Source organism: Ictidomys tridecemlineatus, chromosome 7 (genome assembly GCF_052094955.1).
Source record: "Ictidomys tridecemlineatus isolate mIctTri1 chromosome 7, mIctTri1.hap1, whole genome shotgun sequence".
Classification (NCBI taxonomy): domain Eukaryota; kingdom Metazoa; phylum Chordata; class Mammalia; order Rodentia; family Sciuridae; genus Ictidomys; species Ictidomys tridecemlineatus.
In genome coordinates this window covers 190,111,031-190,687,746 of record NC_135483.1, presented here as the reverse complement: position 1 = coordinate 190,687,746, position 576,716 = coordinate 190,111,031, and the positions used below count along the sequence as shown (strand labels likewise).

Here is a 576,716-nt window from a genome sequence, read left to right as displayed (position 1 = left end):
GTTTTTTAAAATCATAGTTGAAATCGTTTTGAATGTATAATTCTAGAGTTTGTGGGTTTTTTACATAACCTAGTCAGCATAAGCATAACAGAAAAATTTTCCATTGAGTAGATTTAACCTAGTGAAACTCACCTCTTGTTGGCATTTAAATGTGTGTGTGTGTGTGTATTTTTTGCTATTTGAAAAAAAAAATGCCAAAGTGAACATATTTCTGTAGACAGTTTCCCCTCTTTTGCATAATTTACTTAAAGTTGGAGAATTACTGGATGAAAAACGTGCAATTTTTATGGCTTGTGATGCAATCTACCAAATTCCAAAAGTTGTGTACTAACAGGTTCCCTTGTCTGTTTATTGGTGACAATTTCATGGAAACTTGGCCATATTCTTGTTTGGTAAGCAGAAATGTTGTATCTTGGTAAAACTTCTGAGAACTGTGTCCATGGCGAGCTCTTCAAAGGCGGGTGTGTTCATAGAGAGCGTCATTTATCTAACATATTGGTTGCATTTCATTTTCTCCAGTACATTATTTGATTTTTTTTTTTTTTTTAACAAAATGAAATTTTCTATTTTTGTGGAGTCAGACCTGCCCTATTCACTGTCGGTTTCTTTTGCTTTCAATCATCCTAGACTGACAAAGAGCTTTTCCCTCATTGACTTTATAAACAGGTTGCCTATTGAATTTTCATCTGTTTTTTTTTAAGCTTTGCTTTTTTGAAATGTAAATCCTTAATGAATTTGGAATTTCTTTTCTATATGGTGTGAGGTTAGGATCATAGTTTTTAACCCCAGAATTTTCTTGTATTTATTTATTTATTTTGGTAAGTGGATTGAACTCGGGGGCAGTCCACCACTGAGCCACATCCCCAGCCCTTTTTTGTATTTTATTTAGAGACAGGGTCTCATGGGGTTGCTTAAGGCCTCACTAAGTTGCTGAGGCTGGCTTGAACTCATAATCCTCCTGCCTCAGCCTCCCAAGATGCTGGGATTATAGGTGTGTGCCACTGTGCCCAGCAACTCCAGAGTTCTTCATTGAAGGTCTCAACATAATTTATTGATTTTCTGGGGATTACCTCATTTTGTTTTCTTGTTTTGCTAAATGTCATAATGAGTTGTTTGGGATTTCTGGGTCTGTGTAAGTGTCTGATTTCAACCAATATGTCTTTCTTATTTTATCATTAAATACAAAATTGATGTGGTGTGAGCAAGTTCACTCTTTATCACGTGTAAGAAGTACCTTTCTAGTTCTTCATTTAAATAACTCTGTGAAAAACTCTGTTGATATAACCAGATTGCTTTTCATCTTTTGCTTTAATGAGCCGATATACATTGTTAATAGATTTCCTAATATTGAAACTATCTTACATTTCCATAGTAAATCTGATTTAATTGTGATGACTTATAAATTCAATGTTTTAATTAGGATGTTTGCAATGCATTTGACAAAGAGTTTTTCTCTTCTGTGTTAACGTGTGTTTTGGCATTTGGATAAGTTAGTTTAATGGAAGAAATTCATTAATACTATCTTATATTCTGAAATGGTTCAGAGAGTAAGGGAATTATCCACTGCTTAAAATTTTTCAATAAGGGGAGTCGGGGTAGACCATGTGATCAGCATGCAAGAGACCCTGGGTTCCGTCCCCAGCACCAAAACAAAGAAAGCAAGCGAGAGCCTGTTTTAAGAGTAATTCTTTGATCACATTCTCACTATCTTTCAAGGATTTGCTAATTAAGACTTCTTTTTAGCAGAACTCTTGCTTCAGTTGTAGTAAACTGTGTTTTGCTCCAAGTCACCGACTACATCAAGGTTTCTAAGTGGACTGCCACACCAGCATAGGGTATTTCCTACTATTTTTACTCTTCTCTCCATCTAAGCTCAACCTCTTCAACAAATTTCAATTTGTGATCGTGTCTTTTTTTTCTTGGGCGTAGCTGTTGAAGAAAAATGTATGGTCTAGTTTACTGTTTATGTCCCCATGGAACCCCCTATTAAATTTATTGATTCTGATATTTCCTGTTTTCTAATTCATTTATTCTGCCTCTATCTCTGTAAATTTTTTTCCTGATTTCCCTACAATGTTTTGTTTCTAAATGCTCAAGTGAAATGCTTAATTCATTTATATAGTTTTCTTTTTTTTTCCAAAGAGGAAAAAACAAACAAATTAAAACAGAGAGATGTATATGTCTCTGAGAATAGTTTTGGTCGCATCCTGAGAATTTTTTTTTTTTTTTAAACAACCAATCCAAAAGCTTCTGTGTTCTTGATTACATCTCATGCAGTTTGTTTTCTAGGTCTCACTTTATATATATATATATATATTTTTTTTTTTTTTTGTGGCACTGGGGATTGAACTTAGGGGAGCTCTACCACTGAGCCCCAGCCCCAGCCCTTTTTTGTATTTTATTTAAAGATGATCTCACTGAGCTGCCTATGGCCTTGCTAAGTTACAGAGGATGGCTTTGACTCTCCATCCTCCTGCCTCAGCCTCCCAAACCCTTAGGATTTTAGGTGTAAGCCACCGAGCCCGGCTCACCCCCAGATCTTTTTGAGACACGGTCTTGCTTAGTTGTGCAGCTGGCCTGGAACCTATGAACCTCCTGCTAGCTGGGATTGCAGGCATGGACCACTGAGCTCAGCTTACTTTATTTATTTTTAAATAGCTAATTCTAATTTTTTTAACATCCTAGGTTTTTGTGTCTGTGGGCAGAGAATATGGCCAACATAATTTCTGCCATTTTTTTAAAAATGAGAGATTTTGGCAACTGTTTCTTGGATACATCAGAGAAAAGTGAATTACCTATTTGTTTAAAAAGCAAACTCAAGAATTATAAAACTAAATGATATTAATTATGTTATTTATATAACTAACTCTAAGTCTTAATTTGTATTTTGCCTGCTTGATCTGTTCTACCCTACAGAATATTAAAAGCTTCCACTACCATTTATTTTGTCAGTGGTTCTTTGAATTCTAACAGGTTTATTTTATGTTCTTTCATACAGTGACATCTGGTGTATAAATTTATTACCAATATTGGTCTTCACAATTGTGCTTTTCTTTTATTAATAGAAAATAACCCTTCATCTGGTGAGTAAATGTATTCCTAAATCCTGCTGTGTAGTTTCATATATGGCCTCTCGGACTTCCTTTTGGTTGGCTCTATTGTCATGGGATTTTTACAGTGACCATTTCTGTGACATTATATGTGGTCTTTATAAGGGTAGAATTCAACTGTACTTCTTAATTGAAAGTTTGAATTTTAAATGTTTAAATATTTGTGATTTCTATGCTTAATTTCTTTTTCAATTGTATCTACTTCTGTGTTGCATAGGCCGATGTTTTTATTTGTTACTTTCTATCTTTGGCGACTTTCAAGATAGACATCCTATTTTTTAAAAAATATATTTTTTAGTTGTAGATGGACACAATACCTTTATTTTATTTATTTATGTGGTGCTGAGGTTCAAACTCAGTCTCACACATGCTAGGCAAGCGCTCTCCCCCTGAGCCACAGCCGCAACCCCTAGACATCCTATTTTTAACAGTCAATGTTAGCTGTGTACAGTGTGCATGGTAGTAATCCTAGTTACTCAGGAAGCTGAGTCATGAGGATCCAAAATTCAAGGACAACCTGGAAACTTAGTGAGACCTTGTCTCAAAATTGGGGGAAAAAAAAGTCAGTAGTTTCTTTAGGGTTTTTTAAATGCTTACACTTATATTTTTATAATTATCAGAATAAAAACCAAAACAAAGTGCCGGCGCTGTGGAGCACACCTATAATCCTAGCATCTTGGGAGGCTGAGACAGGAGGATTGTGAGTTCAAAGCCAGCCTCAGCAACGGTGAGGTGCTAAGCAACTCAGTGAGACCCTGTCTCTAAATAACAAATACAAACTAGGGCTGGGGATGTGGCTCATGGTTGAGTGCCCCTGAGTTCAATCCCTGGTACTGTCCCCACCCTCCGCCAAATAAGTTCTGGTATTCTGTAGCACTGTGTTACGGAGATCTGGAAGAAAGGAGCACCCAGCTCCAGACATGAAAGGTCAGTTACCCCAAGTGTGTGCACCAGCTGAACTATCAGACTACACCTCATTAATGTGGACAGTCATTGCATGGTAATCAGAAACAAGATTCAATTAGGTTTTTAAAAGCTGGATGTCATGAAGATTTAAAAAAAAAAAAAAAAAACCAAACGTCAGATTACATAGCACAAGAGCAAATAAATATAAAAACAACTAAAACAATAAATATTTAAAATTCAAGTTTTCTTTCCTAACAGCCTCAATTCATGTTAGAAATACAATTTGCCCCTGCTTTGTAAAGGACAAATTTATATGACAGAGACGTGTTCAGTGTAAAAATCCCATGACGATAGAGCAAATGGATTAAAAAATGACTTTTGATCCATTTTATGAATATTAGCAGTAGAGCTGCTTGCTTTACATGGTACTGTCACTCCCCATGATTCCCACCCGCTTCAGCCCAAGAACTTCCTTCTTCCTTCCTAGTCTTCCTAACTGAAGCCTCTTTCCCAAGTGTCCTGCTGTCACATGCTCAGTCCCAGGCTGTCCCACCTTGATGTTTTCATCCCACCTTCTCCATCCTCATTACCTCCTGCAAGTCCAAAGCTTTGCGGCCACAACTACTGAAAGTGCTTTTCTATGCTCTTCAGTCCTGAGCAACGACTAGGTTGCCTATCAGATTCTTGCATCCAGATGTTCTCTCAGAACTCTTCTGGTGTCATTCTGAGAGGTTTCCAAGGAACACTGTCCACTCATGGACGTCTGTAAGGTGCCACCTGGACACCGCAGCAGACATTGGGGAACAGCTCTCTTTCCCTAAGTTTTGCTGGCTTTAAGCCTATGATCCTCCTGCCTCAGCCTCCCAGTAGCTGGGATTGCAGGCATGAACCACCGAGCCCAGCTCAATTTATTTATTTATTTTAAAATTTGTTTTAATTTGTTATATACGACAGCAGAATGCATTTATGCACTTTGATACTCATACACAGATGGCATATAATTTCTCATTTTTCTGAGTTGTACATGTTGCAGAATCATATTGGTCATGCAGTCACATATACACATATAGTAATAATGTCTGTTTCATTCTACTGTCTTTCCTGTCCCCACATCTCCTCCCCTGTCTCCCATCACTTCTCTCTACCTGATCTAAGGTAATGCTATTCTTCTCTAGTGACCCCTGCCTTATTGTGAACTAGCATATTAGAGAAAACATTCAACCTTTGGTTTTGTGGGATTGGCTTATTTCATTTAGCATGATATTCTCCAGCTCCACCCATTTACTGGCAAATGCAATAATTTCATTCTTCTTTAAAGCTGAGTAATATTCCATTGAGTATATATACCACATTTTCTTTATCCATTCATCTATTGAGGGACACCTAGGTTGGTTCCATAGTTTAGCTATTGTGAGTTGAGCTGCTATAAACATTGACATGACTGTATTACTGTAGTATGCTAATTTTAAGTCCTTTGGATATAAAGCAAGGAGTGGGATAGCTGGGTCAAATGGTGGTTCTATTCCAAGTTTTCTGAGGAGTCTCCAAACTGATTTCCATAGTGATTGTACCAATTCGCAGTCCCACCAGCAATGTATGAGTGTGCCTTTTTCCCCACATCGTTGCCAACATTTATTGTTGCTTATATTCTTGATGATTGCTATTCTGACTGGAATGAGATGAAATCTTAATGTAGATTTGATTTGCATTTCTCTAATTGCTAGAGATGTTGAACACTTTTTCATATATTTGTTGATTGATTGTATTCCTTCTTCTGTGAAGTGTCTGTTCAGTTCCTAAACCCATTTATTGTATTGATTGGGTTATTTGTTCTTTTGCTGTTAAGTTTTTTGAGTTCTTTATATACCCTAGAGATTAATGCTTTATTGGAGATGCATGTGGTAAAAATTTTCTCCCAATCTTTAGGCTCTCTCCTCACATTATTGATTGTTTCCTTTGCTGAGAAGAAGCTTTTTAATTTGAATCCATCCCATTTATTGATCCTGAATTTTACTTCTTATGCTTTAGAGAGCTTGTTAAGGAAGCCGGATCCTAGGCCATCATGGTGAAGATTTGGGCCTGCTTTTTCTTCTATTAGGTGCAGGGTCTCTGTTCTAGTGCCTAAGTATTTGATCTACTTTAAGTTAATTTTTGTGCAGGGTGATAGATAGAGGTTTAATTTTATTTTGCTACATATGAATTTCCAGTTTTGCTAGCACTATTTGTTGGCTGTTTTTGCCACCTTTGTCTAGTATAGAATAACCATATTTATGTGGGTTTGTCTCTGTGTCTTCTATTCTGTATTATTGTTCTACAAGTCTATTTTGGTGCAAATTCCATGTTGTTTTTGTAACTGTTGCTCTGTAGTGAGGTTTAAGCTCTGGTATTGTGATGCCTCCTGCTTCACTTTTCTTGCTAAGGATTGTTTTTGCTATCCTGGGACTCTTATTTTTCCAAATAAATTTCATGATTACTTTTTCTATTTTTATGAAGAAGGTCATTGGGATTTTAATAGGAATTGTATTAATTCTGTATAACACTTAGGTAGTATGGCCATTTTAACATTATTAATTCTGCCTATCCAGGAACTTGGGAGATCTTTCCATCTTCTGAAGTTTTCTTCAATTTATTTCTTTAGTGTTCTGTAGTTTTCATTGTAGAGGAATTTTACCTCTTTTGTTAGATTGATTCCCAGGTTGTTTTTGTTTTGTTTTGTTTTGTTTTGTTTTGAGGCTATTGTGAATGAGGTAGTTTTTCTAATTTCTCTTTCAGTGGATTCATTGCTGATGTATAGGAATGCATTTGATTTTTGGGTGTTGATTTTATATCCTGCTACTTTGCTGAATTCATTTATTAGTTCTAGAAGTTTTCTGGTGGAATTTTTTGGATCTCCTAGGTATGGAATCATGTCATCAGCAAATAGTGATAGTTTGAGCTCTTCTTTACCTATTTGTATCCCTTTAATTTCTTTCTTTTGTCTAATTGATCTGGCTAGAGTTTCAAGGACAATGTTGATTAGAAGTGGTGAAAGAGGACATCCTTGTCTTGTTCCAGTTTTTAAAGGGAATGCTTTCAATTTTTCTCCATTTAGAATGATGCTGGCCTTGGGTTTAGCATATATAACTTTTACAATGTTGAGGTATGTCCCTACTATCCCTAGTTTTTCTAGTGTTTTGAACGTGAAGGGGTGCTGTATTTCGTCAAATGCTTTTTCTGCATCTATTGAGATGATCATATGGTTCTTATTTTTAAGTCTATTAATATGATGAATTACATTTATTGATTTCTATATGTTAAACCCACCCTGCATCCCTTGGATGAACCCCACTTGATTGTGGTACACTATCTTTTTAATATGCCTTTGTATGTGATTTGCCAGAATTTTATTGAGAATTTTTGCATCTATGTTCATCAGGGATATTGGTCTGAAGTTTTCTTTCCTTGATGTATCTTTGTCTGGTTTGGGTATCAGGGTGATATTAGCCTCATAGGATGAGTTTGAAAGGGTTCCTTGCATTTCTATTTCATGGAATACTTTGAGGAGTATTGGTGTTAATTCTTCGTTGAGAGTCTTGTAGAACTCAGCTGAGACTCCATCTGGTCCTGGGCCTTTCTTGGTTGGTAGCTTTTGATGCATTTTCTATTTCATTACTTGAAATTGATCTGTTTGAAGCATGTATGACCTCCTTATTCAGTTTGAGTAGGTCATATGTCTCTAGAAATTTGTCGATGTCTTCAATATTTTCTATTTTATTGGAGTATAAATTTTCAAAATAGTTTCTAATTATTTTCTGTATTTCAGACGTATCCATTTTAATGTTTTCTCTTTCATCTTGTATTTTAGTAATTTGAGTTTTCTCTCTTTTATTAGCATGGCCAGGGGTTTATCTATTTTATTTTATTTCTCAAAAAAACAACTTTTTGTTTTGTCAGTTTTTTCAATTGTTTTGATTTCATCTCTGATCTTAATTATTTCCTGTCTTCTACTGCTTTTGGTGTTGATTTGTTCTTCTTTTTCTAGGGCTTTGAGATGTAGTATTAGGCCATTTATGTGTTGACTTTTTATTCTTTTAATGAATGTACTCAATGCAATAAACTTTCCTCTTAGTGCTGCCTTCACAGTGTCCCAGAGACTTTGATAGGTTGTTCTCACTTTTTTTGAACATCCTAGGTTTTTGTGTCCACCAGCGTCTCATCTTTTCTGCTGTTCAGTTCAGCCCCATGTCGCAGGCTGCACACTGCTGGTGACCAACAGTGGTCACATCTCCCCTCCAGAGACCCTGCTGCTGGGGGCCCTGGAGACAGACATGGCAGCTCAGGTCCACTGTGGTGTTGACCCAGAGTCCACACTTTCCTGCTCCCAGACAGTGACTGAGCCCAGCAGAGGTACTGGGCCTGGGTGACTCCTGTTCTGCTGGGGCTCCTCCAACAGGCAGCCATGGCTCAGGGACGTGCCACAGCCTGGCCAAGATGTGCTCAGAGCTGCCTGTGGTCTCAGGCTCTTCCTCCTGGGTCCCTCCTTCCTGTCGCCTGCCACAGGGTCAGACTGCCGGGGTCCGTCGGGGGCGTCCCTCTCCACTCCTGCTCGCCCTTTCACTCTTCTGCAGCACTTCCCCTGCTCAGGCTTCTAGATGTCGACGGTGTCTCAGCACCTGCTTCTCAGAGGACCTGAAGGGACTCAGCCACCTGCACTGTGAGGAATGGATGGGTACCGAACCCTGGGTTGGCCAGAACAGGAGTCGCCAATGGGCAAAGTCCCCAGGTCAAGTGAGAACGGGTCTTTATTAACAGCTCTTCTTAGAGAAGGATGACTATTTCTTTTTTTCTTTCTTTCTTTTAATCTTCAAATTCTTTTTTTTAATTTATTTTTTTTAATTCATATAGGACAGTGGAATGCATTACGATTCTTATTACACACATAGAGCACAATTCTTCATATCTCTGGTTGTATGCACGGTATATTCACACCAATCCGTGCCTTCCTACCTGTGCTTTGGATAATAATGATCCTCACAGTCCACCATCATTAATAAGCCCCTGCCCCCTCCCTCCCCTCCCACCCCTCTGCCCTATCTAGAGTTCGTCTATTTCATCTTGCTGCAGCCGGAGTGCATTTGTGCCTTTTTATCTTAAGTCTAGTGAAGCTCCTGATTTTTTTTTTTAAAGAGATTCTTTAAAAGACGGTTTCCTTTGACCTTCAGAGGGAATTCATTCAGAGGATTAATATTTCAGATTCTCTGCTCACTCTGCTATTAGCTGGCAGGATTTTTTTCAACCTAATTTCTTCTTGCCAGTCTGCGGAATGAGTGCTCTCTCTGGCTTCAAAGATTGCCATCTGAGAATTTTCCATTTGAAGTCTGTCAGTAATTCAAATGTGACCTTTAGGACAGTCCTACTGGAAAACACGGAGGGGAATGGTGTCTGTCTCCCACAGGACCCCTGCTTCAGTGAACACAGTAAGCTCAGGAAACAGGCCTGGGTTGCATGCTTTCCACCTGACCATCTTCCCTCTCTGTTATTCATTTCTTTTCTTCCAAATTTAGCCATATTTGGGGTTTGAGTTGATCTTTGAGCATCAGTGATTTTCTTCTTGGCTACTTTAGTTCTAGTCTTCAAACCACCCCCAATATGGTAGATTCATCTATGGAGTTTCCCAGAGTGTGACCCAACCCCAAAACAGATGCTCTATGCTCTTTTTTTTTTTAACTTTTGTTTGATTTCTTTAAGCATAAAGTTTTGCTTAATTTTAGTGGTTCTTGGTTTTCTTCTGTCTCTGATCTTGAAGATGACTTCTCTAAGGCATTTGCTCTCTATGACATAGTTCATTTAGACCTGCTTTTCTCATCATTTAAACATTTATCCTGTGGGTCCCGAGATGTGCTAGTTATTTTTTGAGACAGTCCTGTGGCTCTTTGGCAGGTTTTGTCAAGAGGAAGCAGCCTGCTGGTCTGTATTTGGTCCACTCTTCCTCCAGTAGCAGAGGTTTCCCGGGGCCTGAGTTCAGGACCAGTTTTGCAGAGGTTCTGCCTGCTCTCCCATGGCGCACCATCCTCATGCACTGAAGGGACCAAAGCTTTAATGACCAGGAGATGTTTCCCTGGGTCTCTTGTGACATGAGCCCATAAGAAAAGCTGACACAGAGGAAAGCACAGACTCTTTGGAAAGCCACCAAATAAAGTAATGTGTGCTAAATGTTTAACCCACAGTGCTCAATGGGTGGTATATCCTTATATCTATAAATACATATCTACAGGCCTATATATTATATATAAATATATATTATTATATATTACATAATACATATTGGATACATTTCTATATTATATTTATATACATTTATATATTATATATTTTTCTTTTAGTTAAAAGAATGAAGAGGTTTGGGAATGATATTTCATACAAGATCTTCAAAATACCTAAATCCTTTCTTCCAAAGGCTCCCAAGAAACTGTAATTATGGTAAAGAATAGGAGAGGGGGAATTCTCTTGCAGTTTCATAGTTATCAATAACTGAGCAATAAATAAGTCACAGGAATATTTATTACGGAATTTTTGTTATCCTATAAAGCACTAGGAAACTTAAGTGTTTGTCGATAGGCTACTAATTCCTAAAGGAATTGTGGTTTATTCACACAATGGGATGCAGCAGAGCTGCTAGGAAGAGAAGTTGGCTTATATACACTGATGTGGAACAATTCCCAGAAACACTGTTAAGCAAAAAAGCAAGAGACAGAGCTGCAGGTATAATATTTTTGAAATTTTAAAGCTGTCCCCTTACTTGGGAACTTTCTGGGAAAAACATGCAAGGAGCTGCTGACCATGGCTGACTCTAGAAGGTACAACCAAGGCCCTGGGTTCCGGTGACCTTCCTCAGCATGGTCTTTGGTACTGTTGGACTATCTTATTGGGTGCATGGAATTCTTTTTCAATTAAAAAAAAACTAGTATAACAATAAAAGCTAAAACAGTTGTCCGGTGAGGGTCACTGGTGCAGGGCCCTCCAGTGACAGGCTGTGTTGATGCTCTTCCCTGCCAGCCGGAGGTCATGGAGGGTGGAGGACGTACATAAGCGAGGGTCACAGAGCAGGCCGAGCTGCGAGACACTGAAGCAAGAGGCCCAGTGTGATCAACCTTTCTACAAGGGACGCTGGGCACTCGCGAACACAGGCTGTCCAATGTCACATCAGCGGCTTGGCTTCACTTGGAGGGAAGTGGAGCGAGGAGGGCAGAGGTGGCAGGGAGATGGTGGTGGCAGGATGGGGTCATATTTGAATTTTCTCCCAGCAGCACTGATTCTGGATGCTGGGGTGGAACATCAGGTTGTGATGTGGTCCAGGGCCACCTGCCTTGGGACTGACACCCACAATGGCACACCCCAGGCTCTCCCAAAGTGGCCAGGCTTATTTATTACTCAGTTATTGATAACTAAGAAACTGCAAGAGAATGCTCCCTCTGCTATTGGCCCTCCTCCTGCCTCAGACCATGTCCCTGTATCACCACGCCTACAGCCTCGGTTCCCTTCTCCTGATCGTCCACCTCTCTAAAGGCCTTTCCTTGCCCCACAGAGACCGCAGGCCCCCACTGCATTCCCTCTGGGGACATCCTTTCTTCCATGTTTCTCCATTTTCTGTCTGGTTTTCTCTTTGGGGTACCAAGAGGCTGAGGCAGCTTCGGACTTTGCATCTGCCCAACTTCTAATCCTGCAGAAAGAAACCCAAGCAAGAGTTGTATTGCTTTTCATTGTCTCTGAGTGGGTCAAACATTTGTCCCTGAACCAGTGACAGAACAATTCCTGTGTCTGGAAGACTGTGATATGCTGACTGAGGTGAAGTCACAGCGAGCGGGAGGGCACGGGGGACAACGTGTAGAGAGGACCTGAGTCCTGGAGGCAGCATTCAAATCCTGGATCCAGCTGCACCTGAATGTAACCCTACCCTAGTTTTCGCATTTTCCATTCTGTGAAATTTTCTCTCTGCTTAAACCATTTTGGGTCAGGGTTTGTATTGAAAAAGATATTAAACAATTTATTGTAAAGTAGGCTTGGTGTTAGATGACTTTTGCCAATGTCAGGCTAATGGAAGTGTCCTTAGCACATTCAAGGCAGGACAGGCTGCACTGCCGTGACGCGTGATCAGGCATTTAAAGGCGTTTTACCCTCCTGATGAGTTTATTGGGACGTAACTCCATTCTAAGTCGATCTCATGCCATCTGAATGAAAAAGTAACCGTGGCTTTTTCCGGGGCAGGGGGGTTAGAAGTCACTTTCTCTTCAGTGTTTTCCGATTGTGATTCGAGGAGCATGGATTGCCGCACGATCCAAAGGAAATATTTATTCTTTTCCACCAAGTCCTTCGAGTCCCTCACTCAAGAGAGTGACAGCACCCTCTAACCTGCCCTTGGTGTTGCAGGCAAGAACATGAGCCGGCAGCACGCAAGCGAGAACTGCTCCTTCAGCGACGTGGACGAGCTGATGAAGACCCTGCAGCTGGTGGTCCACGTCCCCACCTTCCTCCTGGGCCTGCTCCTCAACCTGCTGGCCATCCGCGGCTTCAGCACCTTCCTGAGGAAGAGGTGGCCAGACTACAGGGCCACCTCCATCTACATGATCAACCTGGCCGTCTTTGACCTGCTGCTGGTGCTCTCGCTCCCCTTCAAGGTGGTCCTGTCGGGCGTGCGGCAGCCCTCCCCGGCCTCCTGCACGCTGGTGGAATGCCTCTACTTTGTCAGCATGTACGGAAGCGTCTTCACCATCTGCTTCATCAGCCTGGACAGGTTCCTGGCCATCCAGTACCCGCTCCTGGTCAGCCACCTCCGGTCCCCCAGGAAGACGTTTGGGATCTGCTGCGCCATCTGGGTCCTGGTGTGGACCGGGAGCATCCCCATCTACAACTTCCATGGGAAAGTGGATAAGTTCACGTGTTTCCACAACATGTCGGACGGTACCTGGAGTGCCAGGGTCTTCTTTCCCCTCGAGGTGTTCGGCTTCCTCCTTCCCATGGTCATCATGTGCTTCTGCTCCTCCAGGAGCATCCATATTCTGCTCGCTCGCAGGGGCCACACGCAGGACTGGGTCCAGCAGAGAGCCTGCATCTGGACCATCGCGGCCAGCCTGGCAGTCTTTGTGGTCTCCTTCCTCCCAGTCCACCTGAGCTTCTTCCTGCAGTTCCTGGTGAGGAATGGCTTCATCACGGAGTGCAGAGCCAAGCAGAGGATCAGCTTGTTCTTGCAACTGTCCATGTGTTTCTCCAACGTCAACTGCTGCCTTGACGTTTTCTGTTACTATTTTGTCATCAAAGAATTCCGCACGAACATCATGGCCCACCGGCCTTCTAGGGTCCAGCTGGTCCGCCAGGACACCATGATTACCAGGGGCTAAGGGAAGGCAACCTAGCTCTAAGGAAAGAAATCCCAGTGCCTAATTCTTGTAAGGGACATCCCTTTCCAATTGGTGTGCTTCCCCTTTGATGCTCATTGGACACCTTATTTGCTTTTCATACCCCCTAATGCCCAGATGGCTTGATGGACATCACCCCATATGATGAAGAACCTAAGCACTAGGTGAATTTTTCATTCCACATTCAAATAGCATGAGGCAGAAGAACTGAACAGAATGCATCTGAAAAAAAAAAAAAACTTTTTCTCAACTCTCTCATCCTTCTATTCAACTAGAAGATTCTAGAAGGGAAGAAAGAAGAGGCCAGAGGAGTTAGGGAGGCAATGAAGAGCGATGGTGGAAGGTGACTTGAGCAGAGAGGGAGGAGTAGGGAGCATCAAGCCCTTTTCAGTCGGAGGACCCGGAGCGGAGCGCACTCGCACTTTCCAGTCCCTTCCGGAGCGCTGCTGGCCCTGACCACAGGGATGATGACGGCAGGGTGACTGGGCTGGGCAGGTGTGGTGCGTAGCACTGCTTCCCCAGGCCTTAGGAGAGCACAGGAGGCCAGCCAGACCTCCCTGTGCCCAGGAGAAGGCTGCGGAGGACCAGGGGCTGCTGGGCCAGGTCAGGAGGAAGTGGTGGGCACCTGTGGAGACAGTGAGGACAAAGTGGAAAAGCTTCAGTGTGACCTGAAAACCCCGAGGGGACAGAATACACTTGGGGAAGGGAGGAGACAGGCCCCGGGCTGTAAGTGGTCAGCCCCTCTCCCATGGCCACTCGGGTGTCCACCGCAGGGAGTGTTAGCACTCTTCCAGGGCGAAGAGACGGAGAGAGGCATGAACGTAATAAGCTTTCTGTCTCCGATGGAAAGGTGGGGAGTTGATCATCAGGCCTTGTTTCCTTAGACTGGGAGGAAGGTCAGGCTCAGCCGGTTCAGCCTCAGCAGAGTGAGGAGGCATTTGTCTTGCTCACCTGGGTCTGGGCTGGGCAGCAGGACTGCCCAGAGAGCTGTCCCCTCTGTTGGCTGGCAGGAACAAAGTGAATGTGGCAGGGATGGGGACCCATCTCCACCCACAGGCACAAGGGCCAGGCCCCAAGAGGGACAGCAAGGGCCCTGCTGGCAGTTCCTGGGAGGGGTGACTGGAAACAACTGAACCAGGTTTAGATCCCTCTGTCTGCTTCTCCAAGGCTCTGGAGGAGCACACAGTGACAGCTGAGCGCCTTCCGATGACTCAGCTGTTCCAGGGAGTGAAATGATTAGAAGGATAAATTGTGGGGTGGTTTTGCAAGACGGAAGGAGTGGGATGAGAAGAAACCCATGAGACTTACTGCGAACAAGGAGTCGGTCTCAGGGAGAGAAGCAGCCACGGCCAACCTGGAGGATGGAGGATGGTGGCTTTGGCTGCCAAGAGCGGGTGGAGGGCCTGGGAGAGGGTGGCCCTGTGGAAGGGGGATGGGAGTTGAGGGTGACTTGGGTAAACCTGGGACCTGCCTCCTGAGGAGGAGGAAGCAGAGGAGGAAGAGGAGGAGGAAGAGCAGGAGGCAGAGGAGGAGGCCAGGAGTTGAGGGTTAGCCCAGACTTGAAGCCATGGAGGGGAGAGGGGTGGGCAGGAAGAGTTGAGGGCAGAGCCACTTCCTGCCTGAGAGTCTGTGTCCCCCACTCGACTGAGAGCCACTGAGGGGCAGGAGCCTCGCACAGCAGCATCTGTGGCCGTGCTCTGGGGCTTTCCCCAGCCTCCCTGGGCCTGGGCTGCTGGAGAGAAAGGGGAGGGAGCGAGTGTCAGAAGGTGCAGCCGGGAGTGGAGGTGGGTGGCCCCAGGGACAGAGGAACGGCAGCCACAGCCAGGGCTCCGCAGACCTGGGGTGAGGCTGAGCCGGCCCAAGCCCTGGCCACTCCTTCCTCTCCCTGCCTGAGGGCTGCACGTCCCGTGGCCATTGTGGACAGAGTGAGAGAGCCAGGTTGTCATGCACAGCTGGGCCTTTGCACAGGAGCCGGGAACCCCACGGTGGGGCTGGTGGTAGCCTTCTCAGGCACCGTGCCTACCATGGTGCTTAAGGCCAGACTGGCTTCCCAGCAGAAAAGTCCCCGACCATCCCCCCAAAGTCCCTATTGAAGTTCAAACCTAGAATCCTGTGTGGTAGCATGACTCTGTCCATGACAGGGGGGACGGCCACCTCTGAAAGGAGAATCATCAAAATGGCAGGGTCTAATGATGTAGGGGTAGGTCCTTGGAGTGGTCCGGCAGATTCAGGTGGTTATGACCCTGGACGGTAGGTAGGCCTTGAGACCCTCTAACCCATCCCCAAACTGTGGGGGGCAGAGAGGGCCTCCTCCCTCTCCCAGAGGGGACTCATCCTGGCCAAGGGACTGTGGGTGGGCCCAGGTCCAGTGCTGCAGTGTGAGGCTGCCTGCTCTGCAGGAGAGTCCATACTCTGGGCCCAGGTAGCCACCGTCCTCTAGGCCCACATCAGCACTGGCCAACAGCACAGAAGGGGTGATGGACAGCGTTAGGGTCAGGGTGAGGCTCAGGGGAGCAGGGAGTCGGAGAACCCAGCACTCCGTTGTGGGAAAGGCTGAGATTCCTGCTACTAGAGTCAGTGGGGCTCAAGGGTAGTGTTTGGCCGTGAACATGACCTTGTTAGTACTCCTCACCTGGAAACACCTGAGACATACCTGCTATATGTACATTTGTGAAACCAGCACCATTAATTGGAAAAATGATTTCATTAATCTGATTTGCCAAATAAATAGATTTGTACAATGCAGTGTGATCTTGTCTTGGGCTACACTTTCTGGCTCCATGGAAGAGCTGGCCCTTGATAGCTCCTGCCAGGGGACCCATCAATCTCGGTCCCTTCAGTGGCCACTGGACACCAGCTCTGACGCTGCAGGGAGCTGGCCCTCAGGCCTGCCTCAGCAGCACAGTCAGGCCTGTCCCAAGTGGCCAAGAACACAAATCTGTGGGGGTTGGTGGCAGCTCCCTGGAACCATTCGGATACCTGGTTCTCTGTGTTAGCAAGTGGCCTGCACAGACCCACACACCAGCCACTGCCCACCCCACCCTGCTCCCATCTTGTCCCATTGCCATGACACCGAAGCTGCCTCCACAGGTCCCAGAACTTCTGCATACATGGGACTCCCAGTACAAGAGGCCTGCTGCTCACTGTGGGGCAACAGACACAGGGCCAGTCTCCATGTGTCCTCCACTGTGACCCTCTCTTCTCTAGCCATCCACATGGAAACACAGCTCACCTTCAAGACCTGCTGGGCTCTGGCCTGGGCCACCTCTTTCTCCTGAGTTCCCCACAGTCCCGAGCACAGCCCAGCCTGGCCTGGGTGCCGAGGACTGACCAGGGACATCCTTGCTCGTTAGCCTGGGAGCCACCTCACGTGGGTGTCATGTCCTTGGGGCAATGATTCCTCTCGGCCCCAGGGAAGAAAGCCAGTCCACAGGCTGAGTTACTCAACCCTGTCTCTCTTGAATCACCTCTTGAGGCCCCATGAAGCTGAGAGTCACCATATTGGTGGAATGCAGCTTGTCTGGGATACAAAGAGCATCCACATGTGAGAGTCTCCCTTGGTAGCACCCTGGTAACAAGTTGTTACAAAGGAACAGCCTTTGTGGGGCTGAGAGTGTAGCTCAGTGGAGGAGCCCTTGCCTCGTATGAGTGAGGACTTGTGTTTAATCCTCAGCACAGGAAAGAAAGAAAGAAAGAAAGAAAGAGAGAGAGAGAGAGAGAGAGAGAGAGAGAGAGAGAGAGAGAAAGAGAGAGAGAGAGAGAGAGAGAGAGAGAGAGAGAGAGAAAGGAAGGAAGGAAGGAAGGAAGGAAGGAAGGAAGGAAGGAAGGAAGGAAGAAAGAAAGAAAGAAAGAAAGAAAGAAAGAAAGAAAGAAAGAAAGAAAGAAAGAAAGAAAGAAAGAAAGAAAGAAAGAAAGAAATTGCAAAAGACTCAAAATGAGACCCGGCAGGTAACTCTAGAGACTCAAAGGGATCAAAAAGTTTTGGTTAATGGGTCAGGGAGAACTAAACAGGCAAGCTGCACATGCAGGTGTGACAAATTACCAGGCAGGGACAGAGACAAATGCACCTGCCGCATGGCCCTCCCCTCACCCCAGAGAGCTGGCTGTGCTGTGGACAGTGGCCTTCCAGGGCCCCAGAGAGGCTGGCTGAGGCCACTGTGAAGAACCTCATTCTGAGAAGAGGGGACTCAAAGATGTGCAAAGGTTGGTACTTTGGGGGGAGAGGGGTTGCACCCTTAAAATCGCCACCACAGCATTTCCCACTTTCCCACCAGCCCTGAACTCTGATGAGCCTGGTTCCAGCCACCACGGGCATTTGAGGGAGAGGAGACTTTAGAGCAGAGGAGGTGGGCCTGGGAGCCGGAGCCCAAGGATACAGCATGGCCCTTGTCCCTGTTTCTAGTTCAGCCCAAGTTCCCTCCAGCCAGGAGCCTGCACAGTGCCTTCACCTGAGTCTTTTGCACTTTGAAGTCTCAGAGATCAGAAGCACTGTCACTTCAAAGTCACCTTGGAGGAGGAGGGAGCCCTGAGCTGGTCTTTGAGGTCTCAGGCAGAGCCTTTGTTCTGGGGCTGTCACCTGAGTGAGTGCAACCCAAACACCCCTGCAGGGGGGATCCACGTCTCTGCAGGGCACAGCAGTCACGCAAAGCTTATTTAGGGTGATCTGCGGGAAGCCCCTCTTTTCTAAGGGCAGCATTGGACCCTACATCTGTGCAGATGGGGTGCAGGAACACACTCAGGCGTGTTTCCCATCTGGGGGTGTCTTGTGAAAGACTGAAATCAGAATGATAAAAAAATTAGGAAAGAAATGTAGGAGCTGGACCGGGCCTGGCTAAATGCAAGTGACCCAAAGAGCTGATTCTCACATTTCAAACACACCGACCCAGGCACAGAGAAACTATTGAGTTTGCCTGGCATCCGTGAGACCCTGAGTTTGATTCCCAGCACTGAAAGATAAATAAATAGACAAAAATAAATTAATTCATTTAAATTAATTAATTAACTAATGACTACCCAGTGATCCTGGAGTAGGCCCAGGGCCAAGGTGGGGTTTCCTGAGGGGCTATGGAGGGGCCTCAAGGCAGTGGACCTGAGATGGTTAAGGATAGCTCCAGAGGACTGGCCTTAGGGTACGGAGTGTGTGGGGGGTGGTGTGTGTGACTCCAGTAGCACCTGGTAGGTGGAGAAACTACCCCCAACATGGGCCAGAAGTTGGGTTCACTGGACTCTGGCCATGGCCATCTCCCACACTGAAACAAGCTCTGCTCTCCTTTTCCTAAATCTTCAAGTGGCACCTGGGGCTCACGTCTCACCAAAGGGAACCAGGTGTGTGCTGCAGAGTAGAGCATGGTGCAGATGCCGAACCAGAGGCACCTGAGGGACTTGCCCGCACCTCCTGGGCAGGGGACCTAGGAATACTTGGGTAAGGGAACTGAGCAGAAAACCAGACTTCCTGCATGGACAGCAAGTCACCATCATTCCTTGAGTATTAGAGAGGCTTTGACTCCAGAGTCTGGGAGGTTTAAGTCACCTGGACAGAATGTGGATGAAACTTAATGGTTAACAGAGCTGGAAACTGTTAATATTTCACACTACAAAAAAAACCCCATATATAGCAGGTGTGGTGGCTTACTCTGCGTGGGGTTGCCATAACAAATACTACAGACAGGGTGGTTTAAGTAGCAATTGTTTAAAATTTTGCACTGGAGTTCTAAATTCAAGGTCTCGCATGGTTCTGATTCTGGTGAAGGTTCTCTTCCTGGCTTGCAGGTAGCTGCCTCCTCACATGGCAGAAAAATATGAGCTCTCTGGTGTCTCTCAGAAGGGACTAATCCAATTGGATCAGACCCCACTCTTATGACCTCATTTTACCTTAGTTGTTTGCTAAAAGCCTGGGGGCCTAGGGCGTTGGTTTAGGGGTTCTGTTGGGCACATCTCAGAACATAGCATATTTACCTTTGCTCTGTGACTTGGAGTAGAAGAGAGGTCACTCTTAAAATTTCCTCAGTGGAAAGTAATCTGCCCTGAGCTCATGTGGCTTTGCTAAGCTATTCCAGCTCCATCAGAACGGGCTCTCTCTTACTCCCAGGATCCTGCACAAGTCCCAGTGGGGAAAATTCCAGAGACCCGGGTGCCCGCTGACCAGGCCCTCCGATGAAGGCATCCACGATGCTCTCGGACCAGGCGCCTCCTGTGGCCCCTCAGCGCTCTGAGTCAGTGCTTTCTCTCCTTTAAGCCTGAGCCCCTTGTGGAGTGCTTGGCTCTTCCTGGGAACCCCACAGCCCTGTCCTTCCCACGCACGGGGTGCTCCAGCACTCCAACCCACCTGTCAGTCTGTCCGCCGCCTCCCTGGCCCAGGGCCACTCTCTCCCCATGAATCCTACAGGGCTTTCTCCATCTGGCTGCTTCTGGACTCAGAGACCGCGCTTACTTCACGGGCAGGAGGGAGGAGAGAGGAGCTGAGACCAGCCAGACCCTTCTTGCCAACAGTGCCGTTACCTATGGTCCTCACGTGCAAGACCTCTGCCCTGGGCAGAGGAGGAGGGAGAGCCATGGCTTTAGTGTCAGCCTGTGGAGGCCGCCCTGCATCTCCAGCTCAACTCAACTGGCATTGTATTTCCTGGGAAAATGCCATGTGTCCTCTCCTGCATGGGACAAAACTGGCATCCCCAGTTCCTCAGGGTTGGCCTACAGCCCTCCGAGAGACTAGTGACTTCCTGGGAAGGGGAGAACAGGGTAGTCACAAACCCACACCTGCCACAGTCCTAGGCTGCCCTCCCCTGAGTATTTTCTAAACTTAAAAAAAAAACAAAAACAAAACACAAAAACATTCTACAGCAGTTTAAAAGGCAAGGCATGGGGGCGGGGTTGGGGCTCAGTGGTAGAGGGCTCACCAACAGGTGCGAGGCACTGGGTTCCATCCTCAGCACCACATGGAAATAAATGAAATATAGACATATATGGCAAGGCATGGCAGTCTGGACCATGAAAAGCCTAAAAAGATAGGGGAGGATAGTTGGGTGCGGTGGCACATGCCTATCATCCCAGTGACTCAGGAAGCTGAGGCAGGAGGATCCCAAGCTCAAGGCCAGTCTCCGCAACTTAGGGAGATCTAATCTCAGCAATGTAGGGAGACCTTGTCTCAAAAAAGAGGCCAGTTGCTTAACAATTTGTGCCGTGGGTTCCTTCTGCAGTCTGCTGAAGCCTGTGGACCTCCCCAGCGTGATGGTTTTATATGCATAAAGTAAAATGCAAAGGAATAGATGGGAAATGAAATGCATTGAAATAAATCATCAGGATAGGAATTCAGGCTTCTTCATTAAGCACTGGATGATAAGGTCTAGTGACAGGTGTCAGAACTCCATAATCCTGAACCGGTGATCATCAGTAATGATATTTTGAAATATCTGCAGCAGCTCTAGTGTGATATGAAATACCTGTGGTGTCTATTGGTGACTGTCCCAGGAACCGTCTTAGTGCAGTGGCATGAGGCCTTCCTGCAGAGTGGAGCCCCTGCTTGTCTCCGACAGTGACGGTAAAGGTAAGTGTGGGTGTTTTCTTTCCAATGGCTTCATGTCGCCTCAACTTCACTCTCCAGGATAAGAGCTCCAGGCTCAGGGCTGGTGGAGCAGCTGCCTGGCATGCACAGGCCCTGTAGTGCCTCCCCGCCCTGCAGGACATAACAAACCAAACAAAAAATCCCTGGTTAGGCAGAGATAACGGGAACCCCGGAGGGCAGGCCTTCTACCTCTGGAGGAGGATCATTTGTGGGCCCTCTTGGTCATACAAGTGGAGGGGCCATTGACTTTTTCTTAGGGGCTGACCCAGCACTTTTGTTTGTGGGTATGGCCAGTACCTGCTGGGATGCCACACTATGGGGTAAAGATCCCGGGACTCTCTGAAAGCACAACCATCCAGATCCCAACCCCAACCCCTAAGATGCCAAGGCAGGGTTACCGTCCAGGTGCGCCAGGACTATTCCAGAAGCAGCGGCAGGAAAGGGCAACGAGACCCTTTCCTGGGTGGTCACAGGGGGATCCAAGCTGGCGTCCTGTTCTCAGCTCAGAGGGGAGGGCTGAGGCCAGCGTGGAATATGGCCGCTTCTAGACACCTCCTCACGCCCAGCCGCCTGCCAGGGGCCATGCCTTGGGAAATGTGGACGAAAAAGAGCTGTCAACCTGAACCCAGGCCCCCAAGGCCATCCCAGCCTCTGGGGGCAGCAGCAGCCTCCTGCAGGAGACCAAACTTCAACAGTGACACCTTGTGACAGCGTGGAGAAGAGGCAGCCAGGGCGGGGGCCGTGTGGTGGGTGAAGGAACCCGGGTTCTTCCGGGGGCAGGAAGCAAGGCTGGCCACCACCCCTTGGGGCTCTTGGGACTCAGGGGATCCCTCCTTGGACACACAGGGCTGGAGCAACGAAGTGAGGCAGGGAAAGAAATGAGGTGAGTTTTAGGGAGAACAGCTGTGCACAAGATGTAACACCAAGGTGACCTGCTCCTAAGAGCAGGTGACAAAAGCAGGGACACAGCGGGAGAAAGGTCAGCCGGTCACGGTCACATTTCCAGTCATCGTTCCACATGGTATTCATGACTACTGTCTTCTCCCACTCTCAGTGGATGACCTTCCCTGACCTTCTAGGCAAGTTCTAGGGGGGTCTCTTAAGTGTCACCCATAAAGCACCTCCAAGGCCACCACTCCCTGCAGAGCCCACGGTTGGCACCGTTGTGAATCCAGTTTAAACCTCAAACCTCTGTCTCTTCCTGTTCTTGGTCACCTCCTCTTAACAGTGGGTCCCTCCTAGTGCAATATTGGCCACAGCAGTTCTTCCCAGGCCCTTTTACCTTTAAATCAGAAGCACAGCTGTCCTTCACAGGAACCAGGAGGGAAGCAGTTGTCGTAAAATTCCCGGAGCCTCTGAAACGGCAGCACCAGGTGGAAGTGCTGCGCCCTTGCCAGCCAGGCTGCATCCGAAATTAGCAACCTGGACCCAGGGGCCAGGCGCATCCTAACCCATCTCCTCACCCCGCCTTCAGGAAAGTCTCCCGCAAGTTCTGGTCAGTTGTTCTTCATTTGAAAAAGGAATTGGGGATGTTCCCTGTGGGTACTGGGGCTTGGAAAAGGATACCCCCAAACCTGGCACTGTGACGTGCTGAGAGGCCTGAGACACACCTCAGAATCCAGGTCCCTCTGACCTCCCTGTCCCTCCCAGGGACAGGCTTTCCGAAAAGTTTACTCATCTGCCTGAAGTGAGGATGCTCAAAAAAGAAATAAATGAGTCATTCTGGTCCCTTCCCTGAGTTTCCATTAACTAAACTCACATCACAGGAAGAGAAACACACCTGTTCAGACTTCCGTCCCACACCACGGTCCTCTGTTTGGGACCCAGAGAGAATCATTTACAAATCACTCTCCATTCTGTGGGACCAACAGACCTTGTCACTGTATGGTCCCCAGTCCCAGGGGGCTCCCCTAAATGTTCATGATTCCCCTCAAAAGTATCCATATCGCCATTGCCCTGCCCTGTAGAAACGGGGGGGGGGGTTGTTTGTGAAGGAGGCTGAGCTGCTGGGCGAACACACTGTGTGATTCCCTGGGCCCTTGTCACAGGACAGCGGGGAGCTGAAGCTCCAAACCTTGGTTCTTGCATCCTGACAAAAGAAAACTCAAAGTCAGACACGAAAAGTCAAGCAAGAGAATTTTGTTATAAGTGAAAGTAAAGTTCAGTTCGAGCATAAAGCATTCCTGAGGGTGGGTCGTCTCCTAGCAGAGAACACAGAGGAAATGGTGCTGCTTCCAAATGTACCCAGTTTGATGTCGGCTGGAGAGCTGGGCCGCCTTCTGCAGGGTTTGCCAATCAGATATTTGGTTCCTCCTTCATGTTGGGCTGAGCGGGTAGCTTTTGAGCCTGGTGGTCCTCTCTGAGTGACATGAGGACCATCTATTCAGCGGGACTTTATCTACCGTCACTCCTGTGTTAGTGCAGGTGCTGGGGTCAAGGACCTGGCAGACTTCATCTTACTGCTCCTGCGCTCTCCATGAAATGTCCCTTCTGAAATACACTGGGAAACCGATGGCCATAAATTTTAACTTTACAATGACCTCAGTGGACCCTGCCAGGAGTTAGCCCTGTTGGTCTTTCCTTTTTGACAATATTAATTGGCTCCTTTGTTCCCACCTGTTTATTCTCAGGGTTAGGACACCTGCTGGGATCCTAGCAGTACTCGATTGTTGTTAAAGGAATCCAAAGAACCACCTCCCCCGCCCCAACCCTGCCACGTTACTAATTTGCATGTCTCCGCTCATTACTAACCACTGTGTTTTTCCCCTTCTGCAGGTTAATAAATGTGTATCCTTTTATTCTGCTTAATGTCTTTATTGGCTTATCCCAGCAAACCTTCGCAGGGCAGAGGGGAAATTTGCCTTTGCCCCTACAGGGAGCAGATGTAGAGAGAGGCATGTAGAGAGGGGATGTGAGAGTTCTTGCTGAACATGGGATGAGACCACAAGCCCTTGTGTTTGGAGAGTAAACAAAGGGTGACCCTGTAAGCCAAAGTTGGGGCTGGACATGGTTTGTAACAAGACCTTGGGTCTGAAGCGAGCTCTAGTACAGATGTGGAAACTGAGGCCTGAGGAGGTGTGAACAGCACCAGTTTTCTGATTCCTAAATGTGATAGTGTAAAATATAGAGTTGGCCTTCCTCCTAATTCCTGGAGTACACCTCCTAACATCCAAGGACTCTCCAGATGATGAGTCTTTCGCATGCTAATGAGATGACTGGCGACTGGCAACCCTGGGTAGCTTTAGGAGGGCTAATCCCTGGAAAAGCCAAGAAGACAGAAGAGAGTTGGGACTTTGGGACTCCCCCCACCCCGCCCCCGCTTCCATGGAGGGGAGAGGCTGAAGGTGGAGTCCATCATCAGTGGCCAGTGACTTAATGAGCCACACCTTGTACTGAAGCCTCCACAAAACCCTGAAAGGTCAGTTTGGGAGCCTCCAGATAGTCCAACACATGGAGGACAATCTCCTGGAGGTGGCTCACCCAGAGAGCCCATGTGCCCTGTGCCCCTCCCCTGGTACCTTACCCTGTGCCCCTCTTCAGCGGGTGTTCTTTGCTGTCCTTTGTAATATCCCTTAGAATAAGCCAGTAAACTTGACCAAAGTGCTTCCCCAAGTCCTATGAGTCTCTCTGGCCAAATCAATCCAGCCTGAGGAGGGATCCTGGGAATCCTGATTTACAGCCTGCTGGTCAGAAGCACGGGAAGACAAGCTGGGGCCGGTGACATGGTGACATCTGAAGTGGGGGGCTGTCTAGGGGACTGAGCTGTGGGATCTGATGCTACCTCCAGGTACAGAGTGTCAGAACTGTAGATCAGAGGACAACCAGCTGGTGTCCATGGCTGCGGCATGCTTGCTTGCTGGTGGGTAACCCCTGCCCCCGGGTCCCCTCCACATTTGGTCATAGAGGTCTTCTGCATGGATCGTGGGATGAGAGTGCAGGAGACACTTGAGGTTGCCCCTGTGCGCTCTGCACCCACTCCTGGCATGACAACATCCTGACCTCCACTTAGTCTCTGTGCCCTGGCTCACCCTCTTCACTCCAAGACCCTCTTGGGGCTCTTCAAAGGCCCTGAGCCATCAGGGGTGACTCCTTTGCACCCCAATAGAGGTCAGCACAACCCAACTGCTGGTCTCCCCTGCTCTTTGCTCCTGGTGGAGGTTCTCTGGTGTCTGTGGCACTCATTTGGTTCCCCTCCTGCTCTACAGGGTGGTGTTAATCCTCCCTCCCAGAGAGTGCTTACATTCCTCTCCGCCCCACCCAGTGCCTGGCACAGGCTGGCTGCAGAGCAGAGTGATGGATACCTGGTGATTGGCAGCTGCAGTCATACCTGGGCCCCAGGCTTGCTTTACAACAGGATGCAATTGTCATCAGCACTTGCTGTGACAGCAGGGTGTAGGGGCTTTCCCTTGAACCTCTCCTTCCTGACCATGTGCAGGGAGCCTCTGCAGTAAGAGTGATTCAGAAAGTGCTGAGTCTCTGCAGCTGAGCCGGGAGGGATGTGATGGCTCTGGAAGTTGCTGGTGACTCAAACTGTGTATCAGGGTGATGAGGAGACAGACACCCAAGTCGAAGGGGACAATTTGAGATAAAAATATCCCATGAAATGTGAAAGTGGAAAGGAGTAGCATTTCCAGATTTAAACATGAGTTACCTTCTGTGAAATTGAAATAGGCCTTTAAAATGCAATATATTAACTCCCCCATGAGACATTTCAGCAACTGCACACACACTCCTAACCATGTGTACATTCAAGTTGGATCATCTCATTTGGGGAAAAAAAAAGAATTGTGCACCCTCTTAATGGCCAAGTGAGGACACCCTATAATTGGGCATATTTGCTGTGTGCCCTGATTCCTGGAAATACTCAGGTCTGGACCAGTGGAGTGAATCCAGATTCTTTTAATGGGATATGGAGGTAGATAGGGGTGGCCTCTTCCGGAGGCAGGGTCGAGGCCCATGTCCCTGATCCCTGACACTGAATGCTCCAAGGCTCAAGTCTAGGGACCCTGGCACCAAACTCTGCTGTGAGGTTCTGGCTGCCAGGATGGAAGAGGCCCGCGGCTGGTGGAGTCACCTCCAGGCAGCGGTTGCCCAGCAACTCCTTTGCAAGCTGCTCAGGTCCCTGCAAGGAGCCCCTTATTTACTTGGATTAGCTCGGGCTGGTTTCTCTTGCAGGCAACAAAGAAGCCTACTGTTGCCGAAAGGAGGTTTCCTGCGCCAGAAGGAGAAGGGCCAGCTAAGGGGAGAGGGGAGCACAGGGGCTCTGGGGTGTGGTGTGGAGACTTAGAGATTCTCTCTTAGCAGGAAATCAAGGCCAGAGGGAGAGGGCAGTTGTATGGCCAGACCTCTCCCACAAGGAGACTTGACGGCCCTCGGTGACAATCTCACTCAATTCCTTAGAATCCCTCTGCCTTCCTGTTGGGGGGACTTGGGAGTCCTTGTGGCTGGCCTCGCAGGCCTGGCCACAGACACTGGGGTGCTGCCAAGGCGGCCCCCCAAGGCTCTGGAGGGAAGACCTGTGTTGCTGGTGCTGATGGGCAGAGTGGGATATAGTGGTGCTGCCACACTGTGTCTGCTGCAGGGGACATTGGCCCAAGGTGACATCTGGCAGCAGCCACTTAAAGGTCAAGGAATCCCCCTCTCCCGCATCTTCAAGGTGTTCCTTTCTGTCTTATTCTTTGGTCCCACGGGAAGCCTTCCCCAAACCCCATTTAGGGTCCCTCCTTTGTGTTCCCATAGCATCTGGCTTCTCACAGGGTACGGGAGTGACTGAGGGTCTTTTGGTGGCAGAAAACTTACCAAGGATCCTTGAGGAAAAGCAGGTTTATTACAGAGACTGGTGATGAAGATGATCGCAAAACTTTCAAGTTTACAAAAAATCACTGAGTTAAACAAGAAAGGGGGGGGAAATGCTGTTTTAGTAGTGTAAGGATGTAAGTCGCCCCTCGGAATCATTTTCGGAACCCCCATCCCCCCTGTGGATTTCAAATCATCTCTAGATCACTTATAATACACAATGCAATGTCAATGCTAGGTGAACAGCTGTATGCTGTATTATTTAGAGCATAATGATGAGAAAATGTCCACATATGCTCAGTGGATATATATATTTTTTTCTTAAATGTTTTCTGCCCCTGGTCAAATGGATCCTCAGGTCTGGAACTCGTGGATACAGAGGGCAGAACTTACATAGAAATAAAGAAGACATGCAGCGACATGGCAAGGCTGCCCGAGACCCCAGGATGAGCCCACAGCCAGACTCAGAGCCAGGCTGGGCCTCACGGAGCCTGGAGGGCCCCGGAAGACTCTTGGCTCTGCTCTACTCTTTGACCTTGCAGTTTCTACCTCCTGCCACTCCTGTTCCACCTAACTGCCACCATCTCTGGCTGCCTGTCCACCTATGTTGGTGGCCGGCAGCCTGAGCATGGGCTGCCTGTGGGCCAGGTGCTCACTGTGGGTCCAGTCAACTGCCAGCCACATGTAGGGGAAACGGGTCCTCGTGAAACACCACCCAGTCGTCTACAGAGCCACCGAGAGCCACTACCATCAGCAGGAGCCTGATGTATGATCTGAAGCTTAGTGTGTCTGTCTCCACCTCTACTTTGGGCCTGCTGCTCCGGAGGAGCATAGTCACACTCATAGTCACACTCGTTCATGCTGTCATGGCTCCTTTTGGGAGGCCGCAGTGGAGTTGGGTAGTGATAATCGTCTATGGTTTGCAAAGCCTCAACTATTTATGATCTGGCCCTTTTCAAGATATTTCCCTGATCGATCACTGCTCTGAACTGCAAGCTCTAGAGCATGAGACTAGGTCATATTCATCCCCAGGGTCCAGACACTTTGCAGAGCTGACACATAGTAGGAGCTCATTAAATAGTGTTAAGTGGAGGAGTGGATGGGGTCTGGACTGAACCTCGTCATCATTGTGATGAGTCCGTGCCCCTCACAATGGAAGGGAGCTTCCCCACACAGCACCCTCCTGGTGCTCTGCCTGTTGAACAAGGTGACCGACTGTCCCGCTCCGTCCAGGACTGCGAGGTTTCTCAGGAGAGCCCCAGGAAAACAAGGAACATGTGGCCGCCTTATGTTGGACCCTGGCCTCTGTATACAGAAGCGCCTGCCTGCCCCATCTGGCCAATTAGCCCACACGGTTACCAGGCACAACTGTATGCCCAGTGGAAACACACACACACACACAACAGGCTGTGTGACGGAGACGTTGTAGGAGAGCGAGGTGGCGCTGGCAGCAGCAGGGGTCCAGCTGGGGATCTGGATGTCATGAGTGAAGCAGCTGAGATCTCGCTGGACCAGGATGACAAAGAAAGGTGTCCTTGGGAGCTGGGGTCCAACGGGGTCTTGGCTGGATGAGGACATATCCATGGCAGGCAGAGAGGAAGGCAGGCAGTGACACTGTAGGTACACAAGGCCCCAGTGTCCACAGGCTATCCCCAGGGGACATTCAGATTGGTCACAAGGTCATTTCTGAACTAAGTTCTGTGGCCAGGAGATAAGGCTTGACTGGGCAACCTGGGTCCTGTGTCCATCTCAGAGAGGCCAAGGGGTGCTGACTGGGGCACCCAGAGGGTCCTATGCATTGGGGGAGGAGCTCCAGAAGGAACTCAGGGTGGCTGAGTTTGTGTTCCTCAGGAAGTAGAGTGTGAAGCAAAGGCCCCCTGCCTTTCCTTTGTTAGGAGAGGTGCCAAAGCAGGGGCGAGGGGAGGGGAGTGTGTTTTGGAGCTGGCCACAGCTTGGAATCAAATATTACTGGTGCTCAGTCTCAGGGCCATCCTCTGAGAAGGTGTATGAATGTTTCTTGGCCCCGTTCTTCAGGGGAGACAGGGAGAAAAATCTGCCCATGTCTCCCAAGTTGCTTTGGTTCCCCCCTAGGGGGCCCGCTCCCCAGACTTGCTGGCCGTGCGTGTTGGGTGCAGCATCTTATGTGCAAACGTCCAGGGAAGCCCCAAGGCAGAGGTGTCTGCCTGCACCCAGGGCCAGGTGCTACTGCTGGGGGTGCCTAGGGGAGGCTGGTCTGAGTCTACCCAGAGATGGTGGACTCAGCAGGGTCCTCTCTCTATGGTAAAAGGTGCCCCCAAAGGCCAAGAATAAGGGTCCAAAGTAATTCATAACAAGTGTCTGATAGAGGGAACTTGAGAGCACAGGTCACTGACCTCCTCAGGACACCTGGCCTCTGCTTCTAACTGCAACTGGGACCCAGGCTGACTGGCCTCTGCACAGACTGTCAGGTGGCCAGGTGTAACCGGGGGGAGCCGTCACTGGGTCAGCTGTCTCTAGGGAGAACCAAGGGATCATCCTTAGCCCCTGCCCTATGGAATCTGGAAAGGCCTTATAAAAGTTGCTCAGCAAATCTTTAATTAAGCTGAACAGGAGTAGTAAACTCCAGGACCAGGTTTTCTTGCCTGTAGCAGAGAAGTTCCGGAACAGCAGATCTGGGTGTGGCAGGGGTGGGGCTCAAAGGCTAACAACTAGGATCGAAATTTTATCAAAGCACTTGGAGGTTGGCAAACAGATGGCGGGCAGAACAACCCAAAGGAACCAGCCAGGGGCCCCCCAGCCCCAGCCCCAGCCTGAGGGAGGAAGCGTTTGACGTTGAGCCTGCTCTGTGCAGGTGGCTGCTGGGCCTGCTGGGCTTGCTGGGCCCCCAGCCCTCCTCTCTCCTCCTTGAGGTTCCAGTCCAGGGAGCTCCAACCCATCTCTTGGCCTTGAGGGCTGTGGTCAAGTCTTTTTTTTTTTTTTAATACTTTTTTAGTTGTCGATGGACCTTTATTTTATTTATTTATATGCGATGCTGAGAATCGAACCCGGTGCCTCACACATGCTGGGCTAGTGCTCTGCCACTGAGCCCCAGCCCCAGCTGTGGTCAAGTCTTTAGCAGACAGTTGGGGACACTGTCAAGGTCAACTAGGAAAATGCAAAGACGCACACACACTAGGTCATCATAAAACTGAAAACATTGGCCTTGACAGAGGAGGATGTTTAAAATGAATCTACATGTAAGTCCCCTGCCTTTATTTTTTTTCCTCTTGATTGGTCTAAACACCCCCTCCCCCAAAGTGTCCCAAACTTCCCCATCACAGCACTCAGCACACCACCCTTCTGAGCTGGTGTCTTCCTCTACCCCTCTGGAGCTGGGCTGTGGGAGGGCAGAGTCGTTACCATTCCGTGCCCAGGACACGCCCAGGGCCCTCTGCACTGCAGGTGCTCAGCAAGGCTCCCAAGGCCCAGTTTATACCCTGCTCTGGACATCAGTTCTACCAGCAAAGATCCTGGACAGTGCAGCTTGCCACAGGGTCCCCAGGTAGGTGACCTCCTAGAGGACAGGGCTGGTGGTCTGTGAAGGCCGGGCTCCCTTCTCACTCACTGCCTTTTCAGTTCCATCCGGGTCAGCAGCCAGGGGGAGCTGAACAGTTTGAAAGGGAGTTCTCTGAATAGCTGGAAACTGAAGACACCCTCTGCATGCAGAGCTGGGAATGGAGGTGGTGGGGGGTGTCCTCGTGGCTCGCGGCCTCTGGGGGCACATGGTGGGGGGTGTTTTCACCTGCTGTCCACTCAGTTCCCCAGGAAGGGGTGGTGACATGGCTGCCATGGGAAATCGGTGGAATACAGCCCTCCTGAGCCAGGACATCAAATTCCCCAGGCTCTGGGGCCACCAAAGTGCCAGGACCTGGCACAGGTCACCAAACCACTGTTCTTTCCACCCTGTTTGGCCCAATTCTGGTAAATGCGAGTTTTATTACCAGCATCCACAGCAACAAAAAGATGGAGTCGGAGGAGATCCAGCTGGAAGCTTCCTGGCCTCCCAGGCACAGTCTCTGCTCAGCACAGTCTGCCGGGAACCCCTGAGGACAGTGGTTTCCGTGGTAACACTGGACCAGATTCGGGAGCTAGAGCCCTGCTGGGGGTCCCGCCCGGTGCCAGCTGGGCAAGCTGTGGGGGACAGCTTGGCTTGTAAGGGGTCATGTAAGGGAAATGGCTTGGGTGGGCTACCCAGGTGGGCGGTGGCTTGGGAGGTCAGGGACCAGGATGCCCTCTGTGATGCCTGGGAGAAGGGGGATCCTCATAAAGGATGCACCTTGCCCCCTCCCACCCCACTACTGAAGGACCCCAGTCGCTACAGCTCGTAAGGCAGGCCAGGACTGCCCCGTCCCCAGCAAGGGGCATTTCTAAACATAAAGAAACCAGGCTTTCCATCTTTTTTGAAATACAAATAACAGGGTTTTGCTCCCCAAATCAGTTAGAGCCACCTCATTTCCCAAATGGCACAGGCTCCATCAGGTCACTGCAGCTCCTGCTGCTAACTGCCCAAATCCCGAGAGGCCTGGAGATGCCCCCAGGACCAGTCAGCTCCACCCACTGCTTCCTGCAGAAGCTGCTGAGCTGGGGCCTGAGCTGAGCCTCCTGCAGAATGGGTCCCAGGCCTGCTGCTGCAGCCCACTAAGGAGTTAGATGTCACTGCTGCTGCCCAGGCTGGGGCTGGGGGCGTGGTGTGGGTGGTCTTTCCTCTTAGAAGCCTGGGACTCAAAACTTCTCTTTTCTCCTGCTTCCCTTACCCAGGTAACTTGACCACAAAGGCAAGCTGGAAGAGGCCCCGGGGAAGTCAGCTACAGGTTAAGTGGCTACCCGTTAGTGGGAGCTGGTGGAGGGGGTGACCTTAGCATTGTTCCACAGGATGGGGGCACATGTCCCAACCTGGGGAAATGGATGGCTCAAAAGCCCCTCTAGGACCTGAGCTCAGACCCCTGAGTGCTTTGCTGTGTCCCCAGGGTGAACCACAGGGAGAAAGGGGGTAACAGCTCAGAGGATGTTGGGCTGCTGATACTAGATGCAGGGAGAGAGACAGGAAATGGCAGAGGCGGATGTTGAAAGCACTAATGGTAGGACACATTTCCACCATCCTCTGAATGTTGTGTGTCAACACTGAATTCTCTTGAGCCACAGGCTGTGCTAACTTTCTTCTAATTGTGAACTCAACTGAATCCTGTCTACAACCTAAGGGAGATAGGTTGCCCCTTGATGCTCATGGTAGATTGGTTCCAGGAAACCCCTCCTCCTACCGGAATCTATGGATGTTCAAGTCCCTTCTATCAAATGCTGTTGTATTTGCCTGTGTGATAGTCAGGTTTCTATTACTGTGATAAAATACCTGAAATCATCAACTTATAGACAGGAGAGGTTTATTTTGGCTCAAGATTTCAGAGGTTTCAGTCTATGGTTGGTTGGCCTGTCATTGCTTTTAGGCCTGTTATCATCATGGTGGCCATGCCTAGTGAAGGTCCCAATACCCACTTCAAGAACACACCCACAATGATCTAACTTCCTTCCACTAGGCCTCGTCTCATAAAGGTTGTGGCACAGGCTGTCAACCAAGGCTTTAACACATGGTCTTGGGGGGACATTTAGGATCTGAACCACAAAAGCATATAACCTGTGCACATCTTCCTGTATACTCTAAATAATCTCTAGATTATCTATAACACCTAATAAACGTAAATGCTGTGTAAATGGTCATCATACTGTTGTTTGGGGAAGGAAAAAAGAAAGGAGCCTGGACTTTCTAAGTTACAGGCACCACCCTCACAGCCTAACCACAGAGTCCAGGAATGAAATCCAGGGCGAGCCATATTCAGGTGCTGGAGACACCAAAGAGCTGTGAGATGGCAGGGGCCACTGCATGTGCATTAAGTCAGTACAGTGCTTAATGTGCAGCAAATTCAAGTTTTGCTTTTTGGAACCAGTTAGCAGGAGCTGGTGGAGGGCGTGACGTTAGTATTGTTCCACAGGATGGGGGAATATATCCCAATGGGGAAATTGATGGCTCAAAAGCCCCTCCAGGAGGGGATAATAGAAAGGGGGTTTATTCAGCTCTGTTCTGGAAGTCCAGGAACATGGCCCCAGTGCCTACAAGGTTTCTGGGGAGGGCCTTTCTGTTGGATCATGACATGGTGAAAGGCACCATAAGGCAAGGCAGAGCAAGCTAGCCAGAGAGAGCTCGCTTTTATAACAAAGCCATTCCTCCAGAAGCCATTAATCCATAAATGGGTTAGTTACTTCTTGAAGACCCCATCTCGTCCCACATTGTCCTCCCTCTTAGGATCTCACAATGGGGACTAATTCCAATATGAATTTTGGTGGAGGCATTCAAACCATTGCACTATTCCTTGGGGATTTGAGAAAAAGAGGGAGGATTGTGCCCACTTGGTCACACATTTCAAAACAGAGGACTTACAGAGTCCTAACTTACTCTGCCACTCATGATCACCCTCCATTCCTGGCTGACTGGAGAGAACATCTCTAAGGAAAGAACAATCTGAGTTCCCTGTAGCATCCCCTGCCTGAGAGTGCCCGGAGCTTGATTCGTGGCCTTGCTGTGGGGAGGGAGACCCTGTGTACAGGTGTGGGCCCCAAGATCCTGAGGAAGCTAATGTGAAGGGCTGGGACTGGGGCTGTCTCTTTGGAGGAGAAGCATGTGTCAGGAATGGCCTGGGCTGCTGGAGGCTGTAGCATGAAGATGTGCAACTCTCTCAGAAGCTGGTTTGAGTGACTTAGATCCAGTGTAAGAACAAGTGGCTTGGGGAGTGTTCACCTGTGTTGAAGTACAGCTAGGGGCCAGGCCGGAAACCAAAGCCTCCCGTGGAGCATCTGCCCCAGGGAGAGGAAACTGGCTCAGCTAGCCTCAGGGGCCTGCCCAACTCCTCCCCTCCTCCCTGCCCTGTCCCAGCTCCCAACCTATTGGCCCAGCCTTGGAGAAACCCAGTGAAGGGGAGAAGCATGCACCCTAAGGCAGGGAGCAGAGAAATGGACCATGCTCCCCCAAGCCCTTGCGGGCTTCCCAGGTCTGCAATGTCCCAAGCCTGCAATGGGGGAAGGGGAGCAGCTTTAGCTGGATTTCAACCGTAATTATAGCTGGAAATTGCAATGACTGAAATCAGATTTTTGTGATTAAAAGTGACCTAAGAAATTTTTATGATCTTGGATTAGCCAGAAAAAAACAACCTACATTTGATTTCATCCAAGGCAGGATGAGGGGATACCAACTCTAGTGAGCAGGTTAAAGAGGAATAAGAAGGTAGGAAAGAAAGAATCAAGCTATTTTGAATTAAACCCAACAACCAGAAAATCATATTGCTCAATAAAATGGCTACACAAGCAATAGGAACACGTTTAGCCAATGTAGGCAAAAATGAATTGATTGACAGGACACTGGGTGGCTTAGAGAGTTGCTGGATGAGCTGCAAACTCAGCTTAAGCAATGAGGAGGCATTCAAGGGAGCATGGTCCAGAGCAGGCCGCAGAACCACAGAGAGGATGCCACCACCTCCTTGCGGCCCATGGGTGCTGCTGTCACCCCATCCACCAGCATACATTCTTGACTACCAGCTTCCTGAAACTCTTGCCCAGTGGTGCAGGGTCTGGGTGGAAGTACCTGATTGGCTGAGCATGGTCATGGGCTGGCTCCAGCTGCACGGAGTGAACAACCAGGCGCACCTGTTCCCAGTGATGGTAGCAGGTGGCCGTTGCCTCCTACCACAGCTCCTACAGTGGGGAGACCCCGAACTTAATGGCATCATGAAGGTGCCAGAGGTGGCAGGGGAGAGGAGGCAAAAATTCATATCTTTGGGCTGGGGATGTGGCTCAAGCAGTAGCGTACTCGCCTGGCATGCGTGCGGCCCGGGTTTGATCCTCAGCACCACATACCAACAAAGATGTTGTGTCCGCCGAGAACTAAAAAATAAATATTAAAAAAAATTCTCTCTCTCTCACTCTCCTCTCTCACTCTCTCTTTAAAAAAAAAAAATTCATATCTTTGGAAGGGCCATTCTTTAACTGTTTGAGTTTAAAACTGAAGTGTGGCCAGAAATGACTGTGATTACATTGTTACCACCACACGAAATGGGGACCTGGAACCCAGAGTTACACAGAATAGATTATCACAGACAAATAAACGTACATTTTTGCACACCCGAGTTGGTGGCTATGACATTCATACTCACCTCAAGACCTAATGTAAGAAGTGACAGGATAGAGCAAGGAAAGCCACGGGCACACTGCGGGGACGTGACACTTTGTGTGGGCCAGATGTTGGTCCAAGTCATCGCCCTCCCTCCCCACGCCAGTCCCCTTTGTCTCACTGCCACCCAGCTTCCCCTCCTCATCAGCTCCTAGGCACAGCCCTGGCTCCGGGGGCTAGACGTTAGCGACCAGTGACAGTCTCTCAGGGGAGGTGGGTGCAGCAGCCGTCACCTGCCCTGGCACCTCTCCCTCTGTGCTCTGGCAGCGTGAGTGGATGCAGCACGCAGCAAGGAGGAGTTGTCACAGTGGACCCCCCTAGCACAGCACTGCCCACCCCTCTCAGCCCTGGACTCCTTGCCTAACTTACCAAGCCTAACCAGGGGGCTCGGTCTTGGAGGGTCTTAGGCCCCACTACACTGCCCCGTGTCCTTGGACCCACTGAAAGGCAGCTCCTCTACCCGGAGGCACTGCCCACTCCCTGCCACTCCTCCCCACCTCCAAAGCTCGGGTGGACCCCAGGAAGCCTGCTCTGGTCAGGGTCCCTCCTCTGAACCCCAGGTGACCAGGTGACATGCAAACCACATCATTAAAGCTGGAAAAGCCAGGCGTGGTGCCCCAAGTCTGTGATCCCAGTGGCTCGGGAGGTTGAGACAGGAGAATTGTGAGTTCAAAGCCAGCCTCAGCAACTGCGAAGCACTAAGTGAGACCTTGTCTCTAATAAAATACAAAAAATTAGGGCTGGGGATGCGGCTCAGGTGGCTCAGTGGCCGAGTGCTCCTGAGTTAATCCCTGGTAACAAACAAACAACCAAAAAAAGCTGGGGAAAAACGCCTGAACAACTTAGTCCAAAATCCCCATTTTATAGAAGGGTGAGTTAGAGCCAGAGACGGTGTTAGCTCAGCTCAGTTGTCCAGTGACTCTCCGCAATGGCAGAGTCCAGAACCCTTGGGCCTTTGGACACAGATCTCCTTCCTCACCCCAGGGACACTGCGAACAGCAGCCATTGTCAGAGTGGACAAGACCCACTCCACCGCCATGGCTTAAATATTTATTGAAGCTCCGAGGGCCCTCGTAAGTAAGGCTCCAGCAAAGGTGGGCGGTAACTCCTTCAGGCGGAAGGCTGAGAACCGTTTCCATGGAGACCGCCCAGGCTCTGGTTTCCAAGGCAACACTTGCAGGAGGTTATAGAGCTTCCTATTTATGTCAACTTCACATTTCTTCTGGCTAAACCCAGGCCTAATGCAGGTTTCCGTTCTGGGATGGTGACAGACCACAAGGGTCAGCAAGGAAACAGCTGAGACTCTGTGCAGTTAGTTAGCTGAAAGGGAGGGCATCTCACCCACAGGCCTCCTCCAGCCAGGTACAGGTGTCCTGAGACACACATACGCACAAGATTACAAAGAGGCATGGAAAGACACGAGGTCCTTCAGCACCCTGCTACCCTCCCAGAAGTAGGACATGCACATCCATCAAACTCATTTTAAAAATCCACAGGATTGCTCGGCCACCTGCTTCACCCTAATTATAGAATTTGGAGAATGTTACACATCAGCACAAATAGATCTACCTCACTCTTTGTCATGGTAATAAACATTTTACTTAAAAAAATAAGAAATAAGATGTGTCCAAAGGGAATTTTGTTTCTAATTTCCTGCTATTATAACAATATATATTCTTCTTGTGAATATATTTTTGTATGCTTGTTTATTTATCCTACATCCATAGGATAAATTCCTTAGCAGTGAAATTTCTGGGTCCGAGATATTGTATTTTAAAATTCTATATTGTCAAACCAACTTAATGATGTTGCTGGTACAGCAGGGCTTGTACACATGTGAGAAGACTGGGTATTACTGAACTTATTTGAAAATCAAAAGACTACAAAAACAATTTCCCCAACTCAATCTGTGAGACCAGAAAAACTCCAACACAAAAATCCCAACAGGGGCAATATGAGGTTAGAAAATCATAGGCCAGCATTACACATATCTAAAACTCCTAAACAAAATATTAGTAAATGGAATCCAATGGTATAGAAACAAGAAAATACATAATGACCAAATCAGTTACTAATGCTATTCACCACAGTAACAGATTAAATTATATGAACAGAAAAACATTTGATAAAATAATTCATCGATCCCTTGTTAAAAATAAAAACACTTTGAAAAATAAGATGAGAGGAGAATTCTTTAATCTCAAAGGAATATTCTCCTAATAGCTATAGGTAAACTATATTCAAGGTGAATTCCTCTTAAAATCAAGAACAAAACAAAGATTTGTAGATATCACTGTGGTACCTAGAATCCTAGTCAGTGAGGTAGGACAAGTAAAAGCAATGAAATTTTGGGCTAGGGATGTAGTTCCGTGGTAGAGCACCTGTCTAACTTGCATATGGATCTAGGTTTAGTTCCCCTTTGCAAACAAAGCAAAACAAAACAACTAAATAGAAATAAAATTTTAAATTATTTGAATGGAAGAAATAATTTATTCATAACCAATAACATTACTTATATAGAAAGCACAAATGTATCCTCAGATAACTTCTTAGAATAAGGAAGATAGTTTGGTAAGTTTGCTGGGTCAATACTCAAATTATGTTTCTATACACTAACAATAAAGAGTTGTAAGTATTAAGTATAAAAATAATAAATATAAGAAATTCAGGAACGGGCTGGGATGTGGCTCAAGCGGTAGCGCGCTCGCCTAGCATGCGTGCGGCCCGGGTTCGATCCTCAGCAGCACCACATACCAACAAAGATGTTGTGTCCGCCGAGAACTAAGAAAAAATAAATAAATGTTAAAATTCTCTCTCTCTCTCTCTCTCTGTCCCCCTCTCTCACTCTCTCTTTAAAAAAAAAAAAAAAAAAAAGAAATTCAGGAACTAACCTAATGAAAGACTGCTATTCAGAAAAACATAAACCGTATTAGAAGATATTAAAGGTTTAAGTAAAAACTTAAATAGCATGCCCATGGATTGAAATTCTTGGTACCATGATTATTTCAGCCTCTCCACATGGACCTAGAGATTTAACACAAGTTCAATAAGAATCTTAACAGAGGTTTTCGCGAAACTTGATAATTATCTCCGAGATGCACCTGGAGAACAAAAGGCCACAGATCGTCATGGCTCTGACAGAGAAAATCATATTTTTAGTATGGTTATGGCCCCAGTGATAGACCCAACAGGACAAAATAGACAGCCCGGCAATGACCTTACACACATGAAAACCGCATCTATGCAGACATACACCATAGCTCAGTGGGGAAAGAAAACAAAACTAACAAAATCCCCAGAATAAATGGTTACCCCACCTCACACCCTACCAAAAAGTAAATTCCAGGGGATTTTAAAACATAAAATCCAAAATTTTTAAATGCACTGAAGAAACTATAGGAATGGGAAAATGTCTTCAATCTTGGAACAGGATTTCTGAAACAAGATGCAACAGGTTGTAAAGAAAAAGATGGACAAATCTGACTACATTAAAATCAATAATTTCTATTTATCAGAGACCACAAAAAAAGTAAGAAAATTAATTACTAACTGGAGTGAGATGATTTGCTGTCCATTAATGACAAAATAAAGAATTATATGATATATAAAGAACTCCTAAAAATTAAACAGAAGAAAACAAAGCTTCCTATAGAAAAATAGTCCCAAAACCATAAGTAGGCTTATTATGGAAAAGGAAATTCGAGAGTCCAATGATCATCCGAAACTTGCCCCTTTTCTAGTAATTAAAGAGATAAAATTAAAGTCATAATGAACCAATCCAATGGCAAAAAAATCTTAAGGACTGTCAGCATTAAGTGTTGGCAAGGATGTGGGACAGGGAGGAGGACGATGCAGGGCAGGTGGGGGTATGAATTGGTCCAACTTCCTATAAAAAAATCATCTAATGGAATTTCAACTTGCAACCTGTGTGACCCAATGACTCCACTTCTAGGCGTACAAAAGAGGAAACTCTTGTCCAAATGCCCCATAAAAATGTTCACGAAGGCACTGCAATTGTAAAAATCAGAAATAACCCAAATAGTCATACTTTAATTAAATTGTATGTTCACATAATACACTGATACAAGAGTAAACATGAATTAAATACTACAGGCATCGACATGGACAGATCTTAGAAAGACTGAGGGGAAAAGCACGTCAGAGAGTAAAACATGTGCGGTATTTTTGTCACCATGTCGTACTACTTAAACCCAATTGACTACATTAAGGATTCTTAGGTATGTGGTACACTCAGGATAGGAATCACCTGATGAATACATGAGAAATTGAAATATTTTCAAGATTGTTTTTAGATCTAAGAGTAAGGGTGTCTGCACTAATTCAGGTCTTGCATGTCCCTCTCAGAAATGTGAGGTGGAGGGAAGGACGGGTGCTGGGGTGACGTGGGAGTCTCTAAATATGGGCTGCCAGCAGTTTCTTGCCTCCCTGACATGAGGCCCTCCCCGCCTCTAGAGGTGGCCCACTTCCCCTTCTTTGCAGTCTGGGCTGGTTTTGCGAATTTGCTCAATGTAATGCAAAGCCCATCTGGGACTTCTGAGTCCAGCCTTAAGGGACTGGAAGCTTCTGCTTCCTCTCTCAGAGCTCAGCTGATCGACTGCTCCATAAGCTGGCTGGTGGGTTTCCAGATCCACCTAGTCACCACGCTTCACAACTTATAAATACTTCACAACATCACCACCACTTACAGTATTTTGTGTACAATAGATGCATCACAATATAAAGTGTTAAAAACAAAAACGCCAACCCTAACTTGAGGTGTAAAAATTTTATGTCCCTAGCTTTGATTTGCATTTTCTTTAAAACTATAATCAAACATCTTTTTGTGTGCAAGCTTTGATCCACTTCTATTTCTCATTCCACGAACTGCCTGTTCATATTCTCTGCCCCTTTATCTACTGGGTTGTTCAAGTTTCATGATTTATACAAATAAAAACTTGGCATGTTATGGAAAATAGCCCTTGATACATCCCGTGTTGAAAGTCACCTTTTCCAGTGTGCTACTTACAAACTCCTGGCCTTGTGGTATATTTGGCTATGTATACATTTCAACTTTTCCCCTTTATAAATTCCAACTTGGTGGGTATCATGCTTAGAAAAATCTTTTTGCCTCCAAGGTTATTTTCAATCATCTCTTCAGGCAATTTTATGGTTTCACTTCATAATGAAAACTTCGATTCATCCAGATTTTATTTTGTACAGAGAAGTAGGATCCAGGTTAATTTTGCAAAATGACTAGCCATTAAAAATAACCCACATGAGTCCTTGCTAACTCGAAATGCCACTCTAATGGGGAATGAAATTCCTCTGTAATTCAAGTCAATTTCTGCCCCCACCCCACCTTGTCCTGCTGACCTCTCCCTTTGCTACACTAAACTCTTTAATTCTTGTGGTTTACGATGATGAATATCTCAGGGGCAGTTCTTGACCTTGCTCTGGATTTAATTAGCTATTCTCCATGTTTACTCTCCCCAAAGTACTGATCGTGTCAAGTTAAAAAACAAATCAGGTTGGCATTTTAAGGTAAGCAAACTACATTTCTGCCAGAGCCTTTGTGCCCAAGTACAGAGTACAGCAACACTGACTTTGAGTTTCTTATGACCCTTGAAGGACAGCCAGACTGTAAACAGCACCGTGGCTGCAGGTGCCCTCCCACCCTTGTCCCAGGGCAGCACGCAGGTCTCACCTCCAGGATCCACTTAACCAAGACTCTGGCCGGCTCACTCACTGCTCCTCCTCTGGAGAAAGTGACCCCATGATTACCACGCCAAACCTCAGATCAGAGCCACCAAGAACAGTTACCAATTGTCCAGACACTGTGGAGAACAGGACACCGTCCTTGTGCTTAAGGACATGCGATGATGATGTCACCTGCCACGCAGAATACAACAGGGTGGTTTACAGCACTTAAAAGCAGCCTGACCTTGGCCGAGATGCAGAAGCTCTCAGCTCACCCTCCACCCTGCTCACCTGCAAGACAGCTCCCAGGTCCCAAACGTCGGTCCAGAGGATCAAGAGAGACAATGGAGGAGAGATCCTGTGCTCCCTGGCTGAACCAGGGAGCATGCCCACCTCTTTAGGGGCCAGATGCCAGGCCTGCCAGCTTGACCCTGCCTGCTGTGCCACCAATGCCACACAGGACGGCCCCGGAGAGTTTCCCAGCCCATGGCGCCCCACCATCACGCAGAGATCAGTCAGAAGTAAAAGATTTTTATTTTCTACAGACACTTCTGAAAAGAGATCTAATAGAGAAAATATACAAAGCATTTAAGAGTTTCATCTCCAGAGCACCTGAGTCTGACTGAGGCGCCGAAGCCTCTCCAAGGCTCAGGGCTGGGGACGGTAGCATATAGAACGTCAGTAAAAACATGCAAAAGTGAGAAGGATAAGGAACACACTGCATGCCCTCCAGCAGAGGGGTGGATTCGGAACAGGGGGCAGGGTGCACAAGTACCAGGTGGCTCTCCCTCCCCCTCATCTCTACAAGGCTGGGCTTGGAGAAAGCAAGAGTTCCCCCCACTCCCAGAGCCGGCAGCTCACGGACAAGGGACCCCCTGCGCTATACCCCGCTGTTCCAGCCTGGCCGTGGGACCGGCTTGTGCTCCCAGGTGCCAGGCTGGGGGCCCTGGCTCCTCACTTCTTTGGTTCCACTCAGAGAACAGTTGTGCTTGACAGACTCATCCCACCCCCACGCTCCAGGCTCCTGCTGGTGGGCAAAGGCACTGACAGGAGTCCTGGGGAGTCCCCAGGACAGCCACCTTCCCTTGTGCTCTGGTGGGGTCCGTCCCTGGGCATATGCCCCCTCCTCAGCCTACACCCCAGCGCTGGGAATCAGCAGAGGAAGTTGTGCCCTGGGAAAAAGCCTTTGAGGACTTTCCCAACTGGGCCGGTGTTTCAGAACCTCAAGTTCCGCCCTGCCCGGCCCCTCCCTCAGGTCCTTCCCCTTGGCCCAGCCACTGGGGACCCAACTTCAAGACGATGGGTCACAGAAACCATCTCCTCCCCCACCCCTGGGAGGTCAGCAGAGGCGGGGGCCTCGAGAGGTCACGGCCCTGGTACCGGTGACCGGCAGGGCTGGAAAGGAAGGGTGGACATGTCACATCTATGGAAAGGTGTCCAAAGAACAAGCTAAGCAAGGGAGAGAGAGAAGGGCCAGAGAATGGCCGGAAGGAGAAAGAAGAGGGCAGGGGCGGGCCTGGAGGAGGAGGGCCTCACACCACCCCGCAGATGAGGGTCTCCACCACGAAGGTGTTCTCGAAGTGGCGGATGGCGTGGCAGTTCTTGGCCCCGCGCTTGTTGATCCCTGGGAGGAAACAGAAATCCCAGTGAGGTCTGTGTCCCTAACCAGAAAGGACCTCAGGACCCAAGGTGGCGGGGGCAGGGAAGGCCTAGGAAGTGACACCCAGATTCACACCAAGTTGCACAGTGGTCTGAACCCAGAGGCTGGAGCAGCCTGCCCACACCTGCCACTTCCTCCCTGGGGGACCTCGGGAGTGTCACTTCACCTGTCCATGCCTCCGTTTCCTCATCATTAAGATGACACTGGTGACATGTACAGTAGCGCGTGGCATGTTAAGTGCTCAGTGAACCTGAGCTGCTGTCCTGCTGCTGTCTAAGCTCTCGGACAGCTGGGGTCTGGGGCCAGGGACAGGGGCCAGCCACTCACTCCTCCGGGTAGCCCGGCGCCGCAGCCGGTATGTGTCCTTCCCGCTGCACAGGTGGTAGATGAAGGAGCCCAGGGCCTCCTTGTCACTGACGTGCTCGGTCACCACCATCTCCTCCTGCATGATGTACGTCTGCGGCAGGTAGGTCCCTCTCTGCCAAGGGAGAGGTCACAGCACAGGGTCAGGACCAGGGGCTCCCTCCCATGATTTCTGCTTGTCCACCTCCATTGTGGCTCACATGTGCCCCCTGCTCCCACACCCGAGGTGCCCAGCTCTCACCCAGAGGCCCCTTGCTGGCCTTTCTGATGTCCCCAGGCCAGGGTCTGTGCCTATACTGTCGAGACCTCTGGCAGGTGTGTGGTCTGGTCTCCCGCCCCAGGGGAAGTGCTCCTCATAAACTGGAATGCGAAGGTCTTGGGGTTCTCAATGAGTGCAGAGAGAGGAAAAGCACAGAAGTGACTCTGGGGATATGGACCAAGGGGCGATGGACGCATGACCCATCTGGGGTGCAAGAGCAATGTCCCTGGGTCCCCAGGCCTGGTCTCCACAGGGGAGGAGGGCAAGGAGGGACACGACGCTGCTCACCTTCACATTCATGAGGAGCTCCCAGAAGTTGCGAGGGGGCAGCACGATGGTGGTGTTGAGCTCGATGACGTAGCACTTATCCAGGGAGATGTCGTGGTAGGCGGTGAGGCCCTACGCAGGAGGAGGTGCCAGTCTGACCCGAATCCCAGATTCCCAGACTCCTGGGTCTTCCCAGCCTGTGCCACTTGCTAGCTGGGTGCCTGCTGGCCCAGCGCCTTGGTTACTGCACAGACTCTGACCGTGGGCTTGCAGAGCTGAGCCAGGTTTGAGACACATGATTATCTCCCAACTGTGCATTTCCTCAAACCTGTGCGGTCACACCATCCTTGGGGACAGTCTGGACCTCAGGGAGAGATGCTCTGTCCCAGGTCCCCTGTGGGACTCTGCTGCAGGCCACCAGGGCACAGCAGGGTTGGTGCTGAAATCCCTGCAAGGCTTTGGGAAGCAAGCACCTGGGCAAGAGGGCTGGGCCTGTGCTTCACTGGCTCCCAAACAGTCGCAGACGGGAAGGTTACTTCCAGGCGGAGGGGACTGGCTGGGAAGGGCATCGGGGGCTCCCACAGTGCTGGCAATGTGCCACAGCTTGATGTGGGTCAAATGCACACCTCGCACACCTCTGCAGAAACACACTCAGTGTTTTGGCAATGGGATGCCCTCCCCCTTGACCAAATGTGGGCAGACACAAAGACCCTGGACTGGCCTTGACAAGCAGCAACTATGAAAAATCCCCCCACTGCTAATCCACACTCAGGGATAATGGCATTACCTATACAATGAAAGTAACGTCTTTAAAAGTCTGGTGTTCAAATGTAGACATCCACTACAGTTTACAAACGCCCCAAGGATTCTCTCTTTGGCTCCCGCTCCTTGCTCCAGGTGCCCAGGATGCCCTCCCACCACCCCAGTCCCGGTTCCTGGCCAGTTGCTGGCTGACCACAAGCTGGCCTTACCCGCTGGAAGTCGTGGATGATGTCTGCAGGGTCCCCACCACCAAACTGGGGCACGGGAACATTGATGCGCTCGTAGTTCTCTTCGAGGTAGATTTTCACATCCTCCTCCAGCTCCATCCGAGTCCGGACCTGGGAGGACAGCGAGTCCTCGTAGAGCACGCCACAGTGGAAGAAGTTGTCTCGGGCCAGCTGAGCAGGGTGGGGGAGAAACAGACCGTCACACAGCGCTACGGCCACGGCCGCTTACCTGTGCACCTCATGTCCCAAAGGCCTGGGGAAGCAGGATGAGTGGGGCCTGCGAGGTCATTTCACAGACGGGGAAAGAGAGTGGAGTCAGGCTGGAGCCTGGAGAAGGCCCTTCATAGCTTCACAAATGGAGGAGAGACTGAGCAGGGGCGCGAGGTCCTAGGAGGAAGACCGCTCTAAGCTCCCCATCTGCAAAGTGTGCTAATCCCGAAGGTCCCCTCTGATCTCAAAGGCCATGATTCTGTGAAATGGACTAGCAGAAAGAGCACCCACCAGCCCCTTCACAGAGGAGATACCAGAGAAAAGCTGGGTGGGACAGGAGGGTCTGCAGGGGAGACAGGAGAGCTGGACAGGCTTGGGAGCCACCTTGGTGACATTAGGAGGGCGGTGAGGAGCTTCGAGGCAGCACAGGGAGATTCTCCACCATGCCCGACTCAGACAAGTCCCAGCACCGGTCCTGGTCCCCGAGGAGCCTTAAACACCATGCCGGCTGCCCCCCCGCAGGTGGACTGGACCAATGGCCCCATGAACAAGGGAAGTGAGGCAGTGTGAGTGGTGTCAGTGGAGCGATGGGTGACCAGTGCCCCTGACTTCTCCAGGGCTTGGGAATCTCCAAGGGACTGCCCGACCCATAACTGTCAGAATCCCTTGCCAATCAGTGCTCTAAGGAGGCTGAATCACCAGCAGCCCAGGGAGGCAAGGTGACAGGCCCCACGTGGCTGCCAGGCCTGGGCTGGATGCCTCACGTGCTATCCCAGGGGCTGCTCTGAGATGTTGGCATTGCCTGGGAACCTGAGTGGGGTGAGGAACCCCAGAAGGGCCTGCGTGGGGACAGGTGGAGCCTGAGCAGGTCCTGGGTTTGGGCCACAACAAGAAGGGGACCAGAGAGGCCCTGCAAGGAGAGGGGCACCTGCCTCAAGTGGGCAGCAGGACAGGTGGACGATGGGAAGGCCGGACATCCAGGCCACCGACAGGCTTGGGAAGCCGCACCTTCAAGCACAGGCCTGGAAGGTGTGCGGACCGTGGGAGTTGAGGCCTCCGGGGGGGAAAACCAGGGAACACAAACCCTTCAGTAATGCTCACGGTGGAAAACTGGGTGACAACAAAGTTACACACTTAGGGGTGGGAGGGGACAAATGACTGGCAAGCCCCAGGCTTGGGTCACCTCGAGACTCCCCATTAGGTGCAGCTGTGTCTACCCTGTTATTCTATTTTTAATTTACCTTATCTTCAGTGCTGAGATGGGGTGACCTCCCTCCCTCCCTCCCCACCCAGACCAGGTAGCTCAGCCTGGAGCTCAGATCCCCAGGGGGTGAAACCACACTGGGGGGGGGGGGGTGAGGCTGTAGGCAAAGAGAGCTCCTCTGAGTCGCCCTCCTGTTCCTTCAAGGAGGCCGCAGTGAATCTGTGCCCACCTCCACCTCTCCTGACCCATAAGCCCCATGTGCACGCAGGGCCTGGAAGGATTCACCCTTCCAGCACCACCTTGGAGAGGCCCTGCCAGGAGCCTCGGGGGCTGCGATGGGAGATTATAGCTCCAATTGTTGCTCAAGTTTCTGGTAACAATGCCTCAGGGTGACACGGAGAAGGGACCCCAGTGCTCCACCTGGATCAGAGCTTGGTTCCCCAGGGAAAGAGGCCGAGATGGGGGCTGGCCTGGGCCTGCCTGGGCACTGGCTCCCACCTGACCATCCGTCCACTACTCCCACGCCTGCTGCGACCCTCCCTCCACTCCTGCCCCCAGGCCGCCCTTCTCCCAGGACAAGCCCTGGCCTGCTGCCCCTCACCTGAGCAAGGAAGAAGTATCTGTAGATGTAGACAGAGGCGAAGACGAGGCCCATGAGCAGCACGACCGTGCCCATGGACAGGTAGCACACGCCCAACGAGCCCCCCTTCTTGGAGCGGTGGTAGGGGGGTCGCTCCTCCTGTGGACAACAGTGGGGGTCAGCCAGGCGCTTCAGAGGATACCCGCTTTCCCCGAGTGCCATGGCCCCTCTGGCTAGGCCGAGAGTACCTTGGAGGAAGGCACAGGACAGCACATGTCAAGTGAGGGACAGAGCCTGGCCAGGGTGTCGCAGCAGAGGGAGACGGAGACCCACCTGGAAGCCACCTGAAATGATCGGCTGGGGGACAGGCAGACACATTTTGAGCTACCTGTGCTCTTAGCCCTCTCATTACACCAGCTTGACCCGTCTAGTCTTTCAATCACAAAATGGGGGACGTGCCCACGTGGGCTTGGTGACAGGGCTAGACCAGGGAGTCAGTAGGAATCGGTTGCTTCTGGCAGCCTGGGAGATGCTGCCCTGGGCAGTGGGGAGCTGGGAAGGGCACTGCGCCGAGGAGTGGCGAGACCAGTCCTAAAGTTGGAGTGCACAGGACAGACTGGGAGGAGGGCAGGGAGGTGGGAGACGGGATGGAGGCTGCTGGGCTCTACAGACGTGTTCACTGCCTGTTGGGACGGGCTCCGGGAGGCGGAGTGTCTGGGCATGGAGCTGGTCCTTGGCCAGGCAGCCCTGGGCCTGCAGTCCACTACGCCCAGCCCTCCTCTAGGGCTCAGCAGGGGAAGGCTGTGAGTAGTGCAGTCTACAGGGTGAAGTTTGGAAGCATCTAGAAGCAAGGGGAACTCCCACCAGGAGGGACACGTGGCTGTCAGGAGGCCTGCCCAGGAGGCTCCAGGAAATAACTCGCTCTGTGAGCCAGACCTGGGCTCGGGATCAGAGGTGCAGGGCTGCCGAGGCACCAGTGGGACCCAATTCCAGGCCTCAGGAGTCTGGGGTGGGGTGAGTGTGAAACTCCACACTGCGTTGTGTGGGGCACTGGACGGAGAATGACCAGGGTCACTGGTCATCTTTCTGTTTGTCTCCCATTGCCCTCGTCCCTGTGGCCTCACCCAGGTTGGCCCTCAGTCACCCTTGGAAATGCTGCAAAACCCTGGGCCTGATTCCAGCGTCCAGCACTCCACCTTTCCTTCTGTGTCCAGGTATGGCTGAGGGTGAGGTCAGAGGCCAGTCCCTACAGATACCCTCAAACCTCAAGAAGCTGAGGCAGAATGGTGGACCGGGAGGGCTCAAGTCCAGGAGCCTAGATCCCCTTATTCTGGCTGCTTGCCTAGACCACCTGCACAATGAGCAGGTGAGACCCACCTCTCAGGTCCTTTCTTGCCAGACTCTGGGAATGTGTGCATGTCCTTTCTCCTGTTACTCTGGGGGAGGGTTTGGGAGGTGGGGACGTGGTTTGTGTTTAAGTTACTCAAGATGGGTCCTCATCTCAGCACCTCACAGAGGTTCTGGACTAGTGGGGTACAGGTGGGTTGAGGGGCTTAGGCTTCAGGGAGCTGGGGTGAGCCCTACAGAGGGCCTCATCCTTCCCTGCAGAGTACTCTTCCCTGCCCCAGGCCCCAGGAAAAGAACAGAAATCACCTGGAAGACTCCCCATACTAGACTATCCATCAGCAGGCCAGTTGGCCCCCAGTTTCCATGCTATGGGATGGGACCCCAGCCCATTCTGCATCCCACACCTAGTTCTGCACTGCAGAGAGCTAGCCTGGGACAGCTGTGAGGTGGACTTTCCAACAGGCTCTCCTGGTCAACACCAGTAGCCTAGGTCCACCAGCATCTCACAGGAACAAGCCACGAATGTCCTACTCTCCCCGGGTCATCAGGTAAAGAGGTGAATGTCCACTGTCCCCCTGCAAACAAGCAGCCAGGGGAAGTGGCAGCCATTCTGCTTTTCCAGTGGTCACCACTGGTCAAGGAAAGGTGGCTGACCCAGGGCCAGGCCAGGCCACCTGCACCTGCTGTGAATCCTGCATTCCAAGGCCCTGGTTGTTTTAGGGGTTCATGTGGCATAAGGGGGCCCCGTCACAGGGCAGAGCAGCCCTACTCTCCCCGGGTCATCAGGTAAAGTGTGGACAGGCTTCCGGACAGGGGTTTTACTGGGATTAAGAGACAAAGAACCTGAGAGCCCTTGGTGGAGCAGAGCGCCAGATAAAAATAGCAGATCTCTGCCGAGTGTTTCCTTTTCAGGGCTTCGCTGCAGACGGCAGCAGAGGCTGCACAGTGCCTGGGCTTTTGTTCTTTCTTTCTCGAAAACTAGAGAAGTTAGCTTGGGAAAACTGAAAAAAAAAGAAAAAAGAAAAGGGGAGACCCTCAATGGGCTTCAAGCAAGAGCCTGGGGACCTGCTCCACCGGGGACAAGGGGAGGCCTGCAGGCCTCACCGCACCTGACATCTCTATGTAGGAGGCCAACTTGAGTAGCCCCTGCTGAACAGGTCCCGGCGGGCAAGGTCCAGCCAGGACCCTCACTGATTATGGGGATCCCCTACCTTACCTGGATGCTGCGGGTGAACCCCTAAGTTACCCCTCTCCTAGCCAGGGGCAGTAAGGGAAATCAAAACACCCCACCCCAGACACATTTCTTTGGCCTCTTTCCAGCTGGTGACTCAGACCCTTCCGTAACTTCCCTGGCTACTCCGCCAGCGGCCTCAGGACTCAATTTCGCGTCGATAGCTCACGGTACTCTTTGGGCTTCTGGCCCTGGGTTTGAGTCTATGCCTCCCATGCCTATAATAAATTTTGTTTGTTTTTCCTGTTACTCTGTCTACTGGCCCTTCATCTCATAGGCTAAAAACGATCAAACGCTTCAGAGGGAAAAAGAGAAAACTTGAAATTCCCTTACATGAACAAATGGCTCTTTTGGTCCCTGCAAGGGACACCTTCAAGCACCACCTGGGTCTCAGCCACCCCTTGACCCACCTGACACCCTCCCGCCCTCAGAAGCCTCAGGACTGAGCCCTGTTGCTGGAAGTGAAGTGGGGACCACAGAGCTCAGGACACCCCTGCTGGGGAACTAAAGGCTCAGCACTGGCCCTGCCAGCAGGATCCCAAGCTACACAATCAAGGTCAAGGCTCAAATTCCAGAGCCCTGGAACCCTCCCAGTCTCCCTAGGCCCTCACTGGAGGCCATGATCTTTGGGTTATCAGACCCTGTCTGAGGATGGTGTGGCAGCAGTGGTCTGGCCAGCGTCCAGCCTTCCCGGGAACCCCTCAGCTCCTCCACCTGTCATGCCAGTGGCCCAGAGAAATGCTGCTCCCCACGCGGAGCAGTAACTGACAGCGAGGCACGGGGGCTTCCATTTAGAAAGCAGGAGAACATCGCTACTGTCTCCAAGGCAACACGCTCTCCCAGCAGGTGAGCCAGACATCCAGGGACTTGTGAGGAGCTCGGGCCACAGCCTGAGGCTTCATGGATCCCAACGGTGCTGTTCAGGCAAGCCAGAGGCGAAGAGGACAGGGAACTACCAAATGAAGCAGCAACGCAGACCCCATGGCTGGTGGGGAGAGCTCTGCAGCTGTTCCTCCTCCACAGTGTCCAAATTAGCCCTGAGCAGATCAAACTATCCGCAGCCTACTTGGGGAGGCTGGAAAGGACAGCCTGTCTGCACGGTCAGTGGCTGGGTCCGGCTCCACTCGCACTCTCTTCCCCCACCCTTCCCATCCTTAGCATCTTTCCCTTCCCAGGCTGCAGGCTCCAGGCTAGAGGTGAGGGTGCCAATGGCAGATGAGACAGCTAGCCATGGGTGGCAGGAGAGGTGAATGTCCACTGTCCTCCCCGAGCACATAGAGCCCTGAGTACACGCCACGCGCTGACAGGGTTCAAGGATTCCCGGAGAGTGGAATCCCACCCCTGTTCTACTCTCCAGTCTGAGGACCCTGTGGGAAGTGCCTGGCGGCAGGGCTTGGCTGGGGGCAGGAACGCTCTCTCCCACTCCACCCCTGACAGTGAAGTTGGCCGAGAACAAGAGCTAAGGAAGGATGCAAGCTAAGCAAAGCTCCAGGCTGGAAGGGCTGGGGGCGGGGGGTGGACGGCTGCAGAGCTGGGCTGCAGCGATGTTATCACAAACACCTTTGTCACTAGGAGAAACCCTCGGTGGCAGTGTGAGGACAGTCTTGAACCATGCAAAGACTGGCAAAGGAAACAGAAAAGAGGGACCCGGGGAGGGCAGCAGAAACGCCAGGGCAGTGGTGCCTGCCCAAAAGCCAAAGCCCCCTGGGCAGGCTAGGAAGGGGCATAGTCCCTGAAGTCCTCATTCTGCCGTGGAAAAGGATGTGGGGCTGGGCAGCCCTTTCTTGAAGGTCCTTTTGGCCCAGCCCTCCCAGCCAGCGGGCATGGGGGCCTAGGGCAGGATTCCAAGCTGGCCAGCCCTGCCCTCCTCGCTGGCAGGGGACCCTCCCCCTCTGCTCTGCTTGCCAAGGGCCAGAGGCCCTGATGCTCACAGAAAGTGAAATCTGATCCGCAGGTATGCGGGCTGGGGGATGGGGCACACAGAGGCCATTAATCAAAGGCAAATGTCAAGGAGAAAATTAACAGGCTGAGATGACTGTGTTTAACACGTCCCCCAGCAGCCCCCAGCCTGGAGCCTGTGCACGTCCACACCCACACGAGGAGTGTGGAAAGAGGGAAGCCGCTGAGGGGGCAGGCCCACTAGCAGGCAGCAGTGGCGGGTATGGGGTGGGACTGGGGTGGGGTACTCCCCTCTGTCCAGCCACGGGTGAGGCTGGCTTCCCACCAGTGGCCCAGGGCACAGGTTCCTCATTATCTCAGTCTAAACACCACGTGGAGAGGCTAGCAGCGGAGGCCCAGCTGGCCCCACCCCGCCCCTTCCCCAGCCCACCAAGGGACTTCCTTCCCCCATCAGGTCTGGAGACAGATCCTCCGGTTTCAGTTTGTTCAGAGACAGGGGCAGTCTCTCCTGAGAGAGTGCTGCATCCCCTTCCCTTTAGGACACAGGTTGCTTACCCCCCCCAAACCCTGGGCTGCTCATCTGTTGGGAGTGGCCCTCTCAGGGCCGAGGAAACCTTGGTTTTGAGAACAGTTCAGACACCACAGAGGGCTGGGGGAGGGGGTGGTCACAACCAGTCGGAAGAGACCTTCTGATATGAGCCGTCAAATCCAAATGTCCCGTCTTGAAAAAGCAGCCCTGGGGGCCTCCAAGACTGCTGGAGTCTCAGAACCCCCAAAAGGCTGATATTCTGTCTTAAGTGACAGCTGCTACATGAGTCTCCTGCCCGCTCTCATGGCTGGGGTGGGGGAGGCCGGGCTCTGCCAGGCACGGGCAAGGGGGGAGTGTGCCCTGCTAGAGCTAGGTGGGGCAAGAAGATGCCTGCAGCAGTGAATCCTTCCAAGGCTCCATGTCCAGCAGTGAAGGCCAGAGCCAGCATGCACCAACCAAAGCCCCTTGTACCGGCTCAGGGCCTCAGCAAGCAGGCAAGTTCCCTAATACCCAGTTTCTGTCCTAAAGGTGCTGGGTTTCCATTCCTCCTTCTGACTGCCCTGGCCTTCCAAGCTCCCGATTGCCAATTAGAGGGAGGGGAGGCCACTCAGCAGGCTGCAGGCCATCACTAACAGCAAGCAGGAGATTGTTGATATTTCCATTTCATGCTGAGAGAGGGCAAGAGGCTGTCAGCTTCAGAGCCCAATAAAAGCCAGAAGCTGGATGTCCATTACTGCTCAGGCCATGCTGGCAAGGGAGGTCAAAACAGCCCACCACCAAATAGGCTTCTTTTGCAAATTGCTGAGAGGGCTCTTCAGCAGGAGTGCAGATATGGGACTAGCTCTTTAAAACTGTCCTTTTGTGGGGACAGATTTGCATCTCTAGAGAAAGTAAGTCAAATACATAGTGGATGCATCTTCAAGTGCCCCTGCCCCCCCCCCTTGGAAAGAGCTTTTCACAGGATTAAGTTACCTAGGCGTCTTACCCCAGACCCAGAGATGACCACAGGTGGCTTTTGGAGGGCTGTTAGCTGGGAGGCCTCACCCATGTCCAACCACCTTTGTTTGTAGTGACCTTTCTTCATCTCACCCTTCCATAGCCTGTGACACCCCAAGCTCCAGTGTCTTCCTAGACACTGCATAAACTTCAGCCCGAGGGCCTCTCCTTTGAGACTCATCCTTTGTGTTTGGCTCCCTGCTTAAATGCCAACAATTTTATGCTTTTTCCTGATAATCTGCGCATTGTCAGTTTATTTTACAGACTAAAATTATTATTCTGATACTGAGGATTGATCCCAGGGATGCTCAACCACTGAGCGACATCCCCAGCCCTTTTTAATATTTTACTTAGAGACAGGGTCTTGCTGAGTTGCTTAGTGCCTCCATAAGTTGTTAAGGCTGGCTTTGAACTCAAATCCTGCCTCAGCCTCCCCAGCCACTGGGATTACAGGCGTTTGTGGCCACGGCTCCCAGCTAGACTAAAATTACTTGGCCTTCAGAAGTTAATGGGAAAATTGAAACTTGAAACTTCACCACACCGGACTCTACCATCCTGCCCAACACCAGCTTCCATGGGAGAATGTATCACTCCTACAGAATTTGGTGGATTTTGCCATGGAATTGGAGTTATAGGGATGGAGCTGGTGTTATATCCTTCCACTGCTTGGCTCGGTCCTCCCTCCTGAATTCCCAAATCCAGTGGCTCTTAGCAGCAGAGTCCCGGTTCCTGGTCTTGGCTGGGGGTCTGCCCCTGAGAGAAGCAGCTGGGAACAGATAAGCTGCCCCTCCCCCTGCTGAGAGGAGGGGGAGAGGCCGGCTCCCTGTGGTAAAAAGGAGGCTTGCAGAGCCCTTGGCAAACTTAAACCCGCAGACAGCAGACAACTGTCTTCAAATGGAGTGGGACACCCACTCTCCAACTAAGCTTCGGATGAAGATGGCACTGCTCCCGTTGGGGTGCCCAACCTTGCCAGGGTGGTCGCTGATTTCTTGTCGCTCTGGACCTCTAGCTGTTGCAGCGACCACCACACAAAAGTAGGGTGCCAGCCAGGTCACTGGCATTCCTCACTGAGGGTCTCTGCTCAGGCTAACCCCACCTCAGAGGCTTCTTTCCAAGATCATCCTTTGCAGGCCCCCAAATACCAAGGGTGAGACTGAAAGAGAGCCACAAAGAACTTGGAGAGGAGAAGGGAGTAGACTGGGACCTTCGTCCTTAGATGGCGGAGCCGGGGCTTAGTGCGCCCCAAGATCGCTGATGCCAGAGGCCACGAAGATTCCTTTGCAGGGTCACAATGAAGCCAGACTGGGCCAGCTCCCCCTCTTCCCCTCCCTTCCCGCCACACGTCCTGCCCTCTGGGCCCTTCCCCGGACACACTCCACGCAGCTCAGACCGTTTTCCACGGCGGAAATGCCTTCCTCCCCCTAGGCCAGCGGGAAGGCGGGACGCACCGAGGCCCGCCCCCACAAAGCCGGCCGGAGACCCGGGGATGCCGAGGGCACTGGGGCAGTGGGGGAGCCCTCCCGCCGTGGCGGGGTTGGGGGCAGCCCAGCAGGAGGGCGGAGAGGGGACAGCGAGACCCGGACCCCAAGGACCGGGTGGAACGAGGACGCTGCGCTCGGACTCGGTATCCTCGGAGGCGCGGCGGGGTCGGCTCTGGTTTATTTCCATTTCATCACCTTCTGGTCCGCCAGTTCCAGTGCGGACCAGCGGCACACTCTCCATCCCCAGCAGGCCCTCATTTTGGGACGAAATCCATGGCCCCTCCTCCGGCGTTGGCACCAGACTCTCCCCCTCCACCGATTTCCCAACCAATCGGGTCCCACCGCCCTACTTGGGGGAAACTAGGTCCAGCCCCCTCCCATCCCCCACCTGGGGACTTGATTCGCGGCCCCTCCCCTTTGATTGGAAACAGACGCCAAGCCCCCACCAACATTCCCCGAACTTTCAAGGACCAGACCCCTTCCCCTATTTTGGAGCAAGGCCCAAGGGTCCCCTCCGCTTTGGAAGAGACCTTGAGCGCTTCCTCACTTAAGGTCCACCGCTTCTGCTTTCTGCTGTCACTTTAGTGCAAGACCCAAGCCCCTTGCCCAATCTGGGATGGAGACCCCATTCCCGCTCGGCTCGCAGCTCCCGAGTCCCGACGCGCCTCGGGCAGTCTCGGGGGCCAGCAGGACGCGTCCGGATTCCCACGCCCTCGCCGGAGCCCCCGGCCCCTCTCACCCTAGCCGGCGTCAGCAGGATCTCAGCGGCCGGAGCCGGCGCCGGCGCCGGGCCCGGGGCCGGGGCCGACGCCGATGCCGAAGCCTTATCGGCCTTGTCGCCCTTGACGCCGGCCACGGCGGGCTGGAAGCTGATCTTCACCATGGCTGCGCCGGCCCGCGCGTCCGCCCGCAGCCTCCGCCTGTGCAGCCTCTCTCTGTGCCACCGCCGCTCGGTGCGCTGCAGGCACCGGAAGTTTGGATCCCGTTCGCGTCGGTGTCTCTAACCCCACCCCCCGCCCTGCCCGCCCCCGCCCCCGCCCCCCGCCCGAGGGCCGCGTCGCGCCTGCGCCCCCCGCCAGCCCCGGGCAGCCGGGGGCCCGTGAAAATCTGGGACTCTCCGCGCGCCACGCTCCCTCGCGCTCTCGCCTGCAACCATTAGGCCGTCACTCGCGGACTCAGTCCCCTCGAAGCCGTGTCCCTTCCCACCCTCTCCCCCATCTGCACCCGGCAGCGCCAGTCTTTGTTACCACGGTGACGCCTGGCAAAGCGGCTTCTCCCTCAGTGCCTCGGCTCCCATCCCACTTGTTTCCTCCCCTGGAGACGCCGAGCCCCGTGGTGCCTGCTCTCACGGCCCCCTCTCAGCCTGTGCTCGGCGGGGAAGGGGACCTCAAGGCCAGGCACAAAGCTGCCTGCTTCTGTTCTGGGCTCTGAATACATGGCCACCTCCACTTTCCATCATGCTTCCTTCTGAATCCTTCATTCCCGCAAAGCCTTCCTGAGCGCCCCTGGGGTGCACGCTGAAGCCGCGGGGAGTCGGGGAGTAGAGAAGTGAAGGATCCCCCTGCGTTTGGGCTCCCCGCGTTAGCTTTGGCCTGTCACCCAGCGGCCCTGTCCCGCCCTTTTGTCTCCATCAGGGAGGATGGCGGTGAGCGTAGTGGGGAGATCCCCAGGGCAGGGGAGCGGAGCGGGTGTCCAAGGCTTGGGTTCCCGTCAAGATTCTGCCCCTACAAAGCCTCATTGGCATTGGGAGGAGCCAGGACTCCTGCTGCAGGGGCATCTCTTGGCACTGAGAGCCCTGGACCTTTCTTTCCTTGTTCCGTGTTTCCAGGCTGGGCCAGGGACAGCGTTGTTTCTTGAAGGCAGGGGTGTCTCCCAGATTGTGAGGACAGGCCACCTCCTCTGCTATCTCCCCTCCACCTGTCAGGTCCTGGGTGGCTGCCTGGAACCCTTGTTGCCCACATCCCAGACTTGGACGTCCTGGTTCAGATCTGGGATGGACCCAGCAGCCTTGAGGACGGACAGGTCAAGCAAGAACTCTATCTAACTGATGCTAAAGCCACCAACTTAGGGAACTGTGAGAGAAACGAATGGGGGAGGCAGAAGAAGATGTGTTGGAAGAGATGAGGAGGAATCTGATTTGGACCAGAGCCTTAGGGCAAGGTGGTGCGACTCATTAACCAGCAACTCAGACTCCAGTGTGCACTTTCTTGTTTGGAGCAGACAACCTCCCGGGCCTTGCTTGGCATGTCAGTAGCAGGCCTCAACATTCATGCCTCCAAGCACCCTGGTGTGTCCAAGGTCGTGTTAAACTCTGTGGCAGAAAACAGAAATGCCCGGGACACAACCCAGCAACCAAGGATCTGATGGTGTTAAACTCCTGTCTGCTCAATTCTCTCACATGTCTTTATTTTCACCACAGCCTCTCTGACTTACCTGCGAACCTCCTGTGATAGAAACTAAAGTGACTAAAACTTAGGGTTGCTGAGCTAGTCCAAGGTAGACCTCTGGGAGGCAAGTCAGGCGCATCTGACTCGGTCCTCTGTGGCCCGAAACTGGCAGGTACATGCTCCCCCTCTTATGGAAGGCCTTCACTGACTGGCTGGGGCTAAGTTGCTTTGCCTGAGCACCCTCAGCACCACGCGCTTTTCCTCATACCCTTCCTTACCCTGACCATGGGCCCCTGCCAGCCAAGGGCTGGGCATAGTCCAAGTGCAGTGATTTCTAAACGTTTTGGTCTCATTACCCCAAAGAGCTTTTGCTTATGTGGGTTATGTCGGTCAACATTTACATAAGAAACTAAAATTCCAAAATTTTACAACATGAGAATATACATATCCCATTGACCTGCAGAGCATCCCACATGAAGCCTACTAAGAGAAGGAGAATGGAAAGGGCAAATGACATCTTAGGATGGTTGCAAAAATAGCTGTGACCTTGCAGACCTCCTGAGTGGGACTTGGGGACCACTAGGGTGTTCAGATCACAGAACTGATGCTTCCTGCTGGATGCTTAAGAATTCATATGTCATGGATTCTAAGCTACCCTTTTCTTCATGTTTTAACGGAAATTATTATATCTTTTACAATTATAATTGGCAGTGTTTGTTCTTCTTTAATGTCCCTAAAGTAACGTTGTGTCTTTGAAGTGACAGTATTTTAGATCTGATGGAATGCAGCGTAACTAGTCAATCTCCCAGGGCTCCAGGGGGCAGCTTGAGGCTTGTCATGGTAGACTGAGCTTTGTGGGACAGGGTCATGGTGAGCGGGGTGTGGCACAGCTACAGCTCCGTGGAAGGCAGATCTGGGTGGGAACAGGTACCGACAGAGTGTGGCTAGGGGACAGGGAAGGGAGAAGGTCAACTGGGCAGGGAAGAGTGAACTTGAGCTCAGAGCCTCAGCTCAGCTTGAGAGCTGCCTTCTCACCAGCACGGCCCTTTCGTCTCACCCAATGGGCAGAGCTTTGGCTGCCCACCTCTGGCGCCAGGCCTGCTCAAGGGCTGCTAAGTTCTGTTGCAGAAAAAGACACCACCATGTTTACCATGGTATGAGTGACCATCTCGGAAGGGTGCATGTGGTCAAAGGCTTGGTCCCCAGGGCGATGCTGTTGGGAGGTGGTAGAACGTGGCAAGGCCTAGTGCAGGTCCTTAGGTCACTAGGAGCATGCCATTAAAAGGGATTGTGGCCACCCAGCCCTCCTCTCTTTCTCTCCTTTTTGTGCCCCTAAGGTGAGCTGTTCTGCTCCACTGTGTACTCCCACCATGAGGTGCCACCTCAGCACAGGACCAAAGCAGTGGGGCCAGTGGATCATGGACTGGAACCTCCAAAACTGTCGTTCAAAATAAACCTTTTTTTTTCTCAATAAATGAATTATCTCAGGTATTTCATTATAACAATGCAAGGATGACTGTTTTGCCCCATCACTGGCTAGGAATGGAATTTCTTTAGGGCCACCTTTCTCCCTCCTCTTTGGAGCCCCCATTACTACTAAGCAATTCAATGGCAGCAGGGGAAAGTGCCCGGGAGCTTTGTCATCGTTGCTGGAGATCAAACACAAGGTCTTGCACTTGCTAGCAAGAGCTCTACCACTGAGACACCCACCAGCCCCTTGGAACCATTTGTAATTGGTACGGGGCACTCAACCACTGAGTCACATCCCAGCCCTATTTTGTATTTTATTTAGGGACAGGGCCTCACTGAGTTGCTTAACGCCTCATGTTTTGCTGAGTCTGGCTTTGAACTCATGATCCTCCTGCCTCAGCCTCTGGAGCCGCTGGGATTACAGGCGTGATCCACTATGCCTGGCTGAGTGGTGCACACCTGTAATCCAGAGGCTGAGTGGCTGAGTTTATTCTTTACCTTATGTCTTCTAGCACCGTTTTGGAAACTTCTCACTGAATGCTTTGGCATTTTGGTCAAAAGTCAGTTGATAATTTAAATATGGGTTTATTTCTGGATTCTTTGTTGTATTATATTGATCTATTTTCTCAATCCTATACCATTTCCACACTGTATTGATTACTGTAAGATTTCTTTTTATTTTTCTTTCAACTGTAAGATTTCTTGTAATTATTAACATAAGATAGTGTGAATCCTGTGGCTTTTTACTTCTTTTTCAAGATTGCTTTAGTTTTTCTAGATCCTTAGGATATCCAAATAACTTTTAGAATTGACTTGTCAATCTCTACAAAAGAGCCTGTTGGGTGGGGATAGGGATGTGGCTCAAGCGGTATCGCGTTCGCCTGGCATGCGTGCGGCCCAGGTTTGATCCTCAGCACCACATACAAAAGAGCCTGTTGGGTATAAATTGGGCTTGTGTTAAATCTGTACATCAATTTGAGGGAAAAAGACAAGACTGATGTTCAAATCCATGAATGTGGTATATTTTTCTATTTGATTAGATCATTGGTTCCTCTCACGAATGTTTTGTAATTTTCAGTAGAGGTCTTGAACATCTTTTTTATCCCACATTTTCAGCATGTGCATTATGGTACATAATGATGGGATTTGTCGTTACATATTCACCTTGTATGTCTTTTGTTAAATTTGTGCCTGTTTTATGTTTTTGATGGTATATTTATTTCATTTTCCAAGTCTTTACTGATAATTCATAGACATAAACAGATTTTGGGAAGATTGACTGGCGCCTTAGTCCTTTTCATGTGGCCATAACATAATACTTAAGGCTGGGTACTATATAAAGAAAAGAGGTTTAGTTAGCTCATAGTTCTGGATATTCAAGAGCATGGTGCTGGTGCCTGCTCAGCTCTGGTGAGGCCCTCATTGTGGATGGCATTGCAATGGCAGGAACGCATAGGAGAGAGATCCCCTGGTGGAGACAAGAGGGCCGGGGGGCAGGCCTACTCTGCTAACTGGCTTTCACTCTCTGTACACGAACTAACCCGCTCCACAGCACCAGCACTGACCCCTTCCCAGGGTGGTGCTCTGATGAGCTCATCAGCTTCTACGAGGCTCCATCTCTTTTCTTTTCTTTTCTTTTCTTTCTTTCTTTCTTGTGGTACTGGGGATGGAACTCAGTACCTCAGACCACCTGAACACACGGATTAAGCTTTCAGTGTGTGACTCTCGGGGACAAACCATTTCCGAATCATAGCTCCTTCTTGTATTCTGAAATCCTAATAATCCACGGACTCGTCGTTTTCATTCTATTAGACTCCCTTGGTTCTATACACACCTGATCACGTCACCCGAGAACAGAGACAGCTCTTGCTCATCTTCGCAACTGACTTCATTCTTCAGGATGTCGACCAGCGGTGAGTGTGGACGCACGTCCCCCGTTTCTGATCTTAGAAGGGTCACCATTTCACCACGAGTGTAACTGAGTGGTGGATTTTTTCATGGATGCCCTTCCTAGAGTCGTGAGCCATGTTAACGATGTTTTGGTCAATGATAAACCAACTCGTGCTGCCCAGTGATGCTGTCCTCATCTTCGTTTAGTGCATGCTGTGGTGCTCACTCAAAGATGAAATCTTATAATGCTGCGTGTCTCAGAATTAAGGACGACTCGAGGGTCCTGGGGTTGATGTCACCAAGTACCAAGGTCCACTGATGATCTCTTGTTCCTCTTCCTGTCGCCACTTCTGATCCAAGAGTCACCACTATGCTCATTTCCTGGATAATGAAGACCTTTGCTTAATTTTTCAAAACCGTACACATGAATCTCATGGTGCATGCTCTTTTCTGATTGGCATCAGATTGTGAGCGGCCGGGGTACGTATTGGCAGTGGGTTCAAAGTCCTGGTTGCATAGTACTCCTCATATACCATGATTCCTTATCAGTCCTGCTTTCGGGAGAATATTTGGGTGGCTTCCACTTTGGGGCTATTACCAACAGGGCCCCAGTCTGGCCCCATCCAGCCTCTGGGGCTTCCCTTTTGCCCAAGATCTCTCTTGGTACACGTACTCCCACCATGATGGCATACCGACAAGTAAGCCCTCACCGGAGCTGAGCCAATGTCAGCACCGGCTCCTTGAACCTCCAAACCTGTGAGTCAAATAAACCTCTTCTACTTATAAAGTGAGCTCTCCTCGGATATTTCATTATAGTAATGAAAATTGGATTAACACAGGTGAAAGTGGAAAACTGACAACTATATTAAAGAGGTAATTCTTTTGACAAGAGACAGATCTCTGGAAAACATAATTTATTTAAAAAAAAGGAAGAAAATACTAGCAGAATGAGAAAGGCAATATAAGTGCAGTGGAGAGTACAAATTGTAAAATCTTTTTTTCACACAATCCTGTCTAAGAAATACAAATATTCTAAATTGGATGGTTTTACAGAACAGTACAAATGGCCAAAATGGATTTGAGGAGTAGAAATCATAATGGTCTATAATCAAGGAAACTATTGAAAAAAAAAGTTCTCAGGCAATTGTGTCAAAAAAAAAAAAAGTTCTGAACCATTTAACTGAGTGGTTCTTTCATATGAAAGGAACAGCTAATTCTATTGATGCATCAATTAATTTTAGGCATAGATTGCATATTCTGACTCAAAAATCTGACAAATAAAAGAGAAAAACATCACTTTAGCTATGAATAGAGACCCAGAAATTCAATAGCACATCAGAAGAACAGTGAAGCACCGCTGGGCAGAGGGTCTCAGGGGAAAAAGGACATACATGGCTTTCGAAAATCTATTTGGGGAGAAACGGCTTTGTGGAAAAATGCTTAAGAAGTAATTGCTATTCAACTTGAAACGCATAGAGAAGAGAAAGGAAAGAATCACATCTGTTGTGAAAACCCACGATGACCACTACTAATGCTCCATCATTCTCCCTCCCCATGTACATGTTTATGAGTGTGAGTGTGTGTGTGTGTGTGTGTGTGTGTGTGTGTGTGTGTGTGTGTGTGTGCCCGGGCTCCTGTGCATGAACCCCAGCTGGGGCCAGTTGTGACCTCCCCCAAACAGGAGCTTCAGCAATGGTCAGTTTTTACAGCTGGGGGTGACTTAGGAGCCCATGCTCCCGACACCTTGAGTTTGACATTGGAGGCCAAGGAGCAGAGCCCGCCTGTACGGCTGACCTGCTGAACTGTGAAATAGTAAGTGTGGGGCTTATTTTTTAATTATTATTATCATTTTTGTAGTTGTAGGTAGACCGCATGTCTTCATTTTACCTGTTTATTTTTGTGGGGTGCTGGGGATGGAACCCAGTGCCTCACACGTGCAAGGCAAGCACTCTGCCACTGAGCCACATCCCCAGCCCTGTGGGTTGTTTTAAACCACTAAATTTGTGGTGATGTGTTAAAGCAACAACAAGAATCTGATTTTTCTGGCAGGATTAAAACTTCTTTTGTACTTGTGAACATCTTGGTGTGAATCTTTGTTCCAACTCAAAGTCCCTTTTAAAAGCATCCCCAAGCTACTCTCTGGAGAATCTTTTTTCAGGGCTGGGGTTGTGGCTCAGAGGTAGAGCACTCTCCTGGCATGCATAAAATACTGGGTTCCATCCTCAGCACCCCATAAAAATGAAATAAAGGTATTGTCATAACTAAAACTAAATTTAAAAAAGAAGAAAGTCTTTTTTCAGTTTATCATCATATTTGAGAGAACTGGCTACAACTTGCCCTCATCCTCAATTAGTGAAGTCATTTGAAACACATCCTTTAATTTCATAAGTAAAAACATATACCCCATACCATAATGTCTTGTTGATTTTTTTATTCAGAAAATTAAAAGGGCAGATATTTGATATATATATATATATATTTTTTTTTTTCAAAAAACAACCTTTGGGATTCATCAGTTCTAAAATTTTTCTATTTTCTAATTACTTCACTCCTAACTTTAATATTAATTTCCTTCTCTTTTTTAAATGTTGTTCTTTTCCTAACTTTAAAAAATTGCTAGTGAAGATGAACTTTTTAAAAAAAATCATGTTCATTATGTCTTAGTCTACAAATCAGAGGAAATAATGATTAATAATATGACATAATAAACAGCTCAGAACTTGGAAATACTATCACCCAGATCCTGTCTACAGCTGGGCCATTGGACTAACCGGTTCCCACTGTTGTCAACACACTATAGGGGACATCCTGGCTCTTCTTCACAGGGGACATCCTTTTCTACTACTGGTAATTCCTTCTGTAGCCTCCCCAGCAGGAGTGTGAAAAAAAAATTTTTTTTTCAACTTCAACATTTCTTAAAAAAAAAAAAGAACAATATTATTTTATCTGAGTTTTTCAGAATACCGTTCAGAAAATCAAAAGGCCACAATTAGGATTATAAATTGGAACTACATCTTGAGGTGAGTTGTTGGGGACCAATGAAGTGATGCCAGAAAATTTAACTTTTTAACTAAAAGGAAATACTTTGTTTTTCTGCAGAGACCAGCTGTATGGGTAACACAGAAATTTCCCACAATGCAGAAAGTCCGCCGTGGTGGTTTCCCAGAGCCAGAGCCTTCACCACCGGGCTCCACAAACAGCAGGGGTGTATTGTCTCTGGGTTCCAGAGCCCTGCAGCAGGCAGGTTCCTTCTGGGCTGGGAGGCAGAGTCCCCTACAGCCTCACCCCCAGCCTCTGCAGCTTGCCTGGCAATCTTTGTGTTCCTGGGTCCTGCAGTTTAGATCTGAAAATCCCCCCCGGGGCTCACCTGTGTTGAAGGCCAGGGTCCCCTGCCTTAGCACTATTGGGAGGTGGAGGAAACTTGAGGAGGGGGGGCCTAGTTGGTCTAAGAACTGGGCCCTACCTAGGGCCTTGAAGGCCATCTTGTTACCCACCCCGTCCTCTCCCTGCCTCACGTCTTTCTCTGCTTCTTGGCTACCATGAGGTGAGTAGTCCTGCTCCACTGCGTTCTCCTTGCCTTGATGTTCTGTCTCGCCAAAGGCCTGAGGCAGAGGCTGAGTGACCAGAGACTGAACTCTGAAACCTTGAGCCAAAGTAATTCTTTCCTTCTTTAAGTTGATTTTCTCAGGTATTTTGGCACAGTGACAGAAAGCTGACCCATTAACACTCGTGGCATATGGACATGTCACCTGACCTCGGCTCTGTCCTCACATGACATTCTTCTTTTCTGTGTGTCTGTAGCCCAATTTCCCTTTTTCATAAGGACACCAATCATTGGATTAGGGCCCATCCTAATGACCTCATCTAGCTAAAGGCATCTCCCCATTTCCTGTTCCTGAAGTACTGGGGATTAGGACTTCAACATATGAATTGGCAGGAGGTGGGGAGGCAACAATTCAACTGTCATCAGCTTCCCAGGATAGCTGCTGTTGTTCATAGCCACAGGCCCTTGGTGTCCACTTTCCTGCATCTTCTTTCCATGCACATTGCACACCCACATGGTGCATTTTGTTCAGAGGGGGACCATGTGGTTTCTTGAGTTGCCTTTTCCCTTAAAATGTCTGAACATCTTTCCATGTCAGCAGACACAGATTCTATTCTAATGGGTGTATAGGCTTCTACCTTTTGATGCAAGGCTTTTTATTGGATTGGAGAATTCTTAGGGTTTTTCCAAATTTTTTTTTTTTTTTTTTTTTTGTAGCTGGACACAACATCTTTCTTTATTTTTACATGGTGCTGAGGATGGAACCCAGTGCTTCATGTTCGAGGCACGCCTCTACCACTGAGCCACAACCCCAGCCGCGGCCTGTGTTTTAATTGGGGAACTTGAGAATGAGGATGCTCCTTCAATGTCCAAGAAGGGGCAAGATGGAAGTGAAGATTTCATTACTCGCAGGTCCTGGGTGTACACTGACCACCGGAAGCCACACACCACTGAGGTGTGGAGCCCGTGGGGAACTGGAGACTGGACCTGGAGCACTTGCTTCATGGGGTGAGGGTGGGGGACATCAGTGGGGCAGTGACTGGGCAGTGTAAAGCTGGTGCAAAACTGTCACCGCTGTTGACCGGTGACGAGTCCTGGCTTCCCCAATGTTGAAGAACAACACCAGAGAAGCACGCCGAGGCCAGGTCAGAGTGGAAAATAGAGGCTTATTAAAGGGCAGCAGAAAAGACTTCTCCCCGAGGAAGAAGGGGACCCAAGAGGTGGGATCCATGGAAGGGCGAATGTGTTCCCCTTTTTATAGTTTTTGGTGATGGAATGTAGGTGGGAAGGGTTGGGGCACAGGTGGGCCAAAGAAGCAATCTGGGCACTTGGGAGTCAAGTCTGCTGTTCATCTCTTTGGGATGGGCTATCTCCAAATCTGTTGGGGCTGTTTCCTGGGCTTCATTAACATTCAGCTTTTCCGGAAATCCATTCTCAGCATGGCCCGTGTTTTGGATTTCACTGGACATTAGACCCAGGTTACCTAGCTACACTGCCTGCCTAACTTTGAACCTGCCTTCAGAACCCCTTCCTGCAGGAGCTGGGCTGGGGGACCCCGCTGGCCCGGGGCTGGGAGTGGGGGTTGAGGCAGAGCCCTGAAAGCGGACCCTCTAAACCCCAAACCCAGAGCAGGGGTCAGGGCGGCCTGTGGCTCACAGCCTGCGCCTCGCGACACCCCTGAGGGCCCTTCAGCCACGCGGTGGCTCTTCTCCCCCGCTCCCTCTTGTCCTCTCCCGACCGTCCCCATGCGGCCCGGGCAGCCCTGTCCCACCGCCGAGGACAAACCTTGAGGTGCTCCCGGTCCCCTCTTCGCCTCACATCCCCCACTGAGTCTCCCTGCTGGTCCCCGGGTCCGCCTCCCAAGCCTGTCCCAGCCGCCCGCGTCTCCGCCGAGGTCCCTCCCTCTGTCACCTGGACGGCTCCCCGGGGTCGTCTGCGGACCCCGACCGCCTCTGTCCCTGCGGCCGCCAGGGGGCGCACGTGAAGTCGCGAATCCGAGGGGCCCTGCCGGGCAGAAACCTCCCGCCCCCCGATTCCAGCCCCGGTGACCGGAGCCCGGCCGGGCCTCGCCCCCGCCGGGCCTCGCCCCCGGGGCCTCCCGTCCGCACCTCGCGTTCCCGGCACGCGACGCCCGGCGCCTGCGGGGCCTCCGCTCCGCTGCAGGAACGTCCCCGCCGGGTCGCGAGGTGCTCCCCCAGGTGTGCGCCCAGGTGTCCCCTCATCGTGTCCGCCAGCCCTGGCTCTGGGTGTCCCTGCCTCCTCTGCCCACCGCCGTGACTTCTCTCCCGGGTGCGTGGCCCCAGGACAAAGGTGGCTTCCCCCAGCGTCGGCAGCGCCTGGTGCCAGGAGCGAGCCCGGGCCACCGCGGGGCGCCACAGAACTGGCCGGGAGGGGACCCGGCAGGGGCTGGGCCGCCATTTCTCTTTAGCACGTGCCTATTTGGGGGCAGAAGGGACCGCACTTCTCCTGGCGTGGAGTCGGGTGGCTCTCAGCGGTTGTCGTGTGCATTTCCTCTGAAGAGCCTGCCCGGTCCCCAGCTTTTCTGTTTGTGTAGAAAAGACCCCTTTATGTGTTAAGAATTTTAGCTCCGTCGTCAGGAGTCACTGAGATTTTTTCATTTTGACGTCTGCTTCTTTATTGCCTACTTGGGTTCTTTTGATATGTGAATATTTCCATTATGATTTCTTCCTAAAGTTTCTGTCTTTTTAAAACTTCTATAGTCACTGATATATTCTTCCAGCCCTACACACACACACACACACACACACACACACACACACACACACACTTCTTCAAATGTAAATTATGGGTCACCATTACATTTGATTTTTAAAAACGTTCTTGACAGTTGTAAAAATGCATTGTCTTGTCAAGACAAGTATGTAGACGGTTTTGCTATTTGCTGGCAAAAACTTATTGGGATTTTAATTGGATTTGATTTAATTTGGGGGAGAATCCACATTTTCAAAATCTTCCCAGCCAAAGAATGTGGTCTGTGTGTTTGCTTTAAGCTTCATGCCCTCGGTTGATCTTCACGCCTTTGTTTACATAGGTCATAAACTGATTCCTGGAATTCCCTATTTGAAGTTACTATTATGGAGGCCAGCCTTCACTGGACACCATCTAAGGCCGGTTCCTCTTCCTGCAGTGCAGGTACCTGGCCAGAGGAGGCCCGTTCCAGAACCATGAACTTTGAGGAGGTGGCCAGCAGCAGTACTGCCCTGGTCCAGCCTCTGGAAGCTTTTGGGTCTTGGCTCCTGGCCACGGGTTTTGACTTCACCTCGCTTGGGTTTCCTTCCCAGCTAGACGTTTGAGTCACCTCCTGTGAAGGAAGGCTAAGGATTCTAAATATTTTAGTTACAAAAAAGAAAGCAAAGACAATTTGGAATGAAAAAAGTCACCTTAAAGCCAAATCCACCCTTTATTCCTTCATTCAACCCCTATTGGCTGAGGGCATCTCAAGGACAAGGCTATGCGGATTCAGACATAAGAGGGACCCCCTCCTCCCTTGCATTTATGTTATTGTGAAAGGAGTCAGGAATAAATAAGTAAATAACAGTGGTCGTTTTCAGCAGTGTCCAGTGCTTTGAAGAAATCGGTGGAGTATTAGAATGGAGGGGAGAGCAGTGCTTAAGGACATCCTCCCCATTATTATCAGTACAAAAGGGCACATCTAGGAATGAGTAACCGCCCTGTGGACCCATTCCACAGTTCACCTGTGAAGTCTTAATCCCTAGTAGTTAAGAATGTGGCTGTATTTGGGATTATAGTATAATATAATAATAAGGTAATTAAGTTAAAGTGAAGTCATCAGTGTAAGTTCCAATCTACCGCAACTGGTGTCCTTATAAGAAGAGATCAAGACACAGATACACGCAGAGGGAGGCCCCCGTGAGACACAGGCGGGCACTTGTTTTCTCATCCTTCTTCCTTTCTGCAGAGAGACCCTCAAGGAGCAGAGCTTCTTCCTCCCTGTCTTCCTAGTCCCGAGTTGTTACAATGTGTAATTCAAGAAAGTCATCCAGTACAGCTAACGGGAGAAGAGTTTTCAGTGCTTACTACAGGCACACTTCAAAGTGTTTGGCATGCATATTTCTCTTCATTTGCACAAAATGGTTTGCAAAGAGACCACTTTTATTTGGGTCTTACAGACAGGAAAACCAAGGTACAAAAGGGTGAAGGCACTTCCTCAAGGTCACACATTTAGTAGATGCTAGAGCCAGAGTTTGTATCTAGGCTACCTAGCTGCATAACCTAGTGCTCTTACCTGCTAGCTATAGAGAACGAGGCAGGAAGGCTGTGGGAAAAGGGTAACGGAGGAGAAAAAGAACCAAGGGGAAGTGCCAAGTTGGGCAGAGATGACTTAAAATTAGGAACAGTCTTTTTTAGTAACTAGTCTTCAGAGAAAACTTCAGGGCCGGGATGGAGCTCAGTGGTAGAGAATTAGTCTAGCAGGCATGAGGCCCTGGGCTGAAAGAAACAAAATAAGACAAAACAAAACAAAAACACAAAAAACTTGAAAGCTCTTTATTCTTTTATAATTATCTTACATTCCTGTACCAAATGTCTTTATAACTAAGGCTCATATTTTAAAATGAGTGATGAGACCCTTTGTCCTGTTTCCCAATAATTAAGCCACAAAATATGTAAACTTGGTATTATTTCTTCTTTTAATTTTTAATTCACCACTGAAGCCATTTGGACCTGGGATTTTCTTTGTGAGGAGGTCTTATAGTTACAAATGTAGTTTTTATTTACAGAGAAGGCTATTTCAGTTATCTGTTTCATCTTATTTCTATTTTTGTAAATTGTGTATTTTAAGGATTTATCTCTTGTATCTGGGTCGTCAAATTTGTTTGCACAGAACTGTCCTGTGATCTCCTTATCTATGTTATATCTGTAAGATCTGTAGTAATGCTCCTCCCTCTTCCATCCCCTCCTCCTCCTCCTCCTCCTCTTCCTCCTCCTCCTTCTTCTTCTTTACAAATGTCAGGACAAGTTGGTTAGTAATGTTGAAATCTCCTATATTCTCACTAACTTTTTTTTTTAACAGTATTTTTTAGAGAAGTTTTATATTTACAGGAAAATTGCAAATATGATACAGAGAGTTCCCATATATCCATACCCATTTTCCGCTATTATTAGTTTTATGTTGGTAAGTACTTTTATTACCATTAATGGATCAATATTGATATCATTATTTTAATTTTTTTTGGTACTGGGGATTGAACTCAGAGGCACTTGACTACCGAGCCACATCCCCAGCACTTTTTTGTATTTTATTTAGAGACAGGGTCTCGCTAAGTTGCTTAGGCCCTTGCTAAATTGCTGAGGCTGGCTTTGAACTCACAATCCTCCTGTCTCAACCTTCAGAGCCGCTGGGATCACAGGCATGCATCAGTGTGCCTAGTTTGATATCTTTATTAACTAAAGTTCATGCTGTATTCAGATTTTCTTAGTTTTTGCTTAGTGTGCTTTTTCTGTTCCAAGATCTCATCCCGGATATCCCCGTCCGTTTGGTCGTCATGAATCCCTGGGCTTCCTGGGCTCTGAAAGTCCATCAGCCTTTCCTGGTTCTGAAGACCTGGATGGTTGTAAGATACTTTGTAGACTCTCCGTGCTTTGAGGTTTGTGTGATGTTCTTCCATGACTAGACTGGGTTACAGGGACAAAGACCACAGAGGTAAAGTGCCATTTTTATCCTAACACATAAGGGACACATGTCATCGGCGTGACATCCCTGTTGATGCTATTCCTGACACCCAGTCAAGGTGGTCTGTGGAGCTTCCTCCACTGTGAAGTCACTCTTTGTTCCCTGCCGTGTTCTTTGGGAGGAAGCCACTGTGCACAGCCCCTGCTGAGGGAGTGCCCCACCTCCTGGAGGACAGACTATTCACAGGAATCATTTGGAATTCTGCGTGGGAGATTTGTCTGTCCCCATTTATTTGTTTATTTAACCCTTTATTTGTGCCAGCGTGGGAACATGAATATTTATTTTATTGTTTGGATCACAGTCCTGTGCTTCTCTACTTACTTGGTTTGCTCAAACTCTTCTGGCATTGGCCACAGGAAACTCTTTCAGAACAACAACAGAATCATTACCCTATACTTTCCAGAAATAGATAAAAAGGAAACAGTGTCCTTACTCATTTCATTTAAAAATAAGCTACATTATAAAACATTATCCTAAGAATTATTGTTCTGCTGAGCTTTCATCTGAACAATTGTATAATCACTTAATCATGGCACTGAAATTAAGCAAGAGAACATTGAAAATTGCTTGATATGAAAGACAAAAACTTGCTGAGATTTTGGATCAATAGAGGAAATGTGTTAACAATAACAAAAACATTACATTTATAATATCTAGAAATCAGATAAGATGGCAACAACTTATTAATAAGATTCACATTTATAAGATGTACACTTACTAAACACAATCCTGATAATTCTAGTTCTTTCTAAATTCCATTTGTATTATCATCTTTCTTAGATAGCAAAAAAAAAAAAAAAGAAAGAAAAAAAATTAAAAAAAAATACTTTGGAAGAAATACAAAAATCATTCTTGTGTTCCTGAACTATTTTAACGGACACATTAATAAGCATAAAAATGGGCTACCTGCGAGTAGAAGGAGATGGAAGCAATTATAAGATCCACATTTAAATAGTCATCATTATGAAACAGCTTTTGAATGACAACCCTAGCTTGCATCCTAGTTCCTTAGTATCATCAACAACTAAGCTAAAGGAAAGTATTGGAGAGAGAAACCGTATTGTTATGATTCTGGAACAGTATTACGGAAGGCGGGTCGCCGGCTCAGAAGGTGACCCTGTGGCTTTCAGATCCTGTCCGAGGTGCTTGGTGCTGGCAGTAGAGGAAGTGCCCTGGGGGAGAATTCTGGAGGAGCTTGTTGGTCCTCACTTTCCAGCCCTGGGGGAGCCTCTGACAGGAGGAAGGCATGGGAACCCAGCCTGGGCCTGCGGGTGGCAACCTCAGCCTCTGGCAGTGCCAGACAGGACAAGCTCTGGCCTGCTCTGGGGGGAGCTGCTGCTGCAGACGGGGCTGGCGGGCTGGAGGGGTCCTTCCTCACCCTGGTGCGGGGCACCTTGTCCACACCAGGCACCAGGTCTCAGATGCCTCCACTATTACAACCTGATGTTCTTCCTTCCTCAGGGATTCGGGCATCCGTGACAGGATTGCTAGATTTAACACACACACACACTCGCGCACACGCTTTACACAGGCACCCCCCCTCCCACAATGCCTAGTTCAGATTTCAGATAAGCAGCACATAATTCTAAGGGTGAGCACGCCCATTTTGACTGGGCGACCTGAGCGTCACCCTGCCTGGTAGTTCTCGTGGCCTCTTCCAAATGCCCACTTGGAACATCAGGGGTGCAGAGATACTCCTCAAAACATTCAATTCTTCCTCAAGAATTTTTCCTCTGCGGTGTAACTCTTCTTAGATTATCCAGGTTTCTTGCAGCCAAAGAGCTCTCAGCCCATCCTCCCGAGCTGCAGTGACAGCCCATGGTGCTTTTGATTTTCCTGACAGACTGTTGGCGTGTTCTTCCCGACTGTCCCTCCTGGCTGGTCTCCGCCACCTGCTCTGGAAATGATCTCCTCTGTTGGTAAAGGGCAAATCCTCTCTAGACTGAAGATTTGGGGAGCGTCCGTTTCTTTCTCTTGTGATTCAGAAGGTCCTGAAGTTCCTGGGGCAGCTGTTCGCCCACCCCAGCCCCTACTCCCTTTCTGGGCTCTTCTGACCTTGGTGAAGCCTCCGAGGTCTGTAGACTTTCTGGGGGGCGTCGATTATTGCACCTCCTTCATGAAGCTGATTTTGTTTCTTTTACGTGCTGAACGGGACTCTGAGTTGTGTGTTTTCTCAAACACCCCCCCCCAAACCCTGGCCCAGGAAGCACCCATTTTTGCACGGGGTGGTCACCTTCCGTTCCAGCCTCCCACCCAGGGGAGTGTGAGCGCTCCCCGGAGGCTGGGGGGCTTTCTGACGTTTCACGGAGTTGGTGTGTTCACACTGTGTTCCCCTCTGCTGGCTTCTCAGGAGAGCTGCTCTATGGGACCCTGGAGGTCCTGGCTCTCACCTGCAGAATCCTTTAGTCCTGTTTAAAGGTGTTCCTCCTCCTCCTGATGCACCCCGAAGGCCATCTGGGCTGCGGGCTGTGGATGGAGGATGTATTTTCATGCACCTTCTGAATACTGTTTTGTAAAGCCAACCACCAGCTTGACCTGCTCCAATGCGTAGGTTTCTCTTTTTTGTCCTCTCCTAAAAGCGTCTATTTTAAGCCCAGATAAAGAGTTTGGTGATTTTCAGCTCCTTATTAATGGCCTTCTGCTTTTACATTTCCAATAATGTGTGTGTGCACAAGGGGTTGAAGCCAAGGCCTTGCGCGTGCTAAGCAGACACGAACCCTGAGCTACCCCCTGAGCTACACCCCCAGCCTCTAATAACTCACTCTGTGGCCCATTCAAGTTGGTTTGAGGGCTTATTAGTCATTTTCCAGGAGACCGAGGTTCTAAAAAATTGATTTCTTTTTTCCCAGAAGTGCAGAAATCCCAGTGGCCGGCTTGTCTCCACTTGCTTGACGTAGTCTCTTTAGGAAGCTCTACGACCGTGAGCACCGCCGTCTGGCCCGACAGTCCTCGGGAACGCTGGCCAAGGCCCCTGCGTTGCTGCCACGGCCTGGCACTGTGTCTCTAGGTCAGAGCGGCACAGCCGTTGCAGAGCCTACCAGGCCCTAAGGAGTCCCTCAGGCCTGTCGAGCCCCGTATTTCAGGACGGGGGCCGACAGGACCAAGGGCCACATGAGATTCCACTTTGGTGCTGCCTTTGGCTTTACTAATGCTGACACAGGTATCCAGCCTTCTTGTGTAATTTGGGCTTGTGTGTGTGTTTTTAAATCCTCTCGCTTTTAACGTGGATTTATCTTTATAAAGTCTGGCTCTTGACAGTGTGTATTGGGTCTTGTTTTTTAAGTGGGGTGTTTAGCCAGGGTCCCCTAGCATCAATGTGGCTATGGGAAAGCCATCCCACATCCTCTGCTGCCCGTTTCTATTTATCCTCTCTGTTCTTTGGTCCTCTTTTGTATTAATCAGGTATTTGGGTTTGTTGTGGCCTACTATTTTATTTCCTCTGTTGCTTTTTTGACTATACATGCTTGTCTGTGTATCTGTGTGTGTGTTTTAATGGTTGCTTTGGGGATGTAGCAAAGCAGGTGTCTTTAATGTATCACAGTCCACACTAGATTGATATTAAACCACGCCTGTGTAAGACAAGAACCTTACAATAGTACAATTACTCGTTTCTCGTCTTTGTGCTGTTGTTTATTTTGCTTCTGTGTATGTTATAAACAACATGACATTTTATTATTTTTGCTTTACATGGTCAATTGCCTGCTAAAGAAATTAGGAAAAGGGATAAAACTGCCTTTTCTATTTACCGGTACATTTGTACTCCTGGCGCCCTGTTCCTTCCTGTTTCCTTCTGGATCTTTCTCCTCGGTTCCTGAGTGCTCTGTGGCAGCTCTTTAATGGTGAGTCTGGGCTCCAAATTCTCTCAGCTGCCCTTTATCCAGAAATGTCTTTATTGTACCCTCACTTTGAAATTGTTCAGTATGGTAGACATGAACGTCTTCTTCTTGATTTCCATATCACAATGCTATTTTGTCACCATGTTGAAACATGCACCAGCAATCATTACTTTATTTCTCAATAGATTATATTTTAGTCAATAGAAAAAAATATAAACTTCCTTTTTATACTTAAAGTTCCTTTTCAAACTTTAAGAAGGGGGGATAGAAGCAAATGATTCAGTCGGATACCATTTTGAGGGGATTAAATATATTGTGATTTTCAATCCAGTGTTTTTTAGTAAATTTTTAGAATCAAGTAACCATCTTAGAGCCAGTGTTACAACCTTTTAGTCACCCTGAAATGTTCCTTCTCAAGGCCCATGTACAGCTAATCCGTGCTTCCTTCCTCAGCATTAAAGCATCGTAGGTCTGCTTTCTGTCTTATTTAGTGTGAGACAGTTGGTGCAGGTGGAAACGTGAGATATACAGTCTTTCGTGTCTGGATTCCTTCAGGTAGCATAAAGTTTCTCAGGTTCATGCAAGTGTAGCAGGTATCGGTAGATCTTTCCCTTTAATTGCAGCATAGTATCCCAAATGCCTGGATGAATCATATTTTGTTCATATGTTCATTAGTTACTGGATATCTGGACTGCTTTAAGGTTTTGGAATTATAAACAATGGTGTTATGGACATTCAGGTACCTGACATTTTGTGGCCCATGTATTCGTTTTTCTTAGAAGATTCCTTGGAATGGAATTGCTAGTCACATGGTAAGTTTATGTTTTATTCTTTGCCTGGTTTTCTTTCTCTATCCAAGCCTCATGCATACCAGACAAGCACTCTACACAGCCCCTGGCCCCTCGTTTGTGTCTTTGAGTCTAAAGTATGTATCTTGTGAATAGAATATGGCTTGATTTGGCTTTTTGGCCTGTTGGATGGTATCTGGCTTTGTTTTGTGATAGTAGAAGCAAATGTGACTCCATTTTGTTTTGTGACTTCATCCTGTTAAACAAGCACGCCAAGTAGAAGGGTCATGACTGGGGCAAGATGTTCTTTTCCTTTCGCTATAGAAACCTTTAAGAACAGGGAACTACCTAATGGGGCATTGTTTCTGTAACTGGGGTAACGGGGCTCTGTAACTGGGGTGACTGGGATAACTGTGATTGGTTAGGCTTCCCACCGCTTGACTGCACTCTCCCGCTTCTGTAACCTGGCTGGCTTGCATTGGCTGGACCCCCGAACATTCCTTTTGCGGTTTTCAGGCTTATAAGGAGTGCCCTTGCAATTTTTGGGGGCTGATCAGGGGAACAGTTTTATGTTCTGGTCAGTCACCACCAGTGTGCTTCAATAAAGGCTTGATTCGATTATACGTGAGTGGTCTGGAAGTCAGTTTATGAAACCCTGGGACGAAGCTTTAACTATAACAGTTTAAAAAATTTTTTGGTAGTGGGGATTGAACCCAGGTGTGCTTAACACTGAGCATCCTCAGCTTTTTTATTGTATTTCATTCTTTTTTTAAAAAAGATTTATTTTTTAGGTGTAGTTGGACACAGTGCCTTCATTTTATTTATTTTATTTTTATGTGGGGCTGAGATCAAACCCAGCACTTCCCACGTGCTAGGTGAGTGCTCTACCGCTGAGCCCCAGCCCGTATTTTATTCTTTTGAGACAAAATCTCATACTTGATAAGTTGCTGAGGATGTCCTTGAACTTGCAATCCCCCTGCCCAGCCTCAGGAGTTGCTGGGATTACAGGTGTGGACCACTTGCCTAGTGGCATCTGCCTTTTGCCTGGGGTGACCCTTCTACTTGGCATGGTTGTTTTACAGGATGGAGTCACTATTCACAGTTAATGTCATTGTAATTATGTTTGGATTTATATTTATTCATATTAAAATCACTATTCCATAGTGATTTGTGTCCTGTTTTATCTCCTATCCTTCCCCCTTTCTCATTACCACTGCCATCTGCCTTAAATACCTATTTTTAGTATGCCATTTTAAGTCTCTTGTTAACCATTTTGAGTTTTTTCCCTTTAGGGTTGGTTGCTTTAGGCATTACAATATGTATCTTTATTTACCACGTTTTACTGCAAACTGATGCTAACTCAATTCTGGTAGAATTTAGAAATTTTGCTTCAACACAGGTCATTCCATCCCTCCTCCTTTGGAGCAGTTGGTGTCATAGTGAAGTCTGCGTATCACCGTAACTCCCAGTGCTAGAGCTTTACGCAAACATAGGCCTTTTGGAAGTTAAAAGAAGACCTAAGAATAATAACAATCACTTGTCTGTAACGTGAGTGGACACATTGACTGTTTCTGGATGCCTTGTCCCTGGATTCCACTCAACCTCCCATGTTCTTTCTTTCGCCCTGAACCATTTTGCTGAGTACTCCTCTGGAGGCAGCTCTGTCAGTACTCAGGTCTCCAGTTTGATTGATCTGAAATTTCATCTTCACTCGGAAGGACAGTTTTGCTGGGTGCAGGATGCTGGGTGGCTGGGTTTTGTCATCCCAAGGTGCTGCAGGGCGGAACCAGTGTGTCCCCACCTAGCTCTTCCATGGGTCCTTGTTCCCCTGCCTTGCACAGCCTCGAGTGACTCAATGCACCGATCTTCCTTGGGCTGCTGGCTGTCTTGGGCATGAGGACCCACACGATGGCCACACATGGGGCCAGTGGGTGACTGTGACCGCTCCTGCAGGGGGTGTGGGGTGCGAAGTCCCCAGAGCCCTCCTGGGGCTGGATGGCCTTTGCCTGGGCCGCTCTCTCATGATCAGCCCTGATCCTGAGCTGTGGCCTTTGGATCTCAATTGAACCCAGAGCCGACTGGCTTCTGTTTTAGCTCTTGTGGGGTCACCTTTGGGTATACTCTGGCAGGACCCCAGGATTCAGTCCCCTCAAGAATGATCAGGACTCTGCACTTTCCCTCTGCCTCTCCTGTGCCCTGTTGATTTTTGGCAAAGCCAGGCCGAGGCTGTTTCTGGGCCAGGTGATCTGTTCTTGTGCTTGGGGCCCTTCCAGGCTCCAGTCTGTCCCCTGAACCCGCTGTCTCCCAGGCCTGGCTGGTTTCCCTGGGCCAGCAGCGCCTCTCTGGAATTCCTCTGGAGAGATCCAGTTCATCCGGCGCCTTGCGTCCACAATGTTTTGCTAACTTCATAGAAATATTATTTTTATTTTGTTGCTTGCTTCTTGTTGCCACAGGAGTGACGCCTCTGTTTCCTGCTGGGGCCGAGGGCCGCCCGAGCTTCCCCTGGGTGTTCTAACTGTCGGTCAGCTGTCCACTCAACTGCCCCGCTGTCTGCCTATCCTGACCTCCTCAGGGAGGTGTGAGGTCAAATCAGCTGACACGCATCCTTGCTAGTGTCCTGGTGGCTGTGATGGAGGGGACAAGGCACTGTGGCCCAGGCTGCTTATTTTTATTACATTTTTTTTAGTTGTCAGTAGACTTTATTTATTTTAATATTTATTTTTTAGGTGTAGATGGACTCAACACAATGCCTTTTTTTTTTTTTTTTTTTTTAATGTGGTGCTGAGGATCAAACCCAGGTCCCGCCTGCGATACGTGAGTGCTCTACCACTGAGCCACAACCCCAGCCCAAAACACAGTCTTACTTAAATCAAATCATCCTTTCAGTGAGTCAGTTCTTAAAACCTCGTCCTTCACTACTGCAGGTCCCGGCCAAAGTCCCCCAACTTAGATGAGGCCAGAAGGACTGGTCACACTGGCCTCTCTGATGCTCCCCTTTGAGTCAGGGAGGAGCCATCCGTGGGGTCCCGGGGTGTCCCGCTCACCTGGCCCTCTCGGCCCCTCCCAACAGGTCCCCTTTCCTTAGGGGTTGTTCTTAGGTGTGTGGGCAGGGCCTCTGGCAGTGGCTTTGTGACAAACATTCCCAGGTTGGGTGCGGGGCCTGAGCCTGCCCAGGGGCACCAAGAGCTAGGATCCTTATCCTGTGGCTCAGAGTCTGGCCATGGCCTCCTGGTCCCGTGTTTACCCCCAGCAGGTCCTCTTCTGTGGGTGGACACAGCGGGAGAGCCTCCGCCCAGGCTTATCTCCTCCTGGAGAGACACTCGGGCAGCCCAGACTCACCTCCGGCACGGGCACCACAGGTTGACGCCTTGTTAGGAGCACACCCGAGTTGTCTCCATCCTTCTCTGAGAAGCCACCCTCAGCTGGCTCCTGCAGAAATGCTGGACCTCAGCCATCGTTCCGCTGTGCCCTGCACCCCAACAGACCAATACTCAGAGGCAGATGCAGGCCTTCGGGAATTGCCACCAAGCCTCAGAGAACCATGTCCTGTCCCAACCTGAGTGAGTAAGGGAGGCAGAGGCCACTGCTCCACGCGAGCCAGGAGAGCCACGCCAGCCAGACCCCACACCACCACGTGGCACTCCGCAGCTCCTCCCGGGGCAGTCCTGGAAGCGAGGACTGTGGCCCAGCACGGTGCAGGTGTGTCAGCACTGCTGGGACGGGCTCTGGCTCAGCTGGAGTAAGGCTGAGGGTGGAAAGGCGGGTGACTCAGATTTCTGACCCTGAGACGCTCGTAGGACCTTGGGGGCGGGTGACATACAAATGAACCATGACACCATAGGTGAAGTTTGGGCCAAATGCTGCCCAGTTCAGACTCCCAGCCCTGGGTGCTAGGTCCAGGCCTGCCTCACCTGGAGGCTGGGCTATGGCCCCTCCGGTGGCTACGGTCATCTTGGTGGACTCAGCAAATGGAGTCCTGGCACCTAGTGATGCCCAGGCCTCGACTGGCCCTCTTCCTGGAGAGGCCCAGCTCCATCTGGGCTGCTCTCCTTACTCACCTGTACCGCCTGTCCTGGGCTTGAAGCTGTCTACTGCCCACCCAAGGAGCTGGGCAACCTGGCCATTTTTAGCCCCCATGGCCACAGGTCTCCTGCTACCACTCCTGCAGGGGCGGGGCTCGGCCAGCAACACCGGCTGTGAGAGTGCTAGGGAGGCCGAGCCCGGGCGCCTGCTCAGGCACTGAATGCACATGGCACCTCCGGATCCCGGGGGAGCCGGTGAACTGCATAGCAGGAGAGCCCTGTCCTCTTCGTTGTCTCGGGCCAAGGCCTCTCTGTTCACTGGACTTTGATTACCTGCTCTTGACAATTTTGAAGGAAGGCGGGCACTTGGGGGAAAGGTACAGCATGCTGGATTAGAGATGCTGCCTGCCATGACCATTTCTTTGCTTCCCATTACTGTTTGGCCTTAGCTGAGTGACTTAACCTCTCTGTACAATCAGGATAATAGAGGACCTCTCATTCTGAGGGTTATGAGGATTGAGTAGGTTATCCCTTATGAAGCACCTAATAATCGCTCAGCAAGTGTTAATGAGAAATTGTTGGAGAACTTGAAGGAACAGGGATCTGCTTTCGTGGCTGCTGTAGAAGGCATGGGTGGGTTTCCCAGATTAAATGGGCAAGGTTAGCCAGAGCTAGCTATCACTCAGCAGCTATAAAGCTGCTCCATCATAAGATGGAACCTCCAAGTTTGTTTCTTAAGAAGGGAAAAGAACTTTCCTACCTGTTTAGGGGGCTTGTCTGATAGTTTGGAGGATGTTCGACTTGCAACTTTTAAAACTACACGCTTTATGGCAGGACACATCCACTGTTGATGGGACGGGCGAGAGGCCAGGAGAGGAATCAAGGATGATCCCCACATTGCTGGCTTAAGACACCAGGGGACCCTGGCGCCCTGAGCTTAGAGTCCCTGGTGGGTGGCCTCCATCGGGCTGTTTTGTGCTGCGGTTGCTGGTTGGGAGGTGGATGCTGCGTCCTACCTCGTCTTTTTCATCATATCCTGCATCCTGCTCTGGCTGCTCGTCCTGCTCCCTGGCTGTTTTTTTTTTTTTTTTTTTTTTTAAAGAGAGAGTGAGAGAGGAGAGAGAGATAGAGAGAATTTTTTTAATATTTATTTTTTAGTTCTCGGCAGACACAACATCTTTGTTGGTATGTGGTGCTGAGGATCGAACCCGGGCCGCACGCACGCCAGACGAGCGCGCTACCGCTTGAGCCACATCCCCAGCCCCCTGGCTGTTTATCACTTTTTAATTTCCACCACTTTGTTGTGAGACATTTTGAACACACAGAAATTGAAAGAATTTTATAGGGAGAAGCCATGTAATGGGGAGAAGGGACAAAAGTCCCACAGAGACAGAAAGGATGTAGGAATTCCATCCTCCTGGCCCCTTGCTCCTCAGGTGTGGGCTGGGCACGGTGACTTCCTTCCTAAGAAGGCAGAGTTGACAGGGGGCAAAAACGAAGAGCAACCTGACACTGGAGACACCTGGAGAACCTCCCTGGGTCACAGTCAATGTCAGCAGGGAAGTCCCGTTGGTACAGGTACCCGGACAGGCTGGGGTAACAGGATGTGTCCTCCCCCACTACCTCATTCTAACCCCTGGGAAAACAGCAGGCAGACCTCCGGGGGAGGGGAGACTCTGTAAGGAACTGCAGCGATGGCGGGTGACTAAGGTGTTATGGGGAAAGCTGGGTGTGGTGTCTTTTGGGGATTCTACTACATTTGCATTTTTTCCCACCTGGAAATCGAAAATTCTTCTAAAACATAAAATTTAACAAACCAGTTATACCCATCACCTAAATTTTACTCTTCACATTGTATCTCACATCCCTCTTTCTAACCCCCTTGGCCACTCCCTCCTTGTGGATGAAAACAGTCCCTAGGAAGCTCAGGGCAGCCTGGTATGTGAGTGACACTTCTGTCCTTTCTTCTTTGTCACACTGGGCTGGCCCTAGAAGGCTCAGCTGCTTCTAAACATGGGGCTCCACTGCCACCCAGTGGGCTTCTCAGAGAACGACCGCAGAAGCCGGGGGACCTGTGGGCTGTCCTAGCAGGAGGGACACCATGGGGAGGCTGACTCCAGAGACCCAGGGCCCTGCGTCCCAACTGCACCATCATTTTCTAGGATTCGTCCTCCATACCTTTCAACAAAGTTTCTTTTGGAAGGGGCAGACGAGAATCCCTGTTTTGCTGGCAGGTTGGCTGACGATGAACAAAGAGCTGTGGGCACATCCCCCACCCCATGGCTGGTTTTGAAAGATGTCTGGGGTCTCTGGAAGCTCCTTGGGCAGCCTGATGAACCCTGCCCCTCACTATCTGGTGGCAGGCTTTCATGTACCCACGGTGGTCACAGTCCTAAGTATAGCACCGAGAGGGACTAGAAGGAGGCTTCAGGAGGTCTGGCAACCCCGCTTGGCCACCCTGACTTCCTCTCCCAGGAGGAAGGGGCCCACAGGCCTGACCTCAGGTGGGCCATCCACACTTCCGACTCAGCAGAAGGAACAAGCATATCCTGGGGCCTTGATCCCAGGAAACACTGGTCCAGAGCAGGGTGTGAGCCAGGGAGAGCTCAGAACCCATGGAAGCCCTCCGTGGAGCTGCTGGCCAAGGAGGTGGGCATTGGGGCTCAGTCCTGCTTCAGACCAGGAGGAGGCTAGCACCTGTCCGTGCCCAGCAGCCACGGTTGTCACTGTTGGCTGAGGACTGCTTCTGCCTGTGGCTCCAGGGGAGGCACCCAGGTGGGTACGGGAGTTCACACTCGGCAGTGGGCCACAAAGGACAGCGAAGGCACTGCTTGGGTGATGGAGGTTGGCACCTGACCTGCCTGCCTGGGCAACTGGGAAGCCCAGGGCCACATAGATTCCACCACATATGGGGGGAGCCACTCGAGTTGGGGGTGGGGGCCTGACTCTCCCCACCTGTTTCTCCATGCAGGGAGGACCTCGTAAGAAAGGCCTAGTGGCCGGTGGTGAACACCTGTAAGCAGTGTTTCTGGGAAGGGTACCTTTGTTCCCAGGGACTGGGCAATTCAGGGGACCACATGCCTCAGTCCCAGCCCATGTGGAAAGGCTGGCCTGTTCCTTCTGAGGCCGCTGCTCACCATGGCCTCTCAACCAAACACAAGGCCCAGCCAACTAAAGCCAGCCTGTGTTGGTTCCATGGACCAAGATTAAAGTGGTAACAATTTATTACCCAGGAACAGGGGTTCTGCTGAGCTGCAACAGCTGTAAAACCTTTTGCCCTTGTGGAAAATGTTGAAAATTAGGCATCTTCCCTAGAAATCACCGGAGTCTGTCTTATGGAAGTGCTATCTAGAAAAGAAATTAATGGGCTGGGGCTCAGTGGTAGAGCACTTGCCCAGTGTGTGTGAGGTGCTGGGTTCGTTTCTCAGCACTGCTTATAAATAAGTGAATAAAATAAAGGTGCATCAACAACTAAAAAAATTTAAAAAAAAATTAACAAATTGCAGAAAGACTACTTAATGGATTCCAGAGGCGTCCAACTCTTGCACAGAAACCTGCTCATCACCATCCTTGGGTTTTCTTCCCGCGGGACATGTCCTCAGGTGCAACGTGTGCTCAACCTTCAGGCCCAGTGTGGACGGCTGCAAGAGGAACCAGACGCTGGCAAAGCCTCAGAGGTCACCATGGTGCACGCAGGCGAAATCACCGTGCACTGAAGAGATGCGGCCTGTGCAACCACCAGTCGGGGTCAATGCTGGGAGACGGGCTCCCTGAAGGGTCAAGGCTCACAGTCCCAAGACTTCCTCAGCTGCTTGGTGGAGGCAGGCAGGTTGACTGGAAGTGAAATGTTAGTGAGCACTTGGGGTGAAGCTCAAACGGGACCTACTCAAGACTGCTCCTAAGGTCTTTTTGGCAGGCAGTAGGGCCTCAAGAACACCACGTAGGAGCCTTATCTTGTCCTGGCCTGCTGGAACCAGATGGCCTGAGTGGACATCAGGCTCTGGAAGATGTGGTAGGAACACAGCAAGGTTGGGAAGAACATGCTGCAAGTTCAGGAGCAAAGACAGGGTCCAGGCAGTGCTTGAGGATCTCTCTGGCACATTCTCCTGCGGGATTTCTCATGTCCACGGAGTGGCACCAGATTCCTTCCAGAATGAACCTGGTGTGGTGCACTGCAGCCCTGGTGATCTTGTTTGGTCCTGGTGTGTTAGGATGGCAGGTTAAGAATCCTATAGCCCCTGAGCAACCTGGGGCCGGAGATTTGGGGTTTAGTTGCAGAGGAGGATGGTATTCCGATTGGTGACTGGGAGGAAGTGAGATCTGAGCTGCAGTGCAACTCTGTGAGGGTGGTCACCTTCAGAAGCAGCAGACACAGGTTGTAACTCCCTGGTGCAATGGTCAATGTGGAGTCATAACATATAAGTAGATAAAACTGCCCAGCAGAAATGATAGCAGGAAGGGGCTTTCATGGCAGATGAGGGGCTTTGGACAAGGGAACATCCCTTGCCCTTCTGCCAGAGCACGGAGGTCTCATTTCCTGTTAAATATCAGGGTTAAAAGAGGGCAGGGTGTGCACAAGGTTAGATGGCTTCCTGGAAGTCCATGCCGGGGTTCAGCTGAGCACCTTGCTCCCAGTTCTTTGTCGGCTGTCACCTCCCTCCGGCAACTTGTGAACACCCTACCAAGCGGCTGGTCTATCTTGGAGTATCACAAAGAAAAGAGTTTAGAGCCAGAGAGGATCACTTCCCCAATGTTATGGTCTGAAAAATGACATAATGACACTGAGCTGTGGCATTAGAATGGTGACAGCGAGCTGCGTGCTACAACAGGCATGTGACAGGGAAGTGGAAACTGCCCTTTTGGTATATAAAATCTTGAATAGAGAAAGAGAGGAGTGTTCACTGTTTGCTCTCCAGCTTGGGACAAAATTTGTGCCTGTGTTCCGATGGGGCCGTTTACAAAGACACGAGTGCAGCTGTCCAAAAGATATTATGAAGAGGGACAAAGTTGTTTCTCCAAAATTTTATTTTAATTTAAATTACAGGGCCAGCCAGATATTCTGATAAGAAATTCACTTTTCCTCAGGAGGAAGGAAATGCTTTCATGGCATTAACAACTGTATACACCTCCACTTTTTCTTATAGGGTTAAAAATCACATTAAGTAACTGCTTAAGTAAAATTAAACCTTTGTAACACAAAAACAAACCACTTCCAGTATAATAATTTGGTAATATGAATATATTAAATGATCGAAACTTCAATGCAACTTTTCAACTTTGAACGTTTTTACAATGTTTTGTTTAAAAACAAAAACCAGAAAGTCTGAACTACCTTCGGCATCCAATGCATTAGTAACATACAAAAATTTTGACACACTGCACCCCGTCCTCCACATGAAAGGCTCTAGAGCGACAATCACGGACCTGCCCAAGTGGAAGCTGTTCTGTGTTTGGACTTCTAAGAACTAGCTTGGCAAGGAGACGCTTCTTCCACTTGGTGTGGTGACTGCATTCACACCAGCTGCTGACACTCGCCACTTGACCACAAGAACCAGAATGCTCTTCTGCGGCTGGGCCTGCCTCCTCCATGGCAGGGGTTTTGTTTTGAGGAGGTCAGAACGCTTTCCCTACTTCCTTCTGGTAGAGAACATGAGTTATTTCACACAGATTCTTGTAAAAGCAGCCTCGGGAAAACCAATTACCATAGACTGCCATTTAAATTAAACAGAATAAAACTTATCTATTTTCTGGAGTGGTTTTTCAAATTGGTGTCCTTTGGAGAAGATCTTAAAACCAGCTGAAACATCAATTGGAAGGCTCATTTTACTGGCTGATAAATAATTCAATTAGTAAGAGGCTAGCAAAGAATAATCATATAATAAATTTCTTAATCAGCTACAGCCATGCTGAATTCAAACTGGCAAACTCTGATTCATAAGTTGTTAGTTGTGATCTTCGTATCACTAAAATGAACAGATACCATTCTAATAACTTTACACAGATAGAGTCTAGGAGACATTGTTCTGCTGTGGTCACAGTAACAAAAAGTGGTGCAAAATCAGTTACTTTATAAATACTGATAATTTGCAGCATTAAGGAACAGGACATTAAAAAAAATAAATTTCCCCGTAGGACACCTATGGCTAGGAACTTCTTTTCCTAAGAGAAGCCAAAGTTTTAATTATTCAGTTTCACAACTATTGTACTGGATTACTTACTCTAAGAAAGAAAGGGTGCTCTACAGAGGCCCCCCACAAAGAATCAGCATTTATTTAGCATAATCTGTATCATTCATATATCTGGCAAACTTATGACTCATTTTAATGAATAAGGCCAATATTATGCAGGAAAGTGTAGCGGACTGAGTTCCAGGTTTGTGGTTCCGCAAATCATGGCACCCCATTAGGTAACTGAATACAAAGGATTGGTTTACTTTTTTCTTTTAATGCTGTGATCCTTAAATGTTAAATCAGCATTTTCATGTGATCTGAAATATTTCAATTACATATGAGCATTCATTTTTTTTTTTGCAAAAAACTCAGTATTAGGTAATAGTTACATACTACTACAATAACATTCCTCTGCTGTACAAATTAAACCATTTAAAAGAAATGAGCATTCTAAGAATTATATACAAAAGAAACCTGTAAGCAGTGTTGAAATGAAATGCAAGGTGGTGTTGTTGCTAGCTCTACTGTTTTAAAATATCTTCAAAAAGTAAAATTAACAAATACCCTTCAACATATCCAGGTTTACAAGTTTCAAGAAAATCAAATGTCAAAAAAGTTCTACAAAGCTGTGAAAAGCCTATATACATTTTCCCTATGACCTTATGAAGCTTCATACTTTTTAAGAAGTTGCTAAGTTTCAGTATCAATTTATTTGCACGTCAACTTAATCCGCCCCAAAAGCTCACATCTTGGATATAGTTCCCCTGATTTCCAACAAGCTCTGCATGCACGCTCTTTCTTCAGCAAAGGCAGGTGTACAGTCTGATGTAAGGATGCCACATGTGCACATGCCACACTGCGCTCAGATCTTTCCCAAAGAGGAATGGAAACACACGGGTGTGCCTGGGTGCTATCAGGGCCTCTCCCCTACACCACTCTCATCCATTCGTTTGCCTCCACAAACTCAGCCACGCTCAGAACTCCTACAAGCAAACGCAGTCTTTGAATTCTGAAATGACACAAAGATCAAGAAAAAGCCCACGTGCGCTCTAGTGTGCAAGCAGCAGCAGCAGCTACGTTCTCCAACCTGGACTGAAAAACAAAAAGGTAAAATGAAAAACCGTTCACTTAACAGCAGATTAGCAGTAATGTTCCTCATGAATCGATAAGAGTGCCTGATGCTGAATAGCTAACAGCAAATGCTGAATTTGGATTTAATATTTTAGGTGTTTATTGGAAATTAGGCTTCTTGCTGAGCTGGTCTCTTCAAATCCCTGATCTGTTTAACTAAATAGGTCTTCTCATCGTTGAACTGCTCGTCCTCGGTCCTGTCATTTTGAAACTTGCTGAGGAACTCGATAAGTTTGGTCTGGTTCTTGAGAAGGATGTCCAGGATGGGCTGTGTCTTGTTAGGATTGGCCACAAACACCTGCAGAGAGAGGAGCCCATGTCAGAGAAAGAACACAGGTCTGGGTGTGCTCCTGGGGCAAGCAATGAAGCCAGGGGAATAGTTTTTGCTTTAGAGCAGTTTATTTTTCATAACATGGGGAAAAATAATAATTACACGTTATAGCACAAATAGCATTTCCACACTCATTCTGCTTATCCTGAAACACAGTGGTTAGTACTAAATACAGACTAATATTAGAATAAAATGAGCAGAAATCATTTCTGGGCCTAGGAGGTTAGATGGATTTTAAGTCAAAACCTTCATGAAAAGCATTAAGAAATGCTTTTACTCTGCAATGAATAATCTACTATGCCAAAGATAATAATACTCTTTTATAAATATACTTTCTTGTTCCCCAAAACAATTTTAGGTCTTTCTGTTTAAATGTTGTACCACACAAATATGAAAATTGAATTATATTATCACCAAAATGAAGTTAACAATACCTTCAGTAATTTGTAAATGGAAAGAGATAAACAATTCTGGAGACAAATATTATTTACTCTACCTTGAAAACGTGAAAGGCCTCAAACTGGATGTTACGACTTTTGTCTCGTAGAAGGTTCATCATTAACTTGAGGTTCTCAGGTTTACTGATGTATTTTGTCATAATTGTGAAGTTGTGTCGATCTAACAGTAGTTCACCGAGAAGCTGAGAAAATGTCAAAACAATTATTCTTAAATTATTGAGTTTTAAACCAAACCCAAAGTTTTAAAAATAACTCATTCTGTAATCACCATTACTAAATAAAAAAATGTGAAGTCTTGCACAAGAAATATAAATTTGCTGGCAAAATATAGAAATAAATAAATACCAATGTGGCTGCAAAAAAGATAGTACCAATTAAACTTCATCTTTAAAAGTACCACTGGGGCCTGGCACAGTGGCGCATGCCTATAATCCCAGCAGCTTGGGAGGCTAAGACAGGAGAATTGCGAGTTCCAAGCTAGCCTCAGCAGAAGCGGGGTGCTAAGCAACTCAGTGAGACCCTGTCTCTTAATACAAAATAAGGGCTGGGGATGTGGCTCAGTGGTAGAGTGCCCCTGAGTTCAATCCCTGGTACCCCCGACCCCCGAAAAAAGTACTACTAGTCTCAAAACTGTTGCATGTGTTCATGATGTCTTCAATCTGGCCTATGACTAAAATAAACTGTGAGAATGAATGAGTTGCTTCATTCATATCCATCAATAAAGGCTTACAAATGCCAGTCTCCTTACAATACTGCAAAAATAGAAAATGAAAATCGGCAACAAAAATACCTGCAAACCCAAAACAGAAAAACCCATAAAACAAATGCCAGTCTCAAGCTTCCTTTTCATGTTGGTAATTTGGGGTGGTAGAAAGATTTTAAAGCCTTTTTTCTTATTCAAGAAGTCTAAGAACCCAAAATTTGTTCAAAGGTTATTGATTTGCCAATACATCTCCCCTCTTCCAGTGAAGAGGAACCAGGCCTGGTGTCCCAGGTCACCCTGTCTGGCCTCTGACTCCTCTGAGCTGTGCAACTGTGTAACCACGGGAGAGAGCAGAATGTGTTGGCTCTTCTAGAATCACAGAGAAGGAACCTCTCCAAGCTAACATTCAGAGAGGGGAAGTGCCTCCACCAACTGCCAAAATTCCCCACAACCCCCTGAAGAAGTTGTTCTTATCAGTCAGTAGACTACCGGATGATCATTGAGGTGGGGACTAGGATAAGTTGAAGATCCCCAACCTCAGGCTGAGAGGATGGCTGGGAGGTTAGGCTCCCCCCATGGCAACTGACAGAAAGCACTAGGTGTGCCTGGACTGTTTTGGTACTGATACTTTTCCAAGATGGAGCTGTTATTGATCCCTGACTACAGAGTTATGGCCTTAAGAAAAAAGAAGGATGTTGCTCGTCAGGTGGAAAGGACTCCATTGGAAATCTGCATGGCAGACTATTTTTATCAAAGGACACAAAGTATTAGTGTCTTTCTACAGAAAAATAAGGTCTTTAAGGGAGATCTCCCTATGGCTGGAAGGGGCAGAAGGAACAGGGTCTTGATGAATATGAATTCAGATACCTCAGAGGGGGAGGAACTCCGGGTAGAGTCTAATTTAAAATGAACCTGGCAGGGCTGGGGATGTGGCTCAAGCGGTAGCGCGCTCGCCTGGCATGCGTGCGACTCGGGTTCGATCCTCAGCACCACATACAAACAAAGATGTTGTGTCCGACGAGAATTAAGAAAAAATAAATAAATATTAAAAAATTCTAAAAAAAATAAAATAAAATAAAATAAAATAAAATGAACCTGGCAAAGCATGTAAACAGTTACAAATTTCCCCTCTCAATCCTTTGTGATTCTATCTATTCTTCCCATCAGGACCATTTACTGACAGAATGATAGTGATAGTTATGCATTTATTGACTGCCCTAAGAATTTAGGGCAGCAAACTTTTTCTGTAAAGGGCGAAACACTAATATTTTAACCTCTGCAGGCCATATCATATGGTCTTTGGGGCAAGTATTTTAAAACTATGTTGTAGCCTGAAACAGCCTTAACAATATGTAAACAATTGAACACACGGGTTCCTATAAAACTTTGTTTACAAAACTAGGCAGATGGCTATGGCTAGATTTGGCCCATGGACTGTAGCTTTTTATTTATTTTTATGTAGTGCTGAGGATTGAACCCAGTGCCTCACATGTACTAGGTGAATGCTCTACAGCTGAGCCACAACCCCAACCCCTGGACTGTAGTTTTGCCAACCTTTGTTCTAGAGTTTAAATCTTATTTATCTTCTTCTTATTATTATTGGTGGAGTTCTTTTTTGTGTTTTTTTTTGGAACTGGGGGTGAAACCCAGGGCTTTGCAAATGCAAGGCAGATGCTTTGCCACTGAGCTATACCCTAGCCCTAGAGTTTAAATCTTAAATTTATCAGTTTTTAGTTAGTTTCAACTAGAATTGCCCATATTCTGTGTTGATCAAAAGTAACCCAAGTTGTGGCAGGCTTGCACCACTGTCCCCTCCCCTCACAGCCTTGTGGGCAGCTGCTCAAGGCACAGGGAATCTATAATCCTTCACCTAGTTGGCATGATTCTAAGTTTTAAAGATATGGTTCAAAACCTAAATACTGCATTGCTAGGAGACAAAGCCCTCTGAAAACTTGTCCATTCCCTTTTGGTGTCTCTAGCTGACGAGGGTGCAGACAGGTATACCACAGGGACCGCTGCCACTTTTTTTTTTTTTCTTTTCTGCAAAAATCCTGACCGTGGACTAATGTATGTCCCCATGAAGTCTACAACCCACACCAGACATGTCTCCCTTTCCCCAAATCCAAACTTCAAAAACAGGAAAGAGAAACAAGTGACACGAAGTCATGAGTCTGTCATACCTTCAGTGACTGTCTCTTGGTTACATAATTTTCTGAATGAAGTAGCTTCTCATATTCACTGAAAAACTACGAGACAAGAACACATATTAGGGTTATTTAAGAAAAAAGACTGGCAGAAAACATAAAGCTCGAGGTCAAACTCTTGACACTATACAGGTCAGTGGTTGCCCAAGCTCTTGTACTGCCACTGGTTTCACACCTTCCTCTGAAGCCCGCTTATCACCTGTGTAAAGAGGGCTCCTGCAAGGCTCCAGCCAGGCCCAGACACCGCTCAGTCAAGTCCTCTGGGCAACCCCAAATGCCATGAGCACAAAACAATGCTCCCTCCGCCCCACAGTCTTCCCATGATTAAGTCAGTGGTCATTTCTTGGTATTAGTCCAGAAAACCCTTTTTAAAAAATGAGAACTCAATATATCTAAAGCACAACAAAGAGAAATTACATGTTTTATGTATCAAGCGAGGCCAGTAACAGAGAAGAAACCCAGTACTGTGCTAAACAGAGAAGCGAGAAAGAGGGGAGAGATTTCATTTGGAAACATATTCCTGGGGGATAAAAAAATAAGGGCATAGCTTGAGGGCGGACCTGGAGAAGACAGGATGCTACAAATCTAAGAGCTGACAAGAGGCCACAAGATCTTCAAAGTGGCAGCACTAACAAGAAGTGTTACTAGAATGGCAAGGGCTGTGAGTCACTTCCCTAAAGCAGGGTAGTAGAAAATGGAGAGGACGAACAAAGAGGCCAAGGCTGTCCTTGAAACATTTAGTATTTTTAGAAGGTCAGGTAGCTTTAAGGCTATATATACATTCTGCTTTTTTTTTTTTTTTTTTTTAAACTTTGGATAGGTTTAAAATGTTGCCAGTTTGAAGAATCAGTATGACTCTGTTGGGTATTGATCTTTCCTGAGACTTTTCACTGGGTGTGGTGGCTGCTACATAATGCTTGCTTTGTCACTGGTCCATCTGTGCTATGCCCTAGGAAGAGTTCTCATTAGCCATTCATCTGGGGTTTAGAGAGGGGGTTGGCAAATTAAGGCCCACAGGCTGAATCCAGCCCATTGCAGAATTTGCTGAAACTCTGCTACTATGCTCATTTGCTTATTACAAATAAATTCATTTTTGTACTAATGAACTATTTATGGTACTTTTTGTGGTATCACAGAAAGGAGAGTGGACAGAGGCCACAGGGCCCATGAAACCTCAAATATTTAACTCTCTGGCACTCCTGGCTTGGGGCTAGCTTTGAGGCAGTCACTTAATTTGCATGCAAGTAAGTTAAAACTGCTCTTTTCAAATAACTGTTGCAATGATGATTAAAAGAGCTAGGTCCACCTTTAATCAGTAACAAAAAATACATACACCTTAAGTTCTTGACAGAAAATTCAAGTTAAGATTTTCTGCTGCATGTATATGGATAAGCTTGGTTGTAAGAAATCACTTTCACGGGGAACAACTTGAGGAGTATGTTTGTAGTCCATGCTTTCCTCCAGATAGGTCCGATTTTCTCTGGGATCAGGACAGCCAGAGGACAGGTAACAAACCTGGGCACTTGCCCCGACCCACCTGTGAGCCCCCTCAAATACTTGCTTTCAGGGAACTGCACTTTAGCTGAGTACTGTATATGCTGCAGCGTGGCCTGCAATGACTGTTACCCACTGTGTGACACTGCGATCTGACTCCCCTTTAAGAAGGTGAGTGGAAGAAGTCTGTTTCAGATTCCAGTGCTTGGGAAGGATACATTTCTTCTGAGCAACCAGCACATAGTTTACTTAATAAATATTATGATGCTTTGGTTATTAGAAAACTCAGAGCCAAAGGGTTTAGAATTTGAGAGCATGAATTTTTCTGTAACAACCTCACTTGTGTTTTTTTTTTCCTCCCTCAGATCTTACTACCCTGGACACATTTCTGTTAGTTTCCTCACATACATAAAATCATGTTAAATGATGCCATTCACTAATCACATGTAGAAAATGATTTTTTCTGCTCTCAGTAAATTTCCTGGAAATCAGCTAGTCTGTATCTTAAATTAAGATATTCTGGCATGTTAAAAGATGTTTGAGACCCAGGTATGGAAGTACACACCTATAATCCCAACAACTCTGGAGACTGAGGCAGGAGGATCATAAATTCGAGGCCAGCCTCAGTAACTCAGCTAGAGTAAAAAATGCTGCAGATGTGGCTTAGTGGTAAAATGCCCCTAGGTTCAATCCCTGCTACCAAAAATAAAATAAATAAAATTTGAGACCATGTGGCAATTATAAAGCTGCTAAAATTTACTAAATGTTTATTGTGTTTTAGCACTATCTCAGGGGCTTTAGCATCCAAAAACTATGTGCTTCCAGTATGTACCCTTGTCTAATGCCCACACGCCCCAGTAGACAGGGACTTCTTTTGGGCCGAAGATCCTGAGGCAAATGAAGGCAGCTGCCTAAGGTCCTATCAGTACACTCACAGGGCTGGCACTTGAAGGCAGACCTAGGGCAGTCTGACACGAAAGCCCATGTTTCCAACTGCTGGAAAAGGCCCTGATGAAATCAGAGTGCTGCCAATTTAAGTCATCACATACCAAAAAAAACCATACCCATATCCAAATACCCATAGGCAGAAATAAAAGTAAAGAACTGGCAGTATTTAAGCCATGTGTGAGGCTGTGTATGAAGAATTTAGTATGTACTTAGCATGGTGTTTTGAGCTGCTGGGAGTCGTAGGGGAAAATGAGAAGACAAAGACTGAGGAAGCATAGAATTTGCTTCCAAGAATCTTATTATGTAGTTGACCAGCAAAAGGAACAATAAAGTGATAATAATACTTATGAGTTCAAAGATTCACAGGACTACTGGAATAATTAAGCCTAAGCCAAATCTTGTGGGATAGGTATGAATTTTAAGTGGATTGTTGATATTCTAATTTCTCTAAGAGTAACTATTAGATCTTAGACAACATGGAGTTAAACTACTATGACGTTAAGAAAGTGCTGGGGGTATGGAGGGAAGTGCTCAGAGGAAGCAGAACTGGTGTAGTGAAAGGGAACAAGCAGCAATGTGGTCCTGGGGTGGCTGTGTGGGTCACAAGGAATCAAGTCAACAAAGCACCCAGAGCATTTACAATTCTTGGAGGTGGGGGTGGGGTCACCATTACCAGGGACTTTCTGACATTGACTCAGAGCTGGAAGGGACCTTACCGATGGGCTAGTCCAATGTCCTCATTTTACAAATAAGGGAGGACTTCTAAGTCCCCAAGCAGTAAGTGCCTTGGCCATGGCCACAAAGTAGTTAGCAGTGAAGCAGGAGCAGAGCGGGGTCCTGCCCCCTAGGCCAGCGCTGCTCTCATCCTACCAGCTGCTGCCTCCCTTTCTCTCTATGTATATACTGCAACTGATGGAAAAGGAAGGAAAAGTTAAAAGTCAGATAATAATTCTCCTTTTAACTTAACTGTACTTTCATTCAGCAGCAAAATGCCTATTTTCCTTTTCTAAACTAAGAAAAGATGCAAAGGGCAGTGTATCAACCAAAAGGATTAGGTTCTGATTCTGACCTAGTAACACTCTACACTGTTGCAGTAGAGAAACAAGTATAGCACTAATTAAATATACTATGCATGCAAAATCAATGTTCTGGGGCAAAATGCAATTTAAATCTTTCATTGCTGTTAACAGAAGTTTCAATTTTTTAAAATAATATTTCACATACTTACTCTATCATAATGCTGTTCCAAAAATTCTGCACTGAGCAATTTATGTCTTGTAAGTAAATCCTAGAAAAAGAAAATATATATATTTTTACAGTTGTTCTCCATTAAATTTCTTTCCAGAAAAGAGAATCCTAAAACATTCCATGCCATTTTATCTGATAAAAACTTATTATGTATTACTGTTCATGAATTGTACTGAAAACAGTGATTCTATTCAACAGGGAATAAAATCATCAATAATATGAAATCGCAATTTTAATGGTTATGCTATGACAGATCTATAATTCTTAGAAGGAAAAAACCCATAAAAGGCAATGAACAAATATACTAAATAACAAAGGGATTAAAGAAGTGAAATACAAGTTAACAGTTGTAGAATGTCAAACAGTGCTGTGCTGCTTAGTATTCCTAATGGAGAAAGAGGAAATTTCTTTTATTTTAGACATATCAGAAGGTTCTATTATCTTCCTCCTAAATTTAACCAGTTTCAAATCTAATGCGGTCTTTTATCAGAGGTAGAATGTTTTTTAAAAGCCCCATCATATTATAAACATTAGTTCCTAACTAAGCAGAATATCACAAAAATGTGAAATTAATAATTAGTTTGACCTGTAGTTCTATTTGGTATTTTATGAAAAAAAGCTCATGCCTCACCCTAAAAAGGCAACACTCACAGATCATTCAAGTCAGAAATAATCCTGAGCTAGGAAAAATTCTAGGTGCTAGGCCTTAGACAATAAAATAAGACCCTTTGTCTCAGGGACCTGTGAGCTGGCCATGACTAGCCTTGGTCTCCCCAGGTGGGAAAGAGAAGGGAACATGTGATAGTAGGAATGCCCAGGCAATGTTTGATGAACCAAGGAGTCAAGTTCCTTCAGTGCCACCTACTAGAGAAGTCAGTGCCAGCAACCCCTTTTCTCTGATTCAACTTTCCTTAACTTGTTTTCTTTCCTGTTTACAGCTGAAGGCTGCCCAGGGCTAGCATTTCCTAAAACTTGCTGATGTGGTACTTGGTCCTGAGAAATGCTCTAAGCAGTGTTCTATGGTCAAGCATGTGGGAAGAGCCACAGCTTGACTTTTCTTGTAGAGATAGAGATGTCAGCTCTCAGGGATTCTGCAGGAAGCTCTTTTGTCACCTACTCCTGTTACCATCCTTCCCCAAAGGTCTTCCTTCATATAGGCCTTCCCTCTACCTAGTTACCTACCACCCAGCCTCAGCTCTTAACTGGGCATCCCTTCCTCAGAAACCATTCCTGACTGGTCACCGCATGAAAGCAATGGTCACAACTGTAACTTTATATCTGCTTATGGGATTATTTGAAAACAGTCTCTTCTGTACACAAAAATAGACAAAGGGTCATGTCTGTTTTTACTAACCTTTGGGTCACCAGTACTTATGTAGTGCTCCATACTAGGAAGAGCTTAATATTTAGTAAATCAATAAATGAACCAAGAAAACCAGGAAACATGTTTAGAAAAACATCACATTAAACAATCTTCAAAAGTGTGCTTTTCAGAAGGCTTTTAACCCCATCCCAAAGACTTAGTTGTTCAAACTTCTAGGCAAGGTCATCAGTACTGTTATTTCCTGATCTTAACAGGGTTGCCCTTTTTTTTTTTTCTGAGAATTACAGAGGTAAAATTAATAAATCTGGAGTTTATTTTTAGTACTCTTCAGGAAGAATAGCCACTTTCCTGAAATCATCAGTAGAAATCTGCTGCTTAACATGGTTACATGTGGAAGACTGTGACCTGGCAGAGTGCTGCAAAGTGTCCCCTCATGGAAACAAAGATGAAAATGGTAGGAGAGTCTCCACCATCTCAGTGCACTGGCCCATAGGGTCAGAGTCAAAGAGAAGGAATGTGAGGATATCAACAGAGAAAGCACCAAGTCCATGCCTGCTAAGGAGCACTCACCACCCTTCAGCCTGTCATTGTGCTTTGTTTATGGCTGGCCTCCCTGAGTAGGTGCCACAAGGGCAGCATTTGTGTGTGTGGATTTCTGCCAAGCCCCAGCACTGAAGCTGGCATAGGGCAGGCAATCAGGGGCTTGGGGAAAGAACAAATGAATAAGTGAACTGAGGGTGAATTAAAGGATGTGTTAGGGTCCACACAAGACTGTCACTTCTAAGGTTTTGTGGCTGAATCACTCCGGAGGCCAGTATGAGGAAGTACAGCCCACAGAGCCATTGTTCACTATTCTGCCACAATCTGATACAATAGAATGTGAGGGGAGAGGGGACTTAAGAGATGCTGGCTCTTAACTGAGTTTAAGGCCTTAGGGATGGGTAGGGGAAAGCATCCACCAAATGTTCTACTAGGCAAAGATCTCTAGGTGTAACCATGTTGGGCACCACGATTTTACTGAAGGTTTGAGTGCGTTATTTCCTCTAAAGGATATACTCAAGCAGGGGCAGGAGGCTCTCAACTGAGCCACACCTAAAAAGAGGGACTTCTAACATCTCCCATCTATTTATTCTTCTCTGGGAAATCAGGATATTGTGGTCAATGTGGGAAGCATATCTCAATGGCTGCAGAGTAGAAAGGATTGAAGAAGTTGTGAGATTGCTAAAGTTTGGGCCCTGGTGCATAATAGGATAAAAGTCCTTTGGTCAAGGAGGACATTCTAAGGGCCTGGAATGGAGGAGAATTTTTGAAGAAAAGGAGCAACTGTTAAGAGCCAGCACCAGGGGCTGGGCTTGTTGCTCAGTGATAGAGCATTTACCTAGCATATGTGAGGCCCTGGGTTCGATCCTAGCACCACATAAAAAATGAATAAACAAATAAAGGTATGGTGTTCATCTACAACTAAAAAAATATTTAAAACAACAACAACAACAATAAAGCCAGCCCAGAGAAAAAGGCTAATACTAGGAAAGGAGACAGGGCTTTGGGAGTTACCTCCATCTACTGAGAGGTAAGAAGAAACCTTAACTTAGTGACTATCATTAAAAGCTCTGGAGAGCTCAAATAATGGGTCAGGGAGGGACAGAAACCAACAGAAAAGAAAATGAAGCTGAGCATGTGGCAAACACCTGTTATTCAGCTACATGGGAGGCTGAGGCAGAGGCTCCTAAGTTTGAGGCCCAGCCTGGGCAACTTAGTAGATTCATGTCTCAAATAAATAAATAAATGGACTGGGGATGCAGCTCTGTGGTAGAGTACTTGCTTAGAGTGTGTGCCACCCTGAGTTAGTCCTCAGAACTGTGTGTGTGTGTGTGGGAAGAGACAGAGAGACAGAGAGAGAGAGAGAGAGAGAGAGAGAGAGAGAGAGAGAGAGAGAGAGAGAGAGAGAGAGAGAGAGAGAGAAAATAAAGGGCAAAAAGGGCATGTGGTCAGCGACTCAACAAGTTTATAAGTTACATGTGATACCATACCAGCAGAGCGGGGGAAAGGATTTATGACCTATCTGAATTTCAGTACATCCAAAGCACTGATATAACTTGAAGAAAGGCCAGGGATCATGTCCCAGGTCCAGGAAACTGAGCAGCCAATTTTTAGGATGGGTTGAATTAGAAACCTTCTTAAAAGTTTGAATTTGGGCACCAAACAGCAGGTGACAGATATCCCTGAAAAAATACTGCTACCTGGGGGATGGGGCTTATTTTCACAGCATCTTAGCAAGTCTTTTGTCCCCATTTCCCATACGATGCTCAACTATGTCCAGGGACAAGGAACTCAATTCTTTCACTTATGTGGTTTATCTCTGGGCTCTTATAATTAATAAGTTCTTTCTGCACTAGAGTCAAAAACCTCTTTTTGATTTATAACTATATGTCTCCAAGTTATTTCCAAATACTGCTAAGGCTGGCAGAATGGCTGCAATTCATTTTTCAGAGGTTCCCACTTTGAATACAAGTAGTATCTCATGGCAAAGTCTGACCAAGTCTTCTTTTCTTCAGGTTAAATATGCCCGGTTCTTTAACCTCTCCTTGAATCATGGGTTCTGAGCACAATCTACTGTCTTCTGGAAGTTATCTACTGTTTAAGTGCCGCCTAAAGTGGAGCACCTGGAATGGAGCACATTTACATGTCACCACCTGAGGAGCTCATAACTGAGGGAGAACACTGATTCCTTAGGTTACATACTTGTGATCACATGGAGCTTTGGAGACTGTATTCAACATACCACTTAATTTTAGTGGAATCTTCAGAATTTTATTTACTCAGAGTGGGCTCTGAGTCAGGTCAGTTGGCTTGGGTTCAAATATGATTTTCCCACTTACTGTCTGACTTCATTCAATATGTCTAGGCTTTTCATCACATATGAAGGTGATGATAACAGTATCTACTTCATAAGGTTCTTTTGAGTATCATTAATTGTATCATAGTAATTATTATACTTAGTAATTGTTTAATTTATTAAAATATTTATTATTTATTATTATTTACACCTTATTCCCTTATCCCATTCTTTATACAATGAGGTCCTCAAGTGGGAGATCTCATATCTGCATTTAGTTCGTTCTGTTCTGTCCCCTCTGGATCCTGAATTTTAGGATCTACTGTTAATCTCTCTTTTTCCCTTCTTGGCTAGGACCTACACATTAGATAAGTATGCCTTGCCACCCTTTGGTCATTAATAAATGATAAAAATGTTCAGCTAGGCCAGGTGGGATAAAGCCCAGTGGAGATTGGCTACAAAATGCATCCAGTTGACAACAATGTATGGATATGGCTTTGTTTAGTTGTGAATCACTATGATAAAACTCCATCTGGTTCATCTTTGCTTACTGTTTCCATGAGAAGAGATGTGTAGATGTTTCAGTATCTAGCACATCCTCACTGTAATGAAGGAATCATCTAACAGTGACGTTTACTGTGCAAAGACCGCATAGAGGTACAAAACCCCTTATATACTTGTATTATCACCTACATTTTAATAGATGGAGAGATGCAGGTTAAATCAGCAGCAGAGCTGGTTTGAAACAGGCAGCCACGTCCTTAACCCCCCTGACCTGCTGGCATCTATGAGATTAGTATGGCTGAACTTACTCTTAGCGAATCCATGGTAGCTGTGGGCACACGGTTTCCTTTCCAAAATGCTCAGAAATCATCTCTTTAGAAATACTTTCTAGAACCTTACAGAGGTAAAACATCAAGCTCCAAGCTCCACCAGCCTCTCTGGGGAATCTACCTTCTTTTATTCTGGAAAATTGGAAATATATTTGTTGGCCTTCTAATTCTCCTCCCCATCTCCTTAATTCCTCAAAAACAAAACAAAAATCACTAACAAATATTTCACCATCTGGCTTACTATTTCAGTATCCATTCATTCAAGCTATGACTCTTGGACGTATTTAGAAAAGATATTTTTATTTCCTTTTAAGACTTAGCACCTGTTCCATAGGCTCTAATCCTAGGGTTTTGGACAGGCTGCATTTGTTCAAAAATTGATGTGTGTAGGGGGTACATTTTTTTTTGTGGGGAGAACTGTTGTACATTCTAAGGAGAACATGGAACACAGATCCATTCTTTTTTTTTTTGTTAGAAAACTGTGCCATGCAAAGGGCCATCAGCAAAGGGGACAGGGTCCTTCTTCTGCCCTCCTTGTCAGCACCTGTGGTGTGAAGATGCCAGACTGTTCCTGTTGGTCTGGTTGTTCTCTCTGTCCTGACCGAAGTTTCTTTCAGGGAGGTGTGTAAGGGAGCTTCGGTCTGTTTGCCATTTAGCCCCATGAGATTAAGTGTTAGGTCTGTGTCTTTCGCACTCTGTCTTGGCTAGGGGCCCTGTTGTGCTATTCTTGGAGAGGCATCTGATCACGGACTCTAGTGGGCTCTCTTTCTTGTATAACTGGGAGCACCTGAGATACAGAAGCCAGGCCAGCTTCTCAACCCTCTCTTCTAGAGCTAACCCCTGGAACCCTAAGTTGTTTATAGAAGTCCCTTTCTTCAAGGCCGCTTGCCAGGCTCTGTACAGTCTTTCCCTTTGTGGCCACCAAGACCTGACAGCACTATATTACTCATGGCGATTCTATCACCACCATTTTCTCCTTGGAGGGAATTCACTCAAAGAAGCAACTCTAACTGAAATGAAATCATCAACAAGGCCCATCAAGACTGTCAGATATCACATTTTTGGCATGTAGCCAGCGCATCTCTCTCACCTCTGAGCCAATTTGGTCATCTGTGCCAGGAGTATGTCCTCCACGTGGTCAGGGGTCTGGCTGCATTCTCCCACACCACTGTTGCGCCTCAATCCGCTTCCCTCACCCTCACGCGCCCAGAGTGCTGCCACTCTCGGGATCCTGGCTGTCCTTCCACACAGGGGACTCTCTCCTTGACACAAGGTGCTACTACACACCTCCCTTCAGGCCGGGCTGCTGCTCCTGAATGGGGCATTCCCTTCCGTCGATGCATTCTAATCATGAGTCCTATCCCACCACTGCGGTGACACCTAAGACATCATAGTGACCACTCTATGTTATAATCTCAAATTCAATTTGTTTTGCTTTGTACATTGACATTTAAGTATCTGAAGTATTAACTAAAGCTTCTGATATCCTCTTTAATGGTTTTGGGAAATAAATCCTGAGCACCTTTTACACCATGACCTTATACTCATTCAGTAAAACCCTAATGACCAGTCCCCTGGACTCTGTCCTATCCTAAGGGTGTTCATTCACTGTCAGATATAAATTTTATCTAAAGCCCAAGGTGTGTGCTCATTATGTCACGGGCTCTTTATAATCATAAAACTGAAACTTAACAAGATAAGAGGACATTTCTACTGCAATAGAGTCCATGGTTTCTGAGCATGGTCGTCTATGTGTAAGTATATGAAATAGTTCTAAACATTTACATATAAGACCAGACATTTTATAGAGGGGAATTATAATATATAAAGCTTTCATTAGGGAAATACAAGATTATTGCTTTATTTATATAAACTAAATAGCACAGAACCTTGCAACTCAAATAAAAATCTGCATGTGGTATCATGTGTGTATTTAATTCATACAAATCCACAACAAGGGAGATAAAGTGGATGAGGGGAGGGAGGAAGCAATAGCTGGAATAGTGCAAGTGATTCTGTCCTCTCCTGGCATTTAATAGATGTGCTCTGGTGTGAGGACACAGGTATGACAACAATGTGGCTATCTCTGTCCTGAATGTGGTTCTAGTATTTAATGACATGTACATTCCAAATCAACATGGCCCCTGAAAAGAAGCCAATGACTTCGTCTGTTGCTTAACCAAAGAAACTGCTATAGAATGTCCCAACACAGAAGACCAGGTTGTTAGGCCAACTGTATATTTGTATTTCATATTTAATGGATAATTTAACAAGAAAGTACAATTTTGACCATACAGAACTTCTGCCTTCTTGACAGACTTTACAATCTAACTTTTCCACCTTTTGTAAGCTGTGACTTTTATTACAAATACTTAAAATCATACCAACATATATAAAATTCATCTTCTCTCTTCCCACTAGAGGGCAGCAGTGTGTAGGCTAGGAGGGCAGAGAAAATTTAGGGGAAAAAAAAGCACACTTTTTGATCTGAATTGCAAGTGTACTTAGAATTTTAGTTTTTGTTACCTTGAATGTGGCAAATGCATCTGAAGCTATGTCAAATGTTGACATTTCAACATATCTGAAGAAATCGTAAAATTGTTCTGACCACAAAATGATTTTTGCAAGTGGCTCGTGTCTGATGCATTCTCTTAACATTATTCCACAATTCAGAGCTATTTCTGGAGATTCATACCTGTAAAAATAAACAAATAAAAAGCCAAACATGATTGCTCTCTCAAAACTTTTAGAATGACTACTTCAAATTTTTAGAACAGGAAGTTTCAGACATGTGTCCTAATCAAGTGACCACTGGTTACAAAAGGTATTTCTCTGAGGAAAGCCTGGGTTTGGGAGCTTCCTGTAGGGCCCACCTGCACTGGCTTGCCTTCAGCCAAAAAGCAGCAGCCACAAGAATGACTGTGTGAATGGAAGTCCACTGTTCAAGGTTTTAACAAGATCTGGAAGTCAGTATTAAGGTCACACCAGTCATTCCATTTGGGCTTAGCTTCTTACCTGTGGTGCTTTTAACACCTTGAAGCACCACCAATGGTTGGATCAAAAACAATACAAAACATTTTTCCAAATTCAGAAATTCATAGTATCTAATAAGGTCTATCAAATATACAGCATTTATACTTTGAAGTTTTAACACTCAAAACAGTACTCAAGTTTCTGGGCTACATGGAAACGCTGAGAAGTCGAGAGTTTAGTCCTAAGGATTGCATGGAGAGCTAGGGACCACTAACACCAGCAGTGGACGATCAGACTGGTGCCGCCTCACCAGCTCTGCACACACAGCCTCCCTTTATCTCAGTTCAGGTCTCTCACCTTTTCCATCTCTGACATAGAAAGAAAAACCTCTCAGCCAAGCAGGGGCCTTTTCTTCCCATGTGCATCAAGCCCTCTGCCTGGACTGGGCCACCTGCTCAGACACGTTGTTCTCTTTTCTTTTACTTCCTTTCAAGCTGTATGCATTGGCTTCATTTCTTTCCCACTCACATGCTCCTGTAGTTTCTTGCAGTCAAATTCCATTTCCCAACACTCCTGTGAAATAACTAATTGGCCAGCAAAGGCTTCCTCTTGGCTAAAACAACAATCCTTACTTATAACAAAAGATCCTTCTACTTAAGTGTTTTGACAGTGCCAATATTTTCATTGCTCTATTAAAAAAAGAAGAAGGATAAAAGAAGAAATTCTCTCAGTTCTCCTTTCTATCCTCTGTTCCTATTTTGTGCCTTTGGCCCAAAACCTATACCATCTCAAGGTTTTCACCACTACTAAATTCCTCCTGCTCAAATCTAGTCCCGAACCTCAAGTTAGGCATTTTCTGTTGCTTCTGGACAACTTCAGTTAGAAATCTACCATAAACTCAACATGTCTAAAATACCATCTTGTCTTCCTCCACCAAATAACCCAACAACTCTCCTGCCTCATTTCTGTAATTTGACATTGTTTCTGTTTTGATACCCACGTCTAAATCAGGCCTAACAAAAATTTCTGTGATGTTGGAAATGGTCTCTCTTTTGACCATAATGGTAGCTACTAGGACATGTGGCTAATAAACATTTGAAATTAGGTCAGTGTGACTGAGGGGCTGTATTTTAAATGTTATTTAAAATAATTGAAAATTAAGCATTACATGTGATTGGTAGCTATGGTACTGCACAGCACGGTTTTAAACCTTCCCTTCTTCACTTCAAATCTTCCCAGCTTCAGTGTTGCCAGGCCTTTTCGACATTTCTTTGAGGCATGTTAGTTTCATTTTCTTGTATCTCTTCCCACTAGTACATTAACTCATGCTGCCAGAATAACTGCAAAGGCCTCCCAACCAGCATTGTTCAAGCTCCGTCATAACCAATCTACCCAACCCACAAGCAACAGCATTTCCAGTATAGGAACTTAAAATTATTTCTTGTCAATCAAATAAAGACAAATTTCTGGACTTAATGTCTAGTCTTCCCCTCAATCTATTACTCTGGTAAAATGCCATCTTCTGATTCTGCCATAAAACACTCAGATTTTACTGTTTATTGCTTATTCTTCATTGCTGCCAATCACATGGTATTCACTTCTGTCCCTGAACCTTTGTTCCCAGCAATACACCATTAGGATGCTGTCTCTATATTTTTCCTGCCTATGCAAATTCTAAGCCATCTGGAATTTCAATCTTAAGTCCTATTTCTTTTATCAACCCCTGCCTCTCACAAAAATGGCTGATCGCACAATTCATTTTTGCCTTTTTTTTTTTTTTTTTTTGTGGTGCTGGGGACCAAAACCCAGGACCTCACACAAGCTAGGCAAGTGCTTTGACACTGAATTAGATCCCCAACCCCATCTCTGCTTATCTTTAATAAGTAGGAGACTAGAAGAACAGGGTAAGACAGTTTGGTAAAACAAGTTGGGTGGGTTTTGATAAGAAGTTTGTCAAGCTTGTCTACCTGATTAAATCATAAACTAATGAGTATAAGGCAAACAGTTATGCTATACAACCTGTTAGCACCAGGCTGGAGAGTAAAATAACTTTTAAATGTCCTATAAAAAAATAATTGCCTCCAAATTCAGTCCAACACAAGCAATAAGACCTCATGTACACACTAATATTAGCAGCATAATACCTTGAAATAGCCAACACCAAAGTACTTACAGCCCAAGAAGACAATCCCATTGTATGTAAGTAGTCTAACCAAACCCAAAAATCTTTAAAAGGCAATTCACAGGCCTCCTTAAACAGTTGTTTCCAGATGTGGCAGGATCCATTCAAAATGAGTAAGGTGGTCATCTTGTGCCAGAAAGCAAGAAAGCTATCAGACTAATGGGAGCCTTGCCAAAAGGACATAGGAACCAATCTCAAAAAGCTCCCAATGGCTGAAGAGGGGACAACTTGACCGTAAAAAAATAATGACTCCATTATTTTTAAAAACAAAACAAAAAAACTGAGTTAATAACAATGTTTAAACAATAAACTCAATGATCACGTAAAAAGCGGCCAGAGACACCAGCTAATTATACTAAAATAATGACATACATAAACCTTTCCCTTAAAGACAATATTTTGTAATAACTAAGTTATGGTTAGGAGAGGCTGTTTGGGGGGCTTTTTTTTGTAGATGAACACAATACCTTCTTTCTTTGTTTTTATAGGGTGCTGAGGATCAAACCCAGTGCCTCATATATGCTAGGCAAGTGCTCTACTACTGAGCCACAACCCCAGCCCCGGAGAGGCTGTCCTTTAGAAGAAGCATAGCTATATAGAGAAGAAATAATGAAAGAGGAAGTGGCCATTTTTAATCTAGATAAGGACTCTCAATGGATATTAAAACCTTCAGGTACAAGGCCAATGGAGTACTTTACAATGGACAGAATATAGACTGTACCCAGAGGTCAATCTAAACATCACCTGAAGTGGAATAACCAGAGCCACCTAATAAAACATACATGGCACTACTCATGAACATACGCCTACTCGAAGGGAATCTGAAACTAACCCTAAATCTAAACCCCTACATCTAACCACCAATTTTAAAGGAACAGGGGATAGTGAAACATGTTGAACAGAACCACAGAAATAAAATCCAAAATATGTGATTTGTCTACAAACAAATACCCAGTTGCTCCAACAAACAAAGGACATGAATATATTTAAAAAAGAAGAAGAAGAAAGAAAAAAGAGGGTATTCATTAACTATTATAGATTAACAGAGTCATATCAATCAAATTTAGTTTGTGGACCTTATTTAGAATTCAATTGAAAAGAAACTGTAATATGCTGTTTTTTATAACAATCAAAAAATTTGAAATTAGGTTTTTAAATAACATTGTGACTACATTAAACTATTTCTGTACACTTTATTTTGTTGTGTATTATGTACCAGGGATGCACAGAACTCATGTGTAAGGAAAAGAGGCAAAGACTAGAGCAAGTAAGAACACAGGACATTAAGGGGCTGCTGAGGCGGGGCTGTGGGTGGGAGAGGTTTTGCTGTGCTTTCCCTGTAGCAGTATGCACAGTGCCTGCGACCAAGGGTGTGGGGGGGGCTGGGGAGCAGGCTATCTCACTCTTTTGCTCCCATTCTCTATGCTTCTTTCTGGCTGCAGATTCTGCTTAGGTCAGCCCAGTGAAGAACTTTAGACTTTAAATTGTATCTCCAAAGTCTTACTGTATACAATATCTAACAATGGTTATATCATTATCCCTGGCTACTGTAAAGTGAAATCATAGGCAGAGATAATTAATTTACAGATCTTAATAACCACTAGTTTCTATGGAAAAGGAAATACTGGCTTTAAAAATATAGAGAGCCAACAGGATGTTGCTCTAAGAGCACCAAAATTCCAGGCTACTTTCTACGTGTTCACACGGCAACCATGGGGTAATACAACAAGAAATTAGATGTCAAAAGTTCTGTAAGGCAACATTTGAAGAAGCTACAGAGATGGTTAGAAATAGAAAGGAGGAAACAGAATGCTGGTGTGCAACACAGGCACTGACTCACGCTTCATCTAAACAAGCTTGAACTTGAGGGAAGTGTTAAACCACAGAGATATGAATCAGAATGAGGCAAGCTGCAAAGCTAGGGGCAGGAGAGCAAGCTGATTCACACCACCAGACAGGCCAGCAACGTGCTTGCCCTCCAGTTTAACAGAACACTGCCAGTGCTGGGACAGAAGTGGCACAGCATGCCCAGGGCTGTTAAATAGCTCTGGTGCTGAGCGATAGGTTACCTTGCCAGTCAGGGAGGCTCAGTGATGGGGGAGAAGATTTCTTTTTCCTTTTTTTAGGGTTTTTTGCTTTGCTTTTTAAAGTGAAAAACTTCCCAATCATAAATGCCTGTTTCGTCCAGTAGTGATTCCAGAAAATGCACTGTGCATTACCAAATTAAGTGGATTAGTGAGTGAACACTGAGGTGAAACTCAAGGGGCACCAAATCACAATGACAAGAACGCTGCTAACCAAACAGTGCCTCTGTGTGGCTCTGTGTTCCACCCGAAGTGGTGTTCTTGGCCTTCCAGTGTGCAGACCAGGTATAAACGAGACATCTGTAAATGCAAGATTTAGCTTGAATTTCAATGCAACTCAACTTTTCAAATCTTAGAAAACAGATAAGACATCAAAGAATGTCTTTCCTTTAGTTAACTTTAATTTGTGAATTTAAAGGCTCACAATTTGCCTAATTTTAAACTCCATCTACAGGGTATTTTTACATTCAATTTAGCTCACAGGTTGAATTTTAAGGAGGGAAATGTGTCCAAGATATACGGGACAAAAAGCTGAGTAAAGAGAAAATGTTCCCCATATTCACCATACTGGTTTTCTTTTTTCTCCCAAGGCAGTCTTTCCTTTTTATTTTCAACTAAGAATATAAATTTTATTGCATTGTACATACCCTTTCAATAACATGAACAAAATATTCTGTTGGGTGCAGATGTATTCAACAGTAGGAGTTCTTGTACCAATTTGTCTTCTGAGAATATTGTTGAAAATTTGAGCCACGTCTTTTTTGCCCTATTAGGAATACAATTATAAACATCAAATGCCCATATACCCTCCCAAATAAACTAAAAGAAAACCACTGTATATTTATAGTTATGACCAAATATCGGACTTTAAAACATCCATAGGCATTACATTGTCTTTTATCTTTTTATTTATAACTCCAATTTCTAAGTTTTAATAGTGTTCTATTTTTAACATGAACAATGTGTTAACAAAGTGAAATCTCACTATCTTCCCCGTGAAATTTCAACCATTTCTAACTCTGAGAATCATGCTAACTCAGATATAGAAAACAAAATGTTGCTGTATGCTTACAATCTACAGGGATCTGAATCCCACCCAAGTGGAACAAGCAGCTTCAAACAGGATATTCGTATGTGAACAACACATACTTTTTTTTTATACTGGTGGAAGGAGGGGAAATTATACTCTGCCAGCATAGTAAATTCAAAGAATTTTGTAAGAAGTTGAGCTTTAGTAGCAAGTAGGCATATCCCCCTATTAAACTAGTTCTGTTTTGATAAAATTTCACAAAGATTAATAATGAAGGCATTAAGCATCACATAATGCAGTAGTTCAGAGACCAGAACTTTATTATACCACTGTACAAAATAGAAGGACTTTACTATTACCCAGAGAACTTTACAATCAGAAAGTTGCACAGAAATTAACAAATAGAAAAGTTGATCCCAAGAAATGCTTTTGAGTAGCTACTTGTCACAAGGCTAACAAAGCCACAGGAGAGTGAAATGCTAGCTTTCCCGTACCTTACCAAAAAGCATACGCAGAGATCACCCTGGGGCCTACACTAGCTCAGGTGCAGTAATGGAAGTCTCTGTGAACCGGTCCCAAGGGCACATACCTCTTTTAAATAAATGTCTCTAAAATCCCAGATGAATTTCAATTTCATGCCCAGGTTGGGGAATAAGATAAGTGTAGGCAGGCAAAGGAGAAGAACTATATGTTCCAGTATATCTCTACCTTTGTACACTATTAAAAGGACATGACATCAGCTATATAAATGAAAATGTCTTAGTTCTATCTGTTCTACAGGAAAAAAATAAATTTTCATTTTCCTTTATTCAAGTGACCTCTGAACTACACCCTCTCATCACCTTTTTCCAAAATTTAATCTGGCTGTCATTTCCCCCTGGAACATGTAGCTCTCTTTTAAGTACCTGCAGAGACATCTCATCACTTAGGCTGATAGACACTGGGGCTGAAAACAAAGCACATTCATGATAGAGTCAAAAAAGAAACTGCCTGAGACCATGACAGAGAGATTCATTATCATATATGTTTCTCAGATAGTTCTTTCAGGCTGGTATCAAGGACTATTATTCTCACTGCTAAGTTCATTAAATATTTAACACAAAATGATCCAGCTGCATAAGCTTTGGTGATAATCTCAAGTGCCTACAAAGGCCAGGCAGGTGATGTGCACAGATAAAGCAGGCCCTAAGATGGAAAAGTAAGCTGTGCTATCTACAGTAAATCCACATATGGATACTCTGGGTTGCTACTCTGCTCCAGCTGAAGGGCCAAGCAGGACTACTGGCCCCAAACTGCCAGAATCAAATTTCCAGTAGAAGCCAGAAATACAGAATTGTGAATAAAATCTGCTATTTAAACATAATAATTTAAAAATGTAAAAGCAGTGTCAAGCAAACAAAACACATAATATGATCTCTGTGACAACTGATGTTCTTTAGAATCTATCTACCTCTAAAATTCTAACTTTCTATGGTTTTCTTTAGATTGTTTTTATTGGGAGCCCAAGATGAGTGGATTATGTAATCCACTACGGTGGTCTGAGGCTCTTTGTGAAAAACAACGAGAATGAAAGAGAATAAGGAATACCTAAGAAACTCTACATAGAATGTGGTGAAAAAGAGGGGCAAACCCTGGTGTGGGCCTGAGATGCCCTTAGGTTCCTGCCCTTGCTCTTCTAATGAGGTAGGCAGCCTGGGCTTACTTACAGAGGTCAGGAACCCCTGGTGCCAAGAGCCCAGTGGGGATCTTATGATGTTCCAAAGTAGGGAACATATGGAAAAGGACTGCTTTTGAAAATAAAAGAAACTGATTTCTTACCTCAAAGTCAATGAGCTGCAGATCAGCCACCAGGGTGCTAAGGAGCCCGCTATTATATAGTTCTTGAGCAAGTTGAGCCACTGCTTCTGTCTGAGGCTCTTTTTCATTTGTGCCATACAGAATTTCTTTCATGGCAACCAGATTTTTGGAAACTTCTTCTGTGGCCTAATTTTGGGGGAGAAGTTGAAGAAGAGGAGAAAAACAATTCATTTTACCAAAATGCAACACAGCTATTTGTTAAATGCCTCCTCTCTGTATCAAAGACACTCAGACCTAAGTGTGAGCTCCATCCCTGCCCTTAGGAGCTGAGCTGAACACTATGTACAGGTGTTATCCAGGTACCAAAATGCACATTCCTCAGGAAGGTTCGCATGTGTACAATACATATATACTTGAACAATGAAAATCCAGTTCATATATGGTAGAAACAGAACAAAGAGAAAAGAAAAGGTTTAGTTTCTCCTCAAGTTGAAGAAATATCAGGGAAGACGCACCTGAACTGACCCTGAGTTTGAGAAAACTCTGAGAAAAGAGTGTTAGGGAACAGAAGCAGCATGAGACAGGGATGAGGGAGAGAGAAAACTATAGGGCCTGTGAGAGGAAAGATGTGAGGAAAGTAAAGGACAAAAAATGAAGCTGAAAAAGACTAAATGCAAAGGTAAGGTGTTAGAGGAAAATAAAAAGTCACTTATGAGCTTCTACTTCTGGCCATGGACAGGGTCAGATTTGTCTACCCCCACAATGAAAACTAGCAAATAAAATAAGACATACGAAACAATGCCATTTATTTATTTATTTTGGGGGGGTGTCCTGGGGATTGAATGCAGGGGCACTCAACCACTGAGCCACATCCCAGCCCTATTTTGTATTTTTATTTGGAGACAAAGTCTCACTGAGTTGCTTAGCACCTGGCTTTTGCTGAGGCTGACTTTGAACTTGCAACCCTCCTGTTTCACCCTCCAGAGCACCAGGCTTGAAACAATGCTTTTTAAATACTGGACTTCAGGCAGCATGGGACAGTGATCCCTGGAAAAGGGAAACAAGCAAAGAGCACCTTACAATCACGCTAGCTTACTGCCAGGCCACAGCACAGGGATGGGAAGCCATCTCCGTGAGTTGAGGAGGCCAGCTGGGAAGGAGGCCAAGAAGACTAGAGTTTGCAGGGAAGAATACCAGGAAGGAGAGCAGGCACAGAAAGAGTGAATTAGAGGTCTGCTGAAACCTACTGGCATCTTTAGCTGAGCTGATAAGGTAAGTCACCATGGCCAGGGAACAGAACCACAGAGCTCACTTGAGGTTGAAAAGAGTTCTTGATCCCACTGGCCTGAATAGAAAACCCCAGAGTTACAGGGTATCAAGAAGAATGCTCAAGATGATTTTGCCTCAGTATTTGCACAAAATTAGCCCTAACCTCTGCTCTGGTCCCATTCAGCAAAGTTAACAACAAGCCTAGAGAGGATTATAACTGGAAAACACAATCAATGAGGAGTCCAACTAAAAGAAACAACCCTGGAAATGACACAGATGGCAGAATAAAAAAGAATGTTAAAGCAGTTATTACAACTTATTCAATATGTTCAAGAAAAATTGAGTACATTAAATAGAGGAAGAGAAGACACAAAAACACTCAAGGAATTGAAACTACAATGTCCGAGATAAAAATTACAATGGGTGGGATTAAAGCAGATTAGACACTACAGAAGAAAGGTTAAAAACAGCAGTGAAAATTCTTCAAAATGAAATACAGGGCTGGGGGAGACATCAAATCTGTGAGCTATGAGATGACTTTAAGCAATTAAATATATATATATATGTAGCTGCAGTCCTCAAAGCAGTGGGAAGGACAGACAAAATATGTGGGAAAATGCAAATAAAATTTCTGAATTTGATAAGAACTATAATATCCTTAAAATACTGAAAAATCCCAAGTGCAAGAAACAAGAAGAATATTATAATGAGGAATAGAACAATCAAATTTCTTGAATTCAGTGATTAAATAAAAAACTCTCAGAGGCAAAACAAAACAAAAACAACAAAACAACAAAAACAAAACACATGTGGATAAAGAACCAAAGAATAACAGACTTCTTGACAGAAATGATGAAAATCAAAACATAGGGGAGGAACACTGTAACAAGTGCTGAAAAACATATGCTACCAAAATGCCACCCTAGAATCTCACACTCAGTAAAAATATCTTTCAAAAACAAAGGCTATGAAATAAGAGCTTTTGAGACATATAGAAGCTGAAAGGCTTCATTAGTAGTAGATTTGTACTAGGTATACACAAAAGAAGGAAGAACACTGGTATGTGAGCAAATGTAAAAGATTTTATTTAAAACAAGATATTATTTAAAACAAGGTCTCCAAAAGAGAATTGGCTGTTTAAAGCAAAAAATAACAATGTATTCTGGGATTATGACACATGCAGAAAAAAGAATGTATGGTGATAATAGCTAAAAGGGAGGAATGAAAGTATAGTGTTGTAAGGGTCTTATAATAACTAAATCAGTGTAACAGTTTTTGTGACTAGACTGTGATAAATTAGCAGTGTATGTTATAAACCCTAAAGCTTATTTAAAAACCCCCACACAAAACACTTGAAAAAAGTTACAGGTAATAAACCAACAAAGGAGATTTGGGTAAAATAAGATAAATGAAAAACACAATGGCTGTAAAAATCCATTTAAAATGAAGCATTTAGCCAGGCACATTGGTTCATGCCTATAATCCCAGCAGCTCTGAAGGCTGAGGCAGGAGGATTGTGTAAATTAAAGACCAGCCTCAGCCTCAAAATAAAAACAAAAGGGCCTGGGATGTGGATCTTGGTAAAGTGCCCCTGGGTTCAATCCTCAGTACAAACAAACAAACAAAATGAATCATTTATGACCAGAAATATACCTTAAGAGAAGTAACTTAAATGCACAGAACATCAGCATGTAACAGTCCTTAAAGAATCATCTAGTCCCATGGTACTCCCTTTACAACGTCCTGGTCTTCTCACCAAATGATTATGTTGCCTCACCTTGAATATTTCCAGTGTCCAGTAAAGCAGCATTGGCAGATCTCAGAATTAGATAGCTATTAGACAATTTTATAAGGAGACAAACATTGTCTCACCACACTGTCTGCTGGCTCTGAGTCTGCCCTGCAAATCTGGCAGTATTCTAATTTCTCTTCCACACAAAGGCTCCTATTTGAAGGGAGCCTGCCTGTCTTTCCTAAATAATCTTCTAAGAAAGGGAGAACTAGTATTCTAATTCTAGCTCAAAAGGAAGGATACAGAAGACATCAGATCACCAATTCCCCATCACAAATGGTAACACAGCCCAGTATCTTTAAGAAATTTATAATTTCTCTGAATTATATCAGAGAACTCTGAGTGAACTAACCTCTCTGGCTTTCACAGGCACTGCTGCTTAAGCTAGACCTTTGCAAATGTTGTTCTTAAACTGAAGCAAATGATCCCATAATGAATGATTTAAATCTTCTCACTATTTAATCCCAGTATCAGTCAATCACTCAAGACTGTGGGGACTTCTGTATTCTGAAAGACATCTCACCTTTCTATCATCTGAAACATCTCAAGTGGAGCCCACCATATTCAAAAAGCTTTTAAAATTTTATTTATTTATTTTTGTATTACAATTCTTAATACACCATTATACCATAATTTATCATATCCCTGATTATATATAAGGTATTTGTTAGGGCTGGGGCCGTAGCTTAGTGGCAAAGCACTTGTCTCACATGTGTTGAGGCACTGGGTTCAATCCTTAGCACCACATAAAAATAAACAAATAAAACAAAGGTATGCTGCTGTTCACCTACAACTTTTTTTTTTTTTAAGTTTTTTGTTAAATTTTTGATAAAATGAAAACATGCTATTTTTCCTTCTACGCTTCCTGAATGTAACAAATTAAAATCAAGTTCATTGGTTGACCTTTTCACTAAGGCTATACTGATTTCTGCAATTTTCTTTTCTAAATGCTTATAAATCATCCTTCAGTAATCACATTATGAAATCTTATTCAGTATTGATTTTAAGCAGAGTCCACTGTTACTATATTCTCTATACACCTCCAAGATTACTATATTCTCTATAACACCTCAGAGATTTCTGACAGAAGTTCATCATCCCATGTGCATTTTTTTTTGAGAGAGAGAGAGAGAGAGAGAGAGAGAGAGAGAGAGAGAGAGAGAGAGAGAGAGAATTTTAATATTTATTTATTTATTTATTTTAGTTTTTGGCGGACACAACATCTTTGTTTGTATGTGGTGCTGAGGATCGAACTCGAGCCACACGCATGCCAGGCGAGCACGCTACTGCTTGAGCCACATCCCCAGCCCCCATATGCATATTTTTAATAACTTAAAATAGAATTTTCTGAGTCAAGAGGAAATCATTTGGTAACATGTTCTCTTATAATCTACTCACATATGCTGCTTTTTCAAAATAATTTCATTAATTTCTATTATTCACGATTCTTTCTGACAGGAAAAAATCTGACAATTAATAGGTAAGACACTGAATCGTAAACTTTAAATGGGGCAACTATGGTATGTGAATTATATTTCAATAAAGCTGTTTATAAGATAGGGAGGAAAGAGGTAAGGATATAATTAGAAAACTATTTATTACACTTCTGAGTTAAATGGCAACCTGGACTCACATATAAAGCCCCCTTCCCTTTCAGAAGATGGCACTGACACCTACATTACGGATGGGGAAGAAATGCTAAATACAATTATACTCATTCACCTACCTACATTACTGCTCACCTGTTTTCAAATTCTGCCCCCCGCTTCCTGACTGTTCAGGAACCCACCTCTCTTATCTCCTCATACCACCAATTTTCCTGATTTTTCCCTATCAGTTTATAAACATGATCAAGACTCCCGTTTACAAAATCAAATAAGCTCTCCTTGGACTCCATAACCCTCCTCCCAGCCCCCACCCACTCATAATTAAATCTCTCAAAACATATGTCACAGTCTAGTCCTCTTTCCTTGTTCACTCCTCAGCCCAACTCCACATGGCTTCTATATCTAGTACTTTACAGGTCTGGGAGTCACCAGTGACTTATATGCTACTATATGCAATTTTCCCTCTTCATTATGCCTGAGTTTCCCACAGCATTTGAGCTGTTGATTATACCCTCCTTTTAAAACAGTTTCTCCCTTGTCCTCTGTGACTTATCATCACCCTAATTTTCCTTCCTATTTCTCTAGTTGCTCCTTTTTGGCTCATCCTCCTTGGGTAGGCCATTTTAATAGTAAGCATTTCTCAAGGCACGGTACTGGCTCTCCTTTTCTCATTCTGTGGTTTCTCTTTAAGTAAGCTCATCTATACCTACTGCTTTAATTAACTCCCTAATGCAAAGGCTTCAGATTCCTACCTCTAATTCTTTTCTCTAGGCCTTACCCATACATTCAGCAGTCTACTCTCTACTTGTATGTTTCATGCTACTTCACACCTAATGCATCCAAAACAACTCGTGATCTTGTCCCAGTGCCTGGTACTCCCCCCTTGTTCCTTTATTTCAGGTTAACAGAAACACTACTGATGCTATTTTTCATGCCAAAAACTTAAGGGCCACTCTCAACTCTTCCTTCTTCATCTTGCTCCCAAAGCAAAATCATTACCAGTGCTCCCCCAATTTTTCCATCTATGCCCTGCTTCTAATTGCCACCTAAATCAGAGTTTTCATAGCACAAATAATTTAGACATTTTCCTCTGCTTAAAATGTTCCAGTGGCTACCCGCTGTTCTTAGGATGGAGCAAATGCTTTCTCAGCATGGCCTATAAAATATAAAGCCCTGCAAGGTCTGGCCTTACACTTAACCTAACCCTGTACTACAATTTCTCCCTGACTACCTATTCACCAATGCTCTGGCTACATTGGACTTTGTTCAGTCTTTGCATGTGTGGTTTCCTATGTCTGAAACGCTCTTTGCATTCTGCCTCCTGGTCAAGTCCCATTCTTCCTTCATTGCTCAGCTTAATGGTCACTTCCTCACAAGTCTTTCTAGGTAAATTCTATCATATACTCTCCTACTATCCCCCATCTTTCTTCATATTGTTTCTCATGGTTGTATGAAATTTTACTTTTCATTATGATTTCAAATTACTGTTTCCTTCTGCTCCATTAAGAGCTCAATGCCTACAGGTGCTCTACACATGCTCAACGAATAGTTGAACATCAGAATGCCTGATATAAAGCCAAATTAAAACTAAGTGTATGGAAATGTGGTGCTGTCACACTATAAAGTAGGAAGGATGATCTAGCAATATCTCACCAAGAAAGGGAACAGTACATGGTACTTAGTAGAACCTCCCAAAAGACACTGTTACACCAAGCAGACATTGTGCAAAACACTTAATTCTAGTGGTGGTGGGGGTGGGGGGATATGGGACAGCATAGCTGGTTTACTCCTAGAAACAAAACATGTAGGTAAGAAATTCACCCAAGGTAGACTCTACTTCTTAACCTTCCCCAGGTCTGCTGGATCACTGAACAAGCAAAGCAAGATTACAATCATTAATCTTTTAGCTATTCATAAAGGGAAAAAATATTAGCATTAGAAATCAAAACTGTCTAGTTGTAGACGAGAAGAGACTTTCTTCTAGGAATGGGCAAAGAAACAAATCTCCTTAAATGTGAAAAAAAAATAACTGTAGTACAGAGGAAGGGAGCTGTTATAGTTTAGATATGAGGTGTCCCCCAAATGCTTGTGAGATAATGCAAGAAAGTATAGAGATGAAATGATTATTAGGTTTGGAAGATGTGGACATCTTCCAAAGCTGAGTTTAATGAAAGCCAACTCCTGCATCTGGTTCTCAACTGAAGAAAGAGTAGTCTGTTTGAATGTTGGAAAAAATACCTGCTGTGTTAGAAATCTTGAATCATAGCACACCCACAATTGTAAAGTTTCTGTATGGGCAAGTGGTAAGTTCAAAGGTAAATTTAGTTGTAATCTGCCTTGTGCTCAATTTGTAGCTAACTCCTTATATCTCACGGAAAACACTCTGGAAGAATACACACCAGGGCTGGGTTTGTGGCTCAGTGATGGAGTGCTTGCCTTGTATCTTGTATGCGTGAGGAACTGGGTTTGATCCTTAGCACCACATAAAAATAAATAAAATAAAGACATTGTTTCCATCTACAACTAAAAAAAAAAAGAAAAAGAAAAAAAAAAAGAATACACAAACTGAGTGAAGTCCAGCTTTTGGGGGCAGGGGGTGAAGGAGGAAAACTTTTACTTTTTACTTGCTCTACTTTAGACTTGTTTGAATGTTTTAAAATTCACATTTCCCCTGGCACTGGGGATTGAACCTAAGGGCTTTCTCCTCTACTGTGCTATACCCCCAGCTCTTTTTATTTATTTATTTTTTGAGACAGGGTCTCACTAAATTGTGAGGCTGGTCTTGAATTTATGTTCTTTCTGCCTTATCCTCCTGGGTCACTGGGACTAGAGGTGTGCACTACTGTACTGGCTGACATTTTACTTTTTAAAGAGCAAAATGATAAAGGGGACAGACAGATATATAGATAAATAGGTCGAAATGTTCATTATGCTGGTACTAACTGGTTTATTTTCTTATTTCTTCTACTTCTCCTTTTACATCATCCCCATAAGATAGTCTCCCAATTTTTTAAGATTTATTTCTAAAAAATAACTATGTATGTAGGTTTACATATGTAAGTAGGTCTACCAACTATTTTTGAAAAACAGTGTCACAATGACAAATATAAACCTAAAGATTAGAATTGGATTTAAGAGAAAGTGTTCAACTATCCAGAAAAAGATAAGCATATTTTGGAATATAAGACTTCCAAAATTGGGCATTTCCATGGCCAGTTACCATCTACACAGGCTAATCAGCAACATGACGTGAGAGAAAATCTAAAATTAATCAACCTTATTATTTATTAGCAATTCTGGTGAAATGTTTGTTCATAGTTTAACAGATAAATATTAATATATTTAATAATATATATTTAATAAATTTAATTATATGTATATGTAATTGTGTGTATGTGTGTATTTCAGCTATTCATGTGGTTTCTGTTTCCCATTACACAGACAATCATCAGCTGATTAAACAAAAAAACAACAAAAATGTCAAATATTACCAATTAGTAAAAGATTATCAGAAAAGCTTAAGAATTATCACACAAGAAAAGGCAATTCAGCAAGCATTTGCTGACTGAAGATGCCAAACACAGAACAAATTTGGTTGTTCTTGTTTAGATATGACTTGGTTCCCTTCATCAGTGTTTGTTAGTGATCATGCTCAGTCCCCCACCTCTGGCATGTCCGCAGATGTCAATATGTTCTCTCCCTCTCTAACCACATCCTCCTTGTCTGCACTTCCCCGTCTCCTCACATCTACTGAGTAAGCTATTCACACTCAGAACACCTCCAAACACTGTGCCCTTTACAAGCTGCTAAAATCACCAAGTGTCACATACTCTAGTGACTCCTTAATGACCATCTTATCTGTTCTGCTAGTTTCAGTTCTGCCTGTGCTATGAGCTCAGACTCTGGCTCTCTTAGAGTCTGGGACATGCTTTACATGATTCTCTACCCCAGCTCCCCAAGATTTGTAGAAAAACTGATGGAAATGGTATAGTTCACTAATAATTCATGCTGTTTAACTGCCTTCAATTCAGCTTGGAAATACTGTTTTCAATTAGCTTGATTTCCAACCAGTAACTCCTACTGCTACATATTTCAAAATATGTACAAGTTCATAATTCCACTTTCCTCCAGGGAAAGGAATTTCCTTCTCTACTTCATAACTGAACATCTAGCTTTGCTCCTTCTCTACTATGATAAGACTTTTTAATTAAAACACTCTTCATCTTCCTAGCTCTATCTTGATGTATTTCTGCCATCCTCTGGCATAACCTTGGCAACATACTTAGAATCACTTAGAGAACTTTCAGAAAAAAAACGACCAATCCCCTGAGATACTTATTAATGACAAAAAAAAATAAAGGTAGTAACTTTATAGAGGAGATACCACCTCAAACAAGTGATCAAAGTCAACATCACCAGTAATGAGACTACTGATAAGTGTCTCCTGCTAGGATGGCTTGAAGAAGGTAACATCATCATTCTGTGGTACTCCTACCCAAAAGGTATAACCAATATCAAATCATGAGGAAACAGCTATCCAAACCCAAGAAAAATTCTGCAAAATTTTCAAGTGTCCAGATCAAAAAAGGTAAAGATTGAGGAACTGTTCCAGATTAAAGCAGATTAAGGAAAACAACTAAATGTAATGTGTGATTCTGTATCGGATGCTGGTCCAGAAAAAGGTAATTAGTAAAACGACTGATAAAATTTGAAAAATGTGTATTAATTTAATAGTACTAACTACATCAATGTTACTTTCCTGATTTTGATCATTGTACTATGGTCATTAACATCTGGGGAAGCTGGATGAAGACTATTCTTTTTGCAACCATTTAAAAATTTTCCATTTCTTAAGATCTCAAATTCCAAATAAAGGCCTTCAGTTCTTCACTGTCATCCACCTTTACTTTCTCGCCCTGGACATCTCTCTCTGTTCTAACTGAAAGCCCTGATGCTCACACTCCTCTGCTCCACTCCTGGCCTATGCCCCTCATACTGCCCGCCACCTCCAAGGCCTGAGACAGCTGACCTTATAGTACTCTTAATTTTTCCTATGGACCTTCCATTTCCTAGCACTGGCAAGGGCTGGAAAGGGCTGATTTACACTCTTTATAACACTCCATGCTCATTCCAATGTCTAAAATGACAATTTACACATGGAATGACCTCATGATTTTGTTAACTGACTGAACTGTCTGCAAGTATCTGTCAGCTGGACATGGTGTCCCGAGACACAGATGCTACTCTTGTATGGGCCAAGGAGACTCATATTAAGTTTCACAGGCAGACTGCTGCTTTATTAACAGCAGCTAACTATTTCATAAATACATGGTCAAGAAGAGACACATGTGAAAGAACAGTACCCCTTGTGACAAGTCTAATCACTTGACTGGAAAAAGATGTGGTTTGTCTTTTATCTGCTCACCTTTTTAGGTGAGGACAGAAATTTGTTTAAGTTCTTACTTGTCAGTAGGGTTCTTGAGAAGTGATTTACCCTGCATCACTCTACAAAGCAGCTATAGGGAATTGAGTCTGGAGACACCCATTATGGCCAGAACTGCAGAGGAGAGTCTGAGGCTTAGCAGAGCTTCTTAGAATCAAAGTTCTGAGTTATAAAGTGTAGTTCCTAAGTCTCTTGGGGGCTAGGAAGTTTAATCCCAAACTAGGAAAACTAATAACTTAACCTATCTTCAGGATCAACTTAAGCATTAACCAGTATCTCAGGATCCATATCCAATGCTTACTTTACAATTAACAGTATCAGAACTAAACTTCTTTCCCACCATGTTTTTCAGAAGCAGCCCATCATAACCTCCCCAAATAGCATGAGACTGTGAGACTTTCCATTGCCTGTTTTCCCATTAAAAAAAAAAAAAAAGGTGAGCCAGATGTGGTAGTGTGATCCTATTTGGGGCCCAGGCAGATACAAAGTAGTGAGGTAAAAATGCATTTTTAGATACTAGAGAGGATACCCATTAGTGCTTCCAGACCATATCCCTGAAGTACTTTACCATCCCTCCTCTGGAACCAGCTACTTGGTAGACCCAAACTGGCCTCATAGCAAGAAAGAAAGGAGACAAGGTAACTACTCACAATTGAAGAGGCAAGGCTGTGTCTATTGGGATACAAGAATAGGGCTCTGGGATTTTACACATCCTCCCCCTTGCTTCCAATTTTTAATAGTTATTAAAAAAAACTGAGATGTATGTTGACATGAAAGATATTAACGTTAAAATTAAAAAACAAACCAGGTTACAGAAGAGCATAACTTACCTGATCTTATCTGCCCCAGAGGGGGAGAGTACTAGAACTATGAAAAAGAATCTGTAAGGATGCTCCCCTCCCCATGTTAATGACAATCAATTCAAAATTGTGAATTATGAATGAACTTCAGTTTTTCTTCATAATCTCTGGTATTTTCATAATTTTTAAAAATAAGCATATATCAGAACTTATTGCTTTGTATAGATAAACAATATAAATATAGAAATGAATTAAAACTCTTAGGCTTAATGAAGGCAAAGATTTCTCCCACACACACATTGCTTACGAAAAGAAAACAAGGGAGAAATTGTAAACTTGTGACCCACTCCTCCACCAGTGATTTAAGATGAACAGGACTTAGGAGAAAAGAAGCTTAAGTAAGGAGAAAGAATCTGATGCCCCTAAGGTTTTGGGCCCAGGATACATTTCTTAGAGCAGTCAGGAAGAAAGCCCAGTTCTGGGAAGGAGAAAATGAATTTCAAGTTGAACACGTTCAGTGTGAAGTGATGCAGTGCAAATGGCAGCATCTTAAGTGTTGATGGAAACATCAGAAGCCACCTCAATTAGCAGATTTCAGATCTTTTGGGGGCCACTGATGCCCTATATTCTACTCTTGGGTACTGCCATTTTTCAAAATAATCATCTTATGTAGGCTCCCAATGTTCAGATTAGAATAGAGTAAAAGTAGATGAAGGGAGAAAAAGCACCCGAAGCCACAGCTAGCCTGCTTCTCCTGAGCACCCTCGGCACACATGTGGAACACCAAGTTTAAAAGCAAAATAAGTACACACAGGAAACACAAGCTCTCCTTTCCCTTTGCCCCAGTTTCTAACCAAAATAAGAATTCCTGCTATATCTATCTCCTCAGAAGCATCAAGTTTCTCTAGGTAAGTAGGTGGCAAGTTTTTTGTGGTTTGTGCGATTTCTGTCACAACTCTGCTGCTGAGCAGGACAGCATCCAAAGACCATATGCAGATGAACGGACCTGGCTGTGCACCAATGTGGCTTGATTTAGAAAACCAGGTAGTGAGCAACTGGGGCTGTAGTTTGGTTACTTGGGCTCTGGAAAATATTTGGGGAGTATAAGATGATGGGTAAAGGGTATGTGAATCTGAAGTTGAGTGTAGATAATCAGTAAACTCTCAGAAACTCTGGTTTCATTTCCTATCTTTACCCCAAATTTTTCCTTTTCACCAGAATTCCCTTACCAACAGTGTCTTCTGCAATTATATCTATCTTACTGAACACACATTCAATCTCACCTCATCTTTGACTCTGAAACATTGCTCAGGCCTAGTAACTTCAGAAGAAGTCTTGGCAGTTTCTTATAAAACTGAATATGTGATTACCACACGACTCAGGAACTGGACTCTTGAGCATTTATCCTAAAGGAATAACAACATATGTTCACCTACTGAAATATGTATAACAGTTTTACTAGCTAGAAACTGAAAACAGCCAGATGTCCTTCCACAGGCCAATGGTTAAACACAGCATGGTACAAATCCACAGAATGGAAAAAACTCAGTAATCAAAAGCAATGAACTACTGATAAAACCACGGACATGGATCTCACGGGAATAATGATGAGTGAAAAAAAAAAAAAGGTTACATATTGTATGAATCTATATAACATTCTTCAAATGACAATTTATAGATTAGCAGAACAGATTATCGACTGCTGGTAGAAATTAGGGGTGGGAGAGAAATGGATGTGGCTATTCTAGTGTAGCAAGAGAGGGCTATGATGATGGAGATGTGTATTATAAATGTAGTGATGGTTATAGAATAATCACATGGCTGCACATGTGATAAAACTGCACAGAACTACATCCATAAAGGTTGTAAAGATGGTGAGCTCTGAATAAGGCCTGTAAACTGCACCAATGCCAATTTCCTGGTTTAAATATTTAATATAGTTATGTGAGATGTAACCATTGGGGGAAAGCAGCGGAAGGGCACATGGGATCTCACTGTGCATTTTTACAACTTACTATGAATAATTTAATTATTATGAATCAAAGTAAACACTTTTAAAGCAAAATAACAAAAGACCTCTTTAGCTTCCTTAGTATTATCCTTATGTTGAATATAAAATTCCCTCCCCCCAATATTTTGATAATGGGGATTGAGCCCAGGGGTGCTTTTTCACTGAGCGACATCCCCAACAACCCCCTAGCTTTTTTGAGACAGGTCTCCCTGAGTTGCTGAGGGTCTTGCTAAATTGCTGAGGAAGCCTCAAACTTGCAATCCCAACTTGCTGTAAAGGCATCCATCACTGTGCCCAGCTATAAGACCTTTTTCAATCTACCAAAATTTATATCTCTAGACTTAACTCCCACCATTCCACTCTCCATCCCTATAAAACCACACTGAACAGTGCTGCTCTGGTGTTTTTGTTTAACATTTTTTGTTTTTGAGATTTTTTAAAGTCACTCTTTACAAAAAAAATCATTTTAAATAAAAATCTTCTAAGTATATACCAACCTATATTTACTTCCTTAAATAACAATTCATTCTCAAAAAAGGGATTAAATGACCTCAATGAAAAAGGAGAGTCTTATATCAAAGTTCATATGAAGACAAAGATGTTAGATGAAGTCTACAAGTAAAATGACAAATATTTGGGGCCAAATATTTGATTATGAGAAAAAGTCCATTATGATATTAATTCCTGTGCTAAACGCTTTTTAAAATCCCAGAGCTTCAAGCTCTTTACTTAAGGTGTTACTTAAAATACTGGGTATTCTAAGGAAAGATCATGGACTAAGAAAAACCTAATAATAAACTTGTGGTGTCAAGGATTACTCTAAGCAAGTTTAGAAACCATGAGTCACTGTTAAATGACCATGCTATGAAAAGGCTACTACCTCCCCCACCTCTTATATTTGCCAGCAAACCCATTCCTCTTGTGTAATGAGTGAATATAGCTATTCAACCCAGTGAACACACACATTCATGGTGAGGAAGGGAACCAAGTATTAGCTAAGCAAAGCAGCCATACCTTCTTTACATAGCATGTAGTGGACAAAGTGTGTAAACAGTCATTACATATACCACATATTTTTGGCTCTTGGCAGTGAAAGACCAAGTCCCATCCCAACCCCATTTGCCAGTTACCTAAAAATAGGGATGGTGAAATCAACCTTTTTAGAAAAAAGGCATAAGGAAATTAGTTTTGTACAAATTCTTTAAGAAGCTGTGGCAAAGTTACTAAGGTACCAGTATTTGCATCACATACAATTCTTAATATAACTGTGTACCGTGTAAAAATAATAGTATATTACAAATAAAGGAATAAACATTCAAATATATTCATCATTTTGTCCAAGGATCATAAGAAACAAATGGGAAAATGCCAGAAACATAATTTTACCATGGGTTTGGCATAGGTATGACTCTTAATATAATGGGTTACCTAAGAAATAATAGTTTTCTATAGCTGGACCATGAGAATAACAGCAGGAAACCATTGTACCTCAAAACAAGATGAAGATTTCACTACAAAGCATCTTGCAAAGGATGTTGCTATATCAATGTAAGGATGTGCCAATGATGTAAAGATGGAATTTCTCATATAACCAAGTGGTCATGTAGCCTATGTCAATACAGATTTTGAGGAAGCCACCTTCCTTCCACCTATCATTTTCCCCAATATCAAGACAAAATTTACTCCCAGTTATACTTCCACTCAGGTCTGAAACAGATCTAACTCTTGCCTTACAGTAGATAGTTCCCCCCTCCAATATTTTACTAGGAGCTATAATGATTTTCTCCATCCTTCAAAGTCCCTCTGCTCAAATCTTGTTCTTTTCACATGAAGTCTCTGATTCATTCAACTGTTCCTTATGGCAAAGTTTTGAGTTTCGTTGCCAGTCTAATTATGTCTCCCTCAATACAGTACAGTTTTTTTTTTTTTTAACATATTTGAGTGAGCATCTGCCCACACAGAGAATTTAAATAGTTCATTTTTATTATTGTGACCTAGTCTTCCAAAAGCTTTTTCAGGAGGTTTTATTATATTATCTATTTTCAGGACAGTCATTTGTGGTTTCTAAGCCACATCTGTCCCAGCTGTTACATGGACCATCTTATTATCTACTGGGTTATAGTGGGCACATAATTGAAATGCATACTTGATTGAGTTTTGAATTATCAAGATAGTGAACCTGCCTACCACCAAAAATTCCCTTATGCCTCTTTATAGTCCCTTCCCCTCCAATGACCCACTCTATCCCACAGGTCCCAGCCAATTCCCAAGCAATCACTGACCTACATTTTGTAATTATGGATTAGTTTTGTTTTTTAGAGTTTTATACAAATAGAAACATATATAATGTACTGTTTATAATTTTGGCTTCTTTCACTTGACCTAATTATTTTGAGATTCATTAATACTGTTATGTATAGCAATAATTCATTCTTTTTTATTGCTGAGCAATGTATCATTATGAGTGTATCCTAACTAGCTTATTCACATACCTGGCTATTTCCTGTTTGGGGCTATTACAAATAAAGCTGCTATGAATGTTTACAGACAAGTCTTTGTGTGGACCTATATTTCTTTCTTTCTTTTCTTTTTTTTGGTACTAGGGATTGAACTAGCTCTTTATTGCTGAGCTATATCCCCAGTTCTTTATTTTTTAATTTTGAGATCCTCCTGCCTCAGCTTTCCAATGGACCTACACATCTAGTTATCTTAAGTTATCTTAAGAGTTGAATAGCTAGATCTTATGGTAGATTTAAATTTAGCCTCTTAAGAAATTGCCTGTTTTCCGAAGTGTTTGTACTATCTCATATTCTTGCCAGCAAATCCAACACTGTTAACATTTCGTACAGTATTTTCAATTTTAACCATTCTAAGCTAGGCAATCAATCGTATTTCATCATGGTTTTACTCTACATTCTCTTAATGATTAACATCTTTTCAAGTGTTTGTCTGCCATTTGTATACCTTATTTGGTGAAGTGTATATTCAAATCTTTTAATAATAAAAACAGCATGGTACTGGTACCAAAACAGGCAGGTGGACCAATGGTACAGAACAGAGGACACAGAAACCAATCCACAAAATTACAACTATCTTATATTTGACAAAGGTGCTAAAAGCATGCAATGGAGAAAGAATAGCATCTTCAACAAATGATGCTGGGAAAATGGAAATCCATATGCAACAAAATGAATCAGAATCCTTTTCTCTCGCCATGCACAAAAGTTAACTCAAAATAGATCAAGGAGCTTGATATCAAAACAGAGACTCTGCGTCTGATAGAAGAAAAAGTTGGCTCTAATCTACATATTGTGGGGTAGGGCTCCAAATTCCTTAATAGGACACCCATGGCACAAGAGTTAAAAACAAGAATCAACAAATGGGACTTACTCAAACTAAAAAGTTTTTTCTCAGCAAGAGAAACAATAAGAGAGGTAAATAGGGAGCCTACATCCTGGGAACAAATTTTTACTCCTCACACTTCAGATAGAGCCCTAATATCCAGAGTATACAAAGAACTCAAAAAATTAGACAATAAGAAAACAAATAACCCAATCAACAAATGGGCCAAGGACCTGAACAGACACTTCTCAGAGGAGGACATACAATTAATCAACAAGTACATGGAAAAAATGCTCACCATCTCTAGCAGTCAGAGAAATGCAAATTGAAACCACCCTAAGATACCATCTCACTCCAGTAAGAATGGCAGCCATTAAGAAGTCAAACAACAAGTGCTGGCGAGGATGTGGGGAAAAGGGTACACTTGTACTCTGCTGGTGGGAATGCAAATTGGTGCGGCCAATTTGGAAAGTAGTATGGAGATTCCCATTTGACCCAGCTATTCCCCTTCTCGGACTATTCCCCAAAGACCTTAAAAGAGCGTACTATAGGGATACAGCTACATAGATGTTCATAGCAGCACAATTCACAATAGCTAGACTGTGGAACAAACCTAGATGCCCTTCAATAGATGAATGGATAAAAAAAAAATTGGCATTTATACACAAGGGAGTATTACTCAGCCCTAAAAAAATGACAAAATCATGACATTTGCAGGGAAATGGATGGCATTAGAGCAGATTATGCTAAGTGAAGCTAGCCAATCCCTAAAAAACAAATGCCAAATGTCTTCTTTGATATAAGGAGGGCAACTAAGAACAGAGCAGGGAGGAAGAGCATGAGAAGATTACCATTAAACAGGGACGAGAGGTGGGAGGGAAAGGGAGAGAGAAGGGAAATTTCATGGAAATGGAAGGAGACCCTCATCGATATAAGAGGAAGTGAGGGGAAAGGGAAAAAAAAACAAGAGAGAGAAATGAATTACAGTAGATGGGGTAGAGAGAGAAGATGGGAGGGGAGGGGGGATAGTAGAGGATAGGAAGGGCAACAGAATACAACAGACACTATTATGGCAGTATGTAAAAACGTGGATGTGTAACCGATTTACTTTCATTTCTTCTTGCCTGTTTTGTTGTTTGTTTTAAATCAGAAATGAATGCTTTTTTCCCCTTCTCATCTACTGATATACTGTTTGGCAATAGTGAATTATATTGATTTTGAATGTTGAACTAGCCTTGCATTCTAAAAATAAACCCTACTTGGTATTTAGATTTGATTTGCTAAAATTTAGTATTTTTTTGTACCCACCATCATGAGTGATATTAATTTGTAATTTTCTTTTAACATCTTTGTCTGGTTTTGGTATCTGGATAATAATGCTGACCTGATAAGGGTTAAGAGCAATTCTTTCTACTTAAATTTTTGGAAAAGTTAGCAATTCTATTATGTTGTCCTTAAACATTTGGCAATTTCCAGTGAAATCCTCTAGGCCTAGAGTTTTCTTGATTGTAACATTATTAGTTAAATTTTCAACTATTTTGACATAGGTTCAGGTTATCTGCTTCTTCCAGAGTGAGCCTGGGCAATTTGTGGCTTTCAGGGAATTTGTCCATTTCATCTAAAGCTATCAAATTTATGGCATGAGATTGTTTATAATACTATTATCCTTTCAAGATCTGTAGAATCTGAAGTGATGTTAACTTTCTCATTCTATATTAGTAACTTCTGTTTTTTCTTTCCTGACCAATCTTAGCCAGAAGTTTATAGATTTTTGAATCCTTACATTTTTTCTGCTCTAAAAATTAGCTGATTTCAGTTTTGATAGTTATTTCCTTTTGCCTATTTTATATATAATTTATATAAATCTTCTTTTTCTACCTTCTTAAAGTGGAGGCTCAGACTGTCCTTCCTTTCTAACATTTAGTGTTATAAGTTCCGTAAGTAATGGTTTAGCAGTATTCCACTAATTCTGTTGTTTTCACTTTTATTCCATTCAAATCACTTTTTTGGGGGGGTGGGGTGGGGTGGGTACTGGGGATTGAGCCCAGGGATGTTTAACCACTGATTCACATCCCCAGTCCTTTTATGTTTTACATTGAGACAGGGTCTTGCTAAATTCCTCAGAGCCTCCCTAAATTGCTGAGGCTGGCTTTGAACTCACATCCTTCTGCCTCAGTCACCATGCCCAACTTCAAACCACTTTCTAATACCTCTTTGATCCATGAGTTAATTTCTAAATATTTTGGATTTCCAAGGATATATTACTGATATTTAATTCCAGAACAGCATGGAACATATTGTATATAATTTCATCCTTCAAAATGTACTAAGACTTATTTTTATGGCCCAAAATATGGTCCATGTTGGTAAATGTTCCACCTGCACTTCAAATAAATGTGTAGGTTGGTTCTGCTGTTGTTGAGTGGAGTGTTCTATAATTTATTCAGATCAAGTTGGTTGATAGCATCATTTTGATCTATAAGAAAATCCCTTCATTATATTAATGAAAGTGAAGTACCAGATTATATTATTAATTATAACTGTGGATTTGGTTAGTTCTTTCAGTTTTATTATTTTTGGTTATTTTGAAGCTCTGATTTTTAGGAATGTAAGCATTCAGGATTGTTATATCCATGGATTAAATGATCCCTATACTTTATCATGAAATGGCTTATTTTTCCTTGGAAATTTTCTTTGCTCTGAAATCTATTTGTCTGCTTTTAACAGAGGCATGTCAGTTTTCTTTTGACAAGAGTTAAGTGTACATTTGCCTATCTTTTTAATCTATTTGTATTGTTACCTGTATATTTCTTATATAGGCAGCATATAGTTGGGATTTTTTTCATCCAGACGATCTCTGTCTTTAAACAAGTGTTTAGATCATTTATATTTAATGTTATTATTTATACACACACTGGACTCTACCATCTTATTTGTCCCGTCTGTTAATCTTTTCCCTTTTTTTGGTCTTCTTTTAGAGTTATCATGCATTTCCAATGATTGTGTACTTCTATTCTATTTTTCTTTGCTGGAATTTAGTCTTTGTTGTTGTTTTTTTTCCCTAAGATTAAGCAAGGAGCCATACTTTTATCCATATTACATTTTATAAGTTAAGATTATACACCACCACCAGATAATTAACTATTCTTTGGAGCCTGATTCAGTCACTCACATGATTTTCCTATCCTCCTCCAATTTTTGCCATTTACAATATTAAGTTCTTTAATTTTTGTCTTTAGCAGTCATAAAAAGTTCAGAAGAGAATAATATGACAGTGGTTCATGTTAACTCTGCTTTCTATTCCACTTTCAACCAATACAAATATTTATTGAGCTATGTCTTTCAGAAGGCTTATTTTCAACAGAGGCAAGCAAACATCACTGAGTATATTACACAGAAAAAGAGAAAAAGGTCTAAGGGAATTGGAGTGCAATAGGGTAGGGCTGCATTTTCAATAGGGGGCTGGTTAAAAAATGGCATTTGAGCAAAGACTTGAAAAAAGGGAGTAAGTAAAGGAGACAGCTGGTAAAGAACATTTGAGGCAAAGGGAACAGCCAAATGCAAAGGCCTACAGACCAGAGTGTGACTGAAGCACACAAGGAAAGATGTCCAATGTGTGAAAGAGTACTAAAAGATACCATTAAGATCATGGGCCTGATTATCTAGGCCAGTAGTTAGCATTTGCTTTTCTGTAAATGGGCAGAGAGTAAGTATTTTAGTATTTGTAGGCCACATAAGGTCTCTATCACATAATTCTTTGCTTTTTAAACCATTTAAAAAATGTAAAACCCATTTCTTAGCTCATGAGCCGTACAAAAATAGGCCTAGGCATGATTTGGTTGCAGAATGTACATTAGACCCATGTAAGTAAGGACTTTGACTCTTATTCCAAGGAAATTATTATTTGACTCTGTTTTGAGTGAATGTTTCTATATTGTGGCTGTAGAGAGGCAAGGGAGACTAGTTAAGAGGCCAACACAGTAATACAAAGCAGAGATAATGATAGTTCAGGCCAGGGTAGTAACAACGAAAATGAGAAGAGGTGATTAAATTCTGTATTTTTATTTAATTTCTTCTTCACATAACATAGATGAATTTGAGGAGTCAGAAAGGAGTCATGGATGCCTTTTTGGCTTGAAAAACTAGATAGAATTTTGTATACCACAATTGTGGAGACTGTGAATAGAATAGATTTTGAAGTATGTTTTGATTCAAAATAGAGTGAATTTCTCTATTGGTCGAATTCCAAAATATCTTGCTGTGATCTGAATGGAATTGCTTTCAGCTTAAAAAAATTAATTTGGAAAGAAATGGCATCTTAACTATTTTCCATATTTCTATCTGTTAACAGATCAAGTATTCTTCCATGCCTCTAAATTAGGTTCTATCGTTTTCTTCAAGTGGAGAGTTCTAAAAGAGCAGTATTGAGGACTATTATCCCCAGTGCTTTAAATGACACCCAGCACTAGACAGGTATTCAATATAGTCTGATGAGAGCTGGGGTGTAGTTTAGTGGTACAGTACTTGCTCAGGATGAATGAGACCTGGGTTCAATCCCAAGCATCATAAAAATAAAAACAAGCACATGCAATATTAGTTTGGTGAACAGAATATATTTAAGAGAGTGGACAGCACGTTTAGGCACTGCAAAAGATGATGAATCATTTTAAATTCATGGAATGCACCCAATATTCTGTCAACAATTAGCAGTTTCAGGATAAGAATGAAGGAGCAGCCATTGTGGGCAGTTCCAGCAGACAGACAGTGTGTCTGCTTCTGTGGGTTTTCCTCTCCCTCACACTGCCTCTTTAGCTCTGCTGTGATCCCAGGTACCACATATGGGTGTCACCCCTGATACTTGTTGGTATGGCTTCCTCTACCCATGCAAACCTATAGACTACTAGGACTGCTGGGTGTTGCAGTAGATGTCCAGCAGTGAAAGGAAAGCCAGGTTATGTACTCTTACCCTGAGGTAGAGATATTGCTGTGATTCTGTCAAATGTCTCCTCTACTTTCCTGAGGACACAATGTTTCTAGTTTCCAGAACTAGACTTTTCATATTTTTATATCCTAACTGATTATCTTCAGTAAGATGGGAAGAGTTCTTGAATTCTGTTTCATACACTTACCTTACCCAGAAGTTCTCTCAGAATCTCTTTCTCTCTATATATATTTTAACTATTTCAATTAGCCTGGCTTCCCAGTCCAAAGGGCATTAGAAATAACAGCACCTAGTTCAGGGAAATCAGGTACTGTGGAGGACACAAGTAGTCCATAAATGTCATACCGATCAAGGAGTTTGCATTCAAGTAAGGAAGACAAAAATACAACACAAACATAATTAGGCTGAAAATGGTGGCACTTCTGACATTTCCTAGATAGGTGCCTACATGGTGGGGATTTGTTTTAGTGGGCAGGGTTGAGATAGGAGAGAGGAATTATTTTGGTAAGCAATCTAGGAAAAAAAAAAAATAGGCGGGGCATGGTGGTGCATGCCTGTAATTCCAGCAACTCAGTAGGCGAAGACAGGAGGATCACCAGTTCAAAGCCAGCCTCAGCAAAAGTGAGGCGCTAAATAACTTAGTAAGATCCTATCTCTATACAAAATAGGGCTGGGGATGTGGCTCAGTGGTAAGGTGCCCCTGAGTTCAATCCCCAGTACAACAACAACAACAAAAAATCGTAAGGGTAGTTTTGAATGATAAGTGGGGGCTTTGGTGGAAATCCAGCAATAGGGAACATGATTTCAGGCAGCACAGAAAGACAAAGGCATTAAAAACAGTGCATTTAATTATCTGACTTGGTGTAGGTTGCTGGAGCCTACAGAATAAGGGAGAAAGAAATTAAAATTCACCTACAGAAGAGAGCATATCATAAAGGGTCTTGTGTGTCTGTACTGAACATTTAAAGCATAGAGCATATTTTAGGAAGGACAGTAAGAAGGTAACTACTAAGATCCAAAAGAAAGATTATGAGGTTCTTCTTCAAGCAGAAATACAACTCAGATTCTATTCATAAACCTTTATGAAACAGAATATACAATATTTAGTGGAAATGCTGTTTCAGGAATCAGGTGGCAAGACATGACTGGGATTGAGTCAGGTTTGGGCTATGTCGAATGGAAGAGACTTAGAGTATGGACATTGAGAACATGGAAAGAGAACCAGAAGCAGTATCCTCCTAGGAAGATTTTGGTGGAAACACTGCTTTCAAGAATCAGAGAAAACATTTCAAGAATGAAATAAACATTTTGTAAATAAACTTGGAAATTTCAACAGAAGAAGAAACAAAAAGGTGAGAATGTCTGTGAGATAGATGCATAGCAGAAAACTTGTTTCAGCAGCAGCAGCAGCAAGCAAATGCCATATTAGGACTAGATCTAAAACTCCCCAATCAGGGGTAGAGTGCTTACCTAGCATGTGTGAGGCACAGGGTTCGATTCTCAGAACCATATATAAATAAAGATGCATTGACAACTAAATATATTAAAAAAACAAAAACAAAACCCCCAAATCACCCATATCCATACCTTCTCTGCTTTTTTGTCAGAAATGTCCTGCTTTTCCAGAACAGCCATGCTCTCCTTCAGGTTCTTCACGATGTCTGCTGGAGATTTGTGAGACTTCCCAAATGGGAACGGCATGACGGCAACAACAGAGGCCTCGGACGCACTCTGCCTGCTTGACCTGCAACAAGCACAAAGCTCAGGTGAGAAAACATGGGGTCAACAGAAGACATTCTAACCAAATAGGGAGGAAATCAGTGCTTAAGAAAGTCAAGACTTTCGGGGCTGGGGATGTGGCTCAATCGGTAGTGCGCTCGCCTGGCATGCGTGCGGCCCGGGTTCGATCCTCAGCACCACATACAAACAAAGATGTTGTGTCCGCCAATAACTAAAAAGAAATAAATATTTAAAAAATTCTTTCTCTCTCTCTCCTCTCTCTAAAAAAAAAAAAAAAAAGAAAGTCATGACTTTCATAATCAATAGAAATTGGGAGACTCACTAATATATGGAAAAAAATGATAACAGAGATGCCTTGGAATTATAGAACATTGTACTTTTTAAAATTTTCTTTCTTTTCAAATCCTCAGTTCTCCTAACCACCAGCCAAGAAAGAACCTGCCGATGCTACTGATATAGGTAGGTACAGTTACTGGTATCACTCGCAGGGCAACATCTACTGTCAAACTCAATGCTAAGCATTTAATTCATCATCTAACAGAATCCTACAGTATTATCATTTACAGGTAAAGTTTAGTAAGGTTGAGAATCTGGCTCAAGGTACTAAGTGGTTAAAAAAAGCACTCAGGTCTGTCTTAACCAGTATCCTTAATCACTACATTATACCTCCAATTAATAGTTCTCTATTCTAAAGTCATGAGTGAGGCAAAAAGCCAGAGGAAGCTTTAGTCACTAGGCACCAGCAAAACAGATCTTTTATCTAGGTCTCTCCCAATGCTCCTGGTGGGCTTCACTGGACATGTGCATACTTCCTCAACATGGCTACCTTTCTATTCAGTCAATCGCAGTGTCTCAGAGAAGAAAGAACCTTGGACAAATCTCCCAACAGATCTTCAAAGCTCTCATGTGACACTTTCAACATATACCCTTTAGGAATGGATGTGAAAGAACTCACTTGATAAAATCCTAGAGATATTGAACTTATGAAAGTTTTTAATATTTTGGATATTACATTATCCAAAGGAGGACATACAACTGCTCCAAGAAGTCATGGTGAAAAAGGTTAACAAAAAATGGAAGTGCTTGAGAACATATTAGAAGTTACGATTTCGTTTTTTATTAAATAACTAAAAAGAAGTTAAACTATGGAATCACTTCATGGTTTCAAACTGTGAATTCTAACTTTATATTTAACTGCTCCAGGTGTCTCCATACTTCCTACCCCTGAACCAACGTAAGAAAACATAGGTCCTAAATCCTCCAACCCTACTCTGTCCCCGCCTACATGTAACCTCCAACCCTACTCTGTCCCCGCCTACATGTAAATTCAGTATCTCTGTCACACAGCATCACACTTCTTTTGAGCTCTCCCTACGATTTTATTGAATATTGAATATTTGCCTCCCTCAAGTTTAAGACACGATAACATACATATCTGTTTATAAAGAACAAAGACTTAGGGGAAAACCATGTAAATGAATGCTAATATTAAGACTATAGTTAAATAAATAGTATGCTATTTCTCAAAGGTTTTGATATGATGTGTTCTAACCAATCTGTCCCAAAATATGACCTATCTCAGCTTCTGTCAGCTTATAAATCCTTTTTTGATCAAATTAAAAACACATCTTCATTAACCAAAGAGACATAGCCTAACATGGGTCTTCTTAAAATTCAAAGATAAGCTTAAGTCCAATTCTAAGTATCTTTCTCTAAGAAGTCTGGATGGACTACAGGAGAATCACTCCCCAACAGCTGTTAAATTATCTCTGATTATCTGGCTACATGGCAGACAAATTCTGGATTTTTCTTTCCCAAGTCATTTTTTTAAAAAAATGGCAGGGAAGGGGGGCATGCAGGTTGCTTCTACATAAATATAGTAGTTCACACTCAAATTCTCTGAAAATATTATCTTTCCTATTTGTGAGTGTGCAAATCACAGCAGTGATGCCCTATATATGTCAATGCTGGTGGAGAGTAGGACTGTTTACTGGAATATTTTGCAGGAAGTATTTAGAACCCTGGTTCAATGGTGGAAGAGGTGATTTTCCAGGGTAAAGGAGTTTTAAAAAGTCCTACTAAAAGTCAAAATATGAAAAAACTTCAAATTTAAGAATACCCACATGGGATGATCAAGTAGACAGATAATTCATGTGCCTAGAACATTGCTAACAGCAGGTAAGAAAAGCAATGCTTTAAGAAATAAAAGATCTTGCCAGGCATAGTGGCACCCACCTGTAATCCCAACTGCTTGGGAGGCTGAGGCAGGTAGAGCTCCAGTTTGAGGTCAGCTTGGGCAACACAGCAAGATCCTTTCTCAAAATAATAATTAAAAGGGGCAGGAGGGGGGCTGGGGTTGTGGCTCAGCGGTAGAGCGCTCACCTAGCATGTGCACAGCGCTGGGTTTGATCCTCAGCACCACATAAAAATAAATAAATAAAATAAAGGTATTGTGTCCAACTACAACTAAAAAAAAAAAAATTAAAAAGGTGGGTGGTGGTGCTGATACAGTGGGGGAAAAGAGAGGAAAAAATGAGAAAAAAAGTTCTTAAGCATGTTAGATTAACATGCCCAGTACTGTGTATTGATTTTGTGTTGCTAAATTTGCAATGAGTATAATAAAAGAAAGCCAAAGCAGCTACTGAAGCAGAAATATCTGTCTCAAAAGCAACACAGTGAAATCATGGATGATAAAACAATCAGTCAAAAGAGTTGAAAGTGTTACCTCTGGGGGGCAAGAAAAGGGTGAGAATCTGTTTGGTTTTTTTTTTAGGTACTTTTTTGTAACTATTTGAGACTCCTTTAATTACTGATAAACATATTATCACTGATATACAGAAAGCCTAAACTTACAGAAAATGGATAAACAATCCATCCTTAGTACTTGAAACTTACTTAACAAGCCACAAACATGTTCAGGTTACTATATTAATCTAAATGCAGACATTTTCTATTTTATTCAATTCCACTTACAAGGGTGTTATATAACTAATTAGAACAAATTAAAAAAAATACACAGGTGACTAAACAATTTCATGAATTACCAATTGGTTTTAGTGATAATAAAGAGGAACAGGAAGATATGGAACCAAATAGACTTCATGTTTTAATCCTTGCTTCAATCTTTTTACTGTTATCTATAATCACAAGAAATTTTAGCAATTCTTGCACAGAACAACACATCACCTTCAGAAGATGCTCAAATTATATAGCAAAGGCACAATGCTCCAGAGGGAAATCTCATCAGTACTGCTTTCTCCATTCAGTGGAGACAAAGCCTTCCAAAAAGCCTGGTCTACCATGCCAGGAGTATTGTTCAGAGTGCTTTGAGACCTAGAAACATGTGAAACACATAGGCACCAGTCTTTGTTTCTGACTGCTTTTCTCATTTATCCTTTTTCCTCATCATTATTTCCTTAAGTAAGAAACTGAAGGGATTTTAGGAAATAATAAGAACCCACTGAATAAGGCCCTTCTTCAATAATTTTTCTCTGCCCTTAGATTAGAATCCAAAACCTGTAAGTTAAACTTATAGCTTTTTTTCTTTTTAACGGTTACACTGCTTGTTCAGCAAGATTCAAACATTAAAGGATTATTACATAAGGAAGAAAGTGGAAATCACCTGCAAAGCCTATAGACAGCATTTATTAATGGATTAGCATAATGTCCTTTTAATTTCTTCCTTTACATGTGTAGCTTTTTGCACTGGAAGTCTACTCTCGGAGACTTGATGACACTAGATATGATGACTTCTAGTTTACAAAGAATGAAAACTTCAAATCACTATTCTATTCCACCGATATTCCTAATAGCTGAAAGTTTAGCAGAAAGCTCCTCAAGAAAGTGCTGGAGAACATACAGAAGAGCCACTGGGGAAAGTCCACACCATTAAAGTTAGGACTGTTAGGTACTGCCCATCTTTGGCAACGTGACTGTTTCCACATTCTTATTCACCAGTGTACCGATGAATACTGAAGGGTAGTCAAATGGCCCATAAGCCAGTCACCATGATACATTAATTTATTCAAATACTAACAGTGCATTCACTATATACCATAAAGTTAAAGCATTGAGTACCTGTTCTCAAGACAACATTCTACTATGTATGGACATGTTTAGAGAGAATAATGAAAAACTGTTGAATGACAACACATTCCTAGACAGCTGAGTTCATAAGACTCTACATGAACATATTTGTTAGGCTTGACCCATAAACTTGGTGGTCAAAAGCAAAAAAGTGCAAACAAACACAAAGTCCTCCCTCCCATAAGACTTGCATACAGGAACTATTAAGGAACCTAATAGGCAGTTGTAAATTAGCCCTAAAACCTAATCTTGCTTTCAGGTTAATGTTACTTAATTCACACAATTACTGAATATGTACAGATACTGTGTTAGGTGCTAGAATACCTATCCAGCAGTGCAATTATAGAAAGCACAGTAGTTAATTACATGGGCTTTAAAGATAGCCTGGGTTCAAATCTTGACTTCTCAAGGTCTTAACTGATTTAAGACTTTTCTAAGCCCTCTCACCTCATATGTGAAAATGCAAAACACAATAGCTACCTCACAATGTGGTGTTAAGAATTAAATTACACATGTTTAAAGTATTTAGCACATCATTCACATACAGTAAAACTTAAATAAACAGGAGTAGGGGATAGTTTTTTCCCTACCTTCTCTCTAAAATCTGATTCCTATTATTTCCCGAATTAAAGTGGGTAGATACATAGACTATACAGTACCATACAAAGCATTAAAATGAGTGATCTTATCCTTCTTTTTAAGTGTGCACTTAGAAGTCCTGAGTCAGCTTTTGGATGGATGGGAGGTTTGCCCTTCTTAGCTGCAAATAAGATGTGATGATTCAGCTCCATTAAAATAAACCAAGGGCATCTTTAAGAAGCTGGTGGAGGGCTGAGGATGTGGCTCAAGCGGTAGCGCACTGGCCTAGCATGGGTGCAGCCCAGGTTCGATCCTCAGCACCACATACAAAGATGTTGTGTCCAAGAGAACTAACTAACTAAATAAATAAATATAAAAATAAAAAAAAATAAGAAGCTGGTGGATCTTTGGTTAATTAAAAAGCTACCAAATACATAAGTCTAAATCAACCATGTCAAAACCAAAATCAAGTGCTCAAGACATACATGGCACTAGAATGTGTTTTGTGATTAAAAGATTGTAACCAGACTTTCAGGGGTCAATGATACACAAAAGAAACCATATAGAAAATTATTTTATAGCCTAGGCAGTAAGTGATAGTGATGGCAATAATACCAGCAATATTTAAAATAATGTAAGATCTCTCACAGTTTGTGAGCATTGCCAACTTCTCTGTTCAATTTCTATCCCCATCCAATGACTTACTTCACTCCTGACCAAATCTACAACAAACCTGATGGATCTATCCCTCCCTTTCTCATCTCCTTCATTCTAGGTTTTGGCTACATTTTGTGCTTTGGCATTTCTGAACCAGGTCTAAGTATATTCCCCATATTGTTCATAGGGAGCACTTAGCCCAAATCACCATAGCTCTCCCCTCATTTTCATTCACACTTCTGCTGAAATGACACCCAATCAGTAAGGCCTTTCTTGACCATTGTTTCTCTAATGTCATCTCTTCCCCATTTTCATCTTCTTATCCTACTTCATTTTCATCCAGTACTTACTACCACAACCTGACATAAATTTCTCTCTTCTCTATTAAATCACATGAAAACAAGGACTTTATCAATGTCATTTCTTCACTGAAAACTGTGTGGCATATACTTAAAGGATATTTATAATAAATGACTATTTAATCTTCAAAAGAACAAGGTGGGATTCTTTTGTACCTTCATTCCTAAGAGAAGTTCTATTATTTCTGCTCAAGGATGAATAAAATAAGGCCAAAATGATGGTAATGTATTCAAATATTAAAAAGGTATTTAATAGAAGAACAGGGACTTAAAATCAGGGTTAAACTAACTTTTATACAGTGTTTATCAGGTTATCCAGTACCTTTCACATAACAATGAATACATTCATTATGTATCAATAGCCTTAAAAATGTCCTTCTCTTAAACCTTCAATTCCACTTCTACAAATGTATCCTAATAATTGCTTCTCTAAGATTTATGTACAAAGAAGGCTAAACAGTTCTGTAAAATAGCAGAAAAAGGAAAAACTGAATCTTCAGAAACTATAGCTGAGCGCAGCAAAGTAATTTAAAATGAATTATTCTGAATATTTCTACTGCTATAAAAAGCCTGCAATTTCTTTTAAATGAAAACACTTTATGTATGAAGTTGCATATATATTACAGTCTCACCTGTGATCTTTATGTATTTGCTAAGAGAAAAAGTATCAAAGATTAATAATGGGTAATGAAAATGAGACTTGTATATTTATGTTTTTCTTATGGGTAAATTTCTACAAAATACATGCAACATTTTTTCTGATTATACAAACATTATTTTAAAAAATTAATTCAAGATTATTTTCCACTAAAAGCAATGAGAGCTCCATGAAAAGAGTAGGAAATATGCAAGATGAGTCTGGGACACCTTACTCCAGAAAGCAAATATTAATAAGATCATGGCAAAAAAGAGAGGAGTCAAACTGAAAAAGTACCCATAGGACTTTGATGGTATAATTTAAGCATTAAAGGGAAAAGATTATAATGTACTGTCATGCAAATTAAGCAATATGCATATAAAAAGTATTATACATTTAAAAGCAATATTAGTAAACCATAAAAATCCATTAAAAACTCTAAAATATTTATTGGTCACCCTGAAGGTTGTGAAAGCAACAATTCAACACTCTAAAAATTGGTAAATAAAAGGAAGGAATAGAACACTTTAACTACCTTTTTTCTGTATCCTGTTTCTCAGGGTAACTGAAGAATGACAAAAGGAAAGTTCTTAAAGATCCATAGCCAATGCATATTGAAAGAAAAACCTTAAAGTAATACAATCCTTGATGAAATCATGATCTAGCAACAATAATCAATGGCATTAAAACTACTAACTACAGCTGAATAGTAGATAGACAATTTCACAGTGGTACATGCACTAATAACAGGGAACACACTGACTTATGACTAAAAACTGGACAACCAGACCCAGCGTCTCATGATACCACATAACAGGGAGTAAAAGCATCACCTATAAAAAGACCTGACCCTTTTTATCCCCCAAAATACAAATCAAAATCCAATCAAGCTTCCAGATCTACCTACCAACTTATGGGAAACAGATGAATAAACCAACAAGTTAAACACCATGACAAAAGCAGTTAGTCAAACCCAGAACATGGTACATGTGACAGGACAAATAATGGGTTCTCCAACAAGTCAAACAACATGAGAGGGGGAAAAGAAGGCAGTGGAGACTGTTACATAGGTAAGAGAGATTCCCGGATCTTCTCTGGACCCTAATTTGAATAAACCAACTGAAGAAAAGATATGTTGGCAACCAGAAAAATTATTCACTGGGTATGAGCAATTGTTGTTAGTTTTGTTAGGTATTTCAATGGAGTATAACCGATACATGAAAAACGTCATCAGTCAGACACATCAAATTATGAAATATGAAAGATCTGGATTTTGCTTTAATATACTTCAGCATCACCCTTCCAAAAAGCAGAGCAGAGGAATACATAACCTTCCTGGAAAAGCCCTCTGCCTTTCAAAAAACATCACATTTTTTTTTTTTTTAAGTTTGGCCATATCTCAGCTTTAGAACTTTCAAGAGAATCTGTCTCACCTCTGTACTGCATAGAGAACTAGGCAATCCATATTGTACACTACTTTTTGTTCCTAACCAAATCTCTGGAGCATTTGCATAGGTCTGAGTGGATATCAGTTTCTCCATACACTCATTCTTTAGGAAAATCCTATCTTAACCAATACAAAGTTTCATTAGCAGTATGCCTACATTTTTCCAGAACATTTTTAAAAGAGATTTTCAAAGAGTTAAAATATTTCTAACCTTTTCAGAATTTAGAGGTGAGAGCAAACCATTGTGAACTGAACATTTTCTGATTACAAAGTCACATGGACCAGTTTTAATTCCAGTTTTGTAAACTAAAGTACTAAATTCTTATGCTAACCTATCTTTAGTAGTATTCCCACAAGTGGATGAATTTTGTTAATCCTTGATATGTTTTTTACTTAGAAAGTAGGATCTGCCTACTTATCAGTGGGACAAGTCTTTGCAGTAATACCTGATTTTTAGAGAAAGACCCATTTAACAAATTTTAAAAAGCAACAGTGCTCATAAAAAGCTATGTGTTGGCTGGGCATGGTGGTGCACGCCTATCATCCCAGCAGCTCAGGAGGCTGAGACAGGAGGATCGCAAGTTCAAAGCCTGCCTCGGCAACAGTGAGGCACTAAGTAACTCAGTGAGACCCTGTCTCTAATGAAATACAAAAATTGGGCTAGGGATGTGGCTCAGTGGTTGAGTGCCCCCCGAGTTCAATTCCTGGCACTCCCCACCCCCCAAAAAAGCTATGTGTTAACTTTACAAATAAGAACTTCACGTTAAACCTCAAATACTTTCTGAAAGAATCATACTTCTATTGCCAAGTTTTACTGTGATAATTTCAGTGTAAATGCAGTCATTATGGATTTCTAAAGTTATGATAATTAAGTACAAAAAATATTTCAAGCTGTCCTAAATAATTTTTGGAACAAAAGTATTCATAAGGAAAGACTAAACAAAGGGCCACTCTGGCTACACAAAGACCAATGTTCTGTGCAAGTTCTATATACCAGATACCAGAGTAAAATGAAGCCAAGGAAGACTATATGAGAGTGACTCAGGTGATTTTTTAACTCACACCAAAAGCTGAAGCCAGTTTGCATAGCCAACTGTGTAAAAATGACAACTTTTTCAGAAATAAGCCATTCTAGCTTAATCTCATTTATCAAACCTCACTATAGTTTGAAGAGTAGTTGCTTTCTTAAAAATACTGTATAGTTGGGGGCTGGGATTATGGCTCAGTGGTAGAGTGCTCACCTCACATGTGCGGGGCCCTGGGTTCAATCCTCAGCATCACTTAAAAATACATAAAAAACAAAGGTATTGGGTCCAACTACAACTACAAAAAAATATTGAAAAATATTTTAAAATACTGCTTAGCTGTAGGCAAAAAGTTAATCAAGAAATCCATTATGACACAATAATTCATGAGTTTTCTCCGGTTAACCAACAACTAATTAAGTTATTTTGGGGATGCACAGTATTTTCTTTATACGTGATGACTATATTTAAATAGAAGTTAAATAAGAAAGATGTTAAATAAACTTAAATTTGTATTTTTCAAAATTATGGGTCTGATTTGAGAATATTTTAAAAACAGACATGCCTTTCAGAAATGAATTCCAACTATTTATGTGACAGAATTCCTAGTCCTAGACCTCATCCCAGTCCAAGCCAAGGGTAAATACTGGAATTAGAAAGTGCCAAAATATACCATTAAACCTGAGGAGCCATTTGGTGGGTATTAGGTAGGACTATTTTGAGGTAGGCCTATATCCTCACATCCTAAGCATAAAGGCATCCAGGACTGGGATAAACTGAAAGAGGTGTCATGAAGAAAGAAAGAAAATCATTTTGAACAGTCAAATCAGATACATTACTAAATGCATTACCAAGTGCACACTAGCCTGTGAAGTGTCTAGGGGCAAGAACCATATAGTCACATTCAATCTGCATGACATTTAGCAGTGTTGGCAACCAAATTCTTACAAAGTTTATCCAGCTCAGGTTTGTTACAGATGAAAATGATGAACCTTGAGGGAGCTGACTCACTCAGGGAACCCCCTCACTTACTCTCTAGACAGTGACAGTGTGTCACTGTTTCTTTCAAAGAATGTGACATTCCAAAGATTCCATGTGGAGTATGGGATCTGACCAGCTAACATTACTTATCCATCTATTTCATATGATCCTAAACTCCATCAAATATGATCCTAAACTCAATCAATAGTTTTTTTTTCTCCACTATTTTTTTTCTTCCTCCTCCTTTTTTTTGGGGGGGGGGGGGCGGAGGGGACTGGGAATTGAACCTAAAGGTGCTTGATCCTGAGCTACATCCCCAATCCTTTTTATTTTTTGTTTTGAGACAGGATCTCACTAGAGTTTTGATAATTTGTTAAGGCTGGCCTTGAACTTGTGATCCTCCTGCCTTGGCCTCCCAAGCTGCAGGGATTGGTGTATGCCACCAAGTTTGGCCCATTAGTAGTTTTTAACAGTCACAACACACTACACAGCTAAAAACTTTTCCAGTAAGGAATTTAACTGATTTTGGTCTCTGGTACTTGCTCTGTGGGAAGCCACACTGTCATTCATGGTTTATTATTGCATTTTGGGACAAGCTTGTACAATTATTCCTGTTAAATTTCTTCTAATTTTGATTCAGTATACAACATTTAAAAATTTTTATTGGCTCTCAATTCTGTTAACTAGTGTATTATTAACTTTCCTTACTTCTGTCAATCATAAATCTAGTCAGCAAGTCATATAGGTCTTCCTTTACTCCCTTTAAAAAGTACAAATAGATGGGCTGGGATTGTGGCTCAGCGGTAGAGCGCTTGTGTGAGAGGCCCTGGGTTTGATCCTCAGCCCCACATCAAATAAATAAATAATTTTTAAAAATATATATAAAAAAATCATATAAACATTATTTTTTAAAAAAGTACAAATAGATAAAGGAAGACAGAGTGCTAGAACCTTCCAATTAAAGCCTGTCATCGGTTTCTTTTGTGTACAATTATTTCAACAACCTCAAGGCCACCTAACTATATTACCACTACCAATGGTGACTTACAGATTTCTTTGACCTCAAGATATACATTCATACAATAAAAAACAAGTATTGTCAGACAGCACTTATCTTTATTATCTTTTACTAGGTAAAATTATACTAACATTCTTTTTTTTTAAAGAGAGAGAGAGAATTTTTAAAATTATTTATTTTGTTTTAGTTATCAGCGGACATAACATCTTTGTTTTGTATGTGGTGCTGAGGATCGAACCTGGGCTGCATGCATGCCAGGTGAGCGCGCTACCGCTTGAGCCACATCCCCAGCCCTATACTAACATTCTTTATTCTAGCCTATTTTGTTCCATCCTAGTCTCCCACTCTCTAGCCTCCTTTTAAATACTGATCATAATCAACTAATTTGATTTTATAACCTATTGAATTATAGGTTATAAAATTGACAGGATGAAATTTTGATGGGATGAAACCTGAAGTTAGTAAAAGATTTAAAAATCAACCTTAGGTAGCTGGGGCACGGTGGCGCATGCCTGTAATCCCAGTAGCTCAGGAGACTGAGGCAGGAGGATCACGAGTTCAAAGTTAGCCTCAGCAAAAAGCAAGGTGCTAAGCAACTGAGTAAGACCTTGTCTCTAAATAAAAGACAAAATAGGGCTGGGGATGTGACTCAGTGGTCACATGCCCCTGAATTCAATCCCTAGTACCAAAACAAACAAACAAACAAACAAACAAAAAAAAAAACCTTAGTAGCTCTTTTACTAATGACAGCTATTTTATTCATAATGTCAAAATTCTCAAATTGTCATAAAACAAAGATTTTTTTCACAATTAAAGACTTGAAGTTATAGCCACATATCACAAAACATTTAGAAATGTCTGTACTATATGACTGACTAGTTTTTTTAATTAATTTTTTATTTATATATGAAACAGAATGCATTATAATTCTTCTTACACATACAGAGTACAATTTTTCATATCTCTGGTTGTATACAAAGTATATTCATACCAGTTTGTGTCTTTACACATGTACTTTGGATAATAATGTCCATCACATTCCACCATCATTTTTAACCCATGACTGACTAGTTTTTATGATCTTTTATCAATATAGATCTGCTATCTTTGTTTTATCTTCATGATTCATTCACAGTCAAAAGAGTCAAGAATTACACTACCATTTTTTAAGAATTAGTTTCAGAAAATGTGAACTTCCAACTATTTTAGACAAATTAGCACTGTATTTAATGGTTAATGTCCACATTTTTAAAACAGTCAATCTTCAAGGATAGAATTATAATCTATTTTAATTCTTGGTAAATTTATTACCTGCTTTGCCACAGACTTGTGCAAACATAGTCCATATGATCAAGGGCAAACATCATGGGTCTTACCCATATTTTTGCAAATAAGAAAAGCAAATAGCCAATCTTGCCCTTTAAAAAGGTAATTCCTTAAAAATGATGCTTAATTCAAAACATGAATTGTAAACAAATGAAAACTTTGAAAAAAGCTTCAAATATGGTAAAAAAATAACGCCCTTCAAAAGTTATTTTTGGGTCAAAGAATTAAAGTATATTAAAATACTATGATTCTAAAAAAGTTATATTCAAGAAAGAGTGGCAAAACAATTTTTATTTTTTGCTTTTAGTCATTCCAATAAAGTGTATTCTGAGAAAAAAAAATTCTTTTTAAAATTTATAACCTTAAACTTACTTCTATAGGATCAGATATAATCCTGGAAAAAAATCACTCTCCTTCAAGGTCCAAACATTACTATTTCTGTTCTGGCCAAATGCCCACAAAAGCACAAACATGTCACAAAACCAGCCAGAGCTAAATCACCATAGTTGGAGATCTGAAGGTTTGTTTTCTTTTTGAACTGCTCAAAGGTTGCTGTATAGCGGTATTTAGTGTACATAGACTGTCTGGCATTAGTATCCAGAGTCACAGAATGCACTATTACATGGGCTTTTTAGAGAATTATGTAGAACATTCTACCAAGGATAATTTCTTTGAGAGTTCTCGTAACCAGTCATATATGCTGCCCACCCTCCAAGCAATGCACCAACTGACATCTGAAGTCTTGACCTTAAGTTGAGAAAAGAGTTTTCAATGAAATAATGAGGCTAAAAAACAACAACAACAACAACAACAAAACAAAAACAAAAACAAAAAAAACCCACTTAACTTCAGAGGAAGTAACCGTATCTCAGTTGTCAACTGAGTACCAGAATCAAATACAAAAGCTCTCGTTTGAGCTTTTGGAGGAAAAAAATTCCCAATCATACAACCAAAACTCAGCTCATGGACCAAAAGAGAACTTAATGACACAAGCCTAGTGAGGATACAGGTACCCACAGAGCACTTAAAATCTATGCAACACTAATACACACCCCATTTACCAGACTGCACGAAAAAAGTGATGAGTAGCAAGTTCAGAGTGTAGACACACACTGTGTGCTGAAGGTCACAGACACCAACAGAGGAGATGCTTCCTGCACTGCCTCTTAGAGACTGAAAACTTTGGATAAGAGCCAGAAAATGTATTACAATTGACTGTAGAGCTTTCTGCAACCATCTGAACTATGATAAGAAAATGACAATTATTTTGTAATTTTGTCAAGCTCTGGTGGGCAATAAAGTATCAAGTGACAAGGAAGGCAGAGGTGAAAAACTCACTGTAAGCCCAAGTGCTGTTTACAGAATAACCACATGCCTTCTTTTATTGCTCACAGAACATTCCACTCTTTATGGAGTAGTGCTTTGCAGGTAAGTGTTGACATCATAATACAGTCAAACTGGAAAGTTTGCTTTTAAATCTTAAAGCTGTATCTAAAATGCACAATAAAAGCATCTTATATCCAAGGGAGCATAAAAAGTTAAATTCTAGTGCGAGGTCCCCAAACAGAATGGATAGATTTATTTACATTAAAACTTATTTCCCTCTACAAATTTTGAACATAGGGTTTCATCTTTAGTGAATTCTAGCCAAGGAATGCTATCAACCATAAGTGATTGTGATGACTCAATATTTGTGAAAGCTCTGTTATCTACAAATACCAAACAGCCCAAACAAATTATCATCCTGTACAGACCAAAAAAATCTACCTTCTTGATTTTTAAATTTCTCTCAAATGTTGGGGTTATTTATTAACCATACCATCAACTTGTCAGAATCACAGAGGTTTTAACAGAAGTTTTACTGATTAAAATTAAGTTTCTGGGAAGGAGGTGAATAGGGTGAGCGTGTTCCATAACAGTGGGAAACTGGTGATGCAGGCTCTGAAATTTTTCCAAACTAAAATGGCATTAGTCGTTCTGACAGCAGCTTTCAAATCTTGTTCTAGCTAAGGTCTGGAGCGGGGAAGGGTTTACTTCTTTTCCAGCCCAAATACCTCACTTCTATCAGTTTTATATATTAGGCTTTTATACCACAGATTTAACAAATATTTAACAACCACCATTTTATGACACGAAACAACATCCACTGAATATGCCTGTGTCATGGACATTATTATCGGAGGAAAACAATGACCTGGCCTCCAAGTCAACACACATAACTAGATTTGAAATCAAGTCCAGGTTAAGCTCCTTGATTTTCAAAGGTAGCTATTAGTGTTGCCATCAGCTCAGCTAATTGTTAAAGCCAGAGCAGTGACCAGATTATAACCTGGTCCTCTCTAGATAACCAATTTTAATAAAAAGTTCACTGGCCTACAGGGCCACACTCCAGATCAATACTATCTTTTATGTCTTATGTTAAGATACCTTAAACTTTAACTCAGGTACTTCATTTTTATAGATACTATAGAGATTTGAGAGAAGTATACTAAGGATCTAGAGCCCATATTAATAAAAGATCCACAGAGTCTCATTGCCTGGAAGAATTATGCTTCTCTTAAGTGGTCAGTTTTGACTTTTAATCTAACAGTATCAGAACTGATCTTGTTTCCTTCTTTGTTCTAGCTACTCAAATTTGAAGCCAAATATATGGGTTCCATCTAGCTAGTGTAAAAGACATGCATTTGTTTGGATACTAACTCTGCCCAGGAATCATTTTATTTATTGATCCTTATCCAAGTATTTGGGGTGAGGAGGAGGAGGAGGACAGACAGAAGGGGGATATAGAGTAAAAGAAGAAAAAACATTCCCAATTTCCTCCAGTTCCTTAAAATGGTAGCTAAGTGTATTAGCTTTTTGTCACTATAACAAAATACTTGAGACAAGCTAACTATGAAGAAAAAAATGTTTCTTTAGCTCACAGTTTTGGAGGCTCAAAGGGCATGGCTATATCAGCTCTGACCTGATGAGCCCCCCCCCCTTTGGCTGTGTCACATTATGGTAAATAGCAATGGTAGGAACAATTGCAGGAGCAAGTGATTTATCTTAAACAGGAAGCCAGAGAGAAATGGATAGGGTCTTCTTTCATGAGAACTACCATAATTTGTTAAAGGACATGCTTCCAATGACCTAAGGAGCTCCCCAAACACCCCATTCTTAAAGGTCTCACCAATTCAACATCACCTCCAACCCATGGGCATTTGGGGAAACACATCAAATTCAAACCACAGAAGGGGGAAAAAAAGAAAAATCTAATTTGAGCATGAGGGTATAGTTTTCCACCATGATAATTTTGTTAAATACTGAAAGATCTGTTGTCAATTCTTCCATTTTCTTGTTGAGGTGGATACTGGTAACAATGCTAAAGGAACATCCTGTCTGGGTGTAGAGGGGCTCTAATTTCATCATCCAGGGAAAGCACATTAAAGCAATCAACATGTATGGTCCACAGCAAAATAAGGGGACTTTGATAATTTTTCTTAAGAGCCCATTGATTTCTATCCGTAACAGTGGTCTAGGCTTCTTTGTACTTTGAGATGTCCAAGGTTGGGCTGGGGATGTGGCTCAAGCGGTAGCACGCTCGCCTGGCACGCGTGCGGCCCGGGTTCGATTCTTAGCACCACATACAAAGAAAGATGTTGAGTCTGCCGATAAATAATAAATATTAAAATTCTCTCTCTCTCACTCTCTCTTAAAAAAAAAAAAAAGAGATGTCCAAGGTTATCCAAGTTTCTCCATCACTAAAAGAATCTCTACTGCAGTGTGCAATGCCTGTTGAGTTCCCATCATTCTCTTTTCTGATAAATAAGAAAAATTAAAATTATTTCCAAGTCTATTCAACATATTGTTCAAGCCATTACTGTATATGAGGCATTACAGACATTAAGGTTTAAATGCTCCCTTTATAGAAAATTATGTTATTACCAGGTATGCAAAATATATTCTACTCAACTATGGTAAAAAAAAAATCCCATTAATAAATTAAAATAATGGCTGGGCTGAACTTGCAAACCACTATTTCACAGCCTATTCTCATCTTTCCAGGGAAACTTAGGAAAGCAATAATACAAATGGAGATGAAGATGACAGGAAAAGGGACAAGCAAAGAGCACATAGTAAATGAAAAATCAGTTGTGTATAATGTCAAAATGTACCAAAAATCAACAAATATCAGTGGTTTAAACCAAAAGATCAACAATGCTGAACAATGTCCCACCCTGGGATAGCCAACATTTCAGTCCTTTCTATATTCTGGGGTGGAGGGTTGAATGAATGTAAATGAAGTGGCTTTTTAGGCAGGAGAGAATGCCTTTAAGATCACATGGTCTAGTCCTTTGAAAATGCCCCTGAGACCAGAAGGATATCTGTGACCAGAGGCTAATATTTGAGATAAAGGACAAAATAAGAGTAGGAACAAATATGTGGCCTGGGGCAAATGACCAAAGAATTCCATTAAAATTTTATCCTGGACACCTAAACAAACTGGATAACAGGTTAAGATAACCCCAGTAATTCTTTCCTGGAAAGATCATGGGGTCACTCTATATTTACCAATACCCCTCCACCAATACCCCAGTCCATCATGTAGCATTCACATAGCTCCTGTGGGTGGTGCTACAGTCTTTATGAGCTAATCCCCTGCTGGCCCCAGAAAAGTAAACTAAAGAGGAGCTAGACATTTAACCTAGGTCAGTCTCTATCCAGACACCACAGTTCCATGACAGAACACACTGAAATGTAGGTGGCCAGGTTTTCTAACAGGTGGAGAAATCTGGTCTATACAGAGAGGACAGGGTGAATGGGCAGAGAAATATAGTAAGAAATGGATCACTGCAATGATATTTATTACTGGTTCCAGGCATTTGTGGGATCCAGGTTCATCTCTGCCTCTAAGTCCCCACTTTGTTGGAAGAAACAAAGAATTCCAATTAACACAGGGCCATTTCCTAGGCCTTACTCCTCAGTACTCTGAAGGAGTGGGAAGCTCTAAGAGCAGGGCTCAGGTATTTTTCCTCTTAACCTTCAGAGAGCCAAACTGGCCCATTGGAAAAAAGGAGAGTGGTGCTGTTTTTGACTCCACATATTCTGCATACCTAACTTTTGAGGCTGGATATCTAAAATTTGTCATTAAAGAACAGAAAAAAAGGAAAAACATGAAGCAATAAAAGTGTGAAAACATCTGTTTATTCAGTGAGAATACAGTTCAAGATTACATAAGAAAACGCAAATTAAATGCAGCCCCCCTCCCCAACAATGATAAACTGAACAAGATAATCTTGTGAAACTCTTTCCCTTGGATATGTGGGCTCACGATCTTGGAAGGCTTATGAAAAAAAAAAATCAACAAAAAATTAAATATATAGGTATATGAATACTGGCACATTACCCTCCTTTAACAGCCCTTCCAAGTGATACATGGCAAGAGCATCCACCATTTAAAACTGAACTCCCCAACTTTGCTTTCAGTAGTTATCAGAAGCTTTTGTGTGTCAGAGGAAGAATTTGTTTATATTGAGAATCTCTCAAGTTTCTGACCTGAAGTAAAACATTTTAAAGTTTGACATATTATAATATCATAGCTCTCACTCAGAGAAAAATGAAGGAGTCCTCTATAAACCCTCTGGTTCTAGAATTAGTGCTCCAAAATCAAGCTATCCTAGGGAGAGACACCTGAGGACCTGATGGACAGCCATGTATATTAGTAGTAAACAACCACAATAACAAAAGAGCCAAAGGGGGTCATGACAACTAGTTTTGGGACTGCTAAATGATAAAATTACAATATATCCTCCAAACTTACGCAATGTGAGAGAAAAATGAATAGTTATGTTCGGGACAACAGACATAAATGTGTACTTTCCCTGGCAAATTATAACATTTGTTTACCCTTACTACACTGTCACTATCTTGAGTAGAAGCCGACTTTTCAGTTATGTTCATATTAATGTCCCAATCTAACAAGAACAAAGCATTCTCCACTTAGAGCAGGGCCTAGCAGGGTCACCTTTACATAAACTCTTGTTAGGGATGCTGAAAAGAAGTCTCTCCCAGAATTTGATATTCCAAATCAGTCAACACTTACAATTTACCAATCTTAAGGAAGAATTCAGCTGTGTCATGAAGTAACTCTTCAATCTCCAGCTAAGCATGCTGATCATGGCCAGGTGGTTTCAACTAGTTGATATTTCCCCTACAGGCACACTCTTCATTATTATCATGATTCATTTCACCCTGCTCTCACTGCTAAAGAATCAGAATAGACTGATTTAGCACATCAAATTTCTCCCAAAGCCCAGTGTCTTTATTTGAGCTCTTCCTCCTCCCCCAAATCTTTTGAGTTATAATTTTACCCTGGCTTATGCACCTTCTATTTGAAAATTTTGTAACTACATTTTCATGCATACCTTAGAGAGCAAGGGGCATTTCATGTGCTCTCAACCATGTGAGACACTAGATGAAAATCAGGAGTGCACAAAGTATTTGTGTGCACATATGAGTTTTGAATAAAAAATAAGGTGGAAGGTATCTCCTAAAACCCAAGTGTGTAAGACTGATTTTGAAACTGTAAAATTGCGTTCCCCTGTTCAGGAGACTGCTAGTTTCATAACACCAATTTGTTATTCTGGGTTATTTTTCTAGAATCTGGAATACATAGGATAGTTTTAAGATTTTCAATTTTAAAAAAGAACATGTAATATCTATACTATCTGGGTTGGGAGATCCCATTTTGGTTTGGAGGCTGTGATCTTTGAGTTAAGCATTCCATGATTAACAATCTATCTATGTGCTCTACTTCTTAAGACAATTCTGAAAAGCTACCAGTTCTACTTCCATCATAAGATCTTGTCTTGTTCCTTTTCCCTCTTTATTTCTTCTTTCCTCTTCTCTACAAACATAACAAAAACCTCTGTAAAGATAGTCTTGAGGGCTGGGGATGTGGCTCAAGCGGTAGTGTGCTTGCCTGGCATGCGTGCGGCTCGGGTTCGATCCTCAGCACCACATACAAACAAAGATGTTGTGTCCGCCAAAAAAAAATTTGAAAAATAAATATTAAAAAAATTCTCTCTTACTCTCTCTCTCTCTCACTCTCTCTTTAAAAAAAAATTAAAAAAAAAAAAAGATAGTCTTGACCTTTTTAAACACTTATGGGTGTCTACACACATATCCCAGGCTAAGCACACAAATGCCTCTTTGGTCTTCTTTCTACTACATTTAACTTAAAGAGTGGAGGAGCTTCTAATAAATAAAAGAAAAATATTCCCCATCCCTCTAAGGCTTCTGTGAGGAAGAAGTCCACTTTCCATCATTTCAGCATCCAATTACTCATTCTATGTGAATAAGACCAAGACCAGCTCTTGTGTAAATAAATGGGTTATGAATAATCTCAAAGAACAGGGAAGAATGATTTTAACAATATAAAACTAGGAAATATTTACCTTGCTGTGTGCACATACAGGAAGATGTTACCAGTTCCTTGTTCCTTCTCACCTACTTGTGAAGATAGTGTACAAGAATGCAGGTCACCCTATCTGTGGCTAATCTGCCACATACCTCTTGGGAAAAGTGTATTAGCCAGTTATATTCTGACAACATGAACGTAAATAGAATGATCTTGTACAAACATCAAAATAACTTTTCAGTTCTAGAAGATATTCCAAATTAAACTGTATGATTTAAATTTTTTAAAAATTTTTATTTAATTTTTTTTAGATAATCTCAATTAACAGAATCCTATCAGGAAAGAAAATAGCTAATAAATGGATGGGAACTTCTGGACACCAACACTTAGCCAAGGACTGTTCAAAAAATCAATACTGAATTCAGTCTCCATGATTTATGTATTCTATCTTTTCCTTGTTTGAAAAAGGAGTGCCTTAACTTCTCTAATCTTCCTGTAAGTCTCCTTTTCTTCTCAGCTCCTAAAAGATCACTGATAATAACTCAGTGATATGAAAGTTCTCTCAGTATCCTGAGATATAACATATTGGTGACCAGAGACTTGAGTCATTTTTGTACCAGAAATTTTCTGTTCCAGGATGATTCTACATTCCACTAGCTTGTGGTAGAGACAGCAAAGTTGGGTAGGTTACAAATTCAAGCTCTGCAATGAGGGTTGCAAATCTAGGACCTCTTCCTAGGTGCATAACTTCAGACCAATTACTTAGCTTCTTTTTCTCAGTTACTTGTATCTGAAAATACAAAGAAACAAATAGAATTCTTATAGACTTAAATGAGGTAAATATCTATAGAGGCCTTAAACAACATACCAGCAGCTGATATACATGTGTATGCTGGCAATTATTTTATTCTTTTTGCCTCATTTTTCCTGGTAGCACTACTAGAGAATCTTTAGGCTATTTTCATACTCAATTGGCATATGTCAATGATACTGATTAGAATCTCTTATTTCAGCCCCTTCAGTTACTGAATACAAATAGGTAATAAAACAAACAAATAACTAACCCAAGAAACATTTAATCCAGGAGTAAACTCAAATACCCCAGCAGATGACAGAAATACATAAAGCAGCAGCTATAGCTAAGACAAGAGGAGATCTGCCCCCCAGCATTGTTATTCTCCTCTAAATATCTCTTTTTCCTATGTCAGGTCACAAAATTAACCCCCAGTAACAGTAGAAAATATCAAGGATGGGAAACTACAAAACAAAACAAAAAACCAAACCTGTAGAAATGGAGATAAAACAGGAAATATCAACTTTTACCTCACTTTTTAGTGAATTAAAACTACAAACATGCTAAATTAATCACTGATATAAATATATACATATTTATATTTAATTACATGCTTACTTTAAATTTAAGATATTGTTAAAAAAGAATAATTTTAGGGCTGGGGATATAGCTCAGTTGGTAGAGTGCTTGCCTTGCATGCACAAGGCCCTGGGTTCAATCCTCAGCATTGTCAAAAAAAGGAAAAAAAAAAAAAAGAATAGTTTTAAAACGTATGTAATAATACAGCATAAAGTTCAGTTACTATGAGGCAAAACAACTTAAAGCGGGCCCTTTTTGCTATTTTAAAACTTAGGGCTGATAATCACATCAAACTGTTAACAGCCCACTACACATCAAAAGTACAGATTCACTTGCTGGCAACTTTTTAAAGTTATAAAAATATTTTTGGAAATACTTATAGTACAGCAGAAATTTTGAGAGCTTTAATCTTCATAAAAGCTAATGTGTACTAGGTGTACAGAGCACATCAGACACAATGCAGAGCTTTTCTTGCTGAATCTCAAAACTAGGCACGTTTGTTTTATACTTTCTTCTGTATAGAGGAAAAAGCTAAGGAAAAATGAGTACCGAATATCCTGTCCAGCAATGCACAGTTAGGATTTAAATCCAGAATCCTTAAGGTCAAAGTCTCTTTTTGTCTTATCAACATTGAGCTTTAAATTTTTTCTCTTATAAAACAGTCTCTATGATATATTTTCATTGAACCATCTTGTGAGTTTGTAAATTCATGTAAATTCACATTGTTCCTCAAATTGCATAGTTATTTTCAGGAGCTCATAACAAACATTATCAAATAAAATAGACATAGTAAGGCCTAAAAATTGTTTCATGAAATTTCTATCAGTTTTGAGAGTGTGTGTGAATGTATTAGGCCCACTGATAAAAAAAATGTAACTTCTTACTACAGGTTGAAGTTTAAAAAAAGAAAAATGTACTTGAAAAGCCACTGAGCTAAAGTGTTTACTCTTTTCCTTAACTGAAAATAAATTACTCCAACCTTACTTGAATTCCAATTCTTATAAAAGTCATCAACCCAATGAGAAAATAAATGTTCTGAATGTCATACTACTAAGAGTACAAATAAAAGCATTTTCCAAAATCTGTTAGACTAGAATCCTTCTTCAAGATGTTTGTATTTCCTAGTGAAAGGGGTGTCCTGACTAAATAAACTTGGCAAACTGGGAAACACTGCACTGTTTCCTTTGCAAATATTCATAGGCATACTATTAAAAATTCTGATGAGCTCTGCAGAAACACAGTAACACAAATATCATCAAAAATAAAACTGGAGCTGGGGATGTAGCTCAGTGGTCGAGTGCTTACCTTGCATGCGTGAGGTCCCAAACTAGACTCCAGTAACACACCCACACACATAAATACAAAATAATCTGAGCTGGACATGGTGGTGTGCATTGGTAGTCCTGTAGTCCTAGCTACTTCGGAACCTGAGGCAGGATTACTTGAGCTCAGGAATTCAAGGTCAGCCTGGGCAACCCAGCAAGAACTCATCTCAATGACAAAAATAAAAACCAAAATAAAAATGTAATTAACTGTATTTAATCCAGTGTTTCCTCAAGCTAAATTTTACCCTGGAACTACTTCTACGAGCAATTAATGGAAAACACTGTGTTATATGGAACTTACCTGGGAAAGGGGGAATCCTAAGCATCAGTCATTATCGATTATAATGCATAGATCACTTTCAAAAAAAAAAGCATAAATAGAGCAGAGATAAATAAACCTAAACTGGATTTTGTTTAATATTCATCTCTGCTGACTAAAAGAGAAGTTTTATCATACCATCACATGGATATATCTCTTAACAGTTACAGAAACAATGTATTAAACCCTGAAACACAACATTATAACTTGCATATGAAGACTGAACAGAGGGGGAAAAAATGTAAGTAAAAGAACTGGAGCCAAAAGATGATTTATATAGGCTCATGATAGTAACCTGAGTTCCTGTCTCCATGTTGGGAGAGTCCAGAAGTAAATTAACTGGTCCATACTAGGCCATCAAAGCAGGAAAGAGTTTTTTAGACAGACTAAGAACTCCCTGAGGCCAGACACTTAGAATAATAACCTGCAAAACAAACAAAACCCCAACTGTGTGTGGACCAAGCTAATTAATAGTTATTTGAGGAGCTATGAATACTCATGGTACTAAGTATCACCCTCATTTCTTATAGGTTATAGTACCCTAGGCTAGCAAAGACTTGACATCTAAGCTAGCATTCCACCTTTACAAAGGTAAAGGATCAATAGCAATTACAGCCAGGCATGGTGGCACAAGCCTGCAATCTCAGCAGCTAGGGAGGATGAGACAGAAGGATTGTGAGTTCAAAGCCAGCCTCAGGAAAAAGTGAGGCGATAAGCAACTCAGCGAGACCCTGTCTCTAAATAAAATACAAAATAGGGCTGGGGATGTGGCTCCATGGTCGAATGCACATAAATTCAATCCAGGGTACCCCCGCCAAATAGCAATTATAGTCAAAGAATACTGCCTTAGGACTATTCTTTACATCTCCAATTTGATTGTACATATTTAGTCCTTTCTTTTCCTCTCTCATTCCCACAGTTAATGTTTTTCCTTTTCCCAAAACACACAGCTCATACAACTTCACTATACAATTGTGACAATGAAACTCATGTGAGGCTTGAGGATTTGTTAATCATTACCTGACTAAATTTGCACTTTACAACCATATAACATTTAATTCTTAACTCCGTATTTCATAAATACAAAGGTAGAAAACTGGAAAATACGCATTTTGACGTTGTTCACATCTACCCCAAGCAAAGAACTTCAGTGCTGTGAAATAACTCCAGGCATCTGACCAACGGGGAGAAAAAAATGTTAAAGCGTGGTCACATGACATAAAGTTCTCATAAAGAAACAGACTTCAAGACCACAGCAAAACCAGAGATTACCTAGTATAGGAGAAAAGGGCAGGTCTTAAGCCTACACACATGATCATGGAAAATAAGAGCAAGAAAGATTTGAGGGGTATTGAACCTAGGCCCCTTTGTATAATAATGGGAATACTGAAGCCCAGAGAAGTGGAATTACTTGTCTAGGGTGACAACATGATTAGTCATTGAGTCAGGACCCAGCCCGGTTAATTCCCAGGTTTCTGCCCTTCCCACTAAAACATAGGCCTCCTATTCTCACTACAAGACTAACATGAAAAATAAACACTACCTTATGGTCTAAATAAACTATAAACCACTAATCAAATTATGACTCTAAAACATTTAAAATACACCATCTCGTTTAGGATTATAATATGTGGGTACTGTTTGGGAACCTATTAAAATCCTCAATAGACTCTATTTATAACCCTCATCCTAAATCAAAAATGCTCAGCAAGAAACCAAGACCCTATGAAGGAAAATAAAACTATTTCAGATAAGAAAGTCACGCCCTATTGCAGGGAGCACACATTTTGAAATGAGGGAGATCTGAGTTCCAATCCTGGCTCAACGATACAATATTTGTGGAAGGTCCCACACTTTGGTTTCCCATCTGTAATGATGCTGGGCAGAATACAATTTACCTAGAATTTTTTTTTCATCTCCTTGATCCTTTGTCCACTTCAACTCTTAACCTCATACAGCTGCCCCTAAAACTTGCCAACTACATCACAATTGTGAGTATCAGTATATTAAACCATTAAAAAAATCATGTGCCAAAGAGCATTTAACATATCGTGAATACAATCTTTGTACATGTGAATGGAAACGTTTGAAGACATTATTGCACAAAGAATAAAAATTTCTTTCATGCAAACTGCATGAAAAGTAGATCTGGTTCAAGATCCAGTCCTGTGGCAAGTAACTTCACTTTGTAAAAACTTCTGCAAAATTAATTGAACACTGTTCTAGTTACAGTGGGTCTCAGTATTGCCACCTGCAGAAAGAACCATTCCAGTTAGTTTCTGAGGTACTAAAGTTTCTTCCACCTGGAAGAGTCCATTATTAGCATCACAAAACTTTAGATGTCTGGGCATTTGATATATGCCAGATCCTGCTCTAAGTACATTAGATGTAGCAACTCATTTAATCTTCTTACAACTCTTTTAGATGTGGTCTATTATTTTTCTCATCCAAGGAAATTATTAGAGAGATGTTAAGGAATTTGTCTAACATTGTAGAACTCAGAAGGAGGGGTGAGGGTTCAAATCCAGTGAACCAGCCTGCACCTATGGTTTCAACACCAGAGTTAATACTGCACCTCCAAATTCTATGAATCCAAGAGTGGGCCTTATAGATATATGAACAAAAACCTGTTCATGCTATTTTTTCTGTGTGCCTAATTACAGCTGATGTGTAATCTGTGGAGGGAGAGAATAGGGACCAATATGTTAACAGTACCTGTAAAAGAGCAAGCTACAGTTCATTAGAAAACGTTATAAAGTATGAACTTAATTAAGATCAAGCTATTTTTTGTTTCTCAAAATGTATTTTTTGTTTCTCAAACAAACATTTTATCAAAATTCATCAAAGTATTGTGATGTTTTAACATTATCTTATTTCCTGGTCCTCAACAATTTATCTGATGGATAATGATCCCAAGGAGACTGCCATAATATACACTAGGCTTTCTGCCTTTGTAACATGTATTTGAAAATGCTTACATACACAAAAACAAGAAAATATAAAACTACAAGTTAAAACACCATGTAGAATCTCTGTACCAAAATCTGAAGCCAGTCACAATCTATTCAGGATTATATAAATAGGTATGTGGCAGACATGATCAACATAAATGGCCAGGGCAAGCTTTTTCCTCCCTTCTCTGGGGCCACTTCACACCTGACTGACCTTTTCTAATTCTCTGCATGCCATTCTCCCTTTCTCTGCCAGCTTAACTTCACAGCTGCTATAAACCACAATTCTGTCCTCCCCTCATCCCTTTCATTTCAAGAGAAAAGTTAAAAGCACAATCAGACTATGAAGCTCTGTGAGACAGAAATGGCACAATGGAGGTCTGCACACACACACACACACACACACACACAAAAAAAAAAAAAATGCTGATGGTGACAAGTTGTTAACTTGCAACCTCTGTTCTGCTACCCAGTCCTCAATAATTCCTCTCACAATCCTTGGAGGGCCTGAGAAACAGAAGCAAAACATCTATCATTTTATTCCCAAACTAATCTACTCTACAAATGATAGTGGAGAGAATATTTATCCATTTTTCCTCTCCCTTCATATTCCAGACAGGTAAACGACTGGGGTCCAGTTCCATAAGCACACACAAAATAAGAAAGCTCACACAGTCCAATCCCTTCTTTAAAGAAGATTCCACTACCAGTCTTCTCTCGATCAAAGCCAAAAGAGACTGATGACTACACCCTTGTGCAATTCTTAGGCTATTTGGCTTGATCTGCATTCATACAGATTTAAGATCTTTACTCCTCAATAATTAAATAACAATGCAAGTCACAAGCAATTTAGCCCAGAGTTTCACAGACTTTGTCTACTTCCCTTCAATTTTATCACATTTTATACATTTCACTTTTTGTTTGTAAAAACCAAAGTTTTACCAACCAAAGTTTTTGTCATTACCCATATTAATCAAGTGATCACATTCCTCTGTGTATAACACCCAAGGACAGCCTTAAAATCAAACTCCTAATTAATATGAGCCATGGAAAAGAGGCAAATGGATTTTAAAAATAGAGTTGAAAAAGAAACACCAAAAAAGGTATCCAAAAGACACTACCTACATTGAAGTTCTGTCCTACAATTGGATTTTATTTTTTCGTGGCAGAGGAGTGTAGTTGGAAGTGTGTATGCCTTTTTATGGCAGATAGAAAGTTGTGAATTAATTGTCAGAGATCAATCTGGAAAAAAGGCTCTTGGGAAAGTATGGAAGTAACTACATAAATCTATAACCTCACAAAAGTTAATTGAAAGAATAACCTTTAGTAAATACTCCAAAGTAATGCTATAAAAAAAGATATAATAAAACTGTTTTAATACAAGGACCTGCAGTCTAAAATGCTGAAGAACCTAAGTGAGCTGGCCTTAAAAAAAAAAAAAAAAAAACGCTGTGTAACTATAGAAATTCATTTCATAACAAATTCTTTAATAAAACTGGCATTTTATTAAAGAAATGCCAATAGAAAAAAAATGCATCTAGTCCGGTCTTTGTGGTGTCATTATCAAAAAGTGTTAACCTATAGAGACTGTCTCAGAGGACTGAGTGGAGATGAAAAGAGTCACTGCACCACAGTGTATGGGAGGCAGTGTACCAGCCTTGAGAGTCATCTTTCCATAGTACCCTTCTAGAAGTACATCTGCTCATATGGCAAAGACCTGCACAATCTCTTCCATACTTCATAATCACATGCCTCCCAAAGTTTATTCAGTAAGCAATAGGATCCAAAAATTAAAGAGATGTTAATAAACATACTTCAAACAAGAAGCCTTTAGAAAAAGTTCAGTTCACAGTAGCAGTTACATAGCATGACTACTGCTTTTCATGATAGAACCTTGTCAGGAAAAAGAAAATATAAAAACACTTCCCTTGTTTTTTTGGAAAAAAAAAATCTTTAAAAAATATTTATGAAGAATTTACTGACAAAGGAATATTTAATAAAACATAGGTGCATAAATACACAATATATTCCTTTGTACAAAGAAAAAGACTGGAAAGAAAATAAGCAAAAATGTTAACAGTAGCCAGACTTAAGTGGTAAAATTAAGAAGATTTTTTTAATTAAGTATTTCTGCATTTCACAAACTTTTTACAAAGATCATGCTTTACTTTGATAAGCAAAATTTTAAAACTGAAAAAGTTGTCATTTATTTGTCACACACACAAATAAGTGCTTACAAAACCTAGAAGCTACTTCTATATTACAGACTTCAAAGACAGCTAATTATTTGCCAGTAATTAACCCCTCCCCCCAAAAAAACCCCTTAAAACAGAGCTAAAAAAAAAAAATCACTCTGGCTCTCCTATAAAGTTTTTTCATAACTAAAAACAGAGAAATTTTTACCTTTCTAGAAAAAGTTCTATGTTTAACTTTCAATCCCACAACACTGGTTAACACTGACTTTTCACAAATGCCCTCTTAAAGAAGCAATTCAGGTTTCGCTCACTGTAGACACCTATTATACAGTGCAAGGAGTTTTGATGCATTTTAGGGAACTCGACAACAAAATCACCTATTGTGCAGATGAGCTTATTTTAACAGACATCTTTCCATTACCTCTTAAGAGACTAAGAGGTACTGTGCTTGGCCTGGATGCGGATTTACTTAAATATCCATCCGGGAAGCTGTCAAAAATCGATCTCAAATTGCATTATATTCAATGGACAGAATGTCAACTCCTGCCTGGGCCTCCTCCACTCCTTTCTTTCACAAGAGCGCCTTTAATATGCCCTAGCCTACATTTCCGGGCTCATGAGTCACTGAGAAATGAGCTCTAAGTTTCCCTTAGAACGTCGCTCTAACAGCAACTCCACAGCATTCAAGGATTTGACCCCAAAATACCTCTTTAGCCCGCCCCACCCCACCCCACCTCAACACAACAAACTCGAATTATCTACGATTTCTAAAACTACGCCTTTGTACCTTTGTCCTCTAGCTTTGCTGGCCCTGCACATACATCTCTTCGGCAACCCTCCCCAACCGCCTCCAAATCCCTCCCAGGCCTTCAGGACCGTGTTGGGCGCCGCCTCGCCCAGGAAGCCCTCCTAATTTATGCTGAGGCGGAAGCGATCGGCCGGTGCGGTCTTCCCCGGGCACCTTTCTAGCCCCGTGTCTGGTCCTTTCGCAGGACTTATCGCCTCCTTCCTGGTATCGTGGTTATTTGTGGACTGCTCTTATCTCCCACACCAGAACGTAAGCTCCTCGGGGGAGGCGGCGCGGGACCCGGTTCACCTCCGAGTCCCTCCGGCTGGGACCGACCACCGCGCCCGCTCGCAGTCAGCGCTCGGGTGGCTTCAACCGAACTCAGGGACGCGTCGACCGCACAATTCCTAGCCAGAAATCAGTTAGACATTTTCCCGAAATGACGGCCACAAAGATGCCATCTGCTCCCGGGATCAGAAACCTGCGCGGGGCCGGACAGCGGGGCCGGAGCCGGGCGCAGTGGGAGTGACAGTTGGCCGGGTCCGCACTTCCCTGCCCTCCCGACACTGGCCGCCGTCGCCCCACGCCGCCAGCCCGCAGGAGGGCGGCCGAGGTGACGGCAGGGGACCCGCGGCTCCCCGAGCCCGGCCGAGGCTCCGGGTGCCCGGCGCCGGCGAGGGCAGCGGGAAGGCTCCGAGAAGGGCCGGGCCCGGCCGCTCCCGCCGCTGCCGCCACCCGAGAAAATGGAGGCGGCCGGGGCTGCGGCCGGGCCCGGCGTCAGCGCCGAGAAGGGCCTGGCCTGGGGTCACTCACGGGGCTCGGCCGGGCCGGGTGGCTCCCTCTCCGCCTCCGCGTCGTCGCCGTCCCCGTCCTCGGCCGCCGCCGCCGCCTCGGGCTGCTCGCTCGGTCCCCGCGGCGCGGCTCGGGCGCTCGGCCCCTCCGTTGTCTTCCGCCCGCTGCTACTCCCGGCGACGGGCTCCCGCGGCGGCGGCGGCGACTGCGCGGGCGGACGGCGGCCCAGAGGTTCTCGCGGTGGCCGCCGCGCTGCTGCGCTCGCTCGGGATGCGGCTGCTGCTGAGGGGATCAACGCCGCCTTTGCCTTCGCCTCCGCCCAGCTCCTGAAAGCTCAGTCTCTCAGGCCGCGCCGCTCCCGGCGCTCCGCGCCCCGCTCCCGGCCAGAGCCCGGCTTTGACGTGCGCACTGCGCAGCCGCCGAGGGCGCGACGTCGGGTAGCGCCGCAACGCCCCCTTCTGCCTCTGGCGCCCCTGGGCGATCGGGCGGACTCAGAACACCCACATCGCGCGAGACTGGAGTAGAGGGGGTGCAGAAAAAAGCAGAAGCCCAGAGCGAGTTCCTCTTCCTTCTGCCCCTTACTGGCTGGTGCTCAGCTCCTGCTCAGCGTCTTAGCACTCTTCCTGGAGGACTACACGCCTACCTTCAGCGACACTTCCTCGACTCTTAAAGCTTTAATTCTGTGAAAGGCCTGGAGCCGACTTAGTGCACAGCTTCTTTTTTGCTTGTAAGAAACGGATGACTTCATTTTAGCATCCCTAACAGTATAGAAAGTGGTAGGATGTAGGATTCAGCCTGCATTTAAACCCAGTTCCACCACGAACCTAAGGATGTTTTACCACTGAACTACATCCCAACCCTTTTTATATTTTAGGATCTCACTAAGTTTCTGAGACTGGCCTCGAACTTGTGATCCTCGTGGCTCAGCCTCCTTAGCCGCTGTGAATGGCTATTTCCTCATGGTACCAAAAAAAAAAAAAAAAGAAAGACAAAAGTGTGATAATAGTAGTACCTGCCGATAAATAGGATTCTGTTTTACAAAAGACTGATGACAGAGTCTGGTAGTTAAAAAAAAAAAAAAAGATTTATGTGTATTTGTTTCTGTATTTTTAACTTGTAATCAAAGAAGATTTGCGAGTGCCTGATGCGTACTGGGCACTATTCTAGGTGGTGGGTCTGTGAGCTAAAGAGTCCCGGCTTTTAAGAGAAACAGTACCCAAAGCAACACCATTGAACAGTGTGAATTGCTGGAGAGGAACAGCCCTGGGTGAGGAGGGGCTGCTGTTGTGCAGCTAGCTCCATAAAGACAGCAAGGCCCTGAAGGCCCCTGAGCTTTGGAGAGGCGGAGCAGGAGGACCCAGGGCCTGAGGAGGGCATGTGCTGCTGAGCCAAGGGATGGCAGGAAGTTAGGAGAGGGGGGGAGAGTGGGCCCTGCTGACCCAAGTGCGGACTGTGGTATTTACAGGAGACAGGAAGCCATGTGGAGGGTTTTGAGCAGAGAAGGGACTTGGTATGACATTTTAGAAGGGTCACTGTGGTGTGAAGACAAGACTGAAAGGTCTGAGGGTTTCAGCAGGGACACTAGTTAGAGGACATTGAGATAATCTAGATGGCTAGCTGGTGGGGGAGGGGAGGGGAGGGGGCCTAGCTCAGGAGTAGAGCACCTGCCAGGCAGGCGGGAGGCCCCCCCGCGTTGGATTCCTAGGACCAGGAGAAAGAGAAGGAAAGAGGGAGAGAGAAGACAGGGATGTCTCCCTCCCCACCCAGGGCTGCTTTTCTCCATAGCAATTCGCACTGTCCAATGGTCTACGTGCGGCTTTGTTCACTATTTCTCTTAAAAGCCGGGACTCTTAGCTCACAGACCCATCACCTAGAAGAGTGCCCAGAGTGGCAGCAGTGGTGAGGTAAAGAAATAAAGAAGTGGTGGGTTCTAGACATACTTCAGAGGGAGACCTGCCAGGATTTTGCTGATTTCTATTTTTATTTTTCTCAAGGAAGACAATTTGGTGATATGGGGAAGACTTCTCTACAGACGAGTCGCATTGAGAGCCACGGTTTAGTCGAATGACACCGGCATTTTGCTATAGGGACTGGTAAAAAGGTGACCCTGCCCGGGGAATAGGGCGGCTCTGGGATTAGGGCGGATCCTGCTGCCTGGTGGGGGGGGACCCCTCTACTTTGGAGTTCCCGTTGAGTTGGTGGGGTTCCCGAGAATTGGTGAAGAGAGCCAGGTGGAGGGAGTGTGTTCCTGGGAAGTGTGTGTAGGCTGCCGGTGAGAGTTGGGAATAAAGAGTTGCTGTTTGAACCTACAAGGCTTTGTGGCGGCTCCTGATTTGTGCCCAGCCAGACTGCTGCGGCAGAGCAGAAGGGAGGAAAACCAGGTTCATTTGGTGGGGTATTAAGTTACCTGATGAACAAGGAGGAATTTGGATCTAGAAGTCTGGAGTTTTGGGGAGAGGCCTAGGCTGGAGATGTAATTTTGGGAGTCCTCAGAGTAAGTTAAACCTCAGGACACCATGAGATGGTGAGGAAACTAGTGTTAACAGAGGGCAAGGTCAAAGACTGACCTAGACCCCCCCCATATCTAGAGGTAAAATAATGAAAAGGAACCAGCAAAGGATCCTGAGGAAGAGCCGGAGTTGCAGTGGGGGACCCAAGAGTATCTATTGGAAGACTAGGGCACACTTTTTAGGGAGGCTAATAGTTTGAGTAAGGTTGGTGTTAGTGATGGGTCACTGGTCCCAGTGCCATGGAGGTAACCAATACTTCGTTAAGAACTGTTTTAGTGGAGAGCTGAGTGGGAAAGCCTCATTGGAGAGGTGTCTACAAAGACTGAGACCTAGAACGATTTCTAGAAAGAGAGGGTACTAGAGAGACCACAAGCCAAGACAATTTCTTCATCAAATTTTGATTCTACTTGGCAGAGAAATGAGGTGGCAGCTGGAGGGGAATACGAAGACAAAGCACATTTTGTTCTTGATGTCCTTTGGTTCTGTTCAGGATGGGGCCATGGCAGCATCTGTAAATGCTGTTGAGGTGGAGATGCTGGGTTCCGGAGTGCTGTCCCTGAGGGATAAAGAAGGGAAGGGTGAAGAACTCAGTGGAGGGTCTGGCCTTGGACACCTTGGACATGAGCAAGGAGGTGTTCACTCACAGGACTAGGCAGAGGACAGAAAGTGGGCACAAAGGCAGGGAGCTAGGTAGATAAGGTTCCAGACCATGTGGCCCAGCCCTTCTCAGGGTTTCTGATTTCTCAGTGAAACAGGCCAAGTCATTGCTCAGAGCATGGAGGGAGAGCAGGTGTTGGAAGTTTGAGGGGAGAGAAGGTGCGAAGGCACAGTCAGTGGGGTATCCTATGATTTTTTTTTTTTTTACCAGCTATATTTTGCTGGGAAGATATAGGCATAGGAAGGTGGGAAATTGGATTCTACCAGGATTATTTTTGCTGGATAATTTTATGGAGGGAGTGGGAAGAAGGAAGGTAAAAGAGCATAAATGAAATAGTGATATGGTGAGCTGTTGACCCCAAGCCTGTGGAGGAGCGAGTGAGGAGGGGTACGAGCAGTGGGAAGAGAGAGGTTGTGCCAAAGTGGAGGATGGATGGAGGGCAACGGTGAGCCCAGGACTGTTGGAATCAGCCCTGCAGGGGATGAGCTGGAGGGAAAAAGGTGGAGTGGAGAGCAGGTGGCTTGACTGGGATTGTGGGAGGATAAGACCAGGGCAGCCTTTCAAATTGTAAAGCGCCTGTGCATTGCCAGGGATCTTGTTGAAATGCAGACATTGGTTCCAGTGGCCAGGGTGGGACCCAGGATTCTGCATTTCTAATAAACTGGGGATGGGAGTGAAGAGCAGGCTGGTCATTCGTGTTTTTGATACGCTACCAAAACCTCAATAAATGCAACACAAAACCTAGACTACTCCTGTTTGTGAACTTAGTTCGAGGAAAAAAAAAAAACTAACTAAAAAATATAAGTAAAATATCAGCATATTAGCAGTAAATTGCATTCAACCAAGCAAAAATTTACCTCACGCATGTTGGAAGCTATTAGAAAAATCAAAGAGATTCCGCTGGCAGTAGTGCAGCTCTGCTCTGCTCAATGAGGAAGAAGGGAAGGGAGGATCCTGGCACTTAGCCCTGGCCTGTGAGACTCAAAGGAGATTGCAAGTGCTATCTAATTTTGAAACTTTGTTCATAAAGGACTTTATCCCACAGTGTTTTTTTTTTTTTTTAAAGATAAGAGTTCTTTTTAACTGTAGTCTCTAAGAGAGGCCTTTATTATATTAACAGTCCACAAAAAGAAGTCAAGAACCAATTTTCCACAGAATAAAAGATTGCATGAAGGTGGGTCACCTCATATGAACGGTTTTGAGTCCTACGCTTTTAAGAATCAGAATACATTCCAGATTAACCTCTTAACTGGAATGAACCCACCATAGCTGAGAATCATAGCAGCAAGACAGGTAGAAATTTCTGGAGAAGGGTATTATAACAAATTCTGAAAAACCAAACTGGAAGGAACCATGTCACTTGACCACTGGAACTTACACTGGAGAGACACCTTCTAGACTCTTCTACGGGGCTCTCTGGAAAGCTGTTTCCATTAAAATATTTCTTTGTAGGCACAACCACTTTCTGGAAAATTCTTCTATCTCTTCATTTTGAACCCTCCCAGAGGCCTTTCGTTCTCCTGACCACGACCACAGAGACCAGGGTCCTCGGCAGGGCTGTCGGGCTGCTTGAGTTAGTGTTGGTCCTGTGTAAATTTTCCATCATTCAATTCCCCTTCCTCTGCCCTTCAGGGCTGACCATAGGATGAAGGCACCTCCCTGCCTTAATCAGACCATCTGTGGAAGGACTTTGGAGCCTGACTCATGGTTTCCCTCCCATTCCACCTGGTGCCTGACTTTGCCTGGGCAGCACAAAGGCCACCCATCCGATGTATTGGATCGCGTTTCCCTTGTAGTCTCTGTCCCAGTGACCTCCACTTCCACTCCGCTTCAACAGCCACTTGGATAGCCCCACCCTGGACTCTGCAGTCACGAGAAGGGCAGTGCCTCTGAAGCTTGAACTCCAGCTCTCCTGTTTACCTCCTCTTCCCGTCCTTCCACCTGCCCACACCCTCAGACTCACCAAACCTGCTCTAAATCGCATTAGAACCTTGTTTACCCAACAAATACTTATTGAGAGCAAATAATTACTGAGCTCAGTGGGAAGGGGACTTTGAACAATATGTGGTCCCAACTCTTGGTGAACTTGGAGTCCAGCAGAGACACACAGGGAACAGGCGCTTATTGAAGAGTTTTTGAGGCGCGAAGCTGGAATAAGACAGTGGTAGAGAGGGTACAATGATGGAGGAAAGTCACATAAATAGCACCAAAACATGGTGAACTCAGGGAACTGCTTGTGAGTAGTTCATTATAGAGATTAGGGTTTGAGGAGGGAAATTAAGAACAGATCAGATTGGAGAGAGAACTGAAGGCCCAGTCATGAAGAGCCGTGCCATCCATATTGAAGAGACTGGGCTTCAACATCAATGCACTGGGTCTGGGTTGGGTAGATGGAGGTGGAAACTTGAAGCCATCTAGTGTCCCTCTTGGAAGATGCCTCAGGGTTAGAAACACCGCTTTGACTCTGGGGTGTGTCCTCGGGAAGAGAGGAGGGCCAGATTAGAGGCCCTGAGACCAGGGGAGGCTATTCTCATTCTGGCAAGGGGGAGCAGGGGCAGGAACTGGGGTTGTGGCAGAGGGCACGGGTAAAAATGAATCAGCTAGAAAGAAATTTTTAGAAGGTAAATGTATTTAGATGTAAATAGTAAAGGACAATGAGGAACCTGGGAAGACAACAAGGCTTTTGACATGAGCAGCTGATTAGACAGGAGGGACTATTTTCTCAGATGGACACTAAGATGGGAGGAAACCAAGAGAGCATCGTGTTCCACAGGCGCATCTCCATAGGAAGAATAATCAGCCTTCCACTGTTGGAAAGAGGGTCAAGTAATACAAAGTCTGAAGAGAACCACTGGATGTGGTACCCAGGGGACCTTGAGGACCTTGAAGGAGAGAGCTGTACCATAGAGTGATGTGTGAAGATGCAGCCAGGTGGCAGTGAGTTCAAGGCGTGAGTGGGAAATGGAAGTAATGAGGCTAGGTTGCACTTTCCCAACAGGAAAGTGGGGGAGCATACGCTTGTTTAAATGCTGATGGGAAGGAGCAATGAGAGGAGGAATTACAAATGCCCAGAGGTCTCTAGGGAAGGACACTCCACAGGAGTGCAGGAGTGGGAAGAGATGTTCCTCTTTTATTGGAATAGCCAAGAAAGCAAAAAACAGAGGTCCTAGATGAGGGTGGATGAGTGAGATGAAGGGAAAGGTTCTGGGAGCCGCAGTTTTAGGAAGTGCTTTGTTAAAGGAAAACGGAGAGAGGGTACTTTTGTCTTAGAATAAAATGACTGGTTGCAGAACGAGAAAGAAAGTGATGGACACAACCTGATGAATATAGAAAGCATAGAAGGGTCTAGAAAGGGAAGTTTTGTTATGGTCAAAACTGGCAAGGGTTGATGGACTTATTGATAAAAATTTTAAACAGAGACTGTTTAAAATACTCTGATGTAAAATTAGAATTTAGTTTTCTCTCTGTTAAAATGAAACCTCCAAAGATGTCCATTTTCTAATCCCTGGAACCTGTGACTATGTCACCTTGTGTAGTAAAGGAAACTTTTCCAATGGAATTAAATTAAAGATGGGGAGATTATCCTGGATCATCTGGTGGGTTCAAAGTGACCAGAAGCCAGAGAAGAAGCAGAGAGTCTGAAAAAGTGACTTGAGAGTGGAAGGAGAGGGAAAGAGATCAGAAGCCACTTCGGTGCTAGATTTGAGGTGGAGAGGGGTGCACCAGCCGGGAATGAAAGGAGCCTCTAGGGGCCCGAAAAGACAAGGGCAGGAGTTCTCCCCTAGAACCTCTGGAAGGAACCAGCCTTGTGACACTTGAATTTAGCCCACAAGGGCTGACCTTGGGCTTCTGATCCCCAGAACTAAGACCATATGATTGTGCTGCTTTCAGCCTTTGAGGGTATGGTGAATCGTTAGAACAGTAAGAGGAAATGCATATGTTTGTGAAAGGCTATTCTTTCTGCGTTGTTTGCCTAAAGAACAAAGATTCTGTGTTTTATCAGAATAGCTTCTCTGATTTATTTTGACTTTATAATGTCCTTGATTATGTAAGAGAACAAAGTTTTCTCAGGAAGACCAAGAATATTCATTATTGGTATCTCCTATTTTTATTTGAAAATATTTATTGTCACTTTAAGTAGTCAAGTATTATTTCACCATAATTTATGATCTTACTTGAATTAGGTGTTCATGTTGCCTGGTAATGTTTGATATTTTCCCTTCCCCAATTGATCTTAAGTAATATCTTTTGTGCCTAAAATTATGTTTGAGATTTTCCAGAGGAAAAAACTAAAAAGGATTTGTTTTCTCACTTTGTAAAAGATAAGTGCTACCTGGATATGTTGGTGCATGCCTGTAATCCCAGTGACTAGGCGGGAGGCTGACGCAGAAGGATCACAAGTTTGAGACCAGCCTGGGCAACTTAGTGAGACCCTGTCTCAAATAAAAAAAGTTGAAAGAGCTTGGGATATAACTCAGTGGTAGAGTGCCCTGGGTTCAAGTGCTAGTATCCCCCCCCCCCCGCCCTACACACACACACACACACACACACACACCCAGTCAAAAAGATAAGTTCTAGAAATAATTAGGTTTATTGGATATGTTCCTACAGAGGAATTTCAGGGGAAGAGTCCTCAAATCAGAAGCGATATTTAGCTTTCCCCAGGTTAAATGTATACGGTAAAATGTTATTGAATGCAGATATTTCAGGGATTGTATGCTGCATGAGAAATCTCCAGAGATTTGTCAACATCCTCGTTGTCTATGACATGTTTCTTGAAGCTGCTTTTCCTGATGTTAGACAAGCAAGGTGTGACCATCATCATTTGGGCTATTTCTTAAAATGTAACTCAGCCACAATTTTTATTTGAATATAGCATCTACTAGGTCAGAAGTTTTCAACTATGGATTCACATTACTTACCCATGAGATCTTATTACTATATAGAAGTTAGGACCTATTCCAGATATTCAGGATCCCTTTATTTCATATTTGTTAAATATCCTTAGTATAGTCTAACAAAATGTGTAGTATATTCGTTGTATATCTTGTCAGTATTATTAGTGAAGATTTTTTCCTCTATAAAGTTTATGCTCGTACATTTTATAAATTAGACATAATATCCACTCTTCTTTGGAAAAAAGGATTACTTATTATATTTAAAGGTATTTTGTCTAAAGCATCTTTAGATCAGCTATTATTTTAGTGTGCAGGACATACACAACCAGATTTCCTTGTCAGTTGTGCTATTCTTGAAATGAACTCCCAGAAGATCTTTCATATTGGAAAATTGTGGTTAACAGGTTAACCACAGCCATTTTATTTTGTCATCTACAGATAGTTTCTTGTTTGTTTGTTTTACTCTGATAATTCTCTGAACACTCAAAATGAACTTCAGACCACAGAGCTTCATCCTCAACAAAGAACCCTGTCTCAGAGCCATGTGCTAAGGAACTATGCTTGGTGCCCTTGGGGATCAAGCTCTGATGCCATTAAACAACTTTGAAATCATACTGATGGATTGAGTCAGAATTTCTAGAACTCTAATTGAAACTCTGATGCATTCAAAAGGCAATTAACCCCGGACCCAGTGGAACAAGAATTTATTACCTAAGATTGAATGAACTCATGAGACATGATGGTAGCTTTTATTTGGCATATTAGTGTTGTTTTTCGGATGGGGTTTTTCAAAATCTATAACTCGTACAATCTGGTATGCCATGTTTAGGTAACCAGTGATTTGTGAATACCCTTTACTCCCTTTTTGACTGCCGCAGTCTTGGCTGGGCACAAGAATCACAAGCCACTCACAGCTTTGTAGATTCAAACAGCAATTCTTTATTCCCGAACTCACACCGGCCCTGTACAATCACGTTCTCAGGAAATCCAAGTTCTGCCGCCCAATTCACATCCCAAATACTTTCTGAATTCTACGAGAACTCAACGGGAACTATCCTAAACCGGGATACTTCCTAAAACCTGCAGGATACACCCTAAACCTGGATCCACCCTCGTCCTTGAGCAGGGTCACCTTTCTCAAACACACATGCAATGTCACAGCAAATTTCCAAGGCAAGTGCATTTAACATGGGGTACGCTGGCAAGGAAATTTCGATGCGTCATTCCTACTTGGCAATGGCCCTCAGCATTTGACCCCTCCAAAATTTGGAAATTCTTGTTGAATAATTTTTAATTGCACGGAATACAATTATTTGTGTAGTTTCTGCTTTAGTCAACTTTGCATCACTGTGAACAAAATACTCAAAAGCAACTTAGAAGAGGGAAAGTGTATTTATTGAGGCTTCACCAAGGGGAGTGAGGCAGCACATCATGGAGGAAGGACATGGTGGAGAAGCACTGCTTCATTCGTGGGGACAGAGAGAGGGAGGGCAGAAGGGGGCTGCAGGAAAGAGGAACCTTTCCAGGGCACACCCCCAGTGACCTATGACCTCCATTCATGCCCTACCTCCTCCAGCCATGCCCCACCTGCCAATGGTTACCACCAGTCAATCCATTCAAACTGGGAGGGACTGGCTAGGTTATAGCTCTCACAGTTCAATTGTTTCATCTTTGGCTATTTCTGCCTCAACACAGGAGCTTTTGGAGAATGTCTTGTATCCAAACTAGGATAGGTTCAATGAGAATCTGTCTTTCTTGCTAACTACATAATTGGACACATTGGTTATGTACCCAGAATTTCAACTGAAATATCATATTTGATAATGATGATTATATAATCAGAAATGAACCCGTACTTCTAAGGAACTAGCATTGACTTTACGAAGCCAGGGCTTATAACTGCCTTGGGAAAACTGACTTGGTACCTGCCTTGCAGAGCTCCCACCTTATGGGTGAAGGGGGAAGGTCAATTCCTGCTAAGCCAGTGAACTTTAGAATATTTGAGCAACTTCAAGAAGAGAGACTTTACTCAAATATATAGGTTCTAGACGTGAATTTGATGTCAATTTCTTGGCTTGACCTCCTAGCCTCAAGAGAACACAAAGTTCAATTGGACTAAAAGTCCAATCTGAGATTCCTTGTTGAAGTTTCCTGCAAGGCAAACTCAAGAGAGACTGTAAGGTAAATTACCATTCTTGCTGCTTCTGTGGAAATAGTGATGAATATAATGAGGCCAATCTCATTTTGTGACCAAGAAAAATCTTTCAGACCATCTTTTTCAGAAGAGGAATGGCTAACAGGAGAAATTTTCGTGTTTCAATATGTAGCAATCCTTCCTGGTCATCGAACACCCTCTCTGTTCCTTGCCTTTGACATATTTTTTGCACTTCTTTTTATATTGTAGATCGCTGATGACTGTGCAAACTCTGTCTTGTCTGATGAGATTTAATTGACTTCCTTTCCCCACTCCTTGTGGAAAAACCAGTTTGGGCGCCTGCCTTTAAATCTGACTGCATCCTGTTGCCTTGCCCAGATTGTCAATCTGTACCAGATTTCTAATTCCTCCAGGTTTCTTTGATACCTCGCAATCTTCCAAACTGACTTTTCACATTTTTCTTCCTCCAGCCTGAACTGGCATCACCAAGAATGAAAACCTGACTGCCCAGATCCCTAGAAGGAGACTAGGCTGCTTTGCAGGTGGCCTTGTCTCTCAGAACTGAAGCCCTGTGAATTGGCATGAACCCTGAAGGACTCAGCACCTTGGCTGTTCACAGGTGGGAATCTCCCTGCCCAAGCCTCTATCTTTATCACTAAAGAAGTCCAGAAAAACACTCAGATTGGGCTGGGGATGTAGCTCAGTGGCAGAGTGCTTGCCTTGAATGCACCATCCCTGGGTTTAATCCTAGCACCACCAAAGGAAACAACAACAACAAAAAATTCTTGGGTCATGCATTCCCTTAGGTGAGAGGGAGCCAAGGCTATGACCAGTCCACAGCTCAGCTTCAGGAAACTCCAGTGGTGGTGCTAATTCTTCTTCCTCTGACCTTGTGGAATCTACTGAACTTCTAATTCTCAGAAGTCAACTATTGGCGCTCTCTCTCTCTCTCTCTCTCTCTCTCTCTCTCTCTCTCTCTTTAATAAAACAGTCATTTCTGACTCTGCTTTTTAAAAAAAAACATTTATTTACTTATTTATTTTAGTTGTAGGTGGACACAATACCTTTTTTTTTATTTTATGTAACGCTGAGGATCAAACCCAGTGACTCACACGAGCTAGGCAAATGCTGTACCTCTGAGCCACAACCCCCACCCTCAAATAATGGCTCTTTAATACAACTTTTATATTATTATTTATCCATTTTAGGCATCCACTTTTTAAGATGCCTGATCTTCAGGACCCTAAAACAAATTCCCCTGCAGTAGAGGGTCCAACGGGTTTTATAGGAGCAATGCCAGCAAGAATCCTGGAGAGACTGTTTTCAGGCCCTGCTTCAGCACACCGAGGAGGTTATGGTTCCTTGGAGTTGTTCACTGATGGATGACACAAGCTGGCACTGTCAGGGTTGAACTTCATCTGAGCCCTGTGTGACCTCAGCAGCAATGGCTAAGAGACACTGAGCAGCGTCTACAAAGGACCATGTTGCCCTCACAGTTTCTGGCAAGAGACCCACTTCCACCCTTCTTCGTGACTCCCAGGTCTCAGGGATGAATCCCTTCTGTAACTTGCCTCTGTGAAACCCCAGACCCCCTTCCTTGAGATGTTCTTCATTAAAGGAACGTTAGCTGAGCATGGTGGCACATATATCCATAATCCCAGCTACTCTGGATGCTGAGGCAGGAGGATCCCAAGTTCGAGGCCAGTCGAGGCAATTTAGTAAGACCCTGTCTCAGAATAAAAAGGAAAAAAGGCTGGGGTGTAGCTGAGTGGTAGAGCACTTGCCAAGTAGGCATGAGGTTCAGGGTTCAACCCCTATTACCTCCACCCACACATACACAAAGAATGTTCTCCTTATTGCATTAGCCTGAATAAGATGACCTCCTTAATTATCAGGTGAATTTTGTTTAGGGAAGCCCTCCTTTGATGGCAATCAGCTGGATTGACAACCTCCTGTGCCCCCAGGCTCTTTTCAAACCTCCTGTGGTTTAACCCTGTGGACAACCACCTTTCAACCCAGCAGGTTGGGAGAAACTAGGGAAAGAAGGGGTTTCCCTAGGGACCTCAGGTAGCAGTACCTTTATGGAAGTGAACTCCCACATTCTGTCTGGAGTCTGAGATGCTTCTGAGCTGAGATAGTGGTAAAACTTGCCCAGTTATGTCTTTTATTAGAAGGGGAAAGAAATATCCAGGCAGCTGAGGTCCAGTCTGGACAGGCATTGAGGATAAGGCAGGCCAAAGCTGAGCTGGACTGGAGTAGGTGCTGCCCAGGTTGGGGGAACTGGCTTGGTGACCTGTATGAAGGCCAAGAGTGAGCTTGCAGGCAGCCCTAAAGGTGGGAAGTCTCAAAGAGGGAATGTCCAGAGGATAAGACTGGCCCAAGAATAAAAGATGTGCATGTCCTTAACTAACCTGACCCTGTCTCACTCATCTTCCTGGCAGGGAAGGGAAGGCTCCACTGGGTATAATGTGCCCAGTCAGGAGCATCAAAGGCACCAAGTGATGGGAGTCTCTGCAACATTACAAGGATCAGAAAGTGACCTTCCTGATTTCACAACGGCATGTTAGGAGAAGAGCCAGGAGATTCAGATGACATTTCTATCCTAACGGGATTAATTCATTAATTCTCTCTCTCTTTTCCTTTCTTCCTTCCTTCCTTCCTCCCTCCCTCCCTCCCTCCCTTCCTCTCTCTCTCTCTCTCTCTCTCTCTCTCTCTCTCTCTCTCTTTCTTTCTTTCTTTCTTCTGTTCCTGGGCCTCATGTTGATTTAGATATGTGGTGTACCCCAAAAGCTCAACTGTGAGACAATACAAAAATTTTCAGAAGTGAAATGATTATGAGAGTCGTAACCTAACCTATCACTGGATTAGCCCTCGGGTGGGAACTCTGGGGCTATAGGGTATGCCTGGAGAAGGGGGTCACTGGGGTGTCCCTGGTGAACAGAGTCCTCTCTCTCCTTCCTTCCTGTCATGTCCTCAGCTGCTTTCCTCTGCCAAGCCCTTCCTCCATGATGTTCGGCTTCACCATAGGCCCAGAATAATGGAGTTGGCCATCCATGGACTGAGACCTCAGAAACTGTGAGCCTGAAACAAGATTTTCCTCTTCTACATTGTTCTTCTATGACGAACCTGCCTAAAACAGCAAGCACTGTACCACTGAGCTATACCCCCAGTTCTTTATTCTTTAGTTTTGAGTCAGGGTCTTGCTAAGTAGCCCAGGCTGGACTTGCAGTTCTCCTGCCTCAGTCTCTCAAGTAGCTGAGATTAACGGTGGGCACCCCTCTACCTAACTTTGTAATAATCTCTCTGGTTGTCTGAGGGCTCCAGGCATCCCTAGCAGGTTGTCCACTGAGGTGTCTGATATCCCTTTCCCCTGGTGAAATAAGCACATCTGGGGCCAGCTTGCAGGAGTCAGTGATTATCAGGAAGCCCCTGAGGATTCCTAGAGCCCTTGGGTATTCTCTGTGGTGTCCTGAAATCTAGCACAGTACCCATAGGAGGTGTTTCACAGTGTTTGAGAATCTGTATTTACTGTGTAAAATGTGTTCCAGGTCATATAAGGAATGACAAAGCAGGAAAACTGGCTAGAGGCAAGGTAGGGGAAAAGGCCATGCTGACACTAGTCTGTGATACCAGGGATGATATTAAAAATATTTAATAGCTTGGACATCTCAGGAGCCTACTGAACAGGATGGGTTCTGCCTAAAAATCAGCACTGGGTATAGCTATGGCAATATACCTCTGGGATCTGGATCATTTATTATTTTAACAAAAATGACCGGTAGAAAGATGTGTTGGCATACAGTAGGCTTTGAACTATGCCTCCAGAATTGGGCTGTGAACTGATAGTCAGTGGAGTTGGAACACAACCTGGATGAGTAGGGCTGTGGTGGCTGGAGGTGGGGCTGGGCCACTATCATTTATCATTGTCTTGATGAAGTCACCCAGAACACCGGCCTTCCAAGGGGCCATGGCCATGAGAGGTTCCAGGTTTTCAGAAGCATCTGGCATCAGAAATGGGCAAAGGAACCTTCAGCATCTTCATGGGCCACACCTGAACCATGAAACCTGGGTTCTTTTGGGTCGAGATACTGGCAGAATTTGTATTTGTGTCCTGAATTTCTTCCAGAGAACATGATGGAGGGGTTATGGTGACAGAACTAGCTTCCTCTGTTCCCTGAACTTTGGTAGTTCTACCTTGTTCAGGGGCTGCTGAACATAGGCACGGTCTGTGACTAATAGACATTTATGCTGCTGGGTTCTGATAGAGGATATATATATATATTCAAAATGGAGGATCTTTCTCAAATTAGGGTGACCAAGACGACTCCTCTTGTTTGGGCTCATATGACAAGAGTTTAGCCAAATGGTTGCCTAGAATGTGGTTGTTTGAAAATTTCAATCATCAAAAGTCAAGAGCTTACTCTAAGTGGCCAAGGCCAAGTTCTTCTGTCTCTTAGAGTTGTCTCAAGCTACAGGGGTCATCCCTCAAGGCCCTGTGCTGTGAGCTCCACTGAATTTATCTCTCCATACCTTAAAGCCCATTTGAATGTCATTCATGTGCTGGAAGTTGGCTTTGAACCGAACTGGATTCTTTGGAAAACAGGCAGAAGAACAAAAGTCCACTAGCAATGCGGTCGCCATAAACATGATTGGGAGGCTTCCAAGTGAGGCAGCTATGGGAAGCTGAGGTAGGGTGGGCTTGAATGAGAGCAAAGCAGAGCAGATTCCTGGTTCCTAGGAGTTTTTGCTTATTTGGGGGTACAAAGAGTATTTCATTTATTTTGAAGAGGTCCATTGTCAAGGTGATGAGGGAGAAGTGTGTGTTTGAATACCTATGGGAGGGCTGGGGATGTGGCTCAAGAGGTAGCGCGCTCGCCTGGCATGCGTGCGGCCTAGGTTTGATCCTCAGCACCACATACAAAGATGTTATGTCCGCTGAAAACTGAAAAATAAATATTAAAAAATTCTCTCTCTCTCCCTCTTCCTCTCTCTCTTTAAAAAAAAAAAAAAAGAATACCTATGGGAACCAGAGGATTTGATGTGGGGCTTGCCACTTGACTTAAAATACCTGGTCACATCAACTTCAATATTCTGAATATTTATATTTGGATATTTAGGGGAGGGGACACTGGCCAACACATGTGGTAAAGACTAGCCCAAGGAATCACGGCGAGTCTGGACATCCGTCAAGAATGGCTTCGCCTTTGTCCCAGGAGACCTTGGAGACGCACACCTGTGAATCCATGTGGTATGGCTCAGGCCTCAGTATCACCAAATAATTGGGCACAGCACATCTGAAAGGTCATCTTCTTGGCCTACAGGCCTATTCCTGAACTATTTGCTTTCAGAAAGTCCAGCTCTATTTATAAGCTGGATTCTTCAAGTTAATTCTGTGGTTGAAAATGTTCAGAAATGAGTAGTGGTCGTTTACTGTGATAGCCCTGACTAGGGCAACTAAGGCAAGGTTTGGGCTCTGGTGAGAAAAAATGATGGCTACAAGTATTTACGTAGTTGGATCCTAGTTCCCCTTCCAAATGTACTTTCTTGTCTTAGTGACCCCCCACTCCATTCGAAGCAGTTCTGCTTTAGCTGAAGTTCCCAGTTTTCTTTCTTTACAAAGACATCAGCCCCTGATGGGCAGGATCAAGTACCAGCTAACTCCCCAGAAGACATTTCTTCTAGACTGTCCTGGATGAAAGACCTGAACTTCAAAAGGAACGTGTCATCATCAAGCTGTGCTGCTGGTAGAGCCGGGATGGAGGATGCCTGCCTAGGATAGTGCTGGCTGTAACTCTACGACCCTGTGTCTAAGTAGAGATGACACCAGGCTTCCAGACAGAGGGCCATTAGGATCCCAGTGCCCGGCTGAGGCTACAGGTGGCCATCGAGGAGTCCTGTGGCCAGCTCTTGGCAACAGTGGGGCACCTCAGAGCAGACACTCAGCTGTGCTATGTGTCTGTCCATCTGGTGTGGCCCCGAGCTCAGAGGTTTACCGGATATCCTGTGATCTGTTGTGACAAAGGTCACAGTTATCTGCAAGTGCCCAGGTTCTTTCTGCTCTGGGTGTTAGGGTGGAGGGTTTTGATTCCTGGTGAATGACATCATTCTTAGGTCTGGGAAGGAGCATCTGGGAAGCCGTGGTTGCCTTGGATGTTTACCCAGCGGGAAGGTCTGCCCGTTGGCATGGTTTGTGCATATGGTGAGAGTGTGTGTTGGGGGTTGTTTGGTGTAGGGGGTGCATGTAGATGAGTAAGTGTGCATGAGTGAGCACAATGTGTATCCACGGGAGGAAGGTGCAGCAAGAGGTGGCCTGGAGCATTCACACAGGTCACCTACCGACCCACCCCAGGCAGCACCATCGGGGCTCATCAGGAAGGTAAGACGAGGTAGAGCTTTTTTAACCAGCATGTTCCACCAAATTTATTCCCTATTGGGGAAAAAAAAAATGAGTTGAGTCTTCCAGGTAGGACGAGCCCAACTACAGGCACACCAGACTCCCCCCCACACACACACACACAAAAGGTGATAAGTGACATCTGCAAGCACTGGCTCATGTTCTAGAAGAAAAAGAAGGACCCAAGGGTCAGGGTCCTGCAGAGAATGGGTTGGAGGCACCAGGCCCACACACCCACACAGCAGTTGTGGCTGGAATCCAGCCTTCTCATGATTCTGCTGCAGTGGAAGAGAGCCCGGGGAAGCTGCCAGCCACTGTGGTTCAGTCCCTCTGCTTCCAGAGGGATTGTTCAGACCCTCCTGGAATGGTGCAGAAGACAGGCTCTTTCTAGTCCAGGCATGGTCTGGGCCACAGCATGCCCTGACTCACACCTGGACTGCTGTAGGGAGGATGCAGCTGATGAACTTGGCACCTGGCTTCGCTTGCTAGCAGGGCCCTGAGAAGGAGCTGCAATATATCCAGCTATTTTGGGACCAATGCAGAAGATATTATTTGTATTGTCACAGCGTCTGAGGAACGGTACATAAGGTACCTAAAGTGTGCAGGAGATGGCCTAGATTAAATCCATAAAACTGAACTTGATTTTATCCAGGCTGAGGACCCACGTGTACAGTCACAATGACAGTGCGGCTTGGGCAAACCCCAGTGCACTCAGCCGTACCAATTCCACATCCACTGCACATTCTACTAGCCATCCCAGGATCACTGAAATACAATTCCAGCCATTTCTGGAACCAGCCCAGGGGTAGGGACTGACTATTTAGCAAACAAGTTACAGAATAAGAGATAAAAAGTACTTTCACGATGGATAAAGTACCAACAATGTAACAGCTTCACTAAATGTGTTTGTAGTCTATTTCTATATCTAAATTCATCTCTGGTGTTCATTGGCCCAGGACTATTTTAGCGTGATCACACCACGAACCACCCCAGATCGCAAGGCAAGATTATGAGTTGAATAAGCACCTCAAAAACAAAAGATCTCAATGAATTCACCAATAATCATTGCATGTCCCTGGTAAAAATTACCAAGCAAATTAATCCTGGAATTAATTACCATGGAATGTTTCTAATTAATATTACATTAAGACAACTCCATTTCTAACTCAGCCTCTCCAATTAAGTTCCCTCACTGACTGCCTTAACAAAAGTCATCTCTAAAGACATCTTGATTGAATTAAAGGACAGATTACATCATAGAAAATATTTATAAACATGTGGCTGTTTGCCAAGCTGTCTTATGATTAAAAAAATCAGTCCTAGATTTTTATATCATCTGTATTTTCTGAATATAAATCTGGCATGCAACTTTATACTTTGTTTTAGCAGAATTGACCACACGTATACAATCTTATGCTGAATCATAAACAAAACTGATCATTTTCATATTTGATTCATTTTATCACAACGATAACATAACAATTGGTAATTCTACTCCTAAAGTAATTCATTGATAATTCCCTTCCCCTAAAATAATGAGTGTCCTGAGTCACTACTTCCAGAATTTCTGCACAAGCTTATTTATCTTGATGTTTTCCATGCCCTTCCTGATTCTTATAATTGGGCCCTGCAAAACCATAAACATTTAACATCCTGCAGAACCTCTCTCGATCAATATAGATCAGCCTTTGATTTTACTTTAAAGATTACCCCCACTCCACCAAGTAATGTAATGAAAAAAAAATTTCGTTAATAAAAAGCATTTCAAAAGGCAAATGAAATTTTCCAACATTAAGCCCAAGTCCATATACTATCAGAATTTTAACAAAACTGGTTCAATCCAAATGGAGCCCATCACTCAAGGTGGCGGCTGGGGAGATGCAGTCCTAGAGGGAGGGGCCGAATTCTAAGCCCCAAGATATATTGGGCATTATTCCAGCGCTCCTGCAGCTCCCTTTAAAAATCAATAGGGCGTTTTGCCCTGAACAATAGTCTCTATCTTTCCAATGAAAAAGAAAAAAAATTTGTATTTATGACTTCAGCTTTACAGAAATCGGCATTCATGGTTTATCAGTTCTCTGGGTTTTGAGGCTGAGGAGCATTTCTTCCTCTGGATGATGTTCCTGCCCTGAGCTGAGTCATCCAGGAGGCGGGACTACTTCCCCGGGCCCACTTCCCCTTTCCCCAGGCGCAGAGCCCACATCTCTGACATTTCATCCCCACTCTTAAGGCTCCAGTCCATCTTTAATTTTCCCTTCTGTCTGTCTGTCTGTCTGTCTCTCCTCCATCTTCTGGCCTTCATTCCAGCCCCACCTGCCAACTCAGTATACTTTGTCCAGATCTTACCAGGGCACCTCCTAGGCCTGAAATGACAGCTGCACAGACACTGAGGGTAGAGACCAATGTATAATGACCTGGAAGATCGTGCTTTATGTCTTGAAGTACTAAGGTTGATACAGCAATTTGTTTTTGGGGGAATCTTCTGTGAGTGGGTCCTGTGGAGCCCTTCCACCTTTGTTATTTCTGATCCGAAAACCAAAGGGCAATGTTTCATGGGATCTAACAAATTAGAGCTGCAAAACTCTCCATTGCTTTAGGTCACCTGAAAGGAAAAGCCCTACTGCGTGTGCTGGAAGGGGTCGCGGAGGGCTAACTGCAGGCTGGTCTCAGCAATGTAAAAAGGTGAAGAAAATTTGTGATGAAGGACTTTACAGATGAGGAAGCCAAGGCTCACCGAAGCTGGGCAGGGTGGCCAGAACCACAGAGCTCCAGGCAGACCACCTTGAGATTCGTCCCCTCCCCTGCCGTGCCAGAGGCTCAAGGCCGCCCCTACCCACCCCACCATGGGGGTCTTTTCAGGACCCGGCATCAAGCCACCTGTCCTGGAAAACTCATTCAGTTTGAATCACCCAGGCTGCCACACGAGAGCGGCAGCAGCCTGGGTCGGCTTCCCCTCTCGGGGGAGCCTAATTATAGAGACGTCCCTTTGGCTGAGGCTGCAGGGGTTTGGCGTGGTCTGGTCAGGGGGGAAGCAGTGGGTGTGGGGGGCTGCGGAGCCTTCCTCCTGTGTCCACGCCGCTTCTTTGCTTCTCCACTTCTTGTCCCTGAGGCAGCCCAGGGACAGCCCTGGCCCTGGCCAGTGGCTTAGTGAAAGCTGATTTAGGGACCTTGGTCCTTCTGGGAAAATCTCCTGCCTCTCCTTGTTGGATCTCAGCTCCTCCCTGTTAAAATCAGCTGCCATCGACCCCTCACTCAGCCTCACCCCTTCGTCTTGGAAACTCTGTTCCCCTCTGGAGTGAGGCTTTGTGTCTCTGGAAGTGCGAGTCCCTTGCCCGTCTCCTCCATTTGTCCATTGGGTGATTTAATAAATATTTGCTGGACATGTGACATGTGACATGCTGGGCCCCGAGGAGCAGCCGTGAGCCACCACACACTGTTCCTGTCCTCAGATACAGAGCCTGGTGAGAGACATGGATGTCATCAATGACACCCAGAAATAACTGTAAAATGACAACCGCGGTAAGAGGCTCCGTGACAGGTAGGGCCCCCTGAACATTGTGTATCCCCCCCATTTCCCACCCCGTTTACACTTTGGGTCAGGACCATGTGATCAGCTCTGGCTAAGGACACTGAGTGGTGTGATGTGTCTCCAGGATAGGTGTTAAGAACCCACATCTCTTGTAACCTTCTACTGCCTGCTTTGGTGACCTTGGGGGCCTTGTGTGTATTCCAGATGGCATTGCTGCAAGATAAGTGGGGGGGGGGGGCTTCACAACTATGTTGAGATGGGATTTAAGGAGAAATAAGCCTCCAAGGTGCTTGCTACTGAGAGCTTAGGGGTTTGACTCAATAATTCATACAACTACCTTAACTAATGAACAGTCATTAATTCTTATGAGAGAGAGACCAGGAAATGAACTGACCAGACAAAAAGCTAAGAAGGACATCTGTGGAGAAGTGATATGCAAGCCAGGGTTCAAAGGAAGAGGAGGAATTAACTTGGAGAACAGTGGGGAGAAGCATGCCAGGTGAGCTGACAGGATGAGCAAAGGCCCTGTGGTTAGAGAGTGCAGGACATGAATGGATGAAGGGCAGAGAGTCAAGAGGAGTGCATCAGGAAGGGCTCTCTACTTACTGTCTGACCTGACATCGAGGCCACATGCTGGGATGCCACTGTGGCCTATTGGGCTGCCATAGGCTACTAGAATGTCACCCAGGCTTGACAAGGGAAGCCAGTTTTTCCCTCCCCTTCCTCAGCCTCTTGCAACTGTACAGCAACCACTTCGGCAGTGCCGTGGCCCTGGTGTGTCCCTCTGTTGCTGTTATGGTTTGGATATGAGGTGTCCAGAGCTCCTGGGTTCATGCAGGAATATTCAGAGGTGAGATGGCTACACTGTGAGAGCCGGAACCCAACCCGTCCTTCCTAGTTTGAATGAACCAGCTGGTGGGTGAGGCTGGAGGAGGGGGACACCTGGGGGTGTGCCCTGGAAGGGCGCCTCTTCCCTGTGGCCACTTCACCTGTCTCTGCCTCCTGGCTGCCGTGAGCTCAGCAGCTCTCCACCACCCCCTTCCGTATGTGCGGCCTCCCCTTGGGTCCAGAGCCGTGGAGTCGACTGACCGCGGATCAAGCTTCTGAACAGTGAGCCAGAATGAACTCTTCCTCCTCTAAGTCGTTGCTCTTGTTTCTCTGCATTGCTCTCATCAGGAATTTTGGTCACAGTGTTGAGAAGCTGAGGAACACGGTTGTCCTATCCAGCTCCAGGGCCCTGGGGAGGGAGCGGGAGGCCTGGGAAGTTCTCATGCAGCATTGGAGGCAGAACCCGCCCGTGGATGAGCCAGAGGATAGCTGGGCAGGGGACCAGCGTCAAATTAGAGGACCCTGGTGAGGACCATAGGGCATAGGAAGGGGCCTGCGGGCAGAGGGACATTGGGACCTGTGGAAGGCCACTCCGACCCGAGTCCCCTGTCCTAGGGGCCCACGAGCCCAGGCTTTACTGTGACAAGTGCAGCGGGGTAACAGCAGCCTGGGGAGCCCGGTCCACATTTCTGGAGTTCCTAGGGACTTTACGTGGGTGCCAGGGCAGAGCAGCCTTTGCCCCACTCAGACTGCTGCTGTGGTCCCCACTTGTCCTTTCAGTGGGAGCAAGGCCGCCTTCCACCCCCTGCACAGCTCTACCTGTCACTCATTTGCTCAGGGCTGCCCCCTGAGCACAGAGCAAACTAGGGCCTGGAATCCAAGGACCCTACGGCACTTCCTCCCCGTCACCCTCATCCCTGGGTCTCTGAGAGGATTGGATGCTCAAGTCCTGAAAGAAGAAGGTGTAGTGTTGCATCTAACCTTTGCAATCCTCCTGCACGTTAAATCACCCCTAGATGACTTACAGCACACCACAATGGCAGAGTTGTGCAAACAGTCGTCACGCTGCATGGTTAGGAACACTGGCAAGAACAAACCCTGGACATGTTCAATGGACACTACCACTTTATTTTTTATGTTTTTTAATATTTTGGATCCACGACCCACGACTGGTCAAGTCTACTCTTGTTTCTAGCCCTGTCCTTGACTGGGCCCAACGGTTGTCCTTGTCCCTCACCAGCACGAGTCTGAAACATCTGGGGCAGGTCAAGATTTCATTCCCACAGAGGACGCACTGCAGCAGAGCTCACCTTTGCCTCACCAGTACCCACAGCCCATCCTGCCTTCCTGCGAGGACTCTGACTTGGCCCCAGGCAGCAGTGTGCCCAGCTCCAGGTGGGGACTTCCTCTCCCACGGCAGACGTATTCCTGGTTCCCTCAGTTCTCTTGCTTCCAGGAAGAACCAAGTGTGTAGATTCTTTTGAGTCCTAGGAGGACTCTGCTCCAGTGGGGAGGAGTGTTTCCTAGAAAAAACTTTTGCTTTTCTATTACGGGGGGACCTGAACAGCAGGTATCACCTCTCTTTCTTCTTTTTTCCTTGACTGCAGAAGTGATGACTAGAGTGCAGCAGCCATTTTTCGATCATGAGGACGTGGATAGCAGGAAAAAGTGGGTATCAAAAAGCTATAGATGTAACTAATTAGAATAAAAAACTTTTAAAAGGTAGAAAACAACCAAGCAAAACAAAATAAAAAAGCTATAGAATTATCACCAATATCTGTCTACTTCTGGGCTTCTTATGTTTATCTCATTTCAAACTCTGTAGCCATATTTCTGTTGCTTGCAGCTCACATTTGTTTGAGCTTCTCAATCCTAGGCACCTTACCTTTGCTCCACTTCAGAACCACACCACATCTAGACCTCATCATCGTCTAGAGCTGCTCCATTCCTGAACTACTGACAACAAAGAGCCCGTTTCTGATCCAAGCTCTGATTCTCCCTTATTGCCGTAAGAGATGACTGCAAGAGGGTGGTATTCGTTTGGAATTGGAAGGCTATTCTGACTCTGTCCCCTCTTAACCTCTATCTAAATACACGCTCGGGTGTCCCCCGTGAAACACCTTCCTTTGATGCTGAACAGTCCTCTTATTCTCTCTCTTTCCTTTCCTTTTGCCCTGACATTATTAAGAGAGCCATCTTCACTGGGTAATTCCATCCCTCACCAGTCAATCACTCCCCACCGCATGGCACTGTGGTCTGTCCCTTCTGGGCCACTGTAACTATTTTCCAAAGTCTCCAGTGACTTCCAGATTACCAAGCCCACTGGATACATTTCATAGCTTATCTTCCTGGGCCTCTCTGTTGCATGCGACTTGGCTGCCGCACTCTCATTCTATTTCCTTGGCTTCCAAGACAGCCTCTCACCTGGCACTCTTCCTACCTTTCAGCAAGTTCTTACGAGACATTTTGATGGAGGCCCAGGGTCTTGCTCCGTGGGCCTCTGTGCTCAGCCTATTGCTCTTCCTTCTCTCTCTCTCTCTCATACACACTCTGCCTGTCATTTCCTATCCACGTTAGAATTTCTATCGCCTCTATTCTGCCAACCCTGTAATATCTATCTTTGGTCCTGCTATTGCATCTAAGGTTTATCCCTGTTCTGTAACCTACGAACTGCATCTCTAGCTGCCCCATGAACACAGCCATGGGGCAGACAACCAAGTCCAAGCTCCTCAGGATGACACGTTCGCCTCTGGTCTCCGTCTTGCTCCTGTCTAGTCACCCCAGATCCACAGGATGTGCTTTGGGGCCTCATGACTCTGAGTTCTGACCCGCTCGGCCTGAACCCGCCTCTGCTCCTTTCCTCTCCGCCTCCTCCTCACTCAGGCTTGGTTCCCACAGGGCGTCACCTCTGCCAGGAAGCTTTGCCTGCCTGGTGTCCTCAGGCGAGCCACGTGCCCTCTTCTGGACGTCCTGGAGGATAGGAACCATGTGTGGGCATCTCTGTCCCTTGTGCAGGAGGTGGAGCAGAAGACTCTTGGAATCACGATGCGTCTGCTTGTGTGGAGCCAGTTTGGGGAAAGTTTTCTGTTGTTCACAACTAGAACATCCTAGCTGATGCATTTAATAAAGGTGTTTAAGCCAAATTGAGCCTCCATCATTTAAGAGATTTGGGGATTTCTGGCTTTCTGGGTTTCCATTCCTCCATGTTAAAATCCCCATCCACCCCCTTCTCTTGCACTATTTTTTTTTTTTTAATTTAACTAAACAGATGAATGTTGGCCAAGTGGTTTTGATTCTGTAGGTGTTTTTAGAATCATCTGGGTGCTTTTGAAAGTGCAGGTGTCCCTGGTCCAAGCCTCCAGGACCAGGCCCAGCACTCGGTGTTTTCATGAGAGCTGCAGGGACTCTAGGGACTCTCGGGTCTGAGAACCATTTGTGGAAGGAAGTAAGGATGAAGCCCACGCGTCTCTGACTTGCTGTGCCCTGGAGGCTCCCCTGACCTCATATCAAATCGTAGCATCCCGTGATCATACACTGGGAGTGTCTGCCGTCCGTGGTTCAGGCGGGATAACACAAAGGCCCTTTCCAAGGCACCAGCTCAGCTCTGCATGACTTCTGTTCCTATCAGTCTAGGGTGAGCCCTGTCGACAGTGGGCTATTTTTGTCTACTCATGTACTGACCAAGAGCTTCCAGCTCTTTCTATATGATAGGTGCTCAATAAATATTTGTTGATTGAATTCCTCCTTCTCATGCATTCCCAGCACTTAAAACAACGTGAGGCCCACGGGAGGAATGGAAAAGTGTCTGTGGAATGGCCACCTCTCAGGCCAATGCATCGGCTGTAATCCCCCTAACACTCGTGACTGAGGACTGATACTTTGCTCAGTACATCATGGGCTAAGCTGTTTCTCTTGCCATTTAGATTCTAGGTTACTTTGAGGTTGTATTTGCAGGACAAATGGTAGCCTTAGTGTGTCTGCTGGGAGGAAATAATGTGTTTCCTCAGAACTTGTTGTTAGAGCAGAAGAAAATGGTGGTTAAGAGAGACTTTCAGCTGATCTGCATTCTCTCGCTGGCTCTTCTCACATGCTGACTCTGATAAAGCAAGGACTAGAGGGCCATGTCACAAAGAACTGGGGTCCTCAGTCCAACAGCCGGGTCAACAACCATGTGACAGACCTGGGTGTGGCTCCTTTTCAGCTGTCTTCAGATGACTCTCAGCCCCAGCAGACACCTTGGTCTTGTGAAAGACCCTGGAGCCACAGACCAGCTAAGCTCCGTGTGGTCTTCTGACCCACAGAGATTGTGAGATAAAAACCGTGTGTTGCTTCAAGTTGCTAAATTTTGGGGTGATCTGTCGTTATGGTTTGAATATGTGGTGTCCCACAAAAGTTCATGTGGGAGACGATGCAAGAACATCCAGAGGTGAAAAGATAAGATCATGAAATACACCTGACTGGTGTATTAATCCACTGATGTGGATTACCTGGCAGGTAATTGAAGGCAGGTAGGGTGTGTTTGGAGCAGGCCGGACACTGGGGGCGTGCCTTTGGGGTGTGTATTTTGTCCCTGGGGAACAGAGCTCTCTGCTTCCTGAGTGCCCTGTCCTGAGCTGCTGTTCTCCTCCATGCCTTCTCCATGAGGTGCTGCCTTACCTCAGGCCCAGAACCATGGAGTCGGCTGCCTATGGACTGAGCCCTCCGAAACGATGACCCAAAATAAGCTTTTCCTCCTCGTATGTGGTTCTTGTCAGGTTTTTTTGTCACAGCTGCAAAAAGCTAACCAATTCAGAAGGTCACCAACCTACTGTGGGCAGATACCAGTATTTTGCAAAGACAGGAGACCCGGAGTGGTTTTGGCCTGAGGAAGTCCCCCTGGGAGATACGCTTCAAGTGGCAACTTTTAGAGCAAGGAAAGTGATGGCTGCATCCATTTGGAACATGGCGGCTTTTATTTTTGGCTGCAGGAAAAAGGCAGGGGAAGTTTCTGTGCACGGATGAGAAAAAGGGAAGTGAAAGTTGACAGGGCCTGGACTGAGCCTCCTTAGATGGAGTGTTCTCAGGCATAGCTGAAGGGAGCATTTTTTTTTTTGGGGGGGGGAACTTTGTGGGATAAAGTCTACTTTGCAACATTTTGGGGGATTTGGCGGCTTTGGTGTGTGCTAGGAGACAGCCCTGTTCTAGGTGAGGGTCTATATGGGTCTCTCTCTCCGTCTCTGTCTCTGGGCCTCAGCATCACAGCCCTACCTCTCTGTGGAGCTGTTCTCTCTCCTTGACTGGCGGGGAGATTTGCTCTGCAGTGGTGACGACATCTACTCCCTGTCACCATCCAACTGCACTCCTGGGACTCCATGCCCTGGAAGAAGTGGCTGGCCCAGCTTGGGTCAGGGTGTTTCCCCGGACAGATGGGGAGTGGGTGTAAGGGAGGGATCTTCTTGGGACACTGAGTTGCCTGACTGAACCATGATTTCTATCTCTAATCTAATGATCAAAAAATGAAACTTGAAAACACTTTCAGGAAGCAGCACTACGCTGACCCCTCCTGCCCGAGCCCAGAGCTGGCCTTCTGGGGTGGACTGTGGCTCCTAGGTGACCGCCTGGGCTGAGATGTCTTCTGGCACACCTGTCACCAAGGCTGCAGTGCAATTCATGTGCTTGTTGGAGATCAGGACTCTGTGCACCAACTCTTTGTCTGCGGTGGACTTCTGCAGGACTCAAGGCCCTACGAATGATAGTAGCTTGACCCTCAGAGTCAGTTTTCAGAAGCCTGAGCTGCTTGGGCAGTTGTGGTGGGAGTCTGTTGAAGTTCTGGTTTAGTTTTCTTGGCCCCTGCTCCTTGGTGATGGGCTGGGTGCTCTGGAGAAGGGTGGGTGCAGACACCCCAGGGACTCCTGAACTCTAACAGGGCAAGTGGTCATGCACATGGAGCTCTGCAATGAGGACTGCTCGGTAGGCCACTTTGTTAAGTCTGGAGGCCCAAAGAGAGACACAGTTGCACGCCTGTCCCCTAGGAGCACACCCCCAAACGGTCTCCCCGTCATCCGTCAGGTCTCACCCCCTTGGCTGCCTTGCTTGTCTTCACAGACATTTGAGTGTGACCTTCCAAGTCTTTTATTTCATTTATCATTGGTCTCCCTCCTACACACTTTAGGATGTAAATTCCATAAAAATAGGGCTTTTTTTTTTTCTTTTCTTGGTCTCTCTTGTTCACAGCTGCATCTGTGGGCAGGTGCACCGTGGGCATTAAAGTATTTGTTGGATGAAAGAAGAGATACAAGGAGCCAGGTCCCTACAAGGCGCTGGAGAAGTTCAGCCCTCATTGGAGGGTAGAGGTGGCTTCCTGCTGCCAGAGTCTTCAGCCCCATCCCTGAGGATCAGCCAGGTGAATCCAGGTGGGCCGGGAAAGAGCACACCAGGTGGGTGCTTAGAAGGAGCGTCCTGCTGGTCCTGGCTGCTGCCCTCAGCACAGCAAGGCCTCAGGGTGTGGTGCAGTTTCAGTGGGCAGGGGCAGCGGAAACTGGGCAGACACAGCCCCTGGCCTGTTTTGGGGGTGCAGTGTAGGACTCAGCCATGGAGGGAGGCCATGGTATACAGTGTCCTCTTCCTTCCACTGGACAGTCAAGCCACTCTTCAGTCAATCACACTGGATGGCAGAACCTAGGTGGCATTTGGGGACTCGATCTGGAATAGGAGAGAGGCTTAGGAGCTGGTTAGCAGCTGGCCAGTCAGGGACAGGACCCGTGACAAGCGCTGTAGATGGAACAGCATTGCAAATTCTCGGGGACAATGAGTGGGTGGAGACTTAAGTTCAGCTCCTTCTTTGGCTGCCTGGGCTCCTGTGTCCCCACAGGAAGCCGCGTGGGGAAGGGCTGCTCGTTCTCTGTTGGGAGGGTGCCCTGGCTGCTCTGTGTTGGCACAGTCTGCAGAGGTGCCCGCCCTGCCTTCCTGAGTGTGAATGCTGCAGTCCCTGAAGGCCAGTCCCTGGGGACCTGGGTCCGTCCACAGGCATTCTGAGCCTCAGTGTTGAACCTCGACCCTGAGTGCCACCACTACCTTTCCCCAGAGTCCCTCCTGCCACCAGTCCTCACCCGGAACAGTCCCCGTTCCTCAGCGATGGTCTTAGGATGCTGGAAGGGCCAGGGTCTAGGTTGCTTTTGTTTTCAGAGGTTTCTAGGTTCCTCTGCCAAAGTGCCACCTTTCCCCAGGACCAGCAGAGTAAGGGTAAGGGAGGTGACATTGAACTCTGCTGCTACTGGTCCCTCAGAGTCCACTCTGTGGCCCTGACAATGTGCAGTGGGGGACCTCAGACCCCCCCTCAGCCACGGGAAGCGTCCTTCTTGACCTAGATGTGGGGATAGGGGCTGCAAGCCAGGCAGCAGAGCCGTCTCTGTGCAGCCTTGCCCTGAGGCTGGAGTAGGGGTGGGACAGGGTGGGGTGAGGGCAGGAGGGTCCCCTCCCCCTTGCTCTGGTTTAGGTCCTATCTGCCACACACACCCTCTGACCTGCGCGGGCTGCCTTGCTTTCCCTCCGCTCTCTCTGCTGGCTTCTTGCTATTTCCTGGGCTGGAGAGGCCAGCTCTTTTCTTGCTTGGCCGTGGGACGGAGAGAGGCTGACCTGGGGGGTTGGGTAATCTAGTGTCTATGACCTGCCTGCAAGCCTCTTTATTCCTCCAGAGGAGCTGAACAGCACCTAGGTTTTGTCCCCCTTAATTCAACATCTATAACAAATCCCTAAAATTTCCCCAGGCTCGTGGTGCACACACAGATGAAGGTGAAGTTCAAGTTCTCATTAGTATTTTTCACACTTTTCTACTCATTTGTTCCTCATGTATAAGCACAAAGATCTTGCAATAAGGAAAAAGATTTCCTTTGGTTGTTTGGGAAAAAGAACCGAGATCCCCTTTTGGCTTCTTCTTTTGTATTTTCTGGGTAGAGAACGTTCAGATGAAGTGATGGGTTGAGGGCCGCCTTCGCTTTCTTTCCTGGTCTCAAGTTCCAGCATTCCCTGGCCATTCCTGGCCTCCCCTGTAACCTCTGCAGCTGTCCCACATATTATGGAAGAATGTGGGGTATCGCACTCTGTCACCTGCTGTGGAAAAAATGTCCCCCCAGGAGACACTGCGGGGATCTCAGGAAACCACCACCTGAGCGGCCGAGGGCTCTCTCTGTCATCGCAGTTGCTCCCGGGTTGGCTGCAGAAAGGTCAACGGATGCAAACGGTGGCATCCCCAGACTCTGCCATCTGGGTGTTTGCACAGTGGGACGGACGAAGGAGAAATAAATTACATTTCTTCAGACCTGCTGGGGCTCACTTATTGGGTGAAATCCCAGGAGAGGGCTAGAGGGGAAAATAGAATCCCTTGCTCCGTGGGACTCTCTGCAGGAGGACACAAAGGTCGTAGAGGGAACAGCAGAACCCCAGCAATGCTGACACCACCCCATGGCTGCAGAGGGACCTTCATCACCTTCTCCCCGACCCTCACCACCCCAGTTGGCATGGGAACCTGCGGGGCACCCAAGAGGGTACAAAGCTGGGACTCGGCTTCTGGACATGCAGTTCAAGCTCTGCTATTCCCTACTTGTGTGACTGCAGGTGATCTCTCTGAGCCTCAGTTTCCTCTTCTGAGCCAGGGGTCACACGAGTACTCACATCCTAGGGATCTGTGTTGATTAAGTGAGATTGTGTTTGAAAAGTGCTTAGCTCAGTACCCAGCTTGCGAAGGTTGGGATTCTGTGAAGATCTGGATCTTCAACAGGCTGGAGCCAAGCATCTCATTCTGCTGTGAGCTCTGTGGTTAGGAGAATGAGAGACACCTATGGGGGACCCAGAGGACAACACAGGAGCTAAGTTATGACACTGGCTATTCTGGCCTGGAAATGGCTTAGTGTGGCCTCCCAAGGGTCACATGCTGGAAAGCTGGGTCCCCAGTGTGGCAATGATGATGTTGGATATGGTGGAATCTTCAAGAGGTGGAGCCTGGTGGGAGATGGTTACTGGAAGTGCTGCTGTTGCAAGGTGTTAATGTAGTTCTCCTGGATTCCCATGGAACCCTGGTTGGTTCCCATGGAACCCTGGTTAGTTCCAGTGAGAGTGAGTTGTCTCAAAAAGGGTAAGTCTGGCTCTAGAATCCCTCTTGCTTCATTTCTTGCCACTGACTTCTGATTACTCTCGGCCTCTGGCAAGTGCTCCCACCTTGATGCTGTCCACCATGTTGTGATGCAGCCTGAAGGCCCTCATAATAGCCAGGCAGAAGCTGCTGCTCTGCTCTTAGACCTTCAAAACTGTGAGTTAAATAAACCTCTTTTCCTTATAAAGTACCTAGTCTTTGGGGCTGGGGATGTGGCTCAAGCGGTAGAGTGCTCGCCTGGCATGCGTGCGGCCAGGGTTCGATCCTCAGCACCACATACCAACAAAGATGTTGTGTCCACCCATAACTAAAATAAATAAATAAATATTAAAATTTCTCTCTCTAAAGAAAAAAAAATTGCTTGTAAAAAAAAAATACCTAGTCTCAGATATTTCATTTTAGCATCAGAAAATAGATTAATACACTGGCCACAAATAAATGAGGGATTTATAGAAGAAGGAAAGCCAGGAGGATGGGCTAAGGAGATCTTCTCAGAGGAGCTAGAGCTGGGGTCTGATGGGACCAGAGGGATTATCTTCTGGGTAGCTACAGTCATTCTCGAGAGACTGAGTTAGGGCAGATCCAGGCTGAGCCAGTCAGTCCCAAGCAGGCCCAGATGGCAGGCTTTGTAGACAGACTTTCTACTGCCCCAAAGGCAAAGTTTGCATTTGGATTTATTAAGTGCCTACTGTGTGATAATCCTGCATTTATAGAATAGCCCCAGTTACACAAAGCATCACTGTGGAGAGTGTCAATGTGTGACTTGCAGATTTGCCGTTAATATGCACCCTCAGGAGATGTTTGGCAGAGCTGAAAGCTCACTTGTTTTTCTGTGATGAGAACCCAATTTAGAAGTTTTTCAGAACAAATCTAGGTTTGGTTTGGTATGGTTTTCCTCTGCAATCCCTGACCCTCCCATATTTTTCTAGTCATGTAAAACTTCTTTATTTAGAAAAAAAAAAAACCCCATTACTCACAAGTTTTAAAAAAATATTTAGATACCCATTAAACTTGGTTTTGTGGGTTATGTAGGAGAATGGATGATTCTTGGATCTGCAGCTGAACTATTTGGGGTTGATAAGTCATGATTTCTACAGCTCATTCTTAAGCTATCCATGGAGCTAGATAGAAAACAAAGCAAACTACTAACCGTTGTTGAATACAATTGGGAGTGTTGTTCTCTTCTTTCCATTTTTATATGTTAAATAAAAAGGTGGGGTTACTGATTGAACTGTGGGGGGGAAACGGCCTGAGGAGGAGACAGCCCACCCTGGCTGGTCTTTCTGGCCTCAGCTTAGGGCACTTCCCCTCTATGCCTGGACCTGATGCTCTTCCCCCTCCACATTGTGGGGAACTTGAGCCTTCTGGCTGCCCACTAAGGGCCCCCAGTTTCTGCTGTCTGCTTTGGGGTGCCCACTACCTCTCACTGACTTCATCCTCAGCTCTCTGGACTTCGGAGGTTACACTCCACGCTGTCCTAGCTGGCAGAGCAACCGAGGTGCAGCCCTGGAGGAGGCCGCAGGGGTGAAGGGCCTCTTACACTCAAGACTTCTGGAGGAGGGTTCTCGTGGGGGTCTCTTTCAATAGCCTCGAGAGTTTCTGAGGGCAAGCACCTGTCAGTCCCTTGGACAGAGGGCTGGGGGCATGGGACAGTGGACCAGGTCCCTCTCTGCAGGCTGGGGGTCCAGGGAGGCAGGAGGTCTGGTGGAGGAATACGGTTGTCCTGGGCTGGTTGAGAGAATCCGCGTTAGTTCTGCTGAGCTGCTTCCTGGTGGCGTCTCAAGGGTGGCTTCAGCTCTGAGCTCTTTTGACCTTACAGTATTTGCTAACTTTAGACTTCACCTCCACGGAGCACCCAGGGCCCGTGATACAGTGCGTCTCCATTCATTCATCCCACCCATACTCCCTTAGTGCTTATTTTGGGCCTAGCGCTGTGCCAGGGGTGAGGACACAGGGCTTCTCTGTGGCTGCCGACCTCAGTTGCCCCCTGGGCCGGGGAGGGAAGGAGAGCTCTGTTTGGGAGGTGGTGGTCAGGGCAGGTTTCCTGGGAGGGCTGGGGCTGGGCAGGGTAAAGAGATTCAAACTGAACAGAGGGAGGTACGTTTTGGGGGGGTTGAGGCAGGGGACCCCATGAGTGAAGACACTGATGAGTGGGTCCACGTGCATTTTCCGGGATGAGGGAGATTAGAGAGCCTCCGACAGGCTGTGAAAAACCTAAAATTAGCCCGACCAGCTGGCCCGGGCTGCGTGAGGCTCCCCCTCACTCCTTTTGCCTCCTCGGGTTTCAGAAAGCACGCGTGTGTGCAGGAACGTGCTCTGCCCAGGTCACGGCAGGCAGGACAGGGCACTCAGGGCCAGGCCGGGATGGGTGCAGCTCCCAGCAGGGACCTGGTCTCCTCCGCCCTGCAGTGCCTGGCCCGAGGGAAGCAGGAGCCCCTGCTCTTGCCCTCTCCTTAGGGACCCATCTTCAGGACACCATCTCCTCTTGGGCTTCCTCTTTCCCCTTCAGCTCTGCAGGGCACGGCTTCCTGGGAGGAAGGCTGCAGGCCCCAGCAGAGTGGGAGCAAGGTCAGCTGGTGGGCAGAGGCCGCTTCCAGGTGCAGGGTGGGGGAGCAACGGGAAAGACTGCCTTCCCCCATCTTACCCTGGGCCAGCCCCTTTCCTACCTTTGTTAGTCACAGCAGCACAACCTCAGAGTGGGTGCTGTCCTGGAGACGTTCAGGTTGCTGAGAAACAGGGTGTGGTGGTGACACCTATGATCTGGAAGCTGAGGTAGGAGGATCATCAAAAGTTGGAGGGCAGCCTCAGCAACTGGGTGACAACTTGTCTCGAATTACAAAATAAAAAGGGCAAGAGATGCGGCTCGGGGGCAGAGCACCCCTGGTTCAATCCCCGGTTCTCTCCCTTCTCAAAAAATGTTGCCTAAGAAGCTAGTCTTAGCATAGAAAGTGCGGGAGCTGGTCTGTGCGGGGCAGGAGCAGGGGTAGGCACTGTGCAGTTGGAGGAGGGGGTGAAAGAGAGCTGTCCCAGCCGGTGGTGCTGGCAGGGGCGGGGCAGGTACAGGCTTCAGTGTCTGTCCCCATATTGGACATCACTGTTTGCTCTTTCCCCAAGAATGCTGTGACGGCTTGTCCCTTCCAAACTCATGTGCAGGGCTGGTCCCCAATCTTCGGGTGTTGAGAGGCTGTGGGCCTTTAAGGATGATTAGCTCATCAGGAGGAGGAAGGCCTTCCTCCCTCTCCCTGGTGGCATGGGATTAGTGCAGGTGGATACATAGGCTGTGGCCTCTTGGCTTCTTCCACGCGTGCTCACTTGCTCTTCTGCTTTCCACCATGAGCTGAGGTAGCACAGGTCCCACCCCAGAAAGCAAGCAGATGCCGCCAGTGCCGTGCTTTTGGACACCCCATCCTCCAGAATCATGAACCAAATAAACCTCTTCTTTCTATGAATACCTGAGTCTCAGGTATTCTGTGATAGCAGCAGAAAGCAGATTAAGACAAATACTCTGCCTGGTACTCTTGGCCTTCTCGTCATCCTCCATCCGGGGTCCTTTCTCCTGGTCACCAACTCTAAGACAATGTGTAAATGTCACCCCTGGCCATGAAGCCTCCCTGTCTGCAGCAGGGGCCCAGGAAGTCGACCTGAAAAGCTGTGAATGAAGCAGGGCCCTGTAATGAGCTGTCATGGCCACCATCTGCAGAGGCCTACCCTCCGCCCTGCCCCGTGGAAGGCATCCCGTATGCCCGGCAGCGAAGTTCACTGAACTGTGAACACTCCTGCGTGTCCTCGCCCACTTCAACACAACGCCATGCTTTGTCCAGCCGGCTCTTGTGAATGGAACGGAACCCAGAATGACCTCTCTTGGGTCTATCTTCTGTCGGTGACAGACCGGCTGCTCCCAGCCTAGACACGGTCAGGTGGGGCCATACAGGATTTTTAAGTTTGTTGAATTCATTGCACATTTTAAAATTGGGAGATTTCACACAGTCAGAATTTCTGACTTCTCTCAGAACATTTGAAGTGGTGGCTCCATTGGGAGTGACGAGTCATCCTGTTTTCTGAGACCCTCCCCGTGTTGCCATGGGAGCCCCTTCTCCAGGAGACCCCAGGCAGGCTCCAGAGTCCTGCAGAGCACAGTGGCCTGCAGCAGGTCGGGGCTGTCCCCCAGCTGGGCTCCCTGCCCAGGCTCATGGGCTCTATTGTGGGCTGCACTGTGTCCTCTTCCAAACTGCTGGGCTGAGCTTCTGGTCCCCACTATCTCAGAAGGTGACCTTATTTGGAAACAGGGTCATTGCAGATGTAATCAGTTAAGATGAGGTCAGCCTGGAATAGGGAGGGCCCTGACTTAACTTCTGTCCTTGAAAAAGGGGAACTGTGGGCAGAGACACAGCACAGGAGAAGGCTGGTGACAGTGAAGACAGGGACTGGAAGCCAAGGAAGAGCAAAGGTGGCCGGCCAACCTCTAGAAGCTGGGAGGGAGGCCGGGGTCCTGCTCAGCACCCTCAGAGGCAGCAGGTCCTGCAGATGCCTTGATTCTGACGTGTCACCTCCAGAACTCCGACACAGTGAAAAACCAGCCTCTATCTCAGAGCAAAGCCTGTCCAAGAAAGGGACATGACCTTTGTCCTTGGAAAGACCCACAGGGCACTCCTAGGCACATTCCCACCCTGCTGAGTTGTTTATCTACAAATAACAGGAGAGATCTGCTGTCCCAGGTGTCCCTGACTCAGTCAGGCTAGGTGGGGACCCATAGCAACCCCCTAGCAGCCACCAATCAGCATGAGACAGGGAAATACCTGGGATGCCAGATGACCCTCCCAGTAGTTCATGGTGGTTGATTACATATTGGGAAACCATGTAGTTCAGCACAAACACCCCTTTTGGCTCAAACCAATCAGTTCAAACCAATACCCCTTTTGTTCTGACCAATCACCCCTACCCAACTTGTTTCCACCAGTGAATGTGCTAATCATGTTTTAGAGTTGTTATTTGATTTTCCCGCGGTGTGTGATGATTTGCTATGATGTATGTGAAGTCCCTGCCTTCTCCAAAGAACGTATAAAAATGCTGCAAACCCTGGGCTCCGGGCCTCTCAGCGTCACCAGTTGCTGTGTGTGTGCGCGGAGGACCGAGCTAGCTCGCAATAAACACCTCTTTGCTGCTTACATCGATCTTGGGTCTCTGGTGGTCTTTGGGGGTCCTGAATTGGAGCATAACAACAGTCCAGCGTGTGGTACTTTGTCATGGCACCTCAGGAAAATAGAACAGGGCCCCTCCCACGCCCTGGCTTGGCCTGGAGTATTTGCATTCTCGCCTGCCCTCAGTTCCTTTGAGCCAGGTGTTGATAACCACAGTCCCGCAGTCCTGGGAGAGGCGAGGAGATGGGTCTAGAAAACATGGACCCCACCCCAGGGAGACAGTGCCTTGACCCTGAGCTCCAAGGACTCCAGTGCCCCTCACACCCTGGAGGCGAGCAGAGACCCCAGAGGAGGTACAAGGCAGGACACCTGGACTGTCAGACCCCCTAAGTTACCAGGGACACTGAGGAACCACCCCCAGTGAGCCTGGGCAGCAAAGGAGCTGGGTGACCTTGATGTACGAGAGCTTGGGGCCCTTCCAGGTGCTGAGGGCCTGTAAGCCCCCATGGCTCTGGTGGAGGAAGAGGGCCCCAGGAAGGTGGAAAGGAGTGGACGTTGGGCCAGTCTGAGTTCAGGGTTCACGGCGATGATCGAAGTGTTATTTACCCCCATTACCCAGCTGAGACGGAGGCACAGGGCCGCCAGGCTCCCAGGAGAAGTCTGAGCGACTCTCCTGTGGCCTGGGGCTCCAGGCGCAGCCTGTTTCAGCAAGGCCAACCCCCCCCCAGCACAGCCCCAGGGCTCAGCAGGAGACCCCCTGGGGAGCCCTTCTCAGGCAGTGCATCCTTGGAAGGTTCCACTCTGGGTGTCTCTGGGCCTTCCAGGGGGTTTTAAGAGGGCACGTGGCATGTCATTGTGTGCTAAGGATTAGTAAGACCGTGGTTCCTCTGGGTCACGAGACCTTCTCAAGCTTCATTTATTCAGTCATTTATTGGGTACTTGGAGATGAGTCCTTGAGGCAGAGTTTTAGGTCCTGAGGGTCTAACGGGGAACACAGTGGACCTGTCCTTCCCCCAGGAGCTCAGAACCCTTGGGTCTGGTGATGACGTGTACTGTGGGGAATGGAAAGCCAGCAGTGTTGGGGTGTGACCGGGAGGAGAGCCACTGCTATGGACACAGGGAGGTAAGAGAAAGCCTCGCACAGAGGCCAGCCAAGGTCTGCAGGGTGAGGAGTTGGCCCCATGTCCCGAGGCAGGAGTTCCCTTCGCCGGTGGCTAGAGGGGTTCTGAGTTGGACAGGAGTCACACCGGGCCCTGTGAGCCCTCACAAAGAGGAGACACTCCTCCAGCCAGGGAGGAGCTGGCCTCTGCGGGCTGTGGGTTGAGGCTGAGCACACAAGGAGGGAGACCAGCTAGTGAAGCCGGATTTAAAGTTAGGTAGTCAGCGTAGGTCTAATACCGAGTGCAATCTAAAACCGAGGCCCTGCTGACAATGATTCCGGAAACCAGGACAATCATGGAATGTTAATGAAGTCCCGGAAAGGCCCTAGGCCAAAGTCCACCCCAAAGAAATGTTAATGGAACCCAGGAAACAGCCCCCAACCGATTTGGAGATAGCCCATCCCAAAGAAGTGATAATGAAGTTCTTCCTGCCCAGATTGCTTGTTTGGCCCACCGGTGTCCCAACCCTTCCCCCTACATTCCATCACCAAAACTATAAAAAGGGGAGACAACCACACTTCCACCGGATTCCACCTGTTGGGTTCCCTTCTTCCTCCTGGAGAAGTCTTTTCTGCTGTCCTTTAATAAACCTCTACTTTCCACTCTGACCTGGCCTCGGCGTGCTTCTCTGGTGTCATTCTTCAACATTGGGGAAGCAAGGACTCGTCACCGGTCAACAGCGGTAACACTAGGACGCTCTTCCAATGTCCAGGCGAAACACCTGGACCAGGGTGGCCATTGCGGAGGCAGGACGAGGAGTCGGACTCTGGAGGTTTGTCTGAGGAAGACAATGGGCTGGCTGGGAAGAGGGGGACTCTTAGGGTTTTGGCCTGAGCATGGGGCGGGAGGAAGCTTCTGCTCGCTGAGAGGACGAGGTTCCCTTTAGGGGATTCAAGAGTTTAGGTTTGGTCGTGTTGAATTCAAGAGGCCTGTTAGACACCCAGTGGAAGATTCCAGGGGAGCAGGGCACACACGTGCCCGCTGCCAGGCCCGCCCTTGGGCTCCTCCTCACCGTGGTGACAGGGGAGGGCTGGCTTCTCGCTTTGGCACACAGGCTCTGGACCCAGGTGCCCACCGTGGGCCTGCCCTGCGGACCCCAGGTGGGGAGGGGCAGTGGGAGCTGGAAGGGGTCCTCCTGGGCATACAGCCTGGCCCCCCAGCTGCACGTCCTCCTTTGGAAGAGTGAGGGGCACCCTCCAGGAGCAGTGGTGGGTTGTCTCCCATCCCGTCCCCTCCACACCCTGCCTGACGTGGGCCTCACCCGAGCCCTGAGCGAGCCCTGAGCGGAGGGTGTGGGTGAGCAGAGGAGAAAGTTCTCGGCCACCACCTGCACCTCCCTGTAGGCCCCGCCCCATAGCCCCAGGTGCTGCCCTCTCAGCTCTTTTATAGTTTGGATCCTAAAGGTCCCCAAAGGTCACACGTTGAGGGCTTGGTCACTAGCCTCTGGGGCTGCTGGGAGGTGGCAGAATCTTTAGAAGGAGGGGCCCAGAGGAGGGAGCTGGGCCTGTGGGGTCAGCCTCAGAAAGCCATGTTAGAACCCCAGCCCCTCCTCCTCTCTCCTGTCCTGTCCCTTCTCAGCCCAAAGCAGCCTGGCCGACCGACCAGGGACTGAAACTTCCGAAACTGTGTGCCAAATAAAAATGGCCTCCTTCTAAGATGGTTTTCCTCGGGTCTGTTATCACAGTGCAGGAGAGCTGACTGACAGGGCTCTGGACTCGCCTGCCAGCCCTGGCCCTCGCTGCTGGTGGGGGCATCGTGGGTCCACCTGGCCAGGGCTCTGAGGTACCATCTACCCTCCTGCCCTTGAGCTCTGCGGAGACCAGTGTGCTGGGAATCTGCCCAATGTCTAGCTGCCCTTCTTCCTCACCCATGGGACTGTGGCTTAAGTGGGGTCACAATGTGCTCAGTTAAAACACTTCCTGGGATCCTTTGTAGCTAGCACAGGCCATGCTGACCCAGCCCCGCCTGTGGGGTAAGAGGGGAAGTCGGTGGTAGATATTTAAAAACACGCTGACTTCACTGGCAGATCCTTTATCTTTGATCGTCATTGGCTTTCTCTTACCTCCTGCTATTTCCTGGAAGATAGTTTGGATGTCTGCTGGAGGTGCAGCAGCTATCTTCAACCATGAGGATAAAAGCCAGAGGCTAGGTGTGGTGGAGGAGGAAGAGGGGAGTCCAGATCCTGCCGACAACCCTCAGTGGCAACCCCAGTCCTTGACTGACAGCTCTGAATTTTGTTTTCTACAGGAGACAAAAATTCCTTTTTGTTTGAACCCCTGCTCTTCTAACTAGAAGAAAACTAGAAGTTTTTAGTTATTTTGCAGCTGACAGTCCTACTATACAACCAGTCCTGTGCCCAATCTGCCCTGTGCCAAATATGACTGTAAGAGGCACAGGTGATGATGGCCACCTTCGAGCCCGAGGAAACAACCCTGTTGACGTCTTGATCTCAGACCTCCAGCCTCCAGAATCACGAGAAAACAGATGTTTGTTGTTTGGGCACCCGGCTCATGGTACTTGGTGATGGCAGCTCTAGCAGACGACGCACCCACTTTGTCAGGCTCTGCTCAGACGGTTTGCATAGCCTGTCTCCTTTGTCCCTAACTGTGACTCTAAGACACAGGCACAAATGTCTTGCATGCAGAAACAGATCCAGGCAGTGATGATGTGGGGGACTGCGGGAGCCAGATCTTGGAGTACAAGTTCTCATGCGGCAGAGGAAGGCTACTGGGGCTGCCTGACCTGTCAGGCCCCTTCTTTATCTGGAGCCTGTGGACAAGCAGGCCTGTCCTTCATCTTTCTCCCATTTCACCCCTAATTTGGCCAAGGCTGGACCCTCTGCACCTAGGAACAGCCCACTGTACCTGCATCTCTATGCAGGGTCCAAAGAACTCAGCTCTAATTTCAGACGAGACCAATGGGGATGAGAAAAGGGCATAAGATGGCCCTGGGCAGCCTTATTGCCCCTCAAAGCATTTAGGCCTCATGCACCAACTTGCCAGCCTGCTGGAGAGGCAGATTCTCTAAGATGGGAGGAGCCTGTTGGTTCTCCAGCTGCTGTTCCTAGGCTGTGGTCTCAGCTATCTTTATTGAGGCTCTACTGTTGCCAGGCCTGGTCCTAAGAGTACGCCACAGTTCCTCATTTGATAATCCTCTCAGCAGCCCTGCAAGGTGGTCACGGGTATCATCACTATTTAACAAATGAGGAAACTGAGCCTCTGTGCACGCAAGTGTGGGGCTGGCCCACTCATCCAGGAACAGACGTTGGCTGGACACACTTCTCTGAGCTGCCTTAGGCTGTGACTGGCTGGCACATCCCCCAAACCCCTTGTGCTGGGCAGAGACTCAGGAAGGAAGTTTGGGGGTAAGAAGACGGAAACTGCCAACCAACGTGACAAAGATCCGCACCCCTGCACCGTGGTCTGTGATCTCTCCTGCCTGCACTTCCCCTCCCCACCCGCGGCCTCTGCCTGGAGCTGACAGTGCCTCCTTGGAGGTCAGAGATTTATTTTAGCCAGTTTCACAAGGGCACATGCATGGGGACGTGCCCTGCGTCACCAGCCCTGTCACTACTGCAGAGGAGGGAAAAGGACTTTTCCCTGGGGCTGGGATTGCCAAGCCCTTCCTAAAGGAACAGCCTAGAGACCAACCTGCTGCGGGCTCTGTGCACACAGGCCTGGGAGCCGCCTGCTGGGAATCGTCTCCCTGCAGACAGAGGGCAGGGTCCCAGCCTAAACTGTGGGTGACCGTGCAGGGCTGTGGCCTTTTTGCTCTGGGAGAGGCAAACTCTGCTTCTGGAGCCTGCCTGGGCTTCTTCCTCCCCTGCTGGCTTCGCTCACCAGGGAGCTCTGTGCTCCGAACCTGAATCTGGCCCCTTTCGGTGGAACCTCCTCAGGCCAGTGGGCCGCTGAGTCTGCAGCCAAGTGTGCTGGGGGGGTCGCCCTCCGAGTTTGATGTGCCCTCTGTGTTGGGGGCAGGGGATGGCAGGGGATGGAGTACGGGTGCCCCGTTGCATGGCCCAGGTCTGGTAGGGGCCTGCTTCCCACCTCTGTCCCTGGGCAGCACACTGGAACTGCCCTGACAGCACTAGGGCAGTGGTGTGTCAATGGCTGGAGCCCAAAGTCTCCTCCTTGACAGGAGTCCCCAGGGCATGATGAAGCCGCTTAGGGCCATGCCTGATTCCCAGCACTGAGGTGCCTCCAACCCACACAGCCCTGCGAAGGCGGGCACCATACAGGGGACGTTCTTGTGCAGCCCAGCGGGGCTCTGAAGCCCCAACCACACCCTTTCCTACTGTTGGGGTTGTTTCTAGGCTCTTCTTTAGAAACCCTAGCAAACTGACTTCCATTCCAGTTCCCCATGATCTGCTCCCTGCCCAAGTGCTGCCCTCACTTATCAGATGCCTCTTCTCATTTTCTGGATGGCTCCCTAGTTCTGGAAGTTAGAACCAGCTATGTTCTGATCTCTGTGTCCACCAGGCAGACCTGCGTGCTCTGAGCCGCAGCCTGGGGCCTCTGGCTGCTCACAGCTGGCAGAATGAGAGGAGTCGGGCCCCGAATGGACTCACTAGGACTGAGCTGCTGCTCAGGTGCCACTGAGCAGCCGGGCAGAGGGCGACGTGGGGCAGGGTGGGGTCCAGGTGGGAGCACTGGCATGTCATGTGTCGTCCTGGCAGAGACCTGGGGAACCAAGGGGCAGGTGGGCCAGGAGTCCAGTGATGGCAGCAGAGACCAAGGCTGCCAGGGACACGCCAAGGCAGGCAGAGGAGTGCTCCACAGGAACGGAAGCCCCAGCCCTGTCCCAGGGGATGTGGTCACTGGGCCTGTGGCCGAGGGTCCTGGGCCATGGCTGAGAGGGCCTGGCTCATGCAGAAGGAAAGGCAGGCATTGCTTTTCCCTCTTCAAAACAGTTCCAGGGGTCCCCCAAGGCCTGGAAGGAAACAGGTGGCCTGTGTGCCGGTCAGGTGGGGCCAGGGACAGGAGGATGGGACACTTTTTTTTAGAAAGAGGCTGAAGAGGTCATGGCTGACACAGGGACCCGAGGCTGCGAAGGGGCATGACCCTGGAGGAGGGAGCATGTTCAGGAAAGAGTCTTTTTTGGATTATCCAACCATCTGGACAACTCAGGGCTGTGTTGGGGACTTGCAGAAACACAATGGCCACTGGGGGTCAGCTGCCCAGTTTAGGGAGCAGAGGCTGCCATTCCTCCAGAGATGAGGGGTCCCCCAAGGAGAGCTCCACACTGCTGCAGGCTTGGTGTCTACTCTCCTTGAAGCAGTTCCTCTCAGCTGCCCAAGAGGACTGTACGCGTGCAGGGAAACCTGGGAAAGAAAGGCAGGGCCAGGGCCAACCAGCACAACGCAGGAAGGCCCACACACCCCAGAATGGAGGGTCCAGGTGAGGAATTGTCACAGGGGTCTGGGAGTGTGGAGCCAGGCCCTGACCTGGGCTTGAGGCCCCCTGGGCAGGGGAGGTTATGGGAGGGTAAGGGACAACCTGGGCAGAGTCACAGTACAGATGACAACAGCTAATAGTGATCAGAGGTTGGATTGTGCCTTCTTCCCTGTGAGCATAACATGAGATGCTCAGAAATGCTGGCACAAGGCCCAGCCCCAGCCACCTCCCCGGCTGCTGTTATCGCTCCGAGAGGGGCTCCAGCACACTGGGAGTCTGGACCGCCAGCCTCTTTTGGGGCCGAGCCCTGTGCCCGTTAGCGCTCCTTTTGCCCTTCCCTGTGTCTTGTCGGGGCTGGACCTGGGTGGGCCATCTTCCTCGCCTGTCCCCCAGTGATGGGACCCTGTGACAGTGTGGCTGCTGTACTCCTTGTGCAGTCTGTCTTTGATTCCCCTACACCCACCCCAGAGTGGACAGAGATGCCCTGTCCTTTCACATCTGCCTGGCCATTTCTATAGGGGACAACTAGTGACTTCTGCACTGTCCCGTGATATCAGCAGAAGTTCAGAGATGACAGGTACCTGGGAAGCAGGGGATCCGCAGAATCTCTGGAGAGTTCTGAAAGGGGTTCCCGGATGTTTTTTCTGCTGCTTTTGGACAACCCAGAGATTCTTTGGAGAATGTTCCAGAATACAGAGGAGTAAACTCCACCCAGCCATAACCCTGAGAAGGCAAGAAGGCAAGGGCAAGGTTCAAATGACCTCTTGTGCCTCAAAACCTGCTCCATATCTGGAGACGTACCTGTCACCTGCCCAGTTATTAACCTCACCCCCTTTGTCACTCGCACCCCCAAGGTGTCCACCTGACCGTGGTTCAGACTCCTCCAAATCTTCCCTCCCTTCCCTTTGCTGGCCCTCATCTTCTCCCACCTGCTCCTCCTTAGCCTCTCCAGGCCAGCCCCCTCCCAAGCCATTCTTGCAATTCAAGTGTTCAAATACCAAAAGTGCTTAATTATTCCACAGCTCAGTCTCTCTGGGGCCCTTTCTGCCTCATGGCCGAGTACGTCAGCCGATCCCTTCAGCCCATCATACTTGATTTTTTCCTTTTTCCTCCTCTTCAGGTTTGCAGCAGAACCCACGTTGGGGTGCCTCTGAGGTGTGCAGCCACTGGAGGGAGATCTTGGGTCCTTGCGCGGGGGTGGGGGGGTGGGGGTGGGGTTCTTATGCCTTGCTATCATCCGCTCTGTTCTTTGTTGGCAGTTGGCATCTGTTCCTGAGCCTTTGCTGAGATGCATATTTGTCCCAAAAGATGGAAAGGGGACACCACTGGGGCTGATGACTTCATTCACATAAAGAGCCTTTTCCTCCCAAATCCCAAGCCTCCAGATTCTACTTCAAGAAGCAGAACCCTAGAGAAGGAGGTGCCGGACAGGCAGTAGCATCCACCTCCCATTTTCTTCCCCCTGACGAGAGGAGCCGGAGGAGCCGGGAGATAACCTCCATAAGTCTTTGAATATTCGGGGACCTTTTGCCGCTCACCCTGCCTCCCTGGTCCCTGGCCTTTTGCGTATTCAAAATTAGGGGCCCCTCTGCCATGGGAGGCCTGTTTCTGGAGTTGGGGTTGGGCGGTGCAGGCACCAGCCAAGGCACGTGGGGTGCTGGCAGAATGGACAAGGGACTTAGTAAGAACAGCCACCTCTATTTTGCCTTGTGGTGGGGTGGGCCCTGTTTATTTAATAATTATGAATAATTATTAATGGACACATAACAGTAATTTTACATATTTGTGGTGAGTAGTGTGGTATTTCAGCACGTGTCTACAATGTGCGAATCGGATCAGCACAATTAGCACATCTGCTACTTCAAACATTTCTGTTTTTTTGTGTTGAGACCATTCACGCCTCCCTACACACGGGAGTTGTGCTCTTCACCCAGATCGGAGCTCCCGCCCACCCCCTTGCCCTTGGGGAGGCCCTGAGGAGTGCAGCGTTACTTTCCAGGAGACTTGGGTCCTGGGGTGCCCAGCAGCAAAAGTTTCAGTGGGGTTCTCTAGACAAAGTGGGGAATGGAGGAGGCACCTCCCCCACCCTCCTCTTGACACAGGTGATTTTTTTTTTTTTTTTGAGAGAGAGAGAGAGAGAGAGAGAGAGAATTTTTAATATTTATTTTTTAGTTCTCGGCGGACACAACATCTTTGTTGGTATGTGGTGCTGAGGATCGAACCCGGGCCGCACGCATGCCAGGCGAGCGCACTACCGCTTGAGCCACATCCCCAGCCCGACACAGGTGATTTTGATGTATGTCAACCACCCGTAAAAGAAAAATTGTCCCCAAACTGGTCTGGGACAAAGCTTTTCCCGTGTGATGTAAGTGACCAGCTCTTCTTTGGGAGTGGGGGCTTCAACATTAGCAATTTTCTGATGAACTTCAGTGGTATTAAGGCTGATTCTTGGAAACCAGTGCCTGACCCACCCAGCTGTCTTGTAGGGTTAGGGTTGGTGGGATGTGCCTGTGTGTGTGTGTGCAGACACAGGATTAGTTCTTTGTCACCTTCCACATATGCCTGAAGCAGCAATATAATAGATGGTATATAATAGATGCAAGAGATTAAGCTGAGACTCACACAGGAAGGGGCGTGTGGTGACCTCTCTGCTTGGAGGGGTTCTGGGGGAAACACCACATCCTGAGGGGTGGGGAGCTGGACACCATGAGCATGACTCTTGGTTTTTCTGTTTTACAGGTGAGAGTTGCCTGGCCTCCCTGCAGGCTGTGAAAATTAAATGAGGTAAGGATTAGACAGGGAGGAACCCACATGGGAAACCAGAGGGCAGCTTGGCAAGTTGGAGATTCCTGTTGTCTTCATTTGATTCAGAGATGATCTGCCCCATGCCAGAGTCAAGGGGACTTCTGGGTTTGTGTCCCCAAGCTGCAAGATTCTTGTGTCCTTGGGTTTGTAGCAGCATTACTTGCAGTAGCTAAAATGTTGAAGCAGCCCAGGTGCCCTTGGTGGAGGGATGAGCAAAAGGTGGCATATGTATACTTTGGAATATTATTCAGCCATAAAATGAAGGGAATTCTGATATGTCTAGGGGAGTTTTAAGCTTTCACAGAAGATTTGAAAACTTGAGTCTCTGGCATAAACTGACAGTAGACAGATGAATAAGAGAGAGAAATATATGAATTTTGTAAATATGCACAGGAGTCTTACAAAATATGAGACTCAAAGGAGGGTCAGAAAATTGAAGTTTATGTAGTGTTTTGGGCTCTAAACTGAAATAGGAGGCTGGAGCCATGGGTGCTGGCACACACATATAATTCCAGCTACTTGGGAGGCTGAGGTGGAAGGATTGCAAGTTCGAGGCCAGTCTGGGCAACTGAGCAAGACTCAAAAGTTTTTTTTAAAAAGAGAATACTTGCCTAGCATGCGTGAAGTCCTGGGTTCCATCCCCAGCACTGAAAAAGAGAAAAGAAAAACAGAAATATGGGCTTGGAGGTGTGATGACTGGTTATCGGAGGAGGAGGCCTGGAACAGAAATTGTCTTGTAGTGCAGATAAGATCTCAGGTAGCAGCCTCAGAAGAAGAGGTGACAGGCTGTGACAAAGTCTCGCTGGTGAGACCTTGACCTTTTGTCTCTTTTATGAGTCAGTCTCCTCCAGTCAATGAGTTACCTGGGGAAGGGAGTTGGACCTCAGGTAGGTAAAGGAATCGGGGGTATCTGTTTTCCTGAGCCTCACGGGGTATGCCATGACACAGATGAACCTTAAGAACATCTTGCTAAGTCAAGTAAGCCAGTCGCGAGAAGACAAACACTGTAAAAACTGCTGTCATTTCCATTGACGGGAGGTCTCATCAACAGTCAAAATCATAGAGAAAGTAGAATGGAGAGAGCAGAATGTGGTCACAGGGGCCGGGGAGCCGTAGTTTAATGGGGTACAGTTTCTGTTCCACAAGATGAAAAGCTTCCTGGGGCCAGATGGTGGTGACGGTTTCCCAACAATATGAATGGATTTTAGTACCACTAAACTGTTTTCTCAACAGTGATTAAGTGGTAACTTTTGTCATGTGTATTTTACCACAATCAAAAGTATATATTTTTTTAAAGAAAGGAAAACTCAGAACGCAGGTTCCATGCTGATCTCCTCCAAGATGCACCTCACGCTCTGCATTCTCTGCTAACTGTGTCTGTCCCAGCTTTGCAGCCCCCTGAAGCCCCCAGGCTTGCACTTGGCGATGTCTTCCTGGCTCTCCTCCACTCAGGCCAACGCTTCGTTGACCAGCAAAGCCAAGGCTGCCATCACGGAGGAGGAGAAGGACCGTCCCTTTCCTGGCCCTTTGCCGCCTCTCGCCAGCCCTCCCCACCCCCAGCGCAGGCAGGACGTCTGTCTCTCTGCTGATTATGAGATAGCTCATGGCTGTCAGGTCTGCTTGAATAAACTCTTTTGTCCCTGAGAATTTTCCCATGTCAAACATTTAGTCTGTTGTGTTATGGGTCAGCGAGCAAGGAGACAAGTCTGAATTCTTAAACAACCTTGTGATCGCGAGACATCTGTCTGAGAGGCGATCGAGCCACATCTGTTGCACTGTTCCCAACTTTTGAGACTCTTACTTAAAAAACAGATCGTTATTTTATGTTTTAGATCTTAAAGAAATCTATTTTCTTTTAGAAATGTAAATATTGCAGTAACACATACTTAGAAGATGGAAGTTCCTCATAAATCGCTTTACGCCCCACCACCAAGTACCTGAATATTGTTCATAGTTTCATGTGTATGGCTCAGAGTTTTTGCTCTCTGCACCTACTAATGTAGATGTTATCATCATCATTATCTTTATTCTCACATTACCAGTGATATTGTCTTTTTGACAATTCTTGTACGTCATTCAATATTAGGACCCTATACTTCAGATAGTTATAAAATATTCCATTGCATTTTTGAATAATCATTAGTTTAATGCGCTTTTTAGTGGTAAGCATCGGGAATCCCCTCTCTCCCCAGTTTTTCATTTATTACTTCATTACTGACATAACTGCAGCGGGTATCCTCAGACATACATTTGTATCTTTGAAAGCATGTTTCCTGAGAGTAGAGGATGCATTTCTCGAGGCAGAAATGTTGGGTCAAAGGTATCCATATTTAAAATTTACTGGGCATCGCCAAATCCACAAACATAGTTTTGTTTCAGTTTGTGGATTTGTGGTTGAAAATGCCCCTCTGGGCACCGAGGGGAGGGGCTGGTACCAGCAATGAGAAGAAATGGTGATGGTTCGTTTTGGACATGCCTATGACTCTCTCCCCAGCTACCTGCAAGACTACACGCAAGGACCAACCTGGGACAGGACAAAGGCACAGACTATTGGTCTTAGAAGAACAGAAGGTATCAGCTGAATGAATTCCAGGGTAGCTGGGGCCCAAATGATGTGGATTCTGAGGTGGTCTGTTTAGCACCCATTCGTATAAAACAGAGAGACCTCTTTTTGGAAACCTCGTCCCTGCTGACTCCATCCACAGGGGTCTAGTGAGAGCTGCTTTTCTTAGTCAGGCATCAGTATGCATGATCTCTGGCTAATTCGAAACCTTCCCTAGAATTTTTTGAAAATCAGTTGCCCATGAATGGAAAAATACAGTAGAAACCTTGGGCAGGGAAACCCACAGATCACCCCAAATACAGAAACGCCTTTCTTTTTCAGTCCATGGGAAGCCAGCTTCTGCATCTTGAGCCCTAGGCTTGAGTCCAGCTATAAGATGTCTTACTCTCTGCTCTGGGAGGAGAGTGCTGGACACGGAGTGTGTGGACAGGAACCAATCGAATCCTTATATACTAGAAACAAACTAGTAGAAATAAACTTTTGAAGGATGCATCCTGTAGAACAGCCAGGGCTGGGACTAGCAGCAGGTGAGAGAGGCATCCACCCTCCTCCTCCTCCTTGCTTCACCCTAGGCCTGGCCTTGAGACAGCATCAGAAAATGCCCGATGGTTCAGAATAAATAGAGTGCAAGGTGATCAAGATTTCTCTAGTGTCAACATTAAACATTACTGAGAGAATTTAAAGGAGACCACAGGGACCCTGCCTATACTTTGATATGGAGTGGAAGACTACGTATTGTTAAGATATCAATTCTTCCTAAATTTACCTATAGGTTCAGTCTTAGCTGGTTGCTTTGTAATAAATTGAGAAGATGATTCTGAAATGTATATGGAAATTCAAATGATTTAGAACAGCCAAGGAAATCCTAATAAAGACAAAGTCAGAGAACCTATATGGCTGACTTATAATAAAGCTGGAGTGGTGCAAGAAGAGACAGATAACTGATGGAATAGGAAAGAAAGATAAAAAACTGTTTTCACATTTGTGGTCACCTGAATTTTTGGCAAGGACTTCATGGCAAGTCAGTGAGGAAAGGGTACCCTTCCCCGCCATTAATCAATTGGACATCCACGGGGGAAAAATTAACCTTGATCTCTACCTCACACAATGCACAGGCAGTTGTGCAGAAGTGTGCTCAGACAGAAAGGGAGGATGACCTAATGGTAATAAACTGGGGAGAGTTTAGCCAGGCCTGCTTGTTCACTCTTGGCTTCCAGGTATAGGGCAGGACACCTGTCACATAAAGGTTTTATGACCTACTTTCAGGAGAGGTAGGTCAGAGAATTTCCTTAATGGCCATGTTTCAGAGAAGGAAGGCTACGGGAGATCAGATAGTGGTCTTCTTGCTTCTGGGTTTTCCTCAATTTCCTTTAGTTTAAAATACTCAGTACACCAAGGCACCACATTTTGGATAGCCTTTCCAGCATCCCATCAGAATTATATCTTGGTTATAATTTTGGTGGTAATATGACTGCATTAACTTGTTAAAAGCTTATCTACTTAGTGACCGTTCATCCAGGAATATATTTATGCTTTAGGCTCTTTTTTGGTGGGGAGGGTCATTGGGGGATAGAATTCAGGGGCACTCAATCTCTGAGCCACATCCCTAACCCTATTTTATTTAAGAGACAGGGTCTCACTGAGTTGCTTATGCTCTTTTATGCTACAAATTATACTTCACACACACAAAAAAAATGCCTGGTGTGGAAGTGCACGCCTATAATCCCAGGTACTAGGGAGGCAGGAGGATCACAAGTTGGAGGTCAGCCTGGGCAACTTAGTGGGACCATATTCTCAAAATTAAAAAAAAAGGCTTGGGAGTGTAGCTCAACGGTAGAGTGTTTGCCTGGCATGCGTGAGGCCCTGAGTTAATCCTCAGGACAGAAAACAGATAAATAAAACACCCCAAAGTGTGAGAGCTAAGCATATGACTGAATTTTAACTGTACCTAAACTACACTTTAATAAAAAATGGAAAGTGAGTAATCAAGGCTTCAGCACTGCTGAAAGGTGGGTCCCTGGTGTAGATCAGACCCACCTCCGACCTGGTGAACTGGGCATCGTGTGAGCACTGGCCCCGTGTGCAGTTCGTCCCCTTCCTGGTATCATGGGAGGAAGAGGAAAGTTCAAGAGGCAGGAAGAAGTCAGAGGTGTGTGATGAATATCTGACTCTATTTAGCTTCAGCTTCAAAATGCGGTGAACATGCAGAAGGAAATAGGCACCTCCTGCCCCTGCCACCTCCTGTCCCCAAGTTTTAGGCAGGAAACTCAATTGTGAGTACCACCAGAACTCCGGTGTGATTGACTTATTCACTGGACCAGCTGCAAGAAACATCCCGACGCCCTCGGTCCCTCTCCAATGCCCACTCAAACCTGCCCTTTGAAATCATCTTCTCTCTTCCATGTCTTGCTTTTGGTCTTGTCAGAGTCAGAGCCTGAGACATGATTTTGAATGCAAGTAGTGAGGAAGTGAGATAGGAAAGGGACAGTTTCAGACCCAAGGTCACAGCCTTCTCCCCACTGAGGGGCCAGGGAGCTGTGGTACTTACAGGAGGCACCCCGCAGGTACCTTACAGCCTCCTGCCTCTCCTTGGGTGAGGAGAACTTCCGGGTACTTGAAAGCTCCAGCACCCTGCCTTGCTTCAGACTCGATCACCCCGTCCAGCCAGATGAAACCCTGCAGGCAGGATGGCAGGTATTGGCCAGGCACAGCCTTCCTGCCCAGGGGCCAGCCTAGGGACAGGGGCACTGCCGCGCCTGCTAGACTGGGTCAAAGTCTAGGGCAGGGCCAGAGTTTTCCCAGGCCCTTTGAGTGGTAAGAAAATAACTCCTTTTAATAATCAGTCTCATCTGCTGTCACCTACAATGTTTCATCCTGCTGACACCCCCCACCTACTCTAGTTGGGCCTGCCTTGGTCTGGGGCCAGCAGGGAAGGAGTCTGACAGCTTTCCCTTCACACTCAACCTCTTCCCTCTTTGGCTGCTGGCTCTTTTGGTCTCTGCAGGACTGGAGTGAAACAGGAGAAGAGGCGAGGGCAGGAAACACTGCTCTTGGCCTGCGCCATTGCAGTCTGGCCCTCTGGACGGGGCCGATGCCAGCTGTGGAACCATCTTCTTGGGGAACATTTTTGGGGGCTCTTTGGGAATTCCACCCCTGCTGGGTGTCCTGCAGTCAAACCGTTCCCTTGAGGTGGTGGATGACTCCTCCTGCTGGCCAGCCGACTTCCAAGCGAGGCTTCTCCTGTGTTTGCATTCCTTCCCCTTCTGTGCTTCCAGGCCCTTCTTCAGGACAGAGTCTCCCTCAAGTAGAGCTGTTCCTGGCCTCTGGGAGATGCACACCCTTCCTAGTCCCACCAGGCTCTGGAAGTGCAAGCCATTCCCAACAGGGTCATGACTTTTCATGTGGCTACCAGGCATGGGGAGATCTGGCCACAGCTTCCAGGCCTAGGACTCTGGGTGTGGTTCCAGCCCTGTAGCCTCCATGTCTAGGTCTCCAGGGGGTTCTCTTAAACATCTCACTCCCCCTTGGCTGGCATTTGGTGTCCTGGGAGGCCAATCTGTTATCCCGGAAGCTTTGGGTGACAAGGAACGCAAAATCCAAGTCAAGTGGTCTTAAACCCTGAAGGCTTTAACTGCAAGGTTGATCTCTCAGGGCGGATGGACCTAGTGGTTTAAGGATGTTCCAAGGCCTCGGGCCTCTGTGTGTCTCTGCTGTGTTGCCTGCCCTGTTGGCTGCATCTGAAAATGACTGTCGCCAGATGCAACCCAGGCTTTCTGCTTTCCACTTCACGTCTAGTGGATCATGTTCTTCTCTGGTGGTCTCTCTGTTTGCCATTCTAAGTGAGAGTCCCAAGAGTCACTCTGAATGGCCCAGTTTAAGGTACAATCCATCCCTGAGCCAAGGACAATGATGCTGATTGACTAAGGCAGTCAGAGTCCAACCTGGCCACGGGGGAAGGCACTTTCTGTGCAGGACCTGGATAGGGTGCAGGAGGGAGAAACACACACACGGGAATCTGAGTACTGGGAGACAGAAATGGGTGATGTGTAGGAAACTATATTAGCTTCCCCGGGCTCCTGTAACAGCACCAACAACTGGTGAAACTGCAGACATGTGTCGTACCACAGTTCCCGAAGCTGGAGCCTGAAACTACATGTCAGCAGGGCTGTACTCTCAGGATCCTTCCTTGTCTCGTCTGCTGGGGATCCTCGGCATTCCTTGGCTTGCAGCTGTGTCACTACAGTCCCAGCTCCCAGGGGGTCTTCCTCGCTGCTTTCTCTCTGTCTACCTCTAGGTTCACAGTTCTTGTCTTCTATTGTTAGGACACAAGTCACATTGGGTCAGCAGCCCACCTGGGCTGAGTATGACCTGCTCTTCAGTCATCTGCAATGATCCTATGTCCAAATAAGGTTTGTGTTCTGAGGTCCTGGGGATTCCCCATCTTTTTGGGGAACACAGTTCAACCCACAGCAGCCACAAACATCTTCTTAAAACTATTCTCACCGCTTACTTTGCATAAAATTGTTTAATTTGATCATGAAACCTACATGTCACACTTTTAGAATTAAATTGTCTTATTTCTAACAAGCAGTTTTCCTCAAAAGAAAAATAAAAGGAATAGGAACCCCCTTTGAAATTATTTAAAGGTATGTAATTGATCCTAAGGAAAAATTCCAAAGAATATTTGAATCTTGACAGCATGACTGACTACAGGCAAAGCCTAGCATTGTAGCGCTCACTCAGGGACGAGACCAGCTGGTAAATCATCAAGCCAGGCGTAGTGAGTGACGCATGCCTGTAATCTCAGCAGCTCGGGAGGCTGAGGCAGGAGGATCAGGAGTTCAAAGCCAGCCTCAGCAATGGCAAGGCTTGCTAGGCAACTCAATGAGACCTGTCTCTAAATAAAATACAAAATAGGGCTGGGGATATGGCTCTGTGGCGGAATGCCCCTGAGTTGAGTCTCCAGTACCCCCCTCCCCCCAAAAAATCATCAAGAACAATCAGCTGTAGACTGATAACTCCAAAAGTGGGAGCCAAAACAAACCTTTTCTGTTTATAAGTTGATTATCTCAGGTATTTGATACAGTAGTGGAAAGTTGATTAACATAATTATACATTAGTTATAGCCATTTATCCACCTACCTATCCATCCATTATCATCATTTATCTAGTTCTCTACCTATTAATCATCTATATTAATGTTTAATCAATACATATTTAACTTTTTCATTACATAAGCAACTTATATTCACTGTAGATCTGAGGTTGGAGGAGTGTGATCTTGTACCTTTGGAGACTTTGGCCGTGTCTATTATTAGTTGTCACAGTGTGTATATAGATGCTACTGGCATCTAGTGGGCAGAGGCCAGAGGTACTGCTGAATGTCCCATAAGACCCAGGACAGCCCCACAACAAAGTATTATCTGGTCCTAATTTTCAATAAAGCTGAGATTGCAAAGACCTGTGCTAATACAAATTTCAAAGAAGTAAATGGAAAACTAATATTGCTGGGGATTTCTATAATTAATATTTTTACTAAATTCTTCTGGTTTTCTATGCAATAAATATATAGGCAAGTAGTCACAAATACATGAGGAAAGGTAATTATCATACATGTGCCATTTTCTAACCTTTTTCATTTTGTAATATTGTTCCTTGTCAATACTTTTGTATCTAACACATCAATATTTTAATTTAAAAAAATAGCTTTTAAAAATCAATCTTTTTTTTTTTGAGGGTAAAGACAAAAGTTTCTAGTCTCTCCATGCATATGGTTAAAAAATTTAAAAAATCACAAAAGTGTGTAACATGATGTATTTTAAAAGTGTATTTTAGTACATGTGAATTCTTGGAAAACCATAAATTGGATTTCATGCCATAAAGATGTTGTGTGTTTTCCTTTCATTAATTAATAATATCTCCTAGGACAATGTCTATCTCCACCCTTGTGTGGATACATTGCACTTTTTTTAAAAAAATAATTTTCATTTTATTTATTCATTTATTTATTGGTACCAGGGATTGAACTCAAGGGCACTCAACCACTGAGCCACATCTCCCAGCCTATTTTGTATTTTTTATTTAGAGACAGGGTCTCACTCAGTTGCTTAGAGCCTCAATTTTTGCTGAGGCTGGTTTTGAACTCTTGATCCTCCTGCCTCAGCCTCTGGAGCCACTGGGATTACAGCTGTGAACCACCGTGCCGGCTCCATTACCCTCTTGACAATGGAGCAGAGCATTACCTGCTCACCTACTGATGCACAATTGGCTCTTTCCATAGGTTTGCTGTCAGTCATCGATGCGTGGACATTTCCATACCACCTCTCTGCATATGTGTGTGAGTGTACCCCTAAGAATTGGCCTTGGGGAATCAAAGGCTATATACTTGCCTTTTGGTAGCTATTTCAAAATTACTCACTAAAGAGTCTGCCTCATTTATATTTCCCTTGGCCTTTTCCCCCACAGCCTCACCAATCAAATATTTAACTTTTGCAAATCTGATTTAATAAAAATGGTATCTAGTTGTTTTGATCTGAATTGCTTTAACTATTGGTAAAGCTGTACATTTCTCATGTTTAACGTCTATTTTTATAATAATTACTATTATTTATTATTATTATTATTTTATGGTGCTGGGGATTAAACCCAGGGCCTTGTGCATGCAAGGCAAGCACTCTACCAACTGAATTATATCTCCAGTCCCTATTTTTATTTTTTTAAATCAACTGTTTATTTCCTTCACACATTTTCTTTCTATTGGATCATCTTAATGCTTCATTGGATTTAAGAAGAGTAGCCACACATCTCTAAATCCTTTCTCTTGGTTTATTTTTTTTTTCCTTGAGTTTTTATCTAGATGATTAAACTATCCTCCTCCCTTTTAAAATAATGGTATTTTATTTTTATATAAATAAATGTTTCTTTTATGGTGTTATATCATGCTACCAAGTCCTTCTTTAGGTCAATAACATAACTAAATTCACATTTTATTGTTTCATGGCTTAATGTTTTCATTACATTAAAATCTATCTTTTATTTTTTTGAGAGTAAAGACAAAAGTTATCTAGTCTCTCTGAGACCATATATCAAATTAGCTATACTGTTCTGCTAATCCAAATTGAAACCTAAGTGTATTGGGGATTTCTATAATTAATATTTTTACTAAATGTGTGTGTGTGTGTGTTGTGTGTGTGTGTGTGTGTGTGTGTGTGTATATATATATATATATATATATATTGTTTTTTTTGGTATTGGGGAATTGAACTCAGGGGCACTTAACCACTGAGCCATATGCTCAGCCCATTTTTGTATTTTATTTAGAGACAGGGTCTCATTGAGTTGCTTAGCGCCTTGCTAAGATGCTGAGGTTGGCTTTGAACTCATGATCCTCCTGGCTCACCCTCCTGAGCGGCTGGGATTATAGCATGCACCACTGCACCCAGCAGTATATTTTTTATTTCATATGTTTGGTGGTTATTTCTGGAATTTATGCTCTATTTTATGGTCTGGTCTATAATTGCACTAGTGATAAACTTTTAATTACTGATGCTTTATTACATGATTTTATAAAAATAAGTCTAATCTCCCATTACTCTTGTTTTTAAAAATTTGTCTGGATAATTTATATATTCATTTAAAAATAATTAATTCAAATAACTCAAGCATATAAAAAATGTATAAAGAAAAATATAATGAACAATTAATAAAAATTAAAAATCAATCTTATCTTCCAGTGGTAAATTTAGTATCAGAACAGTAGCTCTGAATCCAGTGTTTAGCATTCCCAATGAATGTTTTTATATTTTTAACTTCTATCTGTATTTAACCCTAAAACTCTATGCAGTATTACTGTGCATTTTTAAAATGTGCTTTTTATTCTTTGAAGAAAACATATATATCTTAAACCAACCAACCAACCAATCCACTCTCTGCCCACAGTGTGGTGGCTTATAATGTGTCAGTGGGCTGGGCCACAGTGTCCAGATAACAGGCCAACATTATTCCAGATGTTTCTGTGGGGGTGGTTTTGGAAGACTGACATTTGAAATGGTGGATTTTGAGTAAAGGAGATTTCCATCCATAATGTGGGTGGGTCTCAGCCAATCATTTGAAGGCCTTAATAGAACAAAACAAAACAACCCAACCTTCCTCGAGCAGGAAGGCATTGTGCCAGCAGGGACCTCTGGACTTCATCTGCACCGTCAGCTCTGCCCTGGGTCCCCAGCCTCTTGACCCACCCTGCAGATTGGGGACTTACCATGATCACATGAGGAATCCCTTGAAATGAATCTGTCTCTGGGTATGCACATTCTGTGGGTTCTAACCAATGATACTAGGTCTCTAGCCTCCGCCATACCAAAAGCCGGAGGAAAGTTTAAAGAATATCTCCTCTCACATGATCAGAATCTAAGGAAGTGCTCTCCTTCACTAAGGAAGCAGAAAGGCCTCTTGGTCAAGCCTCCAAGAGTTCCTAGGAGGAGAGAGCACTCTCCTGTTGACTGAATGGTGCTTTGGCACAGGGTCTCCAACTGTCGTTGGCAACGAAAGACTCTTCTAGAAGGTACATCATCACAGAGGTGTGGCTTTTGCCACACTGTCCATGACACTTTCCATGAGCACAGTCAGCTCTATATCCCCACAGTTTCATAACTATCCTCCTCCCTTTTAAAATAATGGTATTTTATTTTTATATAAATAAATGTTCTGAGAAATCTCAGAATTTAGTGTATTGTTGTTAATAAATTGCCCCTTTTTATAGGTGTGTAATTAGAGAGATGTGTTCTTTCCCATTTCTGCCATCACAGATAACTACTACTTAACAGCTCGAAAAATACCATTTATTACCCCACAATTCTGTTGGTCAGAAGTTCCAGCTGGGCTCCTGAGTCCTCTGCTTAGAGTCTCACAAGGCCAGAATGAAGATGTCATCCATCTGGGTTTTTGGGAGACTCAGGGAAGAACCTGCTTCTGGCTCATTCAGGCTGTTGGCAGAACCCAGATGCTGTGGTTGTAGGATGGAGGCTCCTGCTCCCTCATGACTGACAGCTGTTCTCCACTTCCAGAGGCTGTCTGTGATCCTTGGTTTGTAGCCCCTCCATCTTCAAAGCCAACAATGGTGTGTTTTGCTCGCTTCAGGAATCCAGGGTGATGTGATTAGGGTCACCTTAGTATCGAGCTTTTCAAACCCTTTAGGATAAGTTAAGTACTGTCAAGGTAGTCAGCTGAGCATGTCGTTGGACAGTTTCTTAACTACATTTTGACAGGTAAATAGAGAAAGCCCAGGTACACTCTGGTCAAGGCCTACCTTTGTGAACCCTTGCCTCTTGCTTTGGGGTGTGCGGATCTTCCTGCCTTGCTGTGGCCCAAGATGTGCTTCTGTCTCTAAGTCCCTAACAAATGGCACCTTGTACAATCCTGGATTTGTCAGCCTTTCTTCAGTTTCTTGACACTTTCCTTCTGTCTTTGATGGCTGGTTCTTGTACCCTGTACACCAGATTTTGTTAAAACACTCATACTGAAAATCTCTCTGCCTTTCTTTTCTGTTTTCAAGGATTTGTGCAATTATATTGGGCACATCTGGATAATCCAGGATGATTTATGTTCAGCTGATTAGTAGCCTCACTGGTATCTGCAAAGTCCCCTTTGCCATGTGAGTTGACATCACTGCAGGCATAGTACCAGAGAGAAGGTCACAGGGCTCCTCTCTCAGGCCATCTGCCTACCCCAAGGACCACAGAGGTAAGTTTTCCCCAAACCAAAGGACCAGCCCGGTCAAGGATGTTCAGATTTCCCCTTCAGGGAGACTGAAAACTGCTTCTAGCTCTCAGCAGAGCATTTTCCCATCTTGGAGAGCTCAAAGATTGCATACTTGGTGTTTCCTTTGTCTGCAGCAACTTCTGCAAGAAGCTTCTTCCTGGTGTAGAACCCTGGACAGGCTCAGTGTGATCACATCAGGGCACTTCCCTCCCCCATCCTTCCCGCGGGGCCCTTGCTTTCCCCCTGTGCCCTGATCCTTAGGCTCATGCTAATGACATGGCTTCAATTGGCAAAGTGTATGAGATACTTAACACACTTGGCACGAACAGTTTCTGCCTGGCATTCTCTTTATGGTCAATATATTTTAAACCCAAAATGTGTGTGTGTGTGTGTGTGTGTGTGTGTGTGAGAGAGAGAGAGAGAGAGAGAGAGAGAGAGAGAGAGAGAGAGAGAGAGACAGAGAGAGAGAGAGAGAGAAGAAGAAGAAGAAGAAGAAGAAGAAGAAGAAGAAGAAGAAGAAGAAGAAGAAGTTGTTGATAATGATAATGATGATGGAGGAGGAGGAGGAGGAGGAGGAGGAGGAAGAGGAGGAGGAGGAGGTCGAAGCAGTAATGCTTTCAAAGGCTCAGCTGCTGTGTCAGCTGAGGGACATGGTTCGGAGGCTCTCTGTGGTGAGCAGGGCTGTGGAGAAGAGCAGTAGTGTTGGCCCGGGGCCTTGGGCACCCCAGAGAAGGTAGAGAACAGAAAGAGATGGCAGTGGTGTCCTGTAGAGGGACTATAGGGCTTTTAGCTGCAGAAAGTCCCTTGGGAGAGAGAGAAAGAGACTGAGATTAAAAAGGGTGAGGGGGATCCCAGATGGAGTGACCCACCCTGGAGAAGAAGTACGGGAAGGGGAGAAGAGGGGAAGGCAGCATTACATAGACCTAAAGAAAATACAGAGAGAGAAAGAGGAAACGAGAAATGTGAATTGAGAGAGGAAGTGGAAGGCGGCTATAGGGCAAAGGAGAATTTACTCCCCATAAATTTAACACAGAACATGAAACTCCTCTGCTTAAAACTGTCCAGTGGATTCCTAAAGTGACCCCAGGCCCTCGGCCACCTGTTGATGTGCTCCCTCTGAGGCCATCTCATACCATCTCCTTTCCGTTGCTGCCCTCTGACCACGTGGGTCTCCATCTTGGGGCCTTTGCATGGCAGTGCTCCGTGTCCCCAGAGCTTGTCAGCTTATTTCTCTCTGGGCTCTGCTCAAATGTCACCATGACAAGGAGGACAGCTCTGTCCACTCTCTAAGACAGCCACCCCTATTTTCCCTCACTGCACGTATCCCTATGTGACATGCTAATTGTTTTTACTTGTTTATGTTTTCTCTCTTGCCACTTGAGTGTTTGTTTATTGCGGTATCTCAGTGGTTAGCAAGTGACTGTCACCTTAATACTTGTTAGAAAAATCAATGGACAGCATTTTATGCAAGGTCTTGTTCACTTAATTTAAAACATGAGACTTTGATGGTTGGGATGATTATGATAAAAATAATAAATGATAACAACCAACTAACTCTCACGTGGCACTTTAAAATAATGATTGAGATTCATGCTGTCAGATGCAGTAACTTGGTACTTGCCCAGGGCACCCAGGAGCACATGAGCCTTAGTCCCAGACTATAGACACGCATGTCCTTCATGCACCCACATAAGGCAGATGCCCAAAGAACAGTGGCAAAAGCAACAAAAGCACTACTTTATTGTTAGCGGAACTTGAGACCTGGTCTCCAGTCAGAACCCTGAGAGGAGGCTGGGCCATGTGCAGAAATCCTTGCTCATCAATTTCAGGCTTTAAATAAAAGCATAACGTGACAGTGTTCTCCCCGTCCCGTCCCCACCCTGTGCTCCACACTGCTTCCAACCATCACCCCACACCCAAGGGTAGCATCACGTCTCAGTATTCTTTGGGTGCATTGGATGAAACGCTGGTGGAGAATGTTGTTTGGTCCCGTCTGAGGGAGCAGGACATGGGGAAAGAACAGACAGAATTCTCTGGACTGTAAATGATAGAAAGTAGATCCAAAGCTCGGGAGAAATACCTGGACCACTCCCCACCTGAAAAGGCTAGAGAGTAGGTTGGCTGTGGCTGAGGGGGCTCTGAGAATGCCTCCTGTCTTCTTTCTCAGGTTCTTTGTCTCCCTCTTACCTCGTTTGTCTCCTCCTTGAGAACTGGCCGCATTTTCTTCTGCTTTCAAAAGGGACGACCTCTAGGATGGCCATTTAAAAAGAAGCTTGGTGATTCCAGTGGAGGAGAGTCAGGCTTTGGAGCTGGCTCCAGTGGGACACTCTTGAGGAGGACTGAGTGGCCAGCTCTGGTCAGGTACCTACCCTGTAGAAGACAGGGTGCGACCCATGATTTATAGCCCCACAGAACTATGGGAAGAGGAACCTGAGCTCCCCAAAGGGACAAAGGGAATGGAAAACCCTAGTGGGAAGACGAGGGCGGAATTATGTCTGCCATATTGGCTAGTTCCTTCTCTCTCTCTCTCTCTCTCTCTCTCACTCACACGTGCCCACAATCTGTGAGTTTCTGAATGAAGTGGTGTGCTTCTGAGGAAAACAAGGGGAGGGGACCAGACACATTTTGTGTCGGTCTCCCAGTTTTCAACACTATCAATGGGATATCTCTAGCTTGCAGGCACAGCTCCAGGCACTGGGGAGACAGCAAAGAATAAAGCAGGGACCGCTCCTCCTGGGGTCAGAACCAGGCAAACAGAGAAGTGGGTGGGGATTTAAGACACCACTGGGAGAGGATGAGGTTGGTCTTACCCTGCTGAGACGTTGCAATAGGAACTCACCCGAGACTTGGAAATGGTATGACCGTCCACAACGGTAGTGGGTGACTTTAGTGAGGAGCTGCAAGGAGGTCTAACTTGAAGGGAGTCTGGGAAGAGGAACTTAGCAAACTCAGCAGGCTCCTGAGAGACGCCAGGAAGCTCAGGTGGGATGAAGTCATGGAGAAAGCAGAGGGGGAAGGAGGCAGCCAGAGAAAGAGAAGGAAAGGAAGAAGCGGGGGACGTGGCTTTGACAGAATAAAGGAACAAGGAGGCAACAACATAAAGAGAAAAGTGTGAAATGACATGACCCTCAAAGGAAATGGCTGTGAACGGTACCTAAGTCACTTCCAAATCTTTTGATGATGTCTGTAGCCTCCAATCATCAGAGGGGGTGTGTCCTGGGATACCTGTTGCTCCTAACTGGACGGAGGAGAGCAATGGATGGATTGTTTGATAAGAGTTTGTTTAGTTTTGAGCAAAAGAGCATGTTTAGAAATTGCCAAGTTGTCTTCCAAAGTGGCAGTGCCATTTTGAATTCTCCAGAGCATCGAGTGAGAGTTCCTGTTTCTCTACATCCTGGTCAGCATTTGGTGGCCATTGTGATAGGTGTGCAGTGGCATCTCACTGCTGTTTCAGTTTGCATTTCCCTGATGTCTTGGGATGTGAAGCATCTTTTCACAAGTTTATTTGCCACCTGTATGTCTTCTTTGGTGGGGTGTCTATTAAGATCTTTGCCCCATCTTCTAATCAGACAGTTTTCTTATTGTTCATTGAGTTTTAAGGGTTCTTCAATTATTTTAGACAAGTCCTTTATCAGATGTCTTTTGAAAATATTGTCTCCCAGTCTGTGGCTTCTCTGTTTTTATTATTTATTTTTTGCCAGTGTCTTTCACAGAACAGAAAAAATTTAATTTTAGTCAAGTTTTGGGAGGGGAGGGGAGGGGGGATAGTAGAGGATAGAAAAGGTAGCAGAATACAACAGTCACTAATATGGCATTATGTAAAAACGTGCATGTGTAACCAATGTGATTCTGCAATCTGTATACGGGGTACAAATGGGAGTTCATAACCCACTTGAATCAAATGTATGAAATATGATATGTCAAGAGCTTTGTAATGTTTTGAACAACCAATAAAAATTTTTTTTAGTCAAGTTCAACTTATCCATTTTTCCATGGATCATACCCTTGATGTTGTATCTGAAAAGCCATTGCCAAACACTGATTTCCTCTTGTTATCTTCCAGGAGTTTTATGGTTTTTCATTTGATCCATTTTGAGTTAAATTTTTTTGACATATAAAGTTTGTGTCTAGATTTGTTTTTTGTATGTAAATGTCCAGTTGTTCCTAGTGCCATTTGTTAAAAAGACTGTCTTTGGTCCTTTCCATGCTATTAGAGGATCTTAAGTGAAGGACCTACAATTTACGAACCATATTTTAAAGGATCATTTTGGCTCCAGGTGAAGATGTTAACTAGGCAACAGATGTCCAAATAAACTCAGGTGAGCCATCTGGCAGGGTGACATGGGTTTGAAAGCCATCAGCACAGAGATGGCATTTAGAGCTGCAGGTTCTGAGATCTCTGAGGAATAAGTACAGTTAGGAAAGGAAGGGTCCTGGGCACTTCACCATTTAGAAGTCAGGGAGATGGGAAAGAATAAGCAAAAGAGACAGTCGGTGAGATAGAGGAAACCAGGAGAGGACAAGATTCTGGAAGCCAGGTATAAAATGCATGTAGGAAAGACTGGGTGGTTTTTTTTCAAATGCCACCAGCAGTTTCTCTCAGATTAAGGATGAAAGTCAATTCTTGGTTTCAGCAACACAGATGACCTTGACAAGAGCTTGACCTTGACAAGAGCAGTATTGGTGAGGGTAGGAGCAAGACAGGAGAGGTGGCTGTGGAGAAAGTGAATTGGGCATTTGGCTTTGAAGGCAAGGGGCAGTGGCTGGCAGGGGCAAAGGGGCACGGGGAGGCGTTTCTAGAATGGGAGCTTGACACAAAGAGAATGAAAACTGTTTCGCAGTCTCTGTTCTATAGATGATCCCAGTTTGTTTGTGAGATCTGCTCTTGGAAATATTTTTTATTTTCTTTATGTGGTGTCGGGGATCGGACCCAGGGCCTGTGTGTGCTAGGCAAGCGCTCTGCCACCGGGCTGCACCCCGGCCCACTCTTGCAAATTTATGACACAGTTCAAGTGTCACTTCCTTTAAAGACCTTGCCAACCCCTGCAGCTGATCAAGTCACCTGTTTTATTTTTCTCACAGCCTATTCACCGTCTGAAAATAGCTTGTTAATCAATCATTTTTTTTGATCTTCCTCTCCTAGAACAGGTGCTCTCTTAGGGTAATGACCTTGCTGTTCTGCTCACTGCTGTCTTCCCACTACCACACAGTGGCAGGCGGATGGTATGTTGGTAAATCAACTCTCTGGGAAAAAACAAAAAAAACAAAAACCAACCAACCCTGATTTGTAACATTTGCTGATCTCTATGGTGCAAATGTTTCTCCACAGTTGATTTTGAACTCTCGACATGACATCCCTAAACGTGGAGTCGGGGAGAGAAGTGTACATTAGGTTTTCAAGAATCTCTGTGAGCCAGCTGCACCACACTTGGCACATCGCAGGGCTGGATAATTAGTCATTTAGTGAAAGAATGAATAATCAATAGCTTGAGCCATTATTCCATTAAAGGTAGGTCTCTGGGGATTATTGGAAGACTTTCATTCCTTATTGCATTCTTTTTTAAATTTTTTATTTTAGTTGTAGATGAACACAATATCTTTATTTTTATGTCTTTATTTTTATGTCTTGCTGAGGATCAACCCCAGGGCCTCATGTGGGCAAGGCAAGCGCTCTACCACTGAGCCCCAGCCCCAGCCCTTCCTACTGCGTTCTTATTTACCCTTTCTCTACCCTCCTTTTCCTCCCCTGGGCACTCTGCATGTCTCTTTCTTGTTGGAAACTGCAGAAAACCAAACTTTGCCTGAAGGTTTGAGGCCTAGCGGGGGTTCCCTAGGCCCTGATCCTGGGACCTGCTCCTGTGTCCCTGCACAGAGCTTGGCAGGGCTTTTGGCCAGGCCTCTTTCTTTTCTCCTTGTCATAGCTGCTTCATTAGAAGCAGGTGTTTTCTTCCAATTCGTCTTTCTTCAGGCCCACCAAACCAAGCTTGGGTAACTGTCTTTCCATACATACACACACCTCTTTCCTCAGTGTCCTCTAGCGTCTCCGTGCACCTGGAGATCCGTCATTGCCATTTGCATGATGGGCAGGGTTAAATTTGTTTGCAGGTTGCTCCTCCGATTCCCCTCTCCTCACTTCTCCCTGACAACCTTACATAGTTTAGAAGGCTAAAGTCTTCATCTAGTTATTTTTTCTTTATTATAAAAAAGTCTTAAAAGAAGGAAGAATGCAAGTGATTGAGAAAGACAATGGCAACAGCCGTCTCTAGGCGTCACCCTGAGGTGGATTCTACTAATCGTCTGATGCACTTCTGGTCAATGTGACTGTCTTAGACACCACCCAGAAGATTCTCTAAGACAAGACAGTGAAAGGCAGTAAATGAATTAGTGGGTATGGAAAGAACTAAGATGGACTTCCAATTCCTCTTCTTGAGTCAAAACTCACCCAAGCAGCTTTCTACAGTCGTCATTTCTCTGGTCCTACCTGGATTTCTCTTTGGTACTGATATGGTTTATCTGACTGGGTTCCTTGTGTCCTGCAGAGACTGTGCCCTGCCATGTTTGGCACTGTGTAGCTGGGACTTTCAGTCCCTAGTGATTTGGCTTGGATGTTCCCCAGGGGTCCATTGTGAGTGAAGGCTTGGTGCTACTGGGAGTTGCTGAAATGGTTAAATGGGGCCCAGTGGGAGCTTCTTAGGTGATTGGGTGTGAGGAAGTTCTCGTGTAACCCTTTGAATTTGTGCAAGAGCGTTGTAATAAGAGGAGCAAACATAGTCCTCTAGTCCTCTCTGGTCTCCTTTTTGAAATGTGACTGTTACTATACATGCTTCTGCCATGATGTGCCATCAACTACCACCCTCACCAGAGGCCACACCAATGGTGCCGTCCTATCTTGGACTTTGAATCTCCACACTGTGAGCCAAATGAATCTCCTTTATTTTGTAATTAGCCTGTGTCAGGAATTTCATTATAGTGATGAAAGATGACTAGGACCCCGTACCTGCAGCCATTCCATGTTAATTCAAAACCCTTTTCAACTGTGGTGGAGAAGGTTCTGCTCCAGTGCTTTCTGCAAAAAGACCTGTTGCCAGTTATTTATAAATATGGAAATGATTTTTTTTCTGTTTGCATGGTTCTCTGCTTCTCTTTAGTATTCTCTGCTAGCTGCCTTTGCATTTTCCTGTCCTGTTGTTTACTCGGACTGTGGTGGAAAGGGATTTGGAAGTGTGCTCCTTTTTTGTGATGACTCATTACACAAAACTATAAAAGCCATTAAACTTCCTGGGTCATTCTTTTAAGCTTCTTCTGTAAGGTTAAGTTTTATGTTTTATCACTTTACTCTAGAGTAAGATATTAAAGTCCCTTGACAACTTTATGAACTAATTAAGCACTCCAACTGCTCACTTCTTCAAACAACAATGAAAATAGAAATAATGACAGAAAACTTATAAACTATTGGGCACTCACCACAGGCATTTGTCCTTCTTATTTTGGAAAAATTTTAAACCTATATCTCAGAACCTATTATCATTCTCACATGAGGAAATAAACTCATAAAGTAATATACCCCAGGTCACTTGAAGTAAATAACAGGTCTAAAAATGAAACCCATGGCTGCCTGACTCCAAAACCTTTTCTTCTAACTTTTCACTAATATTTTGGGATTTGTCTCTTCTAGGGCCTGTTGTAACTAAATAATTTTCTTGGCTGCAGCAATAGTGACAAAAGTCACATTCAACTTAAGTCAAGGGCTAGAGCTGCCCCAAGGATGGAGGATTTCCACTTTATATCCTTTTTGCCATAGCAACTTCATCCATTGAGGTTGCTTTTTAAGCATTTTTAAGAACTTTTAAACATTTTTAAGAAATGTTTCACAGAAGTCCAAGCGCTCTCCTGCCTCATGAAAGGTATTATTTCTCTGTGTTAGATAGTCCATGAAATCTAACATTAGTGAAATGGACTTTGGATCTATAGCAGTGATGTTGATGATGACATGATTTCTTTTTTCTTTTGTAGTCTGGGCTTATTTCTTGATTCCATGACCAAAGTGTCAGCACTTTGTACTTTTTAAAAATTTTTCCAATTTTTTTTTTGGTTGGGTACAGCAATATCTTTCTTGTAAATAAAAGTCCTTTCCCCCCAAACCTGACTGTAATTCTAGAAGTTTCTTTTTTGGGGAGTTTGATGGAAACACACCCCGGGGCCCAGCAGTGTGTTTTCAGAAGCCCTCCAGGTGGCTGAGGGGCACTCTCAGGCTGGAGAGGCCTGGTGTGGACACTCCCGCTGCCCTTCTTGCCACGCCCACTCTCCTGTGCAATGCTGCCTACTCCTAAGGCTTCAGCCTACTCACCAAATCTGAGTGCAGCCCAGACTGGCTTTGTGAGCTCTGAATTTAACAACGCTTATCTGAATTACATCTCTGCTTAGCTATGTGGTAGAGACCTCAAGCTCAGCACTGTAATAAATATTTATGTTCCAACTTGACTGTCATTTTTCCCCCCATTGAACTAGGGTTGTTTACCCTGCCATCTCTGCCAATATACTTTGCCAAAATTTCTTGTTTAAACTGCCTTCTTTGCCTCATCAGCAACTTGATGAGGGCAAGGACAAGTCTGTCTGGAGATGGCTGTCTTTGGAAAGCAGCTGATACTTGTTGAGTGAATCAATGACTTCTGTATTCTCTAATCAGGGTTTGACAAACCGTGGCCCATGGGCTGCATCCAGCCCATCCAGCCACTGCCTGTTTTGTAAATAAAGTTTTATTGGGACGCAGTCACACCCATTGGCTTAGGTGCTGAGGTTGCTTTATGCTACAATGGCAGAGTCAAGTTGTTGCCACAGAGACTTTATGGCCTACAACGTCTAAACTATTTACTATCTAATATCATATAGAAAAAGTTTGCTTGAGGGTCATGCTGGTGTGTCTGTAGAAGGGCCAACCCAGGCACTTTTCTGTGCTACAATTATGTTCTACTCTCTAGGATGTTAGCTTGGCTAACCGGGACTTCAGTTGGCCCCATCACTAGCATAAACACACCTGAGCAAGCACCTGTGTTATGGGGAGAACAAGCTGTGGGCTTGGAATTGATAAACGAGTTTGGCACTGACATCAATCACAATTCCAGAAAGGAGAAGAATGGAGACCATCCTGCCCTGGTGTTTTTCTTTTTTGGTACTAGAGGTCGCACCAAGGGCACTTTGCCACTAAGCTGAGTCCTCAGCCTTTTCTTATTTTTTATTTTGAGACAGTGTCTCACTAAGCTGCTTTTAGGGTCTTGCTAAATTGCTGAGGCTGGCCTTGAACTTGCAATTCTCCTTCCCCACCCTCCCAAGTTGCTGGGATTACAGGTGTGTACCACTGCACCTGGCTCCTAGTTTCTTAACATATCAAATTTATACATTTTATTTTATACATTGTCAGAAAAATTGAGAGAATACCTAATAATCTTACCAGGTATTCCTTCAGTGCATGCTTTCTATTTTATTGACTCATCCCTCCCAGGGTATTTTCTAAGTCTAGGAGATACAGGTTAGCTTGCAGAAAACTGATGATAATATAAAGATTCTTGTTTGAAAACTTTGTAAATGATTCTTTACTTTAACAATGCAAGTGAATTGAAATAGAAAAAATTGATTAGTGTGACAGATGCCATTGATTACTGTCTGGAAGTAAAAATGACTTCAGACGGTTTATTGTGTAGTAGGGGATTAGCCAGTTTTGCTTATATTAGAAAATTCTCTTCAGCCTTCCTTGACTTGAATGACAATGCAAATATCAGTTATTCAATTTCTCCTTCCAGCCAGTTGTAGTATCTTCCTGGTTTCCTCATTAATAAATTAAATAAAAACATGGAAATAAATTCATTTGATATTTTCCTGAAGGTTGTTTCTTTTTTTCTTTTTTTGGCAGTGCTAGGGATCAACCTTAGAGTCTTACATGCTCTAGGCTAGTGCTCTGTGAGGTACATCCCCAGCTACATTTTTTGAAGAGTATAGCAGGAATACAACTCGTTCACCTTAGTGAATTGCTTTGGGGCAGCTGAGCAGAAAGGGTCTCAAGACCCACAGGTTGGGAAGACAGACCTTGTGATGTTTCACAGGGGATGGAAGTAGAACATTGTGGTGCATAGCTAACATTCTTCAAAAAGGCCAAATGTAGCACTGATAACAAACTCTGAGATCATCACAGTAAACATTTTTCCAGTAAAATATGTGGAATTTGTAAAAGTCCTGGTGTTCATGCTGGGGAGAAAAATGCTAAGATTTTTTTTTGTTGTTGTTGTTACTTGGGATTTCAATTTTGGAGGATTGTGGCATGAAGTTCTCTTGTTTACGCGGGCCGCTGTCCTCTTCACGTGGCAGGAGAAACCAGAGCACCTCCAGGCACTGCTGGGCTCCACCCAGGTGCTTGGCTAGACCTGGCCATGCTCTAGTCAGACGTGATTTCCTGGGGCCAGAGCCCTACGCCCTGTTAGTTATGGCCATCAGTCTGAGAAGACACCCCTCGTTCCGTATGTGGCACCCCTCCTGAGTGCACAAAGTCTTTGCATCTGATGCAAATGGCACATTTCATAGAAAAATCTTCGCAGCACCGGTTGCCTCCAGGGCAAAGTCAGACACTCTGCATTGATTTGTTGGGCTGCTGCAGGCGGGGAGGCGGTCTGTCCCCTGACAACATTCACTTTCAAAACCCACTTCTCCATTTAGAAGATGACTGTCCACTTCCCCCGTAACTTCTGGCTTTCCCTCTAGTCCATCCTCCACTGAGAAGCCCTGGGAAAAGACCCTGGCGCAGTGAGAATCCACTGGGTAAGCTGTGGGCCAGCAGCTGCGGGCTCTCATGGAAGTGGGCCAAGGGGCCCCAGGTGCCCCTCACTGCTCTGCAGTTTCAGCCTCTCCTTGTGGCGGGGAAGCTGAGGTGCTCTGTGGGGGAGGCTCACTTCAGGGCGATGCAGTCCAGGGGGAGAATCCAAGTGGGCAGGGATACATGGCCTTGGGGATTCCTAAATGTAAGGCAGATCTCAGAGACCCAAGGAAATAGAAAGCTCATTTTCCCACTAAAAATATGGGCTTCCTCAGAGTCTGAACTCTCTCTGTCTAGACTATATACCCAAGTGTGGGCACAGGAACTGCCCAATATGGAGCTCATCGCACACACCTATTCCTGATGCTATTCCACCCTTAGTTAGGAGGAAATAATGGCACTTATAACCTTGATTTTGCAGTGTTTTGTTAGAGGTTGGAGAAAGGAATTCTATTTTCCCAGGATGGGCAGCAGGATGCATTACAAGAGGAGGTATTACTAGACACAGGTGGAGTGTCCCAAATCTGAAAATCCAAAACCCCAAATGCTCCAAAATTCGAGACTTTTGAGAAGTTGAAATGAGGCCTCAAATTTAAAGCTTCACTCTAACCTCAAGCCACTGTCCCATCAAAATAAACACTGAAAAATACTGTGTAAAATTAACTTCAGGCCAGGTGTACAAACTACAAATAGAACATAAATGAATTTAATGTTTAGGCTTGGGTTCCTTCCCCGAGATATCTCATTAGGCACACACAAATATTCTAAAATCTTAAAAAAAATCAGAACGGAAACACTTCTGGTTCCAAATATTTCAGGTAAGGCCTATTCAACCTTACTTCTAAGGGGGACTGTGCCATAACAAGTTCCTGCCACCAGAGGGTACTGTACACTTTCTGGCGATTCGGAGAAAGAAAAGGGGTACTGAAATTCTGCGGGGAGAGAACCATATAGTACAATGCAAATTTCAACTAAGGTTTCACTTACTAACATTAGAACAACAATAATAAAAAAAATTCCACCACGACGACGTTCTTACTTTCATTCTGCTCTGCGTGCTCCTGCTGATGAGAACTGTCGCCAGGCGGAAGGCTGGGTCGGGTTCCAGGAGGATCCCCGGACATCAGGTTGCTCCTGGGGAAGTGCTGGGAGGGTGTGGGGGCAGCAGCGGGTGGAGGGGAGGGCAGACTCCCTCCACCCTCTGAGGGTTGCATTACCGAGTCTATGAAATAAACGCGCAGCTGGCAGGTGAACAGCAGCTTTAAAAGGGACATAAATTTAGCTGGGTGCCGTGGTGCACGCCTGTAATCCCAGTGACTCGCGAGGATGAGGTAAGAGGATCACAAGTTCGAGGCCAGCCTGGGCAATTTATTAGGCCCTAGGTCAAAAATAAAAAGGGGTGGGTAGCTCAGTGGTAAAGCCCCTCTGGGTTCAACAATGAAGTGAGCAAATTTATTACCTGCGAATAGGAAAGAAAGAGACCATCTCAGACCGGCGAGAGGAGACAATTTGTGACAATACTATCCAAAGGGATGACAATCTGTGACAAAGCTCATCGGACTGTGTGTTGACTTCTTGTCTCCCCTGGGGGCGAGTTAATCTTCCCTGATGCTAGTGAACTCCTTTTGGAGGCTCTGTCTTTGGGCGGAAGGGGGCCGGGCGCAGCCCCTCCCTCCTGCAGTCGCTGTTTTGCTGGGGTCTTGGGCTCCAAGGGACGAGTGTACCCGAGCGGCCGATTTGCGCGCTGCATTTCCTGGGCTCCGAGGGCTCGGGGTGGGGGCAGTGTACCGGCTGCGGGGAGGAGCCTGCGGCAGGTTCGGTGCGACGCGGGGCTTCGGCGGCGGGTCCCGGCCCCAGGCTGGGCGGGGAGGAGGCTGCAGCCGGGACCGCGGGGTCGGAGCCGGGCAGCCCCGGAGGCTCCCCGCCCTGGGGGGGCACCGGCGCCCGCCCGAGTCCCGCGCCCGGATTGCACCGGCCGGATCCTCCGTCGTCGGGAAAGGGACCCGCGGCCAGGACTCCCTCCCCAGTGGAAGAGCCAGGAACCAGGGCCGGCGATTGCCTGGTCACCCTCAGTCCTTTCCTGGTTTAGTTTTCGGTTAAATCGTTGAGTCTCAGACCCAAGTGTCACTGCACTCAGGCGCCCGGGCGTGGCCAAATGGAGGGAGGCCCGGTAAGGCTGGCTTGAGGCCTGGCCCAGCATCTGGCCACCACTTCTTCTGTAAGAAGCTCAGTTGTGCCTCCGGGAAGGTTCTGGTGTTTGTGACTCATTGGCTGCGAGCTCTGGCTCTCACTAAGCCCAGACTTTGTCCCTGCTCCAATGACTTTTGTGTTGGGTTGTGCCCAGTCTTTCGTTCTGTATTGGCTCTCCAGAGAGCGCCACGTGATGACCTAGTTGGAATAATAGATCTGAAGCCACGAGTTCAAATAATGAGTACCCTCCCATTATTATTATCATTATTAATTGTGATGAAACAGACACAATATCATTTTTCCATCAGTATGATATTTTTACCCTTATATTATCATCAGGGACATAAAATACTTTCCCCAAGTGGTGTGACCATAATCACTCTATTTCCAAAACTATTTTCATCATTCCCAATATAAATTCTCTACCCAATGAACAAACAGCAGCGTTCCCCCTCTCCTGCTGTGGTCCTCTGGAAACCTCTGCCTGTCTTTCGGTTTCTGTGAGTCTGCTGTTCACAATAACTCATGTCAGTGGAATTACACTTTTGTCTTATGTCTGGCTTATTTCATTTGGGCTAATGTTTTCAAAATCTATCCATGTCATAGTACATGTCAAAATGTTATTCCCTTTTACAGCTGAATAGTGTGCCATTGTATTTGCCACTGAGTGCTACTATAAATATGGGTATGTGATATCCATTTGAGACTCTGTTTTCACTTCTTGTGGATATACACCAAGGAGTAGAATTGCTAGGTCATATTGTGGAGGACTCGTATGCTCAAAACTGAGAAACATTGCTGAAAGAAATTAAAGAAGGTCTAAAAATGAAAAGATAACCCATATTCATGGATAGGAGAATTAAAATTGTTAAGATGTCAATACTATCCAAAGTGATGAACAGATGCAATATAATCCCTATCAAAATTTCAATAGCCTTTTTCACAGAAATGGAAAAGCTGATTCTCAAATTCATATGGAATTACAAAGGTTCCTGAATAGCCAAAATAAACTTGACAAAGAATGAAATTGGAGTCTCACACTTCCTGACTTTGTTAATAAGTCTACAGTAATTAAAACACTATGGTACTGGCATAAAGACTAACATATGGACCAAAGACATGGAATAGAGAGTCAGAACTAAACTCTTTGTGGGGTAGGATAAAGGGAATTGAACTCAGGGGCACTCAACCATTGAGCCACATCTCCAGCCCTATTTTGTATTTTATTGGAGACATGGTCTCAGTGAATTGCTTAGGGCCTGGCTGTTGCTGAGGCTGACTTTGAACTCTTGATCCTCCTGCCTCAGCCTCCCAAGCTGCTAGGATGATAAGTGTGTGTCCACCATGCCGGCTCAGAACTAAATTCCTATATATATATATATAATTGGTCCGTTTTCAACAGGGATACTGAGACCATTTAATGGGAGATAGAAGAGTCTTTTCAACAAATGGTGCTGGTAAAACTGGATAGTTACATTAAAAAAATAATAAAATTGGATCCTTACCATGAAAACTAACTCAAAGACCTAAGCTTAAGAGCCAAAATACAGAACTCATAGAAGAGGACATTTGGGGAAAGTCTTGGAAATGATACCAAAAGCACAGACAATCAAAGAAAAAGTAGCTAAATTAGACTTCACAAAAATTAAGGATTTTTGTGCATCTAAAATTAAGTTGACATGTGTTATTTTGTTTCCATTTTAAAAAATTTTAGCCATACAGATGTGAAATGATATCTCATTAAATTTTGATTTTGATTTCCCTAATAACTAATAGTGTTGAGCATTATTATATACTTGCTGATCATTTGCATACTTTCCTTGCAGAAATGTCTATTCATATCCTTTGCCTATTTTAATTGCGTTGATATTATAATTATTTTTTGAGTTATAGGAGTTTTTTATATTTCTGTATATTAAGCTCTTATCAGATATATGATTTTTAAACATTTTCTTTTTACTCTCTTAACTTTTCCCTTGCTAAAGAGTTGCATGAGTCTCTTATGTACTTTGGGGCTTAGTGCTGTAGGAGTTATGTGGCTTCCAAATATTTTCTTCATTCCTCAAGTTGCCTTTTTCCTCTTGGTGAGCATTTCTTTTGCTGTGCAGAAGCTTCTTAGTTTGATGGATCCCATTGTCAATTTTTTTCCTCATTGCTTGTGCTTTTGATCTCATATCTGAAAAATCACACGAATAGTATGGAACATTTCTCCTATGTTTTCTTCTAGAAGATTTGTAGTTACACTCAGAAAAATAAGGAATTATATCCCATCTATGTATGATATATCAAAATGCATAAATGCATTCTACTGTCATGTATAACTAATTAAAGCAAACAAAAACATTAAAAGACCCTTTAAACACCTTTGAGCTGATTTCTGGGTGTAGTGCAAGGGGTGTAAGTTAAGGGTCCAATTTCATTTCTTGCATGTGAATACCCAGTTTTCCCCTTTATTGAAGACTCTATCCTTCCTCACTGTGTATTCCTGATGCCTTTATTGAAACTCAGTTGACTGTATGTGTGGGGTTTCAATTCTGTGACTTTCTGTTGTGTTCCGTTGGTCTATGTTTATATTTTATACAAGTGTCATACTCTTTGAATACTGTAGCTTTGTAATATAATTTGAAATCAGGAGGTGTGATGCCTCCAGCGTTGTTCTTCCTTCTCCAGATTGCTTTAGCTATTTGGGGTCTTTTGTGGCTTCATATTAATTTTAGGATTTTTCTTTTGTTCTATAAAAAATATCATTGAAATTTTGATAAGGATAGCACTGAACCTTAGATTACTCTGGATAGTAAGGGCATTTTTAACAATATTAATTCTTCCAATTCGTGTACACAGGTTATTATTATTATTCCCACTTATTTGTGTCTTCTACAATGTCTTCCGTCAATGTATTATAGTTTTCATTGTACAGATATTTTACCTTGTTGGCTAAATTTTTTCCTATTTTATTCTTTTTGATTCTATTGGAAATGGGAGTATTTTCTTACTTTTTCAGATAGTTTATTGTTTAGTATATAGAAATGTAACTGTTTTTTGTATGTTGATTTTGCATCCTAGGATTTTACTGAAAGCATTCATTAATTCTAAGTTTCTTGGTGGGGTCTTTAGGATTTTCTATATAGATCGTGTCATCTGTAAAGAGATAATTTAATCTTTCAAAACCTCGTTCTTAAACTGATTACCTTTTTTTCCCCCATTTCTTTTTATTTCTTCGAAAGACTTTCTGTTCCCATACTGAATTCTGAGATTTTTTTTTTTTTTTACAGTATTGGGGATTGAATCCAAGGGCACTTTACCGCTAAGCTACATCCCCAGCCCTTTTTCTTTTTGTGAAACAGGGTCTTGTTAAGTTGCCCAGGTTGGCCTTGAACTTGTGATCCTCCTGCCTCAGCCTCCCAAGTACTGGGGATTATAGTCCTGTGTCACTGGGCCTGGCCTCAAGATTTTTAGCTACAAGTTAACAAATCCTTTGATTCAAAGTGGCCTCAATGGGCTGGGGATGTGGCTCAAGCTGTAGCGCGCTCGCCTGGCATGTGTGCGGCCCGGGTTCGATCCCCAGCACCACATACCAACAAAGATGTTGTGTCCGCCGAGAACTAAATATTAAAAAAATTCTCTCTCACTCTCTCTCCTCTCTCACTCTCTCTTAAAAAAAAAAAAACAAAAACAACACAACAAAAAAACAAAGTGGCCTCAATAATGAAATATGATAATGAAATATGAATTAGCTTTCGTAATGGAAAGTCTAACAGGAAGGCAGAGGTTTCAGGGTTGGATGGTCTGAGGCCCAGTGAGGTCTTCAGGCCCTTTGGGTACTTTCTGTCTTTCTGCTCAACTTCATCCTAAGCCTGTGGGTTCCCCTCATGGTCATGCTAGGAGCAACTGGTGGCAGTTGACTTGTTTGGAGCCACAGGAAGAAGTGTGACTCAGTTCACACAGAAACTCCAGGAAAACCTGTTGTAGCAACTCATTGGTCCAGACTGGCTTAGTGACCACCCATGAGCCAGAGGATGGAAAGGCAGAGGGCTTACCATGACTGGCCTGGACGGGCCTGGGCAGAGGGGATTTGGAGTCGCTCAGAATGCCTTCTCTCTTTGAGCTGAATGCTCTTCACCTAGGCCTTTTAATCAATTTCCTTAGCGCTTAGGTTTGTGTTTACTCTCCTGAACCTTAACCAAGAGTCTGATTTGTCTATTATACAGTAAGGATCCTTGTGGCTTTGTAGCTAGTCATGGATACATCCGTGACACGGTTGGATCTGGAACAATAACCGGTTCCTGCAAGTTATTACCATAGTTAGCCTCTTCCAAGGCGGGAATGTGGCCTCATAAGAGGAGGGAAGATGGGAGTTGAAATTAGCTTTACCCTCGACACCCACCATGGTCCTCGGGCCTCACTGGACTTCCAAGGAAAGGACAGACCAGTAGAAGTTGAGATAGTGGGGTTTGGAATGCCATGCACCCCAGCTCTCAGAGCCTGAGGGTCAAAGGCAGAGACTTTTTCTCAGGGAGGGGTCTTTGGACACTGCCTGGGCCTCAGGAGGGGTGCCTGCAAGAGCTTGGCAGTACTTGGGGCAGACCGCCAAACTAGTCCTTCGGCGGGACCCCGGACTGCTTTTGTCATAAGAATCCCTGGCATTTCTTTAGCTCTCCAAAGTCTGAGAACCAATCCTCAGGGGTCTCTGCTGCCCTGTTTGGAGCTCAGGAAAGCAGCAAAATCAAGATGCAAAAACAAGCTGTGGTGGAAATTCCCTTCCACTGACCAGTGCCTAACCTGCAACCAACCTCCATCAGTTACGGTGTCTAGTTCCCCATCCAGAGGGGGCTGACCCCTATATTTGACCTGCAGCTGCCATTTCAGGGTGAGGTGCTGACAAGGTGGATCTGGGCCTAAGTGAATCTGTCGTCCCTCAGGCTGTGAGTGGCACTAATCACGGAGCCTTCACTCCTGCAGGGTCCTGGCCTTGTGGATCCCCTCCTCTGTGTCTCAGCTGGGCAACCAGGTTCTTATGTCGTGGCTGTAGCTAGAACTCTGTCTAGACCATCCCTCACTTCAGGTGACAGGTCCCAGCACACCCACCAGGGCTGGAGGGGGCAAGTCTGCCAGGGGGTGAGAAAGCTTGGAGTTGCACCCAGACTTCTATTGGCACTGGCCTAAGCCTGGCTGTCATCGAGGGAAGGCAGAACAGACAAGCTAGCTGTCACTGCTCTAGTGGCCTGGGAGGGGGCTGAAGCTGCTCTTGGGAGTCAGGAATTGCAGTGAGCTCAGTGTTGTCATGTCAAGGAAGGCCTTGGGGACCAAATCTCATCTGATCATGAACGACTCTTCTCTCTTAAAGTTCTTGAGTGAATCGGAAGAATATAAAAAGGGACTTTCAGACAGGAGAACTCAGTTCTGGTGTATGATGAGCAGCCAGTGTAGGATACTGCGATGCAGAACCCTCTGTTCCTGGACTAGAATCAGGTGGTCCAGGATCAAAAGGGCTTCTCCTGAGCCACGTGAGTCCTACGCCTGCCACCAGGCATCTGGGGAACTCGGACGGCTTTTGCTCTTGGAGTCAGGGGAGTCTTTTGAACCCACGTGGGCTATTGTCTGGCTCAGAAGTGGCCTAGACCAAGGCTGGGGTTGGAACTGGGTCTGGCCACTGGGGTGGAGGAAGGAGAAGAAGAGGAAGAGGATTGGGGAGGAAGGGAAAGAAGAAGAGCAGAAGGGGGGGTGGGGAAGGAGGAGAAGGGAGTGGCAGAAGTGGTGAGGTGGCTCAGGGCCAGGTCTCCCTGAGGTCCACTTGTCCTGTGATGGCTGGGAGCAATGACCGCAGAGCCCAAGAGAGGTAGGTCTGCTAAGGAGACAGACCCTGCCTCAGCTTGAACTTTATGACACAGAGATGAGAAGGAGGGGGGAGGGGGGAGGGCGATGTACCTGCAGCACCTGTAGACGCAGTCTGCCACCCCCTGGGACAGATGTCCTCATGGATGGCCTGGAATCTGTTCCACTCAAATTTGTGTGAAGGAAAAAGCCAGCCAAGGCCGGGGAGGACCGAAGGGCAGAAGTCTCTTCCCCCACATGTTCCACTTTGTGGATGGGGAGCCCTTGTCTCTGGGATACTGTTAGCAGTTTGTAGAGATTGGATTCAGTGGGACATCGTTTGGAAAACACTGCAGCAGAGCATGTCTGACGCCAGCCCGGCCTCACCTGCTCCCCCTCATCTCAGACTCTGGGTCCACACAGCCTGTCTGCCCCTTGCCTCGCCATCTCTGCCCCGAGATCCTGCCCAGATGTCCTGCACCTGGTTTTATTTCATGTCCCCACTCTCATTTGCTTCAACGGATCTTTATTCTGTGATATTTTCAGTATTTAAAAGAGTCACATTAAATCCTCAAGAGAATGTGTGACCGAATCTTCGTGCGCAGGTGTAAATGTAGTTGGATGTTTGTGAGTCCACCTGGCCCCTTGGGGTGTAGAGGATCTTGGTTCTCATCCCATGGGTCTATGGTCTGCGGTCCCTTTGTGAGCATCTCTACTCTCTGCCTAGCTACATTTCCTGTTTTTATATTACCGCAGGTGAGAGTTTTACAAAAACCACATAACCAGGGGCTCCAGTTTCATCAGTATTTTTCTCATAAGCCCCACCCACTGTACCTTTAGGTGCCCACCCACTTCTCAACCCCAAAGCTGAGGCCATGTGTTTTATATTTTTGTTATGACAGAATCCTCCTTCAAAATCTGTTCTAGTGATACTACTCTGGGGGAAAAAAAAACCACCCCAAAATGTAGTGTTTTAAAACTACAAAACTGTTCATTTTGCTCTGTGTCTGTGATCTGGGCGGAGCTCAGCGGAGAGGATGTTTCTGCCCTGTTTCTCCTGGTGGCTGGGTTGGGCTGGACGCTGTCTTGAGCCCTGGGCCTGCAAGCTTAGCACAACATCACTTCTATCATATCCTGTGGGTCAAGCAGACACAGAGTCCAGATTCCAGGAAAGGGAACATAAGCCTCACCACCGTATTTATGAGTCAAAGAATCCTGGGGGCATGTAAAAGCCACATCCTACTTTTAATAGGCTCACTGTCTTACCAGATTGGCCCTGCCTTTGGCCTTTTTTCCTTCTCTCATGATCTCCAGAATCTCTAAGGACATTCTTCCCACTGTATAATGTAGAATACTTTAGATCCTTCAGCCTTGTCTCCAAAGTCAAGGTCACAATGTACCTGGCCACCGGCAGGCCTGAGAGAAGCTTGGGAGTTTCTGGCTTTCCCTTCCCCCCCTTGTGGTCTCTGCAAGGGGAATTGACAAAATGGAGACCTAGCTCCTTCCAATGTCAACTCTGCCACTCCCCCTAGAAATGACTTTGGTCCATTTTGTCCAAATAAACTTTAGGCCCTCTTTCTTTTACATACGCACAGGGTCCCGTGTTTTCTGTAGACCCCTTGCCATTGGCCTTCTCCTCCTCTTCACTGGACACTGAATTCCCCGCCCCTCCCCAGGCCCCGTGACTCTGACCCTGAATGTCCTCTTCCGTCCCCAGCTTTCATGTTCCCACAAGACTTGAAAAACTTGGAGGTTGAAAAAGAAGGCCAAAAAATACTTGTGACCTGATTTTTAGCATCATAAATTCTTTTACTTCCCTTTTCTATTTCCTGGGAGAGTCAACTTGGGCTTCCTGTTCTGAGCCCTGGTAACCCTGCTGTGGGCTCCAGTCTGGGCCTAGAACACACAGCTCTTTCCCCCAGTGGTGAGTCATCTCCCGTTAGGCTCAGCAGCCTAGAAGGTGGTGGGACAGAAAGCCAGTAGGTGGAGGTAGCGAGCTAACAGAGAAGTCTGTGTGCCCCTCTGTCATCTTTGTCCATGTGGGCTTTCATACTTACTCAGATCCGGTTTCATTCTGAAACTTTGGGCTGGTTTTTACAAATCCAATTATTTATTGTAATAGGAAAAAACTGAGTTAGGAGATATCAGGTAGACGGCGCCGAGTGAGAGCTGCTGGAAAGATGTCACCCACTCTGACTTGTCAACTTGCATTAGAAAACCTTAGTTTCCTCTCTCTTGGTGTAGACCTGGGAGGATAATTGCTGGATCCTAGGGTAGTTTTAGTAGACATTGCTAGTTTCCAAAACGGGGATGCTAAACTCTACTCTATCAGCAATGAGAGTTTCCATTACTGTATTTCTCTCAACATTTGCTATCGTTAGGTTTTTAAAAAAATCCTAATCATTTTGGTGGAAGTATATCAGTATCTCATTGAAGTTTTATTTTGCATTTTCCTAATGTGTGATGATTTATAGCACATTTTCTTATGCTTGTTGTTCATGTAGATATATTGTTTTATGCTGTTTTGCATGTATTTTAAAAATTGGGGATTGTTTGTATATGCAGGTTTCAGGACTTTAATTCTTCAGTATAAATACCAAGGAGTGGTACAGGTGAGTCATATGGTGGTTCCATGCCTAGTCTTTTGAGGAACCTCAGTATTGATTTCCTTAATGGTTGTACTAATTTACAATCCCACCAACCATTTAAAGTGTTCTTTTTTCTCCACATTCTCTCCGGCATTTACTATTGTTTGTATTCTTTTTTAATATAATCTTTATTCTAATTTGTTATATTTGAAATCAGAATACATTGCAATTCATATGAAACATATAGAGCACAATTTTTCAAGTCTCTGGTTGTATACAAAGTATATTCACACCATTCTGCCATTCTGACCGGTATGAGATGGAATCCCAGTGTAGTTTTGATTTGCATTTCCCTAGTTGCTAATGATGTTGAACATTTTTTTTCATACATTTGTTGGCCATTTGTAGCTCTTTTGAGAAGTGTCAATTTAATTCATTTGTCTACTTATTGAGTTATTTGTGTTTTTATGTTGTTTTTTGAGTTTTATATATATATATATTCTAGACACTAATCCTTTGTCAAAAATGTAGCTGGTAAAAATTTTTCTCCCATTCTGTAGGTTCTCTCTTCACATTCCTAATTGTTTCCTTTGCTGTTCAGGAGCTTTTAAATTTGATGCCATCCCGTTTATTAACTTTTGGTGTTGCCTACTGAGCTTTAGGTGTTCTCTTGAGAAAGTGGTTGCCTGTGCCTATATGCTGGAGTGTGGACCTTATGTTCTCTTCTAGGAGTTGTGTAGTTTCTGGTCTAATTTCTAGGTCTTTGATCCATTTTGAGTTGATTTTTGTGCAGGGTGAGAGACAAGGGTCTAGTTTCATTCTCCTACATATGGAAAGCCAGTTTTCTCAGCACCATGTGTGGAAAAGACTGTCTTTGCTCCAGTGTATGTTTTTTGTCACCTTTGGCAAGAATCAGATGACTGTAGATGTGTGGGTTTGTCTCTGTCTTGTATTGCTTACCATTGGCCTCTGTGTCTGTTTTCGTGCCAGTTCCATGAAGTTTTTGTTACTATAACTTTGTAAAATTTGAAGTCAGGTATTGTGATGCCTTTAGCATTGGCTTTTTGGCTTAGGATTGCTTTGGCTATTCTGGGTCTTTTATTTTTCCAAATGAATTTTAGGACTTTTTTTCCCCCTACTTCTGTGAAGAAAGTCATTGGTATTTTGATGGAAATTGCATTGAGTCTCCATATTGCTCTTGGTAGTTTGACCATTTTAACCATATTAATTCTGCCTATCCATGAGCATGGAAGGTCTTTCCATCTTCTTGTGTCTTCTTCAATTTCTTTCTTTGGTGTTCTCTAGTTTTCACTGTAGGGGTTTTTCACCCTATTGGTTAGATTTATTCCTAGATATGTATGTATATATATATATATATATTTTTTTTTTTGAGGCTATTGTAAATGGGATTGTTTTCCTGATTTTTGTCTTAGCAGATCCATTGTTGGTGTATAGGAAAGCTATTGATTTTACTATGTTGATTTTGTGATCTTCTACCTTGCTGAATTTGTTTGTTAGCTCTAGCAGTCTTTGGTGGAGTTTGTTTTGGATTTTCTAAGTATAGGATCTGCAGACAGTGATAATTTCACTTCTTCATTTCCTAACTTTATCCCTTTTATTTCTTTCTCTTGCCTAATTGACCTGGTTAGAATTTCTAGCACCATGTTGAATAGCAGTGGTGAGAGTGGACATCCTTGTCTTGTTCTAGATTTTAAAGAAAATGCTTTCAGTTTTTCCCCATTTACTATGAGGTTGGCTTTGGGTTTTTTTGAAGATAGCCTTCATGTTGTTGAGGTAGGTTCCTTTTATCCCTATTTTATTCTTTTTTTTTTTTTTAAATCATGAATGGGTCCTGAATTTTGTCAAAGGTTTTCTCTGCATCCACTGAAATGACTAAGTAATTTTTGTCTTACTTCTATTTAAGTGATGAATTACATTTATTGTTTTGTATATGTCAAACCATCCTTGCATCTCTGTGATAAAACCAACTTGACCATGATGTACAATCTTCTTAATATGTTGTTGATGCAATTTGTTAAGATTTTATTAAGAATTTTTGCATCTAAGTTCATCAGGGATAGTCTTTAGTTTTCTTTCCTTGAGGTGTTTTTATCTGTTTTTGGTATGAGTGTGACACTGGCTTCATAGAATGAACTTGGAAGTGTTTTATCCTTTTCTATTCCATGGGATAATTTGAGGAGCAGTGACATTAGTTATTCTTTTAAAAGTCTGGTAGAATTCAGCTGAAAATCCATCCATCTGGTCCTGGGATTTCTGTGTTGGAAGGTTATTACTGCTGATAGCTCATTACTAGGTATTGGTCTATTTAGAGTATCTATGTCTTTGTGGTTCAATTTTGGTAGGTCATCTGTGTCTAGATATGTATCCATTTCTTCTAGCTTTTCCAAATCATTGAAGTATAAGTTTTCAGAATAGTCCTCCATGATCCCATGGATTCTGTGATGTCAGTGGTGATTTCTCCATTTTCACCTCTAATTTTAGTAATTTGGCTCCTCTCTCTCTTTCTTTTGGTTAGTTGGCTAACAGCTTATCAATCTTGTATATCTTTTCTAAGAACTAACCCTTTAATTCATTGATCCCTGTTATTGCTTATTTATTCTCAATTTCATTGATTTTGGTTCTGATTTTCATTATTTCCTTCCTTATACTGGTTTTGGAATTGGTTTTTAAAAGTTTCTCTCGCCAAATGTTTTGTGACTTTCAGTATTGGGATTTTACACATCTTTTGTTAGGTTTATTTTTATTCTTGATGGTTCTGTAAGTGATATTGTTTTTCTATTTTTATTCCATTTCTTAATTTGCTAGTATCTAGAAACACAATTAATGTTGGTCTCAAATCCAGTTACCTCTCTAAAATTACTAATTAATTCTTATAGTTTATTTAGAAACTCTTTAAAAATTTCTGTAAATAATGGTAGTTATTAGGTTTATTTTTAAAAGTTTCTTTTTATTTTTTTTAAGTTGTCAATGGACTTTATTTTATTTATTTATATGCAGTGCTGAGAATCAAACCCAGGGCCTCACACATGCTAGGCAAGTTCTCTGCCACTGAGCCACAACCCCAGACCTAAAAATTTCTTTTCCTCACCTATTATATGGGCTAAGATTTACAGCAAATGTTAAATGAAAGAGGTGACAGTAGACATCTTTGTCTTGTTCTCCAATTGAATGGAAAGGATTTACCATTTCATATTTAAGTATAATGTTTGCCATTAGGTTTTTTTTGTTTGTTTGTATGTTTGTATACTTAAGATTCATAAAGTTATTTTCCATAATTTTTCTGGGAGTTAAAAAATCTTGAACAGATATTGAATTTCAATTGTTGAAATTGCTTTTTCTGGATCAATTGAAGTTATCATGTTTTCCTCCTTTCTTCCTGTCAATGTGGTGACATACATTTTCTGATTTTTAAAAGCTAAAAAATTCTTGCTTTCCTGGAATAAGTCACACTTAGTCATGACATATTATCTCTTTTACCTGTTGCCGGATTTGAATTGCTAATGTTTTGTTGGCGTTTTTTCATCTATGTCAATGAGAGATATTGAGATATTATATATATATATATATATATATATATATATATATATATATATATTGTAATGTCTTCATCAGTTTTTTTGCATCAGGATTATGCTGTGGTTTTATATAGCAGTGTGTTTTGTTTTCTTTATTCATTGAAAGACTTTGAGTAAGTATGATAATATTCTTCCTTAATTGTATGTTTTGAACAACTTGTGAGTGAAGTCATCTAGATTGATTTTTTCTTGGCTGGGAGAATCATCTTGAAATGTTTTTACTTTTGGTGTTTTTATTAGAGCATTATATTGTACATAATATTGAGGTTCATTTTGACATAATCACACAAGCATGGGTATAATTGGCTCCACTTCAGTTTCTAGTAATTTCCCTTCCCTCTCCTCCTCCAGCCCTCTGTTCTCTTCTCTACCATACCTATCTTCCTCCTATTTATTTATAGTATTTTTAACATTAGTGATTTATAAATGTACAGAAATGTGAGATTCAGTGTGGTATATTCATATTGTACACGGCATAACTTGGTCAATTTCATTCCTCTCTTCCTGTCCTTCCTCCCTCTTTCTCAATCCCCTTCCTCTGTTTCCATAGGATGCCCTATTTTGGTCTAGCTTCCACATATTAGAGAAAATATTTGACCCTTGGCTTTCTGAGTCTGGCTTATTTCACTCAGCATGATTTTTTCCAATTCCATTTACTTATCAGAAAATACCATAATTTCATTCATCTTCATGTCGGAGTAAAACTTCATTTTATGTATCTATTCATCTGTTGATGGGCACATGGGCTGGTTCCATAACTTGTTATCATGAGTTGTGCTGCTATAAACATTGATGTGCCTGTGTCACTATGTTATGCTGATTTTAGTTCTTTTGGTGATCAGATGGTGGTTCCATTCCAAGTTTTTTGAGGAATCTCCATAGTGCTCTCCAGAATTTGCAGTTCCACCAAGAATGTTGAAGTGTAAATAAATTTCCCCACACATTCTTGCTGGCATTTATTATTAGTTGTATTCTTGAGGATTGCCATTCTGACTGGAGTGAGATGAAATCTCAGTTGAAATCTTGATTTTTTTTTCTATCATTGTATTTTTTTTTCCCTCAGGATGTTTGCAATGGTCAAGAATAAGGAGATATTTTGTGATATATTTTTCAACCACTTCAAGAAAAATAAAGTGGAGATAGCAACTGCAATAACAAAGCTGTTTCCTTTCCTAGAGGGCCTCAGAGACCGATCCTTTATCACCGAACAAATCTATGCTGTAAGTGAGTTCATTACATCACCCCACAGTGACCCAGTCCCACATTAATTCCTGTTTGGCTTCGTGGATTCAAAGCTTAGTAGGTCACTCACTGGCTGAGACGCCTTTTATGCTTTGTGTGGGAAGACTCCTTTATCTCCGTCACCTGACGAGGCAGAAGATGACAGAACAAGAAGAGGTCATTACAGGCACCTCTGTTTCTATCCAAAACTCTTGCCTGAGGCACAGGTGGGGGTGGGGATGGATGGCAATGGTGATATGACTCAATGAAATTCATAAGCAAGGTTAAAATAATCAAGAGCTGCATTTTACTGGATTGTTCACATGTGTTCAATAAAATACTGAGGGAATTTGTGCCATGATAAAACAGAATCATGCCTTGCTATGGTCTCCTGCAAGGTGTTTTAATTTTGTCAGGTGATTCTGCAGCGTTGGGGTTCAATAAGCTTGGTCAGTGGGCCCTCCTGGCGACATGGAGGGGGAAGCCATCTCTTCCCTGTGGGACTGTGCCCTTCCCTTTGTGTTCTTCACAGCAAGGGCAGAGCCCCCTCCCCACTCCTTAGAGCACTCCAGGACTTCTCATACCCAAGATGGGGTGTGGGTGGAGGATGGGGAGGGTCCCGTGATTGCCGCGTTGTCAACAGAATCACTACAAATCCATTCTTGGAACGTCCTAGGCTGGATGAGAATTTGAAAGTCAAGAGACAGGGCTTACTTGTTCTTTTAAAACAGGTGATCAAATATTCAAGAAGTTCTAAAATATTACATGAAAAATTAGAGTCTATTGCACTGAGAAAATAGAGCTTCTATGTGATGACTTCCTCTGTTTGACTTCAAAGCTATGATTTATAAACTTTTTCCATTGATTTTTTTTGAAAGGATTCTCAAGAAGCCTTTAGAAACTTGGTTCCTGTAGCCAGAGTGGTGTACCGTGTTCTTGGCCACCTTGAGAAGGTGTTTGATTGGTCACTTCTACAAACCCTGTTCAGCAAAGTGAACCTGAAGGAGTACCCTGGCTTAATACAGATTTATAAAACCTTTGAAAATGGTAACGAATTCTCTCCTCTCCCTTTGGTGTCCAGCGCTACTTTTCATTCATTCACTTAACAAGCATTCATGAAAGGCTGGCTGTGTCCCAGGGCCTGTACCGGGCAGTGTGAACCTAACTAGTCTGGTGTCCTGGCCTCCCCTCATTGACCACATTCCAGGCTCCTGGTTAAGGCAATCCGGGACATTCCCCAGTGTAGGGGCTTCACTCCTGCTCTAGCTGCCGGAGTCCTGCCTTTGCTGCTGGGACCTGGGCCTCCCCTGTATTTCCTTCCCACATCCTCTGTTAGGTCTCTTTGGGATCTTTTCATTCTTCTTACCCAATGAAGCCCAAACTCTCTCCTTCTCTAGCTCCATCTTTAAAGCCATTGACCTTTTTCTTTCATATAGATCATATAGATCTCTCTAGGACCTTAGGCTTCTTCAGAAATCCCTGTTTCTTCCCTAAGGTTTGGACAATTCATAGGAATGTTCCGTCTGTAGAATTTTAATTGAGATAACCTTTCACTCCTTCCTGACCATCGTGTCGGGCTATCAATTATTCATCATTTTCCACTACTTCACCATCCTTAAAAACTGAGAGGTTCATCACCTGCAGGATTTCAGTGGTTTTGTTTCTTCCCTTGGCTGTCCAAGAGGAAGGGATAAAGTATTTTGAGTCTTGAGCCATAGAAATTGAGAGTTACCAAGGGTTAGGAACTCCCCACTGAAAAATACGAATTCCCAGGTGCTCCCTCCGAGTAATTGTGAGGTGATATTCCCGATCTCCTGCCTGAAAACTCTGTTTATTCCCCTCTGTTCAGTGTTCCAAGAAAAATATGTTTCCCAGAGAGGAGACCTGGAAGGAAGGCCACAAACGTCCATCACTCAGCCAAGCCGTGAGCAAGGTACTTAGGACCGAGTACAAACTTGGTTTTCAGGTTGACTAAGAGGAAAAGGAGACCGGGGACTAAGCTGGGTGAGGAAGGATGGATGCTGCGGGGGAATCCAGGGGAGGTGGTGAAGGTAGATGAGTGTTGATTTAGGTTGATTCCAAAATGGCCTGACTCCGTGAGGTGGCAGAGAGACTTTCTGTCCAATAGTCTGTGGGTGGGGTGGATGGGGAATCTGATGAATGACGAGTTCGAGAGTGCCTCCGCGGGAAGCTTCCAAGGGCTCAGAGTAGGGGCCTATCAAGATCAGTGTCCAAGAGGAGCCCTCGTGATGGCAGGAGAGACTGGCATAAATGTGGCAGCTGGGCTGGGGGGCAGCTCAGAGGTGGCCTGCCTGCCTAGCGCTGCAGGGCCCTGGTTCAACCCCCAGCACCCCCGTAGGTCAACAGTGAAACAAATGAACAAGTCAATAATGAGGTGGTTGTTGTTCCAAAGCAGGAATGCTTCCGAGAAAAGCTGACCCAAAGAGAGACCCAGGGAGGAAGGGGCAGAGGTTTGGGGAGAGGAGAGGGTGCTTGAAGAGAGAGAAGCGGGAAGGAGGGGAGAAGTGAAAGGGAGAGAGTGAAGGACGCGCACAGGAAGGAGGTAGAGAAGCTGGCTCTGACTGAGCCCACCCCGGGCTTTTGTGGATTCTGTGCTCAGGCCGCCGCTGGAGCGTTATCACTTACTGTCCTCTGGTCCGATGAGGAAGTTGAAATCTGGAGGGACCATGGACGGTATTTGCCTGGGGTCAGATGAGCAAGGGAGAACCCGGGCATTCTGAACCCAGAACCTGCGTTCTTAGCCCCATGCTGCTGCCCGGGTTGTCTAATGAAAAAGGCAGAAACATGAAACCAAAGGGAAGAGGTGCAGACAGAAAGATAAAGGAAACAGAGGATGCCGGGAGAGGGAGGAGTGAGGCAGACCAGTCGCTGATCCCCACTGGAGGCCACCAAGGAGGAGGCAGACCAGTCGCTGATCCCCACTGGAGGCCACCAAGGAGGAGGCAGACCAGTCGCTGATCCCCACTGGAGGCCACCAAGGAGGAGGCAGACCAGTCGCTGATCCTCACTGGAGGCCACCAAGGAGGAGGTGCAGGCTGTGCCAGGAGGCTGTGGTGTGGGACAGCGGGAACCAGGCGGCCAGGGCTTCTAGGAACTCAGGTAGGGCCAAGGGGCAGGACAGCTGGAGACAAAAGCAGGCCATCTCCAGGTGCCAGAGTAACTCACAGAGGACCCTAATGAGGGGGCCCAGTGAGACCCTCAGACAGGGCTGCAGCTGACCCAGACCCCACTCTCAAGACTGAAGTCAGGAGGGAACTTCCAGCTCCAGATGAATCTGGATTCACACTTTGAGGGGTCTCTACCATCTGCATTGTAAAGACAAAAGAGAGAATGGCAAAACCCATCCTTCAGTTTCTGAGATCAACTTCTAATTTCTTTCCCTAGGAACAGGGGAGAACATGTTTCTGCGAAGACTGACCTGGCCACAGCACTTAGATCCCTCGTCTTACAATGGTCTGTTGCTGTTGCCTCTTGTGGGACCCTTTGCTGTCTTACTCCATTCTGGAATGTTCTGTGAGGCTGCTTCCTTGCGTGACTGATTGCCCAGAACTTTCAACCTTTGCATCTGTAGCTTCTCCAAGTTCAGGACGTAAACAGGAGGGTCTTGAGCCTCTGAGTTACCTAGGAAGGATTCTGGGCCTAAATAGGTGGTTAACTTATCAATGTATTAAAAATTTTGATTTTGATTCATAATGTCACAATGTCATATTTATGAAACCAGAATGTCATCTAGGAGCCATCCTGTTTGGAACTAGAACTAGAACCTCAGAACCTGTCTGGGATGTAAAGTCAAAGCGTATAAAGACAGAACAGCCTATCTGCAGCCCAGAGAAGGCTCTTGGAACTCAACAAGAAAATTATGACTGTGCCCAAGCAGGTAAGGCTGATGATGTTCTGGCACATACATGGTGACCAGTGGAGGGCACTGTACTATAGTCAGGAGCAGGGGCCGAGTCGCATGATCAGTGTGAGCCCCAAATGACAGCAGGAGAATGGACCAGTGTCCGGTGCAAGGAGCCAATGACATAACAAAAAAGAATACCTTACAATTCCTGAAGGGAGGACAGAAAAAATCCCAGAGACAGAGAAAATAGGATTGGAGACTGGAATAGAGAACGGGAGAGTTTGGAGGAAGGGAGTTGGCAACGGAGGGTAAGGAGCGAGCTGGGACCGTCTCTGGAGGTTAAGGAGAAGGGAAATGGATGGCAGGAGAAGTCAGGGAGAGAGAAGCTGGTGGAGCCCAGGAAGCGAGAGGCTTTCCTTTGGTAGAAACCGCAATGTTTCTACCAATGATCCTGGTTCCTGGTGGCAAATTGAGAAGGAGAGAGAGAGAATGAATCTAACAAGGTGGAACGCAGCAGCTCAGAGCAGGACTTGACCGGAGCCTGGCTGGGCTCCTTGGCGAGGAGTATGTCCTGTGTGGTGTCCAAGTGTCCAACCTCAGAGCCCCGGAGGGTCACACCGTGGTTATTTCTCAGCCGTGGTGCTGGTCACTCCTTTCCTTTGATCTCTTCAGTTGCTGGTGAATTCAGTGCTCTCCCAATGAAGAGAGAGGAAGGGTCGGAAGAGAAGCCCAGCCCCCTGCAGCGAGGCGGACAAGGTAACTGGGCCTGAATCCCACATTTTAAACAACCTGTTACCTGATTAGATCACCGTGTGGAGGAAGAAGAGTCTTTCACCCCAACTCCCTGCACCCCCCTTGGCTGAGAGCCACTGCTGCTGCCCCTAGATGCAGCCAAGCAGCCACACTAGGCTCGTGGGACAAGGCATGGTGAGGGCCGGGCACCACTGCTGCTGCCTCTGCAGCCTCCATACTTGGTAGGGTTGTCATTGTTGCAGTGACAGCCATCCTGGTTCTTTGGCTGCTGAGGCAACGCTGCTTTAAATAGAGCTGCTCACTGGGTTGCCCTCAAGACATTTGCTGGGGATTTTCCACCACCTCCTACAGTGGTGGTGGTGAGCACCTCCCCCACCTCATGACAGCTGACTGCCGAAGACTCAGCACCCATGTGCAAACCCCAGTGCTGAGAGCTCAGAGTGGCACGATGGTGCAGAAATTCTGCATTTAGCAGCTAACTGCTCCTCCTGGAGCCCGCCCCTTTTGCCTATATAAGCTTGGTTTTTCTCATCTTTTGAGTGTTAGTCCGGGAAAGCTCCATCCCAGGTACTACCTCCCTTGTGCTGCAGCAAAAGCCCCATTTAAGTTCATTCAGATGCTTTGATTTTGCCTATTCACGATTTCTATCTCAGACTGCATCCTGGTCGGCCAAGCTGGTCACACTAGGAGCTGTTAACACTGAAGGCTGGTGAGGGGCGTTGCCAGCTCTCGGAGTTGTTAACACTAAGAGCTGAGAGCTGATCCACCAGCAATTTCTATCAGCTTCCATCTTCCTTAGCCAAGTGGCCCCAGTTACATGTTGCCAGCCCAGACCTGTCCTCTCAGCTCCCTCACCTAATAACCTGAAATCTCCCCATGAACCATCTTGCTTGGATGCCTTCCAGAAATCTCAGGTTCAGTGCTACCTTAAAAAACTAGGTCCCCCTCCACCTGATCCTCCTCCTTCTCCTTTGCCAGGGTTTTCTCTTTGGTAATGTGGACAAGTGTCCAGTTTTTCAAGCAAAATCTCAGGAGTTCTTCTAAGTCCTTCTGTCCTCCAGCTTCAGGTCCCATCGGTCACTCAGTCCTGAGGGCGTGACCCAGCAATAACATGGCCATTTTTTCTTTCTGTTGCCGGGACTGTAATGCAAATCAGATTGCTGATAACTCTCTCTTGAACTTCAGCTGGTGGTGCTTACAGAAGTAGGATGTGTTCACGCCACTTTTCTACCTAAACCCCAGTGTCTTTAACAAAGCTTGGGATTCATGGAATGTCCTTCACTAGGCTCCCAAGGCTCAGGCCACACAATCCTTCCTGTTTCCCCAGCCTCGATTCTTTCACTCCAAGAAGTCCTGCTGAGCCCCGTGATACTCCAGTTGCTTCTGCCCTCACTCTGCCTTCTATTTGGATCTGTTTTCTTGGCTTCTTTCCTAATTTGGCGGTCTCCTGCCTACGTGATACTTCCTTCAGAAGCCTCTTCCTGGTTCTCACCCAGGACTGCAGGTTTGCAGAGTGCTTCTCGCTACCTATGAGGCAGCACTCACAGTGCCAAAGTGGTGAGCATGTGCCATCTGTGGTGGACTGTGTGATCACGAGGCAGGGACCACATCTGACCTCTTCCTACTGTGTCCTCTGAACCTAGCACGGGATCTGGTACATAATAAAACCTCAATTACTATTTATCAGGAAATGAAAGTATTCACATTTCAGTACCCTGAAAATTGGACACATATTTTGGTAAACATGATACTATTGATGTATTCATATTGAAAGCTTTACAAAAACAGTTTTAAGGATTGTATTTATACTTAGAGTTGTCCCTCAGTATCAGTTGTTCCTCCCCATGGATACCAAAATCAGGGACGCTTGAGTCCCTTATATAAAATATCATAGTATTTGCCTATAGAAATGCTCCGGTATACTTTAAATCATCTCCAGACAACTCATGATACCTAATACACTATAAGTGCAATGTAGTTGGTTTATTCTATTGTCTAGGAGATAATGATGAGGAAAATAAGCTTATACATGTTGAGTATAGATGTAATATATTTTCCCAAGTATTTTTGACCTGTGTTTGATTGAATCTGAGGATGCAGAATCCCCAAATTGGAGGGTCCACAGTGTATGTAACAAGCTACCTTTGTGAAAATTAAGAATTAAGAACTTAAGATCTTTTTTAAAATTATTTGTTCTTTTTAGTTGTATATGTCAGTAGAACATTTTGACATATTAAACTTACATGGAGTATAACTTCCCATTCTGTGGTTGTACATGATGTGGAGTTACACTGGTTGTGTATTCAATATGAACATAGAAAAGTCATGTCTGATTCATTCCACTGTCTTTCCTATTCACATCTTCCTGCCCTTCCCCTCTTCCCCCCATTTATTGTTACTTGTATTCTTGATGATTGCCATTCTGACTGGAGTGAGATGAGATCTCAGTGTAGTATTGATTTGCATTTCTCTAATTGCTAGAGATGTTGAACATTTTTTCATATATTTGTTGATTGATCTTTTTTCTTCTTCTGTGAAGTGTTTGTTGAGTTCCTTTGCCCATTTGTTAATTGGGCTATTTTTTTTTTTTGTGTGTGTGTGTGTATTTGTTTGTTACCTTTTTTGAGTTCTTTATATATCCTGGAGATTAGTGCTCTATCTGAGGCACAGGTGGCGAATGTTTTCTCCTGTTGTGTAGGCTCTCTCTTCTCATTCTTGATGGTTTCCTTTGCTGTGAAGAAGCTTTTCAGTTTGAATCCATTCCATTTATTGATTCTTGATCTTACTTCTTGTGTTTTAGGAGTCTTGTTGAGGAATTTGAGAACTTAAGATCTTAATCAAGTTGAGAATTAAGTTAGTTATATTAATACATCAAGTTTGGCCAAGATAATTACCAGTAAGTAAATGAGTGTAGCAGGTAAAGGTGAAAGAGGGGAAAAAAAACATGCAGAGTTCAGTGTGAAAAGGGAAGCACTTGAGAAGGTGGGACAGAAAGCAAGGTGCAGATGGAGTGGAGATGAGGCCAGGAGGTGAAGTCGGCAGTAGAGTCATCCCCTGGCATCAAGTGCAGGGAGAGGGCAGGATACCACGCGGCTTTGCATTTATAGTGTATTAGGTATTATGAGTTGTCTGGAGATAAGCGGCTTTTTAAGGGGGACAGATACAAATTCTTTAAGAATCACTCTTTGTTGTAGGGGCAAGGCGATGCAGATACGGGGATCTGGTGCCCACTTCCCTTGTGAGTCCGGAGGACCAGCAGAAGGCAAGGACCGTGCAGAGCCAAGTGGACGAAATCATAGGTAAGACTGACAGGTCACCTGGGACCCTGTGAGTGACCCCAAAGGTGACCGCCTGGGCATGTCGTTGGAGGCCAATCAGTGGCCTGGGGAGCAGAGGATGAATGCAGAGAGACCTGGACTCTGGCGCTCAGTGCAGAGAACTTTGACTCAACAAGGCAAGTTTGTGGGGAATGAGAATGTACGGAGAGACCTGCGAGGGGCGGGGAATAGCTAAGAGGATATATATCGGCAAGGATGCCAGGTGTGTGCGGGGTAGAGGTGTGAGGATAAAGAAGGGCAGAAACAGGAGGCACCCGACAGGGGAACATAGAGGTGGAGAAGACAAGGGAGTGGGAGCTGGCAGAGGCCAGGAAGTGGGTAGAGACAGCTGGAAAGGAAGAGGAGAGTGAGGGAGAGGGAAATGGAGATCAAGACAATCAAGGCTGGCCAGTGGCCATCTTGGCGTGCAATGGCAGAAACCAGAAGGATCAGCTGGAGCCGAGCCATTCCTGCCTCACAGTCACCCAAGCTTCTGAGTCTTCTCCAGTGTCCCTGTGTCATGGGTGTCCAGCTGCGCTGGCTTCTGAGTCACACTATCATCCCTCACAGACTCTGTTTCTCTGCAGTTATCAGCAGCGAGGACTCGCAATCCAGTGACGAGGAAGAGCCCCAGGTGTCTCCCGCTCAGCACCAAGGTGCAGGATGCAGGCGGGTGAGGAGGGCGCGGACCTCTGCCCCGGACTCCAGGATCTCAGAGCTCCTGCTTGCTGGTGCACATGGCTTGGAGGGCACTACCAGCCAGGGCCCTGCTAACCCTGGGCGCCCATTCTTCACCCTTGCCTCGGCTGGCCCTTTGGGAAACGTGGGAAGGCAGGGCGGTACTCCCTGACTGCACGTCTGAATGTCCGCGTAGAGACAGGATGTGTGCTTCTGTTTTACACCTTTTTCCTTCTCATGGTTGTACATATGATAGTATAAGGAAAATTACATAATTTGTCTTTGTCTCCAGTTCTTGACCCAGGTGGTAAAACCTCTGGAATTTCTAGTGAGAAGAGCATCTTTTAAAAACCAAGCATATGATTACAGGGTTAGATCTTTCAGCCCCACTTCTCGACCTCTGGAGAGAAGAGAGGAATGGAAGATTGAGTGCATCAACAATGGCCAATAATAAACTGTCAGGTCTGCACAATGACAGCTCAGAAAAGCCCCTGAACAATGGGGTTCAGGGGCTACCTAGTTGGTGAAGTCACCGATGTGCTGGGAGCTGAAGAGAGCATGTACCTCTCCTTCCCCTGCCCCCCCGCCCCCACTGTCTACCACACACATACCTTGCTCTACCATTTGGCTGTTTCAGAGTTGTATTCTTTATAATAAAACTACAATCACTTAAAACTCTTTTTTGAGTTAATGTGAGTTACTCTGATTCTCTAATCTGAAAAAGGGGAGGGTCCTGGGAATTCCCAAATATGTAGGCTGCTAGACAAAAATGTGGGTGACCTGGTCACAGGGCTTCTTATACTAGACTCTTTCCAGCCATGGGCCTCTGTTGCACTGATAACAACTAGGTCATGATTCTGAGTCAATCTTGTCTTTTCCATTCATACTTTATTTTTATTTATTTTTGTTAGGAATGTGAGAATTTTTGTTTATTTATTTATTCTAATTAGGGACATACAACAGCACAATGCATTTTGGTTCATTGTATACAATTGCAGCTCAACTTTTCATGTACATAATGATGGCATCACACCATATGTGCAGTCACACATGTACCTAGGGTAATGATGACCGTCTTATTCCACCATCTTTCCCGCCCCCATATGCCCTCCCCATCCTTCCCTCTCCTTTGCCCAATCACAGTTCCTTCATTTTCCCATGCCCTTCCCCTCCCATTATGGATCAGCATACACATATCAGAGAGAACATTTGGCCTTTGGGTTTTGGGGATTGACTTACTTCACTTAGCATGATATTTTCCAACTCCATCCATTTACCTGCAAATGCCACAATTATATTCTCTTTTAATGCTGAGTAAATATTCCATTATGTATATATACCACAATTTATCTATCCATTCATCTATTGAAGGGCATCTAGGTTGGTTCCACAGTTTAGCTATTGTGAATTGAGCTGTTATAAACATTGATGTGGCTGTGTTACTATAATATGCTGATTTTAAGTCCTTTGTGTATAGACTGAGGAGTGGGATAGCTGGGTCATATGGTGGTTTCATTCCAACTTTTCTAAGGAATCTCCATACTGCTTCCCAGATTGTCTGCACCAATTTGCAGTCCCACCAGCAATGTATTGAGTATGCCTTTTCCCCCACATTTTCTCTAACACTTATTGTTGTTTGTATTCTTGATAACTGTCATTCTGACTGGTGTGAGATGAAATCTTACAGTAGTTTTGATTTGCATTTCTCTAATTGCTAGAGATGTTGAATATACAGATTCAATGTGATTCCAACTAAAATCCCAATGTCATTCCTTAAAGAAATAGAAAAAGCAATCATGAAATTTATTTGGAAAAATTAGAGATCCAGAATAGCCAAAGCAATCCTTAGCAAGAAGAGTGAAGCAGGAGGCATCACAATACTAGATCTTAAACTATAATACAAAGCTATAGTAACAAAAATGACATGGTTTTGATAACAAAATAGACATGTAGACCAATGACACAGAATAGAAGACACAGAGACAAACCAACATAAATACAATTATCTCATACTAGATAAAGGGGCCAAAAACATACATTGGAGAAAAGATAGCCTCTTCAACAAATGTTGCTGGGAAAACTGAAAAGTCGTATGTAGTAAAATGAAACTAAAACCCTATCTCTCACCATGCACAAAACTCAACTCAAAGTGGATCAAGGACCTAGGAATTAGACCACAGACCCTGCGCCTAATAGAGGAAAAAGTAGGCCCAAATATTCATCATGTTGGCTTAGGCTCTGACCTCCTTAAGAAGATTCCTAAAGTGAAAGAAATAAAATCAAGAATCAGCAAATGGGATGGATTCAAACCAAAAAGCTTCTTCTCAGCAAAAGGAACAATCAATGAGCTGAAGAGAGAGCCTACATTTTGGGAGCAAATTTTTGCCATATGCATGTCAGATAGACCCCTAATCTCCAGGATATATTAAGAACTCAAAAAAAAAAAACTTAACACCAAAAAAAGAACAACCCAATCAATAAATTAGCCAAGGAACTGAACAGACACTTCTCAGAAGAAGATATACAATCAATCAACAAATATATGCAAAAATGTTCAACATACTTTATTTTTGATCAGGAAGAGTGATCAGGAAGAGTGAGCCAGAGATAGAGAATCTCACCTCTTTGTGGCTGGTGTCTGAACTGGGGGCTGTCTTGTGAGACTGAACTTTAAACTTGTGGGGCCCATGCTAACCCGGGGTAGTTAACCTCAGAATTGAATCAAGTTGTTGGGTGCTCAGTTTGGGTCAGAAAATTGGAGAATTGGCTGGTATTGGAATGATGTATCTGTTATTGAAAAGGACATCATTTATTTGGTGCTAGAAAGAAATCACATACCTGTTCGTACTGATACCAACTGCAAATAATAAAAAATTAAGTGACTTTTGTGATTTGTTTTCAATCCACAAACATCAACAGATATACCCCCCTGTTATTTAACCTCTTCCCTTGAAGTCCCTGTTTGAAAGGCTCTTCATATGCTCTCAAAATGTGAAAGTCAGAGTCCTGCTGAATGATTCGCTATTGTCACACATGAGCTCCATCTTCCCAGTGATGTGCTTCCTGCCTGGCTGTTATCTACCTGTGAAGCCACTGCTACGTATCTCAGGTTTCTGTGTGGCATACTCTCCCAGCACATTGCTTTTTAGTAAATCATAGGATAACTCCTGTAAGAAATAGGCTCCCAAATGTTTATTGGCTCAAACAGTAAAGGTTCTATTCTTGCTCACACAATCAGCGTAAGGTTGTGTTGCCCTTTAAAGAAAAGGCGGGCAACAAAATACCATGTCTCTGAATGTCCATTTCCGTTCCCTCAAACCTAGTCAAGTTAAGGGAAGAATGAGAGCAATTCTGGTGAGAATGTCCAACAACAGTGTTTGCTTTCTCTCACTTTTTCTCAGTGTTTGCTGGGAATTCTAAAGCTGATTTTATGCACATATGTCAGAACCGTTGCTCCTTGGGAGGCTGCTCAGACCAGGAACAGCACCCTAAGGCTGATGATCCACTGCCTCCATAGCCGTCCCCTTTCCTGTGGTGACTGGTGAGGAGCAGAGCCTGGTGGAGAGGGGAGTGCCCATCCAGGCGGCTGCCTGTGGACAAGGCATGGGGGTGAAACGGGGCATTACTTTCTGGTGAGGTGCTGGAGGCACTGCATGCAGCAGAGGTCCACCCGTCTAGCCGGTTGCCATGGAACCTTCTGGCAAAACACTTGTCCAGTCCATCACCACTGGACTTTCTGCCAAAATACCTGTCTGGCCCATAACCACGAACCTCCCTGTAAGCATTTCTCATCAACCCTACATCTCATATCCCATCTCCAGGCTCTTCCTTGGTCTCTTGGCAATCTATTGCACTCCCCTAGCACAACTGGGCATAGACAGTACAAAGGTGGTTCTTGGTGTTGGGGGGTTTTGCTCCATTTAGCTATTTAGGGACTCTGGCTGACAGAGGTTCCAACATCTTCAACACATGGCTTCCAACATCATGGGAGGAAGAGGCAGCGACATGTGAAACATATGGGGACAAGTGGTCCAGCAAAAGGGAAGAGCAGGGTGTAAGAAGAGGGAGTGGGTTCAGCGGAGATACTCCATGGGGGGGAGATGTGTTACTTTCCAGTACTAGGAACTTAAACAACATTAGGCCCCAATTAATTCAAAGGCAGGCCAAGATGACCCTGTGAGTTCCCAAATCAGTTTTTTTTAAAAATAATTTTTTAGTTGTAGATGGACACAATACCTTTATTTATTTTTATGTGGTGCTGAGGACCGAACCCAGTGCCTCACTCGTGCTAGGCAAGCAAGTGCTCTACCACTGAACCACAATCCCTGCCCCCAAGTTAGTTTTTAGTTTTTTTTTTTTTTTTTGAGGATACCTTCTGGGGTACTCCATTATCACACTCTGAGACTAGTCTGAGACTATGAGGGCTTTCACCCCTTGTGCAATGGTTAGAAGAGATGACCCTGTGGATTCTGTCACAAAAGAAGAACCCAGGTACCTTTAACCTATAGGCAATAATTAAAAAGGTAAACCATCTGTTGGAAATTGTCCATTTGTATCCACAGATAATATTCTTGAAGTGGATTTACATTAGCCAGGGATTCCATTTTTCCTGTTTTCATTACTTAAAATGCAAGAAGGCGAGAATTCTGAATTGATCATTCAGAATAAATTCACATTGGCCTTATGAACTGCATACATGTGGTAATCTTCTGGAGAAAAGCATACTGGAGGCAAAGCATATCTTTATGCCTGCAAATACTAGAACGTTGAAATTGCCTTCCATGTTCTATAGACCATGGAAAACTGCATTCTTCTATTCATCCATTATGTCCCATTGTTCTATATAGGATCGAAAACCTGGGACTTCATGGGTTAATGGAAAACTTGAAGGAAACTTTCTAGGTAAGAGGTTCTGCTCTTTAGTTACTGCTAAAAAGATAATCTTTTAGTTTACCCACTGGAACCCCAGATTATACTATTGACAAGGATTCTCCAGCATGAGATTGGCTTAGTATAGATTTTCCAAATCACTTTTGTAAAATCCAATAACTTAAAGAGGTTGGCAGGGGAACTGGTATTACAGATGTGAAAACTGAAGCTTGTAAATATTTAAAGGATCTTGACAAACCAACATGGAAAATTCGAGGTAGAGCCAGGACTTTGATCATTCAGAATTCGTTCCATCATTGTCTGCTTTGAGCTTTTTTTTTTTTCCATAAGAAAAGTGGAGACAAAGCATCATTATGATGTCAAATCTGTCTGCCATGTGAGTTGTTGCCCAATTTCCTACTCTTTTCAAGTTTCTGTTTTTAACCTTCCCTGGTTCATTTTCTAGATCCCATGAAGAAGGCGACAAAGTAGAAAACAAACTCACTTTGGAAAAAGCAATTATGAAATACCCAACAGCAAATAAGAACTTATAGTGTTACACATGAACACTTCTTTTCCTAGAGAAAACAGATTCAAATTTTTATATGTTTTCCAATTAGAAATACTTTTGTTTTGGCTTTAGATGGTCACACGATACACTCTGTAATGGTTAGGGCAGGCCGTCTACCCTGGTCAAGGAATATACAGAGTGCCACGACTCAGGATCTGTGGATGTGGATTTTCTACACCCAAGAGGGGCCAGGATGGCAGCACAGCTCTCCTCCTTGTCCCTCGGGGCCCAGTTTGATGAAGGGAGGTATTGCTGTTTTTGACTTACTGCAACATGACCACCCTGGGTGGACTTCCCTCCTCCCAGGGGACAGAGCATGGCAGACCTACGGGCCAGGCTTTGGCATTGCCTATCCCACTTTTGCCCACGTACCTTCACTGGAATCCCGTGGCAGTGGCTAATGAGGAGTGCGGGGCTGATCTTTGGGGAATGTGGGTTAGCTGTGTGCTCAGGAAGAGGAGGAGAACTTGGATTTTGGCATTTAGAGAGAGTTCTCTGCAATGCCTTTTAAAGAGCCTATATATGTTTTTTTTTTCTTTTTGCTGTATTACAACACATCTTGATGTAAAAACAAATGATGACATCTTACACATTCTATTTTCTTCAGAAATTCTAGAGTAAAGGATCATTTCATAATCCCATAATATTCAATATTGCAGATGAAAAAATAGGACTATTTAGAAAACTGCTGAAATTATCAAATGAAATTGACTAATACCTGATTGCAAAATTCAGGATTTCTCAGAGGTTAATACGAAGTCAAAAGTAATGGATACAATGTGAATTGTTTGTGCTTGTCCCAGGCTGTTGATAAAACCTCAACCTGTCCTCTTCATTGCTTACATCTGTGGTTTTCAGAGCCAATAAGCTTTTCCCTGCTCCTAGGCCAGCATCAGAACAGCCCATCCAAATGATTAAATATAGAACAGACCTATGCAAAATGTCATACTGATCTGATAATGATACTTCTATACCATACTTGGAAACTTCCATAATAAATCCTTCCTCCAGAGGAACAAAAAGCAACTTTCATCTTGCTGTTATTTAGAATTATTCTCTCTTACTTGAATTAGAATTTTATGTACAGAATTCTCTCTCTCTTTTTTTTCTTTTGCATGGGGGATTGGTTACTGGGGATTGAACCCAGTGGTGCTTACCCACTGAATCACAACCTCAGCTCTTTTAATTTTTTATTTTGAGACAAGTTCTTGCTAAGTTGCTCAGGGCCTTACTAAATTGCTGAGGCTGGCCTTGAATTTATGATCCTCTTGCCTCAGCCTCCCCAGCTGCTGGGGTTACAGGTGTGCATCACTGTACCTGGCTTCACATAGAATTCTTACTGTGTGTAGTTATGATAACTTCATGTGTTTCTGGAATGATTTAAAACATATACATCCCTAAACTCACTTAATCTTCAAAATTACATACTCCAGTGATGAAATTTCATTATTCAAATGGTGAAATGGTGCATTGGGGACTTAATTTTGACACTGAGGTTGGGGTTCTTCCCTGAAGGCTGTAGTGGATGCTCTGAACCACTAATACTAATACATGGTACTCTATCCGTAGCCAGAAGACAGTGGATCTGGGAAGCCATTAGGCAAGGCTGACAGATTTGTCTGGTAAAGAAACATGGAGCCATTTAGGATTCAGTTTATTACTTGCAAAAACAGCAAAATTAAAAAAAGCAAAGGTGCCAGCTCCCCATGTCCTTATCCCTCCGGGCACATGGGGTAGCAGTAAAATGAAAGGAGCTGGCTGGGTATGGTGCACGTGGTGATGGCCACGTCCATGTTGATGCTGAGCCGTTTACAGCCTGCAGCTCCATCCTCGTGGGGGAGAAGCAGAAACTCTCCAGCCTCTCAGAACAGAAGGGAAGCTGTCTGCAGAAGACCAGCAGGGAGTGAAGAGTGGCTTGGAGCAGCTCCCCTCCGGCAGCCCAGGCTGTCTTGTTATGGAAGGACCACAAGGAGTTCTGGAAAGACTTACATCCAGTCAGGGGCTGTTGATGCATAAATGCACCTGTGGTCTTCATGAGGTGGGTAGGAGGCCAGAATATGTCACCTGCAAAGAGGCCTCTTTGGCATAAGGACTGTTTTGAGCTGACTGTTTTGAGAAATAGAGAAGTCCCACAAACAGAATGGTCCCTTGTAAAGGAAATTTGCATCTTTAAGGAGGTCTCCACTGCTACCAGAGCTTCCCTTGCTACACCAGAGATGGACGACTCTAGATCATGAGAGACTCATCAATGAGGAAGACACCGAAAGTCTGTCTAACAAATCCCACTGTTGTTTTCCACACTTTTCCCAAACACACCCACCCTCACTCTGTTTTTGCCTGGAGATGGGGTTTTATTGTCTCTGGGCAAGATGCTCATTTCCTTGGGATTCTCCCATGTGGAAATGTCAAGTCTGCATGACGCTATTTATCATTATATTTAGAGTATACTCCTTCTGCTAGTATGAAAAAAAACAAAGTTCACTATAAGACAGTGTGCAGAGGCAGGGCATGGTGACGCATACCTATAATCTCAGCTATCTGAGAGGCCGAGGCAGGAGGATCCCAAGTTTGAGGGCAACTTCAGCAACTTAGCAGGATCCTGTGTCAAAATTGAAAACTAAAAAGGGCTGGGGATGGAGCTAGAATACTTGTCTAGTATGTGTGAGGCCCTTGGTTCAATGGCTTGTACTGCAAAAAGAAAATAAATAAACAAACAAATAAATAAAAAGTGCCAGCAATAGCCTCATGTCCCACATTTATGGTCTCACTCGACTGCACCAAAAGGCTAGGTCATGTGATCAACCCACACCATCTGGCTTTGCATAAGTACAAAGATGTTCCCACAGAGACAAAATTGCCTAATGATGCAGTTCTCAGAATGTATCCTGCTATTAAATGACACCTGACTGTATATACATGCTAATAAGCTGCTTTTCTTTTCTCTTGTTAACCTATTCATTGTGACAGGCGACCCAGATAAGTACCTCGAAGGGTAGAGGGAAATTACTTTTTCCTTGTCTGCGTGCAAGCCTCTAAGAGCCAGTCCCCAAGAGCCAAGAATCGTCAAGGCTTCAAACAGCCTCTGGAAGCTGAAAAACAATCACTGAAGGCCTTAATAGAAGATTTGAATCCATGAAAAGACATGATGTGATCCCTTATAGAAAGATTGGATACCTTTAATCGTAATTTTTACTCTAAATTACTCAATTAGAGACTTGGGTAAGACAATTTTCAGTTTTATTAAAAAAAAGGAACAATAACAATAATAAAAAATGAAAAAGAATTGTGACATGAGGTTATTTGTACAGGAACAGAGCGAACAGAGGACCATCAGAGCACCATGTCACTAGTGACACAACCAGAGGGTCCCCAGGGGGAACACAGACATGGACTATGTTACATAATAATGTGCTTAAACTGACAGACGCTCTCGCTTGTTTCTTGGATTGAAAAAATGTTTTTGAAGTACTTCTCGAATATGGCTTCTATCTTAAGCGGCAGCTGGATGAATTTGTGGTTCTGGAAAAGCAAAAACAATAACCTTCTTAGCCACTGTTTGGTGAGCCTAGACTCCCAGTGTCTCGGGTATCCAGAGCCTCATTTAGACTCCTTCAGACGTCAAGTGAGAATCCACCCAGTCAAGAGGAGTTTATATTCCCTGATAGCTTGATTATTTCTTTTTGTTGGGAAGACAGAGAAGCAAAAATAGCACTACAGGTCGAATATCCTTCATCTGAAACGCTTGGGATCAGAAGTGTTCTAGATTTTTTTTTTCCAGATTTTGGAATATTAGGATGTACATAATGAGATGTCTTGGGGATAGAGCCTGAGCCTAAACATAAACTTCATTTGTGTTTCATATAAACCTGCTGTGGATAGCTCAAAGGTAATTATATGCAATATATTTAATAACTTTATACATGAAACAAAATTTCATGCTGTGGAATTTTTCACCCATGATGTCATATTGTCCCTCAAAACATTTCAAATTTTGGACTATTTCATATTTTGAATTTTGATGTCCCACTTGTAGATCACGCTGTAATTCTTATTCAGAAAATCATCAATTTAATTTTTAAAACATTCTTGCTATTTGATTTTTTTTTGCTATTTGATTTTTAAAGACAATATTATTCATAACAGCAAAATATTGCAGAAATATCCAAGGCCAATCAATGGTGTCTTCTTATTTCCTTCACTGTTATTCTTTGGAAATCCTTGTTAGCTTTTGGATAATGGCACCAGGAAATTCTGATGGAAAGTGTTATGATTTGTATGTGAGGTGTCCCCCAAAAAGCTCACGTGTGAGGCAGTGCAAGAAGGTTCAGAGGAGAAATGATTGGGTTGTAAGGGTCTTAACCCAATCAGTGATTTAATCCCCTGATTGGGATTAACTGAGTGGTAAGGGAAGTGGTGGGTGTGGCTGGAGGAGGTGGGAATTGGGGCGTGGCTTTGGGTGTCTATTTGTATCTGCAGAGTGGAATCTCTGCTTCCTGATCACGGATGTGAGCTGCTTCCCTCCGCCACACTCCCCAGCTATGATGTCCTGCCTCACCTCAAGCCCCAGGGAATGGAGCCACCTGACAACCTCTGGAACTGTGAGCTCTCAAATAAACTTTTCCTTCTCTCTAGTTGTCCTGGCCAGATCCTTTAGTCACAGCAGTGAAAAAGCGGACTAGAACAGAAAGAAATCCAGGACTTTGAAATTTGAGAAATTCAGGTTGCTACCTTCTTTTAGAGAAGAGCCACACCAGTCACCTTTAAAATGCACTTCTACTTCCTGTGGAAGACAATGGGTCTGCAGGGGCAGTTCTTCATGGGCAAGAATCAATAGTCTGCAAGCGAGCAGACTCGGAGTCCTAGGGTGGTGTTTGCCATGGCATCTGCTGGTTTGTTGTTATTTTTCCCACTTGTGCCCCAGGGCTCTTAGGATATTTCCAGAATTTTTGCTGCTATAGGCTTGCCACACGGGAGGGCAATCGTAACTTTATCTGACATAAAATGAAAGGCAAAGTTACTTAAAGAGGAAGGTTCGCAGGGGACCACTCACTCTGTAGAAGGCCTTGTTGTTCAGAAAGATGAGGCGCATGTCCCGCACAAACCCCTGCACTCGGTGGTACTTCTTCTTATTCAGCCTTTCCTTGACCTTGTTTAACCACATGTGCTCCTGGGGGTCTTGAGTCTGTTGAGGAGAACCCCGAGGGAGGGCCATTAGCATGGTCCAGGCCTGCCTCCCACACATCCCAAATGCTATGGTCTGAACGTTTGTGACCCCACTTTCTCCAATTTTTGTTTCAAAATGCTGACCCCCAGCGTGATGGTGTTAGGAGGTGGGTCTTTGGGAGCTAATTATGTCAGGAAGGCGGAGCCCTCAAGAGTGGGATTATTAAGACTCCAGGAGGTGCCCCCCTCCTTTCCACTAGGTGAGAGCACAGTGAGAAGTGGCCCTCTGTAGCCTCTCCAGAACCCCACCAGGCCGGCACCCGGGCCTTAGACTTCCAGATAAATTTCTGTTGCTTCTAAACCCGTTAGTCTGTGGTCATTTGTTGGACAGACTGAACAAAGACAACCATCAACAAGGCAAAGGTGATGGGAGCTTGGACTCATAGGATTCAGATCACAGATTTGACTAATGCAAGTTTCTGGCTTTGTTGCTGTTACTTACATAATATGGTTCTTGGGCAAAAAAGGCACTTTGTGAATAACAATAGACCTTCAATAGGATCAGCTCACATTTCTGTAAAAGACAGAGGAGATTTTAAGGAAAAGGTAGCATGGAGAGAAAGAGCCAGAAGCCTGTCTAGAGAGAATGCATGGCTCTCAGACCTGCGGGCTCTTTCAAATAAACATGGAATGGGGATTTTCTCTGGAATGTGAATTTTGGTGGTAGGTCAAGTAGTCAAAACATAACATTGGCCAACGATTGCCATGGGGCACCATTTCTCCCACCTCTGCCAGTCTGTGCTTCTCTGTGTGAACAGAAAGGAGGGGGCTTCAGGGTCACACTGACTTACCAGCTGTTCCTCAGGCAGCATAGGCCTCTTCAAGACCTCAGATTCCAGATGACATGGTTGGCTTTCTGGGTGCTTTTCCCAGGCCTTTGTCCTGCATAAGGTGCAACTCCACTGGCTCCTGAGAGGTCAGGAGTAAAGTGAGCAAGGGCACCGTTTGTGAACCAGCCACCGTTCCCATGGCTGCTAAAGTTCAAGAGTATCTAGTGGTTTCTGCCATGTATCCAACGTCCATATAGCCAAGGACATCCCCTTCCATCAATAGTGGTCACAGAGTGGCAGTGTGTTGACTGAGATGCCCCAGGGAGTGGTGGACTCTTGTTCACCTCAGAACTTGGAATTCCCATCTGAGTCACTGTGAGCCTTGATCAACTATTGGAATTTACTACTTTAAGCCCAGAAGTTCTGGAACTTGATCAGTCAATCAAACCCTAGTTGAAATCAGGAAACCAGCTCCCATTTCTCAATTGGGCCAAGTAAGCACAGCGCACAGGCTAAGGCAGCCTCTCCTCTATCTGTGCCAGAGCTGTACCTAGAATCTGAGCTGCAGAAACTTCTTGGAAGGGAAATCTACTGACAGGGTGTCAGATGGCTTCCATTTGCCCCAGGATTCATTCTCTAATCTCTTCCGGGTTCTAGGAGGTGCTAGGAGGGTCTTGGTAAATCAGGTGGACACAATGACCCGTCCTAGCAATGTCAGCCTCTTCTTGGCCACCCAGTGATTACTTTAGGGGCCCATTATGTGCCCATGGTGAAGAGATGGGAACTACAAGTGGGTTGGACGAAAGAGCTTCTCTGTTTTCTGCCTCTGCAGATTGCCCAACCGGTCAAAAGCAGAGGCTTACACTGATCCTCTGAGATGTTGCACTAGGAGCAGGGGACCACATCACAGAAGGGCAGTGCTCTGTCCCCACAGAGACAGTCACATTTCTGGTAGAGATCATTCTCCTGTCCACCATAATTCTGCCCACAAAACCACTCCCAGAACCCCTTATTGACCTCTGTGGAGTTATGCACCCCATCACCTCTGTCCAAAGACACACAGCAAAAGAAGTGCATCAGGGTGTTAACATGGACAGAAGTCACAGGTCTTTTTTAATGTGCCCAGTTACCCAGACTCAATTGGCTTGATAGACTGCTGGGCTGGACTTCTGAAGGCTCATTACAGAACCAGCTTGATCAACTTTGCAATGTTCCCACAGCAGATGATATATGCCTAACATCAGCAGTCAGTTTCGGATATTACCGCCCGTCAGAGTGCACGGTCTGGGAACCAAGTAGAAGAGGTGGGAGTGACAGGCAGCTCTTACTACTATACCTAACAACCACTTGCAAAGAACTTTTGCTTTCCATGAAATCTACATTTGCCAGCACCATTAAATAGCTCTGGATGATGCTTTTGGATCTCGAGATGCTAAGCATCCTGCTCCTTCTGCATCTAGGGTGCACCCTACCAGTGACAGAAGCTCTGCAAGATATGTGTGCATGGTGAAAGGAACCATATCCCAAGAAGAAAGGACAAAGGGTGTGGATGAAGGTGCTTTACCAACCTCTGAGCATCTACGGGTGGGATGTGGCAGTTCTGATGGTAGGATCTTGAACAAGTACTGCAGAAGACCAGCTGTTTCTCTTGGCGGCATACTTCACACTTATTTGAGTTTTTTTGCTAGAAGGGAAATGGTGTAGACATCACTGGGATTTGTGAGACCCAGAAAGTTAACATGTTGGGATTCTAAAATGTGTGGGCTTCCCATGTACCAAGGTGACACTTATAAAACCTTTCTCCTCAAAATATTAAGAAACAATATTGAGTGGAGATTTTATAAGAGGACATTCTGGTCTACCACAAGTTCAGAAGACAGTTGCTATGTGCCACGCCAGAACATTTTTCTTCATGAAAACAGTGATTCTGACATGGAATAGCGTGCAACAATAGCATCAAAAAAGGATGAATTAAAAATAATCAGGGCTGGGGAAGTGGTTCAAGCGGTAGTGCGCTCGCCTGGCATGCATGCGGCCCGGGTTCGATCCTCAGCACCACATACAAACAAAGATGTTGTGTCTGCCGAAAACTAAACAATAAATATTAAAAAAAAATTAAAAAAATAATCTGATATACTTATTATGTGTCTGGTAAAGTCTGGTCCAGGAACACAGTGTCTTATCTCGATGTCTATTTTTAAAATTGACTCAACAAAGGGCGAGTCAATTAAATTAATGAAATTTAATGAGTGAGATGGAATAAACTTCTGAGATATCATTGTGTCCCATAGTCTTGGCCGTAAGCTCCCCAGGAGTTGAAGAAAGGGCCTGGCAAGAAGGTCCTAGACTGTGGGTTCTGTGCCTGGAGGCCCTGGACCTGTGGCAGTACCACTGGGTAGAAGGATCATGGGTGCAGATGACCAGGTGAGTGCCAGGGAGGACAGGCTCTGGGAACCTGGAGGAAGATCCCCCATGACTCAGCCAACTTGTCATGTGAGATGTGGAGCACCATTTCTAATGTCCAAGGAGTATGGTCATGGCAGCTGCCCAGGGTTGAAGACCGAGATTCTACCCTCATTTTCTGTGCCCAGGAAAGAGATGGTAAACTTGTTCTAAAAAAGGAAGATAGCCGGGCCCAGAAAATTGGCCAGTACTGAATTTCAGACCAATCTCAATTTATAATGACCTTTAGCCAGATTTAGTTTCATTTAGTTAAGTTAAAAATTTGACAGTATTTGTCAGGATTGTGGAGAAACTCACACATGTTAAAAATGACAGAATTTAGGTCACGATAGAAATTGGCTAAGGAAGGAGCTCACTGTTAAGCAAGGGAAATTACATTTCCCCTCTTTTTTTTTTGGTGAAAATTTACATAACAATAACGTGGAGCCCTACATGCTATAATTTCTGGGTATGGGGGCCATGTGTCTATGTTAGAGAAATACCCAGAAGGATGGGCCCTGCCTCCTCTCCTGGAACCATCTGAGCAGAAAGAGAAGAGGTCAAGGAGAACTGTCTGGAGAGACGTGGGTAGTGCCTCTACCCTGGCTGAAATACCTGCACCGTGGGCTGGAAGGAGGAATGCGCATGCTCATGTGACCATCTAGTAGTGAGGCTGGGGTGGGGATTCTGGTGGGTGGGGAGGAGGTGGGGAGGTGAGGGGAGCACCGTTCCATGTCTTCACAGTTCTCAGGTGAGACCTCTGTGTCTAGTCCTTCTAGAAATACTCTCTCTGCATCGTTCCATGATACCCCATTCTCTTGGGGTTTTCTCTAACACTCTGTCTCTTTCTTTTCAGGTTCTGCCCTTGGAACGTGGGAATTCCTTGGGACTCTGTCCAGCGTCCTTTGTTCATTTCATTCTTCTCAACGACCAGCTCCTTCCATGACCAAACTTACCATGTGTGTCCCAGGACTGTTAGACCTGTATCCTGGTCTCCTTTTGAGCCTCCAAACATTAAAACTCTGCTCTTTGTCCTAGTGAAATGCATTTTGTCATGTCTAAAACCCATCCTGGCACAATACCCATTCCTTGTCTTCCTGTGTCAAATCTGCTCCTCATTTATGCTCCTCATCTCCCCTACAACCCACCCAGAAGCCTGGAAGAGAATTCTGATTCCTCCTGGTCTCCATCTCAGGGATCCAACCCTATCCCAGTCCTGCTCTTTCTCAGTGCTTCTGTAAGGTCTGCTGCTATGAGGGTGCAGAGACCCTACTTTGAATATTAGAAGCCAAAGCAAAATGCCCTGCTATTGGGTTTAAAATCATTAGTAGTCATTCCTGGGCCCAGTGAGTTGAGGTGATTTAATTATAATTTCTAATTTCTCTTGATCTTATAAATTCAAGATAAGAAGAAATACAAAAGTCACCCATATGAGCAAATTCTAGGTGGCAAGATGTATCTGGCCAATGTGTTCCCTTTCAATAAGAAAACTTGAGTGGTCTGTTAGGGAAATCATTGGGCACACCTCCAAGGACTCCCGAGGTCACCCTGGCATAGAGCCCGGCAACCATTTTTCCTTTTTGTCCTAATAGGTGAGACTTGTGGATGCTGACCATTATTTTTAGGTTTCTGGGTCAAGGTTCTTGAGTCATCATCCTATAAATACAGGGCAGGTGGGCCTTGAGAAAGAATGATTAATACAGGCAAATCCCATACTGGAGTTACGAGGTGTAGGAAGCCTGCAGACTTAAGGTTTCCTTCCTTCCTTTTTTCTTTCCTTCTTTCCTACTTTCTTTTATGATGGTGATAAAAAACCAAGGACTACAGTGTGCTAGGCAGGTGCTCTACCATTGAGTTGTATCTCTGACCCTCTCTTTAATCTTCTTAGCAAGAAAAATTTGTTCTTTTATTTCTAATCTGCTGTAGAATAAAATAGCAGTGGTTTCCTATCTGCTGTAGAATAGAATCACTAGGAAGTTTTAAAAAAATTCAGGGCTGGGGTGTGGCTGAGTGGTAGAGTGCTGGACTGGTATATGAAAGGCTCTGGGTTAGATCCCCAGCAAAAAATCTCTCTCTCTCTCTCTCTCTCTCTCTCTCTCTCGATGGCCTGGGGCTCCATGACCAGAGGTTTTTCAACTCAGTGTGTCTGGGTTGGTGGTGAATGTGCCCAGGTGGTTCTAATTCACAGTCATCAGGTGAGACCTCTGTGTCTAAGGCAGTAGTCTCTGGATCAGCAGCGTCAATATCACCTGGACGTGTTAGAAGTCCACCGTCTTGGGTTCTACCCCTCAGGTGCTGAATCAGGGGCCAGGATGGGACTCAGACAGCGGTGGCCTGCCTGGCTCCAGGGGGATATCACACACACTACAGATTGAGCAGCCCTGGTCTACAGCCACTCACAATAGGGGCTGCGCTAAAGAAACCAATGGAGGGGCTTTGGAAAATCATCATTCCCGGGAAGCACATTACACCAATGACATTAGAATCTTGGGGGTGACCCCCACCCCCGGTGATTGCAGGGTGCAGCCAAGGTTTTCTTCTGAGCAAGGGCTGGGCTTGAAGAAGGGCGAGGACATCCTCACTGCAACAGTTGCCTTTTCATCTTCACAGAGGGTTTGACTATGGGCTGCAAGAACCATGACTGTTGTCAATCAAGTTATCCAGACTCCAGATGTGAGAGCTCTTCAACCACTGAAGGGTCCCAGCTCCAGCACAGGAACACTGGCTGCGTGGGGGTACCTAGATCTTGTTAGGGCAGTGCATTTGACAGCAAACCAGAAGGCACGGCAGTTACCACTTTTTATCCCTCCTGTATCAGTCCAGCTGCATAGCATTCTATAATGAGAGGTGCCCCCTGCAGTTGTGCAAAAACCAGACCTACCTAAAAGGTGCATCTCATTGTCATGAAAAGAATCCAGATGTGATTTGGCTTAGAAAGAGGAGTCATCTATGATTTGGGCAGACCCCAAAGCAGGCAGCATTATGACAAGCTGAAAATGGACAGGACGCTTGGGAACAGAATGCTTTGCACATTATTAAGCACCAGCCAAGCAGTTTGAATAAAAGCACCCTGTGATTTGCTGAGTGGTGATGGTTTTGTCCTAACTAGCTACAGTACCCCGATGGCTTTCTTGAGACTGGCCACAGGGGCTCCAAGAAGGAGCCACTTGCTCTGTGTGCATATCTATGCCTGATTAAGGACAGGGTCCAGGGTCCACACCTTGAACTTGCCAGCTGGGCCCAGCCTGTTCCCTCAGGATGATGCTGAAGACCATCCTTGAGCTCTTTGCCTGCTTCTGAGTGGATATCGCATATTTTCCTGTCCATCTTTCCATCCCCACTGCCTTCTTTAAAGAGCTGTTTTCTTCTCAAACTTGCTGCACCCCCTAATCTTCAGGCCAGACCTGTATTTTCCACTCAAGCTCTGCCTCTAGAGACCCCAGTGGTCTAAGTTCAGCCTTCCATACCCACTTTTGAGGGGAGATGAGGGCACGGGAAGTTTTCCAATTAGACTGATGGAAAGGGTGCTTTCAGTGGAGACACCCAGCCTCAGAGCCATGTCCCTGGCTGGTATTCTTTGTTCATTACACACAGCAACATACTCCAACAGGGAGTGAGCGCGTCTTAGGGAAAAGCAGACATGATACAGGACATGGACCAGGGCAGAGGTCTGGGGATAAGCTGGACATAGTACTTACATAGGGGTCAACTAAGACATTGTTGAGAGACTCCCGTGTTTTCCTCTGAAAGAGAGAAACTTGGAGTGAAAATATTGAATGTGAGGTTTTATTAGCCACTTATTTGAATAGACTTATTTATTGAAGGGATTTAGGCCATATCCCTCTATTTGTTTTGTTTTATTCCTGCTTTTATGGGCTATTTGCCTAATGAGAATGAGAACACATTAAATTATGTGTCTGAGACCGTTTAGTGAAAATTCCTTTCCCTGGCTCTAAGACGCAGGGGGACTCTGTGTGAAGTCATGCAGGGAGTCTGGCCCTCCTTTCCTGGTTGAGTTGGAGAAACCTCAGTGGTGCCCCTACCTGCGACCCTCCAGCATTTTCTATCTGTAAGGAGGTGTCACGCCATCCGAGAGCTGCAGTGAGAATTAGGCTGAGGACTCATCCCTCAAGGCCCCCCGTGGTCATAGGGCCCAGTCCTGGAGGCCATGCCGGTGTCCCTCAGAAGGCCTCCACTGCGGCCTGCAGCTCTCCTGGAGCCCCTCCCTGAAGACAAAATGTGTCCAAGGTCCTTGGGGCTGCGGCGCCTCTTCCTGAAGAGAAGAACCTTTCCACTTCCCCTGAACCCCAGGAGCTGGCATGGACCTTGGATACCTTTGAAATGACGTGTGCTCCTTCCAGTGTGGAGCGTTGGTGGCCTCACATGTGCCTTCAGCCTGGAGCAGAGAGGTCATAGACAAAGCACCTGATGTGAAGCAAGGCACAACTGACTGAAGAGGTGACCATCTCCTGCTCCTCTCTCAGTGGCCTGGAATGGGCCCCCACTGTCTTAGTTATTCTCTCAGGTGAGGCAAGGAGAACGCAGTCCTTGGGGCCTGCTGTCTGGGCCCCCCTCGGCTGCCTTTGGTCAAGCTCGTTGCCTGGCACTAGTTCTGCTCCCAGATGGCTGGTGAATGGACCCTCGAGGGCATGAAGAGATGAACACGGTCATGACTCAGAAGAAGGGGTTTCTTAGCAGCCAGGAAGTGATCATCTTGGACTTTTAGATCTTAGTAGCCCAGAGAGTCTTAGCTATCACCAGCAGGCTGATCAGGAAACGCAGGAACAGAGAAGATGCTGACAGTAGCACCTGCCCCATGGTGCAGAGAGTGACGTGGGCATCGGAAGCCAACGGCCGTGGGAGGAAGGCCTTGGAGAGAGAAGGTTGAGTGACATTCAACCCAACTGGTTATCCCGGGCAGAGGATGGGGCTGGCTCTGGGGCTGCGAGGACATGTTTGGTCTTAATAAATAGATCAAATAATGTCTCTTTTTCCAGAAAGCCCAGTGGATCCAGAGCCTAGTCACTGAGTGTCTGGCCATGAAGCCAGTGAGCAGAGAGTTCCAGGAGTCGGCCTTGTGAGGACTGGATTCTTGATGTGGTAGAGAAATATAAGCTCACCAAGGTCAGAGGTCAGGGGGTGGTGGTTCCCCCATCTCCTCGCTTCTCCAGGTTCTGGGACAGCCAGGCTTGGAGAGGCCACGCAAGGCACCGACAGGCTCACACCTTCCCTGCGGTCCCCACAGCAAGGAAACCGCTCGTCCATGCGCTCCACAGACTGTGGCCATGAAGGAGAATCCACCCTTATGGATGGAAGTGAGGTCTGTACACACCCTCTGGCGGGGTCGAAGGGCCTCTCACAGAGGACAAGATTTTCCATGTCAGCAGCCGTAGTAATCCACATTGTGTTACTATAACAAAATACCCACGTCCGTTTTTATTAGAAGAACAAAGAAAAAAGAAACAAGGTTCTGGAGGTTCAGGCACCAACCTCTGATGATGGCCTTGCTGCAGAGCCCAAAGGTGAGGCAGGACATCGCACGGCAAAAGACAGGGAGTGCGTGTGGACAGCACCTGGCCTCGCTCCCTGGTCTTACAAAGCCCTGTATTCAGCCTTCGGGCTCCACCCTGGAGACCTTATCTAATCCTAATCACTTTCCAAGAGTCCCACCTCTGGACACCATCGTTGGATTCAGTTTCTGTCCTCTCAATACCTCACAAAGGGGATGAAATCTCAACCCATGAACCCTTGCGGAGCACACTCAAATGGCATCCAAACATCACGGCAGACTTGCAGGGTACTTCTGCCTTCAGTCACTATATTCTCCAGTGTGTCATAAAGGAAAAACAATTCTCTTGAAGAAGTGTGTGTGTGTGTGTGTGTGTGTGTGTGTGGTGTGTGTGTATGTGTGTGTGTGTGTGTGTGTGTGTATGGTGTGTGTGTGTGTGTGGTGTGTGTGTACGTGTGTGTGTGTATGGTGTGTGTGTGTGTACGTGTGTGTGTACGTGTGTGTATGGTGTGTGTGTGTGTACGTGTGTGTGGTGTGTGTGTGTGTGTGTGTGGTGTGTGTGTGTGGTGTGTGTGTACGTGTGTGTGTGTATGGTGTGTGTGTGTGTGTGGTGTGTGTGTGTGTGTGTGTTGTGTGTGTGTGTGTGGTGTGTGTGTGTGTGTGGTGTGTGTGTGTGTGTGTATGGTGTGTGTGTGTGTATGGTGTGTGTGTGTGTGGTGTGTGTGTGTGTGGTGTGTGTGTGTGTGTATGGTGTGTGTGTGTATGGTGTGTGTGTGTGTGTGTGGTGTGTGTACATGTGTGTGTATGGTGTGTGTGTGTGTGTGTGTGTGTGTGGTGTGTGTGTGTGTGTTTAATAGAGGAAAGACAGAAAAGAAAGGGAGTCTGGTTTTTACTGTTGCTTCCCCGTGACACACCTTCCCAGGGGAAGTTTACAATGGGTCATCTGGAGGGACCATGGGATGTTTCTCGGGAAATTTTTGCTCCATTCTTATTTCATTGAAGACACAACCCCCCAAACAGTGACAGACAGTGCTTAAGATGAGAACGCAGAGACAATGGCCATTAGAAGTATTGTTTTGTGCATTTCTAATTATGCTTGCTTTTCCAATTCCAGCCTCTTTATTTTTTTGTTTAATTCTAAGATAATGTGGCACTCAGACCTTTCACTAACACATACATACAAGGACAATTTTGCTTTATTGTCTATTTTTAAGGATTGTTCCGTCTCATGTGTTCTAATGCTCAAAGAAGTTCTGGCCTCTTGTGCTAAGAAATGTTTAAAAGCAGCAACTACACAAACACCATTTGGTGAAGTCAGATTTTATCATAACTGATCAATTTAAAACAGAAATGGAAAATCAACAATTTGACGGTTGAGACATTGGCAGAAGGTCATGGGATAATCACCTTTTTTCTTGTTATTGGTGGCTTTGGTAGATGCCCTGCCTGAAAGAGAGAAAAGGTCGATCAATGATGTGATGATGGGCCCTTATTTTTGATTTTTGAGGGTGGTATTTCTGACTGCCTTCCAGATCTTTCTACCTGGATGTCTCACTGTCAACTCAAACTCAGGGTGTCTTCGTGGAGGTCATTTTCCATGTTCCCCAGGGATTGAAGGACATTTAGGCTCTTCCTCTGGCCACATGACCTCTACAGCCAGCCCAGTGACTGTTGGGTCTCATTGCTTCCAACTTCTCGACACACCCAGGAGCCGAGCTTCCGGCCATCCCTTCTGTACTGTAGGATGCCCTGTTCTACACTGTTCCTTGTCAGAGCTCATCTCCTTTAAGACCAAGCTCGGTGCAGATTTTTCTATGCAAGTTTCCTCAACCTCAGAGCTTTCCGGAGACGACCATCCCATCCCCAGCTACTGGAGCTGTGTCTGTTGGTGCCTCCTGTTCCACCAGCGGCACTTCAGTCCTGCTCTCAATGTGTGGCCTTAATCCTGGCTAAGGGCTCAGACATTGGATGCCCTCCTAGGTTTGTATGCTGCTCAGTAAATATTTGCTGAGAGCAGACCTTTTCTTTACTTGTGCCACAAGTAAAGGTCACCTGGGATGTACGCAGAGGCAAAACACACGCAGGTGTTCATCTGCAACAGAGACCTGTTCCTGTTTCCTCCATGTTGGCAGCTGATGTAGGAGGAAAGGAGTTATTTTAAAATGCATTTTATTTATACTCTTTTTTTCAAGAGTAAATTTGAGGGGGCTGGGCTGTCTTGCTCAGTACTAGAGTGTTTGTCTTGCCTCCTCAAGGTCCTGGTTTTTCTTCCCAGCATCTCTCTCTGTCTCTGTCTCTGTCTCTGTCTCTCTCTCACTTTCACCCAATGATTGTTAAAGAATCAATTTGATGTGGCCCATCAAAAGAGATGTTGTTGAAATATTCTGTCACCAGGAACTACCCACACAGATGCATTATTTTCGGGTAGGTAATGGGTGACTTTTAACATTGGCCCTCCAGGTTTAAGGACACTTTCTCCCTCCACCTTAAGTGACTTTCATGTGACCAGATCTCACAGTTCATTCGTGGCAGAGTCCCGGCCACAGGGTGCCATCCTGCCTTCAAGGACATGAGTGCACGTGCTTAGAGGGCCTCGGCCAGCCGAGGTACCGCCTCAGTGGCACGTCGCAAGGACACTCGCATGATGACCTGAGCAAGGGGATGGCGGTGGGCTTCGGGACACCGACACTCTGCGGAGCCTGGTGTCGATGTGGGTGGGCCTTTGATGGAAGCCATTTGTCACAGAATACCTCTATCAGTTCTTTCAGGGTCCACCCGTGGCAGCGCAGGCTTAGCTTCCAGTTCTTGGCTGCTGCGTGGTTTCCTCTGATCTCAAAGTCCCTGGGGGTGAGCCATTTTCCATCCTCAGTCCTTATGCTCCTCATCTGGGCCCCTGCAAGACCAAGGCAAGCTGAGCTCCCGGCCAGGAAGCTCTGCAGTGGACCTCCCTCACGCCGGGCCCGGGCTGCTGTGGGTCAGGGAACGGATTCCTCTCAGACATCAGGGACCCCAGTCCAGCCCGGAAGGCAAGGACAGAGGGGGACCGCCCTCATGGTGTGTGTTTCTTTGACCTTCATGTGATGAAAGGAATAATTACCACTGATGTTACCTTCTTAAAGTGTTTTGTTCCATCAAAAGAGAAAAAAAAATGAATGATCCTAAATCATGAGCAAGATTATTTCTTCCCCTTTCTCTACGCCTCAGGGTGGAACCAGCCTGGGATTCAGAAAGTCTGATGAAGGCACAAAGCGCCTGCTGAGATCCTGCGAACCCAGGTGGCCATGTCAAAGTTGTCACTACATCTGCCTCATCTTGTGCAACACCTTCTTCCTGCTAATGACCACTGATGATTTCTCGTATTTGGATTCATGGCTATTTGATGTGATTATGGAAGTGTTATGGAGGAAAACGTTAAATCACACATAGGCAGTAGAGTCACAGGGCAAACACCGATACCTGGTACCCACAGAACTGTATTGTGGGAGGGAGGATCAATTAGGAGAGATGAACATTCATGCTACACTTTAAATTATAATTGGCAAAGCCTATTATCTCTTTTTTCCCCTCATAATAATATGGTGAGGGAAATTTTATTATTCTGCTTTTGTAGAGGAGGAAGTTCAGGGTCAGAGAGACTGAGCACCTTGATGCTGATGATACAGATGCTCTCTACCATGGTTTGGATATACTTAGAGTGTGTTTCCCAAGGGCTCAGGTGTTGAAGGCCTGGTCCTTACTATGGTGATGTCAAAGGTGGTGAGACCTTTAAGAGGTGGGGCTGCTAAGACGTCCTTAGGTCACTGAAGCTGTTGCCTGGGAGTACTTAAGGTAGTTGCTATGGGACCCCAATCACTCTCTAGTTTTCCTATCTTGTGATGTGATCTCTTTCCCTACTAGAGACTTCCACCATGATGTCATCTTACCATTAAGCCATCACCAAGGGCCAAACACAGGAGGATGTCAGCTCTTGGACTTCAGACTTTGAAACTATGTGCTAAATAAACCTTTTTCCTTATAAACTATCCTGCCATGGGTATTTCATTATAGTAATGAAAAATAAACCAATAACCTGTTGGTATAGCTAAAACTTGAATGAAGGTTTTCTTTAAAGTCCTGTGCTCTTCCTACTTAAAGCTGAACAAATGTTACAAGAAACAGCCCCGGGAAGGTTGATGTTGAATTTCTCACATGTACACATTTTCCACCAGGTGTTGAAATGTTTCTCACTGCATCGGGTGCTAGATGGGCATCCTGTGGGCCTTTTTCATGAGTGAAAGGGTAGATGGCTTGGTAGGGTAAAGTTGTATGAATTTTACAAGCGTGAAAATGCCACATTACTGCAGCCTATCTGGGATGTTGTGCCGTAGAGACTTAATACCAGAGAAGATCCTTCTATCCTGGGGCTGGGGTTGTGGCTCACCAGTAGAGCACTTGCCAAGCACATGCAAGGCCCTGGGTTCGACTCCTCAGCACCACATAAAAATAAATAAATAAAGGTATTGTGTCCAACTCAACTAAAAAATAAATATTAAAAAAAAAAGAAACTTCTATCCTTAGAGAGGCTTACTTGCAAGTTGGACCCCTGGCTGGTATCTGGGAATATGGATCTTGGAAGCAATTCTACCATTACCCAGAACTGATGAGATGCCTCACCGTGTCCAAACTGTCCAACATGGTTTATGCAGAAAACCTGTTTTCCTCCTGAGAGTCGGGATTTTGGAATGTGCTAGGCAGAGGGTGCCTATGAAATTCGCCTCTGGTAAAAAATCCTGGACTCCTAGGCTCAGGCCAGTCCGAGTAGAAGACCCTTCACTGTTTTGTCGCAGTTTGTGGATGGGGAATTAAGGGAGCACTGCGTGACTGCACCAGGAGGGACCCCTGGTGGCCAGCCTCGGCTTCCTCTGGATTTTGCCACATGGGCCTCTTCTCTTTGCTGATTTTATTTCCTTCCTCCACTTTAATAAATCCTGGGTGTGGGATGATATCCTGAGTCCTAGGAGTCCTCCTGGTGGGTCCCCAGACCTGGATCTGGACCCAGAGACCCCCACACAGAGATCTACTTCCTGAACAAAAACCGAAGGTAACAAAACTCACCTTGCTTAAATTGCTTCTTATCGAGAGTCCCCTTAGCCTCACCACAGGTCACAGGAAGTTTAGGAAGGTTGAAATTCACATTTTTTTCTCTGGGAATTGTTGGACCTGCAAAGAAGTAGTAGAAGTAGTAGTTGTTGTTTAAATTCCATCTTCCTCTAAAACTCTGCACTCTGTCTCCCCATCTATCTTGAGATCCCTCTTTTTTAACTCAAAATGTATTGGATTTCAAGGTTTTTCTATTATGGCCACTTAGATGCCCATCGATAATGTCACCCTCCACTCCCACCTTCTGAATTCCTACATGAAGCCTCGTGAGGCAAAAGCTGAGCTCCCAGACTTGTGGGGCCACAACTCCTACCGCACAAGGACTTTCCCCCCGGTGTTTTGAAGATGTATTTCTAATCATGTTATGACTTTGAGGTTCTGCATGTAGAAAAAAAATAACCAAATTTTAGTCTAGTCTCCCATTCAAGGCATTGACTGGGGGAACAGGGCAGAGTGGCACAGGGCACCTAATGGGGTAGCTTCTCTCTCTCTCTCTCTCTCTCTCTCTCTCTTTCTCTCTCTCTCTCTCTCTGCTCTCTGAGTTGCTTCACTTATCCTCCACCCGAGCTTCCTCAATGGCTCAGGGTGGGGGCTCGAGAGAAACTTCAAATGGCTCAGGGACCCCTGCAGTCCCCACTGCCTTTCCAGCCAAGATCCGGGAGATCCATGGAACACACAGCCAGGACTTCTCTCTGGGACGGGGACAGTGAGCTGTCTATGGCTTTTCCTGAGTCATTTCAGAGATACAGACTCAGAGCTGGGGGAGCCCCAGCAGGGAACTTGGTCTAATTTACCAAACACCCTTCCCCACCTCTTTACAGATGAGGAAACTGAGCCCAAAGTGGCAAACGACAGGCTAAAGCCACGCAGTCCAGGAAGTCTGGGGGTTGGAACGTGGCTTTGGTGTTACTTCTGTGCCATCTACAGCTTTCTACCTGGCCAGAGAAGGGTCCGCCAAGTATCATGACAATCACAAATTATATATTTTTTTCTTTATATTTCTCTCCTCAAAAGTTATGGGCATAGTGAAAGGAGGTGCAGGACAGGGTGGCCTGGGGCCTCTCAGATCAATTGACTAATCAATAGAATGGGAGTTCACGTGATCTGCCGTGTTCACTGACCACTGCCAACGAAGATCCTAATGTTTGGAATGGGCTCCATAAACCAATGATGGAAACTGATTTATCACTCAGAATGCAGAGTATAGAACAGGAATTTAGGTGTTTAATTATTAAAAGTCTATGGATTGCATCTTTTTACCTCTTTTTCTCCCTCTTTTCAAGGGTTTAACGTTGACTCTTTTTCTCCCTGAGAAAGTTGAGAAGCAGCACGATTATCTCTTGTTTACAACATTGCATTGCAAATAACCATGTTTTTCAAAAACACCATTTAAATGTAATTTTACAGGAGCTTGTTTAGTACTTAAAGAAAAACACAAATGCCAAGATCAAAAGTCAGGCGCTTCTTCTGTAAAGGTAGTAAATATTTAAGGTTTTGTGTTCATGATCTCCAGTGCAACTCTTTGACTCTGGAGTTGTGTCAGGAAAACATCCAAAGACAATATATAAACGAAAGGATGTGGATTTGTTTAAATAAACCTTAAAACAAACATTTAGAGAACGGAATTTGCCCTGTGGGCCATAGTTTGCTGACCCCTGACCTACACTTAGTTCTAAAAGTAATGCTGCAAGACATGGTGTCGTATGGTGCTTGGGAGACTGAGGCAGGTGGATTGTGAGTTCAAAGCCAACCTCAGCAATTTAACAAGGTCCTAAGCAACTTAGAGAGATCCTGTCTCAAAAAAGTATATACAATCATATATATATATATATATGGATTAAGGATGTGGCTCAGTGGCTAAGTGCCCCTGGGTTCAATTCCTAGTACCAATAAAATAAGAATAAAAGTAATGCTTACCTGAGATTCACCCTACATTTCTTTATTAGTATCCACAATTCATCCCAAACACATCTGAAACACTGATTTATGTTGTTTCCCGAGCAACACGGTGAGGACAATATGAAGAAAACTTTTGTCTCTACTAACTCCTTAGAACAAATCTATTAAACGGGTACTACAACTGTTCTTACTTTCAAGGTGAGGAAACTGATGCTCAGAGATTTTTAAAAAACAAATTAAGGGCTGGGGCTGTAGCTCAGTGGCAGAGCGCTTGCCTAGCATGTTCGAGGTACTGGGTTCCATCCTTAGCACCATATACAAATAAAATAAAGGCATTCTGCAACTACAAAAAAAAACTTTATAAAAAAAAACAAACAAATTTAAAAAAGGTAGTGAAAATTTCCTTTGGGAAAGAGAAAAAAACGGCAATTCAAGGTCTTGGGACAGACCTCATGGCAGACTTTATCAATCACACACCCAAACTTAAACTTGAAAGATTTTTCTACTGAAAATACTGCAGAAAATGGCCAAGGACTTCAAAACTAAGCTAGTGAAGGTTATTCAAGGGGGGGGGCGGATTTGTAGAAATTAAGGCTCAAAGTCTATGAGTTATAGAGCTAAAGACAGCACAAAAAATTGACTTAAAAGATATCTAAGAAAAATGTAGAGTCTGATTTTATGTGTTGACTGGATGTGCAGAAAAAAAAAGGAAAGATTGAGTCACTCCATGTGATTATTAAAGACTGTATCATTCAGTTGTTTGTGGCTGTTAAAGTCAGGGACATGGAGTGCCCGCTCACCCTTCTCAAAGCCTGTGCCTGTGATTCCGTGCTCATGGCTGTCATTGTGGGGTGCTGATTTGGGCAGTACAGATCCTAGGAGAAAACTCCCCCATGTACACTATCATACACGTGCTTCCCTTTAAGCAGGTTGTGACCAGATTAGGCTGGGGAGAGGTCTTTCCTTCAATCTAGTACAAAGAACCCTCAGGGTGGATGTTATTTTATTTTCTGAACCTTTGCCGTAAGAGTTACTCAGAGGTTTTTGCTTTTATGTTTTTAAACCTCATCAAGATAAAAATGGCCCCAGATGACATTGATTGATGATTCACATCCCCAAATCAAGTTTGTCTTAGCTCACAAGGCATCACCCTTAGGAAGTTAATTAAGATGTTACAGAGATACATGCAGTGAGGAATTACTCACCTTGCATGAAGGAACAATCAACTTGGCTATTATACTCAAAGTTTAAGAAGAACAAACAAAATGGGAAATTGGATCCTCAAGGAGGTAGATGAACCTTTTTTTTTTTTTTTAACACTCCTTGATTGTGCCTCAGAACAAATTGCTCTAATTTGATCAGTTTCAAAGAATATGATTGGGGTGTGATAGTTCCTGGTGGCCAGGGTGAAAGGTCATTGACACAGGTGTGGTTCTCTGTGGGACTCTCTCCCTGTCACTCACCAAGGGACACAGGCCAACTCTCTCTCTTTCTCCACTCCTGGTTCCATGAGATGACACCTGTTCTATCTGCTCTCTCCTTTCCCATCAGGTGGCCAACCTGGAGCTCCAGCCCTGCTGCCACTGGATCTTCCCAGCAACAGCCATTACTTCCTCTTAGTCTCTCTTTGTTTAAATCCTCCTAGGGCTAGTGCGTTAGCTAATCTCTCCTTTCAATCAAAACCTGCCAGGGCAAACAACTTCAGGGCAGAGAAACAAAAGATCATTATGCTCCCTCTTAGTTCATGGCTTAGAGAAATTTGGATTGAAGACCAGATCATATTTGATAAAGTGCTGCTGAAACTTGGCTTTACAACGGCTTGCCCTATCTTACAGTCAGGAATAAAACACCTGGACAGAGCAGGATTTAACTGTTTTTCAGTAAACTAGTCTTAGTAACCACTTTACTACTACTACTACTATTAAAACTCTATATCAACTCAAAAATAACAGTGTGGTCAGAAAGAATTGAAAGTTATTAAAAATAATTTTGTTGATAAGTGGGGCTAATCATTCTGAGCAAAAGATGTTAGGATGTTTAGGTTCCAGCAGATGTCTCAGGATCCAGGAATGGTGTGATGGGATCCGAAATCCTCACGCAGAGTGCTGGTCTACCCCTGCATCCCAGAGCACGATAGGAAAGAGGGAGCCTGGTTCTGCAGCATCAGACTTCCCCACCCCCAGGCCTTATGAAAGAGCCTACATTTTTTTTTGAGAGAGAATTGTCAGACATCTCCTTCAAGCCAAGTGAGAAGTCTTTAAGACATCACTGCGTCTGGCCATGGAATGTGAGGGATGTAGACACGATCAGACTCACTCCTGCTCTAAGTGTGGAAGTTATGGCTAGAGGGGTCGGTGGTGGCAGAGGACTGTGCTGGGAGCCTACAAAGGAACAGAGAAGAACCATGATTGCCAGGGCCTCGTGGAGATGCTGTAGATGGGAGCAGGACTGGAGCGTTTTTGAGAAGTAACTGCAGCAGGGTGTGGACCTTCTGGAAGGACCGTTCAACACCTTAATTTCAAAGCAAGTTTGTCACTATTGAGAATGGACAGGCAGTGAAGATACTGCTTTTGCTCTACTAGTGAGAAATTTATGGCCTATATGTATTTATATTTGTAAATATACGTATGTTTCTGTATGTACATATTCCATTTATACATACGTATACACGTATCCAGAGAAGGTTGGTTTTAGACTGGCTGAATCACCATGGGGCAACCTAGGAGACAGGCAGAGAAATGTCTTCTCTGCTGGCTTCATCATCCCTTTGCCACAGCTTTCCCCTGGCTGAAAGAGAAACTCAGCAGAGTTCTAGAAGGATCAGCAAATTTCCCAGGGAGAAAGGGGGCTTTCTACATGGTAGGGTGGAACCTCTACAGGTGGGATGGAAAGACTGAGGATCTGGTTTAGTAGACAGAGGTGGAGCTCTGCAGGTGGACTCCAGGAAGAGGAGCTGCTGTTCCTACCCTTCCAGGCAGCAGTGGTGAGGGGCCATGTCTACTCCCCAGGGGCTCCCTGTTCTCCCTGCAGGACAGGCAGCTGTCCAAGGTGCTTGCCGGGTTGGGTGGGAGATTCTCAAGGGAAGCCACGTATGAACGTGATGAGCCTGGGAGGGCAGCCATTCTGATTCACGTTATTAGGAGTAAACGGAGGTAGAAGTGGTGAAGGGGCAGGCCCGAGTCTGCAGGATGACCACAGGGCGTCAGGGAAGAAGGGAGTGGATACATCACGTGTGTGTGTGTGTGTGTGTGTGTGTGTGTGTATGTGTGTGTGCGTGCGCGTGCGTTAGCTATTTTGAGCCTTAGAAGTTATCAGATCAGCAGAGGCCACAGTGAGTGTCCAGGGACCTGGGGAGGAGTGGCAGACTCATCACTCAGGGTTTGTTTATAGTGTATTATCTTTCCTTCCCTGACCCATTTTGGAAATTGACAGTATCTTATATATTTCTTAACAGTCAGCACATCTACATAAAGCAATTAGGGAAACAGGTTTGTAACTAAGGAACAAAATAAAGCATGAGAATTTAATGTTTGTTGAAAACGTTTCTTTTCCTTTCTTACCTTTTGGCCAACCTCTTTTTCTTGGAAGGACATTATTCTGAATTGAGTGGAATCTATGTCTGCCTTTCTTTATTTCTGAGAAAAAAGGAAAAATATAAAACAGTCGCAATGCATAACAGTGTTTTTCAGATTTCTACTTTACTGTAACTTTTCAAGAGTCTGATACATAATGAAAGCTATGTAGTCCATAGCCTTGCAAATTCCAAGCCTTTAATAGTAACCTGGGCTCACCTGAGATTCCATTGTATTTACTCTGACATTGATCCAAATTCATTTACTCCCATGTCAATAAAAAATTAACATATTATACCAAAGAACATTGTGATAATAATAATGATATCTAACACTTAAGTGCTTATTATATTCTAGATAGTAATACAAGATACACACACACACACACCAGGATTGAACCTAGGGGCACTTAACCAATGAGCCACATCCCAGCACCTTTAATTTTTGAGACAGAGTCTCACTAAGTTGCTTAGGATCTTGCTAAGTTGCTGACACTGGCTTTGAACTCGGGATCCTCCTGCCTCAGCCTCCTGAGCCACTGGGATTACAGGTGTGTACCACCAATACATACATATGCTAGTAAATTTAGGAGAGAAATTCTTTTAAACCCCATTACCACTGAAGAAACTGAAGCATACAAAAAATTAAAAAGCGAAGTGAAACACTGTAGATTTCCTTTGGTTGAGAGGCAGAAATCAATGGTAGCAATTTGGATTGTTCGGGGAGAAGGGAGGATGAGCTACAAGGATGAGACACTAGCATCTTAGCCCTGGTCAAGAATTTGGGCTGAAAAGAAAATGAAAGTCACCAAAGACCTTATTTAAATAGTTTTGAACAGATAATAGCATCAAAGAAACTAACCAAAAGGACACTGTCCCAGGGGAATTGTAGAGATAAATGTTAATATCTTAGAAAGCCTCAAGGTTAAGGACAGCAAAAGTGGTTCACTGAAACCCTGTCTCAGGGAAGGATGCTCTCAGAGCCAGTAGTTAGTGGGTGTGGGTGGAGAGCAGTGAGGTGGTGTGTGCAGGCACGACTCACCATGCCAAGATACCCTCTTTCTCTCCCCTGGTTCAGCTGCGAACACCTTAGGCGAACTCAGACTCTTTTTCTATCTCTCTGTGTCTTTCTCTGGTACTGCTATATTCACCTTTCATCAAAATATTTTGAGGTCAAACAGATTAAAGGCATAAAGTTGTCTGGTTCAGTTGACCCAAGCTCTCCTCATTAAGAGATCTCGGGTTTAAGACTTCCAATCCCATAGAGCTCCTGGACTTTCCTTTAGAGTCATTTTTTTTAGTTTTTTTTTTTTTTTGCTCAAATGCAATTAAGCATACATAATGTGGCTGTTCTTGGATTTCCTGTCCAATTGCCATTGATCGGCACCCTACACTTGCTATAGAAGTGAGCTAGGAGCTCCCCTCTCCTCAAGGAAAGTGAGAAGGCTTTGCCTTCAAGGGAATTGGCCTGCATCTCTAGGAATTTGGAGGAGCAGAAATATTTACAGCCTTGACCCTGGGACAAGTACAAGGGAGACCCTGCTAGGAGCGAGCCACAGGCCCAGTGGAGCTTTGAGGAAGGACAATTTTCATGAGCTTCTCCGGGGAAAGGAGGAGTTCAGTTAGGTATGCTTGAAAGATACTCTGTGCAGAAAGATCACTAGGATGGATCACGTGGTGGCCCAGCAGGAGTGTGGATCTCCACAGCTGGTTAGTTTCTGCATTAAGGGAACTTGAGTTGAGAGATTTCCTCTAAATTGGGTCTCTAAAGAACTAAAAAAAGAATGTGGCTCATTCATCTACCATATCTGGGAGACATCAAGGATCTACCAAAAAGACAGCCATGGGAACCAGTAGAAGCTCAAAGGAAAAAGACCTGGGTAAATACAAATTTGGATATGACAAACATGGTAAAGACAGGAATGGAGAGGAAAATGATAGAGATGCTAGAAGTAATGGAAAGAAAAAAAAAATGAAGCCCTGACACCACTACCACATAAATACACTAGAAGTATTTTATAGAAACAAAACATTGTAGCCTGTGCAGCAAACAATGGAGCATCCTATATCTTCTTCCTCCAACACCCAAGCACAGCACGGTGTGTGCTCTGAGTTTGGTTTGAATAACTGTTTCCCAGGCTTAGAACCAATATGGTTCCAGGGCTGTAGCTTTGGCTTCATTGATTTGAGTTCCCACTGTCTATTTCTCCTTGTTCCACCAGGGGCTGGATCAACTAGTTACAATACCCCCTTCTAACACTTTGCCCTCTCCTCCCATTCCCAATCAGGGATGGCTCATCTCTGGCTTGTAATTCTGTGCTACACCCCAGGTTCCAGCTCATGCTCATGCCAAAGGGTCTCAATGTCGAGAAGGCTTGGTTTGAACCAATGCTTTCCTCATTTGGAGGAACTGGTGACTTTGGATGCAAAAGTGAAGGGCAAGTAGGCAGGCTGCTGCTTGTCACCCACAATCATTCTCTCTTTCTCCTATAAGAAGAGAGTTATGGCTGCCCTCGTGGATGCTGGTAAGAGATTATATTTCTCAGCCTCACTCGCAGCAAACTCTGGCCAATGACCAAGTTTTGGCTGATGGGATTTGAGTAGAAGACTTCTTTCCAAGAAACCAGTGGTGGTTGTTCCGTTCATTTCTCCCATTCCCACTGGTTGAGAGAGAGCAACCACAGGTCAGCCTTGTTGGACCCAGAAATGGTAACCACATGTCAAGGAAGGCAGATTCTTCCTACCACCCTGAACTGTTAAATGAAAGAGATATTCGTTGTTTGGTTTAAGCCTGCATTTGGGGATATCCTTGTTACAATGACTTAGCCTGTATTCTAAATAAACCAAGAGTTAATCAGTTATCGTGGTTCATAGGAGATTTAGGGGCTGCAGCAAAGGTGAGATCTGGAAGAAAGATCAGGACCACAGCAAGCTCAAGGAGTGAGGGCTAACAGTTCTCCTTACCTTTTTGGAGATGGTTTACTTTATGAAGTCTTTTTCCCCCTTCAACAGAAAAGAGAGAAAATGATCCTTTAGAGCTATAAACAAAGGTTTACAAGCTTTTCATATCAGGAGCTTTCAAGTATTCTATTTTTAAACCTTCATTCTACTATGTTTTTGTGAGGCTAAATCCTCAGCTAGAAATACACCACCTTGGTTATTGTCACATAGAAAAAATTAACACAAAAACCTATATTTGCATTGTCAATGATTTGCATTGTCAATGATTTCTTAAAAAGAAAATTTACATGAGGGTTTTTTTTTAAAAGAGAGAGAATTTTAATGTTTATTTATTTATTTTTTAGTTTTCAGTGGACACAACATCTTTGTATGTGGTGCTGAGGATGGAACCCAGGCTGCACGCATGCCAGGCGAGTACGCTACTGCTTGAGCCACATCCCCAGCCCAAAATGAGGGTTTTTAAAAAAAATTTTTTAGTTGTCAATGGACCTTTGTTTTATTTCTTGATATGTGGAGCTGAGAATCAAACCCAGTGCCTCACACATGCTAGGTAGGCACTCTGCCACTGAGGCACAACCCCACCAGTACATGAGGTTTTAACAGTCACAGTAAATAAAATTTTTAGAATTGCTCAATACCAGGCAGAAGGTGACAACAGAAGGGGAATGTCAAACAGGTAAAAACAAGATTTCAGACAATGTCAGCACACTTGCAGGAATTTAGAGAAATACCTTGAAAATCCAAAGTTATATTTCCTGTTTACAACATGCAGAAATTAAGAAATAAACCCATCAGAACAATGAAGTCAAACTGTAGGAGGAAAACAAAGGAGATGGGACAATTCAGAAATTAAAAAGGACATAGATTATAGAATTCAGAAAAGGAAACAAGGATGTTTAAGAACGATTCAGAAAAATGAGTAGGGAGAAAAGAGTCAGTGGAAAACCATGAACAGATCATCGGAGTTTCTGAAGGAAAAAAAAAAAATAGAAGGAATACTTGAAGCTAAGATAAAACGTGCAGTTCTAGCATCACATAGAACACATGTATCACCCGTACACGTGTTTTCAGCCTGTAGCAGAGACGTGCACTCAAGACCGTCAACCCTGAGACATATTCCAGGAAATTTACCACACCTCAAAGTTACAGGAAGAACTGAATGAGCGGCCTAGGCAAAAAGATCAAGAGAGGGGATCTTATCAGCTACAGAATTTGCCACAGTAACATTTAATGTGAACAAAAATCTACAAGATATTTCTATAAATAATTAGCAAATTGTTTTTCAGGTATAATTAACACAGATAATTAATTTCAAACAAGAGAATCCTGCGGGATGTTGTTCCTTTGATCTCTTTTTGAGAAAATAACCTAAATCACTAAACCAAGGCAGGATTGGAAAAATGTTGGCAAAAGGACTGAAATATAAGGAGTGGGGTGGACTAGAGGGAAATATGGGTGGTAGAGCAAGTTTTTTATTTTATCACTAGGAGTCAAAGGGTATTATTTGGATGAACCCAGAAGTAATTGTGAAGCATTTTTTAACAGCTGAAAGGCAATAATCATGGTCTAAAACTGAGTGGGTGAGGAGACTGAACACACTCTGATTTTACAAATCTGGATGGGAGACTAATGGGTACCGTCTAAAAGAGAAGATCAAGGGTATCATAAAAAGACAAATCTAAGAGTGATGACAAGAGCAGAAACCTAATCCTTAAATATCCAGTGTCTTGGCTCCCACCAGTGCACACTAGGAAATGGGCGGGGCCAGAATCCAGTCACCAGAGCTAACTGTAAGGAATGCAGTGAGGTATAGTCTCAGCTCAGTGGCCAGGTGTCCAGCGGAACAAAAAGGCAAACCTTCCTGGGTATCTGAAGTACACACCCACACCCACACAAAATGCAAAGAGACAGAATGTAGAGTGTTGACATTTCAAAAACCCCAAACCCTAGAATTCAAAGTAGAAATCAATGGGACCAAACAAGATCAAGCATCTTGATGTCCATAAAAGTAAATGTGCTTGACTCATTTGAAAAAGAAAAGTTTAGATCCAATTACAAAGTTAAACCCAACTTTTCACTACATACAAGAGATTAACTTAAACATATATTTAAAAACAATGAAAATAAATATGCATTGAGCATATCTCCACAAGAAATCAGGGCTTATCACTGAATCTCAAAGAAAGTGTAATACAGGCCAAAAAGTGTTCAGCAAGGAGAAATCATAGGAGACACAATAAAAAGCAGAAATATACTATTAGAAGACTTTTTTTCTTTAGCTCATAAGAGATCACTGGACAAGACAGAGGAGGCTATGAAAGACCCAAGTCACACATTTAACAAGGCAGACGTGGTCCCTGTGTAATGAACTCGATAGCCAGAAAATAGAGCACATGCCCTTTCTTCCCCTTCTCTTGAATGTCTCCTGAGTCAAGGAGAAAATACAAACGCGAATTGTGGGATGGCTAGCCAATAACAACATTGAAGACACCACTTACAGGAACCTATAGAAGACTGATAATAGAATGCCCGCAGAAAAATATCAGCCTTAAATAATTAATTGGTGATAGAAATGACAGCAATTGAATTAAAACACCTGCCTCAGAAAGGTTAAAAAATATAAAATATTCCAGATGACATAATCATAGACTCAGAAACCCCCAAAGAAGCAATTAATAATATAATAAGAAAAATCAGAAAATTTCAGAGTATGGAAATGAATAGCTTTCGTATATAGGAGTAATGAGTGATCAGTCAAAAGGTGCACTGGGAGGAAGGACAGCAATTACCACAGCATCAGCAACATCGGACAAAACAGAAGGCCTGCATCCCCCACAGGAGAGAAAGCTGAAGCACTACTGAAGGCAGGAAGGGCTGGCGATGGCCACCACGCTGTGTTCTTGGCGGGGAGTCTCAGCACCACCACACGCTGGCTGACCATCTGTGAGAGCTACGGGACCCCGACAGACCACTTCCCTAGCTCTACTCCATCTCTCCAGCTGGTGACCTCCAATGCCATTCTGTAAAGGACCATGTGGAGTCCTGTCTTAGGCTTTGCAATGAACGTTTTCCCGCCTCCCTCCCTGGCTCAGTCCCTCGCCTCCTTAAGATCTTACACACGGTCTGTAAGTGAGGTTCTCCTTGTCCACCATTCCTAAAATGACATGTTTTCATCACTCTACACCTGCATTACTCTTTGTTCCTTTATATATTATTTACATACTATTGTATGCTTTATAATAATATAATCTATTATTATTTATATGTTATTCCTTTGTTCCATATAAAATATTACACATTGGGCTAGGAGTATAGCTCAGTGGTAGAGGGCCTACCTAGCATGCCAGAGGCTCTTGGTTTGATCCTCAGAACTGCAAAAACAAAATAAAAATAAAATATGATATATTTATTTGTGTATTTTCTACATACCCACAGTAGGATGTAAGGTTGATGAGATTTTGTTCATTTCTTTATCTCTGTTGTGCAGCTTGGAAATATCTGTTGAACATATAAATGAAGGATGTGAAAAGGAAACAATAGTGAGACCACTCATGTTCATGAGCAGGAAGACTCAATATTTTAGACATGTCAGTTCTCCATTCTATGCAATTTTGATAAAAATAAAACAGGGTTTTAAAGGGTTGGCAAAATGACTAAAATTCATGAAGAAAGATGGCACATGCCTGTAATACCAGTGGCTCTGGAGGCTGAGACAGGAGGATTGAGAGTTCAAAGCCAACCTCGGCAGCTTAGCGAGGCGCTAAGCAACTCAGTGAAACTCTTTCTCTAAATAAAATACAAAAATGGGGTGGGGATGTGGCTCAGCAGTTAAGCACCCCATAACAACAATAAAAAAATCATGACGAAGGGAAAAATGGACATAAGAGCCTAAATAATTTTGAGAAAGAAAACCATTGGGAGAATATTATGATATTATGCAATTAGAGTACTTTAATAGAGTATGATATGTACTATTACAGAATAGAGAGAGCAATGGATCAGTCTAGAAAGCCCAGAAACAAGTCTGTCTATCTACCTACCTGTCTCTGTGTATATGTATACTACCACTGAGCTACAACCCCAGCCCAGCCATGTGTGTGTGTGTGTGTGTGTGTGTGTGTGTGTGTGTGTGTGTGGCTTGATGCAGACCATGTATGATATTGCAATATCTTTGAATAAACTGGGACAATTGGTTAACATACTGGGAAAAAATTAGACCCCCACCTAATGTCACACTGAAAAGAAAGCAACTCCAAAAGGACTAAATATGTAAGTGAGAAAATAAATAAGGATGTCACAGTCTAGTATTCTCAAAAGCAGATCTTATTCAGTAAGCTTACTCTTGAAGCAATCCCAAGGAGCAGGAGTGAGGAACTAGGAAGTGGGAAAGGGAAGAAGAAAGCCAATTGGTGTCCAACTCGTCCTCCATCTTGCTGGGAACCTCTGAAGAACTCTAAATAGTGGCTGTCAGAGGAGCCTGGGAAGCAGCTCAGTGGTACAGCATCTGCCTAGCCTGCAAGATGAAGAGCGAAGAGTGGCCTCCACACTGTCCATCTTGGGTCTGACTGGTCAAGATGCCCAGTCAAGTAGGAGAGCAGAAAAGCTCTGGGATGCTCCAGGATTAGGCCATGGTTCCTTAAACAAGATTGAATAGCATGATCATAGAGGATAATATAGACAGGCAACACAAAGAAAGTATATTTTGTACATCAAAAGCACGATCAATTAAGGGAAAGAGGTAAAAGGGAGATGGAAATAGGCTGGGGGAGTTTCTAAGAAAACATCTCTCTGAAGAGGAGATTCCTGAGCTGAAACATGAATAAGGAGCCTTCTGGCGCAGGGAAGAGCATTCACTTATATCAACAGAGATGGTAAGGCTTTGAGGCAGAAAATTGCTTGGGTATTCAAGGAAGGCCAGAGTAGTAACTGAGGCAGGCGTGTGACAGAGAGAAGATTTATAAGGTGATGGGGGCAGCTTATGTAGTGCTTTGAAGGAATAGAAAGACATTTAGACTTTTTCTCTTGATTCAACTGGAAACCATTGAAAGGGTATAAGCAGTTGGGTGGCAGGCTGTTGAGTGGAGAATGAATTATAAATGGGCAAGAAGGGAAGTGGGGTGACCCGTGGGGAGGGCTCTGGTTTACCCCATGCAAGACAATAGGACTTAAACTGGGGGAGGGGCAGGGGAGATAAAGAGTGAACAACGTGAAATATACTTTTGAAACTTGATGGATTGAATGTGGAGGGTTAGGAAAAGGCGGAAATCAGTATGTGCCCTACATTTTTTTGGCTCAAGCAACTGAAGATATATACCATTTACTGAGATGAGGGTGACTGGTGTGGGTGATAGGGTTGCAAGTACAAACCATGAAGTCTGTTTAGCATATAAAATTTGAGAGAGACACTTATTAAAATCCAAGTGGCTCTTTGGAGCAAGAATTTGAATTTATGATTTGGCAATTCAAAAGAAAGAGGAGGAGAAATATAATTGGCAATCATAAACACGAAATTGAAAGAACAGCATGGTTAGAATGGAGAGAGTACTGTAGAGATGGGAAGGGACCCAGGTCTTTCCATCATGGAGATGTCAGCAAGTTCAGAAGGCCACCACGAGTACCACCATTCAACACCATCATCAACACACCAGCAAGTGACCGGGAGGCACGATTAGACAGAAAGAGATTGTGGGTCCCAGAAGACAAAAGAAGAGATTGCATTTTAATCCACATGACTTGAAGGGGCTGTGTTCTCCCCATCACCCACCTGATCATGGTGGTGCCAAGGCCTGCTGGGTGCTTGAAGGCAAAAGGCAGCCAACAACCCCGACCTTTAAGACCATGATCAGGTGACCACCACCGGCCACCCTCAGATAAGCCACACCAGCTCCATCCTCTAGACTGGAGAAACAGCTTTCTGAGGCCCAGGATCCTGGGAAGGGGTCTCTCTCCCCTTCCACTATTACCTCCACACCTGCTGCCTTCCTTCTGCCTCACCTGTGAGGCGAGCAGGGTCACTCATCTATGGCCATTTGTACATTTGTCCTTGGAAGAAGCCCACTGAGACTATGTAGTCTAGAAGCAGCCTCACCCCACAATGAGTCTGCAGAGAACCCACATTAGATTGCAGCATATCTATGACAGAGAACACAGGTGATGACGTAGAAATAGATAACACTAGAGAAATAGACAATGATGGTGAAGAATCACCACTCTTCTCACAGGTAGTTTCCTGACATTTCTGATACATCTTATCATATTTTTGTTTGTTTTAACTGTGTATTTTTCACAATCATATATTTGGATTAAACTTTCACACACTGGTAGAATTAACTTATTCATGAAAATATATCCTCCAATGATTATTTATTGAGCACTTTTAGCTAATTAACCCTAGGAGCTGAGGATAAAGTTGTAGATAACATAAAGTCCTTGCTACAAGGAGTTTACATTCTGGTGGGAGACAAATAATGATAAATAAATTCATAAAAGATGACAGAGTACTATAATGAAAAGTAAATCAGAATGAAGGGATCGGAGAGCGGTGGATGGGTGTGTGTGTGTGTGTGTGTGTGTGCACTAATTTAATATAGAGGACTTGGGACGAATCTCTAGTAAGTTAACTTTTGAGCAGATATTTGAAGGAAGTTAGAGTCATTCATAGATTCTGTCCTTCATTGGTCAAGATGCCCAGATCATTCCCTTAGGAAAACCACTGTAGGCTCTGAGTTGACCACCTTATCTGTGGAAGTGAGGGTCACTGTGACTTGCCTGCCATGCCCTGCAGGTTGAGCTATGGTGACTTCATCTGTCACCAATGAGATGCCAACCAGTCTTCAGTGTGACCATAAACTTGAGTAAAGGTTTTTGAAGTCTTGGCCTCTCTGCTGAAGCCTTGCACACTTGTTTGGGGGTGCCCTGGTCCTCCCAAGTTGGCTCTTCCTGCAGTTTCACCAAATTATCTATCTTATTCCAGTAACAGTGGGCAATTACAAAGACCATTTTGTATATCCTCACCCAAAACAGGTAGCTTGAAGGGAAACTGAGATTCGGTAATCTTTGATATAGATGTGGTCTGATTTGCCTGGAAAGAACAGTTGAGGAAGGGTCAAGAGTGAGAAGTGGGTAAGTAGGTCAATAAAAAGGGGGGTGTGGTGAGGCCCACAGGACGAGGTCTTGTAAGTGGGAACTGCATTTTTTTTTTAAAGAGAGAGAGAGAGAGAGAGAGAGAGAGAGAGAGAGAGAGAATTTTAATATTTATTTTTTAGTTTTTGGCAGACACAACATGTTTGTTGGTATGTGGTGCTGAGGATCGAACCCGGGCCGCATGCATGCCAGGCGAGCATGCTACCACTTGAGCCACATCCCCAGCCCAGGGAACTGCATTTTGAAAAAAGAAAGAGTGTAGAAAGCATTTTAATGATGCCAGGGATGATTATTAGCCTATAAATACAAAATCATGATTATAAAATATTATATGATAAATTATTAAAAATAATAACCATCCTCCCATTTAAATATTGAAATAGTTGCTCACATTTTGTATTTAGGTGAAGACAAAAAAGGAAAGGTAAAAATAAAAAAATAAGAGGTCTCAGCCGGCTCAGATTGAAGCAACAAGAATTATAGGCCACAGTAGAAAAGTCTGTATACATCCTTAGTTCCTGTTTTCAGGCCTTTCTTTTTTTATGCCAATAAAATTAAGCTCCACATATTTGCTTTTCTTATAAGACTAACAAATTTCCAGAGATTGAGTTTTTAAGTCCCTGTAACAAAGAAAAACAATTCCAGAAAGAGATGAAAGAAAATTCTCTCAACACAGTTGTAGAAGGAGAAAGAATATCTGCACCACAAAACTAATAGATATATTGAGTCAGGAGGATATAGACAACCTAAACAGACCAACAACAATAGAGGAAATAGAAGAAACCATCAAAAGACTACCAACCAAGAAAAGCCCAGGACCGGATGGGTATACAGCAGAGTTTTACAAAACCTTTAAAGAGGAACTAACACCAATACTTTTCAAACTATTTCAGGAAATAGAAAAAGAGGGAGAACTTCCAAATTCATTCTACGAGGCCAATATCACTCTGATCCCTAAACCAGACAAAGACACTTCAAAGAAAGAAAACTACAGACCAATATCTCTAATGAACCTAGACGCAAAAATCCTCAATAAAATTTTGGCGAATCGGATTCAAAAACATATCAAAAAAATTATACACCATGATCAAGTAGGATTCATCCCTGGGATGCAAGGCTGGTTCAATATACGGAAATCAATAAATGTTATTCACCACATCAATAGACTTAAAAATAAGAACCACATGATCATCTCGATAGATGCAGAAAAAGCATTCGACAAAGTACAGCATCCCTTTATGTTCAAAACTCTAGAAAAATTAGGGATAACAGGATCATACCTCAACATTGTAAAAGCAATCTATGATAAGCCACAGGCCAGCATCATTCTGAATGGAGAAAAATTGAAGGCATTCCCTCTAAGATCTGGTACAAGACAAGGATGCCCTCTCTCACCATTTCTGTTCAACATAGTCCTCGAAACACTGGGCAGAGCAATTAGACAGACGAAAGAAATTAAAGGCATAAAAATAGGAAAAGAATAACTTAAATTATCACTATTTGCAGATGACATGATTCTTTACCTAGTAGACCCAAAAGGGTCTACAAAGAAACTATTAGAGCTAATAAATGAATTCAGCAAAGTGGCAGGATATAAGATCAACATGCATAAATCAAATGCATTACTGTATATCAGCAACAAATCCTCTGAAATGGAAATGAGGACAACTACTCCATTCACAATATCCCCCCCAAAAATAAAATACTTGGGAATCAACCTAACAAAAGAGGTGAAAGACTTATACAATGAAAACTACAGAACCCTAAAGAAAGATATAGAAGAAGACCTTAGAAGACGGAATAATATACCCTGCTCATGGATAGGCTGAACTAACATCATCAAAATGGCGATATTACCAAAAGTTCTCTATAAGTTCAATGCAATGCCAATCAAAATACCAACAGCATTTCTTGTAGAAATAGATAAAACAATCATGAAATTCATATGGAATAATAAAAGACCCAGAATAGCAAAAACAATGCTAAGCAGGAAGTGTGAATCAGGTGGGATAGCGATACCAGACTTCAAACTATACTACAGAGCAATAGTAACAAAAACAGCACGGTACTGGTACCAAAACAGGCGGGTGGACCAATGGTACAGAATAGAGGACACAGAAACCAATCCACAAAACTACAACTATCTTATATTTGATAAAGGGGCTAAAAGCATGCAATGGAGAAAGGATAGCATCTTCAACAAATGGTGCTGGGAAAACTGGAAATCCATTTGCATCAAAATGAAACTGAATCTCTTTCTCTCGCCATGCACAAAAGTTAACTCAAAATGGATCAAGGAGCTTGATATCAAAACAGAGACACGGCTACGGCGTCTGATAGAAGAAAAAGTTGGCTATGATCTACATACCGTGGGGTCGGGCTCCAAATTCCTCAATAGGACACCCATAGCACAAGAGTTAATAACTAGAATTAACAAATGGGACTTACTCAAACTAAAAAGTTTTTTCTCAGCAAAAGAAACAATAAGAGAGGTAAATAGGGAGCCTATATCCTGGGAACAAATCTTTACTCCTCACACTTCAGATAGAGCCCTAATATCCAGAGTATACAAGGAACTCAAAAAATTAGACAAAAAGACAACAAATAACCCAATCAACAAATGGGCCAAGGACCTGAACAGACACTTCTCAGAGGAGGACATATAATCAATCAATAAGTACATGAAAAAATGCTCAACATCGCTAGCAGTCAGAGAAATGCAAATCAAAACCACCCTAAGATATCATCTCACTCCAGTAAGAATGGCAGCCATTATGAAGTCAAATAACAACAAGTGCTGGCGAGGATGTGGGGAAAAGGGTACACTGGTTCATTGTTGGTGGGACTGCAAATTGGTGCAGCCAATTTGGAAAGCAGTATGGAGATTTCTTGGAAAGCTGGGAATGGAACCACCATTTGACCCTGCTATTGCCCTTCTCGGTCTATTCCCCAAAGACCTAATAAGAGCATGCTACAGGGACACTGCTACATCGATGTTCATAGCAGCACAATTCACGATAGCAAGATTGTGGAACCAACCTAGATGCCCTTCAATAGATGAATGGATAAAAAAAATGTGGCATTTATACACAATGGAGTACTACTCTGCATTAAGAAACGACAAAATCATAGAATTCAGAGGGAAATGGATGGCATTAGAGCAGATTATGCTAAGTGAAGCTAGCCAATCCTTAAAAAACAAATGCCAAATGACTTCTTTGATATAAGGGGAGTAACTAAGGACAGAGTAGGGACGAAGAGCAGGAGAAGAAGATCAACATTAATAGGGATGAGAGGGGGGAGGGAAAGGGAGAGAGAAGGGAAATTGCATGGAAAGAGATGGTGATCCTCAGGGTTATACAAAATTACATACAAGAGGAAGTGAGAGGTTAGGAAAGAATAATACAAGTGGAAGAAGTGTTTTACAGTAGAGGGGGTTGAGAGAGAAGAGGGGAGGGGAGGGGAGGGGGGATAGTAGAGAATAGGATAGAGAGCAGAATTCATCAGACACTAGAATGGCAATATGTAAATCAATGGAAATGTAATTGATGTAACTGATGTGATTCAGCAATCTGTATACGGGGTAAAAATGGGAGTTCATAACCCTTTTGAATCAAACTGTGAAATATATCAAGTTAGATGTAATGTTTTGAACGACCAACAATAAAAAAAAACTAATAGATATGATCTGAAGGGTTAAAATTAGAAGTTTTGTAAGAGTCTTATTCTCTGGTAAAATACAGGAACACGTGTCTATTTATAATTATTATCAATTCATTCTGTTCTCTGTTAATATAAATTTGTCATTGGAAGAGTTGGAAGAGTAGAATGTTTCTAGTGATGTTCTTCCAAGTTAGGGTTATTGACATTTCTGATGAAACCAATTTCCAAAGGAGGCTGTAATTCTGATTCATCATGCTACTTGATAGTTTAGAACCATAATATTTTAAGTTACATCTGGATCCTGAAACTGCATAAATGTTGTAAGATTTTATATCAAGTCAGTGACTTTCTGATTCCCTCACGTATAAATAATAAAATGACTATGGATTTTCTATTTAAATTAAGATTTTGAGTCTTGTCTCACTTAAATTCATTGGGTTATTATATAGATGGAAAAATGTTCATGCTAACACATATTTATAAAATATATACAACTTTTTTAAAAGGGCAGGAGCTATTTAAGAAACTTCTTATTGGAAGAATATTAAGTAAAAATGAATAAATGGGTAAAAGTCTGTATTATCCCCAAATTAACCTGCATTTATGAGGTCAATGCATTTCTAATTAGAGGTTCTGTTGGATTTGTAAAGGGGTGGGGGGGGGAAGAATCTTGAAGTTATTCTAAAACTTATCCCCCCAGTAAGTCATCAGGATGATTCTGACTTCCGCTTTCTCTTTTGTAGTGCCTTCTGTCATAAAAGAAAAACTAATAGGAATAGGGAAAGGCATTGGTGGTCTAAGTGGCAACTTAGTTCATGATGCAATAGTGTAGGGAGTATTTTTAAAATTCCTAGCTCACATGTACACAAAGAGATGCATAGATCCCATGTGGATTATAGATAAGACTAAAAAGGATCAAGTGTTTGACAAATATAGAACAATATTTTTGAAACCTTGATGTAGAAATGGCTACTGTAAACATTATATGAAACTCAGAAACCAGTGAGAAAAAGAATGACAAATTTGACTACCAAATTCTCAAACTCCTCTAGCATAAAGGATTCCATTAACAAACCTAAAAGAAAAACAACCACTTGTACAAACTATTAGCAATACACACGACAAAGATTTAGTGTCTATGACATAGGAGGGTATCCATGATCATTCAGCAATGTGAGGAAGCAGACAAACTGCATCTACAGCAAAGAGATTTGGGAAGAAGAAAAACAAGTGATCAAGAGCAAAACAAGTCTTGTTAAGGAAATCAGGTCCTAAGTCAACATGATAAAGATTTGGTCTCACTTTTTCTTCTATTCAGCACAGGGTCTTTGTTCTAGTGCCTAAGTCTTTGGTCCACTTTGAGTTGAGTTTTGTGCAAGGTGAGAGATATGGTTTAATTTCATTTTGCTACATATGACTTTCCAGTTTTCCCAGAAACATTTGTTGAAGAGGCTGTCTTTTCTCCAATGTATGTTTTTGGTGCCTTTGTCTAGTGTGAGATAACTGTATTCATGTGGGTTTGTCTCTGTGTCTTCTATTCTGCATTATTGGTCTACATGTCTATTTCGGTGCCAATAACATGTTGTTTTTGTTAATATAGCTCTGTAGTATAGTTTAAGGTCTAGTATTGTCAAGCCTTCTGCTTTGCTTTTCTTGCTAAGGATTGCTTTGGCTATTCTGGGTCTTTTATTTAATGGGATGAATTCGAACTAAAAAGATTCTTCTCAGCAAAGGTAATAATCAATAATGTGAAGAGAGAGCCTACAGAATGGGAGAAAATATTTACCCCACACACCTCAGATAGAGCATTAACCTCCAGGATATATAAAGAACTCAAAAAACACCAAAAAAAAAAACAACCCAAATAACCTATTCTATAAGTGGGTTAAGGAACTGAACAGACACTTCACAGAAGAAAAAATCCAAATGGTTAACAAATTATGAAAAAATGTTCAACATCTCTAGCAATTAAAGAAATGCAAATCAAAACTACTCGGATTTCATCTCACTCCAGTCAGAATGGCAATTATCAAAAATATAAGCAACAATAAGTGTTGGTGAGGATGTGGGGAAAAAGGTACACTCATACATTGCTGGTGGGACTGCAAATTGGTGCAACCAATCTGGAAAGCAGTATGGAGATTCCCCAGAAAACTTGAAATGGAACCACTATTTAACCCAGTTATCCCACACCTCAGTATATACCCAAAGGACTTAAAATCAGCATACTATAATGATGCAGCCACATCAACATTTATAGCAGCTCAATTCACAATTGCTAAGCTATTGAACTAATCTAGTGCCCTTCAACATCTGAATGGATAAAGAAAATGTGGTATATATACTCAATGGAATATTACTCAGCTATAAAGAAAAATGAAATGATGGTATTTTCAGGTTAATGGTTGGAGCTGGAGAATATCATGCTAAGTGAAATAAGCCAGTCCTCAAAGCCCAACAGCCAAAGGTTTCCTCTGATATGAGGATGCTGATCTATAATGGTGTGTGTGTGTGTGGTGGGAGAGCTAGGGAAGAATGAAGGAACTTTGGACTGGGCAGAAGGGAGTGAATGGAGGGTATAGGGGTAGTGGAATGAGATGGGCATTATTATTCCATGTGCATGTGTGATTGTACGAATGGTGTGACTCTGCATTGTGTATAGCCAGAGGAATGAGAAGGTGTGCTCCATTTGTGTACGATGTGTCAAAATGCATTGTGTTGTCATGTATAACTAATCAGAACAAATTTAAAAAATAAATTAAAAAAGAGCAATTGAAGAATTCCTGCCATACTAAAGGTGGGAAAAGTCATGTTAAAGTAGCCCTATAATATGATTTTCATAGTTCAATTAAAGATACTAATCTGTTTATTATCTAGCTATGATATTTTAGTTTAAAAAGCAAGGAAGGAAAGAATATGTAGAATTATATTATTTAAATAAATAAAATATTTCAAAACATATTTATACATGCAAAGAAATATTCTCAAATCTATACATTGATGTTTACAAGAAACATTTAAAATTCAGAATAGAAACATTTAAAATTCAGAATAAAAACATGAAGATATGAACCTTTTGAAAAATACATTGTTACTTTCAAAGGCATTTTTGTCTTATGAAAGGTATAAAAATGATGATAATAAACCTTAGCATTAAAAAATAGTTCATTAGTAACATAAAAATCAAGCAAATACTTATTTGTTCTTACTTCTTTCCCCACTGTCTTTTCCCAAAGCAGAATTGTTTCCAACATCCGTGGTATCTAGAAAGTGAAGATGGGGGTCAGAGAACTGTGGTTTATAAATAAAAGTTAAAAATATATGACAATTCAGTGTGTGGAAGATTAAAGATCATACTGATGTGATGGGCTTCATTTCTCTATCTTCATTCTAAGGGAATGGACTGGTAGGGAAGATGTAAGGTCTTCCTTTAGTTCCCTGACACTCGGAGAAAGCTCTTGATCACTCTGTGTGCCTGTTTAAGGAAACGGGGATCCATGAAACAGGGATAGCAAGGGTAATCCTGCTCAAATTCTAAGTTTTTTTATGAAGATTAGATGATCTCATTGGTGAGTTAATAGAAAATCACTATATAAATCAATAACATGTTGGAAGACAACCATTGGAACTATATATTTTTAGTTTAAGAATAGTTATGTGAGGCCTTTTTCCTAACAGGTAACAGGGCAATTTGTCCTTTTAGGCTTTCCTAAGGCTATGGCAAAGCTATTCTACCATCTCTCAGATCTACCAGCAGAAGCACACTCTTTCCTTGGTTCTACAGGTAAGGATGGAAGCCATATAAATTGGATGCTTCAGTATTGATAATAAACAGGACATTGCTGTTTGTTTTACACGAACCACATGTAACCAACAGAGCTCATCCTGTTAAACACGTGTATCTAACGCTCTTTTGCCTTTCTGCAGTTCCCAAAGGGTCAGATCATGCAGGTGTAGAGAACAGGATTCTGGCATGGCTGGGCCTGTTCCTTGTCACTGTGTACTCAGTAAGTGCTGCAGAAAATGGAAACTCTTATTCTGGATTCCTGCAGCCTGGGGCCTGGGGCCCACCTCCTGTCGGTGAGCTAGAGTCCTCCCAATGTTCTCCTTGAACTTGATCACCTTGTTCACCCTGGATCCCATGATATCTGTCTCTCTTCCTCTTCATGTGGCCCCACCGCCATTTTTCTCTCACCTTTTGCAGCTTCCTCTCCTGACTCAGTCCTGCCCAGCAGCTGTGGTGTTTCTGAGCCACCTCCACCCTGATGCCCTTGAGCAGACTTGCCTGTTGGGTGAGACGCTTGGTCACTTTCCACCGTTGCTTCCTGGCCTCCTGGCACACCTTTTGGGGAACACAGGACACAGGAGCACTTCTCATTTCCAGTCTCTTGTTGCCCTGCTCCTAAATCATGATTAGTAAAGTAATTTTCATCCATGTTCCTTCCCCTGCCCAAGTTTTCTTTTCCCCTAACACTGGTGACTCCTCCCTCCCACTCCTTCATCAAAGGATGGCTTTACCTTTGAAATATCTTTTTTGTTATTCCTTAGTGCATAAAGGTGTGTATATGTGTGTGTATACATACATATGTATAATATATATATGTATAAAATAAACCTCTCTTTTGTAGCTGACCCCAAGAATTTCTTCTTGAGAGAAGAGATTAATCAATAGTGTGTTTTAGAGATAGAAAACACTGAAGGAGGAGAGTCTGGTTTTAGGGCAAAAGATGATGTGTTCAGTTTTGGAAACGCTGAGTTTGGAGTGTGAAGGTCTTGACGTCCAAGGGAGGACTGGGGCCTTCAGACCCTTGGACAGAGGACGTTCTCAACTCACATGGGAAGACGGGGCTGGCTAGAGAAACCAGAGGGTGGGTGGAACGCGAGTAATCAGGGCCACCTAGATCCCCGGGGACACCTTACCCTGAAGACTCACTGCTACTGTGAACCACGCCTTGTGTCGGGTTGCTTTTGCCTCACGTTCACCCTGGATCCCATGATTTCTGTCTCTCTTCTTCTTCATGTGGCCCCACCGCCTTTTTATCTAGATCTTTTAACTGTTTTTGCAATGCCAACCTTTGCCTATCTACATTTCCTTCTTCTAGGTTCGTTTTCATCTCACAGACACTACTTTTATCCTCATCAAATGCCAGTCCTTTGACACTGACCAATCACCCAGCCTATTCCCTTGCCAGTTGCACATGAGATCTCTAGGTTGCAGGTCTTTCAATCAATCACCAACTTTTATTTCCACGTTTCTGGTTAGCTCCTGAGAAATATCTTGCCAGTCATCCCTTTTCTCCCCCAGACTCCCCAATCTGGGATCCTGGGATCCACATCCACTTAGAAGACCTTGAAACTTATTCAGTCTCTTTCCATCTGGTCACCAAGGTTCCCTTTTCCACTGTTTTCTCTTAACAGTTTTCATTCAGAGTCACCTCCCTTCATCCAAGAGCCAGCTCTTCTTTCTCTCTTGGTCCTCTCAGACCTGTGGGAAACACTGAGTCTGTGCACAAGTCTGCATGCGTATGTGTGCATGTGTGTGTGTGTGTGTGTGTGTGTGTGTGTGTGTGCGCGTGCACATGTGTTTGGGAGGAAAAGAATGGCTCCCCCCCTCCCCGTGTAGGCAAGTAAACAAAGATAATTGATGATATCATAATTGGCTTCTCCAATCAAGACTCTACCACTATTCATTTGAAGACCTGTGGATCCCCAAGACACTGAAGAGAAATAAGGAAATGATCCAGTACAAGTGTGACCAGGGAACGGACTTCAGTGTGGTCACAGGGAACCACGTCTAGCATTCAGACGAGCTGAGAAAAAAATACACCCACCCCATGACTGCACTTCAGGTCCAACAGAGCTGCAGCCTCTCTTCTGTCTGGCCACACCTCATTCTCCTCTTCCTTATTTCCTGCCCAAGGCCCTTCCGCTGTTCCTTCCTGTGAGCCTCTGTCTCTGATTTTGCTGGCCTCCCATGTTGCACTGTCTCTTCTCAGTGTTGCCCTGGATCTCTATTCCTCTTTATTTTTCTATTAATCCTTTCTGGATGGATCCTTCTAGTTGTTTTGTATACAAAATATCAGGCTCTTTTCCTGTCCTTATTGTTTATCTGTGATTTTCACTTTTTACTCTCCATGGATATGTATGTATCTCAACCTATGTATACACACATGTGAAAGTGTGTATATGCTAATGTGTAAATGTGTATGTGCATATACAGCACACATAATATACATATATACCATAGACCATATATTATAAAATATAATATGTACTTTACATATTATATTTTTATTTGTTGTTGTTGTTAAATGTTTTCTTTCTTTCATCAGCTACTGACACATTTCCCTGTGAATATTACAAGTTCCTTATACTAACTTTTCAGACTCTGATCATGTAACACAGGTCTTTTTTTTCCTGCCCATTACATGCAGTAGTCACTCACTGTAAGACAACATGGTTGCTAGTACCTATTGTTACTTGAGTTTTTTACTCTTACACATTTTGTACATCTATTCTCTTGTCCCAAATGGGGATAGCAAGGGTTTACCTGTCCAAGTCTTAAGGCTTTTGTGATGATAAAAACAGATCTTGTTTGTCAAAGTACATGGAAATAATACAATATAATCCAATTCTATGGTGAAGGACATCTGTCAAAAACTATACTAAACTTTGAGAGTGATTGATCTGAAGCTTTTATTTCTGACTATAATTACACAGCAGGACCAGTTGTCTTCTTAGGCTTCTACAATTGCAAATGACAAATGACCAGTGTGGGGCTAGAAATCTAGAGACTTTGTGTGAGTAGGCATGACAGATAACCATTGCTTTGCTGTTTATTTCTCCTGCGACAGCAAAATATATTTACATACATTTAGTTGACAGGACTCATGCTGTTCAACGTGAGTTTGTAATGATTTCCTGCCTCCTTCCATTTTCTAAAGTATTGAAAAGAAGTTTCCAGGATAACTGGACGCAAGTCAGTCAAGTTGTTCAAAATAAAAGGCATCTGGACTCAGTGGCCTTTAGTGCAGAGTCCTGACATCCTGCAGGCCCAGGCGCGGCGTCTAATCTTCTTTACCTGATGCACTTCTCAGGGCTTCCTGAGGCTCCTCTCCATAACTCAGCTCTGAAGAGCTTTCACTGCTGTGCCCTACAGAAAGGAAGGAAGTTCCGAGTCAGTCCTCGCCTGTGCCTTAGTAGCCATCCAATCTGTAAAAGGAGGACTGGCAAAGGGAAGCTTGAGTAAGAGGAAGGGATATTCCTGCCACCAGGCCACCCTTTGGCTCCCTCTGATCCGCTGGACAAGGTTGCTCCAGGAGCCATCCCCAAGGCTGGGGCTGGGGCCAGCTTTGCCAGGGAAAGCAGCCCCTTCTGTCCCCATCTCTAGCACTTCTGACCCTTTCCCCTTGTTTGCACAGCTTCCACCTGTGTTTCTTACTGGGGGCACTGGACACAACCTTTAAGAGACATCAGCACCTCCATCAGCTGGGCCCGTGATCCTGTGAGGCGGGTGAGCACTCCATCTGGGAACCCCCTGATCTCAGTGAGTGAGGAACGACCTTGTGCTGGTGCCACTGCACACTTGAGGCCTCTGTGTTATACCGATTAGTCTGACTCACTAATTATAGTAGTATCGTGTGAATCATCTAAAATCTCAAAAATTGTATTTTGATTTTAAAGGATATAAAAACCAAATGAGGCTTTTGTGGCAAGGAAAACTGTTTGTTACACCAAGAGTTTTTTAATTGCTCTTACTTCTTTTCTGACTGTGTATCCTCCAAGTAGACATCCTCACAAAATCTAGAAAGAAAAGGAAAGCAAAACCAGTGACCAGTGCCTACTGAGACAGGATCTGGACCACAAAGATGCTATAATGATTATTTCTGTCTCTCTAAAGAGGAGAGTTCCCTACCAAATGGGGCAGAGACACACATCTTTTAGCTCTAACTGCAAAATCAAAGAGTTTAGAAAGTGATAATTTTTTTCCCCATAGGTGTGCAGCTAAATAATTTATCAATGAATCTGGGCTCCCTGGACTGCCTAATCATGCTGTGGTGTGTGCTCAGAGTAAAATGCACCTAGGAATAGAGGGTCTGCATTGTGCCCTGGATGTCTTGGAGCCCAAGTGGCAGAACTTGCCCTTGGCATCAAGCTCACCTGTTGGTGTTGAGATCCGGAGCGCTGAGGGTATCTCCTCCTCACTGGATTCTGAAGAGCCATAGTCATGTCCTCTCGCTGCAGAAAGGAGCAAATATCCCTTGGAGGTCTTAGTGTATGCCAAGGGAACCAAGACAGAGGAATTCTATAGAGAGGACACTAGGGACAACTTGGAGAGCTGTGAAATTCCAGGGCAAGAATATTCCTCCCCTCAGACTTCCATGATCTGCCTTTCAAATTCATGTGACTCACCGTCACCTAGCCTGACGCTAAGAAAATTTCACCGTCACTGGGCATCTTGCTTTGCCTTGGCCCCTGTCTTCCTCCACTGCATTCTCTTTCTTCTTTTACTTGTCCTTTATGGACTTATTGTTGGCTCTATGTCTGCACCTGTATTCATCCTAGCTTTGCTTATCTTTCAGGACAATCATGGAAGTCGGATATTGAAGAAGGGGAATCTTCTATTTGGCTATTTCTCTGACAACCACCAAGAATAGGATCATGCCTCTCTCCCCTCTAAAACTTTATAAACTTGAGACAAATGACAATATTAATGAAAAGAAGAACACTTTTCTTACTATATCCTATAAAATAAAAAGGGTGGGTGGAGAATAAGTACATTATTTCAACCCTTTATCAGTAATAGGTGTAATGATATGCAGTCAAAAAGACTCATTTTATAAGCACATTTTTGCAATGTTTTCATTGTAGCAGTCAATCAAGTTTTTTTCAGTTAAACAACAGTCTAAAATGCTTTCTTAACACCTTGATTTCCCATTAGGACCAGATTGCAGAAAGAGATATCCTAGAAGCTACAGAATCAGGGCATATGAAGAATGCTCAGAATAAAATTAATCAGGAAAACAGTTGTGGACTCTGCCATTCTGTAGTCCTGGAGCTGCCATCTAATTTTACCTGGAGCAGCCTGGTGCCATGAGCAAGTGGCTTCTTGGGCCTCTTCTTCATCTCTCAAGTCAAAGTGGACATGGTTTTTGATCACTGCACAAAGGAACAGAATTCTTTAGGAGCCTCTGTTGTGACCAAGGAATCAACTCAGTAGAAAATTCCCTAATAAGAAAGGTAAGGCCACAGTGATCTGCTTTTCTGATTACTTGCCATGTAGGTTAGTGACTCGCCATACTTATCCCCGGTGACACAAACACTTCCCTGCAAGGGGCGTCTTTGCGTGGCTTGGCCTTTCTTCCTACACCTCTCCCTTTTACTTTTCCCCTCCGATGGCCATTCCGTGTTTCCATCTTCTCTGCCTGATCTCCGTGGAGGGAGGCCTTGAATGTCTTACGTTGAGGATGACAAGGCTCCTTGTCCCCCACGCCCCATTTACAAGATCGAGAAATAATACTCCCTTGGGTGTGAGTCCTAGACATATCTGGGAACTACTTTTTGGAGCAGTTTGTCTACACCAGGATAAGAGTCAGAGATGTACAGTCTGCTGAAGCAAATTCACATTTTTCTTTAGAAGCTATTGGGAGCAATTGCAAAGAACATATGATTTAAAATATTGCTCTTTTGTGACCTCAAGACCAGGTAAAATTTTAATTTGCTCTTTTTCCAGTATGGTTTCCCTAAAGAGGCATGTTTCCAAAATACTCTGGATCTAGAAGATTTAAAAGGAAAACAAATCACCAATTTGTGCGCTACAGAGTTGTTTTTTTGTTTGTTTGTTTATTTGTTTTGTACTGAGGATTGAACCCAGGGTACTGAGCTATATCCTCAGCTCTTTTTAAAATTTTTATTTTGAGATAGGGCCTCACTAAGTTGCAGAGGCTGGCTTCAAACTCGTGACCTTCCCACGAGTCTCCCAAGCAGTTGGAACTACAGGTGTGCAATACTATACTTGGCCACTACAGAGTTGTACATCTTAAAACTCATACCGCAGGTATGACTGAGATAATACAACATCTTGATAATCACATTAATCTTGTATTTTATAAGGACATAACTCCAAATCCAGGATCCTAGTCTTGTTTCTCCTTCAATTCCCCATGAGACTCTGGAGAAGAACTTAGCACATTTCTAGGATTGTATTGTCTCTTCTGAGAAACAAAGATGTCAGTGCCTATCCTGCTTACCCTTTAAGGTTGTTGTAGAGAAAAAAATAGTATATTATTTGAAAAGTTCTCTTGAAAAATCACTACAAATGCCATGGCTTGCTTCAGAATTTTGTCAAAAACAACACTTTAGGTTTCATAATACATTATTTCAAGACTTTATTTCTGCTAACATTAGAGAGTTGAATGAATTGTATTTTGTTTGTGGTCAGATGACAATATAAACTTTTAATAAAGGAATATTTAATGGCAGCATAAACTTCTAATAAAGGAATATTTAGCTTTCTGTTCTGTATAGAAATCACTGGATAAGTCTAAAACTTTGTGTTCATAGCAATTAGTTTCTAAATCGTTACTTTGATAGCCTATTTCTACTGTATAATCAATGCATAAATTTATATTGATAAATAGAATCCATCTATTCACAATTTCAATCATCAAAAATAAATACATGATGATTTCTGGGTCCACACATTTCCCCAAAGGATCAAATCAATGCAGACTTGGGAGTCTCAGGATAAACTGGAGCCATCATATAGAATAGGTTCAGAATAAAGGACATCAGAGAACAGTAGCTCCAATTCCTGCAGCCCAGCCTGCTCTCTCAGCCTGCTATCCCAGCCTGCTGTCCCAGCCCACTGTCCCAGCCCACTGTCCCAGCCTGCTCTCCCAGCCCACTGTCCCAGCCTGCTCTCCCAGTCCGCTGTCCCAGCCTGCTCTCCCAGCCCACTGTCCCAGCCTGCTATCCCAGCCTGCTGTCCCAGCCCACTGTTCTAGCCCACTGTCCCAGCCTGCTCTCCCAGCCCACTGTCCCAGCCCGCTGTCCCAGCCTGCTGTCCCAGCCTGCTCTCCCAGCCCACTGTCCCAGCCCACTGTCCCAGCCCACTGTCCCAGCCCACTGTCCCAGCGTGCTCTCCCAGCCCACTGTCCCAGCCTGCTCTCCCAGCCCGCTGTCCCAGTCTGCTGTCCCAGCCTGCTGTCCCAGCTTTCCTTACCAGGATGGCTCCTCCGTGCTGAGTTGGAGATTGCTACAGGCTCCTCTGTGTCGCTGGGGTCGTCCGAGTCCTCACTGCTGATGACTGCACAAAGGACCAAAATCCCTTCAGAGTCTCGGGGAGCCCAGCAGCAGCCCACACAGCCAGGCGCCCCACAACAAGAGCACGAGGAAGACCTGGGAACTAGGGGCTCTCTGCATGTGTGTGGCCTGGGGGTTATTCCAGGGCTAACCCAAACGACAAAACCGACACCTGAGGCAGCTTTTCCCAGCCAGGACCCTCTGACCTCCACCTCTGCTCCACCTCTTCCCTTTCCTCTGGGCTCTGGCCACCACCCCGGCTTCTGCCTCTGTTTCTGGCAATGGCTCCTCTTTGTAACTCTTTGTCTTGATCTGTTCTTTCTCCATCTCCTCTTGAGAATATCCTGGTTCCCCATTTTTCCCCTCTCGTCTTTAGTTCCTACTGCTTTCCTTTTCCTCCTTCTTCAGGGAGGGAGAGCCTCTGCCCTCGGCACTGGCCACAGCTCCATGTCTCTGCTGCCTCCCCAGGTATTGCCTGGGCAGTGCCCGGCTCCCCAGACTAGCTGCCCACTTGAAGTCCCTCCAACATGGCAGACACTGACAACAAAGAACATTCTGAACTTGATCATGGTTTGGATGATGTTGACGAAGTAGAAGAAACTGGAGAAGAAACAAAAATCAAAGTGCACCAGCTGACTTGGTTCAGATGATACAAAATCCTCAGATTCTTGCAGCTCTTCAAGAAAGACTCGAGGGTCGGGTAGAAACACCAACCGGGTACATTGAAAGGTGGCCTAGGGTGGTTAAGAGAGGAGTGAATCCTCTCAGACCCTCAAGTTAAATGTGCGCAGATGGAAGCCAAATTCCATGAGGAAGTTCATGATCTTGAAGGGAAGATGCTGTTCTCTGTCAGCCTCTATTTGCTAAGTGATTTGAGATCATGAATGGAATTTATGAACCTCCAGAAGAAGAATGGGAATGGAAACCAGATGAAGAAGAGGAAATTTCAGAGGAGCTGAAAGAAAAGGCCAAGAGAGACGACAAGAAAAAAGATGAAGAAAAAGAAGACCCCAAAGGAATTCCTGAATTTTGTTTGACTGTTTTTTTAAGAATGCTGACTTGCTCAGTGACCTGGTTCAGGCACCTGATGTACCTATTCTGAAACACTTGAAAGACATTAAAGTGAAGTTCTCAGAGGCCAGCCAGCCTATGAGTTTTATCTTAGAATTTCACTTTGAACTCAATGAATATTTCACAAATGACGTGTTCACAAAGACATCTAGGATGAGGCCAGAGTCAGACAATTCTGATCCCTTTTCTTTTGAAGGTCCAGAAGTTATGGGTTGTACAGGGTTCTAGATAGATGGGAATGAAAAGGAAAGAATGTCACTTTGAAAACTATTAAGAAGCAGAAACATAAGGACATGGGACAGTTCATAGTGTGACTAAAATAGTGATTCTTTCTTTACTTTTTTTGCCCCTCCTGAAGTTCCTGACAGTGGAGAGCTGGATGATGATGTCGAAGCTATTCTTGCTGCAGACTTTGAAACTGGTCACTTTTTATGTGAGCATATAATCCCAAGATCAGTGTTCTGCTTCACTGAAGAAGCTATTGAAGAAGAAGAAGGAGGAGGAGGAGGAGGAGGAGGAGGAGAAGAAGAAGGTGAAGAAGCAGATGAGAATTATCAGCTCTCTGAAGAAGTCAAATGCTGCAGTAAGCTTTTTCAACGTTGGCTGCAGTAAATCTTTTTGATAAAAGCTGTCTGCATGTCTCGGATTGTGTTGGGAAATTTTTCTTAATAAAAGTGTTCAAATTAAGTTGTATTATCAGCAAACTCTCTAATCATGAAAATCTGTTGACCCATAGAATAACGTGTATTAAATTTTCCCTACATTATGAGCCAATTTTTCCTACCATGTACCTACTTCATGGATGCATTTTGAAATTTAACATAGGGAAGGGAAGAGGAAGGAAATGAAGAAAATGATCCAGACTATGACTTGAAGGATCAAAACCCAGCAGAATTCAAGCAACAGTGAGGCAGGATGTACGTGGCCTTGAGGATTTTGTATTTTTTTGGTAGATTCAGTAATTTTTTTTTTTAAAGAAAGGAATTGAAATTTTCAAGACAGATTTGTTCTCCCTAGCATTTTAACTATGGTTTTTCTGTTGAATGCACAAATTCTCTCATGCATGTTCATTCATTGCTGTAGTTTGATTCTATCATGTAGTTATTGGAGTACAACTATAAAAATTAACAACTGTTAAACTGAACTAATGTTTTTTATACTTTTATTTTACTTATTTATTTTTATGTAGTGTTGAGGATCGAACCCAGTGTCTCACACATGTTAGGCGAGTGCTCTACCACTGAGCCACGACCCCAGCCCCCAAACTAAATGTTTTTGTTTGCTAATTTTTTTTTTTTGAAAAACAAAAGTAGTTTTCAATTGGTAGTAGAGTGAGTTTAAGTCTGCTTGCATAGTTGTGCTTTTAGCTTATTTATTATAGAAATGCAGTGATTTTTTTTACTAACATAACTCATCATTTGAGGGGAAAAAATACTCCATAACTAACATGGTTAAGAATTTGCAGTCAGACCAAACCCGATAAATGTTAGTATTAATGGGATATAGTCAATTATAAGGAAGTCTGACTCATAATATGGTTATTGGTTACCCCAGTAAGGTGAATAAAACAATTGGTTATTAACCTGATAGAAGTGTACTTGTAAACTTAACCTCCATTAACTAAGTATCTTTTCTTTGTGGTAGGGTCTACCTTCTGCTTTCCCAAAAAGGATGAATTTATAACATTCGATGAGCCTATTTCAAGTTTTTGTTGTTTGTTTTCTTGGTTTTTATTTTTGCAGTTTAAAATAAAAATGTCAAATGCAATTTTAGTTTTCAAAAAGAAAAGAATAGAAAAAAGAAAAGAAACAATCCCTCTGACATCAGTTCTCATTATTACCACCATTTCTGCCAGTATTTTCCCAGACCCTAAGGACCTCTGTTAAGCTAACTTGCTTCAGCTTACCCAGGTGCTGGCCTGCTCCAGAGGCTACCCGGACTGCCTTCATGACTGCGGAGCCCTTTACCTGGGAACCTGTTCCCTGGAAACAGTCACAGATCCTTTCAGTCAGCCTTACCTATTACTTCGGATGGCTGGTAATGGTTGGTCCTGGTTTGGGATCCTGGCTTCACTTGCGTGGGAAAAAATGGCTTTTCCTTCTTTATATCCACCAGACGCACAGAACAGGAAGTCATGTGGATTCCATGGCTGGAGAGCTCTGCTCCTGGGCCAAATTGTAATGAATAAAGAATTTTCCTTCTCCTCCCCCATTGACAAACATGCCATTGATAACAATCTCTTTCTGAAACTGCATGGTTGAGATGCCCGTCCTCTATTTCCTGCTGCTTAGTTCTGTCCCTCCCTTTGTACCTCTCTTTGATGGTGTTTTGTTTTTAACCTATTTTTTCCCCATTTTTTGGGGGGGTAAATAACATTTTTTTACCTTTATAAAAAATAAAAATTATAATTGCAGTACATATATTAGTGGGTTTTGAATGATTACGAAGTATGTCTCTTTGGACAAGACACAGAAGGCTAACACCCCAGAAGCCCCTTAGGACATCTCCCACTAATTGCCCCCACCATCTTTCTCAAAGTCAACAGCCTTCCTGATTTCCAATACTCCCATTAGTTTTGCCTCTTAAGTAATTTAATTTTATATAAACAGAATCATGCTCTTCTTACTCACTCTCTCATATATATCCCTGAAGAAGCCAAATAGCCCCAAATTCATCTATATATGTGTATGTGTGTGCATATTTATATATATACATGTTACATATTTATATAACATGTTTGTGAGAATCATCCATATTCATTTTTGTATAATTATATAATTATTCTTGTTGCACATGGTATCGTATTCCACCATAGAAACAAGCTGACATGTGTTTCTCCTTTTGTGCTATTTCAAGTGTCTGGCTTTATGAATCCTGCTGTGGACATTGTCTTTTGATGAACACAGTATACATTTCTGGTAGTTTCTGCTGAGAAATGCAGTTTGAATTCTAGAGTGCATATTTCCAACTTTAACAGATGACACCAAACTGTTTTCTAAAAGCACATGTAAAGGCAGATATGTAAGAGAAAGAACTTGGCAAATTCAAGTAACTGAAGAAAGTTTGGTGAGGGAGGCATTAGAGGGTTAGAGGCAGGTGAAGGGGGTAGGCAGCACACAGGCCTCTTTCAGGATGTGTCACACCAGGCAGCACTGACCTAATTCAGGACCACAGGAAGGCACTGGGTTCTAAACAGGAGAGCCATGGGAACTGGTTTGCATTTTTGAAAGTTCCATTTTTAGTGTAAGTTCGGACAATGCATTTGAGGGGAGCAAGGTTGTAGAGACAAAACCAAACCAAACCAAAACCAAAACAAACCAAACCAAAACCAAACCAAACCAAACCCTAACCCAAACCAAACCAAACCAAACCAAACCAAACCAAACCAAACCAAACCAAACCCAAACCCAAACCCAACCCAAACCCAAACCCAACCCAAACCAAACCAAACCAAAACAAACCCAAAACAAAGCAAACAAAGCAAAAACACTGCTCCTCCTGTTCTGAGAGCCAGAGGGATCCAGATCGGGATGATCGTGCTGAGGATGCAGAGAAAAGGAACCATTGGAGATATTTAAAATCAGAATTGAAGGAAGTGGTAAATACAGTGGTGGCTGCTTTACACCAGTAAGTCTGGGGTGGTTTGCACATTACACTGCCATAGATAATGGTGACAACCTCAAAAATAGAAAAATCCTTCAGATCTTTGAAGATTTTCAGACACTTTGAAAAATGAGACAAACAACAGGTCTGGGTAGGAAATGTGTGTTTAGGAATCAAGAGAATCTACATGGTGACTGAGCCTTGGAGAGGCAGGATGCCCGAGGGAAGGAGAAAAATGGGACATTTTGGTAAAGGACACCTTACCCTTCTCAGGGTTGTGCCTTTTATCCTCAGATCAAACAGTGTCTTGATTTGTCCTCTGTCCCTTGTTGGACACAGCCCCTCTCTACTAGTTTTTCACCCACTGCGTTTTAACTCGTTTTCTACACGACTTTTCATGTCCCACCCCCATATTTTTGTCCTATTTCTTGATACTTCTCGATCCTTTGCATCTTTCTACTCTTATTCTCTATGTTTTTTTCTTTAAAAAATAAGAAACACACACACACACACACACACACACACACACACACACACACCCCAGGACTAGGTGAGGCAGAGGTGGTACTGTGGACGCGGAGAGAAGGAACCCTGAGGCCCAGGTGCTCAGAGGGAGATCTCCTTACACTCTGTGCCTGGGGTTCCCCCTGCTGTACCTGGCCTCGGCCCTGCTGTCCCCTGCTGATCCATCTGTTACGTTTTTACCTGCTCCTCATCTGCTTTTTAAATTTAATTATCAGTGTGACTCCTAACTCTCGTATGTCACTTTTAGTCTTTCTCTACTAGCTCACTTCAACCTCTCCAGTCCTCACCAAAGTCTCCAGTGCCACGCCCACTGAAGTTCTTCCACCTGTGGTTTCCTCCTGAGGGCCTTCCCCTGCCTGGGCTTCCTTCCTTGCAAATATTATAGGAAACGTTATGCATGATTTCCACGCTTCCATTTAACCTTTGAAATAAGTTGCAGCATATTTGTTTTAATCGACCATGTGACATGGAAATGTTTGGATTCCATGTCAATTTATCCAAAATCTGCCTCATTCATGTCCTATGTTATTTACTGATCTTTAGTTGACCTTTCCCATACGTTCGCTCCTTGTTTTCTCTACCCAAGGACACACACCACCTCCATGAAAGAGCACAGACAGCCCTCTCTCCCTTGCCTTTCACAGCTCTTGAAAACCACCAGAGGGTGTGCACAAAGGCCTCGTCTGGGCGGGAGGGCAGGCGGTTAGTGGGACCACCAAGCAGAATTGTTGCTCTCACAGAAAAGTGAAGACATAATTAGAAAATTGGGGAGGGCAGAGCAAGTTGGTGGAATAGGACTCTCCATTGTTCATCCCCCCACAGAAACACCAATCTGAACAACTGTGTGTGCGAAAAAACCTTCACAAGAGCGGTGGGAACCAGGTGAGAGATCACAGCATCTAGGTGAGGCAAAAAAATTAAGAACCAGACTTTGTCTTATATTCCAACACTGGGTCTTGCCCAGCAAAACTCAGTGCTGAGCAGGCCCAGATGACTGCAGATTCCAGCCCGTTCCTGTGGTCTGAGCCTTCAAGCCTGCCCAACCCCAGGCTGAGTCCCACAGTCCCAGGATCATGACCAGTCCTGTGAATTTGGTCCCAGGTGACTCCATACGGGGTCAGCCTCAGCAGTCCCACACTTCAGACCAGGTCCATTCCAGATCAGCCCCAGGGCATCAAGACAAAGGCCCACCCCAGCACCTGGACAGCCCAGTGGTACCAGGCTCCTGGCTTCCACCCTAGTCCCCCAAGAGCTCTGCGATCTCTGAGTCAAGGTCCACCCTGGCACAGGACGACCCACTCGCTGTCCTAGGCACTGGGCCAGCAAGCCTGTCCTTGGACCACACCAGATGGCCTGCCACCGATCTCTGGCTCAGCAGACTGGCAAAGGCTTTCTAGGACAACACCAGTTTTCGGGGACTGGTTCCAGCCCCCACTTCCTCAAATGTACAGACAGGAAGACAATAATTGACCAAAGTGAGAATTTTAACAGAGGTTGAAATTATAATACAAAACAAAACAAAAACGATAGAAAAACAACTAAAACAGAAATTCTGATGCTGAAAATATAATGAATTAAGGGGCTTGGGTTGTGGCTCAGAGATAGAGCGCTTGCCTATCATGCATGAGGCACTGGGTTTGATACTCAGCACCACATAAAAAGACAAAATAAAGATAATATGTCCTCTTATAAGTAAAAAATAAATAAAAAAAGAAAATACAATGAATGCAATAAAAAAATGCAACTGAAAGTCAACAGCAGAATTGATCAAGCCAAAGAAATAATCTGTGAATTTGAAAACAGGTTACTTGACCACACATAGGCAGAGGAGAAAAATTAAAAGGAGTGAGGAAAACTTACAGCTTTTTGAGACATTTCAAAAGAGTAAATTTTAGAGTCATAGTGGTCTGTAGAGGAGCAGAGAAAAACAAAGAGGTAGAAATCTTATTTGAAGAAATAATAGCAGAATATGTTCCCAATTTTGGAAAAGATACAAATTTCCAGGTATAGGAAAGTCAAAGGACTCCAATCAGACTCAATCCAAACCAAACTACACCAAGACACACCATAACAAATAAGGAGACCGAATTCATGATCAAAATGGAAGTTATACCATTGTTGTAAATAAAGGCCACACAGGACAAACACAGCAAGCATCAGACAGTGAAAAGTTGGAAGGTTTCCTTTTAAGATCAGGAACAAGAAAAGAATGCCCACGTGTACCACGTCTACCCAACACAGATTTACAAATGGCCAGTAAGTGTATGCAAAGGTGAACATCACAGTTCATCAGGGAATTACAAATAAAACCACAATGAAATATCAACTCATACCTGTCAGAATGGTTATTATCAAAAAGACAAAAGATAGCGAGCGTTGGTGTGAAAGGAGAGAGAAGGGAATCTTTGCACATTGTTGCCGGGAATGTAAATTAGTATACCTTATGGGAAACTGAATGGAGGTTCCACAAAAAATTCAAGAAGAGCTACCATACCATCTGACAATCTCCCCACTGGGTACATATCCAAAGGAATTAAAATCAGTGTGTCAAAGAGATATCTAAACTCCCACGCTTATTACACAGCATTATTGACAAATCTGAAATCAACCTAAATACCTAACAGCAGACCATGAAAATGGAATATACATGCAAAATACCTGCCTTAGAAAAGAAGAAAAAAATCCTGTCATTCACAACAACATGAGTGAACCAGGAAAGTAACATGTTAAGTGAAATAAGCCAGACACAGAAAAAGTCCCATGGCATGATCTCACTTATATGTGGAGTGTGAAAGTATTAATCATGATCATAGAAGCAGAGGGGGTAATGGTATCTATCAGCAGCTGCTGGGAGAGAGGAAGGGGTTAGAGAAGATGTGGGATATAAGATTTCTATTAGGAGGAATAAGTTCAAGAGATCTACTGTATAACATGGTGACTATAGTTGATAATAGTATTGTATTCTTAAAATTGCTGAGGTCATGGATTTTAAGTGTTCTCACCATAAAAATTATAAATACGTAAAATAAAACATGTCAATTTTAGCTCAATTAGTCATTTCTATCTATGATTGTATCTAATATGTATATGTTTTCATCATATTGTACATAATACCTATAAATCATACAAAATATATATTATTACACATTGTACATAATAAATATATATAAATATAAACATATGATGTAAATCAGCTTTAAAATGATTAAGGTGGTTAAAAAGGCAACTGATAACCCCACAAACATGGAGGATCTGGGGAAAAACAACAGGGTAAGGTAAGTGACACTTACTTTCTACACAGTGGGGCAACGGGCTGGGCGTCCCCACGCTCGCCTCTCCACCGTCCACGTGGGCAGCCGTGTGTTGACGGGACTCTGAAGTTTAAAAAAGACCCTGGTTGAGACCCAGTAGAACTTCGCTGTGCTCTGTGTGCATTTTGTTCTATTTCGCTCTGTCTCTCCTTCCTTCCCACATTTCTCTCTGTAGCCCTGTTTGCATTTATTGCCACCTTTAGTTGTGAAGGTGTCTGTGCTTCACTGATTCTGTGGCCAACCCCTCTCTGACTTCTTTTGCCTTTATAAAAATATATATATTTATTTTTTAGTTGCAGTTGGATGCAATACCTTTATTTTATTTATTTATTTATTTATTTTATGTGGTGCTGATGGATTGAACTCAGGGCCTTGCATGTGCTAGGCGAGCACTCTACTGCTGAGCCCCAACCCCAGCCCTTCTTTTGCCTTTTATTTCTCTAGGGCCTCTTAGCCCCCCCACCCCACACACACTCACACAAAGGAAGTGAGTCAGCCTTACCTACTGGCTCTGACTCTCGAGGGCTTTGCTCATTTCCTTGGTGGCTTCCTACTGCACCATTTGGGTCTGGGGCCGGCTCTCTTTTATTCACATTTCTCTCTTCTGCTTCGCAAGGGTGCGCCGAGAGTTCGTTTTCGGGTAGGTCTGTACCTAAACCACATTTTAATTCATAGATATTTTATTCGCCCCTTGCATCAATCAGGATCAAATAGGAAAATACAAGTCACTGGAAGATCTTGAGGCAGAGAGAATTTAACCCAGTTGAGAGAAGAGCTGAGCGCTCCAAAGGGAAGATGCAGCAAGCAGAGGCGTCAACAGGAGGCTGGAGGGGACTGAAGGTTGCCCACTCTAGGCTGGTGAGCAGAAGCCGGGACCCAGGCTGGCCCGCGTGGTGGAAGGTGGAGAGAGCCGTGGGGAGGAGCAGCTACCAACTCAGCGGCTCCCCCGTGTCGTGGTGGGGCTACGCTTCCTCCAACTGTGCAAACTTTTTCTAATGTCTCTCACGCTGGAATCCAGGAGAGTTGGCAATAAATAAATAAATAGCAGAGGTCAGAAGCTACAGGTAGAGGGAAGAGTGGAGCAGGAGGGCAAAGAATGAAACCCAAGCACACCAACCCGGGGTGGGAACAACTCCTCCCCCTGGTGAACTTCCCTGGCCCATTGCTGACTTCCACGACCCACACCATTCTGATTCCAGGAACCTCGATAGTCTGCGAGTGGACAAGTGTATTTTTTTGCAGTTGCATTTTTTTTTTCCATTTAGTGCTCTTTTTCTAAACAAAGTGGGTCATGGAAAAATTATTTTAAAAGTTTTTACAGACGTGTTAATGTGGAACTTAGAGCAGGTGCATGTTTTGTGCCACCATCCAAAGCTCCTAGGAACTGCTTCTTCGTGTTGTGGGCGTGAGACCCGGCCTTTATCCCCCTGTGCATGCCGCAGGCAGTGTCCTCCTGGCTCACTGGTGGACACACTCGTGGATGACTTATTGTGCTGTCTGGGCATCATTTGGGTTTCAGGTTGAAAATTCTCTTCATATTCATCTGGTTCTCATCACTGAGGGGTTCTAAGATTCTAGCCCCAGGTAGGGTTGCCTCACACCACAGGGAGATTCATGAAGAATTAACTGGTCTCTCCCACAAGCTCACTGCCCCTACCAAATCCCTTCTCTGCTGGTTATTAGTCACCTTTCCATCCATTCATTCCTTCCTGCTTCCACTATCTGCACTGGTAGATGGACAATTAAGAACTTGGCACATGCATGTTGTATTTTTTTTTAATAATTTTTTGAATAAAAGTAATTTCTCAAAGTATAATTATGCTTTTAAAAGTCACTCTGAAAGTATTCTGTAACAATGTATTTCTGATTTAAAAAATCTTTTCTTAAATAACATCCTCCTTGATGGGCATTCCCTGGAGACTCGTTTCCAAAGAAGAGTCATGGAATAAAGACATAAAAGTTATTCCTCACACACGAGTGTACTTTAGAGGTGGGGAGTCTCAGTTTAATTTCCTGCTCTGAGGTTGGTATTGCTTTGTTCATCATTTCTCCTGGTTGAGAAATAATTAGATCCACAACAGACATTCATGTCAGACATATAGATAGAGAGTATATCAAAATTTACTGTCATGGTTGGCCAGGCACAGAGGTACACACCTGTAATCCCAGCAGCTTGGGAGGCTGAGGCAGAAGGATTGAGAGTTCAAAGACAGCCTCAGCAATGGCGAGGTGCTAAGCAACTCATTGAGACCCTAGGTCTAAATAAAATACAAGATAGAGCTGGGATGTGGCTGAGTGGTTGAGTGGCACTCCCTCCCCTCAAAAAAATTATTGTCATGATTAAAAGGTTAGACTCTGGAGGCAGGTACAAATAGCAATGGTAATTAAATTAGTAATGATGACAAAGTCATGTAACATAGATGAAGTTCCAGGCACGATTGTGAAAGCTTTCATTGGTACAACTTGTTTAGATACATCAACCCCGACAGGGTATATACTACTAAGTGATAAAAGGGGGAGGTTTGTTGTCCAAGATTGCAGAGGCAGGATTCGAACCCAGGCAGCAGAGCACCAATATTCCTGCTCTGACCCTATTTTATAGCAGAGTTCAATCCCAATTCTTAGTTGGGTGAAGCTACACATGAAAAATCAAACTCTTTAAACCAACTCTTTCTCCTCTGAGAAAGAGGGTGATAAAACATCATTTTAAAGTATTTGAGAAGATAAATAAAATATTACCTGTATCAATATATGCCATATTGTAACTGATCAGAAAAAATAAAGTCATCATAATTACTATCTTAAATGTATATTATTTTGAATAATTGGATGATATATTATTAAGAGCATTTTGGATTACAGGAAGGTCAAGAGTTGTTAAAGTACCAAATGGTTTTTCCAAGAGACCCACCTGGTGTCTGAGCCCCAGGGATGGTGAGCGAAGGTGTCCTGTGAGAGGCACCCTGGTGCTATGGTCTCATGTGTTGGACCCAAGAGGGATGACATTTTCCCCACAGAAAAAGCAGGCTCATTGCACCCCTCCAGCCGCACAACACGGGCCCCCACTGGACATGCGCTCAAAGGCACCAGACAGATTTAAGCAAGGCAGGAAACTGAAGCCAGGGGCTCGGGACAAGTGCCCAGACCCAGAGCTGGCACCAGGACTGGCAGCAAGTGCATGCAAGGGGTAGGGAAGAAGAATCCCTCCCAGGCAACCCCGAGGGCCTTTAACTAAAGATCTCTGCTATTTAATTTCCAAACTTGGAGAAGCTACAGATGCAAAGGTTGAAAGTTCTGGGCAATCAGTCACGCAAGGAAGCAGCCTCACAGAACATTCCAGAATGGAGTAAGACAGCAAAGGGTCCCACAAGAGGCAACAGCAACAGACCATTGTAAGACGAGGGATCTAAGTGCTGTGGCCAGGTCAGTCTTCGCAGAAAAGAGTTCTCTCCCGTTCCTAGGGGAAGAAATTGGAAGTTGATCTCAGAAACTGAAGGATGGGTTTTGCCCTTTTTGTCTTTACAATGCAGATGGTAGAGACCCCTCAGAGTGTGAATCCAGACTCACCTGGAGCTGGAAGTTCCCTCCTGACTTCAGTCTCAAGAGTGGGGTCTGGGTCAGCTGCAGCCCTGTCTGAGGGTCTCACTGGGCCCCCTCATTAGGGTCCTCTGTGAGGCACTCTGGCACCTGGAGATGGCCTGCTTTTGTCCCCAGCTGGCCTGCCCCTTGGCCCTACCTGAGTTCCTAGAAGCCCTGGCCGCCTGGTTCCCGCTGTCCCACACCACAGCCTCCTGGCACAGCCTGTGCCTCCTCCTTGGTGGCCTCCAGTGAGGATCAGCGACTGGTCTGCCTCCTCCTTGGTGGCCTCCAGTGGGGATCAGCGACTGGTCTGCCTCCTCCTTGGTGACCTCCAGTGAGGATCAGCGACTGATCTACCTCACTCCTCCCTCTCCCGACATCCTCGGTTTCCTTTATCTTTCTGTCTGCATCTCTTCCGTACTTTGGTTTCATGTTTCTGCCTTTTTCATTAGACAACCCGGGCAGCAGCATGGGGCTAAGAATCCTTTTCCCTTGCTCCTTTGACCCCGGGCAAACTCCATATGTGGCTTCTAGATTTCAATTTCCTCCTCTATAACAAGGGCTAACCTTTTAGTGATGACCATCTCTAATTACAACAGGACCTTAGAGGCTGCTTTTGCTAAAAGCCCTGACTCTTCTCTTGGACTTGCAGATGCCCAACAGGTAACTAAAAGCAGGATGAAAAGGTGGCGTCCGTGCCTTCATTTTGTCTCTCTCTCCTCCTGCTCAGCTCTGCATACAAGCATGACAATCATTTCAGGAGTGTTCAACTAAAGCTGGCCTTTCTCTTTGCAGCTGAAGGCACCAAGGTAAGACTAATTCAGGTATTTTCAAAACTTGAAAGGACATTATAATTAACAGATTGGCAACTGCCGGCTTTTACAACATTCTCTTCTCTACTGCCAGAGCCAGGCCTAGAACTTTCCAGTCATTGCCCTAAACCTCCCAGAAATAGCGAGTCTTGTAGGCACAAGGAGGCTGCCCCCTGCCCCAACTAGGAGCAATGAACCCTGGACTAGAATGGCAGCTGCTCTCTAAGCAGCAGCAATCATCTTTGGATGGGAACTGAATTGTCCCCCTGAGAAGGATGACTTCCTCAGAGAGCCACAGAACCAGTCCTGATATGACGACCCACCAGGCCAGGACCAGGATGGGCGGCCTTACCAGCTCTGTACGCTCTCCAGCAGCGCAAACCCCTAAACCCCGCTCTGACACCTCGACGTTCTTACCAGCCCCTGGGAGTCAGGTCTCACCTCACGAGATCTTCCCTGCTCTGCCCAGCAAGGCCACACCGATTACGGCCCTTTCCCTGTCCTCACCACACTCCTCTCTCTGACCAACATCTTGGGTTGGGTGACTGAGCCTAGTCCTTTGGGGCCCCCAGAGCCAGGGCCTTTGCCCTAATTACAATAACACGATGCAGCCTGGGCACTAATCATCACAGCAGAGGGTGGACGTTCGAGGTGAGCGGCTAAGGACACGGAGCTTTCTATTTTTCATTATTGCCCTTTGCCCCCTTCGTCCTCTAGTGCCCCTCCTCTTCCTGCCTTCTCAAGGCCCCTAAGCTCTTCACATCTTGGCCGCCTCCTCTCTGTGTCTACGTCTGTTTTCCTCCCGGGACAGTCCTGCTCTTGGACAGCAGTCACTGTATTGAAACCAGCCCGGCCTTCTGCCGTCGTGAAGGGTGACGCTGAGATAGAATGAGAAACAGATGGCCACAGCGCCCGGAACCCCTTGTCATGTCCTAAGTGATGAAGTTGGAAAGAGCGTTTTTGTTATTCACCACCAGTCCCTTTCGTTGACACCTGAGTTTATGCTAAAGAGGTGAGTTTTGGAATGTTCCTAAGGATGGAAGGAACTGACAGTGCTTGGAAGGTTGAAGGCTCTGACCTCCAGGGAGGGGAGAGGGGATAAAGTTGACTTCTATCAGTGGTCAATGATTTCATCCCTCGTGCCTGTCAGTATCGTGGGTTTTCTAGAAGGAAAAAGAAGATCCCTCATGACAGGGTTCAGAGAACTTGAGGATTGGCCAACACAGCCGTGCTGGGAGAGTGCGGTGCCAAGGCTGGGCACGTGAGCTCTCTGCCCCTCTCCATTACTGTGCTCTGTATATCTCTTCCGTTTGTCTGAGTTGTACCCTTTCAACAAATGGGTGAACATCAGTAAAAACTTCCCTGAGTTCTGTGATCCATAGTAACAAACCATCCAACCCAAGGAGGGGTTGTGAGGCCTCCAATTTACAGTCAGTTGGTCAGAAACAGAGGTCACACCCTGGAACTTGCAAGTGACAAGTGGGATGGTCTTATGGAGCATGGTCCTCCACCTGTGGGCTGTGTGAACTATAGGACACCCCATGGCTGTCTGCAGAGAACTCGAGTTTGGTTGGTGTAAGGAGAACTTCCACCCCGCAGGTGTTGAGTGCTGTGGAAGGCACAGGTAGAACCATTGTTTTTCTTTTGCTAAGGGTCCTTCTCCTTCATGTTGTCCATGGGTCATTTTTCTTAGCCCTTCACAGCTTCATAGTAATCTTCTCCTGCGGGACTTTCCTAAATCACAATTACTTCCTGGTAGTCAGTCTCCTTAAATCTGTTTTCCTGGCCCACTGAGCTCTGGTTCCCTCCTCGTGGGTGCTGGGCTGGCTGTCTCTGGTCATGCTATTTCCCAGCATCCGACATCCTGCTGGGGCCAGTTAGGGCTGGGATTGTAATGATCCCCCAAGGCCTTATGGGAGCTAGTGGAGACTTTAAGAGGTGGGGCCTAATGGAAGGAAGTCAGTCCACTGGGACAATGTGCCCCTAGTCTCTCTTTGCTTTCTGGCTGCCATGAGTTGAGCACCTTTGCCCCACTTCTGCCATGATATTCTGCCTCACTACAGGCCCACGATGATGGGGTCAAGACACCGTGGACTGAAACCTCTGAAAACATGGACCACAATAAATCTTTCCTCCTTTAAGCTGATTTTTCTCACGTGTTTTGTCACAGTGACAGAAAGTCGACTAACACGAGGTCCATACAAATCACCCCTCCTTGCCATCCCCATGGTCCTTCCACATTTCTTCCCTGGTTCACAGTCTCTACTGCACGATGTCCTTGTTTCCTTTTCTTTTGAGCAGATGAGAAATGTTTTATCCAGGTGTAATTACCTTGTTCAAGCCTTTCCTGCCTCTCTTCTCCATTATCTTCTTGGGGATATAGCATTCTCACCTCTGGGAAGGAAAAGAAGGCAATTAGAGATCTCCGGCAGGGACCAGGTACACCATCTCAAAATTACACATTTAAGAATTTCCAGTCCCTCAGTTACGCAGAGTTCAGTGAATCCCACATGACACAGTTCACCTTCCCACCCTGGGACAAAACAGAGGAGACTCCCACAAAGGAGTCTATGCTTCCCACACACTAGGGAGATACTCAGCGGGAGGGGATACACTGTAAGCTGAGATACTCCTCTAAAAAATCTTCAGAGGGTAGCAAGGCAAATTTCAAAATAAATAATAGAAGTGAAATGCCTTTTCTGAACTGTTTGAACTGTAGGAATGAACTGTTGAGAGAGCCTGGGACCTTGGAGAGATCAGTGTATGAAAGGGGAAGTCCCAATGGCTTTAAAGATAGGGCCAGAAACAAGGGGGGCTTGGGCTGAAGAGGGTCAGGCAGGATGAATAGTTTCCAGAGGAGTATACAAGATATAGGGACAGATGGAGGGGACATCAGGGCCCATCAGGAGGTGGCAGCATGTCCCCTGAGGACAGCTGAGCTGGTTGTGCTGCGGGTGGGGGCAGTACTGCCACCCTGGCCATGAACTTTAGGCTTGGATCATCCAAGCACTGGGAGTGCTGGAAACAAACACAGGAGATGTGGGTGCTAAGGCCAGAGAAGGGGTGTCTGCAATCCAGAAAGAGGTCGAAGCCCCTGGGAAGTGGGCAGTGAAGGTAACACTGTTCCTCTTGTAGCTCCAGCCTGCCGGCCGTCCCATTATGAATAGAATAGTGACTTGCCATTGGTGCCCGGGTGTTCAATCTCCTTGGTGACCTGCTAGAGAAATTATTCTGTTCTTTATTATATAAGGTAACTAGGGACACACATCAACTAGCCATAGGTCCCTGCTTTTACATTTTCACCCTGGTTTATAAACCTGTCATATCTCTTATTGCCTAGGAAGTAAACTTCAACTTCTTGGCATTCAACCTTCGCAGCCTCCCTTGGATTTATCTCTCTAGAGTTGGTTCCTACATTGCTGCTCACTCTCAAATTCAGCCGAATCCAATTTGCCGGTTTCACAGACATACTTTTGCACACCTATTCCCTCTCCTCTTCGGGGATGTGTCTGTTTTACTTGTGATGTCTCTATCTTATATTTTGAGAACTTGGTTGAGACCAAACTGTTGGAATAAAAAAATTGTCTATGCAGGTACAAAACCAACCAAACAACAAAAAAATTGGGAGGCATCCTTTTTATTGCATACCAATAAAAGTATGAATCATGCCTTCTTGGAAAAAGTGAAGAATCAAATCTTTAGTTTTGCATAACACCAAAGAAATCCATGTTGATTATTTGATTAATATATGTTTTGCCCCTTTTGATTAGAGAGTTAACAAAACCATTTCTTATTCCTTTAGGACAGTTTGACCCAGGATTACCTTTCTAACTCATTACTCTGGAAACCTAATAAAAAGTGGCCTTTTAGCTGGGCTACTAGGCAAACACTGGGCTTTAGAGTTAAAAATGACCCATGACTAGTTGCCTGAGAGGGACTACTAATTCCTGTAGAAAGCTACAACATTATGAAGGTCTTCGTCCAATGGTGATTCATTATTTGGCTTGTCCCCTGTGGGCTACCTGAAAACCAGGACTTTGGAATTCCAAGAGGCCTTGATTCCATGGGCATGTGGTGCTAACTCAGGGTGGACCCTGCACCCAGAGCTAAGCAGTCGCTCAAGGTGGGTAGCGGTGAACTTGGTGGACTTCTATGTAGACCACTGAAAGGTTTCCCACTGAAGAGACAGGGTCATGCATCCCTCTTGGGACTTTGTTTCTAGTTCTATGCTTTTTAAAGTAAACCTGGCACCAATATGACTCTGGTTGAATTGAGTCTAAAAACCCAGCTGAACAGACGTCCAGTGGTGCTTGCTGAACAGCCATTCTGTCATTAGCACCTGACACGTCTGACTTATTAGCGACCATAGCCCATGGCACGTGGCCTTTTTGCATGTGGTGGAAGCTTCAGATATGCTTGTTGAAAAAGAAAATTGACCCTGGACCTCAAAATGTGGCAATATATCTAATTACCATGTTCGAAGCTTCTGCGAACACGAATTAAATCAGGGTATTCCTGCAGGTTGACCTCACTGAACAATGCCTCGCATAAATCCAGGTTGAACTTCTTCTCCAGTTCACAGAGAACATTGTACACCACTCTTTGTACAGGGACCAGGTTTCTACAAGACTCTTGAGAATCCTTTAAAAAGAAGTGAATGGAAAAATTTAAATAGAGACTTCTACGTTACAAAAGAATGCTAGAAAGTAATTTTATAGTTAATGCATTTCAGTTTCTCTACATAGGTATCATCTCACGTAAAGCTTCAGAACTTTTGTACATTCGGATAGCTACTAAATGAAACAAGTAAATCCTGTCTCTTAAAAAAATATCCAATGGTAAGGCTGATCTCCTCATCCTTATTTTCATTTAATGTAAGAAAGAGCAAAGATGAAAGTGGGTTCAGAGTTAACTGACATGTAGCCCTCTAAAGAGCCAATGTGCTTTGGGAATAGACTTATCAGGTGATGAGGGCTGATCTACTGACGGGACAACCCCTGCACTTCCCCCAGCTCTGACTTGGCCTGAAGGGCTCAAGGAAATCAAGTGACCATTCCTCCTTACTATGAACTTGGCCACGAGAAAGCACATTCATAGGGGAAAATAAAGAGTCAGTGCTCTGTATCTCCATAATGACCAAAGGTTGATCCCAATTCCAAGACTCCAGAAGTACCCCCCCTTCAAAAGAAAAAGAAAAGAAAGCTTGTTAAAAGATGTTGCAGATATAACAGCAATCATCCACTCTTAAATTCATTCTAACAACACACCAATTGCCATTGGATTTTAATGTTCTTAGAGCTAAGTATTTTTAAGTTGATATTAGTTGAAATAAAATGTTGTGCTTACTGCTATTTCAACAAATCAATTCAATAAGATCATTTATCAATTCACTTCAATTATCTTAAATGTTTACTTTATGTTACATTGTGTGAATCATACTGCATGAAAGGTAAGCATCACTTAATGTGGGGCTTGTTTACCAGGTTGTGACACAATAAACTTCACTTACTTCATACATTTTATTGGTAATGAGTTCACGGTCACGGAGGCCCTCGAGGAAAGGAAATGTCTTTTTTATGGCATTTGAAATCTCCACTTTGTGTCTTTTGAAGTGATGGAATATAACCTCATAGATGGTACTGTCGTCTACACTCTGCTCTTCTGTGGACATCCTAAGGGAAAAGAATACCATGGGAAATCAAGATGCTGAAGTGCTTGTAGAGGACCTTATACATGAAGATCGGGCTATATATTTAATAGGTGGTCCGGAGCGAGTTATCCAGAGAGATGGGATGAAACAATGGAAGAAAGCACGGAGATGATGAAAGCCTTATCTAAAAGGCTTACAGAGTCCTTCCCTGATCAAAGCCTTTGCAAAGGAAGACTATTTCTGAAATAAAAACTTAAATTCGTGCAAAATTGAGATAAAGCAGGCCATCCATAGAGAAAGAAAATCAATGGAAGAAAAACAAAAGCTAGCCTTGAAAGTACATCTTAATTAACAACTAAAAGAGAATAAATCTCAGAAAAATAAAAACAAGATGTCCCCTCTTTGACTTATAGCTATTAAGAGATAAATATCATCCTATGCCACAAATCAATTCATAAATGTGTGACAATGATAGTAACCAAAGTGATGATAACAATATGGTAAGTGGGGAATTTCCAAGAATCTCAAAGCCATTTCCTGGGACATCAGGTTCCGCTTTGACTTACTACAAATCTGTCTCATGTGCTATTGTCATGAACACTGACTCTTCTTAGGCAACTTGAATCTCAGACATTATTCATTTCCTGTGAAAACAATTTGAACTCTGACTCTTTAATTCTGATTCATAGTTGATGATTTTATTGCTCTAATAATAGTGTTTTAATCAACTTCTCTGTGTTTCTAAATGTTATGAAAACCCAAAGCTTTCTTTGTCAAACCAGAAGAGACCTGTGCACACTTCCCAGAACCTAATGTGCAGCAGGGCATGGAAACACCAACTCCCCTTGTTTTAAATTCCTGTGAACAAAGTTTCTGGTTAGAGATCACAGGCTGAAGAGAACTATTCATCTTCTCATTTACTAAAGCTAAGATACTTAAATGATGAAGCATTACATTCATAACACAAAGAGAATGGCAGAGGATGATGAAAAACTTCTCAAGACCAAAACTAGACAGATGAGTGCTCATTGCTGTTGTGGTAGAAGATGCACCCAGAGCTCAAAAAGCAATCAGTGTGTCCCACGAGCCCCAAAGACGCAGTGGAGATTGCGAAGGAGTCATCGGGTGACGTGCTGTTGGAGAGATCAAAACAGAAGTGTATGCCTCACCCCTCAAACCATGAGCTGACCTCAGTCAGCGCTGCTTCCCAGGGACAAACGTTGCTGGAATTCCTATCACCACCTGCTAATTTTGCCCATTTGGGGTTTCCCATAAATGGAAAAGAACATTGTCTCTGCTTTAGTGTCTACTGTCGTTTAGCAGGAGTCTGTGTCTTTTTTCTTGTGGAATGATTTTCCATTGTGTGAATCGACCACAATCTGCTCATCCAACTTCCTGCTGATGGACATTTGGATCCATTCCAGTTTGAGTGTGGAATGGATAAAACTGCTGTTCTTGTACAAGTCTGTTTATGGCAAAATGTTTTCATTACCTAGGAAAGAGACTGTGGGTGATCGCTTAGGAATTTGTGCACTTTACAACTTTTCAAGCTGTTTTTCAAGGACTATTAGAAATAGACCCTCTAATGTTAGCCTTGCTCGTGGGTGTGATGTGGTTTCTCATTCTAGTTCTAATTCATATTTCTTTAGTGACTAATCATGTACAGTACATTTTCATGTGTTTTTTGGAAATTCATATATTTTCTTTTGTGAGGTGGTCCCACTTGTATTATTGGGTCATCTTTCACTTATCAATGCATAGGTATTTGCTTTTTATTTTGGATAGAAATATCTGTCTGAATTACGTATTGTGAAGATTCCCCTCATCTTTGGCTTGCTTTTCGTTTTCTTAACTATGATGTCCTTTGATGAGAAGAAATTCCTAATTTTGAAGAAGTCCAATCTATTCATATTTTTTATGGCTAATTAGTGTTCTGTGTAAGAAATCTGCCCATTACCAGGTCATAAAAACATTCAAAAAATCAATCTATAGTTTAAGCGTGTCTATTTCTAGATTTTCTACTCTGTACCATGGGTCTATCTGTCTTTTCTTATGCCAATGCCATTTTTGGTTTGAACACTGCAGCTTGAAGAAAGTCTTGAATTCAGCTATGAAGAACTGTCTTGACTTTTCCACACCTTTGTTTTCTATGTGTTATGGTTTGGATGTGAGGTGTGCCCCAACAGCTCCTGTGTTAATGCAGGAATGTTCAGAGGTGACATGGTTGGACTAATTAGTGACTGGGTGGTAGTGGTAGGCAGGTGGGGCGTGGCTGGAGGAGGTGGGTCACTGGAGGTGTGTTCTCCCCACTGCTTCCTGGTCCCATGAGCTGAGTGGCTTTGCTCTACCACCAGGCGTTCACCATGCCATTCTGTTCCACTTGGAGTCAACTGACCTTGGACAAAACCTATGAAACAATGAGCCCAAAATAAATTTTTTCTCCTCTATGTTGTTCTTGTCAGGTATTTTGGTCACAGTCACCAAAAGCTGACTAACACCCTAAGAATCTGTAGAATCCATTTGTCAGTGTCTGTAGGAAAAGCCCTTTGGATTTTTATTGGGTTTGCAGTGAGCCTATTAACATATTTTCGCGAATGACATCTTAACGATATTGAACCTCCAACCTGTTCCCACTACATGACTCTCCACTTATTTTTCCCAGCACTGTTTGGTTCCCAGCATAGAAGTCATGCACTTCTTTCATTAAATTATTTCTAGCTATTTTGTTCTTTTCAATGCTACTTTAAATGGTGTTAGTTTAAAATAATTTGTATTTTATGGAAACAGAATTGGTTAAAAATATTAGACATTTATTTATGACTTTGCTAAGTTCAGGTATTAGTTCTACTGAAGAACTTATAGATGTCCTTTGAATTTTTTAGAAAATAATGATGTCATCAGCAAATAAAAATGATTTTACTTCTTTTACAACAATTATTTCTTTTTCTTATCCTAATGTACTATTTATGCATTTAAATATAATGTGCAAGTTATGAAAGTGAACTTTTCTTTGTTGCTAATTTGAAGAAAAAGCATTTGTTATTGTCACTAAATATCTCTCTCTCTCTCTCTCTCTCTCTCTCTCTCTCTCTCACACACACACACACACACACACACACACACACAGTCATGCACCACATAGTGACATTCCATCAAAAATGAACTACACATACGACAGTGGTCCCATAATGTTGTACCACCTAGTGGACACTGAGCCCTCTTAGCCTGTGTAAGTACAGTATATTCTACAATTTTCACAACAAAATTGCTCAGTGATACATTTTGCAGAATGGATCCCCATTACTGAACCACGCATACATATACACATTTATAAAACTATAGTTGAAAAATGATGATGGTGAAAGGCACAAAATCAAAAAACTTGAATCCAAATAGAAGTCACAACCAAGTCAAGGAAATGTGAAATTTGTTAAAATGAAAGAGGAGCAAAGCTGTAGCATGCAACCACAAACAAAGCAAAAGGCAAGGGTGCACGTATCAGTGGCCGAGCAGAATTCAGAAAGCAGACCACTGGACCAATGTTTTATGGACATTGGAAAACAGTTCACCTCTCAATGTTTACTCTTCACACATGGAAAAAATGTACAAAATAAATAGACTCTATTAGTAAGAATGATTTATTACTTAATCTTGTGGTTTAATAACAGATAACCCATCATTGTTTCCAATATCCTTGAAATATACATATCAATACTGATCCTGATCTTAGCCACAAAAGAAGTCTCAATAAGTTATAATCAATAGGAGCTATACAGATTTCATATTAAATAAAATTAATTAACTTAAGATTTTATAAAAGAAAACACTATGTTAGGTCAAAGATGAAATTAAACTTGCAGTTAGAACTTCTTTAAAAGAATGAGAAAAATGCTGACAATGAGAATGAGTAAAGCAAAGATCCTGAAATAACTTTACAACAAACAGAAGAGAGAAGATGTATATGTACATCCTTAATGATTTTCAGAGGGACTCTGACAAGACTCGGGAGCTGTTTTTAGTAAAATATCTATACGAAATGAAATCAATCCAGTACAGATTCTCCTAAATCAGCAAGTATTATAGTAGATATTAAATGAAATAATTTAAACAGAAAAAAGATGGTGCTGCTTATCATTACCACCATTATTTTAAATATATTTTAGAAGTTTTAACTAACACATAGATATCAAAATGAAGCAATTTGCATAAGTAGTCAATTGCTATACAAACAACATTATGTGCCTTGTAATTATATTCATAGAAATCTAGTCAAAACCCATGAAACTGGAAAAAGCATTTGCCAAGGATCATGAATAAAAAATAGATCTATAAAACTTAGAGATTTTTTATTTGAGACAACATAAATGGAAAAGAAGCCATACTTCAGACACAATAGCAAATATACACATATTTATAAGTATCTGAAAGATTCGAGATCTACATGAAGAACACAATAGCTTATGGAAAAAAATGAAACGAGATCAAGTAACTGGAGATATAGAAAATGTTCCCAGTTAGGTGTGAACGTTCTTTTTCCAGTGCTGAGAATGGAACCCATGGCCTTGAACATCCTAGGCAGCACACTGAGCTGCCTCCCTAGTCGTAAATGAAATCATTTTAGAACACTTGTCCGCCTGAATGGGTGCTGTATTTGCAATCTGAAATTCAATAAAAACTGGGTAGAATAATATAACTAGTTTTATGACAGAAGAAGTATCTAAGTCAGACAAGAAAAATTTAAAAAATAGCTCGAGGAAGATTTTCCTTAATAAATTTAAATGTCTAAACCATATATGACAAGACATTGCAGTAAATATTTTCTACACTTTTGACAAAGAGTTAGTACATCTGATATATAAAGACATTGGTGTGTTAATAACAAACGGCAACTCAAAAGAAATGGATCTAAACAGAAATGGATCTAAACACAATAATTTATTGAAGCATAGTTTTAACAGCAACAACAACACTGACTCCCAAACCTGAAAACAACTTGATTGTCCATTCAACCAAATAGTTAAGAACATCCTGGTAAACACACACTGTTCAAATATTACAATTATTTATTTGTAGTAATTTGGATGGATTGTAATAGGTTTTTTTTGTTGTTGTTGAATAAAACATAAAGTTCAGATTAACATAACATGATTTCATTTTTACATAAGTCAAACTAATATATTCTTTTATTTGTGTGAAATTTTCAGAATGAATGAATGTTACCACCCAAGGCTGTGAAAAGAGGTGTAGTAAACAGGGCCAGGCTTCCATCTAGGTATCTGGCAATATTTCTTTTACTATTTTTTCTTTATAAATAAAAACAGAAATAATAGAAACATTACAGCAAAAAGAACAAGACTTTAAGTATATTTCATACTCCCACGTCTTTGACATGATATTGTTTCTTTAATACGTTGATATTAATCAGCTTCCTATCACTGTGACAAAACACCTGAGGTCATCAACTTATAAAGGGGAAAGGTTTATTTTGGACATACTTTCAGCAGTGTTAGCCTATGGTCACTTGGCCCTGTTGCTTTGGAGCCTGTGGTGAGGCAGCACATCATGGCGGGGAGAAAGCAGGGAAGCAAAGCTCCTCAATTCATGACTGCCAGGAAGCAAAAATAAGAGAGAGGAAGAGACCAGCACCCCCATGTCCCCTTCAATTTCACACCTAACTTCCTTCCACTAAAGCCCATCCTGAAAGGTTTGCTGTCTCCCAACAGGGCATCAGCTACCGAGCAACACAGGAGCCTTGGGGGACATTTAGGATTCAAACCAAAACAACAATTAACTAGGAAACTTAAACATTTCAGAGTTGAGTTTTCAAATCCAAAAACAAAGAAAGGCAAGAGCATATTTTTTTTTTTTTAGGAATGAATTCTACAAACAAGAACTGTATGCTGAAAACTATAAAACTTTGAAAGATAAAATAAGGCTATCAATAAATGATACATTCATGTTCACGGACTGGAAGATTCAGTATTGTTAGGATGGCAATCATCCTCAAATTGACCTATAAATTCAATGCAATTCTCTTAAAGGCTTTTTGCAAGAATTGAGAGGTTGACCGTAAAGTTTATGTTGAAAGGCAAAAGAATAGCCAAAACAATCCCGAAAAATAGCAAAAAGTTGGAGGACTTATACTTTTTTTAATACTAATTTTAAAGCTACATGAATCGAGAGTTTTAGGATTGATGTAAAGGCAAATAAAAATCAATGGACAGAGTTGACATTACAGCTATAAATCCTGATGTTTGTAATGAACTGATTTTCAGAAACAAATGAGGAAAAGATAGTCTTTGCAACGAATCACACTAGGATAATTGAATATCCACACGTGGAAGAGATTAACTTAGACCTTCCCCTCATACCATATAGCTCACTTCAAAATAGCTCACTTCAAAATGGATCCCAGACCTCAATGTGAGAGCAGAGTCGGCCTCACAGGGATGCGGTGTGTGCAGTCACCTGGGTCCCGTGTTTGGCTTCATGCTCTGCTCTGCTTTGAAATTCTTGGTAATTTGAAGACAAGGATATCCCTCTTACCTTTTTCCCCTGGGACCCAAAAATTATGTCCAACGTATCAGAATGAACGAATGCTCCATCTGGGAAACCAAAATCTTTGTGACTTTGGTTTACATATAAATTTAACTACAAATACCAAAAGCATGGTCCAGAAGAAGAATGAATTGAAATTCAGTGAAATTTAAATATTTTGTGCTTCAAAGGCACTAAGAAAATGAAAGACCAGATAGAGTCAGGGAGAAAACAGTAGTCAGTTATATCTCTAATAAGCCACATACCCAGATAGGCAAAGAATTCTTTTTTTTTTCAGCTATGTAAGTAAATGTTTATTAGATAAAATTGTTAGCAGCAGAAAAATAGGTCATCATCATCTGGTAAACCCAGTATAATCCCATTTTTGTTCTTCTTCAGAACGTTCTCTTTATGCAGAGCACCACCACCCTGAAGCCACATCTAAGAGTGACCAGGCCACTGATCGCCAAGGGCACCTCCAGGCCTGACCCTAACCCTGAGCACCCTGCTGAAAGGCAGAGGGGGTTGAGTTCCCTGGATCTTCTGTCTGGATCCCGGGAGGGGACTACTCCACACAGTTCACAGACGTCCAGTACCATTGCTTTCAAGGACCAGCCAATTTCTGGCGTCCACAGTGGAGAGTTGTAAGGGCAACCTGAAGAGGTCCCAAAGTACACTGAGCGGCCGCTGTGGGTGGGTGGCCTTTCTGATTAAAGGCCCGCTGAGCTCCCCTGGATCAGTAATATAGTTGGATTTGAATAACCATCAGATCCCATCTTCTTTGTTTAATAACAATTAGATTTTTAACAGGAACAGCAAGGACCGAACAATCTCTACCAAGGCAAGAGTTCTTGTTTGGTCCCCTCTGCTGTGTCTGAAATGCTGCCACCAACGACGAGGGCTGTGTAGGGTGAGTAGATGTCACACTGACGTGGCCAAAGCATTTAAGTCAGTCCCAAGCATTATGAAGACAACTGTTGAAGACACAGCATACCTAATACAATAATTTTTTTTTTTTTAAAGAAAACAGGCTTGAAAGACTCCTATCTGAGGGTGCTCAAGAGGTGGTGCACACAGGCTTTCCACCATCCCATGCTACCTCCTGTGTGACCCTCGACCTGCTGACCGCAGTGCAGCGTTTCAAAGGTCAGGAAAAGACTGTTTAAAAACTAACACGTAGAGCCCATAGACCGAGGAGTCTGTTTTCTGAACAGCGGGTGTTAGTCGCAGCCTCCACAGGCTCAGGAACACAGTCCTCCTCTCAGAGTCCTTCTGTTGTTTCTGAGTGACTGGAATTTACTACTGACCATCTCCCTCTCCTGGTTACATGGCACACGATGTGACTGAATTAAACCCAGACCAACCCTTACAACACTGAAGACAGGACTGTGTTCTCGGTGAACATGTGGAGCTTTAAGTGCAAACACTTCTACGCCGGCCCCTATGAAGCCGTTAGGCGTTTGAAAAAAGTTTAAAGGTGAAACTCTGCAGTTAGTCTTAAGAACTTGGCTATGAAGGAGCTCACTACTCAGTATTTCTCCAAATGAGTTAAAAGAATTTGTGAAAAGAAAGGAAGGTCCCCTAGAGACTCGAGATTCTGCCTAATCATCTTCTTTGTTCAAGAAGACTGTGGTCATTGTCAGAATTCACTCCAGAATCCAGTTGGTCCTGAGATGTCAGCTAACCCATCAGGGCAAGAGGTACACGGAGAGGTCAGGAGACCACTCAGGAAGCCCACAGCAGTGGGCAGAACACAGTGAGAACCCAGCCTCAGAGCAAAGCCTGTCCAAGGAAGGGGGCGTGACCCTTGTCCTTGGAAAGACCCACAGGGCACTCCTAGGCACATTCCCACCCTGCTGAGTTGTTTATCTACAAATAACAGGAGAGATCTGCTGCATCAGGTGGCCCTGACTCAGTCAGGCTAGGTGAGGACCCATAGCAACCCCCTAGCAGCCACCAATCAGCATGAGACAGGGAAATACCTGGGATGCTAGATGACACCCCAGTGGTTTATGGTGGTTGATAACGTGTTGGGAAACCATGTAGTTCAGCATTACTCCCCTCGTGGCTTAAACCAAACACAAATCCCCCTCTTGTACTGACCAATCACCCCTACCCAACTTGTTCCCGTCAATGACTGTGCTAATCATGTTTTAGAGTTGTTTTATGATTTTCCCGTGGTGTGTGATGATTTGCTAAGAGATGCTGTGATGTATGTGGGGTCCCTGCCTTCCACAAAGAATGTATAAAACTGCTGCAAGCCCTGGGCTCGGGGCCTCTCAGCGTCACCAGTTGCTGGGTGCGCGGAGGATGGAGCTAGCTCGCAATAAACGCCTCTTTGCTCCTTATATCAATCTTGGTCTCTGGTGGTCTTTTGGGGATCCTGAATTTGATCATAACAACAGCATCTAGCCTCTGCCCAGGGAGACAAGCCCAGGCGCCCCTATGCAAAGAATTCTTACAACTAATAAGAAGACAGACAATGGGATCTAAAAATGGTAAATGATTTGAATAGATATTCTTTCAAAAATATAAATGGAAAGCAATACAATTGTGAAAAGATGTTCAACATCATTATTCATCAAGGAAAAAACTATAATAAGACATCAATACACATGACAGAATGGCTACACTCAAAGACATAAAGTTACAAATGTTGGCAAGGCTGTAGTGTTTCCATAGTGCTGGTGGGAGTGTAAGATGGTCCTTTGGAAATGTTGTGTTAGTTGCAGCCTCTACAGGATCTAATTTTTTAAATGTTAGGAAATTTTTAAAATGTTAGACAAATGTTATTGAATGATTTGACAATTCCACTCCTATGCATCCTCTTAGAAATGAAAACATATTTCCGTACAAAGACTTGCATACAAATATTCATGGGAGCCTTATCAATAGCCAAAAAAGTGAGAGCAACCCAAATATCCATTGATGGGTAAATGGATAAATAAAATTGGTAGGGCCATAAAATGAAATACTATTCAGCAATAAAAAGCAACCAAAACAACTGTATCCTGTAACAAAGACGAACCTCAAAAGTGTCATGATTATTGGGAGGCTGAAGCAAGAGGATCGCGGAGTTCAAAATCAGCCTTAGCAAGGCCTAAGCAGCTCAGTGAGACCCTGTTTCTGAATAAAATACAAAAAGGGCTGGGGATGCGGCTCAGTGCTTGAGTGCCCCTGAGCTCAATCCCTGGTACCTCCCCATGCCCCACAAAAAGAAAGAAAAAGCCAGATACAGAAAACTACACCATGTCTGATTTGAATGTCCGAGAAAAGAAAACCTATAGAGATGGAAATAATATTCCTGGTTGCCTAGGGTCAGGGGAGAGGAATAGAATTTACTGCAAATAACCATGAGGAATCTGGGGGGTGGGTGCTATGAGAATGTTCTAAGCTAGTGGCAGTTGCACAAACCTGCACATTTACAAAACAAATAAAAAACAACAAAAACCCCCACTGAATTGTACACTTAAAACAGGTGAATTCTACAGCAAGTAAGCCAAACCTCCAGGAAAGCTATTAAAAACTAAAAGTGGGTGCCCCAATAGTTGAGCAGACTCGTTGAAGAGTAAGCCAATGAGCCACATTCTCTTTCTGGAATGCAGGGGAAAGTATAGAAAATGTGAAAGACAAAGATACACTGCGTAAGATGCTTCAGCATTCCACAAACGGGAATTTCAGGAGAGAATAGAAAGTACAAAAATAAGGAAATCAAATAAAAACAAAGAAACAAATTCCCCAGAATGAAAAGACCCAAGACCAGCAGAGGGCCCGGCATCAGCAAGATGGCAGAAGAGGAAGTCTCTGGCTTTAGTTACCCTCACAGGAAGATCAACTAGCAGCTATCCACAGGAAAGACCTGGGCTGTGGGCTGAACCAACCCCTTTGACTAGAGGAAAACACTAGCTGGTTGGGAGGAGCAGTCTCGTGTAGACTCCGGTGCTTCCTCCCCGGGCTGCCTTGGTTCCTTCCAACAGGGGACTCGTGGGCTAAGGTTTCTTCAGTGGGTAAAACAGAGCCCGAGGAGGACATCTAGCTCCCCCAGAATGCTGAGGTGCTTCCAGGGAGGTCATTCCTGTCTTGCCCAGTGGGGGGTTCTGGAGGAATCAACAGGCTAGACCACTGGGGTCATTCAGAAACAGAGGGCGCAGGCATCCCATTTTGGTGACAGCACCAGGTCCTGCCATCAGAGGCACTCCTCTACCAGAAAGCCCTTCAGTGGCTCTGCCCACCTGTAGAGCCACACTTGTGACTGTCCAGGGAGCATGCTCAGCAGTTCTGCCCAGATTAGGTTCCTAGCCAGCAGTCTAGCCCGGCCGGAGCAGGCAGCCAGGCTTGGGACCCGCCTAATTTCAGAAGATAGCCTCTGGGTCCACCCAACTAAGCAGACCAATAACAGCCCCATCCAGCCTCAGAGCACAGCCCATGGCATCACCTGGGCCAGGAGCCAAGCTGGCAACCTGCCTGCATAGGAAGTAGACCAGAGAGCCCCAACACTGACCCTGCACTTTGCCATAACCCAGCCCACAGCCTTTCCTGGGCAGGGAGCCAAGCTGGCAACCTGCCTGCATAGGAAGTAGACCAGAGAAGCCAATCAGTGACCATGTCCAGCCTCAGAACCCAGCCTATGCCCGTGCCTGGACAAGTAAACAAACCAATGACTGTGCCCAACAGCAGAGCACAGCCTCTCGTTCCCCAAACCAAAGAGCACAGACTGTGAACTCGTCCATCCTCAGAGGCCAGCCTGTGAACTGCACAGCAAGAAACCAACCCAGCAACTCCTTCCCAGGTGGGGTGCAGCATGGGCCCCTACCCGAGCCAAGCCTGCATCCCTGTCTGGACGCTGAGCACAGCCTGCAGTCATGCTCTGGCAGGGAGCTCAGCCCATGATCCTGCCCCATTTAGAAGCATGACCTAGAGCCCCACTCAATGACGTAGCCCAGCCTGTGACCACACACAAACGTTGGGCAGAGCTTTCAGCATTGTCTGACCAGGAGGCCTGGAGAGTGACACCATCTGACTAAGGAGCCCATGTAGCAAGCACACGTTGTGGGTTACAGTGAGTGGTGCTCCCCAGACAGGGCTGAGAGTAACCCCAACTGATCTCCGAGCACGGCCAGCTGCCCCAGTGCAAAGGGGAACCCAGCCAAGGATTCCGCCCAGGTGTGAAGCTCTGACTGCGAACACACCTGATTACAGGGCCCAGCCCTGGCCCTTCCCCACACCAGAGCAAAAGCAAACCTACAAAGACCCGAAGAGGTTACTGCTGCCTTAAATGTTCAGGCATTTATGCAAGGGTCTAAGGACATAAGGATCATGAATAATGAGAAAAAAGGACAGCACCTAAGGAAACAAACTCCAGGAATGAACTGACTCACAAAGAATTCAGAATAATCTTCAGTGACCTAAAAGAAGGCACAGAAGGAAAACAATACATGAACAAAATGATAACTTTAACAAAGAAACAGAAGTCATTTTTTTAAAACCCTAGAGCTAAGAATACAGTGACTGAAAAAGAAAATGTCTCAAGAGCTCCAACAGCAGACTCAGTTGAACAAAGGGAATTATCTGAACTTGAAGACGGGTCACTTGAAATCGTCCAGCCACAGGAGGATAAAGAAAAAAATAACAATTTCTCATAAATCCTATTGGACTTATGAAACACCATCAGGTAAAACAATATACACATTATGGGAGGTCCAGAAGGAGAAGAGAGAAAGAGAGAGGGGGAGAGAGAGAAGGGGAGGGAGGGAGGGAGGAAGGGAGAGACAGAGAGAGACATCAATCTCTTTAAAAAAAATAATCATCTCATAATGTATACAAATATCATAGCATCACGAGGTACTCCATAAATATATAATGATTTGTCAACTTAAAACAAATAGTAAATAATGGCTTGAAATTTCCTAAATTTGGGGAAAGAAATGGACATCCAGACTCAAGAGGTCCAAAGGTCTCAAAACAGGAAGAACCCCAAATGTCTACACAGAGAACACTAAAATGGAGCTGTCAAAGTCCGTAGACTTGGGAAGGCAGCAAGGCCAAAGGACCAAAAGGACAACCAAAACTTTAGGGGGCTGGGGGAGGATGGGGTCTCAGTATGTTGCTGGTCTCACCCTCGAAGGCTCCAGTGTGGATCCTCCCACCTCAGACTCCCAAGGGGCTGGCTGGGGATGCGCCTCCCCACCTGGCACAAGCTACCTCGAGACAAGCAAAAATGGAAACAGAACAACCTGGAGCTTAATACAGGATGCAGCAACAGTAATCCTGAGAGAACATTAACAGTTGTAAAAATTTTCAGTAAGACAAAAAAAGAAATCTCAAATGAGCCATCTAACTTTATACCTCAAGGAAGTAAAACAAAGTTCAAAGCAACCAGATGGAAGGGAAAAAAAAATGGAGAATAGACCAGAGATAATTTAAAAACAAACCAACCAGAGTTAGTTCTTTGAGAAGGTAAACACAATTGACATTTAGCTGAAGAAAAAAAAAAGTGAAAGAATTCAAATAATATATGTATAAATAATAGAAGAAACAGTTCACCTGGTACCACAAATATGCAAAGGATCGTGAGACTATCAGGGTTGGGGATGTAGTTCAGTGGAAGAATGCTTGCCTGGCATTTGTTATGCCCTGAGTTTGATCTCTAGCACCACAAAAAAAAAAAAAAAAAGAAAGAAAAGAAACGAAAAGAGAAATACAGCCTATAGTACCTCAAGAACAAAAGAAAATCTGAGTGGACCAATAACAGGTAAGGACATTGAATCTAACTAAAACTCTCCTATCAAAACAAAACAAAAAAACCAAAAAACCAAAACGATGATAACAACGCCAGCAGCCCAGGTCCAGATAGCTCTACTGGAGATTTCTACCAAACTTTTAACATAATACCAATTCTTCTCAAATGCTGAAAAAAAAATAATCAACCTGGGGGACAACACTTCCTAAAAAGATCAGCATTGCTCTAATACCAAACCCAGATAAATACCTCAAGCAAAGAAAACTTCAGGCTAATTCCCTGATGAAAACACTAGCACCAAATTAAAAAGCACACTGAAAGGACCGGTCACCATCAAGAGGCTTCTATTCCAGGAATGCAAGAAATGCAAGGATGGTTCAATATATGCAAATCGATAGATGTGATACCTCACATTACCAGAACGCAGGACAAAGCTCACACCATTATCTCACCAGTGTCAGAAAAAACATTCGATGAGATTCAACAGCCTTTCATGGTAAAAATTCTCAAACATTGGGTATAGTACGAATACATCTCAATATAATAAAGATCATATAGGTCAAGTGCACAACTAGCATCCTCAAGATCAAAAAGCTGAAAACTTTTCCTCTAAGGTAATGAACAAGAAAAGGTGTTCACTCTCACTTACCTCCTCAAAACAGTACTGGAAGTCCTAGCCATAGGAATCAGGCTAGAGAAAGAAAGGAAAGCATGCAAATCAGAAAAGAAGAAGTTAAACTCTCTATTTGTAGATTATGTGACTATATATATATATATATAAAATCCTGGTGACTCCAGAAAAAACCAGTAAGAACTAATAAACAAATTCATAAACTTACAGGATACAAAATCAATATATGAAAATCATACACTAGCAATGAAGTATCTGGAAAGGAAATTAAGAAAGCAATCTCTTTTACAATAGCAAAAAAAGAAATTAAAAATAAAACTCTTAAAAATAAGTTAAACCAAAAAATGAAAGATTTGTCCTGAAGTCTATGATTGAAAAAAGAAGCTGAAGAAGACAGAAATAAATAAATAAATAATGCTGCGTTCATGGTTGGAAGAATAAATATTGCTAACATGTCCATACTACCCCAAGTGATCTACAGATTCAAAGCAATCCCAATAAAAATTCCAATGGCATTTTGTAGAAATAGAAAAACAATTCCAAGATTTGTAATGGAAACACAGAAGAGAGCAAAAACCAAAGTAATCTTGAGAAAGAGCCAAGCTGGAGACACCACATCCCCTGATCTCAGACGGTATCACAAAGCTATGGTGATCAAAAAGCATGTTTCTGGCCTAAAACCAGGGACATAGACCAGAGGAACACAGCTGAGAGCCTAGAGATAGTGGCACCAGAGATAGTGCCAGAAATGTGCAGTCAGATAATACTGACAACATTGCCTCAAACACACTTCGGGGAAAGATAATCTGCTCCACAAATGGTGCTGATAAAACCGGATATCCACAGGGGGAAAAAAGAGAGAAAGAAACTGGACTTTTATCTTCTACCACTCACAAAAATTAACTCAAAATGGATTAAAATCATGAATGTAAGACCTGAAGGCACAAGAATCCTAGAAGAAAATATAGAAAAGCAGCTCCTTGGCATGGGTCTTAGCAATGAGATTTTTGGGTAAGACACCAAAAGCATAAGCAACAAAAGAAAAAATAAAGAAAAATTACACCAAACTGGAACCTTCCACACAGCAAAGGAAACAAGATGAAAAAGCAACCTACAGAAAGGGAGAAAGTGTTGCAAACCCTGTGTCTGGTAAAGGGTGAATATTGAAAGTATAGAAGGACCTCATACAATAGAACAATAGAACAAATTATCACATTTGAAAGTTTGCAAAGAACCTGAAGAGGCATTTTCCCAAGAAGATATACAAATGGCCAACAGCTTGACATCGGTAAACAGGGACTCAAACCACAGTGTGGTGCCGCCTCACACCTGTTAGGACCGCTAGTGGCTAGTGTCAAAAAGACAAGAGGTAAGAAGTGTTGGCAAGGATTTGAAGAAGGGGGAGCCCTTGTTCACTGTTGGTGGGAATGTAAATTCATGTAGCCATCATGGAAAGCATGAATGGAGTTTCCCATAAAAATTAGAAATAAAACTACCATATGACTCAGCAACCAACCCATCCATATTTGGATATATATGCAAAGGAAGTCAAATCTGCATGTTAAAGGGATTCCTGGACGCCTATGTTCACTGCAGCATGACTCACAACAGTGACAACATAGGAAGGAAACACCTTAAGTTTCCATTGACAAATGGATTTAAAAAATTTTATATATATATATATATTTGGAAAAAATGTAGATCAAAGGAAATGCAATCAATCCAAAGACATGTAAGAATTAGTGTGAGAGAGGAACAGAAATTCATGTATAAACCAAATAAAAGATAAGAGCAAGAATAAATACAGAGACTACAGTGATCAAAATAATTGTTAGTGGAATAACTTGGTTTGTACAATGCAGAGCTACCTCAGTTGGCTAGGATACACAATTCAGCTATATTCTATTTATAATAGACACACACCCCAAAAAACCAACTCAGGATTAAAAATGAAGAAATTAAAAAAGATATACCAGGCAAATGCAAAGTGAAGGAGGGTTTGCAGCAAAACTAACACCGCAAACACAAAGCATTTAGGTTGAAAGAGTTACGGACACCACAGAAGCTAACTCTGAGTAGAAGTTTCCCACAAAAATTAAAAATAAAACTCTTCCAGATAAAGTAGCAGAAATCATGATCTGTAAGAAACTGATTAAGAATATTGAAAGGAAATTCTAACAGTGGTGCAGGAAGAGTCAAAAACTCACAATTGCAGTATAAAAGGTTAACACGGAGTTGTTAGAAATTGGCCAACCTAGTGAGCTAAAATCAAATCAAATCAAGAAAGATTTGAAAATAATCATGAGCACTCTGGATTAAATAGATGGGTACGACAGAGCTCACAATATGTTGAAGCACATTTAAAAATATCTGACATCTTTCAGATGTCAAAAGGGGCTTCCCCTACTTCCTCCACAAGTTCCATAATTAGGCAGATGAACAGGATTTAACAACAACAAACTTATTACGTATTTAACACAGAGCCACACGCATTCGGAATGAGACTCAGAGAAGGTCAAGAAGGTTGAACCTTACAAAGAGCTGCACAGGAGGACAGGCGCTCAGGCCTCTGGGAGAGGGGGAACAACCCATGGAGAGTTGAGGGAAGGATCCTGTTATACAAATAAATTCTCCCAGGCAACAGCCACCTGTGCTCATCTCTGCTGGGCCAGGCGTCAGACCCCCAATCTCTCCTTCCTGGGAAAAGATCTTTCTGGGCAGAAAGGGGGACATCAGATGGAGGAGCCCAGAACTGCATCTGCTGTTTATTGGTGCAGATGGGGGTCAGTTCCATTATATAAAAGAGAGAAGTTTTGGAGGAGTACCTGTGTCTGCAGTGTCTCTGAATAAGCAACTTGAAATAGGACAAATAAGTACATTTCAGGGTGTCATACCATGGGGTTCCACAGAGTGCTCACTCTGCTTTACCCCACTCTTCTCAGTGCTTGATACATGGTTTATCTCATTTCTCCCCCATACTTCCTTTATGAAATGGGTACCACTCTTTTGTATTGCTGGAAATTGACCCCAGGGCCTTGCACATGCTCACCACGTGCTCTACCACTGTCACCCCCAGTTTACAGGTATGACCCAGGCTGGCCCGGCTCCACATCTGGGAGGTGGCAGAGCTAGGACTCAGATGTCCTACTTGGCCAACTCTCTACCACCTCCTCCCTGTCTCCTGTCTGGCATTATTTGCCATGCTGTTAATCATTACACTATATACCTTTCAAACACGGAGAAGCCTCAACAATGACCATCCATCAGGCCACAAAAGAAATAGGAATAGACCTTCAAAACCAGAAATCCTAAGGAACACATTTTCTAACCACAGTGTGATAAATAATGAAAAGTCAAAAGGAGAACTCGAAGAGGCATTAAAGTTTCCTTCCAAACATTTCTTAGGCTAAAGAACAAATCAAACAAGAAATAACAACTGGTCAAGAAATTAACGCCAATGAAGGCAGTGCATATAAATCAGACATTTCCAAAGTGGCACAGAGATGAACACTCATAGCCTAAAATGTGTGCTTTAGAAAACAAGGTACATTTACAAGAAAATTAAGTTTTCAACGAAGTCATTAATAGGAAATAAAAACAAGGTAATCTTCCAACAAGTCTGAAGTAAGGAATTAGGAAAGAAAATAAGTAGAGAAATATAATAATGAAAAGCATAATTTAATTAAATCTCAAACAAACAAAGAGTAGTAAATCTATAAAAACAAAATGTGGCTCATTGAAAAGACCCACCAAATGGCAAGACTGGTCAAGAGAACAAAAGAAAAGATAAACCGTGGTAAGAATAAGGAAGAGGATTTTTCTCCAGAGAAGGGCAAGATCAAAACATTTTGAAAGAAATTCTTTACAGGGCTGGGACTGTAGCTCAGTGGCAGAGCGCTGGCCTAGCATGCATGAGGCGCTGGGTTTGATCCTCAGCACCACATAAAAATAAACAAAATAAAGACATTCTGTCCATTTACAACTACAAAAAAAATTTTAAAAAGGAATTATTTTACAACTTCCTACCAAGAAGTATGACAATCTAGGAAAAATGTCACCTTTGAGGAAAATGAAAACAGATCTAAGAATCAACCCTGGAAGTAAATATAATTAAAAACAAAAGAGGAAATGCATAAAATACTTCCAAACCTGTCTGATCCTGACCTCTCCTCACACCACACAGTTTCCCACAATTTTAGGGACAATTGCCAGCACCCCAGCATGTCTGAATTGAATAAATCATTCTAAACCTTTTAAAATTTTTTCAGATGGCCCCAAATCATTTCATGAAGCGACTTTAGTTCTGCTATCAAAACCAGACAAATAAAAAATAAGAAGCAAAATTTTTAATCCCAAGCTACTAAGAAATACATCTGGTTAAATCCCACAACAAAGTAACCATAAATCCAATTCAGGAATGGGTAAAAAATGTAGTGTGATGTGACCAAGTATGTATTCGCTCAGGAATTATGAGACAGGTCACATTTGAAATCCTGTCCATGCTTTCGGATAAGACTGGCAGATTAAACACAACTATATTTACCAGATACAACCTAGAAACTCAGAGAGATCCTTAACTTAGAGAGATCCTGTCTCAAAAAACAAAACCAAAAACAAACAAACAAACAAAAAAAAAACTCAAATAAAAATGGCTGGGGGTACAGCTCAATAGTGGAGCACCCCTGGGTTCAATTCCAATGACCCCAATTCTACACAAATAGAAAGAAAGAAAATGTAGTGTCTATACACACAATGGAATATTACTTAGTTTTTTAAAGAAAGAAATTGCATCATTTGCAACAGCATAGATGAAGCAAAAGGATATTGTTTTAAGTGAAATAAGTCAGGTACAGAAAGAAAAATACTGTATGATCTCACTTATGCATGTGTGGAAACTAAAGTGGGTCTCAAAGAAGCAAAGTAGTGAAAGCTGCCAGATGCTAAGGGCTGGCAGGGGGTAGGAAAGAGGGAACATGGATCAAAAGGTACTAAGTTTGAAAAATAAGTTCTGATGAGCTTTTGTACAGTATGGGAATTATAGTGAATAAAAATGTATTGTTTTTTTTGTTTTGTTTTGTTTTTTTCAAATTTACAAAAATAATGCCCCGGTTCAGAGGCGGGCTTTAGGCAATGACTGGGTCACCAGGGCTCCAAGATGGTCAGTGGATTTATCCATAGCTGAATGCACCACTAGGCGGCGGGACCTCGTTGGAGGAAGAGGGTCATTGGGGGACATGAGCTAGGAGGGTTTATCTTGTATTTCTAGTTGTTGGTGGTGGTGGTAGTGTTTTTGCCACACTGGGGACTGAAGCCAGGGCTCTGCACATGCTAGGCCAGTGCTCTACCACTGAGCTACACTGCCAGTTTCTTGAAAGGCATTCTTAAATAAGGCACAAAGGGGAAAATAAAATAATAATGATCGACATTATTATTAAATAATAATAATCGACAAACTTGAGTTTATAACACAAACCTTTTGAATGTAATTTTGGGTAATGATGGAAGAGCAAAAGCAGAATACAGAATCACCCTTACTTAGTATATCTGTATAAGATAATCTAGCCAAAAATTCATCAAGGGGTTGGATGATCAAAGGCAGGTCGAAAGCACAATCTAGAACAACTAGAAAACTAAATCAAAATAATTTTTATTTCTATTTTTTAAAGGCATTAGAGAGATAGAGAAACAATCCAGACCAAGGGACTGAGATTTCAGAGGCAAAACTTCTCAGAGACAGCTGAGGAGCGGCTGCTGTTCTTTACCGCCTTCTGTACCTGGGGCATCTGTTCATTGTGGGAAGGGAGCTGAGTAGCTGGGTAGCTGGACGTGGCCAAGGTTGAGCGCGCTGGGGACAGGAAAAACAGAAGAGTCTGGTGATGGTGCAGGCGTGGAGACTGGAGGAGCCTCACACACACTGCCAGGTGCCCCTCCAGGTATCTGGAGAAGTTATTCAGAGCAAAAGGCTAGAAATTATATCAAGTGCCCCTGAAAAGCAAAGTAGAATTTCCTGCCAGCCTACCACACTAAAAAGGCAAAAACTGTCATGGTGAGGGACAGAGGACATGGAGAGGGAGTCAAGAGCCCTGGAGGGAACATGGATCTAGTCATGAAATCTGTAGTTTGTTGGTCCTCTGAGGGCAGGGTACTTGTCACGTCTGGACACAGCCAGAGGCTGAGAATCTGGGCTTGGCTTGGCCAGGGGACTCCCACCTCCCACCAGAAAGCAGAAACCAACACTGTATTTGATGGTCTTACGGGGCTGGACTGCCAAATCATAGTCTTCAAGGAATCAAACAACTTGGTTTCCCGTTGAGAACTTTTCTCGGTTCTAAAGCTGCATGAAGCAAGAGACTAAAAATATAACAAAATCTTTGAAGAGCAGAGAAGACTTAACTGCCCAGTCTCTCTACTGAAATTCCTGAAGATTCTTACCTACAATCAGAGAAAACTAAAGGTATATTAACTTTCATTAAAAAATGCAAACTAATCTTGACTCATTTCATGCCCTGATTTGCTTAAAGTAATCAGACCATTACTTTAGCTGCCTAGCATAGAAAAGGGGAAATTATTCTCACATGGAGGATAACATCTAGAGACTCTATGTCTTTTACACATAATGTCTGACATTCAGTAAAACATTAATAGTCACATCAAAACATACGACTACAAGACCAAAGAGAAAAATAATGGAATCATATACAGAGATGAAATGGAGATTGGAGTTAACACACACCCAGAGATAAAAATGTTCAAGAAAATGGATAAAAAGATGGAGAAAATATATGGTCAGAAAATTCCAACAGAGAATTGAACTCTACAAAAATAAATCAAATGGACATTGCAGACCAGAAAAGCACAATTTCTTAAACTAAACTTAATAGAAGGATTTAGCAGAAGACCGAATACAGAATAAAACCAAAATTAGTGAAGTAACAAATTGCAAGGCAGATCAATACAAAATACCCAACTAAAATTTAAGAATGGAAAAATTTATAAAGGAGTACAAGAGACATGTGAGACACAGTCTAAATGTCTAACATGACTTGCACTTTGAGTCCTAGTAAAAGAGAAGAGGAAATAGACGGAAAGAAGAAACATTTAAAGAGATGACTGGGGATTTTTCAGAAGAAAGAAATCAAGTCATCAACTTAAGAAACTCTGAAAACTCCAAATGGGAAAAATAAAGAAAAAGAAATCTGGACACATCACAGTAAACCCGAAAGAGAAGAATCTTAGAGGCAGTCAGAGAAAAACTTCTTAAGTTGCCACCAATCCTCAAATCATAAGCTTTGAAAAACAAGCCAATTAATCAATTAATCAATGACCTTGATTCTGGTGAAGGACTAAACCAACCTAAGCCCCCCGACTCATGCTGAAAAAACACTTTAAAAAGCTGTTATAAAGGTAAATGTTACGAAGTCCCTGAACGGATGAAGACATGGCAAGGACTTTACCAGGAAAAATTAAACAGATAGAAGAAACCTAGGGGGTGCCCAAGTGCAGAAGCCACTTTTGAAGTGAAGATCTTGGTGGCTTCCAGAGAATCAGATCTTGGGTTTGGTAGCCTGAGGGTGAGGGGTTCAGAAATGAAGTCCGGTCATTACTATGTTATGTGGATGTATCAGTCAGGGTCTCCAGAGAAACAGAATCAGCAGGAAGTATACTTATAAAAAGGGGACTTATGAGATTGACTTACACAGCCAGAAGCTGGATAGTCCACCGTGGCCGTCTGCACGCTGGAGAGCTGGGAGAACCAGTAACCGCGCAGTCCAAGGGGCTGAAGCCCCAGAACAAGAGGGATCAAGGGTGCTACCCTAGTCTGAGACCTAAGGCTTTGGAAACTCCCTGGAGAATCACTGGCAGAGTCCACTTTGGAAGAGTGAAGAATCGAGAGAGTCCGATATCCTCAGACAATTGAAGCGGCAATCAAGAGCCTGTTCAAGAAGAATCGAGCTTCCATCTGCTGCTGCTTCCTTGTCCTTCCAACTTTTATTCCATCCAAGCCATCATCCTATTGGACAGTACTGCCTATGCTTAGGGAGGGTCTCCATTTCAGTTGGCTATCCCACATGCCAATCATTCCTAAACACATCCTCATTGACACACCCAGAAGCCTCTTAATCATGGGCATGTCTTAATACAATCAAGTTAACAATTCAAAATGACCACTACAGTGCATATGTGATCACATGACCTGTGTAACTCTGCATCGGGTACAATAAGATAGATGAGAAGTTAAACTCCACTGATGTGTGATATGCCAAAATGCATTCTATTGTCATGTATAACTAATTAGAACAAATAAAAATATAAAGAAAAAGGAAATGAGGCCCAGAGACCACACAGGGAGCAGGCTCTAATGGCTGGCTCCATTCCACAGGCTCAAGGTGAGGCTGAACATCATGGAGGAAGAGTGTGGCAGAGGGAAGTAGCTCACTTGATGATCAAGAAGCAGAGATAGAGGGAGCCTCCACTTGCCAGATACAAATTTATACCCCAAAGCCACACCCCTGCTGCGCACCTCCTCCAGTCATACCCAACCTGCCTCAGTTACTACTCAGTTACTCTCATCAGGGGACTAAGCCACTGATTCTGATGATCCAATCATTCCTCCTCTTAACCTTCCTGCGTTGTCTCAAACATGAGCTTTTGGGGGTACACCTCACATCCAAACCACAGCAGGAGGAAATGGTGACTGTATGGCAGAGATGTCTGGCAAATACCACCTCAGCGTCAAGATTTTTTTTTTTTAACCGAGTACTGAGGATCAAACCCAGGGCCTTGCATATGTTAGGTGAATATAAATTTGTTATTTGTTATGGTTTGAATCTGAAATGTCCCTCAAAATCTTATGTTGAAACCATGGTCCCCAATGCAGCCAGGTTCAGAGGAGTTTGAGCAATAACATGATCTTGAGGGCTCTGACCTCATCAGTGGGTTAATCCATTTCATTGATAGCTGAACCGATTACTAGGAGGTAGGTCTTGGTTGGAGGAAGTAGATCACTAGGGATGTGCCTTTCAGGGCATATTCCCAGCCCCTTCACCTCTCTCTCTCTCTCTCTCTCTCTCTCTCTCTCTCTCTCTCTCTCTCTCTCTCTCTTTGCTTCCTGGCTTAGCAGCTTCCTCCTCCACATCTTCTGCCAGGATGTTCTACCTCATCTCAGGCCCACCCAAAGGAATGGAACTGGTTCACCATGAACTTAATCCTCTGAAACCAGGAGTCATATAAACCTTTTTTCCTCTAAGTTGTTCTTGTTAAGTATTTTGGTTACAATGACAAAAAGTTGACTCACACAATTTTTAAAGAATAATACCCATAGACCATATTCCTGAGATTGGAGACCCAACATTATAAACATATCAATTCTTTTCAAGTAAACTCAGGTCAATGGAATCCCCACAAGATTTTGATAAGCTGAATCAGAAAGGCAAAGACCCGAAACACTTTGGAAGAAGAGAAGATTTACTCTACCAAGTATTGGAAGTTATGGGGAAGCTGGCATCGCTGTGACCAGGTGGGGCTGGCACAGGAGGGGCCATGACAGGCCAAAGAAAGGGAGGAGAGGACACATAAACACACCTGCTAGTCAGCATTCACATCACTGTGACCAAAATACTTGACAATAACAGCATAACAACATAGAGGAGGAAAAGTTTACTTGGAGATCAGAGTTTCAGAGGTCTCAGTCTGTGGATTGCTGACTCCATTGCTCTGGGCCCCAGGCCAGGCAGTACATCGGCAGAAGGGACAGAAAATCATGGTGGGAACAGGAAGCAGAGAGGTGGGGGGAAGGGACCACAGGAAGAACAATCCTTCCAGAGCCTGCCCCCAGTGACCCACCTCCTCTAGTTATATTGCCACCCAGTCATCAACACTAGGATGGACTGTTGAGGTTAGAGTTCTCATAATCTAATTATTTTACCTCTCAATATCCCTGCAGTCACAGAGGCTTTTAGGGGACACTTCATATCCACACCATAACAGTCCACCACAGCCCCCCAAAGTGCATATCCATATCACACTGCAAAATGCGTTTAGTCCATCTCTAAGAGTACAGAGACTTAGCAGTTCCAGTGTTTCCCAGAAGTCCAAGTCCAAGGTCCCACCTGAGACTCAAGGCAAATTCTCCGTTGTGAGCCCGTGTGAAAGTCAAAAGCAAGTTGCATAATCCAATGTCCAGTGGCATGAAGTAAACATCACCATTCCAAAAGGGAGGAATAGAGGCATAGGAAGAAGAAATGAGGCCAAAGCAAGACCAAAATCCAGATGGAGAAACAGGTCCCCTAATTCCATCCATAATTCCTTGAACAGCACCTAGGACACTTGGCTTTGAGATGCTATTTCCAAAAGGTGTGGGCAAGCCAGTGGTGTATGCCTGTGATCCCAGTGGCTCTGGAGGCTAAGGCAGGAGGATTGTAAGTACAAAGTTAGCCTCAGAACTTAGTGAGGCCCTAAGCAACTTGGAGAGACCTTGTCTCTAAATAAAATATAAAAAGGGCTGGGGATATGGCTCAGTGGTTAAGCGTCCTGGGTTAGAGCCCCGGTACCAAAAGGAAAAAAAAAAAAAAAGGCTTGGGCAGCTCTGCCCTTTTGGCCTTTCCAGGTGCAGCCGACATGGCCTTTCTTTCAGCCTGGCTCTCTGACCCAGCTGCACTCTGTCCTCCCAGGCCTTCCTTTGAAATCTCAGTGGACACCTTCATGACCCCTTCACTGTAGCAGTCTGCATTCCTGTAGAACCACACCATGTGGACAACACCAAGGTCTGCTGCCAGTTCACATAAAACCTGGACCTGAATCACAACTGCAGTGACCTCTGAGTCCCCGTGCAGTTCAGCATGGTGAGACAATTTCCTAGGGCTCCCTGCGTGAGTAGAATGCCCATGATCTCAAAGGAATGTCCCCTTCCGGCCCCTTAACCCTGAAATCGTTGTGGTCTTACCAATTCCTGAAAATACCCTCAAGGCATGTTTTCCTTTGTCTCTGCAAAGTATTTAGAATTTCTTTGGGGGTTTTAATCTCTTTAATAAGCACACTTTCCTTAACCCAGCTTTGCTTTTTTTTTTTTTTTTTGCCAAAATGTGAGGTTTTTTAAAAATATCATTTATCTCTGCTTTCTGCTTCCAATTCTTACAGTAAGCCTGGCCAAAAACTGCCAGCAATATTCATGCCACTGAGGGTGCTGCCTTGAAATTTCCTCTGCCAGATTAATTAGTCCAACACCTTTAAATGTGGCTTTCCCAAAGTTGCAGGACCTGGGCAAAGTGTGGGCAAGTTCTTTGCCAGAATACCTCATGAGTGGCCTCTAGTCCAATTCCCAGTGGAGTCCTCATTTTTCTCTGAAACCTCACAAACCCAGTCTGCATTCCTGTTGGCATTCTGGTCTTTTGAGCTCCAGCAGAATTGCCCATGAAGCTCCACCTATCATATTCTACAGCTTCCCCATCTGCAACTATAAACTTTTAAAATCCCTTCCACAAACCAGTCACATGGTCAAGTTGCTCACAACAACGACCCTACTTCTCAGTCCCAACTTCTGTTTTGGTTAGCTTTTGCATCGCTGTGATCAAAATACCTGTCAAGGGAGGTTTTCAAGATGGTGCTCCATGAAGTGAAACCCAGAAAACCAGCAAGGTGGGAGAACACCAAAAAGCAGGGGGACTTTACTGGAATTTAAAACTGAACATTCAAAGCAGATCAGCCCTCGGGAGTTTGGCTATAATAAAATAAGGAAGAAATCCCCAGCGGCAGAGCTGCTGCCACAGCCGGGCTGGAAGCTCCGGCCAGAGCAGTCCCTCTTTGAGAACAGTGGAGGGATAAGGGAATGAAGGGGGTTAGGTGGGTTCGAGGGGGCTAAGGGAACAAAGCACCAGGCAGCCCACTCGTGTGTAAGAACAACCAATCAGGCGCCAATAGACAGCAGTGATAACCACCTGTCAATCAGCAGGGTCTCCGGACCAATCCTGGAAGGACATGGATCTCAGCAAGATTCCCCATCCAACCCCAGGAGGACAAGGAACTCTAAAAAACCTCCCTTTCCTGTCCCAAGCCCTCCCTTCCTGACCAAAGCCCAATAACATTCTGAGCCTATGCATGATTCCCCCGGACCCGCTCTGTTGGACTGGAGGGTCTCCCCCAGGAGCGAATCTCAATAAAGCCTTGTTCAGCTGCTTTTAATCTGCCTCCTTTTGATCAGTGCCTGACCTTACAAAAGGAACCTGCATTTTGGGGAGGCCCAGGGCATATCTGGGTATGGAGCATTTAGAGATCAAGGACATTGCTGGTAAACCTGAAAGAAGCACTGCATGATATCTGTGTGGAGAAGCCACCATCTCTCCAGGCAGCATGCAGGAGACCGAGGAAGGGACCATTTTGCAGCTGCTGTGTGTGGGACCAGCAACTGAGGGGGCCGATTCCTGGCAAAACCAAGTTTGACCCAAAATACAGGCCCAATAAACACACACTGCATGACACGGAGTGTGCTTAAGTGCCAGGAGAAAATCAAATGTGGAGACAGGTTTACACAGGGCACAACTGGACGTGGAATCCCACCTGGCTCTCCCTCTGCCTCTCATCCAACTGCTCGCAAGACCAGCTGGGAGAGACCCATCTGGCGGGAAGGGCGGGTCAGGAGAAATTGGTTGGAGAATGAATCCGAGAACAGGAAATGTGGGGTCTACAGGTAACTTAGGGGGACTAAGAATTGGGCTCCCCACCACATGAGTAGATCTCAGGGGATCCCTGGGGACATCTTTCAGTGTGAACCAGCAATCACTGGGCCCTGGAGGGGCACTGATTTAAAATTTCCAGCCCAACTGGCATTCAGCCAAGAGCCTGGAGCCCACCTAAGCTTAAGCCCTGCCTCCAGGAATTCTGCCTATGGGATGGATCACCTCTCCCACTCCAGCACCCAGAGGGCGGAGCATCACCCTCCAGAAGACCCCCCTAACACTGCTGAGAAGAGAAGGTGGGAATCTGGACTCCAAAGGAAAGAATTCTTTAACTCTCCATCAAGATTCTTTTCTTTTGTTTCTTTTCTTTTAGTTCTTTTTTCACTAAGAACTGCTTAATTGTGACGTTAATGGTACATGGACATTTATAGAGTCTCCTATTTTTTCTTCTTCTGATCTGTAGCATTTTCAAAGACAGTTATTTTGCATGGATTAGTTTTTTGTGAACTAGGATGGTTTATTAGTAAATTTTAGTTTGTTTTGTATTCTTTTATTTTTAATTTTTTAAAAAAATTTGCTTCATATGTATAGATTTAATCCTGTTTCCCTTGATTCTCTCTTTTCTTCTGCTAACAGCCAATCTCTATTGTTCTTTCACTCTTTCTTTAATCTTTCACGTCTTCTTCTCCCCTCTTTCCTCATGATCACCACATCCTGTATCACTTCTGTTCTCTCTCTGTCCACCATCTGAAAATGTAAACCCTTTTGCAAACTTGTTGTTTTTATTATAGGCAGTAACTGATTGCATCATTTCTGTTTACTGTGATAATTAACATTGCAGACATCATAGTTGGAACTATTTGGTTTAATGCTTTATATTGTTTGCACTGGTTGTTGTATTACTTGTCTCCCCCTAAACAGTGAGATACTCAAAAACTTCAGGGATACTATAAAGTCCACAGAGTATAAACTCTACTGCCTCAGATCTGTACTGTTAGATGGGTAGATACACAAACAATATGAAAAAGCAAGGGAACAAATATCCCCAAGCAAACCAAGTTTCTCCAATAACAGAATCCAACGACACCACAGTGGAAGAAATACCAGAGAAGGAGTTCAGAATGTACATGATTAAACTGATCTGAGAAGTCAAGGATGATGTAAGAAAGCAAACACAGGTAGCAGAAGATCATTTCAATAAAGAGAGAGTCTGAAAAAAAAAAGAAATTCTTGAAATAAAGGAAACAATAAGCCAAGTTAAAAATTCAATAGAAAGCATCACCAGCAGACTAGACCACTTGGAAGACAGAACCTCAGGCAATAAAGGCAAAATATATAATCTCAAAAACAGAGTTGGCCACAGATAGAAGATATAAAGAAACCGTGATCAGAACTTGCAAGAACTATGGGATAATATGAAAAGACCAAATAAGATTTATCAGAACAGACGAAGGTACAGAGGTACAAACCAAAGGAGTACACAATCTTTTCAATGAAATAATATCAGAAAATTCCCCAAATCTAAGGAATGAAATGGAAAATCAAACACAAGAGATTAACATGACCCCAAATGTGCAAAATTACTACAGATGTACATTAAGCACACTATAATGAAAATGCCCAGCATACAGAATAAGGGTAGAATTTTAAAGGCTGTGAGAGAAAAACATCACATTACATTCAGGGGGAAACCAATATGGATCTCAGCTGACTTCTCAACCCACACCCTCAAAGCCAAGAGATCCTGGAATAACATCTACCAAGCTCTGAAAGAAAATGGGTGCCAACCAAGAGTCCTACATCCAGCAAAATTAAGCTTCAAATTTGAAGATGAAATAAAAACTTTCATGATAAAGAAAAATTAAAAGGAATTTTCAACCAGAAAGCCTGCAATTCAGAATGTTCTCAATAAAATATTCCATGAAGATGAAAGGAAAAAAAAAGTGAAAACCAATGACAGAAGGAACTACACTAAAGGAACAGTCAATCAAAGGAGAAACTAAGTAAAATTAAAAACTAGAAATAAAAGCCAGGTGTAGTGGCACACACCTGTTATCCCAGTGGCTCAGGAGGCTGAAGCAGGAGGATCATCAATGCAAAGTCAACCTCAGCAAAATCAAGGTGCTAAGCAACTCAGTGTGACTCTGTCTCTAAATAAAATACAAAATCGGGCTGGGAATAGGGATCAGTGGTCGAGTACCTCTGAGTTCAATCCCTGGTACTCCCCATACACACCAAAAAAATAGAAATAAGACAAAATGACAGAGAACACAAATCAAATCTCAACAACAACCTTAAACATTAATGGCCTAAACTCATCAATCAAAAGACAAAGGCTGGCAGATGGATTAAAAAACAAGACCCAACAATATGTTGTCTTCATGCGGCTCACCTCAGGCAAAGACATCCACAGACTGGAGGTGAAAGGATAGGAAAAAACATAGCACTCATATGGATTGTGTAAACAAGCAGGGGTTTCTATCCTCATATCAGATAAAATGGACTTCAAGCCAAAGTTAATTAGAAGGGACAAAGAAAGACATTTCTTACTGCTTAAGGGAATTATACATCAACAAGACCTAACAATGATAAATATTTATGCCCCAAACAATGGAGCAAAGCCTTCTTAAATTCAAGAATCAAATAGACCACAACATAATAATACTGGGTGACTTTAACACATCTCTCTCGATACTGGATGGAGCTTCCAAACAAAAGCTAAACAAAGAAACTATAGAAATAAATAATACAATCAATAATTTAGACTTAACAGACATATACAGAATATTTCATCCATCAGTGATTGCATACACTTTCTTCTCAGAAGCACACAAATCCTTCTTTGAATAAACCATATTATGTAAGCCATCACATATGTTGGCATACAATTGTAATATTACCTTAATTCATTTTTAGCATCTGTAGGGTTATTTTGACAGCACTCTTTCCATTGATATTAATTTTTGTGTCCTTGTTTTTTTCTTCATCAGACTTGATTTTAATCAAATTTTAGCTGTATTTTTTTCTTCTCTATTTCATATATTTCTGCTCCTACTCTTATTTTTCCCTCCTACTACTTAATTTGAAAATAATTTGCTATTCTAGCTTCTTTCTGACACAAGTATTTTAAATGTTCATCTGAGTACTGGTTCACCCCAGAGATCCTGGTATCTTAAGCTTTTATTATCACTTCAAAGCACTTTTTATTTACTTTACTTGTATTTTCTTCCTTGACCTCAGAGATATTTATAAGTGCACTATTTAATTTTGAAATAGTTGATGTGGGGAGGGGTTCTTCTATATATCTTAAGGTGATTGATTTCTAATGTAATCATGCAGGAAACACAGTCTTCATGATTTCAGATTTTTAAAAAGCAATGGAAATGTTGTTTATATTGATTATATTGGTTACATACATGTCAAAACTGATCAAATTGCAGACTTCAAATATATGCCTTTTATTGTTCTTCAATTTTACCTCAATAAAACTACAGGGGGAAAAAAGATTGGACTTGTAGCTCAGTGGTAGAGCATTTGCCTAGCATGCGTGAGGCCCTGGGTTCAGTCCCCCGTACTGCAAAACATAAGCACAATCCCATTATGACATCTAAGTAAAAATAATTAATTCCTTAATATCTTCAAATATCTGGTTACCCAAACAAGGCCCATACCGTGCAAATGGTTGATGTGTTCTTTAATTTTTTAGGTGTGGAGGTGGGGAAGTACTGGGATGGAACTCACTGCATTACATCTCTAGCTCCCCTTAAAAATTAAAAAACCTGACAAGAAGAACTTAGAAGAGGAAAGGTTTGCATGGACAGCCGACTCCACCGCGCAGGTTCCAGGTCAGGCAGCGCATCGTGGGGAAGGGTCTAGAGGAGGAAAGCTGCTCACGATGGCGCAGGAAGTGGGGAGGGAAAAGGGACCACAGGAAGACCAGCCCATCCAGGCCGCACCCCCAGGGACCCACCTCCCTTGGCCACACCCCACCTGCCTGTGGTTTTCACACATCAGTCCATTTGAACCTGGGTGGATGGATTGGGCTAAAGGTCTCACAATCTAATCACTTCATCTCTGAATGTTCCTGCATTAACAGTTAGTTTTGGGGGGACACCTCATAGCCAAACCATAACCACCCTCCTGTCTACTTGGCGATCACTCAACGGCCTCCTCAGAAAAACAGGTGAGAATCAAAACAGAAACTTCACACTGTAGCTCAGATGGGAAACAATGCAGTCTCAGATAAGACAGGAAATGTGAAAAAATATTCAATCCAATTACATCTGAGCAAGCACGACATTTGGGTGAGCATCTTGGGGCAAATATCAGCGAGACGGCCTACCAAACCACAGCCAGCACCCGAAAAATGAACGAGCGCAGAATGCAAGATTCAGGCAGAATCAGTCTGGAAGAATGACTCAGAAGACCAGGAGAGCATCCCCCCAGGGGCTTGACACCCCACAAAAACCCAAGCCAAGCAGCGTCGTGACGAGGGGTGATGGATTTAAAGGACCCAGCTAAAAGTGCGGCTTGTAGTGCTATGGGAAAAAATTAAGATCCTCCCCAAACACACACACACACACACACACACACACACACACACACACACACATAGTTTGTTTGGTTTTTTAAAATTATAAATTACAAGAAATAAACCTCCTTAAAATCGAGTAATTGTCATGGAGGAAAAGCTGAAGGTGACCACTAGAAACATGAAGTGAAAGAATCAGAGAGAGGAAAGTATCCAGCAGCCTTTGGGCTGAGAAGGCTGAAGTTACTCCAGTGGAATACAATTTTGCATAAAATTGAAAAGGAAAAAATTGTCAAAAATGTTTGAAAAGGAACTTTTTCCCTTTTTATTTTCTTTTGTCCCTAAAAGTAGACTCGAATATGCAGCCAAAAAAAGAACACAAGAACCATCATTAAACACTGAGAGTGCTCATGGAATCAATCCATCAGTAACTTCCCACACCACTTTATTTATATCTTATGAAATCAATGCCATCATAGGTTGCACCTCAAAATGTAAGTTTTAGTAAGACCAAAGCCACCTCACACAAAGTTAGGACAAGGAAGCTACATTTATACTTTTCCAGGATATCCAGCGAAATCTCCCATATCATGAAACAAAGGACAGACACCCAAATAAAACTGGAAAGAAAATGAACCTGAAAGAGGAGAGGGAACCTAACAGCCAACGAACGGGAAAAACTGAGCCACCTCCTACTTAATCAGGAAAATACAGATGAAAACCACGCGCACCTCCTCATCTGTCACTTTGACAAAGTCTGGCTGGGTGTGGGGAGGTGGCTCGTCTCATCTGCTGTTGGTAAGAGAATGCATTCATATTCAGCCTCTTACAAAGGCAATTTAGCTGAGCCTATAAACGAGTACACATCGATTCCCTTTGCCTCAGTGATTCCACTTTCTTGTGTTTTGATACAATTATGTAGAATTCCAACATAAAGTATATAATCGTTATCACAGCCTCTTAGTAAAAGTGAACAATTGAAATAACCTAAATATCCATCAGAAGGGGATGGTTTAAATATTATGGTACCTATATCAATCTCATGGAACAGCATAAAGCTGCTTTAAAAAAACAAAGTTCATGTACATGTATTAAGGTGAAAAGATCTCTAAGATTTCTACTTTTAAAATAAGTGGCAATATAAAATGCTGAAAAAAATGTACAGTATCATCTCATTTATTATAAAAGGCATTTATGATAACAAGTTATCTAGACAGATGCACAGAAAAGAGAAGACGAGACCAGACTTCTCACAGACCTGGGACTGGAAGCTGAAAGTGAGTGAGAAGGGAATTTTTTCCCATTGTAGACCTCTATGCTGTTTGAAATTTTATGAGCAAGGTTGTAGAGTGTATTCCTTTTGTAGACATAAAAAAAATCAAGTCTTGTTATTTTTGAGCCCACTACACAGGAAAAGATAGAATTTCTATTGTTTTTCTTGTCAGAGGTATGACCTACCCAGGAACAGAAAATTAAAGTGAAAATAAAACTCAGGCCTGCACTAGCTTTTCTCCTCATGGGCCCTTTCTCTCTTTTTTTCCCTTTGATCAGGATAAACAGAGAAAGAGCTCAGACCCCGTCAGCGTCAGCGCAGGGACAGCCCCTGGATCTGACAAAGCTGGTCCCCTGCAGGTGCTGGACCACAGCACCCCAGGCTCGCTCGCTGGAAAAGGTGCCAGATGTTTACTTGGAGCTGGTGTTGCCCCACCTACCCTCTTTGAAGTGACCTGTGAAAGGTGGAGGGAGGTGGGGGAGGACTGGGAGCATTCAGAGGTCATGGGAAATGGCCAATCCCTGCTGGGAGGGACAGAGTCCCCACCACTGAGAAGCAACTGCAAAACAACTGCAAAACAAGTTCGTGTGCTTCGTGGTGAGCTGAACTCACATCGACAGCCAACAGCCGTCCTGCTCCTTTTAAAAACCCCTCTTCCTCTTTCCTAGCTCTTACTTCATCTAGTGCAGACCTGGCTCCGTGGAGCAGGACTGAGCCGCAGTACCGCCCTAGACCCCAGCTGAACTCAAGCAGCACACGGCCAGAGACAGAAGTCCCAGGGAGGAGAGAGACTCACCTGGTGCTCGGGTCGCCAGCGCCGTCTGCCATCCTCCTGCCCTGGTCCTGCCTGGGTCTGGGAGGGTGACCCCTTGTCCCTCAGTCTCCCCCGCCTGTGTCCAGTGTGGCTGCCGACCCTGAGCAGGAAGTGGGCCCTGGGATTGACTCACAAACAGCGCCCCGCCCCGCCCCGTTGGGGAAAAGAGAAGTGAAAGTATTTGTTCGACCTCTGATGGGCCACTGCCAAGCTAGTCCTCCCTCCTCCCTCGGCCCACGGGCGCCCAGCGCTCCTGGAGTGTAGCGGGAGGATGAAGGCCTGCAGGCAGGGAAGGGGGCCCCAGGGACAAGCAGGGCCACTCCCAGGTGTCCCCTCTGTCTGTCTCTAGACGATGGTCCTTATCAGTTGTGTCCAGTCGTGACTAAGCCTGCCTCTGCCTGTGCCTGTGCCTGTGGCTGTTCCTTACAACCAGCGACTTAGTGAGTCCCAGCATGTCCATGGCAGATGCTGCTTCCAGGAGGGAAAGCTGGAAACGTCCCTCGGGCCAACCGGGGAGACTGGACTGAAGGCAGGAAGGTCCTGACATTCAGACCAGAGCTGGAGAGAGCGGCGTGCTCAGCCTTACAAAGGAGGCAGAACACCCTGAGCATTCCTAGGCATCAGTCAGAGGCAGGCGAGGTCTCTCCAAGCCCCTGGGGCCACATGCTGAGCCAGGTTAGGGCTAGGACTGACATTTTAGGTGCAAGGGTATAAGGTGCCTTGACCGGGAGCTGCTCTGCATCAGCAAGGGCGGAGGAAGAGACGCTGTGTGTCAAAGAAGTCACTGGACCTCTCAGTGGAGGAGGATGGAGGAAGGAGCCTGGGGGTCTAGAAGTGAAAGGGCAGGGGGTCCCAATGGGGGGACCTCTGCCTCCCAGTTATGCCTGTTTGGCTGGGGCACGGTCAGGGATGCAGCCGGCAGCCAGGGTGTGCAGTCTCCAGGGCCAGGGTGGGATGGGCAAAGGGCAGAGGACTCAGAGGCCAGAAGTGGCCAGAGCTCGAAACTGATATAGTTTCACACCACGGTCCACCGAACGCGACTCCTTCTGGTAGTGAGCAAGGGTGCTGGACACTGTGGGGGGAGGACAGAGGTTCCTACCGTTGATCCACTTATCTTTCTTTCCCCAGAAGAGTGAGCACCAAACGGATGGGGCGGATTCCAGGCACTGACGAGGACATGTTTTCCAGTGGGCAGGGCCACTGTGCCTACAGGTACATACTCGTGCCGACAGGTACATACACCACCACCCCGCCTGCGCCTTCTCTCTGGGGCAGAGGGGCTGGTCAGCTGAGCCTCATTGGGCACAGCTGTCCTCTGTCCAGTCTCTATGGGGCAGGGTGGGCCACACAAGCTCTGGCACAGACTTCACCAGCCTGTCCTGGTGAATCCCCCGGCCATCCCCGTGTAGTAGGCTGGCCAGAGCCAGTGCAGAGCTGGGCGCTGACGTGAACATGTCAGGTCTCTACGTCTGCTCAAGCTCCAGGAGCCTGGAAGCCAGGGAGCAGGAGAGCAGCAATTGAGGAGGACCCCGGGCAGGGGAGTGACAGAGAGATGGCTTTGGGAGCTTCACCAAGAAGAGCTGGGACCTGCAAAGCAGGGGATGGGAGGGTGATTCCCCAGCCTGGACACCATGCCTTGGGGACAAGAGATCTATCTCTGAGACAAGGAGTCAGCATCCCAGCCTGGAGTTTGAGGGCAGGATGCAACCCCAGCAGCTGTGGCCAATGGACACAAGTTTGGAGAGTCTGGCCTCCCTCCTGTGGGTGGGCACATGGAGAGTGAGTGCAGGGGCCTCCCGAATCTCCTTCTGGGAGGCAGCTCATGGATCAGCACGACACACCTGCCCTCTCCCTTCTTCTGGGGCAGATTCTTCAACTAGGACTTGGTGGGTGGGAGTGTCCCCTTGTCGAGCCTCTCCATAGCCATCCACCTGCAGAGACTGGGGCTCTATTAACACCCCCAAGCTGGGTGCACAAGGACAGGGTCCAGCATGGGGCTGACGCTGTGTGGTTGACTGGAGCAGCTGGCAACCGGGTAGATAAGGCCAATTCTGAGATTCAATTTGGGGAATCACTTCATTACCACACACCTAAGCAAGGTCCCCAATTCCACTTTCATCAGGAATGAAGGAGGTTTGTTGACCTCCTTTTTGCCCATCTCTCAATTGGGTTAGAACTCAGGTGGGGGAAAAGGATGGCATGTGGGGGCCTCCTGCCCCTAAATATGTTTAGCCCATGGTCTGTGTCTGTGTGTCTCTCCCCCCCAGTTCTCTCCTACCTGAGCCCCACATGGGTGAAGAGGCTGAGGATCAGAACCCCTTGATGACTACGTCACCATGATGCAATTATCCCCCTGGCTGAGTGGTACTCGGTGGCAATATTTGGGCTTTTAAAGACTGTGGTGAGGGGGCTGGGGTTGTGGCTCAGTGGTAGAGCGCTTGCTTCACACATGCAAGGCCCCTGGGTTCGATCCTCAGCACCACATAAAAATAAACAAATAAAGGTATTATGTCCAACTACAGCTAAAAAATAAGTATTACCAATAATAAAAAAAAAATAAAGACTGTGGTGAGACTGAGCCTCACTCCTTCTCCACCCTGCCCTTTGCTTGACAGAACTTCAACGACTGGGCTAAGGGGTGTGGAGCTTTGGTCACTCCAACCCGCAAAGTTTGCAAGATGCAAGAGGGATGATTAGAGGTGGAAAGGATTATTTCTATGGAAGAAGAGAATGTCTGGGGAAGGGATGGACAGGAAGGGACAGAGACCATCGCAGAAGAGGAACGGGTTGAGGGTGAGGGGTTCTGAGGAGTGAAGAAGGGAAGGGAAGCACTGGAGAATGTGGGAGGTCCATCTGGCCACCTTCTGAAGGTCTGGGGTCCAGCCACGAGAAATACCTCCACAGAAGCCCTCAGTCCTTGTGTGGCAGAAGGGAGGAGGATGGCCCAGCCATGTCTCCAGTCCCCACCTGCAATCTGCATCATCGCCCACCACCTTTCAGTTTATCCTCTGTTGTAGCCACAAGCGAACAAGGACAGCTGTATCCTGTTCCCTGGTTACTGGTTGCAGAATCAGGATCCCCAGAGTCCAGTGACACTACTTTTGCTTCTTTCCTATGGTCCCCAGGCAGCCAGGGTGGGCATAGACTGACCATGTGCAGCAGAGTCCCTCTCCCATCAGCCCACAGCCCACCTGGCTCCTGGACTTGGCTCCAGCCAAGTCTACACTTCCCTCTAGTGGCCTAACTCAGTATTACAGTCTCCTTACACCTGAGTTCTTTTGGAAACAGAAATCAAAAATCCTTCTCTTTTCAAAAACAATCCAAATGCCTTGATATTTGTAGTAGAAGCTCTGTTATTTCATTTGCAGCATAATCCTGAGGTCCTTTCCAAACATGTAGATCTTGTAATTTAAAATGTGTTTAAAACATTCAATAAGCTGCAAAAACAGATGGCGCAGAATGAGCTTTTAAAGGAAGGCCTGAGAGATTCAAGGAGTGGGTTATGCTGAGAAGTTCAGGAAATGCCCTTGCCCAGTCCTGCCTCATGCACCCCAGTCTCCTTGGGGGTGGCCCTCGCCTTCCTCTACCATTCAGTGTCCTCTGACTCCTGAAGGACCGGAATCAACGTCTTAGCTCCACCCAACTCTTGCTAACTTAGGGTCCTACCTCTCTGAAAAACAGCAACCTGCTTCAGAGTCCATGATTTTGGATATCCTGGGGATTCCCAGGGGCAGCTTGCTGAGGTCGTGGGCACCAGTTAACACTCACTCACTGCCAACACTCAGAGATCTGGATCAGGATGGCTCCGTGCTGTTAACACCCGACAAGACGGAACTAGAGCTGCTCTCAGAGAGGGGGAGAAACACTTCACCCCAGTTAGGGTCCAACTGGTGCCTCTTGGGGAGCCTCGGGGTCTATCGAGCTGGGTGCCCCAGAAGCAGAGGAGACAGCATGGCTGCGGGAACTGGAGTGGGAGGCAGTTGGGTTGCACAACCACTTGAATAAAAGTGAAGCCTCTTACAAGACGGCCATTGCTAATATTTCCGCAAATCCCTCCAAATGTCCATTACTAAGAGTGGTGAGCCAGAATAACTCTGGACTTTATCGGATCCTGGGAGAGCCAGGTGAGGCGTGTGTGGTGAGAGATGGCCTCCACCAAGCACATGGAAGGAGCCCACTGGTAGCTGCCTTCCACTTGTTCTGGCTCATAAGTGGGTGCTTTTTTTCAAGTGAGGGGTCCGTGGTAGGGACCTCAGTGTTGCTGAACAGAATAAAAGATGTGGTGGAGAAGGGAAGGGTAGCTTCATGAAGACTTAGTTGTTAGAGGACAGGAAATAAGCTGTCCTAAGGAGACTCGATCATGGAAGAGGTTCAATCCAACTGTCCCTGCATAGAGGACTTGGCATCCTAAGAATATTTATCCTAAGTGTATTTCTAATAAGCGCTGATGTATACCTGCTGTCCAGCATCTAGGGGAGATGTAGGGGAAGAGACGGAGGTGGCCTTACCCACGGAAGCACTTGCTAGAAAATGTGGTGGGCGGGAGCTGGCAGAGTTGGAATACCTGGGCTCTCCCGGGGAACCGGTGTCCAGGGTCACAAAAATTCCACAGAGCATAGACTTGCACAGAGCATAAATTGGCCTTTATAACCGACCAAACATTACAGTTCTGGTTTAGGGAAACTCCAAAGTAAAGTATAACGAGCTCTCCCGAAGGCCACAGAGGTCTCTAAACTACTGTACTGTTCCCCTGCCTGGTGCACGTGCTTCTCACAGGTACGTACAACACTGCACTTGTGAAGCAGGTGGGCACCCAAAAGGGCCCCAGCACAGGCCAACCACTGGGTCTAGACAGGTCATGAAGTGGACAACACAGGAGGGTGGCCCAAGGGCTCTAGCAGGCCATTGGTGCCCTGCTGTGCAACTAGGCTTATCAGGTAAAGGCAGGCTCCAAAGCCAACAGGTGGAAGAGCTGCTCAGGAGCAGGTGGCCTCCAGGGTCTGCTGGTACTGTGGCTTTGGGGGGAAATGCTTGGCACGGTTGTGTTGGTTCTCAAAACGACGCCATTCAAGTTGTAAACCCACCCATCTCACTTGCTACACACCCATTTTCTTGGAGTACTAAGGGAAAAAACAGTAAGTTCTCTGTGATCACGTGCCAGTTCTCAACCTCTAACCAGCTCAGAATGGCTGGTGGGCTCAGTTTACTTGGTGACTTGCTTCCTCCAGAGAGAATGGAGACCCGTCTGCACTCTCCCACACATACCGCCCATGGCCTGTGGCTCCCTCTCCTATGGATAAATCTGGGAGGTGTTGAGCCCATTGAATGTGGGGTCACGGTAAATGAGCGGCTCACGTGTATCCAAGGACTCTGGGTTGAGCTATGACGACAATATGATATCCCTGAACTTTGCCTACAAGAACCAAGTATTGGGAGTTGGGTTCTTACCCACTAAGCTGCTTTGGCAGGAGGGGCCTGGATTTACCATTTATTGTTCGGACAATGTACAATGCAGGAACCCAAGGACTATTTTTTGTCTTTCCTGAATAAACACAAAGTAAAGACAACCAGTTGGAATCTACAGAACTCAGGCCACACGTCTACATGCTACCTACATGTGCCTCAGGCTCCGTCTCATTCTCACAGACCCAGAGAGGATGAATCTAGAACACACAGACCTTGTCTGAAGCAGTGTACACTCTTCCAGTCCCATATACCATGAGGTTCAGGGCAAAATGTGAATGAAGAGGAGAGAAATTTCCAATTTTGATGCAATATAGAAACAGGTGGTTTTGTGTCAGATGAAACACTGTCGACCAGACAATCTGAACATACCTGTTATTGAAAGGTCTGGCAGCTCTGATTAGTTCATTGTTCTGTAGCCCCCAACCCCACCCCCCGCCCCGTGTCCCATCAGCATCTACAGTGACTGGATGGGTAGCTAATTGCCATCTCTTGCTTGGACCAAAACAGGAACTCTACTTTAGCAGGTAACTCTGGTGGTTAGGCTCAAACGGCACTCTTGGTCTCTAGTGGAAAAAGCTCAGCCCCAGATCTGACAGATTTCGGTTTGCCCCAGGTATCAGCCACAGACTAGGGGAGGGTTTACACACACGTTTTCTATGACCCTCTCTTTTTGGACATTTTCCCCTCACTCCCCCGAAAGCCTGGTTCCTCTGGGCTCTTCCCCTGGCTCTTCCAAGCAGAAAGAAGAGCTTCCTATCAAAGTTTCAGGCCACCCAGCAAGAGTGTGGCTGTTCTTAGAGGAAGAGGAAGTGGATTCACTACAGGCTGCTCCCTTTGAGTTTCGACTTACCCCCAAAGTTTCGATTTCTCCCCAAAGCCTGCCTGCTTGTGTTCACCTTTCAGAACCCTCAGGCAGCTGGTTTTGAGTGGTGTCCAGAGTTTCTAGCTAGTTTGGAACTTTGGAGAGGAAATCCTAGCATGCTTCAAATCATTGAGTCCCTCAAACTTACCTACATGTCGTGTCTCTGAGTCGTGGTAAGGTTTACCTCTCACACCCCCGTACCTGTGATGTACCCAAGGCATTCAGAATACTCAATACTTCTTGCTCTTCAGACCCATGACCACACTGTGATCCGTACAGTGGGCCAATGTAATGTGTTGCGGCAGCCAGAGGAGCTCTACTTAACAGAAAGCAGGAGAATTTCTTTTGCCCTAGTACAAGTATGCTGTTGTCTGACCCATGTAACTGCTGTGTCCTGATTACACATTCGGGAGCTGGGAAAATGACTGCCGGCTGGATTCAGTACACCCATCCTGAGATAGACATGACCTGACATCCATCCACTCTAACAGGGGGGCCAGGATGGCTCTGTGTCCCCAGATATTTGCATCAACTCCAACCCTGTGTTCAACAACTCTTGAAATATCTGTTTTTCTTTCCCTGACATGTGGTTATTTGAACAAATGGCCATAGATCCCTTTGGAGAAGAACTGAGGGAATCCTACTACTTACCCTCTCAAGGTCCTTCCTTCTGAAAACTTGCCCTCACTTTTATTGGAAATGAGCCTCATCATGAGAACTGGCTAGACTGAGGTAGCTGTCTATCGTCTTATCTCTTTTGATGATGTATATGAAGTAATATCCTCATGGGCTGAGGAACACAGTCACTTCCCGGATGAGTCTTTTCATTGTAGAGTAGGGTCACGCGAGCATGTCAATGTCCCCAGCTTTTGTTCCCCAGAGCCTGCCACAGCAGTTTGGGCATCTCTACCTTCCACTTCATTTAATATGTACCACAGTTATTCTAAGCCTGAAATAGCCACCTGGGGCTTACAGAATCATGACCATCATCCTCTGCCAGGTTGATTAAAGTCTGTGGCACAGAAGAGCTCTCCTGTATCAAACAATTCCCCCTTATCTAGTTTTACATCTTTCCTTTCTTGATCCGGGATCTACTACCAATCTCCTAGCTCCTGTTGGTAATGTTGGCCAACCTCCATCTCCTTTGAAATATAAACCCTCTTTCAACTTGCAGCCCCACCCATAGTTTGTCCAGTTGGGTCATGCAGAGAGGCCTCCGCATGCTTAAAGTCTTCATTTAAGCAAGATGGGGATGGGTGTAGTTCCCTCTTCCAACGAGGGGAAGGGGGATTCTTTTTCATGACCAGTGGTTCAGAGGGTATAGTAGTTCAAAATTCTCATGTGCATCTACCTTGATAGCCCCGTTTTGAGTTTCAGGGCCTTGAACTTGGCATAGAGACCACCTGAGCTTGGAATCCAGTCCTTTTTGGAGTTCTGCCATTCTTAAAACCAGGACCTGCAACAGGCCTTCCTTCCTGTCTGCCTTCCAGATGCAAATATAAGGGCCTCTTGGCTTTAGGATGGCGATTAATAGATCTAAACCTGATATTCATGCTTATCAATATATTAGCAATAGCCACCAAACCCAACATTTCTTATAGTTACCTTTTCTCCCTTCTTAAAGGCCAGACAAATTGCACCAGCTAGTGTGCCTCTTTTCCTGTAGCTCATCTGGCTTTCTACAGTAGAAAGTCTGCCAACTGTCCTGTTATAACATCCCAGGGACTACCAATATCCACCCATCACCATTCTGCTAGACAGTGATCCACCTCGAGGACCACTACTTAGGGTGGGTCCCTGCTGTGGTTTGGATCTGGAATGTCCTGAAAAGTGCATGCTGTCAAGGCTTGGCCCACAGTGAAGCAGTGTTCAGAGGGAATCACTGTGGGGAAGTGACTGGATCACAAGGGCTCCGATCTCAGAGGATTAGTCAGTCGGTAACTGAATGGATGCTGAGACGCGGGGGCAATTGTAGGCAGCAGAGTCCGGTTGGAGGAAGCAGGTCCCTGGGGGTATGGCTTAGAAGGCTATTCCTTGTTCCTGGCCCTGTTCTCTTTCCTCCTTCTCTCTCTGCTTCTGAGTTGCCGCCTTCCTCGGCCATGTTCTTCCACCATGGTGTTCTGCCTCACCTCAGGCCTGGAGCAGTGGAGTCCGCCCGGCCATAAACAGAAACCTCTGAATCTGCAAACCAAAAGAAATCTCTCCTCCTCTAAGTTGTTTTTCTCAGGCATTTGTCACAATGATAAAGAAAAAAACCAACAACAACAACTAACCCAGCCCCCTAGAGGCAGAGTCTGAGTTGGAGTATCTTAAGGTATTGGTTTATTGTGAAGCTCTCTCAGGAGAAGAGGAGCGAGGGAGCAACCTAACAAAGCGAGAAAGGTGAGGTCAGCTGCAGACGAGCTTCAGCCTGGTTCCCTGGGATCCGTAGCCACGGTATCCCTGGTTCTACCTTAAGGCAAGGGAACCAGCTCGCAGGCTGGGCGGTGCCACCCCGGCTGAAGCTGGCTTTCTTTGGCTCAGGGATGCTAGACTTCGTAAACGGTGCTCACTGCAGCCGAGGGTGGGGGATCTTGCCAGAAAAATAAATTGCACCAGAACACCAAGAGCAGTTACTGCCCCAGTCAACTATTTTCATTTGTTTCCTGAATGGTGAACAGTCCCTTCAAATTCTTCTCGAATTCAGTCTCCAGTCTAATTCCCATTTGGCCACACTCACGGTACTGGAAAAAAATAATAAAGACAAAAACGAAAATCTCATTATCCGTGTTGTTAGACATCTGGCCATTGAGAATGATCAGGACACTTGTTCAACGTTCTGGGGCACGCTAACCAGTTCAAACTTGAAAACTCATATAGCTAGGAGCAACACCTGTGTTCTGCTAGCATAATTAGAAAGAGATGTGAAATCATTTTGCCATGTTGGGGGACCATTACTTATTTGACTTTGGTTGTTTATTAGAGTTCAGTAAGAGTTAGAAAACGGATCTAAGTTAATAGAAGTCATGTATAAGGGGAGATCAATGATCTCTTCCTTTCTCATCACTTCTATTCCTCTACTGGGGAGTCCCTGTTAACTATGTGGCCCTTGAACATATAAAGGAGCCTTGAGTTTGGGATTTCTGAGAAGTTTTAAGGAAGCTTGGCGGAAGATAAGAAGCACAAACTGACTTGAATATAAATTCTCTTTCTGGGCTGGGGTTGTGGCTCAGTGATAGAGTGCACGCCTGGCACGTTCAGGACGGAGGATTCGATCCTCAGCACCACATAAAAATAATAAATTAAAATAAAGATATTCTGTTCAACTACAACTAAAAAATAAATATAAAAAATAAATAAGTTCTCTTTCTGTGAGTATGGGAAAGGGAGGACTTGCCTGTTCTCTCTGAGCTCTGGTTGGAGGGATGGCAAATGAGTGCTTGAGAGCATGGGGCTTGCTTTGGTTACAGGGACATCTTCTGATTCACTGTTACCTAAGTCTTAAACTAAAAGATTCACTCATTTCCAGGGCCTTGCTTGTGCAGGCTTGTTAGAGGGAGACAAGGGAAACTAAACTTCCCAGGTGCCAGAAAATGAGGGGTGGAAGCAGCCAATGGGAGAAAACAGAAAGGGAAGCAGAGCGCGTCCTTACCTTGTACGAGGCCCTGTGGTTCTCAAAGATGAGGCGTATGTCCTGCACAAACCCCTTCACTTGGGAGTAACCCTGATTATTCAGCCTTCTCTTGATTTTGTTTAACCACATAGGTTCCTTCAGACTTTGACAAGTCTCCCTCATCTGCTGACAAATACACCAAGTTACTTAAGTCTTAAACTGGAAGAATTTGTGAGAGCTACTAGCACAGTTTAGTGTTTGACCTGCTATGGATTCTCATAAAATCCAATGGAAAGACAACAGGGCTGCTGTCTCACGCCCCAGGGACTGAGATCACAGATCCCATGTCAGAGTCACCTCGTATCGTGGTGGCCTGTGACCGAGGCTCTCTGCTGTTACTTACACGATGATAACGTGGATCCTTGGCAAAAATGGAGCTCTCCGAACAGCAATAGACCTTCAAGAGGAGGAACTCACATTTCTACAAGAGAAGTAGGCTGTCAATGAAAAGCAGCTTGAAAAGAAGAAACCCATATGCTCACCCCACAGAAAGCATGACTCATGCCCCCCAGCTTCAGGAAGATTCTCCAAACATGTGTAAGGGCTAAGTTATTCTTTCTGTAAACATGTTCTGGTGTGATGTCAGCATAACAGAAGCGTGGGTTGGAAGAGAAAGCTCCCTCCTAGTTCCACGTCTCTGACCCCAGGCCTGTTGGTGTTTCTCACAAGAGAAGGGAAACGAGAAGGCTTGGGGATTCCGTGGACTCACCAGCTGTTCCTCGGGCTGCATCTGCCTCTCTAGGATCTCAGATTCCCGATGACTCTCTTGACTGTCTAAGGAGCCCATCCTGCAGAAAATGCAACTCCACGGGGTCCTGGGAGATTGTGCATAAAGTGAGCAGAGAACACGGCCCCTGGAAATAGCTACTGTTCCCATAGCTGCATGTCCTCCTTTAAGGAATAGTTGGTTGATATGCTAGTTAGAACACTCCCAGAGTGTGCAAGATCCCCACATGGCAGAAACAGGATGTCAGTCCTCGGAAAGTAGTGTCATGTTGACTAATAGGATCTCCTTTCCCCCAGTGGGAATACAAGGAGCCCTGCCAACGAGGCTCAAGTATAAGAAATGGGGCTTTAACTCCTGGTGATCTTGGGTCCATGCCCATTAAAGCGTAATGAAAAGTGGGAACCAGTTGTGTTTATTTCTTTCCTGACTAAGCACAGAAGAAAAAAAAAAACCTGTCATTTCCCATTTCCAATCCATGGACATAAGTCCCTGCTGCAAAACTTTGAAGAAAGGATAATTATAGTATGTAGGCTAAGGACCCAGTCACCAGTCTCTGCATCCCCGAAGAGGTATCTCCGGTTGCACAGAGAATATTGATATTGCAGCATCTTTCAATAGCCCTCTGAATCATGCTGCTAGATCCTGGTCGCTAGGATCTCTGCTCATTCCTCATCGAGACCCAAGAGGAACACTGCAGGGCAAGTGTGCATGGCAGGGGGAAGGACTCCTAACAGGAGAGAGAGAAGGAATCACATCTCACTCCTCAATCTTTGCTGGTGGAATGTGACAGTTCCTATGGAAGGCTCTGGAGCAAGTGTCACAGCAGATCAGCAGTCCCCTACGCCGACACACCTCACACACTTCCGAGTTTCCCATCTAGAAGAGAAAACAACAACCGTGTCACTGGGATTGGCAAGACCCCGCAAAGCCACTGCTATGGGAACCCAGAACACAAGCCTCTGGGCAAACCTGCATGGGCCCATTTGCTTCTCCCTGGGATAGTAGGTGCTTGGAGTGGAGAGTTCAGACAAGACATCTTCTGTTAAAGTTCAGGAAGAGGAGACCACGTGCCATACCAGAAAACATTTCCTTTCAAAACCAGAGATATAACACAGAAAGACCAACAGCAAAACAACGTGATGATTTTGAGGGAATCTGAATAATTTTATTACTAGCCTGCAGACAAAAGTTCCTAAAATAAATGTTGAATCCATTAGCTTATACAATAATGATGAAATTGACTCAACAAAGTGTGATTTACTAAAAGTTTATATATGAGGGAATAAACTTTTGAAATATCACTGCATCCCGTAGCCTTGGCTGTAAGCTCCCCGTAGCTGAAGGAAAGGCCTGGAGAGGCTTTGGGCTGTGGGTTCTGACTATGGAAAGTAATCAAAGATGAAAAGGTGCTGACTAATAATCATTTTGAGGTTTGTTTTGAGCTTTGGGATGAAAACACTTGTTAGGTGAATTGGGATCTTGGTCATTTTTTTTTTATCTTAAAAATGGTCATATATGAGAAAATACTGGGCCCCTAAGGCTCCTGCTTAATGTCATGGGGGATTCTTATGCAGATCTGCAATTGGAGATTGAAACTGCTCGGACATGGAGCCTTGGATCCATTCTTCTTCTCGTTAGTGCAGACTCATGGATTACCATCATCACTGTCAAGAAATTGATGCCTCCTCTCCCCAAACAACAAGGAAATAATGGAGGCAGCAAGTGTTTCAGAATCTTGCAATCATAATCCTTTCAACAAGATATTTGATTCCTTGACAGTCCATGGGAATCCTCAGTGGAGAGTACACAAACTACCACGTCCTGGTCCCAACACCAGAGACCAAGTCATGTGGTCTGGGTTGGGGCACCAGCATAGAACAAGTATTTCCTCTTTAAGTCATAGAACAAGTATTTCTGTGCAGCAGAATCATCTGAAGCCTTTGAACAAGTCCTAGTCCAAACTAGTTCAGAATCAGAATTTCCTCTGGGGGCAGGATCCAAGCAACAATGCTTTTTACACCTTTTCAGGTGATTCTGGTGTCAAATTTGAGATTCAGCCTGAGCCAAGTCTGGTTATTGAGGCCTGGAGATGTATAGGTCAGGGTTGTTCGGCCTTAATATCTATCCCAGGAAACATTAACAGGGAAGAGGATACCTTTGCTGGACAGTTTCCCTCTTCTCCCTACGACTCCTGGCCATAGACCGTATGACCTAATCCTTTGTCTACATCTATCCCCCACAAGCCACACAAATACTGGACTCCAGGGCTGTTTTGACTATTGAAGACACCCTCTGCAGAACAAGGGTAAAAACCAGTGTGAATAAGATCTAAATCTGTTTGGAGAATTTGCTATGCCTCTTCTGCTGAGTGTCATGAATGGAAGACACTCTTTGCAAGTATTGACCCATAATTGAGTGAAAAGCTAACATGGCCTAAAATCTGCATCTCATTGCCGTGAAAGGAATCTAGATATGATTCAGCTCAAAGAGAGGAGTCATCCACGATTTCAGCAGACCCCAAAGCAGGAAGCCATATGGAAAACAGGGCCCATGGGATCAGAATGGTTTGTACATTATTAAGCACCAGCCAAACAGTTTGAATAAACTATGATTTGCTAAGTGGTGATGGTTTCAGTCTTAGCCATCTCAGCCTCCTAATGGCTCCCTTGAGACTGGCTACAGTCTTTCTTTCCTTCCTTTTTCCTTCCCTCCCTCCCTCCCTCCCTCCCTCCCTCCCTCCCTTCCTTCCTTCCTTCCTTCCTTCCTTCCTTCCTTCTCTTTTTGGTACTAGGGATTGAATCCAAGGGCACTTAACCACTAAGCCATCCCCAGCCCTGTTTTCTGTTTTATTTAGAGACAGGGTCTCACTGAGTTGCTTAGGGCATCACTAAGTTGCTGAGGCTGGCTTTGAACTCAGAAACCTCCTGCCTCAACCTCCTGAGCCACTGGCACTAGAGGTGGGCACCACTGTGCTGGGTGTTTGGTGTGCATTTCTATGCAGGACTAAGAACTATGTAAGACTAAGGATGTTAGTACTTACATCGGGTTCAACATTGTTGTGAGTCTGTGGTGTTATCTGTTGAAAGAAAAATATTCGGTGGCTACGTTGCATGTGATGTTTGAATCTATCACTTATTTAAACAATCATGTTTCAAGGGATTCAAGTAACTGTTATTTCAATAATAAATTAATTGGGAAGTCAGTGGGTTGGGTTAGCTTCAGGACTTTAAGTTTCCACAGCTTGAACTTGCCAGTTGGGCCCAGCCTGTCCCCTCAGGGTGGTGCTGAATATCATCTTGAGCTCTGCCTGCATCTGGGTGGACGTCACATATTTTCCTTACCACCCTTTCCATCCCCACTGACTTCTTTAAAGTGCTGTTTTCCTCTCAAAGTTGCTGTATGCCCCTCATCTTCAGGCCATTCCTGACCATCCCTACTTCAATTCTGCCTCTAGATCTCTGCTTCCCACACCCACTTGGAGGGGGGACGAGGCACGGGAAGTTTTCCACTGAAATATAAGGGAAGGGTGCTTTCAGTGGAGACACCCAGTCTCAGACCCATGTCCCTGTCTTGATATTCTTTGTTCATTGCACACAGCAACATACTACAGTGAGTGAGTGCACTTCGGGGAAAAGCAGTCATGACACAGGAAATGTGCTTGGAAAAAGGTCTTATGGGTCTGGGGATACAGCTGGGAGTTAGTACTTACATCCGGGTCAACATTGTTGTGAGTCTGTAGTGTTGTCTGTTGAAAGAAAAATATTCGGTGACTATGTTGCATGAGACATTTGAATCTATCACTTATTTAAACAATCATGATTCAAGAGATTCAAGTAACAGTCATTTAAAAAATAAATTAATTAGGAAATCAGTGGGTTAGGTTGGCTCAGGACTTTAAGTGTCCACATAAAAATGGGGAGCCCAATGAAAACAGTAAGGAGAAACTAGTGACTTTAGTAATTAAAAAAAAAATAACAGCTAATCTTTAACCAGGGTCTTTCCACTCTAACCAATTAAACGTATCTTCTCTGTCTTACTTCCACCTTAGCCCATGAAAGTGGCCTGCTCACGCTGGTGCATCGGAGCTCAGCGGTGTTCTTACCTGAGTGCTGCCCAACTCATGACCCTCTTGTCGCTCAAACAAGCTCATCAAATTTATTTTGTCTAGAGATTTTTCTCTCTACACAATATGCCTTTTATTCCATCCCTTTTTATGTTGGCCTACGCATCTATTAGGAGAACAAGAAGTGCCAACGAGCTCTGTGTGGCCAATGCACACTCCCTTCCCCAGCTCTTCAATTCACGGTGGGCCTTCGTGTTGCCAAGAGGGGACCCAGGACCTGGTTTCCACAGACTGAATTGGAGAAATTTTACCTGTCCTGTTGCTTCAAGGGGTTCTCAGCCATTTTCCTTCAACTTGGCTGCCCAGGATCTGCCAGCCCACCCACAGGAGCTGCAGCGAGAATCAGTCTGAGGACTTAGCAGTCACAGCCCTCAGTAACCACAGGGCCAGGTCCTGGAACCCAAGGAAGCCCACGGAGAACTCTCCTACTTTCTGAAGCTCTCCTAGGGATTCTCCCTAAAGATAAAATATATAAAAAGTCCCCAGGACTGAAGTTCTTCTCCCTGAATGTCCCCCTCCTTGCTCCTCTATCCAAATCCCAAGAAGATGTCAGCTGGCTGACTTTTCAGAGAAAATTCTAGATTTGTTTACATTGCCTTTAAACATCCAGTACAACGAGCTAGCATTCTTCACTTCGGAGATATGTGCAAACTCAACTCTTACCTCTATCCCAGGATGGAGAGACCATAGACGAGTGGGACCTAAGGGACAATACCCTCAGAGGTGGCCATGTCACTGCCCACCTTTGACCAGCTTATTATTATTCCATTTTCACAATGAATTGACACAGTCCTTAAGGTCAGGAATACAGTTTCAATCTTCTCTAGTGACCACTGGACACTTAGGATGTGTTCATTAATCATGTGTCACGTACTGGAAAGTTCTCACCTGGTGCTCATGGTGACACTGAAGTTTTCAGGAGCCAAGTGGCTCTGAAAGCAAGGGACACTCCAAGAGGCCCTGAAGACCTATGGAAGTAGAATGGATCCTGGGATCTGCCACTCTGGAGAGCATCTGCTCTCACCAACAAGGAGACACAATATACAGAGGCAACTGCAGCTTGTAGGCCAAGCATTGCACTCATGATAGGGTAGATTCTGTTGGTTGGAAATTTCCAGCTCATTCTCATAATGTGGTCTGAGTTACTCTTGACACCTTGGGAAAGTTAGAGCCACTTGTCTTTAAAGCACTCACCAAGTAGGCAAAAAATAGTCTCCTTTTAGGAAACCCATTGGATGAAATATTCCAGGGGCTGAGAGTTCAAACCAGTGAGACCACTGATATTGCAAAGGCTGAGATTTCAAATTCTAACATGAAGTCCAGAGGTCAGTGATGTCTTAGAAGTCTGTGAATGTCTTGAGTGGCTCTTTCTACCTACAGTATATAAGAAGGGCACTTCTCCCCTTCGCCTCCTCTTTCTCAGGTTATCATTCATACTCAGTGTTGGAAAAACTGTCGCCTTGCCCTGATTCTACACCACACTCAACCTATTTGTTTGTTGCCTTCTTTCATAGAAGGACAAACCGCTTCTCACAAATAATAGTTTGCATGCACAATCCTTCTGATGGAGCAAAAGTGGTGGTGTCCAGTTCAGCACATCCTGTATAAATGTACCTACCTTCCAAGACCTCCCTCTCCAACAACACTGTCCTTATTTATGAAAGGCAAATAATTTTCCCTTGAGAAAGATCTCTATGTGCCTATGTATATATTTAGTTGGAAAGTGGAAGAGGATGTGAAGGACCAGAAAAGGAATATGCTTTTGGTTGTATTACTCATAAAATGATATGTAATTTCACATAGGTCCCATGAAAAACTATTAGTTCAAGCTCATCAAAATGACTGTGAGCAGAAGAAATAGCTCAGTTGGTAGCATGCTTGCCTCACATGCACAAGGCCCTGAGTTCAACCCCCAGCACCATAAAACAAAACTGACTATGAGCAAACTTTTGCTCCATCAAATTTTATTAAAACTAGAGAAACTCTTGGCTTGAGTTGAAGATGACTCTATCACATGATTATGAGATGTTTTTATGTATTCCACAATTATGTTTGCCTTTTCAACTTTGATGCCCTTAAAACAATTTCAGTATTGCTGACACACTTCCATGAGGTCTATTTTGATGGCTCCCTATCATCTCCACTTCTCATGGATTAACAAAGAAGACCTAGCTTTATATACAGCATTGTACTCAAAAGTCACAATTCTGAAGGTGCATGTGCCCCCATCCAAAATGAAAGAAAAAATAAAGGAAGGGGTGGAGGAGGTATAAGATTATTTATGATTACCCACTTGAGATGCCATAAATAAGACACTGTACATGTAAAGTCATATGTGGTGAGAACTTGTAGAAAGTTATATAATGATCACCTTTTTTTTCCTGTGATATATTCTTGGAGGATGAGGTAGAAATCCTTCCTGCAAGATAAAAAGATTCAACTCCATGGTTACTCTGGGTTTCTGTTTGGTGAGCCTGCATAGCCAACCTCCTCCCAAATATTTCTGCCTGCATGCTCCGCTGCCAGTTGAGATTCAAGGTGTCTAAATGAGAATCTTTCTTTTCTCACTTGCCTCTTACAGATTTCAACAAATGATAGTTGGAAAGTCACCCGTAGAACCTTCTCCCTTTCTCTTGTCCTCTTTTCTAAGTCTCTGAGAGGCTTTCCTCAGACAGCCTTTACCTATTTCCATTCCCACAGGACGCTCAAGTTTGAATTCCTACACTAGGACTATCCAGGCAACACACAATTATTGCCCAATATCTATTGGAACCTCTAATAGATATTGAGCATGCAAAGAAGACACATGTAGAACCCTGGAGAGGTCTAGAGAAGAAGAAAGCTCAAGGAAGTACAAATCTAAAATAATCGGAGAGGAATCTTAGTGGTGGGCTCAGAGAGCCCTGGGAGGGGATGATGAGGGGCTGGGACATTTAGGGAGGGGTGACACATTTTAACTGAGCATTCTGTGTTTGATATAGATTGCTGAGTGCAGAGACAGGGAAGCTGTTTCAAAGCAACGTGGCTATCTAACACACTGTTTTAGGGGACTGAGGTGTAGCCCAAAGGTAGAGTGCATGCTTAGCATGCATGAGGCCCTGGGCTCAACCCCGCACCAAAATTAAGACAAAACTGTTTTAAATGTTATTTCCAACAACAAAGATTTTGCTGATTCTATGTTGACTAAATGATGAATTAGAACCAATTAGCATAGCATTAGAACCCTCCACCAATGATCCCCAAAACATGTCTTATTGCATACAACCCATCAATCTAAATCCACAGTGCTATGTCAGTAATGCCTTTCTCTGGAGTGTCTTCTTGCATTGTTTGACTGTAGACTTTTTTTTTTTTAAACACAGAAAGTTTCTGCATTTACTCTAATTGGAATGGCCACTCCCTCCTCTAAGGTTCTGCATCTACCCTTTGCAACATTCATGTGCTGTACCATCCTGGAGTTACAAATGTGGGACCCCTGGCTTTGAGTCAAAGGAAAAGTGCAGAGTAATCAGGGCTGTATCTATAACTCACAAACATTTGATGATGAAATAGTGACCTGATTATTAAGATGCAACAAGAGGGGTCCACCTCTTGCCCTTGTGAACGGAATACCTGCATCAGCCATAACAGGGGCCGCCCGCCACAGTACACACTCTGTTTCCAGTACTTGGATCTTGCGTAGCCTCCTTTGATTTCAAATTCACGGGGCGTGAGCCAGTCTCCAGTCTCACTCAGTATACACTTTATGGAGATTCCTGTAAGACCAGAGAAGGTTGGTCCCCATTTCTGTTTGTCCCCAAAGTTTAAGACTTCAGCCTCCCACCATCCAAATTGGGCTCAAGGTCAATAGCAGAAGTCCCACCTCTCAGATTTCAGGGGACCCAAACCCAGCCTGAAAGTTCCCTGAAAGGAGATTTCTGGCAGGGTGTGTACATTTCTTTGATCTTCGCATGAAGAAAGTAACAATTACCATGAAAAGCAAGCTTTTAAAAATATCTAGGAATCACCTACAAGAGGAAACGCACGCAATTCCTAAGAATGAGAGGATTTCAATTTGTTGTCGGGTTCTAGAGATAGAGAACATTGATTTGCATGCTCTAAATAGTGAACTGAATTATATGTGAAGAATGATATTTCAGTAAAGCTGTTTTAAAAATTAACATCCAAAGACCCATATTAAGAGGGGTCTGAGCAGTGTAACTCCACATCATACACAATCGCAAGGATGGAAGTTATACTCCGTGTGGTAGGATTCGTCAAAATACGTTCTACTGTCATGTATAACTAAAAAGGACAAATTAAAAAAAATTTTAAAAGGAGAGGTCTGAGATGAAGTCCATCATCATGAACTATTTTTGAAAGGCCTTAGAAACTATGGTTATAAAATATGTTGTATCAATTCTACACATTAATTCTTACAGCAATACTAGGATGCAGGTTTTTAAAATTATTTTCCCCTTTCGTAGATAAAAAATTTCAGGCTCAGCAAGACCTCCTTCTCTCATGAGAGTGAAACAGGGGCTGCGGATATAGCTCAGTTGGTAGAGTGCTTCAGCCTTGCATGCACAAGGCCCTGGGTTCGATCCCCAGAACTGCTGGAACAGGAACTCAGGTTTCCTGATCCAAACCTAAATCCTGTGATCTCACCAGGTCAAGCATCCTGCCCTGTGATGATGATCCAGCAGGAGAGAGGGTATAGAGGTAGAGGCTGAGGTCTATCTCTAGTTATAAGTAAAATATTTTATTTCCCACCTCTGGATGGAATTTCCTGCACTTATCTTTGGTTCTTTGGGTATTACTATGGACAAGCCCATGTGAGAGCATCTAATATATGTGATTTCTCAGTGTAAAAATATCATCTTAAGAATTCCTTCCTCCTTCTCTCAAGTCAAACTAGAGACTCAGCTCCTTGAATGTTGAGTTATTCACATGACTAATTCCCTTCCTTCCTGGGAATCCTTCAGATAGTAGTTACAAATTAAAGAAGACAGTGAAACCCACCTTTTTCCAATTTCTCCTTAAATAAAATTCCTTTCAGCTCACCACAGCTCACAGGAAGTAATGGAGCACAAAAATCCACAAATTGATTTCTGACCTTTCTTGAACCTGCAAGAGAAGGGTCTTCATCCCAGTTCACTTTCCAATTGCACATGCCCCCTCCTCCCTTATTGAGGTCATTCCTGTAACGGCAGGAAGTACTTAAGGAAATTCAGCCCCACAAATCTCAAGAGTTAACATCATTGTCCAAGTAGTATTTTGGATAGATAATAATGAAATGTCTCCCTTGATTTCACACAAACTGAAATGCTTTAGCAGAGAAACCAGGCTCCAATAAAACTGTTATGATTCTCAATCTAGTGAGCTCCACCGATTCTTACATGAGCATAAAATAGACAGTTACTGTCACTGTTCTGGTGAGGTCTCCAGCAATGCAGTTTTGCCACAGGTGGTGGCCAGAGACAGAGCCAGGGATGGTAGTCCCACTTCCCCATCCGAGCACTGACCAGGCAAGCAGAGGGCGGAGGAGGATGGAGACGGGGTCTGCTTCCTATTGTTCTCTGCTTTACTTAGACTTCATTTTCCCCTTTCTCTATAGGTTAGGAAGGAGCTCAGGGAGTTCTAGAATGATTGGAAAATTATAGAGGGGAGGGAAATGGAGACCTGACTCCACAGAAGTGGGGGTGAAAAGTCTTGAAACAAATTCCGGGCGGATGAAGAGCTAATCTAGCTTCTGACCAATGTGGCAGACGCCATGATGGAGGGAGGGAGCTGTGTTTGGTCCTAGGACTGAATCTGGGACAGGTAGATGTCCAATCAGGACTGGAAGGTTCTGTGAAGGATGGCTGGCCCAATTTCCCCTTTCAATTAACAGATGAGAAAACTGAGGCAAAAGACGTCAAGTGTTAGGCCCAAGTGCTCACAGTCAAAGGGCAAGAAAACCCTAGGACAAGTCCTCTGACCACCACGTTGGCCACCTTGGTGTGCAGTCACAGACTGTTCCCTGGATATGGCCTGACTATTTGCAGCCTTGAACGTTATCTGTTCAATGAAGGCAGCGCTGCAGTAGCCCTGAGCCCCTGGAGTCTGGTTTCAGACATGACATAGAGTTTCTCATTTCTCTCCCAAATACATTGACTAAATGGGACACATTTCTCAGAAGTTACCATTGCTACATGAAGTCATGAAGCAACTGGGGAAACAGGTTTATTAAAAAAAAAAGAGAGAGAAAAGAAAAAAATAAGCAGAGAAAAAGACCTGGAAATCAGATATTTAGCCATTGAAAATACATTGTATTCTTCTCCTTCTTTACCTCTTGATCCTCTTTGCCATGCGACTCTAGCTTTCTGAGTTAGGTGGATTCTAGATCTGCCTCTCTTTCTCTCTGAGAAAACAGAAAAATATAATCACCACACTGAATATGTTGGCACTTTTTAAAAATTGCACTTAAATGTAGCTTCCCCAAAACCAAGAATTAAATGGCTAATCTTAGGCTCATCTTATGTTTCATTTTCATATCCCTACATCAATAAAAAAACTAATTGAAATCAGTATTTCACTTGTATCTCAGGAAGCAGTGTGTTGAGTCTTAGTACATAACCTTTATTCTACTAATTTATTTAATATTTTTAATCTACTAATTTGTTTAATATTTGCAACAAATAAAGGTGGTGATGATAAAGGTGAGATAAAGGTGATGACGATTAGAGAGAATATTAGAAAATATTTAAGAAAATTGAGACGAAACTAAGAGTTTAAGTGAAGACATTGTAAGTTTGTCTTAGTGGAGAGAAAAGAACAAATCCAGTTCTGTGAGTACAGGGAAATCTTTTGAGGTGTTCCAGGTGAGATACTTGCTTGTATATCAACTTGAATGAAGGTATCTGCGCTTTTGTTCTGAAAGTGACCATAAAGGGAACCAAAGGCTTTGTTCACTGGGGTTTGGACAGAGATATTTGGATCTGAGAAACTAACCAGGAGAAGACTAGTCAAGAAAATTGAGTCTTCTGGAAATTGTTTCAAATAGTAATTATAGCCTGACTTGGAAAGCGCTTCAGAAAGAATATACTTCCATTTACAAGTTAACTGGCTGTGGATGGGAATCTCAATATTTTCCATCACTCAAATTGTGTTTTATCTGCTAAAGAAGCAATACAATTTTTTTCTCCTTTCTTATATCCAAAGTTTACCACTCACGGACCACCATCTAGTGGTGCTAGTTGAAGTTACACAGACCCCATGAGAAAAAAATCTCCTGACTATGCAGTCTCAGGGGCTGTCAACTCTCCCGTGTTAGGCTGCGAAATTGAAAGGATCTTCGTTTTATTCAAACCCAAAGTGTTCCTGGTACTTGGTAATATAATTCCACTTTCTGTTCTTCAGACTGAACAATTACTGTTATTTAAATCCATAATGGTCTGTGGGACAAATATTGGTAATTGGGCAACCTTATCCCAAGACCAAACAACTTTCATCCTTACAAACTATAACTCCATTGATATTTAATCAAAATACTGGGAACTCAAACAAGAGTTCTAGGAGAGTTGGAAAAACTCATGGAAGAAAGTAGGGTATCAGCAGCCGAGGGCTAAGGAAAACTAATAAAATGATGGAAATGTAATCCTCAGGGAGAATATTAATCTGCTTGCTCCCTCTTGCTTCCTCTCTCTGGCCAGCACATTCACCAGGCTCTCCCAGGGGCTCTCCTCTCCCCTCTCACCCAAGACACCAGTAGGACTCTGGATAGCAAGGACATCTCTGGGTGTTCCTTCCACCCCCTTCTCCTCCGAGGGTCCACACTCAGAGCCCATTGAGAAGAGATTCAGACGTCTTATTCTTGCTTCTCTTTCTCCTCCTATATTCCATCTAGGCTGCACATTACAGCTCTGACCACACCTCAGACAGGCTGACAAAGACAGAGTTCTTTCTTGCTTTCTATCTATCTCTGTCTGCTTACATCTTTTCTGAGACCAGTAGCCATATTGTGTTTATCTTCATCAAACCTGTTTAAGCCTAATACTTGTAGGAGGAAAAAGCAAACATATTGAAGTCTACTCTAGCCCTTGGATCCTTTGGTATAAGGAGATTTGAAGCTTACATCCAGCTAGCCCATAATATGGCACTATTGTGTTTTCTCTCAAAACAGAGTGGCTGAGCTAGGCAAGATTCAACTTATTGTGCTCTTAAGTTAAAATACCCACTTAATAATACTCAAATCCCATCACAAATTCTCTTAAATACAATATGGTCAGAATATAATTTTAAATTATCATAAAATGATTGTTATGGATGGTATTGATTAAACTCTAGAATTAAGTGTGACACAGTTGTCAATTTCCTCCTTTTTTCTCAAAACTTTAGTAGACATCCCAATAGTTGGGAACAATTCAATAAGTGCCAAGTAGGGTGACCCTTATCTGCCCAGGACTAAGAAAATGCCCAGGATACCGGAGTTTCAGGGGAAAAACTGGAAAATCCAGGCAGCCAGGGTGAGTTGGTCACTCTAGTTCCAAGCACCCATATCCCAAGAAAATGCACCAGGTCGTCTGCACAGTGTTGGCAGAACTGGTTGTGCCAAGTCACGTCCAGGTGGCAGAAGAAAGGCTACATTTCTTTTGAAAGAAGTCAATTGTGGTGCCTGATGCCTCCCCGTCCCTCAAAGGGCAACTGATGAAAGCGTCTCCACTCCATTTCCAATGCCCTTCCATGGCTGTGCCTGTCAAGCAAGACCCCTCCTCACTCATCTCTCCTGTCTTCCTGCTCCCCAATCCTGGATGGGCCCAAGCCAGCAGCTATTGAATAGGGGTAGAGTTTAGAGAGAACAAGAGAAGACGGCAACCACGCCAACCCCTGCTTTACAACCAAAGAGGAAGAAAGGTCAGGTGGTGGGCAGATGAGAATAGAAACACAAAGAGTGTGCAACTCTGGTTCCAAGTGAGTTTGCTTTTGAGATTTCACTGCTCTCAAATCAACTAAGAAATTTGACTAGTAAAAAATTAAGGAGGATTTAGATTCCTCGAAACTGTAGCAAAATCTGTACTGACCTGCAATGCGGAGGTAACGTGCTACCGATTTTGTCCTACCCCTGATCCTAGCAGGGCCTCGCAGGTTCATTTTCACCGCCTCGTTGCTGGACGCCTTGTGGTCATTAGCTGTGCTGTTGCCTGTGGACAGACATGGGAAAGGGAGAGTTGGGCAGAACCACAGGTGACAGGTGGGAACAAAAAGAAGCGAGGCTGTCCTGGGTTTGCTTTGGACCCTTTACTGCACACGCTCAGACGAGCAAGTGAATGCCAAGCAAACTCCAGCAGGGGTCCAGGGCGCTTTCTATCCTAGGAGGGTCCACTGTTAAATGACAGGCAAGATTTGTTGTTTTTTTTTTCTTTAATTTTTGGTACAAGGGATTGAACTCAGGGGCGCTCGGCCACTGAGCCACACCCCATCCCTATTTTGTATTTTATTTAGAGACACGTCTCACTGAGTTGCTTAGCACCTCGCTTTTGCTGACTCTGGCTTTGAACTCATGATCCTCCTGCCTCCGCCTCCTGAGCTGCTGGGATTATAGGCATGCGCCACTGCACCTGGCAATGTGCAAGATCTAATCATGCTTTGGAAAGAAGTCTCCTAGAATTTGTCTACATGCACATAGACTTAAGTGAAGTGTTATAATGACTTAGTCCAAATAATTTATCATTTTGAAAATACCATTTATAAAATGGATGCAACCATTTTTTTTCCTTTTCAAACAAAAATGTACACATCCACCTATAGGGGAGCCATATAATTGTCAAAAACATAAGATGTATATGGTTTGGTGAAAATTTTAATTCTTAATAGGATTTTTAAAATCTGCTGTTTCAAAATTGAGAGTCATTCGGAAAACAAGGGTTAGCCTTCATTTCTAGGAGAAAGGAATTCCCTAGACCTTTTATAAAATAAGATTTGGGGGCTGGATGTTGTGGCTCATGTCTGAAATACCAGCAACTTGGAGGCTGTAAGTTTAAGGCCAGTCTCAACAACTTAATGAGACCCTCAAGCAACTTAGTGAGACCTTGTCTGAAAAAAAAAAGTAGAAAGGGCTTTTTTTTTAAAGTAGTAAAGAAGCACCCCCTGCATTCAATCCCCTGTAACAAAAAACAAACAAACCAACAAACAAAAAACCTTCAAAATAATAAGATTTTAGTGAACTGATTATAAATAGTATATACATTAAAGAATTTTAGAAAATAAAATTGTATGAAACATTACAATGTAGAGAAGTCACAACTAACTTGTTCAAAAATATTCTCTTTGCATGTATTACTTTTTAAAAATTTTTAAAAATATTTATTTTTTAGTTGTAGTTGGACACAATTCCTTTATTTTGTTTATTTATTTTTATGGGGTACTGAGGATCAAACCCAGGGCCTCACTCATGCTAGCGAGCACTCTATTGCTGAGCCATTACTTTTTAAATAACGTTTTTGCATTACAAAAGCTGAACATTTAAATATTTTAATATATACACATACATTTTAAGACTACAAATAAAAATATAAACACCTTTATTCCATTGACCAAGAGTAACCAATGCACATAGTTTTATGGTTGAACTACCACTGATTTTTCTATATGTCCACATCTATGTCCCTATATTCAGATAAATATATATGTACAGATCTGAATTTATAGACATTTAAATACATACTTTCATAAATATATATGTTTACACACATGTATTTTTTATAATGCCCATACATGCCCACATGCATATGCATACATAGAAAACCTAATTTGTTCATTTATGCTTCTTTGGGACATCTTTCCAAGTAATAAGAATTTCTCAAACTAGGAAATAATACTGAGAATGGCAACACCTCCCTATATTAACTGAGGATCATTTACTGTTGGATGAGTCAGTAACATGTATGAGAAATAAACCATTTTGTAAAAGCCATTGTATTTAGGGACCTCTTGTTTCAGCATCTTAGCCTACCCAATACAGTAGCTATGAAACCACTATGGCCTGCCTCCAAGCATACAATGAGCAGTGCCTTAATAAACTCACAGGATGAACCTACTTCACTTTGCCTACTTACCTTTTTGAAGTATGTTTTGTGGCCTTTTCCTTCTTATTCTTGACCAGTTATGTCCTTTCTTTTTTCCTTCAAAAAATAATGAAGTGAATCATTCAGGGCTATAAATCGAAGTCTCCAAGCCTTATATGTCAGTAGTATTCAAGAACTATTTGCAATGGGGAAAAACTCTCAACACCCAATATAGCAACGTGGAGGTTGATTAGAGAGTAAAATTTTAATCCAGCCTGTGCATTGGCTCCCAAGCTTGGGAGACTGTCAGAGCCACATTTCTTTGAAAATTCAAAGAGGAGGAAATAAACTCCTGCCTTCTAACTAGATGACAACTGTCACTGTTATTTATTAGTGCTTCCTTTTCAAGCGTTTTTCATGTAAATTCAAATGTGCAAGGAGAAGGCACATTTCTTGAGTCTGACAATGTGATGGGTAACAGACTGTCCTGGAAGTTGGGGTAAGTTCTCAACAGGGATGTGGAGAGTCTTTGTTAAATAATCTCTATACTCTTGCAGTTGCAATGCAAATCCTCTCACATATTTAATCTAGCTCTCAAAGAACCTGGAGCACTTTAAGGAACCACAGTGGGTTCTTTGTTTTGCTGTTGTGGCTTTCCTTTGAATGATTTGAATGCAAGGAATGAATGCATAAGACCACAGGCACTGAGCGAATGGAGACTGTATAGAATTATTGGCAACTATAGTGACAGCCACCTTCTAGAGTTGCATTTGCTAGAAGTGAAAGCATGACTGGAGGAGAGAGGCCTTGACTCCCCCACCTGAGAAGCCCATCTTGGGTGGGTCAACTCAGGCTCCAGAACTGACGAGGAAGGTTGGTTCAAAAACACCTTGCTCTTCAACCGGAAACGGAAGAGTCAAGAACACAGGGACTTCGCCTAGTGGCACCTCTGCTTCAAGCCTGAAGCAAACCTCTGGGTTGGTGGGTCCTCGGCTCATTGAGATTCCCCTGAGGCCCGGGCCTGGTTCATTCATGCTTGGTGAGGCTGGACTGCTATGGCTGTTCAGCCTCAGAGACAGCTATGCAGAGCTAAGAGTGGACGTGGTCACTCCTCCTGGCTGGCAGAACTCAAGACGATTGGGTTTTGCTTCAGTGACTTACATATTTGGTCTACCACATGGGAAAACCATAGGAGTGGCAGAAAAGACATGCTTCTCTGGGGCCATGAGCTGTGGAAACAGTCTCTGGTTGCCAAAAGGCCTGGTGGGTGGGTCTCTCATGGAAGTGCCAAGTAGTGACTGGTCTCTGCTGTTGGCAGCTGATGCTGTTTCTCTCTTGCTGCCTGCTAGCTTTGCGACTCCTGCTGGAAGCTGACCTATTGTCCCTTGAGGGGGAAACCAAGGTGCTTTGATTGCTCCTGGTACATAGATCAGACCTTCGAGCCCCTCTTAGGGCTGTTGGCAGTGCCTCAACACCCACCCCTCAGGTGGCAGGTAGCTGACTTGGGCCACGCCCTTGCAACCATGGAAACTCACCAGTGTCATGCCTGACGATGAGGACCATCTGCAGCCTGTTAGGGACGTGCCCTTTACCAAACAGGTGTGCCACAGCGTGCTCACTGCCTGACTCTGTGACCCTCCTCTCCTCCTGTCCACATACCTTGCAGGGCAGTTTGCTCACGAAAGGAAGCAGTGCAGAAAGGGACCACTGCCTTCCTGGATGATGATCAGGACAAAAGTGAGGGATGGAGTCCTTATAGGTGATAGACGAGCCTCTCTTGGAAATTCAGGCCTCTGTTCTGACCATTTCTCATTCTTTCCTCCATAACTCAGTGTATACAGCTTTCAGAGTGCCCAGGGGAGTCTGGTTTAATTCCAGTTACATTGCCTAAAAATTCTTTTGCCCTGCTTGTATCAGACCCTTGTGGATGGAAGGTCTTGGTGAGAAAAGGAGATGATTAGAAAAAAAGATGAAGCTACAGCCACTGGAATGGCACACACAGCTTGTGCGGCAGCAAAGTGAGAGCAAGACTCCAAGCATCAGAGAAGGAACGTCTCAGCCCCTAGAAGGTAGGCAGGAAAGAGGAGCACTGATAATGTCTGCCTTTCAGAACTGCCACTAGGTCCCTTGTCCATAGGAAAACACCCTGGTGCGGCCCTCTCACCACCGGGGATACAGAGATGAATGCCACCTATTGCCATCGTGGACGAAGGGTGGATTGGACACACTGTCCTCAGTCAGTATCCTCCCAAGTCAATGAGCAGAACAGGAAACTGAGGCTTACAGCTGTCCAGAGGCCATGCTAGAGGCACTGTCACCTCCCCTCTCCTAACAGGGAGCAGCTCAGTACTGGAAACACTTCTTTTCCAGGGGACCATGTGTGCCCTGGGGCTTGGACTTCTTGTGTGAAAGCCAGGCTATTAACCTGCCCCCTCATGCCAACAGGGCCACTTGTACTTTAGAGGTGGTGTCAGAGACCTAAAGCAGTTGTGGTTCATGACATTTATCAAATACTGTGGGAAACAAATCCAATTTGCTCTGAGTCGCCTTTTAAGGCTGGGAGTTTCCTATGCATTGTGTCCCTCAGCTGCCACAGCCCTGGGTGTGCGTCACCTGCTCAGGCCTCCTCCATAGCATGATCTTCACGGATCTGGGACGCACACCCAGGGGGAGAGCTGATACATCTATCCTGTGGCAGAGCATTTCACGCCTATGTATTTATGCAAGAGGTAGGAAAGCGCCTGGCCCCACACAGACTTCCACAGGACGTTCATGGAGGCTTTCTCATTAGAGCTCAAGCCGGAGACTTGGAGGCATCTGAAGATTGGAGACTGTATAGACAATGGTGAATCCAGACAATGCACACCACTCAGCAATAAAAAGAAACTACTGCCACACTCACAATGTGGATGAACCTCAAAAGCTTTATGCAGAGTGAAGGGATGCTTATGCGAATGAAAACATGCTGTGAACCTTAATTATATAAAAAGTTTTAAAACAACCCAAATTAAGTTATCATGAAAAAAAAAATAAAGAGTAGCAGTTGCTCTCTAGGCATGGGGCAGAAAGGGCATAGGGTGATGTCAATTTCTATTGTACAGAATGATACAATTACCAGGATGCATCAGATGGTAAACTTGATATTTATATTTTATTATAAATTGTTTAAAAAGGATTGCAAAAAATATTGAACTCCAGGTAATGATATGTGTGTTGAAGTGTGTGCAGGGAGGTGTACTGATTTCTGCAACTTTCTGGAGTTAACAAATGGACAGAGAAACGGATGGCTAGAAATGTGGTAAAGCCATAACACAGGAATAATACAACAGCATCTGTGAATGCATGTGAACGGACACTTGTGTTCACCCAAATATTCTCCCAGGTTCTCTGGGTGTTTAAAAATTTCATGATTCAATGTTCATGGAAAATGTACTTGGAGAGAAAACAGATTACTTGCCAAGAATGAACAGTTACAATAAAAAGTATTTTCATCAGGCACACACTGAGTCCTGAAGGCGATGTGGTGATCACTTTACTGCACTGAGAAATACATGTCAACATCAAATCGTCAACTTAGATTTTAAAAACCTATAAAAATAAAGATAATTTGCACATACAGGACTTGGAAAAAACTTACTACTTAGAGATCACTCGCTAAAATACCTGAAGGATTTACTTCAGCTAGATAAAGAGTGGAGCCAAAGAAAAAAATAATTATTGAGTACACAAAATAATTTTAAAAATTTGATCTAAGTAAATATTAACCACAAAAGAATGTTTCCAAATTCATAAATAAAAGACAAAATATTAAATAACAACAGTTAAGTGGTAGAGGTGGAATGTTCAATTTCTAGTGAAACCAAGGTAAGATATTTCCATCTTCTAGGATTGGCACATGGTTGAAAAATTACAGAAATTTTATCTCTAATTTCCAAATAGCAGGGGACTGGGGGGAGGGGAGGGGAAGTAATATATAATTTTTTATTGATCTGTCAGAAAATAGGAAACACACACACACAGAGAGAGAGAGAGAGAGAGAGAGAGAGAGAGAGAGAGAGAGAGAGAGAGACAGAGAGAAAGAATGGTCAGCAAGAGTATAGAGGGCATGGATCCATATGAGTCAGGAATCAAAATAAGTGTAAACAAAAGAAACTTTATTAAAAGTCTGTGATGATCATATACAATCACAAGAGCTGAGTGTTGTTATAAGGGACATAAAACAAAGCTGCACTTGAGAGGTTAATACAAAGGGAGTAAGAAGCACAAAAAAACCCCAAAGTTTGTGGAACAATGTCAGCACTCGGCAAAAGAGATGTTAAGCATCAGTTAAGATAACATGGCACATGGTTAATTGTAAAAGAAAAAAAAATTCACTTAAAAGTTATAATGTCATGAAAAGCCTCAAAGTACTTAAAGTAAACCAACAGAATAAGCAGGAATTGGAAAACACAAACCTCGTGGGCAAACTTAACATATCTATACGAATCTAGTGGAAGAAACAGAACCTAACTTACTATGGAAAAAGATTTAAACAAGATGGCACTTGAAGAAGAGAGGCATATGAAGAAAAGCCACAGCTCAACATACAGCTCAGTTGGGTATTATTTTCAAGTGGCATAGAACATTTGTATGTATTGACCACACATTAGAATGCAAAGGAACATTCAACAGTCTTAAAGAATCCATGATCAAGTCTTTATATTGGCTTTCAGATATCCATTTCCCATTCCTAATTAACTGACAGAACCCCTTCAGTATTGGAAAGATAGATGTTTCCAGAGAAGACTCCACAGCTCGTAGCCTCTCTTGCAGATGGTGTGGCTACCAGCTTAAATCTGGCCGTAAGACCATAGCAAAATATCATTGTGGAAGGAGGGAGAACTTGGGGACACTTCTGAAAAAAGGAATAAATCTCTGAGGAAGATAGTTTTTGCTCTCCATCCTCTCCTCTCCATCTAGTGGCTAGAATATGTATTATAGCTGAAGCTCAGCAGGCAGCTTCGACAAGGATGTGATCTCAAGAGGGCTAAACTGAAAGGTAGAAGAAGCTTCAAAATGCACAGGGCTGAAAATACCCAAACGATTTTGAAAAAAAAAAAATCAGAGACTTACACTTCTTGATTTCAGGTATCTTTACATACATATTTACATATATATATGTAAATATATATATATATATATTTATACTCACATTATATATAATATATGTAAAATACAATAAAAGCCAGAAATAGACCCAAACACATGGCCAACTGACTTTCAACAAGGATGTCAAAGCAATAAATTTAATTCAGAAAGAATTAACAATGGTTCATCAACAAATGGTTCATATGGAAATTCATATGCCAAGAAAAAACAATCCTTCAATCCTTACCTCATACCATATACGAAAACTAACCCAAACAGGTCATAATTCTAAAAACTAATAACACAAAACTTCTTGAACAAAAATAAAATCTTGAGTTAGGCAAAGACTTTTTACATAGTACCCTAAAATCACAGAGTATAAAAAGGAAAAGTTATAGAAGGATACTTCATCAAAATTTTAAAATTTTGCTCTTTAACAGACAATGTTAAGAAAATTAAAAGGAAAGCCACAGACTATAAGACCTAAAACTAACAAAAGACTATCTGCAGTATGTAAGTCAATTAGTACTTTTATGAATTTCTGGTGGGGATGTAAAAGAGAACAATCAATCTAAAAAAATGTTTTGGCAAATTCTTAAAATATCAAACCTGTATTTATATTCACGTGACCCAGTTGTACCACTCCTAGGTATCCAACCAAGAAAAATGAAATCATATATTGACCTAAATATTTGTATGCATGTGTTCCTAGCAGCTTTGTTTGTGATAGATGAAACTGGAAACAGCTCAAGGATTATAAAAAATAAACAGGTAAACTATCTCTGAGTATCCATACAATGGAACACTTCCTGGCAATAAAAACAAGAGTAATTACTGATACATACAGCAAGATGAATGAGTCTCAAAAGCATTATGTTAAGAGTGAAATGAGTCAGACATAGATAATCTATTTATTGTATGACCCCATTTATATGAATTTTCATAAAAGAAAAACTGTATAAAAAGAGGTTACTTCTTGCCAAGAGCCAGGGGGTTGGGAGAGGGACACAAGAGAACCTTTGGGGGTGATGGAAATCTACGCTGATTGTCGAGGTATTTATATGACCACCCATTTGTTAAATGTGTACACATTTGTTCCATTTTACCCTAAAGTGGTGAATTTTAAAGCTGATAAGGAAACTAAAAAACATATAAGATCTACATAAAGAAACTCTTCCCTTGGTGCACTTATCAAAGATTATTTGACCACACATGTACGGTTATATTTATGGGCTCTCTATTCTGTCCCATTGGTCTGTGTGTCTGTGTGACAGTGCTGTATTGGTTTGATTATTAAAGATTCATAGTAAAGTGTGTCAGCGTGTGATGGCTCCAGCTTTGTTTATCTTTCTCAAGATTACTTGGCTGATGTGGGGTCTTTTGTGGTTCCATATACATGTTAGGATCACTTTTTTTCTATTTCAATGAAAAATGCCAATGGAATTTTAATAGGAATTGTATTGAATCTGTAGATCACATTGCGCATATGGACATTTTGACAGTATTAGTTCTTCCAATCCATGGACATGAGATATCTTTCCATTAATTTCTGCATTGCTCAATTTCTTTTACCAATGTCTTGTAGTTTTCAGTATATAAGTATTTCACCTCCTCGAATGAATTTATTCCCAAGTGTTTTATTCTTTTTGATGCTATTATATAGGGATTTTCTGGTTAGTTTGTTGTTAATATAGAGAAACACTACTGAGCTTTGTTATGTTGATATTTGCATTCTGTAACTTTACTGAATTCATTTATTGGTTCTAATTATTTGGGGGTAGAGTCATTAGAAGTTTCTATTTATAAAATCACATTATCTGCAAAGAGTTTTACTTGCTGCTTTCTGATTTGTATACTTTTTATTTTTTTCTTGCCTAATTCCTCTGGCTAGAACTTCCAGTGCTGTGTTGAAGGGATAAGGTGAGATGTTTCTGATCTTAAAAGAAAAGATTTTAGCATTTTGTTTTTGAATATAATGTTAGCTGAAATAAACAATACTAGTGATTCGGAGTTGATTCCAGACACAGATCTATGTATGACAGAAAAGGTACATTAAATGACATTTAATGTTGGGGTTATTTTTTGTAAATACTATCTCACATCAGACACAAAAAGGTGAGTCCCATTACGTTACTGGATTATTGGGTCTAGTGTATGATATACTGATTTAAATTGAGGGAGACATAGCAGTATGAATAGATTTATTAGATAAACAGGATTATTTCTAAATGTGTAAATACAAATATTAAACGTTGAAACATACTAAGTATTTCAACTACTCTAGAAGCAAATAAAAATATTTCCAAAGTCTCGAGGTAGAAAATATTCTCAATAAAACTTATATAAAACCTGAAAACCATCAAAAAAGAAGCTGAGAGATTTGACTACATAAAATTTTCAAATTTCTCTAGGATAAAGATGCAATTAAAAAAATCTAAAAGAATAACATCTGATGAAACAAAATATAGCAACATATGCAGGTAAAATATGCAAGTAGTTCTACAGTTAATCTGCATGGTAAAGAGAACAACATAAAAGAAGATACTGACAAGGCCTATGTTCCAGGTATTTGTAGAGAAGGAAACTAAATGGTCATAGCAAATGAAAAATGTACCCAAAATAAAAGCACTGCAAATTAAAATAGGAATGAAATAAAACTAAGTAAAATACTAAATGGTTATTGGGTCTAGTGTATGATATACTGATTTAAATTGAGGGAGACATAGCAGTATGAATAGATTTATTAGATAAACAGGATTATTTCTAAATGTGTAAATACAAATATTAAAAAGATACAGGGAAATATACACCAAAGTGTGGGTGTATTAACATCAGAAAAAAAATAACAAAGATATAACCATTTAAAAAAACAAATTTAGAAGATAGGAGAACCGGCGACCCACGGGCAGGTCAGGCCCAGCAATCTGCGGAGAGACAGAGCTGACACACGCGCCTGCAGGGAACGGGGTCCTGCGACCCACCAGCGGCCTTCTGTGGGGCAGGCCCGTCCCCTCCCCCAGTGCCTGCAAGGTAGGCGGGACTGTGACCACCAGCAGATCAGGCTTAGCGGCCTGCTGAGGGGCAGGACAGTCCCCTCCCCCAGTGCCTGCAAGGTAGGCGGGACTGTGACCACCGGCAGAGCAGGCCCAGTGGCTGGTTGCAGGCCAGAGCCGGCCCCACCCCCAGTGCCTGCAAGGTAGGAGAACCGGCGACCCACGGGCAGGCCAGGCCCAGCAATCTGCGGAGAGACAGAGCTGACACACGCGCCTGCAGGGAACGGGGTCCTGTGACCCACCAGCAGCCTTCTGTGGGGCAGGCCTGTCCCCTCCCCCAGTGCCTGCAAGGTAGGTAGGACTGTGACCACCAGCAGATCAGGCCTAGCGGCCTGCTGAGGGGCAGGACCGTCCCTTCCTCCAGTGTCTGCAAGGTAGGCGGGACTGTGACCACCGGCAGATCAGGCCCAGCGGCTTGTTGCGGGCCGGAGCCGGCCCCACCCCCAGTGCCTGCAAGGTAGGCGTACCAGGGACCCATCGGGAGGTTAGGCCCAGCAACCTAAGGAGAGACAGAGGTGCCCCTCGCGCCTGCTGGGTAGGCGGACCTTCGACCGGCCAGCAGAGCAGACCTAGGGCCCGCCAGCGTGGTAGACAGATCGCACCAATTGGTGGAGGATCACAGCCACCATCTGTCCTGCAAGGGAGACTTTTCAACTATACAAGAGCAATATAAATAAATAGAGGGAAATTTTCAAAAACACAACAGTTTCACCAAGCAGAAAGAAATGCCAGCAGTATGAAAAGACAAGGAAAGAAAGGACCACAGGCAATGCAGGTCAACTCAACTCTAGAAGAGGTAATAGCTGCAACAGATGGAATGTCAGACAGAGAGGTCAGGATATACATGCTTCAGATGATCTGGAGTCTCAAGGAAGACATGAGACAGCAAAATCAGACAATGAAAGATCACATTGACAAGGAACTTCATAAACAAATCCAGGAAGTAAAAGATCAATTTCACAGGGAGATAGAGGAAATAAAAAACAAACAAATAGAAATCCTAGAAATGCAGGAAGCAATAAACCAACTTAAAAACTCAATTGAGAAAACTACCAGCAGAGTGGATCACTTAGAAGATAGAACATCAGACAATGAAGACAGAGTATTTCAACTTGAAAAGAACATAGACAGCTCAGCAAGTCTGCTAAGAAACCATGAGCAGAACATCCAAGAAATATGGGATAATATCAAAAGACCAAACTTAAGAATCATTGGGATACAGGAAGGCACAGAGCTCCAAACCAAAGGAATAGACAATTTATTCAGTGAAATAATACGAGAAAACTTCCCAGACTTGAAGAATGAGACAGAACCCCAAATCCTAGAAGCCTACAGGACGCCGAATGTGCAAAATCATAAGAGATCCACACCTAGACACATTATAATGAAGATGTCCAACATACAGAATAAGGAGAGAATTTTAAAAGCTACAAGAGAAAGGAAGCAGATTACATTTAGGGGTAAACCAATCAGGATAACAGCTGATCTCTCAACACAGACTCTAAAAGCTAGAAGATCCTGGAATAACATATTTCAAACGCTAAAAGAAAATGGGTTCCAACCAAGAATCGTGTATCCGGCGAAATTAAGCTTCAGGATGGAAGATGAAATTAAAACATTCCATGATAAACAAAAGTTAAAAGAATTTGCAGCTAGAAAACCATCTCTTCAAAAAATCCTTGGCAAAACACTACAGGAAGAGGAAATGGAAAACAACAATGAAAACCAACAGTGGGAGGTAGGACAGTAAAGGGGGGAAAAAATCAAAGAGAAAAACAAATCAGGTTTAGCTGGAAGAACAAACCATATCTCAATAATAACCCTAAATGTTAATGGCTTAAACTCACCAATTAAGAGACACAGGCTAGTTGAATGGATCACAATACAAGATCCAACAATATGCTGCCTACAGGAGACGCATTTGATAGGAAAGGATATACATAGACTGAAGGTGAAAGGTTGGGAAAAATCATATCACTCATATGGACTGCAGAAACAAGCAGGAGTGTCCATACTCATATCAAATAAAATAGATTTCAAACCAAAGTTAATCAAAAGGGATAAAGAAGGACACTACATACTGCTCAAGGGAACCATACACCAACAAGACATAACAATCATAAATATATATGCCCCAAACAACGGAGCTGCTGCGTTCATTAAGCAAACTCTTCTCAAGTTCAAGAGTCTAATAGACCACCATACAATAATCATGGGAGACTTCAACACACCTCTCTCACCACTGGACAGATCTTCCAAACAAAAGTTGAATAAGGAAACTATAGAACTCAATAACACAATTAACAACCTAGACTTAATTGACATATATAGAATATACCACCCAACATCAAGCAGCTACACTTTTTTCTCAGCAGCACATGGATCCTTCTCAAAAATAGATCATATATTATGTCACAGGGCAACTCTTAGACAATATAAAGGAGCGGAGATAATACCATGCATCTTATCTGATCATAATGGAATGAAACTAAAAATCAACAATAAAAGAAGCAAGGAAAAATCATGCATCACTTGGAGAATGAACAATAGGTTACTGAATGATCAATGGGTTTTAGAAGACATCAAGGAGGAAATTAAAAAATTCTTAGAGTTTAATGAAAACACAGACACAACATATCGGAATCTATGGGACACATTGAAAGCAGTTCTAAGAGGAAAATTCATTGCTTGGAGTTCATTCCTTAAAAAAAGAAAAAACCAACAAATAAATGATCTCATACTTCATCTCAAAATTCTAGAAAAAGAAGAGCAAAACAACAGCAAAAGAAGTAGAAGGCAAGAAATAATTAAAATCAGAGCTGAAATTAATGAAATCGAAACAAAAGAAACAATTGAAAAAATTGACAAAACGAAAAGTTGGTTCTTTGAAAAGATAAATAAAATAGACAGACCCTTAGCCATGCTAGCGAAGAGAAGAAGAGAGAGAACTCAAATTACTAGCATAAGGGATGAAAAAGGCAAGATCACGACAGACACTTCAGAAATACAGAAGATAATCAGAAATTATTTTGAATCCTTATACTCCAATAAAATAGAAGATAGTGAAGGCATCGATAAATTTCTTAAGTCATATAATCTGCCCAGATTGAGTCAGGAGGATATAGACAACCTAAACAGACTAATATCAATTGAGGAAATAGAAGAAACCATCAAAAGATTACCATCTAAGAAAAGCCCAGGACCGGATGGGTTTACAGCAGAGTTTTACAAAACCTTTAAAGAGGAACTAATACCAATACTTTTCAAGCTATTTCAGGAAATAGAAAAAGAGGGAGAACTTCCAAATTCATTCTACGAGGCCAACATCACCCTGATTCCGAAACCAGACAAAGACACTTCAAAGAAAGAAAACTACAGACCAATATCTCTAATGAACCTAGATGCAAAAATCCTTAATAAAATTCTGGCAAATCGGATACAAAAACATATCAAAAAAATTGTGCACCATGATCAAGTAGGATTCATCCCTGGTATGCAAGGCTGGTTCAATATACGGAAATCAATAAATGTTATTCACCACATCAATAGACTTAAAAATAAGAACCATATGATCATCTCGATAGATGCAGAAAAAGCATTCAACAAAGTACAGCATCCGTTTATGTTCAAAACTCTCGAAAAACTAGGGATAACAGGAACATACCTCAACATTGTAAAAGCAATTTATGCTAAGCCTCAGGCTAGCATCATTCTGAATGGAGAAAAACTGAAGGCATTCCCTCTAAAATCTGGAACAAGACAGGGATGCCCTCTCTCACCACTTCTGTTCAACATAGTTCTCGAAACACTGGCCAGAGCAATTAGACAGACGAAAGAAATTAAAGGCATAAAAATAGGAAAAGAAGAACTTAAATTATCACTATTTGCAGATGACATGATTCTATACCTAGCAGACCCAATATGGTCTACAAAGAAACTGTTAGAGCTAATAAATGAATTCAGCAAAGTGGCAGGTTATAAAATCAACACGCATAAATCAAAGGCATTCCTGTATATCAGCGACAAATCCTCTGAAATGGACACGAGGACAACCACCCCGTTCACAATATCCTCAAAAAGAATAAAATACTTGGGAATCAACCTAACAAAAGAGGTGAAAGACTTATACAATGAAAACTACAGAACCCTAAAGAGAGAAATTGAAGAAGACCTTAGAAGATGGAAAAATATACCCTGTTCATGGATAGGCAGAACTAACATCATCAAAATGGCGATATTACCAAAAGTTCTCTATAGGTTTAATGCAATGCCAATCAAAATCCCAACGGCATTTCTTGTAGAAATGGAGAAAGCAATCATGAAATTCATATGGAAGAATAAAAGACCCAGAATAGCAAAAACAATACTAAGCAGGAAGAGTGAATCAGGTGGTATAGCGATTCCAGATTTCAAACTATACTACAGAGCAATAGTAACAAAAAAAGCATGGTACTGGTACCAAAACAGGCGGGTGGACCAATGGTACAGAATAGAGGACACAGAAACCAACCCACAAAACTACAACTTTCTTATATTTGATAAAGGGGCTAAAAGCATGCAATGGAGGAAGGATAGCATCTTCAACAAATGGTGCTGGGAAAATTGGAAATCCATATGCAACAAAATGAAATTGAATCCCTTTCTCTCGCCATGCACAAAAGTTAACTCAAAATGGATCAAGGAGCTTGATATCAAATCAGAGACACGGCATCTGATAGAAGAGAAAGTTGGCTACAACCTACATGCTGTGGGGTCGGGCTCCAAATTCCTCAATAGGACACCCATAGCACAAGAGTTAACATCTAGAATCAACAAATGGGACTTACTCAAACTAAAAAGTTTTTTCTCAGCAAAAGAAACAATAAGAAATATAAACAGGGAGCCTACATCCTGGGAACAAATCTTTACTCCTCACACTTCAGATAGAGCCCTAATATCCAGAGTATATAAAGAACTCAGAAAATTAGACAATAAGATAACAAATAATCCCATCAACAAATGGGCCAAGGACTTGAACAGACACTTCTCAGAGGAGGACATACAATCAATCAACAAGTACATGAAAAAATGCTCACCATCTCTAGCAGTCAGAGAAATGCAAATCAAAACCACCCTAAGATACCATCTCACTCCAGTAAGATTGGCAGCCATTACGGAGTCAAACAACAATAAGTGCTGGCGAGGATGTGGGGAAAAGGGTACACTTGTACATTGTTGGTGGGACTGCAAATTGGTGCAGCCAATTTGAAAAGCAGTATGGAGATTTCTTGAAAAGCTGGGAATGGAACCACCATTTGACCCAGCTATCCCCCTTCTGGGTCTATTCCCTAAAGACCTAAAAAGAGCATGCTACAGGGACACTGCTACATCGATGTTCATAGCAGCACAATTCACAATAGGAAGACTATGGAACCAACCTAGATGCCCTTCAATAGACGAATGGATAAAAAAAATGTGGCATTTATACACAATGGAGTATTACTCTGCATTAAGAAATGACAAAATCATAGAATTTGGAGGGAAATGGATGGCATTAGAGCAGATTATGCTAAGCGAAGCTAGCCAAGCCCTAAAAAACAAATGCCAAATGTCTTCTTTGATATAAGGAGAGTAATTAAGAACAGACTAGGGAAGAAGAGCAGAAGAAGAAGACCATCATTAAACAGGGTTGAGAGGTGGGAGGGAAAGGGAGAGAGAAGGGAAATAGCATGGAAATGGAATGAGACCCTCAGGTTTATACAAAATTACATACAAGAGGAAGTGAGGGGAAAGGGAAAAATAATACAAGGGGGAGGAATGAATTACAGTAGGGGGGTAGAGAGAGAAGAGGGGAGGGGAGGGGAGGGGAGGGGGGATAGTAGAGGATAGGAAAGGCAGCAGAATACAACAGACACTAGGATGGCAATATGTAAAGCAATGGAAGTGAAACTGATGTGATTCTGCAAGCTGTATAAGGGGCAATATGGGAGTGCATAACCCACTTGAATCAAAATGTGAAATATGATATATCAAGAACTATGTAATGGAGGGGTAAGACAAGATAATACAAATGGAAGAAATGATTTACAGTAGAAGGGGTAGAGAGAGAAAAGGGGAGGGGAGGGGAGGGGAGGGGGGATAGTAGAGAATAGGACTGACAGCAGAATACATCAGACACTAGAAAGGCAATATGTCAATCAATGGAAGGGTAACTGATGTGATACAGCAATCTGTATACGGGGTAAAGTTGGGAGTTCATAACCCGCTTGAATCAAACTGTGAAATATGATGTATTAAGAACTGTGTAAGGTTTTGAACGACCAACAATAAAAAAAATAAATAAATTTTAAAAAAAATAAAATAAAAAATAAAAAAACAAATTTATATTTTTAAAAATCTAATATATCCTAGCAACTACCACTCTTCTTGTCTTATAATTTTAACTAAGTATTTAATATAAATGAAATTATACAGTGAAAAAGATTCAAATCTAATATAATTATATATGGTGGATTTTTTTTTTTTTTGTCTTTTGAATGTACTGGTCTTCCATTGTTGTCATAATGAATTACTATAAACTTGGTGACTTCAAACAACATGAACTTATTGACTCACAGTACAGGTCAAAAATCAGCTGTGGGTCCCCCAGTCCCACAAGGCATCTGTTTCCTCCTTGAGGCCCTAGTGGAAAAGTCATTTCTTTGCTCTTTCCAGCTTCCCGCAGCTGTCTACAATCTTTGGTTCAGAGACCCTACTTAATCTTCAAAGCTAGCTACACTGCGCCTCTCTGATGGTTCTCCTGTGGTCACATGCCCTTAGGTATCCCTCCTTCCAAAGGAGAAAAGGATCTCTGATTTTAAAACTCCATGTGATTTGATTGCACCATTCAAATAATCCAGAATACTCTCCCTACCTCAGTATCCTTAACTTAATCCTATCTTCATTTTTAAAAATTTCTTTTGCAGTGTTGGAGATTGAACCCAGGGTCCCGTGAATGCTAGGCAAATACTCTAGGACTGAGCCACATACCTCCAGCCCTGATTCCTATCTTCAAATTCCCTTTTGCCACCTACAGTAACAGATTATAAATTCTACAGAACATGGACAACATTCTCTGTTCCTTTCTACCCTGCTATTTACAACCCTTCCATTCTCAGGAATCCTAGGGATCTCCCACATATGTCATGGGCATTCCATTAGACAATAGGCACCCCATAGATCTTCCCTAGTTACCCAAATGTTTTTAACTTCTGATGAGATGACTGAATGGATCTATAGTCCCACACTTCCTCTCTTCATAGAACCTAGTTTTGAGTGAACACTCCAACCTTACACTACTTCACAGACACTCTAGGTCACCTCTGAAAGCACACTTTCCTGACAGTGAGTTTCCTAATCTGAGCATCTTTTGCAACCTGGACAGGATGAGAATTTTCCAGCTCACCAAGCCTTTATTTCTTTTCTTTTAGCAGTTCTTCCCTCAATTGATCCCTTTCCTCTTAAACTTTACTATGATTGGCAAAGATAGCAGGATGCACCTTCTAACTCTGTTTTGAAATCTCTTGACTTTCCACAGAGTGGCGGGACAGAATTTCACTAAGCCTTCTGCCACTATATAGTAAAGAGCCCCTTCCCACCAGTCTCCAAAGACATGTTTTTATTCCTTTCTGGGCCTCACCCATGATACCTGCAGCCTTCATACTTTTACTAAACGTCTGTTGGGCTTGATTTAGGCATTCTCTGAGACAACACAGAATTTCTCTACCATGTTCTTCACTCCCTTCTGAGTGCTCTCAAGCAGAGCCTTTAGCATCCATATTTCTACCAATGATCTGCTCAAGACATTCTAAGCCTTTCTACCCTGCTATTTACAACCCTTCCATTCTCTACTCACTACCTAAATCCACTCACTTCCACATAACTTCTGAGTTACGGTTGCACCCCACTTCCAAGTAGAGTCACACATTACTTAACGGTGGAGACACATTCTGAGAAAAGTGTTGCAGGTGGTTTGTCACTACGCAAACGTCACAGAATGTACTTACACCAATCAAGAGAGCTACAACTTCACTAGGTGATGCAGTCTTGCAGGACCACCACATCTGTGGTCTGCTAGTGTAGTAATGCCACTATACAGTGCCGGTCTGAACCAAAAGCTGATTTGCTCTCAATTGCTTCCATAACAATTACCACCCAATTAGGGACTTAAAACAACACAGAATTATGATCTGATAGTTATATGAGTTAGAAATCTCTTTCTGGTGGCTGTAGGGAGAATCTACATTCCTGAGTTTTCCAGCTTCTGAGGCCAATCACATGCTTTGGTCCCTTCTTCTACCTCCAAACTAGCAACACTGCACCCTTCCCACCACCCCTCCACTATCACACCTCCCTCTCTCAGGAAAGCCTCTCCACTTTCTGAGGTCGATAAAATTAGATTGGGCCCACCCAGATGATTCAAATAGTTTCTCCCTCTCCAGGTCCCTAGCTTAACTCTATCTGGAAGAAAACAGATTACACATTCCAAGGATTCAGTCACAGGCATCTTTGGGAACCCATCATTCTGTCTACCGTGGCATGGTAATAATGGTGATAATAATAATAAGCATTAAAGACTCATCTGCAACATTAGAAGCAAGTAAAGTCTCATTTATTCTTACTTCTTTTGCTCTTGGGTTTTCCTAAAGTAGCTTGGTTTCCAATATTCCCAGTGTCTAGAAAATAACAAGAGATAATGAGGAAATAGAAATTAATAAATAAAAGTAAACAAGTCTTAGGAGAATTTCTAATGCAGAAGGCTTACACTTACAAAAATGTCTGGATTATCATTTCGTTCTTCCTTGTAAAACAATCCAAAAACCTACTGAACTGAGAAGTAAGCGTTCAGGAGGGGCCCTGGGTCTTCTTTTTTTCCACAACAGGACTTTGAAACACTGTTTCTTTAGTAATAGAAGCAGTTGCCCCTGCCCTTGCTTAGGCCTTCAGATTTTCTACAGATAAATAAGATTTAAAATTTTGCAAAATTTTATAGGCAATCCCTGTGCAAATCAGTGACACGTTGGAGGCTCTCAGTAGAAAACATGCCCTGGATTGAGAACAGCTGGTCTGAAGCCTTTCCTCCTGCCAGTTAGACAACTCTGCCTGTGGACAGACACCTTTCTAAGGCTGTGGGAAAGTGACACTGTAGTCTAGCAGCGGAAGTTCAGGTGGTTTCCTTGGGTTCCTGGGAAAATTGTGTTTAACTGTAGTAAAGGAGGTACCTGCCATTTTTAAAGAGTGCATTTTTACATCGTGCATACATGCTCAACAGAACCCATCCTGTTAAATGGGACTGTATAAAGATTTCTAGCCTCCCTGCAGGTCCCAAAGCCTCAGGCCAAGCAAACACAGAGAGAGGGATTCTGGGATGGACTGCATCACCAGTCGCTGCTTTACCGGGGCCCGTGGTACCCACGAAGCCCTCCCAAAGCCCTCCCGAACCACGGCCCCGCAGCCTTACCCGTCGCATCCTGTGCTTGGCCGCTGTCCGCCCCTGTTCCTGAGCCTCCTGGCACATCTCTTGAGAAACACATGACACAGGAACACTTTCCCTGTGCTGGTTGCTCTGTGTCTGGAACAAAATTATGATTTCTGAAGACGTCTCATTTGCCTTGCCGCCTTTTCCCCCACACCCGTTGGTCCCCTTCTCTATTTCTTCCTCTGAAAAATTTCCCTTCATTGTTCTCCTGTATCTGACTCTTCCTTTCAGTCTTACTTTTTTTTTCCCTCCCTGTCTTTCCTTTAATTTTTTTAAGGGATATGTACTTGTGCTTATGAAAAGGGCCCAAAAGTTTCAGTAAAGTGTGAGTAGAAAATAATTATCGTTGGAAGGTAAGAATGTTTAAGCAGAAGGCTGGGTACCATCTTCCCTTCTTAGCTTCTGGGCCTTAAACACCAGGTAAAACTTGAAACCATCAAGAGTTAAATCACATTTTTTCCTCTTTATCAGAACTGTGTCTGTTTTAATGATTTTTAAGTCCTAATTACCTTGTCCATCAGAGCAGAGCAGGTTGGAAGTGAGCTCTTCTGACTCTCCTTCTTTATTCGTTTGGTGATCTTCTAATTCACCAGATACTAGTGAGAAACAAGAAGATTACTGTCCATGGATCCTGAGACAGTGACCAGGGAAGAGTCCCGGTGCTCCCATGACACACACTGAAGTTCTAGGCTAAGATGAAATGGGGGAGGAACAATATCTGCTCAATAACCACACCCAAGATCCAGCAGAGCCCTGCTCTTTCCATTTGACACCTCACTTGCCTTTTCTAAAACTTATATCTTTCTACTTGTAGCCCAGAGAATTTTTTTTTTAAAAAAAGTTCTTTTCTTCCAGAAAAAAAAAAAAAAACAAAACACTAGTTGTTCTTTGGAAATAGTAAAGAGTACCCAGCAGAACCATTTTCAAACTCATCCCAAATTGCCAGTGACCACTTACATCACTAGCCACATTGCTCAAAGTCAGCCAATCAGAGGCAGCCCTGCAGGATTGACATCGAGCCATGGGCCCACACCCCCTAAAAAGCCTGAACAGTGGCTGAATGCCAACATACAAATAAACACTCCTGCTTCTAGAAGGGTTGGGTCCCGAAATCCTTATTTTCCAAAACTTGATAAAAAATCAGCAGTTTCCTGTTTCATAGAGACTGTGTCCCATAAGCACAGTGTCACCTCCCAACGGGACCTTTGCTTAGCAATCTCAGATACTGAGCTCAGATATTGAGTGATGAGTTCTCCCTTCAAATTCTGGAGTCCTCACCAATATCCTCTGGAAGACTTGCTTAAGAAGGTCCAATGGGACCCTTGCACCTCACGGGGGTCAATTCCATACCTCTTGGGCCTGGGCCTAGCTCAGTGGTCTTCCTGGTCCACTGCCAAATGAATCAGCATTAACAACAACTTGAGCTCTGGATTGTTTCCCTGGGCTTTTATTTCTGAATTTATCTGATTTAAATTGTTTCATCTGATTTAATTTGGTTTTGTTTAGATATTTTGGTTTGGAAGTACAGCATCTAGCAATTATTCCCTCCACTTATGTACTTATTCTCCACTATATCATTTGTTCTCACTTTTGTCTGTTTTTAAAAGTCTTGTATTGTCTGTTTCTGATTTTCCTGTGCTTTCTGAATATTAAAAGAATGTGATCCTGGGACTGGGGTTGTAGCTCAGTGGTAGATCACTTGCCTTGCATGCATGAAGCACTGGGTTTGATCTTGGCACCACATAAAAATAAATAAATAAATAAATTTTAAAAAAAGAAAAGAACATGATCCAAAGCACATATATGGAGGCAAAGGTCTAATAAGTCCTTAATCCAAGCCAGCCCCCCAAACTGATGGATGTGGGTTCATAGACAGTAGCCAAATTGTGCAAAGATGTTTGGTCACACTTTGTCTTGGGTTCCTCATCACAACCTTCAAGAGAGCAACTTGGTGTCTTGTCAGTTTGAACCACAAATCAGTTATGTGGTATGCAAGCTGGATTAAGTTATTCTCGTGTCATTGCTCATGTGTCTCCTTTTGAGTCTCTGGTTAGTGATCCCAGTGTTCCATGCCTGGGCCCCACACCATTCACATTCATTGCTGAATGCAATGGCCTCATCGCTGTTTGTCACATGACTGTCTTCCTTAAAGCCACAAGTACTCCCTGACAAAACCTGCCCCTCCTTTAGAGACTCCCTATGATTCTAACTCTTGCACCCATCTGAACAAATGGCAAGAAAGGGTAACTGGATTACAAGGAGGGACTTTTGACATGTCAAAAGTAACGCATTTCAGCTAGGCGTGGTGGCTGATGCCTGTAATCCCAGTGGCTCAGGAGGCTGAGGCAGGAGGATTGCAAGTTCAAAGCCAGCCTCAGCAAATTAGTGAGGCCCTAAGCAACTCAGTGAGATCCTGACTCTAAATAAAATATAAAAATGAATGGGATGTGGCTCAGTGGTTAAGTGCCCATAGGTTCAATCCCCAGTACCAAAAAGAAAGAAATAAACAAACAAATATAACAAACACATTTGGTAAGTACTTCTGTAAAAGAAGGGGGGAAATCTCCAGATGTTCCCATATCCCAACCAGAAACTGTTACTTTCAGAACAAAATTACAAAATATCTACATAGCTTTCTTTTCTTTAGTAATATCCCTACAGATGTACTAGGTAGAGATCTCTTCTGCAAATGGGACTGACAGATTAAAAAACATACACAAGGACTAATTTTAGAAGTTCCCAAAAAATTTTCCCATGCATGATCAGTTTATAGTTGATCTGAACATTGGCATTCCTCCACTGTGTGTGATTTAAGATCTGCAAGCACTAAACAGAACAGCTACACTTCACTTCCTGTGGCACCTAATCCATTTACTATAATCTCTTCAGCCTCATCTAAAGACAGATTCTTTTCTTTCATACATTTATGTTCTACTTTCATTTGATGTCCCATTTAATATTATTCTCTTGGGGAAATCAGTGGCTCATCTAGACAGTTATTTTCTCTGGGTTTTGTTAAACACTGCTTGGTAGGCAGAATTCTACAAAGGCTCCTGGAGATTTTCTTCCCTAATCTAAGGAACTATGGACATGAGGTGTTAGTCCCACGATTAGGTTATGTCGTATTGCAGAGTTGACCTTGAGAAGGGGAGAATTATCAAGGTGGGCTGAATCTAGTCACATGAGCCCTTTAAAAGTACTGAATGTTTTCCCGCAGGCAGCAGAAGAGGCACTCTGAAGTTCAGAGCATGCACAGGACTCCACACACTGTTGCTCCCTTGGAGATGCGGGGGCCATGTGTCCGGGGATGTGAGTGGCCCTGTGGGTTGAGTAAGCCCTGGCCAAGAACCAGCAGCAAAGCTGTGACCTCAGCCCTACAACCACAAGGAATTAGTCATTTGATCAACTAATTACTAAATATCACGACTTCTCTTTTTTCTGTCTTCTTCCATAGGCTGAACACTCAGTCCAGCAGCCCTGTTACTCAGTGGGGGGAGAAGCCTAGGAGTTTTAATCCAGTGTCCTCTTCCAATAATACCTTCATGGCCTTTCTTGCATCTTCTTAGAAGGGACTTCCTCATGGGGAAACAGATTTCAAAGTTCCTACAGGTCCTAGGAAAACTCATTATTCTTTGACCACAGGAACAAATAAAGCCAGAATCATCCCAATTAGTCAATGATAGCTTCTGTCCAGGACACAGGCCTCTGAAAGCCAGCCCATCATCACATCCCCAAGATTCTGACAGTCAGCAGAGATGAAGGGGCCATGCTCCCGTTAGCCTGCTCTCACTAAGGGTCAGCTAGTCCCCATGCAAGGCCATTTCCAAAGATCCTCCAATCCCTGAGCTCCACACTCTCCCCAAACATTCTACAGTAGGAGTGCTATTTAGAGAAACTGGACTCATAAGCACAATTCTTCCTCGGTTAAAAAACAATGAGTTCAGCCTTTGGTTGAATACACATTTTCATTGCTACACCTCATAAAGGGCCTCCGTGCTTCTCCTTGACTTTCTGGATCTTCTCCCTGACATTTCCAGTCTCCATGGTTATCTGCCTTTTTCTCCTTCGGTGATTCTCTGTGTCTACTTTTTCACATTGCCTCTGTGTTCACCTCTTCAGGCTCTACTCTTCTGGGTATCTCCTTTTACATATGGAAGATTACATTCACATATTTTCAGTGATTTCCCCCTCTTCTCTCCCTAAGCATTCTTATTTGCTAAATAAAATCTCTGTCCATGGAATCCTAGTGGATTTCTGGGTACCCAAAGGCCCCTTGGACTTCTGCTTTGGACATTGAACATGGCCCAACCTCATGCCAGCTTCTCAGAACCTGAAGCCCATGTGCATCTCCACTCTGCTTTTCTTTCGTGGGACTTCTCTTTCCTTGCATTTTATATACATCTTATTTCTAGTTCCTCAAAACAGTAGCAACATCTCCCTGCCTGTGTCTTAAAGTTTTTGAGGATGGAAGAAGAACGTAATTTTGAAGCACACTGAAAAAACACTGTGTAATCCAATGGCACAGGGAGAACACTGGTCCAAAACAGAATCTGTTTTTATAAATAGCTCATCTGAATTCTATCAATTAGATACTACATTAGTGTTTCTTTGAAGGCTTTGTCAAGTTTGTGACAAAACTGTAAAAAAATTATCAACCAGCAGAGAAATGCTAAGCTTTTTTTTTAATTTCCATAGAAGATAAGGAGTGAATGGGAACAGAAATTGTTATCTGAATTCAAATAATAATACTAATAGTGGTGAAAAGAGGAAGGCAAAACAGCATTCTCTTATCCTAGTATTCTTCGAATTTAAGTGCATCTGCCAATACCTAATAACAAACAAAAAGACTCCTAATCACAGAGTTTCTCGAGATTTCTTGTCTCCCTGAATTTCCCCAAAAGGCCAAGGGGAAATGTGAAGAGTAACAGGATCATTTCATCATGAAGCACATTCAGAGTAAACCCACCAGGAAACACTAGCCCCCCAACATCCAGCAGCCGTCGCCACCCCCCCCTGCCTTACCTGGCTCACCCGCCGGGGGTGAGCCCAAGCCTTCCTGGGCCTCTTCTTCATCAGACATTTGTAAACAGAAGCTGTTGCTTTCTGCAGAAGAGAATGAAACCCTTCGAGGACTCCATGTTCAACCCCAGGATACCATGACAGGAGCCCACACGGGAAGGCCAGGAAGCCCAGGCAGTTCAAGTGACTCCTCGGACGTTCCTGGCCTCAGACCCTCCTGCCTTTGAATCCTCCTGACGTGGAGGCTAAGGCAGCTCCTGTCACTCTTTCCAGAGGCAGGGGACAGTCTTCCCACCTCGCTCCCTCCCTGAACAGCACATTCTCTCTTATTTCTGACCCCTTCCTTTGGCTCCTCTGCCTGGTAACTGCAAGCAGCAGGGTGGAATGGGAGAAGACGGGGAGAAACAAAGATTCCGCAGTTGCTTGGGACTAGATAACACAATTGCCTTCTCCAGTCCACAGTGAATGGCTGACCACCTCCTCTAGATTGTCTGTGGGGGCCATCTGGGTAGTATCCAGTTCCCAGGACACTGAAGAGATACAAGGACACAATAGACCACGCAGAAGGACCCAGAAACGTATCTCAGTATGCTCAGGTGGAGCCAGAGAGTTCAGAGAAAATAGTGGACATGCAGGGATCAGAACCACATATTGAATTTTTAGCATAAATAGGCGGGAAGAGTGAAGGGGAAAGGTCTAACTCCTTAAGGGTCATATGCCTTCTCTCATATGAAGAAGCTGGAGAAGAAAGAGGAAAATAAAGCTGGGGCTCGAATTCCAAAAAATCAAAGGGAGATCAGTTAAAGACAGGAACCACGGCGGGCTGGGGGAGGGGATGCTGGGGAGTGATACTGGCCAAATTAGGTTGTTAAATCGTGTGCATGTGCGAATATGGAAGAGCAAACCCCATCAACATCCACAACTACAATGTAACAATAAAAGAGAACGAGAGTCATTCCTTGGAACTTATTACTTCAACCTGAGCAGGAAAAACACATATTGGAACAATGAAGGCCATATTGTTCCAAACAGAATACACAAGAATTTCTCCTTGTGCTTCCCAAAAAACTCCAGGGTGAATGCAAAGACTTCCATCTGAGGACTAGCTGGAGAGTGCTCAGAGTGACCCCAACAGCAAACGCCTGTGTTGGCCATCCCCACCCTGCAACCCAGGGCTGGATCAGCTTCCTCCTTACCTGGTGCATGTCCTGGGGAGGAGCAGGGGGCTTCCTGTGGTTCTTCTTCCCCACACATATCCACACAGGCGTTGCCTCCCTCTGCAGAAAGAAATGACGTCCTTCAGAGGTGTCAAGGTACCCCCAAAGGGGAATTGTGGAGAAATACTCAGCAAAGATTTCGGGAGCTCCAGCCTCTCCCGGGTGGGACGAATCCCCATCTGAGACCCTCCTGGTCTGTGCTTCAGGATCACCTGACCCCGGGCATCCTCCTCAAGGCCAAGAACCAGCTTCCCGTTCATTTCCTCTCCCGCGTACCTCCTCTCTCCCCCATTCCACAGCACATTGCTGTCTCTGCCCTTGTCTCTGACCCCCAGGTCTCCAGAGGCCTGTCTCTGGATGTGCTACTGTCTCCTCTTTGTCCCTGTCTGTGTTTGCTCCCTGCTTTTTACTGTCCTTCCCATCTCACTTGGATGGGCAAGATGGAGGAGTGCAAGAGGAAACAGGACACTTGTCCTTTACCAAGAGACTCAGGCCTGGAGAAGCAGGAATTCTAGTGTCAGAAAGAATGTTTTGGTTCCAATGGGAAGGGTTCAGTTCCTGAAAGTCATGCAGTGGAGAACTCTGGAAGGATGAGCCAGCAAGACAGGCCTGCCCTATGACGTGCACCTGGGAATCTTCTGTCATCAGAGAGCAGGTGACATTGCTGGAGAGAGGACCATTACTCTCAGTATGTCCCTGGGCCACTCCTCCTGTGAAGACCTTCTTAGACCTCCCTCAGGAGAGGACTCTCTTCCGCAAGTCACTGTGTACACTGTGACTCTTACTTCAGTGCTCAGCCTGCCACTTCTTTCTGCCCTCCCTTGGATGCAGTTTCCACTCTTCAAAATATGTACTTTTAAAATATTCACTTATTTTTAAGTTTTAGGTGGACACAATACCTTTCTTACATTCCCATGGTGCTGAGGATGGAACATGTTGAGAGCCATAGCCAAAGGGGCCCCAGCAAACTTCCAGCTGCCAACTGATTGGCTCCTCTGCGGTGATGCTCATTGGGCTGTTTCCTTGCCCTTTCAGACCATGGAGCTGCTCATTGGGGGACTCTTTTGGCTCCACCCACACGACCCAGCCATTCGGCCTGAAGAGCAGGAGGAGTGGGGGGATTGAGAGGCTTGTGGGAAGCCAGTGGTGGCAGTTGGGCTCTGAGGGAATTACTGAAGAGTTCGTGTGGTGCGGCGTGTGTTCTAAAAATAAAGTCGTTTCTGCTTGATAAGTGGCTCGTGAATTGTGCCCAGCAAGACTGCAGCATTTGGTGGCCCATACGGGGAATGACTGAGGGTAAGTGATAAGGTAAACTGCTCGCCCCTGAGGGCAGGGGGAGAGGATGGGTAGCCATTTTAAGATTCTTTTTTCGTTTTGTTTAGCTTTTGTTTTAAGTTGCCTGTCCCTCAAGATGAGTGAGACGGAAGAAAAACTGCTCACATCTGAGGAAAAACTATTTGTGTCTGAGGAACAGATAGGGAGAAAGGACGGATGGACATTTCAGGAGGATAGAAAGGCTGTCATAATGATTTTTTGTTGTTCCATTTTTGTTTCATTCTGTTTTGGTTTTGTTTGGCGTCATCTTGTTGGGTTGTATTATAGTAGAAATATGGGATCAGAAATTAGTAAAAAACAAACCGAAAGAGTGTTAAGTAAATTGTTAGAGGAAGGAGGCATCTCATAAAATCAAGAACAGTCAGGGCATACGTTGATACAATGCAAAAATGTAGCCCAAGGCTTTTTAAGGAGGAGTTGTTAAATATCTCACAATGGAACCATCATGGTGAAGATTTAAGGGAAAAGAAAAAGAAAAACCCAGGAACTCTGCCAGTTGGCACATGGCCATTGTGGGCGTTGGTGTCTTGTTTGCTTAGTCCAAAGCCTTCAATTCAGACAATGGTAGAGGAAGGAGAAGACATATTGATTCAAGTAAAAGAGAAGGTCTCTCAAGTTAGTCAGACAGAGGAAAAGACTCAAGTAAAAGAGAAGGTCTCTCAAGTTAGTCAGAGGAAAAAATTCAAGTAAAAGAGAAGGTCTCTCAAGCTAGTCAGACAGAGGAAAAAAATTTAAGAAAAAGAGAAGGTCTCTCAAGCTAGTCAGACAGAAAAAGCTATCAGGGGAAAAGTTACAACAGGAGACTGCTACTAGCACCTTTCTATCACCAGAGGACGTAAGTGTCCAACCAACAGCACCACCTCCATATGCTGGGAGGCCCCCAACCCCCGTAGTTGATAGATGGGATCCTGAGACAGGACCTCAAATATTAGCATGCCCTGTATTTGAGCAGGCAGGAGGGCAGCGAATTCACCATGCTTTAGATTTCAAAACAGTGAAGCAGCTAAAAGAGGCTGTAACAACCTATGGTCCTCAAGCACCCTTCACTGCAAGCATGATCGAATCCATTACCAACTTGAACATGACGCCAGCAAATTGGACTAGTATGTGTAAACTGTGCTAAATGGAGGACAATACCTGTTATGGAAGGTTGCCAATGAGGAATTTTGCAAGGAGACAGCTAGGCGAAATGCAGCAGCTGGTTATCCTCAGAGAAATTTAGATATGTTGTTAGGAAAGGGACCTTATGAGGATCAACAGCAACAAATTGCATATGATCCTGCCATATACTCACAAATTGCTGCAGATGCGGTTAGAGCATGGATGACTTTACAAGGACATGGAGGTTTACAAGGTCAATTATCTAAGATAATACAAGGAACTAATGAACCTTACGCTGAATTTGTAGATAGGCTTATTCAAACAGCTACCAGAGTTGTAGGGAATACAGAACAAGTAATGCCATTAATAAAACAACTGGTTTATGAGCAAGGGAATTGTTGGTGCAGAGAGGTCATTAGACCATGGAAATATGAAGATTTAAACACACATATTAAATTATGTAGAGACATTAATGAACAAAGGCAAGTCTGGGCAGCTGAGTACAACAGTTTTTAGATGCCAGGCCAAAAACATGCTACAATTGTGAACAAACAGGACATTTTAAAAGGAATTGCCCCATAGGAGGAGGGTTTAACAAAACTAGGTATCAAAGGGGTAGAATACCGGGTATTTGCCCACGATGCTGTAGAGGGAGACATTGGGCTAATGAATGCCATTCTCAAAACATCATAGAGGGTACTCTGTTATCAAAAAACGAACAAGGGCCAGAAGTCTATCCATGATATTGTGGAGAAAGGCATTGGGCTCCATTGCCAAAAAATGGACAGAGGGGGCCCAATGCTCTGGGGCCCAAGACCACAAATATACAGGGCAATGGAGGAACCCAGCAACACCATCAGGGTAGTGCCCAGGACACATTGTCCATTAGATCCCTCACTAGACAAACCAGAGGAAACACAGGATTGGACATCTGTGTCTCTTCCAGAACAGTACTAACTCCAGAGATGGGAGTTCAAATCATTCCCACAGGGGTGAAAGGACCTCTTCCCAAAGGAACAGTAGGCTTATTATTGGGATGCAGTTCTTCTACTCTAAAAGGACTTATGATAAGTCCTGGGTAATTGATCCCAATTATTAAGGTGAAATAAAAATTATAGCCAGTTCTCCAAAGGGTATATCAGTAATTTCACCAGGAGATAGAATAGCATAGTTACTAATAATACCCAGCCTGCATGATAAATTTTCCAGTCGTACTGTAGAAAGAGGTTCCAGGGGATTAGGCTCCACAGGTGTAGATTGGGCTATGCTTTCTTTAAATTTAGATTTTCTCGCCCCATGCTAAAACTAAATATTCAAGGACATGAATTTAATGGGCTACTGGATACAGGTGCAGACCTCAGCATCATCTCTCGTCAAGAATGGCCAAAACATTGGCCATTACAACAAGCCACTCAAATGCTTAAGGACTAGGAATGGCGACTAATACCCATAGAAGTGCAATGGTATTATATTGGAAGGATCCTGAAGGATGTGAAGGAACTATACAGCCATATGTATTGGATCATCTTCCCGTAAATTTATGAGGATGAGATTTCCTAGATCAATTAGGACTAACATTAAAATTAGCAATTAACAATTCAAATGTGTCCACTATTATGGCCAGACAAAGTTTTAGGAAAGGAAAAAGATTAGAAGAACAAGAACAAGGTATAGCAGCACCAATACAAATAGATCAAGGAACAGACAGACATGGATTGGATTTTCAGGAGGGGTCACTGAGACAATAAAAATTACTTGGAAATCAGAAAGACCAGTGTAGGTTCCTCAGTGGCCCCTGACTAAAGAAAAGATACAAGCAGCCCATGACCTGGTCAAACAACAATTAGCGGAAGGACATATACAACCTTCTGTATCTCCCCATAATACTCTCATTTTTGTCATCAAAAAGAAATCTGGTAAATGGAGATTATTGAAAGATTTAAGAGCCATTAATAATGAGATGGTTATTATGGGACCTGCTCAATCGGGGATTCCTCAATTGTCTGCTTTGCCAAAAACCTGGTATGTTTTAGTTATAGGTATTAAAGATTTTTTTTTCAATTCCAATTCATCCTGAGGATAGTCCACGTTTTGCATTTACTATCCCTGCACTGAATCATGAAGGTCCTGATCAGAGATATGAATGGAAAGTACTCCCTCAAGGGATGGCTAACAGCCCAACTATGTGTCAAATTTATGTTAACAAAGAAATCCAGCCACTTAGAAATCAAAATCCTGAACTACAAATATTTAACTATATGGATGATGTATTCTTAGCACACAAAGATAAAAACACATTGCTAGAATGTTATGCAACACTGACAAACTTATTAAAAAATTATAATCTAGAGATAGCAATAAAGTACAATTAAATTTTCTAATTAATTATTTAGGAGTTCTATTATCCTCAACCATGGTCCATCCACCAAAAATTCAAATACAAGTAGATCAACTCAAATCACTTAATGACTTTCAAAAGTTATTGGGAGACATAAATTGGATAAGGCCTTATCTAGGCATACCAACAGGAGAGTTGGGACCTTTATTTGATATCCTAAAAGGTCCATCAGATCCAAATTCACCCCAAATGTTAACACCTGAAGCAAGAAAGGCATTAAAAATCATTGAAACATATATGAAAAATATGCATTTGGATAGAATTGATATAAATTTGCCTTTATTATTTATTGCACTACCAACAAAAAATATTCCTACAGGAGTATTTTGGCAAGAATGTCCATTATTATGGATACATGTATCTTAATCTCCTAACACTATTCTTACTAGGTATCCTGAGGCTGTAGGACAATTAATACTCAAAGGAATAAAAGCAGCAAAGGGAGTGTTTGGAATTTCTCCCAATAAAACTATTACTCCATATACTATGGATCAAATTGATGAGTTAGCTAATGAGTTAAATACTTGGGCAATAATCATGTGCAAATCTCAAGTTTCATTTGATAACCACTTACCATCTAATCCTTTATTGTCTTTTTGTTCATCGAATCCTGTAATTTTTCCAAAAATGACAAGAAAAACACCTATCATGAATGCTCCAAATATATTCACTGATGGGTCAAATAATGGTACAGCAGCAATAGTTACACCTGATCAAACTTTTACATTTTTAGTACCCAAACAATCAGCTCAAAAGGTAGAGCTTAATGCATTATACAAGCTTTTGTGATGTTTAAAGATTCTGTATTTAATTTATTTTCCGATAGTCAGTATATAATTAAAGCTATAGTATCCCTTGAAGATGCTGGTATTGGGAAGGGGTATATATTCCTCAAAGATAAATTTAAAATAACCCTTTTTACTCTAAACTTTTTAAATTTGGATTCATCAGGACTTAGTGCTGCAGAAAGGCAGATGTGTCCAAAAAATGTACATAAGCCCAAGGTACTTTGGAAGGATATTCTAACAGGACAATGGAAAGGTCCTGACCCAGTAATTGTCTGGAATCGGGGGTCTGTTTGTGAGTTTCCACAGGGAGAACAGCAGCCCATTTGGATTCCAGAGAGATTAACTAAAGCGATTTCTACAGACCAAAAAGAAGATGATTTGGCTCAAATCCATAATAGCTGATATCCAGAACTCCAGTTTGGCTATCCTTACATCTGTGACAGAACCAGGATGTTTTTTTCAATATCTGTTTTTTTATTGCTCTTTCCCACATCATGAAGTTCTATTTTGTTTTTTGAGCTCATACAGACCTAGGTTAATGTTTTGCTGACCAGTTCTATTTCTTGACTATAGAGTTTTTAAACATTGTAATGGAGATTTCACCTGTAAAAAGTTATAAGGCCTTTACTATTATGTTATGTGTTGTATGTATTATGTGTGCACACTTGTGTTTTGTGTTGTATGTTTGTATGTACGTATGTCCATATATCAAATATTATAAGCGCTCATGAAAAAATGGATCCAAACATTTTTTTTATTCACATGATTTAAATGGTTTAATTTAAGTTGGGTAAACAGCTGTTGAGGATTTTTTTAATATGTGAACAAAAAAGGAGGTTAACAGATCTGTTTGTTTACTTTCACCTTTCCTTTTCATTATATTTAATAATTCTGTTCAGGATAATGTAAATTGTTCCGAAAATTGTTTTCTTTTAGTGCCTGCTGGAATGTTACATAATTTTTTCTTTAGCCATTATTGCCAGAATTCCTATCTTCATCCCAGTGCCAGTGAAGACAAAGATAAAAACCAATCTACAGTTCTGCTTGCAGTACGTGCCTGGACTATGCATCACTTGTATGCATTGTGAACTCACTTGTATGCATTGTGAACTATCTGTTGGTACAGCAACTTGTGGTAGTGTTGGGGTATTTTTGCTGATGATGTCATTGGTGGTACAATTTTTCCAAAAGGAGCCGTCATTTGGCTTGGTGTATCCTCCTCCCTTCTGCTTGTGATGGTCGTTCAGCTAAAATTTGGGGGCCAACAGAGGTGAGGCAAAGAACCTCACCCCCACACACACACTGGTACAAAGGCCTATCCACAGGTGTGGCGGTACACTGGACCAGTAGTCAATGATGGGTAAGATCCAATTACAATGGTACCAACCTAAGACAGGAGGCTGACGACTTGAGGTCAGCTCATTCGATGACGGGTAAGCACAATAGGTAGAATTGGACAACCTAAGCCAGGCACAGTCCCTAAGCCACATGCTTGTTGTTTAAACAGAGAGGGGGAGATTTTGAGAGCCACAGCCTAAGGGGCCCCAGCAAACTTTTAGGTGCCAGCTGATGATTGGCTCACAGCAGCCCCAGCAAACTTCCAGCTGCCAGCTGATTGGCTCCTCTGCGGTGATGGTCATTGGGCTGTATCCCCACCCTTTCAGACCACGGAGCTGCTCATTGGGAGACTCTTTTGGCTCCGCCCACGTGAGCCAGCCAATCGGCCTGAAGAGCAGGAGGAATAGGGAGGTTGAGAGGCTTGTGGAAAGCTGGTGGTGGCAGCTGGGCTCTGAGGGAATTCCTGAAGAGCTCATCTGGTGTGGCGTGTGTGTTCTAAAAATAAAGTTCATTTCTGCTTGATAAGTGGCTCATGAATTCTGCCCAGCAAGACTGCAGCACTTGGATGCAGTTTCTACTCTTAAAAATATTTAATATTCATTTGTTTTTAAGTCTTAGGTGGACACAATATCTTTCTTACATTCCCATGGTGCTGAGGATGAAACACAGGGCCTTCGGCATGCTAGGCGAGCGCTCTACCACTGAGTCACAACCCCAGTCGCCAAAATGTGTTTTCATTGATCTGCTCTCCACGGTTTCCTCAATGCTTCCTTACCACGTGGTTATGATTTGTTTTCATTCATCTCTCTAAACAATTTTCCCTAATGTGGGACTCTAGATCTTATTTCTTAAAGAGTAAAAAGTCCAGGGTAAATGCAAAGACATCCATCTGAGGACTAGCTGGAGAGTGATCAGAGTGACCCCAACAGCAAACGCCTGTGTTGGCCATCCCCACCCTGCAACCCAGGGCTGGATCAGCTTCCTCCTTACCTAGTGCATGTCCTGGGGAGGAGCAGGGGGCTTCCCGTGGTTGTTCTTCCCTACACATATCCACACAGGCGTTGCCTCCCTCTGCAGAAAAGAAATGACGTCCTTCAGAGTTGTCAAGGTACTCCCAAAGGGGAATTGTGGAGAAAAACTCAGCAAAAGTTTTGGAAGCTCCAGCCTCTCCTGAATGGGATGCATCCCCATCTGAAAACCTCCCTGGCAGTGCCTCTGGATCACCTGGCCCGTAGGTGGACACACCCCGGGCATCCTCACCAAGGTCGAGAACCAACTTCCGTTCATTTCCTCTCCTGCGCACCTCCTTCTCTCCCCCATTCCACAGCACATTGCTGTTTCTGCCCTTGTCTCTGACCCCTAGGTCTCCAGAGGCCTGTCTCTGGATGTGCTACTATCTCCTCCTTTGTCCCTGTCTGTGTTTGCTCCCTGCTTTTTACTGTCCTTCCCATCTCACATGGATGGGCAAGATGGAGGAGTGCAAGAGGAAACAGGGCACTCGTCCTTTACCAAGAGACTCAGGCCTGGAGAAGCAGGAATTCTAGGGTCAGAAAGAAGGTGTTGGTTCCAATGGGAAGGGTTCAGTTCCTGAAAGTCATGCAGTGGAGAACTCTGGAAGGATGAGCCAGCAAGACAGGCCTGCCCTATGACGTGCGTGCTGAGAGCCACAGCGGAGTCGGTATGGTCCCTGGCATTTTGCCAACAGTATTGGTTGACAGGTGAGGCATTACTATCCACCTAGGCCGCTACTTTGGAGTTCTAGTGCTACTTTGGAGTTCTTGTGGGGATTCCCGGAGATTCCCAGAGAGTTCCCATTGGTTTTGGAAGTGCAGGAGGAAGGATTTCCGGAGGGGATATTTCTGGTTGCTGGTTCCTGGAGGAGCCACGTGGCGGTTAGCAGATTTCCCAGGAGTGTGTGTGAAGTGTGCTGGTAGAGTTCAGAAATAAAGTTTGTTCCTGCTTCAGTGGCTCGTGATTTGTGCCCAGCCAGACTACGACACATGCACCTGGGAATCTTCTGTCATCAGAGAGCAGGACCATTACTCTCATTGTGTCCCTGGGCCACTCCTCCTCTGAAGACCTTCTTCTTAGACCTCCCTTTGGAGAGGACTCTCTTCCAAAAGTCATTGTGTACACTGAGACTCTTACTTCAGTGCTCAGCCTGCCACTTCTTTCTGCCCTCCCTTGGATGCAGTTTCTAATCTTCAAAATGTGTACTTTTTAAAATCTTCATGTATTTTTAAGTTTTAGGTGGACACAATACCTTTCTTACATTCCCATGGTGCTGAGGATGGAACCCAGTGCCTTGGGCATGGTAGGCAAGTGCTCTACCACTGAGCCACAACCCCAGCCCTCAAAATGTGTGTTTTCATTGATCAACGGTTTCCTCAATGCTTCCTTGCCACGTGGTTATGATTTGCTTTCATTCATCTCTCTAAACAATTTTCCCTAATTTGGCCCTGTACATCTTATTTCTTAAAGAGCAAAAAGTCCAGGGTGAATGCAAAGATTTCCATCTGAGGACTAGCTGGAGAGTGCTCAGCGTGACCCCAACAGCAAACACCTGTGTTGGCCATCCCCACCCTGCAACCCAGGGCTGGATCAGCTTCCTTCTTACCTGGTGCATGTCCTGGGGAGGAGCAGGGGGTTTCCTGTGGTTCTTCTTCCTCATGCATACCCACATAGGCATTGCCTCCCTCTGCAGAAAAGAAATGACGTCCTTCAGAGGTGTCAAGGTACCCCCAAAGGAGAATTGTGGAGAAATACTCAGCAAAGGTTTCGGAAGCTCCAGCCTCTCCCGGGTGGGACGAATCCCCATCTGAGACCCTCCTGGTCTGTGCTTCAGGATCACCTGGCCCGAGGAGAGGGGAGGGGGGATAGTAGAGGATAGGAAAGGTAGCAGAATGCAACAGTTACTAACATGGCATTATGTAAAAATGTGGATGTGTAACCGATGTGATTCTGCAATCTATATTTGGGTAAAAATGGGAGTTCATAACCCACTTGAATCTAATGTATGAAATATGATATGTCTAGAGCTTTGTAATGTTTTGAACAACCAAAAAAAAAAAAAAAGGATCACCTGGCCCATAGGTGGACACACCCTGGGCTTCCTCTTCAAGGCCAAGAACCATCTTCCTGTTCATTTTTTCTCCCGCGCACCTGCTTCTCTCCCTCATTCCACAGCACATTGCTGTCTCTGCCCTTGTCTCTGACCCCCAGGTCTCCAGAGGCCTGACTCTGGATGTGCTACTGTCTCCTCTTTGTCCCTGTCTGTGTTTGCTCCCTGGTTTTTACTGTCCTCCCCATCTCACTTGGATGGGCAAGATGGAGGAGTGCAAGAGGAAACAGGGCACTCGTCCTTTACCAAGAGACTCAGGCCTGGAGAGGCAGGAATTCTAGTGTCAGAAAGAAGGTGTTGGTTCCAATGGGAAGGGTTCAGTTCCTGAAAGTCATCCAGTGGAGAACTAGGAAGGATGAGCTGGCAAGACACGCCTGCCATATGACGTGCACCTGGGAATCTTCTGTCATCGGAGAGCAGGTGACATTGCTGGAGAGAGGACCATTACTCTCAGCGTGTCCCTGGGCCACTACTCCTGTGAAGACCTTCTTCTTAGACCTCCCTCTGGAGAGGACCCTCTTCCGCAAGTCACTGTGTACACTGTGACTCTTACTTCAGTGCTCAGCCTGCCACTTCTTTCTGCCCTCCCTTGGATGCAGTTTCCACTCTTCAAAATATGTACTTTTTAAATATTCATTTATTTTTATGTTTTAGGTGGACACAATATCTTTCTTACATTCCCATGGTGGTGAGGATGGAACCCAATGCCTTGGGCATGCTAGGTAAGTGCTCTACCACTGAACCACAACCCCAGCCCCCAAAATGTGTGTTTTGATTTATCTGCTCTCCAAGGTTTCCTCAATGCTTCCTTGCAATGTGGTTATGATTTGTTTCATTCATCTCTCTAAACAATTTTCCCTAATTTTGGTCTCTAGATCTCATATCTTAAAGAGCATTAAGTCCAGGGTGAATGCAAAGATTTCCATCTGAGGACTAGCTGGAGAGTGCTCAGCATGAAGCCAACAGCAAACGCCTGTGTTGGCCCTCCCCACCCTGCAACCCAGGACTGGATCAGCTTCCTCCTTACCTGGTGCATGTCCTGGGGAGGAGCAGGGGGCTTCCTGTGGTTCTTCTTCCTCATGCATATCCACATAGGCATTGCCTCCCTCTGCAGAAAGAAATGATGTCCTTCAGAGGTGTCAAGGTACCCCCATAGGAGAATTATGGAGAAAGACTCAGCAAGGGTTTCGGAAGCTGCAGCCTCTCCTGGGTGGGACGAATCCCCATCTGAGACCCTCCTGGTCTGTGCTTCAGAGGAATTTTGGAGAAAAGCTCAGCAAAGTTGTGGGAAGCTCCATCCTCTCCTGGGTGGGGCCTCCCTCTTGGTCTCTCACTTCCTCCTTTTCCACCTGTGTTTCTTTTACCGTGACCTCCTGGATGCCTGGATTATTTCTATGATTTTCTATATTTGCCTCATCTTGAAGCTCTCTTCTCCCAGGTTGACAAAAGCCCTTTCGTTTTCACAAGATCCAGAACACCAGGGACCCTGCCCTCATCAAATGCTCCCCAACACGAGTTTCTTAAATTGCAAGACTTCTACTGCTGCCAAAACACAGGTCCATGCGCCTTGTGTTTCCAGAAGGAGCTGAAGCCATGTCCCCTCCTCACCTGTCACGACCTGCTGATACTTGGGTTTGGGGTGCACTTTGTTCTATCACCCTGGCACTTGTTCCTTGGTGCTCAGCTTTACTTTGACACTCATTGCCCTAAGTCCTCAGCACAGGGGCCGTCTCCCCTCAGGACGTCCCAGGCTTTATCCCTTATCTCTCGAAGTTTTGAAACAAAAGAAGATGGATACAATTCCACCTCACCTTTGCAAAAATGAAGAGGAGACAGGCAGGAAGGGGCGCGGAGATGTGTTCCACACAGACTAGAAAGCAGAGATCTATTGAGGTCACTGGGAACCCATGTCCTCGGGGCCCTGTTCCTCACCTGCTTGCGGAGGAAAAGCCTCCTGTGGTTCTCCTCCTCCTCTGGGAGTCTCAAGGGGAGTTTGGGGATCGAAGGGCTCTGTAAAGAACAAGGAAATGATGAACCTGGGGGGACGTGGCCTGAAAACACCCCAGTGTGCTGGCACCACCTGTGAGGGGCACCACAGGCTAAGGGCCTCCGTCGGAATCCACCTCTTTCCCGTCTCAACGACTCTCCTCCCCTCTCCCTCTGGCTGTGTGGTTCTACCCACTCATCCTCTCTCCTTCCCAGCTGTGGTTCTCTTCAACTGTCAGACTGCTCTTCCTCTGGCTCCTCCCATCTCTTGTTTCTTTATATTTTCTTTTGGGGACACTATATCTTGTCCTGTTGTCTGGTCAGCTGTCTGGTGCTGGACCTCAGCTCTCCTAGTGGGTGGCTCCAGTCCTGTGCTCTCTGCACTTAGAATTTTCTCCCCCTCCCACCAACATTATTTTACTTTTTCTTCAAAGTCTTTTTTTTTTAATATGTCTATTTTTAAGTTGTGGATGAACCTTCATTTTTATTTACTTATTTTTATGTGGTTCTGAGAATCGAACCCAGTGCCTCACACGTGCTAGGAAAGCGCTCTGCCGCTGAGCCAAAACCCCACCCCTATTTATTTATTCTTATTGATACATGCATACATAAAATTTTTACATGCAATGGGGTAGCAGGCAGTGTTCAAGGCAGGTATACACTGCATCATGTTTCAGCCAAGTTAAACAGATTTATCTCCCCCAGACATTTATCATTTCTTTATGGTGAAACCTTTCAAACAACTTTCTTCTAGCTTTTTGAACTGCACTGTGCATTGTAATGACGGTTAGCACACGGGGCACGGTCACACCAGAGCTTCTTGTTCCTATTTAACTGCAACTTATTTAACTGTACAGTCTCACACGGGGCCCTGGTCCATTCTGGAACCGGAGCTTCCTCTTTCTATTCTGACTGCATGACAGGCCCCTGACACCCAGTACCATCCCAGGATGCTGTGCCTGCTCTTCTTCTTCTACCCCACCCTTACAAAAATAACCTGCACACATGTCTGTGCCTGATTTTTCCATCTGTAAGAGAGAGGCTTCAACGGTATGCATGCCTACGTCTGAAGCTTTTGTGAGGGGAAAGGGGGGTCTTGCATGACTCAGCTCTCTGATGGGGATTGTCAGAAATCCCACCCAGCTTCTCTCCACCCCTTGTTCTCATTCTCGTTTTCACCCCTTCCATTTGTCTCTGCCTCTTCTCCTTCCTCCTCTGGCCTTGCTGATGAGGTCCACTGGGACCACCCTTCTCTGGCTTCGTTTCTTTCCCGTGTTCGTTCCCAGTTCCTTTCTTCCCTGATGCTGGGCTTTGTGCTCTTTCCCCATCTCTCATCCTATTGCTCTCTAGAACTAGGGATGAGAAAAGACGTCTCGGAGATGGTCATGCCACCTCACAGGATTTCACCAGATTTGGGAGCAGGATGGAGGGTGGGAGGGGCCAAGAAGATGCGTCCAGGTGCAAGGCTAAGCATGTGCAGAGGCTCAGAGGGGAAGGGGGAACCGGAAAATCAAAATCACTCCAGAAGTCCCATTCACCCTGAAGTAAGAGCAGGAGAGGCAGACATGAAGCTGGAGATTTGGGGAGGAAAATGGATTTAGCCTTTATGACAGCAAGAAGTCATTGGCCTCAAGCAGGAAAGCAAGGTTATGCCAACTCACATTTTTCTTAGAGTCCTCTCAAGGGATTCCACAAAATGCATGTGATGGGGCAAGACAGGAGGGGAAATCTGAGCCTGGAAGTCGTTTCTATAATCTCAGAGAGAAGGGGGAAATGTTGACTAGGGTTTCTGTGTTGGTGATGGAAAGCAATGACTGGTGGGAGGTATGTGAAAGGTAGAATCAACCAAACTGGATGGTCTAAGTTGAGGGAGAGGGACCAGTCTTTAAGAACTGCCAGGTTGACAATGGAGAAATAGCGTGCTGACAGCGAACTCCCAGACACGAGGCAGGTCCGGTCGGTGTCAGGAAGGGTTGCAGGTGCGATTTTAGTTATGTCTCATACTGAGGCTCCTGAAAAGCATCTAAATGCAGACGACTCTCAGATTATCTGCATGAATGAATTCAGGCTCACGGATGAAGGAGGCTGGAAGACAAGCCAGGAGATGTGTCTTGGGATCATTCGCTTGTAGGCGGGAGTAGATAAGGACGCCTGGGGAAGGCCCATTGCCTCTGAATGTATTGTGTCACGTTAATAGCTGAAAACTCTCTGCTAAAGTGATCATCCTTGTGCCAGAAGTTCTGTCCAGTGACTTTCAAGCCCCAAGATGTCTCCAACTGTCTTTTATGGTGTGCAATGTTCCCTTTCTGCTGACTTTTCATTCATTCATTCCCCATTACCATAGACAGCAGGCGCCCTCCCCCTCAGGCCCTGTCTTAGCAGTCTCCCCCTCTGGTTCTCCCTTAGTATGACTTTCTCCACCTTGGAAACGCTGCACCTTGTTGGATGAGTGAGCTTATCTCCTGGGGAAATGAAACTTAAATATAAACATTCACCTTCAGTCTTTCTGTCTTATCTTTCTCCCATGTCATCAAAGGCCTCATCTTTTTGCCATTGACACTGGAGCAGAGACCCTTCCCCTTACCAGGTCCACTTCAAAAGTCTTTCACAAGAATTTTTTACATTGCAGTTGTACTCATTATGTCCAAGTTCCTGGCACAACCACAGAAAGTAGAGTGGAAATTATCTCCTTCCCTGACAACGTGCACTCCAACATGGTGACAGATGAGTTGCATGACTGCTTAGGTAAAATTGGCAATCACTTGGGAATTTATTTAATGGTTCTGTCTGCATTTTCCATTCTCCCTCTCTTCATGTTCTATACACAAGAAAACCTCACCAAGTCTGAACTCCTCCTCCTTATGTGTTTGTGCCTTCTTACAAAAGCAGCCAAAATCTGGGCCTGGTTTGTCTGCCTGTACACAGGGGGTGTAAGGAGAGTGAATGGATGAATTGATAGATGGATGGATGGTGAATGGATGAATGGATGGATAGATGGATGGATGGATTGGTGGATGGATGGATGGATTAGTGGATGGATGGATTGGTGGATGGATGGATGGATGAATGGATGGATGGATAAATGGATGAATGGATTGGTGGATGGATGGATGGATGGATGGATTAGTGGATGGATGGATTGGTGGATGGATGGATTGGTGGATGGATGGATGAATGGATGGATGGATGAATGGATGGATGGATTGGTGGATGGATGGATGGATTAGTGGATGGATGGATTAGTGGATGGATGGATTAGTGGATGGATGGATTGGTGGATGGATGGGTGAATGGATGGATGGATTGATGGATGGATGGATTGGTGGATGGATGGATGAATGGATGGATGGATTAGTGGATGGATGGATTGGTGGATAGATGGATGGATTAGTTGATGGATGGATTAGTGGATGGATGGATGAGTGAATGGATGGATGGATTGGTGGATGGATGGACAGATGGATGAATGGGTAGGTGGATGGAAGCATAGAAAATAAAATGAAAGAATATATATGTATATTGACAGAAAAATAAAACTTTAGGTAACAGGTAATTTAAATTCTTATTACCTTCTCTATCATAAGGTAGTAACCTGGGCATGTCTTCTGATTCTCTTCCTTCATCCATTTGTAGAGAATATTTCTGGGGCACTGAGGAGAGAAACAGGAACGTGACTAGTAGCTGATGGTGACCTGGACACCTGCCTGGATGTGGTCATGCGAGGCTCTGATGTTCACAGTGCATCGCTGCTGGGGAGGAAGGTGTGTGGCACTAACCCAGTTCTATTTCACTTCCTTTAGCACTTTCTAGGCCCCCTGGCCCCTTCTCCTCCTCTCTACCTCTCCTTTTTCTGATTCTAACCCTGTTTTCACACACCACTGCATCTGTACCATGAAGCTATTTGTGGATCTCTTTGACTCACCTTCCTGTTTTTGACTTGTACCATCTCTCTGAATTTCTCTCTCTCTTCCTCCGTGATAGTCTTACCTCTTGGCACAATTATCTCCGTGTTTATTCTTTGAACTCCCTTCCATCTTGTCCCCCTATATTCTGTATGTCATTGTTCCTAACACTTCCTAGCAAGTAAGTTTAAAATGATTCCTTTCTTCTCCATCTGCCTCCTGCTAGTCATCACTCAACACATCCTGACATTTCAGTCAAGGACAGACCTCATGTGTGACAATGATTCCTGGTGACACTGCAGCTATCCTCAGCTGTAAGTACACTTTCTGATGTTCATACAAGAAAGAAATCACCTAAAATCACATTTCTCACAATATATCCCCATCATTAATGACACCTGACTGCATTTATATTCTCTATTTGTTTAGATTAAAAAGGGGCTACTGGCGGGGCTGGGGTTGTGGCTCAGTGGTAAAGCACTTGCCTGGCATATGTGAGGCCCTGGGTTCAATCCTCAGCACCACATATAAACAAATAAATAAATGAAATGAAAGATACGTTTACAACTAAAAAATATATTTTTTAAAAAAGGGGGGGGGCTACTGGGGAAACTCCATTTGGTGCCCGTAGTCTACATGTCTATTACTCTCTGTCCTTGGGTTCTCCACTCAGAAGCCCCTTCCCCAGCTTGCCTCCCACACACCTGGGAACAAAGCCACAGGTGAACACAGGAGTGGGTTTGTGCGAGGGAGAGATGGGGGGAGGATGGAGATGTCCCTTTCATACAGATAGACAAACACATCGGTGAGTTAGTCGGTGATTTAAATCATAATTACCTGCCCCGACACCTGGATGCTGTCTGTCTGTGATTTCAGCCTCGCCTCCACTCCAACTCCAGAGAGCCTGGCACTCACGGAAAACTGAAGAAAAACAGGGAAATGACTAACCAGACCCAGAGAGGAGGGAGGAGCCCGGGCCTCGGTGCCGACTCTGGTGTTCAGTGCACAGGTGAGCTTCTCCAAGGGCCCCACCCAAGGTCCCCCAGAGCCTCACTCTCCCCGTTTCCCTTGCTCTTGTTCCTGTGCCTTCCTTCTCCTCACTTCCTGCCACATGCTATTGCTTCCACGCCACGAGGAACCACAGCCCTGGGTCCCTGCCCCGCCCTGCTCCTTGGTCCTCTTGATCCTGCTGTGTCTCGGCTTTTCCTCTGGGTTCTCTTCTTTCAGAGCCCTGGCATCCCACCTGGCAGGTTCCACCCGATTGTCTCTGCTTTCCCCGTCTGGGGACTGAATCCTCTTTTGAATGAGAGGCTCTCTGTGCCAGGCCCTGATCCACTCCCTGGACACCTGCAGAGCCCTGGATCTCCCTGCAACCTCTGCTCAGGGATCCCAGCCACCCAGCCCTCACCAGCTTTACACAGACTCCGTCACCGTGAGTCATCAGGGATGCGGAGCTTGACAACCCTGACCTGTAACTCGGGAGACCTGGGCACAGGGGCCAGGGAGGGGGCTCCCTGTAGTCCATGGAGAGTGTGATGGTTTGAATCTAAGTGTCCCCCAAGGCTGCTGTGTGTGGAAGACTTGATCACCAGCTGTGGTGCTATTGGAAGGTGGTAGAACCTTTAGGAGGTGGGGCCTAGTGGAAGGAAGTTAGGTCAGTGGGGGCATGACCATGGATGGCCCTTCTCTCTCTCTCTCTCTCTCTCTCTCTCTCTCTCTCTCTCTCTCTCTCTCTTTCTCCTTCCCAGCCACCCTGTGGTAAGCAGCTCTTTGCTCGCTAATAAACTCCCCACCATAATGTTCTGCCCTACCAAAGGCCAAAGGCACAGTGCTAAGCAACCATGGACTAAAAACTTGAGCCAAATAATAATAATAATCTTTTTTTCTATTTAAGTTGTTTATCTCAGGTATTTTGTCACAGTGACAGGAAAGCTAACACAGAGAAGATCAGAGCCCACAGAGACATGCACAGTTCTCTCTGCAACTTTGAACTGGAAGGATACTGGGTACAAAACAGAATATTGACTTAAAATCAGTACCTGGGTATTCAATATCCTTTATCCCTTTCTTAGAGTTGGATATATCATTGTATGGAAATGAGGTAGCTCTTATTTTAAATCAAGGTATAGTTCCCACAAACCAACACATTCCATTCTTCATACTGACTTCTGATTTGTTTCCTACTTAAAAATCCTTCATTGCTTTTCTTATTTCCAAACAAAACAAAATTTAAAATTCCTCAGCACAGGGTGTATCAGGCCCTCCAAAACCGGCTTCCAAACCCACCCTCCATGATGCAGTCTCCTGGTTCTGAAAGTGTTCCCTCCCTGCCACACACTGAAGCTCTCACCAGCTGTTCCTTGTGACTTCTCTCCCAGGAGAAGCAGGTGGCATAGGACTGTGTGTCTTTTGGCATCAGAGAGGGCTTCCTCCTTCCTAAGGAAGGGCATGGCTCATGCCTCCCCCTCTGTTTCACAGCCCCCAAGTCAGTCCCAGGGTTACTGGGCCTGAGTGAGCTCCGTGAGGACACAGGGCAGGTTGGTGTCTTCCCCGTTGTGTCCATGCCGTGGTTCCTCAGCAAGAGGGAATGACGGGTGACTGGACTTGAACCCCAAACCCCACTGAGAGCTTTTGTTACCATTTAGGAAGCTTCTGGAAATCTCCACCAAGTCTGGGTAGGCCGTCAGATTGGTGCGGCTGAACAGTTCGTCCAGAAGCGACAGGCTGAAGGTCCTCTCCAGCTCACTGAGGACGGTGTACACCACTGCGTTCACGGGGACCAGGTTTCTACAGGCTTCTTGAAGATGCTGGAAAACGTGGAATGAGAATCCTGTCACTGTGGATTTGTGGATTACCGAAGACTCTTAGGTGGGTGCCTAGACCGTTCCTCCTCTCGTGAATTGCAAGTATTTTGCATGTTTGGAGACTTCTTACATAAAAATAGTCTCTTGGCTTTGGGACCCTGACTCGCTGAGAGTTGAGAGGAGAGCCGTTTTGAAGAATAAAAGTGTGTCCAAAGTCAAATGTTGTATGGGGCTCTAAGAGCCAGATTGCGGGGGGTGGGGGGTGTCCTATAGACCATGAGAAGATGTTCTGGCGATTGGACAATGACCGCTGCTCTGCCCCCAGGACTGGACTGGCCCGAAAGCCTCCTAGAAACCAGGGATCACCCTCTCCTAGTGTGATCCTAGCCAAATGACAAGGAACGATTCTAAGACAAAGAGGCAGCTTGTCCTCAGCATCCCCAGGGAGACCCAGTGCTAACCCTAACCTGGAGCTCCAGAAATGTCTAAAGAACAGAAAATGACTTGGACAGAGAACGGCAAGCGTCTGTTTCCAAATTTATTCTAAAGTTGCCCTGTGAGTTGCAAAAATCTCATGCTCCAGGGTTAAAAGAGGGCCTGCAATGAAGCAGTGCTGGGGTCCCTTAATCTACCTTTAGTTTGCGTTAGTATTTGCATAAAGTACCTAAGATGCTCTGCACTAGGAAGTATTCCTGCTCCCCAGCCTGCCCTCTCCCATCACCTCCCCACTAACAGTTACTGCAGAAAAAGCAATATTTTCTGTGATGCCTGCTTCTCCCACTGCCTCCCGACAGGATGGCAAAGGTCCCCATTGCCACCCGAAGTCTGACATCATGCAGTGTGGGGCTGGTTTCCGGTCCTGAGGAAATTCCCCTGACTTACGTCGAACATCTGCTCAGAGATGAAGGCGCGGTCTCGGAGGCTCATGAGGAAAGGAAACAGCTTGGTTATTGCACTCGCAATCTCCACCTTGTTTTCTTTGAAATGCCTGAAAAGGTGTTCATGCAAAAACTGCTCCTCTCTGTTCTCGAACTCCATCCTGGGGAGCTCTGTGGCCACCCTACGAAACAAAGATACGACAGATACTGAGCTTCCAAGAGGCTGGTGATGACTTTAGACATGCAGGAAGGTCAGTTGAGAGCCAATGTGTGGAATAAGGGATCGTGCGGGAAGACCAGAACGAATGCACTTATTTTAGGGAACGATCCAGGGTGCAAAGGAAGAAAACAGGAATCTGAGGAAAGACCTGTACACGGCAAAAGGACTCACCCTGTTCTAACCAACACCAAGCTAAGCTCTTTAGGAAAGCATCAAATTGATTAATATTAAGATCTTCCCTGGTATTGACGTGATACTGTGCTGGTTGATTTCACATGTCAACTTGTGGGCGGGGGCTGTTTTAAAATAAGATGAGCATTTAAATTGGTGAATTAGGAGTAAGACTGTTTGCCTTCCATGATGTGGGTGGGCCTTGTCCAATCGAAGACCTAAATAGAACAAAAAGACCAAGTGAGAGAAACCAAAACTGCATCTGCCTGCTACCCACACCACAGAGTCTGGGCTTGCCCACCTTCATGACTGTGAGGGCCGGCTCCTTGCCATAAATCCCTTCCCTCTATATACACATCGCTTCTGTTGCGCATAGAACTCTAATACAGCGTGTGTGTGTGTGTGTGTGTGTGTGTGAGTGTGTGTGTAAAGTTACAGACAAGAGAATTTTTTTTAATGAAGTATCACAGAACCTAACACTGAAAGGCAAGTCTTGTTAATCAACAACCGAGAGAGAGAGAGAGAGAGAGAGAGAGAGAGAGAGAGAGAGAGAGAGAGAAATAGATCAGAAAGATGTAAAGGAACTGCACCTCTCCCATCTCTAACTTCTGAAAGATTCTGCGTCCTCAAACTGGTTCAAAGATTCTTATCTGGTGAAGTTTGAACAGTCACAAGATATCAGTATACTTCTCTGGTCCAATTTGGAGACTTGTACAAATATTCAAAATGAAGACACATTATTCTGTATCCCACCTGCCTGTGGAGGTGATGTAATGGAGACCTCTAAGACGGCTGGATTTCAGACAGTAAGACCACGCCCGGAAAAAGTAATTTTTGAACTCGGAAAGGCTGTAACTCTGAATCTCACTTGGTAACTTGTTCCCCTTATGTGAAATTTCTTTCTTTGTTCTTCTTCTTCTTTTTTTTTTTTTAGTTGTTGATGGACCTTTATTTTATTTATTTTTATGTGATGCTAAGGATCGAACCCACTGCCTCACACATGCCAGGCAAGTGCTCTACCACGGAGCCACAGTCCAGCCCACATGCAATTTCTTAACAGAGTTCCCTGTATTTCTAATTGATATAAAGGCTTGTACGGTCTTTTTTTTTTTTTTTTTTAATTCCACCATAAGAAGGTACTTCAAACATGACTAGGATAGAATAGTATCCTATTTCTCTGTTGAAAAAAGAAGACTTCTGGTTAAAGATGGTTGATTGAACACAATTGTTTTTCTCCTCTTTGCTACAGTGTCCCCTAAGATAACAGTCAAAGAATTAAAATCACAATGACAAAGAGGGAAATGAGACAAGAAATTAAAGTCTGAAAGAGAAAAAGTGTCAGCAGAGCCCCAATTGCTATGTGGGTGGAGGATGCTCCTCTCTGGTCAGAAAAGGGTCCGAGTGTCCTGTGGACTCCTGGAGAGGTCCCCCATCCTGATCATTGGTGTTGGTGGAAACCCACATGAAGGACTAGAACCAAGATGAGCAAAGGACAGACTTACCCCAGCAGAAACAGAGATGTGGCAGAAAACAAAATTCTAAAAACCAGAACTGTCACACAGACAAGAGAAGACCTTGTGCCCACAGAGCCATGCAGGAAACAAATATCCAGAAAGTAAGACGGAGGGCCTGGAAATTTGAAATGATAGTTGACTTTTTTTAAAAAAGATAACTAGAATGGCTTTAAATGGGTTGGGGAGGGAGTTTCCCTGAACAAAGGGAGAATGCCCTAAAGGGAGAAATTAAAAGTAATTTCGAAACCTTAAATGTCAAAGACAGTTATGAAATTCTACAGACCTAGATGTAGAAGAAAATGGCAAAAAATGTTACACCCTGATCCGTTATTCATGTAGGAAGACAAAATCGATATTTAGCTGTGCCAGGACCACCTGCAATCTCCACCTTGTTTTCTTTGAAATGTCTGAAAATGTGTTTGTGCAAATCCATTCACGCCCCTTTCTGCGGCTCACCCATTTCACAATGTACTTTCCTCCCAGGAAAAGAAAGATTCACCCCTCTGCCCTGCTCCAGTGACGGTGTCTCTGGCAGCAGAGTTCAGGCCAGGCTCTGGTTAGACCCTCTCTGGTCCTCTACCAGGGTGGCAGCCATTCCAGATGGTGTGATGCATTAGCCAGAAGCAGAGTCTAGCGGGAGGGTCCTCAGGAGCAGAGGCAACGGGAGGCCCCACTGAGATCTGAGAGTCATTTGTTCCTGTTATTTACTCAACTCTTACTGACAAACTGGGGCAAGCGGTAGATAGAGCACCCTGAGGTTCATAGCCAGTATTGCAAAAACAGAAAAAGAATCTAAAGGAATTTGAGAAGCACTATTCTAGAAATAAAGGCTATGTACTGCATATAATAATAAAATTATAAGAATTTCAATCTTAAGGTTATATGAAAAAAATTTGAGTGAGTACTAGTAAAAAATTGAGTGAAATGAATTTAAATGATATTGTTTCACATTTGATACTATAGACCAACTAGAGATATAGAGAGAATTAACTAGAAAACTCAAGAGTAACCAATAGAGTCAAAATGAGACTACAAAGCTTACAAAATAATGAAAAACTGCACCTGTTGTTTTCTCTAATGCAGAAAACAAAAGAGACATAAGTTATAAGAAAGACCAAAAAAATTCATAGGAAAATATATCATTTAAAACAGATTAATTTCCATCTTAAAGTATAAATGATCAAAATAGAATCTAACTACAAGAAATACAACAAAGATTAGGGAACATTAAAAATGTTAACAGTCAAAAGCTGAGCAAGTTCTACTGGGCAAATGCAAAAAAGATTTTTAAAAGATAGACATTTCTGTCATGATTGCTAAAAACAATTTCACTTCCAATTTTTAACTCCTCTAGTACATAAAAAAAGAACAAAGATGTGCAGAATGTGTTTCAAAAATTAGCAAGATTGACTTATAAATAACTCTTGATCCCAAACACTTATGAACATACCATGTTTCTTGCACTGAATTAATTTCCATAAACACTAATAATGAGAAAGTTTCCAGGTTACATGTTCTGACTATAAGATAATACTACGATAAAACCAAAATTTTAAAACAAAAAAAAAAGTTTGTTAAGAGACATATCTAAACGTAACAGAGATCTGAAAGTTCACTAGACTGCTGGTTTCGGCTCTGACTGCAAAAACCTTGGAAATCATCACTCCTCTCCTACAACAAGAAGAAAGCAACTGAAAATCAAGGGCTTTTCTTGTATCTATGAAAGAACTGAGGTCTCAGGGGAAAACTGCCAACCCCAAATCTGGAGAGACAGGTAAATCTCAGCCAAGGTGAGCCACCTGGGGCAGAAGCCACCACAGCCATAGACAGGGGACATCTAAATCGTAAGTTTGGTGAATTGCCAGAAGCTGAGTGTGGAGGGAGAAATTCCTGGGGGCCAGAGTCTTAGGGCAGCCCCCAGCTTTTTGTGGCGCTTCCCTCCAAGAGCACCACCAGGTTCTCAGTGTAAAGAAAACTCCCCTGCATTTCTGTCAAGGGAGAGGGAAAAGAAAAAAAATTGTTAAAATTGTTAAATAACCAGGCTTTATGGTCCTAGGGGTAGGGCTGCTGTACATCCAGCCCCTTAGCCTTGTCTCTCCTAAATGGGATGGGAAAGTGGAATAACTAAGAACACTTGTACGAGTTATAGTCCAGGGATACAGTCCTACTAAATTGTTTGTTGAGGGCCACAGCCAAGTCAGGATGATGCATGGCATTTTTGCCAGAAGTAGTGGTTGAGAGGTGATGCTAGCGAGCCATTAAGATGATGACTTTTGAGTTCTGGCGGAGTTCCCATTCAGTTCTGCTTGAGCTCTCGAGGGGATTCCCGGAGAGTTCCCATTGGTTGGGGAAGTGCCGGAGGAGGGATTTTCCGGTTGCTGGTTCATGGGGAGGCAGCGTGGCGTTCGGGGGAGTTCCCGGGAGCGCGTGTGGAGTGTGCTGGTGGAGTTCAGAAATAAAGTTTGTTCCTGCTTCAGTGGCTCATGATTTGTGCCCAGCCAGACTGCGGCATTTGGTGGCCCGTACGGGGAACGCCTGAAGCTCAGAGGTAAGTGAAATTGCTCGCCCCTGAGGGAAGGCGAGAGAATGGGTGACCATTTCAAAAAACAATGTGTTCTTGTTTTGATTTGTTTCAAGCTGCCTATCCCTAGAACTTTCTCAGGCAAACTGGGAAAAATGTTTGGCTCAAGGTTTGAAGTTGTTCGCCCCTGAGGAAGAGATAGAAATAGACCACAAATGCACATGTCAAGAAAATAGGAAAACTGATACAACGATTTTTTGTTCCATTTTTGTTTCATTCTGTTTCAGTTTTGTTTTGTGTTATCTTGTTGGCTTGTGTTATCTTTATAGTAGATTAGAAATTAGTAAAAAACAAACTGAAAGAGTGTTAAGTAAATTGTTAGAGGTCCAGACTATGGTAGAAAACATGTTAGATCAAGCAAAAGAGAAAGTCTCTCAAGCTAGTCAGATAGAGGAAGAAAATTTAAAGAAAGAAAGCTTAGAGGAGATATAGCTATCGGGGGGACGCTACAACAGGAGGCTGCTACTAACTCTGTTCTATCACCAGAGGCATAATTCAACCAACAGCTCCACCTATGGAGACAGCTGAGTGGCCCTCAACCCCCGTAGTTGATAGATGGGATCCTGAGACAGGACCTCAAAGATTAGCATGCCCTGTACTTGAGCAGGCAAGAGGGCAGCGAATCCACCGTGCTTTAGATTTTAAAACAGTGAAGCAGTTAAAGGAGGCTGTAACAACCTATGGTCCCCAAGCATCCTTCACTGTAAGCATGGTCCTGGCCCGCTAGCGTCACCTCTCAACCACTACTTCTGGCAAAAATGCCATGCGCCATCCCGACTCGGCTGTGGCCCTCAACAATTGTTGAGATGGAATCACAAGATAACAGATGACACCTTCTCTTTCTATCCAAGGGCTCCAGTATGGACTAAAGCTGAGATGAGGTACAGACTGTTTAAGAAAAGACTTAACAACAGCATACTACAGGGACACAGCCACATCCATGTTTACAGCAGCACAATTCACAATAGCTGAACTGTGGAGCCAACCCAGAAGCCCTTCAGTAGATGAATGGATAGGGAAACTTTTATATATATATATATATATATATATATATATATATATATATATATATATATATATATATATATATATAATGGAACATTACTCATCATTAAAAGAGAATAAAACCATGTAATTTGCAGGTAAATGGATGAAATTGAAGAATATAATGCTAAGTGAAGCAAGCCAATCCCAAAAAACCAAACGTCAAATGTTTTCTTTGATATGAGGATGCTGACTCATAATGGCGATGGTGGCTGAGCATGGGAGGAACTTTAGAGAGGGCAAAGGGGAAGGAGGGGGAAGGAGGGGACAAGGGGGTAGGAATGATAGTGGAATGAGTTAGACATTGTTACCCTTAGTACAGGTATGAAGACATGAATGGTGTGGAAATACTTTTTGTACAATCAGTGACTTGAAAAATTGTGCTCTATATGTGTAATATGAAATGAATTGCATTCTGCCATCATGTATAACAAATTAGAATAAATAAATAATTTAATTTTAATAAAAAGAAAAAGCTCTTGGGAAATCCACAGAAAACAGAGGAAACAAGAACAAGAACTCCAGAGGAATTTGAAATCTCTGCCATATACAGGGAGAACCAACATTCAATAGAGCCCATCATCCAACCCAATGTGTTGGGGACCGTGAATCAAGTCAAGATGGCGCCTGGCAGAGAATTGTGGTCCCCAACACCGATGGGCATGAAACCTCACATTAATGGTTCATTTACCTGGATTTCTATGACTGAATTCATTGTGTCTGATATTTTTTGGAAAAATAAAAGATAAAATATGCTGAATGTTTTATCATGTTATTTAAGAAAACAGGCTATTTAAGAAAAAATAGTCTGAAGAGACACAGCAACCATCAAAATCAGACTCAGTTATGAGAGACTTTCAAATTATTAGGTAGGGATGTAACATAATGATTGTAGCTGATATGTCAAGGGTCTAAAGGAAAAAGCAGACAAGTGCAAGAATAAGTGGTGGAGAAAGCAGACAGAGGAAAACTCAAAAAATAATGAACAGTGAAATGCTAGAAATCAAAACCACTGTAACAAAGTGAGGAATTCTTTTGGTGGGTTTATATGGCCAACGAAAGAATCAGTGGGTTGAACTACATCCACAGAAATGTTTCAAATCGAAATGCAAGGAGGAAAATGAGAAAGGAAAAACAGAATCCAATACCCAAGACGGCTGGGTTGATGCCAAGAGATATTATTGGAATATCAGAGGAGAAGAAAGAGAGAGTAGAGCAGAGGACACACTTGAAGTGATAATGGTGAAGAATTCTGTGTCTAATATTAATGAGACAAAAAAAAAAAAAAGATTCAGGGGCTGGGGCTGGGGCTGAGTGCTTGCTTAGCGTGGGTGAGGCACTGAGTCCTATTCTCAGCACCACGTAAAAATAAATAAATAAAGGTCCATCAACAACTAAAAAAAAAAATAAAAGATTCAGGAAGCTCAGCAAACATCAAATAATTTCCACCTAGATGTACCATTCGCAAACTGCAGGAAGCCGAAGACAGAACATGTTGGAAGCAGCCAGAGGGGGAAAGCCCTTATCCATGGAGGGACAGGACTAAAAGTAACACCTGACTTCTCTTTAGTAACTAATACTGGAGTCCTAGGCTGGGGAGCCCTCATTCTTGGGGTTCCAACAGACCAGGTGCAGTTCCTCACGCTGGACACCAAGCAGGAAATGGTGGGGAAAGGGAAAAGGAAGTCATTCAGTTTGGCCTGGCTGGGAGGGACAGGGGAAGCCCAGCGTCCTCAGCCCTGTCTTTGGGGACTGGCAAGAGCGCTAGGATCATACAGGAGAGGGACGAGAGTGCGGGGTGAAGACATGTGCCTGGTCAAGTCGTCCTGGTCAGACCGTGCCTGGTTGCTGTCATCTCAGTGTGAGCCATGAGGAGCCTTGTCACTCAGTGACCGAAAGCTGCTGCTGCCTGCCAGAAGTTTCAACCCTTGCCATGATGCATGCTTCCTTCTTTCTCTTTCTCTTTCTACCTCCCCCTTCCCCTCCCCATCCCCCCTCCCTCCTCCTCTCCCACTCCCCCTCCCTCCCCCTCTCCCTCCTTCCTCCTCCTCCTCCTCCTCCTCCTCCTCCTCCTCCTCCTCCTCCTCCTCCTCCTCCTCTCCTTCTTCTTTTTGTCTGTACTCAGGATAGAACCCAGTGGTGCTCTACCACTGAGCTCCACTCTCAGCCCCTCTTATTTTATTTTGAGACAGGATGTGGCGAGAGAGAGTGACTCAGAGGGGAAAAAAAATTAAGTGAGAAAGGCAAGACGGAATTAATTACACAATGACTGAGTCCAGCTTAGGTGCAAGGTCTTTAGGTGCTGGTCCAGTGGTCTGGAACAAGGTGTTGTACGGGTGGCAGTTGACATCACGCCCCTGCAAATCTTGAAACTATCTTCATCTCTCTTTTCTTGCTGCCTTCAGCCTTGAAGGCAGGGGATCACCAACTTTAACAAACATTCTTTAAATGATTAATAGGTCCACCAGCAGACTTGATCAGGAATCTGACCCAAAGTTCATGCTAGCAAAGGAGAGAGGCCAAAGGAGGGCAGAGAGACCAAGTTTGACCCTGCCTCAGTTACCCACTGGACATCCATGAGCCCAGCTGAACAGTTAGCGCTTTAGCAAGAATACCCTCAAAGTCCCTGTTACAAAATGACATAACTCAAAAGGGGAGAAAAATGTTTATAGTGATAAAAAAAAGAAAAGCACCAATCTAGACTTCCATTACCTGTGAAAGTAACTTGGCCAGTGACAGAGAAATGAAGAAACAGAAACTGGGGGAATTTGTTGCCACGTGATCTATCTTGCAAGTAATATTAAGAGAAACTCTTCATAAAGAAGAAATGTGAGATGAGTTAGAAACTCAGATCTACTTAAAGTAGAGAGCATCAGAAAAGGAATAAAAGCTGATACAAGTAATTGTTTTTCCTATTTTAACATGACCTAAGAAACAGTGATTTGTTCAAGTAAATAACAGCAAAAGTCGACTGGATGATTCTAATGTGTGGGTAAGTGAAATAACTGGGAGCAACGTCCAAAAAGGATCATAAGAAGTTTGTAATTTCAAGTGGGCATGATTAGTGTAAAAATGTATTGCAAGTGTAAGGGTAGACATAATTGAAACAATCTTGTTGGAAGGTAGTATCTATTAAATTCTAACTAACTTTTTATACACAATCTATATGTTAAAATATTCATCAAAAATCCACTTATCAAAGAGCAACTAGGGATGAGTTTAAGGCAAATGTAACTAATATTCATTTCTTCTCATAAGATAAAGGATGGTAAAGGTCCTAAGCAGAAGCAAAACATCTTGGTATGATTTCACACTTATAGAAAAGTTGCAAATAATGACTTTTTTAAGTATATTTTCTAATTTCTGTTTGTCTATAGATTCTTTTTTCCTGAATCATTGGCAAATAGGTTGCACCTATCATTCATTCTTTTCCCTCGATATTTCTGTATTTCCTAACAAAGTAGCATTAAAACATGCGAGGCATAAAGAAGAATGAAATGTTGGCATTTGCCAGTAAATGGATGGAATTGAAGACTGTTATGCTAAGTAAAATAAGCCAACCCCAAAAAACCAAAGGTCAAATGTTCTCTCTGCTATGCGGATACCAACACATGATAAGGGGCAGAGGCAGGTAGAAGTTCATTGGATTCGACAAAGGAGAATGAAGGGAAGGGAGTGGGGATGGGAATAGGAAAGACAGTAGAATGAATCAGACATAACTTTCCTACGTTCATACATGAATACACCATCAGTGTAAGTCCACATCATGTACAACCACAAGAATGAGAGGTTATACTCCACATATGTGTTATATGTCAAAATATACTCTACTGTCATGTATATCTAAAAAGAACAAATTAAAAAAAAGTTTAAATGCAAGGCAAAAATTGATTGAAGACAGTGAGAAATAGACAAACCCACTACTGTTGGAGATGTCAATATTTCTCAGTAGGTGAAAATCAGTGAGGATGCAGTTGACTGGAACAGCAGTAGCAATGAACTTGATCTAAGTGACACTTATGTAATATTCCATTCAGTGACAGCAGAATACACACACTCTTTAAGTTCACATGGAACATTTTCCAAGATTTGCCATATTCTGAGCCACAAATCACACCTTAGCAAATTTAAAAGGATAGAAATCATAAAAAGTATGCTATTTGACTACAATGGAATTAAACTAGAAAGCAATAACAGAAAGACAGCTAGAAAATCCCAAACTATTTAGAGATTTAAAAACACAGTTCTAAGAGTCAAAGGAAAAGTCTCAAAATAAGTTTTAAAATATTCTGAACTTAATCCCAGTAGCTCAGGAGGCTGAGACAGGAGGATTGTGAGTTCAAAGCCAGCCTCAGCAATGGTGAGGCACTAAGCAATTCAGTGAGACCCTGTCTCTAAATAAAATTCAAAATGGGTCTGGGGATGTGGGTTAGTGGTTGAGTACCCCCGAGTTCAATCCCTGGTACCAAATAAATTAATTAATTAAATATTTTTAACTAAATGAAAATAAGAACTTAACTATCAACATTTATGGAATGCAGTAAAGACATGCTTAGAAGGAAATGTACAGCATTGAATACATATATTAGGAAGGAAGAGCCTGGTATGGTGGCACATACCTGGAATCCCAGCAACTTGAAAGGCTAAAGTAGGAGGATTGCAAGTTCAAGGCCAACCGGGGCAATTTAGAGAGTCCCTGTTTCAAAATAAAATAAAAAGGGCTGTAAATGTAGCTCAGTGGTGGAGCACCTCCCGGAATGAAGGAGGCCCTAGGTTCAATCCTCAGTACTGCAAAAAGAAAAGAAGATCTCAATCAATAATCTATGCTTCCACCTGAGGAAATTGAAGGAAAAAAAAAGAGCAACTGAAGCTTAATGCAAGCAGAAGAAAACAAGCAATAAAAATTAACATAGAAATTAATGAAATTGAAGTTGGGAAAAGTGACACACACACACCTATAATCCCAGCGACTCAGGAGGCTGAGCCAAGAGGATTACAAATTCAAGCCAGCGTCAGCAATTTAGCAAGGACCTGTCTCAAAATTAAAAAATAAAAAGGGCTGGGGAGGTAGTTCAGCAGTAAAGCACCCCTGAGTTCAATCCCCGGTGCCAAAAGAAAAAAGAAAAAAAAGAAAGGAAGGAAGGAAGGAAGGAAGGAAGGAAGGAAGGAAGGAAGGAAGGAAGGAAGGAAGGAAGGAAGGAAGGAAAAATTAATGAAGTTGAAATAAGAAGGCACTAGAGAAATCCAATGAAACCAATGATCAATAAAATTGTAAACCTTGAGCCAGGCTTACAAAGAAAAACTAAACAAAACAAAACAAAACAAAACAAAAACCCACAAATTACTAAAGCCAGAAATAAAAGAAGAGTCATCACTATGAGTCCTATAGACATTAAAAGGATTTAAAAAATACTATGGGAAATCCTCCGCCTATAGATTCGATAACAGGAGAAGTGAACGAATTCCTGAAGTCATGAACTACCAAAACTCACAAAGGAGTGTTAGACCATATGAACAGGATTCTGTCTATTAAATAAATCGAATCAGTAATGAATAGCCCTCTAAAAGAGAAATTCTAGTCCCAGATATTATCACTACAGGATTCTATCAAATATTTAAAGAGGAAATGATTTTTTTTTCCTTGTGGTTTCACAGTGTCAGAAGTACCTTGGCAGAGAGTCCCAGTTAGAGGATTTTCCATATACTTTTACACTGCTTTAGTTTCTATCAACAAGACTATATTACTGTATTTGTCTTGTGTGATTAAAAGATCATTTTTATCCTTCTCCAGCCAGACGTGTAACAGAGTCTCGTTAAAAACAACAACAAGCAACACTCTCCCCACCTACTCCCATTGGTTGTTGGGGCTCATCGACTTCTGATTCCCCCAATCAAGGGTTTAAAGATCCTGCACGGACTCCAAGGGCTCATGGCCACCCAGAGCAGAACTGTCCCCCAACTTTGCAGGCTAGAAAAAGCTGAACAACAAATAGGCATTTAATTTGGATTCTAATTTTTCTAAAAAGACTTTTTTTGTAGGGGACAGAGTTGTCTGTTGGGTGGGGATAAGGAAAGCTGAGGCAGATGAAAGTGCAGAGGTCACAAGGAACCTTTAGGAGGGACCTTGAAGTTCTAGCAGCCCCAGCCCAGCCATGTGACTTTGAGTGGCTTTTAGTTCCCCCAAGAGCCAACCCACTGCCATCAACATCTGCTTTCCTAGGTTTTATCTCTTGTGGTCTTGTTCTCTTGTCGACCTGTGGAATGGGCTGGGGAGACATACGTAACAAATGCAGAGGTGACCTTATCACATACCAGGGCAAGGAGAGGAGGCTGGGACTTACCTGAAACTGAGACTCTGGGTCCACGTCTGCCGTCCCTACTGCTGGCCCCTGGGCCGTGCGCTTGGCTTAGCCGCAGCCGGGTTAGGTTTCCACTACCTCTGTGCCATCCCAGAGATCAAAGGAGAACCCTACCAATTGGTCAACCCCTCCATCCCTTGGGGTTTGCGTCAAAAGGGGAAGAGAAAAGTGAAATTGCCCAACGGTGTGGAGTGGCTGCACCAAGCACCAATACTCTAGCCTGTGCCCTGGAGAGGAGGAACGGGCCAACCCAGGAGTTCCTGAAAGACAGGGTGGGAAAGTCCATTCAACTACCAGGGACCACTGTTGTCCTGAGATGAGGTGGCATGATTCACATGGGGGAAGCAAATGCCATGTTTGCCCCTTCCGCTTGCCACGGTGGCTGGGAAAGTGAAGCCTTGAGAATGTTCTCTCAGGCCTGTGCCTGGCCAGTCACCTTGGCCAGCCTGGACTGGAGGAGTCAGACTTAGTTATTGGAGGTAGAGACTCGTGGCATTAGAAAGCTCTCAGCCTCTCTGGAGAGCACCCAGAGGTAGGAAAAGACTCTTCCCACTCCTCCAACCAAAGGCAGATGCAGAGAATTGGAGCAGAGGCCAAAGCGGAATTCTAAGTTGCTTGTATGTACGGGCACTTCACAACCGCAGCCAGGGTGCCTGGGAACATCAGCTTCAGCCATTTCATCAGAACGCGGAGGAGAGCCTCCTGGATGGAGGCTCAGAGCTGAGATGATCTAGACCTTCAAAGACAAGGAGATGCGGGAAGACAGGGCACACATCTGTTTATGCAGGGGGTGGGGAGGGTTCTTCTGTTTGTTTATTTGTTTTTTTTACTATACCTGACCCTCATTCTGAAAAGGATCTGAAACAACTCTCAAAAACAACTACATGGATATAAAGTTGAAAGACAAAGAAATTGGAGCAAAATTCAAATGAAATAAATAAGCAAAAGCAGAAATCCAGGTAGAACAATGGGTCTGAGACGGGGGCAAATGGGAGACGGAAGGTGCCTGCAGGACGGGGCTTGAGACAGCGTGGGCAGAACCGTCTCTTTACCTCCCTGTGACTGTGGGACCAAGAGACCCCGGCCTGCCTCCTTGCTCCCACCCAGATTTAGGCCAAGTCAGTGGTAATCCCTACAGGCAAGTTGAAGCTCTCATTTGGCCTGGAAGATTCCTCTCCATGTGGCTGAGAGCGCCAGAATCCACACATGGAACCAGGAGTCAGCACAGTCAGAACCTGCGACTTTAGGCAAAGCCTGCCGAATTCCAGTTGGTGAACACAAACAGGGTGCTCACTTCCTTTCATGTCCAGCTATGTCAGGTGACAATCCCAGAGAGACCACATAATCTTTAAAGGTGCCTTGCTCACAATTCATACCCTGGTGCCCAACTTTTGAATCAGTCAGGATTTGGGATACAAGTAACCAAACTGATTCTGGCTAACTGGGGTAGAAAATCAACGTCTTAGAAGCATATTGGGTCACTCACAGAATTTATAAGCCACTGGAGGAGCAGGCCAAGAAGATAGGCAGTTCAGGAAGATCCCCAGCCATCTCTTTTCACAGGTGCACAGTGTGGGGCTGTTGATTCAGTGATGTTCTCTTTCCTTTTGGTTTAGAAAGAAGGATCCCAAACGGTTTGCTTTTATATTCAATACAGAAGAATATTAATTATGACTTTGTTTTGGGGTTCAATTAGCTCACCTGTCTTTTGTCATAATAGATTCAAAAAGGTCTGGAACACCTGACATCCATAGAACGTGCCACTGATGGATCACATTGGTGACATCATACTAACCAGACAGGATGAGCGAGAGGTGGCCAGCACATCAGCTAGAGAGCAGGAAGGAGTCTCAAAAGTATTAGAATGAGCCAGAAAAGCCACATACCAGAAAGTGCACACCCTAGTCTTCCATCTTTGTAAAACTTAGTACAAAAAAGGGGAACTAATCTGCAGTCACAGATGGTCTACCATTGCCCATTGCTGGAGTTGAGGAGGGAATTTTCTGCAAAGGATACAGGAGAGCACGCTGGTGTGTTGAAGATGGACTGCATCTTCATTGTGGTGGTGCCAATATTTGCTAAAATTCATCACAATGTTCGCTTAAGTTGGATCCATTTTATATACCCATAAAATTGAGCTAAGAAGAATTATACGCACAGTGAAGCACATCTGTAATCCCAGGGGCTCAGGAGGCTGAGGCAGGAGGATCACGAGTTCAAAGCCAGCCTCAGCAAAAAGCAAAGTACTGAGCAACACAGTGAGGCTGTATCTCTAAATAAAATACAAATTAGGGCTGGGGATGTGGCTCAGTGATGGAGTACCCTGAGTTCAATCCCTGAAACCCGCCCCCAGAATAAAAAATATACATAATTTTAATAAGCTCTCACTATAGAGGTCACTTGCATTGAAATTAACAGGCAAGGTTTTCCCCATCTTACTGTGTTCTTGAGCACGTGTTGCTTAGAATAAACATCTTTTATCTTTATTCACTCTTTCTCATATAACCTTTGCCTGATCTGACATTTTGACATTCTTTCCCCCCCCCCACTTTCCTTCACCGGTGCTTTTGCATCTCTGGTGCATCTCTGAAGCGAGTCTGGAGGAAGATCTTGCTGCTGACCTCTCCCTCCATGAAAGGTTTTCCAGGTGAAGTGGAGGGGCTTGGGAAATGCAGTGTGACCCTGACATAGACAGTCACTACCTATCGCCACGGACCCCCTGCACCCGCAGCACTTAGACATCCTTTCCTGTTACCCTGGGCTTGCTGTGGCTTCCACCGTTGTCCCCACTGCTAGGACGGACTGCACTGGCCCAGTTGCTCTGTCCCTCCCTGGCCGGCAGATTGTGCTCACACCTCCACAGGAAGCATGGCAGGCTCTCTCTCCTGCAGGTCTCCTCGGTTTCAAGTCTCCATAGTCCCCAGAATCATATTTCCCATCTTTTTTCCTGAGGGCTTCATAGGTGTCCTGGAATGAGGGACTTCTGGGTCAACTACATTTAAAATTAATGACTTAAATAGAGTCAAGCAGATGGCTAAATTTCTCACAGATCTCCATGCCCATGCACACTAAGAATTTTTAAAGGGGGTGTGCAGAAGAGCGAGTGTGTTTGTGCTCTCTCCTTGCCTCACTGATGTGGAGTCCTCTCCTGGCTTGGCTCAGCCTGCGGACCTCCAACTGCGCAGAGGTGGGCGGCCTCTGCGAGATCCCAGCTGGTGTTCACGTCCCTTTATTTGCAATTTTCTCACATCATCGTCTTATCCTGATAAACTCTAGGCATCTCTGGCACATGTTCCTTAGCTGTTGGTGTGGTTTAGACGGTGTCTAGTGAATTCATTCAGTTTAGAACATTTCATCACCCCAGAAAGTGCAGAACGAGGGGGAGCCATTCATTCCGGGGAAATGCAAGTGCGTAGCCAAGGGGACAGGCGGTGGATGCCCGGTTCCCTGGCCCAGGTCTGGTCCCCTGGGCCTCCTCCCGGGTCTCCCACTTGGGGCCGGGAGACAGCAGCTCCTCCCCACCCCCTGGGGGCGTCCGAGCCGGAGGTGGGGGAGGCTGCGGCGCGGCCCCCGCTTCCTGCCTGATGCGCTCGTCACTTTCACTTTCCTTTCCTGCGCCACCAGCCCAGGCACTTCCTGTTCCTCCGCCTGGCATCGGTCCCCGCCGTCCTCCCAGGCTTCCCGGGCGCCCGCTGGCCCAGCCCCTCGACCGGGAAGGGGCCCGCGCGGGTAAGTGTCCGCCTGTCTGTCCGCGCGGCCCTTCAGTCTCGGTGGACGGGCCACCCCGGGGTGGAGCTCAAGGGTTTGAAATCTAAGGCTCGTGTTTGCAAAGGAGTGTTTTCCAGAGGCGGAGACGGCACGCGGGCTTCTCAGGGGACTGGTAAGACGTGGACGTGGCGCGAAGCTGACCCACGGCCCAGCTCCCGTCCCCGAGGGCCAGCCTGTGGCAGAGGGTGCAGCCGAGATCGCCATCGCCCCAACCCGACCCTGCGTCCGCCTGCGTATCCGCTCCACAGGCCACCAGCAGAGAGACTGGTGGAAAGAGAAAATAAGGAGAGGCCTTTTAATTTCCTCTCTAGCACGTGGTGAACTTTCTATAGAGATTTTTTAAGCATGTTCATCATTATTTCCTTGAAATAAATTTCCAAGCCTGTAATCCCAGAGGTTGGGAGGCTGAGACAGGAGGCTCGTGAGTTCAAAGCCAGCCTCAGCAACTGCGAGGCACTAAGCAACTCAGGGAGACCCTGTCTCTAAATAAAATAAAAAATAGGGCTGGAGATGTGGCTCAGTGGTCAAGTGCCCCTGAGTTCAATCCCCAGAAATTTCTGGAGGTGGAAATTTGAAGGAATACACATTTTAGGACATTTGATGCTGGTTGCTAAATGAGCCACTTGGAGGATCTCAGCCTGTTTCCATTTCCATCCAGTGCCTGGGATTGTTGCTGTTGTTTTCTGTCTTGGCCAAGACAGGCAGATGTGCGGTCACATTGTCTTTCTGTGCATTTTTCTAATGACTAGCAAGTTAAGCTTTTCACAGATCATTGCACATGTGGCTTATTCTTCTCTTAGTTGCGTGCTCATTTTTTTTTTCCACTTAGACGTTTGTATTTTGCTTATTTGCAAAGTCCCTTTACATAATAAAAATCTGAACATAGTCATCTATGAGATGTGGCATCTTTTTTCTTTTTAAGAGAGAGAGAGGAGAGAGAGAATTTCAATGTTTATTTTTCAGTTTTTGGCGGACACAACATCTTTGTTTGTTTGTGGTGCTGAGGATCGAACCCGGGCTGCATGCATGCCAGGCGAGCGCGCTACCGCTTGAGCCACATCCCCAGCCCAGAGATGTGGCATCTTTCATAGTGAGCAAACAGGAAATAAAGAGTCAGATAAACCCTGCTTTGCCCCTGGATGCCTTGGGCTGGTTACTTAACCTGCCTCATTCTCATCTTTCAGGATGAGGAAGGAGGAGTTTGGTGAGGTCCTATTTGGAATGCTGTTGTATGATGAAGGGTCCTAAGTGAAGCCCGTGGTTGGTGTGGGGGTGGCCTCCCTCTGGCTCCCATTGACTCTGCACTCACCCTTACACTCTCTCCTCCCTGTGCACACCGTTCTCTATCTTTTAGGATTTCTTCATGAAGCCCGCATCTGTTCTCCTTTACTACTGCTGTTGTGGATTATTATTATTATTATTAATATTTTTGTTTTATGTATTTATTTATTTGTATATGGTGCTGAGGATGGAACCCAGTGCCTCATGCATGCAAGGCAAGTGCTCGACCACTGAGCTACAACCCTAGCCCCGGATTATTCTTTTTTTGTCTTTTTTTTTTTTGCCAAATTTCAATGGGAGTAGAAGCATTGAATGTGCCACTGTCACAAATGAAGCTGGAGAAAGTAGTGCCATGTTGCCTTGTCTTTTAAAAATCTCCAGGTGACTGGGTCTTTGTTAGTACCTCCCTATTGTCAAGGTCATCTGCAGATTTTCTGCCTGTTACAATTTGTATTTTCCATGATTCATAAACAGTCAGTTTTGTACTTGTCACGTAGGCACGGCACAAGGCAGGTGTGTCTGTTGTAAGACGCAAGTGGTCAGGTGAAATAAACCACTGAGGTCACCCTTGCTGATCAGTCTTTCACATCCTTCATGGTTTTATTTATTTTTTCATCTGCTTATGTCAAAACGTTGGGAGCTGCTTATTAGAATTCGTAAATACTATCAGGTTTCCATCTACCCATTTCCAAGTGGTCCCTGTTCCCTGAGCTTGGCTGGTTGACGGCTCAGGCTGGAGCCCAGGCCATCCAGTTTAACCCAGCTCCGTGTGGCTGTGAGTACAGACCTACAACTCAGAAGCCTGCAGCCAGCAAGCTGGGATTGTTCTCAGTTCTTCCCCTGCCAAGCTGCACAACCCAGGGCGAGGTTCATGAGTTTCTGTGTCATTGTGCTCAACAGCTAAGTGGATGGAATCAGAGCAGTCAGCTTGCAGGGGTTTGTGAAGATCCAAGAAGCTACTGCGTATGAAACCCTTAGAACAGAGTGGTGCGCAGGAAACACCTGGTCTGTGGTGATCCACCTCAAGTTCACGGGAGGCCCCTTGGGGATCTGGGCATCATCGAGCCAGAGCCTCTCAGCCTTTATTGTTGCTGGGCCCTGCCTTCTCCTCCCTATGTCTTTGAGTCTCTTAAGCAGACATTGCTTGTGAACTGCTAAGGGATGCCTTGGGGACCTGGATGTCTGTCTTGTGTGCCTCTTTCATGCAGAGAGCAGCTCCCCGCACGCCTGGGAGGTTTTCCCCCGTTTTCTCATTCTGCCTCTCTCCATAGGGTGATCACTGTGAGCCATGGAAAAGGCTCTTCTTCAGCATTTCATATGCCGGAAACTGGAGATTTCCTATGCCATACAAAAGCCATTTCCCTTCTTTGAAGGCCTCCGAGACAAGTCCTTCATCACTGAGAAAATGTACAAGGTGAGTGGTGTGGACCCTCCCCTTGGCAGCCCAGCCCCCACCGAGTGTACCCTGTAACAGATCTCACACCACCAACCACCAGGGCCTCTGGGGTGTGGGAGGCCCAGCAAACACGTCGTACCTGATCGCAGGATGCGCGGTTGGAAGACAGGGTGTCCTGGGGGCTGCCTTCCTTTGACAGTGCCATGGGGACCACCCCCATGGTGGATCACCACAGACCAGGTGGCTTGAAACCACAGAAATCCATTCTGTCACAGTTCCGGGGGCCATAAGGCCAGAATGAAGGTGCTATAAGGTTGTTCCTTCCAGAGCCTCTGAAAGAACCTACTGCCTGCCTCTGTTTTAGCTTCTGACGGCTGGTTGTTGGCACTTCCCAGTATTCCCTGCCTTGGGGACGCATCCCTCCCATCTGTTCCCATCTCTGCGTCACCTTCTCTCTTCTGTGTTTCCTCGCTTTTCCTTTCTTCTAAGGGTACTTGCATCTGGAGCCCACCCTAATCTAGGATGATGTCATCTCAAGATCTTTAGCCTAATTACATTCTGCAAAGCCCCCCTTTCCAAACAAGTTCACATTCATTCACATCCACGGCTCCAGGTGGGCATCTCTCTCGAGGTCGGGGGAGTGCCATCGACCCACTGCATCCTCAGGTATTGCTCACAGTCCCTGCTGATATAAGGCAGGGCTGTCCACATAGGGCCATGTGGACAGAAGTGGCTCCAGGCCCAGGAAAGTGCCAGCCGTGCTGGAGCAGTCTTGTCCCCGGCTCGGCCTGGGTGGCTCCAGCCCCCCCTCAGATCACAGCCAGACAGCACTCCTCAGAGGGGTCTCCTCCGCCACTCGCCCCGCCCTGCACCCTGAAGGATCAATTGCACAGTGGCACCCTCTGGCTCCTCTTTCCTTCCTTAAAACTCTCTCTTCCATCCAATGTTCCTGAAAGTGGGGTTCACAAGAAGACTGAATCATTTTCAAGAAGGCTGCATAAATTATTCCTACAACTAGGCACCCCAGCATATGTGAAGTGATCATGTGGAGCTGCGACCTCTTTACCATAGTGGATCGGGTCTATAGTTTATATCACATGTCTTCTTAAAAGAGTAAACTTGCTTTCCTGTCACTTAGAAAACCACAAACGTATAATGACTCTCCGTTCAGTTCTGAATCCTCCATACTCATCCTTCCCTCCATGTTTTAAAGGAATCGCTGGAGGCCTGTACAAATTTGGTCCCTGTGTCCAGAGTGGTGTACAACACTCTCACCCAACTGGAGAAGACATTTAACCTTTCACTTCTGCTGACATTGTTCAGCCAAATTAACCTGCGTGAATACCCTAATCTGACGGAGATTTTCGGGAGCTTCAGAAGTGGTAATGTGATACTTCTTGCACTTGAGGGGTTGCTATGCTGAAATTTCAGGTTCGTTTCCATGTCAACCCCGGCTTCCCTTTGGCGTGGCTGGAGGGCAGCCCTTCTTGCCTCTGTCCCCAACTCTCTAAGATGAATTTCTAGAGGAGAGGGACCATTCTGCCTAACCTTTCCTGTGCATTTGGAGGATTGCCCAGTATCCTGGACAATCTCTAAGGAATGCTAAAGTGATGGAAATGCAAAGCCAGAGAGACCAGGTCCAACAGAACGATAAGGAGAGTCAGATGGAAAGAGAAAGGGATAGGGATGGAAAATAAGAAGTCTCTCTCTTTGTTAGTGCGGTATCCCACCTACTTTACATGACTCTCTCATGCAATCTTTTTTTTAAATACTTATTTTTTAGTTGTAGTTGGACACAACACCTTTATTTCACTTGTTTATTTCTGTATGTGGCCGAGGATCGAACCCAGGGTCTCGCACGTGCGAGGCCAGCGCTCTACCGCTGAGCCACGCCCCCAGCCCCTCGTGTAATCTTTAAAACCCTGTGAGGTCCTTATTAGCTGCTCTTGACACACAAGGAAACAAAGCTCAGAGTCCACTTAGAAACAGAGCCAGAAGCGTGGGTTTCCTGATACAGGGCTCAAGATCATAACCACTACTTGAACAAGGCGGCAGGAAGGCATATTGTAAGGCTGAGAGAGGAAGAAGGTACCTGGAGAGGGAGGGAAGGATCTCGAAGAGTCTGAGGAAGACTGGAGCATGAAGTACACTGGGAGAGGGAGAGCTGTGTGGGGGGCACCTCCCCATCACAGTAAAAAATACCTGAGGGAATTAAGTTATGAAGAGAAAAGGTCGATTTTGCTCACCGTTTTGGAGGGTCCAACCCATGATCAAGTCCCTGTGGCTTTGGGACTGTGGCAAGGCAGGACAAAGCCACTCACCTCCAGGCCAGAAAGGGAAAAGAGGAGAGACCAGAGTCACACCCCCAGTGACTTCCCACTCGGCCCCACCTCCTAAGCACAGCGCTGGGGACCAAATCCTCCACACCTGGGCTTTGGAGAGACCTTTAACAACCAAACCATAGCAACTGGGTAAACAGAGGGGAAAGAAAAAGGAGCAGGGACGAAAAAAGAAGCAAGAACGAGAGGGCCAGGTAGTAAAAGCACTGTCCGCTGGAGGAAAATGTTTTGGCCAAAGTGTGTGGTTCTGGCAAGGGAAGGACCTCCAGGTCACACTCGATGGTGACATCGCCTTCGGTGGAGTCCCTGCTGTGGACAACTCCTCTGCTCCCTGACACTTCACAGCAAGGGAATCCTCCCTAAAGACACAGGATGCCTTGAGCTAAGGGGGCGGCAAAGGGAGAGTCCTCCAGGCAGGTGCAGCTGTGCCTGGGCCCTCCCCCTGGCCCCTCTGAGAGCCCGAGAGCCACGTGCCTGGGCTGGGATCCACGTCCTCCTGCATCTGCTCCTCTCTGATTTTGTTCTGGGTCCCTTTTGAAAATGGATTCCTTTTTCTGTCCACTGGTTGAGATCCTTTGGCTTCTGAAATAAATAATGGAGAAGATTGTTCAGAGGAACAGCGTGGGGGATGCCGAGGGCCTGGGCTGGTGGGGTCAGGAGGGAAAATGTGGTGTGGCCACGTGGTCAGGTGCCGAATCTGCAGAAATGAGCAGAAACCAGAATATAAATATTTTGATCCACCTTGCTAAGGAATTTTCATTGTATCTTAATTTGCTCTAGGGAAGTATGTTTATTAATAAACAGAGACTTCTGTTAAAATTATGGCATTTATATCATTGACTAAATTCTACAAAACCAAAATTAAAGAAAGTTAAATCCCTGGGTACAAAGTCAAACTCAACTTTACATGTGAAACCATTTTGGGGGCAGATCAGGGGTTAGATGCAGTGATGATAAAAAGTAATGCCCACATCAATAAATAGAAAGGAGCACAGATGGACAGATAGGACCACAAATTCGTTCTAAGTCCTTGCAGGGAATGAATAACTCCATGTCCCCGTCCTCTTGGAGATTGTATATTAAGAAATATCCTGGGCTGGGCCTGAAGCTCCACAGTAGAACCACTTGCCCCAAATGCTCCAGGCCTCAGGTTCAATCCTCAACACCAAGAAAAAAGAAAGAAATCCCATTCCTTAGATACTTTGGGTCCTGATGTGTTCTCCTTCATCAATCCCAGTGGGTGCTTCCTATGGACAGAGGAGCAGAACCACAGTCCTGCCACTCAAAGCCCCAGCAGAAAGGTACACGCTGCTGCCGCTGATCCCGCCTCACCCTCCCTCACTGAGTCATCTGTCCTGTGCGCCCAGAATCAGTGAGCCCAGAGCAGCCTTGCAGCAAATCCACGTGACCCTGGATGAACTGCCCAGCACCTCTGAGCCTGCCACGCCTCCCCCTGACCTAATCCAGGAAGGAAGAAGCACTCCAGGTGAGAAGCAGACCCTGCCCAGCACCCTTGTATCCCCAGCCTAGCCCACGCATGCCGTGGGGCTAGATCCCAGGGTCCTGCCCTTATAGACCATCTGGTCCTTTCCATGCACCCCTCTGCCCACACAGACCTTTCCAAAAAGGATCCCAAGCTCCGCCAGGGGGCACGATGGGCCCTGGAGCCCAGGACACCTGCTTCCCATTCCTGGACATCCCAACTTTCCAAAGCCCCTGGGCCTTGGTGCTCCATCTATCCTGGGCATTTTGGTCATTCAGTGTCCTCCCTGACACCTAGTCCCTGTAACCTATGATTTTTATTCCTTCTTCAGCGGCCAGTGACGACTTAACACCTGAAATAACCGAGGAAGAAGACTCCCAAGAGATGCCCAGCACTCCCCCTGGCGCTGGGCAAGGTAACATTGACCGGGGCTGACTTGGCTTAGCTCCAGGGGGCTGTGAAGGGAGAGCGGGCACCTGTCAACTGAGAGGCCATGGTAGGAACCTTGGACAAAAGAGCTGGGGATGACAAGGGGCGGGTGGTTCACCAACGTCAGTGCAAAGCCAAACAACAATCAAATCTCTTCTGAATTGACGCGCACCTTGCACAACACCCACGTGGGAAATGCTTACCTGGCCCCTCACCCCACCGAGTATGCGGACCTGCCTTTGTGTGTCAGCCTTATCCATTCTTCTTTGGATTGGATTATAAGAACAATGCTATGGAAATTATTATTAGAAAATATCATAAAATAAGTTGGACCCAAGTTAGCTTCTCAACTTTTGTCACTTGTTTTCCCCAAGCCATTTTTATAATGGAATTGGCTACATTAAATATTACCGTGGTCTAGTACTATTATTAATTATGTTATTGTCAAAAATGATATTGTGGGTTCTGAGCTCTCTGGTACCAGTATAATAAGGGGTCCTATTTGATCCAAATCTGTTTCCTGTGCACTATCCTGATAAAGTTGACATAATAATCAGGAAGCTCACAACAATGGGTGATTCCATCTCCAAGATTTTCAAAAGAAAAAATACTGTTATTACACTAATAAGCATCTGATTGAGAGTGAATAATTGTTCACTTCCTCACTCTGTCCCACCCTTGCCTGGGCATTGGTGCTTGGTCACCCATTATTTTTACTAGCTGGAATCAATTACTTTCCACCTCCTCACTCTGGTCCCCACTTTCTGGTCCTGGAATCTAGAATTTTTTATTTCCCTCTGGTCAGTGTCCTCCAGTGACAACCAGACCCTCAAACAAAAGATAAGGAAGACCATACCCCCTCAGGTGCTATTCCAGGTTCTTCTCATTTGGACCTTTTTGTGTGTACCAAGAGGGAAAGCCATTTGCATCTTCTTGGAATGGGGCTGTCCATTCTCTGAGCCGCCATCTTGGCCCCATTCCAGCTGCTCACCCAGTGCTTAGGACAGGCAGGAGACCGGAGCTCCTGAATGGAGGCAGAGTCACAGGGGAGGGCCTGGAGGCAGGTCTGGAAGAGGTAGGCACCAGTCATGGAGGTCAGAAGCCCCAGTATACCTGCTAAACTTGGACTCCAAGTACTACATGGCATCTGCAAAGGGAGAGCATTCCTCTGCCACAAGGGATTGTAGTGGGAACCGCAGGGGAGAAGGCCACAAGAACAGGCAGAGCCACTCTTATTAGGGAATGCTCAAAACTGCCCTGCCGAGATGCAGAGCAAGCAGAAAAACACGGGTAGCCTGAATGGTGAGTGGAAGGGCAATGCAGATGGACCCGCCTTGCCCTCACTCACGCTGACTGTGGGGAACTCCCACCCTCAACCCTAGTCATTTTTGTATCATTTGGATTTTTGAAAGCAGATATTACTAAAGCAATGTGAAAAGTAGTAAATTGTCTCAAAAGTTCAACAGTTGCTTATCCACACAGTCACCGGCTGCTATGTAGGCAGAATTGGAGACAGATCTCCTAGGATTGTGTAGCAAAGAAGAAAGTGGCGTCCCTACGTGGGATGGACCTTTATTTATTCTATTTCAAGTCCTCAGCAAAACCAGCAGAACGCGGTTCATATTTGCTGTGAGTAGGTGCTAGCAGTACTGCCCGCCCCTACCTTTTCCAACAGTCCTCCTCTACAACTGTGCCCTGAGCCCTCAGCCTCCTCCACTGTTTCTCAAGGTGACATGGTCACAGGTAGAGCAGTGAGTGAATATCCATATGCTGACACCTCAGCAATAATATGTTCCTGCGGCCTTCAGAATTCAAGTTCACCCATTCCCTTCACTCTCAGCTGAGTTCCCTGAGCAAGGGCTGCTGAGCCTTGTCCTTCGCTTCCTCCCAGAGAAGGATCGTCTGTAAGTGGGTCCGAGTTGGCACAGTCAAGGAAGAACCCTCCGGCCTGCAGGTTCCGAGGCCTGCAGGGCATGCGCTCTCTCCCTTCGACTCCCCTGGGCACTTTCTCTTCCGCCTCTTCTGAGCTCTGAGAGGAATTTTGTGTCTTTTGTCAGTGGTGACAGAGAATTCTCCAGAGTCAAATGACCCAGAGGAGCCCCACGAGGCACCTAGCACACCTCCAAAGAAGAAAGGTAAGGATTTCCTTTCTCTCTAGATGTCAAGAGAGTGAATTTGGAGTTGCTCTCTGTGGTTCTGATCACATCTTGTCAAAAGCAACCACTACGTGTCCCTGGTCCTGATGGCCGAGACTCCACCTTCCTCAAAGGCCTTTCTAGAAACTGTGACAAACCAGAAGGCATTTAGACACGTGGAAATAAGCAACTGTCAGAATTGCCTGTTCCGAAGCCCTCCGAGGCCTGTATCCACAGTTTCTTAGCATGTTAGTCACATGAAGGTTGCTTCTCCTGAACAGCCAGCCATTCTCTGCCATCCGTCACCCACACCTGTGGTCCACACCTCGACACCCTCGACCCCATCAGTCTCTTGCTCCCCATCCTCTCCTTTGAGGCTCAACCATTCAATTAAAACACCCTTCTCTCCAGCCCTCTCATCTGTTGGCTTCCCGTCCCTCCTTAGTTGGCCTGAGGCTGTGTTTCTGTCACCTCAGGTCCCACCTTAGTCCTGGATGCCTGCAGGACCCATGAGGACAGCAGAGGGGCCATCCAGTACTCTGGCCTCTCAGCCCGTCATCTGCTCATTTCCAGTGACTTTTTCCTCCACAAATTCTTGGCTGCCTGTGCCCAGAGCAATCCACAGGCCTTACCATCACCCAGACAGCCTGATTTCCCAGTAATTAAACATTCCTCTTCTGATACCTGTTCTTCAAGTTTTCTACAACTGTCCTTCAACTTCCGATCTCTCCTTCTCAGCCCAGTACTAGAATAATAATAAATTTAACAACGTCCCTCTGTTTTCTTCCTCACAATGTGTCCCCTCTGCAGCTGTCCTTCAGTGCTTTTGAATGACCTGTCCACTGGCCTTTCCTCACCCCCTCACCGGCTTGGAGTCCGAGGTCCACCACCTCATAGCCTGTTGCCGTCTTCCTAACCTGCCCTGCCTCTCTGTCTTTTCCCCGGCCAGTCTCCAAAGAACTTTCTTATCTGCTTCTGCACACAGCATCTGAGAGAGGGCGCTGCTGGACAGTCACAGGCCTGGCCAAGTGCCCCTGCTGCGTCTTCCTGTGTAAATGACCTCACTCTGCCGGCAGGTCCTCTTCTTGCCACTGTCCTTTCAAGCCCTGCGCTGTCTTTTGCAGCTTCTCACGTGACACTCCCCGTTACAGTAGCAGAGGAGACCCCCTGACGGCCACCCTCTGCCCTGCAGTCCTCCCCTCCTCCCAGTATCCCGTCCCTTGCTCTGTGGGTGTTCAGATCTCTCTCACACCAGGGCCCTCTGCGGCAGTGCTCGGGCCTAGCGTGGCTCAGCAGAGGAGCTTCAGCTGCCTCCACAGCTTCCCCTTCATTTCTAGAAATGTCTGGCCTCCGCCTCTCGTCTCCGTTTCCTTTCTCTTCTCTCTTTCTTTCCTCTCTTGAGAGCCTCTTCTAACCCCACTTCTCCATTAAGCAGTATCCCCTAAGGCCACCAATGACGCCCTGGCCACTGTGGTGTCCAGACCAGAAGTAAACACTGAGTCTCGCTGACCTGTAAGGCCGGCAGATCTTATGTGTAACCATAAAAGATTCTTTATCTTTTCTTTTTTAGGAAGAAAAATAAGAAGAAATATCTGGTCAACTCCAAAAAAGAGACGTCAGAAAAAAAGCTGCCCGAGAGGTAACAGAATGAGAGGAGGCGGGACCCGCGGGGAGCTCTTCAGGCCTGTAGTTGGGAAAGGGGGTTGAATCGTATTCCAAAAGCAGTCGGGGGGGGGGGGGGTCATTGAAGAGCTCTCAGCAGTCAAGGGACCTGACCTGATTTTAAAGTTCACAAGAGCGAGTTCGCTGCTGTGTACAAAGTGGACTGGAGATGAGCAAGAGGCTTTCAGTGCAGGTGACAGATCACATCCCCCAGTCAAAGAATGGAAGGGGGTGGGTTTTAGTTTATGTACATGATGATGGGGACCACCATCCTTTTACCGACTAAAGGGAGAATTAGAAAATTAAAAAGCCAGGCATGGTGGCGTACACCTGTGATCCCAGAGACTCAGGAGGCTGAGGTAGGAGGATTGCAAGTTGAAGGCCCTGGATCCTATCTCAAAATAAAAAAGGGCTGGGGATGTGGCTCGTGGTAGATAACCCCGGGTTCAATCCCTGGTACCAAAAACAAAAACTTTGCTACTTTGAGATAAGATGGACAGGATCCTGGTCCCCACCCTGACCTGGTGGTATTTCCAGAGGACAGAGAAGCTGCCGTCTTTGACGTTTATAGCCTACAGATGTCTCCACGTTCTGGACGTCATCTCTCGGCACCTGTGAATTTCCAGTTTTCCTGGCACTTTGAGACTTAACCTAGGAACCCGGGGCAGCAGGAGAAGGGCAGGAAGGCAGGTCACTAGGGAGGGGAAGGGGCAGCTCTCTGTGGACCCCAATCACAAATCACCTCTTGGTCCAGAGGCTGCCTCACCTGGGCACAGAGATGAAAAGAAGCTCCCAAAGCTGGATCAGGAGACTCGGAGGAAGGATCACTCAACCTGCAGCCCCAGGGTGGTGACAAGGGCCCAGAAGGCTAGGATCACACGTGCCCGGGCATCCAGACAGGACCGTAAGTCTGGGGAAGGAATGGCTGTCCTGGAGCAGGTGCAGGGAGGGAAGGAGGGGGAGGGCAGGTCAGGGGAGAGGACCACAAGGAAAGGACGGCAAGGATGTTGGCGTGAGTGGTTGTCGGGACCGGTACGTGTGTCTACGTGTGTCGTCTGGTGCCTCTCGCCTCGGCTTTGCAGCCGACCCGTAGCCCACTGATCTCGTTTTGACTGGTGGGGTCACCAGTACCCCACCCAGTGTGAGAAACTCCTTTCTGATTCCCACTCACCACTGTTGGAGGGCCACCCGCCTCGGGATGGCTACGTTCACAGGATGATTTCCTAATGGTTCACTTCTAGAAGCGAAATCACTTAGCCAACAAGTCTTCATATTCTAAATTAACACATGTTGATCATCCTAGGACCCAAATTGTTCACACTTCCGTTGACCTCATGGAGATACCCTTGACCCTGCACCTTTACAAATAATAATACTTTTCTGTTTTCCAAACATGAAAGCTCAGAACAATAACCCACTGGCTGTTCCTGAGTTTCCTCCTGCTGTGCCAGTGGCTAAATGTGCCATAGATACTGGGGTCCACAGTCTTCCCCAGCCCCAGCAGCCTCTAGAGGTGAGACACCCAGCCTGTGAACTCCAGATGTCCTGCCCTGACTTGGCCAGTGATATGCAGACCAAAGTGAGAGGGTCACTTCCACTTGGAGAGCTGCCTGCCCCTTTCTCTCCACCGGAGGTCAGCCATCTTTGGACAGAGGTTGCTCTGTGGCCAGGAGCCTGGAGCGTCCGTGACGCAGGGCTGAGCTCCCTCTCATCTGTGATGATCAGGGAGCGCAGGAGAGAAGGAAAGCTTTGCTGCTGAAAAACAGCAGGTGGCAAACTTTTTCCCCCATAGGGCCAAATGACCAAGCCGTCTCCATCACACACACTCAGCTCTGCCTTGGTGGGGTGTAAACAGCCAGAGATGTGTAGGCAGATGGGTGTGGCCAGCTTCCAATGAAAACTTACTGGTGGGAGGCCAGTTTGGCCCCCACGCTGTCATTTTCTGATTTCTATAATAATTTATTGAGATTTAGGAATTACTGTGCCATTATCCAGCCCGTCTTCACTAATTGACCTATTTTTTTAAAAAAAATAAATTCGTCAGAGTTTTTTCTTTTGAGCATCATCTGTTTACAGTTACTATTTTTTTTTAATAGGACTATTCATTTCAAGCTTTAATCAGTTAAAGAAATTAGTCCATTGTAGCACATGTTATAATTTGTCTTGCTTTTCGTCTTTTACTAGAGAAACTTTTGGTGGTGGAGATGTTTTTATTATTAATGTACACAGGCCAGTCGGTTTATCTTTAGCAGTGTGGCCAATGACAGTCTCTCAACCTTGGCAGCCCCTGACATATGGGGCCAGATAACTGTCCATAATAAGGCAGCCCTGTGCATCAAGGAATGCCCAGCAATGTCCCTGCCCCTACCTGCTGGACACCGGAAGCACCTGATCCTTGTCCTGACAAACAAAAAGAGTCTAAATGTTGCCTGATTTCCTCATGAAAAGGGTGGGGGTGGGGAGCCAAAATCGGCCCAGATTGGAAGCCGCTGCTTTATGCCATGTCCTTCTTCCTTTAAAAGCCCTTTCTAGAACCAGGCACAGTGGCAGTGACACTCAGTTGTAATCGCAGCAGCTCGGGAGACTGAGGCGGGAGGATTGCAAGTTTGAGGCCAGCCTCGGCAACTTAGTGAAACTCTTGGCAATTTAGGGAGATCCTGCTTCAAAATGAAAAGGACTGAGGATGTATTTCAGTGGTGAAGCATCCCTAGGTTCAATCCCCAGTACCAAAAACATGGGGGACGGGAGCCCTTTCTACATAGGATCTGTAAGTCTATACAAAATATATACACATATGTATGAATTATGAAAATGGCTTCTCTCACACTTTCTATCTGTGACCACTTTGAGCTTGCCGTTTTCCGTAGGGCTGTAATTTTCCTTTCCAAGGGACCATACCAGATTTCTCACAATGTTGGCGGGTTGGACACCAAACGCTTCACCTCCTGCCTGCCCCAGGACCCCTCTCATGTCCCCGTACTCACCCCCAAGACAAATCCCGCTCACCCTCCTCCCTCTCTGTGCCCTACCCTCACATCCTCCCTTAAAGATCCCATCTGCCCCGTCCCAGCTGGCGGGGTGGGTTCCCGCCACGCCCCCAGAGCCCTGTATCTCTTCTGCCTGGCTCTCGTCCCAGCTGTAATTAATTAGCTGCCTGCCTCCTGGGGACCTTGTGAAAGTCACAGGAGGTGGCGCTGAGTGGAGCAGTCTTGCTTGTTGCTTCATGTCCTGTTCCTCTGTGCCTCACAGTTTATACTTAAATAATTAACAAATAGAAATATTATTCATTCTTCTTCATCAAGTGTGAACACCAACCAATACCAGGGCCAATTACAGTGCACCTGTGTAAACTGGAAACCGCCCCCTCCCCATACACCTGTCAGGGTGGAGTCCTGAAACCAAGCCCTTTGCTGCCCTCTGCTGGAAGACTGATGTACGAAGCATACACAAGGATTGTGTTTCTTATGTGACTTAAAGGTTCCCCCCTCAAAGGTGGAATCCTTGCTCAGTGCACCACCCATGACACCTTGTGTATAGGCCCTGATAATACAAGTAAACGTGTCACTTTACAACTGACAAAGCACTTTGTTCTACCTTTTGTCATCTAATCCTTACAATAAACGAGTGTTAAGCCCATTTTGCAGATTCAATTAAAGGGTAAAAGACATGCATGAGCTAAAATCAACCTGATTGGTTCTAATCCGAAGTCCTCTGTTCTTTACATAAGAAAACTAAATAAGCAAACCCAAATGCCTCCTAGTTTTGTTTTGTTTTTTAATGAAACATTGGAAGAAGCAGATATATGCTAATAGTTGTCCCTCTGCCTCTGCGTCTCCTCCTCCTCAGCTGTACACTTGGTTCCTATCTGTGAACACTTTGAACTTGCTGTTTTTCCGTAGGGCTGTAATTTTCCTTTCCTAAGGACCACACCAGATTTCTCACAATGTTGGCGGGTTGGGCACCAAGCGCTTCACCTCCTGCCTCCCCCAGGACCCCTCTCATGTCCCTTGTACTCACCCCCAAGACAAATCCCGCTCACCCTCTCCCCCTCTCTGCCCTGCACCCTCACTTCCTCCCTCAAAGATCCCAACTGCCCTGTCCCAGCTGGCGGGGTGGGTTCCCGCCACGCCCCTCGGAGACCTGTTTCTCTTCTGCCTGGCTCTCGCCCCAGCTGTAATTCATTGTGTAAGTCACAGGAGGTCACTAAGTGAAGCAGTCTTCACTTAGCCTCGTCACCTGGTATCTTCTAATTTAACGGTGTGCCTGTTGTTGGCCATGACAGGGAATCGGGCACCTCTGAGTGCCATTCCCAGGCTACCTCCTACACTGTGGGCCACCAGGAGCTCTCCCCAGATCTGAGGACAGTGGTCGCCTCCTCTCTCACCCGTTGTGTGAGGACAGTGTGGGCTGCCCGTCTATCCCCTTGACCAGTACTTTTCCAGTCGCCCATCTCCCGCTCCTCCCAGCCCCCTCACGCCTGGTCACACAGCTCCCGTCCTTCCCAGGCCTCTCATCTTTCCATGCATAATTTTCACCTCGGGTTTTTCTCTGAGATTTCCAGGAATTAGTCTTCGGCTTGCCAATTAGGGTTTTTCCATCCTGCTGCCCGGCCTCTCTGGGCTTTCTGTTCATTTCCTACCTGCTCTTCTTTGTTTCCACCCTCCTTTGCTCTTGAATTGCTTCCCCCAGGCTCCCAGCTGTGTGCTCACACTTGCTAATGGTGATCCAAGTTCCCCTTAGAGAAGGGGCAGGTGTTGTTGGAGCCCCCCCCCTCCCTGGGCCTGTTTGCTGAGCTGGGCACATGAAGCTGACCCAAAAAGCACTCCTGGGAACTGACCAGAGGCTGCCCTTGCGGGTAGGTGGGTGCCTTTGAAGTCCTCAGGCCTAAAGGCCCAACTCCCTGGGGGGCTTCCTGCAGCAGGCACCGAGGGAGGGAGAGCTGAACCAGGGCTCTGCAGGTTGACTCGCTGCCCACACTCATCCCCTGTGAGCATCTGTGTCTGGGCCATCTGTGTCCTTAGAGCTCTGGGAGTTGGAGAAGGCATTTCTGTGAAGATGGGGAACTATAGAGGGTCCCCAGGGCTGTGCTGATTTCCCCCAGGGCTTATGACTGCACTCCAGGCCACTTGTAGCTCTGCCTTTCACCCAAGATGGGAACTGGAAGCGGAAAATCTCCCACTCAAACTCTATAACAGTGAGCACCCTTAGGAACCCCTTCTGGGAGCTGCAGAGGAGAATCACAAGCCCACCAGGACTGGCTCCCAGGCCAGGCCTGAATATGGTGACTGCTGCACCATATTTCAGGGGAGCCTGGAGACACATGAGGGAGTCCGCTGCTTCCGGGAAGAGTGTGGCTGACTGTTGAAACCAAGTCCTTCTCCCCGCAAGGTTTCCTCACGCCCACGCCCAGCCCTGCAGCCACCCTGCTCCTCCAAGGATGGGCACTTGGGCTGGGCAGACCATGCTGTCACTCCTCAGGGGCCCTCTGCTCTCAGTCTCCCTCCCTCCCCACCCCCTGTCTCTCCTCTTTCCAGTAACTATCAGATTCTTCACTAAGATGCTGTTCTTTCCTTTTCCCACAATGCCTCGATTACTCATGTTTTCTTCTGGCTCTTCCAGTGAGTGTGTGAAACAGCACGGGGTTGGGCCACTTGTTCTCTTTGACTCATTTCAGGTGGAGCCTCCTCCATAACTCAACCTGAGGCATGGGCAAGGCATGAGTAGCCCTTTCCCCTGTCCCCCGGACACGGCTCCTGCAGAGAATTACCCCACAGTGAGGTCAGAGGGCTAGGGAGCAGGAATTGCTGACATTTATTTCAAACGCTTTTGCAACTGCTTCTCTTGAATCCAAATCCAAGATCCCTCCTTGGGGGTTCTGAGCTGACAAATCCCCATGTGCAATTTGCAAATTAATCCACAGCTCTCTAGAGGTTTTTTTTATTCATAAAAGAAGAAAACAGGAAGCCATGGAATTAAAAATGAGAGCAAACACTGAAAACGGACACCGTCTCACTTAGCCAAATCCTCGTTTGAATTAGGAGTAAACTTATGAGCAAAGACTTTTTCTTCAGCTGCATGATCACAAAGAAAAATTCTAGATGGGAACTTCCATCAGCACAGAGATAAGCAGGATTCTGTCGAATGCTAAAGAACATTGGGCGATGGCCAATTAGCTTGCAAGTTAGACACATTCAAAGGATGCCCTGTAAGTTCTTATAAAATGCTCTGACTAGTGTGGGGCGGCGGTAGTGGTGGTTTATTTACTGTTCACCTTACTAGTCTGACACTCAGAGCGGAGGACATCCTGTGGCTGAACCAGAGAAGCTTCCCCAATACCATTTACATTATTGTTTGTTATTATTATTGGAATCCCAGGGACGGGGAGCATTCAAGAGGAAATGTGAAGGAAGACTAACCCAGAAACGTTCTCTTCTCCTTTCAGAAAAACCTAAAGATGACCTCATGGACTTTCTGTCTCCTGAACTTCCTGTGACCTGTGGTACAGCAAAAGGGATTTTATATAAGGAGAAAATGAAGCGAGGTGAGTTCCTTGGTAATTCTGTTCTGTGGATCCCACGGTGATAGAAGGGAAGAGAAGTGCCTGGGCAAACCATGTCCAGTTCAGGACATGGACCCTGCTGGCCAGGCTGCAGAGACAGACAGGCTTCCTGTGAAGGAATTTCCAAAGCTTTCCGCATCACACTCTGTTAATCAGGCCTCTCCACCCTGCATGGAAGTCGTCCGAGGACCTACAACCTGCTGTACGTAGGTGTCACATACAATGCAAATCCTGTCACACTCCCTCCACATGCACGCAGGCTCAGTGCTCCCTTCAAGCTTAGAGAAGGGGAACCCAGACTCCCCTGCTCCTGCCCCAGCTCACAGGAGTCCCTCTGGACCCAGGAAGGTGAAGCACTACCATTGGGAGCTCAGAGGCTGGGACGAATTCTCAGAGGGTCAAGGTGGATCTCAGAATGGGCTGCCTCTTCTTCCCAGGCTCCTCCGAGAAGTGCATTCAGAATGAAGAGGGAGCGTGGTTCACACCCCAAGAATTTGCCATTAAAGGAAAAGGGAGAAAAGCAAAAAACTGGAAGTGGAGTGTGCGCTGCAAAGGAAAGACCCTAAGTCAGCTGCTGGAAGTATTGCAGTGACCAGAGACGGCAGGTGACGGGTTTAACCTTGGGAGGGTGAGTAGAATTTCATCAGGATTCAGCAGAAAGAGCTCAGGGCTCACAGAAAAAAGCTACAGTGACAAAGTTAGGATGGGTGCTGATGAGGAAGACCTTCAAGGCCAGCAAAGTAGCGTGAGGGTTTAAATGCAGGGGACAGGTAGGAGCTCAAAGAAGCTTAGTCTGGCAGTTTGGATGGATTGGAAAGAGGGTAGCCGAAGGCGGATGCTGAACAGCCTCCCTGTGTCCTCTGCCCAGTAAACACCTCCTGAAAGCCCAGCTCACCTGGACCCTCCGGGAAGTGTTTCCAGGCCACCGTCACTGGGCCACCCTATGGCTCAGTGGCTAATCTCTCCTCTGCACCTCCAGGGCATACGGTTCCTGTGCTCACAACAACTGCAGAGGTGCCAGTCTTTGTGACCCCAGGACCCAGCACAATACTCAAAAGAATTATTATTAGATGAAATCATAAGGATTTTATCTAGAGAGGAAGAACGGAAATGGAAAGGAAGAGCTGAGAGAGAGGAACTTGGATTTAAGTAACAGGGGGAAATGACTTTATCACTAAGTACAGCCCACAAGAAGTGATTGTGGGAGGGAGCTTTGGCTGCCTTGGGTTTGAGATCTAGTGTGACGTCCAGGCGCAGAGATTCCTAGGAAAAGGAAGCTCAGTATTAGCTTCCACAGTAACCTCATTCATTGAGCCCTTCTCTCTCGCAGGAAGGACTTTTCTATCCTCCAGGAATAGACCTCAAGAGAGGAGTATTGGCAGGTGTTCCTACCACATTTCTGGTCGCCTTGTTAATAACTCTGAGCCCCTGAGTGTCCCAGCTCGAAGCCGCCCCTCACTTGGGCAGGGTGACTTCAGGACAACTGCCCTAGCACCCTGCTGCCAGCACACTGCCACTGCTTTCATAGTTGATTTGGGTGGGGAAGTAAATGACTCTTCAAAATGAAAATTGGGGGCGGGGTGGTGGCTCAGCAGTAGAGCGCTCGCCTAGCATGTGTAAGGCCCTGGGTTCGAACCTCATCGCCACATAAAAATAAATAAATAAAATAAAGGTATTGTTCCAACTACAACAACAACAACAACAACAAAAGTATATTTTAAAAAAATGAAAATTGGGAGGACAAAAGCTGGTGATGTCCGTGTGTTTTAGAAAAAGATCTGGCTCATGGGCGACCGTCCTTCACTGAACACCAAGTATGGCTCAGTGGTAGGTGCTGGTTATCTGTAGCAGTGGGGTGGAGTCGGAATCTGAGCTGTGCTTTTCTTTGCAAAACCCCTCCAGGCAGCATGGCAGGCCTGCGATGGCTGTACCACCCTCTCCTCCTCGTACCTTCTCTACTAGCTCATCCACGTCCTCCAGACTCAGGTCCCACTCGTGAGCTTCATATTAGGTGTGAACTTTCCATCTCTCCTGTCTCGCCTGGGAGACTGGCCTGACCCTTGGCTGGATTCATTCGGAGTTTAAGGCACTGATCCTGCAGTGATATCTGTGGTATGAACCATCTTTTCCATGCTGATTGGAAGTACCGTGGGAATCAGGGATGCTCAGCGTAATAGCAAAAAGTTATGGAAGAGCACAAACCCCATCAATATCATAAAATAAACCGATCTATCTTCAGAATGAATTTTAAAAAAAAAATATATGTGGGTTCCTAGGTATTGCTGTGGTTTGAATGTCCCCAAGAAAACTCATGTTGAAATCCAGTTTCCATTGTGAGGTGTAAGAGGTGAACACTTGATCCAATCACGATGTGTAGAAGTATGACCTCTAGGAGGTAATTAAGGTTAACTGGGGCCATAAAGGTGGGGTCCTCGCCCAGTGGGACTGTGGCTGTATAAGAAGAAGGGGAGAGACCTGAGCTAGGACCCTCTGTCTTGCCATGTCAATGTTGAATGGCCTTTGAACTTACCAGATTAGGCCCCTGATCTTATCTTGAATTTTCAATGCCCATGAACTGAAAAAACCTTTATTCTTTATAGATTGCTCTGTCTGGGGCATTGCATTGTAGCAACAGAGAATGGGAAGCCACCAACAAGTTTTGAGTTAAGATTATGCTGGTAATAATGAGTCTGGTTTATGGGACTATCTAGGCCTGTGGCCAAAAATGTATCTGAAAGAATCAATTAGTTATTCTAGGGTAGGATTACAGGGACATTTGCTTTCTGTGTTATACATTTGCTTTCTGTGTTGGTACAGTTGAAAATTTTGTGATGACTCTATTGTTTCTGTAACCACAAAAAAAAATAAAGATCTTAAAAATCTAGAACATTAATAGCTGTATTATTAGTGTACCTTCTAACTCTTATAATGCCGTGCATTACACATGATAGCCAGGGCACGCTTGACTGGCCTCTCAGACCCGCCTACTGGCAGCCACACTGGATCAGGAGAATGAGCTTAGTTCTATCCAAGGGTGGACCAAGGCAGGCCTGTCCCTGGCCACACGGTCCAGCACTCCTTACCCACAATCCTATTCCTTTGTTAGTATATGGATGCTAATGAGGTTTCCCTGAATGTCCCTATAGTTAGTTCTATATTCGTTCTTTTTGCCAGACTAGGTTTTCATGTAATGTTCTTTTCATTTGTCTTGCTTGGGTACCCTAAGCCCTTTCAGTACACATGTAGTTCCTTTTATTCTGCTTCATTAAACCTTACTGATGCAGTTTTTTTTTCCCTAGGCTCACTTTTAAGAACATGTATTCTCCACGTGCTATCTTTTCTCAGTCCTTCCTGATCATCATTTGCGGGGGTCATTCCCCCTCATTATGTTTAATGAGACTTAAACATAACTTAATGCAATTGTAATTTGATGGTCAACATTTTAAACCTAAAGAAGCTTTAGCATTTTAATAATGCTACTTGCTGTCTATTCACCAAGACTCAAGGGACATAAACTTTGCTCAACATTTTTCTCAAGACAATAGTAGGAAAGTAGTGGAATTAACTAAGTTGTCCCCACGTGTGCCTCTGACTTCCCTTCCTTTATTTAAAAGAATGTGGATGGAGATGATGACCTCGGACCCTCACCCCCACCCCATAGCGAGGCAGAATCTGCCGCAGCTGCTCCTGGCCTCCCAGTAAGGCATGGGAGGAGTGGGTTGGAGTTTCCACGGGGTAGCTGAGGTCACAGACCAACAAGCAGAAAGTGTATGGAAGTCCCCTTGGGTCCTAACTCCCAGTGTGTCCCCAATAGTGTGACCATGGCACAGATCCAGGAAAGAGCAGGGGCAATTGGAGCACTGACTCAGAAAAGCATGCAATATAACAGAATTCCCTTCATTATATGGGAAGATGGCAAATCTGACCACAAAGACTGCCCCTCTGAAGGCTGCCTCAGGGGGCTCAGCGGGTGAATGCACATCCTGGAGAAGATTCCATCAGGTTGGGTTCAGATTCCAAGTCCCTGAGAGGCACAGCCAAGATTGGCCTTCCTAGTGTAATCCAAGTGCGTTTCACCAGTGCGCCAGCCTGCCGGGGGTTAAAAGATCCTGTGTCCTGTAGTGGTTTGCATCCAGATTCTTCCTGAAATGCTTGGGTTGAAATCATGACCCCCCAAACAGCAAGGTTCAGAGATGGGGCTTTTAGGCAAAAGACTGCCGGCCAAAATGCATCTTTCCTCCTTTAAGTTATTGTTAGCAGGTATTTTGGACAAAGAGCTGACTAACAAATATTCATCTGTGACCCTGCCTTCTATTCCGGCCTTGGTCAGCTGATCCAGGTCTATCTAGCTATCGGTCATCGACTTCTGGCCCTGGGCTGCTCTATACCTGGTGACAGGGTGGGTGGGGGAACTAAAGAGCCATTTATTCCTTCTGGGTTGGGAGTTTCAGTCACTAGCAGTTCAGTTGCCATGACAACCGAGAGCCCGTCCCTGGGACCTTCTCTCCCGTTGGCTTCCTTTGGTTGCTGCCACTCCGGGTTTCCAGGCTTTTCCTCCCTTGCTAGCTTTCTTATTCTGCTTAGCTCCCCCGAGCTACGGGCTCAGGTCCTCCCTCTGGGTCTCCCTGCTCAGGCCTCACCCTTGCTGGCACCCAACTTCTACACCTTAAAACTCTTTATGAATCCAGTGTTGGTGACTCCCTGCAGACAATGCCAACTGTCCCTCCCAAGGGCCTGGCTGCAGCCCTTCCCCCGGGTGGGGGGCCTCTCTCCTCCTGCTCCAGCTGCCTTCCACTCCTGCCCTCCCTACTGCAAGCCAGCACCTGGGAGAGCCCACCTCAGCTCAGGACTGCCTCCTCCCAAGACGCAGGAGTCTTTAAATGACTGTAAAATGGCTCCCTGCAGGAGAGGGCCAAGGCTGAGAACACTTTCTTATTGGGTGTATCTGGAGGAGTTATATGCAAAATGTACCCCTCCAGCTGATATCAGAAATCCCACCTTGGAAAATGCACTTAGGAGCCAGAAAGTCACTGTCTGCTGACCAAGTGCAGCTGAGCTGTGGGAGGGGCAGACCTCATTGGCCACCAGCATCTGAGCTGACTCTGTTTCTCAGATGTGCTCCAAGTTCAGGCCCTGCAGAGCAAGCTCATGTCCAGGGTGGTTATGGGAGTCTGTAGCCGGTGAGCCCCGTGAGTCCTGGACTCCTCCCCCTCCATCCCATGTAATTCCTCTCCTCCCAAAATTGGGTGTGTGAGCTGCAGGAGTCCCAGCTCTCCCTTCTGTCATTGTGCCTAAAAAAGAAAAGAAAAGAAAAAGCATAGACACTGTTGGTTTTAACATTCACATCACTGGTGTGACAGGCAAAGCGATGGAATCCAAGTAGCCATGGTCTTGTCCACCTCTCCCTGCTCTCAAGTGCACCTCTGCATCTTGCATCTCTGGAGCCATCTGGAAAAGGAACACTACCAGTGAAGTCCTCCAGCACAGGACTCCTTTGGGAGCATGGTACCCACTGGAAAAGATCACAACTAAGATACACTGGCACAGGGACAGCCCTGGTGGGGGGCTATTAAAGCCTGGTCTTTCTGCCCTCAAGTGGGGGTTCTGGAAGCCAGCAAAAGGTGTGCAATGAGGTTAACGGGCATATCTTGGTACTTAGCAGCAGAGAGAACTGGAGGTCCTCCAATATATACTAACACCTGTGGGAGCTGAATCCCCTCCTCCTAAGAAGGCAGAAGACTGGCCCCAACCTGCACAGCAAGTGGGTGGCGGGAGGCAAGCGCCTCACATACTGATTTACTACATTTTCCCAGATAACCCACAGGTCAGATGTGGTGTTTCTGTACCTGATCTTGACTCAGTTTCTCTTCAGAGCCAACGCCTAATATCAACACCATCCCGGCTTCCAGCTCTTCTGAGCAGTTTACCCTGCACCCTCCTGGCCTGGATCTCAGCTGTTTGGAGAAGGCACAGAGAAGCAGGCATAGAAGAGGTTTTCCTTCTCTCTCAGGCAGGCACAGAACTCAGTTCCAAGTAGCGGGTACCCTGGGCGTCTTCAAAAAACTACAGTGCGACCCCACCACCAGAGGGCGGTGTGAAGGCTGAAAGTAACTGGGTAATTAAAATCCTGCAAGAAATTGGGTACTGGGTATGGAACTCAGGGGCACTTTGCACTGGGCCATATCCTCTGCCTTTCTTTTTTATTTTGGGACAAGGCCTCGCAAAGTTGCTGAGAGTCTCACTAAATTGCCCAGGCTGGCCTGGGACCTGAGGTCCTCCTGCTCAGCCTCCCAAGTCTCTGGGATCACAGGCTGTGCCACCGCACCCAGGTACCAGTAAAGCTGTAAAGGGGGTAAAGATGCTTTCAATGGCTCTGTCACTGAGCGTCCAGAGACAGGAGAGCCAGCCAAGAACGTGAGGCAGATCCCACCAAGATTAGGCTGGCCAGGATCCACGAGCAGAACCGTTGTGGTTAGGCACAACAGTTAGGATTGTGAGGATTTGCTTATGTGACCAAATATTGCTTCTGTCCTTTGTCACGAGTTTAAAGCCCCACAGTAGCATAAGGGAGTGACTAAGATGCTATCCGTGTTGCAGGTGGGAGGAGGCTATGCCATCGCTTTTCATTTAAACAGGTTGGGGACCTGTGGCAGGCCCAGCAGTGAGATGACCAACAGCCAGCTCAGCCCTGCACCCTAGATCCTCTCACGTGCATCACTTCTCACTGTCCCCCTGTCCAGGCTTCTGGGGGATCGGCAGTCGGGGAGCGGGTTGAGTGAATGCTGTTCTCGGGGGATGAAGGGAGGGAGGAGTGTGTAAGGGGATGGGGTGCTTCACCCTAGGTCCCAGTTTCTGTCCTACAAAACCTAGAATCAAAACCCACTTACCCTGAAGAGTGGATTTCCTTCCTCATCCCCAGGAAAGGGTCATGGTTCTCTGTAGCAGACGGAGCCCTCCTGCTGCACTTTCTTCAGTTTAATTCTTTGACCTGGTCGGATTCACCAAACATCATGTCTCAGGCCTCCCTAGGCGAGAACACCTGCCCCCAGCCCCGGGCTATCAAGGTTTTCTTTCACTGACAGGCAAGGGAAGGTGCCCAGCCCCAGAGGAGCCATCTGAATTTCTCAGAAGGGGAGAGGAGATGCCATTGATCCCCCAACTTAAGCCAAGTGCCTGGCATTCAGTGAAGCCATCTCACCATGGCAGGAGATGAGGAAGATTCCCTTCCCTCCATCTGTGCTGCCCCAGGGTCCACCCCACGGGGGACCCTGGAGCGGAGCTCCCATCCTGCAGCTCAGACACAGGTGACCTGCTTCTGCCACACTGGGCAGAATCAAGGACCCCAGGAAAGGTCAGACAGGACGATACCTAGAGGGAACCACAATCCAGCCGGGAGACCATCCACCAGTGGGTAGACAGAGGGGAGCTCCTGAGGGTGCAGATCCTGAGACGAGACTTCTGTTCTTGGGGCACGGGAACCCTTTTGAGAAAGAGAAGGAGGGCCGTGTTTTTCTCAGAGACGCTCACAGTGAGGCCTCTTTCTACTCCTTCCCACCCCACCACTCACGGCTTCCCAGGGTGGAAATTCCTCACCTGGTAACAATCTAGACTTGAGGCAGGAAGCTGGTGTCCCGAGCCCTTGCTACAGATTTAGTCTGAGGAGCAGTTAGATTCAATCAGATCTATTTTATTGATGCTCATCACACTTCAGACACATCCTGATTGTAAGTCCTGAGTCTACACCCAAGGGTCCCAGGCGCTCACCTGTGACGTGTCTTAAGTCCGGGCCGCTGGAACTCCATCTGGGCCAGGGGAGTCTGGTGCCGGGGGACAACTGCTAAGGAGGTCTGGTCTTTCTGTCTGGGTCCTGTTAGTCCCACCGGCTCTCAGAAGGGTGGGCTTTGAAGTTCCAGTGCTGTCGTGCTTGCTGGTGAGCCCTGGGGTGTACGCCCGGGTGTAGACTCCTACATCCCTAACTGAAGTCTAAGTTCTGCAGTTTATCTTAAGTTTTGCAGTTGACATTCCATCGTGGACACAATGCTTGCAGTCTTATCTAACGCACACACTAGTTAATATAATCCACAGTCAATAATCCTGTAATATTTTCTGGGACTCATATCCCCTGGCCAGCAGTCACAGGCTGCCCGGGAGCTTGGCCATGTCTGCGGGCCCCACCTCTGAGTTAGAATTGACCACTGTTCCTCACCTGCACAGGTAAACCAATGCCCTGATTTGCGGTGGTCTCCCTGGTCTCACTGCTCCTGCCCTGTCCGGCCCTCAGCCCAACAGCCTCTCCCAACCCCCAACCCCAAGGCCCATTCCCCTCCCCACAGCAGCCAGACTGAGCCTGCTCCACCCAGGCCTTCCCCACCAGCACCCAGGGCCCGCTAGACGGGCGCCCTCCCTTCTTCCTGCTGTCCTCTCTCCCACCTCCTGGCCCCTCACTGTTCCTGGAAGCACCAGGCCACTCGTGTCTCAAGGTCCTTTACATCAGTGGCTCCCTGTGTCTAGAAGGTTCCCCTCCTGGACATTCCCATGGTTCATTCTTACATCCTGAAGGATTGCTCAGATATTACCGTCTTGGGGACGCCGCTCCCTACCAGCTCTCTGAACCTTGTCCTCGCTGTCCTTTTGTCCCATTTATGGCGCCCTGACACATGGTAACTTGTTTTTCGTGTTTGGTGTCTATTGTCACCATCACCTAAGCTCCACCAGGACAATCCTTTGTCTCCTTTGCCGGTTTATCCCCACCTCACGCTCCTAAGTGCTCAGTGGGTGGAAGCAATGCTCCAGCGGCCGGGGTAGGCCGCCGCCTGTGGGCTCTGAGCTCCCGCCTCCCTACTCCTGCGTTCAGAAAACGGAGTCTCACACCTGGGCACCCAGGCCAGTGTCCACTGGGCAAGCCAGGCCCCCGCTTTGGCCCTGGCCATGCCCTCTGGTCAGTGCCACTGCCCTCCCTGCCCAGGACCCTGCTCCTCCGCCCTGGCAGACCCCCAGTGCAGCCTGGGTGCCTCCCCCTCTGCTGCCCCGTGGGTTCTGGTTCTCCGTGGGGCATGGGGCCACGTCTCCCTGCCCCCCTGAACCCTGACTGGAGGTCCCCTCTGAGAGCCAGAGTCTGACAGAAGTTCAAGTGGTAAAAACTGGATCCCAAAATGGGGATTTTTGCAACAGGGCAAAGAGAGTTCAGTATGGTACTGGGCTCAAGTCTGAATTCCACACTGCTGAGGGCCATTACCAAGTAGGAATGACGCATCGAAATTTCCTTGCCAAGCGTACCCCATGCTGCTTAGAGGACATTTGATGGAACATTGCATGCATGCTTTAATAAGGTGACCTTGCTCAAGGACCAAGGCGGATTCGGGTTTAGAGCTGATCAGGTTTGAGGAAGTAACCGGCTCCTTGAGTTTAAGGCGTTGCCAGTTTAAGATAATGGGTTTTAGGGAAGTTGGAAGTTGAAGATTATTGCTGGGATTAGGGTGTTCCTGCTGCTTGTTCCCGTTGAGTTCTCGTGAGATTAAAATGGGATTTGGAGATAGCCTCGTGGAGTAGGTGAATTGTGCGGGAGACTGCAGAACGGGATGGCCCCTGGACCTGTGTGGAGGCGGTGTGAGAGCTGGAATAAAGAATTGCTGTTTGAACCTACAAAGCTGTGAGTGCCTCGTGATTCTGGTGCCAAGCCGAGACATTGGCCTTGGCATTTTGGTGGCCCGTACGCGGAACGTCTGAAATTTGGAGGTGAGTAAAATCGCTCCCCCCTGAGGGAAGGCGAGAGAATGGGTGACCATTTCAAAAAACAATGTGTTCTTGTTTTGATTTATTTCGTTTTTGTTTCAAGCTGCCTATCCCTAGAAATTTCTCAGGCAAACTGGGAAAAATGGTTGGCTCAAGGTTTGAAGTTTGTTAGCCCCGAGAAAGAGAAAATTGATACAGTGAATTTTTATTCAGTTTTTGTTTCATTCAGTTGTGGTTTTGTTTTGTGTTATCTTATTGGGTTGCGTTATCTTTATAGAAGATTAGAAATTATTAAAAAAGAAGCCGAAAAAGTGTTAAGTAAATTGTTAGAGATTCAGACCATGGAGGAAGACATTTTAGGTCAAGCAAAAGAGAAGGTCTCTCGAGCTAGTCAGAGAAAGGGAGAAAATTTAAAGGAAAAGGGGTTATTAGAAAAAAGGCCACAACAAGAGGCTGTCACTAACTCCGTTTTACCAGAGGGTGTAATTCAACCAACAGCCCCACCGATGGAGACAGCTGAGTGGCCCTCAAACCCCGTAGTTGATAGATGGGATCCTGAGACAGGACCTCAAAGATTAGCATGCCCTGTATTTGAACAGGCAGGAGGGCGGCGAATTCACCGTATTTTAGAATTTAACACAGTGAAGCAGTTAAAGGAGGCTGTAACAACCTATGGTCCTCAAGCCCCCTTCACGGTAAGCATGGTGGAGTCCATTACTAACTTGGACATGACGCCAGCAGATTGGGCTAGCATGTATAAATCTGTGCTAAATGGAGGACAATATTTGTTATGGAAGGTTGCCAATGAGGAATTTTGCATGGAGACAGCTAGGCGAAATGCAGCAGCCGGTTACCCTCAAAGAAGTCTTGAAATGTTATTAGGAAAGGGACCTTATGAGGGTCAGCGGCAACAAATGGAATATGATCCTGCTGTATATGTACAGATTGCTGCAGACGCAGTTAGGGCATGGAAGACTTTACAAGGACATGGAGATTTACAAGGTCAGCTATCTAAGGTAATACAGAGACCTAATGAACCTTACGCTGACTTTGTAGATAGGCTTATTCAAACGGCTGCCAAAATTTTTGGTGACACAGAACAAGCAATGCCATTAATAAAACAACTGGCTTATGACCAAGCAAATCGTTGCTGCAGAGAGGTTATTAGACCATGGAGACATGAAGATTTAAACACATATATTAAATTATGTAGAGATGTTAATGAACAAGGGCAAGTCTTGGCAGCTGCAGTACAACAGGCTTTAGATGCCAGGCTAGAAACATGCTATAATTGTGAACAAACAGGACATTTTAAAAGGAGTTGCCCCATAAGAGGAGGGTTTAACAAAACTAGAAATCAAAGGAATAGAATACCGGGTATTTGCCCACGATGCCGTAGAGGGAGACATTGGGCTAATGAATGCCGTTCTCAAACCACCATAGAAGGTACTCCCTTATCAAAAAACGGACAAGGATCAGGTATTTACCCACGATATCATGGAGAAAGGCACCAGGCTTCATTGCCAAAAAACGGACCGGGGGGCCCAATGCTCCGGGGCCCACAACCACAAATATACGGGGCAGTGGAGGAACCCAGAAACCCCATCAGGGTGGTGCCCAGGACACATTGTCCATTAAATCCCTCATCAGACAAACCCGAGGGAGCGCAGGGTTGGACATCTGCGCCTCTGCCAGAGCAGTATTAACTCCAGAGATGGGAGTTCAAATCATTCCCACAGGAGTAAAAGGACCTCTTCCCCAAGGAACAGTAGGCTTATTGTTGGGACGTAGTTCATCTACATTAAAAGGACTTATGATAAGTCCTGGGGTAATTGATCCCGATTATGTAGGTGAAATAAAAATTATAGCTAGTTCTCCAGGAGGTATATCAGTAATTTCACCTGGAGATAGAATAGCACAGTTGTTAATACTACCCAGCCTACATAATAAGTTCTCTAGTCTTAATGTAGAAAGAGGTTCCAAGGGATTAGGCTCCACAGGTGTAGATTGGGCTATGTTGTCTTTAAATTTAGATTCTCGCCCAATGTTAAAACTAAATATTCAGGGTCGTGACTTTAATGGACTGCTGGACACAGGTGCTGACCTTAGCATCATATCTCTTCAAGAATGGCCAAAACATTGGCCATTACAACAAGCCACTCAAACGCTTCGAGGCCTAGGAGTGGCGACTAATCCCCATAGAAGTGCTATGGTATTAGATTGGAAGGATCCTGAAGGATGTGAAGGAACTATACAGCCATATGTTTTGGATCACCTTCCTATTAATTTATGGGGACGAGATGTCCTAGATCAACTAGGTTTGATGTTAACAAATAACATCAATCCTAATGTGCCCACTACTAGGGCTAGACAAGGTATCAGGAAAGAAAAAAGATTAGGAAAACAAGAACAAGGTATAGCAGCGCCAATTCAAATAGATCAAGGAACAGACAGACATGGGTTGGATTTTCAGAAAGGGCCACTGAGACAATCAAAATTACTTGGAAATCAGAAAGACCAGTGTGGGTTCCTCAGTGGCCCCTGACTAAAGAAAAGATAAAAGTAGCCCATGATCTGGTCAAACAACAATTAGCGGAAGGACATTTACAACCTTCCGTATCTCCTCATAATACTCCCATTTTTGTTATCAAAAAGAAATCGGGTAAATGGAGATTATTACAAGATTTAAGAGCAATTAATAATGAAATGGTCATTATGGGACCTGCTCAATCAGGGATTCCTCAATTATCTGCTTTACCAAAAACGTGGCATGTTTTAGCTATAGACATTAAAGATTGCTTTTTTTCGATTCCAATTCATTCCGAGGATAGTCCACGTTTTGCATTTACTATCCCTGCATTAAATCATGAAGGTCCTGATGAGAGATATGAATGGAAAGTACTCCCTCAAGGAATGGCTAACAGTCCAACTATGTGTCAAATATATGTTAATAAAGCAATCCAGCCACTTAGAAATCAAAATCCTGAACTACAAATATTTCACTATATGGATGATGTATTATTGGCACATAAAGATAAAAACACATTGCTGGAATGTTATGCCACACTTACAAACTTGTTAAAAAATTATAATCTAGAGATAGGGATAGACAAAGTACAATTAAATTTTCCAATTAATTATTTAGGAGTTCTATTATCCTCAACCATGGTCCGTCCACCTAAAATTCAAATACGAGTAGATCAACTCAAATCACTTAATGACTTTCAAAAGTTGTTGGGAGATATAAATTGGATAAGGCCCTATCTAGGCATACCAACAGGAGAGTTGGGACCTTTATTTGATATTCTAAAAGGTCCATCAGATCCGAATTCACCCCGAATGTTAACTCCTAAAGCTAGAAAGGCATTAAAAATTATTGAGACATATATGGAAAATATGCATTTAGATAGAATTGATATAAGTTTGCCTTTATTATTTATTGTACTACCAACAAGAAATATTCCTACAGGAGTATTTTGGCAGGAAGGTCCATTATTGTGGATACATTTATCTTATTCTCCTAACACTATTCTTACTAGGTATCCTGAGGCTGTAGGACAATTAATACTCAAAGGTATAAGAGCAGAAAAGACAGTGTTTGGAATTTCTCCCAATAAAATTATTACTCCATATACTATGGAGCAAATTGATGAGTTAGCTAATGAATTAAATACTTGGGCAATAATCATGTGTAAATCGAATGTTTCATTTGATAATCATTTACCATCTAATCCTTTGTTGTCTTTTTGGTCTAAGCATCCTGTAGTTTTTCCTAAAATGACAAGAAAAACACCTATCATGAATGCTCCAAATATATTCACTGATGGGTCTAATAATGGTACAGCTGCAGTGGTTACCCCTGATCAAACTTTTACATTTTTAGTTCCCAAACAGTCAGCTCAAAAGGTAGAGCTTAATGCAGTTCTACAAGCTTTTATGATGTTCAAAGATTCTGTATTTAATTTATTCTCTGATAGCCAATATGTAGTTAATGCTATAATATCCCTTGAAGATGCTGGTAGGATTTCCCCTTCCTCTACTGTTTTCTCTTTGTTTTCCACTATACAAAGTCTAATCTGGGATAGAAAAGATCCATTCTTTATAGGACATATCAGGGCACATACAGGATTGCCTGGAGCCCTTAGTTTGGGCAATGATTTAGCAGATAAAACTACACATGATATACATATTTTTTCTACTGTAGAAGAAGCTACAAATTTTCATAAAAGGTTTCATGTTAACGCTAATACTTTACAGAAGCGTTTTAAAATAACTAAGGAACAAGCCAGGCATATAATAAAACAATGTCAAAATTGTGTGACCTTTTTACCACAAGTTAATCTTGGAGTCAATCCTAGAGGACTGATACCTAACCATATTTGGCAGATGGACGTCACACACTTGCCAGAATTTGGAAAATTAAAATATTTACATGTTACAGTTGATACTTCTTCCGGATTTTTGATGGGCTCCCTTCATGCCGGAGAGAAAACTAAAGATGTTATAGCTCATTGCTTACAAAATTTTGCCACTGTGGGTGTTCCTAAACAGTTAAAAACTGATAACGGTCCTGGTTATACGTCTAAATCTTTTAAACAATTTTGCTCATCATTTGGTATTACTCATATAACAGGAATCCCATACAATCCACAGGGACAAGGCATAGTTGAAAGAGCTCATCAAACTATTAAAACGTACCTATTAAAGCAAAAAGAGGGAATTGGAAAGGGGTATATATCCCCCAAAGATAAACTTAAAATAACTCTTTTTACTCTAAACTTTCTAAATTTGGATTCATCAGGACTTAGTGCTGCGGAAAGACATATGTATCCGAAAAATGTACATAAGCCTAAGGTACTTTGGAAAGATATTCTAACAGGACAATGGAAAGGTCCCGATCCAGTTATTGTCTGGAGTCGGGGTTCCGTTTGTGTGTTCCCACAGGGAGAACAGCAGCCGATTTGGATTCCAGAGAGGTTAACCAAAACAATTTCTACAGAAAAAGAAGATGATTTGACTGAAATCCATAACAGCTGAAATCCAGAGCTCCAGCTTGGCTATTCTTACATCTGCGACAGTGATTAACCATGGTGCTTTTTTTCAATATCTATTTTATTATTGCATTTTTCCTACATCGTAAAGTTCTATTTTATTTTTTGAGCTCATACAAACCTAGGTTAATGTTTTTCTGATCAGTTTTGTTTTTTGACTGTGTTTTATTTTTTGACTGTGGAGTTTTTAAACATTGCAATGGAGATTTTACCTAGGTAAAGCTACAAGGCCGTTATTATTGTCTTGTATGTTGTATGTTATGTGTGCCCTGTTTTGTGTTGCATGTCAGTATGTGTGTATGTCCATATTTTTATATGAGGAGCGCTCATGAAAAAATGGATCCGAATTTTTTTTTTATTCACGTGATTTAAGTGGTTTAATTTAAATTAGTTAAACAGCTGTTAATGATTGCTTTCAAAGGTGATTAACAGATCTGTTTGCTTACTATTGTTTTTAAAGGTGATTAACAGATCTGTTTGTTTACTTTCACTTTTCCTTTTCATCATATTTAATAATTCTGTTCAGGATAATGTCTCTTTAACATCATTGCCAGAATTCCCATCTCCATCCCAGTGCCGGTGAAGACAAAGAAAACCAAACTACAGCTTCTATGATAGCTACCACAGTAAACTGTATAAACTGATGCATCAATGAATATAACTCAACAAGTAATGCTCAATCAAGGACTTGATTTACTTTGGGAGGAAATGGACATATTGATAGACTCCTCCGATTTGAACTGCCTGCAGAACTTGCCTGGACTATATATCAGTTGCATGCATTGTGAACTATCGTCTGGTGCAGCGAATTGTGGTACTGCTGGCATATTTTTGCTGATGGTGTCACCAGTGATGCAATTTCCTTGCCAGCGCACCCCATGTTAATTGTGGTAATGCTGACATCTTTGCTGATGGTGTCACCAGTGATGCAATTTTTCCAAAGGATCCGTCAATTGGCTTGGTGTCGTGGCATTTCTGTATCTTCCTCCCTTCTACTAGTGATGGTCTAAAATTTGGGGGCCAACAGAGGTGAGGCAAGAACCTCACCCCCCCACTGGCACCAAGGTTAAATTTGGGGGCCAACAGAGGTGAGGCAAGAACCTCACCCCCCCACTGGCACCAAGGTTAAATTTGGGGGCCAACAGAGGTGAGGCAAGAACCTCACCCCCCCACTGGTGCTTAGGCCTATCCACAAGCATGGCTGAATGCTGGACCGGTAGTCAGCGACGGGTTGATCTGATTGCAGTGGATTCAACCTAAGACAGGGGACTGACGCCTAGAGGTCAGTTCATCCGATGACGGGTAAGAACCATATGTTGAATTGGACAACCTACCAGGCACGGTCCTAAGCCACATTGCTTGTTGTTTAATTAATCAGAAGGGGGGAGATGCTGAGGGCCATTACCAAGTAGGAATGACGCATCGAAATTTCCTTGCCAAGCGTACCCCATGCTGCTTAGAGGACATTTGATGGAACATTGCATGCATGCTTTAATAAGGTGACCTTGCTCAAGGACCAAGGCGGATTCGGGTTTAGAGCTGATCAGGTTTGAGGAAGTAACCGGCTCCTTGAGTTTAAGGCGTTGCCAGTTTAAGATAATGGGTTTTAGGGAAGTTGGAAGTTGAAGATTATTGCTGGGATTAGGGTGTTCCTGCTGCTTGTTCCCGTTGAGTTCTCGTGAGATTAAAATGGGATTTGGAGATAGCCTCGTGGAGTAGGTGAATTGTGCGGGAGACGGCAGAACGCGTTTGCCCCTGGACCTGTGTGGAGATGGTGTGAGAGCTGGAATAAAGAATTGCTGTTTGAACCTACAAAGCTGTGAGTGCCTCGTGATTCTGGTGCCAAGCCGAGACATTGGCCTTGGCACCACACGAACAAGTGGCCCAAGGGTAGAAAATCACCAAGAAGAGACCTCAGGAGTAAAGAAGGATTCTGTGAACAGACGTGGCAGGATTCCTGCTGAGGGCAGGGCAGGTGATCAGATTCCCCAGGTGAGGGATTCTCTCTGACCCGTCAAGAAGGGTGTGTGCGAAACCTGGTGATGCAGCCCCAACGAGGACAGATTGGAAGCCCAGGGTTGAAGAAGACCTGAGAGGGGCTTAGAGGGGCCCGACTCGGTCAGTCAAGGGGGCAGTCTGTGTGCCCCTTTGCTGGCGAGGCCAGCCCCAGGGCCTGGCCCGGTCCTCCTGCTCTGCCTGGAGTGCCAGGCGGGCTCAGAACAAGATGAGGTGCCCAGCACCCACACCCTCCAGAGAGCACTGTGGGTACCAGGGATGAGACGGAGCCAGACCTGATCCCCAGAGAACCAAAATGTCGCTGCAAGGTCCCTGAGGACAGTGATGGGGGAAACTGGCAAAATACTCCATCATCCAGAGCTGGGCCAGTCCTGGGTACCCTTGGAGGAAGCCCCAGGGGCCACTTGAGTCCCAGCCTCTGCTGCTGCCCCAGTTTAGACAGTGGCCTGAGGCTGCTCTGCCCACAGATTCTACAGGAGACAAAAGAGGCTTTAAACGCAGCAAGCTTAGCCACCACAACCCGTTTTTCTGCTTAGGAAAGACACAGTGTTATGGTTTGGATACACAGATGTTCCCCGAAGCACCTGTGTTAATGCAGGAACACTCGGAGGTAAAATGATGGGATTGTGAGAGCTGTTACCTCATCAGTGCATCCTAGTGGGAAAGGACTGGGTGGTGACCGTGGGCAGGTAGAGCATTGCTGGAGGAGGTGGGTCACTGGGGATGTGCCCTGGAAGGGTTCATCTTCCCGTGGCCCCTCCTCCCCTCCCCTTCTCTGCTCCCTGGCTCCCAGGAGGAGAGCAGTGTTCCTCCATCACACCCTTCCACCAGAGTGCTCTGCCTGGTCCTGGGCCCAGAGCAATGGAGTCGGCCCGCCATGAACTAAACCTCTGGAGCTGTGAGCCAAAATTAAATTTCCTCCTCTAAGTTGTTTTTGCCAGGTGTTTTGGTCACAGCAACACGAAATTAACTAACATAAATGGGTTAAGAATTCGAGAGTCCTCGCCTCATCCATTGATCTCTACCCTTTGATTTCAAAGACAGGACATTCTATGAGCAAGTTGGCTGACTGCCTGTCACAGGTTACACGACCACCAAGAGAGACCCCCCAGGGGTACAGCCCTAAAATGGGCAGATTCCTATTTTAAGTGGCATGAGCTGTGACTCAGGGATCCTGTCTCTGCCTGCCCCCACCCAGCTCCCCACGCCCTAGTTGCAGCTTTTAATAGTATTTTTTAAAATCAAAGACTTGAAAATTTCTATAAAACATATCTTATGGAAACCAGAATACATAAATAAATCTTATAACTCAATAACTAAGAAAAACAACTCATTTTTTTGCTATTTGGAGAAGGCAGAAGATTTGAACAGACATGTCACCAAAGAAGATATACAAATGGCAAATTAAGCACATAAAAAGACACTCAACATCACTAGCCCTCAGGGAAACACAAATTAAAGCCCCAAGAAACTCCTGGGGTGCAGTCTCCCAGTGTAGATGGGCCACTGCCAGGCCCTAGAGGTGTATTAATTTCACAATTCACAACTAGAAAGCCTGTACTAAAAACATACTCAATAAAATATTTCATAAAGAAGAAATGAAAAGTAAAAAATGAAAATCAGCAGAGGAGAAACTACACTAGAAAAATAGTCAAAGTAAAATCTAAATCAACTTAAAAAGTTGAAAGAAACTAAAGTGACAGGGAATAAAAAATCATCTCTCAATAATAACATTAAGTGAAAATGGTCTAAACTCATCAATCAAAAGACATATGCTGGGAGATTGGATTAAAAGCAAGACCCACTACTATACAGTCTCCAAGAGACTCGTTGCATAAGAAAAGACATGAACAGACTGAAGGTGAAAGGATGGGGAAAAACCGTATCATTCACATTGAAATTGTAAACAAGGAGGGGTTTCTATTCTCATATCAGATAAAGTGGAGGTCAAGCCAAAGTTAATCAGGAGAGACAATGAAGGTCATTTCATACTACTTAAGGGATTCATACAACAACAAGAAATAACAATTGCAAATATTTATGCCCCAAACAATGAAGTATCTATGTATATCAAACAAACCCTTCTCGATATCAAGAATCAAGAAGACCATGACACAATAATATTGGGTGACATTAGCATACCTCTCTCATCACTAGATAGATCTTTGAAACAAAAACTAAATAAAGAAGCTACAGAACTAGAAAATACAATTAATAATTTAAGCTTAACAGACACATAGAATATTTCATCCATTAATGACCAAATACATTTCTTCTCAGTACCACATGAAATATTTTCTAAAACAGACCATATTTTAGGCCATAAAGCAACTGTTATAAAATATAAAACATAAAGATAATACTGTGTATTCTAACAGATCATAATGGAATAAAATTAGAAATCAATGATAGGATAAAAAATAGAAATTACTCTAACATTGGAGGACTAAATAAAACACTACTGAGTGATGAATGAATAGCAAAAGAAATCAGGGGTTGAATTTTAAAAATACTTAGAGGTAAGGAAGAACAGTGATAGAAATCAAAATTTCTAGGACACTATGAAGGTGGTTCCAAGAGGAAAGTTCATAGCATTGAGCTTATACATTAAAATAATAGAAAGATACCAAATAAATAATCTAACATTACACTTCAAGGCTCTAGAAAAAGAATAAATTAACACCAAAATCAATAGAAGACAGGCTCAAACATAAGAGCCAGAATCAATAAAATTGAGATTTTAAAAAAATCAAAAAATCAACAAAAAAGTTGGTTCTTTAAAAGAATAAACAAAATTAATAATCCCTTAGCTAAGACAACCAAAAGAAAGAGGGAAAAAACTCAAATTATTAAAATCTGTGATGAAAAAGGAAATATCACCAGAGACACTACTAAAATACAGAGGATAATCAGAAACTATTTTGAAAATTTGTACTCCAATAACCTAGAAAACCTTGAAGACATTGAAAATTCCTAGAGACATATGACCTACACAAATTGAATCAGGAGGATATTAAAAAATTTAAACAGATCAATTTCAAGTAATGAAATTGAAGACACCATCAAAAGCCTAGCAACGGGGCTGGAGGTGTGGCTCAAGCGGTAGCGTGCTCGCCTGGCATGCGTGCGGCCCGGGTTCGATCCTCAGCACCACATACCAACAAAGATTTTGTGTCCGCCGAGAACTAAAAAATAAATATTAAAAATTCTCTCTCTCTCTCTCTCTCTCTCTCTCTCTCTCTCTCTCTCTCTCTCTCTCTCTCTCTCCTTAAAAAAATAAAAATAAAAATAAAATAAAATAATAGAACATAAAATGTTTAAAAAAAAAAAAAAAAAGCCTAGCAACAAAGAGAATCCCAGGACCAGAGGGATTCTCGGCTGAGTTTCACAGGACCTTTAAAGAAGAACTAATAGCAATCGTCTCAAATATTCCATTAAATAGGAAAAGAGGGAATTTTTACAAACTAATTCTATGAAACTAGTATCACCCTGATACCAAAATCATACAAAGACACACACAAATCATACAAAGACCTCTACAATGAAAACCACAGAACATGACAAAAAGAAATTTCAGATCAATATCCTTGATGAACACAGATGCATAATTTTAAAAGAAAATACTGGCAAATTATAAACAAAAACACATTAAAAAGATAGTGACCCATGATCAAGTGTGTTTCATCCCAGGGATACAGTCTGGTTCAACATATAAAAATTAATAAAGGGGAAGGGGGGATAGGAAGGACATCAGAATAAAATAGACATTATTATTGCTGTAGTATATACGTGACTATATGGCCAATGTGATTCTGCAACCTGTACACTCAGAAAAATGAGAAATTATACCCCATCTGATTCAAATGTTTGATATGTCAAGGTCATTGTACTGTCATGTATAACTAATTAAAACAAATAAAAAAATATTATTCAATGCAGGCATGAATAAGGCTAGGAAAATAAATAAATAAAAATAAAAATTAATAAACATAGTTCATACATAAATAGACTTAAAGACAAGAATCACATAATTATCTCAATAGATGCAGAAGAAAACATCTGACAAAATACAGCATCCATTCATGTTTAAAACACTGGGGAAAAAAAGGGGATAGAAAGAACATACCTCAACACTGTAAAAGCTATATATGACAAACCCAAGGCCAACATCATTCTAAATGGAGAAAAACTGAAACCATTTCCTCTAAAAACATGAACAAGATAGGGATACCCACTTTGACCACTTCTATTCAACATAGTCCTTGAAACTCTAGCCAGAGCAATTACTCAAAAGAAAGAAATGAAAGGAATACAAATAGCAAAAACAGAGAGCTCAAACTATCTGTTTGCCAAAGACATGATTTTATATTTAGAAGCTCCAAAACACTTTACCAAAAAACTTCTAAAACTCATAAATGAATTCAGCAAAATAGCAGAATACAAAACTAACACCCATAAATCAATTGCATTCTATATTCCAATGATAAATCACCTGAAAGAAAAATTAGAAAAACCATCCCATTCACAATAGCTTCAAAAAATAAAACAAAATCCTTGGGAAAAAAATCTAACAAAAGAGGTGAAGAACCTTTACAATGAAAACTACAGAACATGACAAAAATAAATCGAAGAAGACCTCAGAAGATGGAAAGACTTCCCATGTTCATGGATAGGCAGAATTAATATTGTCAAAATGGCCATACTACCAAAAGCATTATACAGATTTAATGCAATTCCCATTAAAATTCCAATGACATTCTTCATAGAAATAGAAAAGGCAGTCATGAAATTCATTTGGAAAAATAAGAAAAACCCAGAATAAACAAAACAATTCTTAGAAAAGCAAAGCAGGAGGCATCACAATATTGGACCTTAGATTATACTAACGAGCTATAGTTAAAAAACAACAGCATGGCATTGTCATAAAAAAAAAAGCATAAAGACCAATGGAATAGAATAAAAGACATAGGGAAAAAACCTATGTAAATACAGTTATCTCATACTAAACAAAGGTACCAAAAACAAGTATTGGAGAAAAGATAGCCTCTTCAACAAATGGTGCTGGGAAAACTGGAAATCTATATGCAGTAGAATGAAATTTAACCCCTAACTCTCACTCTGCACAGAACTCAGCTCAAAGTGGATCAGAGTCCTAGGCATTAGACCAGAGACCTTGTGCCTACTAGAAGAAAATTAGGCACGACTTTCTTTCATGTTGGTTTAGGAACTGACTTTCTTAACAAGATTCTGAATGCAAGAAGTAAAATAAAGAATCAGTAAATGGGATGGTATCAACTGAAAAGCTTCTCCACACCAAAGGGAACAATCAAGAATGTGAAGAGAGCACGTACAGAATGGGAAAAAATCTTTGCCACCTGCACCTCAGATAGAGCATTGTTCTCCAGGATATATGTAAAGAACTCAAAAAACTTAACACCAATATATATATAAATGGGCTAAGAAACTGAACAGACACTTCACAGAAGAAGAAATAAGATCAGGCAACAAAAACATGAAAAACTGTTCAACATCTCTAGCAATTAGAGAAATGCAAATTCAAACTACACTGAGATTTCATCTCACTCCAGTCAGAATGGCAATTATGGAGAATACAAGTAACAATACATGTTGATGAGGATGTGGAGAAAAGGAACATTCATACATTGTTGGTGGGACACAAGTTGGTGCAACCACTTTGGAAAGCAGAATAGAGATTCCTCAGAAAACTTGGAATGGAACCACCCAGTTTGGAATGGAATTAGACCTAGTCATCCTACTCCTTCAGTATATACCCAAAGGACCTAAAATCCGTGTACAACAGTGACACAGCCACGTTAATGTTTATAGCAGCTGAATTCACAATTGTTAAGATATGGAATTAACCTAGGTGCCCTTCAACAGATGAATGAATAAAGAAAAATGTGGTAAATATACACAATGAAGTAATATTCAGCTATTAAGAAGAATGACTTTATGACTTTGCCTGTAAATGGATAGATTTAGAGATCTTCATGTAAGTGAAATAAGTCAATCCCCAAAACCAAAGGTCAAATGTTTTCTCTGATATTTGGAAGCTAACCCACCATAAGGGAGGAGGGGGAGAATAGACAAAGGGGAATGAGAGGAAGGGAGGGGGATAGGAAAAGGAAAGACAGTGGAATGAATCTGACATAACTTTCCTGTGTACACATATGAATACACCACAGTGAATCTCACCATCATGTGTATTCACAAGAATGAGGTTCTTATTAGAATAAGAGATATTCATTGCTTATATAATTATATCAAAATGGATTCTACTGTCATGCATAACTAAAAAGGACCAATAAAAAATATTAAAGCCCCAGTGAGGTACTATGATATACCTATCATCATGGCTAAATTTTAAAAGATGAATAATTCTAAGGGCAGGTAAGAAGGCCATGCAACTGGAAATCTTACTCATGGCAGGTGGGAATGCAAAATGGTACAGTTACACTGGGAAAGTTTGGTGCTTTCTTACGGAATTATGTTTAACATTTGGCCCAGCAACCCCCTCCCAGGAGCTAAAATGAAAACATAGGTCCACATAAAGACCTGTAAATGAATGCTCAAAGCAGCTTTATTTTAGATGGTTGGTCGAAAACTGACAATAACCCAAATTTTCATCAACTTAACAATAGGGAATAATAAATTACTGATAAAAGCAACACCAAGATTGGATCTCAAGATAACTAGGTTAACTGAAATAAAACCAGACCATTTTTGTTATAAAAGCCTTTTGTGTTATAATTTATTTTTTATAATTTATTATATAAATATATATAGTTTATATATACATAAATAAATAAATCAGATATATAAATTTATAATTTATTATATACGATGACAATGATATGTCACTTTCGAAAAAGGAAAACTATAGAGATAAAGCATGGATTGGTGGTTGCCGGAGGCTGGGGTAGGATCTGAGCGAACTTTCTGGGGCAATGGAATGTCTTGATTGTAGTGGTGCCATGTGGCTTCCCATTTGTCAAAACTCAACAGACTACATGCAGAAAGCATGAAATTCATTGTATGTCATTTATTCCTTGATAAATCTGACCAAGAAAAGGACACGACTGTCTGATCCCTACTGTTTTAGTTTCTAAAACAAAAACAAAAACAAAAAAATACCCTATATTTTGGTCCCACTGCTACCTGATCCCCTAAATTGATCAATCTGAATATTTGTACTTTCCAAGGTAACAAATGTGTTTTCCAAACTTTTCCTGCAAATCTCTCTGTAGTGGGAGGGTGGGGGGCACTGGAAGGAGCCATGCCCAGGAGAAGCACAGCAAAATCAAGAGCTTTAACCTAGGGTAGGGATTTAGAATTCATCGTTAACTTCACTTCCTACTGTCCAAGACTAAATCGCCAGAGGAGTTGAGAACTTAAAAAGAGAAAGCACACAGCTGTCTAGACTTGGGCTTTTGTTTCTGTGTATTTTATCATCAAAAAGCCACAGATGCGTTCTTGAAAGCAAAGGCCCTTCTGCTGCAATCCTTACAAGTGCTGACAACAGAGACCTCAGAAAACAACTTCACACAAAGTCTGAGCTTCTTTGGTTGTGGTTTCCCTTCGTGGTGGAGAAGAGCCCTTCTCAGAGAAATGAGGAACAACACCCGCCCAAGGGCATGCCTGCTGCTCACCTGTGCAGGTATTCTAAGCTGCTGATTGAAATCCCAGGACACCCTTGAGTTAAGATTCCTGGATCTTGATGCTCATGTTATCAGAACCACGTGGAAGAAATTGGTGCTTTGTGTGGTGTTTATTCTGTCAATTGCCAGCAATGAGTAAGTGTAAGAGAGCTTCTGATTCAGAAAGCCTGTTAACCATAATTAGCCTTTCAAAGCATTCTCCAGAAAAGCATCCCCCCCTTTATCTTTTATGAAACCATATTTCATTGTGTCTAAGACATCATAGAGAGTGTAAGAGAGGAAAACAAGTTGCGAATTAAACCATGGCCCCGTGCTTTTTCACTTCTTAGGAGTTGCCTTGTACACTGTTCAAAGAGCTTTTAAACTTATTCAGACAGGTTTTCTCATCCTGCGTCACCTTGGGGCACATGAAAAAAAAAAAAAAACATGCAAAGAATATTAGTTAATTAGGGTGTATTGAGTCTAATTTTTCTGAGTCACATCTCATTTTAATTCAAAGTCATCAAATCTCTTGTTTTGCCAGACTCTCCCGCTTTCTAGGTCCAGCGTTGCAAACTTGCTCTGCAAAGGGCAAGATAGCAAATAATTTAGGTTTTGCCAGGCCCTGTGCTCTCTGGCACAGTTACTCAACCCTGTGGCTAAAGAGCAAACTCAGACATAGGCAATGCTTAAATGAATGGCATGGACGGGTATGTCCCCCTCTATTTATTTATTTATTTTTGGAGGGTACCAGGGATCACACCCAGGGTTCTTCAATCACTGAGCCACATTCCTAGCCCATTTTTATTTTTTATTTTGAGACAGAGTCTTGCTAATTTGCTGAGGCTGCCTCAGCCTCCCAAGCTGCTGGGACAAAAAAAAAAAAAAAAAAAAAAATTCGAACATGAAAATTGAATTCCATAGATTTTTCATGTTTTGAACTCTAATAATTCTTTTGATTTTTTTCAGCTCTTTAAAAATGTAAAAACGTACTTATAGGCTATACAAAAACACAGAGTGAACTGAACTTGGTCTGTGGGTTGTGGTTTGCCAATCATTGCCCTATGCCATTGGAAGCATTATTAATGCAATATATATATTTTAAAATATATACTTTAGCTTACAGGACTATCTTTGGGCCACTGACACTTGATTTATAAATTTGAATACTGGAAAGCTTCACTAGGATAGGCGGTGTTGTGCTGCAATAACAAACAGTCCCAGAATCTCAGTATCTGAAAACAAAGGCTTATTTCCTCTCACACAAGGTCCTCTGAAGGTCAGGGCTACTCTCTAGGCCAGTTTCCCCATGTAACGAATGAGCTTTGCTCCTCCATACAAACATGGGCCTCCTCAGTATGGACAGGGGACAAGATTATGGGAGATCACACACCAGCTTAGTTTTCCTCCAGAGGTGCATGTGTCACTTATAGGTAAAACCAGCCACATGACTCTGTGCTTTTAAAATACATCTACAGATTTATTGACATTTCCACTTCCAAATGGAGCCTGAATCCTTTTCCCTTGCAGGTGGGCCAGGCGGAGTGCCCCCCTGCTGGTATCGTGTGACTTGAAAGACCCGGTCGCTAAAAGGCTAAAAGGATACCTGACCTGGCCACCATTCTCACATTACTCACTCTGGTGAAGGTCAGCCACGGTGGCATGAGGACACCCAAGCAGTCCTGAGGGGCCACAGGAGGAGGAGTCCCTGTGGGGAGGAGCTGGCTCTCGGGGGTGAACTGGCTGGCTCTGTGGGTGGATCCTCCAGCCTCCATCTAGCTCTCAGGTGACTCCAACCTGCAGACCTCAAGTCCTCCAGCTGGACCCTTGAACATAACCAGGCAGAGATAAGCCATCCCCCTCACACCTATGTCCTACCAGAATTCCTGAGCCACACAAATGGTGAGGTAACACGTGACTGTCATTGTTTTAACCCGCCAAGGTTTGAGGGTTATCTGTTACACAGCAAGAGACAAACCATGCGTGTTGCTTTCCCAGAGTTTGGCAAGTCCAAGTTTCCCATTGCCCTAACGGAGGGAGGAACTAGTGGCTGGTAAATGTCTTGGTCTAACACAGAGTGTCAATGAGAAGTTTCCAAACAAAGACCCCAACTCATTCCTTTCTTCAGTGGTTGACCAGAGGCTGTTGACTGAAACATCGTGGGATTACTCAGATCCCAAGATATTGCCAGGTATGATACCCAGGTTCAGAGATATTCAGGCAATGACACTGAAGCTGGACAGCCATTTTTAAGTGTCTTTGTTGAAACAATACTCCTTGGTTTTATAAACATTAAAATGTTAAAAAAAAAAAAACATTTGGGAATTCCTAGAAATTTATTTTCTTTAACTAGGAAATCAAAGGTAGGAGATTTGGAGATAAAGTGAGAACACTGGAGATGGGGGTCCAGCTCAGTGGTAGAGCATTTGCCCCACAGGCATGAGGCCCCGAGTTCAATCCCCAGCACCAAGAAGAAAGAAAATAAGAACACAGGTAGAAAAAGTTCTCATACCCAAAGCAAAGCAAATGACAGTGAGTGTTCTATATTTAAAAATATACACATGGCTACATAAACTATAAGTATAATCATAATCATAACCAAGGTCTATCTGACTTTTACACAGTTTGAAATGTTCCAGATTCAACTAAAACCTACAACTATCTCAAGTATCTCTCTATATATGTTATGCATATATTCATATTTGTGTGTATACATACATACATATGCATATATGCACATACATATACACATATGTGTGTATATGTGTGTGTTTGTGTGTGTGTGTGTGTCTACATAGAAAGAGAAAGAGAGAGAGAATACTTAGGGGATGTATACACCTGCTGTGTATGAATTTTCTGTAAATCCTTTGTAGTAAACAGCAGTCTTGATCGTGCTTGACTCATAACTCTTTTGTTGTACCAGCAAGACCTGCTAGGATGCAGCAAGAAGCAGCATGATTTTTACCCCAGGCTCTGTTCCAACTGTGTTTTTGAATTCAACCTTTACTTTTCCCTTTTGTGAAATCTTGGATGAGACCCCTCACTCTTGTCTAGACATACTTTCTTTTGAAATTGTAGTTAAAAAAAATACAACATAGATTTTACCTTTGTAACATTTTTAAGTATACAATTCAGTGATGTTGTGTATCTACATTTTCATGAATCAGATCTCCAGAATTTTTTTCATGTTGAAAACAAAACACAATATTCATTAACCAACTCCACATTTGCCCGTCTTCCCATCTCCTGGAAGTCCCCATCCTAATTTCGGTTTCCATGAATTTGCCTACTTTAGGTATCTCACATAAGTGGAATCATATGAGATAGATAGATAGATAGATAGATAGATAGATAGATAGATAGATAGATAGATAGATAGATAGATGATAGATAGATAGATAGATAGATAGATAGATAGATTTTTTTGTGGCTATCACATTTCTCTTAGCATAATGTCTTCAAAGTTAATCCATGATGTAGCTCAAGAGAGGATTTCCTTCCCTTTTAAGACTGAATAATACCCCACTTTGTTTATCCATTCCTTCAGTGAACGTGATGTATAAATATCTCTCCAAGACCCTGCTGTCGATTCTTTCGGATATATACCCAGAAGTGGGATTGCTGGATCCTATGGTAGTTTCACTTTTAACTTTTTGAGGAAGTGCCATACTGTTTTCCATATTTGTTGTATATTTTACAGTCCCACCAAGAGGGTACAAGTTTTCCAATTTTTCTACAAGCTTACCAAATCTTTTTATTTTATGGGGTAGTCATCCTAATGGATACAAAGTGATATCCCTTTGTAGTTCTAATGTGCATTTTGTCTAGTCTTAAATAATAAAGTCCTTTGATCATTTTTAGTTCCAAAGAATAATCTCAATTTAGTAAACATGATAAGCAAAAAGTTACATCTCCTGTGCACTCCTGAAAAGGTGTTCCCATCCTAATCCCTGGAATCATAAAGTTATGTTATGTGGCTTTTTAGATACATTACAAGGGGGCAATAAGATGGCAGGTGGAAATAATTAGACTTCCTCACAATGAACCCAGCCTAATTCTTTTTTTTTTTTTTTTTTTTGTGATGCTGAGGATAGAACTCAGGGCCTTACGCATGAAAGGCAAACACTCTACCAACTGAACTATATCCCCAACCTTAATTCCTTCTTAAGATTAGGAGCCATCTCATCATAAAGTCATGAAAAGTTAATTTCTGTTTTATTATAAATTACTGCGATTTCTAAACTTGTTTGGAATTCCTGCCTGTGCCTTGAACTCACCCATGCCTGCTTTCCCTGGCCAGATAACAACCCTCTCTGAAACCTCAGTGGCGCCTCGTAAATTTTGAAACACCTTGAAATATAATGCCATGTAGATCATTAATCTTCTATCTGCCTTTGTATTAAGCTTGTTGAAATCCTTTTATCTGTAAGTTCTCAACTTTTTGTGCTATATAACCGTGTTCCTGGAGAGCTGGGGTGCTGATCTCTGGCCCGAGATTTCGGGTGAGACAGTTGCTGGCCAGCCTTTGTGTACACAAATACAAGCTTGCTTTCATCTGATTTAAAATTGGGGTCAATGGTCTTTTCTTTGCATCGGGGATCAACACTTGACTTCCAGAATGCTTGTGACTCCTCCAGGTTGGGAGATGGAAGGTTCAGGAAACACCATCCTCAACAAAAGCAGATGCTTGCATTTTCCATTGAAGCAGACTCCAAAGATGATTCTTTTTCTCCTGTAGCACTTAGTGGTATCTTCAGAGTTAACCCCTCTGGACTCTTGGGCAATGCTTGCCTCTGGCCAGATGTTTCTCACTCCATCTTCATCCTCTGCTGCCAGGGGTAACCTGTCCAGCCTCTCAGATGAGGCCCCTCTCCTTTGCCATGAAGACTTTAGGGACACATCTTTTCCAATAACCCCACAGCTGGACCTCCCCACTGTCCTCTTGGCCCAGGAGACCTCTCGGGCATCCTCTCCCCTATGCCCATCATTGGAAGATGCCCAGTTTTCTCTCCATTATATGTATATACCTTTGCTTAGCCATCAGCAGGCAGTTCCTGCCATAGCCTTTGACTTTTCAGAGGACAACAAGGTTTAAAATTTGTAAGTGTGTCTTAAACTACTTTTAAATAATAATCTGGATTCATTCAACATTTTTTAAGATGAAAATTATGAACTATTTTTCTGATCTTGCTTTTAGATACTTTGCCCAAGCTTTTTAAATTAGTCAATATGTGTTTTTATTTGGCATATCTACATAGAAGCAGAAACGGTTTCAGGAAGTATGATATGGTTGCACCTATTTATATGAAATGTTGGTTAAAACTTGGAAATTCTGAGATAATTCACATTTCTTCCTTAAATGACTTATTTTTTCTTAGGGCTATTTGCAAAGTCCATCTCTTCTGAACATTTGCCCCAAACCCCACACTTTCCAACTTGAAACTCAGGATCATTGCGCCACGTCTGCATGGAAAAGGACGTTTTACAAGAACTCAGTTAACTGTAAGTGACTTGAGCCACTTCCTCTCTCCCCTTCCCTTCTGTATCTTGCTCAAGTTTGTACTTCTCTGGGGGTTCAAAGGATTTGCACATCATGAAATTCATTATTGTTTATGTCATGAATTGTCTGTCACTCTAAATACCAACTTAAATAACTTTCCAATCCAAATCCAGGATATCAAAATCAAAGTTACCTTACAGGGGATGGGGTTGTGGCTCAGTGGTGGAGCACTTGCCTAGCATGTGTGAGGCACTGAGTTAGATCCTCAGCACCACATAAAGATAAAAAAAAATGAATAAAAGCAAAGTTACCTTTCATATGGGAAATGCTCAGCTTACCTTCTGTAGGTCAGTTCTTGAAAACACACACAAAAAGAAAACCCTTGTAAGTTATTGAGTCTTAGAAGACTGCTGAGGACCTAGAGAAATGGGGAGGAGGCCTACTTGCACTAAAAATCATTGCAAACCTTTTGAATTTTACACAAATAGATTCTCAATTTTAAAAATTTGTTTTAAAAGATAATTTCCAAGTGAAAATATAAAATTACCATATAGCATTCAACTGCTGTTACAAGCAAAAGTCACCCTTTGATATCAGAAAATAGAGTTTAAAATTTTTTAAGGATAGTTGAATGTTGTTTAGTAAATGGAGGATTTAAAACTGAGTTAAGCTTGGTAATTTTTTTTTTTTTGCTTTTTTTTTTTTCACTTTCTGGGAGACAAAGATAGTCTTGGCTCTCATATTGTTTAATATTGTGACAGAGAAAGCATGGCTTTTGTAGGGTGGGACAGTGAACAAAGCCGGATTCACAGGTCATGGGTCTCTTTCTCATCTGGGTGCCTGCGGTCTAGCAAGCTCCAGTTGGGTGTTGGGGACAAAGAAGACCTGGCACCATCCTGGAAAGACACTTGAACTCTGGAAAAGACAAGGTGGCGCTTTGACTTCTCTGAGAGGAGACAGCAGACCTTGAAGCCCAGGAGCAGCACAAAGGCAGAGGAGGAGCCCCTGGTCTCTGAATGCAAGGGAGGCCTGCGTGTGGAGAGGAGGGAGATGCTGCTTCTCCCGGCTGGGTGTCCACACCCAGGACACATGGGAAACCCAGGCCTGAATCCCCAAGCAACTGGCCCAGCTCCCAGTGGTGATCCCGCTGGGCAGCGTAAGGGGGGTAGCAAGGGTGAGGAAATGTCCTGACCTCTGAGCTCAGGTAGGACATTCCCAAGCCTCTGCTTTTCTCGTTTGTAAATCAGTAATAACTAGAAGCACATTGTAGAGTTGGTGTGCAGGATTGACATAGGTGAAGTGCCTCTCACGGTGTCAGGGAGCGTCATAGTTGCTCAGTAACTAGTCCTTTTGTTTCTGTCCCTGTTGCTCTGCCCTGTAAACAAAACTCAGTGGTAAGGGGGCTCCTGTGAGCGGCTCCTTTTGCCCTCATTTCCCTCCCCTTTTGTGGTGACCTCCTGCACCACCCAATCTGTGAAACCAGGAACTGCATTTTCCAGACTCCTTGCTTCTAGGGCTCCAGAGCCAGCCAGGTGACACCAGTAAGAGACAGTCGTGTGACATGTAGAAGCAGAAGGAGACGGGGACCATCTCGTTCCTTCTGGAAAGTCAGGTCACAAAGATGTGGGGTCTGGAGGTAGCGGGGACCATGGTGGCAGCAGACCCCACGGCAGAGGTTCACCCTTGACGTCAATCACTGGCCCCTGACTTCTGCTCCTCAGGCCCTTCCAGTGGCTTTGTTAAGCTTCTGAGTCCTGGGTCGAGTCCTTTTGCTTAAAATACCAAGAATGATGACTGCTGTCTCTAGAACTGAATCCTGACCAATTCTGAAATGAGTCCTCTGAGAAAACACAGAAACCCACACGCAAACTTCTGTGAAGGAATTTATTTCATGCCCCCACCTCAGACTTGCTTAGAATTAGGTTTTGAATTGGCGCCCATGTCTAAGCCGTTTCGATGTTCTTGTTTTTCGAGAACTGTTAACATCAAGCAAGGGAAGCTTCCTGGGTCCTGAAGACTTGACTCTGTTTATATATAACATTGAAGTGCAGGCTCTTTGTGGTGATCATGACTCATCCCTTGTCTTTTTTTTTTTTTTTTTTTTTTGGTTGGGAGGAAAATGGTCCTTGAAACAACTTGGCCTTCCAATATCTTCTTCCCTCCTTTCATGGTATAAAGAACTCCAGTTTTTAGCTGGGGATGCTGCTTCCCAACTGAAGCTTATTCCCAGCCTTTGTTAAGGCCAGGCATAGCCATTTGACCAAGTCTGGGGCAGTTAGAAGCAAGGTGATGTTTTGTGTAACTCCTAGAAAGTGTCATGAGAAGGAAGATTCGATCCCTTCTTTGCCCCTGCTTCCTTCTTATTGGCTGGAGTGTGAGTGTCATGATAGACGCACTGACAGCCGTTGTGGATCATGAGGTAGCTACAGATCAGGGCAGAGCAGAGGAGAATGAGACTGTTGACCATAGAACCGTTACCATCTAGGGGTGCTGGGTGGGTTGTCTCTGTTCAGCAAAGAAGGGAAGAACAGGACAGAGACAGCAAGCAAGAAGTAGGTTTGTTGCAAAAGCAACAGAGATACAGAAAGAGACTTCTCCAGAGAGAAGGGGCCCCAGAGCTGAGAACCCAGTGGGGAGTTTGGCCTGTTCTTTTATGGTCTCTGCAATTTCCTCCTTTCCTTATCCCCTCCCCCATCCACACTTTCCCTACATTCATTTCCTTTCATTTCATGGATGCTCCTCTGTCCCCATGTCTGTCTTAGTGTTTCTACTGGGTCCCCTGCTTGGGAGCGCGAGTACAGGAATGTCTGTCTGGTTGGGTCCCTGCTTGTGTCCATGAGGACTTCATCAAGCAGGAAGCTGGCCTTGTCAGAAGACCCTCTCCCTGCTCCCATTCTGGCCCTGCCCCTGACCTCCTCACTTGACATCTTGCCGCGGCTGCCTCAGCCCTTCTCCGTTTCCCTCAGAACCACCCCATAGGCCTGGATTACCAGTGGGGCAGGCTGTGAGAGATGTTGATCTCAGTTTAAAATTAAAGACACGAAGATGATTTCACAGGGGCCAGTTCAGTGTACGTGGCGGCAAAACATCATTTTGGTTGACTCAGGTACTTCCGTAACCAAATAAAGATACCCATTTGGGGTTGAGTCAAAGGCAGGTCCTGGCCCTTGCTGATGTGTCTCTCAGCATTGGAGTTATCCATTCAAACTGGCGGAGTTTTGTTAGACTGGCCCTCTGCTGCTCCTCGTGTGACCAGAGCCCAGGCGACAGCACACCTCGTGGTGCAACCTGCTCCGCAGCTCTGTGTTCTGAAGCCCGTAGACCAGCGGGTTAAAACACTGGGCAAATGCAAAGACACCAAAAAGCACCAGATTTAGAGCAAAGAAAGACACCCCACACCTCTTGCCTACACCCAAGATGATCAGGGTTGGCAATACGTGTAAACTTATCTGCACTAAATGAATAAGAACTGTTTTCCTCGCTTTGAGGTTGGACCTGTTAAAATGGCCGGCTCGTTTCCCTTCTCGATAGATCAGAGAGTAACTTAGAAGAATGACAGATAAAGGAAGGAACAGGAAAACCAAGCCCATGGCTCTGGCAGGAATGCTATTCAAGGTCACAGGGCATAGGGGTTCCAACTTAAAAACAGCAATGGGGGCTAAGTTAGTGACCTCGATGAGAAATAAGCAGACATTCTTGAGTATTATGGTCGTCCAGGTTCCAGCCAGAATCCTGTACTTAACTGAACCCACCAAGGACAGAGATTTCAGTGGCCAGCAAATCGCCAGGTAAGTGTTGAGAGCCATCAAGGCCAGAGTGAAGAGAATCCCTTCTCCAACACTTAGCTGCAGCCCAAACACCACCCAGCAGATGAGCCGCGGGCTGTGGGCCAGCAGGGCCCGCATTCCTTGGAAAACAACCCCCAGGCCACAGTAGGAGGAGATGCACAGCAGATGGTGGCAGAGGAGGATGTGCCGGACCTCTTTCCTCAGTTTCCGATCCTGTGACACTATGGTGACAATGACGATGGTGATGAATGTGGCGAAGGAGAAAGCAACCAAATACACAGAGGCCTTCACCGATGCTTCCAGCCTCAGCCAATCTGATATGTTGCAATGCTCAGAAGACACGTTCATGATCTTTGGGGCTGGCTCAGCTCCTGGAGGAGAAAGGGACAAGAATAAGTGACTCTGTGCTGAAGCTGCTCTTGTGACTCTCAGCTGTCCCTTCTCAAGGAATAGATGCACATCCCTTGGGATAGAGGAAGACAACTTTAGATAGTATTGATATGGATCAGTGAAATAGGAGAAATCCTCAGAAGTCGTCTGCTTAGTTGAGGGAGGGGCACATAAGCAAATCATACAAAAAAGGAGGTTTGAAAGATGTGTTCTGAGCACCCAGCAGATTGCTCCAATTCAGGTCAGCAGTCTGATTCTTCATGCATCTTTTTCTTTCTTGGATTGCAAGAGCTTGAAGTAAGAGCCTAAAGCATATTATCAAGTCAATTGATTAGCCACTAAGCCCATGTTAACACCTAGGGCCTGCCGAGGTCTGGGGAAGAGGTGGGGGCCAGAGCTGTGAGGAGTCATTCATTCAGGGCCTTCCACGAAAGGGAGATGAACAGTGATGATGGCGATCAGGGCTGACATTTGCTGGACTCTCTCCAGGAGTTAAAACCTGTCTCAGAGCATATTCCTCAGGACCCCCAGTAGGTTTTATCTCTCAGCAAGCAGTTTTAAAATGCACTTTTCACAAATGAGATGAAAAAGACTTAGAAGGGCTAAGATTTACGGTTTGGATCTTGAATGTCTCCCAAATGCTTAAGTGTTAAAGATTAGTCCCCAGGATGGAACTACTGGGAGATGGTGGGGCCTGGTGAGAGAGCTTTCGTCACCAGGGACGTGGCCTTGAAGGGGATACAGAACTCTAGGCCCCCTCCTGACCCTCTTTCGCTTCCTGGCCTGGAGGTGAGCAGTGTCCCTGTGCTACTGCTCAGTCCATGTGCTGCCTTGCCATCTGCCCCAAAGCAGTGGGGCCAGCAACTATGGACTGGAACCTCCAAAACTGTAAGCCAAAGTGAGCCCCTTCTCCTCATCAGTGGACCACCTCAGGTGTGCATTACAGTGATAGAAGGTTGACTGGCACACAGCCACCTCCTCAAGGCCACATGGCTTTTGCATACTGGAGCCAGAGTTTGGATTTCGAACCCCCATGCCAGGACTGGCCCTCTCGACCACTACGAGGAAGCTCATGTCAGATGCAAGACCCAATGAGTGCCTTCTCAGGTTCTCCTATACCCGGGTCCTTTGCCAGCTAGACTCCACAGGTAGGAATATTGTTTTATTTTTAGGAAGCCAATAGACTGCAGGTCCAGGAAACTGCTGGAATCATGGGATTGCTGCCAAATGACAAAGCAGACACAGTAGCCTCAATAAACCTTCTCAAGCAGGCACAGCAATGAATGGCAGACTGGGTGGTAGCTGGGGACCCTTGAACGACCCTATCACCACTGTAGCTGTGAAGCCTGTCGAGGAGATAGCAGCTGTCGCCTGCCCACCTGTACCCCATCCAGGGCAATGTACCCTGTGGCCCTGGTTGCCCCACTCCTTTCCCATGACCTACAACATCAACTGAAAATCGTTCTGTAGATTGCACTGAGTCCACCAGAGTCTATCTCTTAAAAACCTGACCCAAGGCACACAAAGATTGATGTTAAGTAGCTAGCCTCCGGGTTAAGTTGTAGTATGAACAAGCAGAAGAGACCGAGACAGAGAGAGAGGGAGGAGAGGACAGAGATAAATGAGGCTATGAAGCCCTAGAGGCCACAGAAGCTCATGCAGACGAGGGGCCAAGCATTCTCTGCAGAACTTCTGATTTCATGGAGATGCCTCCTTTTCCCTCTATGGGCTCTAAGACTCTAGCACCTCCCTCTGTTATTTGAGCTAGTTAGATGGGTTTTTGTCACTTTATTCTGTCCTCTAGACTTCAAAGTAGAACAAAGAGGCCCAGAAGAGGTAGAGCAGATTGATTTCCCAAAGGACTTATCACAATGGAGATGTCACTACTCCACCATCCTGAGCACCTAAATGCTACCCAGCTCCGCAAGAAATCTCCCACTGAAGACCTCGTTCCTTTTTGCTGGATATTTTGTGGTCCCCTTTTATGGAGAATCTTCCCAGAGCGGATGGATTTTGCTTATAAACCCCAGGCATTTATTTTCTCTACTCTCCAGTTCTACAGAGAGGAATAGAAATTGTAAAGGTCGTGTCATTCTCAAAGTCATTGGTGGTCAAGCTTCTTTTAGTGGTAGATTTTCAATGAAAATCTTACATGAGAACCCCTCGATATTAAACAGAAGACTGCACATCTGCTCTTATCAACACTTCCTCCTTAATTGCTGCCTCCCTAGCCCACGGGACACATTGTTTTGCTCTTGTTCTCAACCAACCTCCATTGAGCACTGAGACATATAATGCATATTCCTCCTCAGTGAGGGTATAAGGCAGTAAGAGTCTCTGACCCCTGAACTCATTGTTTAGTGGATAATGCAGATTACGGTTTAATTAGATAACTCTCACCAAGAACTTGTTTAGTTTTACTTATTCACCAAATGAGCAAGAAAGCCAGGTGTGCTTTGGAAGTATTGTGAGAAAATAAGTGAGCGCTGTGGTCCGAAGAAGTCAGAGAAGGCTTCCTGGAAGAAGTGAGGTCTTTCAAGGATGAGAATTAACATGAAACAGAGCAGGGGTGAGGTGGGGAGGAAGAGGAGAGATGCTGATTGCAGGCAAAGAGAAACAGTGGGAGCCAAGGTGAACCCTACCTGATGCTGCAGGCGTGAGTATTAGCTGGGATTTACTGGAGAGCAGGTTTGTTCAGGGCACTCAGGACCAGACTTGGAGGACCTCCATACCACTCCAAGGGTTCAAACTTATTTTGGGAGTAAGAAGCAGCCTTGCCAGTTGTCGAGAATACAAATAATAACAAATGCTGGGGAGGATGTGGGGAAAGGATACACTCTTACATTGCTGGTGGTACTGCAAATTAGTTCAACCACTTTGGAAAGAAGTATGGAGATTCCTCAAAAACCTAGGAATGGAACCACCATATGACCCAGATATGCCACTCCTCAGTATTTATCCAAAAGAACTAAAATTAGTATACTATAATGATACAGCCATGTCAATACTTTTAGGTAGTGCAATTCACAATAGTCAATTTATGGAACTAGCCCAAATGCCCACCAATAGATACATGGTCTAAAAAAATACAGAACTTATACACAATGGAGTTTTACTCAGCTATAAAAAAATGAAATTATGGATGGCATTTGTTGGTAAATGGATGCAACTGGAGAATATCGTGCTAAGTGAAATAAGCCAATCCCCCTAAACCTAGGGCCAAATGTTCTCTCCCATATGTGGCTGCTAACTCACAATAAGGTGGGGGGGGGAGGGTGGTAAGGAAGAATAAAAATACTTTGTATTAAATATAAGGGAATGAAGGGGATGGAAAGAGAATAGGAATAGGAAAGATAGTAGCATGAATAGGAGATTACATTCCTTTATACATATATGAATACAGGACCGATGTAATTCCATATCATGTACAACCAGAAGATTGGGAAATTATACTCCATATATGTATAACAGTCAAAATACATTCTACTGTCATGTATAACCAATGAAAACAATTTTTTTTAAAAAAAGTAAATTATGGAATTTTCCAGTAAGTGGATGGAATTGGAGAATACCATGCTAAGTGAAATAAGCCAAACTTGGAAAATCCAGAGTCAAATGTTTTCTCTCATAAGGGGAAGCTGAGTAAAATAAGGGGAAATGGGAGCAGGGTTGGATATCACAAAGGCATAGGGAAGGTCAGTGGTATAGAAGAATGAGATGGAGAGAGAAGGACAGGAAAGGGAAGGAAATGTGGAATGAAATCAACAAAATTACATGACGTGCATGTACAAATACACCACAGTGAATTCTGCCCTTATGTGGATTTATAAAGCACCCATCAAAAATAACCAAATTTCCTTCAGAAAGAAGGACTACTAGAGTAGAAGAAGGAGAATAGTGGGAAAGAGGAATGAAGAGAAAATGGGGGTGAGGCGTTGGGGACTGAAATGGAATAAACCAGATTCCATGCATACATGATCTTGTGAAAACAAACCCAACAATTATGTATAACTGTAATGCACTAATAACAGAAGAAAAAGGAAGCTTGTAGATTCACACTTCTTACTATCACATTTTGAAGTAATTAGATACAAGTGGAGATAAAATGGTAACCATTGTGATGCCCACCAGAGGTGAAGAGCTAGGACAAAGTGCCGTCTGCCCAGGGTGGTATTGGACAGGAACCCTGACTGCAGAGCATGTGGCCCAGCAAAAAGGAAATTTGCACAGTGGACCCTTGAACCACAAGAAGTGGCTTAAATACTTTTCATATATATGAATTTCAAGAGGGTTGGAAATCTGCATAATAAATGAAAGCAGGTTTTATTTCCCTTAATTTATTTATGAGACCTCAGGAAGATCAGGAATTTCTTTAGGATCATACACCCAGAATCTCCCCGTCTCCAAATCCATTCTTCTCAGAAGTATATTTGCATACCAGGAATTTGGGACAGCCAAGGCCATGTAATTAGTTCCCCTTTCTACATATTAACTCCATTTAGAGACAGTTCTTAGAGCTGCCTTCTGAAATTCTAAAATGGGGAACAACAACTTCCTTCTAACCCAAAACATTACTTTGGTTTCCACTTTGAGATAGACACAGGAGCCAAGAGACCTCAGCAGAGAGTTACGTTATTATCTCCAAGCACCCTGACCAAATCAGAGCCAGCCACCCCCACTCTCTGCAAAAGTCCTGTGGCAGGTGACAAAGCACACCAGATGGCCTCCTTAAGAGCCTTGCTCAGGGCAAACCCTGAACACAACATGCTTCCCTTGGGGACAGAGAGAATATAAGGAGAAATGACCAGGCCATATATAAAAATAAAACTCTGACCTACCATCTGCAGCAACCAACCCAGGAACCCAATCTCTTATGTCCGGTCACCAGACCAGGAAGCCAGCCTGAGCGGTCAGGCTCGCAGGAAGCCAGACTGCTGTAATGACAACCAGGAAGCCAAAGAATAAAGCCTGTAAAAATTGGCCCCAAACAGCCAAGACTTGATCACTCGCTGGCACTTATCCTAATTTCTGTCCTGCATTTTTTATCTTTGGGTTCTAAAAACATAACACACCTGGGACCAAACAGGGAAAGTCAAATATGCCCCTAACCAATCACGTCAGCTGTCCCTCTCCTATTTAGCTTATCCGCAGCTTCCCCCTGCCAGCAGCCTCAGCTCAGGGCACACCTGAAGCCTCCCCTTTTCCCACTATAAAGCTTTCTCACTCCTCTGCTGGCCCCCGAGTCTCTGCCAGAACATGAGCTCAGAGGACATAGTCTCTGCCTACTCTCATTTGATTGGTCTTTGGTTCTGTATCAGTAGGTAAAGATGGTGCTAATGGCTCCCCCAGGAGGGACACGTGCTCTGAGCCCAGTTTCCAGGAGACTATGAACTGTGGGGGTCCATGCAGCTCCCCATCCTATGCCCTCCTGGTCAGCAGCAGGAGCATGCTAGGACTTTGGGTGAGCAAGACAGATTGGAGGGCAGTCACCACCTTGGGCTCTAGATCCTGAGCTCTGGGTCACTGAGCTGAGAGGATTTTCCACTTCTCTCACCTTGGAGGGTCCACAAAGTGACCCTGCTGAACAGACACCCCACTTCAAACAAAATCCAAGGGGACAACAGGACGAGACTGGAAGGGAGCAAAAGAGAAGGACAATGACAGATGCAAAATATGCCCAAGGACAGTGTGGTTGACTGACCTACAAGATGGCTTAGGAGGTGCCCATGTCTTTAATCCATGCAAAAAGCCTATGAAGTCAATACTACCATATTCCCACTATTCAGAAAATTGGGGAATGGAGGAAGAAGTAACTTGGAAAATTGGGGAATGGAGGAAGAAGTAACTTGGCCAAGGACAATGATTCTAGAATTTGGACCAGGGAGTCCCAGCCTGGGTGCCCCTCTCTAAGCCCGTGGGCCAGGTGCACCAGGCCAACATCTAAGGGCCCCACGCATGCTCCATGCGGTCCTCCCAACAGGCTGCAGAGGTGGGGAGCAGGTCTCCCAGCAGGCTGCAGAGGTGTGGAGAAGGTGACTGCAGAACATTTGGGGAGGGAGCTTCGGGTTGATGTGAACCCTCACTTCAACCCCAGCCCCTCTGGTGTCTGAGGCCATGTTTTGTTCTTGTTGTTTGTTTAGCATTTTTTTCCCCCAACAGCACCAAGGTTGGGTAGGTGAAAAATCCTGGTTATTGAGCAGGTGTCCTAGACAGAGTAACGTCCCCCTAAAACTCTGTTGAAGTCCTAAACCTCAGTGCCTCAGAATGTGACTGTATTTAGTGATAGGACCTTTAAAGAGGTCAATAAGGTAAAACGATTCTATTAATGGTCCCTGATCCAGTCTGACTGGTGTCCTTGGGTCCTAAGAGGAGGTCGAGACCGGCATGAGGATGTCGTACACAGAGAGAAAAGACCATGTAAAGGGACGGGAGGGTGGAGGCCACCTGCCAGCCAAGGAGAGAGACCTTCGAGGACACCTTAGGTTGCACTTCTAACCCCCAAGCCCTGAGGAGTCTAAGGCGCCCAGTGTGCTGACTTTTGTTACGCAGCCCAAGCACAGGGCTACGGCAGGAAGAGGAGGCTGCCAGCTGCCATCTGGGTCTGGGTGGCTGAATGGTTTCCCCTGGGTCCAGCCAGACCCCTCTCAGGACCCACGTGGGGAATTCTGAAGAAACAAAGACTGCGATCTCGGAGATGGAGGAGGTCCTTTACTTCTTGGTGTTTAGGGTCCGTTAAGCCGTGTCTGCCGCCAAGGTCAGAGCCCGTGTCTGAGTCACTGCTGACGGGCAGAACCCACGAGCTGACCGGGAAGTGCAGAAACGAGGCCACGTGCTCATCGGCTGCTGGCAGAAAGTCAAGGAAGAGAAGCAGACGCTTCCAGAATGTTCACCACCTCCCCTAGGATCAGACCACCTCCTCCCTACAATAAACACGCCCCCCCCCAAGGACCTCTCCTTATGTTTTGCTCTGTTCTAGGACCTCCCTTCTTGGAATTTTGAAAATCACTTCAGTCCACAAAGCTTAGACAGTCTCCTCGGTTATTCTTCTCAAAAAGAGCAGGAAGGGTGGGAGGGAATGGGTGATTGCTGAGCATCAGGCCGAGGTCCGTCCTGCAGAGGCAGCTCACAGGGTGACGTGAGGACGGGTGAAATCACAAAGCCTCCTTAGGTACTCTCACTTCTGAGGACAGGAAAATTACACGATCCCCTGATGAGAGTCTCCCCGGGAATCAACCCTAAGTCTCAACCTGCCTTCTTCACGTGGAGGGAAATTCTCCAGCTTCCTCCTCCACTTTTTTCCAACCAAAATTTTTTTTTTTTTTTTTTTTTTTTTTTTTTTTTTTTTAAAGAAAGAGTGAGAGAGAGGGGGGCACAGAGAGAGAGAGAGAGAATTTTAACATTTATTTATTTTTTCTTAATTCTCGGCGGACACAACATCATTGTTGGTATGTGGTGCTGCTGGGGATCGAACCCGGGCCGCACGCATGCTAGGCGAGCGCGCTACCACTTGAGCCACATCCCCAGCCCCCTCCAACCAAAATTTTGATCTACAGACATTCTTCAAAGGGCTCCTGAGATTGGTTATTCTAAAGAGTCAGCCCCTGGCTTTAATAGAATGTTTTCTTTCTCTAAAATACTTACATTTAAACACACATCTCTAAAAGCAACATGAACATGCATCTTTACCCAACCTAGAGCATAAAGAAATATCTTTAAAAACAGATGGCAATGGTGATGGCATTTCTTCATCTTATAATTTAAATAATGATAAGTGGTTATAACTTATTACTAACAATGATATCTTCAAGAACAAAGGATACAATCTGATGACATATTTCAGTCTTTTCTATATGTACCGATATGTAAATAAAAATAAGATGTAGGAGTCCTTCCAGGATTTCAGAAAAAGATTGTGCAGCACGTACTATAATAGCAGCATATATGAAAATTCACATATTTCATGAATCTCAATTAAAACCTAAGTAATGAATTTATCAGAAATTACAGTATTCTGAGGGCTGCGGCTGGGACTCAGTGGTAGAGCGCTTGCCTAGCATGTGTGAGGCACTGGGTTCAATCTGCAACACCACATAAAAATAAGTAAAAAAAAATAAAGGCATTCTGTCCAACTACTCTCTCTCTCTCTCTCTCTCTCTCTCTCTCTCTCTATATATATATATATATATATATATATATATATATATATATATATATATAAATTATCCTGAAATAAAATCATAAGAGTTCTCTTATGATTGGCATGAGACAGGACAAGGAACCAGTAGGCATCTCAACAGATAACTATTCAATTAGTTAGTGGATTTCAACTACCAAGTGCCCCCAGCTTAGATTGAAAAACTAGAGCCACCACAGTAACTGTGACATCACAGTTTGGCCAATCCTGAATCCTATGAGTTTTCTGATCTTTCTCCCTTCTTCCCTCTCTCCCAGATGTCAAAGGTCAGTGTGATGTCAATAAGCTACAAAGAATAAACAACAATCTGTACATTACTGAGCATGTGATTCATTGTTAATACTATGTTCCAGAAGCAGACAAGATGTTGCCTTTGGGCTATTGGTTTGTCTCTGGAGTTCATCTTGTAGTATTTCCTTTGAAATATGCTGATGTTATTTTAATGCTGCATTCTGGCAAGTTTTAAGCTGGTTAAAAGTTAATTTGTTTGTGTAGGACCTTGGCGTTATTAAAGCCTATAACACAGCACATAGTAGCCAACATGGTGAGCTTTGCTTTGCTGGTTGCCAATCCCCTCTTCAAGTCAGTCGTTTTCATTAATTGCACAGTTAAGACAGCAGCCCCACCTAAAGCAATAAGGCAAACCCTGTCTGTCTCTGCAGAACACACCCAGCTTTAGCCATAAACCAGGTGTTTTATTGGTGCAAGTCTTAGCAAAGCTGAAATCAGCAGATTCCATGAAGCTCTTTAGCTCTCTCTGATCTAGCAGTTGGGATTATTGTTAACCGTCAGACGTAATTCTGTTTCTCTAAATTAAAATATAACTTAATTATAGCTATTCTTACTATCGATTTTTATATCCTGTGATTAGTTTTGCAGATGAGAAAGAAATCCCTTAGTTTTGAAATGTACGTGTAATATGAATGGCTTGGTTGAATACTTTTATCTTTATTAGGTTTCTTTACTTAGTATATAATATACTTGATAGTATGTGCTGTGTAAAGTTGGCTCTTTAGATCTAAATACTATATAATTTTAAATAAATATTAAAATTGAAACTGAAAATCCAGGGAATAACTTAACCTTTGGCCTTCTCTGAGCACTTTTAGCACATAATAGATTATGAATGTGAACTGTTACCTAATTACTGTATAATCAATTTCTCCCAGTTGTAAGAGGCCTATATATTTATAATTACTTTGGCAGAGACATAAGCCCATCCGCCATAGCAAATTCTATTACCATGCTGATGGACTTGCATTTTTCCATAGCAAAATCTATTCGTTCCAAGTTATTAAAGTTTTTGTTATTTTCATTAGTATTTATATTTGCCTTTTAGAATTAGCATAGAATTCTAAATCATGTGTGGAGAGCAAATGGCTGTTTCATACTTTTCCCATGATTTTCTTAAAGTTCAACCATTATATTAATTTCTTTTATTTAATGGACTTCCCAAATAAAAATTTATTTATTGTTTTTAATGTCATTTTTGCAATTTGTAAATATAGTTTGTATTTTTCGAATGGAACTTATATTCTCAGTATGGATGACACAGAATATTACTAACTTTGTAAACACCAGTTGTCTATCATTAAATCATTTTTGAATGTACAAATCATTGAGTCAGAGGAATTCTTCAATTCCTGCCCATACCCCATTTTCTCTGTATACAGTCCTTGCCCACTCATCCACTCATTTGCTCATTTATTCATTCAATGAGCACCTACCATGGGTCGGACACTGTGCTAAATACTGAGCCAGCAGAGATGAATAAATGAGCCCACTGGGCTGGGGATGTGGCTCAAGCGGTAGCGCGCTCGCCTGGCATGAGTGCGCCCGGGTTCGATCCTCAGCACCACATACAAACAAAGATGTTGTGTCCACCGAAAACTAAAAAATAAATATTAAAAAAAAATTCTCTCTCTCTCTCTCTCTCTCTCTCTCTCTCTCTCTCTCTCTCTAAAAAAAAAAAAAAAAAAAAAAAAAAAGATGAGCCCACTGCCCTCGAAAAACTTTACTTCATTGATTTAAGAATGGGGAACAGAAATAAACTCTGGGGCAGTTTATAAGAGAAAAGGCAAAAACAGACCGATTTCCTATTTTTTAAGTTGGAGAAAATGTATGAAAACGGCAACACTTTGGTTGGAGAAAGGTGAGTTCATTTCTTTTTCCCAAGAAGAGGATCTGGAGGAGGAACTCTTCCTTCTCTTGCACGAAAGCCCAGACAGGAGATGTTGGATGGATCCTAGTCGGCTCAGTCATAGCAAAAGAGCCCTGCTGAAAAAACCCAGGGCCCAGGATGTCTAGTGAGGCTACTGGAGGAAGACAGAGCAGGTAGAAACCCTCTGGAGCCTGTAACTGCCAAAGCCTGCCTAGGAAATGCGAGCAAATGTGATAAAGTCAGACTGACATATGACCACTATGTTTATTATTTTTTTTATTTAATGGACTTACCAAATAAAAATATATTTATTGTTTATAATGCCATTTTTACAATTTGCATTATTGCAATTTGCACTTTTGCAGGAGGAAAATGATGCAGAAAGAACCTAATTGAACCTAACTGAAGGACACACAAGTGTTTGAAGAGTACAGTCAGCTAGATCTTGATCCTGACTAACGTCGTGTCTGGATCCAAATGACGAACAGGCTTAAATTCGTCAAGATGCAGGGTATGGAGAGGCTACCCCATCAAGAACAGACGACCAGTCCATCATCGTAGGGGTTCTCACATGCAGTACAACTGAGCAGATTCAGGTGACAACACAAGTGCATGATGCAAGGCCCCCTGGGAGGGGAAGGTGGACCTCAGATAAGGGATAATGGCTGGCACACATAAATCCCACGATGTGGATCCAACAAAGGCAGGGCTGTGTCCCTCCCACGTAGTGAGAGTTGCTCCAGTACTGAGGAACCTTCCAGTATAGCTATAAAGTTCCCACCTTCCTTTTCACCAACTCTTTGGCCACCCTCATCCATGGGCTCAGTTTCACATAATTAACAAAAGAGAGAGAGAGAGAAATTTGGCAGTTGCAAATTCTACCTAAGAATCAGGCTCACACTGTCATCCTCTGGTTGCTATTATTAACAATTTGAACTAACTTGAGTATCTACATTTGATACAGACTTTCATCCTGCCCTGACTTTATATGTTTTCCATTTAGTCTGTGTCTTGATTTGGGGACTGCTGGTCTCGAAACATTGACTATGACTTCTGAATGATCCAGGACTGGAAATCACATAGGTCATTTGCTCTTTCAGAGTAGTCATTAGGGTGACAACACTAATCCCCACCTGGACCCCAACAAAGAGTATGTGGACTGAGGACCCTTTTTTTTTTTTGTAAAAGATAAGTAGCGGGTCAAGAATGGGAGCTTCAGCTTGTGTGATCAAAGCTGTCAAAATCCATATAGCCCCAGAGCAGTGTCGAGTCTCAGGAAGGCTCATGGAAATAACAAACCCTGCCCAAGACTTACGGATGGTTTGCTGTGAGGACTCAGGTGCCTCTTTACTTAACATCAGGAGGCAGCTGATGATCCCAGAGCGTAAGACATGAGATCACTCAGCACATTTTGTGGGTTCAAGCAGTTTAGAGAGAATTAGAATAACAACTGAAAATTGAAAGGTGGTTGTTCCCTTAAAATCCACAAAAGGCCAAGAGCAAGAACTTGCTAATGCATCACCAACATGGAAGAAGCAAAGGGGTCCTCATCATAGTCTGATCCACTTGATAAGTCTATTCCTCAAGACGAGAAATAGTTACAGCCCTGCCACAGCAATACGATTTTATTCAATGGGCACCTACTATGCATCGGGCACAGCACAAAGTGCCGGTGGGTAAATGGAAAAAGTGAGGCAGAATCATCACATTTGCAGAGTTCACCGACTCTCGGGGAGTACAGATACAAGGCAAAATATTCTTTAAAGTGCTATGAAAACTCAGAAAAGGGACTCTAATCTTCCTAGAATGGTCAGAGAAGACTTCCCTTAGGACACTGACTTCAAAAACATGAAAGACTCGTCCATCCAGGAGCTGGCCCCTGGCTCATTCAGTCATCACATGTGCTGAGCATCTCCGACTGTTTTAGACACTGTGGATGCAACACTGAACAAGAGAAGGCCTCACTCCCAAAGTTTATATTCTTTTTTTTTTTAATTTTTTTTTCAAAGTTTATATTCTTGTAGGGCAACGACATTCCAGGAGAGACACAGAACGGTTCCTTCAAGACCATCCAACATCTACTTCCGCCCTCATTTCCTCCCCCACTTGTATTTTCTACTGAGATCAGAGTGCCTTCGTCCAACCCGGGGCAATTCTGTTCTTTTTGTAAGTAAACCTCTCCTAAGGACACTAAGTGCCGGCCATTGCTTTTCACCATAGTGGTCTAACTCCCAAGGGACAAGGTCAAGTTTATGGAAATGCAGAGCTGAAAGTCAATGTCAAGCAGAAGTCAAAGTGGGCGCGAGGTGCCCAGCCTGACGCAAGATGTTCTTACCTTACTTCACCAGGGGAGGTCTTTCCTGCCAGTGCAAGTTCTCTTTTCCAGGAAAAAATATGTGGGAAAATGACAGGAATCTCTTTGAAATCCCAGGCAAAACTTCCAAAACCCAAACTCTAGCAGCAATGAACCCCTTTCACCCAGGACCCTGAGCCTTCGACCCAAGTGTCCCCTCCTCAGTGCCTACTGCCTGGGCCACACTACATACAGCTGTGTGTCGAGCTGCTGGTTGGCTAAGAAAGCCAGGGACTCTGGTGGCCACTTCCTGAAAGAAAGTTCAGACCCTCTGTCTAAAAAGGAAGTGGAGGAATCAGAGCCCCGGGCTTCACTTCTGCATGCAGGGTCCCTTGGTAAAGGGACACCCATGCCCTGCATTCCTCTGGGCTTTGGGCCCATTTAGGGTTGTTTGTTTTTGTTTTCTTATGGTACCAGGGATTGAAACCAGGGGTGCCCTATACCCCCAGCCTTTTTTAGTTTTTTAGTTTGAGACAGGGTCTCCCTAAATTGCCCAGGCCAGCCTCCAAATTCCAATCCTCCAGCCTCAGCTCCTGAGTACCTGGGATTACAGGAACACACCCCATCTCTGACCAGCAGGAACTAGCCTTCAAAGATCTCTGATCAAGGGCTAGGATTGTAGCTCAGTGGTAGAGCACTTGCCTAGCATGAACAAGGCCCTGGGTTCCATCCCCAGCACCACAAAAAAAAAAAAAAAAAAAAAATCTCCAATTACTGTAGAAGCCACTGAAATTTCACAACAGAGGCAAGGAAAAGGCAGTTGATTCTGAAAATTCTTATTTCCTGTTTGCCAATATGTCTGCTTTAAATTCCTCAAACTGCTAATTACATCACAAGTCTTATATGCTAGCCTTGGGTCATATTTAGAGCCTTCATTTCTCTTTGAAGTTGTTCAAATAATTTTTTAATAAAAAATATATAATACGATCACTGTGATGTACACCTTCTGTCTTTTCCTTGGGGATGGGTGGTCTGAGGTGATTGACGTCCTCAACATCTTTCCACTGGGGAACGTCCAGTAATTGTGTTGGAACCCATTCCATCTCCACCCCCAACTTAAGATCCTGCTCTTAAAGTGTTTGTTTTAGGGACAAGCATCTAACCCAGGCCTAAGCCAATCCATACTCGGCATTAAGAGGCACAAGTCAAGATGGGCCAATCCGAGGGAAATCCAGGACTCCTCCTCTGGGTCTGGAGCACGTGGTCCTGGATGTTATCACCCGCCATTTTGTCACCACAAAACTAAGCAGATTTAGAATGGAAAAGAAGCTCTAGAAGGCCAAAAAGAGATATAAAGAGAAATCAGGTCCTTAAAAAACTTTCTGAGCCACCAAATTAAGCTAACGCTGAAATCTGTCTTACTTCTGGACTTTCTAGTTATGCGAACCAACTAATTTTCTTGTTTTTTGAAGCCAGGTTAAAGTGAGTTTTCAATCCTTATAACTGAATGCAATGGAAGGGTAACTGATGTGAAACAGCAATCTGTATACGGGGTAAAGTTGGGAGTTCATAACCCACTTGAATCAAACTGTGAAAGATGATGTATTAAGAACTGTGTAATGTTTTGAACGACCAACAATAAAAAAAAAATAAATAAATAACTGAATGCATACTAAATGCTTCTGGTAGATATTTTTATAAAAATGCATGGCCCCATTTTTACATACATACATAGACACACACACTGCATAAGACAAAGAAAATTGCATAGCAATTTTAATTTAACATTAAGTAATTCAGGGATTGGGATTGTAGATGTTTGGGGGGAAAGTATGAAATTTTCAATGTTTATTTATTTGAAAAATTTTAACAAGTTGGTTTTTAAAAATAACTCTGGAGGGGCTGGGGCTGTAGCTCAGTGGTACAGTGCTTGCCTAGCACATGTGAGGCACTGAGTTTGATCCTCAGCACTACATACAAATAAATAAATAAATAAAGGTACTGTGTCCATGTACAACCAATAAAAAATATTTTAAAAAAAAAACCCTTCTGGGTAGCCTTCATTCACATTGGCTCAGAGGGTTAAACACTTAATTATAAATATAAATATATATGTATATATATATATATATATATATATATATATATATGTGTGTATATATATATATATTTTTTTTTCTTTTATTTAAAGTGACTGCCCTGGACTTTATGAATGGAAGAAAAATGTAACTGAGGAAAGTGTACAAAAATTACAAATAGTCACCAATTCTAATGGGGCTGACTAAAGTGAAACTATATCATTGTTATGGTTTAGAAATGAGGTGTCCCCTGAAATCTTATGTGTGAGACAACACAGGGATGTCCAGAGGTAAAATAATTAGGTTATGAGAGCTGTGACCTAATCGGTGGATTAATCCATTTGAAGGATTGGAAATCTGAATGGATCACTGGGAAGTAGCTATGGACAGGTAAGGCGTGGCTGAAGGAAGCAGGTCACTGGGGACATATTCTTGGGAAAGTATTTTTCCCCAGCTCCTAACACAGTCTCCCACACCCCCTTCCTCACTGCCAGGAGCTGAGCAGCCTGCCTCTGCCCTTCCATCATGAGTTCTTTCTGCCTTATCTGAGGCCCAGAGCAAGGGAGTCAACCCACCAGGACCGGACGGAACCCCCCCAACCAGGAATCAAAATAATCACCTCCTCTTTTAAGTTGTGCTTGTTAGGTGTTTTAGTTCCAGAGACAAAAATCAGACTAACATAATCAATAGTAAGTGTGTGTTTTACAGCTACTGTGGACCGGGATTCAATGACATCAGTATATTTCCTTTCAGATAGACATTTTTATCTTCTTAAAAAGGTGACTGGAAAGCTATTGCAAGACTATCTACTGGATTCTGAGATAGATAATCTGTATCTCAATATAATATTTTTCCCATAAAAGGAAACACTTTCAAATATGACAAAATTCTTATATTAAAAAGGTTTTGTGAATTTTAAATATCTATTCACCGTGCCTATAAATGTGTAAATAAGCTACATTTTTAAAACATACTTACATTGTCTCTTTCATATATAGATAAAGATCTGGAAGGCTACACAGATTGGGTTAGCTTGTGGGGATACTGGAGGAAAAGTGACCTTTGATATTCATCAGGTCTGTTTGTACTTTTATGACTGAATTAATATATTGAATTTATAAATTTGAGGTCAAGTTTTAAAATTTAGAAGAGTAGGAAAAAGAAATTAATCTTGGGGTAAAAAAAAATCTGTATCTTGTGATATTTCAGGGATGTGTTAAACTGTGTGATGGGAATGGAGGTATGAAAGATGATTTCCATAAGACAGAAAGCCTCAGTGTAGGCTGAACTCATTAGTCACAGACAGTCTGTTTCTCACATAACGAGAAAGCGTCCTGGGGGCTCCAGGGCTGGTTACTCTGGACACTGAGGGAGGTCACCCAGGCACAAGGTCTTCCTAAGCTGTCCTGCTGCTACTTCATCCCCTGCTTGCTGGCTCTCTGCCCTCATCTGGTTCTTTTCATAAGATAATGGAGACAGTTCCTGGAATCATATCTAGACAGTACCATACCCAGAGAAAGAAAGGGGTCCCTCTCCCTGTGACTTCCTAAGGCTGAGGTGTCTTTCCAGAACTGCTAGGACCCATGTTCCCTCCAGCCTCACTGACCAGAATTGTCACACGCCCTTTCCAGCTAAGCATGGCACGAAGAGGGGAACTGCCGCGTTTGGCTTAGACCAACCCAAACCTGAGAAAGAAACATGTAGGAAGAGGGCAAAGCCATGAGCCTTCCCAAAACTCTCCATTCATGGACATGTTCATAGATGAGACAACTCAATATTGTCAAAATCTCAATTCTCCCTAAATGGAGCTCTAAATTCAATGCAACTGCCATCAAAACCCCAGCAACCCTCCTCTTTATTTTTAAAATAGAAACTGACAAGCTGATTCCAAAATTCATATAAGAAAACAAAGCACCCAGAATACTCAAAATAACTTTGGAAAAGGAAAACAGGATCGGAGAGTAACACTACTAGATTTAAACTGACTCTAAAAAAACTTCTGGTTTTTTTAGAGTCAATGTTTCATTAACACAGCATGGTGTAGGCAGAATGCTCGACCTATAGATCAATGAAACACAATAGAGTCCAGAAAAAGACTCATGCAAATATGGTCAATTGGGTATTGACAAAGGTGCCAAGGTAAAATCAATTGTAAATGGAGTGTTGGGAGCAGTGCTGCACACCTGTGATCCCAGCTACTCAAGGGGCTGAGGCAGGAAGAACACAAGTTCAAGGTTAGCCTGGGGAAATTTTCTTTTTAAAGGGATAAGGATGAAAGTAGCTTCATTGTAGAGACAGTACCCTGGGTATTCAATCCCCAGTACCACCGCCCCCCACCACCACCAAAAAAAAAAAAAAAAACCTGAAGATGAATTTCTGACACATCTGACACATTCTACAATACAGATAAACCCTGAAATCATTATACTAAGTAAAAGAAGCCAGAAACAAGGGACATATATTATATGATTTATTTCAAACAAAATATCCAGAATAGGAAAATCTGCAGAGACACAAAAATTACATATTGCCAGGGTTTAGAGAAAAGGGATGAATGGGCAATAACTTCTAAAAGACTTGGGGTTCTTTGGGGAGTCATGAAAATATTCCAGTTCTATAGTAGAGATGATCACACAACTTTGCATATACACCAAAATCACTCAGTCGTACAATTTAAAGGGGGTGAATTGTATGGTATGTAATTTTATTTCCATCTTTGTTTTTTAAAAAAGCTGCTTTTAACAACAACTTTTTTTTTTTTTTTTTTTTTGAGAACTAAATTAGCTTGGCTAAGATTGTCTCTCCCTGTTCCTCCAACCTGCTCACACTTGTTTGAAGTCTGGCAGCCTGGAAGAATATTTTATTTTAAGTGTTTCCACTTCCTCTCAGAGTCGGTTGCTGCGAGCAGTGGTGGGTAAATCAGGATGAAATCAGATCCAGTGCTGAGTGTGGCTGTGGGTCCAGGCTCTGCCCACACACTTTCTGTTCCTTTTCCTTCCCCCAAGTCCTGTGCCTTCCTCCTAACAGCATCTGCCTCTCTGTTGGAGGACTACCCCCAGGCGGCCAGAATCCACCTCCCCACTGCACTGGGCCAACCAGATGTTCCTGAAAAGAATTCACTCCCCCTGGGGCAGCCTAACCAGTCGCTGGCAAATGGAGAAGTATAAATACCTCAGCTCCCCTGCCTCTGATGAGGGCAGCTCCACAATATGTTTTAAGTCAGCGCTTTTCACACTGTAATGCTCACATGAATTGGCTGGGGATCAAGTTCAAATGCAGATTCGGATGAATGAGTTCTACAGTTCTTCAGTTCTCAAAAGTTCACAGGTGAGGCCAGTTCTGTCCACTGCAGACCCCTTTAAGCAAGCAAGAACCTCTTTTCTCTTCAGAGATCCCTTTTCTCTTCAGAGATCTCTTCTAGATCCCTGAAGGATCCAGCCAGACCACAAGCCTCTGTGAACTAGAGTCCATGAAGAGCCCAGGGACACCCTACACAAGCTGTGGCTGCACAGACAGGCTGGAGAAGGACGCTTGCCCCAGGTTCCAGATGTGCTGGCAGGAAGGCTGGCATCCTTAGGCTCTGTCAGACTAAGTCACTGGGCACGTTAGGACAGTCCTTTGATCAGTTCATAGGACCGCTCTAGGAAGCAAATACCTGATCGAGCATCCCAGTTATGAAGCTGGAAAAGTCCTCTTCTGTGCTCCGATGGCACCTTAATGCTACTCTTGGTTTAGCCTTTGTAACCACTGCTGGAACCTTATTTCTCCTCTCTGTGGTCATTCACCAGATAGTCACGGAGTGCCAATTTGTGCCAGGAACTGTTTTCAGCACCAAGGATTCAAAGATGATCAATACAGAAGCATTTTTATAGAATTTAAGTGGGAAAGATAAAGTAAACAAACTGACAAACTAATAAGAAACCTATCACATGGTAAGAACTGCTATGCATAGAAAGTTAAAGGTGCAGAGTCACAGCCAGGAACTAATAGCTACTTTAGAATCTGTAGCAAGGGAGGGCCTGTCTGGGGGATGACAGGTGCGCTGATATTAGTCTGACTTCTGCCATATAATAAGGAGGTGGAACAGCCCACGTGACAGGTGGTTCAAGGCCCTAATGCCCAAATACAATTGGAAGTTCAAGGAGCCAAAAGAAGATCAGTGTGGTTAAACAGAGTGAACAAGAAGATTTATCTAAAAAGGTGTGGCAGAGGACCCAGATTGTGCAGGACTTTATAAGCTAGAGTTACATGTTGGGTTATGATTTGCTTTGGTTTGATGTTTTTTTTTTTTTTTCCAATATGGTAACCAGCATCCAGTATGGGTCCAGTGATCCTAACCTTCTGGTGTTCATACCCATGTGTAGGTCTCTTCCAGACACCTTGAGGCTGGCTTGTGTGAACAGGAGAATCAAACAGAAGGGTTGGAGCATGGCTTCTAACAGTGGGTCACAAGGGCACTGCAGCTTGCTTTGAGGTCAGGCAAACCCACAGCCAGGAACAAACTGCCAGCAGCAACTGGCCAGTGACAGGAGTAGGCCACCTTGCAAGGGCCCTTCCAGCCCTGGGAAAGTCTGATGACAGCAGCCTCAGCCAAGACCTGAGACTCTGAGTGGGGGCCATCAGATAAGGCCACTCCAAAAAATACACACATGAACTTTAATCATGAACTGCTTGAAAGTAAGTGTCACACATTAGGACACTTTACCTCAAAACACTGCAACATGCATCTCCCAACAACCGGGAACTGCTTCTAGTTAAGTACAATCAGATCACCACTTGAGAAAATCAACAATAATTCCACAACATCCTCTAATATCCGACCCATATTCAAATTTCCCAGTCATTCAACAAATACCTCTCTGAAACTTTGGACTTATTTAAATTGTGGTAATAATCATGAGTAAGCCTTATGCAAGAGAATGGTATGGTCTGGTTTTCGCCCTTGAAAGTCCACTCTGGTTCTGTGTAGAGAGTGGATTGAGGAGCTGTTTTAGTGCCCTGGAGGTGTGTCAGGTCGATGGCCCAGCTGTGCTAGGGCAGAGGGATAGGCTGCTGGAGACAGCATGTGAGATATAAGGTTTGTTGAAACCTGTTTATGGGGAAGATCCCGGGGTGGAAGATTAGACAGGTACCACCTCCATCTCTCCCAGTGCCTCACCAGAAAGTCCAGTGGTGGCCGGATGGATGAGTAGCACTTATCTTCCCCACAGAGCTCTGTTCCACACCAGTTGTCACAGAGAGAGGAGACTTATAGGTTAGGCTACCTGAGGGGTGACCTCTTTGTTCTATTGTCTGCACAGCACCCCAAGAAACACCTGTCTTGGTGTATTTGTAAGAGAGCAGTTTCCACAATTAATATCAGTTTGCCCTAATTTCAAGAGGGAGGGAGAGACTCAGTATCTTTCAAGATAATACTTATCTGGACATTCTAGTCTGTTCCGTTTTCATTGTTCCCTGTCTTGGCTAGGTTCTTGAGAGGGAAAGGGATATTTCAGGTACATAGTGTTTTTTGGCTTTTTGCTTGTTTTGGAACTGGGGATTGAACCCAAGGGCACTTAACCACTGAGCCACATCCCCTGTGCTTTTTAAAATATCTTATTTAGAGACAGGGTCTCACTGAGTTGCTTAGGGTCTCACTAAATTGCTGAGGCTGGCTTTGAACTCATGAGCCTCCTGCTTCAGCCTCCCAAGCCACTGGGATTATAGGGATGCACCACTGTGCCTGAAGGATATGGTGTTTTACTGGCCTTTTCTTCCTCCCAAGACTGGCATAGGTTGCTGTAACCAATTATCATAAACTTGATGGCCTAAAACAGAGGAATTTATTCTCTCATGGTTCTGGAGACCAGAAGAAGGAAATCTTTATTTCTGAGCCAAAATTTAGGTGCTGGCTGGGTTGAATTCCCTTCTGAGGCTATGGGGGAGACGCTGTTCCTTGTCTCTTCCAGCTCTGGAGGCTGCTGACATTCCTTGGCTTGTGGCTACCCCACTCCAGTCTCTGCCTCAGCCATCTCGTTGCCCTCTCCTCTCCTCTGTGTCCTCTCCTCTGCTTCTCTTTTGTAAGAGCACTTATGATGGATTTTAGGACCTCCCTAGATAATCCAGGATAATCTCCTGGCCTCAAAGACCCTTTTTCCAAATAAGCTAACAATTACAGTTTCCAGAGAATAGCACCTGAGATCTTGGGGGACTATTGTTCAGTTTCCTATAGGAGCAAAGACTGGAACTCAGGAGTCCATCAGCCATCATTGCCAAAGGCCAGGCAAGAGAAGTCTGTGTTTGAGGCCAGGATGGTGGTACTGTAGAAAGAGAGCAGTAGACAGATTCAGGGTAAATGTTTGAACTCCAATTGGTCACAGATTTGATGCCGGAGATATGATAGATGGGAAGAATGGGAGAAATAAAAGAAGCCCCTGAGGCCTATCCCCTGGGTTGTCACCTCCTTGAAATCTAGAGGTCTTTTGTTATCTAAACACCTACAGTGCCCAGCCCTGAGTTTCTCTCATATTAGGTCTTTAGAATTGTTGAACTGAGTTGAAAAAAGACACAGAGTTCAGAGCATTGATCAGCATCTTTTCCAGAGTGCAATGCACAGAAGTGTCGGAAAAGCTCTGTTTGGGTTCTTCTTTGAATGTCAATGACTCGGTCCAAAACTTTCAACAGAAACTTGCTCTCAAATTTGGGCTCCAATTTCTGCCTCCGTCCCTCCAATGGGGGTAGGTGCAGTAAGAAATCCCAGATAAATCTGTGAGAGGACAACTCACAGCATGTTCTCCGAGACTCCTGGATGACGCGGAGCCCTCAGGCACACACAACATCAGGATTGTCACCAGGCAGTTCACATGCATTTACCAAGTGCAGCCTTTTTGCTTGGTGCTACACAGGGACCCACACTGGTGGCTCTGGCCTCTGAAATGCAGAAGCATGCATCAATCACAAAACACTCTCTCTGGCTCAATTTCTCCAGAAAGCAATTCCCCCATGAGGGGGAAATAAGAGTTACCAAAAGGCAAAAGCAATCCAAGGGTTTTTAAAATACTGTCTTCATGACTGTTATCATGTTTAAATTCATTGTCTTACTGATTGCTTTAAAACCAACAATGATAGGCCAAGAAGAGCACCGATAAGCATATCATTTCCTGATAACCTATCCTTACTGTAAATGTGGCCAAAGGCCCTCATCCATTTTTATGCCTTAAACAAAGAAGTCCAAGGCAAATGATAACAGAGCTGAGGCCCTGGGTTCAGTCCCAATACTGCCATAAACAAACAGGTCAAGGAAAAACAAGGCTCAGCCGCAGCCAAACTCTGTGTCAGCAAAATGTCAAATGCATTGACTCATTTCATCTTCATGAGGGTGAAGGAACTTTCAAAAGATTATTAGAACTTTATCTTGGGTCAATCAGTGATGTTTTCCTTGGCTCTTATTAAAATAACTCCAAAGAAAGAAATATCTATGTCCACTTATTTACTCTTTACATATATGGATACTTCTCTGGTGTGAAGGTTTGTGTCCCTCTAAAGTTCATTTGCTGAAATCCTAACATTGAGGTGATAGTGTGAGGAGGAGGTGGGGTCCACCGAGATGATAGGATCATGTGGGCAGATCCCATATGAATGAGATTCGTGACCTTATTGGTAGTCCTTTTAACCATGTGAGGTTGGAGCAAAAAGACAGCTGTCTGGGAGGAAGAGGGTCTTCGCCAAATACCTAGTCTGCTGGCACCTTGATCTTGGACCTCCCATCCTCCAGATCTGTGAGAAATAAATTTCCATTGTTGATGGCTACCCAGTTTATGGTATTTTAAAATAGCACCCTGAATGGACTAAGAAAAATACTGAAGAGATTTTCTGTTTCAAAGCAAATCTCTTTCTCCCTAGTTCTCTCTAGCTGAGAAATCCAGTCTTCTTCCCAACCCTTTCTTCTGCACAAGTCTTTTGGCGGCCCCACAAAGCTTAGAGACTACAGAAGAACATAGAGATGATCCTGCTTCTCCAAGCCCCCAAACAACGTCTCCACAAACCTGTCTAGTGCCTCTTTCCTCCACATGGAGGGAGAAAAAAATCAAAATCATGGCTGTGGCCCCCATCAGGTTTTGCTGAGGGCCATTGCCAAGTAGGAATGATGCATCGAAATTTCCTTGCCAGCGTACCCCATGTTGCTTAGAGGAAGGACTCGTGGAAATGGACTTGCCTTGGACATTCGCTGTGACATTGCATGTATGTTTGAGAAAGGTGACCCTGCTCAAGGACCAGGGTGGATCCAGGTTTAGGGTGTATCCTGCAGGTTTTAGGAAGTATCCCGCTCCTTGGGTTTAGGGCAATCCTGGTTTAGGACAATTTGGGTTTAGGGCATTTCCAGGTTTAATGTTATTCCTTCTGGGAATAGGGCGTATCCTGCTGCCTGAGTTCCCGTTGAGTTCTCGTGGAATTCAGAAGGTATTTGGGATTCAAAGCCTGGTGGAGTACGTGAATTTTGCTGGCAGAACTTGGATTTCCCCAGAACATGTGTAGAGGCCGGTGTGAGTTCGGGAATAAAGAATTGCTGTTTGAGTCTACAAGGCTGTGAGTGGCTCGGGATCTTGTGCCCAGCCAGACTGCGGCAAGGTTTCACACCTCACCCCTCTCACTCCGTCTGCCTAAACCTGCCATGCAAATCTCATCGTTCCTGGCTCTTCTTCTCAGCCACGGAGAAGATTCTCACAGCTGGCTCCTTCCGGCCCTGAAGATCCATTTTGGAACATCGTTTCAGCTTGTCTTCAGGACTTCCCCTGAAACCCGACTCACACACCTGCTCTCCTTTGGGAGTTCAGGTCAGAGCACTTGGGCTTTCCATGGGACCTCAGGATGACCTCCAACCTGGAACAAGTGTACTGTCCATGGCCCTGTTGTGCTAGGGCGGTGGGAGAGATTGTGGGGGACTGAAGAGCTCAGAGCCAGCAGGTAAGACATGAGGTTAATTTACAAATTCTCATGGGGAAGGTCCAGGCTGGACAGCCAGCACCTTCACCCCTCCCTGAGCTTCCCAAGTAGTGCCTCCATCTTTCATGACGGTGCTCCAGAAAGTCCAGTGGCCAACAGGCTGACCAGACAGCCCCTCTGTCCCTCAGAGGGCTTTGCCAGATAATAGCATTTCTGTCCCTCATGACATCCTGTCCAGCGGTAGCTGGCTGGATAAGTGGCACTTATGCTCCCCACGATGCTTTCACTTCTGCCCTAATTACCCCAGGGAAAGGGGTTTTATAAGTTAGGCTACGGAAGGAGTGACAGCACTAGCTTAGCTTGCTTTGTTCCATTATAGGACCAGCATCCCAAGGAATTTTGCTCTAATTCCCAGGACGCATGAGAGAAAGCCGGTGTCCTCTGAGACAATATTTATCTGAGCATTCCATCCAAGCCCTGCTTTCATTGTTCCCTTAACTTGACTAGGTTCTTGGGAATGGAAGGGGACATTTCAAGGACATGGTGTTTTATTATCCTTTTTTCCTCTAAGGATGACACAGCAGGAGAGTAGAGGGACAGGGGAGTAGAGGGACAGGAATTAGGCATTAATAATTCAACAAAATAATCCAGTGCATTCATGCCCAATCTCTGAGGGTTCAAAGGTGAACTAGGCCAGAGTCTCTAGGAAGCGGATGGGGAAGCACAAGGAAGAGTGATTTTTGTTTAATAAAGTGTAATAGAGGCTAGAATAGATGGATGCATATTTGTCCTAAAAAGTATTTATTGCTTATCTGAACTTAATAGGGTACTTTATTTTTCATTTGCTAAGTCTTTTATCCCTGCACTTGGGTGGAAGTGGGGAGCTATCTAGAAGAGCGGTGCCCTTAGCCCATCCTATGCCCTTTAAAAGGAGCTGGTAAAAAGCCCTCCTTACCCCCACTTCATCCTGCTTCTCTTTATCTCATGTTTCTGGGTCCTCTGACTTCCTTTATTTGCCTCATTTATGGGCAAACATCAGTTCCAAAACTCACAAAATTGACCACTCACACTTATTTGAAAGTTCATTTAGACCATGGCTTCCCTATGAACATGACGCGCTCTTCCAATGAGACTCTGGTATCCAGTCACTCTCCTTATCACTCCACAACAGCAGCATGGAACCCCCCACCCCCGAGGCTTATTAGAAACTGAACCTCAGCCCCACGCAGATAGACCTCTGAATCAGACTCTGCATTTTAATGAGACCCTCCCCGCATTCATAGGCACATAAATGTCTGAGAAGCTCAGCTCTGAAGACCTCTGAGATTTCTGTTAGGATGATCCTAATTCTCCCTTCAACACAGAAAAGTGGAAGAAACTATTGTGTGGGTCATGAGAGCTCTGCCTCCTCTTATTGCCTGGTATCACACCTGAAATGACCGTCTTAATTTCCAGGTCATTATCCAGGGGCCACCAAGGCCACTAGCAAGAGACTTGGAGAGATGAGAAAGAGATGGGCTCGTGGATAAACTGCTCCTTTGGGCCTAGTTCTGCCCCTGGCCAGAGGCCCTTCAGGCTAAGAAGTCAGGTTTATGCTCAACCCAATGAAAGCAAAAGAGGAGGAAGTGTATGGTTTTGCCCCTCAGGGTTCTCTCTCTCTCTCTCTCTCTCTCTCTCTCTCTCTCCTTCCCTCTCTTTGTCTAAAACAATCAGGGCGTAGCCCAGAAGACAGTAGCACCTGGGGAAGAGGGCCACAGGGAAGGGAGAGTAGGTGGAGTAGGTGGAGGGCTGGATCAGCAGGATGCTTCGCTAAGTGTGATGAGCAGCTGATGGGACCATCCTGATGGGACCGTCCTGGGCCCCACCCCACACTCCTAAATCAGAGTCTTCAGGGACTGGCTCAGGAAGCTGTGTTTTAACAAACACCTGCAGTGATTTTGATGCAAATAATGTTTGGGTGCATTTATAGCATAAGAAAATGGCTCTTAAACTCTAGGATAGAAATAATTAAATATGAGGCATGGGAGGCTTCCAGACTTCATCTTCCACATGCCACCTAGATTGTCTGAACACCAGGACTAGCCCGGGATTGTGAGGTGAGCTGTGCTGCCGGATGGAAATGAGGCAGAAGTGGGAGGCCAACAGAGCATACCGCGCCCCCAGCCATGGTGCGGTCCCAGGGCCAGGGGATAGAAGATGGAGGTGATCATAAGTCCTGCGACCCCTCGTAGGGTGGGTTATGTAAATTTGATAGCTACATGCATGCACAGTTGCTTGATACCTTCATAAAGTATAGTATTGCAAATTTCATTTCTCTTTGCCAAGTTCTCCCTTTATATAGATCTGATTGTATCCAGTTACAAAACAGCTTAGTCATAAACAAATGAAGAATAAGAAACCAACTTTTCCCCTACAGGCTCTTATCTGATCCGTTTAAACAGCTTGCCAAATACTGGAACTGCTGGTACAGGTTAGAAAATTTAAGTATGATTCATGGGTTTATATATTTTGCATTAAAAGGTTTTTTCCCTCGAAGCAACTACTCAAAAACTCTATGAATCAGCTTGGTCTTGAAAAAGAGATGAAAAGAAGACCAAGTGGGTGGTGGGTGGCACTGTATCAGGGTCTGTGCAAGACTGCCAAGGCCATTCTCTCCAGAGGTCTGGGGCCAGATGGCCTTCTTAGAGTAGATGTTTTCCTATAGAGGAGAAACTGGGTCCTCACAGCCTTCTGGAAATTTTCCAAAAAGCCTTCCAGAAAATGATTACTTACTGTCTGTTGTCATCCAACCACGATATAAATACCAGGAAAACAAAGCTGTTTTCTTTGTGTTGAGCAACACGCAACAAAGAAAATAATTGTACAAAGTCATAAATTAATTATCAAGTACGGTGAAACCAAATGGCACTGTCCTTGATGTCCAAGACCACATTGATGTCAGAGGTAATCCAGCATATGCCAGATCATTATTATGCAAGAAGGATGAGAATCACGATGTCGGTCCCACTCTGCGCACAGATGTTAATACAGAACCAATCCAGTCTGTCTTCCCAAGACAACCCTCCATGTTTCTGAAGATGTGGTCACAGTGTCTCTAGTTCTTTCTAAGCTAGATGTCTTTTCTTCATTAGCTGGTTCGTTCTTCATTCATTAATTTGTCAGTTTTTCCCTCTCAAATTCCCAGAATTGAGGAACAACCCAGAACTGAACAATCTTTGGCCATAGACTGATCAGTAGTACACTGTAGGGTTCTCACATTGCCCTGGATCTTGTACCTCCATGAATACATCCCAAGAGTGGATTACATTTTTAAAACCTTATCTTATTTTGAAATGTAACAACTATGCAGAGGGGCACCAACCAGAAAGGACAATTCAGTGAACCAAAAGCAAACATCACGTGACCACCATCTAAGTCAAGAAGCAGAACGTAGAAGTGGACCACTTCTGTCTCACCTCAATGACCATCATAAGAGAACTTCCAGTCTGACTTTTGTTGCTGTTGTTGTTTTTTAAGGTGGTGGGGTAGAAACGTGGGGCCTTATGCACATACTGTTGAGATACACAACCAGCCCATCTTGTGTTTCTTAAAAGTTTTATCACCTAAATAGGTATCTCAGTTAACATTATGATTTTTCTGGGTTTTATGTAAATAGAATTATAGGAATGAGGGAGGGAGGATGAGAATCAACTGAGAAGAGAGATACTGAGGAATAGAAAGTGGAGAAAGTGTATGTTCCAGCTCTTCCCACCTGGGTTACATTTGGGAGTGGTCCAGCTCCTGAAGAAGCAGGAAATGCAATAGCTGAGGCAGACTGTATTTTCCAAAAAGGGTTGCAACAGTCATGGCCCATCTCACCTCCTCTTCTACAATGTGACTTGCCATTCCTCCATCAGAAGGTGGGGTCCAGTCCCTGCCATCTTGAACTGGGTGGGCTTGAGACTGCTCCAACTGACAGGGAATGCTCCTGCCACGTTCTGGAACACTTGCTCTTAGAATCCTGAGTCAACACGGAAGGAGTCCAAAGTCCCTGAGGCTCTGGTGCCGGAGAGGCCAAGTGTGGGTGTCCCCTGTCAGCAATCCAGATGAGCTCCCAGCTGACAGCAAGGGCTGACCACGGTGGAAGTGTGTCATTTTGTCGTTCCAGCCCAGGGGACAACTGATTATGTCCACACGAGGAGTCCCAAACGAGTGACCTACTGAATTGTGAGCCAAACCAAATGGTTATTTTCAAGCTGCTAAGTTCAACTAAAGGGAGTTGAATCCAAGTGAAGTTCTGAGTTTACAAAATCTCGGACTCTTGCATAATTATTTATCTTTTTCTGGGAGAGAAATAAGAAACTTACTCTCCATGTGGGGATTGCAGACAGTGATATTATGAGCTGACCACTTCAAAAGGCTGGAAAGGGAACATTCTACCCCAAAAGCTAAACCTAGAACAAAGATGAATCCCCCAATTTTCAGAACTCTGAGGGAAATGGGAAGAACAGAGGCCATTCCCTATGTCATGTAGCTCAAGAGGCATTACTTCTCTTTCTTCTCACCACATCTCTTTCTCCAGTCGGTAAAGGTATTCCTAATCCGGCCATTAGAAATTAACTCTCTGGGATCTGACTTTTTAGTTTTCCAATAAAATAATAATAAAAAAAATAAACATAAGAAAGCAGATGCAGCTTAACATAAGAAAGAACCTTCTAGAATTAAAGGGTTAGTGAGTATTGGAAAGGAGCTCTCTGTCACAGAAGGTGTTCAGGAGCTGCACAGTCACTTGCAGGAGAGGCACCTGGGGTTAGGCTGGATCAAGTGTTAAGGAAGTTTGAAAAGGAGTAAATAATAATCTCAGCTTTGCTAGCCATATGGTCTCTGTAGGGCAAAGGCAGCCATAAATAAAATGTAAGTGAATGGACATTGTATTCCAATATTTCATTTCCCCAAAATGGTGTTAAGCTGCATTTGGCCCAATTTGCTGACTCATGTCTTGGATAATTTCCAATATCTTTTTCAACCTTAGATTCTTTGATAAGTTAGCGTTTCAAAATGCCAGCACATGATAAGGAATCTCTGATAAATTAACTTTCTGATAAGTTAACTTCTTTTTCTTTTTTCTTCTTTTTTGTTTTTCTTACATTATGTGGCTTGTTTATTCATTGAACTTCTAACAAATTATCTTCTGAAATTCCAATGCTGGTCCCTCAACAGTTGAACATTATTTTAGCCTGAAATTAAATTTCAATTCAGGTCTATGAGAATGGACACAAGTGGTTAACAGGAATGTCTGGGGAGAAGTTAGAGTGCAAAGGAGGAGAAAGGGCCACCAAAGTCCCTGTATGGCCTTCGGGGTGAAGATGACTTAAAATGTCTCTATATGTCCAGCTTTGTTCAAACCCATCTCCCTGCCACCCACTCCAAACCCCTCCCGGTGCACAGCAGGAACATGGAGAGTGCTCCTTCCTTCAGGCACCTGGATGTTGACATGTATGACATAAACCCATGTTCACAGCAAGAGCAGAGGGGAGGTCAAGTTCGTCTGTTAGGGTCCGGTGGAGCGTCAGAGAAAGAGACCACACAAGAGACTGGCTCCATGCAATTGGCAAAAGGGGATTTATTGGGGATCCATTCCAGCGCGCTGGGGCTCTGTGCTCACTCAAGAAGGGAGAGCAGCCCGGAGCCCAGAGCAGAGATCAAGCAGAGCTTAAGTACACTTTCTGGAGAGGGCGGTGGGCTTTGCATACATCAGAACAAATCATCATGAGGCGCAGGAAAATTGAACAACAACTCTGAGACGTGATTGGCACATTCATTGGCGGGAACAGGTCGGGTGGGGGTGATTGGTCATTCCTAAGCAGGGTACACATTCAAACTGATTGGTTCGGGCCCTGTGACAAACTGCACAGGGCCCTAGGCTAAATGGCCAGTTGTCTTAACTATCTCAGGAATCTGGGTGTAACAGAGGAACTTCATAATACCTAATCTTTTACATTTTAATTCAAGCTTTCCAGCTTAGAAACTTTACCCTTTCACGTCATCCCAGTGGTGAGGCAACCTGAAACTCGAGGCCCCTTCATCCCTGGAGAACAAGCCTCTCACTGTGTGGATTTGCAGGGTCATGCACTCCACAGGGAGAGTGTGCCCTCTAAGAGCCACTGAGATGGCCCACAGAGGAGCAAAGCAGCTCTCCAAGGGTTAATAACAAGGAAAACTCAAAAGCATAAGCATTGTTGTTCTTTGCCTTCTTTTATTCTTTCCATCTTCTGCCTTAATTTTATAACATTTCAAACTGAGTAAATTTCATCCAAGGATAACTTGTGCATTTCAGGGTCAATAAATAATTCAGGACCGGAGAGAGCTTTAACTGCAAAGATGTCAGAACTTGCAAAGAGTCTTGTCCCCAAATACCCAGGCACGAGGAGGCTCTCCCTAAGTCCTGCCAGCCAATCAAACGGCACCACCTATACACTCTGCCATGCACCACTCAGCCCCTGACCCACATCCACTGACCTCCAAAGCTTCCGGTCATCCACCAGATCCAGAGAAATCAGGGCCAGTGACCTCTTCCGTGGGTTCACTCCATGAATGGCTTAGTCATCTGCTGCAGTGGCCTCAAGAGGCTATTCAGAAGCTCTGGACCTCCATATTAGAGAAGCACCTGCCACACGCTACACTCTCCATGCTGCCTGCTTATGGCCCACAGCAATCTTGGTGCCCTGAGAGAGCAAGGAAGAGAGCTCATTTGGGCTTGGCTACCATGGTTATATTCACATTGTCTTTCCTCTTCCTGTTTCTCCTCACTGCAGTAAGGGAGACTGAGGCATACAACCATCTCAGCTTCTGTGGGGTAAAGTATGTCCAGGTGCGGGTGCACGGCCCTCACCTGCATAATGTCAATCTATTAGAAGTCTTACGCATAGCAGTCACTAAAAAGTGTATGGGCTTGTAGCAAATAGTTTAACTCCGTATTTTTAAACGTCTAAATGTATACTATAGAATTATAGCTCTTTTATGTAGCAATCTCAGGTATCTTAGGAGTAATATCCAAAATATTTCATATCTGGTAAGGCAAGGTTACCCACTGGTCAGTATAGACCCAGCTTTGGCAGGGAACTTGGCGGGTGTAATGGGGAACAGAAAGCAGCCATTTATTTACCTACTCACCAATCATGATAGAAATATGTTGACATTTCAATACCCTGCGACTGACCACACTGGCAATAATATGCAGCTTCGGTCTTGCTATCCCCCCAAAAGTCTAGAAGACAGTTTGGGACAATTATTCTTATGTGACATTGAGATGCATTCTGGTTAAGTACTATTTTCCCAAAGCATGAAGAACTATTTCAGAAGGATAAACAGTACAAAGTTGTTTTAAATGTACTGATATTCACAAATCTACACTACATCTACTTAAATCATAGTATGACCAAGTTCGGGCAAGATGGAGCATGACTGATATTATGGTCTGGATATGAGATGTCCCCCCAAAAGCTTCTGTGTTCATGCAGGGATGTTCAGAAGTGAAATGACTGGATCATAGAGCTGGAACCTATTCGGAACATCCTAGTTTAGATGGACTAGGTGGTAACTGTAGGCAGGTGGGGGGGAGTGGCTAGAGAAGATTGGTCATTGGGACCTGGAGGTGGTCATCTGCCCTGTGGTCCATTTCCCACCCCAAGCCCCAGTTTCTGGCTGCCATGAATGGATCAGCCCTCCTCCTCCATTCCCTTCCACCATGATGTTCTGCTTCACCTTGGGCCCAGAACAATGGGGTTGACGCACCATGGACACAACCTCTGAAACCAAGAGCAAAATTCTTCCTCTACGTTGTTCTTGTCAGATATCTTGGTATTGATATTTGGTATTTGATATTTTCACAGCGATGAAAAGCTGACTAACACAACTGAGCCGGTCCAGGCTGTTCTTTTATCTCACTCCTCTCCCTACACATCACTGTCTCCTGGCCTTGGCCTCCTTCAGCCCCGGACGCTCTGTTCAGGCATGCCGTTTCCTATTAGAGATGGCTCCACTGCACTGAGAAGCATTTCATGTTCTGACACATTCATCTTGTATGAAAATATCCCTGCCCTGGGTCTGAAAACTCCCCCAGTTTCCTGCTTTCTGCTGAAGAACTGAGAAATAAATCTACATTTAGTTGCTTCAGTTGAAAGAGGGTTTCTCCCAATGGCATCGGGTTAGGGAGAACTGCTGCAAATTTGCCCAGAAGATAAGTTCTCCAGGGCCCCTGGAGGTGATCTTCAGGGGAAAAAGGAAGGGGATTAGCTCTATCCCGTGTGTAAAGTTGGTCCTTCCCCAGGGTATACTCTTACTGAGCCAAGTGTATCAATACGAGCAGCGCCTCTAGCCATGCTCCCTGCACTGCCCACAGTGCAGGTCTCTCTCCTCACCTGGACACTCCAATGGTGAGAGCCTCATCAGGAGGCTGGGATTGTGTCACTCAGCCAGACCAAGTGTCCCAACCTGAGGACTTGAGCTTGAGATCAAGGGAGCCCGCCAGCAGATGTATGAAATGAGGAGGAAGGAGTTGCCCTCCTATCCCACCTTCCATCAGAAACCTGAAACCCCTTTCCAGAATCAATGAGGACAAACACAGCCCTTGGGGAAATGTCACCTTAGCCCACGGCTCATTGATCTATTTACCATTCCCAAATGTCTTGAGGATAACTACACAAGTTACCTATCCACAAGTTGTACCCTGTGAGAGATCAGAAAGCCCCTGGGAGCTCCTCTCTCATCGTCCTGCTGTGGTCTGCACCCATCCCTTCTCTGTGTCTGTCACTATCTGAAGTTGGCCGTCTGTTGGCTTTGTGTCTCCTCTCCTCTGTCCAGCATGACCTCATGAGGGCAGAGACCTGATGTGGCTCATCACCGTAATCCTACTACCCGAGCAGTAGGGCATTCCGGGAATACTGTGGAGTGACAGTAAAATGATGGTGGCCCTGATGATGACGACAACAGTGACAAGAGGTGACCCGATGAGCAGCTACCCTGAGCCAGGCATCATGCTGGTCTCTGACCATGACCTTAACTCCTTCACAGCCGCCCATGAGGGAACTCTGCACTTGGATAACTGAAAGCAGGATAAAGCTTGGCATCTCTGCCTTACTGTCGCTGTCTCCCTTACTACCTTCAACTTGGACTCTGCACATAGGCATTTCAATCACTTACGGAGGGTTATAAAAAGTTTATTAGCCCTTAACGTCCCCAATCTATCTTGTCTCCCTCCAAGGCTGAAGACACCAAGGTAAGAGTAATCCAGGTATTTTTCAAGACTTGCAGGAACATTTAGCTGCCAGCTTTTATAATGTCCTGCTCCAGACTCGTGAAGTGGCACCTGGACATCTCCAGCCATGGCCCTTCACCTTCTAGGAAAAGCAGAGCCTTCAGGCACATCGCCCCAGGATGAGGCTGCCCACCCACCAGCAGAGCAATCTCAGGAGAACCTAATTGCCCCCTTCCTGGCTCACAGGTCTAATAGATAAACATCCCGGAGAGCAGATGGGGACCGTCCCCTCAAGGGATAGACTTCTCCAGAGCATCTCATGGAAACAGAACCAAGAAAACTAAAAACCAGAATGCAGTTTGATCAAGACTGTTTAATTATGCACTCCTCTCAGCCCTCTCCCCGATTCTTCCTGTATTAAACCTAAAGTGCGTGTCAGTACCCTGAAGACGGGCCTGAGACGCTGGATCTCACCCTGACTTCCCAATATGGCCACATGGATTAAAGTTCCTTTCCTGCTTTTCACCATTACTTTTTCCATTTGGCTTTTGGGGTGAGGGGCTGGGCCTGATTTGCTGGGATTCCCCCAGTGGGGTCTCTGGCCTAGAACACCGGTAACACTGTTATTGTTCTCATTTACTCCAAAAACCTGCAACCAGAAATGTTAAATAAAATGCCCAGGGCAACACAACTAGTGAGTGGCAGGGCCAGACAGCAAATCCAGGCAGAATGGCTCCGAGCCCAGGATCACAGTCACTTCAGTGCACAACTCTGTGGGGCTTTGAAAGCCCTGGTCCCTTTAAGAGAGGTCCTCGGGGAACAGGAAACATTGGGACAAGGAACTGGACCACAAGCTAGCCTGGGACAGATGCTGTCAGAATGCACAGCCCAGCCAGGGACAGCGAGAACAGCCCTGCCAAGCGCCAGAGCAGAGTCAGGGTGTCTTAGATGTGGGAAGGACTAATGGGGAAGATGGGGGAGACAGGCATCCCAGGAAAGGGGGTGACAAAAGGCACATAGAACATGTAAGGCCATATTCAGAGAATAGGGGAGTGAGGCAGGAAGGGTCCCTGCTGGAGCCCAGGACGTGCCGAGGCCGAGGGCTAATGGCAGGAGTTGAGGCTGGGGAGGCGGCAGAGGTGGGGCGAGGAGTGCTCCCAGGGCAAGGCTTCATCAGCAAGGTCCGAGCCACAGGGCTGTAGGACCTGGCACTTCCCTCTGAGATGCTCTGTGTTCCAGCTGCGTGGCCAGGCAGAATGGTCCTCGGGGACTCAGGAGACAGGCGGTGTGGGCAGATGAGGATTGTAATTTTCAACAGTCTGAGGGAAAGGGTGCTGGACATTATCAGAGGACCAACTGACCTCAGTTCTTCGATGGGTGAGAAGCCCCCTGGAGAGGAACAGCAGGGGTACGGAGATGGCCGCTGAACTGGGACTGGACTGGGCTCCACAATCCCAGCAGACTTCCTGGCTTTGCTCTGGACCTCAGGCCTTCATGCTGTCCAGGAGACCGGCCCCTCCTGCGCCTGCCCCTTTCCTGCTTCTCACACCTTTGGGTCTCCTGCTGCATTTAAACAAAACACAGATATTGTTTATATATGTGGGTGTATAACCAGCCTGGGTCCCACCTACTGATAAGTCGTGATGGTGTCTTAAATGCCCTGAGACAAACTTTAAGGGACAAGCACTCCCTTCCAACCCCCAAGGTGGACTCTTCCTAAGAAACAGGGAGCAGACAAGCTGTGGTTTTGGACTGAATGTGTGAAAAAAATGGTTTCCCAGGGTGACAGGTTTTGCTGTCATCAATTAAGAAAAGTCTGATTTCCAGGGAAGGAAAGAGAGAGGACAGGAACAGCAAACCAAAGCATGCTTTCCAAGGTCCCTAGAACAGTGTGGGACCCTTGGGTATACCCAACAGCGGGGAGCAAGTCATACACGTGACCAGCTCAGGGGTGCACAGGGAATAGCCCCTGGGACTCAGAACCACCAATCAATCACAACATGCCCACTTTGGCTTGTCCAGGGCAATATCATTTCCTGAAACTTACCTGGCCCACAGGAGGCTCTCAGTTACTGATGCTAAATAAGTGAACAAGTAAAGGAAACCACAAATAAGTCCATGAAAACAACAACACTATTACAGAAGTCCAACTAGATAGGCCTACTTGCTGTTCTCTCCTCTAATAAATTAGTGAGGTGTTAAAGATCTTTCAACTCCAGAGACTTTCTCCTTGACTAATCAACAGATTGCAAAAAATTTTAGCATGCACATGTTTATTGCTGGTTTGTCAGCACTTAGAAACAGTGTCATATATTTTGAATATATGAAGGAGACTCAGATGTTGGTCACTACAAGTTGGGGTCCATCTAAAATCACCAGTGGTCCCATCTCACCCTCTGAGAGATATTGCCTTACATCCTTCTGACACCCGGTCTCAATACCAGAAGTACAGCCTCTTATTTTTCTAGCCCTTACAACCTCTATGAATAATGTCCTTCTCTCTCTCAAGTACGGACCAGAGAGGACCAAGCCATTTTCTCATCCTTCCCATTGGCAGACCTCCCTCCATGGAGGTTTAAAACCACATGAAGCACATTTCACTGTGATTTTGCTTTTTGCCGCAAGTATTCTGAAGATCCTACTGTGGTTTAAGTGGGTGGGACCCAGGCTGGTTATACACCCACATATATAAAGTGCTGGCTTCTCTTGCAGTAAAGCTGGGTTACTATGTCTGACACAGCAGCAGTCACAATAACCAAGGTAACCACACCATTCAGTCCACTCATCCCAAGGTAAAAGTCGCTGAGTGCAGAATTTAGCCATCCGTGCATGCAAGGAGTTTGAAAGACAGCTCTCTTGCCCTTGTTGGCCATCTGGGTCCCTAGAGAGCTATTCACACAATGTTCCCCACATGGTTTAAGTAGTATTTTTATTTACCATCCCTCCCTATCCCACCTGATTATCCCAGCCCACAGAGGGAAGAGGACCATAGTAAGGTATTTAAAGGACATTTCTGGGTGCTATGCTTCTCTGTAAGCAACCCTCTCCCTGCTCACCACAAGACTGCCCTGCCATGGTGGGGGGAGTCCCATCTGCCCAGTCTGCCTGCAGGTGCCAGAGACACCCTCTCCAGTCTCAACGCACTAACTTGAGGCCCTTAGAAGAGGAATGGCTAGGGTAAGGAGGGGAGGAGGAACCAAAGGGCAGAGAGGTGTGAAATGTGAACAAAGCAAAGTCCTTGTAGCTTTCCTGTATTTTCCAGGACTGCATAACATCCGAAGCCAAACACTGGGAGATAGGAAAAGAAAAGGCATTTAGATTAGCCCCAGTTTCCTGCAACATTGTCAATGAAGGTCAGGACAGCACTGTTTGATACCACTTGGAATTCAGCGACTGCAAAAGCTCAGTTAGAAAGCAGCAGACACTCACACACACTGCACCAGGTGTGGTTCTAAAAGCTTTAAAATTGTCCTTTACTCCTAAATATGTTCGCAGGCACTTCCTAAAAATATAAGAAGGGCATTCTTTTTCATACCACAGAACTCTAGTTGTACGCTTTCAAGGCTCAAATCCTGTTACCCAATCTCCAGACCTTCACCAGATTTAGCCAGTGGTCCCACCACAACCCACAAAAGCAACTCAGATATCACATGGTGTTTAGATGCCAAGTCTCTCTCATCTCCTATAATCGGGGATGTTCTTCTGTGACACTGACCTTAAAAGTACGGCCATTGATTTCATAGAATGTCCCTAAATACAGTTTGTCTGATGTTCCCTAAGATTATACCTACCTTATGTAATTTTTGTCAAGAAGCCCATAGAAGGGATATTGTGTCTGTCAGCGCGACACATCAGGGGACATGTGTCCATTGATGCGGGAAGTCATCTGTGAAATGTGTGAGGACCTTTGTCAGCATCATAACCAGTGACGGGTAGACGTGGCACTGGGAACTTCCTGTGGCAGTCCCACTGGGATCCCCCAAATGCAAGTGAACTCCCCCTCAGCTCTGCTAAGAGGTCCCACACAGCACTGGAGATGGAGTGACCTGCTGCAGCCACACAGCCTCTCAGAGACGGGTGTGACCTGCCAAGATGCCAATCAAACGGCTGCCTGCGGGACATCAGGAAGCAAGACTCCACCTGTGAAACCCTATCTCTGCCTCTGATGTACCCCCTTAAGTAAACCAAGAGGGCCATTTTCTAATTGTCCAGCCCCAGCCCCTGTGTGGGCGGGATCTTTAAAACTATCTTTTCTGACTCTGTGCCTTTTGTTCTTCACTGATTATTTCTGACTTGTCCTCTCCGGTGGCTTACACCCTCCTGGATAGGAAGAAGGACCCCCTGTGAGGCGTTGGCATTGACCCTCCCCGTACATTGACCTCACACGCTTTAAACCTCACAACCTTCCAAGAGGTAGGATCATCATCTTTATTATTATTCTCTTTTGTGGTCTGAATGTGTCCTGTGTGAATTTTTTCATATGCTGAAGCCCCAAGGTGACAGTACCAGGAGGTGGGAATTGGCAGACCATAAGGCGTGTCCTGTTGAGTGGCATTAGTGCCCTTATAAAAGGACCCTTGCCCCTTCTACCATGTGAGGACACAGCAAGAAGACATCATCCATGAGCCAGGACATGGGCCCTCTCTAGACACTGGATCTGTTGGTACCTTGATCTTGGGCTTGCAGCCTCCAGAACTGTGAGAAACAAATTTCTGATGTACATGAGCCACCCACTCGGTTGTGTTATAGCAGGCCAAACAGCCTGAGCTATTCCTGTTTTACAGCAGATAACACTCAAGGGTGGAGATGCTAAGCAACCACACGGGGAAGTGAAGTGGTGAACACTGGGACTTCAGTCCAGCCAAAGAGCCTCCAGGTTTGATGCTCTTAACCACTAATTTATGCAGCCTCTCAGAGGGGTGCTGGTGTTGGGTAACTGTCTCTGCAGTGGAAGGGGTTTGATTGACACTGTTATCCCTTCTCCATGCCACAGTACCATGCCAAGCACAGTACTCCACTCACATTCTCATTTAATCTTTGCAAGGACCTTGGGATGTACCTGCTGTCACTATACCTACTCCAGCTAATGGCCACACAGATACACACACAGTGGCACAACTGGCCTTCCCGCTCAGGTGTAACCGACCTCAGGGCCTAAACACCAGGCACCGTGCACTCTGGGCTTTCACACGCGTGCTCTGCTGCTCCACAGAGGAAAAAGACAGCTCGCTGGTTTGCATAACCCTGATTGCACAATTCAAAGTGCTTGCTAACGTTAGCACTTGTTCTTCTCAAGATATAGAAACTGTCGGATCCTGTCTTGCAGAGGAGCAAGAGTTGGCCCAGCTGGAGACCCAGCCCAGTGAGCCAGGCTTACACAGAAAGCATGGGGCCCGAAGGTCCACCAGTACCTAAGGGGTGTCTTTGCATTCACTTAGGTCTTCTTTAGTTTCTTTCAATAAGATTTTGTGATTTTTCAGAGTACAACTTCCTTTAACGTTGTTGTCAATTTTTTAAAAGTATTTTAATGCTATTGTAATGTACAGAAATGCATTGGTTTCAAACACTGATCTTGTAGATGAAACTTCATTGAACTCAATGATGAGTTCTAACATTTTTGGTGGATTTTTTAAAAATTTTCTCTATATAACTGCATTATTTGAATATAGAGAGATAATTTTACTCTTTCTTTTTAATTAATCAATTGTTGCCTAATTGCCATGTTCAGAAGAACTTCTGGTACAACATCAAATGGAAGTGGTTAAGAATGAACATCCTCATATTCCTGCCTTCTCGGTGAAGGATTCTCTTTCACCATTTGAGTGTGATGTGAGCCCTTTATCAAGTTGAGGAAATTCTTTGTATTGTTACTTTGTTGAGTGTTTCTATTATGAAATTGTGTTGGATTTTGTCAAATGCTTTTCTGTGTCTAGTAAGATGATCTTATGGGTTTTGTTCTTTTGACACAATATATCACATTAACTGGTTTTCAGATGTCAATCTAACCATGCATTCCTGGAATCAGTACCACTGATCATAGTTGTTTTTAATAATGATGTATGTGTCCATTAACCCAACACCCAGATAAAAGCTAGGAGCATGACAGTAAAGCACATCTAGCAATCCCATCCCATTTCCCTGTGCCCATCAACCTGATTAGCCATCACTTATATCTCAAGTTCATCATCCCTAGCTTCCCACTTCATACAGTTTCATTGCATCTAAAAGTAATTGGTGTAAGTCTATAAAGTGTTTTTTTTCAGCCTAATAATTGACTGCTAAGATCAAAAAATATTATCATGAGTTGAAGTGGCTGGTCCTTTCGATTGCTATATAATATTTCACCATTGGCTGATTATGTAAGCCTCATTAAAGCAAAATATGAACCAGTCCAAATCTGAGCTCCTAATATCTCCCCCAAACCTGAAGACTCCTCCTGAAGTCTTCCCTTCTTGGCTAATGGTGGCTCCACTCTTCCAGTCACTTGGGGTGGGACCTTGGAGTCATCCTTGATTCCTGTTTCTCTCTTACCTCACACTCATTTTGTGAGAAAGATCCTTGGGCTCTGCCATCAAAGGATATTCAGAATTCAATCCCTGTCCACCATTATGTTCCATTATGCTTCACACTCACATGGTGTCATGGTCTCCTAACTGGTTTTCTGCCGCTGCCCCTGCTCCCCCACAGTCTCTTCTCAATCTATTTCTTTGCTGGTGGGATCTTGGCAGACATCAATCTGCTCATAGCACCACTCCTGCTCAACATTCTCCAACGGCTTCCCATCACTGAATCAATGTCAATTTTCCTTCTGTGATTTTCAAGGCTTTGGGGGGACCCTTAGGTACTTCCTGTGCCTCCAGGCTGGCATCTGGGGCTTCCTCTGCTAGAATGAGTTTCCTGCTGATATTCACATGACCTATTCCTACAGACTTCACATTCTTGCTGAAGCTTTCCCTCCCACCTAAAACTTCTCACCACCTCAGTCCTTCAAATTCCCCATCCTGGCTGATTTTCCCTCCCTGGCACTCATTACCATCTAACCTGCAAAACACACACACGCGCACGCCGCGGATATCACTTTCCTATTATTTCTCGTTTACTCACTGGAGCAATAGGCTTAATGAGGGAAAGCATTTTTGTTGACTTTGATCATTTCCATGTCCCAGTGCCTCATAAAAGCCCCTAATAAACACTGAGCAAGTATTTTTGTTTAATGAAAGAATAAATGAACAGCTGATAAGTAACAATGAGCACATGCAGTTCAGGGATCAAGCTTGAAATGAGCCCCTTGTTAAAAATTGAAAACACATTTGTGGAACTCTTGGAAGCCATGACCAATGTCATCCTGTGTGGCAGTTGTCACAAGATGCCAGCCTGCTTCTGTCCCCACTGAGCCTTGCTGATGTCTGACAATAGCAGGAAAAGCTGCAAGATAACTTCTGAGATGGTGAAACCAGGGTCCCGCCTGGTAAAAGCACCCTCCCTTAAGGGGGAAAGAATCCATTCCGTGGTAGATGATGGGTGGGCACAGACTGACCTTACAGCCAAGAAGTGCAGGGTTGCATTTGTGGACCTGTGTGGGTCAAAGCATTTCCTTCCTCCGTCCTGAAGCTTTGCAGTCTGTGCCATGTGGCTTGTCTGGGATTCTGAGCACAGATACAGGTCAGTATGGGCATTCCCAGTACAATCCTCGGTCTTCCTCCATTAAACCCTGAGGAGTGGGGCAGAGAGCCGGGAAGAAGCTGCCTTCGGCCTGAGAGACCAACAGTTCTGTCCCTGGAGAACCATGCAGGTTTCAGGCAATCTGGACATCTGGACTGGCTAGCAAAAGTGACACTACAGCACATTTTTCTAAAATCTTCCATGCTATGTGTTAGTGATGTCCTCAAATCAGACACTCCATGCCCAAACCATGCCACTCAACCAGCAGAATTAAGCACAGATTACCAAATTCTTAGTTCCACTCCAACTCCAAACAGGAAATGGTCAAATCAGTTGCGTACACGACTGGAACTTAGAGGTCGGCTATGAGAGGCAGCACCCCAATCATTTCCCCTTCCTAATGGGCAGGGTTCAGTTAGAGGTGAGATTGTGGGACAGTAGGTTCTATGCCTAAAATCAGGAGATGACTCCAGCGTCCTGCCCTTCAGACACGTGGAGATTCAGTGCCTGTCTCTTATCTTCTGATACATGAGGTTTTCCATCCATTCAACACAGACATTTTAACCCATGAATCCCAGGTAGGTCCCTTTCAGGGGTGACAGGGAGGTCACAAAACTGCTCTTAACCTACCTGTGCCAAGGAGAGACCACCAGGCAGGTAGGAGCACACTAATCTGTGAAGACAAGATTTCTCGGAAAGGCCTTCCATGGGGTTTCTAGATGTACAGCATCCACAGTCCAGGGTAGAAGCTTCTCAGAGAGCTGATGAGAGGCTGCCTGGGGATACTGAGACTCACATTACAAAGGGGCATTAGGAAAGTTCCGGAGTTCTTTGATTCAGGTTATGGTTCCAAGGGCTTATGCTAAAACTCGGGAGTATAAAATTGATCCCTTATATATGTGCAGTTCATTCTATACCAATCATACCTCAATAAATCTGCAAGTTTTCAGAGACAGATAAAAACAGACTTAAAAATCCTACAGACCTCTTTGCTAACAAGATAGGTCATCTGTACTTGAGCTACTTACCAGGAACCCCAATCCTGACTCTCTGTCAAAAGCCTTGTTGAAACGAGTGCTACGTGAGGATAGCCCACGAGTATTCTCCATCCATTTGCTCCTGTTCTCAAAAGCAAAAGATTTAGACCACCTCATTCTAGTGCCTCACCAAAATGTCCTCATTTAAGCACAATTTCTCACAATTATCTCAATGATTTTGGAACTAAGAATGGATGTAAGAAACAATGTAAAAAATCCATGTGGCTTTTTTTTTTTTTCCCCTCAAGAAAGTAAGGAAAGGATGCGAGACAGAAGGAAATCTGTGCTGGTCTCCCAAAGATGTCTACATCCCAATCCCTAGAACCTGACAATATGTTGCCCTACATGGCAAAGAGGGGCACGTGGAATAGAGGCTGCTGGTCAGCTGATCTTAAAGGAGGGACAGTGTCTGTGATATCCAGATGGGCCCCACATATCCCAAGGGTCCTTTAAAGTAGAAGAGGAGGCAGGATAGAGGAGCAGAGGGTGGTCTGAGGATGGAGGCAGACCGGGAATGCTGCTACACTGCTGAGTCTGAGTTTGAGGAACTGGGGAAGAGCCAGGGAACTCGGGCTGCCCAGAAGGTGGCTCTCTGCTGGAGCTGCCAGAAAGGACACAGCCCTTCAGTTGTCAACACTGTCATTTTTAGCCCAGTGAGCCCAGTCCAGTTCTGGCCTCCAGAACCATGAAATAACGAAGCTATTGTTTTCAGCCACTGAGTTAGTAGTAATTTTATAGCAATGACAACAGAAAGCTGCAGCATTGTTCAAGTGGGACACAAGAGCACTGGCTTCATTTATTCACATATTCACTTAACAAATGTTGAAAACTTTTATTTTCTTTTTGGTACCAGGGCTTGAACCCAGGGGCACTTGACCACTGAGCCACGTCCCCAATCTTCTATTAATTTTTAATTATTTATTTATTTATTTTTCGATATGGAGGATTGGACTCAGGGGCACATGACCACTGCTGACCCACATCCCCAGCCATATTTTGTATTTTTTACTTAAAAGACAGGATCTCCCTGAGTTGCTTAGCGCCTTGCTTTTTCTGAGACTGATTAATTTTTTTTTTATTTTGAGACACCATCTCTCTAAGTTGCTGAGGCTGGCTTTGATCTTTCCACCTTCCTGCTTCAGCCTCTGGAGCTGCTGAGATTACAGGTGAGCGCTTTCCAAGGGCCAGCCACTGTGTGGGCTGCCCTGGTGGGAATAGTGTGATGAATTGTGTGTGTGTGTGTGTGTGTGTGTGTGTGTGTGTGTGTGTGTCTGGTGCCCTGTGAATGCAGGTAATAGACACTGCAGAAAAATGGAAAGAGGTGGCACCCAGAGTGAGGCAGAGGATAAGGGATTTCTCAGTCCTTTGAGGCTAAGAATATTGCAGGTCCTGTCCTTCTCCTCTTTGTTGTATAAACTGCTATATTTTGTGACCTAGACTTAAGTAAGGATCCGATTGATCACTTCTGATCTAGCCTAGAGAAACAGAAGATACTTCTCTTTTCCTCTGTGTTCTGGATCAGGTTTATGGCCTTTTCCTTGGGTTACAAATGAGCAGAGCATCAGGGAACCTCAGCCAAAGCAATAAAATTCAACCGGCCACAAGAGTGTGCCTGTGAGGTGACTGAAGATTTTTTTTTTTCCCTGCCAAACCAGAATTAGCCGGTACAGGAATGAACCAGCGTGGAGATATGAAATTGCACCAATTGGAAGGAAGCTCAGATTATTAGGCTCCGACACCTCCAGATGCACCCTTTTGAAAGCCACCCGGATTGAGGCATTGAGCTTTAAGCTCCGCAAAACGTTCACCTGGCCGGGCAGCTAGCAACCGAGGAGCCCGGGAGCCCCGCACCGAGCGCGCTCGGAGCCGGGCGGAGAGCCGAGGCGCAGGCACCCACATCTCCAGGATGATAGGCGACATTGCAACACATCTGTACACCCAGCTGCTTCGGGGGCTCCGAGTGGAGCAGCAAGTTCGGGGGTCGGTGCCCGGAGCCGAGTGAAAAGTGCAGCCCGGCGGGCTGCGGGCGGTGAGTGTCCCGGGGCTGCGCTGAGCCGCGGGCCCAGGGATGGAGCGGCGCGGGGGCATCTCGCAGTCGGGGAACTCGAGTGGCCGCCGCACCCCACTGATCTTCGGGAAGGGGTGGTGCAAGCCCGGGGCAGGGTCGGAGAAGGCGGCCGGGCGGTGAGGGCAGGCCTGCGCGGGGCGCGGAGCTCGTGCCAAGGCCTCGCGCCCGGGGCTCGCGAGCTGCAGGAGGCGGTCGGGGCAAGCGGCGGTCCCAGGCGGCGCGCCGGGCGGAGCGTGGGGACGCGCGTCTCACTCCCCGCTGCGCCCCGGCCCCGCGCGCGCCACCAGGGCACCCCCCGCGCTGCTGGAAAGCGCGCTCTGCCCCGCGCCCAGCCTCGCGGCCCCGCCGCTCTCCAGGCCCGAGTTTGGGACTCGAATTGGACCGTGAGGGGCCGAGAGGATACCGGAGGCTGCGGCTAGGGACCTATGGGGGCGCGGAACGTCTTCCACGCAAGCTGCAGGAACTGTGAACGTCCTGGCTTCCTCACGGAGCTGCCCGGTCCAGAGCGCGCCCGGGGACGCGGGGTGCCCAGGGTGGGGACGGCACCCTCAGGGTTTTCCCTGCCTGGGCGGGTACACAGAGGGAGGGGCACGGAGGCCGGGTCCTGCGGGCAAGATCTGCGCGACAGATGCTGTCCACCCTTAGCTGTTCCAACGGGGGCGCCTCCCGGGAGGAACCAAAGGACCAAAATGGGGCGAGGACCCAGGGACTGCCATTTCAGGGCTAAGTGCTTGCCCAGTTCCCGTTGGTGTTGTAGGAGCTCAACTCTGCTTGCCCGTGAAGCCGTTTCCTTTCTCCGTTAAAGTTGGTTCAGGATCATGAGCAAGGATGATTGAGGGTTATTATTTGAAATTAGAAAGATTCCCTTTCGCCTTCGTGTGTGAAAGAGAGACATGGGGAGAGGGAGAGAGGCTCCGGAGGTGAGGGTTTGGATCCTGCAGGCTTGCTTCAGATTTGGGCTCCACTGTCCAATAGTTTGACCTCTCTAAACTTCAATGTTCCCATTCGACAATTGACTCATTTTCCTCATCTGTGAAGTGGGGACGTTGAAACCTATGGGCAAGATCATTTGTAGTGGAGAAGCCACCCAACACAGTCCCGAACCACATGAGGCATTTATATGTTTAGTTTCCCCAATTTGACATGAAGTCAGTTGGGGTTCCTGGCTACTGACTGTCAGCCCGGCCTGGCTGCCCAGCCTTCTCTGCTCCAGCTCTTAAGCCTCTTGACCTCAAGTACACCCTCTATAGGCCCCCAAATTCCTCTATACTCCCTGTTTAGAAGGCAGAAGTACCCAAGGAGGGTCAAAGTAAAGGTGAACCCACCTTATGGGTGCATCTGGTGAAGACTGAGCTCTGCTTGTTGGGCCCATCTTTTGGGAAGATTGACAGTTTAGTTTTATCTTAAAGTGTACTCCTTTGCTCTTTCTTATAATGAGCTCACGACATGCACATAATAACAATCGCCAAATTAAAAATGAACAATTTACTTGTAAAACTTACTCTCTTAACAGGACTGTGGAAATTTTAATTTTGTTTTAAACTCTGGTACATTCCAGAAAGAACTGGTATAGCCATGTGTGAGTGTGTGATCGCTGCACAGGCTGTAATCCCAGCTACTGGGAGGACTGAGGCAGGAGGATCACAATTTTCAGGTCAGCAGACTTGGCTATCTGCTAGCTGCTATCTTAAAAATAAAAAAGTAAAAATGGGCTAGGGATGTCGAATGACCCTGGGTTCCATCCCCACTTTGGGGGAGGGGAGTTATTCTCTTCATTTTTGTCCACGACTCCTTGTATACTTAGCGGACCCCGTTTCAAAGGCTATATGTGTTTCTTTATCCTCTCCCCCTTATATTTCTTCTCCATAGTTTACAAACTCCCATTTGGAGAGTAAGGAAAGTTGACTGTAGGTTCCATAACCTTCCCATTTCCTTCCTTCGCCTCTTCCAGGATGAAGCCCTACTGTTTCATGCTGAGCTACCGGCAGCAGATTTGCCTAGAATGTATGTACGTTCTACTGTGGATACTTAGCAGAAGCCCCACCCCGACGGCCTCCATCCACTCCAGTGTGCCACACACGTGTATTGTGTGTCAGGACGTAGAGGCGGTCGGGGAGCTTGAAGGTCATACAGTGGGAAAGACATGGAGCAGGGCAGTCCAGATACCCTCTCCTAGTTCTGCCGTCTTTCTCTAGTATAGACAGGTAACACTGAAACAATGAGTTTGTATTTTATAACTATATAAATGCTAAAATTCTCAAAGCAGATTTAGAAGAAGGGGGATGTCTTCGTTTTCTGTTTCTATCACAGAATACCACAGATTAGGTAAATTATAAACAATAGAAGTTTATTCTGCTCACAATTCTGGAAACTGGGAAGTCCAAGATGGAGGGTCCCAGAGCTGGTGAGGACTTTCTCAAGATCTTAACACGTGGAAGCATGCCCCAAACAGAGAGAAAAATCAGGCAAATGCATCCTTATTATCAGGAACCCATTCCCAAGATAACTCCCCACTCTAGTAATAATGGCCTTCATTCCCTGGTGCAGACCCAGCCCTCCTGGCCTAATCACCTCTTAAAGGTCCACCTGTAGCTAGCCTCACAATGCAACTAAGTTTCAACATGAGTTTTGGAGGGAAGTTCAAACCATACCAAAAGATAAACACTTATTTTTCTGTTGTCTTTTGTTTTAGCTAAACTAGTTGGACAATCAATTAACTGTGATTAGTCAGAGAGTAATTATTTTTAGGGAGATTTATGTGTAAAGTACAAATGACGGTCTTTTTTTCTTTTTTCTTTTTATTGGTTGTTCAAAACATTACAAAGCTCTTGACATATCATATTTCATACATTTGATTCAAGTGGGTTATGAAATCCCATTTTTACCCCCTATACAGATTGCAGAATCACAGCGGTTACACATCCATGTTTTTTCATATTGACTGTTGTATTCTGCTATCTTTCCTATCCTCTACTATCCCCCCTCCCCTCCCCTCCCATCTTCTCTCTCTACCCCAACTACTGTAATTCATTTCTCTCCCTTGATTTTTTCCCCTTCCCCCTCACAACCTCTTATATGTAATTTTGTATAACAACGAGGGTCTCCTTCCATTTCCATGCAATTTCCCTTCTCCCTCCTTTTCCCTCCCACCTCTCGTTAATCTTTTCCTCATGCTCTTCCTCCCTGCTCTGTTTTTAGTTGCTCTTCTTATATCAGAGAAGACATTTGGCATTTGTTTTTTAGGGATTGGCTAGCTTCACCTCGCATAATCTGCTCTAATGCCATCCATTTCCCTGCAAATTCCATGATTTTGTCAACAAATGACGATCTTGTCTGGCAGAACTGTAGAGGCCCCCCAAGATCTAAACAAACTCTTTTTTGCACACCCCCCCCATATTCAATACTGTACTCTTCATGCACTGTGGTGCCTCTTGAATAAAATTTGTCCATTAAGTGCTGTTCAATGTCATTTATTTATGAACAGATAAACTGGAAATGCTGAGAGCAGTTCACGACAGCAACTGCATCTTTTAACCCAGAGAATAAATAATTCAGTAAGAATATAAAGTTCTTAACATTACTTTAGAAAAGTGTTCAATATTTCAAGCACTTTCCTGTGGGTTGAAAAATTACAGTGTTGTTGCTGTTGTTACTTCAAAGATTTCAGTTGTAAGTAGACTTTAGGAAAATACCAAGTTCTGTTGTTACCTTATTAAACAGCTGATTATGAAATGGTGTTATTACTCCTGTGGGCCATTCACACTGTCAAGCTGTGTAGTTCTCTTTCTGGCTCCTTTGATCCCTTCTAGGCTCATCCCCATGCAGGCTCTAACTTTGGGGGGGCGGGTAGAAGGTAGACATAAGTACACACAGGCACCGTGCGCACACTCACACATTGTTGCACTCATGTGAACCTGGACCCCAAGATAGACTGCACAGTTTCCCACAACAAATGACTCTTGAACTATTTTTATTTCTCTGTTTATAACTTAACCACTAATTTGCCTGGATGGAAGAGATTGATTTAGATATTTAGAAGATAAGAAGGAAACTTTATTTCCGTATAATATGTGCTTATTTAGAATTTTTTAGCCAATAAGATAAATTAAAAAGAAAGGAGAAATTCCTTAAAAGACTATATCATTCAAAGAATAATTTCCATTAACCCCTTTCTTTGGTTCATTCCACTCTTTTCTCTTACAGACACACGTTTTGGACAGCAGCAATCACAAAGGGATGATTGCATGTGCCCACCTGGTACCCCTGGTGTACAGTTCACACTTGACTGTGGTCTTCTCTCCACGTCTTCAAACAGACGTGGGTGGCAGACGGGCACGGTGTGCACCCGCCGTCATTGTTTAACAAGTACAGCTCTCTGACGTTGGGTGTTATAAGTGTTTTCAGATTTTTTTTTTTTAACCTCAAGTTTAATTCAATTGAGTCTTGGAGGAAGAGCAGAAGAGGACCATGAGGGCTAGGAGAGGAGCCTGTTCCCAGGAGAGGGAAGGAGAGTCGGTGGGGGGCAAAGAGCAGAGGTCAGGCAGGGGCAGCAGGTGACCTGAGAAGAATCTGGCAGCAGCCTGAGCACCGGAGCAACTGGGGTCACCAAGGAAGGGGGCTTGGGCTTGATCGCAAGGATAACTTGATGGTGGGGAAATGCCGTGTAAGAAGAGCTTGAGAGGGAGGGCTGCCCAGGCCCGGCAGTGACCACTGAGCCACTCTGCCCCTCCCTGATGTCCTTGATTCCCCAGAAGCCATTTCCCCCAGCAGACCCACCCAGTTAGCCCTTCGTCAGAACTAATGCTATCTTGCCGGGATCCACAGCTTTTCCTCTAAAGGATCAGGGCATAAGTTAAGTTGTTGAGATGATAACCTGTAATCCCACCAACTTGGGAGACTAAGGCAGGAGTATCCGAGGCCAGCCTAGACAATTTAGAGAGACCATGTCTCAAAATTTTAAAAATGAAAAAAACTGGGGATGTAACTCAGTGGCAGAGCATCCCTGGATTCAAAACTCAGCATCAGGGGAAAAAGAAAAGGTTAATAATAATCATCATCTATAGCTCAGGTGTGTACAGACACAGGCTACCAGCGCTGTGCGTTTGCCACAATCTGCTTTCTCTTGTCAATATAAATAAAAGCAACCATCAAAGAGGAGATTCACCAAAGAAAACTGATATTTCATTTAGAAGTAGCCAAGTACTGCGCCAGAATACACATGCCCTAGTAAACTGCAGTTTATTTAAGGAGGTCATGCAACAGGAAGTTTTTAAAGACAGAAATAAGGAGGATTACATCAGATATTTTGAAACAATAAGCCTTGATCGGAATGATTAATAACAGGAGCGACCTCAGTCCGAGGTTGAGCAGACCGTTGCTGAGCAGGCTTCCTTGTGGAAGCACTTTTTGTATACGGTTGCAGTGGCCTCCGCGAGTTTGTCTAGCAGAGTCTTTACTGATAGAAACTAACCGGCAACTGCATGTAAGAACACTTCCTTCCCAGCCTCCTGGCTTTGAGTCACTTGTTTTGGTAGAGATGACATAAGTGACTCCATTTTGATTTTTGACAATTTCTGCATTTCTTTCACACTCTCCCACCTTTCCACAGCAGAGTGCTGCTGAGAACATCCCCACAACGGGCTTCCTCGTGTATTTGACCCCAGAATGGATCACTTTGTATATCACCCTCCCCCGTGACAACGAAATGATTCTCCGTAATTGTGTCACAGTCATCACTATTTTTTTATATGTTCTTCTCCTGTATAATAAGTAAGAGTAGGTTTCAGTTTTAAACATGGTATTCAAGTGGAGTAAGAGATTTCATGTATAGTATCAACTAAAAATGTCACTTGCCAAACCCAGGTTTTGTTTTTTCCACCTCAAAAACTTGTACCCTGCTTCACTCTTTTAAGCTTTAAACAAAAAAGGTTATCTCGAGTGGGAACATAGAGTGACAGAAGCAAAGTCACTCAAGTCCTGGTTCTTTGTCTCTGTAACAATCGTGCCCGCGGTGCTCCTCTGGAATGTTCTGCTGAGGGCACTGTGGGTCTTCAGTGTTCTCTGAGGGCAGCCAGGGGGAGTGCCACTGGGGCTGCAGACACGGACTGGGCCAGGGGCTCCAACAATCCTGAACTCTCAAGAGCTTACTCTCTAGATGAATGTGTAGCTAGGGATACGTGTATCTAGGTCAGGTGTAAAACCAGGGGTTTGAAATAACTTTCATTTCAAATGAATGAGTAATAAAAACAGCCTCATTTGAAGCATACCTACTGAACTCAACAGAATTGTTTAGAACTTAGCCAAACAAATGTTCAGGGCAGAGTGTTTGTCAGTGTCATTGTCTAGAGTTTCTATCACGTAGCAATAATTTAAAAAAGGAGACCAACCGGTAGCCATTTATTATTGCTTTAAATTCAGCCAGGCATAACTGTAATCTCAGCAGCCCAGGAGGCTGAAGCAGGAGGATTACAGGTTCGAAACCAGCCTTGGCAACTTTGTGAGGCCCCGAGTGAATTAGCAAGACACTGTCTCAAAACAAAAAAATGAAAAGGGCTGGGGATGTGGCTCAGTGGTTAAGCACCCCTAGGTTCAATCCCTGGTACAGAGAGAGAGAGAGAGAGAGAGAGAAATTCTCTACACATCATGCTCCACAGTGCTCTGGACCCTGGGGTAGCAAGCTCCCTGGCTCTGTCCTTGGTGTCCCACCACCCATAGCTTGGAGCAGCGCCCCATAGGGCTCATTTTGGTCTTTGGAATTGACCAACAACCATTTCCACTTGTTGTAGGCAACAGTCTGTTGTATTAATTTGAACACAGAGGCCCCCACACAACCTCCACCCCCCTCATTCTCAGCAAGTATCTAACTCCCTAGTTCACCAAAGAAATCAAACATCAGTACAACTTTCCATCCCACCACTGACCTCTTAGCTCCGCCCCTCACCCTTCTCCAGGCTCTGGCTGGTCAGGACCAACCCATCCCACCGCCTCTGGGATTAGTTTTCATCGTCATCATCATCATCCTCTTTCTCTCTCTCTTCCATTTTTTCTTCTTCCTTCCTCCCTCTTTCTCCCCCTTTCTCCCTACTCTCCCCTCCCTTCCTTTGTCACCCAGGGAAAGTCACTTCACTTCTCTGTTTCTAAGATTTTAATACTTACGTATGGGATGACTGCGAAGGTGAAACAGGTTTCATAAAAGCATTTAATCCTGTGAAGAGGTAAGACGTGTTCCCAAATCTGCACGGTGACAAGATCAATCTGATGTGACACTGGAGCCACTATCCAAAGAATCTGAGGATAATTTTTGTTGTTGTTGTTTTGATGTTCCATTAAGTTACTTGTTCTCTGTATTACAGAAAATCTTGGAAAATGTACACAAGTCACGAAGATATTGGCTATGACTTTGAAGAGGACCCCAAGGATAAGAAGACAGTGAAGCCCCACCCAAACATTGATGGCGGATGGGCTTGGATGATGGTCCTTTCTTCCTTTTTTGTGCACATCCTCATCATGGGCTCCCAGATGGCCCTGGGAGTCCTCAACGTGGAGTGGCTGGAGGAGTTCCACCAGAGCCGCGGCCTGACCGCATGGGTCAGCTCCCTGAGCATGGGCATCACCTTGATTGTCGGTAGGTTCCCAGAGCAGCTGCCCCAACACTGAGGCAGGAAACGACAGCTCCCCATTTTAAGTAGTCCCTTGTCTCTTTAGATATTAAAGATTAGTGATGTTGCTGGTTTCATTGCGGTGAGATATAAAGAACTTAAAATTTAGCATTTTGACCATTTTTAGGTTTGCAGTGGAGGGCCACTGAGTACATTTGTATTGAACAACCCTCCCTGCATGTGCAGGGCATTTTCACTTTCCCACATTGAAACTCTGGTGTCCCCAGTCAACACCAGCTCTCCATCCCCACCTCCCCACCCCTGGCCACCACCATTCTCTCTAGGAATTCGACTCTTCCAGGCATGGCAGGTAAGTGGAAGTGTGTAGTATTTACGCCTTTTTTGTGTGACATGCCTGCTCAGTGTTGCACAATTTAGAGCACCTTAAACAGAGATCACCAACTATTTTCATACTTGTTTTAATTCCTTATCTGTCATTACAAATATCTGCTTGTTTAACATTTATGAATTCTTTCTTAAAAGAGAAGTGGGGTGGACATTGTAGCTTAGTAGTAGATCACTCGCCTAACATGTAAAAAGCCCTACGTTCAATTCTTAGCATAATAATAATAGTAATATTTTAAATTAAAGTAGCAGTCTTATTTTAAAGTCCTAATGTTTTTTTATTTGAAATATCATTGATTATCTGTTATTTAAATAATCTATTACGCTGTTTTGAGAAAGGTTACCGGTATACCTAGCAGGAAGAAATAATAAAATATTCTTGTATTTTCTATTAAATGCAACCACACAGCAATCTACAAATCTTACATAGTTGGAGCTACTAACCCAGGAAGTTATTATAAATACAATGCTATTATGGCTATTGTGTTTTAGTTTGAAAATCGAATGACTTTTACCATCAACTAATATTTAATAAGCATCCATCATACACACCAAGTGCTATTCCTTACATTAGCTCATTTAATTGTATTTAATTCTATTTAATTTTGTGAATCCTTTGAGGTAATTATCATTGTACCTGAACATTTTCAGGTGTTTCACCTAAAAGTAAAATAATGCCTGTAATTCAAATAACTCAGGAGGCTGAATCAGGAAGATTCCATGTTGGAGGCCAGCCTCAACAACTTAGCAAGACCCCGTCTCAAAAAAAAAAAAATAGAAAGGGCTGGGGATGTAGTTCAGTGATGAGTACCACTAGGTTCAATTTTGGGGACTGCAAAAAAAATAAATTAGTTAATTTAATATTTATAAATCATTTTTATATGTAACATTATCGACTGATACCTTTAATTCTGCATTCATCTTGTTAAAACTAGGACTGTTTGTCATATGAAAAATTGAGGCAAGACTGGCATGGTGGTGCCCCTCTGTAATTCCAGCAACCTGGGAGGCTGAGACAGAAGGAATACAAGATTGAAGTCAGACCCTGTCTGTTAAATTGCTGTCTATTATCCCAAGCTTCCTAACACACGGTGGCTGCAGATATGTTGAACAATGTGAGGGAACCTTTGCAAACCAGAAACTACATAATAATTCCCCTTTATTTAGCACCTACTGCATACCAAGGACATTTTATATAGACCATCTCATTCATTCTATAACACTGGAGGCCAACCTTCTTCTCTGAGAAGGGAAGATCATGTAATGCTTAAACACTGAGTAACTCTCCCAAGCTTCAAACCTAGTCTGTTGGGCTCCAGTGCTGCTACATCAAGTGAGAACTGAAAAGATATTGGATATGAATAAGTGTAAATTGTTTTCATTTTCAAATCATTGTGAACACATTTTGGTTACCTCTTTTTTTTTTTTTTTCCTTTCTTTCTTTCTTGGTACTGGGAAGTGACCCAGGGGGCCCTCAACCATTGAGATACATCCCAAGCCCTTTATGAAATTTTATATTTTGAGATAGGTCTCATTCATTTATGCCAGGCTGGCCTCAAACTTGCACCCTCCTGCCTCAGTCTCCTGAGTTGCTGGGCATACACATGTGCCTTCCTGCGCCTGGCACCTCTTTTAAATTAAAAAAGAAAAAAAATCATGAATTTTGTTGCAACAATTTGCATATGGCAAATCCAACAAATATGTATCATTTCCTTCTTACAAGCATGGATTTGCCAGTGTCCTGCAGGAGGTCCCAACTTTTAAAGAAAGGTAATCGCCTCCTTCTTAACTAGAACAGCTTTGTGATGACAGCTCTTTGAATAATTCCCGGTGGGGAATCCTCAGGCTTCAGAGACAATTTACTTGCTTAGCAGATTTAGAGCTGCAGTTGTCAATCTTGGCTGCATAACAGAACGATCTGGGGAGCTTTTAAAAATCCCGATGCTCAGGCTGCACCTGGACCATTAAACAGAATCCCGTGGGATGGGCTCTGGGCATGAGAGGTGAGTCCAGTGTTGAGCCAACGCAGATGGTCATTGGTTTAGAGGCTCCTAACTCTTTACCCTGCTCCCTTCCCCCTGGCAAGACTCCGCTGGCCTTGAACTTTCTCCAGCCATCAGATGCTGCAGCAGGCAAAGCAGGCTGACTTCCTGAGGGATTTCCTGCAGCAATGGCACTGTGTGATGCAGGAAGTGGTCCAGGACTCCTGAAAAGGAAGAAGTCTGATGGTGTGCCTAATCCCATTCCAAACACCAAATTACTCTTCCAAGGGCTGTGTCCCAACGTTATTGCTCCCTCTCTCTGCAGAGCGTGCAGGGAGTTTTTCTCCTTTTTTATTTTGAGGCAGTGGCAATTGGATCTTGGTGATGCTGACTGGACCATGAGCAATATTTAAATAATGAAACTGAGTCAGAAAGCTTGGGTTTAGGTTCAAATTCCATTTTTTAATTTTTAAAATTCATTTATTTTTATTTTCAAGTTGTCATTGCTCTTGTTGTTTTGGGCACTGGGGATTGGACCCGGGGACTCTTTACCGTTGCGCTACATCCTCAGATTTTCTATTTCTTATTTTGAGATAGGGTCTTGCTAAGTTTCCCAGATTGGCTTTGAATTTACAGTCTTCCTGCCTCTGCCTCTCGAGTAGCTGGATTACAGACATACACCACCTGGATGAATCCCTTTTTTGTTTTTTTTAAGTCTACATTTCATAACTATGGAGAATTGACAGCATTTCTGCTCTGACTCTACTCAACTAGAAAGCCAGACTGTTATCCACTTAATGTTATCAATTGTTATTAACTTAATATTTTTATCAGTAAAGGAGTTAATACTTTCTGTCTGGCTTATAAATTCCTCCAGATGTGAATATTTGCACTGACTTGGGGGATTTCCTCCTTTTTCATCGCCCCCTCAAATGTCTCCTTCGTGCACTGTTTCATAAACATACAGTATCTGGGAAACACTTGCTTCTGGGCCCCATTCTGTAATGTGGAAAATACTGTGCTGCTGCACTGTGACCTGTTGACCTTTCGTATCTTAAAAGGGCTGTTGACAGCTAACCCATGAGTCATGCATTTTTTTCTTTTTTACCCACTCATCCAAGTTTGGCATGGTCAAGTAACCAGTGGTTTAGAAATAAAGAAAAAGAAGTCAAAGTAACCTCTTCAACTCATGGTGTCTGATTTCACTTACCCCAACAATTCCATCAGATGTTTGTACAAATGAGTTTATTTTACATTTTACATGATCTGCATATTTTAATATATAGCATACATTATGTTTATATAAAATATATTAAATCATTCTGAGAGGTATAATCTACTGTACTATTTTCTGTAATGCAACAGGGCCAATTAAATTAACAAGTCTTTATCTTCATCTTCATAATGTTCAGGATTAGGCACTTTCAAAAACACTAGACAGAACTAGGGGTGTAGCTCAGTTTAGAATGTTTGCTTAGCATGCATGACCCTGGGTTTGATCCCAGGACTACCAATCAAAAAAAAAACTAGACAAAATAAACTCATTAGCAGACTGTGGACCCAAATATGTGCATGAAGATAGTTAGAACTTTAAAAGAAATTTTTACTTTAGTGTGGCTGTGTGCAGTGGCAGAACCCTGTAATTCCAGCATCTCTAGAGACTGAGGCAGGAGGATCACAAGTTCAAACCCAGCCTCAGCAACTTATCAAGAAAGCAAGAAACTGTCTCAAAATAAAAATGGCTGGGGATGTCACTCAGTGGTAGAGCAACCTGGGTTCAATCCTAAGTTCCAAAAAAAACAAAAGAAAAAGTTTTTTAAACTTTAGTTTGGGCTAGAAGGGGAAGCTCCTTAGAGCCTAAAAAGTTTTTAATTTGGAATATTCCCATCTGAATATAGAGTTTCATAACCATATAGAATAAGTAATAACAATCATAAATGAACCATCTGTTCTGAACATTGAGTATGAATTACTATTTGAGCAAGAAATTGTAGAACACAAGTCAAGCATTTGACTTTAGAGACATTAGAAATTACCACAAAATTGGAGAAAAAAAAAAAGTTAAGAATTAGAGCATCAGAGTAAAGGAGGCCATGAGGAGGTGATTCATAGAAAGCCGTGCCGTGCCTTCAGGTGGATTCCTGAATCTCCACACAGTGTTGTAAATGCATGGCCGGGTGGGTCCACCTGGGCTGGCAGGGTCAGGAGGGACTGAGTGGGCTGAAGGGTGACAGGGAGTCCTTTTCAGCATGGTCTGCACTGGGGTGTCCTCAGGATCGCAGGCCATAGGTACCCTGTGTGAAGCACAAGAGTTCTGAGAACCTCTTTCCTGGGCCCCCTTTAGATCTGGCATCAAAACCACAGTGGTATAAAGAGGCCAAACAAATGGCATAAATGAGGCAGGAGCGGGAGGTCAGCAGGTGTGAGACCAGAGGGAAGAGTGGAGACTTCTGCCACCTGGACGGTGTGTGACCCAGCGGGGGTCGGGAGACAGGGCACATGCTCCAGCCGATCTCAGCTGTGAGGGAAGGTAGTATGTGTTGCCACTGGATTTTTTTTTTTTTTACAAATTCTCATAATTTTAGATGTTAGCAACCAATTTCAAGTATTTCAAACCTCATTTGGGATCAAAACGCATCTACAGGCTGGATATCACCCCTCTTCCTCTAGTTAAGGATGTCTGTTGCAGTTTATTCGTCTCTTTATGTCAGGTCTGTCCACCTTAAAAACCTAGAGCGTTGTGCACTTGGATGAGATAGAGTTCTATCCGTCTCTGCGTGCTAGGAGGACTTTGTATGTAAAGCTGTGTTTTGATGCTCTTATTTAACAACTCTAGTAGTGTTTCATTCTTTGTCTTCACATGAGGATGCACTAAGAAAGCATGAATATGAAGTGCCACTAGTCAATTCCCTTCCCAACCCTCTGTGACAGGACCTTTCATCGGCTTGTTCATTAACACCTGTGGGTGCCGCCGGACTGCCATCATCGGTGGGCTGCTGAACTCCCTGGGGTGGGTGCTGAGCGCCTATGCTACAAACGTGCATTGTCTTTTTTTTACCTTCGGAGTGGCAGCTGGTAAGCATATTTTGTTTTTGTTTTTAATTTGATTTAAATGTTTTACTAGGCATTTTGGCAATGGATTTAATTGTGGAGAAAAGAGAACCATTAAAACATTCTGTTCTGTCTTCTCCGCCGCACCCCACCCTACGCTCCAGGAAACCATTTTTCATGTAGGATGATAAATGCACCATAAGTGTGGGAAACCAACCTAACAACTGTCCTGGCCTCCCTAATAGAATCAGATCAAGTTTCCAATAGGAGGTTCTAAATGTTAGCCCTTTCTAATGTGAAAAACAGGAAACGGAGGGTAGCAATGCAGGCTTAGATAAATAGACAAATGTTAAGGAAATTAATAACCTTCTTTCATCTAATAACTGTAGAATCAAGCATGAATCAGAATGATCCTTTACTCTCTCAGCCCTGTTCAAATTAATGAAATAGCATAAAATCCACACGTATGTAGGGTTTAAGAAGCAAGCTAGAGCACCGTGAGGCTGTCGTTACCCAGGGAGCAGGTGAAATTGATTGCTGGGCAATGCGGTTTGCATATCCGCTCTGCAAAATGTATTCCCAGCCGTAATTTCCTTATCCACAGGTAGTGGGATTCTCAGGATGAGTAGCCACTTCCTTGCGCAGCTGTGAACCTGGTCCAGCCTGACATTTTGAGTCCAGAGCAAAAGTGCTCCTAATAAATGACACATTGCATGAGAGAGAAAAGTTCCAGTTTGGAGTGCTGACCTTTTTTTAACCACTTCCCTGTGTGACTTTGATCCAGTTACTTAACCTACTTATATACTTCAGTTTCCTTATTTGCAGAGTAGGGAGATGAAGAGCGCTTGGATCACATGGTTATGGAAAGGAGTGGATGAGATAATTTGTATGAAGCCCTTAGCACAATGCTTGACACATAAGAAAGGGCTCCGCAGATGTTAGCTAATATCTAAGTATGTACTTTAAGTGTAATATAAATATTCTATTATAAGTTAAGTATATGCCTTGTGAGGCAGGGGGGTGAACACAAAAACCTATTGTTTCCATGAATGGCCAAGTTATTTCTCTAAAATTTACTTCTACACACAAAAAAAAAAAAAAAAACACACACACACACAAACACACACACCACTTTTGTATCCTTGGAAGCATAGTTTGAAAACCATTGATGTGAAAGACCTGATAACAATTCTTGGTGGTGCACACCTGTAATCCCAGCGGCTTAGGAGGCTGAGGCAGGAGGATGACAAGTTCAAGGCCAGCTTCAGCAACTTAGTGAGGCCCTACGCAACTTAGCAAGACCCTGTCTCAAAATAAAGGGTGGAGGATGTGGTTCCATGGTTAAGGCCTCTGGGATCAATCCCTGGTACAAAAACATCAGCAGAACTTAAGATGTTTTCCATGGGTGGTTTAGAAATTCTTTCCCATAATAGCCCAATGAAAAAGAGCCAGCCGGCACTGAGAATTTTTTGGTTCTAGATAAGGAGATTCAATGCTCCTTTTACTGAGAGGAAAGAGAGCCCCACTGGGGTCTCTGGGAGGACTCTGGGAGGACTCACAGGACCCCACATGAACTTGATGTGGTGGTGTTTGGTTGGATGGTCTCTGACTTTGTCTTCAAAGCTGGGGCTTGAGGTTTATTCATCATTTAGAGATTTCAATGGTCAGACTGTGTTTAAAATGGGATTTTATTCATTACTGTTAATGGCTTACTGATCCTCAAGTAACATTATTGCACATTCATTCATTCATTATTCATTTATCTGCTGAACACCTATTTATGGAGCAAGGAAGTAGCTGTTTTTGTTTTGTTTTGAACTGTAGGGATTGAACCCAAGGGTACAGCCCTTTTTATTTTTATTTTGACCCAGTCTCACTGAGTTGCGAGGCTGGCCCCGGACCTGCGATCCCCCTGCCCCAGCCTGCAGAGCGGGGATTGCGGGTGTGCACTGCCGGGTCGGCTAGCGGGGATCTTTAAATGCTGACCTTCTGGCTCTGGTCCCTGGGGCCACTCGGTGTGCTTTTCCTCCCTCTCGCCCACAGGCCTTGGCAGTGGGATGGCCTACCTCCCAGCAGTGGTCATGGTGGGAAGGTATTTTCAGAAGAGACGAGCCCTGGCCCAGGGCCTCAGCACCACAGGGACAGGATTTGGCACATTCCTGATGACGGTGTTGCTGAAGTACCTGTGTGCTGAGTATGGATGGCGGAACGCCATGTTCATCCAGGGTGCCGTGTCCTTAAACCTGTGTGTGTGTGGTGCGCTCATGAGGCCCCTCTCTCCCGGGAAAGACACAAACCTGCCAGAGGGGAAAGGCCCCCGGGTCCTGCCAGCTTGCTCCGTGGAGTCCGTGAAGTCAGCTGGGCCGCCGGGCAGAGTGGAAGACAAGGATGGTGGGCCCGGGAACGAGGAGACCCTCAGTGACCTTCAAGCCCAGGAGTGCCCAGGTCAGGCCCGGCACAGGAAGAACATGTGTGCCCTCCGGGTTCTGAAGACCGTGAGCCAGCTCACCATGAGAGTCCGCAAGGGCTTCAGGGACTGGTACTCGGGCTACTTTGGGGCGTCGTCACTCTTTACTAATCGAATGTTTGTCGCCTTTGTTTTCTGGGCTTTGTTTGCCTACAGCAGCTTTGTCATTCCTTTTATCCACCTGCCAGAAATAGTCAATTTGTATAATTTATCGGAGCAAAACGATGTTTTCCCTCTGACTTCGATCATAGCCATAGTCCACATCTTTGGGAAAGTGGTCCTGGGCGCCGTGGCCGACCTGCCCTGCATCAGCGTCTGGAACGTCTTCCTACTGGCCAACTTCACCCTCGTCCTTAGCATTTTCATTCTGCCATCCATGCACACGTACGCCGGCCTGGCTGTCATCTGCGCTCTGATCGGGTTTTCCAGCGGTTATTTCTCCCTAATGCCCGTGGTGACCGAGGACCTGGTCGGCATCGAGCACCTGGCCAACGCCTACGGCATCATCATCTGTGCTAACGGCATCTCCGCCTTGCTGGGACCACCGTTTGCAGGTAAGCTCCCCGGCTCTAAGGCCTGTGTGCTTGCAGGCAGGCAGGTGGGTTCCACTGGTGATAAAGCCCGAGATGGAGTTGGAAGGAAGTTCCCGTGGGTACAGCCCACTCCCTGTATCTTCCCATTCTTGCCTCCTGACTGAATTTGAGCAAGTTAAAGGCCACTCTTCCAGGCAGAATGGAGACGAACTTCTGATCCTTAGCTGTGTGATGGGTCAGCCAGGCCAGGAGAGCCAGGAAATAAAGGTGACAGGGGATACAGCAGGGTCCCTGTGTCCTCTGAAGAGGGCCTCTGCTAGGGCCCAGCAGTGCTGAGAGAGCTGTGGGTGTAGCTCAGGGGAAGAGTGCTTGCCCAGCGTGATCCAGGCCCTGGATCAGACCCCAGCTCTGCCAAAATAAATTGATTAATTAAATAGATAAAGACAAACACTGAAAATTATTGCCAGATCTTACATTGTTACTGGTCCCCCCTTCCCCTCCCCCCTGCCCCCGGGAGGAGCTGGGAGTCTGGACTCTCAGTTGGCATTTCTAGATTTCCAAAACACCAAGTAGATCCATGGGTTGGATCTGTCCACGGTTAGTTCCCAACTCTATGAAGTGCCATAAACACAGTGGTTTCAAATGATTTGGATTCGTCGTCTTACTGTTGGGGAGGTCAGAGACCAAAGTGGGTCTCTTGGGCTAAAATCGGGGTGCAGGCAGAGCTGTGTTCCCTTGGGGGCTCTGGCCCTTGCCAGCGTCTAGAGGCCACCTGCCTTCCGTGGCTTGTGGACCCTGTTTCGTCTTCTAAGCCAGCAGCGTACCGTCTTTCCATCTCTCCCTCTGATTCTGAGGACCTGCCTCCTCCTTTCACCTGTGAGGCTGGGACTCCAGGCGCCTACCTGGGTGATCCGGGTAACGGCCCCCCTCAGCTTACTCCTGTGGTAAACGTGAGCTCCAAGGCCCACGGGCGTCTATGGGGGTGGGTGCTCCCTTCCCGCCACAGTGGACCCCATCTGGTAGCATCTCTCCCACACACTCACTTCATCTCATCAGCGATCGCGCTCCTTGCTCTGGCCACACCAGAGGAGCCCTGAGGCTCACCACACTGAGGAGCCTGTGTCCGGACCAGAACCCCCTGAGTCTGTTGTGCGAGCAGGGCTTGGGCTTGTGGAGATGGCAGTCAAGCTTGGGCGGGTGGTCAGTCTCCCAGACTCCAGGTGCTGGGCAGAGGTGACAAGGTCCATCCTCTGACAAGAACAGGAGGCAGAAGTGCAGACTGGTGGGACCAGACCTCGACACGAAGGTGCTGCTGTGAAGTGGTGGGTGGCCAGCTGGGCTGGGGTTGTGAGAGCTGCCGGAGGCTCAGGGCAGGGTCCCAGGCTGACCTGAAAGCATCCCTGCTTGGTGCCCCTCTCCTAGCCACCCTCCTGTCCAGCCTCTCCAGGCTCTTTATTCTCATATCCTCTGGCAGAAACACCTCCTCCCAGTGTCTGGGGAAACCCCCTGGGTGCAGGACAAGGCCCTCCCTTCCCCGTCCCAGCCTTTCCAGTCACCTCCTCTCTTTGCCCCCCGACCCCCGGATGGCAGAATGCTTGGGCCAATAAAGTCGCCCTTGGAGTTGGGGTCTGAGGACTTGGGCTCACAGAGCTGACAGTACTGGCAGCTGGGTGGCTGAGGACAGAAGGCCCAAGAATCACTTCAGGAAAACCATAGACTACAGGGCTCCTCCAGGATCGGGAGCTCCTGTTCCCTGTCTATGCACAGAGGTGCAGATGTAGCATATTTAGGTGACAGTGAACAACTGCAGCAGTGCAACAAGTTATTCCGGCAGCCAAAAGGTCTAAAATTGCTCATGATTTTACCATGCAGAATTCTCTATCAATCAGTTAGGAATGTATTGTTACAACCCCCTATAGTTTAAACAGAGATTTAATTGGATTCCATAACCAGAAATAGAGAGTCCAGGTGAGATGATGTCCCTGCAGTCTTCTTGGCCTTTTCCTCATGCTAGTTGCCTCATGATCACACAATAGTTTCTGTAACTCCTGCCACTACATCATCATTTGTAACAGAGAGGGGAAAGGAGGAGAGCAGGCTCAGTCCTAGCAGAATTTTACTTACATCTGGTTGGCTAGAACTGCAGGGAGCTGGAAATTGAAGTATTTCACTTTTCAGAAATCTGTTCAAGAGCAAAAAGAAAATAATTGGAATTGGAGGTTGGATCATTCAACCAGGGGCACCTACAGGAATGTTAAATATCCACTGAGGGACGTTCATGGTAACTGCTCTACTCTCGAGCCTTCAGATGTATCTTATATGGAAGTGGAAACTGCTGTTGGTGGTTCTTTGCATGATGCAGGGGTACTTTCCGTTTCTACTGGTCAGTCTGGGTTTATTTTTGTACCCTCACACGTCAACAGCAGCACCACAACAAAGCATGAGGTGCACCATAATTCATGATCAATGCTGAGGCACGGAAGCTTGCTGGCATGCTTTCCTTATCCAGTTCCATGTTCGCATCCCCAAGGGCCACCTTCTGTGGACAAGAAAGGAGTTGCAAGCAGAGGACAGGGAGTTCTGCCCAACCCCCAGTCATCAGGCCTTATCTCGTCCTCCTTCCAGTTCCTCCCCAGCAGCAGATTCTGTAGCAGAATATGTTCCGTTCTGCCACGTGATTCCACCACGCATGATATTCATGGTTGAGAACCCCCAGGAGAGCTCAGCAGATTGTCAGGCCGGGGCTCCAGAGCCAGTGTTCTGATGGGCTCTCTAGGCCAGCAACACCTCCTTCTCAGATTTGTGGGTTTCCTCTCCTCCCACTGAATCCATGCACTACCTACTGGTGAATGGCATTCGCTGGCCACTGCGCTGTGTTTAATTCATTGGCTTTTCAGGCCAAGAAGCCGACGTTGCAATGAGACACCAACCCAGCATTTATGCACCGTAGGGTCGGGGTGACTGGCGACATGAGTGACTAAATAACCACATTAGATTCTTGCTAGAACTTCAAAATGGGCCAGAAATTGCTGCTTAGCTGGGTTTGCTGCAAGGAAAATTACTTGTTCACACATTATTCTTTTCTTTTTTTTTTTTTTTAAATGGGTTCAGAAATAAGTGTTTCCCACTTCCTGGAGAATTTTCTACTGGCATTAAAAATTCTGGTATAATCTAGTACCATGTTAGACAATCACCATTTTCACTTAAGAAAAGAATGTACAGTCTAAGATACTGCACAGACATTTCAACCGTGCCATTAGGCAACGACAGCTTCTTGATCTAATTCATGTTATCATATTGCTGAACATTCGCTTCATCTCCTTTGAGGTGTGATGTTAGCAGATACTTTCTAGATGTTTCTAGCATATACAGTCAAGCAAAACTCAGCCCACCACCTTTGGCTGAACAAAGGTCTATACATATCTTCTCCCTGCAGTCGTTAATAACTCAATGATCATTTGCAATATTTTACACCATAGCTGGGAACATTTTTTGATAAGAAAAACAGCTATAGCTTCTCCTCTGAAAAGTGAATGACGTTTATCAAGGAACCAGATTTTATCTTGAAGCTGTTGATTTGAATTAATGGTCAGATAAGGATTGCCAGAATCCCAAGTTCAAACCAAGGAACTGAGATATGACCTCTGAAGAGATGGTGGAGGATGAATGAGGCCAACAGCTGGCCACATCTTCTCCAGGAATGAGTGTCCACGTGTGCTGGGGGCAAAAGCTCATGATAAGTACTGTTTTGCATCTGACTGAGTTTGAGTTCAAAATTAGCAGAAATATTAAAGTGTTATTTAGAAATAAATCCTAAGGGAAGATTGGAGAAAACCTATGGGATTAATTGAACATAAAATTGAGGACTATTCCAACAATTTGCACCATGTTACATTGTTTGGTAAAATTGGGTGCACCTTAAAAAACCTGACAGTTTTAATACTTGGGGCATGCAAAGATGCTTTCTCAAACACTAACAGTTTGAGGGGACAAATGTAAGATTTAAAAAAATAATAATAATTCAACTTGAGGCTATAGCATTATGTAATATAATTAACAGACATTTTCTATATTCTGTAGAAAAAAAAAGATGAGGGATGGGCAAAGGGAATGGGATCCTAGTATATTTTCAGAGTAGTGGTGTTTATGCAAATCTTCTGCTCTCCACCACTGAAGGGTCACATGTACAGATAAGGAGCCAAGAGAAATTCATTGGCAACTCCACAAAATTCAGGTGGTTGTTGCTGACGAGTAAGCACAGGGCAGCAGGGTGGAGAGGGAGACGGGGCCACATCTCAGAACCCTGGAGCTTATGATCAACCATTCAAACAACAAAGGTGATGAACAGCCTGAAATAAGAACAAATTCATTTTCCAACCAGGTGGGATTTTGTCCTATTTCTGAAGTTCATGGTAGCAGCAGTCAGAGTTCAAATTGTTTCAGCTGTCAGTATTTGTCACTTGGAAATATCATTTCCATATTCCATCACTTGACCATAGGAAAAGCAAGGACTTAACTACTCAGACAACAAGGCCGGCTTTCATCGGGGATGAGTAGACTATGAGACCCTCAGATTTTGACTTTTTCGGGGAGGTGCTGGGGACCAAACCCAGGGCTTTGTGCATGCAAAGCATGTGCTCTACCTCCCAGCTACATCGGCAACCTGAGTTTCCTAGATTGTAGATTGCAGGTAGTCCTATCATATCCTCTCCTTGTAGACACAGACCCCTCTGCCTCACATGCAGGTGACCCACTCATTTCACCATATTCTCAGTTGTCCCCCGTTGCCAACTGGTAACGATGGAGCAGAAGTTGTGTGTGTTTTTATGCTAATGTCTATATGCCTTTCAGACTCAATTCTGAAGCTGAATCATTATTTTTGGATTATGTGTTTAATCTTTTTTGTTCTTCTTGTCTCAGATTGCAGATTAAGGAAAGATGACAAGGTATTTTACCAAGCCACATCTGAAGAATGTGATATTTTTTTCTTTCCTATTTTTATATCAAATAACAAATTAAACAACTTGATGAGCTTTTAAAATATATCCAGAATTCATAGTATTTATCTCAAGAAAAGAAAGATTGTGTATTTTTAATGGCATTGTTTGCTTTTCTTTATGATGCCTTGACTGACACCTGTAAGCAGATAATCAAGGCTTATTAATTATTTACTTGATACAATAAACAGATACAGGTAACTATCAAACGTCCGAGGGACTGGTTTATACTATATTGCTTTTGTGTGGTTGATTGTTGGTGGGTGAAGGTTACGTTGCACTTATGTATACATTTGCCAATTAGATGCTTTTTAAAGGTATTTTTGAAAAGCATCCAAGCGTATGTTCAGTCATTAAATCATTTATGGGGCTGGGAGTGTGGCTCAGTGGTACAGCCCTTGCCTGGCATGCATGAGGCCCTGGGTTCCAACCCCAGCACTGAAAAAAAAAATCTTTATCTTTTTTTTTTTTTTAAGTTTTTGCTAACCAATACAATTACCAAAATGGAAAAAGTGAGTAATCAAAATTTGTGCTTTACCACAAGTAAAATTTATGGTGTAGCTAAGTCTTAGTTTGCATAGTTGGCTTTGTGAGATCAGTGGCTTGAGACTGACTCTCAGTGGCTTTAATCACTTAAGTAAAAAAATATATATTTCACGGTTTCCAAGACACATTTCTTTTTCACATTTTAGCATCTCTGAAATTAGAATGTATTTTAAAAGTCCTAAGAAAGCATTGAGCCATATTTGAATTGACAAGTATCTTTCTTCCTGAGAATGAAATAACGGTATATCAATATCTTAGAATCCAAGAAATTCATAGTAATAATATATAGTAGTAGCAGCTTAATAAGATTATTATATGAATATGTGAGTTTGTAATATTGTTAGTATTCAAAAAGGACTGATACTTTAGTCAACAGCTAAAGATGTATCTGGCAATTCCAGGTTTTAAATCTTTAAATATTAAAGTTTAATAGTTGAGGAAAGGTTGATCAATGGGTGCTAAGTTGGAGTTAGGAGCAAGAAGCTCTGCTTTTCTCTTGCACAGTGGGATGCTACAGGTAACAATGGTGTAGTGTACATTTTGAAAAGCTAGAAGAAAGGATTTTGAAAGTTTTCACCACAAAGAAACAATAAATGTTGAGGAGAGATACATTTATCCATATTTAAACATTACACAATGTTTATATTATCAAAACATTACATGGTGCCCCATTTATAGGTAAATTTGTATGTATATGTTAAAAGAATTTAAAAATATAACTAAAATTTTGTAGCTGTAAATGTGAGTTTTGTAAAACCCGGAAATGTTGATTCTTTCTGGAACAGGTGTTCATTCATCTTCACATACTTCAGAATGAATGAAAGTTCAAATGTCTTCTCTTCTGCCTCTTCTGATATGCCCTAGACACTTCTTCCAAAGAGTGTTGAGAGTTTTATAGTTTGTACTTGTGAAGAAGAAAATCATTAGATTCACTATTGTTTGTTTGTTTATTCTAATTTGCTATATGTGACAGCAGAATGCATTTCAATTCATATTACACATATAGAGCACAATTTTTCATGTCTCTGCTTGTACACAAAGTAAAGTCACACCATTCGTGTCTTCGTACATGTCCTTGGGGTAATGATGTCCGTCTTATTCTGTCTTTCCTACCTCCATGCTCCCTCCTTTGCTTTTTCTGCATCTATTGAGATGATCATATGATTCTTATGTTTAAGTCTATTGATGTGATGAATTACATTTATTGATTTCTGTACGTTGAACCAACCTTTTATCCCTGGGATGAACCTCACTTGATCATGGTGCACTATTTTTTTGACACGTTTTTAGATTCAATTTGCCAGAATTTTGTTGAGAATTTTTCCATATATGTTCATTAGAGATATTGGTCTGAAGTTTTCTTTCTTTGATGTATCTTTGTCTGGTTTTGGAATCAGGGTGATATTGACCTCATATAATGAGTTTGGAAGTGCTCCCTCTTTTTCTATTTCACAAAATAATTTGAGGAGAATTGATATTAGTTCTTCTTTAAAGGTCTTGTGGAACTCAGCTGTGTATCTATCCAGTCCTGGGCTTTTCTTGGTTGGTAGGCTACCGATGGTGTCGTCTATTTCACTGCTTGAAATTGATCTGTTTAAATTGTGTATATCATCCTGATTCAGTTTGGGCAAATCACATGACTCTAGAAATTTGTCAGTGCCTTCAATATTTTTTTATTTTATTGGAGTACAAATTTTCAAAATAATTTCTAATTATCTTCTGTGTTTCTATAGTGTCCATCGTGACATTTCCTTTTTCATCACAGATGTTAGTAATTTGAGTTTTCTCTCTCCTTCTCTTCATTAACATGGCTAAGCATTTGTCAATCTCATTTATTTCTTCAAAGAAACAACTTTTTGTTTTCTCAATTTTCTCAATCATTTCTTTTGTTTCAATTTTACTGAAACATATGCTAGGCATTTTCATTATAATTGGCCTTGGGGTGGATCTGTTGTGATTTTGTACTTTTGGTGTCCTATAAGCCTCTTGTATGTGATTCTCTGATTCATTCTTCATATTTGGAAAATTTTCTGCTATTATTTCACTGAATAGATTATTCATTCCTTTGGTTTACAAACTATGCCTTCCTCTATCCCAATAATTCTTAAATTTGGTCTTTTTAGGCTTCCCATTATTAATGAATGTTCTGCTCATGGTTTTTTACCATCTTCACCGTGTGGTCAACATTCTTTTCAAGATTATATATTTTGTCTTTATTGTCTGGTCCTGTCTTCCAAGTGATCTAATCCATTGGTGATGATTTGTATTGAGCTTTTAATTTGATTTATTGTTTCTTTCATTTCAAGGATTTCTTTTTTTTTTTTCCAGAACCTCTATCGCCCTATTGAAGTAATGTTTTGCTTCCTGTATTTGCTTATGTAGCTCTTTATCGAAATGATCTTTTGCTGTCTGTATTTGCTCTCTTATATCATCCTTTAATTCACAGAACATTTTAATTATGTACATCGTGACCTCCTTCTCTGTCATTTCTTCTATTGTACTGGCCATGGATTCTAATAATGCAGTATCTTGATTTGTTTGGGGCACTTTCTTCCCTTGTTTTTTCATGTTGTTTGTGTTTTTCCTTCTAGCACTGTGGAGCTGAGGTGTTACCGTTTTTTACCCTATAGGCTTATAGTGCCCCTGCAGAGTTCCAGTATCTCTCCTTTGAGGGAGAGAACAATGTAAACAGATCTCAGTACAAACAATATACACCCTTAATCCAAATAGCTGCTATTAAGACATTTACGGTTTTGGCACAATATACAGAAATGGTTCAATTATTATCTACAATATAAATAGTAGGTTTGCAAAATGGTCTACAGTTTCTGAGGGTGGACAAAGAACCAGGAGTGAAGTGTAGGATGAGATGTTGCGTGGGTAGGAGGTGAGGATATGGAGTCATTAGATCTTAGGAACCTGTGAAAGAGGGAGCTAAAGAAGTTGGTTAGTAGCAGGAAAAGAGAGAGGAAGTGATTTGGGGGAGACAAGAAGTGGGAAAGCAATAGAGTATATAAAACAAACACACATAAATATTAAGAAAAATTTTAAAATGTTAAAATAGGAGATGAAAGAATGTACAACACAACTGTAATATACTATTCAGACGACCCAGTCCTCAGTACCCTAATTCATGCAAAGTCTTTAGTTTCACAAATGTTGGGGATGTGAAGGTGGGAGAATAGAGTGGGGAAGGAAAAAAACTTGAAGGAAGATTCAAGGATTGTTTCTGTTGGAGGCCAGTATCTTTCCTGCTTCCCTTCTCATCCAATAGGGGAGGTTGTCTGATGTTTGCTGGTATCTGCACCCTCATCCTGGTGAAGGTTATCAGGGTAGAGATCTGGTCTTGGGTGTGGGGCTCCTGGAAGTGAGGTATAGCACCTGCCTGTCCCCAATGAGAGACTGCACCCCAAGCATCTCCTTTGGGGCCCACTCGTGAGATGTGGGTGCCTGGTCTTATCTCCTTATATCGCCTGTAGACCTTATAATTCCTGGTCTCTAATTTAGTTTCTAAACTGTATCTCACCCACCCACTCCCTTTCGACTTCCCAGTCAGGAACCTTCTCTCCCAAGGTCTTGTGGGCTGCACTCTGGGGGCTGTGCACCTGTCTCGGAGAGCTGTTTTGTATTGGGCAGTCACTGTGCCGGGTAGCAGCTGCCGGGGACAGAGGGCAGTTGGGGTCTCTCGGTATCTGCCCAGCTGATGTACCAAGCTGGGAGTTGCACCAACTAAAGATGGCAATGAAGGTGACCCAGGGTGGAGGTGGCTGCTTGCAGCAATGGGGTGTGGGGTCAGGTGGGGCTGGGAGGCAGCGCTGGGCGATGTGTTCAGAGATGTGGCTCTGTGGTGTGCAGTGTTATGGCTGAGGGCTGTCTCCAGACCCTGTGTGGTGTCCCAGGTGCAGGCAGGCTACCATGTGTAGGTTTTATGGCAGTGGCTGCAGAGTTGACCCCAGATGGAGGCAACTGGGGGAGCCTCACTTTGGTAGATAGATGTCCTGTGTGGGAGCAGCTGTCGGGGGTCCTCTGATCACTCACAGAGAAACATTAGTCCCACTACTTGAATCCCAGGTCATGGACTGATACAGTATGCAGCCTCCCTCTAGCTCGCCATCTTGGATCAAAATGTTTCTAGATTCACTTTTAACCCTTGGCTTTGGCCAGGCTGCAGATTCACCTGAGGGCATCGAGCCAGGGGGTTGTCCTCAGGGGCCAGCAGCCACAAGTCCCCAAGTGATTCAACCAATAAGCCCAGCCATCCGCAGGCACTGGAAAGACTGACTTGTATAGAGAGCTCTTAAAAATGGCTCAGTGAGGGCTGAGGGTGGGTAGCCTAGCAGCGGAGCACTTACCTAGCTCCAAAAATAATGATGATGATGATGATAATTAATAATAATAGCAATTAATCAATCCCTATATTTATTGCAGTGGCAATAAATAAGTGCCTGTTTTATGTACTTGAGTTTTTATTCTATCAACTGTGTTATACTGAATATGATCTTTTCTTGTTTTGTAGGGTGGATCTTCGACATCACACAAAAATATGATTTTTCCTTCTATATATGTGGTTTGCTTTACATGGTAGGAATACTCTTCTTACTCATCCAACCATGTATTCAAATTATAGAACAATCCAGAAGAAAATACATAGATGGTGCACATGCTTAGTGTCACGTGATTCAAGTCGGATTTCATTTGTGGTACTCATGCCTACCTCGCTTGGTTGCTGTGAGGAGCCTGTGAGGAGCTGTGACAGCGGGGAAGAGCTTTGTAAATGCCATTGTCATTACTTTTTTCCAGTAGCACTGCCTCTGCTTCCAGGCATTGCTGGAGGGTATTAAGGACTACATATGTTTAAAGAAGATGGTGTTTACAGCTTATTGAATAATAGGTACAAATGCCCTCATAAAAACTACTCTCTCTTCTCATTCATTGGGACTAGGATTTTAGATACGAAGACAGGGAATAAGAGCTTTTCGACTCATCTACTTCTTTGCAAGGTGTAACTGAAGCATCCGTATGCCTCCAGAAAGTGTGTGGATAGGTGGGTCTCAAGCCCAAGAATACGACTGGATTCAGAAATTAATTATAGGAAGTTATTGATCTACCAGTAGAATACAAAGACAGGCTCCAATACAGTTTAGTACACGGTTTATATTTTTAAGAATGAATTCTACAGCAAGGAAGTACAATTTATAAATCTTCCCATAAGAGGCAGCATTGGCCATCAATTCTAATTCAGTTATTCAGTATTAAAAGACGGTTCGGTGATGAGCTGAATCCTAAGGCCGAACCTCAACAAGCAGATACGGTGAATGATTTCCTTAGCAGAAGCTGCATTTGTGCACACAACCATTGAATCAAGGGCTATGATTCAAGCACTTTTATTCATATCACTGGGCTGTCAGATTATGAGCATGACCTGTGGCCTTGAACACTTTTTTTCTGAGTTTCTCCTGCCCAACAAATAGAATAGAGAACTAATTGCTGATTAACATAAAAACTCGGTGATTTGATCACTTGTAAAGCATGCTGCTGAATCCAAAACACCAGCCTGTCAAGTTGTGAGGGAGATGAATAGAACACCCTTGGTCTAGATGATTGTGCACCTGACGCTGGAGTGGTGGTGACAAGTGGCCGTCCCCGGTGCCTCTCACTGATCTGTAGATCATTCACTTGCCTGAACTGGGCACAGTTTTAAAAATAGTTCTCTTCATTGATTTCATACACAACACGACTGTGTATGAATAATGCCCTCCTTTATCTGAGATGTCTATTTTTCTAAGCCAAACATTTTTCAGACTGCAGAATGTTTCTTCCGAGAATCATTTTGAAATTTCTGGCTGCCTTACTTGTTTACACATACCTTAAAACTATGGAAATTTCTACTTCTGTGGCTGGGGTGTACCTTATGGGCAGAGCGCTTGCCTAGTAAGTACAAGGCCTTGGGTTTGATCCCCAGCACTGCAAAACATAAATAAATAAATTTCTACTCGCAATTTTCTCATCACACAAAAACAGTCCTTTAATATCATTGGCAGTGTCTTGGGTCATATTTTTCTAAAATGAATACAGCCCATTTTCAATTATCCTTGGTGATTAGAAACAGGAATGCGACTACAGTTTGGAATCACCGAATGCTACCCCATGCCTGATTAGCCAGCAGTTGTGTTGTGCTCTACCAACCCTCCAAGCTGTTAAGTGATTAAATGGACAAGTTTCCATTGGTTTCATCTCCATTATTTCCTACTCCAATGTCTAGCAGGAGGCGTATGTACTGAAAGTACCGCCAAAATAACAGGGATAACAAAAGGCAGCTAATAGGAGAAGCAAAAGCATGGCTGACTGACACACTTGATATCCCCTCTAGTGATCTGAGAATGGCATGGGAATTACCATAGTTAACAATTTGCATGCCATCCTTCTTTGGCTTAGCACCACCACCCATTTGTTATTACAGCTTTGGCTGCTGTTACAGAAGCCCATCCTCTCTGTTTTGATCTGGTAATCATAAAAGCTGAGGCAATGCTATATATGTACATGTGTATTTACCCTAAAATTAGGATAACTAGATTGAAAAACATGCTGTGTGTTTAAAACCACATTACTTGCATTTTTCTGACAACACTAAATAACAAGAGGCAGTGTTAAATCTTCTGAATGGTGCTATAGCCCACAAGTCCAGATGTTCACACTTCGAGTGGTGCACTCTAAGTTGTGAACTTTTTAATCCAGTGACCCAGCTGCAATTACTCCAAGTTAGACCTGCTCACATTCGGTTTGCACACTCATTGGTTAACTGACTGTATTCATGGAAGTGGTGACTCTTACCAAAGCAGCAGATGTTCCCGTGTTACAAAACTGGAGAAAGACCTGCTTGCAATATTCATGTTGATATCAGAATATTAATCAAGAATTACAGCAAATCTCTCCTACTGATATTACTCTACACAGTTCTTTGAAGACACTTTGAAGGGTTAATTGTATATTTATTTCATGTGCTTTATAGTTTTCCCCTTACATGCCCACGTGACTTTCATTTACATGTAACTAAATAAAATTTGTCCTCATTAAAGGTGGTTGGTGAGTTTTCATGTAAAATCTCTGTTCTTTTGTTCTCGATGGGAACCTTCCTAAAGTGAAGCTGAGGACTAATTATCTGTTTGGCTCTTTCACCTGCAACTGTGCTTCTCCAGACCTGGTCACAGAACCTCTGGAAGGAATCACCTGGGGTGTTGCTGGGTGCAATCTGTTTATATGTAAGTTTAAAAAATTAAATTTAACTTTTAAAAAACAGAAAAATAAGTAAAATAGATAATGTTAAGCAAGTTCCAGCAAGTTTGAAAGAATAAAAACTTAGGTTCATGCAAAGACTTATTAAAAAGTATCTTTGTTCAAATGGTAAATTTAAAACACAGCTATTTCATTTCTGAAATTTTTATCTCTTACATATGAACAGACAGGAATGAAGATAATTTGCCTTATTTCTTTTAAATAAAAAATTGGAAACAATTTACATGTTCACAAATAGGAAACAAAATATAGTGCTTAGTAAAATTTTGCAATTATTTGACAAAAAAAAGAAAGACCAGTCTATATGTGGAATTGGGAAGCAGTCTTCAAGATATCCTTGTTAAAATAAAAAAAAAAGAAAGAAAAATAGAGCAATATGCCTTTTGGTATTATTTATTTGTTTGTTTATTTTGCAGTACTAGGGGTTGAACCCAGGGACTCATGATCATAAGGACTACATATGTTTAAGGAAGATGGTGCTTACAGCTTATTAAATAATAGGTACAAATGCCCTCATAAAAACTACTCTCTCTCCTCATTCACTGGGACTAGGATTTTAGATACAGAGACAGCCTGAGCAATATGTTTAGTATGTTTCCAATTCCAAATCCAACTAGGGATTGAACCCAGGGGTGCTCTGCCACTGAACTACATCCCCAGCCTTCTTATATTTTATTTTGAGAGGGTCTCACTAAGTCATTGAGGCTGGCCTCAAACTTGTAATCCTCCTGTCTCAGCTTCCCGAGTTGATGGATTTATAGGCCTGTGCCACCCCATCCAGCTCCAATTATAGTTTTATTAGCAACAAAAAGATCATTCATACACACATAGGTTTATATACATGTAGAGCATTTCTTGACGGAGGGGACATGAAAACTAGTAGTGGTTGGCTCTAGGAAAGAAAATTTGGAGGCTGAGTGGGTTTTTTTTTCTTATGCACATAATGTCTTTTCAATCTAAAACTTGTATCCAAAATAATTTTAAATGCAGATTTGGGGTCCTACTTAAAACCAAGAGGATTGGAAACTTACTGAGTGGGACCAATAAATCTGCTGTTTGGATAAGTTTATCAGCCAATTCTTAGCACACACTGAAACTGGAAGCCCACCCTTTTAGTCAGCTTCGGGTGGCTCTGATCAAAAGTCCGGATAAGAACTACTTAGAGGAGAAAGAGCTTTTTGTTATAGTTGTTTGTTCGTTTGTTTGTTTTAAGGAAAAGTTTATTTTGGCTGACAGCTTTAGAGGTCCATGGGCAGCTGACTCTGTAGCTCTGGCCCCAAGTGAGGCAGGACGCCATGGTGGACGGCCGTAGAGAGGAAGGCAGCGACCAGGAGGCAGAGACTCCGTCACCAAGGACAAAATGTAGATCCCAAGCACAGCCCCAGTGACCTGCTTCCTCCAGCCACAGCCTGCCTGCCTACAGTCAGCACCCAGATTAGTCCAAATCAGTGGGTCAATTCACTGATTAGGTTATAATTCTTGTAATCTAATCATTCACCTCAGAACATTGCTGCCTTGTCTCACACATGAGCTTTTGGGGGACATTTTGGTTTTAAATATTTGTCCTGACTCTCATTTCCTGTTATGCAGCATTCTGGCCAACTGCTATCCGTGGAGCACTTTTATTCTACTACAATGGCTCTCAGCTCTGTCCTTTTCCAAATCAGAAAGCGTAAGCTGGGCTCTTATAGGCACAAAGAAGGTTGATGCGTAGTCCCCACCCTCAACAATCGGCCTGCCCGAGTAAGCTGCTACCACCGCCCACCAAGAGTGTCCCTGATCCCAGAGCTGAGGGAGATGTGTCTTGTAACCTGTTCCAGTGAAACTGTCACTGGTGATATACAAGATGAAGAGAAAGAAAAAAAAAATTGAAGAACTATCACCAGGAACGACCACTTGTCAAAGAACAGACTTGGTCAGAAGTCTCCCTAACACTTAAAAACCAACAGGGAGGTGGCCCCCGCACCCCTGTAATCCCAGCATCTCAGGAGGTGAGACAGGAAGCAACCAGACTCAGCCACCCAGCAAGATCCTGTCTATAAATAAAATGGGCTGCAGATGTGGCCCAGTGGTTAAGTGCCCCTGGGTTCAATCCCTGGTACAAAAATAAATAAATAAATAAACAAACAAACCAACAGAGGTAGAGATGGAGGTGTAGCTCAGGGGTCAAGTGCTGGTTTAGATTATGTGAAGCCCCAGGTTCAATCCAGCAAAATAAATAAATAAATAATAACCAAAAAATAATGCGGGCTTTGTTTCTGTGGGTTATATCAGCAATACTTAGCATACTAGAAATCAAAATTAATTTTTAAAATATGGATTGCTTTATTTTAAAATAACAATAATGAACTGGGCCTGGTGACACATGCCTGTAATCCCAGTGATTTCAGAGGCTGAGGCAGGAGATAGCAAGTTCAAAGCCAGCCTCAACAATTTAGCGAGGCTCTGAGCAACTAGTGAGAACTTGTCTCAAAATAAAAAAAAATTTAAAAAGGACTGGAGATGTAGTTCAGTGTTAAAGCACCCCTGAGATAATCCCCAGGACCAATACCAAAAACAAATAACAAACAAACAACAAGAAATATGCCAATATAGATAAGTGTGGGGTTTTTAAAGAAAAGCAGTCATGAGACCAAGTTGAAAGCCAATTTGCTTTTTTCATAGAACACCATGTTTACATGTGGCAGACACATTATTGAAGATGAGGCTGTCTTTTCAAACCCAGGGCCTTTAATAATAACATTTTATGAAAAATAACTATATTTTCAAAAAAGTAAGAATAGTGCCACAGTCTGGCTGGGCACAAATCACGAGCCACTGAAGCAGGAACAAACTTTATTTCCGAACTCCCGCAATCACCACGCATGTGGCCTTCTCTCTGGACACACCACACACCAACCGGAAATCCCTCCTCCGGCACTTCCCCAACCAATGGGAACGCTCCGGGAATCCCCACGAGAACTCCAAAGTAGCAGGCCTTGGCGGACAGCAGGGGTCTAATATACACAGCTTAACATAACCATTATCATCTCAATGGCTTGCTGGCATCACCTCTCAACCACTTAGTTCTGGCAAAAATGCCATGCATCATTCATACTCGGCTATGGCTCTCAGCAGAATAGTAGCATTGTTTTACCTTTAAATGTTTTATTGTTGTTGTTGATATCTGGTTTAAGAAAAAACAGGTGGATTCTCATAATTGCTTCTGCAAACATGTCTTTGATAACATGCCGACTCGATGATTGGTATTTTTAAAAATCAGTGGAATCTAAAACAATATAAATGAATTTTTTTGTACAATGTTATATTACAATCCATTGAATTAGGTTACACTTTAGATGGGTCTTTACCTTATTTATAATTTTGTAACTGAACGCTTTGGTCATTTGGAAAATACTGGTCTACTTAGTTTTGTAAATCTTCCAAGTGTTCTCATATGAGATTTTAAAATCTCATTGCTACTCTGTGTGTATAAATCACATAGTTATTCTATTTATATGAGATATTCATATTAGGCAAATTCACACAGACAGTAGATTAGCGGTTGCCACAGGATAGGGAGAAGTAGGAGCTGGGAAGTGCTGATAATGGTCTCCTTTTGGGGTACTGAAAACGTTCTGGAACTACAGAAAGGTGATAGTGACATAACTTTGTGAATATGTAAAAACCACTTTAAAAGGGTAAATTTTAGAGGATGTGAATTATGTGTCAGTTTTTAAAATTGCATATGTTAACACTTGCCACCAACCTCATTAGAAATGTAAAGTATTGAAAATACTGGAAAGTAGCAAGCTCATGGAGGTTGACGAAAAGTTCTCCAAAATTCTGTGTTTACTTTGGAAAGCCTGAATATTATTATCCTTGGCAAACAAATGTTTTTCTTGAAGAGACAGCCTCCTCTTCAATAATGTGTCTGCCATATGTAAACATGGTGTTCCTTGAAAAAAGCAGATTGGCTTTCAACTTAGTCTCATGACTGCTTTTCTTAAAAACAACCGTTACATTTGAATCTGCGGCAGACATGCTTTGTGTTTCCCTTGCCATTCACACTATTACAAAGACGTGGGCTCAAGGATGAAGATTTAGTGATTTTGGCTCTTTCATCAAAGATATCCATAAGTGAATCTGGCTATGATTAGCCAGCAGTTGCTTTGCGGTGACGAATACCATGACACTAGTGCCTTTTGGTGACACTGCTTTGACTCGAACTCAGGCACTAGCACTTTTACCCACTGTTTTTGCACCATCGGGGTGAACATCAACAGTTGCTCCAGAATCAGCCACAAGGAATAAAGTTAGTCAGCACTCACTCCGAATGTTCCTGCACCACTGTATTTATCCCCATAAAATGAATACATATAAATGCATATAAAAGACTTTGATCTGAGGCTGCTGGGACCAGATGAACACAAGGAACACAGCAAGTCTATCGATTTGTCCTGTGTAAGGCAACAGAATAGTCCTGCAGTTCAGCCTCCATGTTCACAGCTGAATCTTTAACTTGACAAGCTACTGCGCCATTAGAAAGTGGCACTGCAGTGCTTTTCTTTTGCTGACTTTCCATCCAGCAGGCATTCAGCAACGTCAGCTGTGCCAGCTTGAGAGCTGCGCCCCGAGCTCTTCAGTGCAGTAGCTAACCCTGGGCAGTACTTCAATGGCTCTTTCATTTCTGCTTTGAAAAACTGTTAATGATCAATTTTTGGTTTTTAACAAACTCATCACATCTACATTTAAAATATGCAATTCCTTTTTTTCCTTAAACCCTGAACCCCTCAAAATGATATCACAATTTAAAAAGTTTCAAAAAGGTGAAATTTTTACATCATAAAGCCAAGAAAAAATACCTTTTGAATCATATTTATACTTTTTAGTATGCTTCTTTTCTCTAAATGAAGTTGAAAACTCTAATATATCAATTTCATCTTTTTCAGCATCTTTAGTCCTAGATAGTGCAGCTGTGGGCTAAAAGAGTATCTAATCACCATTTATAAAGCTGTGATCCACCTGGCCCAGTGTCATATGCCTGTACTCCCAGAGACTCGGGAGGCTGAAGCAGGAAGATCACAAGTTCAAGGTCAGCCTAGGACACTTAGCAAGACCCCCCATCCTGAAATAAAAATAAATAGGCCTGGGGATATAACTGAGTGGTAAAGTACCTCTGGGTTCAATCCCTAGTACCAAAAACAAAACAAAAACAACCTATATATGATCCATTCTTAAGCATAATAAAAGTGAATACATTTTAAAATATTGAATTCTAAAATAAGGTTGTAGCATGGTTTAAAACTATCTTGCAAACTAATACAACAGTATGTCTACCTCTTGTATTTCTATATAGGAAAACTTAAGGATACCAAAATTGATTGGGTGATAATGTAGTCACATGAGTTACAGTAGGTGTCACAAAGGTAACTAGCAAAAGCACAACAGAAGTTCTAAGAACAAATTGAGCCTCTGAAAATTCAGTGTGTCACAGGGCATTGTGCTGCAGCCCTGGAATCACAGCAGCTTGGGAAGTTGAAGCAGGAGGATCATAAGTTCCAGGCGAACCTTGGCAACTTAGCAAGATCCTGTCTCAAAATAAAGAGTAAAAAGGTCTGGGGATGTAGATCAGTAATAGAGTGCCCTTGGGTTTGATCCCCAGTGCCACAAACAACAACAACAACAACAACAACAAAACCTCAGCCTAACTAAATCTATTACCTTAGAAAATTGTAGAAAACATAAAAAAAAATATATGCATACACTGAAGAAGGTCCCCGAAAACAGGTATCTGGGCCCTCTTCTTCCATGGCACCCCAAGCACACAGCACAGTGCCCCAGAGCACAGGGCAGACGTTGAAGACACCTGGTGAAAGCCCCTAGGAGGGACCGCAGCTCCCGAGGGGTGCGCATGGGAAGCGGCAGCACCCTGTGCTCTGCTGCAGACTCCTAGTGGCTTTGTGTTCACCAAGGACCCTCCAGAGCCATGTCTGGGAGCAAGTAAAGGAACGTCTGCAGCACATTTAGGCGTGGGAACAGAGAAGATTCCTTCAGAGCTGAAAGAAAAGGAGCAGAGGGTCTGGAAATAAGGAGGAGAACCAAGGTGTTAAGGGACTGTGAATTGGCCTGGGTTCTGGTGACAGCCCAGAGCCTGGCAAAGGGACTAAGACAGCATTTGAAGATCAATTAGCAATGAGAGCTGAGAAGGGTACCAGATGGAAACTCTCAGGGGCCTGGAAGGGAGTAGCTTCCGAAGACTGCAGACAGAGGGTTAGGAATGGCAGGAGGCAGGGAGGCCGAGGACTAAGCAGCCCTGGGAAATTCACCGTTAGGAGTTCAGCGGCAAAGACCAGTGCAACACTGAGGAGCACAGAAGGAACAGGGGAAGATTCCTTCAAGGGAAGACCTGTATTTTTAAGAAAAGAAAGGAAAGAATTAGTGGAGAGAGAGCTGGAAGGTGGAGAACAGGAAGGAGACCAGGACCCCCCGAAGAAGATGGGGAGAGGTCAGCACTGGGGAAAGGAGACTCTTCCCTCTGGAGGCAGAAGAAAGCAGAGGCAGGTCAGAGGCCAGAAAGAAGGAAGGTGTGGAGTCCACACTGAGAAGCTTAGTCTCTGCAAAATGGGAGATAAGATTGGAAGATTTACAGTGAGCAGTACAGGAAACAGATAATAGAACGTGATCAAGGCAAAGGCGGGAAGTCAGTAAGGCCAGTGTGGTCCACTAGTGGGCCGAGCCAGCATGTATTAGGACACTGTCCACCACGTTCTGCAGTCTGACTGTAGGGAAGAGAAACGGGCTAGCCACTTAGGTGGAGATGCTGAAGGACTCAGGGCATTTCAGGTGTTATGGATGCTACTAAGGGTTTAGGCCCTGCAGTTCAGACAGCAGACAATCGAGTACTGCCAGCAAGGGATAGAGGCTGGATGGGAAGAGACAGGTGGTAGGAGGCCCCGAATAGTGCTGGGTGTTAGTCAACTTTTTGTTGCCATGACACAATACCTGAGAAAATCAATTCAAAGAAAGATAGGTTTGTTTTAGCTCATGGTTTCAGAGGTTCCCATGCGCGGCTCCTTGGCCCTTTGTCAAGGCACAACTTCATGGCAGGAGTCTGTGGCGGAGCAGAGCTGCTCTCCTCTTGACAACCAGGAAGTGGAGGAGAAGAAGCAGGAGGGTTCCAACCACCCCATCAAGGACACGCCCTTAGGGACCTCTCTTCCTTCCACTGGGCCCTACCTCCTAATGTTCCCATCACCTCCTAACAGCAACCGGCCGGTTTACACGTGAGATTTCGGGGAATTCCCAGATCCAAACTGTACCCCGCAGAGGACAGATTCTCCAAAACTTGGAAGACTCAAGGCTTATAAATGGAAGGTAGGGAGGCTTCCTTCAAGAAAGAAGGGAGATGTCAGAGAGGTGATGGTCTTGGGGAGGAGCAGGTGTCCGGTGGTCATGGCAAGGAGAAGAGAGGGCCGAGTGTGGAAAGTGCAGTGAGCCAGTCAACTCCTTCACTCCATCGAGAACAGTGCGTGAGGGGCGAAGAGTTTACTCCTGTTTTTTAAGATGAAACTTAAGACACTGTATAGAGAAACAGGCAATAATTTAGTTTATCAAAAACTTGGAGGGGACTGGGAGTGTGGGTGAGTGGTAGAGCACTTGCCTAGCATCATGCAGGAGCTCTGAGTTCAATTCCCAGCACCACAAACAGAACAAACAAAGGCTCGAACATTCTCTGGGCAACCAACCAGAATGGTCTCGCATGGTGCTCTAGGCCCTCCCACTTGTAATTTCAAATGAGACCTGATCCCGTCAGCTTCCAAGTTCCGTGGGCCAAATGTGGCGTTGGCTCTGGTGGAAGAGGTGGTATATACATGTGTGGTTAAGAACATAGATTTTTTTTTTTTTGAATTTTTAATATTTATTTTTTAGTTCTCGGCAGACACAACATCTTTGTTGGTATGTGGTGCTGAGGATCGAACCCGGGCCGCACGCATGCCAGGCGAGCGCGCTACCGCTTGAGCCACATCCCCAGCCCCAAGAACATAGATTTTTAATGGGTTAATATTGGGACTGCAGCTTTATGAAACTTTGGGATCTCTGAGAACACTTATAGGCTATATGGTCTTACATCATGACTGCCTAACTCTGCTACCAGTGTGAAGGTGGTACACATATTGCATTCCAAGAAAACTTTATTTATAAGATATGGGGCTGGTCAGATTATACCATGCCAAAGTGTGTAAACTGTTGAGAAAAATGAGACAATAATATTGTTTGACTTTCAGGACTAATTTAAGAATTAAACCAGCTATTCCCATAATAAACAATACATGGAAAGTGTTATTTTCATTTCTAAGGTTTATCCCAACACAGTCTGTGACCATGGATGGATCTATGGCTCCAAAACTTTTTGAATGGCAGAACAGATTCCCCAATTGAAAATAATTTTCTTGAGTGAAAAACTATATTTGAGAGAACATAAGCAGGAAACAGGGAGTCTTCCATAGCTGCCCACCCTGAGGCCTCCAAGTAGCAAGGGCAAATTATTGCTGCCCCAGTGTGCAGATGATTGCATTTCAAAGGAAAATAAATGTGAAGCTAAGGTGCCTGTTTTACTTTGTAACATGACTTAATACTGTTGTGGTTTTAACTGCAGGTACAATTGATCTATGGCCTGGTGACACTTAGTTCATGTAATGCTTTGTAAAGCCTAAGGACATTCATTTCAACTTGAAACCAACTATTCAGTATTGAAGAGCTTGAGCCAGGCACAGGATGGTCTCCTGTCATCTCAGTTACTTGGGAGGCTGAGGCAGGAGGACTGCTTGAAAGCCCAGGGGTCCAAAGCCAGCCTGGGCAACATGGTGAGAGTCTCTCTCTCAGAAAAAAAAAAAAAAAACCAGGGAAGCGGGAGTGGGGTGGGGATATGGCTCAGTGGCAGAGCACTTGCACAACTCAGGTGAGGCCCTGGGTTCAATCAAAAAGTTTGGATCATCTTTCACAGTCTGATGTCTTAACTGGATATAAAAGCTGTCATACTCAAACTCCCAGCAATGGAGCTCATGTTTTCAGAAGGATTGCTTATATTATTCTTTAGCATCTTATGAGCCATTCTGGAGAAAGAAATGAGGACCTATGGCCATCATGTACATGAAACCCACAAAACAATGGCAAATGACACCTATTGCACTGTCAATCTCCTCCGTTACCACCCCTTCCCTGAATGATCATCTCAGCCTAAATTCTTGGGCCTACACAGTAAACAAAACAAAACAACAACAACAACAAAAAAAAAAACTTTTGGGTTCTATATTACTGAGATGTAATGCATGTACTATGCCAGTCTGAAAAACATGGTAGAAGTTGACATTATGTAAAACACATTTTTCAGTTTATAAATTGAATATGCACATTTGCTCTGTTAATAACCTGTTGAGCTAGGGATGTAGCTCAGTGGTAGAGTACTTGCCTAGAAAGCAAGAGCCCCAGGTTTTGATCCCCAGCAATACATTAAATAGAACTAACTAGACAAATTCTTATAAAACTAACAATATAAATCATCAGAAAATATCAGCATTTTATTTTTATGATTACAATGGCAAAAGATAACAGAGAAGAAACACATTTGACTGAAAAGATGAGAAAGGGAAAGATGAGAAAATGCTGCATCATTTCACTCTGAAGTGCGGTGTCACCTACAAGCAGGTATTCATCTATGTGAAAGCTGTTAACAGAGCCAGGTCTAGACCATTGCTGCCTATAACTGACGGATGGGTTTGCAGGCGAGACTCAGAGGGAAGGCCTCGGGGGAGAAAAGGCACAGCATCCAGCACTAGGATGTTAGGCTGAAGACCATACTGTCCATGTGCTGGC

At 44.3% G+C, this 576,716-nt stretch overlaps 9 protein-coding genes, 5 long non-coding RNA genes and 1 pseudogene across 52 annotated transcripts; 7 read left to right on the top strand and 8 right to left on the bottom strand.

Moving 5' to 3' along the window:
- The first annotated feature begins 11,289 nt into the window (after nucleotides 1-11,289).
- Nucleotides 11,290-16,153, top strand: Gpr55 (G protein-coupled receptor 55). The gene has a single exon (XM_078018195.1). The coding sequence runs from the start codon at nucleotides 12,431-12,433 to the stop codon at nucleotides 13,388-13,390; it is 960 nt and encodes a 319-aa protein (XP_077874321.1). The 5' UTR covers nucleotides 11,290-12,430; the 3' UTR covers nucleotides 13,391-16,153.
- Nucleotides 16,154-41,200: 25,047 nt separating this feature from the next.
- Itm2c (integral membrane protein 2C) lies at nucleotides 41,201-54,687 on the bottom strand. The gene is made up of 6 exons (XM_005326445.4): nucleotides 54,444-54,687; nucleotides 46,243-46,380; nucleotides 44,210-44,398; nucleotides 43,260-43,370; nucleotides 42,677-42,827; nucleotides 41,201-42,313 (listed from the first exon to the last, which is right to left on the bottom strand). Exons 1-6 carry the CDS (start codon nucleotides 54,585-54,587, stop codon nucleotides 42,222-42,224), a joined length of 825 nt encoding a protein of 274 aa, XP_005326502.1. The 5' UTR covers nucleotides 54,588-54,687; the 3' UTR covers nucleotides 41,201-42,221.
- A 27,674-nt stretch (nucleotides 54,688-82,361) lies between these two features.
- Cab39 (calcium binding protein 39) lies at nucleotides 82,362-159,692 on the bottom strand. Its single transcript, XM_078018194.1, has 9 exons — nucleotides 159,323-159,692; nucleotides 129,894-130,050; nucleotides 107,122-107,286; nucleotides 104,921-105,039; nucleotides 99,561-99,729; nucleotides 92,022-92,081; nucleotides 88,328-88,393; nucleotides 85,483-85,626; nucleotides 82,362-84,953 (listed from the first exon to the last, which is right to left on the bottom strand). The coding sequence occupies exons 2-9, from the start codon at nucleotides 130,005-130,007 to the stop codon at nucleotides 84,765-84,767; spliced, it is 1,026 nt and encodes a 341-aa protein (XP_077874320.1). The 5' UTR covers nucleotides 130,008-130,050; nucleotides 159,323-159,692; the 3' UTR covers nucleotides 82,362-84,764.
- An 86-nt stretch (nucleotides 159,693-159,778) lies between these two features.
- On the top strand, nucleotides 159,779-161,613 carry LOC144365658 (uncharacterized). The gene is made up of 2 exons (XR_013424378.1): nucleotides 159,779-160,028; nucleotides 161,296-161,613. It is a non-coding gene; the product is annotated as an uncharacterized LOC144365658 (long non-coding RNA).
- Nucleotides 161,614-225,775: 64,162 nt separating this feature from the next.
- Nucleotides 225,776-229,318, bottom strand: LOC144365657 (uncharacterized). Its single transcript, XR_013424377.1, has 2 exons — nucleotides 228,056-229,318; nucleotides 225,776-227,215 (listed from the first exon to the last, which is right to left on the bottom strand). It is a non-coding gene; the product is annotated as an uncharacterized LOC144365657 (long non-coding RNA).
- Nucleotides 227,960-251,710, top strand: LOC120883710 (nuclear autoantigen Sp-100). Of its 2 annotated transcripts, none has more exons than XM_078018193.1 (9): nucleotides 227,960-228,143; nucleotides 242,265-242,421; nucleotides 243,301-243,469; nucleotides 244,272-244,355; nucleotides 245,828-245,896; nucleotides 246,165-246,320; nucleotides 246,960-247,043; nucleotides 250,235-250,339; nucleotides 250,945-251,710. In XM_078018193.1, exons 2-9 carry the CDS (start codon nucleotides 242,266-242,268, stop codon nucleotides 251,205-251,207), a joined length of 1,086 nt encoding a protein of 361 aa, XP_077874319.1. In that variant the 5' UTR covers nucleotides 227,960-228,143; nucleotide 242,265; the 3' UTR covers nucleotides 251,208-251,710. The 2 variants fall into 2 exon arrangements, with proteins under 2 accessions (XP_077874319.1, XP_040123929.2); XM_040267995.2 differs by lacking the exon at nucleotides 227,960-228,143 and adding an exon at nucleotides 228,207-228,347.
- A 7,985-nt stretch (nucleotides 251,711-259,695) lies between these two features.
- Nucleotides 259,696-358,000, bottom strand: Sp100 (SP100 nuclear antigen). 17 transcript variants are annotated; one of them, XM_040268131.2, is made up of 29 exons: nucleotides 357,829-358,000; nucleotides 338,576-338,617; nucleotides 324,510-324,672; nucleotides 323,473-323,641; nucleotides 321,332-321,394; nucleotides 317,998-318,066; nucleotides 315,112-315,261; nucleotides 314,589-314,672; nucleotides 309,189-309,335; nucleotides 306,020-306,103; nucleotides 303,871-303,954; nucleotides 302,956-303,033; nucleotides 302,554-302,598; nucleotides 301,877-301,948; nucleotides 298,991-299,197; nucleotides 298,005-298,058; nucleotides 287,419-287,487; nucleotides 283,993-284,031; nucleotides 281,018-281,092; nucleotides 276,819-276,866; nucleotides 275,514-275,618; nucleotides 273,170-273,312; nucleotides 271,827-271,865; nucleotides 268,609-268,653; nucleotides 264,037-264,152; nucleotides 262,490-262,607; nucleotides 262,141-262,212; nucleotides 261,526-261,657; nucleotides 259,696-259,994 (listed from the first exon to the last, which is right to left on the bottom strand). In XM_040268131.2, exons 1-29 carry the CDS (start codon nucleotides 357,858-357,860, stop codon nucleotides 259,872-259,874), a joined length of 2,667 nt encoding a protein of 888 aa, XP_040124065.2. In that variant the 5' UTR covers nucleotides 357,861-358,000; the 3' UTR covers nucleotides 259,696-259,871. The 17 variants fall into 17 exon arrangements, 16 of the variants coding, with proteins under 16 accessions (XP_040124065.2, XP_077874304.1, XP_077874311.1 ...); XM_078018178.1 differs by lacking the exon at nucleotides 287,419-287,487 and adding an exon at nucleotides 287,325-287,360; XM_078018185.1 differs by having other exon boundaries at nucleotides 299,081-299,197.
- Nucleotides 306,467-307,818, top strand: LOC101960672 (nucleosome assembly protein 1-like 1 pseudogene; annotated as a pseudogene).
- On the top strand, nucleotides 357,461-360,430 carry LOC120883709 (uncharacterized). 3 transcript variants are annotated; one of them, XR_013424374.1, is made up of 3 exons: nucleotides 357,461-357,629; nucleotides 358,975-359,058; nucleotides 360,114-360,430. It is a non-coding gene; the product is annotated as an uncharacterized LOC120883709 (long non-coding RNA). The 3 variants fall into 3 exon arrangements; XR_013424375.1 differs by lacking the exon at nucleotides 357,461-357,629 and adding an exon at nucleotides 358,033-358,286; XR_005725897.2 differs by lacking the exon at nucleotides 357,461-357,629 and adding an exon at nucleotides 358,293-358,521.
- A 6,043-nt stretch (nucleotides 360,431-366,473) lies between these two features.
- Nucleotides 366,474-442,776, bottom strand: Sp140 (SP140 nuclear body protein). Its single transcript, XM_078018169.1, has 31 exons — nucleotides 440,854-442,776; nucleotides 440,639-440,756; nucleotides 439,135-439,412; nucleotides 437,413-437,489; nucleotides 427,655-427,872; nucleotides 427,268-427,445; nucleotides 426,220-426,388; nucleotides 424,419-424,502; nucleotides 423,249-423,329; nucleotides 419,626-419,703; nucleotides 418,721-418,801; nucleotides 417,190-417,270; nucleotides 415,563-415,643; nucleotides 407,592-407,672; nucleotides 406,399-406,479; nucleotides 401,886-401,972; nucleotides 401,359-401,469; nucleotides 400,520-400,573; nucleotides 383,752-383,817; nucleotides 381,718-381,837; nucleotides 378,987-379,058; nucleotides 377,678-377,782; nucleotides 376,289-376,431; nucleotides 375,048-375,095; nucleotides 372,263-372,298; nucleotides 371,594-371,629; nucleotides 369,314-369,429; nucleotides 368,536-368,641; nucleotides 368,170-368,247; nucleotides 367,806-367,949; nucleotides 366,474-366,897 (listed from the first exon to the last, which is right to left on the bottom strand). The coding sequence occupies exons 6-31, from the start codon at nucleotides 427,421-427,423 to the stop codon at nucleotides 366,799-366,801; spliced, it is 2,394 nt and encodes a 797-aa protein (XP_077874295.1). The 5' UTR covers nucleotides 427,424-427,445; nucleotides 427,655-427,872; nucleotides 437,413-437,489; nucleotides 439,135-439,412; nucleotides 440,639-440,756; nucleotides 440,854-442,776; the 3' UTR covers nucleotides 366,474-366,798.
- Nucleotides 442,777-463,091, top strand: LOC101960963 (sp110 nuclear body protein). 7 transcript variants are annotated; one of them, XM_078018170.1, is made up of 11 exons: nucleotides 442,777-442,881; nucleotides 445,473-445,615; nucleotides 446,811-446,979; nucleotides 449,174-449,422; nucleotides 449,751-449,834; nucleotides 451,906-451,983; nucleotides 453,554-453,622; nucleotides 454,400-454,549; nucleotides 460,088-460,186; nucleotides 460,642-460,809; nucleotides 461,535-461,914. In XM_078018170.1, exons 2-10 carry the CDS (start codon nucleotides 445,490-445,492, stop codon nucleotides 460,794-460,796), a joined length of 1,179 nt encoding a protein of 392 aa, XP_077874296.1. In that variant the 5' UTR covers nucleotides 442,777-442,881; nucleotides 445,473-445,489; the 3' UTR covers nucleotides 460,797-460,809; nucleotides 461,535-461,914. The 7 variants fall into 7 exon arrangements, with proteins under 7 accessions (XP_077874296.1, XP_013214559.2, XP_077874298.1 ...); XM_013359105.4 differs by having other exon boundaries at nucleotides 460,642-460,832; XM_078018172.1 differs by lacking the exons at nucleotides 460,642-460,809; nucleotides 461,535-461,914 and adding an exon at nucleotides 462,107-463,091.
- Nucleotides 459,567-522,637, bottom strand: LOC120883708 (olfactory receptor 11H7-like). 9 transcript variants are annotated; one of them, XR_013424368.1, is made up of 5 exons: nucleotides 521,739-522,637; nucleotides 467,573-467,684; nucleotides 467,092-467,192; nucleotides 466,051-466,158; nucleotides 459,567-465,495 (listed from the first exon to the last, which is right to left on the bottom strand). XR_013424368.1 is itself a non-coding variant. In XM_078018175.1 (2 exons), the coding sequence occupies exons 1-2, from the start codon at nucleotides 520,857-520,859 to the stop codon at nucleotides 493,383-493,385; spliced, it is 1,038 nt and encodes a 345-aa protein (XP_077874301.1). In that variant the 5' UTR covers nucleotides 520,860-522,616; the 3' UTR covers nucleotides 486,979-493,382. The 9 variants fall into 9 exon arrangements, 4 of the variants coding, with proteins under 4 accessions (XP_077874301.1, XP_077874303.1, XP_077874302.1 ...); XR_005725896.2 differs by having other exon boundaries at nucleotides 459,567-465,652; nucleotides 520,760-522,625; XR_013424364.1 differs by having other exon boundaries at nucleotides 520,760-522,624.
- Nucleotides 522,638-527,580: 4,943 nt separating this feature from the next.
- LOC144365656 (uncharacterized) lies at nucleotides 527,581-529,489 on the bottom strand. The gene is made up of 2 exons (XR_013424361.1): nucleotides 529,270-529,489; nucleotides 527,581-528,785 (listed from the first exon to the last, which is right to left on the bottom strand). It is a non-coding gene; the product is annotated as an uncharacterized LOC144365656 (long non-coding RNA).
- A 4,906-nt stretch (nucleotides 529,490-534,395) lies between these two features.
- On the bottom strand, nucleotides 534,396-537,767 carry LOC144365655 (uncharacterized). 3 transcript variants are annotated; one of them, XR_013424360.1, is made up of 3 exons: nucleotides 535,913-537,767; nucleotides 535,515-535,669; nucleotides 534,396-534,998 (listed from the first exon to the last, which is right to left on the bottom strand). It is a non-coding gene; the product is annotated as an uncharacterized LOC144365655 (long non-coding RNA). The 3 variants fall into 3 exon arrangements; XR_013424358.1 differs by having other exon boundaries at nucleotides 535,515-537,767; XR_013424359.1 differs by having other exon boundaries at nucleotides 534,396-534,933; nucleotides 535,515-537,767.
- On the top strand, nucleotides 536,627-566,643 carry Slc16a14 (solute carrier family 16 member 14). Of its 4 annotated transcripts, XM_078018168.1 has the most exons (7): nucleotides 536,630-537,087; nucleotides 537,577-537,950; nucleotides 539,941-540,193; nucleotides 545,342-545,613; nucleotides 550,906-551,049; nucleotides 553,069-554,046; nucleotides 564,085-566,643. In XM_078018168.1, exons 4-7 carry the CDS (start codon nucleotides 545,355-545,357, stop codon nucleotides 564,234-564,236), a joined length of 1,533 nt encoding a protein of 510 aa, XP_077874294.1. In that variant the 5' UTR covers nucleotides 536,630-537,087; nucleotides 537,577-537,950; nucleotides 539,941-540,193; nucleotides 545,342-545,354; the 3' UTR covers nucleotides 564,237-566,643. The 4 variants fall into 4 exon arrangements, with proteins under 4 accessions (XP_040123925.2, XP_077874294.1, XP_077874292.1 ...); XM_078018166.1 differs by lacking the exon at nucleotides 539,941-540,193 and having other exon boundaries at nucleotides 536,641-537,087; XM_040267991.2 differs by lacking the exons at nucleotides 539,941-540,193; nucleotides 550,906-551,049 and having other exon boundaries at nucleotides 536,627-537,087.
- The last annotated feature ends 10,073 nt before the right edge of the window (nucleotides 566,644-576,716 follow it).

Coding starts and splice junctions, on each gene's coding strand:
- Gpr55 (XM_078018195.1), top strand. CDS start 12,431: ATGAGCCGGCAGCACGCAAGCGAGAACTGCTCCTTCAGCGACGTGGAC.
- Itm2c (XM_005326445.4), bottom strand. CDS start 54,587: ATGGTGAAGATCAGCTTCCAGCCCGCCGTGGCCGGCGTCAAGGGCGAC. Junction 44,399..46,242: donor GATACTTCTTCCTTGCTCAG/GTGAGGGGCAGC, acceptor CACCCTGCTCAG/CTGGCCCGAGACAACTTCTT. Junction 42,314..42,676: donor GCGCCGGGCTACCCGGAGGA/GTGAGTGGCTGG, acceptor GTTTCCTCCCAG/GGATCAACAAGCGCGGGGCC.
- Cab39 (XM_078018194.1), bottom strand. CDS start 130,007: ATGCCGTTCCCATTTGGGAAGTCTCACAAATCTCCAGCAGACATCGTG. Junction 92,082..99,560: donor ATGCATTTGCCACATTCAAG/GTAACAAAAACT, acceptor TTCTTTTTCTAG/GATTTACTTACAAGACATAA. Junction 85,627..88,327: donor CCAAGAGACAGTCACTGAAG/GTATGACAGACT, acceptor ACATTTTCTCAG/CTTCTCGGTGAACTACTGTT.
- LOC120883710 (XM_040267995.2), top strand. Junction 246,321..246,959: donor TTATGACTGTGCCCAAGCAG/GTAAGGCTGATG, acceptor TGATCTCTTCAG/TTGCTGGTGAATTCAGTGCT. Junction 250,340..250,944: donor CCAAGTGGACGAAATCATAG/GTAAGACTGACA, acceptor GTTTCTCTGCAG/TTATCAGCAGCGAGGACTCG.
- Sp100 (XM_040268131.2), bottom strand. CDS start 357,860: ATGGCAGACGGCGCTGGCGACCCGAGCACCAG. Junction 309,336..314,588: donor GTTGCCCCACTGTGTAGAAA/GTAAGTGTCACT, acceptor AATTTGGCCCAG/GAGCAGAGCTCTCCAGCCAT. Junction 303,034..303,870: donor ATGGCACCAGGCTGCTCCAG/GTAAAATTAGAT, acceptor TCCTTTCTGCAG/CGAGAGGACATGACTATGGC.
- Sp140 (XM_078018169.1), bottom strand. CDS start 427,423: ATGGAGTTCGAGAACAGAGAGGAGCAGTTTTTGCATGAACACCTTTTC. Junction 381,838..383,751: donor ACAAAACATACTTCAAAAAG/GTAAGTAGGCAA, acceptor GTCTGTCCACAG/GCAACAGCACAGCTAATGAC. Junction 377,783..378,986: donor ATGGCAAAGAGGATCAAGAG/GTAAAGAAGGAG, acceptor CTTCTCTTGCAG/GTTCAAGAAAGGTCAGAAAT.
- LOC101960963 (XM_078018172.1), top strand. CDS start 445,490: ATGGAAAAGGCTCTTCTTCAGCATTTCATATGCCGGAAACTGGAGATT. Junction 451,984..453,553: donor CACACCTCCAAAGAAGAAAG/GTAAGGATTTCC, acceptor TTTCTTTTTTAG/GAAGAAAAATAAGAAGAAAT. Junction 460,187..462,106: donor TAAGGAGAAAATGAAGCGAG/GTGAGTTCCTTG, acceptor AAACCCCTCCAG/GCAGCATGGCAGGCCTGCGA.
- LOC120883708 (XM_078018175.1), bottom strand. CDS start 520,859: ATGACTTTGTACAATTATTTTCTTTGTTGCGTGTTGCTCAACACAAAG. Junction 494,321..520,759: donor TGGTTGGATGACAACAGACA/GTAAGTAATCAT, acceptor TTTCTCCTCCAG/GAGCTGAGCCAGCCCCAAAG.
- Slc16a14 (XM_078018168.1), top strand. CDS start 545,355: ATGTACACAAGTCACGAAGATATTGGCTATGACTTTGAAGAGGACCCC. Junction 551,050..553,068: donor TACCTTCGGAGTGGCAGCTG/GTAAGCATATTT, acceptor TCTCGCCCACAG/GCCTTGGCAGTGGGATGGCC. Junction 554,047..564,084: donor GCTGGGACCACCGTTTGCAG/GTAAGCTCCCCG, acceptor CTTGTTTTGTAG/GGTGGATCTTCGACATCACA.